Here is a 468,460-nt window from a genome sequence, read left to right as displayed (position 1 = left end):
CAGTGTAAAGAAAATATTTTAGAGCAGAGTTCCTTGTAGAGTCCCTGCTGCTGTTTTAGGCAGGTGCTGCTGTTGTCCGTCTTGGATGCTGATTGGAGAAATCACAGGTAGGACTTTTAAAAAGACTAAGTTGGCACAAAACAGAAGGCAGAAGCGTTACAACAGCATGTTTTGAAGATGCTGAAAGATTCGTCAGCATTGGAATGTGGTTGCCCCAAAGCCAGTCACACAGGGCAAAAAAGAAAATTGGATGGTGAAACAAAACCAGCAGTAGGCATGGTACCATGGAGAAAACTGGGCATCGGAAAGGATGTGTGGTTTGAATTATTATTTTTCAGTTAGGAAGCCCAAATGGATGGCTGGTTAGACTGAGTCAGGAATCCCTGCTACATGCAATACTGCAGGTCAGTGTCGTCCGAGCGATGCTGACTTCCCTTCTGTGTCACCTTAGTGCAGCCTCTGGAAAAGTTCAAGGTTAAGGATTTTAGTCAACGTTAACAGGAGTTCTCACAAGTGCTGAGGGAAGTGGGATCACCCCAAAATGGTCTCTTCTCCAACAGCTCCCTATGAAAAATCTCGGATCTCCTTTGGAGCATCGAGTGCTGAGTGAGCTTTGTGTGTAGCGTGGTGTCCCCCTCTCCCCCTCTGTGCTGCGTCCCGCACAGCACCACGGTCGATGCTGCCTCCTCTTTTCAAAGACACTGGGAAATTCACTTTAATTAGCTAATGCATTATATATGGTAGAGATCGCTTGCCTTTCTCCAGCCTTGTGACTGAACGTTGAGTGATGGGCTTCTAACTCAATTAAAAACATTCTGTGCCCTGTGTGTAAATGTATGTAAAGGGCTGCACAGATGCCAACTTTCCATAAGATTTCTGAGGGTGACCTTTTGTGAGCTGCTCGAAGTCAGGTTTAGGTTTCAAAGTATCATGATTAAAGCACTGCTAACAATAGTAGTGGTAGAAAATGTTCTGTTGCCTTTATGCCACAAACAAAATACAGCTCCAAATGTGGATAAAAACCAAACCTTAAACAATAGCGCTGCACATTACACCACAGCGTCTTGAATGAGGACAACTTGCAACAGCTAAATCTGCAGTAAGATTGCCTACATTATGCAAATTAAGCAATTCTGCAGGATGTGCTAACTACACTGGGTCGTTTGTTTTGTAAATGAATGGCTTCAGTATACTTGGAGAATTTCCAAGTGGGGAGGGAGTGAGGATATTTAATTACATCTTAGTATGTGCATATTTCTCTTCCTGCTTTGTTCCCGTTGGGGGGGGCTGCTGCTCCTCTCCTCCTCGCCTTGGTGTCGAGGGTCTGGATTTCACGGAGGGGAAGGCAGGGAGTGGTGGAGTCGAAGCCTCCTCGGTTTGTGGGGAACCCGATAGGTTCAGCTAATGCTTCGGGGCTCTTTCATGAGCGGTTTGGCCCCTCTCCCGAAGAATGCAGCCCGTGGGTATTAATAGACCAGAAAACTGATTTACTGGTCTGTGTACCTGCAAAAGCATTTGCCGGGAGGAAGACGAAAGGAAGCTGTTGTCTATCTAGTTCTGGTTGGTATCTGCTGCTGAGGGAGTGAATTGTAACGCTAAAGGTTGTTGTGGTGAGAGAGTTTTCTGACTGAAAACATCTCCTCAAGGGGGAACCGAATAGAATTTAGTATCCAAAAAGCTCATCTCCCCTACATTAAAAACTGAGAAGATGAGTAGTCTCTGGCTGCCGGGGAGATGCCAAAAATCTCTCCTAGACCAAACGAGTTGTCTTGAGCTTTGTGTCTGCCCCAGGCGCCAAACTGGAGGGTATTTCAGAGCCCCGCTGCCAGGGAGAGGGCCCAGCCCCGCGCAGGGCCAGTTGCCCGCTGCCCTGGCTCCCAGGGCTGAGCTCGGCCTCAAAAGGGGTCAGGAGCCAGCCCCTGGCCTTGCGGCCCCAAAACCGGTCACGGTGCTCCAGTTGTGGGCTGAGCCAGAGGCCAGATTTCCCTGGTTTCTCAAGAAGACAACTTGCCCTTTCCGGCAAGAGATCCAGCTCCTTGAGGATTTGGGCGAGCTGAGGCACAGGCGCTGCAGCCCCTTGCTTCAGTCACAGAAAACGTAGACCTTATCCCTCCTGCCTCAGCACCGGGAGGAAGGGGCAGCGTGTGAAGCCAAATGAGGCTTTTACCTGTTCCTGGGACTGTCGTACGGAGCCAGCAGAGAGTAGTTCAGAATCTCTGCATCCGTGACTGACCGCCTTCTCTGATGAGACAGCAGTTCCTTGTATTATCAGTTGTAACAATTTACTATCAGGGGAAAAAGATAAAACTCTTTAATCACTACATTTGAATGGGTTAAAATATTTATTTTTTTTTGATTCTCTGATGACAAATTAATTGCTGTTGTTTTTTTCCTGGCTGGTATTTATGACGCCCATGTTGTGGAGCAGGCGTATTAACAGAAATCAGTTTGGCTGAGATCTTGACGCTAATGCAGTAATTGGAGCAAGGACTCATTACACTCTCTCTAATCATACCCGCTTTCATTAATTTACCAAATTATTTTTCAGGACTCTGTAATCACTTTCAGACGTTTTAGTTTGGGTTTGTGTTTCTAAGTGTAGGGATTGGATGTGTTACATGTGGGCCTGGGGCTGGGGGAGGACAGGGAGGAAGGACCTCGCTGTCTGCGTAGACCTGGCCGCTTATGGGAGCATACCTTCCTAAAGGTGATTTGGTCAACGGGACTGAATGGACCGATGCGTTTTTCTAACCTTCTGCTATTTTTGATCTTGTAATGGTTAAGTCAGATGATGCCTAATTTATTGTCAGTTAACTCCGGGGGGGGGGATCCAGCAACAGGGAGGGAGGGAACTCTGATCAAGTGAGTGACAATACAAACTTTTTCAGATGATCCATCTTTCTCCTTGAGCTGTTCATCAGGCTGGTCTTGTGCTGGTGCATTTCAGCCTGGTGTTTTATGGTGGCTTGAAAGCAAAGCTGGTGCCTGGGGCAAGCCCGGGGCTGTGGGGCAGCCATGCAGTGGGGCAGGATGGGCTGGTGAAGACTCTCTGTCCCACTGCAAACCAATCTTAGCTGTGAGAAACGGGCTCTCGAATCTGACACTTAGACCCTACTCCAGCCCTTGGAAGCCCCACTCGGGCATCCCGGTGGTCACGCCTTGGACACAACCCCCAGCTCTTCAGTCGGTTCAGCCACTTGAAAGCTCCCATTGGATTTTTCAAACCCAGCTTTCTCTGCAGGCTCAGCTGTGCTGCGGGCTGCTGCTGGCCCTCACCCTCCCATTAATCCAGGCAGCTCCTTGTCATCCTTTTTACATCAGAGCTGGGGTGGCAGGACCCAGTTTCTGGACGCTTCTTTGGTCAGTAACTCTTGTTATGATGAATATGATTTACTGGCAGGTTAAAGCCACGAAACGGCCACCTCCCAGGAAAATCATCCCTAAAGTATTATAACAATGACCAGAAGATTGTCAAATTCCAGCCATTTGCAACTGACTTAGCACTTGCCCCCCTCATGGGAGCTCATCGTTTTGGGGAGAGGAAATAAAGGTTGCAGCTTGGGGGGAGCTGGTGCAGGCGTCCCCCCCTGCAGAGAGCTCTGCTGAAGGAGGGAGCGCTGCGGAGGGGTTGGATTAATGGCATGATCTGATCAGCTCCCAGACACGCTTCATTATACAAGCCGCTGACAATCAGATCATTAGTTACATTATCGCTTGCTGCCTTAGTGCCCGTGAAATAGAGGAGATAAGTAATAGGATATTTTTAGTTTAAATTATGGTTCCAACATTTTAATTAAAAGCCGATTATAATCAATCTGTTTCTAACACTCCCTCACCCTCATTCATAAGAAATTAATTACCACCACGAGAAGCCAGTGAGTGAGTCTGTCCTGTTCCTGGCCAGGGGCAGCCTCAGAGCCTGCCGGGTTGGCTGTGTGTCCGGAGCCAGCCCAAACGGTGTGTGCAGGCGAAACCAGGCAGCAGGGCAGGGAAACGACCTCCCTGCTGCTGAGAACGGCCCAGCACCGTCTGGCTTGCAAGTTATTTAAACAAAAGCCGTGGCCAGACATCCATTTGTGTCTTGGAGGTGAAGGGAGCTGTGAACATCTAGATTTTCAGCAATTTAAAAAGAAAATTGTTTTCTCAAAGTGCTGGTGTTCTCAAAACGTCCCAAATCTCCCCCAAAATGCTGCTGCAGGGGCTATGAAGGTCAGCACACAAACTACCCCAAATGGCTGATACCGCGGCCGGCAGCGTGGGGATCCCAGGCAGCTTAAAACTAAGCAGCCTGATTCCAAAATATACTGAGAATGTAAGAGTAAATACAAAGCTGATCCTTTAAAAAAAAAAATTAACCCCAAGTCATTGGCTAAACTTTGCCTTTACCTTCACAAAACTCATCACTGATGCCAGCCTGTGTAAACAAAAGGAGAATTTGGCCTTAAAATACCTCCTTTGGGAATTAAACTCTTTCAGCAACTCTGAAGTCCGAAGCAGAAATGCTTCCTCTGTCAAATTAGCCACTTTAACTGAGAGCTTTTTTGCTGGTTTGGGGTGAGCGAGGGGGACCCCAGGGAGCAGTGCTAACCTCCCGCCTGGGAAATAAGCCCTTCCCTTGTCACTGGGGAACCTGGGTTCAGTTCTCCTGAAGCTGATGGGGGACAAACCCATGGCAGCTACTTCCCAGGGGAGCACCTTAATTATGAGATTATACTCCATGGTAAAACGCAGGCAAAGCATCTTGCTGGAAGTCAGAGGCCACCACACAGCTACTGCAGAAGAGTGAATTTCAGAGGAGGCATCCTGCCCGTGACCTTCAGAAGTTGGAGGAAATTGAGCAACCCATCTGGCTGTGTCTAAAGGGATGTTTGACCGGCGGAGTGCAGGATGGTTCTTCTGCTGCAAATCTTCCCAGGAGCCTCCCCAGGAGCAGGTAGGTGTGGGACAGAGACAGGAGGCAGCCGGCCCTCTCAGTGTTTCCTGTGGCGCAGCTTAGGCATCTTTTTGCTCCCTACGGCAGGAGGCACAAACCCTTCTGGTGGGCATCTGAGCTGGGTTTGTAAATTCCCATGCTGAAAGCAAGGCGTGGACATACCTTTATGACTGAGACCACTTGCTGGGTAACAAGCAGAGTCTGGGTAAGAAGAGTCAAAGCTTTCTGGGGTTGGGAATTAACAGCTCGTTTGAGTGTTGCAATTTTGTGTACAGTTTTCTAAAGTCCAGGGAGATTTGTTTGTACAACACAGAACTGGTAACAAAACCCTCTACTATTTACACAAATGAAACAAACTCATTGTTTGTAACATACAATGCAAGCGGTGACTTGACAAAAGAGTAAGTCGAAGACCTTGATCACATAAAGTAAGAACACCTAGTTCAGCAAAGAAATTCAGGTCTTTTTTCCAAATAAACAAAGAACTGCACTGTTACAGGCTTTCAGACAAGTTAACCGACAATTGCAGTAGGACCCATAAGTCATCAGTTTGCCCATGAGGATGTTATAGGAGACAGTGCTGAAAGCCTTCCTGAAGTCAAGGTGATATCACCCATCATTCTCCCCTTGTCCGCCAAGCAAATAATTTTGTTGTAGGTGTCTTTCAGGATGGTCACGCATGATTTCCCCGTCATAAATCCACACTGATTACTCTCAATCACTTTTTTGTCTTTAGTATGTTCAGAAACAGTTTCCAGTATAACTTGCTCCATCCCCTTCCCAGGGATCAAGGTGAGACCGACCAGCCTGTAGTTCCCTGCATACCTCCTTCTTGCCCTTCTTGAAGATGCCAATGACATTTGCTTTCTTCCAGCCCTCAGGACCCTCTGCTACGACTGTCCAAAGATTATTGAGAGTGGCCTTGCAATGACACCAGGCAGACCCCTCAACACTCATGGGTATGTCCCGTAGGGCCCAAGGATGTCCACATGCCCAGCTTGGTTAAATGTCTCACCTCAGCCGCCTCCAGGGTAGGTAAATCTTCACTGCTCCATGTTCCATTCCTCCACATTCCCAAACCTAAAAGATGATCTAATCTCTGCCAGCGACAACTGCATTTAGTGCCACTGTTCACTTGTTTGTGTACACCTTCCCCGCGCTCTAAAAATATCACAGCACCTTAGTACTATTATTTATATGCACATTAATACAAAACACAACACGGTTTCTGTTTATTTAAAGGAAAAAAATCTATTACGTAAACTGACCTTCTAATAAGAAATTAATTAGCCCTGCACTCACACATTCTAAATCTGACTTTTGAACGCTCTGAATTGTTTCAGTGTACGGAGTGAAGAATTTGTTTCTTCTTGGCACAAGCTAACAAAGAAGAGGTCAACCTTGCATCTGTGACATGCCTGAAACGTATTTCAGAGGCACTATGTCCTGGAAAATAGGCACAAAATGCCCAAATGTGGTGCTGCCTGCTCTGTTTGGGGTGTGCTGGACAGCTTTGGGCAAGTTGCTCTGTCTCAGCGCCTCGGTGTACGTATATGTCAAGTGGAGATTTCACAGGCTTCTTGGGAAAGCATCTTGACACCTCTGGATGAAAATTTCCACAAGACCTAAACAGCATCTGCCCTGATCAGCATTCACACATAAGATTGTGTATGTGAAATTAGATGCTAAAAAAAAATAGTGGTTTTCAATCTACCCACAAAACTAGGGTTCTACATCTCCTGTCTTGAATCCCCTACCACCTCACAGCAATCAGTAAACCAGGAAAACTGTCCTACTCCCAAAACTGAGATTAGTTGAGCTGCACAACACTAAATCCATTCGGGGGGGAAGGGGAGGGGGGAGTGGAGGAGGGTGGGGAATTATTTAAAAAGCTTCCTAACTAGTACCAAAGGGCCAAATTCAAAGTTATAATTTAATTTATGTAATAGCACAATTTCGCTGGATCTACAGGTACTCCTGCAGGAAGACCTGAATTATTTTTCTTTCCCTCCTTTGTAGACCTAGCACAGAATGTAAGTTTTCTTTCATCAATTACAAGATCAACCAGCTAATTGTTGAGTTCCCTGGGCTGGCTGGATTCTCCGCGTCGGGCTCTGCTCAGCTGTGGTTCGGAGATTGTCACCCTGTGCTTGTGCTCTGTGGTGGAGCGTTGCTGCCTCACGTGCTTCCAGAGGAGTGACCAAGAGAGCGGAAAAAGCTAGCGCATCGCTCAGGCATCTGGCTTTTTTTGGGAAGCGGTCCCTTGGGAAGCGAGTGCCATGGGAGAGCATCGTTTGGCATCGCGGGGCTGCGTGGAGGTTTGCCTCCCACCCGCCGCAGGGAGCTGACACCGCTTTTGCTGCTCTCCCTGTCCATCTGTCTGGCCCTGAATTTACAGCGCAGAAGCTCCCAGTGCCCTTCCCTGGCTGGACCCTGGTGCTTTTCCCCCAAATCCCACGGTGCCGGTAGCCCCCCCCGGCACCTCCTAGTGCCACTTGCCACCAGGGCATGGACATGGGTGGTGAGTACCTCTGTGGCAGTGGCTGCTGTTGCACACTGACATTACTCAGTGATTTAATTCTCCTAATTTAAAGGCCTCTACTCATTTGTCCAGCAGTCTGTCAGTGCTTCAGGCTGTGTATGTGCAGTGAAAATGAGTTAAAAAATATCAGGAAAAACTTCAACGGCTCAGGCACAGCTGTTCAATCCTCTGACAATCAGTGGACAGATTACGCTCTCTCATTTCCAGCCAGGAGAAGGACCATCAGGATTACAGAAATAAAGTAGTTTCACAAGGAAGAGTCCCGGCCAAGCAAACAGAGATTTGCAGCATTGTTCAGGACAAAACCTGCAGAGCAAAATGTACAGGATTAATTTAAGTGGATAGATCTCAGGATTGTGATGATCACAAGTGGTATATTTACAGTGCTCTTAAATTCATTCAAATTAAAAAAAACAGTTGACTTTGTCCCCTTGCTGCACACCTGAGCGGCAGCACCGTGGGATCTTAGCCCCACTCCCTTGGGAGCAGAAGGCCTACCAGGACGTCCTTGTACCTGTGCGTTTTACTCCATTTTAGGGACTGATCTTTAGCTGTGGCAGATGAAGAATTGTCTCCCTCTGCAAGCTACGTTCCCACACTCCCCATGCAGATGGCTGCTGATGCACCTGGAGCAGCAAACGCTCCCACGCGCCGGTGAGCCCTCACTGTGCAGAAACATCGTGCTGCACGGGGGTTTGTCCCCGGGTACAGGCAGGCAGCATTGTTCATCTTATCCCAACAGCCACAGTAAAAATATTCTTCAGCCACGACACTAAGATTTTCATTACCACTTACTAATGCTTTCCCAAAGTATTAACAACCCTCTCCTCACTCCCTCACCCCTGCAGTACACAGGAGCACAGCACAGCCTGGGTGCACGTACCATGCCTGCCCTCCCACGGATCCTCCCTGGTTACACATCGTGCCTGCTGACCAGGCACTTGGTGTGCACATCAGCATCTTCGCTGTATTGACTCTTCCTCACTGTGGGAGCCAAGGGAGGAGGTGGAGGGATACTTGACTCGGTTTGGCTTGAGCAATGGGAAGAGCGAGAGGGAGCTGGGTGAGCTCTTGCTGCCATACCTGGCACAGACAAACCAAAAGCAAGGGTTGAAGCCAATCCTGACTTAAATCCCCGTGCATCCTGCTCTCATGCACCCTCTTCTTGTACCGTCAATCACTCTTCCACCCACCTGTCATTTTGCTAGCTGATGAATCATGTGTCTGGCCTTCTCCTAAGGCAGATTCAACAGCACAGTCTTTTCCAGCTCCATTACGGCAGAAGCAAAAGGTGACACTGTCACAGTTCATTTTAGAAACGTCCAAGTGTCTCCAGCTGAAAGCAACATAGGCTCCATTTGGGCAATGGGATTCTCTTTTACAGAGGGGCAGCCTTCAGGACCAGAACTGCAGAAAGATTTATCAGCTAATCTAGTGATGGACTGCATTCTCAGAATGGAGATTTTTATTTTTGAACACCTGTGGCTCAGCATTTGGTGACAGCACTCATCGCTGGGCTGCCCAGCCAGGAGTCTGTCCTCACCACCGACGACGCTTGTACTGTCGCTTGTGAAAATGGTAAGGGCATGTGAATGCTGACCAGGAAGAAGACAACTTACTCTGCAAGTGAAATAGGAAGTTATTAAAAAACACCAAATCCCGGAGAAGTGACTATGAAGCCTTTAAGACTCATGTTAATTTGTTAATATGTAACCAGCAACTGAGGCCATTATGAAGGGGAGAATGAAACAGGAAACTGTTGGTACCTCCCCTTGGATCAGTATTGCAAACAGCTGCTTTAAAGCAAAACAAACAAAAATTATATTGGAGAAAACCATCCAACAGCGCAGCTAATAAAATACCATATTGAATTCAAGTGGAAGTAAAGTGAAGTCACTTGAGGAATAAAGGCTGTCCATTCATGCCAAGAAAATCCTGTGCAATACAGCTCCCTAATTCAAAGTGCAGACAGTATATGCCATCAAAGTCTTTCTAACAAGCAGATCCTATTCTTTCTCCAAAGGGAGAAAAGGAAAAGGCTGGAGAGGCTTCATCAAAAGCATCACTAGCGCAGAGATGATTCATTCAGTACATGCCAGGATTGCTTATGCCTATGTGCCAGGGAGACCCTCAAAGCCTGAGGGACATTCCTTGGGTGCCCCCTGTCATTCAGGCAGTCATCACCTGTAAATTGTGGATTGTGGATTGTGCGAGAGAAAGGGAGATAAAGCAAAGGGGGAAAATAAAACCCCACCAACTCCAAGAAAAGCCTTGAAATTTAAAAGCCCAAACTGCGGATGTTATGAGTCTGATATTTTGAAAACTCCAGACTGCGGCTGAATAGGTGAATGCAGGGATTCCCACAAGCAGTGTCTTTGTGAACACACAGCCCTCCTCTGAATGGGCACAAAAAGGCTTGGAACACTGGGCTAGCTGGAGGCGGCCACCAGCCTTGGAATTGGCCTCTATTCTACCGCTCAGTGAAGTGTAATGAAGGATGAGCTTCAGAGCAGGAGCACAGTGAACCTGGGGCACCATAACCCAGGGGAGAGACCACAGCTCTCACAGTAACTCTCACTGTGACCACCAGCCGTCACACTGGCTCTTTCAAAATGACCTCAGTGTGGCAATTGTTCTTTCTAAGATGACCTTTCTCTACTTCTTGTGGTGCCATCTATAAAAGACAGCTACAAAGAGCACCTAAGTGAATGGCAAGAAGACTTCTTAAAAGGGACTTTCACACCGTTTTATGTTTGAAAGCAGAAGCAATGCAACAAATATCTCCCTTGGCCCACATTTTTCCACCTCTCTCTTGCTCTCGTTGCAGATCTGCGCTGCTCATCCAAGCTCTCTCCTTCTTGCCATGTTTTCCAGCCTCATCCAAGGAAGTCCCCATGCAGGAAAATGGAAACGCTCAGGATGGTTGCCAAACTGGCCCAGATACGGCATGATAAACTCAGACCAGTGCATTCACCAGTGTGATCCTTCCTGTGGTGGAAAGCTGTTTGGGAGTCTCCAGACCCTCCCCTCCATCTCCAAGCCCGTTGCAGCCTGGGGCTGCTCTCTTTAACCCACGGAGAGCCTCTTCAGGTGCCCTCGCCTTCCTTAAAGAAAATTCACTATTCATGCACTGTGTTCCCTGCCCCATTGCCTGCCGTGGCTCTCAGCAGTTATGCCAATGGCTGGTAGCAGTAAGCGTACTGCTATGGAAAAGAGGGACAAGGCTCAGCCTTTCAGCTCAGCTGCCAGCTTTTTTCCCAAGCTCTACTTTGTGCCATGAGCAGGGGGGACCCCTGAGCAATGGGGGTGTGCTCACAGCCCTCAGGAGTAGAGATGGATTTCTGGTCTCCTTTCAGTTGGCAGTGCAGACTGTAGAGGCATATTTGGGAATAATAATAGCACTAAAAAAGATTCTTTCTGCAGCCTTCAGGCTTCATTTCTGCTCTGTGATTTTCCCTGAGTACTCAGCAAAACTGTTCGGATGCCTGGACTACACAGCAAGAAAAAGAGGGTTTGGCTCACAATTTGTCTTGGATGAACATTTATCTTTATTAGTGATTTATCACCAGTCACTATTTAATCACCAGCAACATTTACCCTAGCAATAGGCACATCAGCTACATTATTAATGCTGTAAGGAATGAGTTTCCTCCATTAGCTCTTCTGTTTTTCTTGCAAAGACAAGAAAAAAAGTGTTTAAAGCCAGCCTTTGGTCCTAATTTCTCTCTATAACAACAGCTGCAAACTCATTTATCCTGACAGCAAACAGGGGTGCAGCCGGGCTGGCCGGCCAGGCGGATCTGCCCTGGGCTGCTCCCAGGCTCTGCTGGTGTCTGGCACTGGCCAGCTGGAGAGGGGAGATGCACAAATAAAGCTTCTTCATGGTGACACCAAATCAGCACTTAGGAAAAGCTGCCCTGTTCCTGCTGGGAATTTCTGTTGGCTGGAGACGGGAGACATGACAGGTTTACACATTTTGTCAAGCCTTAGGTTATCCTATAGCAGAGAATGATCACACCTCAGTTCTCCATAAGGAAATGTGGTAGCTTCTAGAGATGTTTGGCATCAACCACCCTCCATCCCAACCCCCAGCCCACAACCATTTTGACAGGATGTTCAGGGACCTCTGTGGTTTAGCATTACTGAAAAACTCAACTTCAAACTGCAGTTGGCTATTTATAACCCCACTCTTCTAAAGCAGGATGTGCAGGGAAGCCACTGAAAGGGGTCACTGCTTGTGCCTGGGAGGACAGGAGCTGGGCATCCCACCTAGGGCTTGAGCAGCTCCTCCTGATGATGCCTCGGTCCCTGCTGCCCTGTCCCGGCTGTCCTGCCCATCCCTGGGCTGAAGGGCAGAGCCCATGTCCCTGTCACTCCTGACCACACCACCGCTGCTCTCTGGGAGGCACCATATCCGGCTCTGGGAACGCACTGCCTCTTTTTTTTTTGTTTCAGGAGGGAGTGGGGCGAAGGTAAGAGAAGCAGCTTGTCAGGAGTATGTATAGCACTTACACATTGGTATAGTGAGCACTACTCTTCCCTACTGAATTTTTGACCCCTCTGATGAGGTGTGGGATACAGAAGAGTGGTGAAGGGCAGAAAGGTGTTCCTCCCGCAGGGGTGACCACAGTGCTCTGCTATCAGAAAAAAATAAGAATAAATATTCAACATTTGTGCAGGATGACCCAAATTTCTTTTTTAAAATATGCACAAAGCTTTAATCTTTTTCTTTCCCCTGACATATCATTTAAATGCAGAGCAATGGAGGTGTCTATATCCTGACATACACTCAGCCCATTTCACTCAAGGTATCCATAAAATATTTCACACATTAAGGATGGCTGTCACTACAAAGAGTAATTCCTACATCACAGTAGAAGTTTTTATGATACCATTGAAATTTATATATTATTTCACAATAATGTTTTTTCCATGCCAGGTCAGAAGACGCTAAAGGAAAAAAAAAAAACCAATATCAAACAGGAGTACAAACAACTTCACACTAAGCACCTAAGCCTTCATCTTGTAGGCTACTGACAAAGTATAATCTATTTGTTCTTCACGTCCATGATTGACAATTCTGTTTTCAGCCACTGTTTGAACAGTCAGAATCAGAATCAGAATCAGAATCGTAGTGGTTGGAAGGGACCTCAGAGATCATCGAGTCCAACCAACAGTAAAAAAAAAAAAAAAAAAAAAACCAAAAAAAACCACCACAAACAAAACCACCACCCACCACCTGAACACACAACAACAACAACCAAACCAAAAACCATCACCCACCCACACAGCACCCCCACCACAAACCAGTAATCTTGGACACTAGAGCATGCCCTGAAGAACCATGTCTACACGTTTCTTAAATACCTCCAGGGATGGTGACTCCACCACCTCCCTGGGCAGCCCATTCCAATGCCTGATAACCCTTTCAGTAAAGAAATGTTTCCTAATATCCAACCTGAACTTCCCCTGGCGCAACTTGAAGCCATTACCCCTTGTCCTATCATCTGTGACTTGGGAGAAGAGACCGACCCCCGTCTCTCTACAGCCTCCTTTCAGGTACTTGTACAGAACAATAAGGTCTCCCCTCAGTCTCCTCTTCCCCAGACTGAACAACCCCAGCTCCCAGTCCTGGAGACAGGGAGGGGGTTTGTGGCTGCCTGCCTTCAGAGCTGAGTGTAGAGAGGCAGGCACCCTGATGCTGGTTTCCCTTCCGGACCTGGCAAATCTTATCCCCTGGAGCACACTCACAGCTCCCCCCCGAGTGCCTCTAGTCACTGGTTCACAAACTCACCTGGTGAACCAGAATAATGCTGGAGTCAAACCCACTTTGACTCCAAAGAAGCCAGAACCCAAGTTTTCCAAGTCCCAGGCAAGTGTCCTGGCATGTCTTTATAGGCTGTTACAAGGGAGGAGAAAACAGAGTAACATGCATGAAGCCAAGCTCTTGTCTCCTTGCTACAGAGCTACTCTGAAGACAGTTTAAGATTAATAGAAGTGCCTATTGTGAGGTCTTCAATTAGGCAACTGGTTGGATCTAATTCTGTGCCTAGGACAAGGTTAGCAGAAAGCATTTGAGAAATCACAGCTTCAGATTAAGGTGGTTCATGGGCACTCTCTCTGTCTGTGACCAGTGGAGAGAATTATGCTCCTTACACGAGGCTCTCCATCACTCTTACTAGCTTCCAGGAAGTCTTAAATTTCTCCATAGATTATACACATTACCTGGGCAACATCCACATTTTTAAATCAGTGGAGAGAAGAGCTTTGAATCAACAACTGTATCTTAACAGGTTTAAATCCAGTCCCTCTGAGCTCCCACACCCATGGTCAAAAAAGCCACCTAAAATCCATTAATTTTAAATCTACTTGCCTCTATGTAATTGAAATGCAAATCTCAGAAAAGCATCTTGGCTAAACTAATGAGTTTCTCTTTCACTCACGCAACAATGCCATTCTTACAGAACGATTTGTTTGACACAAAGCACACAGGCTCTGGAGACCTCAAAATCTACCAGCACTTAAGCTTATGAATGATAAAATTACCACATCAAAACATGAGAAATTAATTGCTACTAACAGCAGGACTTGTCTGATGTACTCAAATTGTGCATCTTTCAGAATAACATGAATTGCTCATTTAATGGACTTTTACATGGAGCACAATTGTAGTAACACCTTCAGGACCACAAACATTTGCAAGAGCCTCAGAAAAACATACCAGGGCTGAAGAAATGTTTGGGACACCAGAGACTTGGTGAGATGGAGCAATTTTAAATGAACTTTCCAGTCTAAACTGAACCAGAAACAGCAAATTGCTTTGTCTTTTAAACTAGTGACCCCAAAAAATTGAAGCATAAGAATCACTAAATATCAGCATTTCAAAGATTTCACTGCAAATAAGCACAAAAAAGTCTGTCATACATAATACATTTACAAATGTAATATATTATGTATAAATATGTAAAGTAAATACATGTATATGTACACTCACGTAGTGGTAATTGTGCATGCAGAACAATTAAATTTAATTTAAAAAAATAAACCACCAACTTGTGACAAAAAATATAAGGATGCTTGAGTTCCTGTACAAAAGCCATAGCCCATGTGGATGTTGGATTGTTCTGTATTATCTATACAGTTACATATAATAGTCTTTTTCTTGTTTTAAGGTCATCATCTAAAACACTATTGGGAAATTGCAAATTTGTGACACAGTAATAGAGACATAAATGAAGAGGCACAACCCATGCTGATATTTAGAACATTGCCTGGTGTCCATGAAAAGGACTTTGAAACTGAGGATGGAACGAGAAGAAGATGATGACGAAGAAAAAGATGAGAAAACAACTGTTAAGATGCAGAAATCCTCAATTGAAAGTGCATCGTTTAATAATAGGCTATCAATTTTCAATAAGACATTAAAGCTTTAGAAAGCACTGTAAATTTGTGTCCTAGAAGTGGGCTGTCTACTTGGCCTAATGCTGCATGGCCACTTCTAGTGAAGACAGAGAAGGAGCAAACAGGTAACAGCAGTCCCGACCTCCAGGAAACAACCTGCTGCAGCCACAGAGAGCTTGTGGGGGGAACTGTTACAGCGCTAAAGAAATACTGAATGAGACCAATGGAAATGCTGCTGTAGGCTTCCTAGCTAACACCACCTGAGTTCAAAGAGAAACAGGACAGCTGTCAGTCTCTGACTAACGAGGTGCTCGCATCTCACAGCAGAAGTATGGTGCATTCTTCAAGTTCCACTTCAAAACTTCTGGGACTTCGTTGACGTCTGAAAGGCAGGAAATAGATCAAGGCAAATTCACCTGTGGTGTAAGCCTATTTATTTCGCTTGATTTAGATTAGATTTGAAATTGGTTCCTACAGGGATTTTAAATGATGATTAAATTTGAAATGTCACTATCAGCCTTCAGAAAAGTGAGAGCTCCGGCAGGCGCATACGGCCCGTGGAAGGAAGTGGTGCTGAGCCACCTGGAGAGCAGCCATCCATCTTCCTGAAAGAAAATCATTAAATTCTTCAACCAGAAGCTTATCAAGTTATGGGACTTTTAACAGAGCAGCTTTCTAGGTATCGTACTTTGTCTCCCTGAGAGCAGCAGAAGTTGCCAAATTTCATTACAGCCGGAATAAGATGGTTGGACCTTGTGTCCAATGAGCTGTAGCAGCTGTATGATACCTGTAACAACCACTGCTCGAAGGAGCACAGTAATTTCTCTCTTCGGTGCTGTGCTGGCTGACAAATTCATGACAGGGCTCCAGATGTTGGCAGACAGCTGTTCAGCAATGCTCAAGGTGGTATAAAATGTGCAGAGGTTCTTGTGGCTTGAACATCTTCTGCCCTCATGTCAGCCTTTGTCCAGTCTCAGCCAGGTGGCTCTTGTCACCTCAGTGGTGCTCATCAGTGGCACAGGTGGGAAGGAAATACAGTGTTGACCTTATTTAGGCAGTTGTTCAGCATGATCTGGACTGGAACAACCTTCTTTGCATTGTAAATGAGTCATTATCAGGGTGAGGAAAATACTGAGGCCTAATGGCTGTCACTCTTTACCCCCAACCTTGCCTGCAAACAATTTCTATTTTAATTGCAAATGGAAACAATGATAAAACTTTAAAAATTTGATAAAACTCCTAGCTTTACAACCCTGTTAAACCACTGCCCACCCTAGCCTTTTCTGGCAGGCAATATTGTAAGCTTGGTTTCAGCAACTCCTTTTCCAAAATCAAACTTCATTGCCTCTCTTGTGTCAGCAGATGGTTATGTTTCCCTCCCACTGAAGATTAGAGGCGCTTTTGTGGGAACACATTTCTCCAGGGTGATGGCATTATGGATTTGCAGCACACTCCATATCTCACTACAAGCGCCCAGTCTCATCTGCAGCGCAAATTAGGTGAGCACTTAACAGTGACCCACCTTGCCCTGTCCATGAAGCTGAATCGTGCTTGGCAGAGCTGCTTCATGTAATGTGGATTCACATCTAACCTTACTCACAACTTGCTTGTGAGCAGGAGCAGAGATGTTTTTCTTTCCTGAATGATATTTTAACCTTGCTGAATGCTGATCAACGGCAGCTTGGGTGCTTCCTCGCCGGGTGCTCTGTTGCCAGTAAGGAAATGTTTCGGGGGCACAACTGCCCCAAAAGGCCCCCATTGCAAATTGGGGTGTCTGGGAAAGAACACGCAACGGGCAGGTGGGAACACTAGAGGGACGGCAGTAGAAGGGGAAACACTGCTCCAACAACACTTGGGCGAATAAGTTTGCAAAACATATTTAGGGACTGACAAATGATAGGATCACTATTTGGACTAGAGTTTTTCAAAAAGTGCTTCAAAGTTGGTCCAGTTTTGCCCCTTATAAAAATGAGAGCTTTCCCATGAACCGTGATAGGAGAGAAGTTTGAGGTCAGTGCTTAGTTCCTCTTGCAGCAGTCCAGCACCAATGTGTGACACACAGAACCGGTATTACTGCATTCTCTCAGAGTTATCTCTGCATAAAAGCAGAGATAAATTTATATCTGGAGATATATGCAACTTCCCAGGGTGGCAAGGAGATCAGTGGAAGAGTTAAAATCTAAGGCAATACAATTCTATCTTATTTTGCTTAATTTAAAGGATTAGAATACAGACACCGACCCAAAGATGATATCTTGTTGAGAAAATAATGTAGAAGGGGTAACTGCAAGAGTTAAATCTTTAGAGGGTCATTGATACAATTTAGATTTGCCTCTTTGGGAGCACAGAGCAAATTAAAAAATCACAAAATAATAGAAGAAAATCAGGAACAATGGAAAGAAATCAGCATGGCTATATGCCAAGGTATAAGGTATTACTAAAAGCAAGAAAATGTCCTTACAAACAAACAAAAAAAGCATGGTGTCCTTCTAGTGAGGATTCTGAACTCTGGCAGTACAGATGCTGAAACTGTGCAAGGAACAATTTGTAAAGTGTATTAAAAAAACCTTCAAAACTTTTTTTTAACTCATTAAGGTTAGCGTCTAAATGACACAGAGATGACCTAGATATGATAGAACGTCCTAGAGAAAATCAACCATGGTCAAACACCCAAGGGAATCTCTTCACATCTGCAATTACCATTAAGTAGCTTGAAGAAGTTCCAGTGCTACACCAGCTCCCTCTTGTCCACTCTCTTTTTTTTTTTTTAGTATAAGACACAGAGGATCTCTCTCCAGATGCAAACTTTGGCAGAAGGCCTATGGAACAATGAAGAAAGTTAACGGGAGGTGACCAAGCGGTAAATGGATAGAACAAGCTGTAGTGATTGGCCAGGACCTAACTGCATTCGCTCTGGGGTTCTCAAGAAACTCTGAGATAAAATAGTTGAACCACTGCCAGTGGTGTGCACCCTCTCACCTGCTGCCAGAGGGAAGGAGAAGGTGGAAATGTGATGACAATATTCGTAAGAGGTGCCAGGGAGGTCGGGCCACCACAGATCAGTGATTCCCAACTGACAGGAAAAGTGTTCAGTGCTATCAAGAATAGCAACATTGAGCACCTGGGTCACTGCAGTGTTTTGGAGAAAACTCAGCCTGGATTTTGTAAGGGAAATTATGCTCATCTATTCTCACTCTTTCAAGGGAAAACAGCCCAGACCTCCTTGTCCACATTCTTGGAAGAGGAGGAGAAGGAGGAAAAGAAGGAGGAGGAGGAGGAGGAGGAGGAGGAGGAGGAGGAGGAGGAAGAAAAGGAGAAGGAGAAGGAGAAGGAGAAGGAGAAGGAGAAGGAGAAGGAGGAGAAAGAAGGAGAAGGAGAAGGAGAAGGATCATTTGGAACAAGATGCAAACCCAAACATACAGCTGGGAGCCTGGGTACATCTATACCCTGAGTGCTGTAGGAAGTTCTCTCAGATGGTAAAGGAAAAATAGATAAGTTTCTTTGAAAGACAGTCAGATGTACGGAGCAGCTTTCAAGTGGGGAATAACTAAAGTCACTAAGACTCTTCAGTCTAACAAAAAAATTCCCCCAAATCCCACAAAACTGCATTGTCTATAAAACTGCAAGTGTTTTAGAAGAAGCAAGTAGGGATATTTCCCATCCTTTCCAATACAAGTAAATGGGGCATCAAGGGACTAGCAAGTGTCAAGTTCAAAACCAAAACAAAGTTTTGAGCATGGAGGCAAGATGATGAACTCCTTGTTGAATGACAATATAGATGCTAAAAAGATTCCTTGGGCACAAAAGAGCACCTGGAAAATTTGATCGAAGAGAAATCCATCACAACCCATTACATACAAGTCACCACCTCTGGCTCAAAGTTCCCCCATGTCATTTCTGCCTGTGGCTAAAATTGTGTTCTGGAAATTATTGCTCCTGGCTTACCTTGACCTTATCGTCTCCTCTAGGCATCAGCTGCTGAAGGCAGGAAACTTGGCTATGGGTATCTTTGTTCTGGCCAAGAAAAGCCTTTCTTTTTCTCTGATTACCCTAGCCAACAGGAAACACAGTACAGGCCTGTTCAAAGAGGAAAAACAGAGAAATGTGCAAGTGCAATTCAAGAAATTTTTTATCCAAATACAAGACAAAAGATGTCAATGCATCTGTGTATAAAACACCATGTAAGCAGTTTGTTTGCATTTTTAATCAGACCCATTTTCATCTTTCACTTCGGTGTCTCAAACCCGTTACTGAATTTCAGATAGGAGGCTAACCACTGGAACCAGGTACTGGTGCACTTTTTACCAAAATGGATCAATAACAAGCACCAAGAGGCTAGAAGACGAGTTGTATTAATTATTCCTTCCAGTGGCAACCATATCCAGAAGATGTCACCAAAACACAAGTAGTGCTCAGAGTTCCTAGAACAAGGAACATAAATGTAACGACTTCAGATTTTTATAAGAACCACAGAAAAATAAAGAAAGATATTGAAAGAACACCTCAAAATAAAAATTATTCTTTTTCGGGAAGAAGATTAAACCCTCATAGTGTTACAGCAAGGAGGTTGGTATATAGATGACATGATGTACAAACAGCAAGCCATGCTTGACAAAATATCAGGAGACTGTTTTGAGCAGAGACCATATTCTTGTCAAAATTCTTCCCTTAAATTAACAAAGCACAGGCATAGCAACCAGAAACCTGATGGCTTTATTTTTCCATCCTCACTGAGTCCCTTTGCTATTTGTCTTTTCTGCTTCCTCCTTATCAATATCCTACTGCTGTCGGGGACTTGCATGTTAACAATCTGCTCCTATGTCAGCTTGTGTCTCTGTCCTGTTGGGAAGTATATCCGCACACATACTGAATCAATAGCTAATTGCTGCACTATAGAGATCAGCTTCATGCTTCAGAAGATCAAGTTCACCAAGTCTTTTCCTTTTGTACTTGCACCGTGAATTTTAAAGCAATGAAGATCATCTTTGTCTGACTGCAAACTAAAATTGAGCAAAGAAGAAAAGCAAAAGCATCAAGTGCAGCAACTAAAAACATTAGTGCACACAAATTCAGAGCTACTCCTGTGGCACCTGCTGTGTGATAGCTAAACCCAAGCCACAACAAAAACTAGGTGGCTGGTTAAGGTCAAATCAGCACCTGGAGCAAAGTCTCTCGGTGTTTCTGAGAGTTTGGTCCAGCATAGCCACTGCTGCAATCTCAAGCAGATCGGCAATCAGCAGCTGACAGGTAAATATCATTTCACTTCTTTGTGACAGCTGAGTGCAGGTACGAGCCAGCATGGCTTGTGTTGACTAACACACCGTGGCTCAGAAGAGATGCTATTGTGGGAACAGGCTGAACATAAAGCACACAGACCAGGACACCAGCCAGCAGGAATTGTCCTGAGGCTTGAGCTTTGGGTTTAAGGGTTTGCTTGGCCCTCTGAGACACCAGAAGATAAGCCCCATTCCACTACATTTATCCTTCTCTAAGAAGAAACCAAAACAAATCTACCTGGCACTGGTAAAATACACAGGTGCTTTGGGACTGGCAACCTGTTAAGGTGTAGCAGTATCTGAGTATCGCTTTCCACAGACCTCTCTGATGAAGGTGTTCAAGGAGCAGTAACAGTATGAAACACAGAGCTTTTAAACTCAATAGACCTTTATTCAGATCTTGTTTGTACGCATGAATACCAAAACAATTTACACCATTTGAACAGGAAGTTAAAAATAACATTTGCTCTAGTGGTTTTTGCACTGTGTTTGGAAAAAGTTTTGTAAGAGGTAGTCCTAGGAGATTGTGCATAGTAGTTGCATAATATGATTGTGTTCTTATAATGTCAATTAGACAGGTCTAGCCTAATCTCTAGGATCCTTTCTCATTTTGAATTGATACAATTTTGTATCAATGGAGTGGTGCCAGATCTACACTAAAAGAAAAAAAAGTTTGTTACCTTGAAATTTGAAAGTATTTTACCCTGAAGTTCCAGTGTCCTGAAACTAGCTGTAGTCTAGGCAGATTATGTTATATGCTTCTAAAATATACATATATATATACATGCACACACAGTTAGGAACAGTCCATTTCCATAATTGGATTTTCAATCTACCCAATGCAATCACAGAATGGTTCAGATTGGAAGACACCTTAAAGATCATCTTGTTCCAACCTGGCCTTGAAAACCTCCAGGGATGGGGCATCCACAACTTTTCTGGGCAACCTGTTCCAGTGCCTCACGACCCCCACAGTAAAGAATTTCTTCCTAATGTCTAATCTAAATCTCCCCTCTTTCAGTTTAAAACCATTACCCCTCGTCCCATCCTACAATCCCTGATAGAGTCCCTCCCCATCTTTCCTGTAGGCCCCCTTTAGGTATTGGAAGGCTGCTATAAGGTCTCCCTGGAGCCTTATCTCTCAGCCTGTCTTCATAGGATAAGCAAGTCTTCTGTAAAAATTAATATTACTTTAAAGTCTGGACATCTAGCACCTACTAAACAAAAAAAGTTTTTTTTCAATTTCTAAAAATTCATAAAAAACAACTTATCCAGTAATGAGGTGAAATAAGAATGCCTTTAAAAGCAGAATTTATTTGGGTTTCAAAAAATTAATAGCATGCTTCTTGGCTGAAGAAGTTCAAATTGCAGACAGAGTCCTTAAAAAAAAATCAATGCATAGAACCTAGCTTTGTTGCTTGTGTCTGAACAATCAAAGCACTGTTTTGTTTCAGATAAAGAGAAGCAGTTTCCTTAGCACGCTCTGAATGTTAAAAACCACAGAAACAGAAAAAATGGTTTAGTTGCACATGCATGCTTAAAGTAGTAGTAAAAATGCTATCCTACTTTGCTAGCATGATGGACCCCAAGTCATGACTAACAGATGAAATCAGGATCTTAGACATCACATAGTCCCAAGCTCCCCCACGGGGAAGAAACTCAACAAGGATGGAGGTCAGAAAGTTAAAAGCAATCTCTGCAGCAGTCAACTGTGTGAAATTCTCCAGTGCTTATGATGAGGACTTGCCTGGTTCAGAGAGTTCTTTTCAGAAAGCTCTTCTGATTTGCCTCTACCCATGACAGGGATTAGCTCTCTATTTTTCTGAGTGAGAATAAACAGAGGTGGAAGGAGTGGGGCAGTTGGTTGTTTTAGTGTAAGCTAGAACTGGAGATAAGGTCAAGTTACTGACAAAGATTCTTCTCTTTGTCACACATTAAGAAGACCATGTAGCTTTATATAAGGGTAGACTTTACATCAATATCTAATGCCTTATTAGACATAATTTGGGAGAGCAAGCATCCAGCCTTACTGGGTTGAACAAAATCAGAATTTCAGGCTCTGGGAAGCTCTGTTTGCAGGTCTACCAGGCAAGAAACCACTGGAAATTCACAGGCATTTAGACAGAATGACAGAAATCCTCCTCCATTTCACAAAAAAAAATTTCATGCTCTCTTTGTCATAGTCTAAAAGAGGATGGTTGATAATAAACACTCACAATTCTCATTAATTTGCTGCTGTTTGTGCAAAACCTTCCTGGTTTCACACAGACCTGGACAACCAGTATGATTAGGAAGTAAGATGTTGGCACCAACCAGAACCATTGCAGTTATCAACTGGATAACTGGTGAGATCTTTGCAATTTTAAAAGTCAATAGGCTTTCAATGTATACTTCCATAAGCAAAGATACTTACAGAGAAATGGAAATAAGTCAGATGCTGAAATCCACTTTTTTCTCTTTAGTTATTTTGTGAGTAGACCCAGATCCTATTCTGTGTAGACATCACGGTTGGGTTTGCTGGTAGACTCCAAGAAGAGCATTTATCATCCTGACACACATTTTTTTGGGGAAAAATGCTTCCAAATGCAAATTAGTAACTTGAACTACTGTCAACTACGTGCAATTGAAAAGTCACATTTTACTTCACATGCTGCATTTAGTCTTCTATATTTTCAACTAATATTCACAGGTTGGCATATACATTGCAATTAAAAAGAAGACATAGTTATGAGAAAATTACTGGTTCTTTACATCTCCTTTTATCTTCCATTCTGTGTTGTTGTCTATATTGGTAGAGATAACGACATTACATATTGCTCTTCTATCAAATTCCATCGTGCAGTACTTGCTGGTATGGATTTCTTGTGTTCTAAGGAGCTATAGTCATGGAATTTCTGTAGCTGATGTACCCACAGTACTGATTATTTAAAAATGGGATGGAAATGTAATTATACAAGTGTACTTTCAATTTCATTCAGAGAAAGACTGGGGTTACATTAAGGCTGACCTCTCAGTCTCTTCTCTGAATATTTCACTGCAGGCAACAAAACAGAAGTGTTAGTTCAGAAGCTACACTCTTGGTGATGGTGATCCACTGCCAAATGTGGCACTGATGCTAGGGACAGAGATTTGAGTTGACACTAAGTCATAAAGTCTTTTAAATTAATTTGGCATCAAGTAAAACTGCCTGGCAGACACAGTAAAGGCTGTGGCATTTTTCTCTGTCAGTCTGGTTTCTCAATGTTCATTTTTCAAACATACCAGCTTTATCTAAGTTGCTCACCTGGGGCTGTTGGAGGACACAGAGGCAGTTCCTACCCAAAATACAGTGGATACAAGGCTGGGTGAGCTTCCCCTCCTGGTCCTGGCTGTGCTGAGACACTATATTAGCGATTAGAAATAGCAGATGTAAGAGTAATATGAGAAGAATCTGTATTGCTCTAACTAAGAACATTGGCCACGTCTGTGATGAGATGTGCCTCTGACAATCTCCACCCCAGCAGCAGTACTTCCAAATCCAACCTTTTGTCCTTAAATCAGGAGTTCCTCAGGGCAGGTAGGTATCTTCTCTTGAAGTTCAGAGAAGAAAAAGAATTCTGATCGGCACCGTAACTAATTAGGGGCTTCTATTAGGAAAGATAGAAAAGAAGGATAAGTGAATTTCTGTGACCATTCAGATACTTGAGGACTTGCTAATTAAGAGGCTGGATGACTCATGGGCTTAACTTGAAATATATAGTTAAGCATACGACTGCATGAAAGCCTGTATCCTCAGCCACTCTGGGCACTTGGACCATCATGATATTTACAACATTTTGTGGTACAGAATCCTGTATACTAAAAAGTAGTCTGAACCCTTAGTTTATTTTACAAGCAAGTCAATGAAGAAACTTAATAATAATTTAATAATTTTCTGTTAGCATGAATGTAGGATGGTTTTAAATAAAACACAGTGAGTAGGAATGTAGCCTGTACACATAGCTATCTCAACTTACATATCTGTCTTCTTGCTTTTTTTTTAAAAACCCAATGAAGTAGAAATATGTAGGATCATTCTTTTTTATTTGGCAAATGACAGCATTGTTTCATATAAAATAAAAAAAAAAAAATCATGCTGATCAGCCACCCACACATTTTCTTTAAAGCTCTCATAAATTGGATCAACATTTAGAAACCACAGCAAGTACTGGCATCTAAGTAATATTATAAAAACAGTCAAGCTGCGATAGTGAATATGTATCCTTCCTTTGTATGTTAGATTTCCTATGCACACAGGGTGTAATGAGATGCTGCTCAGCAATACAGAGCATGATTTTCATGGGAATTTCACAATTAGCAATCACCTCTTCCTTTACGTACATGAGCAATGCAGTTAAGCTCCCCCTCTCCCCAGCACCAGCTACTCACAGAGCTGCTCCTCGTCCTGCCTCTGGTGACGTGGTTATCCTCTGAGGCCGGTGTCTGCACCTCCCTCCGCAAGAGGTGAGCCACGAGCTCCTGCGCACGGTCAACTTCTTGGTCCTCCCACGCCTCAATTTAAACTGAATTGGACCCTTACATGCCCTGGGAACAGCTACAGCTATTGCTGCACCATATTCCCCCCCTTCATCCAAAGTTCATTGCTTTGTCAGCAGTATGTATCCCCTGCTGCCAAGGAAAGACAAATTAAATAAGATAAAAACATTGTAAGACTTGCTCAACTCCAAAACACACAGTTGTCATTTCATCCTTTTTCATATACAATGCAGCTGCATGAAAACAGGCTTGGGTTATTTTTTCCCCTCAGTATTTTGGGAAAAGTCACTGTGAACAGACAGTGGTGGTCTCTCATTCTGCTGCTTTGCTCTGGCTATTGTTTAAGGTTTGTGTAACATTTACATTCTTCTACACTTATATTTCATGTAGCTGTATTTTGAAGGACACACACAAACCCAAATTTTAGGATTTATTATAAAAAGGCTGGGCAATGCATTATTACCCTTTATAGAACACCAAGTCTTCAATGTTTACCCACTTTATTGCCAGTCCCTCCTTAGCACCAGTCTGATCTCCATTTGTTAGGGTGTTTGGGGGTGGTTTTTTTCCTTGACTTTTCAGTAGAGCTGAAAGTTAGCCAATTATTGTGGTCTTGTTACTATTCCAGCTGAACCACTCCAAACCAGCGTGGTCAACCCTCACGAGATGCATTGCCCAGGAATGTGAGCTGGCTCCCTGCTTCTGAAGCACCTCAGGGACAGTGCTGTTATCCCAGGAGACCACCCTGTGGCTGCCCCAAAACCTGAACATTTTTGCAAATGGAAATCCTAACACATAAACCAGCATGAGCATATGCAAAAAATATGTCAATCAAGTTGAGCCTTCAACTACCTCACATTTCAAAGCCAGGATGCACATGTTATAACAACAGACCTACTGCAACCGTTTGGGTTGACGGCTTTCTACTGATGTCCTTGCAGTCCCCTCTGGAGCACGTTAGCTCCTAAAGGAGGGAAACCAGCCGGCTTTTGAGTGTGGTGAATGTTACTTTCTAGGGAGGCAGAAGCTGAAAAGGTTTATAGTATTCTCTTTTAACTTGCATACTGCTCCTGGTGGTGTCAGGTGTTGGTGAGCAATCATTACAAGTCGTAACTCTGATTTCTTTGATCTGTATCATCTGCCTGCGTAATGATGTCATGGGCGTAATGCATCATGGGCTATGAGAGACAGGCAACACATCGTCTGCGAATGAGCAGTTGTGGCTTGCAACCTTTCCTTTTTTTTTTTTTAATTCTTTCAGGGAATGTCGGGGTAAAGGGACCAGCATGGGGCAAGATCTTTGTAGCACCTCAGGCCACCAGAATGGGAGGGACAGCATGCCTTTGGCTGGCTGAGGCAGGAAGAAGATGAACCTGCCCAGCGCTGAGGCTGGGAGGAGAGCGCCTGGGACTGAGAGGCTTCCTGGGGTGCAGAAAGGGTCCCTCGCTCCGCACTCCCCAAGGGCAGCTCTGGGCGAGGCCGTTCTTCCTCCCTGACACCCAAAAAGGCACACAAAGGCTTACATGTCTTACAAACCACATCTCGTGAAAGTTAATGAATGGCTGTGGCCACGGCGCATTCTCTACCCACTACATCTACCGCAACATCTACCCACTCATTAAGTGGTCCAACAGGTTTGCTCTGCTTGGACTAAGCAGGGACCATGCAATTCATTTCACTCAGAAGTGGAATTTAAAGCAGAGTTTAAAACTGCAGCCCCAGAAAATTGATCTTAAAAACCCGGTCAACTCTGTGAAGAGCTCATAAACCCCAAATTAAAGCTTTAAAGTAAATGCAAAAGCCATCATCTACTGCACTATGTTTCTAAGTTATACCAATTTAAAATTTTCACACTGAGATAATCAGAGTAGCCCGACTCTGTCAGTAATATCACCTACACTAACACCCGGCAAGCACAGCAACAAACCCTCTCAGGCAGGAGGCCAGGTGCCAGCACCAGCTACTGAACTTGAAATCAATTTTTTCTCTCAAGTGTAACTTTATTCTTGTACTCTATGAATATATCACTGTGTACAGGGACAGCTGTACACACATTTTACAGAGATAAGATGAAACCACTGACTTAATAAATTCATTTTTTATGGATGTACAGTACTTCTGTACAGCTCTGTAACACAGAGTAGGACTGAAGCAAAGCAATGCAAAGCATGAAGAAAATAAAGATAAGGAGATCTTTAAGATCTGTTACAGTTTCTTGCTCCATTTCTTTTCGGTGAGCTTTATTGTCTCAATGAGGGATTGCTTTGAGAGTTTTCACTGGTTTTGTCTCAAGGGGGTTGAATACAGGCTTTACTTCTCATTCTCCTGTCACTCGTGCAAGTAAGCTGGCATTTGCATCCACAGTTCTATGCCACAATGTTTTAGGTTTACCTGGTCTATAAAGTGCCCCAAAATAAACTGGACTTGGAATATCCTTTGCAGATTCCCAAAAAAGGAAAAAATACAGATGAACTACCTTATCCTCTGAGTTAAGAGATGTAATTTATTAGTCCCAGTACTGAATTATGGCATATAAATTCACTCACCAAATATTTACTTGAAATTGGAGGGGAAGAGAACAAAGAAGAAAAAAACATTTTCAGAATAAAGACAGCTGACTGCAAAGCCAGCAGTTAATGCTCTGCTGGCAGCAGGCTGAGGTATCTGCATTTATTCTAAAAACTAGCAAAATATTGAATAAGCAAGTTCTAACGTACCACTGAAGTAGTAGAAAATACCCTCTTATAACCTTCTGTTTGTAGTAATATGAATACCTATTTTCTCACCCATATTTGACCACTTGAGCCTGATCTGAAATTCTTTAATGTCCTTCTCTCACCACAAGAGTTAGTTAATGGCTCCCTCTAACTCCAGGGTCACACATCTCAGCACAGTTCAAGATCACGCTTTCGGCAGAGGCAGCCCTCAGAGGAGGCAGATCTGCTCACCGGCGTGACCATTTGATGATTTGGAAACAAGCAGAGGCGTTCAGGCAGAAGCGCTGTGGTCGTCTTGCTCTAATGGCTTCGTTATCTGGCACGATGCCTGGCATCTTTTGATGCCTCGTTATCTTGCAAAAGCAGAACAGCCGCACACGTGGTACAGTTTTTCCAATGAACAAGTCACAAGACTCTTGGAGATACAACTGGTTGAAAGGCTGTTGAAATGCTCTTAGAATTATAATGACAACTTATCAATGCTTGGAGCAAAATCATCCTTTTACTGATTAATTCACAGGCTCTGGGAAGAGTATTTGCTTGTGAAATCTCTTCTGCCTTTTTTTTTTATTATTATTTATTCTTCCGTATTTTTTAATGGTGATCTGTAAAAAGGGAATGTTAAGAACTGCACAGCTGTGGACTCTTCTGAATTTAGCTCTGTTATCAGATAGATTTCTCAGGACACTAATAGATAAAAGCAAAACATGGCTTTTCTCACCAAATAACAACTACTTTGACATGCACAGTCTGAGAGATAAACTGCCTGTGCATGTCATCGTTTACAGACTTGTGATCTTTATACTATGGCTCTGTTGCCCACTGGGTAGCCAACCCTAAACTGTGGCCATCAGCCCACCTGTGACCAGGCAGAAAAGGAAGTTCCTTAGGACGCTTTGGCTGAGTAGAGATTCCCTCGCATGGAACTGATAATATGAAACAGCTTCAGATGAAACTGCATCTGGCTTTTATCAGCAGGCAATAGTGAGGGCCTGTATTTCAACCAGTAGCCAGCAATTAAAGATCCCTTACTTGACTTAACCTCAGGTAAAAAAAAAGATCTGAACCTACGCTGCTTGTTAGCAGCTATTCAGTTGAGGGACTACAGCCTCTAAAAGTTATGCTCTAAGAAAACAGAGATGATAAGCAGAGGAGACTCAATATTAAATAAATTTACACATGGAGAAGAACTTTTCTATCTGACAGGCCTGAATCACACTCTCTGAGTGGACAAACAACCCCACATCTTTCCAAAATAAGCCGCAACACACTTTCAAATAGAGGAATGACTCAGAGGGTGCCACTGTCACCAAGTCTGGCTGTGAGTCCTTCAGAAGTCACAGTGACACCCTCTCTGGCTTTGAACACTGGACGACAAAAACCAGAGTGCTCTTCACACTTCAGGCTGCAAAACAGCAGGTAGTTTGCATTTGTATTTAATCCAAGTGGTACAACGGCAATGTTTATCTAAGCTCACACAGCTGATAATTACAAAGAAGTCCCCTATGGTAAACCGAAAAGTCCCAGATGCCACCCCTCCCCGTCAAACCCCGTGATAGGGACTATAGTCCATGCAGAATAGCCCCTGTGTTAGAAAAGCCCTGTATCCTGAGAGCTGGCCAGTGCCAAGGCTTGTTCTCTCTGCAAGCAAATCACTGAGAGAAGAAAAGGACACAACGACATATTTCTGAGAAGGCAGATTAGAGACTAAGAGCACTAAACCAGCATTTGTCTTGGCTGGAAGAGGAAATGTGCTGTAAAGATAAGTCTCTGAGTTTTGTTGTGGCACTCCTATTTGTGTCCTGCACAGGGAAGTCCCTCAGGCCAATACTGTATGACAATACAACATTAGGTTGTCTGAAGTTAGGTGACAGTGAGGTGGATTGAGAACTGGCTGTGTGACAGGACCCAAAGGGTAATGATTAATGGAGCAGGTTCAAGTTGGAGGCCTGTAATCAGTGGTGTCCCCCAGGGGTCAATACTTGGTCCAGTCCTGTTCAACATATTCATCAGCGACCTGGACGAGGGGACCGAGTGTATCCTCAGCAAGTTTGCTGTTGATACCAAACTGGGAGGGGTGGCTGACACCCTGGAGGGCCGTGCTGCCATCCAGCGAGACCTGGACAGGCTGGAGAGCTGGGCAAGGAAGAACCTCATGAGGTTCAATAGGGAAAAGTGTAGGGTCCTGCACCTGGGGAAGAAGAATGTTAGGCACCAATACAGGTTAGGTGTGGACCTGCTGGAGTCAAGTTCTGAAGAGAAAGAGCTGGGGGTCCTGGTAGACAGCAAAATGACAATGAGCAAGCAATGTGCTCTTGTGGCCAGGAAGGCCAACGGAATCCTGGGCTGCATAGGGAAGAGTGTGGCTAGTAGGTCGAGGGAAGTCATTCTCCCCCTCTACTCTGCACCGGTGAGGCCACAACTGGAATACTGCATCCAGTTCTGGGCTCCCCAATTCAAGAGGGATAGGGAACTACTGGAAAGAGTCCAGCGAAGGGCAACGAGGATGATTCAAGGATTGGAGCATCTCCCTTATGAAGAAAGGCTGAGAGAGCCGGGACTCTTTAGCCTGGAGAAGAGAAGGCTGAGGGGAGACCTTATCAATGCTTATAAGTATCTGAAGGGTGGGTTGAAGGAGGAGGGAGCCAGACTCTTTTCAGTGGTTCCCAGTGAGAGGATGAGGGGCAACGGGCACAAGCTGGAACATAGGAGGTTCCACTCAAATATGAGAAAAAACTTCTTTACGGTGAGGGTGCCAGAGCCCTGGAACAGGCTGCTCAGGGAGGTTGTGGAGTCCCCTTCTTTGGAGATTTTCAAGACCCGCCTGGATGCAGTCCTGAGTAACATGCTCTGACATGCTCTGGGCAATCCTGCTTCGGCAGGGGAGTTGGACTAAATGATCTTTATGGTCCCTTCCAACTCTAAAAATTCAGTGAAATTCAGTGAAGTTTCTTGTTTTCAGCAGTGCTCTTTTCTTCAGGTCCAGCTACAAGGCAGGGTGAGCGCTGGCTAGAGATTGCAGCATCTAGAGAGACTCTTACCTCCTTGAGGAAAGGAGCCCAGTATATATTTGTCAGCCTTTTGATGTTACGTACCTAAATAGAGACAGAAAACACTTTGGACTGGCTCCCCAGGACAAGGATGTACATATCTCAGTATTGAAACCTCTGCTTTACTCGCTGTTCTGGTTACTTTTCATCTTTTACCTTATCTGAACTTGAAATCATCTACCATCCCCAACTCACAGCAGACAGTTTATGCAACATCTTTCACAATCTAGGCACTTGAGATGCTGGCATCCTGATACACTAGGGTCATCTACAGTTTTTTGTTTGTTTTGCCTTATTTTTTAGCCTTCCCCTTCCTAAATCTTTATGCAGCCTTTAAAAAAGCCAGAATAGAATGGTACCACATTGGTAACAGAGTGTAAACAGGCTTAGTGAGCTCTTTCATCTCAAAGCTGTTTCCAAGAAACTGAGGTACATATTGATTAAGATCATAAATTGCGCATGCTCATTTGAACACTGTCTGCACAGTCAAGAAGGTAAAGGAAGTACCTTATCTTTATGTACTTCAGATTATTTTTCATGCAAGTAAATAAAATTACTTTACCCCAAAAGACATCTTGCCAGTATGAGTAGGATACTTAGGTTTTTACTCCCGTTAGATCAGGCATTGGATTATTTCTAAAGAGACATCATCCAAAGAGTCCAGAGCAAAGGGACTCATGTGTGTAGCTCCAGAAGCAGCTCTACACATTGAAAAGATGCTCTCTAGGATATAAGATTATTATGGGGTTTTTTTGGCAATAATGGACCTCAATAAAATGCAGAAATTTTCCAATTTGTTAAAATTCAGACAAGGGTGATGCGGCACTACTAATATGAGAAGGCAAATATTGTATTAGGATATGAGATACAGTGAACGTCATGCACATAATCTGAAAATCACAGCTCAGTGATGACTTCTAATGAGGTTTTCCAATTGTGCCAGAAGAGGCTTCCCCAGCAAGGGAGTAAAAATCTGAGCTGTTTATCATTTACTAATACATACTACAACTGTTAGACAGCTTCTTCAAGATCTAATATTGTAAGATATATTTTGACAGCTGTAGTCTTGGGATAAACAACACTGAACATGATGTGATTAGCAGCTATAATTTCCATTTGACGTGAATGCAACAACCCTAACTCATATCTAAACCAGAAAATGAGTAATTATGAAATTTTCAGCCAGTCAGCCCTGGAGATAAAGTTAAACAAAGAGTATCCCTCTCCATTGTGGAAACAGTCTGACGCTCAGTTGGGCCCCAAGAAATACCACTTCCAATAAAGCCAATCTAAATACCTCATATCAATTTAACTGTAAATTATCAAGGGTGGTTTTTTAAACAGAATAGGGAAGAAATTTCCAAAGCCTCTGATTTATTTTTTTTACTGCATTAGTTAGCTTAGGAAGAACTGATTCCTGAGTAACAAGTATGCTATTAATGCCAAACACCACTCTTGGAAATCAGAGACAACAAGCACCTGGTAGCTTATTGATAGTGTGGTCTAATCAAAGAGATTTTATCATCCCTTCTTTTCTTTCAATTTTTATTCTCGACAGTTTTTCTTACATTACTTTAAAGACTCCAAGTAACATGGCTTCTTCATCATGTTTTAGGAAACCATTCTAATTTGATAGATAATAATTACAACTTTACCTGCAGGCTAAATTTTTTGTTAATTAGTTTAGTGCCATTGATTTCAGTTTTTCTCCCTCCTTTGAGAGTTGAGCCTTTCAGATACTCCAGAAAGCTCTCAGTTATGGACAGATAGTGTTATTTTACCTATTTGTATAAAGCCCTTTTTTTTCCCCAGACCCAATCTTTCCACACTTCAGATATTCCTGATGGTCCCTCAAGATTTCTTACCCTTCCTGCAATTACTTAAATTTGCCAGAGCCAATTCTTTGGAAGTCAGAGATCAGAGCCTTGTCTTGGTGCAGCTGTACATGTACTAGACCTGGCTGAACTCTGCTTAACTACACAATGCAGCACACATCTGAGGAAGTTAAAAACTCAGAGATCTTTTTTTTAATTATTTTTTTTTTTGTCAAGGTAGATTCTTCTCAGAGAGAAGAGTTTTTTTCTACTCCACAGTTTTTCTCACAATTTGAAATCAAACAGCAAATTTTCACTCTCTGAAAGACGTAGTTGCTATTGTGGAGTGAAATTAAATAAACTTCAAAACTGAAGGGTGTGTACTGGAAAAGAAGATAAAAGACAAACTTGAGGGATGTACAAAAGATTTCCAGTGGTCTTATATGCTTCGTTGCGCACATAATAAAACATTGCAGGTAGCAATTCAACCCTCAACTTAAGAGGTCCTGTGAGAGCAGCAACAAAAGACAGTTGTTCAGTTGTCCTGAATATGCACTGTAGAAAAGTGACACTAATGGCTATGACAAATTGGTATCTACAGGGACTGTCAAAAAATTTAACTCAGGACCAAAGCCTGACATAACCCTGCAATGTGCTCTATGCACATAGGATAAATTAATCTTTATTTAATAAAGTCAAGCAGACAGCTCTAGTAACACCTCATTCCTATGCATCAGTCATTGAGCTTTTTGGCAAACCACAAGCATTGTTAAGAAAAAGAGCACAACCATTTAGCAAGAATTACTTTGAAAGGTTCAGGTAACAGATGTGCTGTCTTAGCTACTGCCCACCGTTCCCAGGGCACATATTGGAGGCCTCTTGCTAACAGCAGCATGCTGCAGCCACTGCGTGCTGCCTTCTACGTTATGTTCAGCTCTTTCTCCGCCTTGCAGGGGCACATTATGCTGTGTTTTGGGGTCTCCATTCCTCCTGACTGGGGACCTGTTGGAGCACAGTACATGAAAATCACAGCCAGAGAGGAGTGATCCACCCTAGTCCTTAGTGTGGAGTAGATGTGTAGGCAAGGCATAGCTGCAATCAAAGCACTTCTGACTCCCAAGTCAAAGGTAGCCTCCTTCCACCTTCCATTGCTTCTTCTCTCCAATCTCCTCTTTTCTCATAGCATGCATTTTTATTCTCACTTCTCCCCTCCAGCCGTTTTCTCTGCCCCTTCATAAACAGCTACGTGGCATTTGAAGTGCATGTTGCACATGCATCCAGGCAGTAGGCTCCTGCATATCCTTGAATGACTGAAGAGGAGAGATATACCTACATACACCCTCTTGCATAAAGAATATACTCCTTGCCTTATCCAATGACAACCAAGGTAAAAGTCAGATGCTAGATGTTGCATTGCATATCAATGCAAGAGGCCGTATTTTCAAGAGCTGCTGTTTATGCCTGAGGTTTTATTACATATTTAACATTTAAAATCAGTTAGAAAAACCACTTTTGTTGACTCATATATAAACATCAATTGTCAGAAAGGCTCTAGCTACTTATTTCACTAAGAAAATATTTGGCACCTAAGTATTTTGGTTTTCTATTGCATTTCTATTAAAACCAGCCACATCTATAGGGCACTAAGGCACTCATTCATGAACTTCCTAAGGAATAAATCTCCTGTTTGAATAATTGCAAATGAAAAGTTAAATCCTGAAATTCAATTGCAGTCTGAGTTTTCACTGCAGGCCACAATGTTCTAATAACCTAAAGATTAGAAAAACTGAAAATCTACGTAGCAATGTAATCTCCATGGAGAAAGGAAACTTCACATTCAGCACAATCATTTCTCTCTTACAATTAAGCACATCTCATTGGAATTTGTAATCCCCCATTGTAACCTGATGTTAACTATTTTGACAGAATGAATAGTGTTTTCAAGCCATATAATTTTGACATAAAAACAAAAATATCCAACAACAACAACAAAAAAAACAGATGAAAAGCCATCATTTGATCCCACAGTGAAGAACGGTCCCATCACAGCCACTGTGGGGTAATCAATTAGAAGTAAACACAGACAAACTCAGATTTAACCCTCACTTGTCTGCCTTTCACCACAGGCAATTTGAAAACGGTTCAGGTTGAATAGCTGATGGACAGAAGTTTACAGAATGCTTTCCTTAACCCACAAGAGTGTCCTCAAACTACACATATTCCCAAAGTGGGGTAAGAAGATGAATAGATATTAAAGGGAACTGAAAGCTACTGCCAATTCCTTTTTGTAGTAGGAGCAGGAAAAGTGTTTTGGTCAGAGTAACTGCAAGAAATGTACAATCTCAAGAGCTGTTGTAGAATATAGACCAATAATAACTGAACTATGGCGCTAGAACATATGATGGCACTTTCTCTCTCCCTGTCTCCCCACCTAACTCCCCAAGCTGATAGACCAAGCAGAAATAGTGAGTTCTGGGGAGAGACGTAAACATGGAGACATGACCTGGAATATAACTTTTGTTTTAATGTATTGGAATCTAAAATAAATGTTTTATTGCTGTTGGGACTAGAGTCCAATTCTTCCATACAAAGACTCCCAAAATGCAAAGATCATTGGAAGATATTTTTTCATTTGTAAGCCAAAAACCAGCCTAGTAGATAGAAGCACAGAATGCTCTAAACTGACAGAATGATGCAAAGGTGGAAAGGACTTGTGATGAAAGAGACCTTTCAAAAGGAAGCTAAAGAAACTTGAGTTGGAGAGAAACCCAGTATCTGTCTTTTCTACCAAAAGCAGTGTTCAAGTTATTTGATTATTGTGGAAAATAAGGCCAGAATCAGATTTATTTAATTGGAGGTAATGGGGAAGCAACACTACCCAGGCCAAGACACTGGATAACAAACAGTTCCCTCTTTCCCTACATGTGAATGCCTAAGGTATACACATCTCTTTTTGATGGCAACTACTTTACCTGTTTGAAACAATATCAGCTTTGAAAGAGTCAAAAAGGCTGCTCCCAGGGAATCCACCCTCTGCTCAGCATTAAGACTGCCGTCCTCTTCCCCAGGCAGACTCCCAGGAACTCAGTGCTGAGTAAATACTTCATACACACAAGCACAGCTGACCTGCTGCCAAGGGATGCTAATCACTTCATTCTCTAAATTAGCTATCCACATAAAAAAACAAGTGTCTCTCTGCTTTTGTACTTCAGGAAAAAAAGTAGTTGCATTGGAAAATTATGAAACAGATGCTAGAATTACTTATGCTCAAGAAATAACTTCCAGCATTTTAGGTTTCTTGGCCATGGTGACTTGTTTCATGCTTGTGTTGCCTTCTTCAATTTTTTTTATAGGCCTTTATTATAAGAGGGGAAGCGTAAACCAGGCAGGTAAAAAACAAAACAGAAATGAAAACCTGTGGTATTAAATATTCATATACTAGAAAAAGGCCAAATGACCAAAATAAACCATCATAATTGCAAAATTTAGCTCTCCTTTGCCATTCAGATGGTAGGTAGAGAAATATTGGTAACAGAAATACCAAGATTTGTCTGAATGAAATATGAATGGAGTTGCATCTGTGTGAGGACACCAGAAGAAAATGAAGAAATCAAGGGTTAAAACAATAGCATACAGCACTAGTTAACCGAGCACATGGGGGACAGCAACCAGACTCATAAACACAGAGGAATGTGTTGCCACTAGGATGAATCTCATCTGGATGTAAACAATATGATGGCAACAAGGCTACATCATGTGTGCCGTTCCCACCCTGTCACCCAACCAGAAATCAATTTACAGCCACAAAGATAACCAAAACAAGGAAATAAAGGCACCAAGGAGCAACTGTGCCTAAGATTAACAAAAGACAAGGTAAGCGAAGTTCGGGGTGAAAGCTCATCCCATGATAACTGTTGAGTCTAGAGGCACATCAAGTCTCTCCAGAAATGAGTTTTCTTTCCTGAGAGCTGTTGAGGACTTGGAAGCTGAAGTCCTTGTTCTTGGTGTGCCTCACTACTGATGTTGGATGGTTTGTGAGTACCTGGGTGTGAATGAGTGCAGTACATTCGACAGTGAGTGTGACTGATGGCAGTTGAGTTTAAGGTATCTCCTTCCCTTTCTGTAAAGTCTTACACAGACTTCTCTTACATTCATTTTCTGCAAAATTTTAGGTAATGGAGGATTGTTCTTTTTGAAATGAAAGAAGTGACTACTTCCTTGCACTAAGGAAACCTTTAAAAAGAACCCCAAACAACACTCACCTGCCTGATGCCAGCTGAATACACAACACTTCAGTGATAAACAGTGAGGAGCCTCTGCTGTGGCTGCAGACACTTGTGCTAATTACTTTCCCCCTCCTTATCTGCAGCAGAAGCCAAAAAAAAAAAAAAAAAAACCCAAAAAAAAAAAAAGTTGCAATTGATCTCTTAAGTACTGTGCCTGAAGAACCTTTAAGGAGAAACTACTTTAATTAAATCAAAATGAGCAGCAGCATTTCTTCAGGACAAAACTGTACACCCATTGAGAGGAGCAGTGGCTCCAGGACTGCAGAGTTCTCAGTAATTAAGAACAGAGATAAGCAGCTCTGGTGGGTGGGAAGAGACTGAGCAAGGCTTAAACCAGGCTGTCACCCACAAAATGATGTCAGAGAGACCAGCAGATGGCTTAGTCTGGGCAGAGTAGACTGATCTGAACTTGAGAAGAAGATTTGGAAGTCATCGTCATTCACCTGGCAGATGGTATATGGATAAGTTTACCCACGGATAAGATGCAGAAGGAAGAGTGAGAAAGCAACCAAGAAATTAAATTCTCCAAGACTTAAAGGAGAACTAGAGGTGGTGCAGTTAAAAGCATTCAGAGGATAAATGAAAAAGCTGAGAAGAGACAAACCAAAAGAATGACAGATTTCTAGAACTCAGGAGAATATGCAATTACCAAAGAAACTTACTGGATTATGTCAAGGTGATTGCCAGTAAAATAGGGAGAGAAAGAGCAGGATCAGAAATGTGTTGACAAAGATCTTCCCAAGGGCTGGGCAGGAGCCATCCTGAAGCTTCAGTAACATCTGGTAAGTGGGCAGAAGGCAAAGGGATTAGCTGCTGCCCAGCCAGCATTTGCACAAAGCACATCCAGAAAAGGTTAAAATTTGCAGCTGTCTGTTATTAAACATCTTTCTGTAGAAGTTGTTGCGTGTGCACGGATGCCTGAAGGCATCGTCAGGGGATGGAAATGGGAGGGTGACATCCAAAATGAGAAAGCCCATTTAAAGAGAAACATCAGTTGACAGCTCGAGGAATAAATTTCCAGAATAATCTGTCTGTATGCTTTTGCAATAGTTCTCTTTTCTGCTGAAGTTCTTAAATACAAAATCTATTTGGACAGTCTTATTTTTAAATACAATACATAGAACACCACACATACATTGGAGAAACAGGTATAAATGTGGAAACCCCCGTAGGAACAATTGATCACTTATGGCATTAGTTTTAAATACAACAGCATGTTTAAATTTTAAGAGCTATGCCATATAAAATTGGGAAAAGGATAAACATATTTCAAATACTTACTGCTTTTATAATTTTCAATTGTGTTCTTTGAGGGCTTTTAAAAGTGTAGGACTTTTATATCCCAAGTATATCCCAAGCAGAGATGTAAATATACAGAAAAAATCAGATATTAAATCATGGTGGGTTAAATTATTAAATCATCACAGTGGCAAGATCCAGAAAGAAGACTTGGCTCTGCCGTCACTCATAATTAGCACTGATCATGTGCTAGTGATCAGCACATAAGAAGAAAGTGTGAATGGGCATGGTACAAGTGTCACCCACAAGAGACGTGGAGCAATGCAGTACATACCGCTCTGCTGTATACAACCTCTTACATATAGCTCTGCAAGCGTAATAGAGCATTCAGATCTAGCTATAAGTACAGTGTTTCTCCATGTGACAGGTCAAAGTCTTAAACCTCATAAGAACAAAAGAAAACATTCTTTCTTTTGAAGTGTTACTGGATAGTACAAATACCTACAGTATGCAACATCTTTCCACATCCTCAGCAGGCTGAAAAATATTTCTGCTTGTATCTAGGTAATATAAATACAAATAGTTGTACATTAAATTGATAAAGTGAAAATCACCTTTGCATACACAAAGGCCAGGTAACTGATTGTGTTCATGTCACCAACTGTAAATGAAAGGCCCCTACAGAAAGATTTCTTCTGTGGAGCTGGGGATAAATACCACTGCCGCAGAAGTAATGCAGCTCCTGTGGAAGATGTGCTTTCACTCCCAGCAGGTGCCACTGCAATCTGGGGATAGCTCTGTGTAGACATCTTCCATGTGGGGATTATTCTTTCTGCGCTTGTCAGTGGATGGTGTGACCGGCTGGTTCATTCTCTGTGCACCACTCCTTTCGTTTCATGAAAATCAGAAGGCCCAAGCATTCTAGCTGTGCTATTTTCTCCAAATGCATTAGTGACAATTACAGGCTGGAATCATTTGTGGTTAGTTGTTGTAAGCTTCTGTTCCATATGTGCTGCTTCACTTTTTTTTCTTTATTCTCCTTATCAAATCTATGTATCAAAACGGACCCCTTAGGCACATTGCTAGGGAGAGGAAGAGTCCAGAGCAATTGTGGCTTTTCTACTTTACGAACCCACAGTTAGAGAGGCAAAACCATCATGAGAGGTGCACAGAGCCCCAGTAGTTTTTATCCCTTTATTTCTCTCCTCTCATCTTTTCTCCTTCCTGCAGAAAGAGCAGTGAAAGAAAAGATACCTTTATTCCCCAGCTCTGTTGCAAGCCAAGTACAAATCATGCAGGAGAGGAAATGCTGAACATAAGATCTGGGAGTTGCTTTTGTCCAGAAATGTTGACATAACAGGACTGAGTTATTTTATAAGACTTAAAAATTCTTCCAAACAAAATATTTTGAAATAACAAAGTGCCAAGCACTTCTCATTAGATTAAAGTGTCAGTGGCGAACTCCAGGCACTCCTCTTATAGCGCCTCAAATACACTTACCAACTGCCAGTCAGCTTTTGCAAAGAAAAGTCAGAAGGCATCCAGTATCAACACTGTGAAATGCAGAAAAACAAACTAGGGTGGATTATTTTCCCTGTGCTCAGACATACTGACCTTCTCTCTCATTCACAGGGATGTCATCTCTCCAGAATACAAATGTTCAACACAGCAACAATATTCCCTTGTACATCGATATACGTTTTTAAAAGTTAGTCTGGAGCAAGGGCCATTGGTAGGAAAAAGCCCCATCAAGCAAGGACACAAGAATAAGGTCCCTTTCCATACCAGCATTCTTCTTTCAGGAATTTTTCTTCTCCCTCGAAGGGAGGGGTTGTTCGTTGGCTTTGGCAGTGTTTTGTTTTAGGTACACACCCCCCAACACAAACACTGCAAGATACAGCTTCTAAGGAGGAGCCACCTACAAACGGATCTCTTTTTTGTTTTCCCCAGGATTTCAGAGGGAGGTAAGGGAGGTGGGAGCCCCCAGGCAAAGCAGTGAGAAGGCAGGCAATGCCACAGAACCATTAAAAGCTGGTGGGAACAGCTAAGAGTAGAAGTTGCTGTTTTCGAGTGTTAGTAGAAGTCAACAGAAATGACATGGCGGTGTGGAAGAGACCTGTTGCTTTATAAAATCAAGAGAAGTCACAGATGGCTGCCTGCAGCAAAGGGCAGATGCTCCTCTCTAGGGGATGAGGACAGAGCACATTTCCCCTGTACCAGCTGCTGATTGAGGGGAGGGCCAAAGCCTCAGATTTTGCAGCGTTTGGTAACAGGTGGGGCAATGAGTCCCTCTCCCACCCCTCTCCAGCCTCCTAAATACCCTCCCATGCCATGGCCCCTCTACTCCCAGCCTTTCTCTCTTTCACAATCCATGTTCCTTCCCCAACCCTTTTCCATCCCAAGTGACCCTCTCTCTGCCCATAATCACCACTTTCCTCCCTTCCACACTGCCCCGTCTTTGCCTTTCACGCTAATGAGACTTCTCCCTCACCATCCCAGGGGGCTGCAGGAGTCTGGACCTGGCCTTGCAGACACTTTCCTGCCCTGACCACTTACTATGAGAGCGAGGGGCAGGACTGAATTTCATGTGACTGAAAGTCTCTTGGGCTGACAAAGTCCTTTTTTGGCCTTTGTGTATCTGTGTTTTGCTCTGTCTCAGACACTGATGTGGAAAAGCTCTCTTGGTGTCACGTGTGGGCAAAAAGCACGGCAAACTCACAAGGAAAATGCACAAATTAAAATGGGAGGGCTACGACACTGTTTTTGTAATGGACATGCCAGCTCTCCCTCATATTTCGTGATGCACATTCAGAGTAAAGTCTATCAGTATTGCCTTGTCATAATAAAATACCTGTGCTGTAGCTGTTTCTCCTTCCCTGGCAGTGGAGACAAGCCATTGCTAGTGCAGCTGCTGCAATTACTTTCTTCAGCTCAACAGCTTACAACAATCATTCTAATTCAAATAAACCTGAGGAAGGTGCCAGACTGCTGGCTCTGCTGAGCATGGCCCTACATCTAGCCACAAAATTTGAACTCAAGTAGTTGTTGCAGCATAAGCTTTCTCATACTGTCTTGAGCATACACCCTCCTCTCCCCCGCCCCCCCTGGGAAATAAAGAGCTTAGCTGGATCTGTCTCTCCATCCTTTCTCATCGATTGAGGTCTGTGGTAGAAGTGAAGATTTAGGTTTGGGGGCTGAATATTCACAGTCCTGCTCCTGGTCTGTGATGACACATGCCAGCTCAGCCACAGGTCACGTTCACACCAAACACAGCTCAAAGAAGTCATTTGTAAAAGGAGAAAGAAAAGCTGTGAGCTATCACAGTTATACCTTGGATAAATCCTGAAACATGAGCTGCGGGAGAGAAGGCTTGGGAAGAGGAAGCCAATCTCTGTGTGTGTGAATGGATTGTCAATGCCATCTCTGTAAATAATTTAAGTGATTACGAGCTAGACAGGCATTTTGCATTTCATGTTTGTCTTTTCCACCAGGAAGGGATGACATTTGGTATCCCTCACTTGCTCAGTCCAAATGTTACTTCACAGTCTGAAATAATATGGCTTTTTTTTTGTTAGAACCAATGCGTTCAAGGATACCTGTAGCTCGTCCTCCACCATCTACCCCTCAAAGTCAGAGGCAGCTTTAGCAAGTAAGAGTCTTCACCTTCTCTGTAAGTCAAATGGCACATAAAAGCACATTTTCTCATTCTGTTTTTTCAAATCTCTTATAACTGGTTTCATCCCATATTGGTATACCAGTGGCTGAACATCATAGAGTAGAATTGTGTTGGGGGGGTAGTTTATTTTATTTTGTTTTATATTTTTAATGTCTCCAGTTGCAATGGAGCAGGGCTAGAATCTGACATTCATACAGGTACTGAAAGAAGCTTCTGTTCAAATATTCTGTGACCAGCTGCCCCCGTGTTGAGGTCAGAAGCCCATTTTGCTGGACTACACAAGCAACAAAGCAGCAAGATGTTTGTCAGAGTTCAGCAAGCAGCAGAAGACCCACACTGTGGGGGCAGACTGGTAGGGACAGGCAGGACAGCTAAGAGACATGAAGGTGTGAATGAATTAATTTAGGTCAGGGATTTAGAAGGTAGTGTGACTAACAGCAAAAGGGCAGAGAAGATGAGCTTAGCAGTTGTCTTGGCCACATGGAGATTGGTGGATGGTGACAGGAAAGAAGATCCTCAGAAAATCTGATAACAGAGCACAGTGCTAGGGAGCTGGGTGCTATCCTCATCTCTTCTTTCAATACATACCTGGTTCACTTTAAAAGCCCATTTCCTTTTGTTGTAGGTATATTAAAGCTCAAGACTTTTTCGGGGGGTTTCAAACGCTTTGCTGGCTGGTGTGGCCCACTTGCACTGTCAGCAGTCCTGCCACAGGAGATGGTGTGCCCCAAGGATGCAATCTCAAAGTAGGTCCTGCAGCAGTAATCTTCCTCGTCAACTTGGTTCTTAAATAAATTCTGCTGAATGGGGGTTGAAGTGTGGAAAATCTGAACTGCAACAGTTTTGAATGAATAAAATTGTCATCCTGTTTTGTGGGTACCCTTCTCTCTTTAGTTAAAGTGTAGGCTCACAGAGGAAGTATAGGGACACAAAGACTTATGAAAACCAGTCCAGTGGCTGTATACGTGTGACCTATTTAGCATCTGCAAATCTGTTTAATGCCAAGAACTACATTAGATAATTCAAGCCAGAGCTCACAGGGAGTCACGTGATGAGACTGTTCAGATTATTGTTGTGATTAGTCCATTCCCTTCTCCCATCTCACTTAGGGTGTTCATTTAGGCAAGTCGTCATTTTAAGAATATGTAAACAGTGATTGCTGGTTTCCTATGGATCTGTGGATCTCTGATGTTGGATGCTACAGGCAATGTGAAGTTAAATATGCATGACCTCACTTAACACTGATCCATGGGCTTGCAGGCATTCTGCACCCCTAAAAATCCAAGCCTCCCAATTACCAGAGTCACTATTCTGTACGCAAAGCGTTTCTAGCGTTGTACTTAAATCACTTAGCATTTCAGTGCTCAATGATCATGTAAACTCAGCACATGTTCGTTATCTAGCTCTGCTTTGGTAAGTTCTTGAATGAAAAAAAAGTCCTTAATTTATCCATGGTAAATCCAATACTTTGCTCTTGACAAACATGTACATATTTCACATGGGAAGGAGGGGAAGATTTCATACTGACAACTTCACAGTTATGTTAAAATTGGATGAGTCCTTTGCTATCAAGTCATGGGGAATAAAATGCAATAGTTAGTATAAATAATTTATTTAACAGTAAGGAATTAATAATGCATTATTAAGAGCAGGGTAGCACTAGGTAGTTGCCTGAGGGCATTGTGCATAATCAGGAGTCACAAAAAAGTCAACTGTAGCTCAAGGTTATAAACCAGAATCTAAGTAGCATAAAAATTAGAAATCCAATAAAATCACCTAGTCTCAATTTACAAACATTTGTATAGTATATAGGATTGATAATATCTGTAGTCTTTAAAGAGATTCTGCAACGTTAAGACTATCCATAAATGGTCAAATTCTGCTCTCACGAGTATCAGGGGAACTCAGTGCATTGTTTTCAATTAAGACTTCTAGGATAAGAAAAAAAATGTCCCCAAATAATAGCAAACGTTGACTTTTACACCAGAAAGGACTGCAAAGAGGGCTGACTTTTCATATTGAGCCTCAAGATCTACTTTCAGCCAAGTTTTTTTCCTCCACCTGGTTGCTTTACAGTAGCAGTGGCAGCAGGGGCTCCTCCTTGCCGAGGTAGATGCTGGAGAGAGGCAGCGCAGTGGTTCCTCCCTGCACCCAGCAGTGACCTCATGGGACCACAAGACACCTGTGGTGTTTTCCAAGGCTGTGGAAGCTGCTCTGTGCCACCCAGCCAGTGATAGGGCCTGAAGAAACATCGTGGGCCTTTTACTGAGACTGAAATACCAATCACGATGCAAGTTATGATGTCTGAGGGTTACAACTGGCTTTCTGTGGCAGATTTGTGGGTTTGTGTCTCGTGTTTGTGGCTCACAGCCAGTCTGTGACTAATCATTGATTTCCCAGCCCTGTGGAATGAGCATCCTCCATCAAGCAGGAATTTTCATTAGTAAGTACCGCAGTGCGTGACCCTGCATTTCAGATTGGAGGAGGAGGATGCCATGACCAATGCTCTTCTTCCAATGACATCATCACCGCTGCTACTCGGTTTGCAATTGCTGTGGGACAGGTCTATGGCTGCACAAGCAGAGGCGTTCCCTTTCGCAAAGGTCTGGCATATTTTTTGTCTTAAATCGTGGAGCACACTTAACAAAACAACTTTTATAACTGTAAAAAGCATTGCTTCCTTACTGTATGCCATAACGTTTTCCTTTTAAGCATTCAGCTTGAGATTTGTAATATTTTGGAGAACTAGTTCTTAATAAACAAAAACAAAGGGAGACTGGTACGTTTAAGCTGATTGAGTGTCCTTCAGTGTTGAAATGTTTGATTTAAGCACAGAGAGTGCCATTAATGCCTATTTATGAGCTATTTTTAGGGTAATTCCAAGCAATTACTACTCATATGACTCAAGCACCCAGACTGAATTCTAGCCAGGCAATAAAAGGAGGTTTTTGTAATGCCAGAGAGACTCTTGAGCAGATTTGGAGGAAAATACAAATCAATTGTCAGCATGATAAAGCCATGCACAGTAACTCGGTTTCTGGAGTTCTTGATAACTCAGGAAACATTCACGCTGGGAAAACAGACATCAGCCAGCACATTGGTGCAGCACCGCTGGCTGGGCAATATCTGGGGCTCCAAGCAGTCACGGCGCAGGGAGAGGCTGGAAATGAGCTCACCCGTCCCTGTTCCCTTCTTTACTCTCAGCAATGAAGCATGTGAGAAATACCAATGCGAAGTTTCCTGCGGAGACATCAGCCAAAGAGAGATGGACAGATGCATGTGCTGGCAAACCCTCTCAGAGATGAATACATGTTCATAAAATCCCTTGCTCTCCCTTTCATGTCTTCCCTTGCGGACTTCAAAGGAGCCAATAACCTCTTTTGTTTTCTTTCCCCAATTCTGCTCCTCCTGACATTCCTTCCCCACGCTCCCCGTTGTTTAATTTTTGTCTCCATCCTTTCTTTTCCTGTTTTGAGGCTCTCCAGGGAACAGTGCTGCAGTGGGGCACCCACAGGTGCTCCGCAGAGCAGAGCGGTGGGGAGGGAGGACCAGGCAAGGCAGCTGCAGATGCTCAGTAACCTCTGCCGGAGAAGCCCTTCAACATCACACATGTGCGTTGCTCCAGATTAATGCTAGAGTGATTAATCATTTCAGGAAGGCAGTGGGGGAGTGTTTTTCTGTCTAAATGAGGGCAATGAACACCAGGATACTTGAGCTCGCCATTGGGGAGCGGCAGGTTAAGAGAGAGGGTGCATGGGAGACCCCTTATCCATCTGGAGCAGCACCTGGGGGCCAGGCAAGACACCTGCGAGCGCCTAATGGCACCAAAGCTCAGACACCTTGGAAGGAGTTGTAGGTTACCCACCTCACAAAGGAAAGAGGTCCTCAGCAGAGTGAAAAACTATGCCCTGAGTCAAAATTTACACTTCAGAAAAATCATTTTAGGCTAAGAAAGGAAACAGGCAAAGAAACTAACAACCCCGCTTTCATAAAGCATTTATTTTTTTTATTTGAAAACATTATACAGGCATTACATTGCCACAGCCAGTCCATATAGGAGCATGCAAATATCAAAATGGAGAAAGGTTTGTTCAGCTTTTCGATGCAGGATTTGGGGTTGGGATTTTGTTTGCTTGGTTTTGGTTTTGGTTTGTATTTCCATCTGCGGTGTCAAGATTAGTGTGCTTTATTATGGCATTTAACAATAAAATCCTACCCATGGGGTAAAATTTATATTTGTAGCTAGCTCAGGAATACTAAATGGTTTTTTAAAAAAAGGAAAGAAAACGATACTACACGCTTGTCAAAATGTTAATAGCACAAGTTAGCAATCTCTACACTATACATTGAAACTTCTTCTTATGACACAGTGGTGCAAAATTTTCAATTGCTTGGTCTGTCGTTGTGTGTTTTGAAAGTTTGTAGCTGGAACAAAGACCAGGTCTGTCTCCCAGTGAAGGTTTTCATCCAGTAGCAGAAAATGACATCAGTCTTGCTACGGGCTGCTCAGGGCCAGCAGCGTAAGAGAGTTCAGTCTGTTCAGGCAAGGAGCTGCAGAGAGCTAGAGACGTCCCGCGCAACGCGGAGAGTAGCTGCCGGTTCGATCGCCGAACCTTTGCTGGTGCGTACTGAGGCCTTCGACCGCAGAAAACAAGCAGGTATGAGTAATGTTTTCCTTTACCAGACCTCAGGTTTTTCAGTCAACACGGTTACTTGCAAAGCTGTACCTCTGTTGTCCTTTGAGGTCCACCCAGCGCCAGCACCCTGGGGCTAATCCGAGTATCCACCTCGTTCAAGGGGAGACACAGAGAGCGGAGCAGCCCCTCTTTGCACGTCAAACTCCTCCTGTGCCAGTAACACAGGGGGTGGTGGCTGGGCGCAGAGGGCACACCGAAACATTCAGAACTTACTTCCATACAACACAGCCTCTTAAAATAGCCTACAAAATTTGCTTCAGATGGCACCTCTCAGCCACCTGTGGATCGCAAACCCTTGTGTGTAAGAACTCCCGGCCGGGAGATGCCTCCTGCCCAGCTGTTTCTGAGAAGACTCTAACAAACATCTACAAGTTAGTGTCAGAAAAATGAAGAGGGGGAGGTGGAAGGACTACAAACATTTGGCTTAAAAATAAATACTAAGAATGAAATTAACCAAAACAATTATGCAAAAGGAAGGAGTTGTAAACATGGAACAAACACACACGCACGCAATCCTCAAAGGTCTCAAGACCAACACGGGGACTAATGTTTTGAGAAAGGTATTTAATTGGTATAAAAGGTAGCAAAAAAGACTGAGATGACAGGTGCCCGCCAGTGTGCCTCTGGGTACCCGAGGGTGCTGTGGTGGTTGTAACCAGAGCCCCTGCTCCTGGGGAATGTATGAAACCCACCTCAAGCCGAAGCCCTCCCAGGGCTGGACCTGAGAATGCTTGCTGGCCCCCCTGCATTGAGGGCTTCACCTGACCGTGCGCTTCCCACCTGGACTTCCACCCCACAGACCTTACCCTGAAGCATCAGGTAATCTTTCTTGTGTGGCTTTTAATTCTTTTTCTTTGAATCCCATAGTATTTAGACTTTCCTTAATATCCCCAGATTATGGACTCTGTTTCTCTGTGGGAATCTTTTTTTTTTTTTAATCCTCAATGTTTTAAGAGAAAAAGCTTGGAAACATGAGTGCTAAAAAGTTTAAATAAACATAAGGCAGGGACAAAAAAAATCATACATTTGTTATGATTTTAAAATCAAGCCACCTTAACCCAAGCTTTTGGGCCAGTTTCAGGTATAGTTTAGCAATACTGGGACCCTTCCCTCAGCTGCAGCAGGATTGTGGCAGGCAGCTTAAGCACGGTGGGACAGAAATCACCTCTCCTCCTCCTCCACAGCAAGAAAAAGATATAACATACTTCTGCTGCTCAATAGCACTTTCACATTTGCCACTTCATGTATATTATGCATACATACTTCTCCCAGTCTGCTTCAGGAAAGTCTCTTCTATATTAAAGCAGAACGGGACTATAAAAGATGAATGTTACTTCAGCAGAAATTCATCCTGCTTGGTTGAACTGTGTGGCCTTTCTAATCTCCAGAGTACAGATTGATTTTTTTTTTTTTTCTTTTCAAATAGAAATAGGTAAGTTGTATTTTTCAAACATGAAGCCCTACATTTTCGCTTGAGACAGACTTCTTCAGCAGAATAACATTCAAATAAAATTCATCTTCTCTGCCCACAAGCAAAATATTCATCAACCCTGCCGTAAACTCCATTTTCAAATACAATGCATGTCTGCACACTTTTACAGCACTATTGTGTACTTCATAATCTCCTTCCTTCTGAAGATCCTGAAGCATCTTAAAATAACTTGGTCCCATAGCACCCCTGTGAGGTAGGTAAAACATCATTATTCCCGTATGTACAGATTGGGAAACTCAGCCACACAGAAGGTAAGTTATGCCCGAGGATCACTCAGAGATGTGGCAGATCTAAGAATAAAAACAAGCTCTCCTGGATCCCTGTCCTATCTGTTAGATGTAAGACCATCTCCCCTTCCGTAATTTTAAATTAAAAATAGATCATGGATATTGAAATAATGATCTCCTTTTATTGGGCTCTCAGAAGAGCAAACGTACAGGCAGAGATGGATTTTTCATGTTGGTGACTAAGATTTCCCCCATTCTGATAAGGTTCCTGGAGCAGAAGTACAGCTGTGGAGCACACCCTTACTATTTTCACATGTTCCCAGGAATGTAAGAAAGCTGCTGAATTCTTCTGCTAGTTTTGTAGTTAATGAAAAATAATTGGCTGCACCCTGCTGATATGAATGCCTTTGCAGCAACACCAGCGGATGGTTCTTTCTGCTTGTGAATTTCTCACTTAATCTTCTTTATTTTTACAATTTGTGGGTTTTGGTGAAAAACTGACACATTTCTAAATAGCTATTGTTAGAATAATCAACACAGGAGACTAAGCAAACTGGAACAGCAGAAGGCGCCCTCTATGCACTGAGTATCTAAAATAAGTGCCCTGATCCACATGATCTTACCATGGAGAGGTACAATACATAGGAAACTAGAAAATGCATTTTTCTTTTTACAGATTAAAATTTAAAAAGTAAGAAACCTGTGTTAAGTCACGACTACAGAGAAACTAACTCCCTGTCACCTGATGCAGAACCTCAGCCGCTAGGAAATCTGCCATGGATCATAGAGAGGTCAATGCTTGAGTACTTCACTTCTGCAAATATAGAAAGGCTAAAATGCTCGCCTTATACCTATTCCTAGAATAGACACGGATATTGTAAGTTGTCCCTTCTCTGGATTCATGGAACAGATTACCTAGAAAGGGCAACTAGACAGATAGCACAGATGAACTCGTTGTCTTTCCCTCACCAAATCCAAGGTGCTAGCAAAAATGTGTCAGGGTGTTGCCACCACGAGTAACCCATCTATTTTGCCCAAACAAACAAATCTTAGAGAGAAATTAACAGTGACTGCACAAGTGTATTTGCTGTAAAAAGGCAGCTTTTCCACAACTGGTGCGGTTTAGGTATGACATCACTCAGTGGGTGCAAAACCACCTTTCTATGAATTTCTTTTTGTAATTTCAGCTTATATATTGAATATCTTCCACAGGTAGTTTGACATTAACTGATTCGTATACAGCAGTTTGTATTGCAAACATGCTGCTCATATTGTAAACGAGGGACTGGCATCTCCTTGCAATGAACACCCTGGAACAATTAATTTGTATTTTTATGAGCTTTCCTTATTTGCTACCTTGCAGCTCACCGGTGTAACTGCACCCGGTAAATACCTTTCTCTATGTACAATACAGAGATAATGGATATACGAGCTCCACTGAATCATCAGTAGGTGATCAACAGCCCTGGGTTTAAGCAACTCTAACGTGAGGCTCCTCTTCTGTCTCCTGCCCCAGGCTGGTGTATGTTACTGAAGGCTCCAGCTGGCCGGTGGCTGGCAGGTCTACAACAGGTCCTGAAGGGTTTCGAAACTGCTTGTACACCCGAGGATCCTGGGCTACGTAGGTGGAGGTGGAGGAGTAGAGCACCAGCCCAACAAGGATAGTGAAGAATGACAACAAGTAAAGTCCTGAAAACTAAGCAGAAATAAGAGTAGAGTCATTAGACACAGTACTGATTATCCTGAGCTCATGAAGACCCACACGCAGGGCTAGGCACAGATCCTTATTTTGGCATGAAAGGCACAGAACAAACCCCCTATCACTGGGTTGTCCAATTTTTATGGGAATGTCTCTTTGAAAGTTGGTTTGCTCCCATGAACTTTCCTGTTTTCCATAACCAACAGCTAACTGGTGCCTTCCCATGCCCCATACATCTTAAGTGTTGGTCAGGTGGGACTTTGGAAAGCTGGGTTCTGGTCACAGATCCAAAGCTGATTTTGTTGTGCTTTTAGACAAGCCAACTACTTCTCTGAGAGCAAGTTTCTCTTGCTCCACTGTGGGGTACCATCATCTACAGTTGTCTGACAGGGACAAATCTGAAATTAATTACAGCTAAACCACAGGACTGTAAAGTATAACACGCCATCAGTAACATAAAAAGACAATTAAATAAGTATTTAAATAATTCAAATAAACACTTAAAACATATACAATTTAAAATATTTTAATAAAGGCTCTTGAAAGGCTCACCTGAAGCTTCTCTTGCTTGTAAACAGAAAGCAGATGCTGGAAGATTTATTGTGAGGATGAACTTCAGCTGTGAAACATGCTCTAGGCTGACCTCAAGAGGTTTGAAAGCACATATGGAGAGCAGTTAACTGGAAGCTCGAGTACGCATACTTTGGCACACAGCTCTACTAGATCAGAGGTCAGCTTGAATTTTCTGACATATCCAGACTCCGTGCCTGGACTGATAACACAACAAAAATACCTTTTTGGCAATACATTAGTCCTTGCAGGTAAAGGTAAAGGCAGGGATTTAAAAGTACAGACCATTGGATATTAGCTTTAGACACTGGATTTCTACTATGGGGGACACAAAAATGGGTTTAAGCCCATATGACTTGTCTCCTGATCCTAGACTTCAAGTTATTTCTTCTTGTGTGTTGTGTGTGAGAAGCAATGACAGATTATATAGCCAGCTTGTTGGTAGGGTTATAGAACTGGGGATATACGCATCAGTATTCAGTGGGATTTTAAAAAGCGCCTGTATTCTGCAACTGTCAGGGATCCATACTGAAACACCAACAACTAGCTGCAACCTGTTATTAGCTGCTTCATGAGGTACTTCACTATTTTACATAAAAGTGTCTGTAAATCTGTTTTTAATCCTAACTGACAACAGTACTTTGGTGGGTGCTGAATTTGTTTCCTTTAGATCATTTTAGTATAGAACAAAATGGACAGACCGGACTATATTACGTTGGAAGCATTGTTTTTAGCAATTCTGCTTTTTATATTTAAAAAAATAATCATTGTGGTGAAAGCAAGTTTTACTTAAGACAACTTTGTAGTGATGTTAATCTGTTATAATTTAAGAGACCCACAGAATCTGTGTCCAACTTCCCACCTGAGGAAACATTTGGTTTTTTTACAGAATTCGCAGTATCTTTGAAAGCTTTGGATATATAACTCATAGTGTTGTACGGTTTTGTTTCCCACAGCTAGTATGCACATTTTAGAGGGAAAGCACCATAATGGGGAAAGTTTTTAAGTGTGTCAGAAGCATTACAGGGTAGGAAGAGTTCTGCTTTTCATCAGCTGTTAATTGTTTTTTTCCAGGAATGTTACCAGGTCTTCAAGTGTCATCTGGTGCTATGATTTGATGTAATCATCCAGCTGTCATACCAGCCACAAAGACAGTGACGAGCCTCACCCTGCATCTGCTGAAGGATTCCCCCATGTGACACAGCTCTGAAAGGACTGTTTAGGCTTAGGTCTCCCCCATGTGGCAATCAAACCCAAGTCAATCATTTCAAAGCATTTTCCAATTGACATTTTTTTTTCCCCCCCATTTTTCAGTTCAATTTTGCTTTCAGCACTTTCCCCCCCATTTCCTCTTTGCACGTGAACTTGGATACCACTTGGCAGCAGTGGACTTGACTAAGCTGAAGGAAAACTCAGGAGCCAAACACACCTAGTTTCCCAAACCAGGAACCAGTTCCCTAGTTTCACGCTGTCCCTCCTTATGCCTAAATTTCTCTCCCTGGACAGCCAGCTCGCCTGCTCCACTGTATAACCAGAGTGCCAGCCAGATTTGTGATTGCCTTGTGTCCTGCTGTGAGGAATCTGTGGGGCTTCCAGTAGCTAAATGTGCCATTTTCTTGCTCTAGCAGCTGCCCAACCAAAACCAATTAACTTTTGCTGTATTTCATGGCTCCAGCTCTTCCTCCTGGCCATACCTCTCATTCCTCTCTCAGCAGCTTCTTGCCAGTGGGCTCTTTTGCCTGATCATATTCCCTCCATGGCAGTGTGTCCCTAAGTGGCAGCACTCCAGCCTGGGAGAAGGGGTTTGGATGAAGTTGAGGGAAATCTAAGCAGAGGCCTGTGAACCATTTGTCTTTGATATCTACGCACAGCTAGTGCAAAGAGACCTGGGTCCTGACAGCCCTATAACAATTCCATCTTTACCTTCCTTAGAAACAAGTTAAGGTTCAGGCTCAATTGTTTCCTGCAGCAGATCTCTGCGGCACTGAAGTAGAAGGGTTCTTAGTAAGGTTAACATAGAAATACTGTAGGTATATAGAAATCTCTGGGTTTTGTGAATACTCTGTCAGATTGACCCAAAGCTCCCTGAAATCAATGGGTATTTTCCTCCTATTAAAATGGCAGTGAATCCAGCAGTGTGATGGGAACATACAGACTTAGTTCAGCAAATACAAAATTTGTTGTTCACTGTACTGTGTTCCTCAGACTAATTTTACTGAAGATAGGATTTCCAGGCATACTCTACTGCTATGTCTATGTGTAGGTTTTGGAGGTTTTTTTATTTTGACCTGAAAACCTCGTCTGCTGAGATTCACTATTAATAGACAGCAAAAGAGACACATTCAAAACCAGCAGAAAGAGCTATTCCTAAGAAATGAAGTGAGAGAAGATAATTTTTCGTTGCTACCCTCTACACAACTGTAGTACCAAACTGCAGGCTCTCAGGAAGTGTGTAATTCCTCTCTTTGGCTAAAATGCTACTTGAGAATGATAGTGTGCTTCATTTTTCTGACTTATCTCTCACTTGCTACAGAAACATATTTCCCCTACGAAAAATTATTTTAAAAATATCCAGATTTGTATGGCTCTCCCAGTCCCAGTTCCCTCCATGCTAAACAGGGTAACTGTAAGCTGTTTAAATAGGAACATGGTCCGAAATTGTTTAGCTCAGATTAGCTAATGGGTGTCGCACACCTTGGAGTAAGCAACCAAAAAATAATTCATGTTTCTATATTATTAACTAACTTTACTATATATTTTGTATCTACACATATAGGTACATACGTATATAAGCTTTCTTATCATGTAGTTTATTGAGAGACCAGATGACTTTGTGATTAAATCAATGATCTAACACTCTCGAGTCCTGTGATTGATTTTCAGCCTAGGAACTACTTTTGTGAATGAACATGATTTTAGATGAGTTTCTTACCCATTTAAAAGAGACAGTAGCACTTGGTTACCAGATAAAGATGGGTTTACGGCATAAAGATGGGAAACAGGGATGCCATCCTCTGAGGAGAAGACAGAGACCTCCTTTGCAGAAAAGCATCTGGCAAAACTTACTGAGAAGTCAAATCAAATAGTTAAATCAGCCCTACAGACCTCACCATGGCTGCTCCGCTCTGACATCTGGGTGCCTATAAATGCTTTCCCAACCAAAAATATTCCATATGGAACCCACAATGATATTTACAACCATTAAAAAATTAGGAAAATGTAAAAAACATGCTAGACATTATTTAGTACCTGTAGTGAAAATAGCTTACAGTAAACTACTGTTAATTTTGAGCGTATAAAAAGCACTTTTTAGGTGCCTGTCAATTTGAAGATAAACATACAAAGCAAAACCTCGACAAATGCAACGAGATAACATGTATAACAAGATTAGCTCAGTCTATCAAAACCTGCGCTGATTCTGGTGAGTAGATGTTTCTGGTATTTATCTAAGAGATATTCCTTAAGGATGCGGTACTGGAATGCATTCGCCCAGCCAGGCTTAGCAGAAGAGCTATTGGCATCTGATGGTCCAGCTGCAGGAGCAGGGTCTCGCTCCTCGCTCCGCTACTGCAGAACCCCACCAGAAAACCACTGCAGCAGTAAGGTCTAGCTGACCGCAGAAAACATATGGTGAAATCAGTCTGACTTTGTTATCCATGCACAAAGTCTTTTACATTAAAAAAGAAGAGAACCCAAACATAGCTGCAGTGTTGTTTGTGTGGGTTTTTTTTTAAATTAAATTTTTTACCTTACAACAGTGCTACGTACAACTATGGATGAAGTTTACAAAACCCATTTGAAATTTAGTTTATATACAGTATTTTTGTTCCAAGTAAATCAAAATTAGGCATTTTGGGAATCAGTTAAGCATCTCAAGATTTCTAAAATAAAGAAGAATATAAAGACATTGGAAAACTTAAGATTTTTAAAAATCCAGAATGAACTATCAAAACTCTCAAAATTTACTCCCCACTGGTTCTTATCCCCTACTTCTTATTACCTCTCTGTGCAAAACTTGTCTTTCATATATCCTTAAACCATCATAGCTAAAACTTCTACTATTTCCACTTGAGATTCTTGTGCTTTAAGTAATCTAGTTGAAAGACAGGTGCAAAAGAAACTTTTTAAGTGTGAGCATACAGTGCATCTGATTTCATCTTCTTGAATAGTGGTAGGACAATGACAGTAGAAGAAAAAAAGAAAGAAAAACGCTTCAAAAGGCAGTAAATTCACGCCTGGGTCTGGAGTGAGCAAGTCATTCTTCAGTACACATTGTGAATTTAGAAGGGAAAGGAGGAAGAAAGAGCATAGAAGAATTGCTGTATCGCAGCTCGGAAACACTGCACTGACTGACTGCTGCAGAGGGAATCTGCAGACAAGCATTTCTGACCATCACAGATGTCCACATCCACATTACCACTGACACCATGGCAAAACAACATCCACAGTGACAAAACCAGAGAGATGTGAGTGTGCAGAAAAGCCCACACAGACAAAGAAACTGAATGATTTGCTAATTTTGGTTTTTCACTCAGCTATCATGATAACGATTATGACTATTATTACAATGGTTATGAAAATGCAAATTCTGTTTTACTCGGTCCATTGAACTGGAAACAGTCTACAGGAGCAGACTATCGGAGCTGTGGTGCTCCAGCTCCATTTGTATTTCACAACCGCAGCCGTAGACTGAATCTCTTGGTAGGTAATATGAAGCCCAGCTCCTCGCCTATGGCAAACTAACTGTGCTTTTTAAGTCTTTAAAAGGAATTTTTTGTTACATGACTAACTGGAAATTTAGAATTGTCATGTTTCATATGTTCATTGATAAAGCATAAAATGGAATAACTACCTCTTCCCCTACCTCCTCTAGCAATTCTCCACATTTTGACAAAAATGAATAAATAAATCAGGTCTATTAATTCAAATTTTAAATCTTAGAGAGAAGCGATCTCCTCAGAATTGCACTGATGAAGAGGGACAAAGATGTACATATCAGGTGGAATTCATTTAGTCCCATATTTCTGTTGACATCCTCCATGCTCTCCAGACAGGCAGTTCCCACCAACATCTTATTCCAATCAGTGGGTCTGTGCAGTCTGATGAACCTCTCTGTTTTCCAAACTAATTCAGTTTGTAGCATACGCTGCAGAGTCAATCAAAGCCAAGGCCAAGAAGGCCTCCTGCACCGACTTATATCTTTTCCCCCTGGGTAATTTCACACATGAGTACCTGAGCAGGCTGAGCTAAGGGAGCTAAAACCAAATTTCTCTCATTATCTTTTATACAGCAAACAGACATTTCCACTCGGTTTGATGAATTGATCAAGAGACTGAGCTTCTTTTCACACTGTTTTCTATTTTTGCCTTCAATATAGCAAATGAAGTCCGCTGTTATCAAGTGCAGAAGTTGCACTGTGGGATGCCCACATTCTCCAGCCAATAGCAGTACCAGGAAGGGTGAGGGCTCTGAGAGCTATGAATTTGCACAGTTGCATAGCTGGATATTACAGACATATTATTTTATTAATAGAAGCAGAAGCCAGCATCCTAGTCACAGCTCACAGTGCTCTCTGGCGACTCCCTTGGCTCAGATCCATGAGGATTTGGCCATATTTGTCTTGGGTTGGGACTGTGACTCACTCAAACTGTTGCTGACTATTTTTGATCCAGCCTATAAGGAAGATGTCTCTGTTTCCTCCTACCAGGGAGGAAGGGATGCTCCCTTTGCAATTCAGGGTCTGCCCTGCTCTTCATTGGGAGAATGATCCGCTGGTTCAACCTCAATTATTACTGTCTGCCTTCAGGGATAAGAGATAAAGACCTGACCTTTGTCTGATCCCAGTTGAGAGTTATGTCCAGGATATTTCCTAAGAATATCTAGACATCTTTCCAAACAGACTGCAGAACTAAGCTGTAGGCAGGTGATGATACATCTTTGTCATCAACAGAAATTGGGGTTGCCACCAACAGTGAAACATGGTATTTTGTAAAACCCAGAAAGGCTGCTGTGAGTTTTCCAGACTGTGTTCAAACAGATAAAACTCACTCATTTGAATCTTTGTATGTCCTGCCAGATCTCTCAGACCTTTCATCTAGAGATCCCTAAAGGAACCCAAAGTTTGGTTTAGCATGTCTTCTCAGCTCTCCAGTTGCAGAAGTTGGAATGCCCAAGCAGAGGTGTTGGCTCTCTTGCTGAGAAGGGTACCAAGGGGTGCTGGACAGCTTCAGTAATGGTGATAATTTCCAGGCAGGGAATCTGTCCACTGGCAGCAGAATTGCATTATCTTCACACTTTAATAACCTCCAGCTATTTCCAAGGCAAACTGTCAGGATATAGTCTTAAGTGATGACTTAAGGTCCTACCTTGCCCTCTGAACTCAGCTGGGATGCAGAGTGAAATTTGTAGCTAGTTCTTCCTGTCCATTGGCAGTCACATAAGTTTTTCACTGGATGAAGGAGGCTTGAGCTTCAGGGCATGTCTCAGCACATCATCGTGGCAAGAAGCCATGACTTGCTTCAAGGACAGTGAAAACCTGACATCAGCTTCACTGCCATTTGGTCAAAACAAAGAAGCCAAAAGAAGTTTTGCCTCTGTCATTTCACGCATGAGAGAAAGGTCATATTCCTCTACTCCTGCTGCCTTCTTGCATCCTCAATGTACTCTAGCTGAGATTAAATGCTACCTGTTACTATGGTTCTAACAATAACTATAAATTATAACTCTTGCTTATACTGAATTGCAAATGTTGCATAGAAATTGTAATGTGAATTAATCATATGACTCATTTTCTGTATTTTCCAGTTGGTTCTTAAAGATCTTGTTATAGTGATTGCATGTTTTACTCTAAGTAAAACATTGGTCCATGCCTTCTGTCATATAGCAGCATCCTCTTTTTCAGTCCTTGCATGGTATTTGCTGGTGGGCACAGTTTAACTGGTAAGACTACAGTGAGTGGGAAAGTCCTAAGCTCTTAGATGCTGAGCATATCTATACAGGAGAAAAAGGAGGAAGGGGTTAATGGAAAACTGTCAACACAAATTCTGTTAGAATTTGGGAAACTTCATAGTTTTCCTGGAATTCATTTGTGGAATAAGACAAACTTATGGAGAAAACTTACAGCATTTGGAGAAAAATCTCTGAAGCTGATGCAGGCAGCTGTAAGGCAAATACTGGTTTTGCACAAATCTGCATGATTTCATGCTTCTCAAATGGTATCATCAGAAAAAATTCATAATAGGCTGTCCTTTCTAAATACATGCCTGTTAGGGTAAAATATTTGTGTGAAATGGCTTATCTTCCTTTCCTGGGTGCTGGGAGAGATGGGAATGCTGCTTTCTCTTCTGTTTCCCTTTGTTGCCTCCGCCATCAGATGTGGACAAAAAAATGAGCCTGTGTTCAGTACCCCTGCGGTACCAGCAGTTTGTTTAATTAAAAAGTGCAAGGTAGAATGAGTCCTGCAATCTGTTTTAATCTTATCTTATCTACATAGGAAAGGGATTTTTACATGAAGTTAAAACACTTATATTACACTGCTCTAATTTCCTGTGAGCATCCTTACTGTGGGATAAGTGGGCTTCGTTTCTGGTTATTTTATATCAATCACTTGGCAAGAAAGTGGTAAAGCAATTTTCCTTTTAAATGTTCTTAATACTAAAAGGAAGGAGCACAACAGAAACACTTACGAAAATAAAAACATTTCCCCCTCCCCGCTTTTACCTTTCAATATTCTTTGGTGGTTGCTCTATCAGCTGTCAGTTGCCATGTGTCTTTCTGGTTTTGTGTGTATTTAATTTAGTAGCAGCTGTCTGCTGTACTTGATTCTGTATTACTGTATATGAGGCTAATTGTGTTCAATGTGCTCAAAACCAAGGTTACACTAGTTGATTCATATTGGATCCTTTGTTTATATTTTTCTGCTGAATCTAACAATATATTCCTGCAGTAATGCTCTCCGAGAATTGTGTTCTTTTCTTTCAGCCCTACAAATGGGGAGCACTCCTACCCCCAGAAACAAGGAATGTGCAGTTGCAGTTACCCTTACCACGAAGGACTCTGTAAGCTGTCTGGAGGGAGAGTGATACGGCTGTTTCGCATCAGGGTTCTCCATGGTCCGGCGCATTTGCTGCAGGCAACATGAGGCCAAACTCCAGGAGCTTCAAGAGCTCTCAACTGAGTCAATTCACAAGACAGATGCACGAGGGAATCAGAATGGAGAGCACGTCCCAAGCCATCAAATCCAATCCCCCATTACTCTGTACAGCCAGATAACGTATTCCATCTGGCAAATACACCCTGACCTCCTGCGAGCATTATCAGTGTTTTTGACCACTTCCCCTAATCTGTTTGAAGTCTGTTCTGGAACCTCCCTGGTACGATTGCCAAGAAATCCCCCTAATTTCTATTCCAAATTTATGCTTTCTCAGTTTCCACCTGTATGTTCTTATGTCAGCACTGCTCTTTAGCTCAAATAATGCTCCTTTCCTCCCTGTGAATTTATAGATTAATTCGTGTATGTTGAGGTATCATAGTTCCTCCTAGTCCACCAGAAATCAAAGCTATACTACATCCAGCAAAATTTTTTTAAGATATGCACATTCAGTACCTTACTAGCAGATGCATTCTTATTCTGTCAAGGCTTTGGAGCAGGTAAGAGAAGTAGCTCCGGTAGTCCTCTTGGGCTGACCAAAAAACTCCACAGATACAGCTAGCAAAGTGTTGTCCTGAGATGATAACTTGTCCTGTCCTATAGCATTAGCACTTCACCATATACTATATATATATATATAATACTAGAAATACCTAGGCTAACCCATTTGGAAACAGCTTTGTCATGACTGTGCTCAAATTCCTCCCATCTGTTGCCACAGACTTTACCTCGCACTTTGTGCTTCACAGCATTTCTCAATGTCATTCAGTTCTTGTTGCCTGATATTTTAATCCTTCTTCCTACCGAGGGTGCCAAAGCTACTACGCCAGCCACTACACAAGACAGGTCTTCAGACCCACTCTTCAGGACCTCCTTCTAGCAAGCTGTTTCTCTGTCAGCATGTTGTCTTGGCCTTTATCCTCTTTAGCCAATTTCTTACCTGCCTTTCAATCTTTACAACGCTAATCCCGTTCCTTAGCTTAATTGATAATTTTCTGCATTGCACCATACAAAACCCCTACAGATTAGATCTACCATTTGGCTTTCATCTATAAAAATCTGTAAAATTATCAGACAGACAACAGATTTAGATTGGATGATTTACCTTTTCTGAACCATGTTGCATTTTAACTAATTTTCCATTTATCTCCATCTCCCTAATTATTCCTCCCTGGTGTCTACTTCTGATTTTAGTTTATTGCATACTTCATATACAATTCTTCCAACTGTCTTTATTCCCAAACTTGAAAGTATTCAGATTATTGTGTTCTGTTTCTACTTCTGATGTAGTAATTTCCATTTCTATTAATTACTGTGCACTGCCTTCATATTTAACTCTCCTCCTTACTGAATGTGATACAAGGTCCCAATTTCATTTTGATGCCAAACTAAAGGTTGTTTAATTTTGGTGTCTGTTGTCTTTGCATAGCAAAACTATTTCTTCTCTTCATATACAAGATGACCTTTTTGCTGTTTGCTTCACTTTCTTCTTCATTGCCAAGCTTGGTTTATCTTTTACAGCAATAGTCTTTACCTCTTTTTCACCTGCACAGTATCAGTTTTCTTCTGTGATTATTCTATATTCCTTGTTTTCTATTTTATTTCTAACATTTTTTTTGAAGGGTGGTTTGTCTAGTTGCATCTGGAGCTCTCCCCTACAAGTTCTCCACTTGTACTTAAGATACAAAATCCAGATTACTTAATTTTTTTACTTTACACATTACTATATTCATGACTTTTTTTTTTTTTGGCTGTGTCCTCTGGGTTGCAAATTATTGCTGAGGTATGTAACTCAACACATTAATTGTACTGCCTTGTCTTCAAAAGTATACTTGATTTGGAAAATGCTGAGGTTCTCATTTAATTTTTTTCCCCAGAAATAATTATGGACCTATGCCTCTTGGTCTTCTTTTTTCATATTCATTGACCTATCATTTAGAAAAGGTATGTTGTTGGTAAGATCCATCTCTTCTAATAGGATGTCTTTGTTACATTTTTCTGTCTGCACTTTTTCTTGCAATAAATTAAAAGGCAGTATTTGTTACAATATTTTTTGCTTTCTGCAGTTCATTCAAACCATATGCTTGTTCTCTGTTGTTATGCATTCATATTGCTCCACTGCCCCAAATTTCCTTTTTCAGCCCATGCTCACCAACACCTTTAAAACCCATATAGTTTTGTTGAAGATTTATCATTCAAGAGTTAATTATTTCCAATAACAGGAAGATTTCTGCTAATACGTCTGCACTTTCACATTGGGTAGGAATTATAAGCACTTCACCTTTACCTTCACGTGACTCTTCACTACTTTTTCCAAAACACCATTTATTTCCCTCAGAGTATAAGAATTAAACTTCATAATGTATTCTGTGTATATTTAAGGTATTTCTGAACAAATTTTTTCCTATATTGAAACACAAAACTCGTTCAAACAAGGTAATTTGAGATGACTGTTATTTGGCTCCAAGTGCTCAAAGCCCACTGTTATGATACCTGGCGTTTCGCATTTCTTTAAGTTAATCATATCCAGTTATTAACTCCAAATGAAAATGATTGATGGATGGAGGCCTTATGCTAAATGTAAGGGTACTGTTGAATGTTCCACCAGTACAATGCTGTTGCCTCCCTTTGGTGCTACAGTGCTCGTGTCTGGAGTATTGTTGAGCCTGGGAGCAGAGGTGGGGTCAGAAAAGGCTAGTGGGATCGGCTCTTCTGATTGTGGACAGCAGCGACTTCAAATTACATACAAAATGAAACAGCATCTTGAATGACACTTCCCCCCCATTCCCTAACCATTTATCACTGCTTCCTAAACACTGGTCCCCCTTATTTACCCCTGCTAAGGCGGCAATGAAGACTTGGGAATGATGGACTCAGCATCCTTCAAGGTCTTGAAAATTCAGGTCCCATGACAGTGATGTGAATTACCTTCCTCAAGTAGCCAAAGTCTATTCTTTTTTATTTATCCATGTTAAACTCATTCTGCAAAGATAATTCTTTGTTCAAGACACTTAAGAAAGAGTATTTTATAATAACTGAAAGCAATACCAACCCTCAGCAAACATCGTCTGTACAGGGAAACGTCAATGTTGGAAACTAACAATCCTGTGTTCCTCTTCGTTTTGTATAAAAATTAGAGGTAACCAATAGGTTTTACACTAGGACTTAAAACCTTTGTTCATAAATTTGTTTGAAAAATAACATCTTCTCACTATAAGATAAGTAAACCACTTTCCCAATGCCTTGTAGGTCAGAGCACTTCAGTGGGTCATTGCAAGTCTGACCATCAATTTCAGCAGATTACTCAGGCAGATATACTGTCTCTGTTCTTTCTCTGGGGACTGTCTGTGAATAGGCTGATTTTAAACATTTGTTTACTACACTTAACATTTAGATTCCTTTTTCATTTCATGTATTCTTTTAAGTACTCAATACCCATTAGGCAATTTACTATCCAATATGACCAAAGGCAGAACTCAGTCACATAGTGATGCTTTTTTTCCCCTGACTGGTTGGATCATCTGTAAACAATAAACTACTGCTTACTTTAGTCTGAAATTGGTTCTGTTTAGTGATTACATGACTTTCAACTGGCCTCAAACACCTATTGTACAACCGAAAATTTACTTCCATACTTACCTTACACAGTTATTTAAATGTGAAAACACAGTATAAGTGTGTCACATTGAAAAGCTCTTTTGAAATTGCAAACACATCTTTTAACATTTTAACACTTAAGCTATGCAGGAAGACGTGATACTGAGACATCAAAAGATTTGATTCAAAAGTTACACACAATAAAAAGGGTGGAGAAATGGAGAAAGAAAATAAATATTATGACCAGCTAATCGTTGATACAAAAGCCCAAAACCCATACTATGAGTTGATAAGCAGGTGCGGAGTAGCAAGGCACTGAACAGCGCTGTTGTTGGTAAACCCTGTTAACCAGGCACCCACTAAGAATATTAAGAAATCTAAATTACATAGTTAAGATAATATAAACTCCTGGCTCTTCTCTTGCTGTAATGATGAACTAGTTCCTGGCTAGGGAACAAAACCGTTGTTCTGTAATTAAAGAAAAGAAAAAAAAAATCCTAAACTGAAATGAGAAGTAGAAACTGAAGCTTTTCCAAGAACACAAATGAGAACATTTGCTTCTCTTACGAAACACCTAAAGCCGTTGTTTCTAAACAAAAGTATGCTTGCTGAAAACTCCGGCAACTGCTAACTGCAGCTGCCAGGATTATCTCCATGGCAGATGCTTGGAAGACTTAAAAGCTCCTTCTTGGGGTTCTGAGCTGCCTAGTGCATAATTGAGATTTGTTCTCTGGGTTCCAGAATCCATGAGCTGGTAACTTGTATTTTCTTGTGCCTGAGATCTTCCAGTTCTAGAATACTGGGCTGAAAACGTTGGAAATTGTGTGCTGCTGTAATCTCTTAGATGAGCAGGCAAAACAACAGCCAGGGCCTGAGAAATGCCAGCCTGTGTTTCCTTGGGAGCATACTGAAAACTGGATGTTTTTAGCATTTCTGGTTTGGTAACTAGGCATTTCCAATAAAAATGTATTTTGCTAGAAAAGTCCAAACCAGTTCTGTTGTGACCAGTCTTTTAACATGAAGAAAAAAGAAGAAAAATCCCAAGCTAAAAGCCCTGAAAACAACCTACAAAACTTGACATTTATGATGAGCTAGTGTCTGAAAAAATATGGAAATGGAAGCTTTCATCATAACTTCTGCAATACGAATGCCACTTCTTTTACACTCTTTTTTGATGGCTCCAAAACAGTGAGTATCCATGTTTCACTATTCATGCTTTGCAACTAATGAATCTATTGCAAGATAACACTGTAAAAGGAAGAGATATCCTTTTAACAATGCAGTATTTTCAGAAAGCTGCCGTATCTGTGCTGTGATGTTAAAAATCTACTGTCAGACTGTGCAACATCTTGGTAGGAGTCATTTAATTTTTCAGCTTCAACTCTTTTTTGTCATTTTACTTCATAGCTTTTTTATTATATGGCATCCTGCACCCTCAGACAAAGGATGGGTGGATGCGGCCCTTTCTGTCACAGGAATATACATTCAAGTATGACCAAAGACATGTCTAACTCTTTTCCATCTCAAGGTAGGTCTTTAAATATAGACGCCTAAATATTTTCTAATAATTTGGAGGAGGGAATTTAAATAAATAAATGAATAAATATGAAGATGTGAAAAAGCAGCTTTTTAAACGCCACTTAGATGAAAGGCACACAGACAGCACAGCTTCACGGGAACAGAGTTGTTGAGAGGGAGTCCCACTCTAAGAAATTTAGTACTCTGGAACAGAAAGGGAAACATGCACATAGGTTTCTGCACATTACCAATGGCATAAAGAATTAATTAGTAATATTATTTATCCTCATTATTACCAAAGGCTTGGAAGCCTTCACCAGGATAAAGGCGCTGTGAGATTAAATTCCATTCAAGCAGAGCATTTATGGGTCAAGCTGCTTGCATATCCAATATCATCAGGAAAATATCCTTAAGTATTATGACTGAGGAAGTTACAGTGTCAAAAATAGTTGTTTAGCCTGCACTGCCTGCTCTACAAGAAATAATGATGCACCACTGACATCACCACTGTCAAAGTTTAAAATACATAGGATCTTACTGACTTCAGCTTATAATTGCAGATAAATTTAAAAAAAAGAAGTGAGAACATCATTTGAATTATTTTCTCAGCTTGGATAGATGATTGAGAAAAGTCTCCCAGGTGTTCATGGATGGCTGCCAAGTAAAAGTCAAACTAATAAACAAACAATCCTCACCCAAACCAAACCGATTCTACCTCCTGCTCCCAGACCACAGACATCATATCTGTCCTTCACTAACAAAACGAAGGACTGTGTGAAGAATATGGAGTCACAGTAAAGCATGGTCTTTACTTCCACACTCATGAAACTGTGAATTTTTTTAAAGACTATACCTTGAGTGGCAGACTTTACTAATTTAGGAAAATGAACTGAAGCCCATTGAAACTAGCAGAAAAGCTTGTACTGGCTTCAGTGATTTGGATCACGATAGTAAAGTACATGCTTTTAATGGAGGCTCCTAATTTTTCTCCTTTGTTTCCAGTAAGGGCCAATTTTTCATCTTGTGAAGTTTACATAAACCCTCAATTCATGGCCATTGCTTAAGATCTGTGCTGACAAAAATAAAATTGGAAACTATTGCCCCCAACTTGTACCCCCTCTTCTCCATTATGTTGAAAACCACTCTTTTATGGCTTGCTTTTTGATGTAATGGGAAGGCTGTCATCTGCTTCCTTTCATCGGAGGGAACTGGCATTGAAAAGTCATTTTCAGTGGCATCAGAACGCATCAGCAAGCAAGGCTTCAGCTAGCATCATTTCAGATTTCTAGTGCTGAAAGGTTTTGAATATCATGTTTACCTGTGTCCTTTGTCACAGATACTCTCCAGGGTTCTAAATCAAGATATATGACTTCCTTGATTTATTATGAAATATATGCATTTTCTTCATTTGGAAATTGCTACTATACCCAGAAATTCTGAATTTTTATAGCTACATTTTGGATAAAATAATGAATGAATTTTCCAAGGCAGAATATAATTGATTGTGCTTGGCTTGCTAGGTAATGATATAATATAGTGTGACTCAGCCTGCTGGTGCAGAACACAATCAGTATGCAAGCTCTAGCTAGTGGAAAACATAAAATAAACGGCTTAGATTATTTAGTGAGAACCCAATTTGCTTAGAATGATTAAAGCACAACATATGGCTTGCAAACGGAAAGTATGAACTTTAAAAATTCACAGAAAAATAAAGCTAAGGCTGAGACTAAAATGTAAAAAAGAACACTTCTTAAGCTAAAAAAATAACTGAAGTTATACAAAAGTTCCAACCCTGTACAACCAGGGAGCTGCCCCTGAATTTCCCAGCACCACTGGTGTCAGTGTATCCATGACAAAGAATGGCTATTGCAGTCTCTGACAGGGCAAGGACAGTCCTGTTACTCAGAACATTAAATTTCCCCTACGCTATGCCTAGACATCCCTCTGCACAGCACATCTCACATTTGTGTTGCAGCCTCCTGTTTGGTTCCCAAGCTGTGTACCATCATGTAAACCTGTTACCAACCTGTTAAGTTTTAGGACTCTGATCGCCTCTGTTTTTCAAAGCAGGAGATAAATCAATTTTGCTTAAGAAGAAGGCAAAAGGAAAACAGACAGCTAGGAAAGTTCTGAACATCAAAATTGTGTAAAATATATAAATACGGTGACGATTTAAAAAAAGGATTGAAGACATGGGGTTGTATACTTAAATGCTGTGGCAGTGGCCAATATTCAGCCACTGAAGACGTCAGACACCTTTCTCCATCCACTGGGATATTTGGGATCAATTATTGATGACAGAAGAACTAAAAAGAGAGCTTTTATTTAGGGGATACAGATAATTTTAAGAATAATGCCCTATAATCTAGGCATCTATCTCAAATTGAAAGTTATAAATCATTACATTTTAATACAGTAACACCTTGAACAATTAACATCTCGAATTATGAGTATATCACTAGAGTTGTGTCAAGTTAACATGCTGTATTTCTAGCTTCCACGGGCCTGGGAGCTGTTCAATGAGCTACAAAGGTATCTGCATATGGGGTAGGAATATAAACGCAGCTGTTTATAAACTCACTGTCCCACGTCATGATGTTGCAAGTCTGTATTACGAAAAAATGAAATGCTAACAAATCAAAACACTTAAAATGCAATCTTCCCCTCAGTTTGGTTTCAGAGGCTCTAAAGGCCAGTTAAACTAATTTCCTGCATTTTCCATGGATTTTCATAGATTTACTGCTACAGGTGCAATAAATCTGTCTGGCGATAAAAGTAGCAGCACAGGGAAAAAAATCACAACTGTTTCTTGAAAGCCTCATAAAATTACATTCTGCTAGGGGCACTAAACTGCTCAGTTGATCTTAATTCAGCATAACACCACTTGCTTCCCAGTGAATTGGGGCTTCGCCCATTGGCCAATGCAGCCGTAAGCAGAAGGAGATAAGTGTCTGAAAGAGACATACAGCAGGGCTGGGAACGAAACAGCTTTCTAGAAGCTAGAAAACAAGCAAAAGTACACAGTCTTAGGAGGGGAATTAATTTAGGTCATTTAATGTTAACGTATTAAACTTCATTATTGAGTGCAAGTTGCACATTTCACAGTTCCACCTCCTCATATAGAATGACACCTGATAGTAAACCAGAAAGAAAAGGAAGAGGTGATCCAACTAAGGATAAAAACATGGTAACTAAAGAAGTAACCAGATAATTAAGTAGGCTTTTAAATCTAGTTGTTCTCTGAATATAGCCTCTCTTTTCAAATTTCCTCTGCAATGTAAGTTTGAAGGGCGTGAAAGGAGACACCGACAGCTTGGGAAAATGATACTACATTTCAGGTAGTATCCTTCCAAAAAGTCCTGACAAAGGTCTTCTTATCAGAAGTTCAACTGGGAAGAACAAAGAAGAGACATGCACGAGCCACGTGGATTGCAGGATGAGTGCAAACCACAAAGGAAAAGCAGTGATGAAAAAAGTAAATACAGTCTTATTATTTAGGGGGTAACGTTTCCCGAAGACATGGAGAGACAAGACCATTGCACCAATTGCTGGAGGGACCTTTCCTGCTTCTAGAGTTGAAAGAACTATCTCAGGAAAGGATGAAATCCAACTGGATGAGGTGCAGAGAAGGACAGAGAGGTGCTCGGGGGAACAGATAGAGTGTGGCTTGCTCTGACAAGTGAACTAGGGACTGAGAGAAGATATGATTGCTCTCTATTGATTTACCAATGGAGTAAAATGCCAACGAGACAGGGTACTCCTCATGCTAAGGGATACTCTTGGCAGAACAAGTGGATCAAAACCAGCCACAAGAAAATTTATGCTGGAAATAAGAAGGTTTCTAACTGTTAGAGCAGTGATGTTCTGAAACAGTATCCCAAGGAGAGCAGTGGAAGTAGAAAATCTAAATAGTCTGAATTAAGAGTTTAATACGAGTTTATGAAGAAGATTGCTTGATATGTTTACCCACAGGAGAATGAGATTTTCAAACAGTTTTCTAATCAGACGAGTAAGGTGCAGAGGGGACCACCAGCTACTTCAGAGGTGGAACTCAACTGGTTTATCAGGACAGATGATGAGACCTGGCTTTCAACCAGAAAACCTTCCAGTTCCGAGCCTTCTCCTCCTGAGCACTTTTTCAGTATGAGTGACCAAGGTGCCACTGCAGTTGAGAGCTGACATGCACATACAGTAGAAAGACAGGGGGTCAATGAAGTTGAAACTTCTGCCTTCCTGCCTCTGCCAATGTACCCAACAATCAGACACAGGGAAAAACTGAAACCTTTTATGCACCTTGTGCCTTTCAAGTGCCCCAAGTTTAAGGTTTGCATTCGCAAAATTGCCTTTACTTGCCGGGTTTGAGCACAAAGCTGTCCAACCCCTGCTGCCTTTTGAGTTTCTCCCTCTAACAGAGTTTGATTTTGCTAAAACACCACTACCACTCTTTTCAAAATTAGTCTATCTCTTATTGTGTAACATAGGCATTTTTCTTAGAAATTGTGGAATAACATAACAAAATAAATTTTTCTATGGGTATCAAATAATATTATTAACCGGGGATAACAATTTTCAGCTAATACCTAATGTCAAACGCTTTGGATTTGAAGTGTGGGGCAGAAAGAACTAGGAACCAAATCACCATGAGACAGACTGTTCTCAGTAAAATTTTTGTTTTATACTTGCTTTTCGTCTGTCTACAAAATTTTTAAAGCCATAAAAGCAACATAAAAGGCAATAGTGAAAACCAATTTTATGTTGGACTCTGAAGCTTTGAACTTTCCCTGTCTCATCCAGATTCATTCAGGTACCATTAGTATTACAAAATCTGTTTTGGGTTGGTTAGCCACTCAGTATTTTAAGGCTTTCATTTGTCTAACACTTCTCTGGGTCACCATTTTAGTTATCAAGTAACCTCCCTCTTATGAATAAATGATGGTACAAAGCAATTGCCTGTGGCGCCCTGATGCCGCTTCCATGTAATGGACACTGGGGGGGATACTTGTGAGTAATGAAGTGTCATTCCTTGCAATTAGAGACCAAATGTGTGCCTGTACAACACAGCGTTGTAAATATTAGAGGACCTGAGAGATAAAAGTTTAATTTCAACACAAATCTGCTGCACATTTTGGCATTTAGACTAACAGGAAAGCCATTGGTTTGGCTGGTAAGAAAGGTGTAATTCATGGACAATTACAGGTAATAAACTCGGAATCAGCATGAATGAAAGAACCTTGTTACTGGCCAAAAAATTTCTATTGGGTTTCTGAAAGAGTCCTTTCCTTCATGCTGCCACCCTGGGTCTGGTCACAGCAGTTGAAAGTTACCACTGATAAGTAAAATGAAGTTAGTGATATGGTTGCTGAGGAACAGGTACTCAAATCTTAAAAATTGTAACAAAAAGACCAAATGAGCTCTCTTTAACAACTGGAAATCATGAAATAAAATTGGTTCTGGTGTGGGAAGCCTGGAGTATATAAAAAAATCTGCACTTTCACTGTGTTGATCTAGTAAAGCTTGGAGGCTTCTTTTGTTTCATTTTTCTGCACTGGTATTTCTTCAGGCTTACAGCTATTACCCATCTCTCATTTCCACATACCTTGTAGTGGAAGAGGAATAATCCACAGAAGAGGCTGTACAGGTCAGCTGTGAGTAGGGAGAGGTTGACGGCAGTAGCACTGGTTTTCTTTATGACCACTGGCATAAAGCTGTAGAGGCCAAACATACAGGCACTAAAGCCAACATACAACAAGCCTGTGGAAGAGAAACAAGAAGCAAAGTGACCTTCCATAGCCTGCAGAAATGAATTGTGTTGGGAGGAAGAAAGCTGAGTTTTTAGAAAAGGATGAAGAATGCTTTTCAAAGAAACATGGATTCAAATTATGCATGTATACATATATATATTAAGAACATCATTCTAAATATATACAAAAACCAGTGAAAACCATCCCTGCACAGAAGTGAACACAAGGTGTGCTGTATTCCCCGTAATAGCAGTACTGTTTTAAATTGGTGTCTTATGCTACTAGTGAAAACCTCATGTCCAACATAAGTTTGGATTAAATGATACATTTGGACACATTGAATCTATTCTTTTAAAGAGCTGAATGTCCCTAACACCAAGTAAGTTCAGCTGAGTTGGATGGAACATACAATATCTTCTGGGAACGGACTCAAAAAATTAATATAAATGTATTTGCAGGTGAGTTAATGAGCCAATGGATGAATGCATGAGGACAGCACTCAAGTGACAGAGGTTCTAGTCCTGTTTTGCCACCAAACCTGATCAATCACTTTACAGTTCTGTGCTTTTGTTCCTCTACCATTTTTTGTCTGCCTTCCTTAATAAAGCTTTCTGGAGCTGAGACTATTTCTTGCTATGTGTTCACAGAGTGCCTCACACAAATTAGATTGTTAGACACTAATATAATAAAAATACATTACAGTAAAAATCTAATTTCATTAAAAAACCTAAATAACTTACTGGGAAAGAATTCATTGCTTCAGTTATTACTTGATAAATCCCAAGGCAAATTAATCAATATGAAGTTAAAAAACCAGCAAACACTTCACTCATCTGCTCTCATGCAAATATTTCTTAGGCTGCCGTATGCTGCAGAATTCCCAGCTGATAGGTGCACAAGCCTAAATTTAGACTCACGCCAGCTCTTCAGAGCATGTTGTTATTGACTATAAGCTGCAGAAAATCTGATTGCCAAAGTCCTGAAATGAATTAGAAGGGGGGAAAAAAAGCCCATATGATTTGTATCTGCTTGTGGATCCACTTAGCTAAAAACTCTTTAGAAAAGCTATCTAAAGGACAAAATCAGCCGGGATAGTTTGAGTCCCTTACAAGCATCTGAACTGAAGTGCACATTCATCTAAAACAAATACAGCAGTCACAAAATGTCAGTGTCTTTGTATCAATTGTTATTGCACGGTAATGAACTTGAATTTATATCCAGAATATGGATAATCATGGTAAGAACTAGTTTTAATAACAGAAAATTTTTAAGGTGTGCATTGTACAGGGAGTAACAACGGAAACAGTCTTAGGTAGTCCTTGAAAGAGTTGCTTTATGCAAACTCTGCAACTCTTCTGTGGTAGGCAAATAATTGCATCAAATGGAGCCTAGTTTTGATCAATGAGAAATTGTTTGCATACATGAGCATTAAGTCAGCCTTTCTTCCAGACTTAAATAAAGAACAGGTCAGGCGCAAAAGCCATTCTGGACCCAAAGTCAGCATTCTCAAAGTACAGTCTGCAAATTACCAGCTGGTCTACCGAGCCCCTGCTAGTCAGTCTGGATTTAACACACATATTCAGGTGCTTTGCTAGGTTGTGCTCTCACTAATAGTATAATTTTATGGTTATGCCTTGGTGTTCATATTCTTTGGCAGCCAACTACATGCGCTTCACCAGCTGCTTTTCCAAAGGGCATTTCAGTTCCAGTGAAAAATTGCTTAAACTGTAGCTGTCCTATCAGAGGTGAATAGAGGCGGAATTTCATTTACATCTTAGAAATATATGCGACGCTCACCAGGTGGATGGCATTTAGTGGTGACAATAAGCAAACTGGAAATAACGTATGATTTTCAGATATTGTTCCTTAGAGGGCCAGTTTTCAGACTAAAAATATGCTTTAAGTCAAAGCCTTGGAGACTCAGCTTCCTTGGGTACCCCTGCAGTGCTAAGGGCAGCCTTAGGAATTGCCACTAGTGCTGCAGTCCCAGGTGCTGAGACCTGTGTCTAATCAGGCACTAAGTCACCAGCACCAACTGCCTGCAGTAGGCACTGGAAGGAAGCAACCTGCTAAGTTAGGGCATGCTTTTGTAATGATCTGCTGATCAGCTGGTCTGTGTTAAACCCTGAGAAGCTCATAATTCGTAATTGTCTGCTGGCATTGCCCCAAACTGAAGGCTTAATCTGCATGAAGGCAGCTGTGGGTGGGATTCTTTACACCTAACCTTGGACACTTACTGAAGGATGGTGGTCAATGAAGAGATTAGGAAATTTTAGGGGGCAGATCGTCCAACCTCTTTTAGATACCAGCTTTAGCATAGTAAGATTTCTGTCATGACTGTTTATTATTGCTGATGATAAAGGGAGTCTATTTCACTAAACCAGATGTCCACATACCAGGTATCTAAAGTTGGTGGAAGGAATCCCATCTTGTCTTTCAGTGCTCACCCCGATGGGTAAGGCCACCAGTTTTGCCTGTTTGGGTGTGAATGCCTCAGAAGGGTCTGAACTGGGCACTTAGGATTATAGGATTGTGGGGAAGGGAGCTCAGAAGTCTCTAGTTCAAACCCTGCTCAAAACAGGCTCAGCTATGAGATCAGACCAAGTTGCTCAGGACTGTCCAGCCTGGTCTTGAAACCCCTGGGGATGGAGACCACACAACCACGTTAAGCAACCTGCTCCACTGCCTGCCTGTCCTGAGTGTGAAGAGGATTTTCCTTTTATCCATTCTGAACCTCTCATTTCAGCTCCTGCCTGTTGTCCCTCATTCTCCTGCCATGCACTGCTGTGAAGACCTTGGCTCTGTCCTTTTGATAACCTCCTTGTAGGTAACTTCTCGAAGGCATCTCTTCTGCAGGCTGAATAAGCCCCAACCCCTCAGTATCTCCTCACTTGTCTTAAAACTGGGCGTCTTCACACAGATGGGCAGGATCTGCCCCCAGGGACTGCTCTAAAGTAGCTCAAGTATCATCAAGACCAACACACATTGGCAACTTCTGTTTTAGCTCCTGAGCATGCTGGTTGAATGTTGCATAGTTTATCTTTTGCATTTTTACTCCAAAAGCTATCGTTTCATTGGGATGAAATGGAATCAGTTATGATTTTTCATGCTGTTTTCTTGGAATAAAAATCATTGAGAAATAGTCAAACCCTTCTGTAACACAGAACACTTTCTTGGTTATTCAAACTGGCTTTTCTCTTAAATAAAACTGATGTTAATTTATTTGTTATTATTTCATGTATCACTCTACAGAACACGCCATGGTCTCATATGAAACCACTCAGCCAGAATGGTATAATCATCCTTTCAGTCAGGTTGTCAGCATGTATTAATACTTAAAACTTCAAGGATTCAAACAGAGCTACACTGATTTATACTAAGTATGAAGATGACGCTATGTATCAGGGGAATTTCCAAATTTGAAACCAGGAGGGCCACAGCCTGATAAACACAACAGATTGGCTTTAGATTTTATATTCCAAAATCATTTGCATTTTACATCAGTTGAAAGGTAGTTCATCCATTCTTAATAGCACAATTATGGCAGATGGCAACAGGCCACCTTGAGTTATTTATTAGGTTGCCTGCTGTGACTTTATCACTACCATTGAGAAGGCTGATGGTTTCACTCTGCTGGACTGCAGGTTTGAGTCTGTCGCAGTGGATAGCTATTCAGGAGGCCGTGAACACCCTGACATAGATTTGTCAGTCACTACTTGACAACCTTGTATCACTGCCAATGCAATGGAAAGCACACCGAGTGTAGTGGAAACACAAAACTACATATAATTGTCAGCATTTAATCCATGATCAACTGCACAGCATTTCCAATTACTGCTCTAACAAAACAAGTACATATCTACGATGCTCTTGCTAAGATAATCTCCTCCTTATGAAGCATAGGGACTCTTCAGAACTAGTGACTAACTTTCAATGACATTTTAATGGCATCACAGACCAAGTAAGACTTTATTTTAATAGCACATTTCACTGATACTGAGTTACAACAGAACTCCCATGGAAGCATATATGACATTTACATGGATAGTAGATTAATTCACTATGACCACTGCTAGTTCCATCAGTACTAGATTAATTGTGTCCCAGTGCTCCTTATCATGAAATATAAACAAACACTGATGCAATTATGCTAATTATCTCAGATTAAAGAAGGCCAATACACTTATAGTACACAGTTGAGTGTGTTTCTCCATGGATACTTTAAATTTATTTGTCATTTAGTTTTAGAGATCAACCATCAAATCTTCAAGAGTTCTAGTTGCCAGTATTTTGTGAAAGATGCACTGTTTTTATTAAGGTTTATGATAATGAGAGGAAATTGAGAACTAAGTTTAAAGAAAACAACAATGTATCCCATAACTTGTATCCCCTGTCCTCAGGGATTCCCCACATTATCAGTTGCCTTTGCACACTTCGGAGCTGTCATTTTGATGTTCATTCTGAAAACAGGTAACAAGCTACTGTTAATGGATTGCCAAAGCTTGAATCCTCCACTGACTATACCAGTTCTATACTATTAGTATTCTTTTATTTCTTCTATTGTCATAAAGAGTAAAGGAGTGGTTATAGGGACTCTCCTTTCCTAAATGTTGATTTGCTTTTAAAGCAAATAATTTGTTGGGCTAATTAGAAGGGAGTCTTAGATCATAAACTCAGCTTCCAAACTGAAATGGGAAAATGCAATCCACTGCATAGCAAAACACCGTAAGAGCTTCATTGCACATGATGCTACCTAAACTTGTCTAGAAGACACATCTGCTGTATTCCACCAAGAGTACTTGGAAAGCAATTAACCATTTGCATACAGAAATGCTCCCCTTGGAAATGGGTTTATGAGGCTATAATATGCACTGCAAGTGCTTTTTTTAGCTTTTTTTGTTAGGTCCCATTTTCTTTCTTTGGCATTCATTGAAAAGGTTTGGCTCTTAATGACTACCTCATTTATTTGTCCCAGTGTTGCATTGAATCTTAGAACTGGAACCCCATTATTGTTTTACTTCATGGCTGTCTGAATAATTATTTTACGGCATTCATATGCTTAACCTAATGGTGCAAGGAAGGCACAATATGGCTATGGGAGGACAGATCATTTAAGAAAGGTTATGAGGCGTGTGGTTCAACCTTTGGCAGTAACTGGCGGAAAAGTCACAAACACTGGCTCCTGTGAAACTCTGTGCCTGCCTCCCCAAACTCTGGTTGTCTCCATGCCTCCTCCAGCAACTATCTTCAATGAGGTAAAGTGTTTTCTTACCTATTTGCCAATCCCAGGGAACTTTCAACAGCTCTTTGTGTTCCATGATTGCACTATAAGAGAAGAGAAGGCAAAATTTGACGGAAGAGAACAGAAGCTAAATTACTTCCCCTCATTCAATTCAAATGCTGGACAAAACAACATAAATAACCTTATAACAAAAAATCTCTGTAGGAACCAAATGCAATCAGACTTTGCTAATCCACTCTGGTATTATCCCTGAACCTCTGTATTTGAAAGATCTTCAGGGCAGCAATCAGATGTGATAGCATACAATTTGTACTGGTTTATTTCCAGCTCTCTATATACCTGCCCGAAGTGCCCATCCCCCTATATATTCAATCCTCTTCTACTCTTCTGACTTAATATTCTGAAAGCTTTTGAACTTTAATGATTAATAATGTATCTGTCTGAGCTATTCACCCTTCAGAGCAGCTCTGCAGTGTCAAATAAATAGATATCACAGGCTGGCTTTGGGGAGAATACTGTGATTTGTTACACACCAAGAGAGATCAAACAGTCACAGGAATGAAAGTCAGGAAACAAAGCAAAGGATGGGCCAAGATGCAAAAGTCCACTTTCAACATCTTGTAAGTCTTGCATGAACATCAAAGTCCCAGATCCAGAAAATTCTAAGGTGGCAACAAGTCAGCTCTTCCCAATCCAGGCAAATAGACCTTTGGAGATGAGATTATCTCACAAGCTAGGTCTTCATTCAGCTAACAGTTTCTCTGATCCGTGATTTGCAGATAACTCCAGCTGTGCAGAACCCTGCATGCTAGTCTGGACACTCTTTTAAACGAGTATAAAACATGGAATTGCACAGATTGAAAAACAAAGTACCTAGTACAAAAGGTGGTGTGTGAAAGACCGAGTCTAATAGTAAAACTGCAGGAACTCAGTGCCTTCCAGATTAATCTGGTCTAGAGAGTTGCATCCTGGAAATCTTAATTTGCTTGCTGCTGATTTGTAGCAAATCTAATACTGTGTATAGAATAATAAGATCATTTTGTCTGCAAAATAACTACATTGTAAGTGTCGTTGCATGCATAAGGCATATGTCTCTTATCAGCAATTCCTGAAAAATATCATGAAAACAAACTGCAATGTCTCTTTTTCTGTCAAACAGATTTTGATATAACTTAAATTTAGGAACATTGCTTTCATAATACTGCCTATCTGATACAAAAGAAGTATAAAACAATATGCTACAGTCTGTGATTCGTTGTGATCTGTAAAACAAAAAGGAGTAAGAGCAACTTTGCCAGAAATTGCCATTTAGCGATGCCAGATTCACTGAAGAATTGGAAACAGAATGATCTTTGAAAGGTTGTGGTGATTGGAGGAGGTCCCTGATGACTGAAAAGACACATCTATAGCCCACCCAACCTTATGCTAACCTTTGGGAAGATTATGGAGCAAATCTTCCCAGAAGCCATTTGCAGGAAGTGAAGAAGAGATGACTGGAAACAGCCAGCAGAGACTTCTCAAGAGCAAACCATACCTGACCAAACTGACTGCCTTCTATGATGAGATGACTGGCTCAGTAAATAAAGAAGAGGGAATGGATGAGAGGATGAGGTGTAACCTACCTTCACTTTAGCAAAGCTTACATGATTTCCTGAAAGATCCTTAGAGACTGAAGATGTATGGACTGGATAAGTGGACTACCCACAATGTAGTCTAAAGAAAAGGGCCCAGAGAAACCTTGTGAAGTTCAAGAAAAGCAAATATGAACTCCTGCACCTGGGGTGGAATAACCCTATGCAACAGTACAGGCTGGGATCTGACTAGATAGAAAGCTGCTTTTTAGAAATAGACCTTGGAGTACTGGTGGACATCAACCTCAGCACGAGTCAGCAATGTGTCCTCGGAGCAAAGAAGGCCAACAGCATCCTGGGCTGTGTTAGTAAGAGTCTGGCCAGCAAGCTGAAGGACATGATTTGTGAGACAGCAGCTGTTTGGGCTGCCCAGAATAAGACAGACCTTGACAAATTGGAGGGAGTACAGTGGAGCTCTGTGACAATGGTCAGGCGGCTGGAGCACATGATGTAAGAGGAGATGCTGAAACAGCAGGGTTTGCTCAGTGTGAAGAAGAGAAGGCTAAGCCACTTTGTTGATGCCAAATGAACTTTGACCAGTGCTGTGTCTAGCATGCTGGGAAATGGCCCTATTTCCGAGACATTTTTTCCCCAGACTACTTCAGTTTATAGGACCCAAAGGTCCTATATTGCACCAAAGTGGCCAGTAGTGTTTCAAAGGAAGAGTCTGTAAGTGTAATAAGGGGAGCTGGCTTCTCTTTGAAACAATTGGTATATTTAGTTAGATTAAACCTCTGTGAACTCATAACTATGTGACATCTGCTCTTCATTTCAGGTAAAGGTAAGAAAATGCTGAATTGCTTCATGGATCCAAGTAGCAGAAACATTATTAGCCTCTCCCAATATGCAAACTTTTGCCATCTTGTTAAAAAAGTGCACATATGAGCTAAGTGTGGTCAGGGCTCCACAAAGTGCCACAAAAGCACTAGCAGCAAAAAGCTGCAGAAGCCAGTGGAGAAAAATATGCTGGTGAGAACTTTTGGGCCAAAGGTTGACTAGAAAAACCATGAGGCTTTCAGCAAAGAAATGGTTTCCTATTGCTTCCTCCTAGTTGTGTCCTCTGTATACAAAGATGCCTTGTTCCAGTACCAGCTTATTCTCCCCAGTAAAATAACTCACCGACCTTGAATTGTGACTAACTGCTGGGGTCAAGAGTGGGTAATAGCACTATAATTAAATTCAGGAATACGAGACATACATGACAGTTTACATGCACAGAGCAAGACAAGGGCACTGCTTTGATGCCCTCAGAATCAGTTAATACTTACCTACCATGAACACCGTAGGCAACAAAAATGCTTTAGCCAAAGATACGAGGCACATTTACATGCTCTTGAATTTTATATTTTTTAAAAAGGAAGTGCTTATCTGGTAGCCAGTTAATATAAATAATTTTAAGTCACATGTTCAGATCCCATGTTCACATGTTCTACATAAGTATAATAAGCTTTCTGGCCAAAGAAATAGAACTAATTAAGTGGGAATTGATGTGTCATTGCTTTGATCAGTCTCTGGTTTTAGAAGCTGGGTAGCTCAGATGTGCAGGGAGGCAACCTGGTTTTGACTAATAATCAAAAGTTATTCTGTGTGACAAGCACCAGTGACGGATCTGCATAAAATGTGGCAATCTTGCATGGTGATTTTTAGCACAGTTTCATAAGTCACAGTATTACAACACTGGAAGGTACCTTCCAACTCTTAGGCTTGGAGGTGAGGTGCTCATTAGGTACACGTGGATATAGACATAACTCAGTAGCTCCTGAAATCCATGCGACAATCTCCCGACTACTATTTTGAAGAGAAAACGCCAGCTTTTTCATTATTTCCGCCTTATCATAATGCAGATACACAGAATGAGCCAATCAGTAAATACCTTCACACTGGAATGTGTTTTCTACCTGCTTAGAAATCCAAGTGACTTTTTAAACATATGAAACAGAAACAGAAGAGCTGTAGACTTTGTTATTCACAGATCAGACCAACACGTGAAGTATCCACTTGTCTTCCAACAGCAACATGGTAGGATGTGTCTTCTACTCCTCCCTCCCCCTGTGACTATTCCAGGACACCAGTCATAGAATCATAGAATGGTTAGACTTGGAAGGGATCTTAAAGATCATCTCATTCCAACCCCCCTGCTATGGGCAGGGACACGTCCCACTAGACCAGGTTCCTCAATGCCTCATCCAGCCTGGCCTTGAAGACCTCCAGGGATGGGGCATCCACAACTTCTCTGGGCAGCCTATTCCAGTGTCTCACCACCCTCAGAGTAAAGAATTTCTTCCCAATATGTATTCTAAATCTACCCTCTTTCAGTTTAAAACCGTTACCCTTCCTCCTATCACTACACTCCTTCCTCATCTTTTCTGTAGGTCCCCTGAATTAGAGTTATTATTCAAATCCATCGACCTGAAATACGAAAACCAATGCAAATTCCAGGATTAGAAGACACCTACTCTCCACAGGAAATGGCTACCTTTGAAGAGACAGAGTAGCTCATTGGAGGCCCCAATTGCACTTATCAGAATGACTGTGGGGCTCAAACCTGCTCACTTACAGCTGAATTCCACTGAAGAAGGAGCCAAAGAGTCCGATCATGCCCAGGAATTCCACTCGACTCAGATTTCGGACGATATACTCCTCACAAACGTTTGAGATGCCATATAGCGTTGCTCCTCCCAGTACTAAGAGATCCCCTATCAGTTTATTTTCACCTAGGAATAAACAGGGGAAAAATTAGAATGTCTCAAAACAACCACCTTTTGTCTAGAACCACTGTAAGTTCTTCCCTGTAGATTTCAATCTTCAGTTACTCAGTAGCCCGTATCTGGGTCAATAAGCTGAATGCAAACGTTCTGTCATTTTAGCAGTTTTCATTCAATAATCCAGCAGGATCTAGCAGAGGTGAGAGGAGAGCATTATCCTTGCTGTGGACAAGAGAATCTGAAAGAATCTGAAAAAACTGTAAAAAAATATAGAAACCAAGTGGCGTTCTTCAGTGACTAATCCTTTTTATTACTTTTTTTTTGTAGATAGAATGTGACCCAACTATACAGAGCAGTTTGCATCTCATCTTGAAATCTAACCAGTCTAAAACATGTCCAGTATTTAGATGTGAAACCAACTGAAAAATTCCGTGTACCTGTGAAATGAGTGAAGAAAGCATTACAACCCCAATATCAACCTCATTCTCACATGAAACTGTTTGACAAGAAAGAGAGGAGGCAGGATGGGGTGTAGACATGGCGATAATAATGACAGATTTTTAAAAGAGGTTCGTTCAATTAACATAGCAGGACCTAATGCATGCAACAAACACCAAACTATATTTTCAGTACCTCTGGGTATATATAGTTACTAAAATACTATATTATCAAAGGCTGTTTTAAATCTTTTTAAGTCTTGGAGGCTTTTATTATTGGGGGGTGGGGAGGGCTGCAGGGAGATTTGACCAAGATCAAGTTCCAGCTTGAAAACTGAGGCCCTGGCCTTGCAAACTGATGTGTGGGATTCCCTCTGCACATATGGCTTGTTAAATGAATCCTACAAGAGCTACAGTTTCACAAAGCTGCCAGACATTGCTGCAGAACCATATTCCAAATGCTAGGATATAATGGAATTTCCTTTGAAAAGGTTCAGTAGAAGTGCTGAAGCACTAGACTTTTTTTTTTAAAGAAACTTTGTTTTCTTTTAAAATACCTCTTGATTTATTTTTTGAATTCCTACCTTTTTAAGTTTTATTATTCATTTTTAAAATACACTCTGCAGTAAATAAAAATGGAAGTCAAACATTCTGATTTGTTCAAAACGATCTTTTCAACATTTTTCTTTATGGAATTCTTTTAAGCCTTCAGTTTTCATTCCAAACTACAGTTCTGAAATTTCCAGTGAGAAGAAATTTACAAAAATATGAACGGTCATAAGAGGATTGACCAAAGATTAGTTTTTCCAGTGTCCTGTCTCCGATGCTGGCTATAAGCACCAGAAAAGTATAAGTTGTTTAGGGACAAATAGGAATAGGGCAAATGTTTAAAATATTACTGGGAATACTCTCTTAGTCTCCAACATTTTTCAGCTCAGAGATGTGGCTTCTGTGTCTTTACCAAACATGACTAGATTCCTCTTTCACGAACTCATCCAGTCTTTCACTGAATTTCTCTTTTGCACATACTTTGACTGACAGCATGTTTATATTTGACCATTTATCTTTTTAAGATTTGGTACTTATTTTCCTTTTAGCCTTCTTTTGCAATCAGCTACAGAAGATGCTCTTAATTTAAAATAAGCACCAGCACTTTACAAAACCTCTTCATACCCCTGATGCGTTTGACGTTCCACAGTGGCTCCAATCATCCCTCACTGAGCTCACTCATTTGGTATTTATTACAGCTACTCACTGGCACTTCAGGGAAGTACTGCTGAAAAAGCTTTTGACCTTAGAGCTTGGCTGTGTTGAACTGCTGAGACAAAAATATCATCCTTTTGCATCTGTGAAAAGAAGACGGCTCAGAGGCTGTTTGCACAGAGGTGGGATGGCTCCAAGCACCACACCATGATGGTTCTCCCCAGAGTGCATTCACGCTCAAAGAGTGTGAGCATCACCTTTCAGGGCTTTCCCAGAAGAGGAGGCTAAGATCTGGTCAGAGCATGGGCCTGCCTAGCCCAGGACCCTCCGCTGGCACTTGGCAGCACAGGGTTCCTGAGGAAAGCATAAAGAAATAGGGAAGCACAGAGGGGTTTTTATCAGCCGGTTAGCAGGAGACCAGGGATTTTCTGAGATGGAAGTTGCGTTAGATCATTGAACTTAATAGGTCCCGATGGATTTCTTCATTAATTTGTGTAAAGCGCATACATTTTTGGCCTCTACAACACCCTCTGGCAGTAACTTACCCAGTGTAAGTACGCACTATTAAAACATACTTTGTGTTTTTAGCTTTTAAGGCTGATACCTCAAAAATATATTGGGCATCCTGTAATTTTCTCATTGTGAGAAATATTTAAGAACTATTCTATATTGACCCTCTCCATATCATTGAAGACTTCATGTACCTTTAACGTATTCTGTCTCTTTCTTGCCTTTTCTGGGAGATGAAGATTCCCAGTCTGCCTCGTTCTCTTCATCCTGAAGCCATTTTATATCCTTGAACAGCTTTCTCAACTTTCTCCATTGCTTCTATAGGCTTATTTTCTGGTCATTTCTTTTTGACATGCAGTGACCAGAGTAACACATGGTACTCAAGAGGCTAGTGCATCAAAACTTTATATACTGAGATAAAAATGTTTTATACTGCATTTTTTGTTTCTTTCCCAATAATTCCTAGCATCCTGGTTGTCAAATGCCTTTGCTTCTTCAAGAGACTGACTTTGGAACATTCCCCCAGGACTGACATATCCTCATAGACATATTTTCATGGATGTAAAATCCACATGTATCTACTGGTTTCATTGCTAAGGAAATATATATCAACTGACTAGAGCCATTCTAAAGACTTTTAGGTTAAGACAGTTGTACTTGACCAATTTAATGGCGTAGGTCATTCTTCTGAAGAAACACAAGGCATAGCTTGGAAAAACATGCTTTGCATTAATCATTGTTAGCATATTTGATGTTCTCTGGAAGCAGAAGTCATACAGTCCACTGAGGAGTTAATGTTTTGGGGACTAGGTATACCACTATAGTGTAACATAAATAACTTAAATATTAATTATGTTCTGAAACGATTGCTTTTCACACTCAGACACATTTTTACCTTAACCCCCAGCATTATGAGGTGTTTATCTTTGCTTTTGGTTTTAATTACTGATGATCTAAAAATCAATCTTAATGTGTCCCCCTCTTAGATTATACATACTCTTATATACTTATTAACAGGACTGGTTTTCAGACATTGTGGCAAGCTAAAGCTGGGAAGTGCTTCAAAAGATCTGGATTAAATACTTAGACCCCTGTGACTTAGAATCCAGTGTATTACAGAAGCACAAGTACCAAGGTACTCCATGGGTATGAGTTCAGAAAAATGTTATTTTAAGACATACTTGGCATGTAAGGTGATAGAGCACAATCTACTTGGTAGTAATTGCTTTTCCCATGAGAAATGTGCAAAACATCAGTCAGGGTACAATAAAAAGATGTAAACTACCATAGATTTACTGAAAGTTGAGACTATGCCTGCAAATTATACCTAATTCTTGCAGATAGTTTGGAAAATACTTCTTAATCTCTCAGTGATGCATTTTGAATTCATTTTCTCTTACTTTAATGGTTTGCAGGCTAAATTGCTGTACACAATGTAGTAACAGCTGGTGCCTACCAGAGTCTTACGGCACTTCTAATACAGTAAATAGTATGGCCACACAAGGCAAAGAGGTCCCAACAGATCTTGTTCCCTAAAATATAGAATAAACCAAGGAGTTTACTGAGGACTAACACAGCTTCATTGCTTTTGGTGAATTCCTTTCTTTTTTTTTGCCCAGTCCTGGGAAATAACCCATAAATAGCATGGAACTCCTTAACGAAGGGTTTCAAGAATTATTTTTTTTTTTGCTGTCAATACTTATTTGTATTCGTGGATTTTTAATGTATTGTTTTACCCCTTCAGAGAAATCAAACCAGTTCGTCTATTTTACTCTGTTAAAGAGGATGTGGTAATTTAGAAATAAATCACTGCATCTTAATAACATCAATTTGCCACTGAAAAAAGCCACAGTCTCTGTTGTGCATGGCTCTGATCTTAATTTCTTCTCTATATGTAGCAATAAGAAAGGCCAGTTTTTTATGTGTAGGTCTGAATTAAAAGGCAATAATGCATGTTAACAGATTTTTCCTGACAAATTTACGTAACAGCTTTACCCATGTTTTAGTAATGAATATGGCAAATAATATGTAATTATTGCAGTTGAATAGCAAAGTGTCAGTGTTTTACAATCTGTTCCTTGTCTGCTGAGGTCCATTGCCCCACACACTCCTGCTGAACCACAACTCACTTGCCCAAGCACATTACTTCTCAGGATTACTGCAACACAGGATGTTTTCTCAACCCAAGGTTGAAATCCCAATCCCTCTGAAATCAGTCATTTCTCATGCAGCTTTGGCTGGCTGATTTCATAGTATAGAGTATATTCTTTCCTTTTTAGCTGGGGCAGGGCTATTTCTGGAGGAGACCAACGAACTAAAAGTCTCCTTTTACGATAAAGGACAGGGATAAAAGGGGGCAGGGAGATATGCTGAGTACTGTCACAAACTCCCTTGTTTTATTTAGTAGCATCCTGGCAAATGCAGCCCTTACAGCACTTGCATTTGTATTCAGAAAGCTGAGTCAAGAATTTTAAATCCCAGTGTATTATGCTCAGCTCACAATTCAGTGCTTTTAATTAAGAATGAAAACTGTGCCTAATTGACAATCTCTGAAAAGAATTTCCAGCCTTCCCACATCATTTGGGTTGGCACTAGAGAAATCAATGTGACAGAGGAAGTTGATCAATGAAATCTGTCTAGTCTGCATTAATAGCTACACACACATTATTCAAATGATGCTGCACATAAAAAAGAACATTTTACACACAAGAAGGGTCTTTTCAACAATGATGCAGGCAAATCCCAAACCTTTACTCTGAGACTGTATGCAAAGCCCAATTACTACAGTCAGTATGTAGGTCTGGTGTCTTTTAGCATCTACCCAGTGACCGTGCTCCTGTACAAAAAAGGAGCAAATTTCAGGAGAAGTAAGAGTACACGGTGGACATGAGAGGAGCTTATGACTTTGCAGTCAAACAGCTAAGCCAAAACGGATTGAAACTACAAGTATTTAGCTTGTCTCCCCCAGGCTGCACAGAGGGTGACCTGCATTGCAGACACAGGGCCCATAAAGTCCGTTTGCAGCAGTGCTGACTTCTAAGTGTTGACCCATTTTTGTTCCCTGTCCCTTCTGACAAAGAAGCAACATTGAATGGTGTGGTGCTTTGGATCCATGAAGGCACAGGTTTTCATGCCAATTTTCCCTTTTTTTTTTTTTTTTTTTTTTGTCCCAATCTGACACGTTCTGATCAATGGTTTCTCTGAACAGAACTTGGTCATACAACCCATCCATCTCTACTCACCCGCTCCTTGCTGTCTCCCAACGAGGACATCTGCTCCTGCCATGCAGCCCATGCCCAGAATGCAGACCACAATTCCAATGAAATGTACTGCCTTGTATCGTACCAGTAAGAAGAACCAGGAGAGCAGTATCACCACTGGGATGACAAAACAGTCTAGGAGCTGTCAAGAAAGAGGAAAAATCAATAAACAAACCTGCTAACACTTTGCCTTAAAATACTAGGATTAGATTCCAGCAGAGAGGTACAGGGTTATTTAGTTAGTAATAGCACTTTATACCAGACAGGAAGTGTATTCAAGTGGTTATGTTGTCCATCAGACAGAGGATAAGACTATTCTGTTCGTGACTGTTCCACGAATTCAGGAGAGCTGTTGCTCTACAGTAATACTCAACAGCACTGCCTTGCTCTTGGATTCAGATGCATATTTCAAATCCATGGGAAGGAAACCTGGGCCAAAAGAGAGCCACACCACTCCATCTGGTCCTCACCTCTGGTGATTAACAGACAAAGACTGAGGGCAGTTTTCCTGCAGTCTAGACATATGCTTTAATTCAGTCATTTCAGGTCCAATTAGCAGGAATGTTCATAATACACAAGTCGCCCAGATTTATTAAATTTGGCCATATAAATCTGCATGCAGAATATTTATGAAAAATCTGCCCCCTGTGGGGACTGTTAACTCCTTGAAAATATAGTCCCATATGCCTCTGAAGGAAAGGAAAAACCAAAACAAAAAACCACCTTCCCTGCAGTGCAAGAAACTCAATTTTGTTGCCAATAGACCCTGGCTAAGAGCTTTCTCAAAGAAGCGTTATGAAACACAATCTTTAATTGTTTTTTTCAGACACACACCACAAGAAACCCAGAAAACCCATGACAAAAAAACAGAAATGCACCAAATGTTTGTGAGAGGACCTCGAGATTTTCAAATTAAAATACATTTTAGAAACTACCAGTATGTCACCAGGAAATAAAAATCCTAGGTAAGAAACACCCAAAGAAATGTGACTTTAATCCCACTTCCTAAAAGGATACAGATAATTAAGAGTTGTGATTCTGTGGCCTAACAATGAGATTTGACAAACCATACAGGGTACACTACTGTTCAATGCCAACTGATATAGGAGGAAGCAGAGCTATATGACTGCATCTTCTTCCTAATGAAAACGTCTGGAACAACCAAAGGAGGAGACTGGGTCCATAGTTCTGGAAAACTCCTCCAGGTGTTGTTACCTTGATTTTAGATGATGTCATTCGGTTTTTCTTCCCTTTGGGTTTATTATCTGCTACTTGTTCTCTCAGTGTGATTTACCACTAAGCACACTAAGTATTATAAAATAATGATTGCATCTCTTTTAACTTATTTGTCTGTCTGAAGAGAAAAAGATTTTTGGATGATTTCAAGAATTTCAGCGCTTAGGAAATAATTCTTCACATTCTATTGGAGAGAGTCCAGTGGAGGGTTACAAAGATGATCAAGGGAATGGAGCACCTCTCTTATGAGGAAAGGCTGAGAGACCTGGGTCTGAGCCTGGAGAAGACTGAAAGGGGATCTCATCAATTATTATAAATACCTAAATGATGGGTGTCAAGAGGATGGGGCCAAACTATTTTCAGTGGACCCCAGCGACAGGACAAGAGGCAACGGACACAAGCTGGAACACAGGAAGTTCTGTCTCAATGTGAGGAAAAACTTCCTTACTTTGAGGGTGTCAGTGCACTGAAAGAGACTGCCCAGAGAGGGTGTGGAGTCTCCCTCTCTGGAGATACTCAAAACTTGCCTGGATGCGTTCCTGTCCAACTTGCTCTAGGTGACCCTGCTTTGGCAGGGGGGGCTGATGATCTCTGAAGATCCCTTCCAACCCCTACCATTCTGTGATTCTGTAAGACAGTAAGTATCTGCAAGCATCATTCCAGTTCTTTTTTGTGCAAAGGTGACTAAGTGAACCTCAGCCATCACTGGACCAACCACATTTTGCAAAATTGGGAGCTCCAGTCACTCACACAAACAGTATTTAAGAATATAAGGATGTGACCTTTCAGCTGGTAACTGCTGCCTCTCCAGAGACGCAGAGTGACTCAGTGGATATTTTTAACCCCCAATATCTGGAACGCAGTCGTTGTCCACCTTTACACCAGGACGTGACACTGCAGGTTCACTGTGTCACAGGAGCTCTGATGAAGACTGCTTTACTTACACCAGGCTAAGCACACAAAAAGATCATTTTCTTGTGAATATGAGATATATTAGGCTGCTAATGTGATTTCAATAGCCAGTTTTAAAAATTGTTTGTACTCGCTGCATGTGTACTTCAACAGGCAAATTCCCACTAACAGGGTTTTAGAGGAAGATTAAAAAAATTCCTCTCATTTCATAAATATTTAAACATGCCCATGTTTTCAAGTATGTGAAGTTGTGTCTTTTAAGAACTAACATGAAGGGATCCATGAACAGAACTTGTCACAAACAAACACTGCTGACAGCAGCTGGAAAATGCCCCTTTGGGGTTGGTAGTCCAAGGTCCAATCCACAAATCGCTATTTGGAATACTGCAGCATCAATAGATAAAAACATGAAATGTAGGTAATGTTCATTGATGTTTTATGGCTTTTGAATTGTGTTTAGTTTATAGCTATAATTAAACAATGGGGGAGATAGAAATAAATCAGGTTGCTACAATACTAGCAATAAGATAACCTAGTGTATATTGCTTAACTATTTTTCAGGTATTGCTTTACATTTCATTTCTCCAGGACTAAATTCACTCTGCCTTTCTTTTTTCCTCAGATAAACCTGTCTAGGAGAAGAAAAAAATGCACATATATTCTACAGACAAAAGATGTGAGATTGTGGATTACCTGATCTGCAGTAGGACTTTCTTGTTTATTTTTTTTCCTTTTTTTTTTTCCCTGTCTTTTATTTGTTATTAGTTATTTCGGCTATTAAAAAAAACATTATACCTAATTGCAATTTTTCTGACTATAAAGCTTTTACAATAATAAAGATAAATTATGCTTAGCTTGAATTTCATTTATAGTACATAAAGGTTAGTTGTTTACCAGTATTTCCCTAAGAATCATCTTCAATATTTTCCTTCCTTTTAATTGCTTATTCAAAAGGTACTGTCTATACCCTGTCAGGTTAAATAAATGAGTGACCTGATTTTAATCAAGGTTCCTGTTTCAACCACAGAAGTTATCAGATCTCAATAAACTAAAATAAAACATATTTCTTATTTTGCCATGGAAAGATAATAAAAGTGATACGAGTGCATGTTGCAGACCATGTTCTTTGATGCTGCTGTGTTTGTCTGTGGTTTTCTTCAGTCACAGCTCTGAATTGGGCTGCTTTAGAAGGCAGGATACAAAAAAAATATAATCTATTGAAATACCATCCTACAGCAACTCCTTTCTATTATAAAAATGCTGTATTGTTATAGAGATTGAAAATTATTATTTGATTCTAAAAGATATCACACTGCATCTAAATCAGTTGATGACACCCAATGTTGAAATGTATTTTCTCCGATTGTTTATTAAATTACGTTGACTTTATTATACTTGTGAATCATAGACAAATACTCTCTTGCTAACAGTAAATATCCAGTCTCTGATCTCACAAATTCAGCATGTATTTGCACATATATAGCAGGAATGTACTGTTAGTCATTGGAAAGGAGAGCTGGCAAGCTTTAGAGGAAAAGTCTGTAATACAGAGGGTGAATGGCTGATCTGCAGTGACATCAAAAAGAAAAAAGCTGGTCAGCAAACTCCCTATGGGAACAGTGGAGCTGAATTTTCCTTTTTAAACATTCATTGGATTTTTTTCCCCCAGTTATAAGCCCTTTTTTTCACATTAGGGGTTTCTCATTAGTGCTGCCCTCAAGCAAATCATGCAGAGAATCAGCTGCACCCTCTACTCAGCCTACTCTCCAGAGCAGAGGGATCAGTAAAATCAGTGTTTTATCCCTCCAACGTTTGTATTGTCAAGTACATGTGATGGCTACTGAATTTCAGCATGTGACCTGGTAAGTTTAATAGAATAGCAAGTGCTATATCCTGTATGAGACACACCTTCTGACATTTGCTTTGTTTTTTCAAAGGAGGAAAGGGTTTTCTGCCCATTTGAGTTCCCTTTCTGTTCCAGTTTTCACACTCCCTTCACAGTACCACACACACTTGAGTCAACTGTACGTTACACACGCACAAAAGCAGCTGAAATGTGAATCCTCAGAGAGGTGGCTGCTGGCTGCCAGGGGGACTGTGTGGCAATTACGATACCCTGAGACCGAAACCGTCTGCAGGGAAGGTGTGGATGCTAGCAGTGTTTCTGACAGGGTTATTTCAAGCAATTCGAATAAAAAAGGAGTATTGTTTTTATCTTTCATGTTTCTATTTGCTATCTCATCACAATTTAACCACTTTCTTGCATGATTTTTATATAATCATGGAAATAATTTAAAAACTATTAATTTTTTCATCCAGCAAAAATGTAGGGTACTCTGGGTATGGAGATTGGTGAAAGAATCAGTTAGTGATGTCATTTGGTTAAAAAACCAGTAAAAACATTTAATTTCCATCATACAGAATAAACAATAGCCAGAAGACTGCTCCCAGTCTGAAGCCTCTCTTAATCAGTATTTTGCCCAGATCTCTAATTTTTTTTCTTGGGGCCACATGAGCAATGCTTCTATAACTGTTCCCATCAGTTCCTTTAATCTATTCTCAGGATTTTCTCTTTTTTTTTTTCCTGTGGACACAGAAACTCCCTCAAAACTTTCACTAGTGGAAGACCTTCACCTACATCTGACTTGCACCAACACCCGAGATGAGGATTATCACAGCTCCAACTTTCTGTGTGCACAGAAAGAATTCAGCAACTTGTAGAACTTATGTTAAATGAAAGATGGTGGTCACACCCAACCCACAGTTCTTCTGCTCTCAATTCTCTATACATGGACACGCTTTACTGTAACTGCATCTTGACTCTTTTAAAAAAAAAAAAACAACCTAAGACACACCTCTTCATCCTCTCCTCTCCTTATATGCAGTCCAGCTGTGCTGATGCAGAATCTTCTCAAATGCCATGAAGAGTCACCAACAAACTGACCACTCAAATGACCTTTCCTTTAATTGCCTTCCTCCTCTGATTTTACACACCACTGCCATAAAAAGATCATGCTAAGACAGCAGACAGCTCTGCCAGCAGTCATGTCTTTCTGCAGAAAACACCTATTTTCTGTTTTGCTTCTTTCTAAGTAAGATGACTGGATATGGGCTTTGAGGACCATTTCTCAAGGTTACTTACTAGAAACTTCTCCATGTCCCCAGCTCCTGTAAGCTATCCGGAGGATTAGATCCTGGGCTAGAAAAATTATGGATGTCTCCTGCAGAAAAACCTCTGCTTTTGCATTTCGTCTGCAAGAATATGCAAAATGGGCACAGAACACCAAAATCTCTGCTGTTGTAATGGGCACAGCTCCACTGACTTTAATGAGATTTTGCATATTTATGTCAGTAAAAAGTTTGGCTCAGGGTGAATTTTGCCATTAGAGGCAGAAGCTCTGGATACTGAGATCTCAGCTGACTCCAAAACCATGTACCGAGGCTGAGGATACTGCAGGGGCTGGTTTGCAAACCATCGGTATGTAACACAGCTAAAAGACAGAATAGCCACTTGAAGCACAATTATAAATCAGATACAAGATACACCCCATAGACTCTCACAGTATAAATCTATGGTATGCAACACTCCTGCGCAATGCTGTTCTGCAAACCTTATTAACATTGCAATATTCCCTCAATGCCCTGAAGCAAAACAAGAAAGTACAGTCAATCTTACATGCACAGGATTGGGGGAGGAAGGGAAATGGTGGAATTTATCTCTGCTTTTGAGATATTTCACGGTATAGAGCACTGGACAAGGTGGATCAACAACATCAATATTGCACATCCCCTACTCCTCACCTCCCAGATTTGCTTCAAAATTATCTCAAACCTTCTACCTCAACGTACATTGAGTCCACAGGGACCAAGAACAAAGCAAAGACTATTGCCATCCAGCACTCCTATAATAAGCACTTACTGCTGACTCCTTTCCTTTTCTGGTGGCAGTTGTTGAGGTATGAAAACTGCCAGATGTAATTGGAAGTATGATGTACTGCTGAGCCTCACAGTGATCTAAGAGTAGCTGAGAACATCAGCATCGTAGTTTTATTGTCTGTCTCCTGGTGTCTACAAATCCCAGCTTTTACTACCTTTGTTTTCATCATGCCAATCAAAGGCTTGATTGCCCAAGGAATAAATTACCAGATAAATCACTATTTGGAAACATAGCACTCTCTTTGACAGAGCCTTATTTCTTGTGACATTGTATGCATATTCTATGGTACCACTATACAAGGCATTGCAGAAATAGTTCAGATTTCTATGTGATGTCATAACACAGAAAAAGGATAACATTACCTCTAGACAGTACAACACAACAGTGCAGTGTGCAGGTGAACAGAACAGTGCATTTGCAGAAAGGAGAGCTAATTAATGTGAGGACAATGAGGGAGAAGGGAGAGGACAGTTTGCCTTCTAATGCAACTTGGTATGATGAGAAAGTGCTTAGCTGGCAGCAAAAGTTACAAATGTTAGTATCATAACAGGCTTAGTGGAAGACATTATGGACTTGGTAGGATGTACATGTGCAGTACCTGCAGTACAGGGAAGTCAAAATGTAGTTTCAAATGAGTCAAATATCTAGTCTAAATTACTGCAAGACCTTCAGAATCTTTTAATTTCCTCTGGGGAAACTAATTTTCTCTGCTGTGTAAAAGGTGTCTCCAATAGTACTTAAAACACCCTTCTTGACTAGTTAATGAAACCTTCCACAGGCCTTCATCAGGGTTGTTTCAAAAGGTTAGGATAAAAATAGAAAGCATTTCCACAGGCAGTCCTGAAAGTTAAGCATATAGTTTTTAAAAAAGAGTCCATGGGATGGGGTGTTAGTGTACACAGAAGTGTTTAGTGCACGTTCTGCACCTGCTACAGCTGACATGCAAGAAGGCTGAAAAATCTAGTACAAGTAAGACTAATGCATCAAAGAGAAAAAAAAGATCATTTTGAAAGGTTTTGGCCATCTGGGAATTAGGACACGTGTGTGAGAACATTAAGTGTGACTGATCTCTGGCACTTCTTGAAATACATGTTTTTGGATATCAAATTGATCCATGGACAAACTACTGTGCCTTTCACCTGGTGTCTACTCAGTTTTTAAATGTACCCTCTATAGAACTGCCTTCACTGACTATCTGGGGCATGTTCATGGCTGTTGGAAGCTTGGGTTTCAACTCCGTCTCACCCAGGGAGACTAACTCAAGCCCCTTCTGTGGGCTACTGTTTTAACAGTTATGGCTTTATGTAAAAGGTGGCTCTACCCTTGCAAATTGGAAAGCACTGCAGGTTTTCTGTAAGCACTTGAGGCATCCTAAGATCATATCTAACAAATTGAATTCCTCAGGGTACTTTGGTGCAGGAATATTTAGTTTTTGAATTTTATAATGGAGGCAAGTATTTAGGCATTTGGCTTCATCAATACAGAAGCACTCTGGGCATGCAGTGAACCAGAACTTAAAGCTGCCAAAGAATGAGCAACACGAGAAGATCAAACACGCATTTCCATGTCCCAAGATTGTGTTCTAACCAGCAGGTTCAGGGGATGCATAGACCAGGGGATGTTAGATGTCTACAGCATTCTGGATATGTTCACAATTAGGTGTGGATTGTTCTATTATATCTAGTTGCCCCTGGACTACTTTGCAGACACCTAAAGGGTATGTTGGATTTTAACCTTAGCAATTGACCTACACCTTGAAGTCTGAAACATAAACAGTGCATTGGTTTTTACGTCACCTAGTTTTTAAGGGAGGTCTTTTAGGTTATTTTCTTAACAGGGAAAATTACATGTTTCTAGGCTTCACAGTAGTTTGTTTTCATCTCATGATGGAGCTGAGTACTACACTCTCAGACAGTAATTATAGAGTACAAAGGGATTTTAAATAATCAGAAGCACAACCAAATGTAAAGGTCAGGTACAATATTCATCTCTGATTTTGCCTGTGTGTCCTTGTTCACTGTGGATTTGAAGGTATCTGGTGAAAGACGTATAAGAAGGTTCATTAGAAAGTTCTGTTTTCCCAAATGAAAACAAAGGGAATTTTAAAGGGAAGTATGTAAAAGACTTGAGTGTGAAACAGTGGGGAAAAGTAAGCCACCATTTTCAGTCTTTTCCCGAAACCATGATGAGATAATGCCAATAAAATAATAATAATAAAAAAAAAAGATGGATTTTAAACTAGAAATTTTGACAGCCCTAAGAGTTTAAAGCTACTCGGCAAACACAGTTGTTGAATGCTTGGAGTTGTTTGTTGAAAGCAGAACTGCAAGTCAATTGCAATAAAGGTATCTTTTTACAGTTAAACTTTGGCTTTTTGCTGGGAGGAACTTAATGTTTTTTGCCTAAAAGCACCACAAGCCCAGTACGCTCCCATGTTAGTTTTGCACAACAGAGCAGATATCATGTGGAAAATAAGTATATGCTGTAAAACTGATTTCCTACTGAAATTGTTCGTGTACCACCACTACAAAAATACTGCAAGATTTCTCATTTACTGAAGTGACAATTTCAAAAACTCTTATTTTCTCTCCATCCAAAAAACATTGGTGTAAAGCCTGTTGAGAATAAAATCCCCTGGAACTGACTTGAGGGGCTTGATTCTCAGTGAACGTATACATCGACATAGCTCCCACAGCCTTCAGTCAAAGCTGTGCTGATTTGTGGTAGCAATGGTTTCTCAGGTCTCAGTTCCGAAAGGATTTGAACACTTCTTGCTACATTCCAGCGAGCATTTATGGCCCCACAGGTACTGCACTGTACTGATCAGGCCTTTCCAAAGATGCTCTCAAGAGAGTGGTCCTGTTTACTGCTTCAGAAATCAGATTCTAGGAAAAGCTTGCTTTTTTCATCTTTTACTTTCTATTTCTTCAGCACTCATTTCATACTGTTACGCACTTTGACCAATGCTGTTTCAGGCTGAATAATCCCCTGAGCTTCTTCTCTTTTCATCTTTAAATGAAATATGGTGGTGTTTGGCTACATTTCATAAAATTTGTCATTTGATTCAACGTCTTAATGCATCGCCTCATACTTTTCCCATTCTCACCATATCTTTGGTCTTGTCTACACTTAGAAGCTCATTCAAATGCAGGCATGAAGTGAATTTAAAATGCAACAGGTGTTCCCAGTCACTCCACGAGCAACCCAGGACAACTATGGGAATAGGAGACACTGCATTCCCCACTCCTGGAAAAAAGCTTGGCAGCATTTCAGCTTCTACCTCTTCCTCCTTCCAAGCTATTTGGGAAAGAGACCCGAACTCTGTTGTAATCTTTATGTGGAAGAGGTCTAAAAAGGACACAACATGGTCTGTGTCCTATGAAAGTACTCCTGTTCTACCCTTCCTCTCTCTCTCTCTGTCTAAAAGGAGACAGTGGCTCATTTCAGCTACCAAATTCCCTGCAGAGACACAGGCAACGCTCTTGAACTCACCTGCCTGCTTCCTCCTGGCACTGCAGTTTTTGATCTCTGACACTAAAGGCCATGCTCATTGCAGAAGAGCAGGAGGGTTTGCATCCTCTGGAATCAGTGTTTCATGGGCCCAGCCAGACAAACCTCTGATACTTGCTTGTTGGTGGCAGTAGGAGATGGGATTTAATGACCTGGATCGTCTTGCTCAGTCTGCTCTTCCTACTTGCTCTCAGTGAACACGCAAAAGAAGTAATTCAGCTTTTGCTTTTCTCTTTGAGGCTTTTAGTAGCTATAAAATCAGACAGTATGAGGTTTACACAGATTTATGCTTTACTCTATACTGAGTAATCTGATTTGGAAAAGTGTTAAAAGCAATATTACGTTGTCTGGGCACATTTCAAAGAATTCTCAAACGAAGATACTGATGGCAGAGGCGTTTGTGAATATTTAGTATAAACCTTCCATTCAGATTCCTTGAATTCATAGTTTCCTTCTATTTATGCTGCTAAACACGCTCAGTATTTTCCAATATCACTTGTTTAACTATGGAGGAGATATATTCCTAATTAGCTTTGGTTCCGCAGAACATTAACTGGTGCTCCTCTATTTTACTGACTGTAATGCAAACTTCAGGAAAATAAGGTGTAAATTACACTGTCTAGTGTTGCCCAGTTATTTAGACATAATGTAAACAGGGAGTAGGTTTGTTTTAGAACAAGTATCAATGAAGTATGCAATGATCTCCCAATGATTTCCAGTCTCTTAAAAATGTTTCTGTTATTTGTTTCTCCACTTAAAGGAGCCTAATTACTTTGTGGTTTTATATAAAATATACAGGTTAGATCTTTGGAGAAATCACTACCCTAGCTTTTGTTCACTGCACATATAATTTTTTAAGGGAGAGTACACTTTTTGATAGCTGCAGTTAAGCCGTTATATAACATAACACATCTAACTGCTTGCATTAAAGTAAGACTTCTTCATCATAACTACATTCATTTTACTTAATGACAACTTTTGCACTCAGATCTAATTATGGAATCCTAAAAGAAATGCTTATATTTTTTCCAAGTACAATATAAAGTGAGAAAAACATTCCAGCCCATCTGAAAACGTTTCCTTAAAGGGCTAAAATAAGTAGATTATGTCAAAAATGTGATTATGAATGGTTTACCACAGGAAAATAAAATGAAAGTCAGTATGGTTTTGTACAGTTTGGAAAATACTGAGTAATAAAAATCATCCAAAATGAAAAAAACACGTGTCTTACGAGACAACATTAGAAAGTACACAGAAAACAAAGGCAAGAACCAGCTATCAGTGCACTGAAGCCAATGGATGCTGCACCATTGACCACATTGAGCCTATTATCTTACCACAAAAGGGAAAATCCTTTGAGTCCTTACCTGTACACTAGTAAGAGTGGTGTATTGATAAGCTTTGACTACCAGGTAATTGGCTTCTATATCTATTATCCCCAGGATCATGTACTTCCACCATCTCCTTTTCAAAATTGCCAGCAAGTTTTCTTCTCCTGTGGTAATAAACAACAAGAAGAATTATGTAAAATAGTTAGGTTTAGATGCACAAAATACCTGCCTGTCAGGAGAAATTATCTACAGGATCTCTCGCGTTGCAGTTGAAAAACACCATATATAACTAGGTACTGCAAGGAGGTTAAAATTAACACACCCTATTTGTCTCTCAGATATTAAAACAGTCATCTTGGCGAAGTAATATGTGAGGGTCAGATTGTAATGTTCCTTAAAATGTAAACAATGCCGGTAAAAACAAATGCAGCTTGGACAGACTGTAAATGTGTTATTAGTTTTACTTTCATATATATATATTAAATGCTAAAGAATAGAGCAGTTTATTATATACCTTTATACTTTCCACACATATTGATAAACGTATCACACATGATGCAAGAGGGTTTTGCCACAGTGGGAGATTACCAGTATTTGCAAATATGACAGGATATTAGAGCAGGAACAGCATCACCTTTGGGCAGATTACAGATCCTGTTTCAAGGATGGTTATTATGATCCTAGAGGTTCAAAATATCAGACTTGTTTAGAGAAAGGCTGCACTGAGACAAACAGAATTTGTGTTGACAGGTTGCTCTGCTCCCAGGATCAATTTCTGAAGTAGGCAGGTTTGCTGCCTTCTATCGGAGCCCTGTCAATCACCCAGTACTTAATTTCCACCATGTGAAAACTGACAGTACCAATACAGCCTGCAGATCAAACCCACAACTTTCAAAAGGTCAAAGTATTCTTCATGCTAGGCTAGGGATTATTACTGTTCTCCATTCAAAAGAAACCAGCTCATTAGTGAGGGTGTAACAGCAAACCTGTTACTTATTTGCATTACAGTAAGCTCCAGACATGATGGGACCCCACTGTGAAAGGGGCTGGGCAAACCCACTGTAAGTGAACACAGTATGATCGGAGTTCTTTACAAGTCGGTAGCCTAAACAGGCATATAAGTAGGGTTGACCTGTACTGTCAAAGTACCATAAATGTAATTTTAACTGTCTTGAAAGTTTAAAAAAAACCCCACTATTCTGAGATTTGTTCATGTTGCTGCAGCCTTTCTAAGTGCCTGTGATCATCAAAATGATTGGTGGAAAATACAGAAGAAAAGGAACATTACTGTCAATTGCCACCAAAACTTGCTCAGGCTTCCCAATTCTCCCTCATCATTTTCCATCATCACAAGCGTGTTCATTCTCTGGTTCAAATAGACCCACTGATATATGTACTGCCATACCATCAGAAATGGCAGGCTCCCTATAGCAGAGGACTATCTCAGATCTTATAAGACGCAATCACAGAAAAACAGATAATTACTTCAGAAGTTGATTCAAGATCTTAGACATTAGATCTTGGCTCCACTGAGTGACTTGAATGGGCATTTACCTGAACAAAGTATCTGAATCATTTGACGTTTTCTCATTAACAGATGTTCACACATACACACTTCCAGTGAGATATTATTAGGCAACAACCTAATTATTTGTTACAGTGATAATGAGACTGAGTGCAAAACTGTAAATGTTAAAAATGTTTCCCTTCGTTTCCTTCCTTCCTTCCTTCCCTCCCTTCTCTTTTTCTCTTTCTCTCTGTAAGCAGCAGAGATACAGCAGAAAAAAAGTGGTTAGTAGGCTAATTATTTAAGACCTTAAATAAGAATGAGTTAGTATATTCAACGACACTACACTTTCCTGTTACCACTGACTCACAATAGAACTCACTAAAAAGAATTTACCACCCTTTGTTTATACTGGGGTACAGGAACAACACACTGCAGACATGAATTATGACTAAATTTATAGAATCATAGAATCATCCAGGTTGGAAGAGACCCTTGGGATCATCGAGTCCAACCATCTACCCTACACTACAAAGTTCTTCCCTATACCATATCCCCCAACACCACATCTAAATGTCTCTTAAACACATCCAGGGATGGTGACTCAACCACCTCCCTGGGCAGCCTATTCCAATGCCCGACCACTCTTTCTGTGAAAAATTCTTTCCTAATGTTCAGTCTAAACCTACCCTGTTGGAGCTTGAAGCCATTCCCTCTTGTTCTGTCATTAATTACCTGTGCGAAGAGACCAGCACCAACCTCTCTACAGTGTCCTTTCAAGTAGTTGTAGAGAGTGATGAGGTCTCCCCTCAGCCTCCTCTTTCTCATACTAAACAGTCCCAGCTCCTTCAACCGCTCTTCATATGATTTGTTTTCCAGGCCCTTCACCAGCTTCATTGCCCTCCTCTGCACTCGCTCCAGCACCTCGATATCTCTCTTGTATTGAGGTGCCCAAAACTGGACACAATACTCGAGGTGTGGCCTCACCAGTGCTGAGTACAGGGGCACAATCACCTCTCTACTTCTGCTGGTCACGCTATTTCTAATACAAGCCAGGATGCCATTGGCTTTCTTGGCCACCTGGGCACGCTGCCGGCTCATATTCAGCTGCTTGTCAATTAGAACCCCCAGGTCTCTTTCTTCCAGGCAGCTTTCCAACCACACTTCCCCAAGCCTGTAGCAATGCACGGGGTTGTTGTGGCCCAAGTGCAGAACCTGGCACTTGCCCTTGTTGAAACTCATGCCATTGATTTTGGCCCAATGATCCAATCTATCTAAGTCTCTCTGTAGAGCTTCCCTATCCTCCTGGGAATCAACACTCCTGCTTAGCTTGGTGTCATCTGCGAACTTGCTGATGATACACCCTATGTCCTTGTCAAGATCATCAATAAAGACATTAAACAGAAATGGTCCTAACACTGAGCCCTGAGGCACACCACTTGTGACCGGCCGCATTTGTTATTAAATTATGCATTTGTTATGATGATTTGAGCATGCAGAAAGAAACATATTTCAGACCTTATTTTTTAAAGTATTTAGGGAAGTCTTTTCAAAAAGGCATTTGAGATTAGATGTCCTAATTCCTACTAAAATCAGTATAAGTAATGCAGATAGATCCTTTCCAGGTCTGGAAACTGTATCTCTAATTTTTATGCTGCCCAGATAATCCCTTTAAAACACCAACTCAAAAACATCTATGCAATGGAATGGCAAGGTTCACATTTCAGAATAATTTTTCTTTTTAATTGTAAATAGAAAGTTTAAAAATCAAAGTCATCAAACTGCAGTCTCCATTCCAACAGTGCAAATCCCACCTAAATCTGCTTTTGTGGCAGTAGGCCCTTTGTGGTACCTACAAAGCAGAAAGAAGCAGAAGCTTCAAGAACTGCACTGGAATTAGGCTGCAAGCAAGGACTATGTACAAATCTCAAGGAATCTTTTGGTACCTTTGGTTTGTCAGAGCTTGCTTTCTCCAGCTTCAATGTCCAGCCACAGATCACGGTAATGCTCACGTGTGGCCAAATAACTTAGCTTTAAAAAGGAACATATGGTCATGACTCCTGGCTCACAGGTAAAGTCAGAGTCTCCAGAGATGGAAATTAAATCTATAATTTTAACTGACATACACACATGGTTCTCTTTTCTCAATCCTCTCTGGGCTAATGACAGAAATATGAAAAATATTTGGCAAGCGGTATTTTATCTTTGATATATAGTTCTAAGATGTTCCAAACAGCAAAAGATCAGGTTCAGCTGAGGCGGCTTTGCAGAGCAAAAAACAATGCCAAAATGAATTTATGCAGGTACTGTGCAACTCTGATGAACACTGGTTTAGCTTCACAGCAAGTGTGTTTGTCTCGCCCAGTGGAAAGCAGAGACGTACAGGTGTTCAGTGTGACAGAAGTAAAATAGTGAATTTCTTCCTGGAAAAGATTCTTGTATAGGAGCTACATCTTCTTTGTGGAACATACTTAGTCTTCACTTCCACTCACTTGCTGCATCTCTTGTTACTTAGTGTGTAAAAAAGGTCTGGCTTCTGACCACGGTCCCTCTGTCCACATTATTGTTATTGTTTATCATTAATATACCAGTTGTGTAGATCCACAAACATTAGCAAAACTGATGGACCCCGTTTGAGAGTATATCTGAGTAAAAAGGAATGCATGTTTATTATGGTTAATCTAGCGACTGTTATTTGTTTACCGCTTTCTATTTCTTTGGCACTGTCATCACAGTTCATAGAAGGGAATAAACTGCTCCTAAAATGGGAGACTTTCTGGGGAGAGGAGAAGGAGAAAGAAGATGACTAACTGCAGTGAGTGTCAGTCCAATGCTATGGACAAATCAAGGAAGAGGTAGGTGGAGTCCCAGTTTTGAGATAAGCTGAAATAAAGCCACCATATTCAAATGTTGCACTTTTGCAAGATTGAGCCAGTACCTTATACTAAAAGGCAACAGTCTGGAGAAGACGTGGGCTGTCAGGAGGAGAGGACCTCTGGACAGCAATCACAGATGGCATAGTGAATTCAGACAACAAGGGAAATGGGGGATAACCAAAAGGGTTATCAAGCATTGGAACAGGGAAGTGGTTGAGTCACCATCCCTGGAGGTATTTAAAAGACGTGTAGATGTGGCACTTATGGTACATGGCTTAGTGGTGGACTTGGCAGTGTTAGGTTTACGGTTGGACTCGATGATCTTAAAAGTCTTTTCCAACCTAAATGAGTCTATGATTCTATGATTTAATTACAAACAAAACAAAAAGAGAAAATCTGGGTTTTTTTGTTTTGGCTTTGTTTTGTTTTGTTTTGGGGTTTTTTTGTGTTTTTTTTTTTGTTTGGTTGTTTTTTTTTGTTTTTATTTCCCTTGATTACAACTCAAAGCAAACTAATTATTCAGATCTTTTGAGCTGTAGGGACTGTAGGGCAGAAGGACCAAATGTAGATGCCTACACTTGAATTAGCTGGTAAGGCAATTTTAAAGCATTTTTCACCTAACATATCCCAGGTGAATTGTTTAGGATGAGATAACCAGTGTTTTGAAAGTAAGCAGCTCTCCCACTGAATATGAAGGGAAGAGAGATTATGTCAGATCAAGTGTTTTTGTTATTATCTCAACAGGATTGTGACTAAGGCTTCCAGCCAGTCATATAAACAAATACTAGACCGTAAAGTGTGCAGGTTAGCTTAAAGGCAACACTTCCAGCAAGCCAAAGCACATATTGACGTTGGTGAACACGCATTTATGTGAGTGCACAGAGTAATGCCATCTTCAGACAGTACCATCTTTTGATGGAGATGCCCTTTCAAAAAACAACCCCCTAACTTTGGTCAGGACTCGAGCTTTTGAAAACCTGAGCCTTCATATTCAGTCTAATCCAAATGTATGATAGATTTAAAAGCAAGTTGCATATTAAGAATGTTTTTAGATTCAGAAGTCTGATATACTATTAGCACAGAGAAATACAAACCCCCTCTTTGCCCCATCTAGGACGACAGGTTTAGGTTTTACATTCTTTACTAATTTTGCAGTGAGACACATGCTTGACAGTTATATATACAGAGGAGCTCTCAGCGTTTGTTAAAAAGCTCCAGCTTTGCCTCTGCTGGCTCAAATTAAAAATCAACAAATAAGCTGCTTTGTAGAAGAGATGATTTTACATCATATAATAAGGATTTACCCCTGAGGGGTTCCAAAATTAAAAATAAATTAGAGAGAAAATTAAAAGAGGCTTTAGCTGTGCAGTGTCTACCAAAACCACATATATACATGTGCAAAACCCTTTTCATATTCACCCCCACAGCCGCAGAGGTACAATAAAAAAACCCCATCAGCCATTAAGACAGCAAATTCCCAATTATTTGTGTATGGGCTTGGGACACAGGTAGAATAACAGCACTGCTAGACCAGAAAATAAGCATATTGCTTCTCTTTCATCCGCTGCAGTCTCTCCCTTTTAATTCAGGTGACAACATGCTATTTAGATCAAGATCATCAAAGGAGCTGTGCTTTCCTTCTGCTTTACAGCACAGTGCTCAGCAGAAGATATCTCAATGTGTGCAGGAGACTTGCAGGGGGAGGCAGCACAGAGCTCGGGCTGTCGGGCACGCTGCTCCTCCCCTGCCTCTACCGGGAGCATCAGAGTCAAGTGCTGCATGGTAAAGAGGCAAAAGACTCACACAGGATGAAGACTAGACCAGAATTTACTTATTATCAGTTTCTATGGAAAAGGATCTCAGTTACAAAGCTCAATTACAGGATGATTGTTTCTTTTCCATTTCCACAATTATAGTGAGCCTTGCAAGATACAGAACTTCACCTGTAACAACATTGCTTCTCTACAGACTTTGTAGGACCTGCTGCAGGACCAGGGGAAGGAGGCAGTAAAAGTGTAGGAGTAACAGATCTTCTCTGTATTACTATGTCAAGAGGCTCCCATGCCTGAACAATAAAGCCTTGCTTGTCTCACGCTTGGCCAAGTTGATGGTTCAGGGGACTTAAAATCTGTTGTAGATGGTATTCAGCTCTCTACAAAGCTCAAAAGAACTGTCCCTCTTCTGTGTGACTTTAAATCCTTTGACCTAAAATGGTTTCTTATTTCCTCACATCTACTTGTATTACTGATGACTACTTTATGGTAATAGTGTTGCCTAAAGGCAAAACACCACCACTGCTTAATTATTTACGCAATAGAGAAAATATTCTCTTACAGGAGCACTCTTCCAGTCTGGCTTCACGAAACACCTGAATATAATCTGTTCAACTTATGGATGACTGCTTATAGCCTGCGCTGCTTTTGACCTATATCATGTTTTCAGGAAGCCTTTTGGGAGACTCGCCAACCTCAGCTCCTTTGCCTCCTCAGAATACCTGATCTTACCCACAGCTCCCTTCTGCTTCCTCTCCCACAGTGGGAAAACTGCGTAACCCACCGACATGCTGCTGGTATAACAGCCCCAGGTCACTGCTGCAAGAGGCTCCTGTGCCCTCCAGCTGCTGGCCAGCTTCTGCTGCTTGCCCTGCACCAGCACTAGTGCTTGTGGGGCTGCACGGTGAGCCAGGGCAAAGAACTGCCTGGAAACAAAGATTTTCAGGTTTCAGGTCAATCTTCAGACTGTCCCCTGAGCAGTCCGTGACAAAATTAATGTTAGTCCTGTGGGAAGTGAGAGGCAAGTAATAGGGGACCCAGGCAGGTGACAAGTCCCCTCTTCTCTGGCACAGGCTGAATTGCGCATGTGTCCCATCTGTCAGAAGGTGACTGCAGTCACTGAACGAACCCAGCAGCCATCACCACCACCCTTGCTGTGAATATGTGGTGTACAATGAGGCTGCAGGTCTTTCTGCCATGTGTGTTGAAGCAAACCTGCAATGGGTGGTGTTGCTGAGGTGGAACATGCTCACAGGACACGAGCTGGCAAACACGCCTTGCCGGGGTCAGCTACGTCCTGGCAATGTGTTTTTACCTTCTTAGGAAATAAATCTTGTTCACAAGTCACATGCAACAGGATTTTTCAGTTTTGAAGGGGGTCTATTTATTTTCGTTGTCTGTTTCAACTTTGTAGTGTTTGAACACGTACCTATCATACTAACATTTATTTGGCTGGCGCTTTAGAAAAAGGTACTTTAGATAACCTTTGATCTCCAGATTATCATAGAGTAACACAAGGTAAGGTTTGAGCCCTTTCTGTCTGCTACTTTTGTCATTTTGAGCCTCCTCTTTTCTATAATATGCTTAGCCTATTAACATGATATAACATAGCTTTCCAGTCACTAAATTACAAGCTCATTTGAAGTATTTAGACTTGCTATTTCCTTTTAGAGATTTTGCAAATCAGTCTGGTTTGGCCCTAGATGTAAATTGTAATAGCTGAAGTCAGATCTAGGAACTTGAACATACATTTTCATAAAACATGAAAAGATTAATTTCAGGTGCCTTGATTTTGATCCAATCTAAGCATTGCGGTTAGATCTGATAATCTTCAGATGTTTTCTTATTTCACAAGATTACTGGTCATATAATTTACTTTTCAGAGTAAATTACAACTAAGCCTGCAATAATAAAGTAGTTGGCGATTTTGCAGGTGCCTCAGTTTCTCTCTACCTGCCCTCCCACTAGATGGCATATGGCTTTTCCCTTGGTGGCAGACACACTGCTGTATGTTACTGCAAGAAACAGCCCATGTCAAGAACCGTGTAAGACCTGAAGGAAGCTCTGAGCAGCACACCATTTCAAAAAAAAAACAGCCACTGAGACCTCTAAACTCCTGGCTATTTAATATGTCAAGATAAAAAACAATGCAATGGTTCTAGCACACAAATTTTTCATCCACATTTTTATCTCCCAGCCTAAACTTAGGTAAGCCCCTTTCCTGAAATGAAAGGCTGTGTCCTGGGAGAAGTATTTGCCCCTCTGTAACGCAGAGACACAAGAGCACACCCAGAAGCCAGAGCCTTCCCTTAAACCTGAGATTTCATTACGTGCTTATGCCTTCATGCATGAAATTTTCAAAATCGATTTCTGATCTACGGTACTCTCAGATTTAAGTTACCTCTGAGTTGACACTAATGTCTGCCAGCTTTCAGGGTTAAATCTGGCTCAGTCTTGCACAGAGCTATTTCCAAACGATCCTATTTCTTTACTCTGTAAGCTCTGCACTCAGGCCCTTTTTTCATTGGTTATTCTATTTTATCTAGTGTGAAGCTACTTACAGCACTGCAAAGAAAGGTTCTCAAAAGAAAAAAATAATCTCATTTTCAAATTTACCAGAGTGTTAGTGAAATTAAAGAATTCTGTATATATCTCTCTATATCATTTATAAATGTGTAATTTGCAGGAATAATTTCTCCTCCTGAATAATCTTGGGTATGTTAATCATATTGACAAGACTTACTTAAAGTCAAATAACCTTAAAAGAAATAATGTTCATTGTTTAAGGCAGAGGAATCAGTTAGGATGCATAACCTTTCTTTTTTATTTTTTTACCCCTTTCATCAAGTCATTACGAAAAGTTGGTCCAGCCACCTATCTATTCTGTGACATTTTTTTCCCCAGCAGACAGATATAAGTAATGAATTACCTACTTATTATTCACGATTCCTATTAAGTTTATTCCTCAAAACATGAGATTTGCCTGAGATAGTAAAAAAAAAAAAAAAAGACCCAATGCCAATTGTCATTATTATTAACCACCCAGAGATCAAGCAGATCTGTCTCAAGTTGAATTTCTAGCCTTGTCTTTAGAGGAATAAGGAAGCCAAGGAGTGTGTGTCTTTCTCTGTTCTCCATCAATAACATTTGAACACACTGATCCAATTTAAATCTAACCTGACACAGATAGAGTGCATAGATATTAGTTCCTACAGGTTTAATGTGAACAGGTAACTGAGCAGAAGAGAGAAAACCTAACATTGTCTCCACTAAGTAAAGGCTCAGAGGTAAACTCGCTACTTATTAGACCCCAGAGTCTGCTCTCTACATCTTTTTAAGCACCAGCTCATTCAACATGAGACACAAATCCCTAAGAGATCAGGCGATGCTGTCTCAGGAACTCATCAGGTTACTACCTAGTAGCAGGTGCTGGCGTGAAATGCAAGCAAAGACCGTATACAACACACGGTAAGCATGAAAGAGAACCTGCTTTTTACAGGCTATGAAACCTAAAAATATCAATTAAGAAAGAAATCTGTCTGCTGACGACTACTGAGAGCCTAGTACTATTAAGAGGAAAAAGGCTATTGATGAATAACTGAAAATGAGTGTTGTCTTTTGTGGTATGAGCACCAAGGGCACATATACACTCCAGTACTGTGACAATTCTTGTAAAGTAGAACAGGATGGGAAGCTGATGCTAAAGAAGCACTGCTGGTAAAACTAAAACTTTTATCTGGAGTCAGTAGTGTTAACCAAAAATATATAAAATCCTAATACCCAGGACTATTTCCTGTCATTGCCCTGGGCCAGGGGGAGAGCTGAAGAGTTCAGAATTCATTAGGGCTGGATGGCTCAAGATAAATATGGCTTACAGATCTCCATGATCTCTAGAGGTATTTCAGTATTCTTCTGTGTTAAAAGGCTGCAAACACACACATAGTCCTCTTGGAGTACCTATTTGTGATAGCGGCCATGGGAAAAGCTAGCAGAGTTATTCCCCTTCTGGGACTTTCCTCACACCACTGTTGGTGAACTGGAATAAGGTTTGCTAAACTTCCAAATTAAATATTAAATATTATCCCTGGAGGAATATAGAAGCTTTGGGAATGTGTTACCATCATGGGTTATAGTAAAAGCCTCACATCAGAACAAACACAAATTATTCAAGAAACACCGCTAATTACAAATGAAGCAGAAAATGCAGGAGCTGCCACTTGGTTGAAGCAATTGTGGGGCCAGTCCAGGACACTTCTTGTCTCCAAGGTGACCAGCAGCAGAGGGTCAAGAGAAGCATGCAAGACACACCAAGCCATTGTGGCTCCTTCATTGTTGGCCACAGCATGAGCACCTGGTTTTATGCATGGCAGGAATTCCAAAAGGCATGAGTAAACCCAGTTAAGAATAGAGAAAATGCAGGCATGAGCACATAGAAATATGCAAAACACAACAGCTTCAAATAACACCCAGAGCTGGTGCATTTGCATATTTCATAATACTTTCAGGAGTCATACACACCAGAAACTCAATGCTGTGTCTATAATGATCAAAAGTACTTAAACCCCTCCCGTTTATATCTTTTGCAGCATGACTACTGATGTATGTTACTAAAAGCATAAAACATCACTGAACCATGCTAATTAATTGGCATAAGGCATCAAATAGCTACTGTGTCAACTAGACATTTATAAACAATTCTGCTGAAGAAGCTGGCTATTCATTATCACATAATCCTGAATGAGTTACTCAGAATGATCATTAAGATTAGAAATCAGGCCAGATATTTTTTTAGATGACGAGTTGTTTGGAGCAGGTGATATTTTGTTGCATACCTGTTGTGTATCTAAATCAATGGAGTCTCCATGTGACTTTTGGAAATTTAGCAATATCAGTATTACAACAACAAATCAGCATTATACATCCGTATATCTACATAAAGGAGCAAGCAATGTGTGAGACAACAGGAATGATGGAGAGCAGCCCTCCATCCTGGGTAGTCACCTGGCTCGCAGGTGTTTTCGCTTGCTTGTTCTTTCTTCCTGAGCTAGCGGAACTGGACGAGAAAAACTTTGCAACGGAGTCAGCTCTGTGGCATTACTGACAAGAAAAATACAAGTTTTCCATGATTCAAACTCTGTAACATGACAACTTAAAGGTTTATGAAGCACCTCTAGCAGATGTATAGTCGGAGTAGTACATTTTCATGTATCTTTTGCCAGCTTTCACAAGCACAGTTGTCAGGATTAGTACGTACGTGAAGTCATACCCAGAAAGGTATGAGCTGTGCAAGCTGATGCAATACAGTTCAGACATGGTTTTGCTCTACATAGAACATTAAACATTAATTAAATGCTCAGTGCGTATCAGCTTAGCTTCAGTAAGTTGGTCAAAGCAGCTCTGTAGCAGGGACTGAACCTCACCTGGTCTTGTTTTTGAGCAAAATAATGACTGGCATACAAAGTGATAACCAAGATCCACAGACAAAGGAAATTTTATTTCTCTGCCTAGTGTAGCCTTAAGCTTGTCTATAAAGTCTGAAAAATACAGAATCTAATTATTGTAGCTGTGCAACTGAAATAATGAGGAGATTGAGAGTGGGACCGATAAGCAGTTGGATGGTACACTGGCAATCTGGAGGCCTGTAGCCCACCAAAAGTCTGGCAAAAATTACCTGCCGTCAGATGTGCAAAGCTGAGAGATATTCAGTCGGTGCTATTATAACCTGAATTAAGCATCTAGTGCTGCTGCTGACTGGAGATTGTGCACATGCTTAAGGTATCAAAGAAGTAATTAACTGAATATTACATGTATTATCTGTTCATGGTGGAAGGTGATAGCTAATAAAAGTGTGATAGAGAAATCCAGGATCTCATTAAATATATAGAATAAAGTTGTTTCTTAAAGTTGTAGTTTGGATCCTTGGGTATGCAGGAGAGCTAATGCCACTGTGTTGCTGCTTAATCAATGAAAGACTACTATTATACCTGTTATACTAACATAACAGAGAAACCCCAGTAATTCATCCAGTGTGGAACTGAACTGTGCACCTTGAAAAAGCCAGGTGTGGTTTTAGGAACAGCTGGTGCTAGGGGCAGAACCTGGAGCCAGCACTTAAGCAGGTGCTTCCTAGAATGGTGGTTTGGTGCCCACTGGGGTTCAGTCCCAGCAGAGCTGGGAGTCCTGGGAAGGCAAGAAGAGATCAGTGGGGGAGGCAGCCACTGGAAGAAGCAGCCAATACCCCTATTTTGGCTTCAAAGTAAAAGCAAGTAGATGGCAATGCTGTATTAATATCCTTCCTGAAATAATTAGCACTCGGTGCTTGTCACCTCTGAAACTCAGTCACTTTCTGTAAACTCTCCTGTAATGTGTGGTACTGAATCAATCATACAGTGCTCAGCAGGGTACACTGAAAGTTAGTATCTTCCACTCCTCCCCACCAAGCATTCAAGAGAACATGTATCTGAAAACACTACTGAGAGTTATGCAAACTTGACACAGCAGCTGTGAGGCGTGACTGCTCCTCTCTTGATTCCAGCTGATTGCCACAAAACTCAAAAAATCTCCATGAATAAAAAAGCAGCAATACTCGCAATGAGCTACCTTATTCTAGAAAAGCGTTTCCTTTACATGAATCCTGATCTATAAGCAAATTGCTGAATACCTCACTGGCACTTATTTTACCATGCTGCCTGTGCTTTAACAATAATTGACACAATAGCCTTTCCACAACATTAAGAAATAACACCTGGTTAGAAATATGCCTGAGTCCTTTTTTAGGAGAGGAAATACTAGCATGTTAGGAAGATATTCTGGCTGATAACTGCAAAAAGAAGTTCTATAAAGTGAAACTGCAGGGTTAGAGGAACTTGCATTGTGTGCAATTAACATCCAAGCAGAAATTCCATCAACTGATGAGGCAGCCAACCATGAATGCATGAATTACACAACTACAGGATGCCCCCTTGCACACCCAGCAGGTTAGTTACACCAACAAAACCTTTACCTTCTTGCCATCTATCATTTTGTTCAGGAGCACATCTCCCTGTGCTCACAAGCACACACATCAGACTCAGACCACTACTGATACTCTTTGACAAATTCATCAATCCAGTTGTGAAAGAGTCATTGTTTTTCTCCCTTTCCCCTGTTCCACAGTTGAAGCCCAGGGGCAGTCCAGTCATGCAACAACTGTTCAGCACATGAGAGAAGGGAGTCAATGCACCTTCCCAGCACAAGCTGCCGCTAAAAGCGACAGAGCACTGAGGGCTGCAAAGCACAGAGAGCGCATTTTTGACATTTTATATATGAGTGTTGTACTGGTGCATCCACTGCTGAGCAACACATCAGTACAAAGCTTCAAGAAGAGGAAACCATCCCAAAAGTAGGGGGCACCTTACCAATTCCATCTCTCAGAAAACTCATCAGCACAGGCAGAATGAAGGTATATCATACAAGATCAGGCAGTCACAAAGCCTGAGCAGGCTGCCTGACCCTCTCAGAGAAGAGATGTTACCTCAGTTTCCATGTGGAAGATTCAACCTTCATCATAAAGGCCATGATGGATAAGTATGAAATCTTGTTTGCCAGCAACAGTAAAACAGCCCCAGACAATGACAGAAGCAGAATATTAAGCTTTCAGGAAATGCAGTTAACATAATAATTCCCATAAAACACTGGGTGGCATGTAACATCAAGAAAAACTTCTTGTTATAAAGAAAAACTAGATGGAATTTTTTTATGGAAAACAATTCACAGCTGATGAACCTGAATGTGAACTTGATGGGAAAAGGAGGTAGTAGCTGCCCCTGGTCTAGAGAAAGGAAAGCCACGGAAAAGCCTATCAAACAAGAACAAAGGCAGCACTTAACATCCTGTAACTGTTCCCATGCTTTTATACTTAAATATAAATTCATAATTTTTTTTTAAATTATGACCTTGATTCCCTGCAGCCTTGTGTCCAGTGAGTGCAACCCAGGGAAGGATGAGCTACACCTGCTTCGTCCAGTGTAGTAATGACTCCATGAGGTGCACAACAGCAGAGTCAGGGCTCTGACTCTCTGAGTGTCTCCAGCTTACATCTTCTAGAGCAGATCTATAAATTGTGAAATGTATTCCTGCTGTGAAGGCTCAGCCCTTTCAGCCAGTAAGACAAGCTATGTAATGGGAGCACAGGTTTCAGGTGAAATTTATGTAAGGCAGCCCAGGTGAATGAGATCCTTTGGGATGTTCACACAGTTGTGGGTTTCTAGTTGCAAGCACCAGGCTGAGCTCTTCTAGTGAGAAACTCCCAAGAGGCAATTAACATTTGATGGCATAAAATTCAGCATGCCAGACAGATGGCAAAGGAAGATGAAGAGAATGAAGGTAGCACTTGGACATAACTATGCTGCTTGGACATATGCATTCACCTGTTAAAACTGTATGTGCAGTACCTGCATAGGAAGGGGTGCTTATCTACTTTGCTAGCGGTGACATTAGGCTTATGCAAGAAGTAGAAACAGCCTATAAAGATCTGTGAGCCACTGTGATTTATAGGCTGATCTCTACCAATCCCCAGGCAAGTATTGTAGCTGACTATAGCCATAAGTGCACTTGTAGGAGTTCAAGAAGCCCTTCTTTTTATTTTGTTTTCCACTCTCCGTTTCTCTCTCTTGCTCTGAAGATTTTAATGGAAAACCACAAACAGCCTTTCCATGATCTTACGGAATGGATCAATTTATCATTATGCTCTTTACCATCTTCTATGCGTATGCAATAACACACATATCTTCAGTAATTTCAGCCTGGCAATATTCAGCATTTGCATAAAAGATCTTTGCTACTCCTGAGTAAGCTAGAAAACAACTCCAATGGGGTGATTTAGGCCTATTTATGGGGTTAATAACAACTTATTTTGGTTTTAGGCATAAAGATTTAGCTTTGTTTTCTAGATAGGAATAAGTAACAAGCCATTTTTAGTTAAAAAAATGGAAACCATCAGTGCTGTCTTGTGTTGTGACAGGAAAAGACTACAGAGCTCTCCTGACAGCCTCTCTTTCTATTTTTCAGCTTCTCCTTACGACTTGCTCTATTTAATGTTGCTGAAGAGAAGTGCATAATATTTGGTCATAAAATTGCACACATGCTCCTTTGGGAGATGACGTTACTTTGGATAGAATGGGTCTGTACAGTCATTCTACATTAGGGCCATGGTATTATATAATTACATATCTCACCTTTACATTTGTATCCAACACAGCCATTACAGATATCATCTTGGAAAAATGGCTTTAAACAAACAAACAAAATCCTGGTCCAGGAAAGCATACCCTAACAAGTGAGCAAGCTGTAGATAAACATGTAGATTGTTTATGTAGACTATGTAGACAAACATAAACAATCATACCCACTCGGATTTATGCTCTGGAACTTACATGCCACACAAACGATAGCATATCCAGATACTCTCTTGTTCACTCAGACAGTCAAGATACTGAACTGCATAGGCCAATTGACTGTCAAATTCTGAGTTTCTTAAATACGTAAGATCCACAGTAACTATTCAGGTCTGTTGTGATCTGTCTTACACATCTCCACTAAAAAATTCCCGCTTCAAAATAAATGACTGCAGTTATAATTGCTTACCAGTTTACATAATTTGCAAATAGGGAAGGCTAAAAAAATCTTCCTGGGATTCAGACTTCTGCATCAATTTCACCAGTCAAAAAGCAATAAAATTTGCTTAGACAAAATGAACATTTTTAAATGAAAATTCAACAGTATCTCCAGTGGGGAGAAAATGTAAAAATTTTTGCATTAGAATTCTCATAAATTGGTTTTCCAAGTTTGAGATTTCATTTTGATTTTTAGTTAATTAATTTTTCATGTATTTATTATTTACATACTTTTTAATCGTTTCATAGAAGGTCAGGAAAAGCGATGTGAACTGATGGACTCATAGTCTGACACTTGCAATATATAACCTGTCAATATTATAGTTGGAATACTTAGTATTTTTATCACATGATCTTTGTTTTAAATAAATCATTGAATAAATAGAGACACTTTGATTTTGAAAAAAAGACAAGCTTCCCTTAAGGGGTATCAAAATAAACTAAAATGAAATAAAACAGTATTGCAACTAATCATTAGTCATGATGTATGGATTATATTCTGAGGCATGGCTTTACGTTCTCAGCTCTTGCTTCAAACCTTCTGCCTTACGGCTTACAGCCCTCTGTCAGAGGAAAATGCTGAAGTGGGTGGCCTCACCCAGGCAGGAAGGATACATTCACAACATTATTTTTTATCATCTACTCTGTGATGTCACATATATCTTTACCTATTGCAAGTATAGTGTTAGGTAAAGAATTAAGACTAAATATTGGAAAGGATCATCTTTTGAAAGAGGGTTTGATACCAACAGGCCCTTAACTGTCTTGCAATCAGAGCATTTTGTGAGCTGGAAACACACATGCAGATGTTTCCAAGTGGTGGTTTGATTGGCATTCTGGAAAATTCCAGCATTCAAATGCAAAAACACCCCCCCCAAAATACTTATGCTCTCTCCCTCTTTCCTCTTCACCTTGCATTCTACTCTCCCCTGTAGCACTTTTCTCCCTACATGCCTGCTGCAGCTTTACCTTTGCTTTTCCAACCTATTTTGCTGGATTCAAATACAAATGTATCCTATATTCACATGCCTGCTCTTGTGGTCAGCCTGCAGCAGTTTGGGCTAGCACCTTCCACCATGCTGCCATCTGACTCTCTTCAGCAAGTGGCACCAGCCCCGAGCCAGGCATTTCACCTTCTGTGTCAGAGGCTGGCTCATGGCTTCATGGTCACACTCACAAACCTGGCAGATTTACCTGCCTCCAACAGAAATGAGGAGGGCCAGCTGCATCCAGCTTCTACAAGAAAAGCAGAATGTCCCCTTTCTTCTGAAAGGGGAAAGCAGCCACTGAGATCCTTGTCCAAGGGACTAAATGCGATGAATGCCTCCGGTCTGGTGCACACTGTATTACACATGCTTTCATGAAAATGTTTATTTTCTTCCTACTCCCCTCTAACATCATTTCAGATTGGATTCTTTTGTCCTCCAACAGAAGAGAGCAGGAATTATGCTGAGCACTAGCTGGTATTAACAGTAACCATGGATTATGTGCCAAATGATGTGATTACTCATTTGATCCTCTACACGCTACACATGCACACACACACACACACACAAACAAGAGCAACACGGGCACAGTTAGTCACCCAAAGAGAACATGCACAACCTGCTTCATTTTCAGTACTTCTGGAATTCTAACTCTCAGCTATTGGATTTGAATCCTTTAGTTCATGCTTTTGTCTTTTCCTCTCAAGACTAGCAGTAACAGAGCTGCCTCACCTCTTGGCCGGTGCTCATCGGAGTAGCTGCAGCTGGGAGACATGCATGTGTGTGCACGCACATATGGGTTAGCACAAGCATACTTCTGGTGAAGGAGCTCTTCACACACATAATGCTGAGGGTGTCTTCACATTTGGTCCTTTTCTGTCCTCCTACAACGCTACTCATTCCTGTATCACATGTCGGTGCAGCCCAGAAGCAGCAGAGGAGTGCAGCGACAGACCATACTCCATATCCATTCTTCCTCCAGGGCTCTTCCAGCTGCTGCTCCCGTCTGTATCCCTCTTTGCTCTGCTCACTGCCATGCAGCTGATCCTCTCTCTTCTGTCACTAGACCACAATCCAGGGCTCTTTCCAAAAATCAATGGAAAAAAAGTTTTCCAGCCAGGAGGGGTCAAATGACTCAGCTGCTCACAATAACCTCAGCACCCAGAGTGCCACGAAGGCTCTAACTGTCGCCCCTGTCTTCCTCACCAACACTGCTGCTCTTCAAAGCCAGAGAAACATACTCTCAGACAAAGCAATAAACTCAATGTAAAAATTATGATTTTGGTATGTCATTTTAAGAGCTACTTTACAGATAGATGTACTTACACTCACCCCACTGCAAAATACCAGTAGGTGCTTAAAGAGCAAGACATAGGACTGGACAATATCCCTTCCATCTCAAGCCTGCCTCTCCCTGGTCTGTAGAAGAGAAAATGTAAGCAGAAAAAGAAATAGCAAGACTAAGGAGTTGCAGCTGGGACTGGAGCTGGGAGCATTAAGTGGGGAGAAAGCTCCTGCATAACCGTGGGAGTACCCAAATGCTAACCCACCATGCCTTCAGTATTTCTATTCTTTACATTTCTACTTCAGTAAAAGATAGTGGGTTTTACTTTTCCCTTAATCGCTGTTTCACACTGTAGCATGAAAATCTGGAAACCTAGGATTTCACACACAAGCTTTATTTAGATGGGAGTGAAAGGAGGCGAAGAATAGCGCCTGTGATCTGGAAGGTGACTGGAGTGGTAATTATACACACCATAACTTCACCGTTTTAGGTGAATGCAGGCTTTCTTATCTAACTATTCCTGTTTTGCAATTGTGCTTTTCTTCTTGAGACCAATCTGGACATGAGGAAAACAAGCAGGGGGGAGCCCCAATTCCCAGGCTTACAGTCTAAAAAGTAAAAACTGCTTGTTATATGGATCTGAGAAGCCCTGATTGGGAAAATGCAAGTAATGAAACCTCCTGCCAGGTGAATTTCTTAGGTCATCTGTCTTATAAATATTTGAAAAAACATATTCCAATTTTCCCTGTGCCATGATTTGGCGGCTCCTCACACAACAGCTGTCCCTGTGGAAACCTGTCCCTCCTGGCTTTCCAGCAGTGTCTGCCTGAAAAGGCCATCAGCCTGACGGCTTTCACTCACTCAGGGTTTGAAAAGCTTTTCTGCATTTTCCTGCAATAGGTGGAGTTTCTGATACCAGGCTGTCAGCCTAGTGCATACTCTGACAAGGGTTTGCTCTGCAAGTCTGTTATTTCCTCATGCAGGTCCCACCGCTGCCCTTCTGCTGCAGCTGCCTGGCTCCGTGCCCCATGAGACAATTCTCCTGTTGACTTTCTCATCCACCCCTTTCCTGGTTTTATTAATGAAACCTCAAAAAATGCCCTTCTCTCATATGCATCTTTAATTCCTTCTCCTTAGACAAGCAAGGCAGCTCACAAGCGCTAACACTGGCATCCCCTGAGCTCTCCTTTCTCATCCACCTCCATCTCTAGCACTCCAACATAAGGTAGAGATTGAGAAAGGGAGAAAGTGCCTTCCAAAATATTGCTAAGCCTGCTTTATAGTTTTACCTTTAATGTACCTCCTTGACCAGGCTGCGCATCAAGGTGCAATTTGAATTAACTGTTGTCATTTATATATGAGCTGCCACTATAGCTTAGCTGCTCTTGAGAGGAGGAACGCAGTCAGCTCTAACCATAAGAATCATATTTAAGGGAGGAAAAGATGAGTGTGATGAGTGTGTTAGCTTCCCTTAATAATATCTTTCAAACCTGCACTGATATTGCTTTAAGAAACCTTTTGTACTTCAAACACTCACCAACTCTATCACTCCTAAGAGCATTAGCCAAAGTTTGAGCTGTTCATCATCTCTGTTACATTCATTTACATGCTATTGGGCTTGACACTGGATAATAAGGTCTTATCCAGCAATACTTCACTTTTTGATCTGGTAAATTTACTGTAGGCCTTATTCTTTAAAGATATTATCTCTTTTTTTGCTACCAACTGCTTTCTTTTTTGTAGCTCACAGCAGCACTGATTTTTGAATGTAAAATAGTTACGGAAACATTGATCTTTAAGTTATTAGACTTCCTGCTCCAGATGCCTTGACCAAAAGCTCCCTCTCCAATAATGAAAGGACCTTCTGTTCCCTTCAGAGGTGGTGTGAAAGCTATTGTACATAGACATCATTTGCTGGATCACAGACATCAATCATATTTCTAGTGTTTGGTCTATTATCACCTAACAAAACCAGACAACTGGCAGTTGGACCGGAACAGATTCCAAATCATGTTTTCCCACTGGGATTCACACCCATGTATGGTCCAATTTAGCAGCATGAACTCGCTGTGACACATGGGTCTCCTCTGAAAAATGTTCCTCTGAACCCTTAGAAACGTTTGTGATCTGCTTGTTGTTTACCAGCTGCCTGCATTAGGCAGGTGGGCTCATGCTGTGGGCATCACCAGTGTTTGTGGGTACTAAAAGCAGTTGTTTAGGCTCTGTAAATTAATTTGGTAGAAAAGGACAACACTGTTCTAGGCATCTGGCTGACATTCACCTGTTCTCTCAAGATAAATAATCTTGAGATTTATTTTTGCTGTCAAAAGACAGTTAGTTTCCCTTTGTGTTTTACAGAAAACAAACTTATTTTAACATTACTGTAATTATTGTAAAACCTTTCTATAAAATGCACACCAGTATATTTAATAAAGATTGAGTGAAAGACAACAGGCCATTTTTCTAGCTAAATCTGCAAAATATAAGTTCTAGCTTGTACTGAATAAATATCTACATAAATTCTGAGCCTGGGCAGAGGTATTTTTACTGCTATTAGTCTGCAGTGCCATTTGTGTGACCAAGAAGTGACTTCTGGCCTTCTGCAGGGCACTGTACTAATTTACCTGATTTTTAAGACCATGGCAATTTCACTAATGTCTGCTCCCCATCTTTCAGGAACATGAGCTCTCATAAACAGCTGCATTGGGAAGGAGTAGAGCAGAGCTGCCAGGCATGTGTGCTGGGCAGGAACGCAGGCAGTGGTGTGAGGCTGGGATTCAGGAGTGCTTGGCCATGAAGACAAGTGTCTGATCAGTCAAGTATGCAGCTAACCAGAAGCCATGTATTTTCAAGTATCAGCACTATTTCACCCATGAATGGCTGGAAGATAACGTTTAATGAGGTACATATACAAGCAACCATGACAGTTATCATCTCTATACTACAACTTTTTCCACTTAAAGCGTATTTTGCAATGCAGCTAAGGATTTCTTAACTAAGTAACTTCCCAATGCCCTTAACATCATGAAGAGGAATAACAAGATTAATGGCAGCTATGCCTCTGTAAAAAACACGCTTAAAACTCATCCAGGCAGAAGTAATACTTTCTTCATAGGTTTCCATATGCTGAAGCATTCAACACAGGGGGATGTTGCCCTCAACAGTAAAGGCGCATGCTCTTTTTCAGTACGCCATGTGCAGGACTGTGAGAATATGGATGAACAGCAAGTTGTGATAACTTACTATTTATTTGTTACTGCATTCATAAAAATCTTGCTCCTGTATTCCTGAGATGCTCTGATGCAAGCCCTGCTGCACTTCAGTAGTAGCTTACAAAGTAATTTTGCTGGTGCCTGTCTCTGCCTGGGCAAAGGCAGAAATCAAGAAATTACCTTTTTCTTTCACCCTGATACAGCTGCAGATGTGTCCTGGTTTAAAATGCATAGCACAAAATAACATGTATGTTGTTGTACATGGATAAACATGGAGGGAGTGATCATACCCTTAACATAGGACTGAGGGTCCCTCACCTTAGTGTTCTTAACCTGATACTTGTACCACAGAGATGTGGGGGGGGTGTCGTGGTTTCAGTTGGGATAACTTTCTTGCTAGAAGCTGGTATAATGGGAATAGTGATAGTGCACTGATGGTTTTGATAGCTGCTAAGCAATCAAGGTATTTTCTGCTCCTCATATCACCCCACCAGCAAGTAGACTGAGGGGGCACAAGAAGCTGGGAGAAGACCGCAGCTGTGACAGCTGACCTCAACTGCCCAAAGTGCTATTCCATACCATATGATGTCATGCTCAGTATATAAAGCTGGAGGAAGAAGAAGGAAGGGGAGGACGTTCGGAGTTACAGCGTTTGTCTTCCCAAGTAACCATTACATGTGATGGAGCCCTGCTTTCCTGGAGATGGCTGCACACCTGCCTGCTGATGGGAAGGAGGGAATGAATTCCTTGCTCTGCTTTGCCTGCATGCACAGCTTTTCCTCTACCTTATTAAACTGCCTTTATCTCAACTCGTGAATTTTTCCTCACTTTTACTCTTCTGATTCTCTCCCCCATCGCAACTGGGGTGGTGAGCAAGCGGCTGCATGGTTCTAATTGCTGGCTGGGGTTAAACTACCACAGGGGGAAAGTAGGCTTTTTAGGCAACTTCATCCTCTTTCCCCACATGTATGTTTGAAGGAAATGGGAAAGTGATCCCACGCTTGTTACATGCTAGAATATAACGCTGAATGGGCAAAAAATGACTTAGTCTCTATGCCTGCCATTTCTTTTACAGCCAAGAATTAAAAATACATTTAGATTATTTTACATTTGGAACTGTCATGCTAAAAAAAAAGGCAAGCAAATTGCATCTGCTAGGTCAAGCTTCCCATCCCCCATCCCAGAAAATCACCAACCCACATGTCACTTGTCTGTGTTCGTTCTCACAGAAGGCAAACCGTATGTTACGTTCCCAGTGTCCATGCATTTCTGCAGTTTCTAAATAGCTGGCTCCCCTGAACTGCTGTTTGCCAGATTTTGGTTCTCTTCCAGTGCTGAAAGGCAGAGTATAGGAGATGTCCTGCTGCTATTCTCCTTTCATTTAGAAAATGGAGAGGCTGTCTCGCTGCCAACCTGTCAGTGCAAATAAGTCCCCTCTGCAGACCTTATCAGATGAATCCCAATGTGAAAACTTTTTACATATGAATTGCTTTGCAAGGAATGCCTGACTCTTTTCAGAACAAATAAGGAAAAGAAGAAAATAAAGGAAATGAAAAAGCAAAGAACCTGCACTGAAAGGTCAGGTCAAAGGAACAAAAGTCCTCATGGTTTCTTTCGCCTCTTTTTTCACAGTTGGCTCCCCAGCATCTACATGCTGCTCCCCTAACTGCAGCGGGCTTGGTCACCACAAGCCTCATCAGTCCACGATTAATTACTTCTGTTAATCAAAGCTGAAAGGCTTATGGAACAAGATTGCCCAGCAGATCAGTAATGGAATATTGTACTGTAATTGGTGCCAGAAGTCCACTAACAGCCTAGGTGAGCAAAGACAAGAACAGCTCACGGCTACCAGATTTTCAGCAGCCTAGGCAGAACTGCTAGCTGAACAGAATGTCAGTCTGTAGAAGTAACTCTTAACCTGGAAAATCACCAGCACTGTAAATGGTAGCCAGGGCTGTTGGTTATATTGAATCAATATTATTAGTTAAGATAGTAAATATTAATCTAAGATATAAAAAACAGAGGGTTCTTCTGGCTCTGCCAGAGACAGCCAGTGTAATCATACGCAAATGATTTCAGATCCATTTCAGCTCCTCTCAAATTCCCATCTGTACAATAGATAATAATATTTCCAACCGCCCACCTTTCGCAAGCTGGTCTCTCTCTAGGCAGGCTCCCTGGCCGCCTCTCATCTTATGTATGTATAACCTCCCGAAGGCTGGCACCTCTAGAGGCCACTGTAATGTTACAGATGAAGAGACACAGCAGGGAAAGGTCACACAGCTTGCACTGAAGCTCTAGGGTCTCACCAGCTCTTGCTAGTTGCAAAGGGCTAACGGCTTGCACAGACCTGTAAAACTACTCACAGTAGCTGAACCAGAGCACCTTGAAGCAAGATCAGGCCATTAGATAATGAAACTCAACAGTCACAAGTACAAACCCTATAATTATAATTCTGACTGCATTATCCAGCCTTTGTCAGAATAGAGTCATTTTGATTAAAAGTTAAGTTCAACCATTAGGTTGAGAACTGACAGGTAATTCAATACTTTGAAAGGGATTGGTGCACCTACCCCGAGCACCTGCCTGAAGAGAACAGGTGTTGCTTCTGAGCTCCATCAGATGGTTTGTCTCTGTTTAGAGAAGTCAATTTGAAATTATAGTGAGTCAAAAATAGTGAAAGCACAGGTATTTCCTCCACATGAACAGAAAGGGGTTTGAAAACGGCTAAGAAAGGAAAGAAGAGGTAAAAAATTCATGCTAAAAACAAGCATGAGAAAAAAACGAGGAAAGGAGAAACCTCAGAAATAATTAACAGGGAAGAACACAGGCCTCAGCTGAGGTTGTAGCTAAACTGGTGCTTGAGTGATATGCTGAACTGGGGAGAGGCATGTATGAAAGAACACAGATGACAAGTGGGATTAAAACATACAGAAATGCCATCTCAGCACATGTATCCTGTTTCTGCCAACAGTACTTTAAGCACTCCAGAATACTACTGAAGCCTAAACTTTTGACTAAAGTTAAGCACATGCTTAAATGGCTTCCTGAATTGAGATGAACTGATGAAATGGGATCCCAGAATATAATAACTGAAGGACAGGGAAACTTTAAGCAGTCATAGAGAGATCACGTTCTCTATGATTTTGACAGATGCATGTACCACATTCATTTCTGTCTTCCTAAATACAATTCTGTTATAATAGAAAAATAAAAAGCAGGACCACACTCGGACTCTGGGACTGCTCCCATTTCACTCAGTGAAAAGCCCCTGCATGTCAATCTTTCAGGTGCCAGTAATTCAAATTGCTTTTCCTAGAAGGACAGTAAGCCAGGTGAAGTGACAGTGGCTCAGCAGAAGGCCATCATGTGAGGTAGTGCCCAGCACTGATTGCAACATGGTGTTCTGTCCTGAGCTGTTTAACAGCTCAGCAGTACCACAGCTTTTGTGCTCAGACTTATAGTCCAGTTTGCTTGGAGAGCAGACGTGGATTTTCTTGTACATCTCTAAAGAGTTTACTGTTTAGCAAGCTTGCTGTTTAGCTTACTGTTTAGATTTAATTAATAACGGGAGATTTATAATACTGAATATGTGGCTGTTGAGTTTCACAAATGATTGAAATCTCTCACCTATACTGAAGTCAAACATTAAGCCAGATTTCAGCACAATTACAACTTTGAAACACAAAATAGAAGGTACTGTGCATGGAGCAACCAGGCTGACTACTTAATGTGTAGGGACCATTATTGCTACACAAAAAATCAACTCCCCTTTAAACTCAATAGCAGATAAAAGTGATTTGTGTTCCATCTAATTTGTTTTGTTTCTCTGAACATATTGCCATTTTGTATTTTTCTATTTGATCGTCACTCCCCTTTTAAGGCCGGCTTATTTCTTTCTGGTGGTTTATGTTAATTTATTACACTGTATTTTACTTGGGTGGTAATTAATAAATTCTCTAAGAGGCTAGTGATTGACACAGATCATAAGGCAGTAGGGAAACTAGCTATCTGCAGAAGTCATATGCTCACATTGACTTACCCCATGGTGGGGAAACTGCTCAAGCAGAGGCAAGCTGGGATAGCGATGGATAGCAGTAACACTACAATAACGCCTGTTAATGGTGATAATTACAGTTTTCTCTGGATTAGGAGACTATGCTTTCCATGATTTTGTGATCTCATGGTGCATTCTTAGCCATAAATTATTAAGAAGTTGTAGAGAAAGAAAACATGAGAAAAGGGACACTGTTGATGGGTTACTGTTATTTTCTTTACTACGGGTAGCCCCATCCATTAAAATAGAGACTTAATGCTGAACAGAAAAAAGTAAGCTGATGTCCATAATACAATAATTGCCAGCATGGCATCCAGTGGGACTTCCTAAACCTGTACGTAAGAGATCGAAATCATAAAAGAAAGATTAGCTTTCATTACATCTCTCCTAATATGATAATTTCAATGGCTAATTATTTTCTAACATGTTTGCCATAGGCATTACACTGAATTTGTGTTACTTCTTTCAGGCAAGACTCTCACAAACACGTAAGGCAAGCTTTGTACGTTACTATGTCTTATCTGCAGGCCAGGATGGGCAAGAACAAAGCTTTCAGAAATAGCTATTGATGTGGAGTGCTAAAGCACTCAAAAATAAAAGCACGAATACTTGCAGGTCAATGGAAGAAAATTTTGGCCACCAATACAAGGAGTTGAAAAAAAAACAAAGACCTGAGCACAGGCTCTGAACTTCAACTGGAAAGTCTCAGTGATTAAATGACTCCACAGCAGACAGGGTCAAACTGTTCCTACGCCTCTCAGAGGGAGAATGAACTTTCCTTCTTTGGGGGGGCCTCTATAAAGGACACATAGGAGACGCAAGACTGATCTCTCACCCCGGGGAAAGACACGGGAATGAGAAGGGCTATGGTGTGCCTACATTGATGTGAAGCTATGGGTCTGGTCTTCCAATACATGGTAGGGACCACTAACTGGGAAAACACTTGTGACTGTGTCTTCGTAGGAGGGTGACTCCAAGTGCAAAGGCTGTTCCACAAGGCTACATCACCCTTCAGCAAATAGCACCTTAACCTGCTGCTGCCCAAACAGGGCCACTTGCGTTGCTCTCCACCTCAGCAGCTGAGGTAAGGCTCTCGCCACTTCTGGGCACAACAGCAGCAAAGCAAAAGAGCAGACATCTGTTTTCTTTTGAGAGGTATTGGCTAGAGAGCTAGAGAGGATGAGAGCAGCGAGCACCAGCTGAAACACCTTCACATCAGGATACCAGCGAGCAGCCAGCCTGCTTCAGCTCTGTTTTTGTGACTGGACCTTCCTGCAGTTGCTCCATCTGTACTCATTTGACTGCCCATTTCGTTAAACCCAGTGTTGCTGCCTGGATTTACTGCCTGTTGGTGAGGCCCCGGAGCACTATGCTGGGAAAGCATCATCTTATAGGGATTTTACTGAAGTCAATGGGATTACAATGGAGGTATCAGTGAGCAGGAGCTCAGCACCAGTCTTATTTCTACCATTTACTGTATTCATGTTTTTTGGTTTGTCTCGGTCCTATCCATAGCTGTAACTAATTAGATGTATTTACAAATGCTGATCCAGACTTCCAGCCAGCCCTTTAAGACCTAAAGGGTTATTCCAACCTAATAAAATCCTCCGTTCTCTATAGAAAATGACAACTTTCTATCTGCTCACCTGACAACAGTGATGCCGTGAGCCACTGTGACTGAACTCCAGGAGCAAACCCAACACAGAGATCAGTTTTTTGCTGCTCTCTGTCAAGACAAACAACAAGAACCAGAGACCAGTTTTGCAGCTAAGGACTAATGTAATTTCTTCACAGGTTCTGTTGTTCTGTTCAGCACTACGTTTCCTTAGCCTGTATTAAATTGTTCAACAGACTGACTTCTAATGCTGTCTGCCAGCTAACAACTACCCAGACCAAACTTCCCCTAGCAGAGCATCTCTGTACTCTCTGTCAGCATTTAATCCATTCCCCAGCCAATAATGTCAGCATATCATCAGTTCTGGTACCCAAAATCTGGTAAGTTTCTAAAATTAGAGAAACTTTATAAATATCCTGCATTAAACATAAGCAGCGAGATCCAGAAAACATTGTGCAGTTTTCCCCTCCACCATCTCCTTGTTATTCCCAACCTGGAATGCTATGAAAAGCAATAGCCAAGTCAGTCTCCTGTGGGACAGCAATCTTTAATTGGGAATGGGACTGATTTCCTTCATAGTTGTTCTCTGAGGACAGAAAGCCCCAATTCAACTCTTGCGTTTCCCTCAGAGAGGCACAAAGAGAAGGGAGCCAGGCTAAACAACAATAGCTTCAATCAGCCACACACGCACGAAACAAAGGGAATTTTTTTGCTGCACAGCCAGAAGAGGAGGGGTCTGATTGGCATTCAGACTTTGCAGCATCTCACTGTGGGAGAGAGGTCTTCTGCAGTCATTACTCTCCTATGGTGCTTGTTATTGACAGCACTTTTGACTGACTCTGGCAGAGAATAAAAGTATTCCTCTCAGTAATATCATTCACTTCTCCCTGCTTGCTGTTCCCCCTCTCTGTGCCTCATCCAGGGCACATGTGCAGCTGACACAGAGTGAACACGGTGACCTCCTCTGAATATGCATAAATGCTAAGGATCGTCTTTTTTTTTTTGCTCTGCTGCCATGGCTGACAAGCAATAGCTTGGCCAGCATTTTGCCTATGAAAGAATGCACTAGTTTGCAACTGCTAGCCCACAGATGGTCAGCTTTTGAGTCTGGCATCCAGACCCCGTATTTAGTTTCACAAGTAATTTCGAAAGCATATAGTTAAAACTGATGAGGCACTGATTTTCAAATAATGTGCACCTGCTTTTATTTTCTTACAACAGTTTGGGAGATGATGTGCTGAACATGGAGTAGAGGTGATTTAAAGGAAAAGAAGACTAATAATACCAAAGGATTTTTTACAATTTAGCTCTCTAGTGCTTGGCAGCCAGAGTTTGCATGACTGAAGTACACTAGATGTAAACGCAGATTAAAGAACAGGCTTTATTCCCACTATAGCTATGTAGATCCAACACTGCTGAACTTCTGTAAGTTATACACATGAAAACGAGGGATTCACTGTCTCCATTCTTTTAAAATCACAATGGGGGCTCCATGCAATGATATGAGTAAACCTAATTAACTTTTGCTCATAATTGTTGAGCACAATGCTCTTTATTTGCTTTGTGCCTTTTGGCACTTACAATCTTATTTTAAAGCATTTTCCTTATCCATAAAAAGTTAAAGGTTCATTGTTTAGTTTTCATAGAAACTCACTGGCATATTATTTACACTTTAGGACTAGAATTTTCAAAATAAACATGAAAGTGATTAAAATACCAGAAGTAATAGTACTGCAGAATATGGAGATAGGTCTGCTGAGGCTTATTTGCTCTTCTGCTAGTGATTGCTGAGATGAAGGCAAAGAAAATGGACAGTACCATTGTCTGCTGAGTACATTTACACGGGATTTGCTTCAAGGACCTTATAACACAGAAGTACGATTTCAATTAATCAGACAAAATTTTAAGAAATCAGTAAGTCGTTGAGGTATTTGGGAACGTCACTGTACATTTACAATTCATGCTCTGCCCTCCTTGCAGAGTTCAAATCATTATTAATTCATCCTTATATTGCCCTCCTCCCGCTTTTATCAGAGAAATTCCTACATTTCTTATATTCATTTAATTTGTCCTTGTACTTCTACTCGTAAGCTCTCACTGTCTGTTGGCCTCTGGCTCCTTGGCTGTTCTAGCTGGAATAATGCTTCCAGAAGACTGTAATCACCAGTGCCACTGACAAACAGAGCTGTAACAACTTGACTTCTCGGGCCTGTGATGCTGATTGCTTGCAACAAGTCTCCTGGAAACACCATCAAACACCCAATTCGCAGCTGATACAAACCACTGTAGCTGAATTAGGGCAAGTGTTGATTTGTACCACTTAATTTATACCTGTCCTGAAGTCCTGAATACAAATCCTCCTGTAAGCAGCCAGAACAACAAAAAAATTTTCCTCTGCAGAAGCTTAAAAAAATCTAGGTTTCCTTTACAGCTTGTTCATCATTACAGTTGAATCAAAACCTTGGAGCTTTTGTAATGAGAAAGTAGTTTAACAGAATCAAACACAAGAACATCACAGCACACAGCAGGGATAAAGGACCAGAAATCATCTATTGTCAGTATTACTGCTAATAACTACCCACATCCTAAAGAAATGAAAATAGTTGGTTGCCCAGTAAGAGAAAATAAATGAAGCAGGCAGATGGAGAAATGGAGGAATAGAGGGGGAAAAAGAGTATGTGTAAGGGTTTGTGTCAGCAAACAGAGGTAAGGAACTGATTGGCACTGAGATTTGTAGTGAGCTTTTAGCAAACCTGCTACTGTCGCACAATTAATTAGACAGGGGAAAAAACCTAACCAAATAACCCCCCAACTTTGCTTGTTCTACTAACAGTTCAGTGGAAGAGGTGTCACTGGCACAGCTTTGCTCTCCAGAAAGAAATGAGGATCTGGTTCTGTAACTCTGACTCCAAGAGATACTCATCTTCTCAGAGTCAGCCTTGCAAGGTCCAGATTAGATGCCTGAAGTGTTGGCCGTCACTTCTGAAAGACTTGGGAGTTTGGAAAAAAGAAAAAAACCAAACCTCTAATAAAAAAAATATTAAAAGACAAAATCTTCAGGTAGCGGTGTTCATTACCAATGCTAAAAGTAATGTCAAACTTTAATAGACAATTCAGTACGTATTCTGCTTTAACCACTATGCTGCCTTAGAAATCTGTGGCACAGCAGTCATGTAGCATTTCCTCTGCTTTGTGGCAAATAAAGAAGTGTGTTAGTGCTGAGTGCTGTAAACAATCCTTGAGAAGTGATAAAAAATTAAATAATTTATGCATTAGTCCATTGTCAAGTCTGTAAACCAAGGGCATGTGATGTCATACCATGCATAGCTGCACAGCATGGGACTTGAAAGAACCTAATTGCAATTTATATTTTTGTAAAAATGATATATTACAATGCAAAAAGTTTTGAAAACAATTATTTTCCTTTGACATGCAGTCCAAAGTGTATCTAATTTTCACTATCTTGATGTATCTCATGATTTAAATAATGAACAGATATTTTTTAAATGTGTGAGCAACCTTAGACGAGCAAAAAAAGATTTTGTACTGAAAACAAAAAGTTGTCATATTTCAGGAAAAATTTTAAAGGGTATTTGGGACTGAAGAAAACATTATTTTAAAAGTTTTGATTTTAAATTTGGTCATGCATTTTAAAATACAATCGAACTATTTTTAAAAATTAAAGTCTTTCACATTTAAGAAATGAGTTTCACTTTGCAAAATGTTGAAAGTGTATTCTTGGATTTTTAAAGAATTACAGTGCGAAACATTTGAGAAAAATAACAAATTCCTAAAACATTTCACTGCTGCCGACCAGTATTTCCTTCGTAAAACACTGCATGGACAAAACCATCCCTTAGTTTTACTTACAGTATTTGGTATTTCCCTCAACATACAGCTTCTGGTACCACTTCATTTTGCTCCTACTGGAACCTCCATTAAAACCTGAACCCAAGCACTCACTTCATACAGCAAAACTTGAAAATATGGCTTACATGTATTCTAAAAGTTAAAACTAGCCATGAGCCAAAAGGCATCCAAACCACATTATTCTTAGAATTCAGGGTTTTTTTCATTTGAGTATTTTTTTAAGGTCAGTTGCATGATATTTAGAAGTTAAGGCTGAAAAATCTGGTACTATAAACACAACAGAAATATAAATCCTCTCTTTCCCCAGGCTAAAAATAAGAGTTACTGCATAAATGAATTATACCCTGAAGTTTATAACAGAAACAAAAATAAGCATCGCCTTCCTAGAAATCATGACCTTTGGGAGCACTGGGAACTATCGCTATAATATCAATAAACTTTCTGTATAGTTAGAACTTTTTCAGGGGAAATAAACTCTGTTCAAATCTAAATACCTTTGAACTGAGACAAAGCTAAAGTCCAGAGTTTGTTGATCAATTCATATTATAATTAAAGAATTCAATGAAGTATGGAGAAGTGAAAAACAATTTGTATGTATATAAATAAAATTTGAAATGTAATCTAACAAACAATACAAACCAACCAGATCTATAAAATACAGCAAAAACAATTTTATTTTTCACCAGAAGGAGATGGAGGAGTTGCTATTTAAGGCAACACCTGCTCATATCTCCAAGTGCAATTTTTTATTTGAATTGTTTCTAGTCACAGCTGATTGTATTCAAGCACACAGAAGTAAATTACACAGGTGAACAGAAGTAACTCAGCCTCCAAAAATCAGTATGTGCAACTTGTTCTTGTAATTAGTGTTAACTGGAAAAAAAAAAAAAAAAAGGTTGGATGAAGGTGATTTTTAAATCAAGGGTCAAGACTATATGTTGCCCAATGAAAAAACAATCCCTACAGGACAACTGTGATCACTTCTACAATGAAGATGATTAAACCAAAACTCTGAGTAATCTCTGTGGACAGAGCAGCTACAGAAAACTTTTATCAATAAGTGATCAACATAGCTTTTAATGAGAATGTTAAAAAACAAACAAACAAGCCAATTTAAGGCTTTTTTTCCCCCTTACCTAAAAGGGACAATTTTCTCTGCTGAACAGGGGATTAATGGATCTGCCACTAGAAGGCGAAGGCTGCATTTTGGTAAAGGATATGTGAAACCAGGACTGGTCACAGCCTTGGGACTGTCTTTCCTGCTTCCACATTGCAGGCTCCTGCTCACATATATCAAATAGAAGTTGAAGCTTCTTCCTGATAAGAATAACCTTAGCTGATCCCAGACTTCAGGCGGGCAGAAAAGCACAAGCAACAGGAAAGACAGAGCAATACAGAATTTGACATGGGACACTTTATCCTGCAAGGAAGCTATCTCCTTCCTGTCCTATGCTGGGAAGGAGCAGAGGTAGCTACAGAGTTCTGTGAAACTCTTTTAATGTTAAAGTTTCTAGATTCAAACCTGTACTGCCTTAAAGCCCCCTAATTGAACATTATTTTGCCTGGGTGGTGTTAAATGCTTTTTAACTTAGGATGTGAAGAACATGCATGATTTTCTTACATAATTACATGATATAAATTTACACTCCACTAACGCAGAAGTCAGCGTTTCACAGCATTATTTGAATAGGCTTCCTTGTATTTCAGACATACTTGCATTCCCTGTCTGTTAGATTATGACATAATAATATATTTTTAAATAGGGTAGTTCTGTTTTCTTGGTCAAACAAGCACTTATGACATCTACTACAAAAATAAATGCACTTACTTTTTTGAGATTTTAGTGTTTATCTGTTGATGGGCAACATTTTACAGATGTCTATGATCTAAATTTTAAATGGGCATAGCCATTTTTATTGCTTTTGTCTCGGAGACAACAGACAATTTGTTGACTTTTGTATTGAAGCGGACAAGGAAACTCCACCAGAAGTGCCTAAAAACAATTAGGGTATTGGCTTTATTGGGAGGCCCTGAGGAGTTACAAGATATCTTAGCATGAGACCAATTTATGGATGCTTAAGTTGTAATGAACCAGAAATTGTAGAGAAAAATAAACAGTTTAAAAATATTTAAGCTTTTGGAGCATGCTTTGAAATGAGAAAATTTCTATCAGGTTTTCCAAGCAGCAGAGTACTTTATGATTAAGAACAGGCTTGTTTCTCAAGAAACACTAAAAATTGCTTCAAAATTAAATGGTCCCATGTAAAAGCCAAAAAGCAGGACTATATTAAGCTTGGAAACAACCGGAAACTTAACTCTCCACTCAGCACAGAACCAATACTCTATAAGAGCTACGAAACTCTAGGTAATAGAGATGAAGGCCAAAATTTGATCTCTGGACAAGCTGTCAAACAAATTTTCATTAAATCCACAAGCACTGAAAGCACTGAAAGAGCTCGAACAGTAGGCATCACAGCAGAGGAAGAAATGGTACCAACCACAAGCATCCAGCAAATGCACTGAAGTCAAAAGTTCAACTTTCTCTTACAAATTCTGATGTTTTTAGAAGACTAACAGCACCATGGATAAATGTATTTAAGTTTTTAATTTAGTTTTCTAATTTATTTGACGCAAGCAACAAATCATGACAGAAGAGATGATGCTTCTAAGAAACATGTACCAGTAGTTTCAAATACCCAATCAAAATAAAACAACAGATTGGGGGGTTCTAAAAGGCCCTCAAAAATAGAAGATATCAGGCACTAGGAAATGTTATGAAAACATTTATGCAACTAAGCAATAATTTTGAAAGTCAGAAATCTAAAAGATAGTGATTGTGTTCTTTGATATTAATATTTACCACAACCTTGTGCAAAATACTGTAAAGATAGTGCTCTTCAACATAACACAAATTGAATTCTCACACAGAGAGGTGTGGGGTTTTTTTTCTGGGAGATTTTGAAGTATTCCTGAGAGGGCTATGTTGAAAACTGCTAAATAAATGGCTGAAGATGAAAGTCAACTTCTTTTTTCTTCAGACAGTCCCTCCTTCCTAACTTTTATTGAATAAAAGTTTTAAGAAAGTTCTCACTGTTGAAATTTCCAGTGAGCTCGTTAGAAGAACTGGGTCATTAGTGTCAAATCACAAAAACATAGTGGCATGACTCCTACAACTGGAGTGTTGCAATACATGGCTATAAACTATTCAGAAGAGATAGGCAAGGAAGGAGAGGCAGTAAGTAGCTCTGTATGTTAGGGAGTGTTTTGACTGTCTAGAGCTCGATGGTAGTGACAATAGGGTTGAGTGTTTATGGGTAAATATCAGGAGAAAGGGCAATAAGGCAGATGTCACAGTGGGAATCTGTTACAGACCACCCAACCAGGAGCAAGAGGCAGAAGAAATATTCTATAAGCAGCTGGGAGAAGTCTCATATTTCCTAGCCCTTGTCCTCATGGGGGACTTCAACTTACTTGATGTCTGCTTGAAATACAATATAGCAGTGAGAAAACTGTCTAGGAGGTTCCTGGAGCATTTGGAAGATAAATTCCTGATGCAGTTGGTAAGCGAGTCAACTAGGCAAGGTGCCCCACTGGACCTGTTGTTTACGAACAGAGAAGGACTTGTGGGGGATGTGATGGTTGGAAGCTGTCTTGGGCATAGTGATCATGAAATGATAGTTTTTGATTATTGGAAAACTAAGGAGGAGGGTTAGTAGAGCTTCCACCTTGGACTTCTAGAGGGCAGACTTTGACCTGTTTAGGAGCCTGGGTGACAGAGTCCCTTGGGAGGCAGACCCAAGGGACTCCCTTCAGGGCAAAGGAGTCCAGGAAGGCTGGACATTCTTCAACGAAATCTTAAAGGCGCATCAGCTGGCTGTCCCCATGTGCCAAAAGACGAGCTGGCAGGGAAGAAGACTGGCCTGGCTGAACAGAGAGCTTTGGCTGGAACTCTGGAAAAAAAAGAGAGTTTATGATCTCTGGAAGAAGGGGCAGGCAACTTAGGAGGACTACAACAATGTTGTGAGGTTATGCAAGGAGAAAATCAGAAGGGCCAAAGCCCAACTAGAATTTAATCTGGCTATAAATACATTAACAAGAAAAGGAGGGCTAAGGAGACTCTCCATCCTTTATTGGATGCTTGGGGAAACACAGTGACAAAGGATGAGGAAAAGGATGAGGTACTTAATTCTCTCTTAGCCTCAGTCTTTAGTAGTAACACCAGTTGTTCTTGGGGTACCCAGCTCCCTGAGCTGGAAGACAGGGATAGGGAGTGGAATGATACCCCCATAGCAACCTGCTACACCACTTAAACACATGTAAGTCTATGGAGCTGGATGGGATCCCCCAAGGGTACTGAGGGAGCTGGCAGAAGAAAAAAATTTTTTCAACAAAAGGGTTATCAAGCATTGGAACAGGCTGCCCAGGGCAGTGGTTAAGTCACCATCCCTGGAGGTATTTAAAAGATGTGTAGATGTGGTGCTTAGGGACATGGTTGAGTGGTGGAGTTGGCAGTGCTATGTTAACGGTTGGACTTGATGATATTAAAGGTCTTTTCCAACCTAAATGATTCTATGATTCTAGAATCTAAATATGGCTTTAGCTTAAAATGATTAAACAAAGAAAAATATTAGAAATTTCTTAGATTTTGAGACAGCATCCTCAGTGTGGGTAAATGAAATTTAGTGCCTAAGCATGAGTTTTTTGCTTAGTGCCATCTCACCCTGAGTTGTGGGGAAGAGCAGAAAAGATCCCAGGTGCTTTGGGAGGCTCCAAAGGAGCTTTCTTGACTTTGGCTGTTTTATTTCCACCCCTCAACTAAAAGTGACCTCAGGATGGACCCGCCTACAGCTACAGCCAGCAGCCAGCCAGCTCCCTGGGAGCAGGAGAGCTTCCAACCCAGCCCCCCCTGGGGCCAGGCAGCTCTTATTCCCTGGGGCAGGGATGCAGAGAGCAGCCCCTGAACTGCGGCTTGGCCCTGCCCTTATGGGCCTTCTGCAAAAGGAGGGCCGCTATCACTTGAACTGCAGTGTGGGGTGCTATCAGGGTTGGTAAAACAGATTGGGCCATTTTCTGCCTTTGACCTTCCACTTTGTTTAAAATATGCCTCTAATTTCCTTTCAAATTGAGTCATCAGTAGTGGCTTCTTTTTCCTCCCTGAAGTATTTAGATTATTAATGTGGGAAGAATGCCCAAGACCGATACGCAGTCATTCCAGGCCACTTAATTAAATTTAATTTTATTCTGGTTGGATGGCGAGTATGGACCAATTTGCTTGCAGTTACCTCCTGGCCTCTTTCACTCCTTTCAAATATCTGCTTACTAGTACAGTGAATCTTCTTTTGGCTCTTAACATTACAAGGAAATATCCCATTTTGTTTTTGTGAAGACCCTGTTCTCACCGGAGTTAAGCAACAGAATTGCTCTTGGACCAGCTGACTTGCGCCAGCAGGAAACATCATTAGATGGTGGTGTAGTCCAACTGGGCAGGATGCTGTAGACACAGAGTGATGCACAATGGGAGCAGCCATCCAGACTCCAATCCACAGGGCACAAAAGCAACTAGGAATGCGTTGCAAAGTGGACTATGCTTTCCTTAACTGTGGGACATTTCTCTTTTCTACTCACCAGGGTACTGTAAATGACAAACAAGTTGCATCTTCTCTACTCCACTCCAAAATATTGTCCTATATTCTATTAAAATAAAATATTCTATAATATTATAATAATAAATAATAAAAATAAATAAATAAAAATGTAATTAATTATAATAATAATAAAATATTCTATAACATAGCATGAAACACAAGGCGAAAAGAAGCTGATTTGAATAATCTCCTATTGAGAACATCATAACACTGTAAGAAGTACACCTTTGATTTGCAGAAATAGTCCCCAAACTCTTTGAATCCAGTTCTTCCTTGCTATTTATTGCCTAATTTACACCTGTATTAGCACAGAAGTCAGCAGAGTCAGATTACAGAAAGTGAGGGAAGAACAGGAGTTTTATGACCTTGTTTTCCATTAGAGAACCCTCTAAGGAGAGCATGGGAATAAATACCCACAGGAGAGGAAAAGCTGTAGGATCCTCTACTTTTTTTCACAAAGAGCATTCACTAGAGAGACTAAACTGCTTGGGTTTATACAGTGCCCTTAAGCATTATTACTTATTATCATTTATGTAATTACAAGCTGTGTTCACAGCAATAAAATAAGGCTAAGCTTGGGTAGTATTAATAGCCCTACTAATTACACTGCTATAAAAGGTTTATGGGTGATATAAATTTCAGTATTATTACCACCATGCCATGACACTGGCTTTGTCTCAAGGAAGGCGTTACAAAGCCAATCTCCATGTGTTCTATTTTCACTCTAGTTCATTAAGAATTAGTGAAGACAACAGGATATAGGAACATTCCCACCTGGCTGTAGGGCCAACTGAATACATGTCTAATCCTGCAGCTACAGTAGAAAAACATTATCACTCTGGATTCCTGTTTAGAGATGGAAAAGTGTAAAAGGTTTTTTTCTCATTTCTATGGTCATTTAAAATTCCAGCAGCGTTCCTTCAGCTGTGCCCAACGTTGTCAGACATCAAGAGCAATCTGAGATATTCAACTGGAAAATTAAAAACTCTCTAATCTTCTACTTTGTGAATTTGTTCTTATTAATAAAGAAACATGACCCAGCTATTATCTAGACTTGGAATCAGCAGAAGATCCATTTAGGCAGGAAACACACCAGCTTAATGATACTGCTTTGTGGAATACTTCACAGGTTCTAGGTCACATTATAGATAAATTGAGAAATCTCAGAATGATGTTATTTGGTTTTAGCAAATCAAGATTCTTTTAGCTCTTTGAGTAAGAAGGTAGGAGAAGGCAAAATATTATGGAAGTGAACCTCAAAGTTTATATATGATGTGAGAAAGAAGGATCTGAATTTGTTCAACCTTGTTCTACCACTTCCGATATCAAAACAGAGCTGTAGAAAATGGATAGTTTCTATTTCATTCAGCAGGGGAAGCAATCTTCCAATAAGCTAGCCATAGATGCCAGTGGGGCATTTGAAGCAAGTGGAAAGTGTAAAATGGAAACACAGGAGTGCCTCTTGATCAGGTGGCTTTTCTTCCAAGTTACCACAACAATTGAGCTTTCTAATATGATGGATTTAACAAGGCAACTGGGGCCAGCAGGGAAGGAGAGGACGCTCACTTACTGGAGCCAGAAGATGAAAGGCAGTCTGCCAAGGCCAGACAGAAGAATACTGATGGTGATCATCCAGAATCAGGAAATGAGGATTCATCTGTTACTGGAAGGAACACATTGGCACATACCGTTGCTGAGCAGGAGGGTGAGATGGTAAAGTCATTACAGCTGATTTTAGAAATGAACAACTGGGGCCATTGCTGGGTCATTGGGCCACTGAAGACTAAAAGCGATCTTTCAAATTGGATTGGAAGTGCCTCTCATCCAGTGCATAGCTGCGTCCACATTACCCTTTGTAAGAGTAAGGTTGCAAGACCCGTAGAGGCTTCCGATACTGCATTCCAGCTGGAATTCTATGCAACCCACAGCAGTCATGCAGGAAAACACAGCTACTTCAGTATGTTCCTAAGAGTTTGTTCCACAAGATAACCATCAAAAGTGGCGAATAGCATCTCCTTCATATTCTGTACTTGATGCGTCGGCTTTTTTCCTTTTACAAGTGGAAGGAGCGGGTAGCCACCATAACAGGATACAAGGAGGCCGTGTGCTTTTGGTGGCACAGGACTCCTTTGCACTCAGAGAAGGCTGTACAGTTCATTGTACTTCTAAACACTGGGATCAGTGGGCAAACTGGTATGTGTTGGGCATAACACTAGCAGCACCATTCACTCTAGCCTTTTCCTGGTTTGCCATTTTCTCTTGCTCTGGCCAAGAAGAGCACAGGCGAATGTAGCCTTTTCTTAAGAGCAGCAAATTACTGCACTTACCGATCAGGCACGTACTGTTTTCAGTACAGCCAACCACCAACATTCAAAATTTTATTTGAATGAGAGATCTCATTCAAAATTTGAGAGAGAGCTTTGAGAATCACATTATGCCAAACATACTAAACTTCAGATTAAAAATAAGTAGAATTTGAAATTCCAGTTTGAATATTTTTCATTGCAACCGTGTAAGAAACACTTCTTATAAAGCTCAGAGCAGATATTCTCAGTTGACAAAACTAAATGAGGGTTTTAAAGGAAGAAACAGACACATATTAACAAGAATCTCTTTAAATTACAAATGTGTTCTATAAAAGTTGGCAGCACTATTCTATACAAAGCACAGTCTTTGGCAGTTCACTTCACTGCCTCTGCTGATTTTTTTTCCTGTCCACAGCAGAGAAACAAGAATAAGATTATATTTTAAACAACTTGTTCAGTGTTATACACTGAATCAAAGCTAGAAATAGAATTTTGACACTTTAAATGCGTTGTGTAATATATTTGAACATATGGGGTCTAAAATAAAATAGCTTTTAAAGGCACTCAGCTACCACAGTAATGGACGGATGGACAGATAGATAATCTGTGTGCTTTTGATGTGATTTACTGCCTTTCAGGAACCTGTGCTGTACAGCACTGAAACTGCAAATTCCCTGAGACTCTGTGCTTGACTGAACTCTAACCACAAGGGGCGTACCTTTCAAACATAACTTCATTGGTTTTATTTCCATGGCAGCAGCTATGAAAAGGTTATCCTGCTCAGAGTAACTGCACCAATACTTGTGAAAAAAGGTTTAATCATCACATCTCTATAAGTTACTATTTATATTTACTATAATTCAAAAAGACAGAGATGCAAATTTGTCTGTTACTAGAGCACATAGCTCAAAAGCTGATCAGAATCTTCTGTGTTAATAAGTGCCTGTCTTCAAAATAGTCTATTTTTTCTCAAAATTCACCCATATGAAAAATTCTCATTACAGCCTAAACATAAATCAAATCCTTGTGAAATTTCATTCAATTCCTGTCTGTATTTTAGATATGTATGTAATCCGTTATTGATATAGTGAAAATGCAGCTCTGTAACAGAGAAAACATCCTGTTCTAAAATGCAGGTTCTTTTCCTCTTTCTCTTGCTCTATACTACATACCTCTCCTGTATACTATGATTCTTTCAGACAACGGCCCTGAGAAATTACCTCAGAATTTGGCCTTAGTGTATAATTTCTATTGATAACAGCGTGCCTTGTACAATCCACTATTTCTGCTCTGATGTTCATTTCATTTCTCCTCCTAAAAACAGTAAACAAGCTGCATTCATATGAAAATCTATTAGAATAAAAATTGTTCCTGACACATTAACATGGAGTAGGTGGAAAAGAAGCTAAAACCTGACTCAGAATCAAATGCATCATCTGAAGGTAGTTTCAAAGATGTGATCAGTTGGGATGCATTTTCCATCCATAAGCAATATTTAGAATAAATCACAAAAATGCTTATAGGATAAGGCAGGGAAGCAGGGAGTGGTGCCTAACACTACTGAAAGGTCTTGGTAAAAAAGGAAATCAGAACATCTGAGATGAGAAGACAAACAAAGCTTTGGATGGCACTTACAGTAGGGACAAGCAGCTTAAAAATAATTTTGATATGACGGGGAAAAATGGAATCAGCAGGGAATTCCTCTGATCACAGATGCAACACAAAGCTCTCAAATTAAGCAGAGGATGAGAACTGCTGTTCTCCAGGCGTGCTGACTCACTCAGCTTTCTGCAAGCCTACATCAGTGTTTTGGTCTCAGTTCCCACTGCTCATTACAGCTTTGTTTTCTTGATTTACATGTCTGTTTGTCTGTTGAAGCAAACCCTTCACAGATTTCTTTGTATACAATCTCCAAAATTGCCCAGAAGGCTACATGAAGATCATATTGTATTGATGTTCTGAACTGCAAATAATAAATCCCTTTCTGCTGCAGTTTGCTTATTGCCTGGTCCATCCAAGTCCTAAACCTAAATTCCATGTTCAAACCCATGCCCATCTCTATTTCAGCCTTAATTTCATTTTATCTTTTCAACCAGAACTGGGCAAGGCCAGAAGAGAATTTTTCTCTGTACAATCATTCACTGAGGGAGTCAAGGAGTTAGAAAGGGGTGCCATCAACTCTTGTCTATAAACTGAGCTACTGCCTAAAAAAAACAGAAATTTGCAGTTTGGATAGGGATGGTCTGCATTGTAACAGTATAAAACCCACACCTGACTGTCCAAACAGCCAGCCACAGTGTAACCACCTGGAGACAGTGCCATCAGCAAATTCAGACATCGAGAGCATAAGGTATCACAGCCCGTGCCTGGTTGTTGGGTCCGACAGAGGTAAATCACAGATTCATCACGAAATCAGATTTCTGCTTCCACATGCTGGAACCAAAATCCTTTCTCTTCCCTTAGGCCATTTCACCACTGGAAAGAGTGGCAGTTCACAGCGTTTGCAAGAGATGATCACTAGGCAATGTCACTTTGTGATTCTGGTGCCATTTTGAGTTGTGGAAACCGAGACTAGTTCTCCAGGAAATGTCCTTGAGGAGCTATTCCAATTAAGTGCTCCTGTCTGCAGTCGCTTTCTGCAGCAGTTCCTTCACAGAGTCCTTTTGTAAATGAAACCAATGAAAACAGAGTTCCAGCAGTGACATTTCAAACCCTCTTTGCAGTGACATACAGCTAATTGAGTATCACTCTCCCATGCTGGGAACACTTGACCACTAGAGAGGAAGAATGACCTACGCAGATCTCAGGGAGGGACTTAGACAATACTGGTGGAAACACTCCTGTGTTTTCTTTACTCAGAAGAAAAGGCTGGCCACAATCTGTGGGATGCCTGTTTTGTGAGTGTACAACTCAGCCACAGAAGCCTGGCACAGATCTTTCAGCCTGGTGCTCAGGGCATAGCGAATGACCCAATACAACAAAAATAATCCTCTTGTTAAGGATGCTCCTGTGGTGCAAGGGCAGTTTCCAGAGCAAGTATTTGCTTTTCCTGAGCTTTCTCACCTTGCTGATGTTGTCTGATGACTTTCATAAGAACTCCTTCTCTGACCACGTCTCCCTGAAGCCTCCCCAAACTCAGTTTCTTATGTTCATATTTTCCTCACCTACTAGATAGTACCCTCTTTTGAGATGAAGCACTGTTTGTGCCTGGCCAAAGATTTACAGAAATATAAAGCACCTAATCAGACCCCTTGCAAGATGATTTCTTACATCTATATGTTATCTCTAGAAGATATTTTTCGAATACTAGTTCTTAAAACTAGTTGGTGATTGCTGATGCAGTGGTTCAACTGGGTCACACAATGTTCTCTGCAAGTTTAACTTAGGAGGTCTTTTTACTTTTTATGATCATATAATCATCACTAGGCAACATAATTTTGGAAGAAAGTGAAAAAAACCCACCTTTCTCACAATCGTATAAAGCTCTGAAATACTCGTTATCAGTGTATCTATTAAAACACTTATTGTCCTTGCTTTGAAGTTAGCAATGGTAATAGGTAATAAAAATAATTTGCAATGAAGAAATTAGTTTATCAAATTCCTTGAAAGGGAATGGTTTATTCCTGAATGCCACTTTGCAGCTAAACTGTTGATTTTCAGTTGAAAATCACTATCAATAATTTGCTCAAAACACTTCACTAAAGATACAAATTTTGGCTTCTAGAACTAATTAGTTCCAATCCAACAAATATGAGGCTTTGCCTGTGAGACTGCAAAAGGCAATGATAAACATCAGTGCTATTGATCCTGTTACCTGCTGCTTCTTAATTCTACAGCTTTTTTTTTTAGACCTTCCAATAACCTCTTTCTCAATACCCAGGTTTTCCTGAAAAATTCTGCTTCTTTTCAGTGTTGCTTACATCTATAATCAATAACCTGTCAAGTCCATTAAATACTATTCAGTACACAACAGATTATATCCATGAAACATATTAAACAGAACTCAAGAAAGTACAAATAAAAGCAACAGTGGGAAATATCAATACTATGACAGATCAATTTTTTTTAAGAAATATTACTCAAGTAGATTATCTCTCAATATTGTCATTAACAGTAGATAGACTGTTCCCTCACCAATGTAGGATTAATGGAAATTATGGAAATAAACACAAGTCTCATCAAACACATGAGAAGAAATGCCTCTGCAGTGAATATGACAGAGACAGCTGACAATGAATTTCCATTTTTATTCCACTGTTCAAAATATTAAGAAATAAAGAGATGACATTTCGTCACTTTACTGACAAAATACGAAATATATTAATAAGGACTAAAAAACTGAGTCTTTTGTGAAAATTGAGAAGTTGATAGAACCTGACAATTTGCACTAAGCAGCTTCCAATTAGGAATGAGCTGCTGCTGTACTACCAGGTGGGTATGTAACAGAAATTGAAGGCAACTGTGAAACTTTTAGGAAGATGCATCCTGTTTGAATTTTAACCATGTGATTTTCTTTCTTGTGTCATTTGACTTATGTTTATTAGACTGTTTAACTTGGATTTTCAGGTGCTCATACTTATAAACATCTATTTAAATGCTTGTTGTGTATATTTGGTTAGAAAAGCTTTTCTATACAAGTCCATTGAAGCAGCATCTCTACATTTTAGATACCCCTCCTTTTTCTATGGAGAGGGCTATCACTGTCTTTACTGCTTGACAAATGAAACAAGCACCTTGCTTTTAAATCATGATTGTTTTTACATCTAGATGAGTTTAAAGAAAAATACGTCAGCTGTAAAGATGACATGTCTTTACTTTGGGCATGGATATGATCCTTATAAACAGAAACAATGAAATACAACCTATGTATGAAATGAGTCAGCCCTGCTAGAAACGTCTCTATCGTCAAGGCATAGTAATGGTACAGTTCTTTCACAGACAGTCTGGGAGCTCTTCTTTGCAATCATGCATTTCTGTTAATGGAAATGCAAACATATACAGCAAGAAGTAGCTGTGTATACCTGTCCAAACTTCTGTGCTGCCTTGTATCTTATGTTTATCTCAATGGGCTGCATTATGAAAAGCTCTTGGTGAGCGTGATCTCTATTTTGAAAAAGGGTCCTATTCAGCAGTCATTATATTATTGAAAAAATACTATCATAAATACCACAGTAATTTGTCTTCTTAAAGGCAGGTTGTTCTGGGATCTGACTTGAATTCCCTCATCTTGAAAAAACAACACATTTCTTTTCTGCAGTGTGCCATATCCTTTCAAGACAAAAGAACCCTACTTTCTTTTTTATCAGTTTTATTTCGCTCCATACTTCAGAGAAATATTTTTCTGATGAAGACAGACTATTTTATATTTTCTAAGCAAATAATAATAAAAGAAACAAACACATTCAAAATCCTCACTAAATTAAAAGTGACTGGATTCCCACATCTCTAATACCCCATTCACCAGAGAAAAAAGCAGGTGGTTTTGAGTGTGCAGATCTCAGACCATCACACATTGCAGATCCACAAGCATTCCCAAGTACTATTATCCATGCAATTTCAGTGTTACAGATGCAGTGTGGGGAGAAAAGCTGAGAAAAGTCTGAGAGTCTTGCTTCTGCTCAGTAACTTCCAGTATTATTACTTTCCCTATACATCTTTAATAGGGCACTTTCCCACAGAGAGATGCAGAGTCTCTCCCACCAGTGGAAAGAGGAACATGTCACTTGGGATATGACAGTGATATATACTAACCACATTATCGTCTAAACAGGAACTAAAATACGAGGGCATACACTTGTTGGTACAACATGGTTGTTCCTTGGCAAGACTTCTCCACTGTCCCACCTGACTTGCTGTGGTTCCTCATGTGCCAGTGTTCAGGAATGCACTGGGGCAGGACCATATGCAGCCTCCACTTAAAAAGATGTTTCTCACTCAGACTTCTGGCTGTGAAGCTGCCGCTGTAGCTTCAACTCCTGCCAGCCTGCTGCCCCTCATTTTCTTAGAAAGCACTCAATCCAATGATTTCAAGCCAGTGACTGCTGGCTGCTGGCTCAATGGCTAAGCCCATTCTGACCTCTTATCTCCAACTTTAGCGGGGACTGGTTCCCAACAAGCACTTCTACAACATCAGGTTTGGCTCAGTGATGAGGCCATCAGAAATTCACTGGAAACCTTCTCTTAAGCTTTGGAATACAGTCTTAACACAAAAGTCTTAACACAAGAAGTCTTTTGTCTTAACACAAGATGTAATGCACATTGTCAGCATGCTCCGGCAAAAGACCCCATAGGATCCTTCATCAGTGTCCATGCATTCAGGAATTCACCTTGGGGCATGCCTGGGAAGAGCTCACTGGCAACTTGGCTCACATAGTTATTGGCAAGCTTCTGTCCCCTTTATAGCATTTCATCACTTTGAACTGTTATAAAAGCTGTCAATGGACATGAGATGTTCCTGGTTACACCATGGCCTGTTTCTTACCATACACCTGTCTGAATAAGTGTGAAGCCTGGCTCAGGAACACCTGAAGTTCACTGGGATCTTGAGATGATAAGCAATATAAAATACTACTGTCATGGTTTAGCAACTACTAAAAATAAATTCTACTGATAATACATAGGGGTTTTTTGTACACGTCTGTATGTGTGTGCATGTATGTAATTATATGTGTATGCATGAAAAAGCTCTTCGGATCACTCCATAAGGGCAAACCCTTATGTGTTCTAAACCACTACAGGTTCTTTAAAATGGAGCCAAACCTCTTACATGCCAAACATAGGAAATAAGGGCACTAACTAGTTGTTCCTCTTGTACGCCAAGCAGCTGAAATCTTAATAGGATACTCAAGAACATGATCAGACAAAAGATTTCAAATAGCAACTAAAAAAAACCCAGCATATATCATAATTCATTGTCATGAACATGCAACTCCTTCACTTATATAATCCACCGTGCAAATCAGTGCAGTTCCATTTCATTAAAGCAGTGGTAGTCCACCTCTATGCTGGGGTATTAAAATCTCCTTTAGAATCAAACAAAACCAAACCTGGTATCAGATTGCAGACAGATATTCAGAGAAGCATGGACAAATGATATTGCGTAAACATTCTAGTAGCTGCCCAGAAGCAAGTTAATGAATATTTAACTCAGAAAAGGTACAGATGTATAATTTTCCTTTGAAACTTCATTTGCTATATTTCTGTAACAGTTACAAAAATATCCCTGTGAATTGACTGTCACTGTCATATTACTGAAAACCAAAGAGTAAACGCTCCTCTGAGACATGCACATGATCCCTCCCTCCCCTGTTTATTCGGGAAGCTCACTACCTGTCAGCAAAGCTCCCACCTTCCCTCAAAGATTCTTCCTGCTATCGGGGGAAATGTGTGCAAGGAATGGAGGAGACTGCTAGACAGCATATATAATCCTTCTCCTTTTCTCTTTAATGCTAAATCAGGAAAGATAATGTAGGGAGAGGTTCTAACAGAGCCGGTTGGTAATGACCCTGAGTTGCTCTATTCAGTAGCCACCTGGGTCTAAAGCATCCTCAGGGTTTATGAAGCAAAGTTTCAGCCAAAGGGAGATCTAAGCCAAGAGGTGAGTCCCCAGGTCCCTGAATTCTGAGCATCTTCCAGAAGTGACTTGGTGCTCCCGCCTGCACTCGGCAGCTTATGAGCAGAAGGGAGAGAGCATACAGCACAACTGCAGCTTGCACATTGAGTGCTAAATTTGTAAACAACTCTTCAGATGAAGCTGCAATTATTATTATAGCACTATCATCTAGAAATGCAACAGGAGTTTGAAGTAACCATATGCCAACGGCTAACAGCTCAGCCAAATATACAGGAAAAAACATGCTTACAAAATGGTGGAAAAACTTAAAGGGTGTTTGTATATTTTTCCCTGAAAGATGTATTTAGTTTTAACAATAATAATATGGATTACCCTGAAAATGGAGATGAAGGAAGAGGAAATTACTGCTTGTATTATGGCTTGGTATTAAGTGTGAGCCAGAAGAATAAGTTGAAAATAGATATTTTCCCCACTAGCATAACCTTATTCCCTTGATTCATGCTGTCTCATAGTCCTTATTTTAGAAAAAGCAGTTTACTTAGATTTAAATTTTAAAGTTGTGGCTGCGAGTTACCTGAAGCATTACATACACTCTTTGCTCTTTCCTCTGTTCCAGTACCATCTTGTTACAAGAAGATAATGAAAACAAAAAAGAAGTGGAGAGGTGGGCTATTTCCTATGTAAGAGAAACACACTGCACTTCCAAACCTTCAGAAAGGATGTGATCTTCATAGGGACTTTGCTGCAAGTCTTGTGTACAGTTTACAACTTGGCTCTGCAAAATGGGATGCTGCCGAGTCTTTGATTTAATGAAAACTTAGGAAGGCAATCCAATTCACTGCAGGGACCGCTTTGTTCTTTCATTATGATTCTTTTTTAATGAGAAAGACGATCACAAGGATAAACTCTATTCCTCTGAATTTTTACACTAATTACATACAAAGCACCATTCTGGCAGAGCGGGACTTATCTCCTTCAGGCAATACAGTTATCATCTTGTAACCACACTTCAAATCTCCCGTATGAGCACTGGAGCTACGTGTGCTGAATGTGGATCCTGCTGCCCTGGCTAGCTGCTTGAACTGATGAATGTTTAAATATTCAATAAATCACAGGCAAATACTGATACTGCATGAAGTGGCAGAGACAATCCTTGCATTCTGCTTACAGCTGTAGGATCAAGGGTTCACTATTTTATCAGAACCATTAACTTCCCTCATTGTGGTGGGAAGGGATGGTTGGTTTTGTAAACAGCACTTGAGATGCTTATGTATTAAGAAGAGTAGTCAGGCCTATATACTAACACTACAAAGGACAGTTATCCCTTAATTCTACAGAAAATCAACTGTTTGTGATTCAGCTCACACCCTTCAGAGATAATTTATTATTTGACATACCGTGACACAATGTGGGCTAGATACAGAGCTCCTTTACCCTCAAATAAAATTACTGAGAACCATATTCACCCCTGCACAATGCTCTGATACTGTGGACCAAATTTCAACGCTCGGTACGAGCTCACTGCCACGGTATCCGAGCACTTCCAGGATTGTGCCATGCAATGTCTGGCTTTCAGCAGGCTCAAAAGCCTTGGTTCTTTTACCCATAACATCTGTGCCCCTATCTGAATCTGTGGTACAAATACAAATACATGTTAATGCAGCTGCAGAGATGGGGATGCAAATCAAGCAGGAAGCTGCAGAAGTGTTCAAACTGCACTTAATCAGGGCTTCCTCCAGCCTGCCCATTCATGCCTCTAGTGACAAGGTTTATCTTCTCAAACTGGTACTCACAGGCTTGTGTTCAGCATGTTTGACAGGCTAGCACGGTATCTGGATAAGTGTGCAAAGAGGGAGCTTCTGAGGCTCAGCAACAAAATCTAAACCCTGATCCAAACACAAATGCTTGCAAATATGTTGCAGATTTGCCCCAAGTCTCAGATTTAGGTGCTGGAATCACCAAGCAAAGTATCACAGTATAAAACACCACACTGACAATTTTTTGATTCTGCTAAATTCCACTAGCTACCTGTGATGTGGCAGCTGTGAGCTGAGTAACTGCACTGCCTCCCATTTTATTGCATCTGTGGTTTCTATTTATGGACTTACTGGCATGGAATGGCCACATCTGGCTAAATGTTCCTAAACTGTATGTACATTTACCTCCAGGGTAAAACTGGCTTATTCTCAAGTAGTATATTCAGTACAAACATTGCCTTACAGCCATGATGCAGCATCTTGATGCAAACATGGTCCATCACCCAGGACTTCGGCCAGCCTAAAGCTTGGGCATCCCTTTTATGCTCACTGCACTTATTGCCTGTAAGATTTGCTCACATAAAATATGCACCAGTCTTTGAACCATGGTGCAAATCTGAATGCTTTTTTTAGAAGAAACTCATTGAGGGCATAAATCTGACAGCCAGAAACATGACCAGGTCTGAACTTCCTGAAGTGAGACTGACCTGAGCACCTGTGTGTTGAACTGCCTGATTTGAATCCTCCAGGGACTTTGTTACAAGGAGAGGTACCCCTGGTTCACATGCAACCTTTGTACAAATTTACTTTTCTGTGTGGACAAGACCTCCCATTTCCACATTTAGGGCAGGAGGAACTCCCATTTTTTTGGTGTTCTCTTGTCTGCATCAGCAGGCAGAGGAAAAATGAGGTGCTCCTGTCCTTTCACTCAATGCCTTCTTACACCTTCTTTTGTCTCTGATGGCACAAAGAATACTTCTTGGAGAATGTCCCGGTTTGAAGTAAAACCGAACCACGACAGAGAAGCAAAGCTATTTTGAAAGCAACCTAGTAAAACGAGGCATCTCTCGACTGAATAAGCTGCATCAGGAATCATGAGATACTATTACAGAAAATGCTACAGCATGGATGCTTGATTAGGCCTGGCCTTTATTGCTTTGGGGTCATCATGAGTGTATTAATGTTTGCATCATTAAACCATGACGCACAGTGTTCATGCTTAACTGCTGCCACCTGCACCCTAAAGGAACAGTACTTTCCAATTTTCAGTTTGTATGTGCTGTGGGCTGTACATGATTTATTCCAATGTTACGATGCAAGACAGACTATACTGCTCTGGCCAGGATTAACAGAAGGACACATATTTTGTAACACAGGACGTGTGCTGTGTGTTCAGACAGCAAGCACTTAACCTAACAATCAGGAGCACGGAACTGAGAAATAAAATCACTAGAAAGAAAGGGCTGAAGTTTCTTTAGAGCCTTTATCTGCCAACACATTTTCACTACGTTTGGGGCCAGGATTCCTCTCTGTAAGTGTTTATTCGTACCTTGTTAAACAGCTGGCAAAGCAAAATGCACCTGATGAAAATGAAAATTGATTAAGCCCAGAGATACCCTGAGATGCCTGGTCCCTTGTGTGGGTGGAAGAGAGCAGCAGGGCCACAGCAGAAAGCATCTGTTTGCTGCCTAGTGTAACAAGGACAGCTGACAATGAAAAACCCCGAGGACTAAAAAAACCACCCAACCTCTCCACTAGGAATAGCAAAACAAAACAAAGCAAAAGACAGAAAGGTCAAATCTATTGGTTTCAACCCTGCCTTTGTATCACCAAGGTGGTCTATGGTTTTTTACTCTGTCTTCCTATCAGCTATGTGGAGTAAATCATACCCTTTTGAAATTGCATCTGTTTCTGTATTATTCTGTAAGAATGCAAGAAGACTTCATTGGACTGGAAAGGGAAATTCTGTGGTTTTGGGGAACTATCATAAAGAATAGGATGCCAAGGTCCTGTATGGAGACTATAAATACAGGAGAAGTTTAATGCCTCACTGAATCGTAACCGCCTATAGAGTAAAATAATAAAGGTTCATGCAGTAGAGTGCAGCAGCATTTGGCATTTTACAGCAAGAAATTTTTAAAACTCAATTGAAAGTAGAGGGAAAATCTAAACAAACACAATGATGATATAAATGGGACTGAACAGGAATCTGGCTCTAGTCATACTGTTTTTTTCTAGCTAGCTTGCTGGGTGTCCATGATGTGATAGGCAAATCCTGAACATGGAATATGTCGTAATTCTTGCTCCTGTGAACATGCTATCCAAAACAGAAAATTGCACATTACAAAAAAGATCCCTGCAATTTGAAGTACTTGTAAATAGCCAGCATTCTTGTTTCCTTTCTCCTGAAGTACAGAATTCCCTCTGAATATGAAAAGGGCTCTTCAAAGCCCAGACAAAAGGACTGTTTGGCTGACCATTTTCATAATAAACATATCCCACACAGTTTGGCATCCCTAATTAGAAGCCCAGTGTAATTAGGAGAAAGTGCACTGCAGACTGCAAAGTGCAACACAGCAGGGAGACTCTGCAGTGCTGCTATGAGTATACCAAAGACCTGGAGGTTATTATTTTTCACTGGTCCCAAGCCATGCTTGCTGCCATGTTCCATTTCTGCAACCAGCAGGAGGGCCACGAGGTGCTGGGCCAGCTTCATGTGCCTTCCCCTGTGCTTCAAGGGGAACGCTGCCGCTCTTTGCCACATCTGCCATGTGTTTGCAGGCCAGGGTATGGGCTGGGTCACCACCTTGAGGGACCGAGGACCACTTTTGTCACAGGCAGAGAGGACCATAAAGCTGCTTGGCTGCAGTTTGTGCAGGTTTTGTTCAACACTGAAGCTGGTGAGCTTGACAGCAGAGGCACGAGCATACTTAGGAAACTGAACAACGATGAAATGCATCTTTTCTAATCAAAATCACTCCCTGTCATCCTCAGTGAACAGAAAGTCCCATATTTCTGAAGGCTTCTCATTGTGAATGCCGATGGGATCGATGCCTTTCCAGAAGACATTTCATCTCAGTGGTACAACACATATTGCCCAAAGTACATTATATCTAATATAGTTTGATCAGCTTAAATCATATACTCCCTTTGTTTCCCTGGTGTGTTCTTACAGGCAGTTGACAAAAAAAAGATGTTAATATGGAAGATACTCTGCTATGTCTACCTAAGTTAAGTGCAAAATGCTAGCTTTCTGTTACTACAACGTGGGTAGTGGAATGAAACTGAGTAAAAAAAGGAGACATTTACCCTTTCTATCATTCAATAAATAGCTGTCAATCACCGCACTAAAACAGAGCAACTCCTATATAGTGCTCTACTTTCCTTCAAATAGCCTGTTTCAGTCAATTCTGGGGAAGCAGGAAGGGTGTTGGGGAGTGTCATATATCTAAATGGAGATACATATTTGAATAGCAGATAAATCAGGAATTTACATTTGACTGAGATACTAATGTCATAAGCCAATCCTAGATAGATATGCAGAAAAAATTATATTCCAGTAACAGGACTGCAGTTGTTAACAATCTCACAGGACTCTCTGCCTGACTCAGGGGCACAGATCACATCTGATTATATGTCAAATCTAAGACATGACAGTTACTCTAGGGAAAACCATATTTCCATTGACATGTGCTATAACCTCATCACTTAGCCTAGAAGCAGAATTCATCCAGACATATACAGATTCATAAAACCTTTTCTGAACTAGCAAATTATCGCCAGCCCTCAGTAACGGTGGGCTGAAAATACTCGGTAACTTGTTGCTCTAAAATTAAAGGAACAGCTTGCAATGTGGAGTCCTATTCACAGAATCTGGCCCTTAAGGCTTTATGGTTCCCTTCTGTTCAAAAGACATCTCTACTTCTCCCTCATTGCTCATTTTCCAGAATAACAAAAAAAAATAGCAGTTTCATATTTTTTCTTTTTTAATGATGTCTGGTAGATGTGTTGTTTTCATTTGTAGCATATGTGAGGTGAATCTTAGAAGTAATTTATTTTTGACGGCAAGTGGCTGATGCTTGCACCCATGTTGACTGTTAGTAATTAACACCTTCTGGTCCACTATGGACAATTTCCCACTTGCTGCTTTTTAAGGTGTTAAAACTAATCTCCACTACTCTACATCCCATTGCTCCATTTCACTGACAGGAGGCTTTTCTTCCTGAGAGCCAAGGCTTTTCTTTTCCTCAATTAATAATAACACACAGCCCAAAAGGAGTATCTGGAAGTGTCCTGACAAGATTTTGTTAAGTGCAATCCTCTGCTGACGAGGAGACTGAGTTGAAATAATATGTGTTAAAACCTTCTTCTCAACTCAGAGGTGTTACCATGGACAAATACAGGTTTTGGCTGTGAAAACAACAGGCATGAGAAGAAGTTACCTCAAGAGAAAGAACTGAGGAGGTCTTTATTACCTATTACATTTTTGCCATCTATCAGCCAGATAAAACATAATGACATTCATTGCTTTATAATGCTGCATTAGGGACATTAATTTTATAGCATTGTTCTATTACAAAGAAAACTCCTAAAGAATTATATTCGGACGTAAGCAGTGGTGCATTAATGAGCATTGGACTGGAAGCACTAATGAGTATGTACTTGTAGACAAGTGGGTACTGGCATCTATGTATGCCTGGGTGTGTGCATTCATAACCATGAAGAACCTCTGCATTCACCTCTTTGGGGAAATAATATGTTCCACTTCAATTTACATATAACAAAAAAAATTAAAATGAACACAAAAACATCCAGAATAAAAGTGAGAGTTTTCTAGATATCATACTCATCATTTGACAGAAACTTCAGTGTTCAACTGACAGAAAAGGTGTTTGGATTTTGCATCAGGAAAATCCCAGTTTGGCCAAATTCTTTCCCATTTCATAAGCACTATCTGAGTAGCATCCAAGTTTTAAGGCTCATATGAAAATCCTACAAGAACGGATCTCCTTGTAACATTTTTGTCACTGCTTATTTCTGGTCATGAGAACAAAATTACAGTAATGATGAAAAACCATACTTATATGGACTTCATTGCTTAAAACTGTTAAGTGCAATTTTACTGCATTCAAACTGGTTCCCCATCTAGAGCTTTTTTTTTTTTTTTTTTTTTTTTTTTAAACATGGGAATAAAGCTTAAAAGTACTCAGAGATTCTGGCACCTGCAGGACTTGTGCATCTCCTACACAGTCTGATCACATATGGATTCATTGCAAGGTGGTAGTCCTAATCTTTGCACCTGCTAAAGGGCTGTGATAAAAATATTTTGGACAAAAACCTTCCTGGATCCACAATATAAAAATGTAGTGGAAACTGCTGGTGCCCATGGACAAACTTTAGCTGCTGGAAGCTGGGCATTCACTGCAGAAAGCTCTAGTCAGAGGAGCTCAGGAATCAGGAGCTTTAATCATCTGCCAATGATGATTTTCAGAGACCACTGCAAATTCTGTGTTTTCAGTATCACTCAGGGAGTTTGTATGGGGCAAGAAGATGAACAGTGCGGGAAGGCTAAGTCAAAGGAGATGCACGGTAAATCAAAATTTGGAGTCTCTAAGGAAAGAGGAGTTTCTTGTGTCTCCTGAAATTATAGTTTTCAGTTCTACAGTGAAGGTGTTTTTTGGCTGCCTCAAGTGACGCCTCCTTAGCCAGCACATTTTTGCAAAACTCCCAGAGATTAAGAAAGCAAGAAAAGAAAAAGACAAAGGGATGCAGTTATTTTTGACTACCTGCCAACTTACGATGGTTTGATTTCTGAAGGAGAAAGAGGATAATTTAAAGAATCTTAAATCTTGCATACAGAGTAGGAGAACTGCACTTAAAAAAAGCCTTCTGATGTTCCCAGCACTCAGAACAGAATCATTCCGTATAAAATTAATATCATTACTATGTGATTTCCATCTGTTAATGAAGCCAGATGATTAGAACTGCTAGAAAAACTGCCTTAGTGGAACAAACACAGATAATGAATTTGAATAAATACACAAGCAAAAAGACAATGTCAGGCTCAATCACTTGGCAATATTAAATGAGTTGGCTGCGTAGTGCTATACCATTCAGCAGGAATTTTATGCTGAGTGCCTGGATCATTGCTTTCATTGCTTCTGTGGCCAATTTTGTTCTGGATTTTTTTTGGATCAAACCGTCTTTCTTTTTTTTGACAGCTCCTTTTCCAGACTATTCTGTTGGTACTCTTTACATTGTGCTGTGGTTGTTTGTATGGTCCGTATTCAACCACAGGCCTGTTCAAACACCTTCCCCAACCCTCCTCACTTGTCCAGAAAATATTTTTCACGTATCCCTAACACTTTCCCAATTCACTTCCCAAATCTGTCTTACTGGCACAACAGATAGCTCAGACAAACTCTCTTTAGTCCACCACTGAGTTTTTAAAGAGTAAGAAAATTATTAAAAAAAATAGAGTACAGTTTTAATACATATTTATATGTGTAAAACAGAGTGCTTGATAGCATTTTTGAAATATTGATATATAGCAGGTGTCAAACATTTTTCTAAATAAACCCCTGGAATGCACAGCAGTATGTTGGCTTCTCACAAGCTAGCATTTTCAAAAGAGTAAAATCTATTTAAAAGTCATAGGGACTTGGCTCCACAGTATCTAAATCAGTCCCAAGAAGGACATTTCTGGGACAGAACTTGTGAACATATAGACAATTCCATACTCAGAAGAATTATTTTTAAACACAGTTCTCCAGAAAGATGCTACTAATACACATTTTAAACTTTTTGCAGAGCAAAGCATGTGGTGATGTTTCCCCCTACACAATCTGAAATACCAAGACAGCGAAACACTGCCTGAGCAATCTCTCCTTATATAAGAACTGAAATTTCCTCCACAGATTAGCCTTCGCTGCTTCTGAAAAATGTCAATGGAGACAAAGGTTTATAAAACTTAAGTTGTAATACATGATTCTATGATTTAAGCGCTTCATGCTGGAGCACAGTGGTATATTTTTGACTGCTCATTTTTTTGCATGGAAATGAAGTTCTTGCTGTTTTGGAACACTTTATAGTATTGTATCACAAGACTATACTACAAGTGAAGAACTTAAGCTTCAGGGTTTTTCTCAAACCATTAAAAGATGCACCATCAAAGAATGATCCAGAAATATTTTTTCCTTTATGAAAATATGAACCTCTCAGTATGCTGATAAATGCACCATGGCCTAGTACATTTTGTAGTACTTTTTCTCAATAGACCTCTTCCCTCCTTGTGTCAGGAGAGCCGAGTCAGGAAAGCACATGATATTTTTTCTTTTATTTTGCTTCTAATTCGTGTGTTCTGCAAAGGTGAACAAATAAAATGATTACAAGAAAATGAGTGGGTGAGAAATATACTTAAACTTATTCACCTCCCACATTTCATCTAGACATGAAATCTCAAAGAAGGGAAGAATAGTCAGGAAAGGCACAAAACCCCCTATATAATATATATATATATATATACACTGTCAAACAGAGAATGATTTGATACCCAGTAACAAAGCATACTATAATGGATTTCTCACTTTGGAGGTCAGATTGGTTACACAGGCCCTGTCGCAAAGCAGTGGCAGGGCTGTAGAGCTGCTCTGCCCACACAGCACTCCACAGAGACAGCACCCCGAATTCCCTCATCTCCTACTTCCCAATGGTTAAAAATTGGCTGCGATTTTTTTCTAACAATAGGTGAACTATTGAATTGCCTTGATCAGCCACTAGAACTAGTAAGATCTTTTTTGCTCGCATCTTAGCTCTCCTTAGCCTAGGTAACATGTAAAGCATACTAATATTTCCAAGTAAGACACACAGTCAAATCGAAAGTGAACCCTGAGCATGTGGTTGTGATGCCAGGGAGGCAGGTGTAAGAGGAGCATTCCCATGAAAACAGTTGGGAAGTGAAAAGTACTGATGTTTCTTTTTTGCATGGCTTTTTGTACCACTATCCTCAATATCTACTGATTCATTCTTTGCTAATGAAGATTTATTGGGTTTTTTTCAGTTCATCCAATATGTATTACTAGGTAATATAAACATGTAACAAATGTTAATGGACTATGTGTCTAAATCACATTGCTTCTTGTTGTTCTGCAAAAGTCTTTATCCTCGCTGTTTTCTACAAAACAGTTTCAGAGAGGCACTTACCTTGTCTGACAGCTAATGTTGTTGTGTAGACCAAGAAAAGAAGGATATAATTGAGGAAGCTCTGGAAAACAGGTGTGTTGGCATGGAAATCTTCTGACAAATACTTGCTTGTGAGACCAATGCCACAGATAAGGAGGGAGAGTACCTGGCCAAGCGCCACAGACAGCAAGAGATCCCTAAAAGAAAGGAGAAAAACACAAGACATAAAACACTGAGCCTCCTCACCAAGGAAGAAACGCTCATCCTCCTCCAGGAATCATGTTCGACAGTGCAGAGACACAGGAAGAAACATGATGTTTCAAGCAATGAGGGATCTGCTGGGTGTAGCCGACATAACGTTTCCATTATTTCTGCTCTTATCATGGGCTTAAACATTGCCCAAACACACTAGCTTTCATTCACATATTAAACAACAGCAGATGGTACATCTCTACCATTTAATTTCGCATTTCACATTTCACAATGGATAAATGATAGTTTAAATCAACAAAAAACCAGCACTGCTTCCTTCGAGCATCTTCCCTAACAGAAAGACCCAGGAGTATCATTCAGATAGAGCAGGAAACCCAGCTCTTCCAGGACTTAGTAGCCACAGAGAAAAAGCAGAGAAAGGATTTTATTGTGTTTCACCATCAACAAGAATTTAACGTATAACTTCCTTCCCCTCATTTCATTTCCATTTCATCACATAAAGTATTCTTTCCATCTACCGTGCAAATACAGGTCTCTCTTCTTTCATCTTTGTCACTGCTGACTTCCCCTTCTGTTTGGCGGGAACAGGAGGTTCCACTTTTTCCTTTCTTGTCTCCTCCTGGTTCTTAAAAATGTATTTTCTGGTTTGGCTTCTTGCTTTAATCTGTGTTTCTTGACTTTGATCTCCAGTCTCCTCTGCTTTCCTCTATTACAGTGTTCCCTGCTCTCTCTCCCTACAGGTCTCTGATAGTTGCTTCTTTTGTGTATGTTCTTTGTTTTCCTATAGTTTTCTTCTCTTCACTCAAGAAACTGCTATATCTGAAAGCCCACCCTTTTACAATGTATATTATTTTTATATCTTTTCTTCAGTCTTCTCAGTGGAATCGTTTTCCTTTCCAACTATCTTTCTCTCTTTTATTTTCCTGTAGAATTTATTATCTAACCCCACAGCCCAATTCATTCCAAACAATCCCGCTTTTCCAATCTTTGTCACAGGCTCTCCTATACCCGCAGCACAGCAATATGTGTATTTTTAAATGAACTGTAAGAGGTCTCCCAGATTCCCCATGTGTCAGTACTTTCATGCTGACCAGGCCTGCTCCACAGCTACACCTTCCTGTGCAGAAGAATTAAATGGAAAAGTGTTAGCCTGGAAGAGAAGCAAGTACAATGACTGCAAGGGAGAGCAAAAGGACATTGGAAGGAGATGTTTAGTCCAAGCCCATCGGGCTGCTGTTGTCACTGTCACCAGCCCCCAGAAAAGAGAAGCTGTATGTCCCTGGGGGAAGCCACGAAGGAGAGGGGAAGGTGGGAGAGGAGCATGCTCTGCAATGTCTCATTAGAGCCTGGTACAAGGAAAAGGGATCAGGCAATCCTAAGGGAGTAGAGGAAGGAGGGCAGCACTCTGCTCAGCTGTAACAGTATTTCATGTGTGTGCTCCTCTGCCAGATGCTTAAAAAAAATGGCTTCAATGCTGCTTTGCTTTCCATGACAGATTTCCCTGACCTTGGCTGTGCATATTCAGCAGCAATGAGCATCTGTGCTCCTGCAACAACTTTCCTGGTAAACTCAAGTGTCAAATTTGTTTCCCTTTTTCTCATAAACAATCCTCCCACTAATGTGTCTTGGTGTCAGTCATGGTGTGATTCAACCAAACAGACTGGAAAGCACAGGAGGCTGGGTAGTTATATTCAGCTAACATACCTTGCTGACGAACTGCCTGACACAGAGAGTAAGAGAACTAACTTTACTGTGCTAAACCCTGTGTTTTGACGGGAGACTGCTGGATAAGTAGCAAGACTCCACAACTGCTGCCTCCACTTCCACGTTACTCACTCTACTGTGAAACATAACCATGGGAAACAAACACGCTCCATGGAGATGACATCTGAGACTCTGATGCAAATGCTGCCAAAACTATGGAACCTCAGTTCTTGCCATTACCTGTTATCCTGTTGATATGGAATAGGAAATATGAATAGTGACTGCAATTTAAATCCACATATTAATCTTGTAAACTTGTTCACAGTTCTTCATTTAGTTGGTTAGCATTTCCTACGTCGTCCTCCTGCAATGAAGTTTCACACAGGGCTGTCTTCTTGCCTACTGCTGTTTTTGTAGGTTTTTTTCATTAGTAAATTAAGTGTTTGCAAATCTGTATCTCTAAACATGTCACCTGCTTTACACAGGATGCAGGTGGTTATTAGCTGTTCTCTGTATCTCAGCTATGCCCATACGCAAATGTTGTGTTACATCCATTGTGGGACTGCATCTGTTCTGCAAAGAATCATCTTGGATCCTACTTAGATTTACAGAAAGCTAAATATATCCTAACTCATGAAAGGATTTTCCCCATAATATATTCTTTGCTCCATATGGCAGTTAGCTGTTGGACATCACTAATCATTACACTTTTTTCAGACTGGTGGGAAGTTTGATGAGGTCTTATAAAAAGCATAACTTCTTTATCTCAGCTCTCTATATTCAGGTGTGTCACCAGGCCTAACCAGGCAGTACAGACCTCTATATTAAAAATCCAACCAACAAAAAATGAAAAACACCACGTAATTTTTCAAGGCTGTGTATGGTAACTCTAGCCCTTTCTGGAGTACATTTTGATTCTGTCATTGCCATTTTGCAATTTATAAAACAGACATATTTTTTTCATGGTTGATTCTTTGGAAAGTCATTCAACCGCATCTAGAAGTGGCAGTTCTCCTAAAGAGTTCAAGCAGCCATCTACAGACTTACATATATATATATAGCCCCAGCTATGTCTATATATACATATATATATAAGCCTCAGCTTCTATATTTTACATTTCATAAACATAAAAACAAGAAGGTAATTCAAAGTAATTCAAATTTTCTTCTTCCAAACAAGTAATTTAGAATAGCTTTCTGTGTCTTCTATCAATTACAAAATATGTCAAAAATTCCATTCGGTATTGTATTACTGAAGTCAAGACAAACGGTAATTAGGAGTTCAGTAAAAACAGACACAAACAAGAATCAAGACTATGAACCTGAACATCTCCAAGGCTGTACATAAAGGCTGGATGTAGATCAGAGTATAATCTCTGTATCTTAAAACAGCCTTTCAGTAGAAATTGTCTTTTGAATAGCAATGTAAGAAATGCAGAAAACTGCTTTGTGGAAGACCAGTGCAAGCACTACTGTCGATGCCACCGGCTTTCAAAACACTGACTGCATAAATGATATTGATATGTACTGCTTGTCTCTGATTTGTGCACACATTTGGTGTTTTTAATTATGTAAGAAAACTTATTCTGAAATTAAGCTGTCGTGTTCCTCCTCCATCCAGAACTTAGTTAAACATTTCACACATGATATGTGACATAGAAAGATGCGTCTCTTCTTTTATTATCTCCTCAGTGCAAAGAGTAGCATAAGTTAGATGTTCAAGCAAAACTAATTCAAATGTCCATGAAGTGCTCAGACTTCAAGAAAAGATGATCCATTTTATAAGTATAATTATTCCTAAAACTGCTTATGCCCACATTAACTCTCCTGCCATACCTAAAGGTATGTCCACTACAGACATGAATGACATGTAAGGGCACAGAAGATGTGATATGCTCCCCTCCTCTCATCAGTGTAGGTTGCAACAGACACTAACCACTACCATGGAAAACAGGTGAACTGAATAAATAAGAGAAACCAAAGTACAAGATCAATTAAATGCTGATTTTTGCCTTGGGTGAATGAAAGAGAACAATTCATCTCTCTCCAAGCAGAAAAGTAGAAACAAATATTTGGTTATTTGTTTTAATTAGTGACAATGTCAGCAGCAACAAAGAATAATACAATAACCCTAATAACCAGTGTAAGATGCCTGAATTGCACAGAAAACGCCTGATAGCATTATCTGTATTTCATTTTTCCTGGCAACAATGATAAGAGCTTTAGCTCCTGAGCCTTTAATGCCTGGATGAGAAGAATAACATACCTGTTCTTTTTTTAAGAAGCAGCAGCAAGCAAACATTGAAAAGAAGCCTCCAATGGCTGTGGAAAACCTACTAGTTCCTTTAGATAGAGCAAAAAGCAACTAAGTCACTGCTGTCATCTCTGGCATTCATTAGTATCTTTCTTAAATATCATTGTTGAAATATGCAACATGGCTCCTACCTGCAACACTTTCCCATTGGTTTTCATACCCTCCACTACTCAAAGGCTGGCACAAAGGATTATTTCTTCCCTAAGACTTTGGTCTATCATGCTGGCTTCAGTAATACATTCATTCACTGAGGAAGCAACATTCATTCATACTGTGAAGAAAAGCCGTATAGTTTGAGTGCCTTCAAACATAACACCAAAAAAGAATCTGACTACAAAAAGCTTTATAAAAGTGAAGTTTTCTGCCTTTGGGTTCAATTTATCTTTAGTTGAGTGCTATTCTATTTCTCTACTTGTATTATGCTTAAATCAAAATAAAGCAATTCTTCAAAAATCCCATTTTCCCTCACTAAGATCAACAGCATCTACTCAAGTCAAGTTAAAACAGAGGAAGATCTTCAGCTTGTCTCTCAATTTTAATCTCATGAATGCATAGAATCCTAGAATCATTTATGTTGGAAAAGACCTTTAAGATCATAAAATCCAACCAATAACCTAACACTGCCAATTCCACCACTAAACCATGTCCCTAAGCACCACATCTATAACACCTCCAGGGATGGTGACTTAACCACTCCCCTGGGCAGCCTGTTCCAATGCTTGATAACCCTTTTGGTGAAGAAATTTTTCCTAATACCCAATCTAAACCTCCCCTGGCACAACTTGAGGCCATTTCCTCTCATTCTATCAACACTCATTCACTAATACAGAGCAAATAGAAGACATTCTTCTCCTGTAAGCCATGAATTTAAGGCCTGCTCCTTGATTTTTTTTTTCCTTGAATAAAAATCCTGCACTGGAACCAATCAAATCAATTGCCCTGTAGTTATACTTGCTAGTTAATCTGTCCAATGGTTCATATTGAGTCAGATGGGTATTTTGAAGAAGTAGGTCAGAATTACTCCTAAGCATCCAGGTGTCACACTGCTAGGCATGTATCTTGGGTATTTTATGATATCCTAACAGAAATTAAACAATACTTCTTTATCACCTCTTTACAAGTGGAACGAAAAGACAAAGCCTCATCTTCGCATTGGGAGCCATTTCATTTTGTTTAAATGCCTGGGCTGGTAGCTGTTGTGCATCATTTTTACTTGCTCCTCCAGGCATACGGAAATTTCTGTCGCTTGAGTTTCTCCTTGTTTATCAGCCATGATAATGCCACAAACTTCTGAAGGCAGAGAGCAGACACTCTCATATCAAAGAACTCTGAAGCTAGTGCTCGGTTCCTAGCACATATACACTGGCATGATATAAAGTACTAAACAGCTATCCTCAGGTTCTCTTGTAGTATTTTTCATAAAGTTAAAACATTTAGTTTTGACTATTAGTTCATTTCCATGTCCTCCCCAGAACATTAAAACACCATTCACAACACAAAATCAGTGCAGTGCAACAGTCAGAAGGGGCCACACCATCACAGCTGCTGCATGCCGGAGAATCAGTGACATGCAGAGGGTGGCCAAGTGATTTCAACATTCAGGCCTGTTTTATTCTGACACTAAATCCTGTTTTAAAGCACTCTCCATGTCAGTTTTCTTTTAACTTAATTGCTTTCCCTCCTCTCTTTTGTACTTCATTTGGTCTCTTTCGACTGATAGGTCCCCACTGCATCAGTTAAAGGGTACGACAGAGGGTAAAGAACAGAGGCTACTGCTACTTTTAATCTCTAGCATGAGGTATGTTAATCCTTCAGCATGCCACAGGCTCCAGCAGACAAGAGATTAACAGTCTGTTTCCTGAGCTGAGATTTCACTAGAGGAACACATCTGTAAAGGCTGCTCCACAGCACTGTTAGAGCGGGCCTGCAGGCAGGACCACACTTCCTCCGTGATGGTAATGACTGCTATACAAAGTTATGGCTCCAAATGTTCCAAGCTTGTATTTAAAAGAAGAAAAAACAGATACACTTCATTTACAGACTGATTACTGCTATGCCGTAGCGAAGTTGATGATGTCTGTCACAGCACTGTGATTTTGCCAAGCTTCTTCACTTGAGTGCATTTTAGTATGTTTCTATAAAAGCGCAAGGAAAAATAAAACAAGGTCTTAAAAACTTTGATTCAAAGTGAGCTGAAGTTATGCCCCTATAAGAATCCAGTCAAATTTGTTTAAGGGCTTAAAGGTGAAATCTTATCTTAAACACCTATCGATAAAAACATTGACACACATTACCATAGGAAAAGCAGGAACGGCACACATGTCAAAACCTCAAATATTAACACACACGCAACATACACACACAGAGGATGTGGCTTCTTCCACTGTGGCTGAGTTCCTACGTTCCCACACCACCCCACATTTCAGTAGCTGCTTAATGAGGACATGGACATTGCTTGCATATTTTGCCTGTTCGTACTTAATGCACACATAGGCAGCTTGTGAAAGAATAAATTAACAAGATTTGGTAAAACTTTTTTTTAGGACAATCAACTGATCTCTCACTGGAAGATAAAGCTGCAGATCTTCCAATAGGTCTGCATAGCATATGAAGCCTCCTATTAGTCCTGCATTGCTCTGAAATCAATTGCAACTAGAGAACAAGATTTTACGTTAATTTTGCAGGGAAACTTATCTTTTCTTATTTTCCCATTATTCTGACATGTCTGTTACACAGGGGAGAAATTCTACAAATTGGTACATGCAGCCCTTCCCCTCATCTGCCTCTCTCAATAAGGTAATTGCAGCAAGTGTCCTCAATTAATGCATCAAAGCTGCTGCACACTGCGTTAGAGCAATTTGCAGAAGTAGTCACAATATTCTATAATAAAATGTTCATAGCACTAAAGAGCATCCAAAATCCCCCACATACATACTGATAATAACACCATTGGCACATGTACCACATTTATTCTATTGGTCATCTACTCCCATAGTATACGTTCTCCACGATCATTCTAGGCGATGTCTCAAGAAAAATATAATGGTCTTGAAGGCCTAAACAAAAGATTTTTTTAATATTCTGGCAAGGAAGAACAAACCAACCTAAAATATCTTCAGCAGATAGGCATCAAGCCATCATTGAACAGTGAAATACCAAAGCCTGAATCCCAGCTAAACCCATATGCTGCATTAGAATATGAATAACTCTAATAACAAACCTGAGAGTGAAACCCACGCAACACCAAGCCTATCCATCATTTAATTCCTACTGAGTCATTATTTTGAAACCTTCAGTTGCATTTAAATGATGTATAGGCTTTGTACTTGATCTTGGCACAAAGGGTGAATTTTCTACATGGTGAGTTGCAGAGCACCTCAAGCTCCCACTGATGCTCAGAAGAAATGCAGATTCTCTGTAGTATCTCGAGAGGATTACCTCCTTATTTTCCCAACGTGAACACTTTAACCTCTTTACGAGAGGACAGCACTGTGGACTCCATGCATCTCAAATCTACAGGCTGGTCTGAAAAGCTCCAGGCCTTGACAGCCTAGGCCTAATTTTTGAAGGAAAGCCAGCAAAGGAGTAAAATGCTACCCATGAGTTCTAATCTATTTTCTGCTCTGTGCCTCAACTAAGCTAAAAAATACTTAATTTTTTAATTTTTTTTTTTAAACCAAGGCTTTGAGCCCTTCCAGGTGTGGCAGAAGTAAAAAATTCATTCATTCCTTCTCACGGCAGTTAAAAGTCTGTATGCCTTAAGCTCATGAGAGGAGGGGAGCTCTGAGCCATCTTGCTCTCTTGACCCTCACCCTTCCTGCCCCCCCCAGCTCTCCACTGTCTCCTTATTCCCACTCTGGCTCTGGACCAAACCTTCTAGGTATTTCCTCAGGGGACTGAAGCTCCGTATTGCATGGCATTGGCTACATCTGCATGTTCCCAGTTATCCATGATGTTTCTGTAACAAGTCACTGACTTGGACAGGCCCCACAGGAGGGAAGTGGGGTTGTTTCTCCCTTCGGGAAGAAGGCTTTGTGAGGCGTCGGCAGGCAGAGGGAGTCCCGGTGTGAAGCCGAGGGCTGCAGCCCATGCCGTGTCCCAGGGATGGCCCCGAGGAGCAGGGACGGGACAGCCAGGCCTGGCAGTGCGGCTGGTGCTCCCCAAGAGCTGGAGAAGCTCCAGCAGTCACCATGTTGACTGGAAGGACATGCTGGGCAAGGGGAGAGCTGCGTGTGTTTCTTATCCTTCACCTTTTGGCTTTCCCAGTTGCTCTGAGGTTTTTCTATTTAAAGCGTTAAGGTTCTAACTGTGATTCAAATACTACTGGGCTGGAATTTAAGAGCCTTTTGGGGAGCTCACTACAGTTCAAGGTCTAGGTACTTCGGCCCCAAAGCTGTGGCCGACTCAGGCTCTGCTGCTTTTAAGTGACAGCTTGGGGGACCAGCACAGATTGCTGGCTTTGGATAAAAACAAAGCAGAATCATATTCAGCAAGTCTTGGGAGTCTCTGGAGCGGTTTCTTAAGATAAGATCTTACCTAATAAATTTCCCAACTCCTGTGAATTGCCAATTACAGCAATTCTTGAAAATGGGTTTTCTTTGTGATAAGCTTTTACCCCAACTTCACACACATCCCTCACACACATGCTCACAAATACATGTGTTTTACAGCTCCTTAATAACAAAGGAACTGGAATTTTTTAAGACTATTCTTACACAGATAAAACTCACCCCTGCACTTAACGTTTAACAATATACTGCTGAGACAGTGGTGCACTGACTATAAGTGAAAAGAAGGCGCTTTTTAATTTTTTTTAATAAGAAATACATTTAAAAATAGCAAAGGAAAGTATGGTGACAAAATTTCCATGCTACTATCTTGGTGGAGTCCAGTGGTAAATCATTACAGGCAAATTAGAGGGCAGGGGGGTGTTGGTGCAACTTGTTAATAGTCAGCTACATCCTACCAGTGAGCAAACAAAGCAAAAAATGCAAGTTTTTACTAAAAACATGGCTAAGTTTTGAAACAGCCAGCTGCCTTCCAACCAGCAAGTTCCTAGTGCTTTTTCAGCTACGAATCACAGGACTTGGAGCACCACAGGCCTGTTCTCTTTAAGAATGGAGGTCTTGCCATACACAGTTTTTGGCAAGTTCCCAGTCTAGGGAGCCCTGGATAGACCAAAAATATTCCAATCTTTCTGATGGAATAAAAAATATAATTATAGATGACCATGTGATAAAAGCACTGCATTTCAGGTTATTTTGGCCAAATAAAAGCTAGTTGCAGGTCGTACACTTTTATAAATTGTCACTGTCTACCCAAGTATGACTAGAGAAATTAAGACTCCTAGATCTAAAGATTTGATCTAAATTGGAATAATAAATGACAGAATTAACTTTCCACATGAGAGCTTACAAAACTAGTTACAAACACTAATTGAGGAATATGGTACTTTTAAACAAGTAACTCTTCTTCTATAATTTTCTGGAAATTAATTTAAAACGGGAGATTTCCATTCTTAGAAATAGAATAAGGGACTCAAGTAAGGATTAAGTGTGAGCTGTAATTTCTCAGGCTAGAACTCCATAGGAAATATGACAGTTGCTGAAAATGTTACATTTTAGTCTATGAAAGCTAGACAGTCATTGGGCTGCTGATCACTGTAATTTTTATAATTCAAGAACAAAGCACACAGATAAATGTCTTTTTATGAGATAGATATTTGTTCTTATTCTGTTCCAAACGTACCAGTCTGAGCTTTCCACTGTTGGAAGAAACTGGGACGTGAAAGGACTGATGGCTCTCTGTCTCTTGAAGAAAACGAAGTTCTCTGTCAAATTCCATTAGTTCATCTCACTTGCAGTGGTTTTTATGCCTGAGGCTCAGGACATTATAAATACAGTGATGAATATCTTTAGATAATATGAGAAATGGTTTTAAAAGTTTTGGTTCAGTTAAGACCATCATTAGCTACCAGTTTTCTCAGAGGAGCTGAGAGCCTACAGTAATAGACCTGGATGATTCTCAGTATCAAGAAAAATAGCTCACTAGTGCCCTAAGAAGTACAACATCTCTTCTTATTGCTCTCTTGCCATTACCGTACAGTGCTAATACAGTTTAAACTGATGGGAGTTTATGGACTAAGTCTTACAGCTATTGAGAGACAGTTGATAAAGAAGGAGGTGAAGAGCGTTACAGCTCCTGCTATACCCCTGCCACTGATAAGCCAATCTTGACTGAACGCTCTGATGGAAAACAAGTTTAAACGACTCAAGATTCCTCAACTGATAGATGCTACTGTAACTTAATTCACTGTTGTCTGAATCAAGAAGTATAGGCTTGGAAAATTAGGTAGAGTTCCTAGAAAATGGTATGTATGTGAGTCAGTATGAAGGTATGATGGATGATTTCAGATTTTTCCTAATGCTCCTGAAAATTGCAAAAGTTGTTCCTGAATTTCTGTCCCTGTAAAATGCATAACTCTAAGCGTATGCAATTCTAAGTATTAGCTGTCCATCCACAATTAGGCACCTAAAGTAATTAGAGTTTATTTGTTTCTCCAATAAAATCAGAGGTTAAAAAAGCGTCAGGTATGAATATTGAAAGTGCAAAGGTGCATCTACGAAGATCATGGTTGGCTTTTGGGGAACTAAAACTACCAGTTCAATTATTAGATGTAGATTTTTTTCCTTTTTTTTTTTTTTAATATCAGCACATCTTCAAAATGCAGATATTAAATAAAATGACTGTTCATTCTAGAGAGCATTTCATATCTAATGTAAAAGTTTAATTTAAAAATCAAACTGATCTGCCTGGATTTGCAAAATCTTTTGCGTGGCTAAAACTAACTATATATAATGCTTCAGAACATAACTATTACTTTTTTTTTTTGCAATTTTTCTGATAATTACCAGTGATGTTTTCAATAACATTGAAACATGGAAAAATGGAAAAATCTCTGCTTAAGTAGGCCATGTTTTCTCCTCAAGTAGGCATCTGCAATTCCTATAAACATGAATCTTCTTTACGGTAAATTCCGACTATTGTCTACGTGCTTAAAACACGTAAAAGAAGTCTTATGAAAAATGTCCTTAAATTGGCCCTGGTACAGAAAGACAAAAGATACCGACATTAGCATTTCAACAAGCATGGCACTAAGCTGCTGTGCACTTTCTCCAACTACTTCAAAGGAGAGATGCTCATGTGCCTGTGGCTCAGTCTGACTTCCGCTCTTCAAGGTCCTGACTTTCTTTCACTGTTTCCCACATGTGGGTTAGTATTGCTTCTGCCTCAATCTGCAGCCCCTCAAGCAGAAGTAATGCTCAAAGTTGCTTGCTCATGGATATTATGAGAAATGCAAGGCCATTAAAATTTTATGCATTTTTTCCCAAGAGTTCTTTAATGCACAAAGGCCAGAATTTTCCCCTTTTGAGTGAGTGTCTTTCTCTACCTCCTTCTTGCCTGTGAAGCCTGCACGCTTGTTTCATGGTGGCACAATTCCATGAAGGAGAAACAGAAAACACCCCCATCGGATCTACCTCTGATCTGGTGGTTAATACTCAGAACGAGACCACAGAAGCTACTCAGGCAAACAATTTAAGGGTTCAGCTATTTCACAGAGCAGGGTACCTTCTGGAAGAGAAGTTGTGCTCCGGCTCCAGAGGAACTGCAGAGGCACAGATGGAGAGTGAATTCCTGGTTCAGGTAGGCCTGCAGCCCAATATGCTTACACCCTTCCTGGCCCAGCTCATTTCCCTTAATAGGGAATTATGGTGCTTAACTCAGGCTTACAAATTCTGCGGCAAGAGTTAGTACACAAAAATTGTAATAACAAAGCTCAACATCACCACCACCACATCTCTTTGCAAATCTGAACAAAGTCAATACTTTAGGGATGGGACTGATTTTGAGTGCCCCGCTTACAGGACTTGAAAGCTATTGAGTTTGCTTCTGTCTGCTACTGTTCCTTTCTAAAAACAAGGTCCCTCCAAGGTGTTTCAAGTTGGGTGGCCAGAACTGATGCAGCAATAACACATAGTTGCTTTGACAGGTCCCTTCTGCCTTTCCACTTCTGCAATACCTGTGGTCTGCAGGAAAGGAAGCAGTGAAAGGGGCCACTGCAGAGCCAGCCTCCTCAAAGGGAGGTGGAATGCAGGTACTTCCCCTCCTTGCTTTCACTGCTTTTCACTTGCTCACTACACAGCAGTGATAGCCATTACCAGGCCAAAACTACACGGAAGGTCCAAACTTCTGCATCTACCTTTAAATTTCTATTCCATATAATTAAAAAAACAAAACAAAACAAAACGATATTTTGAGCAGAAATTACAACTGGAGAGAATTCACCTCCTGCTAAATGAAAAGTCCAGCTATCTGCAACACAAAGTTCTTCATTTTTAGGTACGAGTGTGATGGTTCTGGCTTACTGCTTGCTGCTCTACCCTTAGGCTCCAAGATAAATCTCTCCCTTCCTCTCTTCCTTTCAATTCAGTGAAACAGCATGACTGCCTCTGTCAACATTGTAAATTTACTGCAGACCTGACACACAATGATGGAACAGGCTCAGTTGAAAAAACATAAGGGCACTGATCTCATTTTTGCTAGTTTTAGTAGAGTTTAAAATTGCAAGGTGTTTGAAATAAAAAACAAATGTGAGTGATCTGGGAAGGTGTCAACTGCGGATTTTTAGAGGGTCAGGACTGAGAAATTCCTGGCCTACAGGATCCTGCTGTGGTGCCAAATGTACGACCAAAGCCACCGATGACCTAAAAGATGAGAATGATGACTCAAAGTAAAATGAAACCTTTGAAGAAAGGGGAGCTATAAGGTCTTCTTGCAGGAGATAAACTGGGTCTGACATTTTAAAAGAGCACTGATCTGCCTACGCTCCCTGCCTCACAGGTTGCTTTACTGCAATTTCTTCACAAGATTAGCATCTATATTTTGTATATGCAGGAAAAGAAAACTCAGTCATGTACAATAGATATTCTTAGTTGGATTTGGGTATATTTTTGCCTTCCCAGCCCTGAACTGGCAATGAGTGGGCTGTAGCCAGACCATTGAGCGTCTCCTCAGTGTGTGTGGCTGATATGCCATCTCCTTCCCATACACAGGGTGATGGCAGGCCAAAATGCACTCCTGAGCCAGGAGAACATGGATCAGAATCAACATCCAGCTGCAGTAAATGAGATCTGCCTCATGAGGCTTTCCCAGCTTTTGCTGGGAAGTTAATCAGCACCACGCTGCTCTCCTGACAGTGGCAGGTACGGGGGAGGCACAGCTCTGTTCTTCCCCTTATCCGTCAGGTCTGCCTACCTCCCCATCCCTGGCACTGGAAAATGGCACTCCTGTATGATCCCCTGGATTGCCCTGTACGTACCGCTTCACCAGCAGCACTCGTACTGGCTCACCCTCACACACATGGATCAGACAGCAGCCTGCACAAACTGAGACTGCCCTCTGAAGAAGCCCATCTCCTGTGAAAACAGCCACTGAGGATGCCATTCCAGCTCAGGCATCTCTCCACAACAATGGTTTCTCAAAAACAGAATAAAAAGTCTATTGGGGCGCAGGGAGGCTTCCTCACAAACCAACTGCTTTTCTTTAGCAGAGGATCTTTCACCTCCCAGCCATAGACAAGCGTGGTCACAACCTTCAGCTGGCAAGTTTATCTTGTTTCCCCTCCCTGCACAGTTTAAATAAAAAGTGTGAGGAAAAATCAGGATTAAATCATTTTCTGTGCATGCGTGACATTTGAGATGCTCTGTCCTAAAGCTTTACACAGCTACTGTTACAAAAATACATGCATAAACCCACCGTTAGCATTAAAAAGAAGAGGAAGAATTTCTATGTTATTCAATAGCATTTCCTCTCCAGAAACCAACCCTCTGAAAGGAGTCTAAGGCTGTAGTTATAACTGAAGGATGAAATCCCAGCCTTAGCTCTCTATTTCCTTGCCCTTTGGAACTGAAGTGAGCCATTAAATAGGATTTCACTGCAACAATATACATTTAATTTTCCACTGATGGGGTTTTTTCCCTAGTAAAAAATAAGAGAAACAGAGAAAATGCGGAAATTCCCTCCTAAGTTGCATGAGTGAATCAAATGACATACCCATCACACACAGCACAAGCGCTGGGTTAAGGGATTATGTTCCCGCAGGCCATACTGCGACATGATTGTAGGTACCTTACACGATGCTATTGAGCAACATGCACTGGTTAATTTATGTCTGGAAGGGGTTATCTGACAAGGGCCGTATGGGGCTGTAAAGCACCTAAATACTTTGTAGATGTAAAAAAATAAAATAGCTTTTCCTTTCCTTCCTTAGTTTAGTTATGGGTTAAACTAAAATTTAAGTCTATTGTAATCAAATTACTCTGCATAAGTCAAATGCTTTTGTTTATAAAGCCCAGTTTGAATGCACGGATCCATGTTTATATCCCAGTTAAGCAGGTGCATCTGGGAGCTCGCACCACAGGTGACCCGAGGCCAAGATGATTTGGGAGCGTGTTTCCTAAGGCCACCGCACTCACCCCTCAGCTCCCCACACAGAAATTTGGCTGCGGGTCAAAACATCCCAGTGGCCTGCCCAAGCAGGAGCAGGGAAATCCAGAACAAGGCTGAAAAGTTGTTTAGACTTGTGAAATATAATAAATATAATTTACTGGACAGGATGTCATTCTGCTTTTTCAGATTCTGTTCTTTATAAAGAAGATTTATTTTCTTGGGAAGACAGATGGAAAGAACACCACAGAAGACTCTTTGCAGCTGCAAAAACATCTTTACCCACAAAAAACAAATTTGGCATGACAATGGCCCTTCAAATTTTCAGCTTTACATGAAATTAATGAGGAGAATTTTTTCTCATTGTGACTATTTTCCTATTGCTCCCAAAGTCTGATCACTAGGCCAAGCGCCTGGACAGACATCAGAGGGCATCACAGGGGAAACTACCTGAACAAAACAGTGGCAATCTATGAGAAAGTTTTGTTTTCAGTGGCCATCAAACCATGCCACGCTGCTGTTACAGCTTCCTACTGCATGCATCTCACTATGCAAAGGTAGGTAGTATATGGCCCTTCAAACACGAGAGTAATCTAAGAACCAGATACTGGTTTTTGCCAGTTTTCAGTTTACGCTGTTGGAAGTATCACACTTCACCCGTGTGTACTGTACAACTATGTGAGGTACAGAATATCACCAGTATCATATTAAGGTGTACATATAAATATTTTCATGCTCAACTAATATGATTATGTATATGCAGGCATACTTGAGAGATATCATGGGACCAGATGAGAGAGATTAATCTTGTAATTAATTGTGTGCTTGAGTTTAATTTATATGCTTTTATTATTTAGTACCTGTGTCAACCACTTAATTTGCCTGCAAATCATTTTCTTATATAATATTAATGAAACATGCTATACTGAAATTCATCAAACTATGGAAATTAGAGATTAGGAAGACTCATTATATCATCAATTTATCCTCCTCTAGTTTAAAACAGTTCAAGAGCTGTGGCTTCAGAAACCTTCAAGAAGAGTATTTCAGTTCAAGAAAGAGTATTTTTCACCAAACGGACAATGTTTTTTCATAGTCGGAGATCAGAATTAAAAACCCAGTTTACAATGTGGAACAAACTACTTACAGGAGTCTAAACATCACTTCTTTCCTCAAACAAGACTTTGAGAAGGAAGAAATAACAACAATAATATTCATTTCCACACAAACATTACACAAAGGTCAATGTTTTTACAGTTCTGTACCTACATTCTGAGCAAATGAAGACCATGCAATTTACACAATAATAAACATACAAATCCGTCTGCACAACCTGCTCAAAACAATTAATGCCCAAACATGGAGATGGGACTGTTTGGGATGTTGAGGGGCTGCTGACTGAGCACAAGGAGAGATCAAATCAATGAGAAACATCAAAGTAATCACTTGCTTAATCTTTGCTTAATTGCTTGCTTAATCTTTGGGTTAGTCTAATGAATGTGTACGGCGCTCCTGGACTACCCAGTTGGGAGGGTGCTCTGCTGTATTTCAGAAGGAAGTGAGAATGGCTGGGAATTGGCACTCTTGTGAGAAGAAAGAAATTGCTAAGGGAACCGCCTGTCTGGAAAGTCCTTGGGGGTCATACTGGGTCTGGCTGGGATAAACTACCTTTATCTTAACCCATGAATTTTTCATCTTACTTTCTCCCCCTGTCCTGTTGAAGGAGGGGAGCGAGAGAGCAGCTTGGTGGGCATGTGGCAGCTAGCTAAGGTCAACCCACCACAGGGCTGGATGTGGGGGAACACTAGCAAGCCTCACACAACCACAGGAGCAAAGAAGTCTCACCTTGAGACACTTCTGCCCTCCCTCTGCCTGTGCCCAACAACAGGAACTTGGAAGGTGGGGCAGCAACCATGCTGAGGCCATGCTGCCTGCTGAGCTTGTGTCATAGCAGTGTTGAGCAGTTAAAAAAAAAAAAAAAAGCAACCCTTTAGCTTCTGACCTTCTGGTGAACATATTAGGGCTTCTATTGCGTCTGATTATTTTTGCAAGGCCAGAGAGAAGTAGCACTCCAGTAGTCCAGCCTGGCTTATGAGATGCAAATTACGGTCCTTGATTCAAAGGTCTTACCCATACAGTGGGGATCAGGAAAAGCAGGCAGAGGTCTTTAACTACGGGATTTTTTCCTCAAAGTCTATTCCCAGTTCTACCCTAGACCTACTATGGATATCTTCAGCTAGCTCTGCTTCAATTAACTCTCCAGTAGTGACTGCTGTGTCTGTTCAGGTCATAAAACCTTCAAGAAAGGACTCTCATATATTAAACCAGCAATTACCAGAAAGCCTTCCTTTATGTAGGAAACAGAATCAGAACTGAAAGGCAACACAAAAATAGAGTTTCCACAAGAAAATCCAGTGGAAGGTGCCCACCAGTGTTGGTGGTTTCACCCCTCCTAACTCCTTGTTGGCAAGACATCCTTCAGCCCTTAAAGGAAATGTATTGTGTTGTCTCTTTGTAACTGTGGTTTATTTTTCACAATTTTCTTGGAACAGCTAAAGCCTTAAACTTTCCTTGTTTCCATTTTCAGTGTACCTTTTGTTGTGTGACAGCTTTTGGTTCTTTGTAATAAAAATGCTTTCATTGCCTGGTTATATTGATTTGCAGTTTCCTGAAGCTTTGTGCTTTCCTTCTTCTAAGGTTTCGCTGACACAGCTTAGGCTGAGTCTCACAATCCCATTCCCCCCTGCTCTTGACTGAAGAAACAGTTCTGAAGAAACTGGATTAAATTCATCAGGCATTTAAAAATGATGCCTGCTCAGCTCAAGCCTCCTATTTTGTCCATTCTTTCCATCTCTTCCATCTTCCTCCTGGCGTTTCAGGCCAGGAATTGAATACAGTTCAGAACATGTGTTTTAAAAGCAAACCTCTACCTTGGTGAACTTCTTCTGCAGACAAGTAGACAGTTACAACGATGATCTATACATGTAGGGCTTTATAGGTAATTTTTTCCGTACAAATATACAGGTTACTGAGGTCAGAATGTAACTCACAGGAGAAATTTACATCAACAAAATTCAATGATGGTATGTCCAGTCTCACTAGAGGTGAACCCAGTGCTATGTCTCTATTTCTTACTTCGATCAATTGAAAAAGGACACAGAGAAAACCAGACTCTTTAAAGTGAAAACTGAGTAAGGCTTGAAAGCCTCAGCATCTAATCGTTTTTCTTGTCACTGAGAATTCCCTGAAGCAAACGGCAATGCAGATTGCCAGGGTAAGTGCTTTTTTGTTTCATTGTCAAGTAAACAAACATCAGGCATAATTTCATACCCAAAGTATGCAAGGTTCACAATCTGAGAAGAAATTCCTAGAGAAGAAACTTCTTCATACGCCAGCTAATTCCACATCTAGTAGCAAGAAGTAACATTTCCATATTTTCATATCTCAATAGGTTTTCACTGGCTGCCTACTAGTGAGTCCTCTCAAACTCTCTTCCTGCACTTACTATCTCTGAACTTTCAACATTCAATGTAATATTTAATCCAAATATCACTTTTGAGAAGAGTAAACCATCACAGCATAGATGTAGACAAGACAGACTGCAACCTCCAAATTATTCTTAAATTATTTTTTCATAATTCCTATCTATCGCTTCCTTAAAAGGTCTAATATTTACCTGTTTGAATTCCTTCATTTTTTCTGACAAAATTCTTTTGATCCCAATCCTAGCATTCATGCAGGTTCACATCAAACAGCTAACCCAAGCAATAGAGGATATTTAGAAAAATACACAGCTTGATACTTTTCATGACATGATATTAAAATTAAAATGGAAACAATCCATTCGTGCAATCTAACCCTGGGTATAACACACACCAAAGCACTCTACGGAACAACTCCAGGACAAAATCAGCACTTCTTGCACAAAAGCCTCTTTCAGAAAGACATCCAGTTTTGTTTGACTGCAGAGCACAGGAACCCATCAAATTCCTAATTAAGTTCTTCAAAGAAATGCTTATTTGAACCTTATTTATAGTGTGAATTTTTGTAGTTTCAACTTTCTACCACCAGTTCATATCATGTTTATGGTCAGCTATCTATTATAAGAAAAGAAGTGAAAAAAGGAAAAAGAAAAAATCAATCCATACACTTTGAGTTTAGATGAAAAATTGGAAAATAAAGCTCAAAATACATTGAAGGAACATCAGTTTCTGAGAAGAGCTTTATGAGGGACCAGTGGCTGGGCTGCGTAACCAATTGTGCTCTTCACGACCTGGCACCCTGTCTAAGCTGCCTCTGGTTGGGAAGGTACTGCAGAAGGCTTTTTTGCAAACAAAAGCTTTTTCTGTGAAGCTGTCTGTTACAATTACAGCTGATATGTATGAAAAGAAAACTCGAATGAATACAATTACTGCAGGTACTTATTCTAACTTTTTTTTTTTCCCTGCATTTGACTAGTTTGAGCTGTAAGTTCCAACAAAAGAATATAGATATAACAAGCTAAAATGTCAGCAGGGACCCACATGATCATTTAGTTTGACCTCTAGCGTAACACAGGTCATGACACTTTCTAGAATTAATTCCTGTTTGAAACAGAGTACGTATTTTATAAAGGCACCCAATATTGCCCTAAAAATGTCCAGCAATGGAGAGACTTGACAAGTTGCTCCAGAGATTAATAACCTAATTAGTAAAAAACCATGTGTGTTCTTTCGAAGAGGAATTTCTTTAGCATCAACTTTCACTATACCAATACTTCCTGATGCTCTATTATCAATTTTTGCTTAACACAAAAACTCTACCAAGTCACCCTCTAGTCTTCTTTAATTAAACAGGCCAAGTTTCTTCCGCCTTTCACTATAAAGCATTCTTCCTCTTAGCGGTCTTGTGGCTCTTCTCTTAAACTTCTCTAGTTTATCACTATTTGGCAATCATGAACAGTAGAATGGGACACATTGTCCCAAAACCAGTCACACTGTAACCAAGAAGTGTGCTAACATTGTCTGCCTCCTCAATATTCCCTTGTTCACAAATAAAAAAAAGTCTCATTATCCCTTTTGCACCATACACTTATAGTAGGAGGTCATACCCTGCTAATTCCACATGCAATGTCTCAACTTCTATTACTGCTTTCAAGGATAGAGCCAACAATCCCATCAGCGTGGCCTACAGTATTTATTCTTATATATAGTCCTTTTACAAACTCCTACTGCTTTCTTGCATTTTATCCGCAGCAATCAGTGCAGACCACTCTGTACAGAAACTTATTCTTTTAACTATTACGACCCCCTTTAACTTTGCATCACCTGCAAACTTTATGCAGAATGATTTTCTCATTTCTTCCACATCCACTGCTAATAATGTAAAATAGCATGCAATTCACCATCCTGTTTGTTCAAGAAACACATTTAGATTTAGAAACTGCCACTAAGCCAGTTTTAAAACCATTTAATGTGTGTATGATGTTGATTTTGGATCATTCTTTCTTAATTAAAAGAGTTGTGCAACATCAAGTTGAAAAGACTGAGAGGAATTTAAATACACAACCTCAAGACTGTCCCTAAACCAGCAACCTCCTCAAAAAAGATGCAAAGCTATTTTGACAAGAGGTATTCACCATAAACCCACATTGATTAGAATTATTTTAACCTTTCCTTAATATTTTATTAATAAGATCCCAGATCTGCTGCAATTTCAAATCAATGGCAAGGTGACAGGACAATTAATATTTGGATCACCTGTTTGGCCTTTAATAAACCAGTACTAGACTAGCTTATTTCCTCTTCTCTGGAACCTCCCCAGTGCAAACCAGCATTAGCAGCACAGAGCGCTCCTCTGGATGAAGATTGCATTAGCTTGCTCATTTACAAGTATGCAGCTTCGGGTTTATATCTTCCTTAACTACTGCTGGAAGAGAAAGTATTTCATCATTGCCATACAATACACTACCTGGATTTTTCTCAGAATCCTTCTATTTTTCTGATTTCTCTCTTGAAACAAAATGAACAAAAAACTCCCCCTTTCCCTGCAGGACACCAACAACAACCACCCCCAAGCAAAGTAAAATCAGATCTCCTCCTACTTTTCTGCCTCTGCTCCCCAGACATGCTTTCTACAGTACTCAGCTTCTGCTGCACATAAAATTCCTACCTGTTTTCTTTTCTTTCTTTGGTTATACATTTTAAGTCTTTTTGTTGATTTTTTAATGTAGTCATGAAAGCATGACTGACTGGAAGGTAGAATATTTTGTGTGTTCTTTTAAGAAATGCTATGAAACTCTTTTCAGAAAAACTAAAAAGAGGTACCCAAAGAAGACTGGAGAAATATCTAGAGAATGTTTGTGCTCACTCAGAGAAATCCATTCAAACCCAAGTAATGCTAAGACTAGTGGCATTTCTCAGCTCCATTAAATATCAGGAAACTTTCAACCCCTAGAAAACTTCACTGTAGTTCAAATGAAATTTAGTTGTACTGTTATCCGTCTGTCCTGAGCTTTCACTATATGGACTGAATATTGTTTTCCAAAACACAATTTGCACAGGGATGAATACTTTGTGATGCTGATCAGTGGGGACTGTGTTTCTACAGTTCAGACTTGGAAGTTTTTCAAAACAGGGAAGAATAACATGTTTTTAGTAATTCCCCACAGCAGGTAAAGAATATCATAACTATGAGAAAAACTAATTAGAGTTACATGAGTCTAATTGACCTGTCCTGGTAATAGAAGACTCATTTACTTTTGGCAAAACAGAGGTTTTGCACCTGAACATGCAAGAAGTCTATACTCCTATATTATACTATAGATTCTACAAATCTATTACAAATAGAAAAAAAATCATCTTTGTACAAAGAACCAGCATAATTAATTTTAAAATACTGTTTGAGCCATCAGAAAAGGACTTAAAAGGAAATTAATTGCTGGGAAGTCTTTGTGAGGCTCTTTGTGCTACAGAATGAAATCCTGGTTTCCCTGAAATCAGTAAGAGAGACATCAATACTGACTATCGAACCACGGGTTTTTAGCTTCTCATTATGGCCCACATTGCCTTTTGAATTTCACTGTAACAACAGCTGGATTCAAATTAAAATCATTCTCCCTATTGCTTCACTGAAATAACAGTTGTATTGTTCTTTAGTGATCCAAGGGAATAAATTTTATCTCTATTATTAAAAAGGCTGGCACTTTATCAAACAAAAATGTGTGTTGATTCTGGTTTACTTTTTTCCTGTAAAAATAATGGCTTATACTTTGATCTTTGAGAGAGAGCGTATAGTGAAAATGAGAGCACAGTTTATACATATTTTTACTGACAAAGCCACAGAATCGTAGAAACATTGATTGAGAGGGATCTCTGGAGGTCATCTAGTCCAACCAACTGCTCACAGCAAGACCATCAGCAACAGCAGATAAGATCAGCCTTGGCTTTGCTTATCCTAGACTTAAAAACCTCCATGGATGGAGATCCCATAACTTCTCTGGATAAGCTGTCTTGTACCACAGTACCCACCTGGTGAAGAAGTGTTCCTTAACGTCCAGTTCAAACCTGCCAAGCCACAGCTTGTCCTATTGTGGCTTTTCATGCTGAATCTCGAGAGATTCAATGTACTAGAACCAAATACAGTGCTTGATGTCATGGGATGCTGCTTGCCATACCCTCCTATATAAGTCAATGGGAATTAAAAACCACTCAGACTGTTAGCAGAAAGTGCCTGGTTTCTCAGTGGCCTTCTCCATAAAAGTCTTCTCATGATTCAGCAGTCCGTATTTAGCACAAATAATGCACCGGCCTACCAGTCCGTATTTCTGCAACAGCTAGGTCTAAGCACTACGCTCCCCAGTCAATGCAAGTCAAGGCTACACGATGGGTAAGATGCAGAACTGAGATCCACCTTTCTTCTAAAAGTGGCTCAAAAGACTGACATGTTTTCTTTCATTCAGATATCAAGGAATAATACAAATTTCTTCAAATGTAAGGCAGAATGTTACAGATGTGTCACCTTTTGAAACACAGGTATGTGTTGTTCATAGTTCAAAATGCAAGTTATAATCCACTTCCCTTACTCATGCAAATAAATGCTCTTGATGTAAGGAAGTGTGACCCTATATATGCCTTATTCTCTACTCTCATTGTTCTTAGTTCAGCTTGCTGGCATGCACTGAAGGAAAGAAATAGTATGCCAAGATGTTGAAACCCATAATCTTGATAAAGGGGATGTTGTTCAGCTTCTATGGGAAGTTTAGCTGATGGAAAGAGAAAAGAAAAAGCTTCTTTATTCTCACTTTTTTTTTTTTTTTTTTTTTTTAAGAACTGTGCCTGCTACAAGGCTATTCAAGCCTAGCAGTAAGTGCTGAAAAAATAGCAAGGAAATGAACCAAAGGGCACCCATGCAAGTCTTATAATGCTATCATTTAGAATGTAATTAGAATAATTTCATTCCTGATTTCAGCAGTTCCAGGAAGCAAACTTCCCCTCTTAACACCCTCAGCTTTTTGAAAGGCTACATATACATACAAAGAATTTGGCCCGGCCTATCAAGCCAGGGTTGATAGGCATTCCTCAGCCATTACTTCCTGCTATATTTTGTCCTCCATTTCTAATAAGCATTCTCCTTTGGTCAGCCCCGAGCTGAACAAAAAGGTAAAAAAAAGGAGATAGGCTTGCAGGGCAACTTCAAGAAATGTTAAATCTTCATTTACCCCAGGAAAGGATGTTGAAAATGATGGCAACAAACATTATGAAAGTGTATTAAAATAGATGTGATGAAGTGAGGACTCAATCATCCATGCCTTTCAGGAAAAATTTCCAGCATGGGGAAGGATGAAGCCCGAATGGGCATATCCCTGTCCTGTCAGGTTATCTGCTCCAACCCCTTTTTCAATTCAGAAACTTTATCCTTCACTTCATGAGCATCATTATCAAAGGGGCCATGACCCATGTTTTCTAAAGACAAGCAAGGCATTCCTGCCTTTCTTTATCCTCTTTACACTGGGTCTATCTCTAAATGCAAACATGAATTGACTTACCAGACACAGTGGAAAAGACAATTGATTAACCATGTCCTGGATGAATTATCAGCAGCAGTGAGTAAAACCCACCTGCGTGTATCACGTCTATAACCCAGCTGGACTTTTTAGTGTGATTTCAGTGGTCTCTAGGCTTGCTGACTTTGTTCAGCTTTTCAAATGGATGCTCTAGTCCACCTTAGAAAAAGTGAACAGAGTTTTCAGGAAACTGCCAGTTGACAGCTTGTGAGAATTAGCAAATAAAACCAAAACGGTGAATCCTTTGCAGCCATAAAGCCCTCTCCTTTCGGGGAGCAACAATAGCTCTTTGTGTGGAATGCAGCAATATTTCAGTGAGCAAAACTATGAATCTTCCTTTTGCTCTTGGTGAAAGGTAATGATTTTACTGGATGAATATGCCTTTGACATTTTAATGTTTAAGAGAAGGAGGTATTTGCATATAGTGTTCCCCCCTTTCTCTCTCTGGTTGATGCTAAGCTCTGGCGTTCCTCTCTTCAGGCAATTCTCAGCACCTTTCTCTTCCCTCACCAAAATCAGTTTTCCCATGTTGTGATCTGCTCATTAAAGCATGGCTTTCTGGTCTGAAAAGGGAATCTTTCCACTTAGGAAAAAGGATGGTAATTATGTTAAATGAATGTTAACTTCTTGCTAATGAATGCATTACATCTCTCCTAAACATTTCTGGAAGAAGAAGTAAGCAAAGAAACAAAAAATAATGAGACATGCCATTCATTTACCAGAACTATTAATTACAAGTAATTAGAAGAAGTGACTCATTTTTGAAGTATACAAGATTCCTAAAAAGAAATACAAAGGTTTCAGCAAGAGCTGAATAGATGCATCTGTAACAAGTGGCTAATACTGTGTAAAAATATAATATTACATACATAACGGTTTTAATTTTGAAGGAAAAAAAATCCAGTCTTGATGTTTAAATTTCCAGTGATAGTAACCTACAATCACCATAAACCGTATCAGTATCTGATTGTCTTCATTGCTTAAAAGATGCATCCAAGATCTAGTTTGCATTTACCTTGACTCACCTGCTCTTGGATCTTGTCCACCCTTGCCAGACCAAAGATTACCCTGCCATTTAGTTTCCGCTCTCTAGTTCTCTACTTCGAGATAGCTCCTAGGTAGGTTATCATCTTTTCTCCCTATGGCTTCTCCCTTCCAGCATGTATCAGGCACAACACTGAATTAAGAAAAAACCTTCATCCTTTTTTTCCCCCTTTGAATGCTATTGCAAGCCCCCACAGAGTTTTAGTAACGCCTCCTACATTCAGACTATGAATTTCCACAGTTTTTAAGTCCAGGGAAAAATTAAACTGAACAGATCGAATTAATCAAATCTCTCCCTTTAAAATTTCCCAGTCTTCCTTTTGAGTCTTTTCTGAGTCATGTCCACTGAACCAAAAGCCTGGCTCAGACATGGGCCAGTGGGTCGATGTGGCTCTGGGACTCACAGCCTGGCCTGTGGTTCCACCTTTTCTGAAATCTGTGTTTAAACGACATCCCCATGTGCTCCAGGAAGCTCCAGGTCTCCCCATCCCCTATGGCATTTGACCAGCACACACAACCTCTCCTCCTTTTTTTACCGCCAGATCACCCTATTACTAGGGCCCGTGCAACTTCCCAGTTCGCAAGTACAACACTTTTTAATCCACTGGGACACAAAGTTCTTCCAGCAACAGCAGACAGAAACATACGTAGGTATTAATCACTTCACCTTATTAAAACCCATTCACATCAACCATTTCCCATGTGAAACCTCGCAGCTATTGGGCAGCACTGGGGAGCACTACAAAACCAGAAAGAAGAGACAATATCTGGCTCCGCACAACGGGAACTGCAGGGGAATTCAGCTGGCGAGGCTGCAACGCTGGACGGGACCAAGGCAGGACCCTACTTATCTTTACCAATGAATCTTTAATGGCTGTTTATGTATAGCGTAGCCAGAGAGCGGGAGCAAAGCTGTCATGCTACTTTAATCTTTGCTGCGTGTGAGTTATCTTGATACCCACCAAACAATAACAGTTTATGTTCTAATATTGTTGTACTTCAGTTTCTATGTACAGGAGAGAAAAACAAATGAGGAGACTGAGGGAAAATTGCACTTATAAAACAAATTTGACAAACTCAATTATTTTATTATAATACACTGTTCCAGCATAATTTTGCCTTGGATGTGACACCAAATAAAATATCACTGCCTGGCATTGCAAAGGGGAAGCAGGAGATCCTTTTATTGGCTCTGCAATTCCTTAGGGCTTTATTCACTGTATAAAGAACCTGCTCTAAAATGGGATCACTTTTCCTCAGAGGTCCTGGTGGGAACAGTAAATCTCTTTTACAGAAGTGCAAGATGAATTCCCAGAGGTGTTAGAGACAGCTCAGAAAGTGCAGCAGGGTACAGTAGCATATCTATTTTTTAAGTTCTTAAAATATACATACAGCAAAACACTATACAGCAATTCATTGTACATTCATACGCATACACTTAAAAATGGAAAAGAAGTATGGAAAACAGTGAATATTGTGAAATGCAAAAAGGAGGAAATTGAAAAAATCTGTGGAATATTTTCTATCTGGTTAGTTTAACCTCACCATGTATTTTAAATCAAGCATGTGCTTCCAAACCATGTTATATTTGAACGTATGAGAGCCAGATTCAATCAGGTTACTGACAGTGTTGCCGTCCTTGGCACTGTGACTTCCATTTGGAAAAATTTATTCTATCATGACTGCTCAGAGAGAATGGAAAGGTATTATCTGACAAAGATATCTATATTTGATCCTCAATAAATTTGAAGGAATAGGGTTTCTCTTCAAGGTTCATTGCCTTTATCTGGGAGGCTGGTCTTCCTACACACAGGTTTATTTGTTCAGCAGTTTAGGATGAAAGAAACATGTTAAACCATCCCTAGAGAAAGATGCACACCGTCCCTGAAAGGCTTCTCCTGTCGTATGCTCTGCCCCGAAGGAGGAGTGAAATCTGCAGGATGAAGATTTGCTTTTGAGTCTTACTGCATACAGCAACTCTCCTTTGATAATTTACCAGTATCAGACTACATGCTTTGAAATAGTTTCCAAAAACCACACGTACTTGATGAGTGATCACAAAAGAGTTTATTAATAAACTCGGCCATCAATGCTCCCATCTTCCTACAACCATCCCCTTGGTGTTGCACAGGGACACTGCTTTGAGAAGATCACATAAACATCCCTAGGCTTTTGTCAGCTAAAATACCACTAGTTCTCTACTTGTTTCCACTTTTTTTACTACTCAGCTTACCTGCCTTTCCCACTATCAGTTACTGTCAGTATGGCTGCTTTGAAGTTCTGTACTCAAAACCCTGAAGACATGAATAAACATTTGTATGTGCTTTCAATAGAATTAAATTCTGCTTTTTAAAGCATTATTTATCAAGTTCTCTCCCTTATGCCAATGTAATCCCTCTGCTAATGCTGTTGTGGGATTTTTTCCCAATCTTTTACAATCTCCTGATTTGTTTGGTCACATCTCTCTGCTTGACATCAAATATAATATACACATGTGTGTTATTTATATATGTATATATGTACGCTATATATAAATCCAATTTCTTTTGCTGTGTTTTGCAGTCCAAATCTCATTATTAAAAAGACCAACATAAATTGCTATTCACACTAGGACCAGAAAAGAAAAAAAAACAACTAGTATAGAAGAAAAAATAACTCTTAGCTGAAATGTGCCAATAGACCAAACTATGATTTGAAATTTCACTTTAAAAGAACTATTTGTAGGGAAAAAAAAAAAGCTATTACTTCGTACTCCATAGAAAATTACTGTGATAACTGTTAGGTGTAGTTCACACATTTGCTTTTCTCTCGGGCACGCTCAGGGCAATTCGGGGTTGGATTTCAGTGGACAGCAAGGGTGCACTCCTGTTGACAGCTACCGCAGCTCCTAAAGAGCAGGCGCTTTTTTCACAATTGATAAACTGTAACCCTGTAGGCCAGGCTGTAAGGCTTCATGTGTAAGTGATCAACTCGACTATTATCTCAACTTCAACCAACTTGAAAATTATACTTTCTTACTTTTGTTGACATAGTATTTGGCCTTGAGAGGCATCATTGACATCCTGAGCCCAGAAAAGATGACACTTTTTCACACACCGTAAACGTGTGCTTTCTGAAGGACTCGCAGGTGGCTTGGACCTCAGCAAGTGTATGTTTCCTGTGGTTGCCATTTTTTCTAAAAGAAATAAAGTCCATATCAAATTCCCCATTTGTGAAGAAAGACAATTTTTGTGTCTTTGGTGTCACCCATTCTTGTTTAAAATTGAAAGGCTTGAACAAAATCGCACATTTCTTCCCTTTTTCTTCTTTAAGAAGGGAGCACAACTTTCCTGGTGACCTGTCCCATTAGCAAGTGTTGAAATTCTGCATTAAGCCGCAGAGGCTCTGCTGTCACAGTGGGGCAGACATTGCTCATTAGCTCTGCCCTTGGCACTAACAAAGCAGGAGTAATTCCCTCAGCAGGGCAGTGAGGGCAGCTGAGGGTCTTGGGAGAAATCCTGTGGGTCAGAAAGTTTAAGGTGATAATATATGCAGTAAGGACGCTGTAGGGACTTCAGATCAGGTCTAAGGAATGGTATTTGTATGTCTAATAAGTAGGATGAGTCAAAACTGAATGCTCATGTTCAAACTACTCAAGTGTTAGCCCACTTCCCACTCAGGTCATGTGAAGTTGGCCACCCGCCTCCTTGTTCATCTTCAAAGCTCTCTACAGAACCGGGTTCCGCATTTAGGTAATCCTTAATTTACTAGTTGCCCACCTGCAATTTTCAATTTTAAAGGTTAGAGCATGCATCTATGATGAGACAGACTGGAGTATGATCCCTCCTCAGCTTTGCTGCACCATCTTTCCTGGACATGGGTGTCTGAGGCTGTGGCACAATGCAGCAATTAAAGGCACACATAGGGAAAATCACAAGAAAGCAGGCTTACAGAGTGAGAGGAGGTTAGGATATTCCTTTGGGTACATTAAAATTTCAGTCATATGTGGGGTTGTGGGATTTCTAAGCCATATTTGAGATTCCTTTTAATGTGATCATTATAACCTTTCCTCTCCACAGGTGGCATCACAGGTACTGCACTGCTCTTAGCAAAAATAAATCTTTTTTTCTCCTTCTTTCTAAATACATATTTCAACCTGACAAACATTCCAGAAAATGGAACTGCCTTTTCACTATCCAGCCTCCAAAACAATGTATTTTCTTCTTTCTCCTGTTAATGAAACATGGAAATGTAGACTTAAGCGATGATATGGAAGAAAAACATACCAGCAGAACTGAGTAGCAAGAGATCTTAAATTTTGTCTTGTATAGCTGGTATATTACACAATAAATCCTATTTGTACATCCAGACCACTATACTTAGCTATGAAAAAAAAAATATATCTGCAGTTTGAAATATGCTTGACAGCCAAGATATAAGATTTGACTTTAGAAATCTAGTATTCTGACAGCTCTGCATAGTAGCCTCATTTAACTCACTTTTTAACTGTTATTTTGAAGTCTCTGCCCTTTATTTTGTCTGTGAGTGGCCAACTTGCCTTAGAAGAAGCTGAGCACAAAACGTATTCTTTTCCCTAGCTCTTTATCTATCTAAATCAAGAATTAATTCAATGTCCTTTATCCTGCTTCTTTTAGCTGATTCATAACTGATATAATTAAGCAATAAGGCATGGCAGGAGTATACCCATGGGTATCAGTATCATACCACAAATGTCAGGATAAGATATTAAATTTTAAACATCCAAGAAGTGCTGCAATTTTCCAGAGAGATTGTTTGAATTTCCTGTGCTGTTATTAAGGAGAGGAATCTACTAGATGTGGAAAAAAATCAGGAAGACTGGAAGGCTTGCCTCGTATACCTTCACAATGGGCAGAGATGACTGGGCCAATGCTTTCTGAAGAGGTGGCCTGCTTTTCAGTGGTGCCCAGCTTAGGCCTTTCAGAAATTGCTGCAGAAATCCTCTGCTTGCACCTTCTCCGAGAAGCCCACCAGAAAGTCTCAAATTGGGCTGATGATGAGACCTGTTATTTGTGGGAGAGCAGATATCTGCCTCATTCCATAAGCTGCTCTCATTTTCAGAGCACAGTCAATGAGCAATCCTAAGACACGCCACTGCAGAAGTAAACACAGAGCGCAGGCACTTGTCACTGGCCAATTATTTTCTGACTAACTGAAAAAACAGCAAAAACAGGAAAGCAGAGTCACTAAGTCTTCTCAGGCCAAAATTTCATCATGTTCGTTCTCCTACAAAACCTTGGCTCCCCTCCACTGCTTCAGTTTCTCCTGAAAGCAGCTATTTTTCAGAAATTCCTCCCTACTTCCAGTTTAGCATTACATCAGGTTTTATTGCCTTTTAAACACACCTGTTATTAAATTTCTAAAGCCCAAACTCTCTGAGGTCCTGAGATTTGTGGCCAATACACATTGCCACTATTCACAAAGAGCTTTTAGAAAAAATCCAGCTGCATTTATTTCCATGGTTGTTATACAGGTGTGCAATGAAAAAGGACCCACTTTCTTCCCCCACCTGGCGGTCTCCTACTGCATCTACAGCAGTTCTGCCACTTGCAACTTGACAGCCTCATCTACTCACCAAGACAGTCAGATTTTCTCACCGTATCCCCCAAAGAAAATCTTGCAGTAGCACAGAAGATGGCACTTGTCAACACCAAGATAAAATATCCTGATGATGAGCCAGATTATACTCAGGCATTCAGACTAGCCAGAAGAAAAGAAAAGGGAAAAAAAAAAAAATCACCAAACCACCCAAGAGACGTTTCTTTTCAGGATTTCACAGCCAAAGCAAGCTACAGCAGTCAACACTGCAGAAACATCCACACTGGAGAGCTGGTATGTAGGCAGGCATGAGAGAGGGTCCTGACTTCTAACAAAACAAAGTAAATGAACAGCAAATACCACTTAACATTATGATAAGCTTAATTTTCATAGTATGGGAAAAACATTACATGTTCATTAGAATTTAGAAAGCAAAATTCATTTTTTTCAAATAGGGGTTGGCCAAATATGCTTGAATGTGGACCACCAAACTGGCCATTTCTAGCAGGTGGACTAAAACCAGTCTAAACAAATAGTTACAGACTGAAGGAAATCCTGAGTAGTTGTAGGCAAACTAAGGTAGAAGAAAGAAGAAAAAGAAGGAGAAAGGAGAAAGGAGAAAGGAGAAAGGAGAAAGGAGAAAGGAGAAAGGAGAAAGGAGAAAGGAGAAAGGAGAAAGGAGAAAGGAGAAAGGAGAAAGGAGAAAGGAGAAAGGAGAAAGGAGAAAGGAGAAAGGAGAAAGGAGAAAACTTCCTCCAAGTTTTCATAAACAAAAGTCAGGGGACAATCACATCAGTTATGGACCAAATGACACAGAGTGTAAAAGGCATTACTTATATGACAACAGTGGAGAAGCATCAGATTATGCTAATAGAGAATTTGGTTCTCTAAATGAAGTTCTCATAACTGTAATCTAGCATCTATCCAGATGATAGTACGCTTTGATTTGAACTTTCATTGCATGGTATAAATGTACAGCACTGTCCAAAGTCTGCAGTCTCCTTATCCAAATCCTAATTTCCCAGGCACAGAAGATCAATTTCACAGGAGTCAGAGAAATGTTCTTTCTGAGCACTTCTGTCCCACCCATCCATTTCATCTACCCTAATATCCACAATGCCTTTACAAAAGGAAGAAGAGGACTAGGAAAATGGATTAAAATAGCCAAATAAGAAGGCATTACAATGCAAACCTAGAAGTCATTAGGCAATGCACATTTGGGAAGATGATAGAAGATATCTGCATTTTTACTACCCAAGTGGCCATCTTTTCCCACCCCTCTCAGCCTCCCCTGCCACGTGGCCTCTCCTGTTAGCAACCATTTCCACAGCTCAGCGGGCACCTTCCACTTCTGCTCCGACTGGGCTTTATCCTGCTGGTGCAGTGCACGCTGTAGCCATATCTTACATCTGCCATTCCCAGATTTGGTAATGGATGGAATAAAAAATTACCACAATTGGATTGCTTTCTCGCTGAAATGATGGATAAGTTATTATTTAATTAAGAACTGCATTATTTTTTTAATGATGAAAACTTACTTAATCTTACTCTGTAATAGAGAATATGTCTGTGTTAGACACAAGAACTTGCATGTGTGAAGTAATCGGTGCTTATACCCAGAGGCAGCAGGAAAAGTCTTGTACATAACAAATTTAGCATTCAGCACCACTTAATTTTCTCACCCTAGCTAACTGCAGTCAAGAGCAATGTACAGGCAGCTGCAGATGCTCCAAGTGCAGGCTCCAAATGATAGCGGTAACTAGGAAGTTGTGCAGGCTCTGAAAACAATATGCCCAAGAGCTAACTGATAACTGTGAGTTCTTCTTGCAGAGCTGAGACTACTTTTCTGCCTGAGAAATTAAAGGATTTTACTTGTGATCTCAAGCAGAGCTTTTTTTTTTTTAAAAAAAAAAAAAGCTTTAATCCACAAACAAAACTTGTTTCTACCAGACACTCATTTCAACCATGCAGCTAGTATCATCAACTCACTTTTCATTTCATAAATACTTAAAGTGTTGCTATTGCAAAACCCAATCTGATGATAGCCAAAGGGATTATAAAGACCTCAAAAGAAATCCATCGTTTAACATGAAATCTTTGATTTTTTAATAGCCATTTAATAAAAAGACAAAGAAAGAGAATAAATGGGGTCTGATCTTCTCCTCTGCTTCCAGAAGCAAAGCCTGCCTTTGAGTACATTTTACCCTGCTTGTATGAAGAGACACTTCCCCAAAGCACCACGTCCCCCTTTCATCTGCAAGAAACTCTCCTATGGATCATCCAGATCAGATGAATGAGATGTGTACAGACAGAAGAAACAGATGTGGGTAATCTTCTTTAGAGCACTCTCTGTCTTGAGACAATAGATTCTTAACTGGATATTGCAGCCTGAGGAAATAACTGTTTTAAAGCGATATTTAGTTTAGGCTCCATTCTTTTACTCCTGTCAGAAAGGAAGACAGGCCATGTACATCAGAGTGGTCAAAAAATGGATTTGTAGGAACAGAGTGAAAGGGCCAGAGATGTTTAGTAGCCTGGTAGATAAAGTGGTATTTTGAAAGCTAAGAGACGTTTGGTCAAGTGTCATCATGGAGATTAAAGACTTACATCTGAATACTTCACCAGCTATTTCCTGCCCACCAATAAAGGACAGAAGGGAGATACCATCTCTGCCAGTTTATTGAATCAAAATTTAGTACCTTTATTTTCTAAAGTAAAACCACCTAGTGGATTATTCCAACAGAATTCATGAACCATTTTGTGACAACTGAAACTGAATTTTTGACAAACTTATTATTCCCTTCCTCTTCAGTGTTAGGCAGCTCTGATTTTCATGCTTAAGGATCTCATGTCTCCAGAGCCAGAATTAATGGGATTTGAAGGCTTCATCCAATACCTACAAGCTGTGCATGTGTGCTAATACACATGAACGGAAAAGGAATAAGCATGTGGTTGATTATCCATGCTGCTAGGAGGGAACTTTGACTCCTACTTCTTTAGGGCAAAATCCACAAGTTTCCAGTATCTCCATAAGAGGATTTGCTTGACCCAATGTCATTAATGAGAGATAATTTGGAAACTGAAGCTTTCTAAGGTCAGTCCTGCTCAGATCACTACAAAGGAAGGATTATCATTGACTTCAGTAAGAGCAGCATTAAGTCTTCTGTTGATATAAACATACTTACTCTATGCTAAACTTTTTTCTTTCAGATTTCTATGTTCATCTAGAACATGCAGATCAATATTTGCACATAGGAAAAACCTTCCAACAAAAAAAAAATACATAAATTCTTGATATTAATAAGATATGACCTGTACTTGGTTCGCTATGAAAATGCTACAGCGTAGCATACGCATATGTATATATATATGCGTATATGTATGCATGTCTATTTCACACATTTTTGCTGCTGAAAATGAGCATAAGAGGTTCCTACACAAATAAGCACATCATGATACCCATCAGGACTACTTCATCATGCAAGAACCAAAACATCAAATGGAAACAGACTTTCATTTGTACCTAATAGTGACTCCTCAAATTCCTTATTTGCATCACCATCCTTTTTGGTCTTCCCTAGGTCGAGAACGCCAATCCAGGATTGCTCGGTTCCTCTACTTTGCCGTTTATACATGCTGATTGTGTTCCTCGGGTGTGAGAAAGAGAGTTGAGTGTGGCATTGCACTGGATTTTGAGTCCAGCCTCAGGCCAGACCCGCCGTGACATGCCTGTCTGGCATCCAGTGCGCTTCAGTTCAAGAAGGGACAGAGATAAGCACGTGCTACTGCTGTGACTGAGATTCTGGGTGCCCAGACACTTACCCCTTGTCAGTAAACACACCTATGGCTCCTCCAGCCTGTCAGCAACTCCCACTACTAGGAACACTGACAACACCCCCTCTCCTCTATAAATGCCTGAACTAAATTATCCTGCCTTTTTTTTTTTTTTTTTTTTTTTTTCCATGGCAGAACCCTGTGTTTGGATGACTGCGTGCTCATGGGCAAAAGCACAGCAGCAGCTTGTGGCACTCTGAGCTGCCCTAAAATTTGTGCTCCTCTGCCTCATTCTGGAGAGCAGAGAAGGAGAGGAAGAAACAGGCTCCCAGCCCCAGAGCTTCCCAAAAAAGCAGCTTGCAGTCCTTCCTCAGTGACACCCAGCTCAGCTGCAGGGTCACTGGACATCTGTAATTCTTCCCGCTGTGCACTAGATGCCACTGCGCAGACTGTTTTTAGCAGCCAACCAACCATTGCCTTTTCTCAGACAGCCTTGCTCTACCTATTAGAGGCCCGTCATTAACACTGGCTTGGAAGTTCAACAGGCTTAGCCCAGCAAAGCTCCCATCAGTTAGGACAGAACTGTCATCCTTTTACAGATGGGAAACTGTGGTAGAGAGACTACAGCATGATTTTGCTGTGGGTTGAGGATAGCAAGGCTGACAGAGCGTGGGCTTCAGCAGCAGTCACCTGCATTCACCACCAGGCTAAAGTCCTGTCAAGCAGACTTCCTGGCTCTCTCCCACTGCCACTGCTGAAGGAGATCAGGTAGGAGATCAACCTGGAGGCAGAGTGAAGAGGATGGGAAATAATAATGACAGTACTGACAACAACAGCAACGTAACCAGCTAATGACAACTAAATTCAGCACTCCATAGAGGTTCCCATGGTCAACCTCAGTTTCTCAACCTCCTATTGCCTGCTCAAGCTCCTAGGCATCTCCCCAGGAACCACCTCCACAGCTCTCACAGCCAGAAACCCTCTTCCCTGTGGGCACATCTCCATGTTCCTTCAACAGCAGAACTTTCTGGTGATGAGGAAGGAGAGGCAGCAGGAGAAACTCCCTAGGAAGGCTGGAGAATCGTCATCACTCAAGGTTTTTAAGAATGGGTTAAAGGCGGCAGCAGCAGCAGCAGGTGTCCCTAGATTGTGACACTCCCCTCATTTCAAAGCAGATGTATGGCCTGGGATAAGGAAGAGCTTCTACTGCTGCTAGTGGCTCCACGCGGCAGATGAGGCGCTGGGAACCTCTGCAGTATACTATCTGTTCCAGCCTTACTTTCCTTTGATTCTGATTCTGGGAACAGATATACAGATCATGGACGTACATCAGTTCCTCCTCCTCCTCATCACAGATTTCCTGACAGGACACTCTGTCTGACCCAGACACAGCAGCTTCTCACAGATGCCTTCCAGCACACCATCCCCTCTGGTCTGCCCCATTGGACTCTTTCGCATGACCCTACTCCAGAAAGACGTGCTAAGCCTTGTGCATCTTGTCCTGTGATTGACACAGTCAGCAGGGGAGCACATTCACCACTAGCTAAAGGTTGTGTGACATCTTATTTATAATCTGTAATGAAGCTCACTGGAAAGAGCTGATTACAGCCATGAGGGACAGGCTGCCACCGGTACTTGGAGGGCTGGTACCAGTCCCTCCATCTGCTGCAGCAAGAGCGCGCAAGCCCTGGCCGAAGGGGGCGGCTTTAACGATGCTGAGCCCTGCCTTTGAATTTCCCTCCCAGCACAATCTGAGCTCTGGGTTTGGGGACAGGCCAGAAACACGGCTGTGCATTAACTCCATGCCAAAAAATACAGCCGCATCCCAGCATCAGCCATGAGCTTTTGCACACCTGCATGGGCCTTTTATGCTCACTCTGCCGAGTGAGCTCATTTGCAAATTCTCTTTCTACAGCAGATTTTACTGGCTTTCGGGAGCTGAGCAAATAAAATTAAGGACTCTCTGACAGAAGCAGGTTTCATCCCTAGGCTAAGCTGCATGAAACAGGAAACAACCACAAAGTCTAAATTGAGGTCTTCCTTGAGGTCTGAATCAATTAACCGCAAGGTCTGTCAGAGTTAAAGCTATGTTACAAAAGATTCAGCTACGATAAATACTTGTGTCAGCCCTTTCTTTCTGAAACAGTGAGTTTTTAAGAGGTACTTTTGTGGCCATGGTAATTTTCAGTTCTGGTTGTTTGATTTCTGCTTGCCAGCTGAAAAGCCTTGATTTTTTTTTGATTTTTTTTTTTGGTGGTGTGAATTTTGAAGTTTACCCTCGCTCGAGCAGCCACTGGGTAGGTCTCCACAGTGGAAAGGTGGCTGCTCCCAGAGGTTGCCAAGGCCAAGGAAACAGCATCACGCCGCTGTCCATGTTAGTGCAGACCTGGGCAGCCGCAAGACCCAGGGCTGTGCTGCAGGCGGGCCAACGAGCCTCCCTGCTCCTCGGACCCGGCATGGCAGCCCCTACAGCATGGCAGCCCCTCCTCACATCACCCATAGCGCTTCCTCCACCTAGTACAATTGCTGCACTGCCCTCGCCGCTGTATTTCCCCCCGAAGCCTGGATGTAGCTTACACTCGTGGGGACCCTCTGAGCTTCCCCTGTCCCTCTCGAACCCACCAGAGCCAGCAGTTGTGTGCCAGAGCCAAGGCGGTGGCTGTGCCGGGGCAGACGCTCGGCCAGCCCAGCAGAGGGGAGAGCCATGGCAGGGGGAGCGGTGGGCAGCACGGGATCCCACTTCCAGCCCACAGGGACCTAGGGCTGTGCAACAGCTTCCACTAGCAATAAATATCCAAAGCCTCCACACTGTCACAATAGGGTTTGTGTTTGCACTCTGGAATAACTACCTTGTAATTGCTCTTTTTTTTTTTTCTGATGATTATTACAGCTTTTACCTGCGTGTTACTTGTTTATTTTATGGATTAGCATATTTTGTGTAGCTGGTGTCAAGTATTCCTGCTGCAGGTTTATCAGCCATCGCTTGCTGCCAGCTGAATAATTCCATAAATGAGATTTGTATAAACTCTCCCATGTAAATAAATCTGCACACACAGGTGTCACTCCATGAAAGCTACCTCTTGCTCAGCAGGTACACTCTGTGTGCCCACCCATCCAACACAGACCATGAACAGCCCTGGCTGCTGAACAGGGGATTGTGGAAAAACACAAAGCAGCCTGTGGGAATGCATGTAGTATTTTTTAAATCTGTAGAAGAAAGAAGGCAAAGGAAACTGGGAACGCCTGTAGACAAATATTCTTAAAACAGAGTGAGAGAGATAGAGTAGCTACTAGAACAGTACTGGTTTTCTTATTCTACAGTATTTTTTAACACCCAAGCATTCAAATTATGAGTTATACATCCTAAAACCAGGAGGTTGGCTACAAAAATCCAGAAGCTTTAAACAAAAATCCAGAAACTATAAACAAAAATATTCCAGTCATTATTATTATTTCTCCAACTTCTGAAAATTTTGTGGTTAACTTTGTCAAACTTTATTCTGAAAACATGAAGACTACCAACATAGCCATGAACTTTAATTATTCTTGGGACTTAAACAGAAATGCTAAATATTCTGACACTCACAATACAATTGTGGTCATGCAGACCTATCATACACCAAGTACTTTTCAAAAGGGTATAGTTACCTTCTAACAGTATGTCAGGGTGCAAAGATAATCAAATTAAATAAACAGTTTTCTGAAGGCAGCATGGTTGGTACAGTATAAAAAAAAAGCCACTGAGGTGTGGGATGAAATGAAGAATGTGGGTAAACTAAAACAGATTCATAATGCCATTACATATAGAATTTGGTAATCATACCAGCTGAAAAAATATTAAGCATGGATAATAACAACAGCAGTGGCCCCACTAATTGTGAATGGCAGTAACACCATGCAAAGCTTAAGTGACCTTCATCGCCATTTTCAAGCAGCTGCTTGAAAAGAGAAAAGGAGAGTGGAGGGCAAACAGAAATCTAATTGTGATGGTGGTCATCTGGATGAACTTCTGGGAACTGCAGACAGTGAGAGAATTTACCTGCCAGCTGTGGAGCATGCTACATAACACCACTGGGTCTCAGCAGAGCATCAGCTAAGCCCATCCAAGTTCATAAGTCTGCAAACTAACTCAAAAAAAAAAAAAAAAGAGGGACTAAAATCTTAAGGAATCACAGCTCAGAGAATTTTCTTCCACAAGACAGCATGTTTATTAAAAAAAAAAAAAGAAGAAAGTACGTATTCCACCGGTAGTTCAAAAAAAGGCATCAGTTTGACAATATAATGGTATTTTTTTCCTCTTTCTTTGCTCTGAGCACTCAGCAATTACCTTTCCTTCCTTGCCACACTCAAATAAAGGGCAGGATCAATTAGGGGACTAGCTCAATTACAAAGAATGAGTGAAACTTGATTCCAGATACTACATTGGTCCTTTTGTCCTCTGTTAATTTTGGAGGGGTTACAATTACTTCAACCTTGGGAAAAAAAGCTAGACAAATGGAAGGAAGAAATGGCTAACTATACCGGGGTAAATACAAAAGTAATAATACGTAGGGAGCGTAACTCACCTCCCTACAATAAGACTACCTTAAATACCTCTACCAAAATATGGGAAGTCGTAAACTGCAGAAAACATTCTACCTTCATGTAAGAGTATTGACTGATTGCTTTCCTGTCTAGTATTAAACTGTTTATTTTCATGCCGTTGGACAAATTAAAAAGATATTTGTTACAGAAAATCTCTAAAATAAGTGAATTTAATACATTGACTCAAGAGATGAGGCAAGCAGCATCATCCTAAATCATCTGATTTAGGATGCTCCAAAAATACAGCAACTAACATCCGCTGATAATTCAGACAAATCCTGGTAGAGGTTGGAGAGAAATGTAAGAGACTTAGTACTGTCTGTCACTAGTAGATGTCCCACTAATATACACTGCTCACTTTTCTCTATCTTCTTTTTTTTAAAGAAAATAAGTTTTCTTTACAAAATCTGGACTAACCTCAAACCAAAAAAAGACCTGTTGCTTATCAAGTCACCAAAACATACAGGGTCTACTGTATAATCACAGATCCTCAAGAAGTACCTTCAACATCAAGCAGTATTTATTGCTATTAAATTCATGTGAATCACTAAATTAAGTCCAGATTTAAGTGTTTTGCTGAGCAGGAAAGAGCTACCAAAGCAGGATCCTTCAGAGTAACCAATTAACATAAAATTTGTTGCTCGGTTACATACTTTCGCTAATCAAACAACTTACAGATGTAGCAGAGATAAGCATAATAGTTTAGACCCATCTCTAAGGAGTGTGCTTATGCTCAGCACACTTTAAAAGAGTAGCTCATGCACACCCAATATAGCTGTTAAATCATTAAAGTATGTATGCATTACAGAATAACATACTGAAGGTGGAGATGGGATACTCCTTATGATCATGCAGTCCAGGATACTCATATAGGAGTACATTCAGACAGACAAAAAAAAAAAAATTTAAATGCCATTAAAAATGATATACATTGTAGAACAAAGTTATTTTCAGTTCTGCCCTGTGAAATGCAATGCAACTTTTCTTCTGATGAAGTATCCTACTGTATAAAAAAGGAACGCATGTCTGTATACAGGCCGCAGTTCACCACAATATTTAAGTACATACCTAGATTATAATATTACATTAGAAAATCTCCTAATTATACATTAGAGGCTTCATGCAACCAACCAAATATACAAATTAATATATTATAAATGTACCTACTCACACAAACATACATACTCTATTAGTCGGTGTTTTCCTGTTGGTGCTATTTGCACACCTCATTATGGCATTAGTCATCTTAACATTTTCATTACTCTTCTAATGCATAGTGGGCTGCAGTCATCTAAGTCATACAGCTCCTATAGGAAAAATGTGGTTTATGGGACCACAGTCTCCAGTGAACAGTTTAATAATGTTAAAAAGGTACCAACATAAAATTAATGACTACATTCTTCATGAAGGGAGCACTGCAATTCCACTTAATAGGGATTTAAGCAGTTATTTCTCTATTATTACTATATTGCTGAAACTAATGTTCAGTAGCCCATTGTATGATCCAACGGAGAATCCAAATGACTATTGGCGCTAATGATAAATATCCTTAGAGAGTAAATATCTTCTGAATGCTGTGCCAGTTCTAATCTGACTGACAGTATTTCAGCCAGTGTAATGAAATCTCTTCTGGTGGTGCTTGAAAGAAAAGGATTAAATAAGACTTCAGTTACTTTTCTATGTCAAAGGGAGTATTTTTCAGGCTCTGAAAAATATTTCAACTTTCTACAAAGTGGAAGCTTCCTCACTGGCGCTGGGCTTCAACGTAGACACACCTGGTGTCAAAAATCCAGCACGTCTACCCTGCTGCAAGTGTCCAAGCAGCACCACCGCTGCCTTTGCTGCAGTACTCCCTCCTGCTAACAGGCAGAGCAACCTGTGTTCTCAGCACAGTACAGAAAAGCCAGACGGATCCAAGCGAGGAAACAGCGTTTTCACTTTTTCTGAAATACACATGGCAAATGTTTTACATTTCTTCACTGTTTCATCTGATAAATTTGAAGGTGGATATCCATGTTGCCGATGTGTAACACTGTTACATGACAGAACAAAGGGAGGGCATTTTTCTCTTTTCTTTCTCCTCCCTTCTGTTCCCTTCCATTCCGTGGAAGGGCAGCTGCCCGACAGCCTGAGGAAACAAGCCTTGCATCTCCCAAGAGGAGACACAGCCTAGACAGCATGAGCACAAGCTTCACCACGCAGTCACACCAGGGTGCTCGTGTGGGCTCTGGAGGGATGCAGATACCCCTTTTTACCTCCTTATCCTTTACCATGAAAGCAGGTTCCAACCTCCTTAGCCACTTCAGTTCCAGTTACTCCACGCATCCCTACCTGCATCTCATTTTACTCCTCATTCTTGTATGTGTGTAAAATCTACATTTTTCCCCATCACTGCTCATATACCATCTGCTCCATTTATCCATTTCTCTTTCCAAACATGATTTCTGTGACCTTATGGCTTTTCTAATTCCCACATCTTGTCTATGTTATTCATAAAAATAGATTTTCTCCATAGACATCTTATTTGCCTTTTTGCTTTGCTCACATTGCCTCCTCTTTCTTCACCATTCACACTCCTTATCCTAAAATACTTTCCCTAAAATATTAAATATATCTTCTGAACGCTCCTTTTTCCACCAAGGTTTTTTCGCTCCCTGCCAGCTGGAGAGCAATGCTGTCTTATGCCTTTGTTCTGCATGTTTCCCTCATTGCAGTAAGTGTCTCTGGTCCTGCACAAATTGCTTTAAGCCACTACCTGTTATCTCCGAGAACTTCCCAACCTCCACCTCCCCAAATGACCGCAAAAGCCTAGACGACCAGCAGATCAACCATCCTGCTCTAGCTTCTCACTTGCACACAGGCCCTTCAGAAAGAGAAAGTTTCCTTTCGTTCACTGGGATAATAGTTTCAGGCACAAATACTTCACTATCCATATCTCCTCCTCCACCGCCTTTCCTCCATGGTACCTGCTTTGGTTGAGCCACAGTGCACATCAAACAGGGTTTGGGTTCGGTTTAGTGTTGGTTGAGGACACGGGTAAGAAATGATGCAACCACCACAGGTAAGGGGCAGACACCCGCAGCCAGGGCTGCAGAGGAGCAGGCACTCCTCCTCAGGGAAAAGGAAAGCCAGGCAAGGGGAGTTTCTCAAACTGGCTGCATCCCCAGAAAAATCAGAACAGGGAACTGCCACCTAAGTCACCAGCTCATTTTTCCATCTAATTTCTGATACCATACAATACTGGTGTTTGCCCATGAGGCCAGTGTTGGGAAGCAGAGCGAGTTTAACCAGCTGGTTTCAAATAACTATAGCTGCCAAAGCTCACCAAAAATCTGAAGCTGAATTAATTTTGACTTGAGAATAACTGTTTCATCTTCTAAATTGAACACAGCAATTGAGCACAGCAGCCCACAGCACAAACTGTGGCTGGGATGTCACTTCTTCACTGACAGTATTTTAGACAATGCCATTTAAATCTAAATTTATACTTGTTAAATGTAATTATTCACAAATTAAACTTAGAAGGATGTGGAAAACTAACCTGATACTTTACTTGCTTTTGATAAGCTAAAATATTGGCTCAGGGCAGTAAATGGATGACAATCCATCAGCCATGATATAAAGGCAAAAAAATGGACAGAGACACTATGGGAAATGGTTTCTTGGCTTGTGCACGCATTTACAAAGGCCTAGTAGAAGGAAAAAATGTAGTAAAAAGCTATTGCTACACATGAATTTGCAAAGATTTACCACCCAGTTTACCACGTACAAAGCCTGCGATTCCCCACTTACATTTGTAAACAGCCCAAATGTTTTTCATGACAACACAACAAATATTTCCTCAAATTTGCATTCTGTGTATGATGACTTAAAGTTGCTTTTGAACACTGACACCTCCCACTCTTTTTGTTAAATATTTGCTTTTATATGACTCGATCTAATGCATCACATTTCCCCACATTGATATTTACAATTTTCCCATCACTGACTTAATCATAATAATTTACTTGAACAGTTCAGCCCAACCTAACATTGTCTGAGATCCAGTCTTGCAAGAATACAGAAAGCCATGTTGCTCATTCTTTTTCAAGTGGGCAGAGCTGTACCCATTAATAGTTACCCATTCATAGAAGGGTTTATATACTTGTGTCATTAATAACAAAATCGAAATTTTCATTCAATAAAATGTGCTGAATTTTGATCAAAGTGCTGAAGTTAACGCCAGTGCCCTTAACTTGGCACAAGAGACACACACCATCACCATGTTCTGGCAAAGTTGGCTTCAGAAGCAAAAAAAATCTTTTCCCTCCAATTTACAATGGACTCTTCCCATTGACTTAACTGTGCTGGGCTTTAGATGAGGGCCTGAAGCTCCCCAGAGGTGGAGAAGAGTGAAGAAAGAAGTTATCTATCATGCTTGAAAGGTACAGTTAGAAATCTGAGGAGGAAAACAGGCAGTGACGTTGTACTGAATATAAGACCAACAGATGGGTCATAGTCTTGCTTCATATTTTTCACTTTTAAAAATTAACATTTTTGATATCAGGATTTAAGAGAATCCCTGAGGCACTGGAGAAATTAGCCATTGTTCACTTTTTATTAAGTTATAAAAAGAAAATAAAAAGATCTTTCTGGCCAATTCAGGATGCTTCAGCCAGGCTGTAAAGCAAAGGATCCCCTGAGCTATTCCTTTGTCTAACAGATCATTTGCTTTTTGTAGGATTTTTCTTCACAGAATGGAGTACGCAGCCCAGAATCGCCTTTAATTCTTCTTGACTAAACCGTAAGCCAGCCCTTGCTCTGTGACAGAGCCACAGGAAGTATAAATCATTGCAGAAAACAAGTGATAATTATCTGGCAGCTTAGTTACCAGTTTAGATTGCAAGTTACAACCCGCTCCCCAAACATCCTTCTGCCACTCACCATAAGCATGCATTTCTACAATAAAATCAAAGACTTTTAAGTCTCATCGGGGCACTTGGAAAGCCGGCAAGCCATGCGAGACTGCCCACAAACTTTATGGGGTCTAAGGGACAAATAGCAACTGTAAAATGATAGTTACAGTACCTATAAGGAATAAGGATGAGAATTTCCTCTGTAAAGCAGACATACACAACATTAGCCTGGTCTGAGTCCTGACCTAAGGGTTGGGCTTTTGGGAATGGTTTAGGACCACAACACAGTTCTCCCTCTGAGAGTTGACGAGAGAAACAACAAACCAACGCTACCACACTATTCACCACGCTGCTTACCAAGGTCTTTACACCCTCAGCAGCTAAAGTGGAATACAAAAGTCAAGTTCACTGGACTTCTCACGGATTTGTGCCCATAAATGTTGGCTATGGACCTTGAATCAAGTAAACTGACAAAGGCAAAAATGAATAGAAAACAGAGACAAGAGCTCTTCTTCCCTCGTGAGGCTGAGCCATCCCCCAGTCATGTCACTCTGCCTGTGGCAAGACTCTGTCTTCAGCGGGACAAAACCAGAAGATCCTCAATGAAGTCTATTGACAGTATGAAACAAAGATTGAAGCAGCTCTGAATTTTTTAAAAAATAACAATAACCCCAACTTTTAGTCAATAGTTCCACATTATGTTCAGGATATTGGAGACAATACAAAATATTTCCTACATTTTCAACCACTCCTTGTAGACACTTCTCATCCAGTCCTCAGAGCAGTGCAATAGGAAGCCAGCACAGCCATGGCACCTGGCAGACCAAAAAAATACTTTCTGCCAAATCAGTCATCGGAAGCCCTGGTGAGATGACTTCTTCTCCATCTTATACCAGTCTCTGCTCCTGCTCTTAAAAGTTCAGATGGCAACTGCAAATTTTCTTTGCCATGCATCCTAGCGAGCCTCCACCAGCAATGACTGTCTGAAACACCAGTATTAATCAGAACAAAAGTATATCAGGCCAGCTGACAGCAAGGCAGGAAAAAAGAGCAATGTCCCAACCATGAAATAGCACAGCAACACATTTTATGCATGGTTTCATTTGTTAAAGTCCTTTTGCCGGCTGACATTTAGACCTTTTTCTCAAGCTTAATTTCTTACAACATGAGAATGTGTCTTCAGATTTCAGGGTCAAGTGCAATGTGGTCTATATATATTCTTTGTGCTGGGTTGAACTTGTAAGATTTCTCTGCTGTGGACGCAATTACACTAAAACAGGTTATCTCCTTTTTTGTATGCTAAAAAACACTCTTGTAGTGGTGTAGCTGAAGTCACATAAGGCAACAAAAAAAATTTATCATATCCATACTATACATTATTGTCATAAACTTAATTTTGTAATCGTAAGGCAAAGGAATAAATTGCAACCTTTCGTTTTTAAACCAGAACCACTTACGTGGTTAGATGAACCCTCTCAAAGTAATTAACTCTATGGGAAATAACTGGATTATTAGCTTGAAAAAATACTTCCAAACAAAATTTTTGTCTACAGTAACTTCTCTCCCTTAGTTATTAGAAAAATGGAAAAGGGAGGAGCTGGGCTTACGCTGTTTCTGGATGTGGCTAATCTCCTATACCTCAGAGCTGAGGAAAGAGCTGCAGAGAAGCAACCTAGAGGAAAATTAATTCTTCAGCTTCCTGTTTCTGAGGACCAAATAAAGCCAAATCTCCTCTCAAAGATCAAGTCTGCTGGGCTCTGACATATTTGCACTCAAGGCCAATTGGCTCGCTCCCCAGTGTGTGGCCACGTCCTCCCCTGCACCCACATCCCACCGCACGGGCCATCGCTCCCAGCACCACCAAGGGCAGGTCCACGCTGGCTGCACAGCTACGGCTTTGCAGTGGGAACACAGGTTTTGACCTTACACTTGCAAAACATATAAAAAGCTTGATGGTATATTCAAGCAAGAAAAAAACCTTTAAACTCCGTCACTCTGGGTGAAGTGCTTTAAGGGTAACCTGGTGTACCTCTGTAAATAGAGCCATCACTCCCTGAGCGCCTCCTGGCTAGAGTTATCATGGGATGACATTTAGGACAAAGCAGCTCAAACAGCAGAGTAAGAGCTTAGGCATTTCACTACAAAACAGGGGAACAGCTACAAAAAAGGAAAACCACCAAAAGTCATAATGGAGATCAACCAGAAACTCAGATGCAATGTGGTGGCTGTGCAGATTCCCCTCCCAGGGCTTGTCTCTCTAGGTAACTAACACCAGCACATACTCCATCTTTCCAAATGCAAACTTGGAGAGCCAACCCCTTCTCGTGAACTCTGTTTATCGGTTACATCCTACTTTGTGGAGTGAGCGCTCAATCTGAGGAACCTTCCAAACATATCTGGGTCTCTGACTTTTGCTCCTATTGTACTCGTCAATATGAGTGTACACTGTCACCCTGTCAGACAAAAAACAGGGAAACATTGTCTGACTTGACCAAAACAAAACCACTTGGAAACTCTTTTGGATGCAAACGAATCCTTTTCAACTTGCTTTCCTGCCTATGAGCCTTGGTTTCACCCAACACCTGTCCCATGTAATGCAAGTATATGACTTGAGGCTCATCCAGAAGCTGTAACCAGCTCTACCCAACATCATTCTTGCACAAATGTATTATAGTTAATGCTGTCACTGTACCTTATAAAACATATGCCTTAGGAACCAGTTATGCATGGCTTATAGATATACACACTTCTTACTGACTGTACTGTTTTTTTTTTTTCATTTTTTGCGAACCACATTTTGGGGGATTTTATTTGTGCATGTCCTCATACTGAAGTCTTTGTGCTGAGGAGATATGCCTGTTCACTTTTTAGGGATATTTTTTTTTTAAATCTCAAGTTAACTGACTGCCAATTAACTGAAGCTATTTAGCAAGCAAGTCAGAACTCCCCCCAAACATTTGTAATGGGCTAGAAATATTTGTAGCCTGGCTTAATCTGATCCTGAAAGTAAACAGGAAATTATTGTAGTATACATTTTAAGACTGCTCTAATTCATGGCTGACAGAGGAGTCGATATCGAGTTGAGTTGCCCTTTGGCTTTTTATACTGTGTTTTTTGTAAAAACACCACCAACAACTTCTGAAGTTCCAGCTCTTGGGCCTATGTCTACACAGCTTCCTTTAAATAACTTTCTCATTGAAAGAGTGCTGGAATTTAACTACAATATATCCCAAGATTCCATGCCTCTCCAAAGAAAATTTTGAGGATCTTCAATACTGCAATAAAAAAATAATATTGGGAACTTGAATAGTGCAAGATACGGGGATTATTTTTAGGAGTACCAAGGAAACAGAATACATCATGTATATAAACAACCACAGAACTATTTTGTAAATTGTATTATTTGATTACATGCAACTGGTAGGAACTGACTATGAACCCCCATCTCAATACTCTCTACAATTGAATAACATCAAAGCAGGAACATGGGCAATCATCTCTTTCACTAGAATTTCATTATCATTCATACTCATTCAGACTACATGTATGTTTGTTTACTTGATTGGAGAGAGGCATCATATATATTACAGCAATTAACTTTTATCACGTAACAGACTGGAATTGCAGAAAATTCTCTAACCTGAACTGAGCAGACACTCTTTTATCAAGAAAGTTATTTAAAAGGGTTCATACTGATTTTTTGTTTTCTTTTTTTATCAATCAAAAGTCTACCTCTTCAACTATAGCTAACGTATAAAGTAAATTTTTCAAGTTGCTGCCTTCTTGAAAGCAGTAACTGGACAGAAGAATGGCCAGTTAAAGTTAACTCTGATTCATTTTAGTGGATGAGATCCAGCTTAGCTTTATATCATCTAAATGTAGTAATTTAAAACTTTGGTAGCTAGTTTAAGATTGCTATTTAAGAGCTTTCTCTCTATATATAAACACATGTATATCCCTACCCATAGCAAGTTGTTGAAGAGATGTATCCCAAACCAAGTAGAAAAGGATTTTCAGAGAACAGGTATTTACTCAGCTTTGCATATAATGGTTTCCCTGAATCTCAAGGCTCTGATGTGTGATTTGATTAAACGAGGATTATTTGCAATGACTGGCAAAGTAGAAATAAACAAATCTCTAGCTTTACACTAAAGCTCACCAAAACGCAGCTATATTTAATTCAGTGTTTGGGTTGACCTACTGTTGCTTTGAGCTGGTGAAGTGATAGAAACATGTAATACTTGGAATGACTAGACCAACCTGCTTAATGGGTATAATATAAGCATCTATACTCCCAGATTTATTTTTTTTCAATTTCCTATGAATTCTAGACTTATGTTATTACAGATATGCTTTTATCTAGAATGATGAGAGGATATGTTTGAAAGATAGAAAACCATTAGTAAAACATCGATTTCGAGCCCAGTTACTCCTCCCAACAAGAGATTGTACATTTTCCCCCATAATTCATTTACTGTAGCCATCTGACAAGCATATCATGCAGCTCTTGAGGGCTGTTTAAGACTTACATTCATATGTAGCGCTTAAACACATTGCCCACTTTAGCCAACAATGTCTTAGAGAAATGACTTTTCAGAGTCTGGAATATTTTCTAGCTAGTCCATCAGATTGACATAACTCATATCCAAACTTCTCACTTTCTGACAGTCCAAGCTGTCTTTAGATACAGATTTTAGCAAAGCCTTGGAGCTTCATAAAAAACAATAGACACAGGAAATTGTTTTCTCATGTGTTCCTGCAAATCTGTTCTTTTGTCTAAAGCTTTCTTTGCTCCAGATAGTACCAAAGCCCTGTAAGTGAATCTAGGTGCATCGCGGTGTATAAAGTGAGAGCAGTGTCTGCAATCATCTCAATAATTGCTTATAAAAACCTTTGTATCACAATTCTGCCATTATGTGGGTCCATAAGAAGTGGAAAGGTAAAGCTGTTTCCAACTGCAGGGAAAACTTAGCTAGTAGCTTCTGTTAACAGCCCACAGAAGTTGTAACTAAATGACACTAACAACACCTCCAAGGAACCTACTAATACCTCCTTAAACAAGTGGCAAAAGTCTGATGTAAATTTTCTCTGAACAATTTATCACAAAGTTTTTGTCAATATTTGCAAATCTCCACATTGAGAAACGTTTGAATAACTTCTGGTGGGATAAATGAAATACACAGGTTTTCATCATGACCAGGAAAACCTAGTGGATGCGTCTGTCTGACAGACATATCTGCATTGGTAAGTACATACTATTACATTCAAATTAACAGAATCTCTGAATAAAATTGAAGTATAGGTTAAAAAAAGGCATGCCTGTAACATGCTATTGTTCTGCTAATTTCAGGAACTCAGATAAAAATTGTCCATTAATACAATAAACAACAAAGCCAAGCTTCCATTTGCAATGGTTAGTTTTGCTTCTAATAATTACAAGTAACTGCCATGTGAATACTTGATTTCCTAAATAAATATTTTTTTAAAAGATAATACAGGAACTCAAACAAGGAGGACAATCCTATAGTCTATTTGCTTTTGTACAAAACATCCGTTTGCAGATATTTAGGGTTATGAGTATAACTTTTGTTATGATCAGGAATTAAGTCGGTAATTAAAAATTAATTCTTGACTTCATTTACTAAGCCACTAAACAAATCCAAGGAAACATCTACAGCTGAAACATGTTGCAGATCTGCTTCACAATAAGTGATTTACAGAAAAATCTGTGTGACCTGTGTGACCAATGTGCCACCCATCATCATCAGTCCTGCAATACTGCTCTTCTGCCTTCCCACCTATCCAACCCCAAGGCATTGCAACCTTTGGAAATAAGCTGCAAGCATCTGGTCAGACATACTCTGGTGCAGTAACTCAATCACCAGGCTCTAGGGTTTTTGGTGCACAGACGTGCATCACTATCCCATAGTGGCTGTCTTCGCAGATCCAAAAGGGGGGGGGACATAGGGTTATTAATAGGGTTGCGCAGGCAGACCCACCTACCTTCTCTTCACTCATACACACACCCTGGAGTTCAGCACAGAAAGGGTTATTTTGACAAACTGCAAGGCTCTGGCGATCAATGTGGAAGGTTCACTAATATTAGTATGGGATAGTCTGAAAACAACCATAAAGCCAAGCTTTTTACAATGTCTGGACTATTTTCTTCCACGGAAAATTTCCATGGTGGTATTGACAGTCATGTTTTCTTGCCTCTGCTTTCTTCTTATTTCTTAGACAAGAAGGTGGCGAGTTACAGCCCCAGCAGCTGAAGAATGCTGGTGGAATGTGCTTTTAACACTGAAAGATAGATGGAGAAATGGGATGCCAAGGCTGATGATAAATATCCACCTCTTATGACAAAATAACCACTTGCTGTATCGTATTATGACCTTTATGAGACCCACAGAGAGAACCTCAGAGATGGATGGTAGGAAGAAACAGACTGTGTTTAACACCTGCTGCACAGGCTTTTTTTAATCCTACAATACATATCAGAAAATTCAGGCTATGCAGTTTGGGGCTGTGGCTTTGATGAAGGCTATGCTGTGATAGTCTCCAGTGTTTTCAGGATAACTCCCGCATGTTCTTTGACAGGCTGACAAGATCCAGGAATTCATAATCAAGTTCCTCCCTGTTGGGACCATAGACGATAATGACAGCAGTGGCAGGACCTTCTACCAATATGCAGTCACACCTACTGCAGGAGCTGCGGAGCCTGAAAGCCCGCATGGGGGTCCTGCAACTACTCCTTACACTCTTAATGCTAATGAAGATTTTTGGCTCTGCAGAAAGGAAAGCTGGCAGAACGTATGACAGAGGAGCTTGCTTCAAGACAATCCAGTATCTCAGAAGGCCACAGCAATCTCAGCCACGAGTTGTAAAGAAAATATAGACGTGTCATTTTTCTTAAGTGAGAACATCTGGAGATGTCTAATATAATTATCTTTTTCCTGGTGATGAAGCACAAGGTTAAGCGGCACAGCTTAACAGCTGATGTGAGTAATTTGTGCAGCCCGTAAGAATTAAGCATCCAAATGCAATAAACAATAGGATGGGGAAGGGTTTCTTAAATGTCTCTGTGAAACAAGTAAGATATAAACGGCACATTTAATAAGTGATTCTTTCTAACCAGGACAAGTTAAGCAATGACAGGAACTAGGCTGAAGAAAAAAATACAGAACTAATTTGTTTCTGATAACTGAAAAACATTAATTGCCTCTGATTTCCATCCTGGAAAACCTGATGTTTTCCCTGAAGCAGAGGGAACCCCTATGAGGCAGAAACACACAAATCCTAGGTTGACTCTATCCAATCCCAAGGTAACTAGACAGCCATGAACACTGCTCTCATAACCCAGCCACAACTCCGGGCTTCTCCAAGGGCAGCAAAGGGGTCCCAGCAGCGATAAGGCTCAACAAGTCTGGTGCCCAATAGAGTGAAGGGAGGCTGCCGAAAATCTGTGTCTCCAGGCCGAAGCAGAAGCCAGGCTGAGTGTGTATACCCAATAGGGCACAGGCGCACATATTCATACATTATATAGACATATACGTGTGCAGTCAAGCACATCAGCTCAGATCAGGAGTACAGTACTGACGCAAAGACAAACAGCATTTACAGCGGGGCCAGACACAAGTGCTAACCAGCCTCTTGGTTGCGTGTGACCAGTGTTACGCCCCGGTCCAACTGTTGGTCCAGAAGGCCCGTAATAATTCCCCTTTTATATCCTTTTCCTCTAGTTTTTCATGCTCGTCCTCCCCCAGCCTGTCCCTCTCCCCACCCTTGGTCCTCTCCCCAAACATCCCACTGCAAGTTTTGTGTGATCTCCAAGTGCTCTTCCCCCAGAACGAGCCCGTAACCCCCGACAGTGACCCCTAGCCCCTAGGAGATCTCAGAACAGGGTCTCCCACTGACTCTTGGTAGTGGGTGTCACCCCAGCAGCCAGCACATAAGTAAGGAAGCGATATCCACCCAGAGTAAGTCACCCAAGCAGAGGACAAAGAGCAGGCAGGAAGGATGGGTGAGCCATGCAGCTGGGAAGGCGTGGAAGAGCCGGCAGCTGCACAACAGCTTTGTCAGGAACGAGATGCGTGACAGTTGCTGTGGATGAGCAAGTCCTGTTTCCCAAAACAGGCCCTACAAATCCATGTTTGTGGACACAGAAAAAGGGAACGCAACACAAAATAATTTGAGCAAACCTGTAACAAATTTTGAGAGCACATGAGCTTTTGGTTCAAAAGAACTAAACCCCTTTTAAAAAAAAAAGCAGCTCATGGAAACAAAAACACAGCTCCAATCAAAACATACCAACAGGTTGCGCAATCCGTTCCTCTAAAAAAATAAACAGAAGGGCTGTCAGTATGTCAAACCTATCGGCAGCTTTCCTTCATTAAATCTAATTGCTACACATTAGCGATTCCAATTGACACATAGAGATGGAGCCTCCAGCCGGTCTGGAGCAGAGGCAGATTCCCGGTACCTACTTACTCCTCTTTGAAACGGAAGAACTGGTCACAAAACATCAGCCTTCCCCCGTACACACTAATCCAACTCCATACTGGCAGCAAATAAGTATAAATTCTGTGTGTACTTTGAATTTTAAGAGGCAAACATCTTTCACCAATGCTTGGACAACACAGCAATCAGAGATGTTTTAGTAGCTGCTGGTTGACAGTTCACAAATTGATTGGGTAAGTGGATGACAGAGCACTTCTTTCTGATTTTGCAAGCATGGGGTAGGTTTGTAGATGTGTAGACTGCACGTACAGACAATGAATTAACCTTTGAAATAGTAATAATGATCTTATGTTAAAAAATTTTATAACGAATCAACCAGCACTAGTAAACATACAGTGAAAAACTGCTCGTCTTAAAATTTTGATTCTACTCCTTTGTGCATCTGGAGAGTATTAGTTCAGGAAGTTATTCCAGCGTGGGCTTAAATCCCTCTGAAGTGAAAAGAATGTAAGTGCAAGCTTAAAGTTAAGTGAATACTTATGCAGCCTTCTTAGACAAGAGAGTGCAATTGGGGTCATAATCTTTAACTTTAATCCTATAGTCCTCCATGTTATGACATTTTTTACAGGATGATAAGTATCTTTTCGTCACATGTAGTCTTTGGCTGGAGTCAAACATAATTTATGAAAGCAATCTCATCCCACCGTAAATTTTACTACCAAGTCATTCCGCAAATTAATGAAAATTAAAGTGTTACTGCAGGTTGGTTGCACACAGAGCCCACTTTGGCTTGAACCTCCTGAATTATTGCAGTTTTACAGACAGGACTCTTACAATCCATCTATCAGCCCCTCTGAACTGGGAACTGCTGTCAAAAGACCTGCAGGTGCCCCACTCTTGAGAGAAATGACAACTGAATCCATACACTGCAACAGCTTGTGTGGTACCTGCACTCCTTCCAGGTGATTGTGAACCTCTGCAACAATTTTTCTGTAATCTACCCTTTTCCACACTAGTTTTCGATCATTGCTATCTCACCAACTGCACATATCACTTCTGGCCTGTTTTAGAAAGCTGATTTCCATTCTCTTTCACCCAGCCTCTTAAGTTACATCTCAGAAACCACAATCTTGCTCAGAAGCACAGTATCCTGCAAGACCTGCATATGTGTGCATATATATACACATATACATAAATATAACCCAAAAGAAAATCGTACTAGAACCAGAAGATATCAGTCAAATGGATCAATGCTATTCTCGTATCTGCCTTTTGCACAAAGAGCTGATTAATTTCTATTTGTGGAATCAAGGCAACTGGCTGCTCAACAAAGAAACTCAGTATATTAAGAAGCTAGGAAACAGTACAAGCAGTCCTTGAACATGGCCTGCTGCTGTGGCCACCTGAAAAAAATGGAGGGGTGTTTCTACATCCAACCAGTGACCGTCAAGATACGTCCCAGTGTTATGCAGATCAGAGGCAGCAGAAGTGACTCCAGAATTTCCAAGCATGGTAGGGCTTTCAGGCCAGCAGGAACAGGGACGCTTTCCCAGGCTGACATACTGACCACCGGTGGGTTCACAAGAACAAAAAGTTTTCTTGAGGATCTGACCTAATCTTTGCTTCTCTGGCTGAAGCTATACAAAAAGCAAACAAAGAAAACAAGAAAGATTGAAATAGCATGTGCCCTGCCACCATTTGTCTTGCTCAGGGGCTACTATCAAGCTTAACTAATAAGCACCATCAGCTCTAAACATTAACTTCAACTTCTGCATCTTCCAGCAAAAGCTTTTAACTGCTTGTAAAATGGGGAGGAAGTACAGGTTACTGGTGAAGAATCCTTCCCTTCAGCACCCCCGGCTCACCTCCCGGCAGGTCTTGGACCAGTCCCAAGAGCAGGACTAGTTTGGGGCTGCTCTTTCTTATGCCACAGTCATGCGTGAATAGGGGCCAGATACAAAGGCGGCATTGTATCAGCTTTGCTGGGGAGGTTGCAGCTTCTCTTCCCTCCTCCAAGTCATCCTCCCGACCCAGGCAGCTCGCTGCAGCTGCACAGGAACGCTGCCTTACAGACGAAGTATTTTAAAAGTTCCAAAAATAATTCCTGTGAGGAGCGAGAAATTGCGTTTGAATCCCAACAGGGTAACAGACAGGCTGAAGCTGGATGGAGCACAAGTAGATCAGAGACAGAGCAATCATGACAATACTATGCTATTGAAAATTGGAGGACCTAGACAAGTTAGAATTTCTGCAGTCTGGGGGAGAATGAGGCTTTTTTTTTTTCTCTCCTACACAGAGCTAAAAAAAGAGAAGAAAAAAAGCAAAGGAGTCTTGATAATCAGAGATCTCCAAGTTATACCCTGCACTCAAAGCACACCGGACAAGTGCTAACTTTTTGGTGACATCCTCAAAGCCTGCAGATAAACAGGCTCCAGAAAACAAAGAGCACTGCTGTTAAATGAAAGGCAATCAACCCATCAGAGAGGCAGACCCAAGGCATTTCATATAACCATCCCCAAAGGCATCTACTCAAGATTTAGAGATTAATTTGTAGAAACTTTGAAAAATATGTCTTACACTTGAGCAGGTGACTTTAGAGCTGCAGACCACGCTGTAAAGAGCTGCTGGGCATAGACCCCCATTGCCGTTTTGAAAGGTTAGTCACAGATTCAGTAACAGCGACAGTGACTTTCCTTGAATTGCACGTTCTGGAGTTCAGCCTCCCATTATATTTTCATTGCAGTGAAATTAAATTAAAACTGATCAAACGATAGCTGAGGATTAGAGTCTATTTTAAGAGGCTGTTCTTTCACTTTGAGCTACAATGAAAGATTGCCAAGGGCTGGCAGAAAAATAGCAAAGAAGGGACATGATTAAGAGGGGGAGCATTATTACAAAGACAAATGGCACATTTTGCATGTCGGCTATTAAAGATACTTACAGACCTTATAAAAATAATGCACTGAGCTACTGAAAAGGTGGTTTTGGGCAGGTGTATGGGATTACAAGAAGGTACTGGGGCTGTTAAAGAGGGAAAACCCTTCTCCTCCAGGCAAGGGAAATTAGAGAAAGGCTTTGTATCATGCACTGCTGCCAGTCCATCAGGGCAGAGAGAGAAACAATCCCAAATGGCAGCTCTCACCGAGGCGTCAGGGGCAACATATCTTCACGCTTCACTCCCACTTCTTAATTCTCGCTGGCGTGACCCATATGCCGAGTCTCCGTCTGTGCTGTGCTGGGCACACACCGTCCCCAGCCCCCCTGTACTGGGTGGGAGGTGAACAAAAGCCAGAGCTGGTCCAGAGGGCTGGAAACCTCTCTCTCTGGGCGAAAAGTAAGCAGCAGAAGCAGCTTGCTTTATTACCCTGCTTTTTGAAGGGCTTCAAGGGTTAAAAATTGTGCTAAAAAGAATACAGGATTTTCCACTAATGCTTTAAGAAAGTTCATTAACACCTTGAATGGCAACTCTGCTCATGGTATTTTCTTTGGGTGACAAATCCCAACAGCATTTAAGTATGGTTTGACCTTGGTTTTTTTCTGGTTGCTCGTGCATTTAAACCTGAAAATCAAGGTGCCATTTGGGTCAGGTAAAAGGCCTGGTTGAAAGTCATGAAAATGGGCTTTCAGGAGGCAATTTCACCAAATGAGCCCAGAGGGTTTCTGACTGGGTGTGTAGGTGGCACTGGTGATCTGCCCCTGGGGAGAGAGGGACGCCCCAGTGGGCGGGCAGTGATGTCTCGGTACCCAGTGGGGACGGATGGCAAAGAGCAGAGCTGGAAACCCCTGCACCAGCATCCAGCACAGTTGTACGGAGCAACATCGCATCACTTATTAAGATAAAGAAAACCTATTTAGTTGGCATTTGCTTTGTGTGCCATTAAGCTAGACTCTGCCCCTGCCTGCACTCGCCCAGTTGGCACGTATGTTGATGCACAAAAGGGTACAGACAGGCATCTACCCTGTGGCAGCCTTTCCTGGGGCTTCAAAAGGAGCTGGGCCTGGCACCACCGCCCCAGGTCCTACTTTATTCCAACTGTAAATGGCTTTTGCTGTGTGCCCAACTGGCACATCCTTTACAGTTGCGACAGGGGGTGGAGGATGGGGGGGAGGGGGTGTTTGCTTTCCTAAGTGAATTAAGCAGTTCTGCAAGAAGCCAAATTTGCAATTCTGAGAACCAGACTTGTGTTTACGTGCCGCACAGACAAGAGGAGAGGGAGCAAAGCAGCCTTTCCCACACCTTCTTCCAGCACCGACTGACGCCAGCCGGAGGCACCGTGCCGGCCAGGGCGAACATTGCTCCTGCCAACACAGGTGGCAGCTCAGCGCCAGCCATGACGATGCTTTTTGTCATTTATACAGCTGTCCTGGAGCAAGTGGGCTGCTGTCACCTACTCAGTCACCACCAGACGTTTAACAGCTGCCTAATAACAACCATCTTTGCTCATTACTGGTTTAAAACAGGAATTCAGAAGAGAAGGACAGATTGAATTACTACCTCTCTGAACTAGACTGCCTTCACCTAATATTGTTAAAGCCTTATGTGAAATAATACAGGATGAATTGTGAACCTCTTTATTGGTTTCTGGGTAGACAGCTTAAAATGCTAATCGTAGCTAATTAAATTACTTAACTTCATTTGCCTCTGCCAATGGGCCATGTGACAGCATGACTTTGGAAGACAGTGCTCTTGGAGGCTGTGGCTCTTATATTTTACACTGGGGCAATGTTAATCACCAGAAAATGCAATTACCACATTATTGCTAAATCCATATGTATGAAATAAAATGAACTCCAGCAACAGGAAGACATGAAATATCCAGCTTCTTGAATAATGGCAAGAACTGTTATTTAATCTCCTCTGAACACCCTCAACTCTTGGTCGGTAATGCTCACAGTGCAAGAGGAGCATGTTTATGACCAAACTAATATTTATAATACCTATTAAAAGTCTACCACTTATCCCAGAGAACTATCCAATCAAACATTTGTTGTCGCCATCTCAAGATTTCAAAAGGTCCAAGCCAAGAACAAACACTGGCACAAAAACTCCTCTCTGCAGGAAGACTTGTCACGCTGCTTCATCACACAAAGTGTTTTTCGCATCTCCACTCTACATCTGGAGAAGCTGAGGCAGAGACATGAAATCGTTTCTCCCTAGCTACTGAAAAAGGCTCTCAGACTCTAGAATGTAACTCATGAGATCTTGGGCCCTATTCTTCTTGCACCTTTCTCCCATAGAACGCTGCTGTTTTTCAACACTATGATCAAAGCCTGAAGGCCAACCTCTGCATCACTGGCCAGCTGCACCCTTCGGCTGCTTTGATCTCTTCTATGGCAGCGAGCCTGTCATTTGAACAACAGTCCAGTTAAAGCATCAGCACCACTCTGTATTTATATTAGTATGAAAACACTTCTGGATGATGACTGTTGAAGAAGTCAGGAACAGGAGTTTTGCACAGATGGCCAAATAGCATAATTTTGAAAACACTAAGTGACTGGCCACTGAAATTTATCACTCAATTTCCGCCCCTGGCAACAGCCTGCTACAGAAAACTCCTTCCCATTGCAGCCTGGCACTTTGGCCACAGTAGTTACAACAGCACAACATATTATTAACATGGGGGAGGTTCAGTCCTTCTGTTTTTGCTGGGGCCATAAGCGTCCCCCTAAAACTGCCTGCGCTATTCACTTATTTTTACCATCAGCATTTGTTCACACCTCTCCCTTTTCCAAACGGGCATTTTTCACATAGTGGTTGTTTATTCAGTTCTCCTCTCAGCTTCTCCCACCCAGCGCTGAGCCTGGCTTCAGCTGGCCTTGCAGTTCCTTCTTCATTCGCTCTGTCCTGTATCTGCTGCAATAACTCTTACCTAAACTATCATCTCATACACCCACTATAGACTCACATCTGTTAAACAACTGCCCGCGCTGTGAAACACCGAGGTCCCAAGCTCTGCAAATGACAAGATCAGCACTCAGGCCTTCCCGTGCTAACAGCAGGATTTTGCGATGCTCCGACTCCATCAGTTTAAGAAAGCAACTTAGAAACCTCCCGCTCCTTTCTCCTAATGATGCAGCTTCCCCAGCCAGCGTCAACCAGGAAAGGGAGTGCACGCATCCAGATTAACATGAGAGACAAAAGGAGAATTAATTGCTTCAAGAAGGAGTAAAACCTGTGCCGGAAGGAAGACTTGGGAAATTGGGGAGTAGCAACACTCACCACCGGCACGACCCAGGACTCTCGCTGGGCAGCGGGGCTGTGCCATAGCCTGCAAGTGATGCGCTGGCAGGAACATTTCTAGTCAAAGAACACGCAAACATACTCCTCCTAAAGGGAACACATATACACACAGCTCTAGCTTTCCCTTTGGGCCATTTTCATGATACATTTCCCGCAGAGAGAAGTGGGTACAACATTGGACTGTTACTACTTTGTGACATCCCACTAGCCAAGACGATTGTGAAAAAAACTCTTTCTGACAATATGTCACCATGAGGCCCTTTTAATCAAGAGCAAACTGACTTAAACGTTCAGCCTGGATTAAAAAGTGCTCTTTTGCCTTAAATATGCAATCAATCAAGGTGACACAATTACCTGGCCTGAATTAAAACACTCGGTGATCTGTAGCTCAAACGCAGACAACTCCGGAAATACAATTATCCCTTTAATATTCAGAACGAAAGCAAAACGCTTCTGAACACTTAATAAATCTTCAGATGGAAAATTTAACATTCAGTAACATGTTATATTGGTTTTGCACCCAGTTTTATAAGTACCAATTTGTCTCTTCAAAAAGAAAGGCAAGACTGACAGTATTTCTTAATTGAGTCAGCGGCTTTGCCAAAACGCTCCACACCACTTCTTAACACAGGGGGGAAAAACCCACAACCCTGCTTCAAACAGAAACAGTCGTGCCAGGCAGACTTTGAACATACTGTCTGCACCAAAAAGGCCAAGGAGAAAACCCAAGGTCCTCACTATCAGTTGAGGACTGAGTAAAGACTTGAAGATCTGGTGCTTTTTTTTTTTTTGCATACAGGGATATTGTCAGAGCAGAGTGAGGCAACTTGGCTTGGTTTTCACTAATACTATCCCATGAAGTTGCAAAAGGGAGTTCCATGCATTAAGGTGATATTGAGATACGTGCTAATTGTTTGAAATGCTGTATATAGCTTTTTTCTCCATCATTCCTTTTGTTATGAATTACAAAAAGCAATAGTCGTTAAAAATAGTTGCAATTGGGGTAAAAAGACACATTCTTGCTTTCACCGCATAATTAACCAAACGCTCTTTTTCCATCAACTAGAAATGAAAACATGATCATGCAGACTACTAATAAGCATTAATAAAGAGATCAACTGTACTTAAATCACTAAGCTCAATATAAATGTTAACTTCAGTTTCACGCCATGAACAGTAAACCACTGTCACAGGAAGACAACCAGTTTACAAACCGCAGATTACAGAATAATGAACAAAATATTATTGCGATCAGATATAGTCCTTAGCCAGAAGACAGTGGTTATACCTCAGAAATGGGGTTTCAACTCAGACCATTTGAGTAAATTCATCTTCAAATTTGTAAAACTAAAATTGTAACACTTGACTGTAGCAGTAATAGAAAGATGTCTATGCTTGTACAGCAAGATCATGCTCCTGAAGGAGTAACAATCCCAGATGGCGAGATATCAAAGCGAATTTGTCACATTTTAAGATCTTCTTTACAGTGAAATCTTACCAGGGATTAAATTTAATTAAATTTAATTCAGCTTTGTTCACCGGGGAGTACTTCTCCATCATCATGTTATGTATCTAATGAGTGCACACAAATTCTCAAGTGGTGGCAGCGAGGCAAACCAAAAGGGAAAACAGAGCATAACACACCTGTATCTCACATTTGTACCACACCACTTCTGAGTAAAAGCCAAAACTTCATTTCAACAGCTGCCAGTTCTAGCAAGTGAGAAAGGCGGAAAGAGTCTTGGCTGCAGATGAAAGTGAACCAACTCCATCCATTGGTCCCAGGGAGCTGGGGGGTATCCGTTTCATCCTCAAGCCATCAAAGAGGACACTAGGCTGCCTTTGCACACCAGCAACGCTCTGACATTATTTGCACCATGGTGCTGCAGCTAAAGTTACTTGGAGGGGAAAAACTGGCTCAGTACTAGGATGTAATCCAAACCAGTAAGTTGTAAGGAGATTGACCAAATGCAAAGCATTTGGCAAATACCAAGCTGACAGCAAAGAATGAGGGGAAGGGGAACCCCAGAGTATTTGAAGATCTTTTTCTGCAGGTGTACAAAAACTCTAAATTTCCAACAACAACAGTATGATAAATGTATCTTTCTTTAGCTGGATAACAGGTCACTTGGTACACACCGAAGAGGCAAAGTTGCATTGGACAATATTCCCTCTCATTTTACAAACCAAAATATGACTTTGGATTTCAGTTTAGCTTTGTAATTAGTAATTTAGCTGAACTGTAGAAATAATATGATATATCCGTCAAACCTTAACTTCCTTCATGCCGAGGACCTGCGTAAGAACTCATGGCATATATAAATCTTACAGTGCTTAGATGGCAGCTTTAGAGCTGCAGCAAAGCCCTTTTGGCCTGAGAATTTTTGGAATAAAATTCCACACGTAAAAAGCTAAATTAGGAACCTTTATAAAGGTATATTCTATTTAATAAGATATTTTGTAATCCAGTACTGTTGCACACATACTTAACGTGGAGTAATAATCTTTTCCTTTCCAAATCTAATCCAGAATTACAACCATGTAATCATAATCTTTTAAGTAATGGATCCTCTGGGATGAAAAAAAAAAGTGGCTGGCAGGTATAAATGCAGAAAGAGTAGTTACTCAAGTTACTTGAGTGCTAAATAAAAAAAAAAAAAAAAAAAAAAATCAAATCAGAACATAAGAAGAGAAAAAAGAAGCCAGAACCAGAGCTAAGCACAGAAGGGAAAAGGTGATTTTTGCTTTGCTGTGACCAGTGCTGCAATGCTGTGCAGCCTTCTGCTATGTATCTTCTCCAAAGACACAGAAAACACGGAAAAGGCTGTATTAAAAAAAAGCCAGTAAAAAGGCTACAGATCTCAGAAAACACCTCATTGTGAAACTGTAATTGGTTTAGTTTAAAAAAACCTGATTACAGTCTATAAATACCCTTATAAAGAGAGACTATTGCCTGGCAAAAATATTCTTAATTAAGTTGAGAGAGCATGGAGAAAGCTAGATAAATTGATACTGAAACAAAGGTGCAAAATCTAGCTGCTGCTAGAGCAAACAGCTGAGAAAAGTTGTACATTTTTCCAACTGTACTGTCTTCAAGCCAAATCTGGGCATCTTTCCGGAAGGTACACCTGACTCCAAATCAGATTTGGGCTGCCACAAAGAGAAAACTGGGCAAAGTCTAATCATTTGTCATTACGTGAGTTTACACCTTACAGCCCTGCTGGGCTGAGCACCTCTTCACTTGAGAAGCAGACACCATGGGAGTGCCTCCCTGAATCCCACCAGCGCTGACACAGGCAGCAGAGTGGCCTCCTTTGGCCTCACACTTCTCATCAGCAAAAGCCCAGAGCAGCCGAGATCCAGTTAAACGAATTCATCAGGTGAAGAGAAAACAAACAGCAGCTCTGTAACTTTTCAAAAGCTTTTGAAGTGAAAATTTCATTTTTCAGTGGCTATGGTAAGTCTCTGCTGTGTCATCTTTTAGGGTTAAAAGAGAAAGGGCAACAGTTAATGGCACAAATTCCTTCTAACGACCCCACCAAGAGAATCTAAATCCCCCTCTTGGACAAATTAACAGATTCAAAATTTATCTCAAATACAGACATCCTTCACGTGTTCAGTATCTTTTTATTCTTTTACAGATATATATTATCAAAACTAGCCACAGTATTAAAAAAATTTCCATGCAACTTTTTAAAATTACTGAAGTAAATTTCACTCTGAACATCTGCATACTTTTATTCAAAATTGTTCAGAAATTTTCTTTTAAATAGCTTTCCTCTTACGGTTTTCAAATGTTTTTTTTAATACTATGACCACTATTAATAATTGTAATAATTTCTACGGTTAAGAAAGAACCTGAAAGTCTTCACCAGATTTTGGGCCAGGTAGTTGCTGTTCTGCATCAAAGACATTACAATCTTATCACTGCTGGTATAATTGCCTTCACTCCTTTTTGTTCTGCTCTCTACTATAATAGCTCTATGCTTCATTGACCTTCCCTTATTTTCATAAACTGTACCAACCATTTCCCTTTATTTGCTCCTCTATTGCTACATTAAAACAATTCAAGAAGATTAACTAGCAAAGCACAGGCTGCCTTTGCAGAAGTCATGCTATTTTGACCTCATCTTATCATGATTTTCCAGCTGCTTGATAGCAGTATTTTTTTCTTTTTCAGTTTAATCAGTTTGCCAGGTACTGAGATAGAGCATACTGGTTTGTAATGCCCTGGATCACCTTCAGTGCCTATAAAGAATACAAACACCAGTGTGCTCTTTGCCAGTGCTCCAGTACATGTTGTTTTAATCAGAAAGACACAATTTCACTAGTCAGCAGGAACACTCCCATGGTATGTTTTGCCAAATCTGGTGCAGAAACGAGGCTGCCACTGCTCCACGTGTCCATACCAAATGGCACATCAACAGCTATCGCTACAGCGCAGAAACACAGCACAGAGATACTGAGGCTGGACCCGACAGAGCACCCAAAACAGAGGCTGGAGCCTTGGCAGCGGAGCACGGCTCTGTCTTGGCTGGGCAGCATTGCCGATGCCCCTGCACTGCCCAGCACCTGCCTGTGGCTGCCTGCACGGCACTGAACACAAGCCCGCAGGCATCAGCAGGGTACCACTCCGTGATGCTGATCTGTGTGGTCCAGAGAGTTAAAGAAGTTATTGCTATTGCATTTCATAGTGCATTTTCCTTTAAAGCTGAGCCAGGAACACAAGCCACGCATAGCCATGCGGGAGTCTTGGGACAGTGGTGCTACCACCCAGACCGTGGAAACACTAGCATCTTACAAGAAGGCAGGAAGAAAGTGCTATAGTGCTTGTTATTTTTAGAAGCTTCTAAAAATAAGCTATGTGTGTTGCCGAGTTGGAGATTTACAGGAAGAAGAGCCCGCCTGTTACTCACAAGTGAGCCTGCCAGACACCACACCATGGCATCTGCTCAGCACTACCTGCAAAAGGCAACATGGCAAACGTGTCTGAGCAATGAACCCTTGCTAAGTTTGTAAGGGTTTGTCAAGAAAGTTAGACATCTGTAAAAAAAAAAAAAAAACAAACACAAACCAACCATCTTATTATTCAACATTAAAAAAATGACAGGTAAAGCATAGCATGTTAAACTAAACATTTATCCAAAGCCGTTTTCTTTTCCAGTTTGGTATGGAAATAAAATATTCTTCTGTAGCTGACCTGAAATATATTTTTTTTCCCAGTTGGATAAGATACCTCAAGAAATTACTCATAGAGTATTGCTTTACAAAATTTTGTGTGTGTGATATCCTTGCCAAGTTTCAAGTCTCTAATCCGGACCCTAGAATTACAAGAATTTTTAATAACGGTAATGTTTTTTTTCCTAACTCTATTCTAAGGTACAGCTGAATGGCTTTTGTAGAAGTAAAGCAAGCAGGTATTCCTCTCCTGAGAACTCCCTCTTACCCCCAGAACTAGGTCCCATGGACAGAGGCAGTCAGATGGGAACACTGCAACCCACCTGGTCAAAAGCTACAGCCTAGTTGTTAAAACCAACTTGAAGTAAGATCTTAAAATTGAAACCATTAGGTAATATCAGTTAGAATTGTCACGAACCATGATATGTTAAAAAAAAAAAAAAAAAAAACCAAACCCAAAAGCTCCTATGATAACAATGGTTTCAGTGGAGTGGTACTGAATTACGTGATCCTGCAATCTGTCCCCGTGCATAGAACAACTGTAAGGTATCTATCACCTGCAAACCTGTCACACAGTATTTCTGCAGCTGTAAGAGACTGGCATACTAGACAATCATCCAAAGATGATTAGAACGGTATGGCAAAAATATTTCTGAAAGTGATAATAGTTTATATTGAGCAGCTCTTCTTAAAAGTTATCAAGTTAATCCTTCTTTTATTCCAAAAATCCCGAAGAATCTAAACCAGCAGACAAACATTATTCTTTCAGGACACATTAATCGATGGAAGCTATACAGGCTACACAAAGAAGAGTGAACAAATTGATACAGTTAACTTCACATTTGTTTTATATTTATAGCTTTTAAAGATGGTCAAATTTATTCTTCCTTCACTTGTTCTTTTATAAGACTCCAGAAGACAACGCTGACCTTCTGAGAGATGTGTCATAGCAGGATTGTTAACACCCTTCTTCATTAAATGCATGTAATGCCTGACTGATTTTAGCAATGTGATGTGTACATCTACATACGCAACAGCTCAGTAAAATCAAATGATGAACAAATGCAAATTTACATGGTCAGGTGTCTAATATGTAAATGCATTTGTTAACTGGACTCTATGATTTGCTAATAGTGTGCAGCCATTAATGATACAATCACAGGAAAAATAGGCATACTAATTCATTAGGTAATAGTCTGTAAAATAATTAGCTGCTTCATAGCATTTTAAATGAATCCACTCAAACTCCTTTAAAACCTACCAAACAAAAAAAAAAAAACTAAACCTGAATCCTTGTGTGCCTAAGAGTATGTATTTGAATTATTTAAATCAAGCCGTGAAGTGATACAGTTATACCATTAGAAAAATGTACCAAATGTCTTCCTCACCAACCTCTAAAGACAATTGAGAAGTCTCATTTTGAAAAGTGTGGTCTCTCTCGTAGATACATTTTTCAGCGACCACTCTGGGCCATTAGTAAGCTGCAGGTGTAAACTGGTGCCAGGTGTAAAGTGGTGCAACAGCAGCTATACATACCCGAGAAGAACGCGGTGACAAAATGCTCAGCTGTGATGATTTGAGCCTACAGTTTACACATTAAGTTTAAAGACTCTGTACCAATAACAGGGTTAGAGTTTATACCTATAAGACTGTTTAGGTCCCTGCCTAAACCATCCTTCTCATAGTGTCCAGCTGTAAGAGACCTAAAACCTCAGCACACATCCACAACAAAGCAAGGCACAGAGCAGAGCAAGACCAGTCACTGGTAATTCTCCAATAGAGACACTAGTGAGAAGAGTGAGAAAGTCACTGGGACATTATACCATGTCCTTTGGCTCTTCTAATCAATCTGATGGTACAAACAAGTTCAGGAAGCACATTTTTTCCAAGAAGGTACTTGGAAAACTGATGTAATTTCATGTCTTTGCAATTACAGTACCTGCACCGCAGACTGATAGAAGTTTACAACATCAAGCATGGAACTGAAGTGAACCTTGCGATTTACATTCTCATCTGAATACTACAAATCACACAAGTACATTGTTATTTGGTGAAATACATGTCAGGGGGCAGGAGGGGAGAAATCAAGGGATCTTTGGGGTGGGAGTGCACACCAGCCATCAGAGCCTTTCTCCTAATGGAAGGGCAGAAACCAATTTCGTGATGGATCCACTTGAGCAGTAGTATCTGGATCATTTAAAAAAAAAAAAAAAACAACAACAAAAAAAGAAAAAAAAAGAATCAAAATCTCAATCCTACACCTTGGATTTCTCCTCTATGGCTTTATGCTCACATCTCAGAAGACTGCACTTTGAAAACTTTCTTTGCTACTGCTTATATGAAAATTACTACAAAATCATGGTGCTCAAGAGACAGGTGAATCTACTTATTCTCATAACTTGCTTTTACTGCAAATGTTCTTGTTCTGTGCAGAGAACACAGCTCATTTTTGAGAGCTGAAGCTCACTTCTTACATATGTTAAGAATCTGCTCTAAGGCAGGAATGCTTTCAGGTGAGGTGGTCTATATGGGAAAGACGACAAAAATCTCATGACACTGCAAACTGTTTCAAGTATTAGTTTTTTAAAGCACTGGTGTACTCCAGGCACTCTTTTATTGTATGCTGGGAAAGTACAAGTATTCATCAAAACGCAGCAGGAGTCAGTTCTAAAGCCAGGTACCTGACATTTAATCCCGCCAATAAAATGCTGCTGGTGCACAGCTTTTAGGGCAGGCAGGTTAGCAGATAAAGAGCCCTTTTCATCCTTTGCCGTCTATAATTACTGCATCGCCGTCAGGAACAAGCAGCACAGACCCTGTCCTGCACATGCAACGGTACAAATAGTAAAGGGTAAGTTTAGTAAAGAATACTCAGTTTAAAAGCAATCACTTACATCAGAAAAGCCATAAGGAAAACATTTTATTGCTACAGATCAACAAACATTATCACACCTACTTAAGTGCAACTCTTCATTGCCAGTAATTTAAACCTTTAGCAAAGCAGTTGCTTAATAGCACCTTCTAGCAGAAATAGAAAAGGGAAGGGAAGGCAGAAAACAACACACAAAGGCAGAGTCTGGCTCTTCTGCAGATGCAGCAAATGAGGAGGCTTCTGGCTCTGCTTCCAGAGACCTCCACCACGCAGCTTCTCCCACATTTCTGCAGTGTACAGGGCTGGCTGCAGAACTGAGTTTCACAGAGCTAAGGCAGAGAGCAACAGCCTCCAAAAACTCTAAAATGAAAGCACTGAATATAGAAAAGAAAAAGGAAAAAAAAAAACCACATCATTCAAGAACTTTGGTCAATCTTGTACAGCCCCATCCTCTAAATAGAAGATGGAGAGAATTAGTCTACTGCAGCCTAGAGAAACCAAGTGCAGAATAAACATATCTGTGAAACTGCAATTTCAGTATTTTTATGCTACTGAATACAGGAGTTTTCAAGGACATAATGAACTGAAAGCACTCAACTTATCCAGTATCATTGCTCTTTGCAAGAGAGACCCAGAAATTTACTTTTGACCTGTATGGGAGCAGGAGCCACTTCTGTAGCTCAATAAAGGCACACAAAGTCCAGGTCAACAGGGTGACACCGTGGAGAATTTGTTAATGTCAGACAGGACAGTAACTCAGATACAAAACAATACTCTCAAGAATGTTTAAAACATTTAGAAATTTCAGAAACATTTGACAGCTTTTTATTCGTACCTTCAAAAACATCAGAATCAACTGTCAGGCTCTCAGTTGGGCGACCTGGTCACTTGCTAATGGGCCCCCTTGAGAATTTAACATGAGAGCTCCAGGAACTCAGGAAAAACTTATCTAAAGCATCATAAAGCACCAGAAGGCAGTGTCTGGCATAGTGGACAGGAATTTATAACACATAAAAATGGGAAACGTATGCCAGTAGTGAAAATTTGGTAGGCAAAAAGATCTAGTTTACCAGCAAACTAGTGTCTGTTGACTCTCTAGTACATCCTTTTAACAGATCATAATGAAAACCCATCATCCTACGCCCAGTGCGGATATCCTCACCCATGAGGCTCACTAACACCATCTTTCATCTTCTTTCCTATCACACCCAAGCAAGTCTGAATTCTTGGGTCAATAAGGTGTTACTGGTTTGAGTCTTGCAAAATGTGGACAACCAGCTGTGGTACAAGAGCTGTGCAAACAGTCAGAATTTTTCCCTGTCCTGAGAAAATTAGTTTATTAGTAAACTTTGCTTATGGTCTCTGAAATTTCATTGTAAAAGCACCTGAACTCTCATTTAGTCAAAGGAGCCAGATGTATTGAGATTCTGGGATCTAATACAGTTCTGCAGACAGCTGAAGAGTCTGCTGGCAGACTCCAGTGGAGACATGAAAGTATCATCCACAAGTTTCATGGAAACATAAATCACACCTTCACCACTTTTAAATTTAAGGAAGGGTGGGGAGTGGGAAAGAGAAGAAGGTGACCCAAGAAGGAAGGCAGGCAAAGAAACATAAGAATATTTTAAAGTTTATAGAGAACACGTCTTCAAGTATCCAAGTATTCATATCACATGAAAATTCTTGCTTCAATGCCCATGTATTACTTTCATAAAGACTTGTCCTGATGTTTAGCTACCTTCCTGGGTAGCAATCCGAACAGTGTTCTCTGTGTAGGTTTTCCATCAAAGCACTACACTGAAATATTTTTTCCTCCAGTTGACAACATGGGTGGTGAGAACAGTAGCAAGGCTCTGTAGGTACCAGTAATTTGATTCCTGAGGAGCCATCCATCCATCACACCTGTACGGTTGAACACAACCCCCCTCACTCCCCCCCACATGAGCTACATTAATCCATTTCTGTGACACCTCATGCTGAACAGCTCAGCATGGGTTCTGACACAGCTTTGCCAACTTCCACCACACTTGGCACTTTATGGATGCTTCTTTGAAAGTAATGTCAAAAAAACCTTGATAAGTAAGTAAGGAGTTTGAATACAGTAATGAGGACCGAAAAAAAAAAAAAAATCAGATAAGTCATACTTGTGGCCTTCAAGATGATGTAGCTTCTCAAAAAAGTTATTTTAAGTGCCTAGCCAGTCAGTCAGGAGTTAATAAGGCCACACAGTATCTGCCACCAACAGAGCATACGCTTTTATGCAAAGAAAAAGTGGTACTGCCTTAGAATGCAAAGTATGAAAAAATTACTTGGTAATATATGGGTCCTGAGAATGAGAAAGCAGAGGGAGAAATTTGTTGCCTAGAGGTGGCTAAGACCGGAACTGCTCTGTTGGTTAGAGTGAGAATGACAAATCTCAAGACAAGGACAAAAAGCATTATTTGCTTTAGCACTGTACTGTTCTTAACCTGAAAAATAATTCTGCATCAAGTTTGCTAATAGAAAGAATACATTGCAAAGACGTTACTCAAGTCTTTTACACGCTTATCTATTTCTAGATCAGTCTACACTGTTACAAAGATGATAAATTATGAAAAAACATTTCAAAACTTAGGAAGGAGCAACATCATGAGGTGGATATGAACCCTACGCACCCTTAGTAGTGGCTGTTGACTGATCTCGAGTGCTTCACCATGGGTACTTGGCATTTTCTTGATATAGGAAAGATTTTCAGTGGACTTTTTCTATTCGTTTAAGGTAGTAACAGAAATATACGCACTATATAAAAATGAGTGTTTGAGAAAGCATTAGCAGGATCAGAACCTTGATTTCTACTCTTCTTTTCTAAATCACTACACCACTTTCCCTATTTCATAGACAAAAAGAATAATTTATATGCAAATAGTCAAGACCACACTTCTAAGTTGCATTGGTGTTCCTCCATCATTATCCATCAGTTTTAGCAGATAATCTCTATTTCCATCATGGCTTCTCTGCACATTTCAGCATCTTGGCTGATTTTGTCAGGCATGTGACAGAAACTGCATTTATACACATTTTTATGTAAAGCAATTTCTGAATGTTTACCAATTTAAAATTTGAGGAATGCATGTGTCCCATAACTTCACAGGTAACAGTCCCACTATCTCTGTCCACCCAGAAAAAAGTGTGAGTTCGAAATTATTTCTTCTGATATACTGTGAGAATGGAAGTTTTCTGTTCCAATGGGTTTATTGCTAATCTTTGTGTCTTTTGATTTCATCAGAACAACTGGAATCAAATGCAAGTTGGACTTCCACTATTACTTTCAGTAGGCATGCCATTTACAAAGCTATTTCCATAAGGTGCTCCTACTCATATATTGGTAATTTCAAAAGATATCTGTTTCAGATTTAAAACTTCCATGGTTCGCTTCTGCTTCGAGTTGTATTCTTTATTTCAAAATTTGGAGAAATAAACTGTACAGTTCAAAGGTGGGGCTTTTTTCAAGCCTTTAATACTTGCTAAACAAACTATAACCATATTTTCAAACTGTAAATCTTCTGACTTCTGAAGCTTGGCACACTGAGGCTTTGTCCTCAAAGCCAAATCTGTTATTCTTGCTACAGGCTTGTGTGATAGAATGAAAAATAGGAAGCATCCAGACACTAATTTCTCCTGTCACTGCACCCCAAGACTTGCATGGCCCTTACAGGTTGTTGCCAGCACCACTATACAGCACAGGCTCACAGATCCATTCTCTGGACCCAGCATGGAAAAAGAGAAATGACTGCGTCGCAGACCAGCAACGCCACACGGCAGTTGAAAGAGTCAAGCCATCTGAAACAATCCGATTACTGCCCTAACTATTCAGGATGATGTAAAGAGCTAAGTCATGGTAAGCATTCCATGTCCTTCAAATGCTTGGATCATTATATGGTAATTTGAGAACTTATATCAGGGATACACATGTAAGTTAATTAAAAAGGAGTGAGGTTGTACATTATTTCTTTTTCCACTATACTACTCATCAAATACAGTATCGACTACACTTAGGGTTTTTTTTTCCCCAATTAGGAGTTAAATAAAGAAGGAAGTGTTGATATAATCTCATTAAAAGTCAGAGGTGTCAGTAAACTTTTAAATAACTGTTCAGCTAGTGATATTATTTCAGCTTTAGTATGTATATTTAATATTTTTCATCTTGCTTTTCTCATTAATTGTACAGCTTAATATAGTAGTACATTTTACACCATTTAACAAATACTGTAAAAGATGCAGTACATACTATGAGACAACATTTATATTCTTGGCTGGAATTTTTACTTTCTGATGTTCGATGATTTGCCTTTTTGCCTCAGTGCTACATTAACATATCACTAATATCACTAATGCTTTATCACCAGCAGAATAGGGCTTCAGTCTGGATCATGTGAAGAGTTACGCACCTACATTTAGCAGCACGTCTTCTTGCACTGGCACAATTCTCATACAGCTAAGCATCTACAAGAGCAAGGGAAGGTAACACCAGTTTTGAGGAAAATCAGGAGCTGACACCAGCTTTGGACTCTATGATCTGAAAGGTCCCTTCCAACCTAGACAATTCTATGATTAATTATTTGTAAGATTTTTTTCCAGTGAATGACAAAATAAACAAAGTTTACAGCAAAATCCTTAACAGAGTCATGTGGGAATTAATTTATCTATGATCTGGTTTTTTATTTCCAATACACTTGCAAACTTGATTTAAGAATCTAGTTAAAAACTAATCCTTTGCAAGCAAGCCACAGCAATGATGTTTGCAATCAAAGAGGACATCAGGCATTAAATGAGGGCTATATGAAGCAGATGCATCAATTTTAAAAGAACAGTAAGGATAAAGGAGAATACAGTACTATTAGGACAGAATGGAATACAAATGTTTTATATAAAAAAATATAGTACATAAACTATTTTTCTGGGATTGCACAAGAAAAAGAGAAAGAAAATTTATTTACTGCATATAAGTGGCTAATGAAAAAACAAAATCAAGCTTAATTCAGGTAGTGGATTCAATTTTTATTGTCATCTGGCGCCCAGCCTACTAAAGCTGTGTCATTTTATTTCAAAGCCTGAGCTACTGAAGCAGCAGATGGAACAAGCACAAACCACTCCCAGCCCATTACGTCCGTGGCAGGTAGGCTGTGCTGGTTTATGGACGGCTGCGCTTAGTTTCACAACTTCTATAGATGTCGCTGTTACTACTTTTTGCTAAATACTGCTCTTCTCACAGCAGTAACTGCTCCATACTGGGATTGGCTCTAAGTTGACTGCAGACAACAGCAGCCTTTCCAGCTTTTGGTTCAAGATCCCTGAAACACCAGCTACAAGTAAAGATAGGAAAGGTTTGTTACGTAGCACAGCTTGGCATTCTCTCTGGTATGGTTATACACCCAGGTATACAGTTATAAGCTTTATAATGATATGTTTCATTTCCTGATACCCAGAAGCAATTTTGGAAGAAACACAGCTTCTGTTTTGGAGGGTGGAGAGGAAGGAACAGCCACCAAGATGCAAAAAACTTGAGAAACATCACTGAAATTGAAGACTTTGCAGAAAACCTTACAACTGGCATCACTGACTATTAGTGCAAAAAGAGCAAGGCCTCCTCAGATATCTACTAGATTCTGTCAATAGAGATTGTGTCCAGTAATTAGATCCTAGAAGAGGAGCCTGTATTCTGATAATGAAATGAGGAGAGTGCTAGTAAGGACAAAATTGCATAAAAGTTCACAGGAAGCATTCAGTATTTGACACGGGCTGTCTGGCAGGAAGAAGGACCCTCACCACTGTTGCAAGGACAGCAAAACCCTGTTAAAAAAAGCCCCGTATAAAGAAGTCAGACTCCTGGGAAAGCCATTGGTGCTAGCTGAAGAACAAAACCAAGAGCCCTCTTGATATTCCTTGGGGGTTTGCAACAAAACATATGGACTTGCATTTCCTCACTTGTATTGTGAACCTTAGTTGAATATGCAAATTGAGTGTCTATGGATTTTTATGAAAGGCCATCATCTTCAGCCTAAGAATAAACAATCTGGGCTCCTTTCCAGTAGATTTGAATTGTTTCTTTTTTGTAAGAAGAAGAGTCTCCTTCAGGGTAAGTCAGTCCTGGCCACAATACCCACGAGCAAAGCTTCTTAGAGGAGTTTGTGCCAAGCCGACCAACTCTGCCCGCAGCAGCTCCGAGTAATTTATTAGAGAAAATTAGATTTTTCTAGGACTATACATAATGTTTTCACTGGCTAGAAACCATCCAGCATTGGGTGGAGGTTCATGAAAACCAACTCCAAACTTCAGTGCAACCTGTGGATAGCTATAAAAAGCACGACCATTCCCACCTGCGACTCAAAACTCTTCTCTTTTAATGCAGAAAGCTTCATGTGGCCTCAAGCAGATAACTTGTCCCCATGAAGGGAGGACAGACTCAAGTCACAGTGTTTAAAACAGGGCTTTTCTTTCATTTCACGTGAAGTGTTTCAGACTGACGGGCTTGCAGCCAGCTACACCACAGCACTTCCTAAGGAGCAGCCGGCCCCGCCAGGCAGCTGCTTTCATGGGTGTTCAGTGCTATCAGCAGGGGGGGTGGCTGGAATCAAACTCCTGTGATTTAAATTGATATCTGCTTCTAAATTACAACTTGCAGATCCATATGTTGTGACTCGTTGAAAACTTGCTGAGATATTATCAACATTCTGTCAACTCCAAGAGGCACACGGGGTAACAGACCTAAGCATTGTGTGAGACCCAATTATCCTCTACACATACAGGCAGGTAATTACTTGTAAGCCTGCCCTTCACCTATGCATTCTTCACTACATCGATAAAAGTACTTGTTAATAAACCTTCTGGAAACCTGTGTGTTTGTTTAAGTTCTATTACTGGAAACAAATGTATTTGATTTTCAAAATCCACATAATCTTGTGTTCTCTTTTCGATCTTTGAAAAGTATTTGACACTATAAGCTCTTAGCAACTTTGAAAGACTACTCAGAAACAGTATTGTAACATACATCTCAGTGGCATTAATTTGAACAATTTTACCAGTAGCACAGTAAAATATTTAAAAGGAAAGGGAAGGTTTGGTTTTTGTTTTGTCTTTGTTTGGGTTTTTTTTTAGTTCAGACCTGTCCTCTTTGTTTCTTTCCAACACAAACACAGTCTGATTAACCTTTGCTTTAATTCTCTTACTGCCTTTATTTTTTCTCAAATATAATTGCTGGTGCTTTCTGATTTTGCCTACAAAAGTATGTTGTTAGCTTTCTGTATTGGGAATAGTTGGAAGAAGAACATCTTTATTAAAAAGAGAGGCTATTTGTTTCTTCAGTGAAAGTAGGAGAAATCAAGCAACCTTCCATAAAAACCACTAAAGAACAGCATTAACATTACTGATACTTTGATAAGAAAACTTGAGGAATAGAAGTGAAAATGTATAAAGAAGGCCTGAACGTTGGAACAAAACAAAGAAAAAAAATGTTATTTTCTTTTTCCTTTGCCCATCATTTTACAATGCCTGCATCATTAAGAGTATTAAGGGCCTTATGGTGGATTCCAGGAGTCTTGCACATAAGTGAGATACTCCAATATACAGAAAAGAGATAAATCATTTAATGTACCCTTAGGAAAATGTGGACAGTGACTATAAGCCAAATGATTTTTGGGAAGAGAGATGCTATCCCTTTTTTGACAACACAGTAACCACATGAAAACATCTATGTAAACTGTGATTGCCTTTCCAATAAATGGATAGAAGACAGACATCACTGGGTCAAAGAATATAAATTAGCTTCAAACAGCCTAGGTTGTAAAACTGAAAAGCCAAATCCTTAACATCACGCCTCCCCAAAGCAACATTTAGTTCATCATTCCCATCCTCGTTTGCTAGCTCCATATGCTGGCTCTCACTTTCCAGATTTCTCATTTTCACCACAACATAAGCAACAACCAAATCAATCTGAAGAAAAACCTTGAGTAGCTGTGCTTACCCAACTCCATCAGCCCAAGTGAGAGGCCAAGTGATGGCTTTGAAACTTGGGGATACAACGGGAACGGGAGGAGGGCTGAGCTAGGCAGCACTGCATTTGGGGAGCACGGGTGAGTCTAACCAGGGTCAACAGAGTGACATCCTCCAAGGTACGGGGTCACCTTCCCACCCTCGTGCAATACATGGTGTGCGGGAGAAACCTGGCTGTGTGAACTGCAAAGCTCACACATGGCAAAAATATTTCCAAAACTGACGGAAGGGAGAAAAAAAAAAAAAAGATGATGTAATTTTCTTACCTCAGATTCAGTGACTTCCAGAACTAAATAATGAAAATTAAATAGAAAGAGTATGTCTTAAAGAGACTGGTTTGCCACTATATCTTTGTTTCGGAAGCAAAAAGACACAAGGATGTCCACAAAGTTTTTGAGTTCAGCTATGAAGTGACCTTCTGAATTTCATTGATGCTTAGTTACATCCAGTTTCCTGAATTACCTCCAAAATTTTAAAGTTATATCTAGAAACTGATACTACCTTTTCTGTCTTTTATAATTCCTCTTTTCTTAAATTTTATCATAAACAAACAGGACACTTCAGCCGTTTGGCAGAATGGAAAGATTCTAATAAAGATATTTAGTTTTCTTTGCATCCTAATAGACAACTATTTAGAGAATCAAGTTTAACTTGTAGTGCATAAAGTGCTAAGCTTTATGAAAATGTCTTAGAATCAGCATTCATAGTATGACCATCTAATAGGTGTAAGTTAAAGCCAGAGACATCTTCTAAATGACAGAACCAAGACTAGAAGACAGATCTCTGCTCCTCCGTCCCAAATAGCCCTAACCATTAAGTTATGGAAGCAGCCTTCTCATGGGGGCTGGCTGGTGGCCCTGCTCTAGTAAAGGACTATCAGTGGTCAGGCTACACTCCAGTAAAATAGTTCTGGGTTCCCCCAGGCTGAAAACCACCCAAAAGCTGCTCCAACTAAGCTTTCTGGATCATCATCTTACTGCCTTAATACCTGAATCCATGATAGTCAACTCTGAGCTGCTGCAGCTGGCGTTCCACATCACATCCTTGGCAGAGGAAAACCAACAAACCTTTCTAATAGCAGCAGGAAAATAAGGCTGTACGCTGGATGGTTGGTCTTGCCTCGTGTAGGGTTGCTGCCTATTGAAGGACAGTTAGGAACAGAGTGACATTCCTGCGTAACACAATACCTTCCCATCACTTTTCATTTAAAGAAAGCAATTAGACAGAAATTTCATACACCCACAAGCTGCTTCAAAACTCATTAAAATTCTACAAACACTCCTTTTGCCTAGTTCTAGCATGTTTTACTCTATTATTCATGGGCACCAGTGCTCATTTTAAATGTTCTATTAATTGGAAGTCCAAGCAATCATCAAGGAAACTGTAATTTTGATTTATGCCTTGTGGGAGTCACCAGTTTTCTTTTTCATTTCAGCCCTTGGTTGAGTGACAAAACAGGCATGTTGCTTCAGCAAATGGAATAAAGTAAATCTTTGTTAAAAATGACAAAAATCCAAATCCTGTATCTTAGCATACTACAATAAAATAAGGTGATTTTAACAGCTGAAAAATTACAAGCAAAACCAAGAAAAGCAAACTCCATAGAAGAAAAGCAAAATTTAAGTAAAAATGTTGTAGATCTGCACCATAAGATTAAAAATCTGTAAAGAACCCAACTGCCAGAGCAATTATACGCACCAAACTGATGTATCACTTGAGGCAAAGGAAGACAAGTACTGCTATTTAAGCACACACAGCTTTGAATGCCAAAGGCCCCTACTTAAATAGCGCCCAGTGGGCTTCCTTCTGCCCCTGAGGTATTCATCAGGGGTGCATCAGCATAATACACAGAGTCCCTTCCACTACCCAAGCTGCTGGAAAAGGGGAAACAACAACCAGTGCCACCTGCACGTTCAAAGGAGTGCAGCCACGAAGCACCATGCTCCAAGATCAGCATTGTTGCTTATGAGAAAGCCTATCAAACCTGACCCAGCCTTAAGGGCAGCCTTAGACACAGGACAAGTACAAAACTGCCTTAAATAAGACATCCCCAGAACAGTGCTTTGCCCTCCTCTGCCTTCTTATTACTTGCCTTTCCCTAAATTTCTCTTTTTAAGCTGCAGTTCTTGCTGCAAGAGCAAATATATCCAATATAATGGCACATTTGGATGAGAGATGCTACAAAGTCCTAGATGCCCTTTGCTACAGCATCTTGCTTGAGGTACTGCTGTAGACAGCTCTAAAGATGGAGGCTTGTTTAAACTACATCCCAATGGCACAAAGTTAAACAGAAACATTATGGCTCATGTAAGGGTTAAATAGAACAGAATTGGGTTTAGCAGGGATCTAAAATGCTCACAGTTTTGGAGCTTTCCATACAAACAGAAGCGTAACACAGGGACCGAACACACACTTGGGGAGGAGAAAAGGATGCCCTTTGGATGGCGAGGGTGGGACTCACTGAGCTGCAAACCTGATGGTTACACTAACATGAAGCCAAAGTAAATGCACACAGAACAACCGTATCAACCTGGCATTGGGCCAGTAAAAAGTAAACTAAACCTTCCTGCCCCCTGAAATCTCAAGGGACTGCGAGAGCACTTGTGCGACCTTGGCTGACTCTCCTAAAAACGTAAGCAGCAGCCTCCAGGCATCCAGTGATGCACAGGCTGCTGTGGGGCACCAGCTGAACCCGCCCAAGAGTAAGAAGTTCCTGCCTGAATGGAGGGCAGACTGTGAGGGACCACTTCCAGTCCTCCTCTCCACCACTAACTCATCTCAGAAGCAAGAGTGAAGGGCATGCAGGACATGGATAGCTCAACTGGAACAGTTCACCTAGCAGGTTCTGAAGATTTCAGTTTCAATTAACATCTCCAGCCCCTCCTCTTTTTTTTTTTCCCCCCTTTCTTTTAAATCTGTCACGACAATGCTAAATCATCCTTGAGAATCTTTTGCCTTATGATCTCCACAAATTATTTTTAACACTTATTATCTACAAAAGTGAAATGATTCCTTCATCTCTATTTGCATAGCCTTTTAAAGTGATAAATCCTTTCTTGACAGGCCTTCAATGTGCAAAACATGGAAAAGACAGAATCAGACTTAGGTAGTAGCTATTGTTCTTTCCTAAACTATCTGCATCCCGTTCCTTAAGAAAAACTCATGCCAAGAATGGGATCTGAAGGGGAACAGCAAGGAAATCCAAAACATACAAAAAGGCTTCTGATGCTTTTTTCAGTTGTTGGAAAACCACAGGGTTAGCACTAGATCCAATTAGCCACTCTAAGATCCCAGCTTTATTTCTCTGGCTCCTGAGAACATTTGGCTAAGTTTTTACGGATTTTCCTGCAGGAGGCAAATCTTTCATTTGAATATTGGACTGCTTATATCCCCATTGAGCTTGCCAAACTAATAACAGCAAAGCATTGCAAGGTTAAATATGCCCTGCTTGGCTGAGCTGCATTCCTATTAGACAGATACTAAAAAAAGAAAAATTAAGTGGAGTGAAATAAGAATGTATACCAACACGCTAACAGGAGTCAGCAGATGGATTGGCTTCACAAGGTAGGACTAGCGTACAACAGGCACAAAGGTAAAACATCTTGTCCTCCAGCCCCACCTGATGTGTTCAACACACCTTTTAGATGAGACGGAAGGAACCGTAAGGGTAACTTTACATATAACATTGGAAAGGAAAGGAGCCAAAGGAAAGGAGCTCTACAGATGACCTAAAAACATTTCCAAGCACTATGTGGGGAAAAAAGCCTAAAAACGAAACAAAAAATGAGGAACTAAGGCATAACTAAATAAGGCAGCAATATGGGAAAAGAAGGAAGAGAAGGCAAAGTAGAAGAAAAAGTCTCTTGTCCCTCAGCCTTAAAAACACATCTTTCCTCCAGACTTTTACAATATTTGTGTTTACTTTAAAATTATATACTTTGTACCAAAAACTAGCTATCTGCATCAGCCCCACAAACATATGCATCAAGTCAACAAACAGGGCTTGGTTTGCTACAAGCAGCTGCAAACCCACAGACTGATCATTCATAATAATTGATTCACAGAGACGACAATCTTTGGAACGAACATGGAAGGATATTCAGAGATGCTGAGTTCAGCCTCCTAAACTTGATTTCCCAATGTTCTCTTTAATAAGCCCTTCTCCCTTCCCCTGGGCCTGGCCCTCAGCAGACATGGAACAAGTCAGGCTCACCAGCTCATCTGGATGAATGTGATGGATCAAGAAGGAAAGTACGAGTTTTCTCTCATGCAGTTGCTTGTTTCAAAACACCCCGTAATATACAATTGCTAGACTTACAGTCTTTTACCTAATAAAAGATTTTTCTCCTAAGCATTTAACTTTTTTTGTTAAGACAACATCAAAACAAAGATACTTGGACAATTACTTGTTTTCTTTTGGAAAGGGAGACTTCAAAACAAATTCAAAAAAACTCTGGCTGGAAAATTCCTGACCAAATTTTTTTCAATTGCACGGCCACAGATAATTGCTGCATGAATATTCTACCTGAACTGCAGCACCCTATTTGTTTCACAGTTTCTTCACTCGTGTGCTGAGAGGTTTGTTAATTTATTACTTAGGCAAAACCCTATTGACTTAGGAGTAAGGATTAAACGATATTTCAGTATCCTTAGTTGCCAAGGTTATTGTTGCCTTTGCCGTCAGAACTGAAGTCCAGTTGAAGCACTTTCTCCATCCCCCAAACCTACCCAAAACAAGTCTTGCCAAATGAATGAAACGCACCAGTGATCCATGGATAAGCACGTGTTTCTGTGGGACAGAATCACCTCTTCAGTGTTTCCTTGCCCCAGTATGAACACATCTCATTTTAATCAAGTGCTGGTGTCATGAGGCAGCAGAACTTAGTCAAGCAATGAAGTGGAGAAAATTAGTTGTATTAACAACTAACGTACACATGAGTTTCAAGTAGTCCTGCACAAACAAGAACTGAAAGGGCACTGGAGCAGAAACAACAATGTTGATGTTTGACCTGGCATATTTAAACAAAGAGAACTACGTTATCGATCTCCAGACGCTATTATTATTGCATTACAAAAGTAGAGAAAAGCAAGAAAAAAAATTGCATGAGGTAGAAAACTAGCACCTCAAAGGTGCACAAAGCCTTGAAAGCTTTTATTAAGGTCACACAATCATTATAAAAGTATTGACAGCATACACTGGCACTTTTATGCTCTTCGGGCTCTCATTGAGCAATACCACAGTCTAAGTTAACTTTTCTATCCATGGCTCTTTAGTATTTAAGATTGTGCATGCAAGCATACTTTCCTGTATTTAAAACAACCCTAGATAGTAGGTAATATCTTATATATTGCCTTGGTTTTTATTATAAATTACAGAACGTGCTGAGATGTTCTGCAGCATCAGTGCATGACAGAAATGGCAAAGCTCAGCAGCTCAAGCTGACAACTAATCAGATATTAGCAGCTGAGGTATCTCATGCATCTCCCATTTCACATGGGTGGAACTTTCTGGAATTTGGCGTTTTACAGAAGTGTCAAGAAACAATATTATCGGAATCATCTCTCACCATAAAATACATGGTATGCATAATCACCTCTCTCATATCTAATGCAGCATTTTTGCTGCTCTGCTCTACCATGACTAACTGTTGCTTTCAGCAAAGGAAAACACATGAGAAGTGACAGATCGTGCTCTTCTGCCACCCAGGAAATGCCTGAAAGCAAGGCAGCAACCCTCCCCGTTCATTAAGCACATGTCCTGCATACACGGAGATGACTCTTAGCCATCAGACAAGGTTGACAAGGCACAGAGAACGCGAAGAACTTCGCATCTGCTATACACCGCATATACAGCATCAGACCAAGGATGCAACACTCCAAAATAAAACAGGAAGGAGGGCTACATCAAAAAAAGCAACTAAGACAAAGATGTTCGTTAAGTAGCTCTCTCCCAGCAAGCCTATGTAACTTCTACGTATTGTTGTCTAAGCTAATCTTCTCCATGACTGGTGCTTAAAACTGTACTAGCATCACTTACATTACTGTAATTAGGACCTCTTTTTCAGGATATCATTTCTGCTCCTTCATACTCAGTCAGACCCACTTACATCCACTTAGTAACATGCAACTTATGCCACTTCATCCGTCAACTCTGAATCCAGTACAGTAACTTACATACTTCTGCATTTAAATTGTGCTTGGCCTTCATTTTTGTAGTGCAAGTAGCCACTTGTTCCTTGCTGTGGCTCACACATCTCATTTCTTCTTAAACTACAACAGCTTCAGCAAAAAAAAAAAAAAAAACCACGAAAAGGGTTGATTTCAAGCACTTCAGTCAATGAGTACCTTCTACAGTAGAGCACTAAAATAACACCACTGGGCGAAAATAACACGGCTTTCACATTAGGACTAACACAAAAGCCTACTGTTGATGAATGATAGAAACGTAATTAGTACGAACTCACAACGTTGCTTAAATATCTATTATTTAGAAGAACCCTCTCTGCTTGCAGTTGGGCTTTTGATACGCTCTGAATTTGACAATCGGTAGTAACCGAAGGAGGAGTGCCCCAGAAGAGCTCACAGGCATCATGTGAAATCAGAGGGATTTCATTAGCTGATAACACACCAGGCCCTACTGCCGCTAAGAGATCTGGCAGCCAGCGAGCGATGTTGATGGTCTGAAGCTTTGTAGCACACTGAGAAGCAGAGGTGTGGGTGAGTGCTCTAGAAGAAGAGGAGCGCTGCAGGTTTTTTTCTTATATTTTACATGGCTGTTGAAGAGGTATTGCTACACTGTCAGGCATCACAAGTAATGGCAGATACCGCTGCAGGTGGCAGATTCCTTCTGTAACACCCAAGAAGGACAGGAGGGCATGTCTAGAAGATATATGAAGACCAGCAATGCCACACAATTTCCTGGTTTCCTGGTCATTGTGGCAATAGCCACATTTATTGAAAATCTTTCCAACAGTATTAATTAAAAGGTAATAATGATAAAATCTTCAGATCTCAGTTCCTGACGATAACCCACCAAGATTCTGAATCCAGAATTAATCAAAGGTCAGAAAAATAAAGAATAGTCCCTAGGGTAAGCAAAAGCATATTCCAGAAATTAGTGATATAGCCAGACCCATGAAAGCATTCCATTAACCATGCACATTTGGTAATGCAAACACAAATCATAATTCAGTTGCCATTAAAATTGAGGAAAATGCTAGATTTCTTTTGTATCTTATTATTTATTATTATTTCTCCACTTATGAATCTATATTACCATATTCAAAATGTGCCCCATCTTTCTAGTACAGTGTTTCTGAACCTCCAATGACTCTGCCTTTGATTTTTTTCAAATCTGGATGGGAATTTTACAGGCCTCTATTTGGTACAAGGAACGCTACTTTGGTTTTTATCTTAATGGTTACATTTTTCTGGCATGTCAGCCTAGTTTCCCTACTTTATTAATCGATCTGCTTCCGATTTACATCACAGCGTACATACGCTAAAATAAACTCATGACTGAAATCAGAAGTTTTGGGGGTTTTAGTCCTTACAACACAGCATACAGAATAAAAACTTATATTCTTTGAAGAATATTAGCCTGGCAATACCAGTGCTATTTTGAATATATTACTTCTTTTTTCTTCAGGAAGTTCATTTTCTGTTCTCTTGAGATCTTGTACATCTCCCCGCAAAAACTGCTACCCAATAGCCTTCTAGTTTTATGCTATGCCTTTTAGGTTTTTAACAACCTTTGATCCTATTGCTCACACAATGTTCACATTTTATTCTGGTGGGATATACAGTGTGAGAAGCATTTCTGCACTCCCCCCACTTTCTCCACAGAAAGGATCCTACGTGGTGAAAAGGGAGGACAATCTTGTGGAAGACACTGGGGCAGCACCCACCAGACCTTCCTACATCAGATCATGAGGGAAAAGGTTGAGGGTAATGGGTGGTTAGGGCAATGAGGAGTATATGTCTTTCTTTTACTTAGATCTTGCCACCTGACTTTCCAAATGCCTTCTTAAGGATCTTGGACAAGACACAGTTAAATGACAAAGAGAAAATGGCCTAAGAGAATGGGCATCTTAATGGAATAGGGAAGCAAACATGAAATACTACTGGACCAGAGAACGAAAACAGTATGCTTACAGGATTATTGGGTTTGGGAATCCTACTGGCTACCTCTCTCTTTCTAAATCTCCAAGCTACAGTCCTTTTTTTTTTTTTTTTTCCTATTTTTAAAATAAATTAAACTTAAGTTAACTGGAGATTTCTGTATCATTTCTTTGGTTATCACAGCATTCATAATAGCTCAAACAGAGCAGTCATTATGTTCTGGTCCTTCCCATTCTGATACGTGAGTGGGCACTGCAAACAGAGGAACAACGTATCAGAAAGGCACAGCGTGTCCTCCCAGGATTTCACTGACCACACACCAAAAATCCCAGGATGGGGATGTAAAGTTCTATGATGCAAAAAACCTGGAGGCAATGCTAGTTTGAATTAAATGGGCATATATTTAGACATTTATACAAGCATAAACTGAAGCAATTTGGGGATTGCAAAAACAGGTCTACACTTCTTTACTTGTGATGGTAAATTAAATATGAATTATTTTCTTAGCACTCTGAAAGCTCAAATTGTTGATAGGGGAGGTGGTTCCCTGGGGAACAGCATGTGAAAGGGTAATTATATGACATTTCACCCAATATGACCTTGAGATTGAGAAGCCATGAATCAGTTTAACACCGCCTGTTCAATGCTTTTTTTTTTTTTTAGTTTTCTTCTGGTATGGTATATATGGAAAAAATTGGCACCTGGACAAGCATCAAAGTCTCCCAAATTGGGGATTAGAGTGAGCTCATCCCATCGTGGTAAGAACTAGCCTTTGTTCTCAGTGCGACATCTTGCATTAATAGGAGATCATTTTCTCACAATCACCGCCATTCATCTGGAGTGCAACGGGGTCTGCATCGAACAACTCCTCATTGAATTGCAGAAAACAGGGAAATAACTGCCGAGTTTTCCCGGTTACGCTATTGATATTTAAGTGCTGTTCTCTGTGGGGACGTAACAGCTTAACTCCAAAGAGGCTGTGACCTATTTCCATGATTACTGCTGCACTAATGAACAAATGGTTTCTAAAAGGACATAACTACACCGCAAAAGTTTGGAGAAAGATGGACGCTCCCAAGAGAACAGGCTGGGTTAGATAAAATATGTAACTACAGGAATTATTTTTTCTAATTCTGTACTGAACAACAAAACAAATGTTTGTGTACACATCCACAAACAAATACTTTCATATTGTTTCTGTGTTTTACCTCTGAATCCTTTTGACTTTCAAGCTAATCTCACAGCACCTTAGGTTTGGAGGAGATGGAAGGGTAAAGAACTGAAAACAGATTGTCCACATGCCCAGCTCTACCAAGGCTGTAGAGAGTGATAAAAGAAGTCCATGTTAAAGTAAAACATTTCATTTTCACAAGATGTTGTCTCTTCAGTGTTGTGTCTGTTTCACTAAGGAAAGCTAAAATCATAGACAAAAATCTCATTTTCATTGAGAATCTGCCTTTTCACCCTGGTTGACATCAGGGGTGGCAGGACTAAAAGGTCAGCAAGATCATGGATACCCATAAATGAATTTAAAATAGCACTTGAAATCGTTCAGGTTCAGGGACCTTTATTTTACATGAAACAGCCATCCAAGTTGCTTTATTCATGAAAGCACAGTTACGTGATACAATTCCTCATCCCTAAGAACCATATTCAAACTCTCATCGCTGTGGTTTGCATTTAAACAGTACTAACTAGGAATCCAACTCAGTCAATCTATGTGAAAAGCCACTCTCTTTTGAGACTTATATATGTAAAAACTCACAAATTACTAGAAAGTTTGCAAGTTTAACTTGAGAGAAAAAAGGCTTCTGGGCTTCTAAGCGCTGACTGAACTAAACTCAACACAGAAGTACAACAGAGAAGACTCTCTGCTACATAAAAGATTGGCTCAAAACAACAGAAGTGGTTCTACCTCTGTAAGTGACAGAGATCAGATCTGCTTAACAGAGTCCTTAATGATTATTTGCCATAATACTTCAATGATCCTATAAGGTCTTCCAAAAATCAAGTTGTATTTTTTTGATGCACATTGTCCAACTTGAACATGTCACTGGTGGACGAAGCAGCCAATGTTAAAACAGTTAACTTAACCAAGTACTGATTTATTTGCCTTCACCTCCACTTACATTTAAAATCTTCTTTCATTGCTGCGGGGGGCAGGGGTAAGTATTAAAAAAGACCTTATAATATATGAGAATCAGAAGCATTAAATTCGGTTTTTAAACCAAAGAACTTCATGAATATGCAACAGAATTTCTTTCTTTGAGCCTTAGTGTTTGAGAAGAGTATAGCATATTTAACCCAAGGATAGCGAGCTAACGTAAGTAAATATACATCTCTATCAATATTGAATTACATATAATTGTCACAAAAGACACTCCATATGTGTGGATTTGTTGATAACTGCCTTGAGCAATTATACCAAGCATAGGGATGTTCAACACTGCCATCATTATATACTGCCTCGTCTCCTGAAAATAATTCCCAAGTTACATGTGACTTCTGACATACTTTTCCCTAGGTTTGACCCCTGAATAACACATAAATTGCACAAAGATTGTAAGTGCCCTTAAATCCATTACACGTGGGTAATTACAAGACTTCAACTGAGGATGGTTACTCTCATGTTATTCTCTAACTATATTTTATTAAATACTTGAAATACAACAAATAAAAGTTGTTCTCTTAAGCTAGATCCAAAACCAGGGCTTATAAATACAAGTCATGGTTCATCAGTGATGTCCTAGATAAATTACACTAGCACTTCTAAAGATACTGAGGAATCTGTCATTGTTATTGATGTATCTCATCTATACCCACTCAAACTTAGTGCCATGAAGCATCTTCCAGGCTAGGCCGAGTAGGATCCTTTATTTTGTTTTCTTTTTGTCTGTCTTTATTATAAAAGGAATCATCCATTCTTAGAAATCAGACTTTTTAATCTAATGACTTTTTATTGCAGTGCTCTAGTTAACTGGTAATATCCCTAATCTCTCCTGCAGTGGCACATCATTATCTAAAGTTTATATTATTCTTTCCGAGAACTGTATGTATACTGTAAATTCTTTGAGATACATTTGTCTTAAAATAGCACCTAAAGGGTCCAGAAAAATCATGACGCCTTAGCACAAAACACAGACAAAACAAAAGTTAAATAGTGTTCCAAATGTTTCACTGCGGTCACACTGAAGCCAATAGTTTTCAGCAAAGATTCTGGAAGGCTTCAAGATTTCTGATTTGTAATAAGTCTGTTAAGAGTTGTATATGATCTCACCTTTTTGTGTTCTCTTCCTGCAATCAAGATATAGAGCATGTATGTGCATATGCTTTTTAACATAGAATAAGTCAATGGAGCTGAGCAGTTCAAGCTCCCCCCCTGTTTTTTTAAGTAGCCAGAAAGTCAACAGCCAGACATTACTCTTGGCTGCTCTTTAGGGCTCCCAGATTCTAGGATGTTTCCTTGCTAAGTGTCAGCCAAGGAAGAGACAACTACACATGAGCTATTTTAAGACACCTTTTAAATTCAGTGGCGATAGAGTAGCACATTTAAGGAACCATTCATGAAAGCCTTTTTTTTCCCATTCCCCATTTTGCATGAAATGCATCGATCCCACAGGTGTCTTCTCTGCACTGACTACATGGAATAGTCCAGACATGAGACCAGATGTAGGTGTCTACCTCCACACTGATGATTCCCCAACACTTCTGCAAATCTTAAACCACATTACCCCTCTCAGACTTTTGTAATGTAACAAGTGTTTCTCACCTCACAAAGGTGATGAAATAAAACCTTCCAAGTGAACACAGAGAAGTTTTGGCTGTTTTCACAGTACACTAGCACAGAAAAGTACAATTTTCCATAGTTATTGATACTTATTCCCATGCTGCCTGAACTTGCAATTGATTGCTCTTTCTAGAAATCATCTGCCACACAGAAGGAAAACAAAGAACAACTTCAACTCATAAATCGTTTGACAACACCAGTGCCCCATAATCTCATGAAACTGTAATCCCTTAAGCATTTTTCTGACCTAGTTTCCCTATTTCTGTTGTGAATTACCAAGCTACAGACAACCTTTGTGACCCTGGACTCAGAATAAAGGGATAATACCTAAATGTTCCCAAGTGACTGGTGGCTCTGGGTGTCCATCTTGAGATATGGGAATAGTGACAGACTTTAATGAATCGTAAAAACTGATGCATCTGAAACCACTGCTCTTTTCTGAAATCCTAGGCGGTAGGCAGCTTAACTTCTTGGCATATTCACATGCCAAATGTTCCTCAGTGTACTGAACTAAGAATTATCTTGATTACACTCCATTTTACATTTGCGTGCTGTACAACATTAGTGCGACGCAGCTAACGGGGCCATGACAGCCAAAAAGCAGCTCTCGCTGCTTCCTTTGACCAAAACTCTGCTCTCATAACTCCACTACTCATTGTGAGTTTGCTCAAAATGCATCCATGGAGTTTGGAAAAAAGGTTACAGCCACTTTCAGTGCAGCACAAACATATATTAAACAAGTTACCTACGTGTTCAAAATCCTACAATAACAAAACTCTTTATGATACAGAAATTCTCCCCTTCCATACCAGATTTAACAGCTCAGTGCAACTAAGAATAAAACAAATGTAGCAAGAAGAAAATAATTTCCACCTTTATTTAGCCCTCAGCACTGCGCCGAGGGTTGTACTATTCATCCCTGCCTCCAGGGCAGATCCATCAGAGCAGAAAGATGCCTTTCCCTTGTCCTTTCTGGGCCTCGTCCCCCGAGACACTGACTTCAATAGGAGCTATTGGTACTCGGCAGGATTAGGCTTTTGTTAATAAATAGTGGAGAAATACAATCCTAAATCCAGTAACTTTGCTGCCAACTAAGTGAAGGCATTAGCACACTGATCCAATATACCCAAAGGAGCTGCATTTAAACTACCAGTCTGCTGGGACCTCCTACCTTCTCCAAAACCCCACCTTTGATCTTAATCTACCTTCTTAGCTGCTTCTCATATTCCTTCTTCCCATCATTTGTAAGGTAAATTTAACAGTGAAAAGCTACATTTCACTCCTCCCATTTCATATGCTGTTTCCATTGCTGTCCCTTTTACTGATTTTGCTGTCATTGACGTCTCCAGCAATTCCTTCAAATCCAATGCTTCAATTTAGTCTCCATCCCCCTTAGCCCATTTATGACTTTCAACAGTTCAGATTCAACACAACATCCTGATTCACACCATCTACTCTCCTCCTGCTATGTCAGTGCCAGGGTCTTGTCCAATGATTCTTGCTACACTTCCCTACAAAGCACCATGACTTCTCCGTTGCTTCCTCCATTTCCTTCTTTACCCCCATTAAGTCTGGGATGAATGGTATTTGTTTTATTTGGTTTCCTGTGGGAATACATTATAAAGCTGTTTTGTTCTGTGCGAGTGGGATACAGAAAGGGAGCATCGCTGCCTGCCTGCTCCCAGCTGCAGCACGCTGCAGGGGGTGGAAATCACTGGTGGGAGCGGGAAGCTGTTCCTTCCCCAAAAGCCAGGGGTCACACTAACCTGGGGGAAACCTTCCAGACCACAGGACAGGAAAAAGTAAGAGAGACAGGTAGAAAGGAGGAAGCTGGGTGAGCATCAGAGGTCACGTCAATGCAGAGGTTTTTCCCTAGAGCACCGAGGAACCCAGTGGAAGCTATTCAAACCAGGAAGTCACCAAAATGAAAAGGATAGACTCTGCAAGAACAAAGCGAGCAGGATTTGTTTTCTTGTCCTTCTATTTTAATCTGTTCCTATTCAGAAGTCACTGTGTTAACAGAGTTAAATGCACCCCAGTCACTTCTAACATCCCTTAGTCAGTATGCAGGAAACCTTCTCCGTGTTCTCAGCCTCTTGGGTCCACCATGTTGAGGCTGTATCCAAACATTGCCCTATTTCTTTCTGGAAGATTAATTTATACTATCAAGTCCCGCTTCCACTGATTTCAGTGACCACTGTCTCTTCTCAACTTCAAAATCTGCGAACAAGACCCTCTTCTACCATGTAGAAATTAAATATTATAGATGTGGCAATGTGTCCATCTCAACCCTTCCCACTCTGCATGTTGCTCTGTAGAACAGAAGTTGTCCAGAGAGTAAGACACTTCTGTTTAGGTGTCTACATATAGGCGTCCGCAGAGGTACCAGTTGCTTACACTCCCATTATAATCAATGCAGATCTAGTCCATGCAATCAGTGGAGCCTAGAGTGTGATTCAACATCTAGGGTACAATCCACTTTTCGTAAACATAGGACATAGAAAAGTCACTAGACATTGCTGTCTAGTGTTGCATTCACTAGTATACCCATCCTAACTCCCAGCTGCCTGTCTGAAAGGGCATGGAACAGGTCTCCTGCAAGCCTGTATGGCACCCACCCATGAAGATATCCCAGATTCTCCAGTGTGTCTCAAATATCACTATACATCTATGTTTAGGCATAGGCTGAATAGAGCCTATACCTGTAAATAGCTGAGCCACTGCTCTCTAGGCTTTACTGACCATGCTGACTGGAAGTTAAGGTACCCAGTATACTCCGTAACACTCAATGTAGGTGTCTTCACCTCAACCCGACTCATACCTGCTGTGCCCTCCAGGATGCACTGGCAGTGCTCAGTGCCTTGTGGCTGTCACAGGAATTCTGCAAGTAACAATAGCAAAGAACGTTTGCCCTTCTTTCATTTCACTACACAAACATTTAACTGTTTATCTAGAAATCAGGATGGATGTGTTCTAAGTATCTATCCTGTACCTTTCTTGTTAGATGAGCAGGATGTTGAGCTTTGCCCTCAGTGGCAGCAAACCTCTGAAGCTGCCTGTAGAAAAGAAGAAATTCCTGCAAATACAGTGTGATAAATAAGTCACTTAGCTTTCTCCGCATGAATGGAATCATTATGTGCAGATGTTCAGTACGCTTCTACAAGTTTTTATGGAAGAACAAGTCACATCATTATTATGTTATTTGACCAGAAATGAAACATGGACTAATGCCATCTAAAAAAAAAAGTTTCCTGTGTTTTTTGAGTTAGAACCTTAGGCGAATCTAAAAGATACATGCAAAATGAACAAGAATACACCTGGAGATGCTAGATGACTCCTGTGATGAATAACAATTCATCAGAAAATAAGAAACTTAATTTTTCATTACACTGCTGTCTCTATAATATCCTTTAATCTGCTTCAGCAATTTTACTACGACATCCAGAAAATCACTTTAAACTGTACTCTGACAGATCCTCTCCAAGATGAAGAAAAAAACTGAGCGCAAACTATTTCATTATAGCAAGCAAGGAAGCTGAGCATCCATGGCAATTTGCTAATTCCGTTTATGCCTTGGATTAAAAAAAAGTGACTCATGTAAGTACTTACACTGGCAACTACAGGAAAAAAGCAACTAATTATAAATTGTATTTCAATACTTTTGTTGAGTTACATGACAAAGAGTTCCTTATTTTCAAATCTTATGGCAGCTGAGTACAAAAAAATCCTCTTTCAGATACTACTGACATCCGCATAAGTTAGACAAAACAGTAACTCGGAAGCAGCCCCATGTAATAGCAAGGAATCAGACCACCATCACCACAAGTTTTCTAATTTCTTCAACAACAGACATGGTATAAACAGAAAAATATTATTTGGGGCCAAAAATACCTCAAACACTGCAAGAAAATGGTGCTAGAGCAAAGTAGCTGATGAAGAAAATGCTTTCAGGCCTGAAAGCTGGTTGATCAGAAAGTTTTTTGTTAGTTGGGACACACATCAGGGAAAGAGGCAGCACTTTCTCCCTACTATCAAGGCACTGCAGGGGCCAGGATCAATGGGAGCCCCCCTGCCCAGGGCAGGGCTACTACTTTAAACTGTCCTTGATTAGTTTATGATACTAATCCTGTTGAAATACACTGTTTCTAAATGAGAGTGAGTAGGAAATGCTTTTTCTGCTAACAATCAGACTGAACCTGGCAAAACTGAAAACTCCAGTCAACAGCATGTACAAAGTAAAAACGATTTATTTTTTTTTTAACATTAATAACAGTATACTGCCGTGTTATCACAACTGGTACAGAGTTAACATGTGTTCATCCTACATCTGATGCTTAGGTGCCTCAGCAAAAGACAAAGAATATAAATAGAGAAATACTCCATTACAGATGTTCAAACCTGAAACTCTCAGGGTTTTGCAGTAGGCATTTTGGTTTGCAATTTTTGTATTTGTTTGCTGATTTTGGCCTGTGATTCACTACACTTTATAGAGTACCAAAAAGCAGGCATGGTGATGCTGCAGAACAGGGTAAGGACAGGGGTTAAGCGGACATCCTCCAACTACAGCACAGGGCAAAGAACCAGCAAATTTATCTGCAAATCTATGTGCGCTGTACATGGCGAGTCAGCCCTGCCTACTTCCCAGCCACTTTGGCATTGTAAAATACTTGTGGTAGATGTTTATTCTAGTGATCACCTCCTGATTGCGTGCAACAGGTACACTGCCAATCTACCCAAATACTCCAGTTAACCTATGCTCAAACCAAGGAAAGCACCAAAACTGTGGTTCCGTTGAAGCCAATGGATCCAGTAACATTGTTTAAAATTAAGATGATGCTTAAAGGGCTTTTGGATTCCTTCCTCTTATAGCTTCCTATCAGCAGCTAAAAAGAAAAAGCTCTCAAACAACTGCTAAATCAAAGCATCCAGTGTAAACAAAGTTCTACTACACAGTATTTTGTTTTCATAGCACAAGTCATAGCTGAAAAAGATACTAATTACAGCACTAGTGCAGCTGTATTAATTACAGCTGCATTAATTAGAGCAAATTTCTGTAATTTAACTAGGTTGGCACTTAAAAGTGCTTGTCCAATTACAATACATTTCAGACCTTTGTCCATCGCTCCTCAACAAGTTGGTGAGCTTTTAAGTTAGTCCTGGGGGGGTTACCCAGGTATCCATTCAAAGGAGGTGACGTTTCATAAATTATGGCTTCAGCTGTCCTTGTATTATCAAGGGAGCTAATGAAACTGGCTGGCTGGCAGAGCTCAACCTCTTCGAGCTGTTGCCTGCTACAGCCCCCAGATCCTAAGATTTTGTTTCTCCTTTTGGGCCTGCCCTGACAAGTGTCAGTCTACAACATTCTGCATTGCTAAAAAACCTTCTAAACTCAAAGTAATAATTTCAACAACAACCAAAAAACTCCACAGTTTGCCTTTACAGGCTACATGAAACAGGGCAGGAGAAAGAAAACTTCTGGGTCAAGATTTCTCAAACACTAAGGATATTGTTGAGTTTTTAAATCAGCCCATACTCTTAAAAAAAAAAAAAACAAAACCACAACACTAACACCACAACAGTGGAGACATTTCCTATGCAAGGATGGAGTAAAGGAAAAAAAGCGGGAACCAGACCTTAGGATTTAGCTCTTTATGTGCAGTCAGTACCTTTTTGAGGTTTTTTATTTTCCAGTACACTTGTGCCTCAGCTGAGGTTCTTGCCAGCCCAGATACTTTTACTCTAAATTTAACAGTATTGATGTATTTAAAGACCTGCAAGTCTACCCAAATAAAAGGAAGAAAAACTGAAGAATAATCAGTAGGAAGAAACTTTTGCCTTCAGTATTGCCATTCTGCTGAAAGGACAAGACAGATATTGCATTTGTACTACAACATTACTGTTGGAACTCCACAGCCCCATCTTCAAACAGACTACTCAGGAAATGGAAGGGGTGGAACTGAAAGATGAGAAAAGTTGAGGAAAACATGAGGATGCCATACAGCAGAACAGCACGTCTTTCCTCAAAGTTGGGATGCCAACTATTAGCAGGACTTTGCCAGATGACTCCAGTTCAGAGTTAACAAGCAGCTAATAGGCTTCTCTTAGCAACTTGAGACTTAGGCATATACTTCAGGTCTAGTAACACTATGTTAATAAAGGAATGCAGATAATACGTTCATAAATATCAGCAATAATTTTAAAACCTCTGAATATCTAAACAGACATGAATTACAACACGCAATCATCCTGTTTCTTTAAAATTGGTGTTTTACATAGTGTATATTCTCAGATGAATTTTTAACTAGAGTACAATGATCCAAAAGATAGAAAATTGTGAAGACACACTCGTTTTTAAATGGTATATAGCCATAACAATCTAACCAGATTTTTGCAGGTTGTGATGACTAATTAAGTAAATGTCACTGTCTACAGGAACATATGTTAACAGAAACTCTGTGCATGAGTATATATGTATGCATGTGCTAGTGTGATACCCAAATTCAATTAACAGGTCTCTGCTAAAAATATGTCTATACAACAAGAGAAAGCTAAGTAAAAATACAGTCTCAGGCTTGACTGAAGAGGCTGAAGCTGTGGAAGTGGAATGAAAACAGAGAAAGTTATTTTAACTCCAAATAAATAAGTCCTAAGACAAAGAAAAACTCACTAATAAATATTGTTACTGGTATCACTAGAGGCAAACTTTGCTTAACAAAATGATAACATAAATGTCGAAAACTATGCCATGCTGAAGATGCATACCGGCCTGCGAGGAATTATTGGTTGCAGTGAAGCTGGAGACATAAATTGCCTGCATGTGGCATACAGCCTACATGCACATCGATTACCCTCCTACACAGAATCCAAAAATGCATTCCTTGCATGTCAGCCAAAATGCACATCACAGGACATTCAAAACAGCATAAAGGATTCAGATGATCATTTACATACATCTCAATATGAATTAGGTACCCTACTCCCTTACATTAATGTATATTGTTGGAAGTGGTTTTAATCAGTGGACAACTTAATAACATAGAACATCTGTCTACTGCAGCCCTGATTGTCAGCATTAACTACAACACTTAATATTCTACAGATGATATGCTGTCTGAGCCACCGAGAGCAGCTGTTAACCGCTGACATGGCAATGAAGCAGTGGATATGGATATACCACCTGCTGGTCTGCTCCATCTTAAATATAGGTAAAACTGTCATTATCTCCTGAACAATGACCCAGAGATTAATATTAATCTGTGCTGTCTGATAGCTTAACAATGCTTTAGATTTGAGTTGCATTATACTTAAGGAAAGATAAGAATAAAAACTCCCTATCTCAATATATATAAAAACTAATCATAAGTTTGTACTATTGTTACCCATGTTAGTTACATGAAAACACAGCATCAAGATTCCTGCTACCGAAACCCACCTGAAGCATCTTCTGAATTGGCAGCACAAGCCATTTGCTTGTTCCACATTGTAAATCACACAAATCACACCCAAGTCGCCCTCAGGTCACTCTGTCTTGTCCAAAACCTCAGAAAACTTCAGCTATAACAACACTCTCCTAAATGCAGCACTGTCATTCCTTAAACCAGTAATTGGGTCAGAATTTTATAGGCAGGAATCAGCTCCGGGATAACAAAGCCTGTGCAAAAAAGTATAATGATTATTGCTTGTCAATCATAACATAAATTGGAGACCCACAGCTCCAAGAGTAAAAATGGTCCATGTCACTTGTTTGTGATGCACAGCTGGCTAGGTGATTTATCTTCCAAGATCAAAACAAAACACTGACTTCTGGTTTTGTTATAAAGATTAAGTCTTCATCATTCAACATCCTGAATGATTCAACATCATTCAACATCCAATAGCCTAGTACTAATCCTGCCCTTTCCCATGAATGCTACCTTCTTTTTTCCTTACTCTTACCTTCTGTTGCTATTTTTCCTGGATTTTATGAAGGTCTTGACACTGAAAGCTGTGACATCGAGGGCCAAAAATCAAACCATCAGCTCTCTAACACTTGGTTTGTCTCTGGCTATCGTTTTCTTTCCCAGACTGTTAGCAATCTCTACTGGTAACTCAAACTGAAACTTCTGCCCAGAAGAGATGAAAAGAATGAAGAGCACTTCAAAATCCCTAGCTGGGAAGTGTTAAACTTCACCTGCATTCCTCGACAAAAAAAAGTCAAATGACATTACGGTGGCATTTCTGCATCATAAAGGAACAAATCTTTGAAAAACAAACACTATAAATTCAAAGCAAGTTAAAAATTTGTATCTTGTAAGATTAGAGATTCTCCTTTTTAAAGCTGTTATGCTGTTTCTATTTGTTGTCAGGACATATCAGGGACTGAACCCAAGTCTATTATGCTGAATGATGCCTGACACCACAGAGATTCAAATATGACATTACGTGCTGCAAATCTTTTTATGTTCACCTAGAGTGAGAACAAGTGACGCATTTCCAAAATACACTTAAGTTACATACATAGGCCTAAAGAAATAAAACCCCAAAGCAGAGACTGAGATCTGCTGCTCCTGAGCAGCCTCCCAGAGCAGAAGCTGATTTCAAACTCTTTCTGCAAGTAGCTGATCAAAAACCATCCCTGGTAAAACAAGAGCAAATGTAGGGAAAAGATGAGGCTGACTCCAGTCAGGAAAGGGGTGATTTCAGGTTGCTGTGGGTAAGGAGGGACTGCTTAAGGAGATTTGGAGAATCCAAAAAGAGGTGTCTCTTGGATAACTGAATGGCCTGCATAGCGATCACAGCACTTAGATTCTTCTTGTACAAAGTTATTTCTGACCAAATGGAATTCAATCACAACACAAAACCAGGCAGGGTTTCCACCTCATATCCATATCTCATGGACTAGTTACGGACGCATTTTCATTTATTTGATTACCTGTATCACTGATAGCTGTTTATTGATACAGAAAAAGGAGTCGAGTATTAGCACATGCTGTCTCTCCCCTACAGAGGTGAGAAGAATCCGGCACCCGGCGCTGCCAGCCCACTCCCGCGCTCTCAGACACCCGGCAGCCACAGCACGCAATTACAGGTCAGTACAATGGACTGTGCAAAGCCTTTATATTGCTGTCACCGGTGAGAGTCCAGAGAAATTTCATCTCAGGCAGCCTAAAAAACAGAGAACCAGAGACAGACAGCTGACAAACAATTTCCTATCAGCATCAGTCCTGTTAGTGCCTTGCATCCCAGACATTTATTATGTGGCAGAAAACAAAAAACTAACAGATTTGGATTTTTTTTACTTCTGTAAATAGCACTAGTTAAATTAAAATAGAAGAAAAGATTTAAAGGGTAGTGTTCTCCTTTTTTGTTTTCAGTATAAATGCCAGCAATTCATTAAAGAATATGTGCAGGGAACCAGAGACGAAGCTTTCCTACAATAGGAGTAAGTGAACAGGAGCTAAGATCTAGTAATTATATAGGACAAGGAGCCCTTTCACCTTTCCATTTTATGGCTTTGGCATTACATGTGATACTGCTAAAAGGAAAGGAGAAGTGGCTGTAACTACTGCTTACTTAAACAACCCAAGTTACCTACATAATACCCAAGCCCTTATTTTTCTCTCTGCTTATTATCCTGTTGTGACTAAAACTCCTTTATTCTGAATTCACGCCAGGGTGTTTGCATGGAGCTTTATGTAGAAAAATCAAGCCACTACATATTACACAGACTTTCAAACAATACTAAGACATTGCTTTATTTGTAACAGCGGTAGAAAGCTTTAGTACTCGGCAATTTGCTTGGCAATTTACTGGAATATCTGATCTGCAATAATTATTTCAGAATACTGTCATTTTTCTGAAATCAATCCCCCTGTTATTAATTAATATCCAAAACTCTAACTGTGCTTTCCTTCCACAGTAATGAAAGACTCTACAAAGGTGGTTTTTTTTTCTGATTGAAAACAAACCCCTTTGCTACAACAGTGACTGGAGCTCCCCAGGAAAAAATTCTTTTTGCATTCAACATTTAGTTTTTCAGTAATTAAGTTTTTTAAGTGAACTATAGCTTCAAGCTGAAAGAACAGATAGGACAAAGAGGGTACTGAAACTTTCTAGCCACAAAAGAAGTACTGCCCTGCAACACAAGTGGCATCAATATCTTATTCCCCAGTAACTGGCCAAAACCCTCCTAAAAAGAGCACTAAGGACCACTTCTGTTGGGTGAAGGTATCTCAGGCTTTATAACCTTTTAATTCATGCCTCAAAAGTCTCAACATCAGATTCTACATTCCATCAGTCAAGATGAGCCAGATGGCGTTGCCTCACTAGCAGCTAGCCAAACCAATTCACCATACATGAGGTTGTCATAGTTTGGGCTGGGTTGGCCAATGACAAGATGACAGATGCTCTCCCCCAACTTCACTCCAAGGAGAAGAAGAAGAGAGATAAAGAGATTTATGAGTTTAGGAAAAAACTGAACTACATTAATGAAATATTAATAATAAAATAAAAAGAAAATAATGAAATAGATACAGTATATATAAATATATACAAAACCCTATCAAGTTCCCAGGAAGATGTCACCAGCAGGCACTGGGGAAGTTCCAGGCTAGTCTCAGTGACAACGGGAACTGGATTCCAGAATCCACTAATGGAGATCAAAGGTAGACAAATTGACAGGGTCCTCCTCATTGAAGAGGAGGCAACCTGACTGAGCATGGCTAATGGGATGGAATACCCTATTGTCACCTGACCTGTCCACTCCTCCCCACAGGTGTGACCCCTCCATAGGGTAAACAACCAGGTCAGCTGACCCTGATTGCCACAGCAACAAGCGTAAGCAAGAGCCTCTCACTGAACTGAAAGTTGGCTCTGCTCCACCCCAAACCAGGACAGACGTACTCTTAAAGTTGAAATTTTACTGTTTAGCTTATCTATACCATTTACTATGGCATAGGTAACAAACTTTGAAACATCTCCTCCCTTTTTAAAGACCTCAGTGCCATGCAGGAAGACAAGAAGGATGCTGAACACAGGACTCTTCTCTGAAAGCACCCAAAGCAAGGAACTCCTCAGAGAAGTCAGAGATTAAATATACTGCACTCTCCTGGCCTTACTGGGAGGCTCTTCTTTGCCACCAGTTGTCATGACAAGAGCATTACCACAGAACATACTGATTACACTTCATTTTATATTGTTACATGCTTAAACAAGACCCCCAAAAAATTAGCCCTACACAGTGTAACAGCATAACTGATGAGGCCAAATAAACCATATACAGCCAGAGATGCATCACTGAAAATCTATCAACATCGAAGTAATAAATATCACCAGAGGAGACAACCCTTCCTTTGGTGGTTCAGACCTAGCTTTCAACTGCTTTACAGCAGATGACATCAAACTTTATTGTCCAAGCTGCTGTTTTTTTGACAATTTCGTTGATGAAAGTTACACACATGAAAAATACAGAACTGTAGAACTACTGTTATTAGAAGTGATTACTGCTGAAGGTATGATGCCACAAAATGTTCACTTTCATGAGTGAAAGTTTCATTTTTTATGTCCCACATTTTGGAAGTTTGTTAGATGGAGCCAAGCCCAAATCAGGTGCTGGGAGCTGAGAGGCACAGCTATAGAGAGAAGGACAGATCCAAGGATCCATGCTCTGTGACACAAAGTACAAGAGCAGCTCAGAATAAAATACAAACTCATATACAGTTGGTTTTGTTGTTTAGATAGGAATTACAACGTTCCAAAACTTTATGATGCATACAAGCAAACATATCCTCACTGACTACATCAAAACTCAGCAGAGACATCTCGTTGAAACATGAGAAAGCTACAGACTTTGGCAGGTTATCTTTTCTTCCATTCCCTCATAGGTACCAATATTTTTTAGGAAGAGAGAAATACACGCACAAGGATTGTTTCTCTGCAAGAACATGACCTTTGAATACAGAGTGAAACTTCCAAAGGCAGAAATGGCATCAAGGTGCCTGACTCTCACTGAAAGTCAACAAGAACTGAGTGCCAGATTGTCATTTATGTTTTATTATAAAGAAATGCAAGAGCTTAATTATAGGTCACCATAGAACACCCTTGACCTTCACACTGACTTCAACAGGAGCAGGAGGAAAACAGCCTGATCAGGCTTAAGTTATAACTGCCATCCCCAAACAAAATAATAAACAGCAAAAGAAGAGTGTTCTGTACAATGCAAACTAATTACTTGCATGGGAAAATTAATTATTGCGATTCCAAGCTGTAACAATGGGCACCGGATCAGAGGAACTCTGCCCTCCCCAAACCAATCAAGCACATAAACAGTAAATTAAATTCTAGCTATTGCAACGTGTGAACGACCTCCCACTCACTAAAAGCTATGCTACACCCTAGTGTCTGCAGCAAGTGCCACTGTGAGAGCACCAAAGCCCTACATTCACAGGAAAAAGCATATTACTGAACTTGGTTTTCAATACCCACTGTCTCTCCCTGCAAGCAAGCAAAAGTGGTCAACATCAGACCTTTGTCACTCTCTTTTCTTTTTTCTGACATGCTATGAGCAAACTACAATGCTCAAGTTCTTGCACTAACACAGAGCTGGCAGCGCCAGCTCTCAACTCCAGTCAATAGGCAGGCAGGCTACTCTAAAGTCCCCACACCAACTAATTGGAGATGCATGAGCTCCTGGCAGCAAAATAATTATTTCCTCAGAGGTTCTTATTGTCTCCAGCACGCCATGAATTCTGTTCAAGTTCAATGTCAATTTATCACTCTACATTACTGGCAGCAGCTGACATCATGGGTGCAATTGTTAAAGAAAAGGAAAATTATTTCTGCCCTCGTACATTTAGATTCCCTCCCCCTCCCCCCCCCAAATAAATGCAGCGAAGGGAAAAAGCTTTGAGCAATCTCAAATCGCAGAATGCCTCTTTCAGTAAAAGCATTTTACTTGTCCAGCAAACCTCTCTATCTACCACTGGTGAGTAGTATCAGGTATTAGAGAGACCTGAAAGGGAATAGAGAAAGTATGACCAGCAAAAAGGTAGTATTTTTAGAGTACAATGTAGGTTTTCCTTCCTCTAATACGCAACACTTTCTTTTGGGCTTGATACGGCAGGGTACTGGCCCCTCTCTAGCAAAGCATGGCAGTGTGTGCTACTTGTGCAGCCTGGCACAAAATAAAATGCTCCGTTGAGGGGAGACCAAAGTGTGGGCATCTCACTGGCTGCAGCCCACCAGCCTGCGTCTTGTGATCCTGACACAATGCATGACACATAATTTTACTTAAAAAGAAAAATTATATATATATATTTGCAAGCAAGTGGGGTAGCAAATTAGCTTAAAACTAAGTTACATTCCCCCTAAAAAGACAAGGGACTGTTCATATGAGGTGCGTTACTCTGTCAGTACAAAAGTGTTTTACCTTCATCTGCCATCAACTCCAAGTTAAAAAGCATCTCAAAAAGCCACCATTTCAACACAAAATGACAACACTACGAGACGCAGGACTTATTTCAAACAACCATTCTGAAAGTTAGCATTACTATACTTTTTCCAAAAGAATTTAGCAACTTAAGTAAAAAAGATTAAATGAGTATCAGACAGATGCTTCTTCATAGACTCCAAAAATCCTGTACCTGCCCTTCAAATGTTGAAATCCATTTGATGATATGGAAATCTTCCAAAATGGTGTAAGCACACCCTGGCAGCACACAAGATGGAGGGGGGTGAAAAGTGACGAGACTGAATTTTAAATCACCACTAAAAGGGAAAACAACATCTATTTAATTCAGTGTGCTGAAACCTGCAGTGTGTGTAACACAGCCCCGACAACAAGCAGCTACAGTCCAGCTGGTGGTACCAACTCTTCTCACTGGCAGGACAAGAAGTAGCGGGTACCTGCTGAAACACATGAAAAAACTAAAGATAAGACAACTTTTCTACTGCAGTAGTCATCAAATACTGGAATAGGTTGCCCAGGGAGGTTTTGGAGACCTGGCAGCATAACAGGCTTACATGTCTACTCACAGTATTATTAAAATTTGATCAAAGGATAAAAAGTTTTCTCATTATCTTTCAATACCGGATAATGTCACGAATGGCGCAGAAATTCCCTTCTGTTAGGAAATTAACGTCCATGGTTTTAGAAACTTCAAAGATGCTTCGTTATTGATTGCCTAAGGTAACTTTCCATGGCTTGAAGGCATTTTCTCCTGGTATTTTTATGTTCACTCTGGTCAGATTCTTAAGCAGCAGCTTAGCTTGTATGTTTCAATACCCTAACAGATGTCCACCCCAACTCTGTATTTAGCATTACTAGCTAAAACGCTAAATCCATAAGCACTTGAATGCTTGTCACTTTGAATCCTGTATGACTCGTCCTTCAAGGCAGCCTCGGACACCCCGAACTGCCAAAACCCTCCTCTGCCACCCTGCAATTCCCTCATTTGCCACGTTTTCCAGCTTCTGATACTGGGACTGGGTCAGAGAGGCAGCAGCAAGGCTGTAGTACAGTAACCCAACATGGTCCTGAAAAAGCCCTTCTGCATACTGACAGGGCATGGTATTTGCAGCACACAACTGTACAATCAGAAGCTCTAGCGTAGTAGAAAGGGGAAGCAAACTCAGTGTTTACAGGTCACTCATTCTAGCAACTGAGATACGCTTCACACGCAACCCTAACAGTCGTAGTTTCAGAAATCATGAATTTTGGCTTAAGCGTAGAAAATAAAATAAACCAGAAATATCCACTGTGCGCCCTACCAAATGCACCATCCTGGGGAGCACAAGCTCACCCCAGGGCAGCAACGAGCATCAGGAGACAGCACATCAAAGGGGGACAGTGCCAGGTCCCCATCTCAGGCAGAGGTACCAGCCTCCACCAACCCCACACCTCCAGAGTCACTCCAGGAGCCTCTCCCCATCACACAGCCCAAGCTTGGTGGAAGCTCTGACTGCTAAAAATAGCCTCTACCTTCTCATTTCTCCCTCATCAGACTGTGCTAGTTACAGCAGACACAGCTCGAGATGAAGGAGCAGAGCTGAGTTCAAACAGTACAGGGGCACTCACTGGAAGAGAGTGGTGGGGAGGTGAAGGACAGCCTCAAGGTCTGGGATCCTTATGCAGATGTGGTGGCAACATGAAAGATTTATCTGCATTTCTAAAAGTCTAGTCCCTTACTACAATAGGGTTGCTATGTACTCCTCAGACACAGACATGCAGGTTTTTGCTTTGCTATAGAAGAGCAAATTCATGCCTTCGTTGTTTCTCTTTTTAGTAATAACAGAATTAGGCATTGGTACTACCACATATTAAAAACAAGCAATAAAATGAAATTTAGACAAAACCAAAATACATACATGCTGTTGTAGTACTTATTCTTGAAGTAGTTAATAATGCTGTTCCTCAAGTTAAGTAAAGAAGCTGGGAAATATCCCATTCCCCACCAAATCAAGGCTTTTGCTGTATCAATTTAGTTTAGTCATAGCCAGGCCTAAAATTTGCAAAAAGATAACCACATAACAAGGCAAATTTATGTCACAGAAAAGTTAATTTGCAGTTAAATGTTATGGTATGGAAGAATTTTACCTTGCCGATGAAAATAAAATTACAAATAGATCAACACTCTGAGACTGCAAGTCAGCAAGACCTTAAGAAAGAAGAGCAAAGACAAGTCAGGTCTTCAGACTGTTTGAGAACTCTCTGCTTTCTGCAGAATGAACTCTACCTCTTCTACAAGGAAAAGAAAAAAAAAAACACAGAAAGATACTGATGACTTGAAAAAGTTTATTTCAAAACTTGAGGCTTGATCTAATGTAAGACTGTTCTTACTGGTTTTAAAGCCAATGCAATGCAAAGGTCGATCTATGAAAAGATGACTCCCCTGTAGAGAAAAGGACCTAAAACTGGATCTCCACTGAATACTGACTTATATCTCTCACTCCCCAGATATATATACACACACACTGCACTTCTCCAGCTTTTTTTCCATCCAAATGAGACTATAAAATACAAAAAGTAAAATATAGGAAATACAATAAATTCCCATAACTGCAAGATGTATAAATAAGTACTCCTGCAAAATCTATTGCTTCTGCTTCTCACCACAGCCTTTGACAGAAAGTCTACGGGCATTTGAAATACGCATCAATGAAACATTGTGGTAGGAAAAGAAAGGTCAAACCAAAGGAAACACCACTGGAACACATACTTAATGTAACATTTTCACCTCTGGGTTAAAATAATGCAAGAGGTTCACAAGCAACTTGTATCAAAGCAAATCAGCTTTGCATTGTGGTTTGTGAAACCCTTTAGTGTGTGTTTAGGGGGGAAAAAAAACCCCAATTATTTCTAACAGGTATTCCCTAAAGCACAGTTTAAGACAGTTCCAAGATTAAAGAAACTGAAGTCTTTTCATATGCTATTGACAGGTACTTTGTTTTTTTTAAAGAGGTATAAGAAAAACCTCCAGCTGCACGGATGCCTTACTGGCTGGAAATACAAGCATTCTTCGAAGCTGGATTGTGCGACAGCTGGTTACACCTATTTCCAATATCCGTTTCTAAGATAAAAAGCAAATACAAAGTCTCCCGATCACTTATGAACGTTAAAGAAACCACATCATTTTGGGCTTGAGTAGTCTGTTGGCTTGGTGTCCTGGCCAAACTCCAGCTTCAGTAATTACTCTGAGATGCATCTTGCCCTTAAGCTGCATTCAGCAATATTAAAGTGTTTTCATTTTCCTCCCTACGGTTACAGAGAAAATGGTGTAAATTTTGTGCGTGTGAGCACTGTTTAAAAAGACAACTTCAGCGGTGTTCTACATGTATATGGAGAGACCCTCCTCCAGAAACCTTTCCATCAAATCTATAAATTACAACAATAAAATCTGGAGTAACCACACTTCATATCAATGATTAAAGGTATAATCGGTCTTCCTTAATACCACAGAGGCACACAGGCTGGAAGACAGATCTAGCTGTTGCTGGTGGCCTCTGAATGCTCCCAGATGGACAGGGATTATGTTTATCATCCAGATAAATGAGAAAAAATAAATCACTTTTCCTCACCTGCGGTGATATAAGCTACATGCTTCAAATGCAGAACGTGTAGTTTAGAATACCTCTGTGTGCATTCTAAATGCCCTGGAGTTACGGGAAATCTGCATCATGAAAGAAGCGAAAGAAAGATTGATTGTTCATTGTTTTTTTGTTTAGAAATTATTCTTAAAACAGCTTGGTTTTGGCAAAGCAAAGAGAGATGTGTAGGCGTATGAGTGTAACAGGATTATGAGAAATTCATTAATTGAAAGCAGAGAAGTGTGAAAGCAAGTACAAAGATGTGACATGGTCAAGAAACATGCCAGAAAGGACCAGAAAACCTAGGGAGAGATAGAAAGCCAGGCACAAAGGTAGGAGAAGAGGACACAGAAAGCAGATCAAGACCAGGAGTTCACAAGACAGCCAAAAGGTACAACATTTGAAAGAAAAATCAGAGACTGAACATGATGCCCCACATTGCCTCCACCCTGCTGCTGAGCGGGGAGCAGCCCCTGGGAATGTTCTCCTCACTGAGCACTGCGTAAGCTTCTGTCTCAGCAGGTGAGTTTCTCTCTGACAAATTAAAACCTTAAGTGACTGATCCAGTCTTATCAGGATCCTGATAAAGAGACATCCAGCACTTGCAACTTGTCCTGGTTGGACCCTGGGTACAGAATCGCTTTTTCCTACACTGCAGTCACTGCTGGAAGAACAAATCCCACTGCACCTGACCCAAACCCCACTGAAGCTAAAGAAAAGACTGCTGCTGATCCCTATGGCATTATGATCACAATGAACAAAATGTGAAAAGCACAAGAAAAACAAGACACCAACTCAGACCCTGCCCCAAGCTCCTATTTGGGCAGTGGGACCCATGCCCTTTCCTGGCTGCCTGCCTGTGCCACCTCTGCAAGTCTCTTCATGTGCTCCTGAAGCTGAAAGAGCTTTAAACTCTTACCTTGCACAAAAAAATAAGACATATAAAGGCCCTTTTAAATTCATCTTGCTTTGAAAGAGAACTGCAGGGCATTTTATAATTAGCTACTAACCAAGGGAGTCAATGCTGCTGTATAACTAGGCAAACAGATTTTTTTATGAAAGCCTCAACTATTCGGAAAAGGTATCAACTAGAATAAATCACCGTTCCCCATTGGTGAAGGCTGATTATCCTGATGCCTCAGGATTTGTAACAGCCTGAAGACCTACATTAGCTACCTACCAAGTAACCTCAGTGCCCAGCAACTTTAATGCTAAGTACCAGCATTCAGCATTATTTCAGCCACAGCAAAGCACAGCTTCAGAGAACTCACAGGACAAAGGAGTAGTGGGAGGATACTGGATAGGCAAAGAAACGACCAGTTCATAAAGGCTTCTAGCAATACTGTATTTATCACTGATAGCTACGGCAATACAGCAAATGCTTCATTCACACATCATCCTTGCTTAAAAACCTCAAAGTCTACCTTCTCTCATACGAAACACAAAATTAAACATAGGAGGAAACAAAGAGGGGAAGACACAATTGTCATTTCAGACTACAACTGGTTTTGGTGTTGTCATCTATTTTAATACCATCAAAACCACAGCAAATCACTTCTACCATTAAGAACTCCACAAATATACACTTTCGGGTACATAATATTTCTTAGAAGTATTATTTGCCTTTTATTCTTCTGTCAGCATGCATATCGCTTTATCAGCCTCCCTCTGATTTCCTTTCCCTCTGGAAGGGAATACTTCCTGCCTTGCCCTAGAAAATATGAAACCTTTGGAACAGACACTTTATCAGATGCTGTTGCTGTTCAAATTCATCTTAAGAAATACTGCCTGTGTTCACGGTCTGCACGCTTGCTCATTTTCCCATGCCAAGAAATCAGCTATAAATGCCAGAGACAGAATTTCTTCCTGCTTCTGTCCAGTTCACGTGAAAGTCAGCTGGAAATTACCACTCTGGTTGTTGCGGAAAATCACGTAGTAAGCAGTAAAAAAAGGGTGATGCCAACTTCAGTAAAAAGAATCTCTGTTCTCCTATGTAGCCCTTCAAGATTTAAAAAGAAAAAAAAAAAAGGAAGAAAAGCAGCTGTAGCAAGGTTATTTTAAATTGCAAGTATAAATAAAATTCAGAATCAAATATAACCCATAGCCCATCTGTATCTAACATCAGAGGTCTGGCCATGCAGTTATTTTACTGCTTTTCACTAGGGATGCTGCCCACAACAGTTTTGCAGGCGCTCACCCACTGGTTTGCTCTGTCTGTACCAGTGCATGCCTGCTCACATCACGGCACCGAACTCTGGCTCTCAGTATAGGTACCAAATACCGACAGTTCTACTGAACAGCACTAGAGATGATACTCGGCAGGAATTTGATGATCTCAAAAGGTCCCTTCCAACCATGAAGATTATGTGATTCTGTGAATTTGACCTCATACACTAGCACTAAAGCCTGACAGCACATGACTCCCTAACTTCGACCCACCTGTTGATTCACAAGTGCCAAAAATAAAAGACATGAAGAGCAGGGGTGGGGGAAGTTCAAAGCCACACCTGGTTGCCACTTGGACAGATGAGCCTGGAGAAGGCACTTCAGAACATGTGCACATGGAGTGCAGATGGAAGCAGCAGCCAGTTTCATCTTGTAAAACCACCTCAGGGGAATGCTGATCCCCAAAATGATACACTGGATTATTTAGGCTTGCTTTGTGATCTTTACAATACCCAAAACTTGTATGCAGGCACACAGAGTTATGTTTAGTCATTTACTGAGTACATCCAGGTGTCTATAGTTCACTAGCTACTCCCTTCAGAGAAAAGCCTAATCTACGACAGCTTTCCTTTCAGTGAACTTTACATCATATGATCTGTATTCAGTGGACAAGAGCCAACAAGTGGGCTGAGTTACAGTCCTCCTTAAAAATCACAGCTTTCTACTTAGGATACTTAAACAACATAGAAGTGGTCTGATCTGTTATGCCTCTTTCTTCAAAATGTGCAACAAGGACCCCACATTAGAGGAGCAGCCAAAGCTGTTGGTATCAGCAAGCCTCTTCAGAGGCTAAACAGTATTCAATATTGATAAAGATAGAAGCTGCTGCTTTAAATACTCTGGTGGGTATGGTAACAACTATATTTTACAGGACCACTGTGCAAATATTAAATGAGGCTTTAAACTTTTTCAGTAAATTTAATGTTTGGGGTTTTTAGCTGGTTTTGGTTTTGTGGGGTTTTTTTTGTTGGTGGGGTTTTGCCTCTGAGTCAAAGAGTAAAGAAAATTCCATTTGCCAAACCGGAAAACTTATATTAGGACATAAACAGAGTCCACAGAACCCAAGATTTCTCTAGATCTAGAAAAAGAATTATTCCCAGCCCTGAAACACATCTCAGCTTTTGCACAGACAGACTCAATGTTTTTTTCTTTAGCTATCACCATTTGCAGCCACAACAATGTCAGAGAGCAGGAGACCCCACCTCCCCTCTGCTGACTGCCAGAGTTAATTTGATCAACTTTACTTATCGATTGTATGCTTTATATTCTTCAGAGATTGTGCATATTCTTTTTTCTTGTAGGGACATCAAACTATTAGAAAATCTTTTGCTAAAGGTACTTGGCGAGATAACAAACCCTTATTAGAATTAGCTATGTTATTCCAGCTAAAGACAAGGGAGGTCCTTCCTTTCCTAAATGTATAGTTTTATAATTGAGTATGTCAATTAAGATTTAGCCAAGATTTAGCAGGCAGTAGCTGAGGGCAATTACTGCAAAGTCACTGAGGTAAAGATATGTGCCTTTACTTTTCCAGAAGCTGAATTAATTTTATCTAGTCATTTTGTACAGCAACCATCTTCTTTATGCAACTTTGCTGCTTATTTACAAGACTCTAGACTTTACATTAGCAGGCCAGAGAATGGTACTGTCACACTATGGGAAATTTTATCTTCTTGATCGTTAAAAAAACCACTTTTTATTTGCCCATGGGAAATCTGAATGTATTTTCCTTTTCTGACTCTGATGCTGACATTTATGCTACCACAACTCCAAGTTATATTTCCCAAATTCAGGTCTTGTTCCTGAAGACAGGAGCATATTTACAGAGCTCTGAAACTCTTGGTGGGAGACACATTTCTAAGGGTTCTAAGGCCACGCTCACAGAACACATTATTTTAAAGGCTCAATCCTTAGAAGTGAACTAAATGGGGTTCTGCCTGAACTAAATGGGGTTTGAGAATGTGAAATGTTTCCTAGGAAGGCAGCTGCACCTCAATGGTTAGATGCCAGGCATCTATCAATGACATATTGATATCAACATGATGGTATCAAATAGTGATGATATATTAATATATCATATTGACAACGAGTTATGGTGGGCTATCCATGCCCAGTACTACCTCTTCCCTGATGTCAACAATTGTTTTAATGGTGAAAGCAAAAGCAGGAGGAAGATGACATTTTCTTCATATCCAGTTTAGTGGCTCCATGGCATTTACATTACTGAAGTAGAAGATATATCTGTGTCTTATTACAGGAACACTTGAAGTCTGGTGTGTTGCAAAACACAAGCTGTATTACAGGACATCTGTATGTGATTTATGGGGTTTTTTTAGAAGTGTAACACTTGACCAAACTAGAGCAAGTTTTCATAAAGCAAGGAGATGGTGTCCCTCAGCCTCCACACCTACTCATTAAGGTCTCACTGAAAGCTCTGAAGGACTCTGCTGATATGAAGCCTTCATTAAAGTTACAAGAATTATTAAATGACATAAGTCTAGTACTTGCTGCCACTTCTCCATAACAAAGACACTCACCTAAAATTACCCTAGATTGATAGAAATTAAAGCTGAAGGAACACATTCTTTATTAGCAACAAGGATTAGGTCTGACAGCTTTCCACAACTATTCACTCATTAGTGTGAATGCTGCAGAACTGCCCTGGTGTTACTTGGATGAGGAACGTTCCAGTGCTGTCTCCAAGTACGAGGCAAAACAAGGGATTATTTTTGCAACTGCTAGGAGTGGTAAGATTGTATTAGCTGTAATACAACAGCCCACTACTATCACACAGCACGGCAGCATGAAATATAGCAGAAGTACAGGGGCTGGGAGAAAGCAATCGATGGGTATTTAAAACACCATTTAGTTGATTTACCTATCGCACAAAGCACTGTCATTTAAAAATCTCTCATGGAGATGTCTCTTCTCCAAATAAATGTCTGTACTGAGGAGATTATTTACTAAAAGGCTCTTAAATACTGCCATTAAAAGCAACACATTAAAATCAATTAAAAGGTTTTCTAAAGACACCCATCTTCTCTCGTTTCCTATATCCATGCCAGTATCATTCCACCCTTTCATACTCCTACTAAAGCAAACAAGATATATTCCCCCGCTGATTCTAAGAGCGCAGATGAGACCATATTCTGTTACAACATGACATCAGAAACCCTGCCCTAGGTACCACTCAAACGTTCCCAGATAAGTGTATGTGTGCTTTCATTTGACTTTAGTGCTCTCTTGCATAATATAGGTTTACCTTGTGTATGTGTTGGGGATGAGGCAGACAGTCTCGATCAGTTAATATTTGTCAAGGATTTTGATTTCCTCAAAAAGACAAAGATAGCAAAAATACTAATTTAGGAATGCAATCCATTGCACCTAACTTAAGGCATCAAAACCCCACCTGTCAGGTCACTTCTTCTCACTCTTCCTTGAAGGAGAGAAAAAGGCACATTCAGAGGACAATGACACATTTTAAGACCAGACATGCTTAATCAGGAGCTTAAGACAGGACAAGGTACATCTCCCTCCACTCAGCACAGAGGGAACACGTGTTACCAAAAGTCCTGTCCAGAGACAGCCAATGTCAAGCAAAATAAACCCCAATCTACATTATGATTAATAAACCATTCTTTATACATGGGTTCACTATCAAATTTAACCCTATGTCCATGAAACTTGGCAACACCTGCTGATCATCAAAGTCTAGGAGCAAAAATTGCTGAAGTACCAGAAATCACTTGGGAGTCTAAACCCTGTTTTGCAAAAGGCATAGCGCTGCTTGTGCTCTCACAGGGAATGCAGAAGGGTGCAAGAGGGGATCTATGACTTCCCCACCAGCCAGATTTAGTTTCTTACATTTTAGAAACGCACATATATTTATTAAACAGGTACCCAAACTTAAAGATTAAAAAAATAATCATTTTTAAAAAATTAGTCACACTGGCAATTTATCAGTGAAAATTACTCACTTTTTAGCACTTTACAGCTTATAGAAGTAACTCAGGCTGCTGGTTGTGGCAAGCCTGGTTGCTCGGGTGAAAAACACATCATTCACACCAAGAAGGGACAGCCAACTGATAGCTGCATCATGGCTGGCATCTTGAGATAGCCAAAAAGTGAGCATAAGTTTCCCTTTCTCTTTTTCCTTCTCCGACTTTAAGTTTGGCTAACCTTTGGGGAACCAAAAGGAGGAGAACCAAATCTCCTCCAGCATGAAGATGTCTACTCTAAGCAGCAGCTCTGTATCTACAACAAAAACATGGCTAAAAGGAAAACTTCTGAAGCCTCTATCCATCATCAGGAGGCTGAAGGTCAAACAAAGCATCATGCTTTTGGGCACTACAGCAGAGGAAAAAAAACAAAAAGAAGGGGAAGAAAAAAAAAGAAAGTGCAAGCTCTGCATTATTTTTTTGCTTAGCCCATGAAAAATAAGCAGCCAGTGAATTCTCAAAGGAGCAAAATTTAAAATTTATTTTAAATCACAAACTAATTTAACAGTTCCACTTGCAAATCTCAGAAAGTCATTATGTCCTCAGAGTTTGTGTGGTAATTTGAAAGACATGCCATTCCCCATTCATAGCCAGGCAGTTGGATTATCTGCTTTAGAAGAAAAATTCCACTCATTCACAGCCTCTGAGCACGACTGTGGCTTCCATAGGAAACAATAATTAGAGCTGGGAGAGCGCTACCCCGAGCCAGTGCTAGTCCGCTAACTCAATGGAATTTCACCCATTTATTCTAGATACAATATTTGCTCTCAGGCCAGTAGGCAGAGAAACACGTACCTCACACTCAGGCTATTTATTGTTTGGCTACCAGGAGATCGCCATTGTTTCACATTTGTATTTGGGGGGGGACGACGACGGGGACAGCCACCACTTTTTTTTGTTTGGTTGGGTTTTTTTTTTAAAATCTTTCAAAGCAGCCTACAAAGTGCTGTTTCACCTCCTCATGCAGAAGTTCTCAGCTATGTTTCCACTTCCAAACACTCACAGTTCTATGGAAAAAGTCATCTGGGCCCCCGAGTTCATGTAACGTTTTGTGGCGATACGTTATTTTAACACAAGAGATTTAAAACCTCAGAGCAGGTCCCAAGAGCCAACTTCCCGGCGGCTCGGATTAAGCCCCAGAGGGCTTGGGCAGCAGAATCTGGCGGCGGCCAGCTTGTCGCAGAGGCCTGGATGCACTCGCACAAAGGCATCATCATTCTTTCAGGCTGGGGTTTTATCAATGAACTGAGCAGATTCCAGGCGCTGTTCCCCCGTTGCCTAGCGGAGGGGCACTCATTGAGGCTTTAATCACAGTTTAGGTGCCACAAAGGAGGGGACCAGAAGACTGCACCGCACAAAGCAGCCCAGCAGCACATCAAAGAAGCGGGAGCTATAGCTGTGCCCTGTCTCATGTACGCTCTCCCACCCGGCAGCAGCCGCCAAGGAGGAGGGTCCTGCTCTCCCCCCACCCCCATCATGGGAAACCCCCGCAGGGGGAGACCAGCGGCGGTCTGGGATGCCACTCTGGTCCCTATCAATGCTCAGAGGGGAAGGGCATGTGGATTCTGCAGGGGGACAACCAGAGCCCACCGCTCAGGGCCTTGTACCTGCCCGTGCACAGGCAGGATGCCCATGACAAATTATACCCCTGCACCAGGGGAAACGATTAGAAAATGGCACACCATAGTGATGTAACAAGCCTCAGGTCTGAATGTAAACCCTTCATCCCTTTCTTTAATAACTCTGGAATTGCAGCTTTGACAAAGAGGGGGGGAAAAAAAAAAAACCTCACAAAAATCAGAGATACAAAGGATGTTTTAGATCATCTGTGCCTTCCTCTTCCATCAGGAGAGAAGAACTTCCTCCACGTGTGTTAGTGAGGGTTTTCTGTGATTTAGTTTGGATAATACCTTTTATTCCATGAAAGATTAGTCCACATTCAAATAGATATTCCCATCGAGTCCTGTTTTCTACTACCCATTTTTTGTATCTATTCCATTAGTCCTAAATATGTCTTTGTTGAGATGTCCCAAACGCCTTCTGCTACAGTTCAGAAAATAAGACACTTGGATTTTGTCCCTCAAAAATAAAAATGAGTGGCACATACAGGTTAGCTAGTACATGTTCGTTCACATCCTTCAGCCTTCCTATCCCAAAATGAACACAGCCTCTTTTCTGAGAGCACATCGCAAGATAACACAGAGCTAGGACTTAACAGAAAAAGATACTACCACAAAAACTTCTAGAAAAGACAGCCAGGAGAAAGTTTGATGAAAAACTAGGGAACTTTTTGGGGCTAAGTCAATCTTTGGCGTACCAGAGGGCACAAACCTCCTTCAATGCATTTTGGGGCTAATTTTTATCCTGTATCAGCCAGCAAAATTCAACTCAAATCATGAAGAAATAATATTTTATTTAAGAAGTTAATAAATCTTGTGTTAAGCTTATTACAATAGCCTGGGATGAACAGGCAGGTTTTGTGTTGAAGCTGTTTTTTACGAGCACACCACGTCGCCCTACACAGGTACCAAAACATTGGAGAATTATATTCTGATTTTTTGCCTTCTTCAGATACCATACAAGATGCAATTGTCGATTTTTTCCTACTTCTGTATGACCAAACTCCACAAGCTTTACAAGACAACACCTGTTTTTTCTAACACACTCCACACTGATCTTTATTTTCTATAAGCTGAAGACAATCTTTTTCAAGTATTTAAGACTGAAATTTCAGGTTCATTAACTGCAGTTAACATTAGCTTGTGAACAGTTGTCTCTTCGTCCAATTGACACTGTTTGCTGTAGATTTTTGTACCCCGAAATCTGAATCTCAATCTTTTTTGCTTGTCTGGGCTTATGGATGCATAAATTAGGCTATCATATCATGGCCAGACCACTGCATTTGTAGATGGCCATTCTGCCTCTGACAGTGGAGAAATTTGTGTTCCATCGCTTAAGCAGTAAAGACACTGGTGTCTCAGAGACACAGAGCCAAGATATGGAACAGAAATTTTCACAAGTCGAGGAGGACGTGGATGTGCTGCAAAGGATGCGAGCTGCAAAGTAGGCAGAGAAATGTACATATAGACACATTTGGATCTGAGGCTGGACAAAAGCCTTCTGCCCAGGTTTGTTCCTACTGTTTCCAGGTCAATTTTAAGACATAAAAGCTCTAGAAGTACTATATTCACAGTATACTTTACTAACTCTCAATTTTACCTCTGTTAAGAAGGTAGAGTGTATTTAAAGCTATGTTGGAGGCCATTCTTATTGCAACAAGCCGTTCCAGTGGTAAGAAAACTGAAGAGCGGCAATGGAACTGTCAGCAGAATGGCTTTTCCCATTTTTGGGGTTGAAGCACATGCTTTTATGTGGTCAGTTAAAGCAGTGAAGTATTTCAGATGTAATCCTAGAATACCTACTGGGCTGAGCTCAATATTAATTTAAAAAGTCATAACAGTCAAGGGATAATTGTATATAATCAGGCCATGCAAGTAAATGAGAAGGCAGCTTATTTACAAAGACTGTTCTGTTGGCAAGGAAAAAAGCATTACCAAAATGAAACTAATAGAGAACACAGTGCCAATATTATACATAATTCAACAGCGTCCCAATTACATTGCCTTTTTATGTTTTCTTGAGCTGAAGCGAGAGATGGAAGAGACCCTTCCATATCTGTGCCATGGCCTTTATAGCCTCTTACTCTCCTTCACCACGGCTGCTCCCCTCCCTTGCCAGCCTGTATTTACAATACAGATTAGAAGCATTTATAAGTCTCTCTCCTGTTTTTTCATTAAACGGTCCAAGTCTCCTGATTTTTGCATCCAAGGGGGAAAACCAGAAGCAAACCAGGGAAATGCCTTGCTTGAGAGACAGGGACTGCATGTCAGAACATGGGTTTTAACTAAAGAGGCTTTGTTCTATGTTCATACCACTACCTTGTAATTATCCCACTACAGCAGTAATCTTGGCAGCTAAAAATAACATACCAAGAATATACGTGAAATCAGTTAAACCTGCTCTTCCACTAGAGGGGATGCTGTGCCTCACATGACTTTTTCTGCGGCTGGAAGGTCCATGGCCCCAAGAGCATGACACCAGAACAGCAACTCAAAGACCTGCAAGTGGTGATGGTGAAGCTGCTACCACAAAGACACCGTTTCCAATCCAATGGCTACTGTCACACTGAACAGTCTCAACCACAGAAATCAAGTCTGAATGTAAGTTTATATTTGTTTTTAATCAGACACATTGCTTTTGTGAGACATGCTAAACAGACTAAGGCCATGGGAAAACAGACCTAGCTCACTTCTGTTCTTTAAAGCCCCTTCAAGCCTGCACATGTTTAAATAGAGCCAAATACCTCCACAAGAACCCAGAGAAGTCAGGGGAGGGGATACAGGCTAGCAACTCCTCCCAGCAGGCACCAAAAAGCAGCTGTGCTATTCCAGTCTCAAAACCCTGAGCTACTTTCCTCAAAAGCCCTGAGATTTGACCCTTGCCTAAGAATATCTTCTCTCTGGGAAGGGCAAGAAGAGGAGGCAGCCAAGCTGAGGAGAAGAAAGAAGGGGAAGCTGCAGGTGACGGGGTGAAGGGAACAGCAGAAGAGGGACAACTGACTAGTGCTTCACAAAACCAGAGCAATAAAAAGAAAAAAAAATAAGAGTTTCTCAGCGCTGGCCCCAGGACAGGTGGAGCAGGTATGATGCTGCAGGGCTTGGTGTGAGTGGTGCGGGGTGACAGCCAGCAGCAGCGGCTCCTGCAGTGGCAGCTCCTGTCAGCTGCCTGGTGGCCCACAGGTGGCAGGGACCTGGGACTTCTAGGAGGGAAAACCTCAGGGATGGGCCACCTTCTCGTGAGACAGATCTCTCACACCAGCCCACCAGCCCTGCTGTTCACCCCCATCCCTGGAACAGCTCCACTTCAGCAGGTGGGAGACCATCGGAGCAAGCAGCTGCCGTCTCACTGACACCACTGGAGTACTGCTTTACCCTACAATACCAGTTGTTTTTTCTCCCTCTCTCTTTCCCTTACACCTTTCTAAAACTAGGACAGGGATCTGTCACCTCCACTGCACTCAACAAGTGAGCCCCTCGCAAAGCAGCTTGCTTGTGTAAGAGATGCAAGCAAGGCCTTTCTTCCCAGACATACTGGTTTGAAGAAGCCCATGCTCCAAGGCCACCAGGACACGCCAGGGCCCGTTGCTTGGCCTTTGCAGCTTCCCAAGTTCACCCTCTGTGTCCAGGCAGCTTTCCATCAGAGCAAGCTTACAGCGGTGGTCCTGCTGGCTGCCCTGCTGCAAAAGCTGCTGGGAGTCACCAGGATGGTTGGGATCTGCTGCTCTCAAACAAGAGCAAGTTTCTTCTTCGCCTCTGCTGGCAGTGCAAGAAGCTGTATGTATGTCATTCTGCCGGGCTCCAAGACATCGTACCTGAAGAGCTGTCCCAGCTTTCTGCTGTTGCGTTAGGGTATCTCCTCCCAGCCTCTATGTAGGCAGTCCCGCTGGGACCCAGTGGAATTTCACCTAAGAAAAGCCCTGAGAACCTGGCCCACCATTTCCATGAGGGGAGTCCTGGCGCTGCAACAGATGGAGAAGGATGAAAAAGTTTTCAGGACTTCTGCAAGAATACAGGATGACTACTGAACACAATATACCACACAACACCAGAACCTGTATAATCACACTGACGTGTTCAAGACAAGCACTGCTCACATGCGCAGGGCTGCCTGGAATACTGTCAGTGAAGCAAAAACACCATCACAGTTTTATATTATATTAAAGGAGAAGGGAAAAAAAAAAAAAAAAAAAACACCCAACTTTGTGTTAGAAAAAAAAAAATATTGTCCTCAACAAAGTTTCCTGGGAAGAACAGGGCAAGAGTCTGCTAGTAGTATGGATGTGGGCATACCCAAGTTCAAATCCTTGTTCTGCTGGATCATCAGAATCATCCTGGATGAAGAGCCGCTTGTAAGCATGGCACAAACTGAAACCCGCGCTCTCTCCCATGCCCTGCAAGCCTTCTCAAGCCGTATCCCAACGGCTCTGACTGGCAAAGGCAAGGCCAGGCCAGAAGACATCACCGTCTCTGACCAGTGCCTCCAGGACTATTAGCAAGGTGAACATGTACTACCCCAAAAACCCCATCTGCCTGGGGTGTTTCACGTGCCTCTGCTGACCAGGAACAACGCAGACCAGCGAAAGGTATTTCCACAGGCTCCATGAAAAGGAAGGAAGGAAGGAAGAGAGGAGAATGCTCTTTATTTAACTGGTTCTTATTCTTCCACACAGGAAAGCTGCTCCTGAGGGATACACGCAGAAAAAAACCCAAGACCTTAGCCTGCAGTCCTTAAACAGCAATCTTGCACACTTTCAGTTTAAAAGTCTTTGATAAGGGAACAAGGTAATGGCTGCAGAGCCATACATCATAGGTGCAGTCCATTTTGATTACTACTTCTCCTCAAACTGCTCCAGCTTGGCCAGTCCTGAAAGATCATACTCACCTGCCATACACGAGACAAAACAAGACTATTTCTTCAGCCACAGTTTAATTATCAGCAGTAAGTAGTACCTGATGCTCCTCAAGTATTGAAATATCAAAGACAGAGCAGGCCAATATTGTGTTCCTGTAGTCCTGTAAACTGTATGTTCCTGTGTCTGTGGATAGTGGGTCTAAACTAATTGTCTAAAACCAGGATGTATAGCATGCACTGAGTGTGCACAGCTATTAATGTTACTGATTATCAAAGTTACCTAATCTGTTTTATCACAACGTCTGACTCTGATCTGGCATACCAAAGAACGCCAACATCTTACCCACTATCTCCAGTGAAAATAATTGCAAGTTTCCATGCGCATATGTTGTATATAAAAATGTGTATATATCAAGGTGACATTCATTAAAAAAGAGTCTCTGCTGAATCATACCTACCACTTGGTTTAAGGCTAAGAGAGAATATCGGGCATTTGATAACTTACACCTTTAAACTTGTTTCCCTTCACAGGGTTTGGTTTTGTGTTTTGTTTTGGTTTTTTTTTTTTTAACCTGAGAAGCAATTTAACAGAGTAACAAGATAACAGAGACTTTAATGCCTGCAAGGAAAAAAAGAACTTCTCAAACTTCTGTCCAGATTTTCCAACCATTCTAATAACATACCGAGAAAATTAAGACTGCTTTTCAAAAGAATGAGGCTTTAGCCTACAGGAAAACTTTTAAGAAGAATTTATGTTCACCACTGCTCAGATTTCTGGAATAATGTCATAGTAAACATTTCCTATTTATCTCCTATTACATATGCAAACATAAAACAGCTACAGCAAGACTGTACTTTTCATTTCCATCATGGCTACATAATTAGATACAAGCAGCACAGTAATTCCCAGTTGCTCTCTTTACAGCACAAAGAAAAGACAAACACATACACATTAGTTGCCTGGTGTAAACCCTTTCAGAATAAGAAAAAAAATCCATGCACAACTCAAAGACTACACTTGTTACATTTCCCAGACATGCGTGATCTGCTGGTCACACAAAGATTACATGCACAGAGCTGGAAGCCATCACATCCCCACCTATTTTGCCATTGTTCTCCACAAAAGTTACCTGTGTCTCAGCAAATCCGGGAAGGTGAGCCAGTAAAACAACATATAACATGTTATTCTGGCTTTTTTCAGGAGTAAAGGGGAGGGGAGGGGGAAGAACCACACCTCCATTCCATCTTTTGGGAAAAATCAAATAGAAAGGAGCCTAAGGAGCAGCTTTAACTAGTGTTCTGGGCAATTTACAGGGATTTGTAGTCAACACCAGCCCTTAAAAGTGGCGATTAATTGCTATAGCAACCAGGGCATCACACCACACACACTTGGGCTGGGATACAGGGAGCACAGTGTGCGCTCTTACCCACACACGCATCTCAAATGGGTAACGGGCTCCTCGAGGGGCTGCATTGTTTGGGCACAATTAATCCTTTATAATAGACCGTCTTCATTGGGGATGGGGGACTCTACCCATATCCCCCCTTCCTCTCCAGAAAATCTTGCAACAGCGGTGTGCCTTTGGGCCGAGGCTGCACGTAGCAGGGAGAAGGAGGAAAGGGGAAATGCAGGAAGAACAAGACTGGGGTACCATGTAATTTGGGATCCAGGTAGGAATTCATCTTAAGAACTGATGTACAACTTTTTCCTTTGCTGCCACTCTATTTTCTTCACTCATTTCATGTGTTTTTCATAAAAAAACAGATGTCCCTCTTTCAAAACATCATCATTTATAGAAAACAATGTGTTTATGCTATAAGGTCCACAGGTGCAAGCTAGTTCACTGCAAGCCACAAGGCAACCTCTGCCAACCTAAAATCAGCACAGAACCATAATCATTAGAAATATCCAAAATGCAAAGAAACAGGTCCTTTCCCCCTCCCTGACAGTTTATTTCTATGCCACAGAAGCATACTTAGACACAGAGAGACAAAAGGAAATGGAGATTTTTGCTGTGTTGCATCTCTCCTTTCTTAACAACTGGGATTCAAACGCTGGCAGAATTTACCTGGAAGAGTCATCTCTGGCTTCCTGCTCACTTATCTTGGTATCAAACCATGAACTGTTGTATATTGCCCTGTAGCACTGTTGGGTTTTTTGGTAGTTTTGTGGGTCCTTTTTCCCTTTAAAAAGAATCCAAAGGGCCTGTTCCCCAACTAATAGAGACCTTCCCAGTCTAAACATGACAGCTCCACTTGCCCATGAGACTTTTTTTTCCCTATCAATCAGATACCAACCAAAGCTATTTACAAGCTGTTGAAGCTTTAAGTGGGAGCAGGAATGTTTGAGCTCAAACCACCGGTTTGAGCTTCCCCAAAACAACACCAGCCCCAGCCAACAGTCTGAGTTTGTTGGACAACAACTCAGGGGATAGGGGGGGAAATAAGAACCAGAGAAATCCCTGCATTAGGGCATAAACAAAAAAAAAAAGGAAACATCACAGCTGTCCGCAGCCAAACTTGCTTTCAATACCGTCACCAAAAAAATACTGATGTTAACACCCAGATCTATAGGCAACAACAGAAATGCAACTCTGACCCGAGCCACAAAAGTGAAACCTACTAAAATTCCACTTCCAGATTGGAAAGCAGTCATCTACCACCACTCACAGAAATACCTGGCGAAAAAACCCAAGCACAGCCTCATATTTGCCAAAAGCTAGATAAACTGCAACATCCCAATTTTTCTATTTTTTTTTTATTTTTAAGAGAGTCTCACAACCCAAAGACATTTTAGACCTGATCTGGATTTTCTATAATCACTTCCATCTTTTTTCAATAGGATCAAAATGAAGAACTAAATAGTAGTAGATGTTCTCTATCTGGATTTGTCAATCCCTTATTTCTCTTCAGGAACAGTATACAGCCATATTGTTCTATGCTTACTGTGCTCTACATCACTCATCTTCCTCCTTACCTCTGTCTACCTGTGCTTTTGATGCTCCAAATCCAACAGCTTTACCTGCTACAGTACAGGAGAAGGTATTGTGAAGCAATGCAGATAGACTGTGCAGCAACTTCCACAACAGGAAAAGGGGTTTGGACTAGATGTCCTTTAAAGGTCCCTTCTAACACAAACTATTCTAAGATTCTAGGATTTTAACAGCACTGACCACCACAGTATAACAGCGTGCTGGAGGACACAGGGTTGGTTCAGGAAACAGGGCTAACAAAGAAACGCTACCAGAAAACCATCTTTCTATGTCAGTGTGATCTGCCTACCCAGAAGGAGCTCTGGTGGGACCACTTACAAGGTGATCAAATTGGTGGATGCTTTGCTCTTCAGAAATTCTTTCCGTAACTCAAACCATAGGATTGCTGATCAGAGCACTCCCTCAACAGCATGGCTTTCAGGAAAGAAAACACATGGCTGGTGGCTCTAGGGAGAAACAGAAGAAAGAGAGGCCAGGGAGTTGCAATAGGCCTCCAACATCACATCAGAAAAATAAAAGCTGCTATTCACAGTGCATCATATACTGGAAGGCTGTAATAAAGTACATGCCATCATGGAAAGTGCTACAAACCAGTTCAGTAGCCACTGACCAATTATTATTTTCCTAATCAGCAACAGAGAAACTACTGCACACCTTGCCAGAGACCCAGAAATGAGTCATAAAGCCCACAGTAGCATTACGACACACTAGATATAATGATTTTAGACCTGCTGAACATGCACCTCTATTTTAGTTACTGTGAAAAAACAGTATCAGAGGTAAGGCTCCCATTCCATCTTCCAGCAACCGGGTAACACACAGCATGCTTATGTTAAGGTTTGGCACAAATGCCCATCCTCACCAAACTCAGCCCTGATTAAAAATAAATAAATAAAAAGTATAACAAGGGGGGCATTGTCTATTTAGGGCTGCATCACACCTCCACCATCACCTTCAACAGCACAGCAAGTACTTACAGGCCTAACAGCACATAATTTTCCCCCAGCTCCATCCAGACTCATGCTCTCAGATAGCAGACCACCTTCTTTTTTTTCCTCTCCGAGTACAATCACATCACTTCCCCCCTATTTAAGTGAAGAATTGGCTACAGCTGGCTGTTTACCCATTGTTGATACCCATCAGGTCTCACCTGGGGTCACCACCACTCTTCTCACAAACATCAGCACTAGGGTTTGTAATAAAGGAGAAGGCAGGATGGCATGGGCAGCAGTCAGCTAAGGACCCTGGCAACAAGCAGTCAGCTCAGGTACGGTATTACAATACAGACAAGCCAAATAAAAAGCTTGTGACCAAGGCAAAAGATATTTTCCCTTTGTTCTTTTGAGTTTCTTTTACCTTCAATCCCTATTTTTCACCGAATTTCACTATTTTCCCCATCTCTTCTGCCCCTACTCCTCCTCATTCCCTGCTCACAGGCTCTTTCCTTTCACCACTAGCCTAATCAACTGTTAGCTAAAGACCCAGCAACAATGACAACCTTTTTGAGCCAGGTTAATTCTCTGCTATTTTAGTGAGCTGACTGTGAGATGTGACAGGAACCAGATCTGGCTTAGCTAAGGCAGAAGGAGCAATTTGGCCAGGAGCAGGGAAGAGAGAGAAGTGAGACCTTTTGGCAGTTTGTGAAACTGTGAATTAAGAACAAGCTCGTTCCTCAGCTTTAGCTCACGTTTATCTTGCCCAGGTGTGTGAAATGGCTGAAAGGGGGAATCTCCACATCTGGTAACTCCTCGCTACCCTCTCCTAGCAACTTCTAGGTATTAATTCAGGAGTGGCTAATTAGGAAATGGTTTCCTCCCACCACCTTTTTTCTTTCCTTTTTTTTTTACACTCTCCTAGTAAACCGAGTATGTGTGTGCATGTGCATTGCTCACATAGTGCCACATATTCATGTCATAAGTATCCCAAATAATAGTGTCAAGACACAAATCTCAGAAATTATTACAGGCTCATTTCTAGCACATCTTTAGCTCCTTCCCCCTGGTTAGCAGAGGTTCACATACAGTGTGGTGAGCTTCAACCAGGATCAGCTCTTCACTAAATGCCGTCTTATGCTACTGCACATGATTCCAATGAAATCGGTATAACATGTCTTAGGAGGCAGGAAAGAAGGTTAGGTCACTAACACACCTCCCAACCCCTGTGATGGCAACATCTCCATTTGGGTAAGATGGTTTGTGGCATCATCTCCAGCATCAGGAGAGCTTCAGCAGCCCCAGCCCCGCTTTCTCTCCAGGCATTTGTTCTCACCCCTGTACCAGCCTCTTCACTGTGCTAGTCCATGTGTTTGTAGCCACATGATAAACTACACTGGAGAGAAGATCCATCCAGAAATACAAACCAACAACAACAGAGACTTTTTTCCACTTTTTTTCCCACCTGGATCAAGCCACCAGCCCAATTCTCCATGCCACTGCATAAGGAGCTCCACCAGCACAACAAAGGGGGAAGAGGCTGGGGACGGGGACAGGAGTAAGAACAAGTAGCTGGGAGTGTAGCAAGGAGCTCTTCTGCCACCTGCCAGAGCCCCCCTCTGCAGTCCCAGCCTCATCTGATGCCAGTTTCAGTGCCACATCGCTGCAGGTGCTCTCAGGAAAGCTCCCCTTGTGTGCTGACAGCAGGTACCTCAGGAAAGCTAGATGCCTTTGAAAAGATGCCACCCCCTCGTCTCCCAAAGCCCACACGTACTGGGCACATTAGTCATTTTCTTTCTTGGCAAACATTTGCCCATAAAGTTCCAGAGAAGCACTACAGCAACTGCAGAGCAGATGCTTCAGAGTACTACACTGTATTTTATAGCACCATATAGCCTTTTACAAGCATTAACTAATCAACAACCCTTCCAGGTAGTTAAGTTTAATTATCCCCATTTTACAGGTGCTGAACCAGACCCAGGGAGGTTGAGAGATTTGCCCAAGGCTGAAAAAACAATCGGTATCCAATCCTGGAACTGTAAATCAGGAGCTACTGTATGTAACTTCTTCCTGAGCCTCACATTGCAGCAGCAGATGAGTTCCCTTCGTTTGCTGCTGCAATACAAGCTCCTCCTGAAAACAAAACAGGCAAAAGCCCACCCCTGCCTGCCCTTCATTGCAACGGGTTGGTCAAGCTGCTGTTTGTCCACCAGCTCTCCTGTAACTTACTCAAGCACAGTCAAGATGACACAAACCATCGTGCTCTGGCTTTGGTCCCAAACCCTGCGACTGAATCAGGCAGGCAGTATTCACAGGGCATCTCCCCGTCTTTCTAACTCTGATGCCTATTTCTGCATCAAACTGATATATGATGGTTTGGGGGGTGGGTTTTTTCCCCTGTTTCCCTTTATCTGGTCTTTTTGTGCACACTGTTGTTTGTTTATCAGGCTGGAGCTTTCAATACCCAGGAACTGCAGTGGTGCACAAGTGGCAGCTACAGTAGCAGCAGTAAGTCCAGGCCAAAAAGTGGTGAGGTGAGCAGTATACTGAGTGGATACAGCAACTTTCACTAGAAAACAACAAAGAAAGACTGGCAGAAGAGTCAGTTTTAAGGGGCTTCACCTTACAGACCACTGGATGAAACATTATCTCTGTGCAGTTGCAGCTGCTAGAGATTTCTCCACTGAAATGTTTGGTGAGCTGCTTTGGACTGGATTTAAAGGCTGGGCTGAGGTCAACCAGTCCCTGTAATTCTCCTCCTGAGAGTTACAAAATATTTCTGGTCCATCCAAAGGAAGAAAGGATGGTATCTCCAAGCATCACTGGTGCTGCGATGCCAACAGAAATGCCAGTGTTGGGAGTGCCTGAAGACGGATCTCTCCCTGCTGTCGGTGCTCTCCACCAGTCTTGACCTGGCAGTGCAGACAGAGGTGGCCAAATAGCTTTCTTCCCTCGTAATTTCTTTGGCTCCCAGCTCCCTCACTTCCCACTGTGAGCCATCAGCAGGTCCCATCTGATGCTCACACTCTAGAAACAAGCAAACCCCACATTGGTTACCCGTTTTGTCTGGTCTTTGCTACTGCTTCTCAGGTAAGCACCACTGCTTATGAAAGATAAATGCACGCATGGCCGCTGTTCAAAGAAAAACATGCAAATATACTCCATTTGGCAGGCAATTCAGTTGTAAGGCACATTTTTACCTTTGTTCCCTCTCCTGCTTTGGGCCTGCCACGCAGAACAGCAGCCAAAACACGTCTCAAGGATTAGGTCTGGCCTCAGAGCCCTCATCTTGCAAAAACACATAAACTGTCGACTAGTCCCAATGACTAGAGGATGGTCATGACTCATTTGATGCTTGATGTATGGCGTTTTGCTCAAACAGAGCCCACATACATGGGGAAAAAAAAAATCATTAAAGGACAAAGAAGAAAGACACATTTAAAATTGTTGGAGTGTATGCTTCAAAATAAATTGCAGCTAAATACCCTCAAGTGTAACAGTATTTTGGATGTTAGTAAGACCATTCATAAATGAGAAAAGAAATTGGTATTGATTCTGTGGGCTCATGTCTCAATACATCTATAGGTTGTTAAAGTGTAGGAATAAATCTAATAAATTAATCTAGCTGAGTAATAATAAGTTCCATTAACACAGTAATACCTACCAAATCGATATGTATGCACAATTTCAGACACCACATTTAACAGAAATTCTTTTCCGAGTTAGAACATGCTAGAATTTATTTATTTATAAGAGGACATTAAATTTGGGTAACTTTTGTAGTTCATCTTAAAAGATCTCACACACTTACACATACAGCGTACTTTTTTCAAGTGAATTATTAGGGGAATATTTGCTGTCCTAAACCCAAGTAACCACCTTAGAGGAGAAGAAACTTTGAATACCAGAGATTTTGTTTGGTTAATGCAGATGCAATGTAACTCTTCCACTTTGGGCAACCCTCCAACCACCACATGGCACTGCATCTCACCCTGAACACTCTGCCTCCTTGGGTGCATTTCTGTTACTGAATGGTTTTTCTGATGTCACCTTTTTGTTTAAATGACAGAAAACCCAGAATTTTCCTTTTCAATGCCAGTAAGCGGCGCCTTCATACACGTACAAGAACCATCACACCATTTTGCACCTGTGCTTCTAGATTAAGTCCTCCAAATGTCCTGGACTCTACAGAATCTCTTCAAAGACATGATATTCCCTGCCGCAAACTGGACCTGAAAAAACACTGAAATACACTGTCAAAAAAAAAAAAATACTGGTCAGCACTAAATCAAAGCAAAGCAGCTTTTGTAGAAGAACCTGAAGAGGAGGCAAGAAGGACTCCAGGGCTGCGCACAGGTGTTGTCCACCTCCCAGAAATTATGGGAGGAACTTCTGCGAATTATGATCTCTAAATTCCAGAAAAACAGTTGTTTTTCTACAAAGCATCCCCCTCAGCACACCAGGCATCCAACAGTGGGGGTCAGGTAACCAAAATCTGACTGGAAGTTACCTGTGCATATCTGGTAGGTCACGCAGGAAAAGGAGGTGTTTCAGTCTGACAATTACATATATTTGGGTGCCCACCTACTTTTTCCCCACCACATTAGATGAAGCTTGGAAACTTTTTCTGCTTGATGGTACTTAATCTTCATATCCAGCCTGATGAAAATTATATCTGCAATATTAAAGTTTTATTTCCTTCAAGTATCAAATCCCACAACCATCAAAATATTTTCCAGCTCCCTGCTCAACTCTTCCCAACCTACTTGCTATTTGCTGTCCTTCCTCACTTTCAATCTACCCAGGACGGTCCCCACAGACCTCAATATACTGGCAGCAGGGAGTTAAAAACCATAATCAAAAGCATTTCATGTCTGTAGCAGCAGTAGAGAGAGCAAAGGAAAGGAGCAACAAGAAAGAAACACTTGCTTAGTTTCATTACAGCTCTCAGCTTCTAGCAAGAAGAGATTTCATAAGGTAAATGGCCCAAATCAGAAGTCACTGAAAACACACAGCTATTTAAACTCCATAAAATATCTGGGCTTAGAATAATCACGGCATAATTAAATTAATTTTATTAAGTATTTTCCAGTATTTGTATCATCATCATAGGGGCAGAAAAAAGCAAAGAGCGATGCAGAAGAATACTGCACCCTGGGACAGCCACAGAGGCGCCTGGGTAGACAAAGATTCAAGTTTCGGTAAAAACGAGAAAGCATAGGATCGGGTAGAGCTTATGCCTTATCCCCTTGGAGCATAAGGCCCCTACCTGTCTGTGAGTCACTTCAGGTCTTCCCTGTCTGTGACTCACGGTCTTGAAGAGTTAGACACAGACGTCTACCTCCTCTCTTCAGAAAAAGGCAGAGGGAACTCGCTTTTACCTTGTAGCCATCACTCTCGTTCAGCTCACCCCCCCTTAAACTCCCCCTTCGGCTGACAAGGGGGCTAGCAGCCCCACGGCTACAGTAAGGGTCAGGATTTTCGTTAGTAGGCTGGAGAGATCCAGGAGTGGAGCTGTGGAGCCTTCTTCCTCTTCAGTGAGGTAGATGAAGAGGCACCGGAGCAGGAGCAGACTGCAGGTATCTCCCTCCCACGCTGCTGGTGGCTTCCTCTTCATTTCACCACACAGGGGGAAATACTTGTCCCCTCTTAACTCATTTTCCATTTCTACCAAATGGAAACCAGAAAAAGTCAGGTCACATCAAACCACTTGCCAGATGAGACAAAGTAATGAGAACGAACGTGGCACAGAAGACAGCACCATTTTAAAATTAATGCAGCCCAACAACAGACAGTAACGCAGGCTTCCGGACACACGTGTGACAGTGTCTATGATAAATGAACACCAGAGAGGGCTAAATAAACTAATGTCCATCACTATAAATGTTTCAAATTTTGTTTTCATTCCATCATCAGCGAATAGTGGCTTGGAGGTTGCAATTAACACTAAGGCTTGGGAGGTAATAATTATGGTCTTGCTACTGGACAAAAAATTACCTCATCTATCTGTATTAGAGATGCAGCAATCTGTTTCAAGCATAGTGTGCTTTTGTAAATGAACACCTTGGAGCCTGAAATGCCTTGGGAGATGAGTTGGGCAAAAAAAGCATCTTCTGGTCCCAAACTTTTAAATTGCAAAACTTCTCCCATGTTGCATTAGGACAAAACCATGACCTTTTTAGGTTCTTCATCCCAAAAGAACCTCACAGTCCGTGTGTTCACAGCAGCCCTCAAGGATGCAGCAAAGCAGAGTTAAACCTGGTCTCCTACATAAGTACTCCCATCACCAGATTACCATGAAATCTTACTCATTCTCCATTCAAAAAAAAAATCTAGTCTGGACATAAGAAACCTTGCTGAACACGCAGCCTTGAGAAAATCTCATCCTTCCTGCCATGGTCTACATTTTCTGACAGGAAAAAAAGGTATAGCAAAAGAGAAGATTCACCAGGTGGCTCTTAAGTTCCTACATGCTGCCATGGGTCAGACCAATCTGAAGGTGGACTCCTGCATCGCTACAGGAGAAGGCATTGTAAGGAAGCAACTGGCCACCACACCAACAGAAAACTCAAATTAAGGGTTGAAATGACTGCGACTGCATCAACTACAAACAGAAGGTTGGCTTAGCAAGTGTCACTATTTTTTACAGTGGAGGCTCCATGGCATCACTTGTGGACAGACCTTTCTGGTGAGATCGATGGTCATCCACCTTGTCTAGGACATTATTTTGCTAGCACTGGGTACCGTGGCATATCCCAAAAAGCAGACGTGCTCCCTGCGGAAGTACAGCACAGTAATGCCACACGGGTGCTCTCACCGAGCACGGCCGGGCTGTGGGGACCCTCCCGCCTCCGTCTCTCGCTCTTTAGCTCCAGCCGTACCGAGGAGAATGTGATGCATGGGCACATGATGTCATTTGGTGTCTCTGAGAAAAATGACGGCGACAGAATACGTATTGAAGAAATGCTTTCTTAAATCATGAGAGAAACCGAGTCAGAGAAAGCTGAAAGACAAGCTTCAAAACCTGCGTGTTTTGAGTAAAAATCCCAGAGAGACAGATGACAGACATAAATAAGGCGAGACAGGTAGACTAGGCAGTTCACAACATGAATTTCGCAACCACCAATACTTACACACTTTACAGTCATAGCAATTTATGAGTCCCCATACGGCTGTTCTTGCAACAGGTGATTTCAGTGGAGTTTGAGCTCACCTCACAAGCCTTTGAGCAAGAGTTCTCTGTTTTGTTGGGTTTGGGGGCCAATTTTTTGTAGTTTTTTAAAGTCGAGCTTCTTCAGCAAGTTCTTTTGGGTTTGGGGGCCAATTTTTTGTAGTTTTTTAAAGTTGAGCTTCTTCAGCAAGTTATTTTTCCTAAGCTTTCCTGGTAATTAGCCCTAATCAGTATTCAAGTGCTGATCTGTAAGGCTATCTGCTAACTTAAAGGAAGGGAACACCTCAGTAATAGGCCCAGTGTTTCCCTCGGTCTGCAGAAACAACCGCGATAAGGACAGAGACTCCAGCCATCTCCAAAGAGACAGAGACACAAAGAGCCCCTCTGATGGCTGCTGGCATCTGGCCTTCCCCTCATTAGCACATTAAAGCTGCTCTGTCCATCCCATAAGAGCCACTCTGTCCATTCCTCCAGCTTTCTCTATGGAGCCATTTACAGCGCTGCTCCTTTGAAACCCCCCCAGTTCAAGAGGCAGTAACCCCTTCCCAAAGCCCACGGCACAGCCAGTGTCAAAAATTCCCAGTTACAGACAGGCACCCAGCGAGTACCGGCCTTCCGAATGTCACAGGTAGACAGAAGACACTCACATATTTTGTCTTGCCAAGTTGCCCCTCCTTGGGAAAGTCTTTTCCCAATCAGTATGTGAGCTGTCGGGTTTAGATTACAGTGCACTTACCGTATCAAATCACCCCGCTTCAAACAATTCCTATTTCAGAATAACACCAGCAAGGCTTGTATTTCCGAAGGTGCAAACTCTCCAGAGCAAAAGCAAGGCAAGGGGGACGTAGCTTTCCAACACTGACTCCAGAACTTGGTAGGAAACCACACTCAGGCACTTTGAAACCATACTTGGACAGACTTCCAGCACCTGCTACAGCAGCAATGTGGAAGCTTTATGTACTTTAGCTCATCTTCACTCCTAAATCAAAGCATTTTAAGCGTACTACGGTGCCAATAAGTGTGCATTCACTGAAATAAGTTGTTTGGAGGGGAAAGGGAAGAGCTTCTTTTTCTCCTGTTTTACAGGTATTTCCCTTATGCACCCAAATTATTGGCAGCGTACCTAATTCCCAGAGGTCACTTGCTTTCAAAATGGTGATTACAAGTAAACTAATGAGAAAAGGACACAGTGGACAATTTTTCATCAGTTGATTTCTGTATCCTCTGCCAGCATGTGTTCCTACAGGCATATATGACCTTCCCCCCACCAAAAAGAAAGCCAACCTAGTTGCTTTATCTACACTCCAAAGTCATTTTCTTTGACTTACTTCAGAACGGTATAAAATTTTTTACCTAAAAGGAGATCTACAGCTATGTGAATTGGGCTCAGACTCTCTCTTCTACAGTCACTGTTATTCTGGGTGGACTTTGAGAAGCTATTTGTACTTTCAAAGAATAAAAATCCCAAAGGAAGCCAATCCTTTTGTTTTGAAGAAGAAAGCAAAGCAACTGAAGGTTATGAATACCCACTCTTTTTTTGGATTCCAAAAATGATGTGTTTGATCCTTGACTTGCTTTCATTAAGGAAAAATGCCATAAATTATTTGGTTTGTTTGCCTCTCTGATCAGTCAACTGAAAGACGTTATTGCTTTGGGGCAATGAAATATGTTGCCTCAATTTCATTATTATTCCATTTCAGGTTCTTTTTAGTACATAAACTCCCTCTGTCTGATTTACTATATGACTACAGGTTACTTGAAAAAAAAAAAAAAATCATTGTGTTATAGCTTTCGATACTTGAGCTGTCATTTACACAGCTCTCACGTCTGAAGTCAGTAGCCTTGACACACGGTTCAAGTTCAAAGTTAGTCAGCTAGTGGGCCAAATTCTTCCTCAACTCCATTATCTGGAATGAACTTGGCCTGTAACAAACTAAAAAGGCAAAAGTTTCACTCAGACTGTACCTGAACAGCCTGGCTTTCTGACAAGAAGAACCCAATTTTCTCTTCTACATATAATTTTGTTCAATAAATCAGTGCTTAGCTTAATGAATTATACTTATTAGCAAAATTATTTTTTCTTCCTTTTCCTAAGAAAGGTAGTGATAATTAAATCATACACTGGCTTTATGCACAAGGCTAAAATTTATCTGAGAAAGTGAGTAAGTGGGCAAAGAGTAGAGAGATACATTGCTCCAGAGAAAGCTTTCGCAATTCACTAGTGCAGAGAACATAACTACAAAGCTATTTAAAAGATGGCATGAGAATGAGTGCCTGAAATTACTCTTGCTCCATTTTCTGATATCAAGTTGAATGTGTCCCTAATATTCTGATATGATTTTTAGGAAACTTTTGAAAAAATACAAAGTGCCATTTAGCAACAGAGAGCAAGAAAAAGCACATGAAGATGTCCTTGAAAAGGCAAGATAAGGCAAGGCTAGATTTTATAGCTAGTATTCCTTAAGAAAGTACTAAAAGGTAGAAGTGGGTAAACCCAGAAAAATATATGTGCTGTTCAGCTTTCTATAGAAAGTCCTGATCAAGGAAAGCAATACAACAGCAGGGCCTTAGATGTTACTTTGGAGACCTGAGCTCATTGATGCTGGTGTGGGGTATTTTGTTTACCAGAATAATATAATTTACTTAGGTAAAATAACGTTGTCATAGTGTCTAAAGATATTAACTCATTTTCCTTGCAGAAACTTCATTTTCCCTCCTTGTCCTGGTGCCGAGATAATGTCCACGTATAAGCAGGTACCTCATTTGCTGGCTCTCATTTAGCTAAATAATTAGCAAGAATCCCCCAAAGAAATAATATGGTAACCCGCTCCCCCTCTGTTTCAGTGATGTTTATTCTCTGCCCAGTTCCTCTGAGGAGGTGATAACCAGCCTTCTCGAGGTGAGATTGGCCTGCAAGTTAGTTCAAAAGGTGTCAGGGGCCACAGGCAGCACTTTGCAGGTGGTCTCTGCTCTTGACCATTCAGGTCACCCAGAGAATGGAAGGAAGGGAGACAAGCCACCACTCTGCTGGGATACAGCCAGACAGAGCAAGTTCAGACTCATCAACAGGTATCTCTGAAATACGCCGGTGCCGGGGTGGAGGCCTGAGGAGCTGCAGAGCTCCAAACCGCATGATTTTCTCTCTTTTCTTCTTGCTTCCCACTATAGGTGGGAGGCAATACAGAGCAGGTGAGTCACTGCTAAATAAGTGGTCCTCTACAAACAGACAGAGTTGGTGGAGTCCAATTTTGGCTTCGCAGAGGCTGTGGGGAAGCAAGAAAGCAATCAAGCAGCCAACATTATTCTTTCTCTCCCCGGCAATATAGCAGGGGAGGGTCAGCCAGGAACACCCACTGAGCAAATGTCACAAGGAAGGTACCAGGCAGGGCCCTGCAGCTGGGATTCATGGACCACGACTGTGAGTCACAGGTCCAGGAAAGTATTTGCTGTAAGTAATCACCACAACATTTCCCCTTAATGCAACAGCAATTCAAAGCCATCCTCTCCGGACTTCAAGGATAACAGGAAGCTTCTTCCTGTTGCTGCAGGTCCTGTTCAGCATCACTGGCAGCTCAGAATTTATATCCAAACTATTCCAGTAAATCCCAAAATTTCATTGAGCATCTCCAGTCCTCCATGTTCTGACCCTTCAATTTTGTGTTTTACTTTGGTTTTCTGTTATGGCCAATGTTGTCACAGAGTGCAGTATTTGCTGTGATCACTGAAATAGATTTTTACAGTCAACCAGCTCTGCTTTCAATACAGAGCCTGGGGGGGTTGTTCCGATGTTTCTCTATTACCTCGGGATCTATTGAGTGAACAGGGAGGAGAGGTTTGAAAGTGAGGTTAAAATAAGTTTCCATAGCTTGTAAAGCAATTTTAAGAGGAGCCTTTGAAGGCAATTCAGGAATCACCAAGTGCCTGGGTGACCAAACTACTACACATAAAGTGAGAAAGAAATGATGCTCAGTTTCTGCCAGTGTCTATCCCCATTCTCCTATTGTCTTGTTTCCTCCCTGACCATACCAGAGTCTGTCCCCTCTGTGGGGACAGACTTTTTAGTAGGGCTTGGAGCAATAGGACATGGGGTAATGGTTTTAGACTAAAAGAAGGTAGATTTAGACTAGATATAAGGAAGAATTTTTTCGCAATGAGGGTAGTGAAACACTGGAACAGGTTGCCCAGAAAGGTTGTAGATGCCCCATCCCTGGAAACATTCAAGGTCAGGTTGGACAGGGCTCTGAGCAACCTGATCTAGTGGGAGGTGTCTCTGCTCATTGCAGGTGGGTTGGACTAGATGCCTTTTAAAAGGTCCCTTCCAACCCAACCCATTCTGTAATTCTATGACTCTACCAGCTACGGGCAGGTTTCTGGCAACTCCAGCTGTTGTCAGCCCTTTAATTTTGTTTGTCTGCCTGAGGAGCCCCCACTTTGTCCAGCAGAAAACAGAAGCACGTGAGCTCAACTCAATGAGGCAATCAGGAACCTTTCACAAATGGGCTTCAAGTGAATGGGCACACAAGCTATAGACAGCAGAGAGAAAGTGCCACCCTTTTCCAGTAGAAAAACATTAATTGAAGAAGCCAAAGCCTGGTTTGTTCTGGGCTGCTACTTCTTTAGAGATACAGCATAAATATTTCTTCCTTTCCCTGAAACATTCACATGCTTTTGTTTCCATAGAAGATGAAAACATAAACATTGTGTTGGCATGCGTTTCACTGTGTCAGGATTCATTTCACTGTATCAACAGAAACATTGCATGAAAGCCATGATGTTACACGGGCTGAGTCCTTAGTTCCCACGTGAAGTTGAAGGTAACCTAACAGGCAAAATTTCCCTTGATACAGACTTTGGGATGGGCTAATGAGTCTCTTACACAAAGAAAAGGCTGCCTTAAAACACCACAGTAACAAGTCTTCTCCCTCTCCATAAATCACATAAATTTGTTTCATGTTTGAGGAGGGGAAAAGAACATGTTCATGAAAAAGTGGCTGGGCTCCTGCTCATTACGGTGCTGTTCTGGGAGATGGAAGATCTGATTTCTAGATCCAAGTTTGTGAATCAACAGAGATTTGAACTCTGGTCACCAGAGCCAATTTCTATCCTTTTCTCCCTTCAAAAAAAAGTAAAATCTAGATATTCTCATTTTAATCACATATATATAACAATAAATATTGATTTGACTCAATCTATGGCTGAAAGTCATATATATACATAAGCATAACTGCTTGAACTGTATGAATTAATCCAACACCTCCTAGCCATGAATATTGTGGTCTATTTGATGGCTCCCCAGAGATCACTATTACCACCCTTGAACAGGAGTAACTATTGCTTCTGTATCTGATTCCCTCACCACATCTTCATACATCTCCTGCTGCCCCTGAGAAAACTTTTCTCTAGTCTCTTATTTCAGGACTGACACCCACCTGGATGACCAAGCAGAAGGAGAGCAGGCTTTTGCAAGCACAGGACACCTAAGATGACACAGATGTTGGGTTGAGGAATTGAGTGATTTTTACTACCCGAGAGCTGCAAAAGCGCATGTACAAGAAAATGTGTAATTGAGTTTGAGCTGAACCAGCTCCTTCTTGCTTCAACTTCTTTTCAATCCTTCTCATGCTCGAATAACAAAGGATAAATATTTCCTCCCTTACTGATGCTTCTGAGGATCTCCTAGAATGGTAATAGCTAATTAACTGCATATAATAGCAATGATCTGTAAGAAATCAAATTCCTAAAGGTATTTGTAACAAAGATAGTAACAATGATAATTTCCTAATGTTTAAAAGCTTTCAAGCTTTCTTTCAAGCTTTCTTATTGACTCTTTCAAGAGTCAATAAGCGTTATCTTCAAAACTAGTATATCCAGCTAGAAGAGCTGGTTTTCTTAGTCGCTCATCCATATTACACAGTATCTGAACCTAAAGCAGGGACAATGAGGCCGACAGTGGTACCCACCACCCCATTGCTGCTCCCAACACTGCAACTGCTCTGTTTAGCACGTAAGAGTCATTAGGCAGAAGCGGTGGCTTCAGCTGGCTTTTCAGAGCCGAGCTCAGAGACTCTTTCTGGAGAAGTGCAACCAGTCAGGCTCTGGATAGATGCTGTTTTGTAGTAAAAAACCCTCAGCCCTAATCAAATGCGGTGCAGAAGAAACAACTGGCGAAGAGGAGAGGGTAAAGGATTTAAGTAATATGGTTCCAGTGTTTTCTTGTGCGTTCGGTGAAATAATTTACCCCGGGTACCCTGCAGTTTTCCTGTCTTGGCACTGACGATTCTGAGCCACACGCAGAGGCGAACCGAGCAGCTCGGGTCTCGGCAGCATCCCGCTCCCGACGCCAGAGCACGCTTCGCCCTCACCTCGCGAGCTGGTCGGAAATCGGGCAAAAAAGCCCTCACCCGGGGCCACCCGGCACCCCGCAGCATCAGGCCCCGCCCGGCTGCTGCTGCGGACCCCGCCGGGACCGGGGGGATCGACCCTTCCCCGCCGCCCCCTCTCGCCCGGCGCCCGCGCTCCAACTTCCCCGGCGGCGCCTCCGCCACCGGCCGGGATGCGGCCGCGGAGACGCCGGGTCCCTTCTCCCGGCCGCCCCCCGCGTGTCCGCGGCGGGCCAGGAAAGCCGAAGCAGGCGGGGACCCCGCCGTGTGCGGGGGGCGTGTGCCCGCAGGCAAGGGCAGGTGCGACCGGCACCGGCACCGGCGGGGAGGGAGCGGGCCGGGGGCCGCGCCTCACACCGCCGCCTCAGAGGCAACAATGGGCCGGGGGAGGCTCCGCGCCGCCGCCCCCTGCCCGTGGCTTCCGTGGGGAAAGGGGCTGCGAGCCCAGCCCAGCCCAGCCCAGCCGGAGCCGTCGCTCTCCTCCCGCTCCATCTCTCCGAAGGGGCCGGGCCGGGGCTCACCCGACGGCCGCCCCCGGGACCTGCGCGCCCCAGGGCGAGCGGCGGCGGGGCGGGGAGCCGCGCCGTTGCCGCGCCGTGCCGCCGGAGCCCCGGTCCATCCCCCGGCCTCACCTGTTCAGCACTTTCCTGATCCTCTGGCGCACGCTGGAGGAGGGCGCGGAGATGCCGCTCCTGCCGCCGCCGCTGCCGCCCTCCGCCGGCAGGTTCTCGATGGTGGCCACGACATGGCTGGGCTGCGGCGGGTGGTGCGGCGGCGGCGGCGGCTGCGGCGGCGGGGGGTGGCGGTGGTGGCGGTGGCGCTCGGGGGAGAGCATCGCGGCGGGGCTGCGCCTCAGAGGCGAGCGGGGCGCATCCCGGCGGGCGGGCGGCGGGCGCTGCTGCCGCCGGCGCTGGCTCCCTCGGCTTCCGGGCAGCGCCAGACCCTCGCCCGCTCCTCCCTCACTGGGCTGCCATGCAGCGAGGGGCGGGCTGCCGCCGCCGCCGCCGCCAGCGAGTGCCGCTCACGGCCGACGAAGTGCCAGCAGTTTGGCGACCCTCCTCCTCCTCCTCCTCCTCCTGCCCACACCCCCCGCGCCCAGCCGGTGCCTCCCCCCGGCGCTGCGCCGCCGCGGTCCCCTTTGTTTCTCCCCGCACCCCCGGCTGCCGCCGCGGCTCGGCTCGGCTCGGCCCGGCCCGGCCCGGCACGGCGGCGGCGGAGCCCCCTCGGAGCCGCGTGTGGCGGCGGCCGCCCCTGCGCGCCGCGGTGCCGCCGGGCGAGGGAGGCGGCGGCCGCCAGGGGGCGCCGGCGGCGGCGGCAGCGCCCCCGTTTCCCCCCCGCCCCGACCCCCCGCCCGGTGCCGGTGCGACCCGCGGAAGTGGGGGTGGGAGAGGGGCACGACGGAGGGGGACGGGGAGGACGCGTCCCTCCCGGTCCCTCCCCGCGGGCCGGAGCCGCCGTCCCGCCCCCGCCCGCTTGTCCCCTCAGCAGGGGGGGAACCGGGGCGGCTCGGTGTGCTTACCCGCAACCTTCACCCCATTAAATACTCATCGTTTTTATTTTGGGGTGTTCGGTTGCCTTTTGGGGGTGGTTTTGTTGTGGGTTTTTTTACTGGTCAATTTACTGTTGTGTACAGGTAGGCAACACGGCGCCTCCTCCGCCGGTGTGAGCGCCTAGGGGCTGCCGTGCATTTGTCCTCGGAAACGTGGCGGGGCCTGTCTCCTCTTCAGTGAATTGGGAAAAGTGTAAATAAAAAACGCTGCTCAACACCACCCTTGGTCTTGCACTGCCGGAGAGGCGGTGAGGGGCGGCGGGAGGGATGGCGGTCGCCGTGAAGTTCAGAGCTCCATGCATTTTTCATAGGGACGGTGCGCTTCAAGTTCATGCCTGGGCGAGGCTCGTTAGAGGGGATTGTGTCAGTCTCTTTCCCATACAGGGAGTCTTCTCTGAAAAGAAGTGGAACGAACATGGTTTTAATATTTCTCAATCTAAAGAGGAAGATGTTTCATTTTAAAAATTGAGTTAAGCTCAGAGGAGGTAGAACGTATACATACCTTTTAAATCGATCATATGTCTCTGAAACGTATTACCTGATAATTTTGCAAAGCTCTGTAAGTGAAATAAATTTGAAATTTCACTTTTTCCATTCTATTGTTCCCCCCTACTTATTTTTGTCAATTATTTTTTTCCTTATATTCCTGTTTGTGTGAACCTTACACAAAGGCATAAAGGTGAGAGGAACATTTGTAAAAAGCAGGGAAATGTGGTTATAAAGCTGTGGAGTGTCCCCCGGGGAAATCAGATAAATGTAATACTTGAAATTACTTTTGCTTTTTTTTTTTTTTTTAATGACTAGATTTCAGGTCGGTAATGTCTGTTTATAGGAATGATTCCTTTTGCCAATATTAATTTTTAATATGTTGGTTTACTCTGAGTACCTCTGCAGCCTCAGCCTAACAGGTCTTCAGACGAGATCCAGTGGAGCATGTTGCTCTACCAGAGGAATGCTTTTGAAGATGGGGCTCACTCGAAATCCTCTAAAGTTCATTCTCCGTTCTGGGCAGAAAGCCAGCTGGTTTTAGCACGAGCCGAACCTCAGTTGAATTGGATTATGCTACTAAGAGATTCTCCTCTCTCCTGTTCCCCCCATGGCAACCACATGTTTCCATAAGTGGAGAGAAGATGAGGTTCGTTCTCCCTGGCAGCTCTTGGAAGTGGAAGGGCCAGAGCCTCCAAAGCCGGGCTGGTACAGCGTTAGCTGCAGGGCATCGCTGATGCGTGCCCTCCATGGGGGTCCAGCCATAGCACCCCCAACTCACACCCTCGTCTCTCTCTCATGGTCCTCTAGCACCTATTTGTTAATGTTTCCATGCCCTTCGTTAAACACACTGTTTCTCCAAACAGCCGGTATGAGAGGGTTTGGATAAGAGATGTGTTTGCCTTTGGGTGCTCAGTGGCCGTTTCAGACTAATCTGACAGCCGAGTGGATCAGAACAACAGTGTTTGTCTAACTTTATTCCTACTGATTAAACCAAGTGAATGCATACCTGAAGTCCAATTTGGGGTCTGCCGACAGACAGGGGGGCTGTGGGAAGCTCCTGTCCTCAGGACAGCCCTCTTATTTGGTAGCCCCCTTTTTTACCGATGCAGAGGGAAACTGTAGGTCCGTGCAGGCAGTCCTGCTGCCACCCTGACAAATGGATTTCTCACACACAGAGGTCTATCATAAATATGATGCCAAACTTTTGCTGTGTCCAATAAAATTGTTTCCAATTACTTTTCAGTTTGTCCCACTGTCCTACCGCACGTGCCGCATTACGCCGTCACATGACTTCATGCATTCAATCTTGCAGCTTAGTCATGCTGGTTTTTTTTCCATGATTAGACAAAATTACCGGGAGGAACAATTATCCTGGATATATTCTGTTTATCAGCGGATTGACTGCATCATACAATCAGTAGCGACTGATTGAGAAAGGCATTTTTTAACATTTTAATAATCGCTCAAGATGCTGTTCATGCGGCTCAGTATCCCTCGCAGTCGGAGCACTCTTGGCCCTACTTCAAACACAGTGCTAACCATGTTCAGTCCCTTGTAGCTGTTTCTCAACGTGTTGACATTCAACTATGGCACGTCTGGCATTTTCATTAATGTAACACCCAACTGGATTAGTTCTACCAAAAGATAAGAATAGAATTTGTATAATTGTGAAAATGCATTTTTTGTTAAGCATTTCATCCCACTGACTAACGGATAAACACGCTAGAGTTTAGTACAATGGCTGCTCTTCGTGATTTACACTGAAGAAGCTGCTTTGCCTTGTAGATGAAGTCCATTTTTTTTTGTCTGGGATTTCCAAATTGTCACATGAGTTTGAAGCCAGGTTCTTGAAGGTGCTGAGTCAGCTCAGCACTTTTTGGTCCATAAATGAAACAAAACCACCTCTCACCTGAGTTCACAGGGGACCAAGTCCTTTTTACTTTTGAGTTTCTTTCAATAAACTTGCAACAGAGCTGTTGCAACAGCAGCCATGCCAACTTGGAAACTCACTGCGCAAGGGCCTGGCTCAAGCCTAAATCCTAACACCTGAAGCCCAATGCTTAAGCTAAGTGGGGAAGTCCTCTCCTGGGGGTCTGACCTTGTAGCTGTGCTCCGACCCCACTCAAGACCTTGCAGGACTTGCAGCAGGACCAGATGCTAACCAGTAACTAGAGGGACAACATGGCACCAGTAAAACTTATAAGCAGGGATTAGTGTCAACAAATGAGAAATTGTTATAAAGACGTGGACAGCCATCTCCAAGTTGGTTGAATGCTGGATGTGGGGACTTGGCCTCTCACCTCAGCTTAGCCAAATTTTAGAAAGCTGAAACTCAGTCTTTCCTATTCCAGCTGAGTCTCCTGGAATTGCTGAAATTGCTCTTCTGCAGAACTGTCGGCATCCCTTGGTCCCCAGCTGATGAACAGCTCCAATAAAAGAAACCCATGTTCCAGTGGTTCCAGCTCTGGCCTAAGATATAGAACAGCTGTGAGTGTTGTACTCCCAAGGCTGGTTGGCTTGTCGTGGGGATTCAGTCAGGCAATCAGCCTCTTCCATTGCAGTGTTTCAGGAGTGGGAAAACTGAAGTACTGAAGCAGCTCTGGCCAAGACTGGACACGGCCTGTCACTTCTCAAGCAAACACCACGGCTACCAAGAGGAAGAGTCATGATCTCTTTTTCATCGGTCTGAATGACTATTCTATGTTTGTTGTTTGGTTTATATCAAAATTATACTTTGATTTATTAATAATTAAATTTTAATAGTAGATATAACATTTTATTAATATTAAACTTTTTATTTGCTATAAACATTGCTTAATTATTACTAATAAATCAAATATTACATTTGCTTTTACACCTGGAATGAAATAGTTGCAGCTGGATGGAATGAGACCTTTCATTAGCACATTCTGCTACAACAGCACAAGGATCAATGTTAGCTAAGAGCCAAGATTCATCCCACTTGTTCCTGCATGGCATTCCGGTGAAGAGGTGTTCATACCCTGGTGAGTTTGGGTTGAGCACTGCCATGAAGCTGTAGTGCTTCTGCCTACCTTATCTAAAACTAGCCCAGGTACCTTTACACGCAGTGCTGCCTAGGGCAGTGGTGACAGCCTTTGATATGGTGCTTTTGGGGGACAAGCAACAGCCACCGAGGCAAGGTGTTGGTTTGCACAAAAGCCCTTTACTCAAAATCCTTCCAAGCCTATTATCAGGCAAATTTTTATTACAAGAGCCCAACTGCTCCAGCCATCTCCCAACACCCTGAGAAAGACTCAGAGAAGTGACAGATTTCCAACACATGTGGTTGACTGTGAGAAAAAGAAGCAGGGGTAGAGCACAGTGGCACAAACTTCTTGTTAATCCTCAGCCTCCATGCGCCAGTGTCCCATTTCGGCACCATCGTGGCCATCCACCAGGTTGCCACAGATAATCAGGACCTCACAAGTCAACTTCTTCGGAGATGAGAAGTCAGCAGTTCTGAATCCGAGTGTAGCATGTTTATTCATCCAGGCTAGTGGATGAACAGCTGTGGAAAGGCAACATAGCTGTGGGGAATCTCAGCACACAGCCCACGTACGGTTCCTAGACAGCAGCTCTGCATCTAACAAAACAAGAGGAGGAGAGCGGGGAGGCAGGCAGAGCTGCTCCTCACTCCCTCGCAGCACAAGCAAGGCGAGACACCCCACCTGCATCACACAAGGGATGAAGAAGGTTGTGGGTAACAATGCCTATTTTTCACATCCACCATAACAGTATCTTACATTTCTCATTAGTTGCAGGAGGGAATATGCCAACTGACTGTAATAGTTTTCTCTCTTGTAAGGGAATATTTACATGCAGAGACAGGGAGAATTACATTGCAATACCACTGGAGCCTAAGACCAAGCAGCTGAATCCATATGAAAAAGATAGATTATACAATACAGAAAAGGTAAAATTATATAGAATTTATTTGTTTCCATCACCTTGGGTGAGCAACAAAGGCAAAATAAAAAGTACAATAAATAATCTGCAAATGCCATAACTTACAATAGTACAAGGTTCACAAGCAGTTCAGGAATGAAACATCTGGGATAGCTCAATTTCTCTGGAGGAGGATGGGGAGAGCTCCTGTCTCACATCTGAGTGCCTCTTCTTCAAGATTTCTCTTGCTTCACTGCTGCAGATACCGTTTCAGCAGAGTTTGCAGTAGCCATGCAGACACCGGTAGCTTTTAGACTGTTGCAGGCATTTATCTACTTGTCCTTTTCCTAATTTGCATAAAAATAAGTGAATCCTGCAGAGGTTAATTAAGAAGTGTATTAACTTTCCTGCTTTGCTTGTAGCATAGATCACTCACAGACTCAAAACCTCAGACTGGAAAGAAAGCTGAATCTCAAAAGAAAACAACAGCTCGTCCTCAGAAAGCTGCAGGGAGGCAGATTGTTATTTCCCTTGTTGATATTCAGTACCAAAAAAGCAAGCAGGAAGAAGTCCCTAATCTGCTAGCAAAAAAGAAATGAACTATAATAGTCATGTGATGCTATTTTTGCACAGTTCAATAGCATTTTCAATCTACTTGTTCTTCTCAATAAACCACATTACAATTACTTTTATTTGTTTTATTGCATGCTTCCTCTCCTTTCTCATTACATAATTGAACATCAGCCCTGAATGTATGATCTGATTTAAATGGCTCTACTTGTCCAGAAATAACAAGTTTTTTAAATAATTCTGGTTGTCTATGAAACAACAATAACCCTTTTCAACCTGTTACAGAAAATGTGATACACAGATGTAAAAAAGCAAACCAATTCCTTTTGAGATTGAAGAAACAAGTCTTGAGAAGTCCTTTTCAGGAGGAATATGACAATCGAATATTGCTTTATTTCTTTACTTGTCTGTACTTTTTACAAAAACCCTCAGTCTTGCAGATTTTGTTCTCTCGTGCATCATCCCCAGCGCTCATGCCCACACTTGGGAAACCCTTCTCCTGCTGTGTGAAAGGGGCACTGCTCCTCTGGCTGGTGCTTTGGGAAGGCCAGGCTGCAAAGAAGGGCTTTTCTCTGCCTGGGAGACTCAAGGGAGCAAGTCGGAGGCATGCTTTGACCCATGATTTTTGGGAAATATTTATGGGATGGAGACAGTAGACAGAGCCATTCTATTCATCTAGGAGCATCTGTTTCCTTGCCTTAAGAATGAACCTTGCCCATGTCCCTCCTACATGCAGAAATACCCACGTGTCTGGGCCCCTTATTGTGAATTAGAAGTGCTAGCCTGAGGCTAACTAGACACTGACTCCCTAAAATTGGAGTCAGCAGAGGTGGTTTATCAGTCCATTTGCAAGCCAGATAATCAACAATCTGACAAGGAGAGGACTGGGTTTACAAGAGCGAAGTTGCCCTTGGACTAAGAGCCATTTCAGGGCTCCAGTTTCATCACACAATTTCCATACAGAGATAACTCAGTGAAATGTAGAGGCTTGTGATGTAGAAGAGGTCATACAAGGTGATCTTGAGGTCCTCCTGGCCACACACTCTCTGAGTAAGTGGCGTCCAAGCAAACACTCGAGGTGAGAGGACGGAGACGCACTGCCAGACTCCAGGGCAAAGTGACATGGCAGTTTTGCTGGACGAGAATTACACTTGGAAACAGGATTTCAGCATCAAACAAATTCACCTTAGGAGAAGAATGAGAGTGCATTTTGTCTGAGAGGAAAGCCACTAGATGGAGTGTGGGGGAACTAAAGGGGCTTCCCAAACAGAAAATGTGCTAAGAAAATGTGCTGAGAAAAACAATCACACGTTGTATGCCTTAGTGTTATTATAATACATTTCACTGACGGAGTTTTGTCCAAGTTAATAACACTTCACTTTCAGAGGCCTCTGGGTTTCTAATTACTGCTGTCATAGCTCCCAGAGGAAACAAAATGGTGGGGCTGAAACCTAAATCAAACCTGCTGGAGATGCGAGGGAGACCCCAGGAAATGCAACCCCAGCCCCAACCAAGCAGCGTGTTCCTTCCTCCTCCCCAGGGCCATTGGGAGAGGTGTCCAGCTGCCGACAGGCTGCAGGAGGCTAGAGCAGAAGGGCTGAGCTTTCAGGCAGCGTCCATGATGGTGCTGGCTGGTTCAGCTTTTCTCTCTTCGTTTTGTCTGTGCAGCCTGGCCGTTTGAAACGGTACCGCTGTGACCACATCTGCGTCTTCGCTGGCATCACCTGCCCTTTGTGCTCAATTTAAACTTCTCCTGTCTTCACTCTCTGGCCCTGTGTACATCTAGTCCTGCCTGCCTTGGCTCCTGCTGCACAGAGCCGTCTTCTCAGAGCTGATCCATACATCTGTGACAACACAGCAGCAATTTAATTAATTCTATAGAAGGAAGAAGACGAGTGACCTTTGCATTGCCTTTCCTTCTGCTTTTTTGGTACAGCATTTGGATCAGATATATTGAAGGTGAGTAGGCTGTTGGAAGCAAAAATGTCTTTCTATCACTTCTAAATTCCTTTGGCCGCCTGGGATTGTCAGGATCTTGGTTACACCAAGACTAGAGTCTGGGATACACAGGAACAAATACGCTCTTTTTCTAGTATGATGATGCTCTAAAGACACCAAATCACAGCATCTCTAGGGTGTGCGCTACAACAAGAACAGACAGGTGCTTTATTAATTCCCTTAAGCAGTGGCATTGACTGCCCAGGATGGAAAGTCTCTGTCCTTGGAAGTTTTCAAGACCCATAGGGAAAATGCCCTGAGGGACCGGGTCTCACCTCATGGCTCACCCTGCTATGAGTAGGAGGTTGGACCAGAGGCTTCCTGAGCTCCCTTCCAAGAAGAGTTATCCTACAGTCCTAGAAATTATGATTTTAGTTGTGCTGAGTTACGTTTCAACAGTATGTGCATGTGTAACTGCAGGGTCAGAAAAGTCCAGAAGGGGAAATAGCTGGGAAGAGTAACCTTTTCACTATTTTTTGCTTTGTTTGGGCAAAGTTACAGAAAAACACAAGATTATGATGATGATCTATAAAATGACTTATTCCCACATGACATTATACAAGAGTGAAAATAAAATGAATGCAAATAAAGCAACAACAAAGTGCTTGACCAATGCAAATTCTTAATTATTCAAATGTATTGGTAGAAATAGTAGAGATTCAGCTCTCTTGCCGTGTTCCTTGCTGGACTGGAGAGATGAGGACTGCTTGGGATTATTGCCTCAGTCAAGATTCAAAATGTATATGACTGACTGGCCATTTAGGATAAACATCAATAGAGCTAACAGCTAATAAAAACAGAGAAAAATCAGAATATTTCAGGAGCAACACTTCTGGGAATATTCATTATTGTTTTCCGGTGATTCTTTATGTCTGGTACATTTTTGCGAAATATCTTAATCCTTTAAAAATAGAGACTGATCTCCAGATACTAACAAGTTCTCCTTGTCAAAGTGTAAAGTGCTTTTCCATGTTATCTTTTTTTCATGTGTCACTCTGTTCTGCAGGCCTCGTTGGCAAGACACAACTGTAATTCTGCAAGTGAGTGAGAGGAGGGATTGCTGTTGAGCCAAGTCCAAAGGCCACTGTTCTGAAGGAATTAAAGACAAAATATATAGCCTTTGGAGCCAAGAAAAACACACCTGCTAGACACACTTTGCAAATAGATCAACTTTTGGGGTGATTAATGGCAACTATCATCAGGTTCAAGACTTTATTCAATTGTTATTTATTATTTTAGTTCTGAACTACTGAAATAGCAGCAGCAGACATGATTAACAGGACTCATGCTTAGGAAGGTATCACCTAATGAGGTCATTATGTCAGCATCATTAGCGGTGTTCAAGATAAAGATGGATACAAGGAAAGTGGAATTATTTCAGTGGTTAATCCTGCCTGATTCCAGAGATCAGATTTGATGATCAGAGAAGTCATGTCCCACAGTACCTGCTCCAGTAAGTTTTACAGTCTAAAAATATGCTAATGGTTAATAAAAGATTCTCTGAATGAACACTGAATTTTGACAAGAGATACAGAAAACAGGCTCTGTGGGCAAAAGCACTGGACCAAATTCAGCTCTTTTTGCTGACTGGCATGCTAGCTCCTTTTGTCTTGTTCCTTTCAACTTGTTCTCAGAGCATGTTCAACGGGCTCCCAAGCTAAACAGCAGATGCAGCACTTAGGTGGAAATTCTACCTGGTTCCAGACTTTTGTTGGAGGTGCATAAACTGCTCTGGCAAATGGAGGTTTTCTTCTTATTTCTATACACATTTGTATCTAACTGCAGAGCTGGAGCTCTGCCCTGCTCTGCACTTAGGATGAAGGGTGGGGAACAGGATGAAGAATGTTCTTGTCCTGATGTAGAAGCAACCAGGATTTGTTCCCTACTACACTGGGATTAATGAACATGCCTATCGTATTCTGGAGAGTATTTAACTGCCATGCCAACTGAAGCAAGGGCTATCCTCAGTGATAAGAACTACTTAGCAGGCAGATATAATGCCTGTGCTGAAGTAAAGGCAAGTAAATCCCACCATAATGTGCTCTTGTACATGCTGTGAAATCCTTCTCAAGGAAGCAGGGCCTGGGTAACAGAGTTTAAATCCGGTTGAGATGACTGGGACTGCTTTTCAGCTTTCTCGGACTCAGCAACCCAGCACAGGAGTACTGGAGACAAAGTACCAGAAGGATGCTAGATGTGCAAAACATTTCACAGCTGGACTTGAAGACTGACTCAAACCCATTAAGATGTATTGCCTGACAGCTAATCCTTTAAACTGTTGCCTACTGTTGTATGAAAAGCCTGCCAGATACTGCAGGCCCTTCTGCTTGCTGAGTCCTCCCTTTCCTTGGAGAAGTGCAGAATCCATCTGCAGATTCAGATTCAGCTCTCTCCGCCACAAACTACCCAAAGTTTATCAGAAAGAAAAATGGGCAGCCAAGCTAATGTTTCTGGGGGCAAGTGTCCTTTCAAAGCCTATGAAATGCATAAAGGTGTTTCAAATTTTACATCATAGGCTTTTAGTGAAGAGTGGAGATCTGTGATACAAAACCAAGGGTCACCCTGTGCTTGAGACCTTCTGAAATCATTCAGGGGCTTTGAAATTACAAGGAAGAGCAGAGGGGATGATGCAGGAAGCATCCTGAGTACTGTGGCCCAAGAGCAAACAAACCACGAGTCCCCTGCAGTATGGCGTCTGAAATGCAGTAAGTGTCAGCTGTTTAGTGCTTTGCAGGCATAAAGAGTGCTGATTTCTATGTTCTCCAAAATACCGTAAATGGTCAATGCAATATCTGCATGTGGGATATCTATTTAGTCCAGGTGAGGATCTTCTGGGTCTCAAAAAGTTGAATATCCAAGCCATGCCTCATGACAAGGCAGCAGCTTGTGCATTCATGGCAAACAGTGTATAAAAGCTATGGTGAATTAAAGAAATTTGAGGACTACCATAATTGATTACGGTATTTCCACTTGCTGGACCAACTGCTGGACTAGGAGTTCCTGTGTGGGTGACTTTCATCCCTGCATGAGGGGATGAGCACAAGAGATTATGTACTGCAGTTGTTTTACTTAAACTAAAATACTGTGCAAGTCAAAAAAAAAGAAAGCTACTTCTTCCCTAGGGCCTGGATTTCAGACAGAGCAAGAGACTGTCTTCTTGCTCTGTAGACTGCTTTGAGGCTCCAGTGCTCAGAGGAAGCGCTTGCACTGAGTAGCTGGACATGAGCTGTGGAGCTGTGTTCGATGGTAATGCAACAGTAATCTGTGCACAGAACAAGGTAGAAATCTTGGCAGGCCCCTTACCAGCTGTAAGGTTATGTCACACTTCCGTGTAAGCAGCTGCTGCAGCTTTCTGAAAGGTCTGGGGGGTTTAAGAGCTACATTGCAGCAACAAAACACACTCAGAAAATGTCAGTGTGACAATTTTGTAGGCTTTCAGCCTGAAACCTCCATACCCCCTGAGCATACTCTGGAAGTCCAACTTTTTTTTTTTATTTTTACAAGCCCTACCATGTGCCTGAAGGTCATCACCGCTGACGTTTCTGACCCAAGGAGCTCCTCAGGAGTCTCTCGTGGTGTTTTGGTATAATTCCACAGCAGATGGAAAGGTCTCTCCAGCACAGGGAATTGTCTGTGTACAGTAAAAATTAATGATGAGAAATGACAGCTAAATGGGCAGTGCTTATAAGGTAGAAAATACAGGATTACAACTATTATCGCCGCTCTCAAATTTTCCTACTCTCCAAAACCTGCCCAACTGTGCCCGTTTTGTCCATTTCTACTACCTCTGTGCTGCCTTCTCTCCCTTGTTCCACCCTTTCTTGTGCTCTTTGCAACACACAACACGGTATCAACAAGCTCCATTTTGCTCCTGTGAAGGAAGAAAACCTAAGCTTTGACTTTCTTCCCTTGCCTTGTGACTTTGCCAGTATTAGATTAGTGCACTGGTCAAAAAATAATCATGACTGGCATTTGCGGCAGAAGCAGAACTGATGCAAGATAAATCGATACGAACATGGGTTAAACCAGCTTCAGTACATCTATCATAGCAATTTACATAAGTTTAAATCAATTTAATTAAACTGACTCACTTTTCTGGTAGAGAGAAGGCTTTACAGTGTGCCAAATTTAATCCATTGACTGGATTAAAATAATAAAAAAGGGGTGGCTGGTGACTTTAAAGTTCAAGATGATGAGTGACTGGTACCACCATGGAGAAGGAGCCATATGAAGATAGCTGGATGTGCTCTTAAAAGAGGAAAATGAATCAGAATGAAGAGATCTCCCTTACGGTGCAGTGGTGTGTGGTAAGCATGATTACTCTGAACTGTTAACCCTGTACATTATCAATACCTCCATAACCCTTGTCTGTGGCAGATGGTCACCTCTAAGGAAAGCAAAAGCCTTGCCTGCCATCTGAGACAGCATAACTGATCATTGCATATTCTTAGCTGGCCATTTTTACGGTGTAAAACTTCTTAGATGAAATCACTTTCCCCTTTAAACCACTTGTTTTTAGGGTAAGTCTTGCCCCTGGGGAATGTGCAATAATTCGGCATGAGTTTTACTTAAAAAGTTGTATCACTTTGGGCACCTGGACATTTAGCTCAGCAAAGCTGATTAATAGTAACTTCCTAAGTTGTAGTTAGAGTCTTCTAAACTCTCTAGGCCAGCCTAGGCTTTGCTGACTCTCTGCAATACTTCCAAGTAGACTGTCATTTACAAATTTCTGTATCATGGGGTAGTTTGGAACACACCAAAATGTCCACCGGGGACCCACCAGCTAAAATGCTCATAGAAGAAAATGGTAGGCTATGAAGCCCTACACTTCCCAAGGAGAACATTTTGCTTATTGCTGGGACCATTGTCATTTTTACCAAACCCAGTTTTGCAGAGCTCAACAGTTATAATCAAAGAGCGACTTTATGTGAGAACTCTTCATCATCCTCTTTCCATTCCAGAGATGACCTCCAAGGAAATATCATTCTCGAACCCCTCCATTACAGTGAAGATGACTTGTTGGGATGTCATTATTGCTGGCAGTCCACATGCCTGCACTGTGACCACTCTAGGGCTCATATTAGACATTGAGATGGTGTTTCTAACTCAGAATTTTTCCCTGTAGAAAGGTCGGAGATTTTATGCACAGACCATGTAATGATGTAAACGTATTTGCTCTATTTTGCCGCAGCTCCCCAAAGAATGTCCTATTTTTCTCTAATGCACAGTCCACTTTCAGAGCACATATCATTTGTATGACCAGGATGGAATGTCTTCCCTCCCTTCCCTGCTCCAAAACCATGTGGGGATTTTTGGTGCCTTGATGACTAACATTTCTTTCAAAACAAATTATTGAAGATTGTATATGTGCACTTTCTCATTCTGGGTGAGACTTAATTAACTTTCACCGGGCTCTGATTTCCCAGAAAAACAAACTATTCCAAACTCAATAATAACAAGCCCTAAACAAATAAAAAACCTAGGTTTTTCTATCTGAGATCATGTAAGATTTCACTTCAGCACACAAACATTCTCATACAACTACTTCTGTTCTTCTGATCTCTGAAACTCAACAGGGCTGATTTTATTTGGTCCACTTATTCCTGTCTGGTTTCCGACTCTGCTTTTTTTCTCCAGAGTCTGGCTGATATCTAAGGAGCAAATCATGGCAAATAGCTCCTGTCTTGTCTAGCTAATTGCTACACTGACACTATGAGCAACAGCAAAAGAAACAAATGGGAGTTTGAACAACAATAATGTGAAATGTTTGGTAAACAGGCATAGAAGGAAAAAGACAGGACTAGAAAATCATCAGTGTTGCTCGTGTGTTGCATCCCTCTTACCGTGTTTAATAATTCTTTTTCCTAATCACGGAACTGACTGTCATAGCACTTCCTCAAGATTGCCTGCTATCTTGTACCCCACATATAAGTACATTTTGTTAGTACATGGAGACTTCCGAATTACTGGCCACTGCTCTTCCAGTAGTAGTGTGATGTTTCTCTCCATCCTCTTCTATCAAGCATTTTTGTTGTGTCCTATTTGCTTCTCTTATCCTTCTTGGCAATGTGCAGTTTAGGATAAAATGGTTTTGTCCGTCATAGCAAAGACGCATGTAACTGCTGCCAGCTTGAGTCTTACGCGGTATGCATTTAAAGCCTTACCAAGCTTTCGCCTTGATTGGCGAAAAAGGGAAGGTTCCCACTGAGTGTTTCCCATTACCAAGAAATAATCTTCAAACAAATTTGGAACTCTGTTGCGGCAATTTGCTGCCCAGCTGTAGTAGTCCATCAAAAAGTTAGGGGTCTAAAGCTGGCAGAAGACTAACAGCAAACTATATGGGTGGGCATTGGCCTTTTCTAGCAAGGAGGTTACAGACACTTGAATCCATTCCTTTACACCCATAAGAAATAATGAGTTTGAATTTAGAGAGCACCAATATGGATAGCTACGATGCAGGCACAAATATTAGGGCTTTAATTGGCAATAGCTGGGAAAATACAGCTGGATTATGGTTCAGTCCAGCTGAGCTCCAAAAGTTTGGACTGGTAAATTCAACTCTGAATCTGGGTATCCTGCACTGGCAAGCTCGATTTTGTTGAAAATTTTGTTTTCAAAGGAGGGAGGAGCTGTTAAACTTTGGACCTTGACTTTGTAGCTTTATGAGGCAAGGTCTCATGTGACAGTACCAGCCCAAGGTGTTGATGTCCTCCTTTCCTCTTCCCACCGCCCTGCCTCTTCCTACCACTCTGCTCAAACACATCACTGCCTGAGGTGCACAGACATGGTTGCTCCTACAGCACAGTGAACGTGAGGAAGGAATCGACACAGCTTCTCAAGGAGTCTTTTTAATAGGCATTTTTAAGCCAGGCTGGGTCCACTCCAGCTTTGCTGGAAGGTCTCAGGCACGAGGGGAGGTGGGCAAGCAGCGGCGAGTGGGGCAGCAGCCCCTTAGCACGGCTGATAGTGCTGCTGTTAGAGACTTCATGTCACAAAACCACAGCCAAGGAAAGGACTGCCACATGATGGCTGGCTGCCATCAGCCTCCAAAGGCACAGGGAGAGCCTTCTATGATGAACCCCGTCACTTGTGGTTTTCAGATTTCTACTCATTCGGTCAACACAGAGCGGCACTAAATTAAACACTTGACTATTAAGGTCGATTCAGTGACCTCATTTGTAGAAGTGTAGCTCCTACTGGTGTCACATTCCGGGTTAGAAGCCAAATTTCTGGAGTCAGTTTTGTAATGCATGGGGCCAGATTTGTGTTCTTGCAGAACTACACCCGCCAGAGAAGGGCTTTGTGCCTGCTTCAGGAAAACCCTGCCTGCTGCCTGACGTTCATGCACGGAGATTATCTCTTCTTCCTCACCTGTAAAAAGATAATTACACTGCCCAAGTTTCTAAAGAGCCTTTGCGTCTCCAGATAAAATGTACTACAGAGAGGCACTACATGAATTATTCAGGCTAAATTAAATTAATGAAGACTGTGGAAATTCAGTTGCTTTTGTTTCTTTTTTTCTGCACTAGGTTCAGATCCTGCAGTGGCCTTTGTGGTCTCAAAATATTCTGAAAGCAGAGCACTGCTAGCTCACAGCTCTGCTGAAAATATTTTCTTCATTGTCTGAAAATATATTAATTTAATTATTGACGAGACCATTTGTGAGAGAGCTATTGAAGCATGACCAGCTCACCACAGTGTTTTCTCTAACCACAGGCTGCCACAGGGAGTGAAGAATGAAAAGTCAATGCAATCTCTGCGAGACAGCAAGATGGATTTATGAGGAATTACAGGCTGGTTTATAAGGAAAAAAATATGACTTGGTCAACAATGTAGGATTATAAGGACAGCTCTTGCACCGTCCAGGAAGAACCTACACAGAACATCTACAGTGTCACTCCAGGATACCTTAAATCCTTTGCAACAGTGTTTTTGGGTTAGCTGTGCCTGCTCAGGGCCTCTGTGCAGCCCCTCTCCCTTCCTCTGTCCCCAATATGCCAGGAGATGCCTCCTGGATGAAATTCTGCAGTTCTCACCCCAGAACTTGGGACGTGGGGCTGCCAGCACTGGAACACATAAAGGTCTCCTTCTGGCAGCCTAAAACAGCAACTTAACTGAAATAAAAATATGATTTATTCTGCCAAAAAACTGCACAGTTCTTAGTAGAATGGGTTTAAGAGAGGTGTCTTGCACATTATTTTTGTACTCAACTTTCCTTGCTGGAGCTTAGGCAGACCTGGCATTTTTCCCCAGTATGGAGATCTGGAAGCCGTCCATCACGCTTGCAGCCTAGTTCCCCTGATTAATTTACAATTTTTTTAACATATCTTTAGCCTGTCAGCTTTTCCCAGTCCACATAATCCCCTGTCCTTTCCTGGAATCTCTGAGGTGTTAGGGGCTCCTTTGAAAGCAGGCTCATCTACCGGAGGAGTCTCCCAGCCTGGCTGGGTAGATCCAGACATTGTTATCCTCACTCCTTTGAAGCTGCGTACCTGAGCCTGGCTTAACCGGGTCATTATTTTACTTTTCCTTGCTCAGATCTGTAACAAGCCCTTTATTGCTTGCTTTCAATTAATTCTAAGAATTCAGGCGAGCAGCAAAAGGAAATGTGAGGAGAGGGCAGGAGGAGCTATATAGCATTAATCAAAGGGTGGTGCGGGCGTTTTCCCAGTTTGCCCCACCTTGTTACCATAGGCGTCTATGTGATCCTGAAAACAGGGATTCTTGCCTAGAGCCTACAACAAACAACCTGTCACTGCTGTGTTTCTGTTTATTTTAATTAACAAAGGGCTAATTTCTGGCTGGCACACAGCGGAGCGGAAAGGTGGGAGGCAACCAGGCTTGGCTGTGCCACCCCCTCCCAGACACTTTGTTGAGGCTGAGCTGAGCCCCAGTGCCAGGCGGCCCCTGCCAGACCCAAAACCATGCCCAGGGCTGTGGACACAGCTGGAACATGGCCCCTGTCCCAGGGATGGGCAGGGGACTCATAATTTGTTGGGAAGTACCTAGCTACCTACCAGCCAAGGCAGCAGGTTTATTTTTCCAGAGGCAGATCTCAGACCCAGACACACACTGCGCTGCTGGAAGGGGCCAAGGCAGGGAGGGAGGGAAGAGAGGACAGCAGATGCTCAAAGGGAGGTTTTGGCAGCCAGCGAGAGCATCCACTGCTTCTGTGCATCCACCAGCAGGAAGGTGGAGCTGGGTTCAGCCCTAAAATCTGAAGGGGAAGGATGCAGTTCAGGGAGATCCCACTATCCATTTTCAGTGCCTTCTCCCCTTTCTTTTCTGGGTGCAGGTGCGCTTGAGGTTAGAAGAAACCCTGGTTTGGAGTAACTTTACTGACCCACTGGAAACAGGCAGACTGCCAGGAGAAGACTCTTCTGTAGAGCCCAGCTCAGGTAGGACTGCTGCCTTTCCATGGCAGGGTAACACAGGGCTGCGTCCCAGGGGTGGTGGGAGCACGGGCTGTACCATGAAGAAAAGCCTTGCCTTGCCCTGCAAAGGGCTTCATGGCGTCTCCCCACAGGAGACAACTGTGTCTGAGGCCAGGCTGTGGCATGAGTCAGTGTTTGAGGCCAACTGCTAGCCACGAGGGTGCAGGGGCTGTGGTGTGGCTCTCTAGCTGCTGAGCGGCTGCAGGGCACTTCTGTAGTGGGGTGCAATTAGAGAGTGCGTGTTTTCCTTTGCTCTGGTCCGTGGTGGCTATCTCTGAACCTGCCCAGCGCCTCAGGCACACATAGCAAACCAGAAGATAAGGGCGTTACATTTTTGGAAGCACCAGAATATTTTTTTTTAATTTCACAAAAATAAATCCCAGCCATTAGGAATGCATCTAGAAAATCCATTTGATATTTTGTGGTTTTGAGGTGAAATATGAACAAAATGGTGAGCACGTATGGATATTCTTGGTTAGCTATCTGGTGAGCTAAGGGTGTTTTCTCCTCTTCTTGTTTCCCATGCAGTGAGAACAACGGAATACGTGAGTTCCCCACTCATTATCTGATCGCCTCCAAAAATAGGTTCCTGCATATTTCATCCACAGAAAAACTTTGAGAGAGAAAAGACCTACTTTTCTTTTTTTTTTTTTCTGCCAGTTGTGCCTGAAGCCATGCAGTACTCTGAGTGACTACTGAGCAGCTTTCATACTTCCTCCTGCTTTGCAACAAGTCAGCTACATAGATGTCAGGACCCTTAGGGCAGCCAGGGGCCTTACTGCTCCTGCTCAGCTTCTGCTGGGGCCACCCAAGGCCAGGAGACCCATTTCAGCCCAGCCTGAGGCCATCAGTTCCTGCTCCAGTGATGCTGCAGCAGTGCTCATTGTATGTTGGGACCCCTCTGTTGTACGATGCAGCCTTGTCTCTGGTCCTGTCTCCAGCCCCCTCTGTTTTAGCTCCTGACGGGAGCCCCTGGATGGGCCCTGGACCCGGTTCCTTGCTTTCCATCTCAGGGGCTGTTAATGGACCTTGTTATAGCTGTCGTCTCTGCCCACTGTGGTCAAACCCTGTGGGAATGCAACCACTGGTGAGGGAATGGCCTGCGCTGGGGCCACCCTCAGGTCCCAGCTCATCCTGCTTTGGGAACAGCTGTCCCTCACCTAGAAGAAGTGGAAATCAGCTCTGACAATGCAAGTGCGGAAAATGATGGTAATGAACCACCTTCATCTTGTAGTATTTCTGTGTGCAAGCATTAAGCACCATTACCGGTTCTGTGCTAAGTGATCAGAAAACATCTCCTACAGCCTGGGTGATGTGTATTGTGGTGGTTTTGCACAAGAGCAAGAGGGAAGGGATGAAGCTCAAACTCCAAGGTTATAGAGCCATATAAAAGTCTTTAAAACACCCATTTAACTATCTGTAATTTCAGTTATATAGCTTACTAATTATCTGTCTTGTGATAATGCCTGGTTCTTACAGCACCTAAAAGGCTAACAAACCCTGTCCTCTCAAGCCTTTCATCATTTCATCACGTGCTCCATCCCCCTGACCATCCCAGAAGATCCTCTCTAGTTTGTTGATCTTCTCTCTCATACTTGGGGACAAAGCTAGTGCTCCAGCTCTGGGCTTGCAAGTGCCCAGCCATGGGGAGAAACTGCTCCCCTTGGCTTGTGGTTGCCCTCTGGCTAGCGCAGCCCAGCTGCCAAACGAGCCCAGGTCAGCCAGGCTCACTGAGATGGTCATGTTTTCTCTGCCTCTCTCCTCTGAGCTCTTTCCAGCTGGTCCTATCTTTCCTGAGGATGCTTAAAAATAATAGCAATGCCCACCTGGGGAGCATGTGTGTCATGAGACATGATGCACAAGGCATCACTTGGTGGATGCTGAGGGGACAGGGACAAGCCTGTGAAGGTTGGAGTTACTTGCACGTGAAGTAAATTATTTGTATCTCTGTGTGAGCTGATCACAAAATGGACACAAAGCTCAGAAGCAGCTTGCAGAATGCAAACAAGACAGTCATAATGATGACTGATCTTGGGACAAGTCAGCTTGTTAATTCTCATTTTTCCCAAGTATAGAAATGCTGACATTTCTATCTTTTCTTTAAAAATTAGTTGCATACCTTATGGAGAGCTGAAGCCAGACCTCCATAACCTTCTTAGATTTTATTATTTGTCAAAATAACGTTTGGTAGAAGAAGCAAGACTGACAGAACACAGATTTTTATAAATATTGCCTAAACTGCACCCCTAACTTTCTCTCCCTTCCTTCATCCTCCTTTCTATTTCTTACTTACTCACTTCCTTTCATCATTTTCATTTCCTTCTGACTCTTTCTTTTATTTCTCAAAATCACTGGTCCTTCTCCTGATTAATTTAAGCTTCTGAAATAGCTATGAAATAGCTTTTTTTCCCCAAAGAAAAAATAAAATGCTGACATCAGAAAATAAATCACTTCTAAGAATACCACTACTAGCATTTCATATTCAGCAATAAAAGACACAAGGAGCAAAAAGAAATTAACTTTTAAAAAGTCACTAATAGAAGTATGGTTTTAAAAAATCTTGAAAAAAATAATTTATATATAAATATATATATGTAGGAACAGGTAACTGCAAATATCTACTAACTAACTGAGAAACAGACATCTGGAGTATCAGATTCTCAGTCTAGTTCTTCCTTCTCCTTATGTGAGTTCATTTTTTCCTTCAAAAAGAATTTATCAAGCACAAAGCAGATATTCAATTTGTCTTTGATTGCCCACAGTTTTCCCCACTGATGCTAAGTCACGGAATACCCAGAGGAACAAATTCAAATTTTGAGGTGAAATGTGGGAAAACACAGAGAGATCAATTATGAGTGGTATATTAGAACTTCAGTTTTATGTTTGCAAAATCTTGCGTTTTCCAAGTCTTACTCTGAGGGTGTGATTCATGTGACTTAATCACAGCCATGTACAGCTCTTGGAGGTGTTGTAGCGTCACACCAGTTTCCAGCTGCTGGTCCAAGCCGTGTGGCAAGTTTTGCATTATGGCTTTCAGCCTTGAGCAGATGTTTTGTGTACCTGAAACAGCATGTGTTGCCTCTGTTCAGACACTTGAATTGCTCCCTTAGTCTTGATATTGCAAAAATGTCAGTGGCAGCCACACAAAACTCCCCTTATAAAAGGACCGGTAAAGTCCAAGAAGCTTGCAGGCTTGTGTCTCTCATCTCATTTTCCATATTAGCAAATTATTTCAATAGTGCCATGAAGTGCAAAAGGAGATGGATGCATTGTGGAGTAGAGAGGTGTAGTGAAAGGCAGTCCCAGAGACTGCACACAGCCAAGAAAAGATCCCAGCCTCAGCCCAGTGCCCCTCTGAAGAAGAGGAAGGTCACACTGTTCCTGTGGTAGCATGAGCCATGCCAGCCTGTTAAGCGCTGCACAAAGTCCCAGAGAAGCAGGTCAACATGGCAAGGAAACGCAACCCTGATGTCTTGTTTATCTATTAGTGGATGAGAAAAGATGCTGCTGCTGGTTGCAAATGAAAATGTGTTTTAGTACAACAGTACTCTCTGGAGGGTTTATTGTATTCACCCATTATTGGTTAGCTACGTGTCCTGGCATATATTGGGTGTGCTTCAGAAAGCTCAGATTCTCGACATTTCCCACATTCCTAACAGTTAAAACTATCTGATCCCCCATGGGACAGCTGGCTTTGCAGTGCTATTCAGCAGTCACAAGTATTCCTCCTCAGCATTTCATGAAATACTGAGGGGATGAGCTGCCACAATTAAATGAAAGAAAACATTAGCACGTATTAAGAAACCAAGGGAAGATGGGGCTTTCTTGCAGAACGCTCATCTGTTTGGTTTTGAAATCCCACAACTTCAAAGAGACTGAGTAGGAGTGACAAACTAGAAATATCCTTTCCTACAAAAGGAAGGCACGTACCTGTATTCCATAAGCCATTAGAATCTAAATTGTGAATGCCACAAGAAGAAAAGGTTGTGCAGTCTGTTAATTACAGATTAAGTTTACTGACACAACACTCTTACACGGGAATACTTATGTCACCGACAGAGATTAACGTTGTCTTTAACAACCTGATTTACTGGATGCCAGTTTTTGCTATAATCTGCCCAGTGGCTGTGTGTCCGAAGGAGCGCCCGCCTCATGTGGCTGCTGCTGGACAAGCAATTTGGGAGTGGAAAGAAAGAGGAGAAAGTGAGTTTTCAAGGGATCTGCTCAAGAATGAATTTAACCAAAATGCCAAACCCCACAGTAATCTGTTGTGTCCCCAGTGTGTCTAGTTGAAGTACAGGTGGTACATGGAGCCTAATTAAGCTAGCAGATGACTCTTCCCCTACCAAGTTCACCATCGTTGGTTTAGGCTGTTGTTTTCTTCAAGCTGCCTTTTTCCGTAGAGGGGACTATAGCATCCACTATCAGAAAAACAACACTCTCTCTGCAAGTACCCTCTGCAAGTACCACTCAAAGAAATAGCAAATAGATTCCAGAGGCTTCATTTGTCCCTATACAGGGATCCACTTTTTAATCCCTATTAAAAGAAATAAATCTCAGCCAGGTAGCATCTCCAGCCCCGACCCTGCTGCTGGCCCACCTGCAAGAGCTGAGCTGGGGCAGGGCAGGGACAGGGAGGGAGTCTTGGAGAGGGGCACGAGCTGCTTTGAGGGGCACTGCCACTGCAAGAAGTACATACATAGAAGCAGACGTCTGCGAGGGACAAGACCTGGGGGCAGGGAGGTATCTCACTCTTTTGCCCACCTCAGCGAGGCCTAATGGAGCATGGCCACAGGTGAAAAGATGTTACAGAGACCGCTTTTGCCCTGTTTATACTCCAGCAAACTTACTTTTCCTTCCTTCTATCTAACTTGGCTTGCAAGTCATTAAAGCTGGCTTGGCAGCTGTTTGCAGGGGAGGCGGAGGGCTCCCGGCCCTTGAAGTGCAACGGTGCATCCTGTGAAGGGAAGGGCTCGGCAGTGGAGGCAGCTCACCTTTCACATTGCAGCACAGAAACAGAGGCAGCAGAAATTCATTCTGTACTGAAGAAGTAATTCCGGGTACCAGGAACTTCAGCTTTATTTTGGCCAGAATTGTTTCTGTAGTTTTGTCCGCTCACTTCTTCCACACCGTAGGACTCACACTAACAGTAGTGCCTGGGGCTGCTAGTGATGCAAATCTTGCAATGACAGAGGTTGCCTCCCAGGACAGTAAACTAGTATTTCTTCTGTTCAAAACACTATGATGTGACCTCTTTTTAATAGTTTTGTTTCCATTGCCTTTGCCTTCTCTGAGTGCCTACAACACAAGATGGTAAACAAAGGCACCAGTTTCCTTATAACGAGGCACTGTGCTGACAATACATTGCATTTATCTTCAGGCTTCACTGGGGTGCTTTGGGGGACGTCCAGCCTCCTCCGTACTGCACTTTATTTCTTTTCTTTTAACATGGCTTTGGAATGATCAGTGTCCCCGGAGTGTCTGTTACTCCTCTTTCACTCTTTTTCCTTCACTTCAGAATGTGCAACCCTCTTTTTTCTTCTTTTTCTTTTTTTTAATTTTCCTCTTGAGAAGGTAGAAAAATCAATAGATTTGTGAAGAACGAGGTCCTTTTTTGAACAGTTTTGAGAGGTGAATATGACATAAACAAAATAAATAATTACTTTCTCAAGTCGAATTGGCGCAATTCTGGCTGATTGCTTTTTTGAAGCTCGATTTCAATACAACTCTGATCAGATCAACCGTTTTCCATAGCTAGTATTTTTGGCCTGTGTGTTATTTTAAGCCTATCATTACCATGGGACTTGAATTCATTTGGAACTCATTAATAATCAGTATAATTCCTTTTCATTAGAAATTTCTTATTGGAGTAACTGCTTGTGATGTAAAATACAATTCCCATGAAGTGACCATCTTTGTAGATATACAGCTGGTGATGATGAATTAATATGTAACTTTATATTAAACTAATATTCTCCAGAATAATAAAAAGCCTTAATATATTCCATGCATAGTTAATATAACATCAGAAGGATGAAAGGTACAACTGGAAATAGGATCATTTTCTTGGTTATCAGAATTCCCTTTTTTTGGTGTGGTACACTAGAGGGATTTTATGTTGCATATATATGCATCTTTCTCTGCTCAGTGTGTTCTTCTGCCATGTATAATGGAACACACAATGAGAAACACTGACATAAGCAATGAAGACAGAGTCCTTCCCAATGTTAACACAATGGCTGGCAGTTCATCATGCCTGAAGAGAGATTTTAGAAATCAATGACACTTGAAAGCCTATGAAAGAGAAGGTTAAGAAAAAAAGAGCACTTTCTTCTTGGAGAATGGATTGCAATCTTCTCTGTTTTCCTCTAAACTTTCACTGAGCAAATGTATCTATACCTAGACCCTCTTCACAAGTTATAGTTTTTGTAGAAATACTTGTACACGGGCTAACAAAGCTGAGCACAAGTATTCATGCTGCTCTCAAGGGGTGTTAGTATGTCACATTTCCCTGAACAATGATGGGCTGTAGAGGGGGAAGAGATTTTAAGTGGCTTTGAAAGAATGTGGAACAATCCCCTTGTTTTGTATCTCTTCCACATGTGTAACTACTCCCCCACGTTATCACAGAAAACAAACACAGTAGTTCTGGCTAAATTTGGTGAGACTGAAATTTAAGAAAGAGCCTTTTCTATGGCCACACTTCAGCTGATAACTTTTGAATTCTTTTCTGGAAGATGAGGAGGAAAAGAGTAGTTAGGCTGGGTCTGGAAGCAGATCCCTGTTTTGGAAGGAGGGGTAGGACAGGAACAAGGATATGTCCCATGAGCAATTAATTGTCTCTTTTGCTATACAGCTTGATCCTACTCTACTACTGTTGTTGTGTGGTTTTGTTGTTGTTGTTTGGGTTTTTTTTGTGGTTGGACTCTATGATCTCAAAGGTCCCTTCCAACCAAGAAGATTCTGTGATTCTGTGATACTCCAAATGGTGGCAAGCATCTCTGGGCAAAAGTTTCTTTCAAATGTATGCAATCACCAGGGGCATTTCTGTTGCAACTGATCAGGCCATTTTCTCAAGAAACTCGTGACTGCCGCTAACAGTGTTTGATGACTCCACTTGACTCCACCTTCAGATTGATTCTATCATTCCTTCTACCTCTGTAGCTGGATGGAATAGGAAGCTGCCATTAACCCCTTCATATTAGCTTTACCTGTCAGCATCATCCATGGGAAAATAATTCCCACTGCACCAATGGCCGTACCGAAGCAGCAATAGCTCCGTGCCAGGCAAAGGACAGCACCTCATCTGCCCAAATATAATGTGGACAATTCTCTGCAAACTGGTTGTCTAAACCCCTCTTTGGCCCATGGCAACAAGTCTTCTCTTTCTAAAGTGACCATTTCTACACAGCTTGCCTGTAAAAACTCCCACCCTGGAAGTGTCCGTTTCTTTCTGTGCACCTCAGTGGAAACCTAGCTGGCACCTTGGGTAGGGGCAGCTTCCCTGTGTGAGAAATGCTGCCAGGAGATGTCAGTCCCACCCCCAGCGACAGTGCCCTGGGACCTCCCTTCAGTTTCCAGCATGAGGAGACTAAGCTCCCAATAAAGCAAAGAGTTGCCTTAGACTCTTTCACACCTCAGATACACTGTGAGGAAAGAGACCTTCATCTTCCTAATGAGCAAATGTGTTCAGAGTAAATGCACTCCTTGAAGGGCGTTAATGCTTTCATCACCACTGGCTAATGAGCCTGAACTTGCACCTTGTACTAGATACTAATCAGATTCCTCTTTCTGTACTCTCTAAAGCAGTGCAATTTGGTCTGCCAGCTGGCAGTGATGCTATTTAAAAATAGCCACACATGGGTGTTCTTATTCAATATTTCTGTCACAGGAGTTGGTAAAGGTCTGGTCTGGGCCCATTTTAATATGCATTGCACTCTTAATTTCTTTTAAGGTTATTATTAACTGATTCCATTTACAAAATCAAATAATACGCCTTTTAATTGAAAAGTAACTATTTCTTGTATAGTGTAATTTCATTTTTTTCCCTCAAAATTTCAAATTACCTTGGTCCTGTTTTTTTTTTTTTTCATAAGCATTTGCATAATCTACAACACTTTCAGGACTTTCTTACTTTGCATAAATCAATTTCACTTCTTGTTCACCTCATCGCTTTCAAGGGGATTCTTTTCTGCTTTACTGGACTTAAATTAATCCTCTGGAGGAAGCAGTGTCATGACTCGGCCAACATCAAAATCTGCATAATGAAAGCAATTTTTTCCATTTAAATTGGCACTCAAGAATATCACTGCTCATTAGCAGACTTTAGATCTTTTATTTCATTTTAAGCGAGAAAGACAAGCGTTCTTTCCCTAATATGAGTTTCTTGCATAAGAATTTATTCAGAAACATTTAAATTTATTGCAGTGCAAGTTAGGTGCCTAAATACCTTTAAAAAACAAGTCTATGTGATTTGTGGAGCATTAAATCGCTAACAAGACCATCAAAATTGCCATACTTGATCAGAGTGGTCATCTGTCTTGTTTGGTTTCTCTCTGGGGTCAAAACCGATCTGATAAAATGGTTAAATAATGGATGAATGTGAAATCATTTATGATGAAAGGGAAATTTCCTCCTAATTCCAGGCACTCAGCAGATGCTTTTGCTGGTGGTGATCTTAGATGAGACTTAATACCAAATCTGTACCGAAACTTATAGCTGAGAACAGTGCTCAGTATAACAGAAGGAGAGCTTCCCTTCTTAGGCTGGAAGGGAATGAGATACAAAATCTGTGTTGCTTGTCTCTTGGGAACACACCTGCAAACCAGCCACATCTGTTTCACTGGAAGTCTCCAGAGCTATTTAGCCTTCCAGGGTAGATGGTCTCACACTTGCCCGCAGTCTGAAGGCTTTATCATTAATAATTCCCTATTTATCTTTCATGGTTTCAAAAGAAATATCTGCCTGTGGGGAGAAAGAGTGCTTCTTGCCCTTGGTCCTGTGACACAGCTGCAGATGGTGCAGCTTGAGCTCCTCATGCACGTGTAGGCTTGGTCAGGCTGAAGAGCCAGAGGCTGCTCATTGTTGGCTTGTCTCTATGGCCTCACTTCAGGCTCCGCTGTACCTGTCATGCATGACTCGACTAAGGTGTCCCCAGACAACGCTACTGATTTAATGATCCCAGGTAATCTGCAGTTCACACTGATCTTTTCCATACTGTCCTGTCACATTTCCTTGCAAAATGCATGTTTACTGGTTTTGGTCCAGTTGTCACAAATAATATTCTCTTTCTTTGTAAGATGAAGATGATTATTTTCTTGACTTTTCTTGCAACTCACTGTTTCCATTTGAATATTTTATGGTATCAAGTAGCAATGGTATCTGCTTGCCTTTTGTTAAGTTTCCTGAGTTATGAATGAGAAGTTGCTTTTGTCTGCTAAATACAATGATAAAGAGCATTTAAACACTCAGAAGAAAGTGTTGATGCACTTACTTCTGCATAAATGTGCATTTTCCCAGTCATTGTCTATTTCTTTGTCATTGCCATGATGTAGAAGGAACACAACAGGATAAACTGAGCCTCTGATAGGAAAATATACGTTTCAGAAAGAGCATTGAAAGTTATGTTTAATTTGGTAACATTTGTGAGAGACTTTTTTAAAATTACTTTCCTAGTTAGTATGTATTATTCCAAAATACATATCTTTGATTTTAGAAATTGTCAGAGGAAATGAATAATTTTGCCACAGTTGTTAAATGCCTTGTTTGTCTTACATATTCAGTGCCAAATAAAAAAATCTGTTTATGCAAAATTTATTTATGCTAAGTCTTGAAAAAGATTTACATGCTAGAAAAGCAGAAGACATGGTGATCTTTCTTATTGCAAGACACGTTAAAAACAAAGCTTCTGCCTGACATATTTCAAGGTACACATTTTTGTTTCGTCTTCCATCAGTCTTTCCCTAATTCCCTGATCTGCTGCAAAGTAAACATAGTAGCAAAGCAAGTGCTTTTAACCTTAGATCAGCATTATTTTCTAGTTTATTTATCAAATGTTTTTCAAATGAGATACCTTGGCTCATCAGGTGTATAACTGAAGAGAATTAATCCCTTTTGGAAAATGTATCCTATTTACCCCAGTATGTTTTGAGAGTTGTATTTGTGAAGGCACTCACATTTTCTGCGCTCATGGACAAGATGCCTGGAGCTGGGGTGAGAGGAGAAGAGTGGGAATAGTGACAGTCCATCATTTGAACACTGGCAGGGTGGGGAGGGGGAAGCTGAGTTTGGTTTCTTCACCCTGTGTCATTTCAGAGTTTAGGTTGAAGTTACTGGGTAAAATGGTTATTGCATGCAAAGGCATGGTGTAATTTGGACCTGAATCTTCCATTTCCTTGGTGTCTATGCTAAATTCTTGGCAAGAGGGGAGTAGCAATGCTATTGAAAGACATGAACGTTGCTCAGCCCTTTGGATAAATGTCAGTAAAGGATCCATACACTGCACAGTGCTGGCCTGTGGATAGAGGCACCTACCAGAGAGATGCAGTGTTTTGGATACAGCCTTGTGTTCAGCATTTTGCCTCTGTCAGCCTTGAGCATCCTCCTGCTGACAGTATTATCACTAGGTGCTCCCTGTTCAGGCTGCTGTTTTCTTAGTCCCTAACCCTCTCCAAGCCCTGCACAACAGGGAGCACAGGGCTGATTGTTCCCCTTCTTGTCTGTACTTGAAAACACTAAATTTCACTAGCTGAGAATAAAGAATTTGCCTTCTACCAACTTTGAAGTTTTCAGCCAGAAGAAAACAATTTGGCCATTTTATGCCATTGTAAAGAGCAGATCCTTGAACCATGGGGGTGCAAGAAGGACAGTATACTGCAAAACAGTAAAAAAGCCTACTGCAAAAAAGTTATGGGCCTAGGGGAGCTGGAGATCCTACAGTCAGGATGGAAACTCCTCTATCTCCCTGAGGTCAGCTAATCATAGTAATTGGAAGCCAGAAAAAGATCCTTCTATAGAGCAGTCAACTATGGCAAACTCTAATATTGGGTGGGTTTTTTTCTTCTATTTGTTTTCGATTTTGAAATAAGAACAGAGAGTATGCTCTTCATCCCAGGAGCTTTCACTCTAATGGGCTGTTAATGAGCTATCAATTACTTATGCAAAAGGAAACACGCACATATGCACACATTACTATTCCTTAGCTGAAGGTTTGCTGTGTTTAAATGTTGGGGGCTATAACCTTCTCAACCGGGGCACTACATACATCTTCGTCTGCGTTCACCCTATTACAAGGTCTAGCATGTAACCCTTCAAGCAAAATTGTGTATCTGAGGTTCCTGGACTCATGCTCTAATCTCATGCAACACTGGCAATTCCCTGGGTAAGTTGATATGTAGCACTTCTCTGCTATCGGGCAGTCACAGTGTATTAATCAATCCTCAAGCCCTCTTGTGAAGCACACTAGCTGTTAATCTTATTTCTAGGGGCACTGTCTCCTTCTTGACTGTGGATTCTTGAATTACAATGGCTAAAAAGCATTTCTGTCCATTCACAAGGGGACCAGAAGCTAAACTTTCTTCCACTCAGCCTTTGTCATCCTCACAGTTAGGACTGATCATTGTCATGAGCTTGACCTCATAATGAAATCGGTGACCTTGAAGGTGGCACAGGCAATACAAATCCTCTTGTTCACCCCAAGTTTAGAAGCCATTTGCCTGACTCCTTTGATCGGCTGCCTCATTCATGAATGAGGAGCCCTCAGCAAGACCTGCCTGAACCACTTAAGTCGTTCCCTCCCATATGGCGCAGAGGAAGCATTTGTGTGGCCCAGGAATATCAGGACACAGATTGCTAATCTCAGTACTGGGCTGCTACTACAGATACTTTTCTTTCCTCAGGGCCCTCTCCTACATTTCCCCACATATTCCACTCCCTGTTAACCCTGTAGTCATCCCTGGGGTAGCCTCCATCCCAGGGACCAACAACACCCTACCACTCACTGCATTCCCTGCTCCATCACCTTTATTGCCACCTGCCAGAGCTCCCACACCCAGGCTGCCTGGGCAGAGTTGCACACAGAGGTGCTGGCAGTGGGAGTGAAAAGCAAACAGAAAGCGTAAAACAGTATAGAAAGGAAATTTTTCTTTTAAAAATGCATTGGTTTTTTCCTGCTTTTGTGTGTGCGTGTGTTTAGACCATGTCAAACAAGCTTAACATCCTGGAATTAGCCAGGCTGCTAAGGGTTAAGTTATTTATGAACTTGTTAAGAGATGGAAACATTATGCACTGTTCACAATGTTTAATTTTAACTGCCACGCCAGAGAGAATCTTTGATTACATCATCAGTTTATTCTCATCGAATGTTAGTTGTTGTATCTTTTTTTACAGTGCTATTTCTCTGTTAGAAAAGATATTTCTCCTAATTTACTGGAAATGGAGGATTTTAATTAGCCAGCCTTTTTATGCAAAAGATTCCACCTACTGAAGTCCCGGGCCAGTATAGGGTTAAATGTCAGTTTAAAAGATTAATGACTTAACTGAAAACATTTTATCACAGTTAGATACAGGAAATAAATCCTGTTCCCAGAGAGCCACAAACCGTGTGTGCCATTGAGGAAGGGAACTGCACAAACCAATAACAACTGACTGCTCCTGCACCAGCAAACAGCAGTGATAAGACAAAAATCATTGTAAGGATCAAAGTGGCTGAGCTCCTTGGCTAGTGCTGATGCTGTGGGGCTGAAACATGAGGTGCACTGCCTACCTGGGGGTGTCTTTCTCCAGAGATGTTCGGAGCCTGTGCCCTCAGCTGGCTTTCTCAGCACAGGAAAGCAGGGATATGTGCTTTTGTGCTGGGTTTAGGTGGGTGAGAATACCCCTGCAGCAGGGGTGGCTTTTATCCAGAGTTTAAAGCTAACTCAGTTTGGGTTCTCAGAGGCTGCTGCTGGGATGGACACAAAGTGGACTTTGAGCTTCAGAGCCCCAGCCAGAAACATATCAAATTTACAACAGCTCTGAATTAAGCTTTTTTTCAAAAAAAAAAAATTTCCAATTTCTCCTCCTTCCTTAAAAGTAACAAAACACCCCACCACCTCCCTTTTCCCCACACGCTTTCCCCTTCCTTGTATCATTCAACGCATAGCTGGCTATGACTATGACAAGATGCAGCAAATGATGCACCTACTGACTGACAGTTGTGCCCGGAGAACATGCAGGAGCAAAATGGACAGAAATCTCTCCTGGAGCACAAACATTTAGCAGCTACAAGAACAGTGCACAGAATATTACATAAACGTTTGGCCGCATGTGTTTTAAGGCTTGCTTGCCCACGGATAAGGAAATCAATCTGATGTTTAGATTAGGTTCGTGTCTACACACTGTAAGTACGGATTTAGTGGCTTTTTGGCCAGAAATGAAATCAAAGATGCTCAAAACCCCAAACTTTAACATGTTCTCTCTTTTCCAGGACTAAATCCTTAAGTTGTTAATTGTTAAACAGGCAAAACTTTGTCTTGAGGAGGACAGAAAAATATTGGTCCTTCAGCCACAGGAAAATGTATCTTGGCTGGGTGGGTGACTCCTGTGAAACTGCTGCCTCACTGTGAACCTGCTCAGGAAAAAAAGTATATAAAAATAACTCCTTCAGGGCAAGACCTGCGTCATTTTACATTACACTTTCATTTTTCAATGCAAGATTGCTCTGTAATTTTGCAAAAGCAGCTCACAGTAGTAGTAGCCATCCTTATTTTAGCAGGCTGAGAGGCATAAAAAGTCCTGATCCTCAAGGAATGCCCTGTACACCAATACTACGGACACACACAAAACACCCACTTACTTCAAAAGTATCAGGCTGCAAAAACCAAGCACTGAAAAGAAAAGGTAACGTGGCAGTTCTTTGGACAACTTAAATTCAGTCTACCTGCGTGACTCTGTTACAGCAGTCTTACACAACATTTCTTCCTTGGTCCCCTGTACTGTGAAGTGCACAGGAGAGGGCAAGTCACTAGTTGAGCAGATAGTCAATATTTTATTTTATTTTATTTCCTTTTTTCTCCAGTTTGTAGCCCCAGGCCTTGTCTACTGCAGATTTTTCAAACAAGCTCTGAATAAAGATGTGTCTATTTTCTCCTGGCCTTTTCTTTAGCCTTCATCATTGTTACTTCTGACTGCTTCGGACACTGGTTGTTTTTCACTGCTTTGTAGATACTGCCTCGTTTGGTAGGTGGAGGACCGAGGCATTGAGAGTTCAAGGTCAGGGTGGTGTGTCCCTGACCGAGGCAGCTGGACCTACGTTCCCTTGAGCAGCAGGTTGGGTGTTCAGGACATTGCCCCCCATCTACTTCAGCTGCAGCTATTGTCATACCTATAATGCAGCAGGAAAGGGAAAAAAAAACGTCCAGGATGATCTGGAGTGACTGGACTTTGTAGTGATGAAGAAAAATAGTTGAAAGATGATTCAAGCATAGCCAGACTCCAGCTGGTACTGCTGCACCTGTAACAAAAGCTCTGCCAGGCCCCAGCTACCATTACGCGCTGGGGAGCTCCAGGCTGGGGCACGTCAGAGGAATTTAACCTCTCCCAACGCGGTGCACGGTTTTTCTTCCCAAGAACAAAGCCTATGAGAAGATTTGCCCCACCACGCAGCCCAGCACAACTGCCTGTTCCTGTCACAGTCAGAGGGTGTCCTCAGTCAGGTCCCACCAACAGGAGTTCTGCGCTGCAAGGGGTGAAGGAGCAGCATCACCTTGTGTGGGAAGGGGTCCTACTGGGACATCCTTGGCTCCCAGTTCTCCTGTACTCTTTCCTGAAGTAATGAGCTGTAAGAAGGAATCTTCTTTTTATAGAAAGTTACACAAAGGAGCTACACAAGTTCTTTGGTTCTGCCTTTGCATCCCAAAATATACAACTTTCTTCCTGATACTGTATGATCTTCAGTTACCATACAAAAATAAATTATCTGCAGGAGAATGAGGGCAAGCTGAAAACTTATTTATCACCCAACTATTATAATGTGGTTGATGATCAAACAACCTGTGAAGCTGAGATAATTTTCTTCATCTTCAAGTAGCCACTGGAAAGCCTCATTACATGCCTGAAGTTGCATTGCTTAGCAACAACATTTCAGAAATTCAAGTTATCAGCATGATCACTAATAAGACAGTAAGCTGAAAAAGAATCCTGAATAAACTAGATGTATTTGCATTTCAAAATAAATGAGAGTAAATGTCAGATTGTGTTTTGGAGTATATGAACTCTTCTTAGCATAGATATATTGCATTTACTCAAGCTTTTGTACGATGGAGACAAATCTGAAATGTTTCTAAAATTCTATAAATACAGCATGTCTGTGAGCTCCAGATATTTTACTACTCTTCAACTGTTAACTTTAGCTAAAGAAGTCTGCTGTCAGAAGAACACGCTGTCAAAGTATGGCACACTGAAGAACAATTAGAAGTGGTATTTTCCACCACAGGGCACGACTATGAACAGGATGAAGATACAATTAGCATGCTGTGGTGCGCAGGGTCGATTTGAAGGACCATTTGGTTTATTCAACTATAGTTTGGGAACACCTTTTTACACTTTAAATGTTAAATTTTAAATTTTTAAATTTTAAATACTCAGGAAGAAATTTGTTAAATGTCATATGAAAAACTTTCGTGGCCTCTGTGTAAAAATGTAGACAGTTAAGAGTGGTTCACAAAACCAGAGTAAGTCTGGGACTTTTCTGTAGCCCTGGATTTCTGGTGAAATTTACAGAAAACAGAGCCATGGGAAATACTTGGTGAAAGTAAAGGGAATGAGAGCCCAAGCCTATCGGTGACATGTTGCCTTTCTCACCTGGTCATAATATTGGGCTGATCAGCAACTAAGCACAAAAGTACCTGTCAGTGACCACAAAGCAGCTGGTCTGATCTTGTCCCCATTTTGTCTCCAGGGAATTCACTTGAAACGTTTTCATCACTCATTCACTCACAGGCATAACATTCAGGGGAAAACCCCACTTCTTCCTGTTCTCTCTACAGGCAAGCCTCACCTACCTACCATCATCTTACCTACCTACTTGTACCTTCTCTAGCCAGCATGTGTATGGATATTCAGGCATTTCCAAAAGATGCCACATCCCACCTGTGCAAAACCTCCTCTTTGGCTGCAGAGGAAGGCTTTTTTGCTTCAAAATGCACTCACTGAACAAGAGGAGATGAAATTTTTTTTAAGAGCACCGTAGAGGATAAGCAGAGCTAAGCACAGCAGTGGTGGCTCTGAGAGTAGGACGCACAGGAATGACCTTAGATGAGCAATAAGGGTGTGAGGGGAAACAAGGCAGAATGGAAGAGTCGCTGGGGTGAAGGTTACCACCACAGCAGGATCTTTCAGGGCACCTTCTTTCCCGTAGATCTCCTTGCTTTACATAGGACCCAGGACACAGGATGGGTAGTATTCACATGAACAACAGCTGAAACTCTCAGCTTTATTTAGTAAACCCTAATCTTTATTCATATATACCTGAATTGCTAGTTTATTCACTGTGGTTAGTCTCAATGATTTTGCAAGTTATCTTTCCAGGGCACTTTCGAGGTGCAAGGAAAAAGAGCTGGAGAGTTGGGTTTTACTGGTGGGAGACTGATGCACGGAGACATTAATTGGGCTGCTCAATCTTGAGAGGTCTAGAAGGTGATTTCTCAGAGATCTCAGCAGTATGTATCGCCGTCCTGTGTCCAGAGCATGGCTCATCTCCATTATGTTGGCAGCCACGAATTCTCAGCACTTCTCCAGTCAAGCGCCAGGGTCTCAAGGTTAGCAGTTAGGGATTATCTGTGAAAAGTTTGTCTTCAGAGTCTTGCCTTTACTTAATTGGACGTGTCAGATAAGCTTAGCACAAGACAAAGCTACTGAACCTACCTAGACCACAAGTCCCCTTTTGCACCCGTGATGGAGTGATCTTATTCTTCTAGCAGTGTTAAGATCTGTACTTGTATAGCCTGTATTTTTACAATTCTACCCAGGATGAGTTAGACATTTCCTTCACAGCTTCCTCCCATGAAAAGAACAAGACTCATTCTTCTGGCTTTCTTTTAGTATCAGTTGTCAGCAAATAAAGACAAATTCCAAGCCAAGTTTTCTCTAGTCTAGAGGTCATTCAGTGGGAGAACTCTTTTCCCTGCAAGGGAAGAACATGAATCCAAATGACAGGTAAACATATCTGAAGGAGAGAAAAAGAGCTTGGCCTTGCAGAAGAGACAGAGGTAAGGTTGTTTGGATACTTCAAGAATATGAAGATGCATAGTTTAAATGCCATGCTTCTTCCGAAGAGTGTTTTCAAAACACTTTTTGTAAAGTACAGAATTATTGTTTTGCTGTAGTATTCAGGTCTTTTCCAACGTGAAGACCTAGCTTGAAGCTGTTTTGTCCTGCAGAGATTATTTTAATTTCATAATTTTTATAAAAACCATGAATACATGTGAAGTGGTATTTCCCCTTATTTCAAAGCCTAATGTTGGATATAGTTTGGAAAATGCTCTAATTTTGAATACTGTAAAACCTCTTGAATTTTGACACCCACACACAGCTCTTCTGGCCTACAATATAAGGTAAGAATGGAAAATAGCTCATTCTAAGCTTCAGTCATGTTTAATGCTGAAAATAAAACATGTAGACAACCTTATAATTCTTATAAATAATGATTCGACAGTCCAGAGCAATAAATGTGAAAACTATGGTTTATGATAATGTATTCTGCAGTGACAATAGAAAAATAGGTCATCATTTTGAAAAGGAGAGAAGCTATTTGTCATGTTGAACACAGTAACAGGAAATTTGAAGTAGTTTCAGAGGCAGTTAGTCCAAGATATTGTTCTTCTGACCCCTGTGTCCCCGAGCAGAACATGAGAATGAACAGCTTGTCGTGTCCATTGTGCAGGGAGGGTTACTAGATTTGTCCATCCCAAGGCTTGTCATATTTTGTGTTAGAAATCTACCTATCTATCTGTCTGTATCACAGAATATTGATCTGGATGCCATTAACCAAACCACATGAGTTTTAGAGGAAAAAAAAAAGAAAAAAGAAGGAAAAAAAAAAAGAAATGAAAGAGAATTTTTTAAAGAACAGAAGTTACTATCGTTAGCTACGTGAAAAGCATGGTTAACTGCAAGGTCCAGCATGTACAAGCTACCACAGAGCAATGAATCATGTTTTATCTTTACCCAGTTAAACACAGTTGCCCCAATAGGTCTAATTAGCCAGCTTTTCAGGCAGATAATTAACACTTTGGTGTCTGGCCTACAACCAAAACACGTAGATTACAGGGAAAAGTATGTTCTACATGTACCTCTCCATTAGCACTAGGTGAAGATGGTGAAGTCTCCAGCAGAATTTGGTTTTACCTTTGCTTACAAGTCTCCTCAGTGATATATTTATCTCTGCAGGTACAGGGTATGGGGGGAGGCTCAGTTCCACACAACTAGGGCAGGATGCTGAGCCAGTGCTTTAATAAATATTTGACACAAATCCTTTTCCAGCCAGCCAAAGGCAAAGATTCCTTCATTTAATTGGTTTTCCAAATTGTCAATGTCTGGTTCATTTTAGTCTGAGGCTTTAATTTTTCTGTGATAATTGATTTATATATCTTATCTACTTTATCATTAAGTTACAAAAGAGGAATTCACTAAATTCCATTTTATTATGTTTTTGTTCTGCATTTTTCCCTTCTACTCTCTAAAGCAGCTGCTTTTCAGCAGAAAAAAAACACTGCTCAGACTTTTCCTTGCTCTCAGCCTTGTTTATCTTTACCCAGTGTTCCTGAAAGTGCACTGCTTATTCAGTATCTCAGGAACAGTCTGCTTCTGCAGACTGATCTCTGCATAAACTCACAGTAATTGGCCTCCAACAGCCAATTTAACAAGTTCAGTGAAAGTCTTGCATCTGAACTCTAATTTTGGAATAAAAAGGTTAATGGCAAAGTCAACTAAGACTCATTTGTTACAAAAGTAAGTAAACTGATTTGACTTTATTTGGCTTTGCATCAAATAGATGCCTATAAAAGGCCCAATGATAAATGTGCATTGTAAATATAGTTCCAGAAACATTGAAAAGGACATTTCTGACCAGGAAAGAAGGGCTTCTGCTCACCAGCAGTGGACATCTAAAGGTTGGTAATCTCAAGCAATACTTTGGGCTTTCTTTGTATGTAGCCTTCAGCAAAGAGTGCTTCCAGAGGGCTATTCACCATCCTGGTCTGAGACATTTTTTTATTCTGTAGCAGCAGTGTCTGCACTCCTCTTTGTGATGAAAAAACTGACGTATGTTTCACTGACCTCATAGCAAGGTTTAGACTTGACTTAGTGTAATGCATGCAACACTCCTCTGCAAAAAATTGCCTTCAGAGAGAGGGGCTTCAGGTTTCAGTTGTCAGAATTATTATGAGTCCTGTTTTCATCTAATTTGACATCTGAATGGAGGGGCTGGTGAGTCCTCAAAGTACAGGCATATATCATATATGTTTATATTCTGTATATATGCAAAAGCGTATAACAAAGAGTTATTCACATGCCTAAAGAGAGAAGGAGGGAGGGAGGGAGGGAAAAGGTCTCCAGCATAAAATACAATTTTGGGTGTTTTCTACACAAGCAACACTAAATGATCCAAATCATCCTTCTTGCCCCGTTCATTAAAGCAGCCTCTTCTTCACCTCATTCCTTAAATATATGTGTGGCTTGGCTCACCTTGGACTTTAAATCTATGCACCTACCTTTGAAGTGTCCTAGTAAAAGGGAGAAAGAAACTCTCAATTCTTATGAACCTGAACCACCACCTAAAGCAGATCCTCCCCAGCATGCCAGTTGACAGTGGTAGACCCTTCAGATGACCTTGCCATCAGCTTGTCTCCTTATGTATTCCAAAATATTCTCTGAAAAGGCTCCAAGGAGGAAAACAGGCAGATGCACTGGTCTTTTATAATGGGAAAACCCAAAGGAAGCAGGAGTTGGAGGAAAGAAATCCTCAAGGGCAGACTTGTCAGAGACTTCTGTGTTCTCCCAATCTAGCGGTGGGAAGGAAACAGGATTGAAGTGAGCCTGGGAATTTCCTAACCCCTAGCAATAGCAGCAGCCAATTCAGCATTATGTTTTTTATATATATAGTTTCTTTCACAGCTGCAAAATGAACACTGGGAGATTTCAAATTTCCTAGTATCTGGCCTTCAGACATTCTCTAGCAGCAGAATTCACTGCCACTTTTGTTAGCTCAGCTTTACTTTGGTCTATTTAAAAGTTATGCTAAAGAAATTTCTCTTTAACGATATACATAATATATAGATGCCATAACAGTATCTTAAAAAATAAATATTTGCTGCTTTACATCAACATCTTCTCAGGTTGTAGTGTGTAAGTTTAAAAATCGACCTGGGCAGCTGAGACGTGATATAAAAATCTGACCGGGTTCACAGGAGGTTGTTCTCAGTGCCAGAAGAGCTTAACAGAGAATTGCCTCATATTTTTATTTCAAAAACTATCCTAGAAAACTCTTTGGTGGACTTGAACATGATCGCTAAAGAGACCAAGCTGCTAATAATTTTCATTTCAACTGCTTTCTCATGGCTATCTTGTGGTTTGACTAATAGGGCCCCCAGGGATGTTGGTGTTACTGCATGGATTTCCCACACAATATATAGTATGGGTCTAATTTTTTTCAGAGGGCAGATGGCTTTAGTTGTTAATCTCTGCAAATTCCCACTGACCACTCGTCCGTGCACAGTTCTCTCCTTAACAGTTGGTTCAATTAGCCTCCTCTGTCATTCCTCTTGCAGAAATCAGAAGATGTTTTAAGCTGTTCTGGAAACAGACTTTTGGTGGTGGGCTCAGTCCCAAGAAAATAAGAATCTCCTCCTTGTTCCCTGTGTTTTTCCCAGGGAAGGCAGTTTTCTGGCCAGTGAGAAAAATAAGGGCACAAAAATACTTCAGTTAAAAGAAACATAATTTAACATTCTAGTTCCTACTTCAGCAGTTGGTATCTTCTTGTATTGCACTTCCTTCTGTTTCTCTCTCAAACAAACTCTACTCTTTTTCACTTACATTTGATTCATCACTGTGTTTTACTTAAAAGTAAAATCCACTGTTTCTGCATCATTCCTAGACACGTTTTGGGCGGGGGTGGGGCCACTGCTTCCTTCCTCCTGAAAAGGTATTTTAAGCCTTTTGCGACAAAATTATGATTCTGGTAGCTCCCCAGGAGTAATGCCTATCCTCCCGTATTCCCCAGGCACGGACAATGCCTTTACTGTTTCACATGGGAGACTCTTGGGCTCCATCTTCTGGAAAATCTGGGATAAACCTGCTTTCCCAGCTGGTTCCTGGGAAAGCTGGGCGGGTTTGGGGCAGTGGCGAGCCTAACCTGGCAGAGCACTGCTGGGCAGATGTGACCCGCTGCCACCCAAGGCAAACTCCCCCTTGCACCCCTTTTTCCCACGTTCTCGAAGGAGAACCAAAGCTTCTGCAAGGCATTTCGAAAATACAGGTACAGCTCCAAAGCAGGTACTGCCCAACAGATTGCCTAGGTGAAAAGCCCTTTGATTATTTTGATACTGACGGTGTCACGGGTGGAAATGGCCTTGCAGACCCATTGCTCAGTTTGAACATTAGCATGAGCAGGTTTCCCCCAGCCAAGCATGAGCCCACATAAATATCTTTAATTGTGTTTTTCAGCCTGTTGGATGTTTTCTGTGCTTTGGCTTCATTGAGGTGTAGGTGATTTAAGTATGCTTGGCCAGCGCTGACAGGCTGTTTCTCTTTGTTACAGGAGAGGCTGAAACAACACTTCAGATTATACCCTTACCTTGATCTCCCTTACTCAGCAGCCTGTCTTTTTGTGCTGATTTCAGAACTGCGCCATCAATTGTTAAGAGCTTCACTTTGTTTCTTCTGGACCACTTCTCCCAGGCCAGAGTGAAGGCAGCCTCCCAGCACCCCTACCCTGGAATACCTCTCAGCCAAGCAATGCAGGCTGAAATGCTGGCACTGGCTTTGCCAGGCTCCACCATGAGAAGTCCTGGTCACCACAGCCTGCTCCTTCAGGGGCCACAGTGCCAGCAACGCTAAGCCAGAGGGAAGGAGGGGGAAGATGGTCTCCAGGGCATCCTGAAAGTCCTTTGGTCCCAGCTGGTTCCAAAAAATGGTTTTCCTGATTGTGTCCCGGAGAGGGACAATGGAGCAGGACTGTCCTCCTCATGCATGCAAGGGCCAGCACACACCAAGGTACAGAGTCAGCCTCCAGAGATTCTCAGGCATTTGAACATTTTTGCTCCATAGCGCTGTGTAGTTAGGGGTCCCTTGCCCCATGTGTTACTCCACGGGGCCACAGCTGAAGTACTGCATAGGAGCAAACAGCAGCAGTGTAGGCAGCGCTGGGCCTGACAGGGAGTGAGAAGAACCAGGATATTTGAAGAAAATGTCTTGTGGAGGAGACAGCAATACACTCAGTCCTCTCCTTGGGACATGCTTAGAGAAATGCATTTTCACAACTCTAGTAGTGCCCAGAAGTGCCAAAACCTGAAACAAGCATATCAAAAGAGATAGTTACTGCCCAGAAAAGTTTAATATCTTAGTACAGGAGGACAGTGGGATATAATATGGGCATCCATAAATAGAGAGATGCTATGTCCTTACTAGGCTAAGCAGGGTTGTTCGAGGCCATTTAATAAAAGGCAATTTTTATTTTAAATATTTAACATTCATAGTGGCTGGGTGGGAGCAGGAGGGGAATTTAATGCCATTAAAAGAAATGTGGATCCAAAATTTCATTGAATCCAAGAAAAATTTAGGTTAGGGGGCCATGTAATCCAATCTCCTGTGCAAAACAGAGTCAACTTTAAAGCTGCATTGGGGTCCCCAGGTTGTCTGGCACCTTCTCCAGCAAATCTCCAGGGTCGGAGAGGCATACCCTGCCTGGGCCCCAGTTCCAGCACATGGCCCTCTCACTGAGACATCATTTTTCCCATGTGTGGGTGGAAAGTCCCTTGCTGTATCTTGTGACTGTTACTTCTGGTCCTGTCACTGTACATCTCTGAGAAGTCTGTCTCTGTTTTCTCCATAGGCCACTATTAATTTGTTACTTAATTTCAGAAAGCACTCTTCATTCAGGTGAAAAGAGTAGAGAAGTTGTAGTAGTGAGGATAACAACTGCACTGCCAACATGAAATGTTTTGTTTTCTTTGTTTAATTCTGAAAAAAAAAAAAAGAAAAAGAAAAAAAGCAGTGCTTTCACTGCCTGAATGTCAACAATAATAAAATTTAAGTTTACCATCAGCCTCAGATTAAGGAGCAGCTGGGCCCCGGGGGAGCAAAGGGGCCAGGGGCTGGCAAACCTGGGAAGAGGGAGATTTTCATCTGCAGCCTGCCCTGAGAGAGCTGCGGCTCCTGGAGTCCTGGGCTCAGGCTGAGGGAGGGCTGGGGATGGCCTGCTCACTGCTCCTCCGAGGCCTTTCTCCTGCAGTCGCTCTGGGATCTTGCAATGAAAACTGGAAGAGCTCTCGCCGCCCCTTGTTGCCTTTTCCCCTGCCAGCCACAGTCTGGACCGTAATCCAGGCCTTCCCGCTCGCCTCACACAGAAGGCAAGATGAAAGCCGTAGACCAGAGCGCGGCTGGTGTGGTCCTTCCCACAAGACTTTCCTCTCTACTGCTAAAAACATGGTGCCTGCCGAGGGCCCAGGCACCATCACCCAAGGCTTACCTCCTTGCCACGCTTCATGTAGCGTTTCAGATGCATCAGGCAGGAAATTTCCTGTGTTCTATTCCGGACACAGGAAATTCCATCTGAACATGAGGAAAAACTTCTTTACTTTGAGGATGTCAGAACATTGGAACAGGCTGCCCAGAGAGGCTAAGGAGTCTCCTTCTCTGGAGATATTGGAAACCCGCCTGGACACGTTCCTGTCCAACCTGCTCTGGGTGACCCTGCTTTGGCAGGGGAGTGGACTAGATGATCTCTGAAGGTCCCTTCCAACCACTACCATTCTGTGATTCTGAGTCTGTGAAATGTGCTGTTTGTTGTGGTAAAGCAGCCAGGAATACAGATTTTTCTAGACCTTTGAGGTGGTTTTAGTTCATTTCCATTCCCTGGGAAGCCTTCCCACAGCAGAGGTAGGACCACTTCCCTTGCGGACATGGAGGTTTTCTGCCTCTGTGGCCTCACACACTTTTAAACGCAAGGACTTTGGCAAGGAAAAGGTGAAGAACGCATTTTCTTTTCCCCACAGCATGAATCCACCAATGATTGCTTTTCCAGAAGCAAATAGACCCAAAGGAAGAGACATTTTTAAAACTTAAAAAAGTTGGAAAGGAAGGCTCCTTACCTTTTCAGTTCCAATGCACAGAAATATTCCCCATCGATGATGAATAAGGTCTACAGGAGGTTTCAGCTGGCAGTTTAGCTAAAATTTCTCCACCCAAATCTTATCTGGTGCAAACCATTCCTGCTTAGTCTAGAGCCAGAATTCTGGAGGGTCAGGAAGAATGAAAATAAAACTTCTAGGCAGGGATTAATTATTTCTTATATGGAAGACCACAATCATATATTGCTTTCTCTCTCCACATCCCATTTTTTTGAGAACAGGTTTAAGAACAAAGTGAAAAAAATGCGATGTAAAGGCAACCTCTGTTTTGCATCATTTGCAGCTTGTCTGGCCTGGAAGTGCCCTGGGAACTGCACCGTAGCGATGATCCCGTCCCCTAATTCGCAGGTGTGTTTCCTTCAGCAATTCCTCTATGTGCAAATTGTTGATAAGTCTTCCTGGCTTTAGAGCACTGTTTCTAAAAAAGTAGACTAAAAAGGCAGACTTTTGCCTTCTCATCTCTTTCAATGTCTATCTTTGTTTGCTTAAGCTATATAATTTTTCTCCTTTCTGCTTTGCTAGTTTTTGCATTAGTGTGCATGCTTTCCATTACAAATATCATTTCAAACACAGAAATTTTCAATCAATTTTGTATATCCTAAGTACATTTGAAAAGCAGCATGCCTTTCTTGAAACCCCATTTTTGTGACATTCAGAAGCAACAGCAGCAGTTTCGGCTACAATCCTTTTAATTACCTTTTGCTTTGATTAAGACAAATTTATTTCCCCGAGTTATGTGTTTGCACAAAATTAGAAAAGATAGAAAAATCCTAGATCAACAAAATGACACTGGTTTTGCAAATTACCCTGACTGCAAATATTTATCATTTGAACATCTGTCAGAGCTATGTCTCCTAGTAACATTTAGACTAAATTTTTGCCTAATGCAGGTGGAAGAATAGGTGAGGAAAGGATCTTAGAGGCAAAATTATACAGCATAATAAATACAATCTAATCAAGTGTCTAAGGTACATGGATATTAATTTTGCCTGCTGTGCTTTCCTAAATAATGCTCAAGGTTTCCTGTGTGGTTTTTTTTCAAGTTTCCTTCCTCTGTTGCCTCAATTCAAGAGGTTCAAGTGGAAAGGGATGTTCATAAATTTCTGGACCTATTTTCAAATAGAGCTAAAATCAATATATTTTTTTTTTTCAGTGGAGCCCAGATAAAAGCCAAGACCACTTACTTTTTATATTACTTTTGATATGAAAAATTCTGCATCTTATCAAAACATGAGAAGGTGTGTGTGCGCCTGGAAGCAGTTGTTGAAGGAGCCAATCTGTATCTGCTCCATCCCAAGAGATCCAGCTGTTATCCAGCTGACGTCTGTCTCCTGTACAAACTTTAACTTTGGTCCTTACGGTCAAAATAACAAATGGCTAATGAGCTTTCATCCCGTGTTGGAAATGCAATGTGCTTTCAACAAACATCTTTGAAAAGAAGGCATTAACCAAATATTTATTCACTGAGGATAGGATTGTCCTAACTGAATAAAACACTCAAAAAGCTTCAGGATGTTACAGGCTCTACAAACTACAGTTTGAGGTGCTCTTCTGGCAGTTGAGGGGCAGAGTATGTGAGCACCATATGCCAGGTCTTTCAAGACAAACATCTAATAGGCTTAAGGAGATTTCTAGGTTTGCTATAATAAGAACCTGAGAATGGCCCTACTGGGTCAGACCCAAGATTGTCCAGAACGTTGCCTCTGGCAGCGGCCTGCAGCAGATGACTAGGGAGGGGCGTAACACCTGGGTGACAGCATATGGTATGCTCCCAGCCTCCCCTTGTATTCAGCCCCTGAGTTGGAGGTGTTTTCTTTGCATTTAACAGATCTCAATGGATTTTTCTTCTGTGATTTTCCTTCTTCAGACTCCTATGGGCATTGGGCATTGTCAGTTCTCTCTCTGCCATTCCTGCTTTAGCGACAGGTTTGTAAATGCACAGCCTGCGCCACCTGGGCTGGTGTGAGTATTTCTGAGGGGGTACGGAGACAAACCAGCTTGCTCCTATGAGAACAGCTTCCCAACAGTCGCCTGCAGGATGTTTCTGAGTGTCAGAAAGGCAGATCGGGGTAGCAAATTCACCACTAACCAGGTGCAAATGCACTAGAAAAGACATCCTAGGAACCCCTTGTGGTTTTGTTCAGAAGCTGAAGACATGTCTTAAATTTCACAATGACCTTAGGCCAGGTAAGGAAGACCAAGTTCATGGACGGCCAAGCTGAGGCACGGCAAGGTCAACAGAATTGCCTCTCTCTTTATGACCTGGAGGCAAACTGGAGTAGGAAATCATTGCACTCTAACCACAGCATACATGCCCAGCTGGGGGACAAGGCATGGCTGTAAAAGCAAAGGGTATCTTCTATTGGCATCTGAGTGCAAATAAGTCTTTTTTCCAAAACCATGCTTTTGAAAGCTGAAAGCCACTTTCCAGCATGAAGTGGGAGCACATGGCCAGTTTCCACAGCTTCCTTTTTTTTTAGGAAAAGTAGTCCATGGACAATTTCTGACTCTGCATTTACAATAGGGATGCACCAAAACAACGGTCTCCATCCTCCTTTATACCCACAACAGCTCTTGGATTTTATCATTGTGTTGTTTTATAATAGAAATTCTAATGTTAAACCCAGAAATACTGGATATTTCCCAAGCTTCCTTATAGACCCAGTGTATTCTCCATAGCTTTGAAATCTCCTACATTTATGGAATCTTTTATTTTTCCCCTATATTTTACTATTGCCACCCTTCATTGACCAAAAGTGCTCAGTGGCATTTGGCTGCGTACTAAACCATAGTAGCTGTAGAAGCAGTATCCAAAGCTGGTAGCTCCTTGGAGAAGGAAAGTTGCCCAGAGCAGCCTGGTGCTTGTGGCTTCAGGTTTGCTGTCGGTCTGGGCAGTGTAAAGGTACTTTGCTAAGGACAGCCAAGGCCCTACACAAAATTTTGAAAAGCGGTCAGTAATGTTGACTGTCCTCAGAAGGTCTAAGTTTCTGGAAGAAGATGCTCAGCACTTTTTAAAAAATTCTATTTATTTCAGGTTGGGTTCCTGAGAGCATGAGTAGGTCTTGGCAGATCATTTTTGCAAGTGAGGTTTTTTTGGATGCCAGCTCAGCATTGCACTGAACAGAAAATACAGTATTATGCACTCGTCATGGAAAAAGCTTGCTTTTAAGGTTTTTTTTTCCACTTTATTTATTTATGGGGGAGTGGAGTTGGGATGGGGTGTACTAGACCTGCAGCTTCTGTATGGACAGAAAATTTTCATTCTTTTGTTATTTAAATTTCTGACTTATCTCCAAACTTAATACCTTGCTATACTCATCCCCACTCACAATTGTTTGTTGATAAAAAAAATATGTTACTGAGCAATTTGCTTTGAACCTGCTCCTTTTTTTCTTTTTAATGTCACAAACTTTCATTTTTTGCATGCTTGCAGATTCTGCAGCATAGGACGTCCTCCTGTTGTCCTTGTTTCTGATGTTAAAAAACCTGTTCCATCCCTTTGCAAGTGACTTTCTTCTATCAGCCTGCAAACAACAAAAGAGGCTTTAAAGATAAAAGGAAGAGGAAGCCAGATTCACTTTTTATAGTCTGGGGACTGGACACTATCCCCTGGAACAGTGCAGTTCGACTGCAAAAGCCTAGAGATGATTGAATTAAGCTCATACATGTAATGTCTTGTTCCCACAGGACAGCCCCTGGTGGACTTTCAGCAATGGTCTGTTGCTAAAAAGATGTATTTTAAAAAACCCAAACATGATCTGGAATCAATATGATATCATTCTTTCCTTTCCTTGCTTTCCACTTTGCTGCTTTCAGCCTGACAATACTGTAACCTTCGGAGTCACCTCTGCAGAGATTCTGCTCCCTCCGGAGCAGCACTGGATGCTCTGCAGCCGTTTGCTTCTTCCCCAAGGTCAGATAACAGAAGTCATACATCTAAACATTTGTATCTTCTGGTTTATGCTTTTTCTGGCTGAACATGGAATCTGTAGAATCTTGTGCATTAAAAAATGGTGCAGATTTAAATCGGAGATTTTAATTTTCAGTGCTCCTTTTTTTCTCAGCATACTATGGCTCAATTTGTTTTCAACTGCCTTCCTAGAATTTCCTCTTTTTAGAGGGGTGCTGGTGCCCTCTATGTTCATATTAACTCCTTCAACATTAGCACTTCTTCTTTCACAAATGTGCTTTCTTTGAACATATCAGAGCAAATATTCAAAGCAATTTTCTAAAAAAAAAAAAAAAAGATCCCCAAGACCCTTACACAACAATTTACGCTTTGGCTCTTTGGCTCTTCAGACATAATGTTCTTAGACTGATAATCTAAGTTATTAAAGAAGAATGTGCTATACACTGTTTAGGAATACTGCAGTTCTGCATCAATAAAACTGCAGCCTTTTTTTCACCTGGAGAACTAGGCTAGGCCACTGAAAAACACCCATATATTTTTGGAAAGTGTTGTTCTAAACACGTCAAAGCAGCAGTATTTATTCAGTATTTGTATACAGCGGAAATTGAAGGTGCAGGATGATATGATCATGCTGCAGTTTTCATTTCCTGCATAAAAATAAACTGCGTACTACAGATTAGAGAGATCAGACAACATTTAATAGATTCCCAATTCAAGAGGTGTAATGATCGAGGTAAGCTGACATGATTCCCTGAAGAGTAAGATTGCGAATGATTTAAGGTCAGAATAATGTTATGACAGGTCACTCATGGGCCTGTTGTGAGATGATACGTGCTGGCCACGGAGATTTGAGTTACCCGAGCCACCTTTATGGCAACCGTAATAAAAATGAATAAGAGTAGGTTATGTCTCCCATTCACTGATTTAATGTCAAAGCTGATGCTATCTTGTGGTGGATGTCTTACTGTAAAAGACCCGGTGACCTATGTTTTCTAGTTGTTAGTTGTTTACAAAACAGTGATCGAAGGCAGAATTGATTCTTCCACGTTGGTCAGCAAAATGCTAAGGACATGAAGAAGAGATGTTCTCCTCAGGTCAAAGCAAGAGCTGATCTTTTGGGACATGGTAACACTGGGGCTACCCATGCAGGTTTCCCAAATATGCCCTCTTTTTTCTCCCAGATATTTTGTCCAAGCAGAATTCAGCCACATCCACTGTCTGTCTGTTTTTTTCTGTACTGGTGATCTCCTCCCTAGAGCTACCGCCCAGTCATTCAAGCCAGGTGCTCTCCCTAGGCAACAAAAATGGGTGCGATGCTTCCATGAAACATCACAAAGATTTACCGAACCTGTGTCTTCAGGGTGCGTTAAGCCTGAGGGTTTGCAGCCAGGGTTGCACTTGCACTTCTGGTCCATGCAGAAACCGTGCCCACAGAGCGGAGGCAACAGCTCAGCTACTTCCTGGGAACACTGGGAACATTGCTCCTGCAGGCACACTTTGAGAGATGCCAGGTGGGAAAGTGGCAGCCTGAGGCCATCCAGCAGTTTGTGCTGCCCTGTTGGTACTCTGGATGCAGTGTGAGGAAACGGGACTCCAGCTGCAAAAGCATGACAACTCTGTTTTATATTTCGGCTACAAAAATACATCTAATAAACCACAGGTATTAATACAGAAGGAGATTCTGTTCTTAAGACAGTGAAAAATGCAAACAATTAACAAGACAAATTGTTACAAGCAGACCCATTCCTATTCATTGTACCAAGGTCTGGGATCAGATGTGCAACATCTTCAGGTGCCTAAAGATGCAGGGGGCTGTTGTTGAAAACAATAAGAACCAACACCAAGGTGATCTGAAATTCTGATTAGAACAAGCACAGCTACATTGGCAACCTCCTAAAAATTGGACAAGAGGGGTAAACCTGGCCTTCATACCACAAAGAGTAACACAGTGAGCAGTAGGGGTTTTGATGGCTCGGACAGGTTTTGGCACAGTGAGCTTTGCCTAAATAGCACTTAGGCCTCCCTAGGAACTGTTTTAGCTGCAGACTGCAGGAGGGGGAGAAAAGATGTCCTGGCATGGACAAAATACAGAGTTGTACTACCTTTCCATGGCTTTTTAAGATGCCATCCACATGCTGTGCTTAGCATCACCTCTTGATGCCAGCGTCTGAGACAGTTTACAACTCTGTCCTGAAGCCAGGTCTCCCATGGGCCCCCCATGTCTCTTTTGCCTCCTTAATACACTATGCGACAGAGTTAACTTCATTCATAAAATGTAAAAGATGTTGAGACTTGGATGCTCTCTTTTTCCTGATACTTAGCATTAAGAAGTTAAACACAGCTGCTACTATAATGCATCGGTGGCTTGCTGAGCACTGTGAACACCACATACACGGAGCTTTCTAAAAGTTAGCACTCATTTTTCAGAGCTGATAGTTCCTTTCATGTGAAGATATCCACATACATATCTCTCTGCCCTGGGAGGTTACCCCTGCCCTCTCGGTTTACATCACAGAGGGCAAGTAGCAAGTGCTGGGAGGTGGGGGGTAAAGCGCTTTAAGAGCTGCAAGCATTGCTTTTAGATTACAACTGGGATTGCAACTTTGCTGTCCACTGCCTCAGATATTTGCAATCACATTTTGCAAGGCTTTAGCAGCTGTTTCACTAATTATCTAGACAATTCATTTCGAAGGCCCTACATGGGACAATGTATCACCTGTGAGGAGCTCAGTGTGCAAAATGACCTCTACCTCCCTGGTTCCCCTACAAAACCAGCACTTTCAACAGACACTAAAAAGAGCAGAAATCAAGAGCAAGCTTATTGCAGGCTTGTGGTTGTTAGCACAATGCCAGCCCAAGTGTGGTCAGGGTCTCCCAATGTACATGCCAAACTCATGCAGAAAGCTGCTGTCTCTTCTATCTCCAGGTCTCCAGAACCTTCTCCACAAGCTGCACAAGCTTGTATGCAATGCAAACAACAGTTGCAACAGCTGTTCCCATCTCTGTACACACCTTGTGAAGGCAAAAGACTCTGTAAAACAATCTCACCTGCAGTAACAATCACAGGTCTTGCTTCTGCTGTAGGAAAGATGGATTAATTTGAGCAGGTCACAATAAAACTGTAGGATAAACCAGGTAAACGCAATCTCAGTGTATTAGGATTTAAATGCCACCACCAGTAAAATGAGGGAGAGCAGGAAGCAATAAATCTCAGCACTACTAAACCGATCGCATTGTGCATCCATTGTGGTGTTAATCAGATCGTTTTGCATATATACAATGATGTGTGATAGAGCTGAGCTGGTGTCAGTATAAGAAGTTTTATCTTTTCACTCCCATTCCTATGTGCTTTTAAATTCATAGTAGAGACGATGCATAAATAGAAATTTAATTTTCTTTCCTCTTTCCATTGAAAAGAAACACACACCCCAAAGCCTCACATGCCAGCATTGCTGTCACTTCCCACACATTTCACATAAAGATTCACTATGAATAACACCACACACTCACTTCCAAAATAAGCCCACTTCCAATTTATTTTGGAAAAAAATTAATTTAATTTAATTAATAAATAATGCTCCTTAATGAGGATAGACTGCTTGATTTGGAGATCAAGAACTTGAAAGACTGGCTAGCAAGGGCTGCAGCTGTGGTACCACAGGTTGCTGCTGGGAGCCTGCTGTGTGGAGACAAGCATAAGTCCTTGCAGGACGAGGGGGCCTCCAAGGAAAGAAGCTGGTCCTCAGCACCTGCTCTTGTCAAGTGGGTTTGAGTCATGAGGGAGCAGGAGGGATGGTGCATGGGCAGGTGGGGGCTTCCTGCCCACACAGGAGAAGTGGGGTTTTGCAGAGGTGAGGATGAGGTGACAGGCGGTTGCGGGGAGGGAAGCAGTGGCTGGGAGAAACGCTATAGCCATGAAGGGCTTCCTTGGTGCTGCACTGGCAGGCACCACCTCACCTCAGCCTCCCCCCTGAGGCGGACCAACCCCCCCTGAGGTGGACTTCTCCAAGCACTTGGAGAACTAAGTCAACACAACCTTCAGAGGAGTGTCTGGAACTGCTTTGAGCTGAAGGAGGCTGCAGGATTCCACGGCAGAGACTGTTGTAGCCAGACAGCTAAATAAAACACGGTCAGAAGCGGCTACACGGAGAGAATCGCAAGGCACTGATCATCATCAGACATGCTGTTTTATGCCCCCAGAATATACTTGCAGAGAGAGGCTCATGCAGACTAACAGGGCTTCAGTAATGAAGCCAAGGGGTAGGAAACTGTCTTGGCGTTGCTAGGCAGCATGGTGGAAAGTCCCGCCAGCCCCGTGCCACCATCCCTGATGCCGAAGCAATGGGCTGAGCCCACCCTGCAGCTGACGTGCAGCACGCACAGCGTTTGCCAGCAAGCTCCTGTGATGGCCTGCGTGGGTTGTCGGTTGATAAGCAAGGGAAATTAAAGATCACAGAATCATTGAATCATAGAATACCAGGTTGAAGGGGACCTCAAGGACCATCTGGTCCAACCTTTCCTGATAAAAGCAGTCTAGACAAGAAGGCCCAGCACCCTGTCCAGCTGAATCTTAAGTGTCCAATGATGGGGAATCCACCACTCCCCCGGGGAGGTTATTCCAATGCCTGATCATTTTCATTGTGAAAAAATGTTTCAGATGTTTCGATCAGTTAAAACTACTTTAAAATATATCAACTACTCATAAAATTTGAAAGTTGAGTCTGTGAAAATCCAAGCTTCTGCTCTAAAAAATACAGGGGACCAGCTTCTGTCCAAACAAGAGGGGGTTCTGCCAGGGCCTTCTCCAGGACAAGTTCCCCAGGCCTTGACACTTCTTCTCCCAGCCCAGAAGCGTGTGACAGTCTTGATCTGACAGTGTCCATGGCAAAATGCTTGGCCTCATCTTTGAAACCTTCCCGAGTTTTCCTTCACGCCTGAAAGCTGCCGGTTTGGGTGCTGAATTACAGCAGCCCAGCTCTGCAAGCGAGACATTGCAGGGATGGAGCAGTGGAGGAGGACTGAGAAAACCTGAACCCCAGGCTGGACTAGGTGATGTCCAACCATCCTACTCCTCCTAAGCAACATTTTCCTGCAATTCTGTAATTCTCATCACCGTCTTACTCTGCTTTCTTTCAGCGCCAACACACTACCAAGAACTGGGATCAGCACAGTGTTAACTGCATAAGATATCGTTGTTTCTATAATGCCAATATGTCCTTCTGGGTTCCTCACTGACTGGTGGTGACTGCTCCACCATGAAAGAAAGAGGAGATTTTACTTGGAATTCAACTTTAAATATTGCAAATTGCAGAAGGCCTCATGACATTAGTTTAACAAAAACATCCTTGCACTGCCAAATTTAGAGAGAGGGTCCCTTTTAAATGACATTTTCAGACACCCTGGTCTTCACAAAAAAACCATCAGGCCCGCTGCCAACAAAGTGGCAACTTTTGCAGAATTGTAGAATACAAAGTCTAATGGGAAGCTTTTAACTTTGATAGCTGGTTCAGAGAGAAATTTTCCATTAAAATTACAACAAACACCTGCAGCCAAGGAGTAAGACAAATGTTTTGTTTCAGTTTATCAGCTACTGGGCTTCTAATGTTTACAATGCGAAACATTTACAAAACTGTTGTACTAGTCGTGTTTTGTTCAATTAAACATTCCCCTAAAAATATGTTGTCTGTAAGATCAATCCATTAGGGTCTTCTGCTCTGGGGGACTTTTTGGGGGGGGGAGGCAGAATTTTTGCAGGCCAAGGGGATGCGTGTAGAAAAACAACAGTACTGAGAACCGACTGGCTGTTCCCGGTCGGAGAATATACGCTGTACGAAAGCAGCAAGGCTCGTTGGGGAGATGGAAGAGCTCCGGCTGGTGCTCGCGTTCAGCCAGTGAGATAGTAGAACAGCAAAAACCTCAAGGCGAAGGGTTTCATTAAACATTAATTTGTGAAGCGCTTCAAAGTTAAGGTTGAGGCATGCTTCTGTATAATATGTAATATTATTCATCATCTAAAAAAGTTGTTTTGGATGCAATTAAGGAATAATCCTACAGCTCCCAGCAGAGTGATTCAACGGAATTCAGGGAAGTCTTGCATCATTTAACACAGACAAGCATACAGCAGGGGAAGGGCTTGTGAGTCTCTCTCCCTTCTAATTTGGCAGATCTGAGGAAAAAAAGGTTGTGTAGGGGTTTAAAGCGTGGCCTTTGATTCATTTGCTTTAGCATTTCAAGCTTATCAAAGTAGTTTTGCTCCTAGAAGACCGCTAGAAGTTGTTTACAGTCATGCGTGTGGTAAAAATTGGACAAATGGTAACCTTCACAGCAAGACTGGTGAGAAAGTTCTGCACAGGATGGGCCCCAATTCAGCTTTATTCTCCAGTTCCTTCCTCGCTCCCGAGCTGAAGCTGCTGCTGTTGCACTTAAAAGTACTGAGGAGCAGCAACGAGAACCTCTTTCCAAGAAAGCACGCAGAGAGCAGAGCTCTGGGAGGGCTCAACCCCTGGGAGTACGGCAGCGTGGAGGCCGGCACGCTGAAGCAGAGCCCCTGTCCCCTTGTCCCCAGCGTTCCTCCTGCCGATGGTGCTGGCAATGCCAGGCTGCAGCACGAGGTACATGGGGATCAGCAGGCAGGGGCTGAAACTACCTGCAGGTACCCGTTGGTATTTACAGGTGTACCCACCGTTCAGTGCCAACGAATAAACACCGTTAATAGTGCAACATTCATTCAACTGTAAAGACGAATAATGCTTAATCTATACTTTAAATTGTCCTTATTTTGTACACCACTTGGGACTATTCAGGGCAGTTACGATTTCACACACAAGCTGAATTCACGAAACATACATGAAATCCAACCAGCAGGTTTTCCACTTGTAATCTTTGTGAGGTAGTTTAGAAAGCACTTACAGATGTAAGTGTGTAAGAATATACTTTCTTCTAAAAAGAATCCCCTTTTCTTTGCATTCTACTTGCTCATCAGTCTTCATTCCATGCAGCATGCTACGCTGTACAGTTGCTCAATGCATGTTCGTAACAAGAAGTCCTTAAAATCACTATCATTTCAAGAACTGCTTTGTGGGCCTGTTTCCTGTAACAGCTGTATTACTGACCATGTCCCCAAATTCCCTGCTGCACAGCAACTACTTCAGAATCTCATCTAGTTCCTTTACTAGACATCTACTACTGTGCACCACTGGAAGGGGAAAAAGAAGAGGAAAGATGTAGAAACTCGAGTGACTTGTTAATAGAGTAGCAGTTCCAGTGCATGGGGGGGCTCTCCATTTACGTTGGGGCAAGTTAAGATGAATTTTCCACCATACAGTCAGCTCTAACATTCTTTGTTATTGAAATTAGAAATCAGTTGCCGTAAGCCACATTTGCTGACTCTATTAAAAACCAGCTGAGGCACGAGAGCCCCGCAGCACCATACCAGCACTGCTCCAGAGCCAGCTCCAGTTTGGAAACTACTGTTAACCTTTACCGGCAGGCTGTGTCTATGCAAGCAATAACTGACCATGCACCTGAGACACCCAAACAGCTTTTCCAGAGCCAGCTTCATGTTAGCAACCATGAAGCGAGGGGTAAGCCCATTCGCTGAACAGCCATACAAGTTCCTCCGCATTCACTGTCCACCGAGTTGCATGGTAACAAAACTTTTGGTATCATCTAGGGTATACACCAAAGAGTTACCTTCAATAACATAACGGTTTTCTTACCAGGAGCTTCCACATCTAAGGAAACGGAGTGCCAGCAGCACTGGGTAGGGAAGGAAGGATGAAAAACCTGTGGTAACAGGTAACACGGAAGAATCTCTGTCACAAAATAACTGAGCAAAGAATTACAAAGTTTTTCTGTCAACACTTGGGGTTTTGAGACCAAAGTGTTTATTTGTGAGCTAACTGAAAACTCACTGCTGTCTGTGCCCCGCACGCTCTTTCACTGTCATGAGTGGGGTGTGCCCCACTGGCCACAACAGTGCTCCATCACCACCGCTCTCCTCTGGATTCAAGCGTGTGCAGTTACAGCGAGCAGGGAAGCGCCACACGCTGAACTCCGGCCACAGCAGACTATTTGCCCTAAACCCCCTTCTCCATAAAACAGTTCGTCTGCCTCTTCAGTTTGCCATTTCACAGCACAGCTGAGGTTAGAAGGCACCTCTGGAGATGATCTACACCCATCCCACCCACCCCGTCAGGTTTTGAAGGAGACTCCACAACCTCTCTGGGCAACCTGCTCCACTGCCTGACCACACTCACAAAAAAAGGGGTTTTTTTTTGATGTTTAAATGAATTCTCCTGTATTTCAGTTTGTGCCCGTTGCCTCTCAGCCTGCCGCTAAGCATCATTGAGAACAATCTGGCTGTTTTTACTCCCCCTCCATCGCATATTTATACGCCTCGGTAAGGTCCCTCCCAAGCCTTCTCCAGGCCGAGCAGCCCCAGCTCCCCTGGCCTCTCCTCGTACACCAGGTTCCTTTGCTCCTTAACCATCATCATAGACTTTTGCTGGACTCACTCCAATGAGCCCAAGTCTCTCTTGTACCGAGGAAGCCAGGAACCGGACCCAACCCTCCAGATGTCTCACCAGATCAGAGCAGAAAGCGTCACCTGCCTTCACCCACGAGCAATGCTCTTCCGTACACAGCCTGGGAGACCACTGGCCTTCGCTCATGGCCAGTTGTTACCCACCATGACCTCCAACGCTTTTATACGACTTGCCAGAACACAAACTCCCCCTTTCAGAGGCCATACCCAGCACCCGGGCATCGCTCCCACTGTGGGCGTTCCTTCCACAGCCTCACGGCACCCAGCGCAGGGCTGGGACTGACTCAGCAGCAGGGGGAGGAAACACGCTTCTCAGTAGCCAGGAACAAGTTCAGCAAGTTCCCAGGACTATCCAAGAAGTATTTTTTATGGTAAATGCTTTACTGTAAAAGCTTTTGTAAGAGCTTCTAAGAAGTTGGGAGCGGCAGATAAAAAAATTGTCCCTTTCTTACAATACAGAAAGGATTTAAGAAGTGCACAAAAGCATGCCATTTGAAGTTCTCTTACTTTCGCAGAGCGATGTAGCAATATGACTAAGGCTACATCTCCCCCGCCAAAAGTACTCATGTATCACCATAGCCTGTAGAAAGATTATAGTCTTTTATTGATTTCTCGGTTTACAGATTCAGATTTAACTTTCAATAATAAAGTTCAATAAATTGATTCCCTAATCATAAAAACTTGTTTTACACATTATGTACAGGTACCCAGAGACTACAGCCGTACAGCGTGTCACAGCTCTACCACAGACCCTCAGGCAGAACAAGCAGGGAGAGGCGCTAACCACCATCACGTACATTGGGAGATGGAGTTGTGGATATGCACAGCGTGTTTGGCACAGCTCACTGAAGATTGCCCACACAGGGACAGTAAAATAATCCCAACTAAGTGGTAACGTGGATTAGTTCAACTACATTAATTCCAGGAGGAACACTTAATTCCCAATTAAACTAGCCATCAGAAGAGATTTGATTAAGTTGAATCAAATGCAGCTGAACTAATCATTTTAGTTTCATTAAACATCCCTCTATAGACAAATCATAGACCTTGAGATCTGTCTCCAATATAAAACAAGACTTTTTAGTTGAGAAACGCAGAAGTTTGAGGATTGAGGGGAGGTCAGGTATTATAAGTATTCTTTGGTAGTTTGATACAAATATAAAAAATAGATTACTTTTGAGGACTAAACTAAGTTTTTCCCATTTTCTCTCTTTAGTGCCAGCACCAGAACTGCTTCAGTGACACAGCAACGCTTACATATGGTAACTTAAACACAAACTTAAATTTTAATGACACAAAATTCATATTACAAACAAACTTCAATACTCAAGATAGCCTGTTGGAGGGTATCCGCTCCCCACAAAAAAAAAAAAAAAAAAGTTAAATTTAACATTCAGTGAAAAAAACTTTCCTATGGCAATGGCAGAACCCAGGGAACATTGCAAGAACCCAGGGAACATTGCAAGAACCCAGGGAACATTGCAAGAACCCAGGGAACATTGCAAGACTCTCCATCTCTTCTGTAACACAGTAACTGGCAAACACCAGAGACCAGCCAGCAAAAAGCAGCCAACTGCATTCCAGCTCATATGCAATGCTACTTGATGTCAAAACCATTAGTTAATTGCTTAAACATCCCTTTCTCTTTTATGAGTTGAAGTAGACCAAAGCATTCTCCTGTAACTGCAATCTGATCTTAGTATAACAAAAAATCACAACAGAGTTTATGCAATCTGCTTTATAACACTACATCAAGCTACAACAGTTAAAATACACTGTTTCACAACGAAGCAGACATTCATTTAAAATCCGGCAATTCCTTTTTAAAAGCAGTTGCTTTCCCTTCTAGTGGCCTACCCTGAAGGAGATAAAGCCAGACTCATTTTGAAGAGAGGAAAGAAAAAAAAAAAGAAACAAACTTCCAGAATGAGGCGCCCAACAGCTCTACAGCCTGCAGGGCAGAAGGCTGCAATATTCATGTTTGCCTCCAGTAACACAGCTCGAAAGATACTGCTTTGTCCAAATGCTGCTATAAAGACTTTCAATTTCAAATTCCTTCCAACAATAACAACGTAACTCGAGCAGGGCATTCCACAATGAAGACCATTTAGCTAATATATCTATTTAGTTATCTTGGTTTTGAGATACTGTAGTGCAGCTTCATCTTCTTTCTGCTGCAGGCTCCCATTCCAACTTCTAACGCGCAGTTCAGAACAAACCTAACAAAAGGCTGAAGCAGACGCCCCTACTGGATGCACCAGCACAAGGCATGGGAATGAAACTAGTTTATTTTGAGATTTTTTTTTCAGCAAGTGATGCCAGAGCCTTAGCCAGCTTGTCACCTTAAGTGAGAATTTTACAGGGAAAATAGTTATACAAACAATACATAGTACTGTTTATGCTTATTCCCTATGGAAAACTGACCTGATGCTAAGAGAAGTTTCACTGAGAGCTGTAGGAATGCTTTGATGTTACCTCTTAAAAAAATAAAAAGAGGATGGATAGTGCTACACAGACTGCCAAATCCACTTACCATAGAAGTTCCCATTCCTTTTTATGGAATCTTCTCAGAACTTGATACCTACTGCTGGCTTAGTCATCACAGGCAAGTAGCAGTCTCTATTCTCACAGTTAACAACAGAACTGACCCCTCTGGAATCACGTATTATATAATAAATACATCTGAAGATAAACCAAGTGATTAGCTCTGAAATGCTTGACCATGAACAATTAATAAGAAACAAGTTGACTTGAGAGTTCTTTAGATTTAACAGCTTTCATGGCATGGAACTCCTATTTATATTGTCCTGTAGACTTCACAAGACTTAATTCTTGCATGTTCTGTTGGTCACTTGGACATGAAAGTGAGGATAATTCAACTTGGAACAGCTTTGCTTATAATAACTGTCTTCTTCGTAAAGGAAATCTGTGAATTTCCCCCTCCCCATAGATTCTCACGCATTCACACAGACTCTCTAGAAAGGTAAGACACTTTATTGAATTTGTTGATAAATTAAGAAAGGACTATGAACCAGACGTATGGGTCACAGGTGCTTGTAAACAGACATCAATTCCTTCCCACAGAAAGCCTGACTCCATGTGCTCAGCCAGAGGTCACTTTCCCCAGCGTTGCTCACAGGCTGCATAGTGATGGAGGGCAGAGAAAAAGTCTTCATAGCTGATGTTCAGGTGGGAAGGCAAAGAACTGAGAAACAAAGTTAGGAAAGTTAAAATAAGGTTTTATAAACACTGCACAATTCATATGGCCAGTCAGGAACATCACTGCTTAAAGGAAGCTATTCTCTGAGTAACCTTGTGAAATTGTTCCCAACACTGTTACTGTCACTCAACCCTATCAGCTAAACTAGCTGTTAATATCTTTTCACCCTCTAAGTCAAAGCCTACCCATTAGAGCACACAGGGCACTCCAAATTAGCGATAAAGTTGGAGAAGCACAGGTCTGCCCAGACATTTAAGTGCCCTATAAACACTCTCAGATTTAAGAAATACAGCAACTCTAGTCAGTTCAGTTATTGCCCAAATTGCTAAGTAATCCAGAGGCATGATCATCTCACATTATCCTATTTCCCTTACATCCTTAGTTTCCCTGATAGAAACCTGTAAGCCACTCAAAATCCACATAACGAACACCAACAGAACTGAGACTGGACCACTGAGACTAGATGGTGAAAAAAGTTGTTCCTTAAACCTGAAGAGTAAAGCCTGCTGTTACCTAATTGTGGCTGGAGGAGCAACAATGAATGTTTGACAGGTTTTACTTAATTTTTAAATACCCTCAAATCAATCTCCAGACACCTTTGTTTAGGTAGACCTCCTCTTACGACTATTTCCATAAGGTAAGTCAGATAAGGACTTGTTTAGTTAGATATTACTCCAACCTGTTTCACAGTATTTACAGGCAACTCACACGATCTCTGTCAGTCTGATGTGCCACGGAAGGAATCCTAATGTGCTGTCCACAGGACCAAACTTCAAGACTAAATCAGGATCAGGAAATCCATTTGTACCTGTAAGAACAAGTTACATTAGTTTTTTTCAAATTCAGCAGAAGATTTGTTTTAATTCTAAACCTTAAGCCGTTTGCTTTTTCATTAAATGCATTTTTGTAAACGAAGTGAAGCTCCTGAGGACAAGTTAACTATTAAAAGCCCAAGACAGACTGGTCTCGCACCACCTGAACAGGACCAATTGAGCAAAAGCTTAGGCAGCCACTGCATGCCCAGCTGGACTGTTATTTTATGTTAGGTAGTTTTCAAAAACTTCATAAGCAAGTGACAGAACAGTTACATTGTTTTGAGTAACAGCAAACCTTAATACTGCTGTTCAAACTGACTTATTCTAGTTTTGTCTTGGCAAACTTGATTTTAGTAGCATAGAACATGCTGTACCCTGACCCATACATACTACAGTCCTAACTCAACTACATGGAGTTGCAGTCAAGTAGAGTAAAAGGACTATTACCTAGGACTATTAAGGAGGTTCCGCTGAAGAACAAATCAATTTCACAGACCATCAAGAAAACAAGTTGTAAAAAAATATCCTGTCAGATGAATTGTCCATTTCTCAGTATGGAGCTAGACAATTTTAAAAACAGCTATTACTATAAAACTGTTGCAGGTGACATCTTTCTGGTTCTGAGTGAGGAAGAACAGGGCAATTTATTTTTTTTTCCTGTCACTAACTGGACAACACAACCCATCCCAGAGCAGGGCAAGATAACACTGAAGGACTTCACTAGGTGCCCATGCTCTTACTACCCATACCTTAAAACCCCAGTCACTGTCACTCCACCAGTGAGAGCATCCTACTAATCTTCCCAGGTTGAAGACAATCAGTGACCAAGCACCACTGTCTCCCTTCCATACACTTCTGCCACGCCTGAGCTACTCCAGGCTCAAATTGACAGACAGGCAACAAGCTTAGAATGAACAGCCTCAGTCCAGCTTTCCCTGCTAATTCTAGCAAATTGATTAGGGCAACATACCAAAACCAGTATAGTACCCCAAGGGGACCCAAGAAGGTAAGCTGTTCTTCATGCACCTACCTAGCTCATCTGAAAAGCATTCCAGCAGCCATAACCCTACTTTGCTATATTGCTGCAATTAGTCATGATTATCGCATGCTATGTCTTGTTACCCCTTCCATTGTCCACTAATTCTACAAGTTAACTGCAAGAGTACTTACATTGCATAATGCCTACCTTTAGCAGATAAAGTTTAATACTGCCTATTTGCTCTGAACTTCAGATGTTATTTCTCAATTCTTTCCTCACTTAAACAAAACACAACCCCCAAACCAGTCAAGAACCTTTTACAAGTTTAAGTTTAGTTGTAGAGGAACTTAACTTTGGGAGTATAACAGAACAGGAAAATACAGTCCTATCAGATTTCACTCCACCCAGGTTTTGAAACAGAAGCTGGAGATTTCAAAAAGTTCATATCCTCCCTCCCCACTGAATCATCACAATCATAATCCTTTTACCAGAGGTAAAGGAGCTATTTTCCCAAGCATGTGCATTTCTAAGGAAGGGTGAAGTATTTAGGTATGAGTGCCTTGTGCCATAGTCCAAATCTTATCTCAAAGTTAAAAAAAAATACTTATAAAGCAAAAGCCACTTCTGTGTTCTGAAGCCAGCATGTTAGTATGAAAGAGCTTTGCAGGGAAGCAGTAAGTACTTGGAAGTGGGGAGGAAGTGGGGAGGAAGTGGACAGCTTTACTCATCAGCTGATTCAGTAGCTGAGTACTCCTCAGCTGGCCAGTTCAGCAGGAGGATCTTCAACACTGCAATGCCTTTTCAAACAGGAAAAGACCTTCAGAGAGCCCAGTTAATGCTAATATTTCCTTCTGGTTCCTATCTGAAGGAAAATGAAAACGTACACTGTAGTATTACTGTCAGAACAGCCTACTTAAAACACAGTACTGTGCTTTCCACTCTGCATCCATTTCTCTACCTAAACATATCAACACTACAGACACTTTACACATGGAAGCTCTCTCAGAGCTGCTAGAGTTACAGCACTCTTCAAGTTTAACACACACAAGACAGAAGGATTTGGGAGCAGACTTGGCGGGGGGTGGGGGGAGGGGCACGGTGGGAAGGGAGGGAGGAAAAAAAAAAGGAGGCCAAAAGATATGGACACTCAAGGGACAGGAATCGGGCAACTCCCCTTCTAGGTCATGAGTTCTGAAAGAGGAACATGAAGGAATTTGTTCTCTTCTCCACATGGATTTTACAGGGCAACTTGAAGAGCCTTAATTGGTAGCCATGTTCTTTACTGAGAAGGCAGACAGCAAGTAGAGACTATATAATAATGCAGGTGGCACCTACTTTTCTGAAAACAAGCTGGTTACCTGAGGCATTGCTCAGAAGAAAGTACTCTTACACTGAAGAAAACTCAAGCTGTAAGAATTAGAGCATGACTGGATTAAGAACCATAAAAGCCACATGACAAGCTAGAGCCATACCATTTTAGGACTAGACTTCAGTAACTGCATCCTAAATATGAACAGAAAAATAAAAACCTACATTATCAGGTATTTAAATCAAAATGTGAAAAAACAGAAACTTACAGAAGTCACCATGAACACAAACACTAAAAATATAACTGCTCAAGTACTGCTTTTCAGAACTCACTCTCAACTTAGATCAGTAACTCACAGATGTTTACATTCAATACCTTGCCATTAAGGATGCACAGAAACTAAATTTGCCTACAACTAAAATGAGTAGTTTCATAAGCAGCTGCTAAATAAGTAATGACAGAATAGTTCTTCACCTCCAACTGTCCTAAATATTTAAATCAAGCAAATCAATAAGCAGGACAAGTTAAAGATACTATCCTTAGTTATTAGCAACATAAATCAAGCAGCCTGATTTCAAAGTTTACAGTTTTGACAGATTAAAAGTCTAGGAGATTCTTCTTTCTGTGCTCAGCTACCCTGCATTGCTTGAACAATATATCTGCTCAGTTAAAGACTGGACTTAATGCTTTTAACGTATCCAGACACTTAAATGCACAGACAGAAGATCATAAACAAGTGTTTGAAAAGCTCCAGTTAAACATCACTGGCCGAAATACATATATGTGTATCAATTATCCCCAGTTCTTCATGAAATAAGTGTTTTCAAGAAGCAATTATTCATTTCCTTAAAACGCCTTTGGGGTATAACAGGGTAGATGTTTAAATTACTTCTTCAGGTGCCTTACTAAATATGTATAATAATTCCGTTACAGTGAGATACTATTATGCAGCATGCTGACAACAGAGATAGAATTCAATTTGAAATTAAGATGAAAGTGTCCAAATGGCCACAGTAGTCAGTTTGCAGAGAAATTTAGCTGACCACCTATTTGAAAAAAAATCATCTCTCTGAAGTCCAATTAACGGAAGCCACAATAACGCATCTGCAGACATCCAAGCTGAAGTGTGCAATCTGAAACCTGAACACTGCCAAACTAATTACAGCTGCAATTAACGTGCATGGATCACCTAGGAAAGCTGAGCAATTACTACAGCTCCATAGCGCTACTGGGGAAGTGGAGGCTTGTTCTGAGCTACTCCCAGATGTGAGATTAGGGCAGACCTGCCCTTCTCATAGCTATAGTAGCCATGCACCTCAGTGCAGAGTCAGTAATCTGCGTTAATTAGAAACAAAGATAACTAAACTAGGGTGGGTTATACAGCAGCAAAAGATCAGCCAAGTGCTCCTTCATTTGCACTCAGAGTGGTAGTTAGGCAGCAGAAACAGCTTTAATTGCTATAACTAGACATGGAAAAGCCTCTCTGCCCATACCCAGGTTTGCAGCACACTAACTTGCAAGAAGTTAACTTGTAATAGTCTACTTTCAGGGGATCCCAGCAGTACTTTTTTTCAGAAAGCTCATTGCAGAACATCCCTCAGGGGTTGTAAACTCTGAAGAACTGAAACTCTGCAATTTAGCTTAAGGTTTCCTTTTTCTGCTTAAAGAAAAAGCTCAAAAGGGAATAAACCAGTAAGAAATTTTCAGCAGAAACCTGAAATCAGTGATCATAACTTACCCTGACAGACTAAGCATCAAGATGCATACGTTCTAAGCAATAAATATACTAGAAACCAAAACCTTTACAAAGTGAGTACTCTTTCCCCTCCTCCCCACAGACTATGTCATACTTACTACTTAATAAGTTGTCTAACACATTCACATCCAGGTCTGTGTATGTTCTTTGCTGCTGTGCTACCAACTGACAAAAGTTCTGAGCAGCTTTTACTATGTCTGCTTTTCCATCTTCCGGAGACAGCACCTTCAATGTAGATTGGCAATTTAAAACTGAAAGTACAAAAACAGTTTAAAAGCAACAGAAATATAGTTGTTTTGAACACGCTTTAGATATTGACAGGCTATGACTGAAAATAACTTGTAGTTTACTTCACATATTATACAACTAGTTATAGATATACCTCATTCCTCTCTTACAGAAGTGGGTAAAAGTCTTCTGGATTTGCTGTATTACTAAAGCGCAAGTTTAAGGTGACTATTTTGAGGAGTCTTGTGAAAAGTTGTTTAATTAACATCAGTCTTGAAATGTAGAGTCTTTCAGGGAATTTGCATTGGTTCCTATGCTGTCAGGCAAAGCAGAGAGAGGAAGGTGCCTAGATAGTAATCTAAGGGGTGGCAAGCAACGCAGAAAGACTTGTAGTTCAGGGAAAGGAAAAAAAAAATATCTAATTCCTACCCTAAAAGAGGAAGGTGTTTTAACAGCTACTGCAGACGTTCAAGTGACAACGATTAAGCTGGGGCCCTCCCAGAATATGATCGCAAGATCTTTCAGCATAATTGATGCAAGAGTTACAATATTGATCTACGATTGCTACAGAGAAGCTAGGAACCAGATACAGTACCAGAATTCACCTATTAATCTGTAATTATGTCTGCGACTTAAGAGGTCATTTCACAACAATCTTACTGTCTACACTATCACAAGCATTCTCACACTACATGACTTGCATCATTGTCAGTTCTGCTAAGGTACCCAAGAGGTAAACTCACCAAAGGAAGCAGAAAGCTTAACCCAGCTTGAAGGGTTATTAGTATTTACTTAGGTTAAATACTAGTGTGTATTATACATTAGACTTATACAGAACTTATGATAGTTAGAAACTTAAAAATAGCATCTCTTAAAACTGCAGAACCTGACTGCAAAGGACACAGAATAGAGTCAGAATACTCCTAAGAACACCTAAAATCTCTGTTAGTCTATCCAACACCACCACAATGAAATTAATTGTTCCTTGATATTCTTTGATTTGTCACATGTCCTATGTTAAAGAATATTTCTCTAACAGTACTCGTAAGTGTAAGACGTCATTTTGCTTCTCAGAAAAGGTGAAAAATTGCAGTGTAATACTATGAACTGGATAGATATCAGCCTGTTCAGTTCAAAGTATGAAGTGCTTGATCTGACTGTGCAGCCTTCTTAGAAAGAATGAAAAACTCTAAAAAGAACATAAAACACCTCTGCTTCTCATAGTCTCCAGCTTAAAAAGTTCCTGAGACTTAAGTGTATCCTTTCGGTCAGGAAGTCTGAGCAGTCTTTCAGTAGTTCATTTGGTATGGATGTAAATACCCTGATTTAGGTAAACTCTAGCATACTTAGCTGCAGTTAAGACATTAATAGCCTGTTTAGCCCATTTTCTGCTGGTTATTTTAACCTTCACAGGAATAAAAAGAAATACCATTAAACTCAGGTGTTTCCATGTAAATGCTAGCACCTTAGGCTAAGTTGCTGATAGGGCAAGTTTATTCTACAACATTGGACTTTATACTGGAAATTTGGCACAAAAGGACCTCGCTATCCTATCAGGTCTTGTAGGGGAAGCAAAACAGCCAGCAGCATCTTAAATGCAGCTAGATGTACTACAGCTTGTGAAGTGTAGTCTTTTCTTAAATCTTTGAACTATGTAATACGATTGTCTTAAAATGTGAGGGTTGGTTTTCTTTTTTTTTTATGAGACCTATTTAAACATTATGAGTTGTAGTTCGGAGAGCTGTAAGTATCAGCCTATCCCTCCACGGCAAAGGCCTGCTTTACTAAATACATGCTTGAGATTTACTACATTTTGAACAGACTCCTAGCATTTCTGTTAGTCAACATACTTAAATAAATACTTACAGCAGATAGTATTGAATAAGGAACACTAACCTCCAAACATATTCTGTTTTCCCCTTCTACTACATCAAAAGCTGCTATCACAGAATATTTTATTTATCTTTTTTTAAACTTATGCCCTTTACCTTCCTGGTGACATTATACATTGCCATGACAACTAGCAGTTTTGCTCTTTCCCTTTTTCCTCCCCACTTCAAGGTATAAGTTTGGAAAGATGGAAGTACACGTGTCACTAACTTGACATCAGTTCCCTTACACTTACTCCAGTGCTTCTTCAACTCTCTCAGCAAAAGAATTCATTCAAAGCAGGGAGATGAGCTACACTGATGCATTAAAGGGGTCATAGCACAACAGTTGGCCTAAAGGGAAGATCAGACTACCCAGTAATGATCACTATGGGAAGGAAAGTGCAACACTTCACTATTAGTTAAGAACAAATAAGTACAATGAAAGTTCAATACTAGCCCAGTAAGGCTGCACGTGCTCTGATAATCAATGCTTAATGAAGGGAAAGGTCACTGTACACAGGGAAAAAAGCAGAGTTATGACTTACATACAGCTATTTGAAGTCATACCAACCCACCCCTCACAATTCATCTTACCTTGATCAGCTTTGTCTTGATTTGCAAATTCCACGGTGTACTTGGAACAATCTAGTCCTAGGAGTTCTTGCTGCTGTTTTAAAATTTCATCCATCAATCTTGAATTATTCCTCTTGAAAATACCTTTAAAAAAAGGTTGCATGTCAGCCAAGTCCTATAAAGAATGCTACAAAATAAATCTGACACTAGGCAGGCAGAAAAAAGAATCAGGTAGTCAATACTGGTTTCAAACTGGAGTTCACAAGTACGATAAGAATCCAAAGCAAATGCTACTACATGTGACTAATTTCAATGACCTTGGAAAGACAACTCGTGCTTTTGTTCCTCTTTCACCCAGCCTGGTTTAAATAGAAAGCTGCAACTGCATAAGGGATAGTTTAAGACTTACTTCATTGTCCTTAGTACGCTGGCAATAGTTTGAAATAGCAATACCCTACCAGCACAGGACCACCAAGTCAGACTAACACCAAGTTTCTTTAATGCCCGTGTTGCTGTTGATTTGCAGCTTAAGTCTACTAACACTTACTGCCACACCACTACGGCTGCAGGCTAACAGAGCAAGTCACCAAAAAGAGCCAGAAGACAATCTGTGTATCGGGTCACAATAGCTGTCCACTCCTATGCCATGGCCAATGCCATGGATTTCCTAATAAGAGGATTTCACAAGCTGTATATTCCAAGTAGTTAATGCAGTCCCCAAGGCCTTTTTATACTTACATGTTTATGGTAGACATTTTGAGTGCAGGAGATTACAAAAACTTGCTTAACCAAACATACATTAGTTTCTGTTCTAAAATAAATTCTAGCTCTTAAGAAAGACCCAACACAATTATTTCTAACTAAACGCCACAGTAAAAATTGAGTGTTAACAACTTAAACGTTTATAATGCAAAAGCGTGGCTAGGCATGTTTACTTAGGAACTGATAACGCTTTTATCACGTTGTATTCAGGGGTTGTAACTAAGTGCCTAAGTTTCATTCAGAAATCCTACACCAAGCACCTCTGCTGACCAGTCTAAAAATGCCCACATAGTAATCTTACAAGAAAGACCGAACTTAGAATCATAGAATGGCTAGAGTTGGAAAGGACCTTAAAGATCATCTAGTTCCAACCCCCCTGCCATGGGCAGGGACACCTCTCACTAGAGCAGGTTGCTCAAAGCCCCATCCAGCCTGGCCTTGAACACTTCCAGGGATGGGGCATCCACAACTTCTCTGGGCAACCTGTTCCAGTGCCTCACCACCCTCACTGTAAAGAATTTCTTCCTTATATCTAATCTAAATCTCTTCTCTTCCAATTTAAAACCATTGCCCCTTGTCCTGTCACCACTCTTCCTGACAAAGAGTCCCTCTTCAGCTCTTCTGTAGGCTCCCTTCAGGTATTGATAGGCTGTTATAAGGTCTCCCTGGAGCCTTCTCTTCTCCAGGCTGAACAACCCCAGCTCTCTCAGTCTGTCCTCATAGGAGAGGTGCTCCATCCCTCTGATCATCTTCGTGGCCCTCCGCTGGACCCGTTCCAACAGGTCCATGTCCATTCTGTGTTGAGGACTCCAAAGCTGGACACAGTACTCCAGGAGGGGTCTCACTAGCGCAGAGTAGAGGGGCAGAATCACCTCGCGAGACCTGCTGGCCACACTTCTCCTGATGCAGCCCAGGACACGGTTGGCTCTCTGGGCTGCCAGTGCACACTGCCTGCTCATGTTGAGCTTCTCATCCATAAGCACTCCCAAGTCCTTCTCCTCGGGGCTGCTCTCCAGCCATTCTCCACCCAACTTGTATTTGTGCCTGGGGTTGCCACGTCCCAGGTGCAGGACCCTGCACTTGGCTTGGTTGAACTTCATGCAATTTGCACAAGCCCACCTCTCCAGCCTGTCTAGGTCCTTCTGGATGGCATCCCTTCCCTCCAGCGTGTCAACTGCGCCACCGAGCTTGGTGTCATCAGCAAACTTGCTGAGGGTGCACTCTATCCCACTGTCCATGTCACCGACAAAGATGTTAAATAGTACTGGTCCCAGTACCGACCCCTGCGGAACACCACTCGTTACTGGCCGCCACCTGGACATTGAGCCATTGATTGTAACCCTTTGGATGCGGCCATCCAGCCAGTTCCTTATCCACCGAGTGGTCCATCCATCGAATCCATGAGTTTCCAATTTTGAGACCAGGATGTCGTGCGGGACAGTGTCAAATGCTTTGCATAAGTCCAGGTAAATGACGTCAGTCGCTCTGCCCTTGTCTACCAAGTCTGTGGCAGTATTGTAAAAGGCCACCAAATTTGTCAGGCACGATTTGCCCTTGGTGAAGCCATGTTGGCTGTTTCCAATCACTTCTTTATTCTCCATGTGCCTTAGCAAGGATTTCAGGAGGATCTGCTCCATGATCTTGCCAGGCACAGAGGTGAGACTGACCGGCCTGTAGTTTCCCGGGTCTTCTTTGTTTCCTTTTTTGAATATTGGAGTTATGTTCCCTTTTTTCCAGTCAGTGGGAACTTCACCAGACTGCCACGATTTCTCAAATATGATGGAGAGGGGCTTAGCAACTTCGTCCGCCAGTTCTCTCAGGACCCGTGGATGGATTTCATCAGGTCCCATGGACTTATGCACCTTCAGGTTCTTTAAGAGGTCTCGAACCTCGTCTTCTTGTACTGTGGGTGGTTCTTCATTCCCAGAGCCCCTGTTCTTGCCCTCCGTGACTTGGGCAGTGTGGTTAGGGCCCTTGCCAGTGAAGACTGAGGCAAAGAAGTCATTCAGTAGCTCAGCCTTATCCATATCCTGGGTGACCAGGTCTCCCGTTTCCTTCCGGAGGGGACCCACAGCTTCCCTCGTCTTATTTTTATCCCTGATATATCTATAGAAGTTCTTCTTGTTATTTTTCACATCCCTGGCTAGATTTAGTTCTGCCTGGGCTTTCGCTTGCCTGGTCAGGTTTCTGATGACTCGGACAGCTTCTCTGTATTCTTCCCAGTCTACCTTTCCCTGCTTCCACCCTCTATAGGCCTCCTTTTTGGTCCTGAGTTTGTCCAGCAGTTCCTTGTTCATCCACGCTGGCCTACTGGCTATTTTGCCCGATTTCTTCTTTTTTGGGATGCACCTCTCCTGAGCTTGGAGGAGGCAATCCTTAAATACCACCCAGCTTTTTTGGGCCCCTCTCCCTTCCAGTTCTTTTTCCCACGCTACCTTACCAATCAGATCTCTCAGGAGATCAAAGTCTGCTCTTTTGAAGTCCAGGGTAGCCAGCTTGCTGCGCACCCTCCTTGCTGCCTTATGAATCTTGAATTCTATCATCTCATGGTCACTGCAGCCGAGGCTACCCTTGAATTTGACATTCCCGACCAGCCCCTCCTTGTTGGTGAGGACAAGGTCCAGCGCTGCTCCTTTCCTCGTTGGTTCCTCTATTATTTGTAGAAGAAAGTTGTCGTCGACACATTCCAAGAACTTCCTGGATTTCCTGTGCTCTGCTGTGTTGTCCTTCCAACAGATGTCGGGGTGGTTGAAGTCCCCCATGAAGTCCCCCAACTTGTCCACAATTTTATGATCAGGCTTATGATCCATCACCTCCACCTGATTCTGGGATTAGAAACTGCCACAAACAGTAGTTTCCACATCAGTAGTGGTCAAACAGTGCATAAGCATTGGGTTAAGACCATAAGACATTAGATGTCTTAGACTCTAAGATTCACTTGATTTCCATCCATTTTAAGATGAGGGAAAAAAACTACAGTCAATATTCAGAAAAAGAGTTGGCATCATTAGAAAAGCCTCCCAATCTGGGAAACAGCTGCTCTCTTCTTCCCCTTCCCCACCCAACACTAATTATATCACTTCTTTTCTCATGAAAAGTTGTTGCCTATTCCTGTCAAAGACTGGGAGAACAGATTTAAGAATAGGGATGCCAGCTCTAAAGTAAATGAAGGCATTGAGGATAACGAGTAGGAGAAAAGATTAAGGTGCCTACTGCTCAGTAAAAACGGACATCAGAAAAAGGACTTGGTCCAGCTCTGAAGTGAAGGTCCTTAAAACACACGGTGGATACTGAAGGCATTAGATGTGCTCTTGAGATTTATCTGAATATCAGCAGCATTCCTCTTTTACTGTCCTCATTTATCTCACCAGGTTATTCAAACCCGGGTCCTGTGCTGCTCTTGGAATAGCAGTTTAACAAACTGGAAGATACTGGTAGTTGTACTGTATAGTTGTATGTCTTTCTTGGAAAGACCTCCACACTTAAATTCCAACTAATCCACCAACCTTGACACACCTGCAGAGGAGACCCCAAAGCACATCAGAAGGTCAAACATCCAAACTAACTGAAATCTTCATTTAAAACAAATAGCATTTAGGAACTTTACTCCTTCAGTGTTTTGTCTCTCACTCAGTGCACAAGAAACTTTTTCCTATAGATACATACGACAGCAAATACAGTCCTGCCAGAGGCAATGTATATGAGCCAAATTCACACCTGACTAAAATTAAGTTACACAGTTGTGGCTCAGATACACACCCCCTTCCCTTATAGAATCTCAAACCCCCATTTGTCTACATGGTTCATTTTTTAAAACTTTATAAATATATCCAAGTTAGTTCTGGAAGATGCTGTTGCTAATTTACACATGATAAATATAGTACGCAAAAGTGCACAAGTAGACCAACTCACTGACATTATTCAAGTGTTCCTAAGCAGCGAGACTTAAGTCTTGATTTAATGCGATCTTCCAATTTTGTTCAGTCTTCCACGTAAGTTGAAAGCAAGTCCATAGTATGATTTTAACATTATAGGAAGTTAATGTTTGACAAAAGATATAATAAATTTTAGCAATACAACAGCTGTTTGCTGTTAAGCGGGGAAACTACTGTTTCTAATATGGAACACAAACATGAAATTGTCACTACTGTATTTCATTAGAAACAATTTTTCTTTCTGAAAAGCAGAAACAGTTTTGTTCAGTCAGAACTTTGGAGTCTTTGCAAGCTGGTGCAAATGTCTATATTACAACAAATGAAGTGTTTTAAGAATTATGCATATTTAAGCACTGTAATTCCCTAGCAAGAGTATAAAACTTCAGTTTGGTGTTTTTAACACCAACTTCAGTTGGTGGTTTTGTTGTTTGGTTTTGTTTTTTTTTATTACTGAGAACTTGACATCTGAGCTGTTTCCAGGGATAATTTTTATTTTTACAACACAAGCTGCAAACCTGCTGTTGATCATTAGTTGCCATTACAGCTGAGGCAAACCAGAAGTGTTTTGGCTTCCTGCAGCAGCCCTCTACTACACAGGTCTTTTCCAGGGCACGTGCCTTTGGTTCAGTTTTACAATAGTTCCGAGCCATGCCCCTTTGCCATCAACTGTGGTGTTGCTGCGTTTTAGGGTCAGAGACTGACAAATGCAGTTTGTAACTGAGAAGCTGCAAGTTCAGCAGAAGCAAGGCTCAGAAGTGACAGGAACTGTGAACTGGAGGTGTACAACTGGCACAGAGGAGCACCAGGTGGTATCAACCATTGGTTTGTCTGGCTAGACTACCACAGCCACCACCTGCTAATGCCTTGGTAGCATCTCAAAGTTCAATGTTCTCACTTGCCCTGCTTTTTAAAGCAGCAGAATCTGATAAACACAGACTAAGAGTCATCTCTTCCTTACAAGAGAACACCTTAACCAAAGTTAAGCTTAGGAAAGAATACATTTCTACAGCATTTCAGTTATTTGCCTCTCAACTCCCTTGCAGTACCAACAACTTGTTCCAAAGTATTTAATGAAAACTTTATTGATGGATAGAATTAACACTCAATCAAACTCTCCTGAGTGGCAAAGTAACTTTAACAGAAGGTTAAAGTACGTAACATTGGTCAAAGGCTTCTGTGTCCCAGAAGATACTGTAACTGCTACTATATAATTGCATAATCAGGGTCTCCTGACTCTGAGAAGACCGCTTTAGTTCCTCAGAGATAAGGTCCTGACCGGCATGACAGGCTTTCTACCAAGTGGTATGTTGCCAATCCTATAAGTCCACAGAAAAAAAGTCCTTGATCAAAAACCTAAAATTTTAGTCTATGTGGATTTAATAACCAAAGTGCACACTGTAGCATTAAGTTTATTATGTTTTTGTTGGGTTTTTTTGCATGTCATTGAAAATCAGGAAAATGAAAAGGGCCCCGAAACACCAGAGGCAGTCAAAGCATGTCACCTTACGTCTCCCAGCCTGTGGGGGCTCTCAGTTTTGAGCACTGCAACTCATAGCACCATATGTTTTTTACAGTACAAGATGGTTACTTATATCATGGTCCTCTTGCATTCTGCAAAGACCTTTGTACCCCAGTCTTTCCGCATACTGATCTTCCTGGACCCAGAGCGGACAGCCAAGTACCTGATCACCTTCTGCAATTATTAACACTTGTAACATACTAGGTTCTGTGATTGCCCATGAGAATCAGCACAACTCCAGCCAAGCTACCCTCACAGTTACTGGTACAGCTGCTGTAACATACTAGTGTCAGCTCGGATGCAGCTACTCAGCTTGACACCAAGAACACAGAAGCAACCTTCTATATAGTTTTGTTAAAAATATAGAATTTCACTACTCTAAACAGATTATCTGGCACTTCCTGAGAGAACGTCATGCTTCCTTCTCTTCCTACAGAAGGGGCTAAGGACACATTTTTTATTTAAGCCTTCTACAGGAAACTGAAGCAGTATTTCTCCCAGAAGATGCAACCATGGAAGACTGCTCTTGTAATCAAAGTTTCCTGTTGCAATGAGAAGAATCTCAATACTACAAATATGCAGTAAAGGAAAAGGAAACAAAGTGTACCTCACTCCATCTAACACAGATTCAAAGCACTTGTCATTTTGTTTCCTTCTGCATCCCAGCTAGCATCAGTGGGAACAACGTATCTTTGATAAGTCAATAGTTCGTACAATTGTATGAACACAGAACCTTACTGAAGCAGCTCAGCTGACCAAAAGTCCCACCACCTGGGAAAATAAAAACAAGTGTGTAGTATAATTCAGCCTCACCCTCTGCTACTGATAAGAGCAGCTATACCTCCCTTTATTCACCTACTTTATCCACCTTCATTATACCGGTGCTACTGATGAGGGTTCCAGACATCACTATTATTCAGAATCGGATTCAGCAACAACTGCAACGTCCTACTTAATGACAAGTCTATCTGGAAATGCTGTATGCTCAATCCAAACACCATAAGGAGCTTAGCACCAAAAGAAAGGCAACATATCTGCCATTACCTGAAGTAAGCATATACTTAAGCCATACAAATGACTATTTGCTCACTCTCTGAAACTAGTTTAAAAGGCTCAGCTGACAAGATGCTGTGCAAAAAGCAGTCGTGGCTGCTATCCCAGAAAACCATTGTACACCCATGAAGAACATGCGTGTGTAATGGCAGGCTGTTCTCATCAACTCTGAAAGTTTGGCAGAAACCACTGATTTAAAATGTTTTAGTTGCTCTGCACTGTCTTGACTTCTTCAATTATGTTCCAACAAACTGGAATTCAAGGCAGCAATTAAACCAGCATATTCTGGTATCAAAGGACCAACAGAAGAATAAACTACTGAAAAGCATTATGTCTTGATACTAAAGTCATGAGATCATAGCTATACGTTCAGATTTCAAAGGTGTTAACCTCTTAACGTGCAACTTCAGACTGACTGTAACAATACATGGAAATAGCAGCAAATAATCTCCAAGGTATTTTTTCTTTCTGAAATGCTAACAGAGACAACTGTTCTGCAAGGTTATTTCAGCTACACTGCTCTTCAGAGGATACAACCGTATCATTTCTGGTCATCATATTTACAGTCTTCTAACAGTCAGCCTTTGATCTGACTGGATCTCAACACGTGTACTGGAGAAGCAGAAGTAGCATCTCCTCAATGAAAGCATCAGACACTACAACAGCACTGGCTTCTCCCTGCAGACAGGATCTCAGTGACAGTGGCTACCAAAGCCGTGGCTGGTGCCTTCTCCCTCCTCAGTGCTGAATGGTTACACAGTGAGCAAGCTGAAAACCAAGACCACCAAGAAACACGACTCTCAGCTGGATCTGTTCCTCAATCCAGTTCTCAAACATATAATTTGTGCAGCACAATGCAGGGATCTAAAAAAAGAACTAAGCATACATACATAGCATATTAGGCAATACTGGAGATAGCTTAGTTGAAGTTTGACGGAAGTTAGAGATACTCTACAATAAAAATATCTCTTTTCAGGCTATGAGGGAAACTCTTGCTCTTGGTTGGCACTAACGTTTGCTCTGCAGCATTTAACCTGGTTGAATGCTTTCCAAGTTGACAGTAAAAACTATCAACATGTATATGGCTTTTCAGAAGGTGCTGTTTTCTGTGTCCTTGAAATGTTATGCAAATATTTTATACCATTCCTTGACTTACAAATGAGGAAGTGTTCTCCCACTGAAACACAATATAATCAAGTTCCACAACAGCTTGGCACAGATGGCCAGTTTGAACTGCTAAGTGACTGCTATTAAGCCCAGTTTCTTAATAAGATTTAGAGACTTTCGTGAAAGTCAAGCCAGCTGAGTCTTCCATCACATATAAAGGACCAGACATGAAACAGAACTATTAATGCCAGTGGTTTTAAAAAAAAAAAAAAAAATCATAAATGCCTATGGTCAGGGAAAGGGCTGCATACCTCAGTGCTTTTGCACACTTGACAATAGATTCTACCTACTCACATGGGATGAGCTGTTGAGTCTTTCCTTAAAGACCACTAGAAGACAACTATTACAGACTGCACCTCTAAGCTGGCACAAATCTAGAGTTAATCTAGTTTCCATGACATCTCTGGACAGCCATCAGAAGTGGCTCAAAACAACAGTTAACCACTGGTCTCCTATAGTCTCACCATTGACAGTAAAAGCACAGGGATCTTCAGCATGAAGCTTTCTCCTTTGGAGAAGGCAGAAACAGAACACAGTCCATCCCAGGTATTATTAGCCCTTCTGAGTTGACAGCTTGTCTAGTCTCAGTTAGAGATCATCTCTTAACATCTAGGTAGAAAGTTTTACCTAAGAATACCTTGAAAGCAGCTGGTTTCACCTCCTCAGTAGGAAAGGATAGGTATAAGGAAGATAGATTTGTTCCATGATTATTCCACAGAATGTTAAATCCAAACTCTGAACTTATCTTTAAACTACTCAGTGATGTGGAAACAATGTACCTGCAAGAGCAAGAGTTCAACAGTCTTACCTCTGAGACATGGTAATGAATTAAATCACACACCAGATATGAAAACATACCAAAGTTAACTCTGAGCCAGTGCTCATGAAAACTCAAACATGAAGAAGCACCAAATGCAGATCACATAATTTAATTTTACAACACAGAGACCACGCAGGACACACATGCTTAACTACTTTTCCATCCTGTCTCTTCCCGTAAGAAAGGGTACGATAAAATAGATGGCTACTCTCATTCATCCACTTTTAGAAGTCCAGAAAGAGCTCATAAACAGAGCTAGCAAGAACAAGTAGCCTAAAGCTCTTCTCTACTAACAGCCCACACCCCCCTATAAGGTCATTGCTCTCAGATGCCAGCAGTTCCTGTCAGCCCAACGCTGGGAACAAGGCTCTAGAAAGGCCCCACCATCCGCCCCCTCTGGTGAGCAAGCAGGATCGGGTCACCCCAACCTCGGGGCAGTCCCAGTCTTACCAGGGCCAGGAGCTCTGCACAGGCCAGGCGACTCCGGGGACGGGAATGGAGGTGCCAACAGTGAGACTGGCAACCGGCTCGAGCAGACCCCGGGAGAGGCAGGAGGTCCCCTGACTCCACGCTGGTGGCGCAGCAGGGCCGGGCGGCGCCTGCCGGCCGTGTGGCGCTCCCTAGGGCGGCCACAGCCCGCTCGGGGACCGGAACACCCCCGCGGTACGACGCCCCCCCCCCCCTCCCTCAGTCCCCGCCGCTCACCATTATGGTCGTAGACGCTGACATAGGAGATGCCCACCGCCATGCACCACACCACCAGGCTGGCCATGTCCGCGTAGCTCGGCTCCTCCTCGGTCACCACCAGCCCCATGTGCACTGGCAGCTTCTGCAGGGCCCGTCCGTCCGAGCGCCACCGCTGCCGGCCCTGCACCGCGCCCCCGAGCCGCCGCCGCCGCGCGGCCGCCCCGGCCTTACGGAAGACGAGAGCCCCGGCGGCGGCGGGCGCCAGGAGGGCGCAGGAGGCGGCGGCGGAGGCGGCGCGGCGCCAGAGCCAGGCGCCGGGCCCGGTGGCGGCGCGGCCGCGCAAGCAGGCCAGCAGCGCGCGCTGCAGGCAGAGCAGGGCGCGCAGCAGGGCGTGCAGCGCGCGCCAGGCCAGCCCGCCCGCCCCGCTCATGGGGGAGCTCAACGGACGGGAGCGCGCGCGGGGCAGCGGCGCGGGGCCCGCGGAGGGAGGTGGTGGGGTTAGGAGAGGGGGCGCCTCAGCCGCAGCGCGCCGCCTGCCTCGCCGCCGCCATCCCCTCACGGAGCCCGCGTCCCCCGCCCGGCAACAGCCGCCAGCGCTGCCATCTTCCTGCCGCCCCGCCCGCTCCCTCACCTCTCACCCCGCCACACGCAGGGCGCCGGTTGGCCGCCAGGCGGGCCGGCGTCACTTCCGTCCGCGGGGAGCGAATGACGTGGCCCTGAGGGAAGGCACGGGGCGGGGCTGGGGAGGCTGGGAATGGCACGGGGCGGGGCTGGGAGCCCCGCCCCCGGTAGTGGGCGGGGTCTCGGGACGGGGCAACGCCCCCTGGCGGCCAGTGCCGGTAGCGGCCCGGGGCGGGAGAGGGACGGCGGGAGCGAACGGCGGGGACGGGGCGCTTGGGAAGGGCCCGGACAGACCCCGCGGAGCCTCGAGCCTCCCACCTCTTCCTCGGGGCCGGCGGCCCAGTCATCATCTCATCTGAACCCCCCGCTCCGTCCGACCCCTTTGAAGGCCGCGGAGGCAGCCGGGCCCCACGGGTGCCTTTGAGACCCAACCTGGAGTCCTGCGTCCAGCTCTGGAGCCCTCAGCACAAGAAGGACATGGACCTGCTGGAGCGAGTCCAGCGGAGGGCCACGAAGATGATCAGAGGGATGGAGCACTTCTGCTACGAGGACAGGCTGAGAGAGCTGGGGTTGTTCAGCCTGGAGAAGAGATGACTCTGGGGAGACCTTATAGCAGCCTTCCAATATCTGAAGGGGCCTACAGGAGAGATGGGGAGGGACTCTATCAGGGAGTGTAGTGATAGGACGAGGGGTAATGGTTTTAAACTGAAAGAGGGGAGATTTAGACATTAGGAAGTTTTTCACTATGAGGGTGGTGAGACACTGGAAGAGTTTTCCCAGAGAAGTTGTGGATGTCCCATCTCTTCCAACCCAAATCATTCTATGATTCCTTATTATCTTCATTAAATGGTATGTTTAGCCTCAAAGCACACTGCAGATACTCTCTGGGCGGTTCTGCGGCACAGGCATGGGTGATGGGGGTAGCGCAGCCCCCCGGGACACGCTGAGCGTGGCCCTGCAGTGGCCGGGACAGTGAGGCCTCAGGGCTGCACGTCCCAGTTTGTCGTGTCCCGCAAAACCCGTGGTTCCCAGGTTTTTGCTGCCTTGGCTCATAACAGCCCACAGATCCGGAGGTACAAATCCCACTGCAGGCAAAAGGTAGAGCAAGAGCTAAGAAGCCAGCCCTGTGCCGTCAGACAGACGGATGGGCTGAAATGACACAGGGAGATATTTAAAGTTCTCTATTAAAAGAATCTGCCAATATGAAGCTGAATGAAAAATTCTGTATCACAAAAATAACTACTTCCCAGACTTCTAACACAGACCAGTGTTAGCCGGCAAAAATAACATCGGCAAAGCGCGAGGAAGGTTTGTGCTGTTCCATAATTACCTAAATCTTTAGCTACCAGAAGTTTGGGTGGCTGGTGATATCTTAAAAAGTTAAAATGTGAAAAAAAAAAAAGAACTTAGGTCTTTCTGTTCTAGTTGTACAGCTTAACGTGCTGGTGCCTAAGGAACCCAGCCATCAATTGCATTTGCATGGGCGACATAACCAAATAGCTGCACTCTGGCAAAACAGCCTCTGTGAATGTGAGTGATTGCTCAGATACTGAATGCCAACAGAAGATAAAGAATAATAGGAGCTGTTTGCTTTGAAAAGTAATTTGCTGGTGTTAGCACTCCTCAGCTATCAGCTGAGATTTATGAACTGCCAGGAAACCCCTTAGATTACTCTTTGTAAGTCACTGGTTTTAGTGGTCTCAGTAATCCAATTTTGTTTAGTTTTCAAGCACTTTGGGAACTGCTTGATAAAATTTGTACATACACCAGAGTTGATGCATATACCATTAAGTCTTTTTTTTTGGCATGCAAAAGTCTGGAACGTTCCAGCCGGTGAAGGGGGGCACTTGCCATGTGCACTCCCATGTGAAGTACTTCTAACCCATCAGTATACACACAGCACCGTGAGCTATATTGTAGTTAATTCGCTCTTCAGCTACCGAAATAAACTCTTCCTAAAACTTTGTCTCACTTGATCTTATCCTAGTATTTGCCAGAGGTAGAAATCTGTTTCCTGAGAATCTCCCTTCTTCTGTTTACAAACGAATCAGGTCAAGTTGACCCCAGCAGTTTCATTCCTCACTATTAATTAACGTTGGAACTAGTACTAAATCTCATTAACCAGGACACTGATTCTTCTGTTTGTTGCATTTGCTGTGATGAAGATGAGCCTTCTGTGTTTTGCCTGGAGCTCAGCTAATTTAGGCTAATGTCATTTAAAATAGTGTAAATTAAATAGAAGAGGCAAATATTTTAGGAGAACTTAAATGAATTTCTTAAAAGGAAGAATCTCTGACCAATCCTGAGAAATTGCCCACATCAGTGTAAGTCTCCATCTCGGACTGCAGACCTGTGATTTGAATGTGCTGAATGCCAGACTCCTAGTGATAGTATTTTGCAGTATTGCAGGATTTTATTTATAGGGTTTTTATGCAACTATAAGAATGTTCTACTATAAAGAGGTCCATACAGAGTTACAGACTGCTTTTCTAAGAGACAGTAATTGTATTCTTACTTCCCTCAAACTACATAGTACTAGTGGCATATAAAAACAATTATTTTTTTTTACAATTTTCATTTTACAATGGCGTCCTTACTATAGCCCTTCTGTCACCAGCTATTACCTCTTATAATACAAATTAAAGAGGAAAAGTTAATGGCAGACCAGGAGACTGGTTGTCAGTAGAGATGCTGGTGGTAGTGGGCAGCTCTAGACAACTTTAAGGTTCACCATAGATTAACCATGGGGTTAATCTAATTCATAATCATAGTAGTCATCATCTGTGTTTGCTCCAACACTGGAGGCCTCGCTGGGTTTCATTTTCTTCCTATCCTCTTTGCCTCCTTCCATGGAAGACAGATTATCTTCACACTGCTGCAGAATCTTTTTGGAAGACATCCAACTTTCTCCTCGGCTTTCTGCTGGCGCCGCGCACTGCCCTCCCCTGACATCCGTGCCTTTGGCCACTAGCGCTCTTCTGGTTCTGAGAAGGTCACAGGTGCAGTTCCAAGGGTTTCCATCTAAATACAGATGACGAAGACGAGGTAAATACTCTAAGACTTTGCGATCCAAGGCAGATATCTTGTTATTCCGTAAATTTAAAACCTGAAGCTGTTTCAAGTCCTTCAGCTCTTGTTCTCCAACATCCTCTATGTCATTTCCCTTTAGATCCAATCTAGCCAGGGTGTCCGGAAGCCTGAATAAAAATAAAACAACACAAAGCTGTTACATTCATCATATTGATTCTCTTTGTGTAAGTGGTATTTGGTGGTGAGTATTTGCCTAGGCACATCTGATGTATTAAAATAAAACTATTACTAACAAAAAATGCAATCTTCTGCAAAAAAGATGTGGTCCTGAAGTGTTCCTGTCTTTTTTTTTTGAAGTTATCGGAATATTGTATACGCACGCTTGAACTGCTTTCCCAAATTATTGCAGTTCTGACCTGTACTGACTATGTTTGTCCAACTGAACTAAACAGCAGTCCTACTGTACTGTACCAGGAAGAAAGTTGTATGTTCAATTGAGTGTCAAGATTAAAAATGCATTTTGTACTCTTCAGTGCCATAAATATGCAAACAACCAAACTATAGCACCACGAAAGACCAAAAGATTAGAGAAGCACGCTGCCCCTTCAAGTACTTCTATATACAATTTGTTTAAAATGTTTTTTTAGTTCATAAAGAACTAGAATTTTTCTTCCATTTTGTTCTCCTTCTCCCATCAGATTCAAACACTAACTATCACAGAAGTAATCCATCTGATGATATCCTGTTTAAGAAATCAGCAACAGGGAAAACAGAAGTGCTTTTTGATTATCTTTTTAAATAGTTCTTTAGAGAATTAAAACTGCTTACATTTAAAAGAAAAAAACCCCAAATTGATAAATCTCTGGATATGAAACTAGACTGGTCAGTCTCATTCTTATTTTCATACATCTTACAAATTTGTATGATAAGACTGTTTTATTTCAAAAGTCTTGCTCATTTATGATTTTCTAATTTCGTCTTTTCAGTGACAAGTGCTCAACAGAAAAGCCAGTTAATTGGCATAGAGTATTTTAATAAAACTAATTTGAAAGTACCTTAAAAATCATTTTACTGTAGAAGTATGCAAAGTGATGAAACGAAAAGTCCTGGTTAGAAATTTAAGGAAACTTATTCACTCTCAGGGAAATTATAAATAATAGTACCAAGAGCTACTTAGCACAGCAGTATAGCACGACTGGTAAAGGTTGATGTGATAGTTTATCTCAACGTAATGATATGAGACACCTTTGAAAACTACTAAGAGTGTTGTGACCCTCACTGGTTGCTTTTTGTGAGGTTGAGTTTGAGCTCTTAAGCTGAAAGGTAGTTGCCATATTTGTATAAATCTCACAACTTCAGTGGTGCTATTTCAAGAGCGTTTCTGTATTGTGCTGTATTTCCTGTGGGAGACGAGAATTTCACGTGTTGATATGGTGAGTCACTCCACAAAATTTGATCTTACCAAATGCCTGTGACTGCAATACATCTGTTTTGAAATCTAACCATAGGTGATGATTGTAGTTGCCCAATATATCATCAGAAGGGTACTGTGGAGTAAAGCCCTAGTGCTGCTGGTTTCAAAGGCAGTAGGCTATCACCTGAGATGTTTATCCAGACTGACTGCAGTCTGGATAAAGGACCAGCAAGTCCTAGAAATCCTGTGAAGAGTCTTATTGTACTAATGTTAGACTGTATTGTTTGACTTCAGGATGCGTTGATCTTGAGAAAATAATCATAGAATCATAGAATTGTCTAGGTTGGAAGGGACCTTTAAGATCATCAAGTCCAACCATCGACCTAACACTGACAATAATGGCACAGTGATGAGTGATCCTGCTGCTGGCAGAGAAGCCGTGCTCACTCGAGAGCCGGCTGTGGCAGCCATACTGCGCTGCTGCCCCTCCAGGGAGAAGTGTCAGACTCTTCCCGGCATTCTCACCACTCCCTGCAAAATTTTATGGAGTATAGGCTCTTCTCTATGAGTCTTGAAAATACTTGGACTTGTGGATTATTTTCTTCTCAGAAAAAAACAAAAGAAGCCTTCTTTCCCCTCATTCTTGCTGAACAACTACTAAGACCCATTAATTGTTGCACATTAACTATATTTAACTATATTGTTTAACCTTTGACACCGGTTTCTGAGGTCTCAGATAACTGTCAGAACTAATACTTTTATTTCTGTATATCCAGGCATACCTGGTGATCATCAGACAATTAAACTAAGTACATAAATTTTACATCTCGTCAATTTCCCCCCCTCTTTTATATTTACAGCCTCACCTTGAAAACTGTATTCATTTTTGAGTTGGAAATAAAAGTCCCCAATATCTCCTTAAAAGCTGTACCGTTTAAAGGCTAATAGAGAACTCCTTCCTGTTAATTCTCTTGACTACGAAGGTTGTAAAATAAGATGGATTAGACAATACTAAAGTAACTAGAAAGCATTAAACATTCCTGTCAAGCTAGACTGAAAGCAAATATTTATACACCACTAAATCACCTTCTGATTATAAAGCTGCTGCCAAAGAGATTCAAATGCTAAAGGACTTGATGCTAAATGAATTGAAATTTTACTGCATTATTTATTTGGGCTAGTTAAACCTGTCCACAAGCCATAAAAATAAAATTTAATACTGCAGTTGTGTTAAAGAAGTTGATGTTAATCGAATTACTTCACTATTTTTATGCCATCTTATTGCACAGCTTTTTGAAATAATAAAATTGCCAGTTTATATCAGACCAGCCTCCATTTGGCTTAACATACCATTTCTGATAATGGCCAGGACCAACACCCAAATGAATGCACGAGAACCTGTAAACAGGGCATTACTGAACACAGTGTGCCCAAGGGATGCTTGTTCTGTGCTCCTTTGACTGGAATTTTGCTTATAGCCTGAAGCCGGAGAGCTTATACGCATTCCAAATACTTTGTAATGTGTGAATTAAATGAAGTTGGGAATGCTAATATCCACTGAAAAAAATCTCATTCTTTTTGACCATACTCAGCTCCTGAAATCTTAATAACGATCATAAACTCCATGTAGGTTGGTAGAAACATCAGCTTTAAAATTGCTTTCATTTTTATTGAATGCTCTATTAATTTTGTGTTATGGGGGAAGATAAATCCAAGCAGCAGTGTAACTTCTGTGCAATCATTCTGTTATATTCTCCTAGCAGGTTCCTCTTGTGCGTGTGCTAATTAAACAAAGTAGTCTCACTGGCAGGGAGAGATGTGAAATGAGTTGATTCACTGGGGGCCACAGATGTAATGAAAACAGCTCTACTTCTATGTTGAGACTACTAACAAGAGTGCTAATTAGTGCCAGTTATGGCAATGGGTTTATGGTATGGATGGAGTTCCACCAAGACTGGGGCTGAATACAATTTTTTTTCCATTTTGGCCCTCATTCTTATCATGTAAGGAAGGAGAGATGACATCTGGGAACCACCTGCCCTCAGATCCACTTGCCTCAGCGGAATAGAAATAAGGAGATTCTGTTCCAGTGCCAGATTTGAAAGCTGCGCACACTGCTGAAGAGCTCCTGCCTCAAACATGCTAACAGCATTGTTGTCAAGAAACAAGTGCTTGAGGTCTTGTAGTCCTTGGAAGTCCTGCGCTGTCACCCTTTGAATGTGGTTATTGCTGCAGTCGAGTTTCTGCAGTCTGCTGGGCAGCCTGGGTGGCAGAGTGTGGAGCTGGTTCTTGGAGAGTTCCAGTGTTGTTAAGTTAGGAAGAAGCTGGGCACCATCTATTGAGGACAGCTGATTTTCTGACAGGAAGAACTCGGACAGGTTTTCTAGGTGTTTCATGTCTCGAAGTCTTATTGTTTTAAGTTGGTTTTTCTCTAATTTTAGTGACAGCAGGGATTTAGGTAGGTCAAGAGGCACTTTTGTCAGAAAGTTGCCACTTAAACTGAGAAACTGTAGATTTTGGAAAGATGTGAAGAAGTTGGCTGGGAATGAGTTCAGTTTATTATCAGCCATGCTCAGATACTTCAGCCTGGGAAGCTTCAGTGCTGCAGACGGAGATTCCATGTTGTTGCCATCCAGAATCAAACTTTGTAAATTGCAAAGGGAAGAAAATGCACCTGGAGGCAGAGCTGCAATCAAGTTGTTCCGAATATCGAGCACCCTCAGTTTCATCAAACCTTCAAAATCAGACGCATGCAGAGTGTTGATGGAGTTATCGGCGAGTTTTAAAATTTCAAGGCCAGATGGGAGGAAGGTGGGTATTTGCTTTAACTGATTTTTGTAGAGTTCCAGGGACTTCAAGGTGCTCAGAGCTTTGAAAGTGTTGTTTTCTATTGCTTCTGTGCCGCTGCATGACAGGACCAGCTCTTCAAGGGCTGACATTCTCCTGAAGTCAGTAATCTTAAAGAGAAAAAAATAATTCGTGTGATAGTACACTGTCTATTTATGGATCTCCTCACTGGTTACTTCTTCTGGCTGCTCTGACAATTGCTAATATATATTGAGAAACTACATATTTAGAATGAGAAACTAAGAAAAATGGTAATGATAGAGGTGTTACTATAGGTACCTGCAGTTTGCCAGTATTTACTTACATTGCCAGAATTTTGTTGTTAAAGTCCGTATTGTGTCTGTGTTTTGAGCAAAAACACGTTTGAAGAAGGAATATTCCTTTTATTTCTACCTGGTGCACAGCCTATATAAAATGGAGAGCTAATATCACCAGTGGCAGAAATTTTTGCAGAAAGTAGATGGTTGTTAATTTTCATTGCGCTCAGTGGAGCTTGCTGGAGCAGTTTTGAGTTCATCACACAGCCATTTCCATATATCAGCAGTATCGTCACTGCAGCATGTATTCCCCAGAGGAAGTACACATGGATATCTTCACCTCTCCCTATTATAAAGTTTTGGCAGGAAACTAAAATCCGATGCTTATATTTCTTCTCTCTCCCCACTATCTCTCCTTTTCTTTAAAGTAAAAACCTCACATATCAAGATGACCAAAACGAAAGTGTCAGATCAACTTAGTCTGAAAATCACCTCTGTGGAACAGATTGCTTTTACAGGAACTTAGTTTTTGTTACTTGGTAATAAACAGATGCTTTGCAGTGGTAAATGGAACTTAGATGTTGATTGTGACTATAATACACAGAGACACGCTAATTGTTTCATTATTTTTCTGCTCTATTGGAACCTGCTTGTTTACAGACCTCACCATCTTGTGTCTCCACTTAAGAAGCAAACTTAAGGGAATCTGGCAGTTTCCTCCAAGCTGAGATATGAAGTAGCATGCAATGAGGGTGAACCCAGGAGTCCTCTGAGCACACCAGTTGCTTAAACAGTAGTTTTCTGAAATTATCAGAGATGCTGCCCATTGACATAAGTGCTCGATTTTTAAAAATTTGTTTATGTGGGAATCACAAAACACTCAGAGCAAGATGAGATGTTCTACAAGGGAGAGATGGGAAAGTGTGTCCTTGTCCATTTTCCCTTCCCATGTCCAGTAAACATCTCACTACAGGTCTCTTGAGTGGGATCAGTAAGGGATGTTAAACTAACACCATAGTCTTCATGCTATTTCCCCCAGGGCTTAGTAGCTACCAGCACATTTTGCTCTCACTGAGAGAAGCTATAGAGCGTGTTCTACAGCATAACCCCTCATCCCAGTCGGGAATCGACACAGAAGACAATACAAGTCCTTTTGCAGTGCAGGTACTGGGTAGTAGTTTTGTTCTATGATTCTGATTGAATACATTTGGTGATCATACTTGTGTATGTGAAATCAGCTTATAAAGGTAACTGTTAAAAGATTCCTTCCAGGTTCTCTTAGCCAACTCTTGAATGTTTTTGAGTTGTATCTCCTTACCTTAGCTACAAACTCTGCATTTTAACTTCTCTTAAAATTAGAGCCCACACAGCTGTGGAAGAGGAGCTACGTTTCATTTTGCTTTGGTATCCTTAGTTGTCACTACCTTCTGATTACGTTTATTCTGTCTTGTAAAGTCATTTCCAAGCACTGCAAGATATGATGCAGTCAGTGAGAAAGTAGAGATACGGAACCTCTGTTGATGCAGATTTCTCCATCAATTACATTTAAGTTCAATAAGGGAATGTACCTCCATTATCAACAGTAAATAACAAAGTTCATAATTTTCTATTTTTTCTATAAATGCAGTTTCGTAATATATATATATTGCTACATAACAATGACAGAATTGCATGTCCAGTTTTGATCATAATTGGGAGGCTAATCTTGCAAAGCTTTATCACGAGAAGTCCCATAGGAATGAACTGTATTGCTCAAGAGCAGAAAAGCATAGTCCTACGTAAGTGATAAAACAGTCGTAAGGAAATTGAAACTAATGTGAACCGTCATAAGTTCAACACATTTTCTCCTATAAGTTCAAAAGCAATATTTGCTGCAGTTGATCGTTGTGTGTCTCTAAGAGGCTTAATTTTCATCTTATTAAGCGAAAGAGAGCTACGTGAAGGTCATTGTACAGACAGTCATTCTGTAATGATGTTCAGCTTCTTAATGTGGATTATTATAATTTCTATTTTCCACCTATTTGGTATGCTTTGCTAGGCTTTGTGACCATGCTGTTTTGAGACTTAAACATTTATCCATGCTGCTACAAACCACCCAGTCTTTCTAATATGAATCAAGACATATTTGAAAGCCTATCAGCTCTCTTTTTGCTATGAAGTGATGTTTTATCCTCTAACTGGACTGTCTGTTAAGTAATACTAATATAGTTTTACATTTAAAAAAGTAGATCTCTCGAAAATGGATCTAAGATACTGTTATTTTAATAGAAACATTTAAATAATTTTGTCATTTTTTAATGACTTTTTTTTTCTTTTAGAATTTTTGTGAACTGGGATTTGTTATAAGAAGTTTCCTAAACCAGCCCTCTATTGTGGGGCCCAAATAAAAATTTTCTTTTAGCAGATAAAAACACATGTATTAATATAGTTAGAAATAAACTAACTCTTAAAGTGAGAGTAAACAGGTTATAGTTTGTCTTTAAATCAAGGAGGAGGCAGCAATTATTGGAAAAAATATGTTAAAATTAATCTAGTTTTGTTATTATGAAGTCTGTTTATAACAAACCCCAGTTTGTAAACATGCCAAAAGCAAAAATGCCAGCCAGTGTTTTCAATGATGATCAACCCTGTCAGAACAAATACAAAGTTGATCTGGGTAAAAAAGATCTGCTTTTTTTTTTTCTTAAAAACATACTGTATTTAGCATACAAACATATCTTCTTTTCTTTTTCATTTCTGTACAATTTTAGTAATAATCAATGCAAAGTAATGTCCAAAAGTAATCGGTGCTTAGTTTGAAACAATATTTGTTTGTCCTTCTGAGGCAGCTAATTGCCAAACCATAGCATGTGTGAATGCTTCCATATAAAAGTCTCTTGGAGGTCAGCTGTGGGAAGTCTAGGCTTCCATTCAACTTCTTTTTGAAAACACGTTATTTTCTCTAAGATTAGGTAAATGAATGAATTTAAAAAACAAACAAACAAACAAACAAACAAATCCTATAGAGTTCTTTTAGCACTTTCAGACATTTACTTTACAGGCAGAAATCAAAACCTTTTTCTACAAGCACTATGGTATATGCCAGTGGAATTGCTCAGTTGTGTAAAATTAAGCATATATATTTATGATGTCAAGACCTCAGAAGCATAATTTGTTACATGGAAAGAAAAGTGAAAAATATATTCACAGATCCAGTCTAATCTTAAGGAAAGAATCTACATAACCACAGGCAGAATGCATGAAAAGACTTATTTCCTTTCAGTAGTAGAAGTAAGGCATACTGATTGCTCAGTTGAATTAATGTATAAAGTGAAAAACTCTCTCCTTAGATGGTTTCACACACCATTTGTTTTGAACAGTCATAAAACATTTATACCGCTACTCTGTTCACTTATATCCAACGTTCAAATGCTTTATAACACCTGTCTTTTGCTGTAGTCAGAACCTAAGGCCACTTAACTAGCAACTGAGGAGTTGCCTTCTAGCCTATTTCATTCAATCATGAAAGCAAAATCAGATGCATTTCAGAGCAGTTAAGTTATATTCTTTGTAAGAGAACAAGCATACTTAAGAGAAAATGTATCTCTTTTGAATTGAACACTTACTGTTCTTTGTAGTAAATTGATACACAGCAAGCATGTATAATACAGGCGGTTGTATTTCCCTTGTGTCTATCTATAGAAGTTGAATTTATTAAATAAATATATTTCATGGTAGGAAACAAGCACCATTCCAGAGTGCAGTGCAAAATGTGCATAAACTGATCATGCCTTTAATAATGTGATCCAGTGATGCCTCAAGAAACCCAGAAGAAGGTTTTTTAATAACACAAATAGCTGGAAGCTTCAGTTAGAAGCTGCTAGTATTTATATGGGTTATTAGATAGGCCTAGCATTGCTTTTAGAAACATCTCACGCTCTGCCTTAGACTCTCACTGACTTACTTCCTCTGCCATTACTAATAGCAGTTGTATGTGACACTTGCAATTCCCGCGGGGAAAAGAACATCAATTTCATTCATTAGGGAAACTATTCTAGCTACATGAAACCTTTCCATTTACTGGGAAAAAGTATTATATAATATCAAAAGCAGAAAAAGCTTTTAACAAGTTAAAAAAAATTACTCTGGAATTCAACGGTTATTTGACCATATAAAAAACAAATCAACAATTGGCTTATAGATGTAAATGACTATTTTTTGAGTTGCATACAAAATGTCTTTGTGGCAGCATGAACTAATGCTCAGAGACTGCAGGATAATGAAAACACTATAGGAATATATTTACATATACTTAAAAAGTAAGTAAAAATAAAACCAGATCTGGCAGCATTTCATCAGTTTTTAGAACGTGGAATAAGATTCTCCCTTCACTTGAAAGCCACCACCATCTGGGAAGCCCAGCTTTCGGTTACAGAGCACTACAGAAAGTATTTTTATTGGGTTTTTTCCTACCTGCAGTTGTTTGATTTTGCTGTGACTGATGTAGAGTCTCCTGGTGGTAAAAGGAATCTCTCTGGGGACCTCCGTAGCTCTGTAGCATTGCACTGACTGGGCAGGGTCACAGCTGCATCTTCTTGGGCAAGAGGTACTTTGACCATTGTGAAAAGAAAAGAACATGAATAAAAGGTAAGACAAATACATCTTCCAAAACAGGAGCTCTGAAAATGTCTCAGCAACCCACAGCTTGAATTAAGCAGCAAAGTCCTTTTATACCATGAAATCTGATAAAAGGATATTATGACTGTGTATTTTATCCCAGTGAAAAAACAGCAAAAACAATACCATAATTTGCCTGGGTTAAAATGTTGGCAGGCATTACAAAGAGTGAGAAACTTAAACAGTGATAAGATGCCTTTACATTTGTAGGTATGTGAAATTAGTGTTATTTATTACCTGACATCTAATCTGCAAACATCCATATTATCTCCAGTTTCCTAGTTTTGTTAACTGTGACACCACAGAATTAGTGGAGAAAAGATAAAGAGCTGTTTTATAGTGGGGCTGTAAAACCCTTGTATCTTCTGTGACCCAGTATTAGAAACAGTAAAGACACAACTACAGCCAACACTGAAGCTTTTTCACTCTTCCTCTTGTATTATTCAGACACCCCAAAACCCCCCTCAGAACTCAGGCAGCTATTATTTAAAGCTAAAACATTCTATTCACTTTCTGAATATCTGTTGTACAGCTGAGTGCTGCTAGTTGGTACACATTTTTTAAAGACTGGACAAAAATCTAAGTTTGGTTAATTCCCATAAATCAAAGTTTAATTATTCTTGTATTTGAAAATAACAAATGTGAAATGCTTGAAAGTATTTAGTATAAATCAAGTGGTAGATGATCAATAAGACCTATTTACCCCATGACAGATGGAGAACACTAAGGTTCCCCTCAGAATTTTCTCTACTTAGTAGTGCTTCCCTCACATATTTAGTACCTGTGCCAGCTAGAGATGTAAAGTTTTGAAAGCTTGGGTTGTGATTATTTTAGGAACTTTCTATGCATTGTTTTATCCCTTTGAACTCAGCAATTTACAATGTGCAAAGCAGTGTATTTCAGAAAACCTTTGTTTCTTATCATACTCATCTGCTTTGTACTGTTACCTGCTTCCTTCCATCCTCTCCCTCAATCTTCAGTAGTAGCTAATACTATTCCTTGCACACAGTTATTTTTCCCAGCAGAAGATGATGTCAAGTTAATTTGACAAATTAACTGAACTGGGAACAGTCCTCGATGGGAATGCCTATTGGATGCAGCTGGGTTTACACCAGACAATTGCCGTATTCCCTCCTGGAGATCCTTCTGTCTCCTTAATCCCCTGCACTGTGAGCATAGAACTGTGACCCAGCATCTGCTAAACCAAACAGCAAGAGGAGGAACCTCTTCCTAAAGCAGCCTGTCAAACTGGCATGTTTAACAAGCTGCACAGAAAAGTCCTGCCTGACATACGCCATAGTGATCAACTGAGCAAAAATGAGAGGGTGAGCAGGATTAGCAATGGCACTTTAAAACAAATATTTCAACGTATCGAGATTGAGGGTTTGGTACCTGGTTCGTGGTTAAGGCAGCCCATAAAATCTGAAGATGGATCCCTTGTAATGTCATGAGGTCACAGATCGCAGGTCACGAAAGACATGGAGAAGCTGAGCTCTTACAGTCGGGGTGTCCCTTGTCTACAGAAAGGAGAAACTGCAGGAAAAGACCAGTTTAGGGCCTGCAGAGGGCATGGGCAGGAGCATGGTCCCTGAGGGATGTCACAAACACATGCAGCTTGGCAAGTAGGAGCTGCTAAGTGATGGCGTATGCTTGAAGAATCCTTGGCATATTTAGCTGCCATATGTTATCAAGTGCTCACCTCTGAATATGTGTGAATTTATAATAATTATTTTTTGCTGGAGGTTTTTAACTTGGATTTGGACCAGTGTTTCACAGGGACAACAAATGGCATTTGTCTGCTGCAAAGGTTACTTCCAATCAAGCACTTCTCCCCAAAGTGGATTGGGCTTCTAAGGGAAACAATCATAACATTGTTTTTAAAAACATTATGCTTCCCTTAATCATCCGTTGATATAATCTGAACTGCTTTAGAGCAATGTTTCTTAAACAAAGACCCTCAGAGGGTTACACTGAATGAAGAATGTCAACCTAGATGCATTCTAGGCAAATTAATGACACATAATTAATGTAAAGATTATAAATTTATCAAAAGTGATTTCGTGTTTTATTCCAAGAAGATAAAACTGCAAGTAGAGTTTCACAAAAACAATCATAGACCTGTCTGAAAATGTCTCAATCTTCTTTATAAGCCAAAAATTTTGTGGAAATATTTTTCATCTGCTTTCATAGTACGTGGAGAATGCGCTTTCTAACTCCAGGCAAGGTCATCTTCATACACTGGAAACAGCTGCTGGATGACTTAAAGCAGATTTTTCCTCCACACAATAAGGTAGGTTTCCTTTTCTTCCTCAGTGCTGGCTACATAAAGGAGATGAAAGTGATAACTGCTTAGGAATTTCTTACATTTCACCTGTGTGTGGCACATTTGCATTCCAGAGGAACTAGCACAGTGAAAAGGAACGCGTGTTGAAAAGGAATGAAACTTTGTTAAAGAAAAATTCACATATGGAGGAGTTTCAGTCATTGACAGTTTTATGATAGTCCTAAGGGATGCCAACCAAGATCACATGCGTCTGGAGCAGGTGCCCCACAAACAACAAATAAACAGCAGCCATATGGAGGAGGTCAGCTGAAATAATTTAGTACACATATGCCACTAATGCTGCTGTAATTGGCCTTCGAAGTACTGTTGCTAATGGCATCCACTTGATGGAGAACTGCTCTTCATTAATAACTGAGTCACAGAGAACAGTGCCCATGAAACCATAGATTATGGTATGGTATAATGACAGTTTTCTAGTAATGATATTCCAAGTTAGTCCCAAAAGGAATGAAGAGGGGAAAATAAAGAGGACAGATATGATGGCTGAATCCATTCTCAAGCTAGAATTTAAACACACAGGTTTTTTTTTTTGTATATGAACGTTTATGTAAGATTTGTAATTAACCTATGTGAGACCGTGCCTTGTGCAGTACCACCTAAAAGTAAAGTGACAGGGATGGATCCTCCAATTAATACTGGAACCACGACAATTCTGTTTCTAGGGTTTTGTACACACAAAAGCTGTTCAGGTCAGTAATTAACAACTGTGACCTGTAAGGGCTTTCCAGAGCCCTGTATAAGTGAGCTAGTTCTGGCCCTTCCATTTCCTGCAAATGTCTTTAGCCTTTAGGAGCAGCCTGCTAGTGACTACACATCCAACGGAATCAGAATGGAGCTTAAACTGTAAAAAAAGTCTACAGTTCAAACTGTGAGGCACAGTTTCAACAAGATGAGGACTCTGAAACAGCAGTTTTCTAAATTATACCCTCTGTGTGCACAAAAAGAGGGTTTCATTCTTCCACAGTATAAAAGCTGAACATTTTTGTTTTATTCATTTTAAAAAATAAAACAAAAATTCAGAATAAGAAGAGTTAAGCATTAAAGGTATACATAGAAATAAGCATGGGAACAAGACCCTGTGTTACACCCAATTACATCCAATAAGCAGCGTACAACAGAAAAGCTGGTCCAAAGCAGTGACCTGTGGAAGTTACATTGTGCAAAAAGAGACCAATAAGAAGTGAATGTTCCCTCAAAATAGTAGTGAGTGAATTGTTGTACCCATGGACTTGGTGCATGGACAGTAAAAAGCAACCAACTATGAGCTCTCTAGGCCTACAGGGCAAGACTCACCTAATATGTAAAAAACTAAAAATTCTGGGGTTTGTTAGCAGAAATTTTCTGTAATGACAACTGAAAATGTATGTCCCTTTAAGTATCAGTGTGGATGGATAATTTCCTCCTTTCTAATGTACTTTAGAAAAATACTTCTTTTTTAGAACGTGAAAATCTTGCTTTATCATCTCAATTTTCTACCAGACTTTGATACTAGGAGATACTGTTTTCTCTCCTTTTCCCCTTTGGTGTCCCCGCTTGTGACTGTACAACCACCCACGCAATCAAACCACTCAAGATGCTTCAGCGCTAACCACACAGAAGATGGCCTTGACATGTGGATGCGCTGCAGCCTGGCACGCACAGCTGGGCAGATGCAATTACAGAAGGTTCCGGGTGAACTGACCTCATGTGCAAACACACATGTTTATATTGTAAATTCTTTATGCAGAGGCTAGGTCTAACCAAAGGTTTGTAGAGTATCTCACACAACACTTTCCCAGTCTTGGCATGGACACTAGATAACAAATATACAGCAGCAGTGATGTCGATCAAAGTATTTTTATTTCTTTTCCCTTTCGATTCGGATATTACTTTGCTTTGTTTTGTATGAAAATGTGTCCTCCTCATGCTTAAGGTCATTTACTATTTGAGCACAAAGTAAGTTTTCAGGTAATTTATCAGGTACTCCAGTAATCAGTTAAAGTATGTAGGTTTAAATTTATGAAGTACTGTTTGTACTCAAATGAACTTAATAGCAGTGTAACACAGACACCTCACATTCTCTATACTCTACCTTGTCTAGAATAATTTAAATTATGTGCATAAATTATATCTGGATGAATTAGCTGATGATTAGCTTCAGCTTCGCCACATGATTGATAAGGTCAAATGAGCCGATCAGGAAACTTTAAGTGAAGTCCTTTTGACATTAAAAGTATTCAACAAATTTAAAGTCTTTTTGACGTATAACTTGCTGCAACTGTTTGATTGTCGAAACGTCTCTTGGGTGTAGAAAGGATTCTTACTGCTAGGCCAGTTGACTGAAACTACTGCTGTTCTTTCAATGTTCTTCAATTATTTTGTTGATGTTATCAGGGGAGAGTATACTACAGCTGACTTTAAATCAATTTAATCTAATTGAGGGCCAGAACTACTAACCTTTCTTGGGTTCAATTCCATAATTACCGCACAGCTTGCTTACAGAACAGAGTTCAGGCCGTCTGGGGGCTCTTGGCACATGTTTCAAGGGTAACTGGAGCTGATCAGAATTTTCCAGGGGTCCTACAAGTATAGTTTTGAGATAATTAAATTATTTATGTGTTTACCCTTATATCAATGATATCTGCTTTTCATTTCAACATCCATTTTATGCTGTATTTTTGGTAAGGAATATAAATAGTACATAAAGATAACTACATTTACTAAGATTTGGTGCAACAACCACAGATTTTCTTAATAATATACAGCATTCCTTGTCATTTACCCATAGTCCAGCAAGTATTAGACTGATATTATGCTGCAAGTAGGCTTCTAAAAGGATTGTATTTGAGAAGCTAATCTTTGAATCGAATAAGCAGAGACAGAACCTTGTTTGATTTGTCAAATGTAAGGCCATGCAAAATAAAGGTAGCTCTGATAAGGGATGAAAGAGTTAAAATTAATGACGACAAAACTCTGGTACCACTGTAGATAAAGACAATTTAAAATAGAACTGGACCAACCCCTAAGCTAAAGGGAAAGGACACTAAAAAACAGAGAATATATGATTTTATAAAAAGAGGCGGTCATACATAGATTACATTAACTGTAAATTTTTAAAGGCAGTATTTGCTATGGTTATGTTACATAGTAACTATGGGAAACTTCCTTCTCAGGATAAGCAGACACTGTTTTAAATGCATGATTGAGATATATTAGTAGAAAATTCTAATGCTTGGCTAAGTGCTAGATTACTGTTCCGTTATAAAAAGGCAATGAATGTAACATAATTCTATAGGTACTTCTCCAGAAGTACTATAGGTACATCTACCAGAATCAAAGCCAAAGCTAACAAAACTGGTAGTCCTGAAACAATTAATTTTATTATGTGGCTGAACTAATTTAAACAACAATAGCCTAGCTTTTGATACAGCAAACACTTTGATTCCCTGGCAGATGCTGTTGTGTATAAAATTACAATATGGCTGTGGAGAACGAATGTGAGAACGAGGGTCAAGCAAATGCTCTCTTAATCTGGGCTCACTCAGAAACACTTGGGCAACTTTAGACACTTAAACCCTTTGCTCAGCTACTATTCCGAGTACCCTGATTTACTGAGCCAGTAGATTTCTTTCTGTGGATATATATAAAAGTGTTTGTAGCTTTTGTTTCCATCATGGATGGGCTTAACAGTAACGGCACTCCCATCAGATGCTCAGTTTGTTACTGCCTACCTTCAATTACAGTGCAGACAATTTGAGCAGTAAAGGGCAAGCCAACAGGTTTGTAATAACAATCCGTAAGCTTCTTGTCAAGCCTATGATAGCAGATCCCAGAGGAAATGTGGTATCTACTGCTAGTGGTGAAGCTTGCTTTTACCCAGCTCTTCTGAAAGCACAGATTGGTGGAAATACAGTTCCTTCTTGCTTTGACATCTCTCTTCACATTCCAGGTGAGCGGTCTAACCACTGAGCTGTAAAGTGGTATCTTTCTGTCTCTCTGTGTCCTAATCAATTATTTATGCAAAGCAGAGGAAGGGAAGAAACTCACCCCAAGGTGCCCTACAGCCCAGGGGGAGGGCACGTAGGGGTCCATTGCACTGGTATCCGCTTCTCTGCTGACTGAAGGGCCCCTGCTCTTCCCCTCCCTTGTGCTGGCAGAGTAGTTTGTGGGGCCATGCTGCAGGCAGGATTAGGGTCCTGATCTGGATTAAAATGGTCCTTTTTCTCTTTTGAGGTGGAGTTACTACTTTGATGCAGTAAAGCCAAGCTGCACGAGATTTCTGCAAGACCTGCCAATAAAGCTCCTACTGAAATCAAGATCAGAAACACCGCAGTATTTCAAAGGAGATGAGCTGTTAACCAAGGTTAACAGCCTTGGAGAAAGCACCCATGTAGAGACAGCTTGTTCTCTGAAATGTATTTTGTTTTCAGAACCAGAATGAGCTAAAAAAAATGCAAATTTTTTTTTTTTATGTGGGTATAACCGCATTCATCAGTGCTTCTCGAGATGCAAAGGTGCCTCGGGCAGTCCTTTTTATACAATACTTGCAAGTTTGCATCTTTGCTGAGCACAAGCAGTGCGTGTGTAACTGCAGCTGTCTGGTTTGCACCTGCTCATGGTGGCTGTGAATCCAGCAAAGAAGACTTCTCCTTCCTCTCCCACTCCCACAGGAGGGTGGAAACGTGTACGCTTTTGTAATTTTGCGGTGTTCCAGCTATTGATACTCCTGCTGCTTGAACCGCCCCCCAAAAAGCGGAGCTTTTCTGAAAGACACGAACGACACCGCCTTCTCGAGGCCCCTGCTGCCCGCTCAATCCTCGGGGCCAAGTGACCTCTCCGGGCCCGCGTCCCGCCAGCGCCTCAGGCTGGTTCCTGGGCGGGAGCCCCACAGGAACGAGCACCCAGCTTCCTCAGGGGCAAGGCGATGCGACTCAATACGAAGGTTAAAGTTGAGGAACGCTAAATACAACGTAAAAATAACATTCATCCCGGCTCCCCCCCACCCAGGGTGGGCCCGGCTCCTCCGCCCCCCTCACAGCCTGTCCCGCCGCGCCGCAGTGCCCCCTGGCGGCGCAGGGCGGGGGTGCGGCGGCGGCCGCGATCGGGGGCTCGGGGCTCGGCCGTTGCTGCCTGCCGGCCGCTTGGAGTTGTGGCAGGCAGCGCGAGCCGCGCGCCGCCGCCTCCGCAGCCGCCTGTCAGCGCCGCCGCGCATGCGCGCCCGGGCGCCTTCCTCTCGCTTCCCTGCGTGGCTGCCCCGGTAGAACCGGGCTGGGCTGGACCGGGCCGGGTCTGTCGCCGCCGCCGCTGCTGCTGCCTTGTCCTGCGGGGCGGGAGGGGGAGCGGACCGCGGGGGGTGGGGGCTGAGGCGGGGATTCGCGGGCTCTGCCCGGCCCGGGGGGTCGAGGCGTGTGAGGGGAGGGGGCGGCGGCGGCGGCAGCAAGAGCAGCAGCAGCAGCATGTCGGCGTCGGGCGGCGGTTCCTGCGGGCCGGGCGCGGCGGCCTGCGGCGGGAGCGGGGCCGCCTCGGCCTCGGCGGCGGGCGGCGGGGTGTCCATGTTCCGCTGGCTGGAGGTGCTGGAGAAGGAGTTTGACAAGGCCTTCGTGGACGTGGATCTGCTGCTGGGTGAGATCGACCCCGACCAGGCCGACATCACCTACGAGGGGCGGCAGAAGATGACCAGCCTCAGCTCCTGCTTCGCCCAGCTCTGCCACAAGGCGCAGACCGTCTCCCAGATCAACCACAAGCTGGAGGTGAGGGGGGCAGTGAGGAGCGGAGGAGGCCCCCGGGGTGCTCTCCTCGGAGGTGGGGCCGTGCCCTGCCCGCGGTGGCAGCCGGAGCCCCCTCCACCCCGGGCCCGGAGGCAGCCGAGGGGGTTCAGCCGGCCCCGCGTTTCGTGTGCGGCCCCGTGGGATTCGGGCCCGGCCGTGCCCATCCTCTGGTTTTGGTTATTATAGCATGGGCACGAAGCGGTGCCTGCCAAAAAAAAAAAAAAAGTTCTCTTTGATGTTGAAAGCAGCAGTCTTGAGCAACAGATGCCGCTGACGGGTCTCCTATTTGCATGAAGTCCCTAGTGAATTTGGAAAGCCTTTTAAAAATGGGATGAAGACATATGATTGAGATGCCTAAAGCTTACAGTCAGTAGTCGAAATGAGGTCATCATTCCCGCTTTCAAGTAAATGAAAGAGAAAAAAATGGATTGGGGATGGACTTTGACAGGTCCTCTTGTCCCTTCGTACTCCGAGGCAGATCAAATAGCTCTCTGCCAAACTAAGTGTCAGAAAACTAATAGCGGAGATTGCATGTTCTGTGAGGGGAATAATAACTATCCTTGCTTTTGGAAAGTTTTCTTCATGCCTAATCCAGAATTTCAGTCAGGGTTGGAAGAAAGAAGCATCAGCTGGAGCCAAGCTGGCCAGTGCTGATGCTGCTCAAGAGGCAGGGCTGCAGGTCCTGTGACTTGTGCAAGAACTGGAGTGTTCTGGAAGGAGATTCTGGGGAACCTGATGGTCATTTTATAACTACAGTCCAACCTGAGTCATCTTTGGTTTAGTAGGTGATGTCATTTGTCTTGTCCTTAACAGGTGTGGATTTTAACTGCCTTCTTGTTTTTCTGTTACATGTTAGAAGACTGTTGATGTGTTTTCCCTCAATTATCTTTTCCCATGGGCTAAACCCCTGCAATTTCTTCGGTATCTCCTGTAGGCCGTGCTTTTTAGCGTTGTGATCTTTTTCTACTAACTTTCAAATATATGGGAGTAAAGGGAAGAACTTCTTTGGAACCATGAAGATATATGCTTTGTAAGAGCTTTAATAGAAATATAAGTCATGGAATTCAGTTCTTTCAGTCCTTAGTGTTATACTTATTATAATAAAGGAATTTAAGAGTCTTCAAACAGTAAACTGCTCAAGTTCTGCCTTGCAGTAGGAAGTAAAGTAAGTAAATTGGCTTTGATTTTAACCAGATTTCTTCCTGGTATGGAGACATTGTTATGCAAAATTATCCACAGAGTTTAACAGAGGAGCAGGATATTTCAGAGTAGAACAAAGACCTCATTAAACTAGGAGCTTTTTCCATTGCAGTCTTTATTTCACCAGAATACTTACTGTAATGATGTTTATGGTATTCTTTGTGTTTGTTGCTATGCTGTCATATACATTTTAGTATTGAGTATGTATATATACTATCAACCTATACAGTAGGGTTAATTGTATAGGCTTAGTAAAATAAGATTTACGAGTTTATAGTAGACAATCAGTATTTATTCCATATTACACAGGGATGGTGGGTGTTGTGTACAGGCTTGTAAAACAGATGAGTTTTCAGGTTATTTTAAGAGAATGAGTCAATGCTTGGTAAATATTTATTTGAAAAGTTGTTTCAAGCTTAAATATTTTGAAAGGAAACGATAGAACTCAGGTCCTGAAAGGTGTTGTGGTATCTAATTAAAATAATCAGGGGACCTAAATAACTGAAGATCTGTGCCTCAATCTCAAATGAGTTGAAGAGCAAAGGAGCACAGTTAGTAGTTGTAATAGCACAATTATTGTGTATGTCTAAGTGTATGAAGTAATTGTTTGATAAAAATGATGCTGATAAGCCAGAGTGAGTGCTTTAGAAGTGAATAAAGAGCCTTTTATTTTGTGAAAGATTTTTATTACTGATAATAGTAATAGGTCTCATACCTATAAAGGGGTTTTTATCTTTCAAATAGACCTTTAGGAAATTATAGTATTGTCTTGAAGGTTGTTAATTTTAGGACCTCATAATTATTAGTCATAAACTTGAAATGCAAACTGCCATTTAAAATCTCCAAAAGATGGAGCTTCTCTGTTGAGAATGAATGTCTTGTCTTTTTATGTACAGAGATGTCTAGTTAAAATCTTCAGTGTCCAAATGAAGGATACAGTTAGGTGTTTTGAAAGAAGTCACTAACATTAATACTGGCATTTAGGATGTGATCAGTGCATTTACCTTTTTTTTTTTTTTTTTTAATAATGCAAGTTACTGCATATCGTATAGCTTTTAAAGAAGCAGTAATTTCTTAAAAGCTCACAACTGTAACTTTATAGTGCTTGTACATTTTAATACAAAGCTCTCATCACTTTTGTGAGAGTGTCTTTAGTCATAGTTTACTTAGGTACAAACACTTATTCAAGCTAATAAGTTAAATCCATCTTCAGAAATATGCCTTTATTTGGATTAAAATAATTCTTTTACTGAATGTGTCGGTGACTGTTAAAAGCTAAGGCTTTAACTCTTGCAGCTGTGTTTTCCTGCTGTTGTCTCACTGATTGACTGACATTATTTCCTAAAGGAAAATCAAATTAATAATAAAAAATGATTAATATAATTCTGGTTTCTGTGGGTTCCATTTCCTTGTCCAAAATTGTGAGGTTTTTTATAATACTCCAGACAAGAATAAAGAGATGCAGTTCAGTTATCAACTTTGTCAGCTTAACATGCATTCTCCGATTGGTACAATTGCTTTTAAGAGGCACAGCTTAATTGGTTTGGTTTGGTTTGATGGGTGGAAGCTCCTGCTGTAGGACTTTGGTACAAAAACCCCCCGTTTTGGCACCATTTGTGTATAGCTACTGCTAGAGAGATGAGTCTAGGTAAAATATTGTTTGAGGGATGTTTCTGAATAGTGGAAGAAGTCTTCCAGGAAGATGGTAGTTTGCAAAGAAGGCATTGTGTTACCAGTTCAGGGGTAAGCTATTTTCAGAAGGAACCTAAAGGTATGCAGACGCACAGTGGATCTATGCAGATTTTGTGCTTGAAGGTGGTGAAAGCTTATAAACATACTGCTGTGCTAGTAACATTTGCAGTCCTAAATTAAACTAATTAAACAAAAGGAGAGGATTTGTTTTCATATTTTTCCTGCTGGTCACAGTATGACAGAGTTGAATTAAGTAGCTTATCAAAGAGGAAAAAAGTGCTAGGCAATAGAAGCCACTATCTTTTCTGAGATCAACTTCTCTTCAGTATGAACAAATGAAGAAGTGTATCTTGATGGGGGACAGTAAGGGCCTCCGGCTGTTAGAACAAAAGGATATGATAGCCATTTTAAAGGAGATTTTTTGTGATGCTCTCTCAGAAAGCATTATAAATCAGCAGGTGCAGGCTGGCAGTCAGTGAGAGATTTCAGCTGATTTTTAATTGAGAGGAAGTTCATAGGATTTGTTTTTCCTGTTTGACTCTCATTTTAGGTGAGAAGATTACATGATACTGACTGTGACATTTTCTAAATGTCCATTTCAAAAATTAAAAGTTCTGTATACTGCAATTCTGTAGGAGTAAAAGAAGTAGGTTAATGTGCCAGTGAAAACTGAGTTTGACTTAAACTTTGGCACTTTGACTGCCAATCTGATTCTGTAATTTGAAATGAACAAGCTAGAAAGGAATGTCTGGTAGAGCACACCCTGTATCTTGGCAGTTGTGTTAAGCCAATGTACTTGCTAAAGTCAAGGAAAACTTTGAAGTATATGTCTAAGAAGTTAATGGCTTATGTAGTTTTATGTCCTTGATGAATTTGGAATCAGCAGGTTTAAAGGAACGTGTTCTTATAAGCTGAAATCTTGTATAAGTAACTTGATTGTGTATCAGCTAAAGCATATGTAGTATTATGTAGGTAGTCTGAGGATGCCTATAAAAGAAACTCCAAAACCCAAACCAAAAAACAAACCTGAAACCCGAAAAATCTAAACGTAGGTTGCTTTATGTGCATGGTGACTTTTCATATAATGTGTGAGTCCATCTTATGGAGCACACTGCAGAATTGTAGTCTGGCTCTGTTGTTTAGCAGCACTTTTTAAACCAAAGTAGGACCATACGCTTTCTTATGAGGGTCCGTTTGGATTTTTTTCCCCCTCTTTCTTTTGCTTTGCATCTGTTGAAGACAAAGATATTTCTTTGCCCACTGACATATGTGTCTATAAAACTGGGATCATAGTTGCAATAACTTCATATGAAAAGTAAATTATTTAATATTTTCAAATGTCATAAAAATTTCTAGTATTTACTGAGATGTTATTTTATTAATTAATCTTTCACTCTGAATACTTTTTCCCTTTTGGAATAGAAATATGTTGGTACTAGATGGAATGTGGTATTTTGGAAAATGGATTGAATGAGATTTGATCCAGCTAATTTTATATCCTAAAATGTGAGCAGTTTTCAGATATTCAGGAAGCGGAAGTACAGGTTTGCATCAATTTTCCAATTGGCTTATATACTAAGTTGTCATTAGTTTGATACGTATAACTTCTCTCACAATAATTACAGCCTTTTTAAAGGGGTGACCTATACTTAATTAATGTTTTGCTGTATCAGAAGCTCTGGAATTCTGTACAAGTTTAACTAGCTTACTTTAGTTTCCGTCAGCATGTGATAAAGTGTTTTCCTTTTCTCTGTCTCTCTGGGAGTTGCCAAAGAGTAAGTGATAGGGAACCAGTATTTTAGTTTATATTTCTTAGCTTTATTTACTGAATTGTGTTGCATAGCTAGTAGGACTTGCAAAATAATGGCAATAGTAAAACTAACAATATGACTTCTAAAAATTGATTTGTGTCTTCTTAATAAACAACTGGAAGCATGAGCAACACAAAAAAAAGTCTTTGTGAGGCAGACAGAAATTTGGCACTGGCAGCAAAGTGTACAAACAGTGATTTTAAAGAAACGTAATTTCTTAGAATAATAGAATGGTTTGGGCTGGAAGGGACCTTTAAAGTTCATCTAGTCCAAACCCCCCTGCAATGAGCAGGGACATCTTCAACTAGATCAGGTTGCACAGAGCCCCATCCAACCTGACTCTGAATGTTTCCAGGGATGGGGCATCTACAGCCTCTCTGGGCAACCTGTTCCAGTGTTTCACCACCCTCATTGTAAAAAATTTCTTCCTTCTGTCTAGTCTAAATCTTCCCTCTTTTAGTTTAAAACCATTACCCCTTGTCCTATTGCAACAGGCCCTGCTAAAAAGTGTGTCCCTATTTTTCTTATGAGCCCCCTTTATTTTGTGCTTCTGTAAGTAGGTGCAAATAGAATGATACAATCAAATACAAAGTAAATCAGTGGCAAGCAGCAGTACCTAAAGCAAAGTGAAAACGGTAATAGTTTGTTGCAGTAACAAGTATTTTAATGATAGAGATGAAAAAGATCAGTGACTGGCATATAAATGTTCGTTGATATATTAATTTGTGTAAATGGGAACCAAATTTTGAAGATGCTTTGCTTGTATTATTATTAGGTTATCTTTTAATCATTGGGAGGAAAAGTGTGCAAATAATTTCATATACAAAATGGTCTTCAGCAGAGAAGATAAAGTATGAATGTTCTTTTGTATCCTTTTAATTTGCTAACCAGTCTTCTGAGTGTTTTGTCAGGATTAGAACGGAATCTGAGAAATGGAGCAATTAATTTGGAGATGTCTTATGTAGTTTGTATTCTGTATGGGATGTATTAAAGGTGGACTAAATTAACTTACGATTCATTTGTGTGTTCAGTTTCATAAACTACATTTTTACCAAGATTACCTATGTAGCTACAGTACTCTAGTGTTTATTTAGGGAGTCAGTAGTCATAAATTTTGTATTTCATGTTCTTATTAGCCACACAATAAAGACCATTTTGTTAAATATAAAGCTTCAGCTAAAACTTAAGTCACATATGTCCTTTTTGAGGTAATAATAATGAAATAAAGGCTTTTAATTTAATTTTAAAATTTGTAAGCACAGTCTTTTAAAATAATTTGTTGAAATTTTGAGGTAATAATAATGAAATAAAGGCTTTTAATTTAATTTTAAAATTTGTAAGCACCGTCTTTTAAAATAATTTGTTGAAACAGGCTAGTCATTTTCGTCATTGACAAGCGGTAGGCATTCTTTGGTTGTGCTGAAATTGGAGGGGGGGGTTAGCAACAAAAATGATGGTTCCTAAGTGCATCATTTATTCAGAAACTCACATTTTGTACAGTGCCGTCTCATTGTTTAGTTTTGCAAAGAGCACAGTGAGGTTAACAGGGCTCTGATCTGTTTCATGGTTTCTCATTCAAACCAGTTCATTAAACTTCATAGGGTTGTGTGAGAAATTGCAGCAAATGCTGCTTAATAGGCAGGAAGAATCAAGTATTCAGGCCCGAGGAAGGGTAGAGTGTTCTTGTCTTTTGGAGAGCTGTAGTCAAAGTGGTGAAGTGGTGCTGGTGAGATAATGAAGATGGTCCTTTCTTCCAGCAATTAGAGAAACATAGTACTTGAGAGTTTCAGATACTTCACATCCAGGGGCTGATGCTGAAGTCGGGGTTCCCCATGAAAATGTATCGGTATGTGGGCTGCCTGGTTCAGAGCTGTGCAGGACTGGCACTTCTGTTCTCGAACCAGCACCACTTGTGTATCTGGTGTCTGTGAGTATGTTTAGGCCTCGGGCTGTAGGAGCTACATCTGTCACATCCTGAAAAATTGTTTTCTATCCTGCAGTTGTGTAATGTTATGGGAACACTCAGGAATAATGATTTCATTGTTTGTGAAGTATAATCAGGGTGGTTTTTTTAGCCTCCTTTTGCCTTTAAGCAACATTTGTCTTTAAAAAAAAAATCCCCAAAATATAACTTTAAGCAAATATGCTAGTGTTGTATCTTGATATTTATATTGCTTTTTTGTGCATGTGCTGGGGCAGAAGCCACAGAGTAATCACAGCGTAGTAGTGTTCTCTGTTGTGTTTCACGATCCTAGTTCCTTCAGCCTTTAAATCAGAAGGTTAATAGTCCCGATCAGGAGTGAATTTTTAAATACATAAACATGTATGGCAGTAATCTGGAGTCTAGCATAAATTACATGAGGACATGCTGCTGAAGAAATAAAACCACCTCACGTGCTTTATTTGTCTATGAATTTTGGCTTGATCCGTGACAAGATTCATAGGGACCTCTCCTGTAAAATTAGCGATTAAAAATACATATACTGGAGGTGTTTTATTGGTAACAGAATCAATGGAGCTCGTGAAGTCTCACTTCCTACTGATTTGTGGGGAATGATTTGTCCTAATGCAAACATCGAGTGCTTTCGTGAGTCACTAAGACCTTTCAATTCAGGCACCCCCAGTTCTCCCCTGGGATCTGTGAGTTTCCCCTCCACAGCGCCCTTTGCCTTTCCATCTACCTCTGGTTCTGGTTAGTTGGTTGGACGGGAGGCAGCAGCATGGTCACCAGCTCAGAACCACCCCTGTGGTGCCGAGCCTCCTCCGCGCCATTTGCTTTTGGCTCTGGGTGGATTAAACAAACCACCAAAGGGTGTCTTTTCCCACTTTTCCCTCTGTGAGGGTACTAATCCAACATTCTTTCCTACTGAGCAGCTGTTTTGTGCAAAACTCGCCTGTTGTAGGAACTTTTATCAAACACACCTTTACTCCTCTAATGGATTTGTTTGAATCTCAAAAATGGATTCAGTACAAATCAGCAGGGAGGGAAGGTGAAACAGGGAGAGATAAGGTACATACAGATAAAATGATGGCACTAGACTGCCATGTTTAGGAAACTAAGATAGAAATGATGAAATGCTACCAGGTTTTGTGGTTTTCTTTTTATTGTTAGTATACTTGTGTTTGATGTTTCTTCAGGTCCTATCTGCTGGCATCTAGAGATGATATGTTGGAACAAAATCATCTTTCATTTTAAAAAGGCAGTTTTCAGACCTGTATGAGTTCAGGCATGGTGTGAGAATGAATTAGGTGTACCTTAAAGGCCTGCAATGAAAGGAAAATGAAAAAAAATCTTTAGAGAATGTTTGCTGCTTAAAAGGCATTTGATGAGTGCTTGGCTTACGACTTAGTCACTGGAGGCTGGTAATACAGTGGATATTTTTGTATTTATCTAGCTTTCCCTTGCTGAAAAAATCGGTGTGTTTTCTAATATGTCCATTATGCTTAGTCTTCTTTTGAGCTAGAAATTGATATACTGAAAAGGGCATCATTACAAGCCTCAAAAAGCATTCAGTACACTTTGATGCTGAGGGATTTCAGGTCTTCCTCTCATTTTTATGTGGCGTGGGGAATAATGCCACTGCCTCATTTTAGGATTTTTCAGGCCTATGACCTAGCTTTCCAGTTCAGCTCAGCTCTATTTTGAGTCCTCACGTCTGGCCAATGGGTAAGTCTTAGGTATTTTTTCATATCTATTAGCTCAAATAAGACTCTTGTCTGTATTGCAGAAATTACTGGAACGATAGCTCAGAAAACAAAAAATATTTTCCCAAAACTAAAAAACTGCCATTTTTTTATCTGACGATGCCATCTCTCTGTTTGCCCCCCGCCCCCCTGCAACTGGTTTCCCTTTCAGTCGTGAGGGGCAGGTTGTTTCCTGTCAACGTGGTGTGTTAGTCACCATCATCCCACTTTCTGAAGTGTTCTCAGTCGGTGTGTGCTCTCTCTGATGCTTTAGATCTCGGAGGCTGCGAAGTTGCCATCCTCTAATGCCTCATCCAGGCGGTGATGGTTGTGAGAAATGGTAACATGTGGTTTTCGTGTGCCATCTGTCTGCTTCCTGTTGTGTGCAGTTCTGTACACAAATACCTCTGCATTCGTACTTCTTTTTCATGTTACTTTATTCATCATTTCCTTTGTGTATTTACATTGTAAGTTGTTAGGGCCAAGGTCCACATTTTTATTCTTCATTATGTACAAACGTAGCATAGGATCTTTGAGTATGGCTCAGAGATCTTAGAGAAAAAAATTATTTTTGTGTAGCTATTCTAACAATCGCTTTTCTGTGAAAAATGTACAGGTGTATGAATAAGTAGTTTTTTATGAGACTTCAGATCAACATACACAAAAAATTATGAGATATGATACAAAATAATCGGAAGAGACCTCAGTGATGTTTGTTTTGTTTCTACTGTCCAAAGCCTTCTCCCTCCTAATGAAAAACACTGGTTAAGGCTTCAAGAACTCCGTGACTGTCAGTGCAATCAGCATTTAAGCTGAAATTGATTATATTGACAGCTTAAAATACATATTTAGTGTAAGATCATTTATATCAAAACCAACTTTTTGATAACTCACAACTGCTTGAACAGGAAATAAGAACTGTTGAGTAAAAATAGAAGGGCATTATGTCTGAACTGTTTTGTCTAGAGATTGAATTTTTTTTTTTAATTTTTGCAATAATATTTTTGAATACTCTGCAGAATAAGTATTTTTCTGTTGCTTAATGCTATGATTTATTTTCTTTTATATCTTATGGAAAGAAAAAATAACTCAAGAATTTATAAATTATTTCAGTTGAAATTTTGTTTTAATTTTCATAGGTGTAAGGTCTCTGTGAAATAGAAAATGGCTGGTAAATGGCAAAATATCCCCCCAAATTGAGTAAATATTTAGCCTTTCAAAACTATTCTTCTAGTATCATCTGTGTGTTTGATTGTTTGGAAGATAAATATTGAGTTTTACTATTTGATTAATTTGACCGAGGTCTGCAATTTATTTGAATTGTAGACTTTTATTTAGAGTTACAAGTAGCTTGTTTATTGTGCAGTGAAATTGGGCAGTGAATACAAAGAAATTAACAGTAATGTGTCTAGTGATTATTGATGAATTGGAGAACATGCTTGAATGAGGTACTTCAGAAAAAATAAATGATTCTGTCAGTAATGCTGTGTTTTGTTTTTTTTTTTTCCTTAGTCTTTTCCATAGTGTCCCACATATGTAACTTCTCAGAGTTCTCAGTTAACAGCCGGTACTGAACTGAAACATGTCTTGGAACACTTCAGGAAAAGTTAGTGATTGTTGTCTGCAGAGGAGAGGTGGGAAAAGTGGAGCATTTAAGCAAATGGTCTGACTGTCTTTAGTAAAGAAGAAACTTAGCTATTTTCTGGCTGATTTCAGTAAGCTTTGGCTTCTGTTATAAGGTCTAGACCGGGCACTGCCCATTGCCGTTGGCACCAAATCCCGGTTATGGATCTCGGTCTGAGAAAAGTATTGAAGACTTCAGTGAGTCAGAGACAAATGAGCATATCTCAAAGGGCATTGACCTTGCCAACAGGTGTCAAATAAAAGGGAAAAAGAGCTGTGCAAATTCTGTCTCTCCTGTCCTGTCTGCTTGACTCTCTATCTCTGCTATAGGGCTGGATTGGAGGTTTTCATGATGACATCGTACTTCTGTCAGCCACAGTCCAGTCCTGCTGCTAACTGTGAGTTGCCCGGGGCATAGACTCACAAATGAGTTAGCAGAGAGAAACTAATGTGTTACCTTGCAGTGTGATAATTGCTAATCTGCACAGTTGTCTACTGCCCTAAATACAGAAGAGGTCCTCTTTTGGATGAGTCAGCAAGTTACTGTTAAAGGATGTTATGAAAGTAAACACACTACCTTCTCTTCAACATCTGCCCCTTATTGTTCCCCAATTAAAGTTTCTGTTCTCTATTTGTTGTTTAGTGGCTCTTCTTAATCCCTCCTAACCATGACGCTCAATGGTCTTCTGTGGGTTGGCGTTCGTTACTTCCAGCCAGCTTCAACTGGCTACTCCACAAATTCTTTATCAGTTGCAGGTGACCTTCAAAATACCTCACATCTCTCGTTTGACAGTCTCTTGGAAAATACATCCTAAAAGCCAGCAATTAAAGGATTGGTACAGTTGCTTGTGCAATGTTAATTTATCCTCATTCTGCTTATGCAAATTGAAACATTATAATTATATGTTCTGGCACTATCTTTTTCTGTAGAAGCCCTGCCTCACGCAGTGAGTGGTGCTCTTGGAAGGCATGGCCTTACCTGTAGTTCTTGTCTCTGTTCGTCACTTCCTCTGCTGTCTCTGCCCTCTCTCTGGGTTCTACTGAGTAGATTCCAAAATTGAATGTACTGCTGTTGAATTTCTGGTGGTCCTTCCATATGATTCCTTTATAACGAAGTGAGGGAATGTGGACAAAAACCACTGCCAATAAGGGTAATATTAAAGGAGAATTAAGCGAGCTGGCCAAACTGAGAAAGCTGTGGAATAATGTAAAGATCTGTCAGCCTTCATAGAAGTAGATCACCAGACTTGAAACCAGCTTCTTGTGTTTGCTTTTTGGTGTGACTCTTGTATGTGCATCTGTTCCTGGGGATAGATTTATGACTCTTCATAATGAGTAAATACATTACTTCCATGATGTGCGCTCATACCATTTCTCATTTTGCTCTGTTTATTAAAACAGCAGGATATGAATGTAAATCCTAGGTCTTATGCAGAGTACTGTTTATTATGAGTTTGGCAGTCTGTGATCCCTTTGGAGCATCATACGTGTCCAAAACCAGTAGCCATCTTTCTCGCTGCTTTGTAATTTGCACAGGGAAAGAACTTGTTTGGGGTTTTGGGGTTTGTTTTTTTTTGTTTGTTTGTTTTTGTTTTTTTTGTTTGGGTTTTTTTGCCAGAACTCTGCTCTGTTTCCTATATGTCCTTCTCTACTAGGTGAGGCTGGCAGATATAAAACTGGTGTAGTTTATCTGTTCTGCCACTTTCTGCTTCTCCAGGCATTTCCAGTCAGAATGGATGAGTGTTTGTGTGTGTGTCTATATAAGAAAAGTAATAAAACTTAGTATGTTAGCTGTTAGTATCTGTTTGAAAGGAGGAAGACATTAGTGGTCTTTTTTAAAAGTAGAAGTAACATCATTATATGTTATATTACAATAGTAATAATAAAGTAAGTAATATTATTATACATTATGTGAAATTGTGACTGGTTCAAACTGTACCTTCATTATTAAGGTCTTAGTTATCTGCTCTGTACTATATTATCACCTCTTGTGCTGGTGATATTTATATTTTTTTGCTGCTTTAGTTCAGGTGTGTGTCTGCTTTTATTGAGGGTAGATAATCCGTAGCAGAGAGACTTTAGCAGTGGCTGGTCATTGTGGAGAACAATGCAATTTTGTAAAATTTCTCTAAAATGTATGGCTTTATGATATTTTAAATATTACCTTACTAGAGAATACAATTTCTGCTTTAGAATTCTACTAGGGTTTACAAATTGCGAAAGTTTTTTGTCATTCTGGTAGTTGGAAGATGGAAAGCAGTGTTTATGTCATTGAATGGAATGATTGTTGGCTTGCAATTTGACATTCAGTGAAAATTGAAGGTTATTATAATGTTATTAAATTATCTAAAATACTGTACTTTAATATGAGAGGTTTTATTGTTTTAGTTTTGGGTTTTTTTTTGAAGAATCAATGACTTTACTATCTTTGTTTTTGGTTCCAAATTTTTGGAAGCAAAAATATGATCTGGGAATTTACCTAAAAATATTCAGTGTGATCAAAATTCCTCTCCCCTGAGATCATCTCCTGTGGTTTGGTGGTGTTTTTTTTTTTTTTTTTTTTTGGCAAATAGTAGCTTTCAAGCTTATATAAATTTTTATATAAACAAATGTTTATCTTATAAAATGCTACTTGAACTTAAGGATAACAAGTAACCTGGTAAACATGTTAGAACTTGTTCTTTTATTCCAGATATACATACTACATGTGACTGTATTTAAAATGTTTCAAAACCATTTTTGGAAGCTATTCCTGATTTTCTACTTATGCATTTTACGGGCATGTTAATTCATGGCTTCTGGTTTGCCCATCTCATTTACTATTTCAGTTAAGCTGTTGATAGCAGACCAATTGTAGATTGGGTTGTTTGAGTTCAGCATTGCATTTATAATTGTCATTTTACTTTGATCAATATTTTTTTTTTTATAAGATTTAATAATTTTTAAATTTTAAATTGTGTTTACATTGCTACGGCTATAAGTCCTGTGCAGATTTAATGCCATTGCTCTGTTTTGGAGTGGATATCATCATCACACGCTGTTGTCTGTGTGAGGAGAAACCCAGCGACTGTTACTTTCAGCAGTGTGGGGGTTTGGCACTGGGTCTGTGGGTGAATGAATTTGGTGGCAGCTGGGGAATGGAAAAGCCTGCAAATGATCCAGTGCTTAAGTTGGGCTACAGAGGAACTAATGATAGCATGTACTCTTACCTGCATTGCACCACGTATAGCGTATACGTATCAGCAAATGATGTATCTCTGTGTCACAGTTTAGATGACCCCATTTAATCATTGCTCTAATTACTATGATGGATTATATCTTCACAGGCACAGTTAGTTGATCTGAAGTCTGAACTGACAGAAACGCAGGCAGAGAAGGCAGTACTGGAAAAAGAAGTGCATGATCAGCTTTTGCAACTCCATGCTGTTCAGCTTCAGCTACATGCCAAAACTGGTCAGAGTGTTGATTCTGGGGCTATTAAGGCAAAACTGGTGAGTATGATGGCTTGAATGGGGGGGTTACATTATACTTTTCCCTCTCCTTGCTGAAGTTCTTCCTTGGAAGGTGCGAATAAGCTGATTACAAATTTTCACATTAAAAATGTTAGAGTTAGTTTTTTCTTTTTTAAATAACATTTACAGTTGGTTGTTAGCAACCATTAAAAATAACATAAATAATATCAGGATAATGAATAAGAATTTAAGAAGTTGGTTTTTACATAAACTGTTTTTAAGTGATTAAAAGTAGAATAAGAAAATATTTTGGTGGGTTTTTAAGCTTTTCTGGAGACAGAAGTTGCAAAAGCTGATAGCTTCCAGTATGCAAATACAACCGTATTTTTATACATATCTTCAAAAAGCCAAAAGTGCGGTAAGTCTGTTGTTTTTGTTGTTGATATACTCTGATAAGAGTAAGAATGGGGTTGTTTTGCCATATAGAGAGAGGGAGGGTAGATGGCATCACAGTCCTCTATTATCATTCTTTCTCTTTAAGAATGCTGCAGATGCATCTGCGTTGCTGTTCATTGCTACATGCAGCCGACTGTTGTAAAATAACTCAATAAACCACTCATAATTTCGTACGATGCGTTTTTTAGAACCTTAGACCTATACAAAGCCCACCAAAAGTTAACACTAATTAATCTGTGCAATTAGTTGGTGTTGACTGATAACCAGAGTGTATTCTGCCTTGTTACTAGCCACAGTACAGATTCAGGCTCTAAGACTGAGACTTTGTCAGTTAGGAAAGTAAAGTAGTGCTGTATAGATTGTGGTTTCTAACTGTGGCATAAATCAAAGTCTAGCTCTCTGGCTGTTTTTTAAATTGCTTCACAGGTTGATTGCAAATATCTAGTCCCAAAATATATGGAACATTAGATTAGTCTCCTCTGCTATTTTGTCCTTTTAATTAATGTATAAATCACAGAATCGCAGAATATTTTTGGTTGGATGGGACCTTTGAGATCATCGAGTTCAACCAACAAAAAAACAAAAACAAAAAAACAAAACAAAACCACCACAACACACCCAAAAAATCCCAACCAACACCAAAACCAAACCAAAACAAATGCCCACAACCACACACCACGCCACCCACAAACAGACACAAACCAACAGTCTCAGGCACTAGAGCATGCCCTGAAGTGCCATGTCTACACATTTCTTAAATACCTCCAGGGATGGTGACTCCACCACCTCCATGGGCAGGCTGTTCCAGTGCTGTTCCAGTATAATAAAACATAGTAATGGGCTGTAAGGCTTAAAGGCTATCTAGGCTAATCATTGAATAACAGGAGTAATCCAAACTTTTTCCTGTTTCAGATCTAAAAACTGTAACTGAATTTGAGCTATGTTCCTAGCTCTACACACTTGCACATTCGGAATACGAGTAACATTTTTCTGGATTGTCTGTATATAATTTATTCTGTATTGAATTACAGTTTAAGCATGATGAAGCTTCTTCAGAGCTGTTAATAATTTTTATGGCCCTGTAAATAAGCATTAGTTAAATACCACCAGCATTTTGTAAGTGTTAGGCTGCAGGTTTACATGTAACAATTTTTTTGAGCCAACACATCGCTGTGAGTGGTTTTGGTCCCTAAATTTTACTGGGGAGGCTTAACATCTGAGGGACATAGAGAGTAATACTTTTAACCTTTTTGTTTCTCCTTACTTTGGTATAAGCAGTTTCTAAAGATATATTAAATCTCCATGCTATTGACAGCAGTCTTTTCCCACAGGTGACAGTAAATACATTTGACTTGTATTGTTTCGGATTTTATCTGTGTTGAAATTGAATTTATTAACAGCCTAGACTGATATTCTTTCCTTAATTCCAGTTACTTCCTCCTTTTTTATAAACATCAGGGCTAATCTTTTGAGTTTTCTTTACTTTGCCTTTAGGAATTTCATAGTTCTAATGGAGAGAAACTCACTTTTAAACTGTTGTAGATACGGAAAGCTATAAAGGCCTGAGCAGCTTGAACAAGCAAAACTGAAGCTGCTTAAATGGCAATAAAATAGCAAGTGTGAGTTTTAGGTAAATAAAAACTGTCATGCTGACCTTCTGGAAGTCAGAAAGCCTCTGAGGGCAAAGAGGGACTGTGTCAACAGAATATGCGATGGGGAAATGGAGTTCTGTACTAGTTAACTCCCTGCTTTCTTTAATGACAGCCACTCTTCTTTTGAATGTACTCAGCATAAACGTATACTCTGCAAACTGTAAAACTGTACATAGTGGTGAACTAAGACATTTCTAAATGTTCCAGATTGCCAAGCAATCGATAACATCATGTAGTTTAAGCTGAATTCGTTTTTAGGAGTGGTGTATCTGCTTAGTGCAGGCACAATAACTGTTTCTTTGTAAGAATACAAAGTTGCCTAGTGGAATTTTTTTCTTGAGTTTTGCAGTTGATATGTCTTTTTTGCTACTTCTCCCTATCCTTTATGTCCCTTCTGTAATACATATTTTGTTATTCTTTCTGAAAGGAAAAAAAAATCCATTATCTATATAACAGATATTACATTACAGAATATATTTTCTGTGATACTTTCAAAACTGCTTTCATGCATTTCACATTATCTCGCTAGGAGAAAGTATTGTTTTCAATACTACAATAAGGTTAAAATTTTTAATAAGATTTTTAATAACTTTTCCTACAAAATAGCAAATTTGCTGCTAAGTACAATTATAGCAGTGTGCTTGTTCTTTATGCCTTCTAATGAAATATACAATCTGCTGGTAAATTTCTTTTGGAATAACTAATTTATGTTGTTGCATTTTCTTGAACTTCCTATTGTCTGTTTCTCTAATTATGGAACTCTTTTCTTCTGTCTTAAGTCTGTCCTTTCTGTGGATCAGATGGTAAGTATGCTGATTGCCTCCTTTTGTGTTTAAGCAGTGCTTTTGTTATGTGCAACAACTTCTACATGTTGGCCTCAGAAACTGGCAAAACAGATCCGGCTTTGTCCTTCTTCCTGTCTGTTGGCAAGATGCTGTGTAAAGAATTTTCCTTGCATTTTAGTTTTCCTTTTCTAGCTTTGGTGCCCTCTTTCCTAAGTCTGTGTGTGTTTTCATTTATTATTGTTACAGCTAACTTGGGGCAATATCTGACAACCTGACATTCTGAAAGATTGTTCTGGCAGTACCTCAAACATTTTTAAGGTGTTATACAATTTCTAACACATAAACACTGTACACATCTACCAGTGCAATATGAAGTAATTTATATATTGTATTTAAAAAAAAAAATAATCCCATCAACTTTTCCTTGTTTTCACTTTTCTCAGTTCTTATGGATATGATTTACTGGCTTCTGTAACAGCCCAAAACATAAACTCAGTAATAACATAGATAAGAAGGAAAAGTGATACAAAGTTAACTTTTATCTTTTGGTCTTTCATGGTGATAGACTTGAAAGGTTTTTAAACAGCTTTTCCACTTTTTTTTCTGTTATATACCTCATTATCATTGCTCAGTATTTGCTCTTTGAAAAGCCACAGGATAGCTGGTAACTGTAAGCTTTGATCTTCAACATTGCAGTTGCATTTTTAGTTTGGTTTAGTTTTTTTTTTTATATTACTCACAGAAAACATATTTTTTTTCTGTTTTGCAGAACCTATGCAACACTATGAACACATATTCAGATATTCTGTATTGCAAACCTTTGATTTTTCTTCAAGGTGATCAATTTGAGACAGTCCGCAGTAGCGTTAAGAATGGATTCAGGGTGTAATTTTCCACCTCAGTCACAGAGTAATAGTCATAGTAATGGAGAAAATAGGAAAAAAACAATTCTATGGGATTACGTTGTTCCTCATATTTTAGATATAACATTTAAAATGCATGACTAAAAGTGATTCCACTTAGAAACATAACATTTGATTTTCTGTTTAAATTTAATTTAAATATGAATCAAATTCAGAGAAAATAAATGGAAACTTGATGAAAGTTTTTAAGCTGACTGCTGTGTATAAATACAGTAAAGTGTGCTACACGGAATTTGCTAGGGTAAGCAATCTTAGATCACTTCAGCAATTCACTTTTCTGGGAGAGGTTGGAATTCTTCTCCCAAGGTGTATTTTGGATACATCAAGGAACTCGTACATCTCTAAAGCTTTTTTCTGAATAGAAAATACGACTGTTACAAATTCTAACAAATTATTGGCAAAGGTATTATGAATTTTTAGTTTATGACTTTTTATTCAGTAAATAAAGCATAAAAATATCCAATGAGGAAAAACGGAGGTTTGGATGTGAGTAACGTACCTTCATATGTCTGTCAAATTCCAGTATTTGTCTATTTATATTTGTCAAATAAAAGATGTTCTAAAGGTGAGTACCTAGACAAACAGGGGCCTGTATTATTTAGAGTAATATTGGCAATAGGTATGTAGCCCACAGAAGTGTTACAGGAGCCCTGTCCCTGTGCGCGGACTCTCCAGCTACTGTAAAACGAGTGTTATGTCTGAGCTGTCACCCTTTTTACTGACACTGTGTGTGGCAGAGGCAGTGCAGCTCGTCAGCGCTCTTGAGTTCTTGTAATGGCCCTTTGGCTACTGGCAATAATGAGAATTAAAATAGCCCAAGACCATCATAATAATAGAGAGAGTTGGTATAGTTCTACCAACTCCTATTCTTCAGATGTAGATTAGTCAAAATTTTTCCCCCAAAAAAGGGAAGGTACATTCCTTAGAGTGTTTTTTGTGTGTTGGGTTTGGGTGGGGGTTTTTTGTTATTTGGTGAGGTTTTTTTTAACAAAGCTGTTTTGCACTAACTTCTCTTTTGAGTTTTGTCAGGGTAGGCATCTTCTTGTGTAAAATTTCTGGCTTTGGTTTTGTGGTTGGTCTTCAGAGTCTGATTTGGATATATCCTTGGCTGGACATTTCTTGGTCATTCGCATGCAAATAATTGTCATTTCCAGAACGTACAGACTTAAAGAACATTTCCTTGACATCTGGTCATAGTTTAAAATGTATTAAAATAGTTAAAGAATATTATCAAATTGAAATACTTAGTGATTTTAATTTTTAAAATAGTCTTCTCTCTCATTGTATGAATTTCTGTTAGAACAGAGCAAAAAGGAAGGACAATATTCAGGCTACTTAAATTTTGCCACCAGTGTGCGACAGGGAGAAGCACTGTCGCTAGTTACAGTCCCTGGATTTTGAACCAGTAGATGTATTTTGTGCTAAGGAGTTGTAGGCTGGATAAAAATCATGTCAGGAGCAGAGAGTTGACTGCAAGGCCGCCTATCCCCAGAGGGGAATATGCAAACCAGTAGCTGCAGTGCCAGAGTCCCTGCCTTCATTTTTTTCCTGCATGTACGTCCCGTGCGCAAGAGAGTTACTTCACATTGTGTGTGCAGAAACAGTAAGTGCTCTTTCATTATTAACTTTGATAAGAGCTTTCAACTTTTTTTTTTTTTTCTTTTTATAAGGAGAGAGAACTTGAAGCTAACAAGAAAGAAAAAGTGAAAGAAGCTCAACTGGAAGCTGAGGTGAAGCTGCTGAGGAAGGAAAATGAAGCTCTTCGTCGACACATAGCTGTGCTTCAGGCGGAGGTTTATGGAGCAAGATTGGCAGCCAAGTATTTAGATAAGGAGCTAGCTGGAAGGTACGTAAAGTCAATCCATGTCCCTTAGCGTGAGATGTTTTTTGTTGTTGTTTTCTCCCTTTGCATCCCCAGAGGCAGGTCTAAAGTTAAGATTAAGTAGGAAAAGTCTCACATCAGCAGAACAAAAGGAAGAAACCAAAAATCCCCACAGTTGTTGTGCTTGCAATAGCTACTGTGTGCTGGGGTCAGATGAAGTGTATGAGCTGTACAATGCACTGATTTTTCAGTTGTAATATAGCATATTGTTTTACTCTCTTTGTCATTGTTTAGGGTCCAGCAGATTCAGCTACTGGGCCGAGATATGAAGGGACCTGCTCATGACAAGCTCTGGAATCAGCTTGAAGCAGAAATACACCTTCACCGTCACAAAACTGTTATTAGAGCTTGTCGAGGTCGGAATGATCTAAAACGACCAATGCAAGCACCACCAGGACATGTAAGTTGAAAAGATGAGCCATTCTTGCATAATTTCCAGTACTTGTAGAAAACAGATACAAGTTATTTCTTATTTTTTGTGGTTTTTTTCACTTCAATATTGTATTCCTTCAAATGTCGCTTCTAAATACGTAATTCTTTTGTAAGCTGGAGGACAGTTCCATGCTGAATAGCGTGTCCCCATATGTGACCATGAAAGATGATAAGTCCTTTGACTTACCTAGAAACACTCAGTTGTTTTGAAAACTGAGCCTCTGCTATGTGTGTGTATAAATATGAATTTAATGGCATAATTTTGTTACCGAGGTTTCAAAATGTGGAGCTAATTTATTCACAAAAACCAATAAGAATAACATTTTTAGGATCAGTTTGAACTGAAGCTAATTTTTAAAAATTTTGTTAAAGGCCAGGTAAATTTACACTGTAAAATAATTGATTATTTTTTTCCCTTCAAAAGGTACTTTTTAAAATAAAACCTTTAAAAGGCATTTCACTGTGGGTAGCCTTGGTAGAACTCGCCCAACTTGTCACGTGACCTGTTAATCACCACAGTGTTCAGTGCATAAACCAAACATTTTCATGAAAGTGCTTTACTTTGTTCTAAATACTGTAGTTGGTCAGATGGATCTTACTGCATATGTTGCCAATTGCATATAAAATATTGGTGGACAAATATGTGTATGTGTGATTTTAAGGGTATGCATAATGGCAACAGCGGCTTAACAAAAGCAAACTAAATACCTTGATTTATTTAGACTCTCTTTTAGTTTTGAGTTGAATGGCTTTTCTGGGTGATTTGTTTTTATCATAATAAAAAAAAACTTGAGCAAGCGGGGATTGGGATTACATTTTCCTTGGGATTGTATTACATCATCTTCTAGTTTTAAATTGCAGTTTATGTCATACAACTCTTCAGCAGTGATCAGCATTCCCTCATGTAGTCCCTTATGTTTTTAATATGTGGCTGATTGCCTTCTTTTGGAGTTAAGTTCTGTGTTGTGCATCACTCAGCACTGAAATAATTGAAATAATTATTCTCATCAGGAGCGCATAGGGATGAATCTTTTTTGATTTCATATGCTGTCTCTAAAGGGGCACTGGAAGTTTGTCCTCCCTGGAGCTAGTCTAAAACTCTGTTGCTGGTATACTGCCTGCATACAATTAAAAAAACCCCAAATGCAGAAATGCATCACTTTTTGGTTCACACCCTTATATTTGTACTATGTTTGTGTTTTTTACCAAACTAGGATCCTGATGCCTTAAAGAAGAGTCAAGGTGTTGGTCCAATCAGAAAAGTTTTGCTAGTTAAAGAAGACCACGAAGGACTAGGAATTTCAATCACAGTAAATACTTGCTTTTTTTTTTTCCATTACACAGAAGCAGCAATTTGAATTTGCATTTGTACTTCTGTAAAGTATGTGCATCAGTGAATGTATTGTTAGAATATAGGAAAGAAGACATACGCAAATCCATAGCTATGCTGGTAGAACTTGAAGACTCATTTTGATAGAATAGGAAATACGTAACTGCTACTTTATGTAAAACTTAAGATTTCAATTTATGCTGAGGGTATAGACACTTTAGCAGATCAGCCAGTGGTGAATTTCAGGTGTGGTAAGTCTGTAGAAGAGCAGAAACAATCTGAGAACTAACTTCCAAAGCTTAGCAGTTGGGATTGTAACTTTTCAAAAGTATCAGTATTGGTACTTCACACTTAACAAAAGCTATATCAACTTTTTACAACAAATTTTGAAAATTCTGACTATTATACTTTTATTCTAAATGTGAGTATTATTTCTTTTAAGTCAATATGGTGCCTGATATGCTTTTTTAATGAGTTTTTGATGTTGTCTCATCAGACGGTATATGATTTTATACTTTAATTATTATTCAGAATTGTCTTCTTTCACTCTTTGAGATATATTTGAAATTTGTCCATTCTTTTGTCGGGAGAAGAATTAAGGGAAGCATCTCGTGCATTCTTTTTGTCTGAAGCATGCTTTCTAATTTTCTATAATAAAAGTTGAAATAAGCACTTTAAGGGCAAGTACCAGAATGTTTATTTTATGCCAATGGACGTTTTGTTTTTTTTTTTTACAGGGTGGGAAGGAACATGGTGTTCCAATACTGATCTCTGAAATCCATCCTGGACAACCTGCTGATCGATGTGGAGGACTGCATGTTGGTGATGCTATTCTGGCAGTAAATGGAGTTAATCTGAGAGATGCAAAACACAAAGAAGCTGTAACTATTCTTTCGCAACAGGTCAGTTGGGACCTGTTATCCGTAGCTTCATTTAGGTGCTTCCCATGTTTTGCCTTTTGAATTACCTTGAATTGTAATGTTTTCTGTTAAGCACAGTGTTATGCTCAGCTACAGTGACTCCTGAAGCTGTATTACCTTACACTAAATCCTCTTATATCTTGCCGTTTAAGGAGAAAAAAGGTGGGTCAGTACTGGTTCAGTTAAACCCGTGTATTGACTAATGATTCCTCAGTAAGGCTGATGGAAATCAGCTTGTTACATTGCCCCACAGCAATAATTATTTAGTGACATACCTTTTAGTCTTTTATGACTGATCAGCTCCAGCCAAAATATGTTTGTCATATGCTTTGTGGTCTAGAATCTTCTTCCTGTCTTCCTTCCCATTTTCAAACAGTTACAGGTGAATTTAATTTGTCAGAAAACTTACATTTTAAATTGACTTCTCCTAAGTATTGGCACATAACTAAGAAATTCAGATAACTTTGGTAAATCTTAGCTATAGAGCTGTACTACTTTAGTTAGTAACAACTTAATTCAGATACATATCTGAAATATTCAACACAACTATAAATGTGTTTACAGCAGTAAAATGTATTTGGTTTAGTAACCTAACTCATCTGGGTAATGCTGTTAGAGAGCTGTGCAGTAGTAAGTAAATTTGTAATTTCTGTTGCATTTTAGAGAGGTGAGATTGAATTTGAAGTAGTGTACGTTGCTCCAGAAGTTGATTCAGATGATGAAAATGTAGAATATGAGGACGAGAGCGGACACCGTTATCGTTTATATCTTGACGAATTGGAAGAAGGTGCAAATTCAAGTTCTAATAGAAAAGATGCAAACGTGGATGTCAAACCCTCACAAGGTAAACCTTCTAAAATCTGTTACATGCAGTTTAATTCTGAAGTCTCAAATATGCAAACCAATTTCTGTAAAACACTGTTTTTTATATTCATTATAAAATCGATCTACTTTTAATTCAATTAACCTCCTAGTAGGCTGTCAGCTCTTTTGGTTGGTCCCTCACTTACTGGCCTGGTTTACTTAGATACAACTGAATTAATTTGTGGGGGAGTTTTGTGATTGCCTTTTCCCAAAGGTTGGAATTCAAGTTTATTCTTATCTTTTCCTGGCTCTAGTCTAGGAGTAGTTAATTCCCCTTAACACTTTATGTTGTTGACTTCTTCAAATACATTTTTGAGATCAGAGAGCTATAGAAAGAGTTCCCGTTTTCCCCTTGTACTATGTTCTGCTAAAACCCTGTTAGCTCTTGTTGCAGTAGTCATTCCAGCAAACTCTTCAGTTTCTGAAATAAGGCTCATTGATCTGCCCTTCCCAAGATTGCTTCTCTTCCTTAAATAAAACTTCTTTTTAACTTGCAGCGTTTGATAAGAAACCAAGTATTGATGGACATGAAAATGGAGACCTGGGGAATTCAGTTGAAGCTCCGTTAGAAGACACTGCACCCAAATTAGCCCGTTCTGCTGAGTCCTTATCCTAAAAACAAACAAACAAAAATCAACTGGACAGATCCCATCTTTGGGAACAACTGATAATCGATATTGACTGCTCCAAGTTGCATATACTAGTGTAGGTTGTTAAAGGATGATTAAATGTCAAAGGGGACTGTCTTACTGTTGCCTGGAAAAAAGGCGGTTACCTCAGGGCTTCATTGTGAGCAATTCTAAATGTGGAAAACTGTCTTTTGCGTGACACGCAGTAGTTATCTAATGTATGGCACGTGAAATGAATTTTCTGTTAATAATAAGCACCAAAGCATGGGATTTCTAAAAAGGATAACCTCAATACATTCAACTTTTAATCTCATTGATGTCCCCAAGGAAGTAGAGTAAGATGTGGCCGGATTCATTTTTACCCTTTGATGTTTTAAAGGAACAACTGATGGTCAGTTTGGCATGAAACAAGCTTTAACTCTGAAGGATGGGGAAGTGGGGAGTTGTACCATTTGCATCCATGAGTTTTCTACCTTAGGATTTTAGAACTGTAACTTTTAAAAGAAAGCTTTTTTTGCCTTTTATTTCCTCAGAATAGCAAAAATCAGAGCTTCTATTTGAGCAAAGACCATCAAAACCCCAAAAAGGACAGTGGGGTACTTGCTAATTGTGATCCTTCAGCCCATGATCATTTTATGAGTAAGATTTTTGGCATTGTTGTTTTAATGAATTCACTTCCAGTTGTTCCATTTGAAACTTGCTCCAAAAGTATTTAAACAGAGTATTATGGGGTTTTAAAAGCAAAATTAGTTTAAAAGATACTCGCAGTTATGTGGGCCCTTTTGTATTATTTTTTTTGTTTGAGTATCATCAATTTAGCATTCATTCTTGAATGGATGTGATTACTGCTAATACAGAGTGGTTTGATTTGGTAATCATTAGCTTGACCTTATGAAATACCGAGTGCTTTTGATGGCTACTGAATATATTCATTTCACATTAAAATAATCTTTAAAGAAGTGAAAGTTGAGTGCACAGTACTTTACAGGAGGTGCTCAGAATCATACGGTGTCTGGCCCTATCTGTGTTATGTTATGGCAGTCGTATTAACCTATAATTGTCTTACTGTTGAAACAAAATGTTACTCCTTTTGTAAGAGCAGTGTATCTTAAAATAGCTTTTAATTGGTGTACATCTAAAGGCTCACAGCGCAGCTGCGCATGGGGATGTTGAGGATGGTTTCTTGGCCAGTTTCTCATACTCCATTTGTAGATCGTTTGGTGAAGCGCAGCGCTCTCCACATGCAGACTCTACATTGTAATCGCATTTATTATTTTCAGCGTGCAACGCTGGCTTTCCTGTTCACTGCTCTGCAGGCTGGTGAACTGTAAGTGACAAGATTTTGTACATTGAGAGAGGAACTAATGTGAAAAGACATCTTTGCAGGTGTTACTGCGTAGGATGCACATACTTAAGAAAAAAACCTCAAAGGCCTTTAGAGTAACATCAACTAATCTTATGTTCTAAATTGTGATGTAGAACACAGTTATTTGTCTCTCCTAGGAGCACTATATATATATGTTTATAGAAAAAGCCTAAAAATGTATATACTTTATTCAGAGATTTTGCTATTTATAAATCCCTTAACTTCGCTATTTACATGATAGTTTTGTGTATGTGTGTGCGTGCGCGCATGAATTCCACATACTCAGTGGAATAACATTATTTGGTTAATTTTTTTATAATGGTCTTTGTCATACAGCATACTGTTGAAGGTTTTTAAAATAGTTGAGGCTGTACAGTTTTCACCAAACAGAAACTAGTATTTAGAAATAAAGCTGTGTGAAGAAGAAGCAGGTCCCCAGGCATGTTTCTTTTTCTGAAGCTTCAGAAACCTGAGGACGTATTGTTTGTGTGTTCGCAGATGAATCTGCTGCCCTAACTTTCCATCCAGATTTGTGTTTTTCCCACAGTTACTCAAGCAGAGTGCACTCTGAAACTGTCTGTGGCCTGGGACACTCAATGCCCTCTCTGTCAGAAAGGACAGTTCAAAGTCAAGTAGTGATCTTCTTGCCTTTGAAAATCATCGCTGTCTGGAGTCTTGCTGCAGTTACAAGAAGTGATGCTCGTCCAACTAGTCTAGTAGCTTTGAAAAAAGGCATTAGATTTGCCTGTATGGTTTCCCTTTATTTGAGGGAAAGGTGAAATTTTTAATTTATTTGTTCTTCCTTACTTCTTGGCACACCTTATTTTCCACTTAATGCTTTTGATCAGTTTTAGCCTGAAGTGGGAGAATGTTACTAGAGTTGTTTTCGTGACGTTCCTTGTCCACCAGTTTCTCATGTTGCTATGCTCTTTTCTTCATCTTCTGGAAGTATCTGGACCCTTTCTCTGCTCTTACCGTATCTATTTTTAACCTATCAACAGAAGGAACAATTGCTGAGGAAAATGACTAGGAATAGACAAATCATGTAGCACTAAATTATCACCAGATTTCCTTCCCTGCAGTTTTTATAATCTTTGTTTAGAAAGCCCTGAATGGGAGGATTTTGCTCAGACACTACAGCCTGTCTCCATGTACTCCATACTTCCTACCAGCTGATTTCACATACTGGTTTATTGTAGTCATACTGAGATACTTAGAGATTAGTATTTAACCTGAGAAAGTTTTGCAAGTTGGGATTTCCAGATTCAGTAGACAAACGCATATTCTTCCTTTTGTCAGTAGCTGGAAGACTCAGTCCTGCTGATTCCCAGAGAATTGAATGAATTAGGCTTGGAAGAATTTCCAAGGAAAGTCAGTGTTCAGACTTCATTTTTATTTTTTAAAGTGTAAAATGGTTTACTTGTGTGTATATATATTTTTACTTTTAAGAAATAAAATAATATTCTAAAGAGAATTTTGCGGAGTTTCTTGAGTAAATAATTCCTTGCCTATTAAAAAAAAATCTTCAGTGAGACAATTGTATTTTAAGCTAAAGGTGGACAGTGTTTGTTGGCGTCTGGGACCAATGTTAATTAAGAGCATGTAAGTTAAGGAAAGTGCTTTATGGCAATAAATTTAACTCTGATCAAAGGCTGAATGTAGTATTTCCTTCGTAGAAGTGTATTCTTGGCAGTGAAGAGGGTTTGTATCCATCTCAATATATGTTAATCCACAGCTGTATCAAACAAAATTAAGGTATTTATTGTATCTGTCCAAACATTATTACATCATGGATTAATCTCATTTCTGTAGCAGATAGAACATTTTCAACAAATGTATACATCTAGTTAAGCTGAATATAATATATTTTTATTAGCCTGTAAATAAATGTACTCTTCTGCATTGTGGTGATTTCTGCACCTGATTCAGAGCGGTATTTAATTTTCTTCTGTTTTTATATATAAAATGCAGACACCTAACCCTGTGTGTGATTGTTTTCTGTTAAGCATGTAGCCAAAAAGCTAACATGAAAAAAACCTGAAACTAGATACCATGAAGTTTGACATTAATCCAGTCTTGGCCAGCAAAGGTTAATAGCAAATTATGTTTTTAAAAAGGCGGAGTTGTAGGACGTGTCTCAAATTTGAGATGCATTTTCTGCTGAATGTTTTTCAATAAAAGAAAAAAATGAAATATTTACAGTATCTGACTGTATAGTAATGCCATAAATATTCTGAAGCCTTTAGCTAAGAAGAGCTATAAAGATAGAAACCTGTCAAAGGAGTAAGTCATTTGGGTAAAATGGTGGAAACTGCCTTTTTTCTTTTTTCTGCTTTTTGTTTGTTTGTTTTTTCATGCGTTAGGAATAACAAGTATATTCTGATTTTTCCACTTTAAGTTATAATTTTTAGTCTTGATATTAAAATCTTTTTGTTCAGATCAAGGGTCTGTTTTGTGTGTTAAATTGTATTTTTTAAAAAAATCATCTTTCCCCTGTGCTTGAGGGGTTGTCTTGCCCTAAGGCATCAAGTTCATCTGGATGAACAGAGCTTAAATGAAAGGTAATGGTATGGTAACTGCAGTAGCAGTATAATTATGGTAGTAATTAAGGACATTTTGAGAATGTGTACATAGAGAGTAGAAGACTGAGGGTTGGAACTGTCTCAACAGACAAGGTTGAGTCCCGTTGGGTGAAAAGATGTGTAACGTACAACTGGTGAGGGCTAGAACTGCAAGGACTTACTGTTTAGCTCTATAAAATTTTAGAGGGGTTTAGATAGCAGATGGAAGGAAGAAGGAAAGGAGAGAAAACTTAGCTGTCAGAAAACAAGGAGGGGATTAGAGACAGTCATAAATAAAGATGGAAATGGATGGAAACAGGAGAAAAAAAAAATTGTCATCTAGGGTCAAGAAAGATCATTGGAAAAATGCTTTGTGTCCCAGTACGAAGGACCACAGGGCTGCTCCTAGTGACCCCAGCTGCTGAATAGTTCTCTTTCCCAAAGATCCACACATGACAGAAAAGAGGAACGCCTCCTGGCTCAGGATATGTATAAGGAGTCCATTCTTGCTGGTTAAAACCTCAGCTCAATGACCTGAAAAGAAAATTACCTAAAATATTTCAAGCTTGCCTTTTGTCCACAGTATGTCTTTTCCAGTACGATGGGATTCGCCGTTCTTTAGAAACTACAAGTTTCACAGTTGGAGGGGAGCCCAGGAGCTGAGAAGTGGCAAAGGTTTTGCTGGCTTTGGAAAAAAAAAAAAACAAACCTAAATTTTTTTTAATTTTTTTTTTCCTTAACAAGGTAGGTGTTGCTTCCTAAGTTTGAGAGTGGCCTTGTCCTGCCTGTGGCTGCTGGTGCACCCCTGCCGCAAAGGTGCCGTGGTGTCTGCTCATCTGCCCACGCCTGTGCTGTGCCGGGCAAACAGGCTGGATGGCTGAATAAGGCCAAGCCCCTAAAAAAGAATCCAGGAAAACTGGTTGAAATTGTGCTGTTTTTCCTTTGTAACTTTCTACTGGAGATAACGATCGTGTTTTCCTCTTTAAGTTTCGGGCACTCTGGATGTCTTCAAATTTCCATTTTGAAATGCAAAAGCACTGCTCCTGAACTGCAGCCCGAGCCATCTCCCCAGCGTCCCCTCCACCAGTTGTGAGGCCATCGGCTCTCTGCTGCCTGGTTTTCAGCAGCTGCGGCTCCAACAGGAGGTTGGGAAAACGTGAAAACCAGCAAAGTGAAAGTACAGGCATTCACTGACGTGTTTTGATTGCCCGTAGTGCTGGGAGTCAGAGGTGCCTGGGAGACATCTGGTAACTTTTCTGTTGAATTGCAAGTCTTCAAATTGTTAATACATATGTGTAAATCTCCATAATCCTGTTGACTGAATCTTAATTTTCCTATTAGATATCTCAATATTTGCACCGTTATTACTTCTGTAAAATGAAATAAAACAGAACGGCATGAAAATATTTTTATCTAATGATATTTTATTTGCTTATGTCCGGGTATTTATGTTTACTATCAATTTGTTTAGGAGAATGGAAGCATTAACAGTCAAGCTGCTGAACAAGAGTCGTTATGTATCCAGTCCCCTGGGCGTACGCTGCTGGAAACGTCCTTGCCCTGAACATTTTCCTTCCAACCAGAAGTGGGTGTCCCAGTTCACTCCCTGTCGGAACAACCTGTGGTGAGTTTCCCACTAGTGAGTCTTCCTCAGCTAAGGGTGGGTGAAGAAGGCTGCTGTGGGTTGCCCATGCTGATCCTCTTATAGGATCAGAGCCTGTGGGTCATGGCCACAAAGGCACCAGTTTGGTTTCATTTATAACCTACATGGTTATTGATGGTTCTGTGGGGAGGGATTCCCTGTGACTTAAACCCTCCAATGGTTACGCACCTCAGCTGCTGAGCCTTGGCAACATTGAGCTTGAAACTGAGGAATGGACTTTTTATATATGCTAAATGAGGATTTTTTTGTGTAGCTATCAAATGAGTGTCACTGCACAGTTTCCTATTTATTTCATCATCTTTTTTGTCCAGTGTAACAGTTCAGATCTTTTGCTAAATTGCGACTTAAGACAGTTCAGGGAGCTAGGAGAAATTTTGCAGATTTGGTGTGCTCCTGAAGTGGTTATTCTAATTCTAGGTCACATATTACTAACTTTGAAACTGATTTTATGTTGAAATGAGGGACACAGACGTGTCTATATTAGCAAGACAGCTATGTACTATAGTCAGTTAACGTGGTTGTCTTGAGTAGTCTGGTTAAATAGGCAAGTGTATTATGAACTATTTCAGTTTTATGCTATTCTCAAAATCAAAACTCGTCTATTACATAGTAATTGCAATTTGTGATCAGAATCCTAAAGTTTTTAGTGCTCGGTACTTGCATTTGTCTTTACTGCCAAAAGGGGGCAGCAGCCTCCTTCAAATCTTCGGCGTTAACCAGACTTGGAGAAATAGAACCTATTGTTTTGTGGGTTGTTTGGTGGTGGTTGGTTGTTTTTTAATTAAAAATATAGAAAAAACTTTATTCGTTAGAACTATTTCTAGTAACATGTACTCTTACCATAATAAACATCCAGTCTAGTTCACATCCTGTCACAAGTACTTTGCAGGTGACACATCTTCTGGTAAAAATGGCCCTCTGTGTCTGTGTAGCATATGTACAAGCACACATGAACACACAGAGACAATTATAATTTCATGGATTCATGACTTGTTAAAGAATGCCTAAATATCCACATCAGTTACTTTAAAAATGAGTGCTCTGCTCTATTACAAGCTCATACCCAAGAAGTGAAATTTTTTTATCTGTTCATGGATGGATTAAGGCTTTCCAAAAGAAGAGACCAAATGCACTGATAAAACATGAAATGAGACGTTGGGTAGCTCTCTTGTCAGCTCTCCTGCCTGTACTTTGCGGGTGCCCTTCAGTCATGATGTGCAACCGGCCTTGTCGCATTCCCGGCATCTTTGCTGGAACCGAGTCTACTCATGGTCATGTCAGGCTGTGGTGAGGGGAAGCGAAAAAAGGGAGATGATGCTTACATTTTGCTCCAGTCCGGTTTCAGACAGAAGCTTCTCGGTTGGAGGAAAGAGGAAGGTCAGTTCACATTGACCCACCATCGTCTTTTCTCTACTGCTGTTGGTTTCCAATGACCACCAAATGGTAGTGCAGTCTCCATACCCTGTTTGCTGTCACTAACCAGGTAACCAGTGAACTTGTCAGTCAAATGTTCTGTGGCATAAAATATTTATGTCCTTGATGCTGGTCCTTACGCAGTGACGTGATTGTACTGTAAACAAGGGCAGGACAGGGTGTAACTTCATCTGTTAAAAATTTACCTATATAAATGAAATACATACCCTAAAGGGGTATCTTTATGAGTGCCACCTGCAAGGCATTTTTAAGATAGTAGGAAAGTTATTGCTGCATTGTTACCGAAAGTGTGGCTCGTTTTGCGTTGTGGGGTGTCAAAAAAGACTTGTGCTGCCTTTAGTGATGAGATGCTGAAAGCGCTTGGATATCTGTGGAAAAGAAGTTACATGACCTGTCCACAACCTTTCCGTGTATGACTCTGGCACTTCCATATAACAGACATGCTTTATCCAGGTCACCTTATTCAAATTTTATAAAACTGTCTATCAGAGCAGATGGTGTCACTTAAGGATAAAAAGCTTAGCCATAGATGCGAAGAAAAGCTGCCTCTTCAAGTGAGGTCTGCTTGCCCGTCGTAGTCTTTATCACCTCTGTCTTCTCTCCCTGCGCGACAGAGGACTTTCCGCAGGTTTGCGATTGGCATTTTCCAAGGCCTTTGCATTTTTGCGTGGGCTTGATTTGTTGCTACAGCTCTGGACAAGTGGCAGCATCTCTGTCTGGCTCAGTTTGCCCATCTGGGAAATGGTTGCCTGGGCCACAGAAATTAAGATGTGTAAAATACAGTGGTAAAGGCTGAAGTTTCTAGTAGATACTCAAGGCGTTAAATCGTTCAGACCAGAGGCTGGATAGTGGCTAATGTCACTTACTGTCTTTCTGCAGTCTGTTCTCCCCTTCTTTCATGACAGCTTCACTGTCTTTCTCTGCTATCTGCCATTTCCTATGGAGGAGGACTTCTGATAAGCTCCCTGTCGTGGCTCAGGCTTCAGCCACTACTGTATGTTTCTGTATTTTTTGTATTAAATCATTCCTAGTGTTTCTTTAAAGTCTAGAATTTTGGCATTACTTTTTTGGCTACCTTCTACTAAGCAACATGCATGTGTTTCTAAAGGATATTATTGTCTCTTGTCATCTGCTCCCGCTAAGAGAACCTTGTGGGGTTTGAATAATTTGTTACCTTGTAAATTTTCTCACTCTTCTTACTAGCTCAGACTTATAGGAGGAAATGCTGAATATTCAGGGATAATGTTCCTCTCTGGGTGAGCAGATAAAGCAAATCATTAAGGGAGCTTTTCCAGTAAGTTCTGTTAAAAAGATTTGTGTCTAGTCAAAATTATGGACTCCTGAGGTCAGTTCAGGGTGGTTAATCAGGACGCAAAAGCCTTCGTAACAGTACTGTGTCACATATGTTGACTTATATTTTTTGCTATGCTGAAAAATGATGTTGTGTTTTAACTTAGTCAAGTTTTCTCCCTCCTGGATTTCTCTTTTTAACACCTGTGACTGCATGAAAATAAAGAGGATGATAATCTCTGGGATGTCGCATGGTGGCTCAGTAGCTGTTGTTGCAAGTGGCTGAATAAATAATGAATTAACTCAGCCCAGGACAAGAGGTTACTGGATAACCTCTGCATACTGTAGATGGAAAATGTTTTTCAGGACTTGCAGATGCATAATGTAAGGCCAAGCTTAAACAAATACGGTGAAGTTTGAATGAAAAAGTCTCCAAATTCTCGTGTCCAGACTATACAATGAGATAGCTGACAGAAAGTCAGATGCTAGGCGTCCTCCTTATCGTGGATAACATGAGTTTCCTCCAACTAAGGATGTCTTCCCTCTTCTCTTTATCTAGTTTAGAAGTACTTTATCTGACCCCTTCTTGCATGTTCTTTATGGATGGTAGGACTGTACCAGGGGGCTTCAAAAAAAGAAGCCCTCAGGAGAGGTTTCTATTTTAAGTTTGAAAGCAGAAATGTGCTTGCAAAGGTGCAGAAAGGTGCAGAAATGGCACCTTGCATTTACATAAGCATGTTCCTTGAAACTTATTCCATTCTCAATAATTCATAGGTGTTCCTGCTGCTTCCTCATAACGTTGTTAGTCTTGTTAACCCCACACAGCTACGGGAGGGTAATTTTCAGTAGAGGTATCAACAACACCTATGAGTTTCAAATGAAATGATAAATTCTGCTTTCATTTGCCCCGCGCTGTACTATCGCAGCAGAGGTTGGAGTTCAGTACAAGCTTACATCATTGCTGACATTGAAAAGAAAAGGGTAGTATAGCATTTTTATTATGGAAAATAATAGGGGAAAAAAAGGAATACAACCTTGTCATTCCTAGGATGCGGAGTAACTACAGGCTAGGGGAGCCCTTAAGACACCCACTCACTGAGCAAACATAACCTGGTTTTGGAGAGGGGATGAACAGAAGAATACTGATGGATTTCTACCAGGTTACTTTTCAGTGGGTGCCTGACCTGCAGAACTTCTGTGAGACCACGGGCTCCCTTCTTACAGGTCACAAAAGTCCTGCTCATTTTGGGGTTTGTTACTTGCCCTCCTGAATGGAATTAGAACTCCCTGGAGAAAAATTACTGGATTGCCTTCCCTTAGGCAAAAGCCAGGACACAGACAAATAATTGCACTTCATTTAGGTTTTATTAACTACCTCAGTGGTGAATTTAATAAGCGCATTTTTGAAGGTGTTGCTGAAATGCAACAATATCGTTTTAAGGTCAGAGGATGTTACCGTAAACAGTGTAATTTGTTGTGGCAGTAGCGCTTCCTTGCTGTGGTTTTTAGATCCCCCAGAAATAGCGAGTGAGTCCTCATGTCAGATGATTGCCACCTGTATTACACGGATACAAAATTGGGGCTTCCAGGGGATGCCACAGCAGAACTGAGGTGAGGGCTTCCCTTAACACTTCTCCCACTCAACAGTGGCCGTGGGCAGAGTCACGGGCTCTACCAGCTACTGAGAACTGGTCACCAGGTTTGCTCTGTGTTGCAGATGCAGGTTAGACCATCCGAGCACTGAAAAACATCTGGTGCCTTCTGCAATTTCTGCATGGCCACAAGACCTTTTTCCTCCAGTGCAATGGAGATGAGTCCTGGAGCAGTTCAGCTTCTGGTAATGTGTCTGGCAATGATGGAGCAGCACTGGGGAGGGTGCAGCAATCCTTGCCATATGTCTGCATGGGACAGAGCCTCTAGCACCATGGGCAAACAAATCATATGTGTTTTAATGATACTGATCCACCAAATAGTTAAGCACCGTTAGGTGTCTGCTCCCGTAACGGGATCTTACAGCCTGATAACCCCATCCTGTGTAAGCAATATTTCATGCCTCAGACAGGGCTCCGCTAAAATCTGCCCATGGAGTGGAGAACTGCCACATGGCTGTTAGCGGGAAAAATCTGAAGAAAATCTGCGTTAAAAACTCAGTCTTCCCAGGGTTTAGCCACACCAGTAATGTAGACAGGCCATGGGATTCACAACCCGCTTCTAATGGCTGGAATCCTCATGGGTGGTGTTTTTAAAGCACAAAGCCGGGATTGCTCATTTTAAAACACACAGGTGCCAGAGGCACCGCTGCAACCGCTGCTCAGTGGTTACAATACTCATCAGACGTAGGGGATGTGGGTTAGCCTCAGTTCTTTTCCTGCCTTCCCCCATCTATGCAGAGACTGTTGTAGCCAGTGGGCTACTGAGCTGTGCACAGTGCAAGCCGGTGGAAGCCACCCTGTGAAAGCTGTCTGGAGAGGGAGGTGAGGCCAAGTGCTTGATCCAGAGAAAGAGAGTAAAAGAGAGCAGATGGTGCTATGAATGAGCGAGTAGGACATCTGTGGAGCTGGGGAAATCCTAGTTCCAGTCAGCAAGTCAAGGACTAATTTTAATCTATTGCCTGTTGGATATAAAGGTTCTGGTAGGTACAAAGGTAGAGTTTCGTATCTGATGTTAAAATTCTAGAAACTAAAAGAAATAGGGAAATACTATTTAGAATTAGACTTGATGGGAAAAAAAAAGTTTTTGTATTGAGTGTTAGAAAGGTACTTGACAGAAGAAGTAAGAATTTGCAATCTATTTCCCAGTTTAAAGAGGTGAGAATAAAGAACACTTGTGTTTTTGCTGTGGTGTTTCAGGAACTTTTGTTGTTGTTTTCTCTGGGGTTTTGGGGGTTTGTTTCATATTTAAATATAAGGCACTAGCTGGAAACACATGCTAAGCTGTCATTTTTGGTTTTCGGTTGCAGGTAGCGTATTTCACCTTTTACCCTTTCTTATTTCCAGAGCCTTCTTCAGTCCCCTTGGTTGGAAACATGCAGTTACAATGCCCGACTCTGTTCCTGCCGCCAACTGCAGCTGGGACAGATCGGCCTTAGTGCTGTCATCAGTTAATAGTTAACCTTCTTGTGAACTCTGGCTCAGTTTTTCCCTTCCAGCCCACTGGGAGCGCCTGCTCAGGAAAGAAGTTTGGTATAGAAATGCTATTGGAAGTCTCCATCGACCAGAGGGTCAGACTCTGCTCTCACACAATCTCTAGAGACATTGGAGAGAGACCCAGAGCTAACGCAGCCCTTCCAAGTGTGTAAATGTCTCAAAACGGGGCATACCTTAACCTTCACTGTGGAAGGAAGAGTTTTAAATGTGTGATGTTTGATATGGCTGCCTGTGTTATACCTGCAACTGGTTTTGATGGCAAGAAAAGGCTGATGTAGACAAACTGGAGTTGGATGTACCGGTGTGTGAGGAGCCATTCAGAGGAGGACCATGAGGATGAGCCACTACCACTGGGAGGATTCAGGCAGTCCCCTTTCCTTCCTACAGCAGGATTTAGTATCTCCACCACTGTCAGGGTAGAGAGACTACTCAAGTAGGAAGTTCTCTGGCATATCTGCTTCCAGGGTCACTAAAAAATTCCTGTTTCCCATGGCCAAGGTGGAGAAGCCCAAGGCTTTTTATGTTAACTCCCTTGACAGTCATTCAGACGTGAACCATAGAGCACCACAGCAATGACCGGGAGCTGTGAGCAACCACCAGAGCTGCCACACCACCTCTGTCCTTGTCGCCACTAACCCACTGTGACGCAGGGAGAACAAAGATGTTTGGGGATTTATTTTAAGCTAGCTTTTTGCAGTTTTGCAGGGTTTTTTTTTGAGGGGGGCTGGGAATGAAGGCAAGGTTCAAATCGAGACCCAACTTTTTATTGGAGTAAAATGGCTGTGTTGAGCTGGGTTTGAAAGCAGAAAGGGGCATGTGCTACCAAGAACGCTTTGAGGCTTGCGGCGCGCTACAGGTGTACAAAGCATGTGGCAGAGGCGTGCAAAAGGTTTATTATAATACAAGCAGCATCATCTGCTGCCCAGTACCACTGCACTGCTGCGTTAGCTAGGTGTCTCATGAGGTGGGGAGTAACCCTGATTAATGAATGCTGCTTGTTTGTAAAGTGACGAGTCAGGCTAATTAGCTGTGTGGGTGGAGTATTGGTTTCAGGCTCATCAGGAGGGCGCCCTCATCCTTTCCTCAATTATACGCATCCAGCAGCGGGGTTGGGCGCAGACGTCTGTTCGTGGGCGCTTCTCCTCTAGAGCTTACGGACAGAAAAGCCGGGCTAAATGGGGCACTGGGAGAATCTTTTTTTAGCCCCTCACGCTGGGACCGTGAATTGCCGCAGCGCAACTGGCGCTTTTGCAGGGCGTAAGGAAGGCTTCTTCCTCGCCCTGCGGGATACGCGAGGAGAGTGGGCGTGCGGCGACGATCAAGTCGCCGAGTTAAGCAGCAGGCCCGGGTGACTGATTTACAAATACCAGTGTTCTTTATTTACAGGGACACGTAAACAACAGAAGGTAAACAACACCGCCCAGCTCGGTCTAACAAACAGGCTGCTGCTGTTTCGCTTCAGGACCTGAGGTGTTTTAGACATTTCACAGAAACTGCATCGACAGCAAACACAGGAAGGCTACCGGGTTACCTCGACTCGGGAATTTGCACAGGAATCGCATGCACGGTGTGGCAGCGTGAGGGAACAGCCCTGCTCCAGGCCACGAAACAAGCGTGTGCAAAGAGCCCACCCAGAGCTTGCCCTAAGGTCGGATGTGGCTGGAGTTAGCATTATTTGTGAGTAGCGTCACTGCAACTAGCGTGCGCTCTGACAGCACTTTGCGAACAGACCTCAAATCTTCGTTGGGTCCTTTGCAAATTATCCCTAGTTCACACGCAAGGAAAGGGAGGGCCTTCAGACAGTGACTTTCTCAGAGCTCAGGTTTTCCTGGTCTCGTCTCCCCAGCCGTGTTCTTTAAATACAGCACCATTCTTCCTTCCCAGAAGTATATTGTTTTTTGACATTTTAGGACAAGCTTTTAAATTCAAAGTGACGCTCCAAGCACTGCGGGCAGAAGGGCAGCGGCCAGTCCCAGTCGCTACCAGAAGCTGTTTTGCTTCAATGAGACCCCTGCTGAGAGAGGAGCCAGCTACTGTGCGGTAGCTCCAGCTACATTGCACCCATCCCCACGCTTTTTCAAGTTTGTCCATAAACAGAATTAAGGGTCACACTAGCTGCAAAAGAGAAACTATTTGAAAACAACTGTGCTGTCTTCCGAATTTAACTGCAACTGTAAGCCATACACACACTGTGTTTTACTTAGTCAAAATATATCAAATAGAAATGTTACACTAAATTTGTAAGACAGAAAAATACCTGGTGGAGCAATTAAGAGTTCAGGAAATTGGCTGCTTTGTGCCAAAGAACAAATTTCCTTATAGTGTTGCAGCAAAAACATCAGCTGAGGTTTCAACAGGATTTAATTCTCAGCTGTAAATTCACATTTTGGTTCGACACACACTTCATGGAAAAAAAACCCACAGATTGACAGTTGTTCGGTTTGTTGTTTGTTTTTGTTTTTTTTCTATTGCAGAGTGCTCACCGTGGCTTGAACCCAAAACTGGTTTCAGCCCTTCTATTTGTTTCTAAGATGAATAGCAAATTAGACAGGCTCAGCTCATACGCTACATCAAATTCAAGCATGTAAGAATTGCTGCTAAAAAAGCAGCTGGGAAGGTGGGTTTGAGCACAGTATTTAAATGCTCAGCTGCCCTCTCTTGTGCACTTTATGCTTCAAGTAGTTTTACTTCTACCCTTCCAGTAAGAACTACAGTGATGTCCTATCTTCAGTTATCGTAGGAAAGGAGGTGAATCACCACAACCGTAAGATACACCATTTACAGCTGCTGGTACAACAGCAGGTAAAATAAAGACAGAGAAGGAGGCCTGTTTTTCATAAATAGGCATTTCTGCAGTCCTTTCAGTCCCCCAGGTGAAAAGGAAACTTAAGAAATTCTCCTTAAATAAAAGCTATGTACAAATTGCACATGTTGCAAATGGAGCACTGAGATCAGTTACAGAAAATAAGATGTACAGTCTTCACTGATAACATCTCTCTTGCTATAAACAGTGATAAACAGCATATGCTTTCTTCAGATGTCAGAACCCAGCAAGACTGCAATATTATGTACACAGGGCTTGTTTGCCTTCTGCCTCCCGCGGCAGAGCCCCTCCAAACTCTGTTTTGGCTTCAGGAAGCTGTGCGGCGACGTTCCCGCGCAGGGCGGATCACAGGAGAGCTGTCATTGCTGTCTGGCTGATGGGCTTTAGGCAGTCTCTGGGGGTGGAGTAGCCCTCACTGCCCGGGGCGTTGGGCTGGGGTTTCTGGTAGTCCGTGCTGTAGCTCACGGAGGTCAGAACGCCGTTAGCTTTGGGTTTGTCGTAGTTTATGATGCTCTGCGGTGTCTGATAGTCTCCGTTCCTGAGATCGGTCTTACACGAACCGGAGAAGCTGCCGGCAGAAAGGGAGTGTTTCTGAGAGGAGGCGACGGGTACGTTGTAGCCATTTTCAGAGGGGAAATTATTTTCCCTTGCGAGGTGCCGCTCTATGATGGGGGTGGCGTATTCGGGCTCTTGGCTGGTCAGGGGCAGCGCGTACTCGTGCCGGGTAGCTCTGAGCGGACAGTGATAGTGATTTTCAAACTCTGAACTCCCCCTTCTTCCCTCGTCTTCCGTGTCCATGGGTCTAAAAGTAGATCCTTTCCGTGTTACCGTCCCGGTCCCAATCATGAGAGGCTGCTGATAATCTAAAAGGAAGCATGAACTGCTCAGTAAGGCACAGATAGATTAATTCATGTATCCAAGACATAGATATTGATAAGTATTTTATGTTGAGAAATGACTCATTGCATCAAACACGTGGTTATCAGGGGTGTGAGGAAACCTTGCCCCTGTACCAGTCCTGTAACCTCCTCCAGCGAGCAAGCATCACAGAGATGGCAGAAGCTCTTCCATGGGAGAGCTCCAATCTGCCTCCCTTTCCCTATTCCCTCCTTCCCTTTCCCCACCTACACATCCAAATAAATTAACATAATTTCTGGAGTATACTCAAAAGCCTGAGGAAAAGAGAAGTCAACAAAATACTAGCAACAAACTGGACATTGCATGGAGATCTACAAACGTGAAGTTCTCCAAAGCAAGTGTTCCACTTCTGAAATAATTAAAATGCCCGGAGGATTCTTAATGAGCCTGACCAAGTGCTGGCTTTATTTAAAAGGCATCTCGCGGTAGCTGACTGACAGGAAGGATGAAGTTAGGCAGAACAGCAGCCAAGGGAGTCAAGGGAAGTGTGAAGTGTGCTAAGCCAGCTCAGCGCCGCTGCGGGCACGCCAGGGGGGACCAGCCACGGGAGGAGAAGCGGCACCGCCACTGCCAGAGGAACTGGGGGGGGGTCACCGTGGTCAAGGGGGGTGGCAGGGAGAGGGCTGGGGATGGGCAAAGGGCCCGAGTAGGAGCAGGGAGCGAGGTGGAGGAAATGCAGCCACAAGCAGCGCGTGTTTGCAGCTCTAGTGGTGGAGGCTGACGGGTAAGAAGGAGATCTGGACTAAAAGGGTTTTCAAAAAACCCAGTAAAACTATTATGAGAAAATTCAGCGTTCTAACTTTCTCGCTCTGGTGCTAGTGACAATCTCTGACGGATACATACGGTGGCCTGAACAGCTCTAGTAAATGACACCGCTAAAGTATCATGTTTTGACGCAGGCGTGAAGAAGTTAGCTCAGTTTCTGTTCTGGCATCGTGGCTCATCTGACATGAGTGTCGAATCCGATCCCATATGTCCTGTGAATTTTTTTGGCAGTTCCTGGCTGCTTCCCAAACTTCAGCATGTAGGGTGAAGGTGTTATGATATTTCACTAAGTAAGCGGTGCAGCTCTCCCCGGCATCGCTGCCGCCATCCCCAGCAATCTCCCTCGCTCGGGATGAAGCATCTCGACTCGCTCCCGGCTGCCTTTGGGAACTGGCAGCTGGGGATTTAAAGGCGGGAGGGGAATTTCAGGTAGCATGTTAACCTGTATGCAATTTGCATGCCCGCTGCAATTAAGTTATTAAATGGCACGTTTCTGGGCTGCGTTCACATTTTTATTTCATGTTTCCTATTTTTAAGGAGACTGTAGGTGAAACACTGAGGCTGGGGAGCTGCCTGGCCGGGCTGAGAGTTCAGACTTCCCACACAGGGTGGGAAGGGAGGATGGAGAGAGCAGAGTCCCCCCAGGCACGGGCGGGGGAGCCAGATGACCATGATTTGTGAGCAAGCTTTATTCACTCCCTTTCCTTCATGAAATATAGCTGCTTTATAGGTCTCTGCATATTTATATTGAAAGTTTCTGTAAAGGGTTGAAACCATCTTTGAAAGATATCCAGGGTAGCACCATATGGAATTACAGTAACCATCCATTTGTTTTTCAAATGTATTTCTCTGCCAAACACATTGGAGAAATTTTAAGGAATTTCTATGGTCTGGAGCCTGGAAACAGCAAATTAATCTTTCTGGAAGATTGCTGATCACTGATCCTATGAAATGGCTGGTCTCACTAGCCTTTCCAGACAGACTAAACTAGGCAGGGATAAGATGTGCTAAGAGGATGAATTAAAAAAACATCCCTTTGGGATGCAAATAGTACTGATGTGGGGATTTGCTCTATCCAAACAGTGACCTGGAGCCAAGGTAGCGCAGGAGAGAAGGACTGTGGTTGGTTTTCTCCTTCTCTCTCATCTACCTGCTTCCACCTCAGGGGGCCTCGTCTCCAAAATAGTTCAGGTACCAGGAAAGCTGCACAGGGATCTCAGCTCAGATCACGACTTCCAGCTGGGCGTGAAATCCCACTGCAAACTAACTAAACAAGTTTTCTATTTGCTCAGCAGCAAGGGGCATTATGTTTTGTTCCATTTCCAGAGACATTTGTGTTTAAATAGAAACACAAAAATTAATTAGCAAAGCCAAACTATCCTATCCGAGGCACATTCCTTCAGTGCATCCATGCCTGAGTGCCTTCCATGGTTACCTTCAGCTCTAACTATTTCAGAGTCAGGGAATCTTTCTCGAAAACTCCCAAGAAAAGATTTCCAAAATAGTGGGTTTTTTTTCCATGAATACATTTAGCTGCTTCACTGTACATCTGGCATGAACACAGATAAATCTGTTCCTGGGCCTCAGCTTGTGTGAGAGTTGGAGCTTGTAACGTTGCTGGTCCATCCCTCTCCCGTTACCCACCCTGCTTGCAGAGCGACATCAAGGCATCGCAGGGGGAGCAACTGTTACCTGCCATGTCACTGGTGACCAGATCTAGTTTTTGTGGTGTCTCCTTCTCATTGTTATAGCTGATGGTAAATTCAGTCGACTGATGTCTGGTGAAGGGCTGCTTGATTTGTTTCCAACAACCTATGTTAAAGAAATAAAAATAGAAGGCTTATCAGGAAGTTAAATGCTCCTACGCAGAAGGTTTATCAGGAAGTTTAATTTTTGGTGTACTCATTGCTGTCGATATATTAAAGTAGTTAAAAGGCAAGATTAAAACGAGTTGTTTGGAAAAAAAAAAAAACCCACAACAAAACCCTACATTTGGTGGGTGAAAGGGGAAAAAGTGAATCATCAGCTGGGATTTCCAAGTGAAAATGAAACTTTATAGAGGACTTTCTTGGCAAGAAGGACTCTGTAGGTGCCTGCACTGATGCTTTAACAAAACATATCAGTAAAATACCAGCTTTAAATCAGTTACACGTTTTGCCATTGCTTATGTGGCAAAAAAAATGCTTAAAATTTTCTTTTTTTCAGTAGACTAGTATGGCTTATGTTTCCTTGATATCTGAGCACATACCAATTAATTCGTTCTCACAACAGCCTCGTGAGACAGAAAAGAGAAAACCCACCGTGTCAGGCACTTGCCTGGAGCCTGCAACAGGAGGTCTGTGGAGAGGCAGGTTCGACTCCCAGGTTTCTAAGTCCCAAGCCTGGTTCACCAGGGTTTAGGAGCTTGTTTTATGAAGCACACAAGCTACAAATGAACTGACTGGGTAAGAGGCTATCTCCAATTTCTTGGGATTTGTCCTCATTAGCAAGTGAGAAAGGATTATGATGTGACCTTGAAAAATCATATTAGCAAATATGATGTTAAGTACAAATTAATTTTCTAATGAGGGCGAGCTGCAGTGGGTAACAGCGTTCTTTTCACTGATGTCAGCACCTGCTGAGGGATGAAATTTTGGAGCTGAGCTACTGCGAGGCACTTGTCAAGAGACATGGATTGCTTAGTGGTTTCTTTTTCTATGGAAAGCTGAGATTCAGAAGGATATTCTTCTGCAGAAAAGGCAGGCCAGGAAAAACAGCTAAACTCCAACTTCCAAGCTGATGGCAGACCCCACATTAGAAAGCGTTATTGAGCAAGACAGAGATTGTCACTTTACTGGCGTTTTGCAGGCACCTCCTGAAGCAGAGTCCTCAAGCTGATCCCCTATTCAGATTTTACACATGAAGTACAATTCAGTATTGTTAGACTTTATAAATACAGTCCCAACCAGGGAGGTCAGCAAGATGGAAATATTAAAGCTATAAAAAATTATTAGCCTTTGCTTTCCTGGAGAAAGGCAATCCCCTCTGCTGTAGGGGGGAAAAAAAAAAAAAAAAAAAAAAAAAAAAAAGGAAAGCAGCAATTTTCTGTGAAATAGGTATTTTGGAGGAGGGAAGGAAATGGAGGGCACCTGGGAGCACTCTTACATGCTAATTTATGCGCTTTGTATAATAGATCTTTTGCTAATTGCCTTTCTGTCATAGAAACCAAATTATATTGTTTCTCAGGGCACTGTGCTAGGATGACACAAGTGGGACTATCATTTGCTGTTTCCCTTGTATGAAGTAGTGAATTTGAACGAGGAAAAGTGGATGCTATTTCACAGGCATTTCACGCTTAGTTACACAAACCCCTTCCGCTTGGCCCGATGGACAGGACAGGACAAAGCACATGATTCTCCACTAACCTGATTTCTGAGCACTGGATAATCCATAAGAAAGTCCTTTGGCTTCTCGCCTGTGAGGAGAAGAAAACATTTATAAATATCTGCACTCGCAGCATTTCAGCTTCACACCTTAGCTCCAGCAGAGAGTGCCTTTGTGTTTAGCGGCTGAGCACAAAGCTTCATTTTTAGTTTCTGGAGGCTGGTGTCTACTGTAACGTACGGCATACAACCCAGGGTTTCAACATTTTGTTTTTCCCCATCTATGCACAAGTTGTGAGTGCCGGTGTTTGCATTTCTTGTGTCTGGCACTCATCGATTTGATGTGTCCATGTCCCTACGTGTCACTCCAGGTTATGTTTTGGTGGGACTGCTCTTCTGAATTCTTTGGCTAGTTTACAGACTTTCTGGGAATGCAGGGCAGAGCTGGGTACTGCTAGTGAGGAAGCAACACCACCGGAGCATTGCTTGTACTTCCAAATCCCCGTCTGCTGACAGAAGCATTTCCTGGCTCTATGTGCAAGTGCAGGTTCATATGAATGGACATCCAGCACGAACCCCAGTGAGCAGCGCTTCTTCCAGTCCTCTGACTCGTGAAATGAAGTGGCTTAGTATTAGCGGCTCACAAGCGCGTGTGCGTACAACTCCTTACAGCAGGGCTCTGCTTTCAGCCCTCTACATTGGGTGCTCTAACTTAAGGGACTGGGAAGCAGAAACACAACAGGAGGGAAGTAAAAGAAAATGGCCCAGATAAATAGTTCAAATCCTCTCCTCACTGAATTTTTACTTGGCTTTGGTGTGGAAACTATTCCATCTTCGACTGCTTTACACCTTAGTATTTGTAAGCTGAAAAGAATAGCCAGTTACATTGCACTGTATATTGGGGTGTGCAGATCTGACCTGCTTTACCTGCATTTTTCATCAACTAGGGGAGACGTACAATAAGAAATACAATTTACAGAGGCATGGTAGGAGTTCTACTTAAAAGGAAGACTGCTGGACAGGATCGGTTTCCAGCTCCCTGGTAAAGAGGATCTGGAAAGAGGGCAGGTAGTTGGAGGTGCTGGCTAGGTAGCCACAAATGCCTCCTGTGACAAAAACCAGTATCTTACTTGCGCAGGGCTGCACAGATACAAATTCCAGAGAACAGGAACAGACACAGCACGATGAGGATGGGGACAATTATGGCTGTAAGCTTTAAGCCTGCATGAGAAAAAAAAAAAAAAAAGGATAAAAGTTTAAAAGGCAAATTACTCTGAAGCTGGTAATTTTTACTACAGAGAATACAGTAAAAAGCAGATAATCTTGCAGGAACACTCCTTGCAAGAGAGTATGAAAATGTAAAACTATAAAACTGCAAGACCTTTCCTCAGCCTACATGTACCTATGTGGAACAGTGTTGAGATGAGAGAGTTAAATATACTATCTCAAGGCTGACACTTGGCTTAGTATCTATATGCATCCTCACAAAGAGCAGTTCTTTCTTATTACACACTAGGTAACTTACAAAAAGCCATTTGTAACAACTCTGTTTTCGGTTGCTTATATAACTGCCAAATGAGGCTGCTATTTTACATGCCGACTATCTGGCTCATGCTGAACTGGCTGAAAACATTTCAGTCAAATATAGTTCAAAGATTTCCAGGAGTGGAACTAGGGAAAAAACTGTTTAGCCCCTGTTAAATTCTAACACAACGTAGTTTAGAGCAGGGATTTGAAAATGAGCAGTGGGGTGGCTCTTTTGTCAGGAATGCACCATTTGCTACTCCTACAGATACTTACCAGGCTGTGAGAATAAGGTAGGACACGTGTCCACAGGGTATTTACAATTTAGCAGATGAAAACTCAGTATATTTCATTTTCAGTGAACATGGATACAATTTACCCATGCCACTGCACAGATGAACTGAGCTTGCTCTTGGCAAGAGCAATGCAGTTTCAGAAGAGCTTTTTTCTTACAGTGATTGCTTCTTACAGCCAGTTTTTTACAGAGACATTCCTACAACTATCAGCTACCTAATGGGTAGCAGTGTTTGGTGTGGTGGGTCTGGTAGTTCCTGCCTGGCTATGTGTCCACCAAATGGTCAGTATAAGCAACAAATTTTATTTGCTTGCTTTTTAAGATCTAAGAAATTAGGTACACAATGTTAAACAATGAAGATTGCATATTCAGGGAGAAGTACGAGAATGAAGGTTTTCTGCCTTCCCGGTGAACACAGGCACTAGGAAAAAGTGTTTAATTACACAACCATGCACTACTGTGTGTTGCTTCGACCTGGGGACCTGCTCTGGGAGGAGCCATGGCTGCAGAGAGAGAAGGTAACATTTTTGTGAGACCACTGCCTCAGGTATCACAGCAATTGTAAAATATAGGGAGAGAGTGAGGAAGAGATCCTCGAAAAAATGCTAATGAGTGCTCAGTATAGTCCCTTGAGCCACCTACCAAGCATGGCAAGTAAACCAATATGACAGGGAAACCAAAGCCTGATGTTTCACACATCAAAGAAAATTAAGGTTTTCAATCTCTCTCTGTGCCTTAAAACAAAAAGAACATATGCCCCTCCCTCTTCTCTCTGTCGTTAACCTTTAATGAAGTCTGAAGGGAAAATAAAAGTTTTGATTTGTGATTAAGATTAAAGTTCACTCAGGCTGGGCTGAAGACACGATGCATCCTGGAGAAAATGCAGTGCAAGGTAGTCTTACCCAAGTTAGTTTCTTCTGATGGGATGGGCTCTGTAACAGTCTTGTCTTCTTTTCCAAGGGAGGTTTCTGTGCTCTGACTTGGTTTCTGCCACATTGAGTGCGTAAACGAACTATTAGCTGCAAAAGAGAAGGGGGGCATCAGTGGCACTGCAGGAGCACAGGGGGCTTTGGGGGCACCATGCCTGGGGAGCACTGCTTACCCCATACCTTGCATTATTCGACAACCCATCAGCTCCAGCTTCAACGCTATTCTTTGGTTCCAGGTTTGAGGGATAATTCGCACGTAACGGGCCACTATCGGAGGGATGAAGTTATTGCGTACTATGTCACCAGAGTTGGAGTTGCCTTGGAATACCTGCAACGAAATACAAGCACGTATTTTACTCTGTTTTAACTTCAAAGATTTTCATTATCCTAAAACTAATATATTGGTAATCTGGGATGCAGCCACAAGATTTTTGGAATTGAGAGTTCTGGAAAGAAATAATCTTTTTAGTTCTGACAGAAGCAGATGATCACATTTTTCTGTTAGCTCGGAGAAGAAAGATTATCACTCTGCTTCAATTCTGTGTAATTTCTAGTTAATGTATGCTGGCCTAATGCTATCATTTTTGATTTAGTAGCACTGCAGCACCCTTACTTGGGCAACAGGGGATAAAAATGTAAAAAGAAAAAACTAAAGTATTTCTAGACATTTTAGTAAAAAGGTCAGTTTTCTGTACCAAGCTTGAAGAGTGATGCAATTGTCTCCTTTTCCCTGCACTTACGCAGTATTTCCCAGCATCAGCTCAGCCCATGTGCGGAACATTAGTCCTTGCAAAATTAGTTCTTGGAGATGCTTTAGCATGATCTAGGACAACTTAAAAGCCTGATGAGATAGAGAAGTGAGCTCAGCACATCTCAGATAAAATGTCAGGCCACATGGGGTTCTGATGGGACAGGGAACAGTTTTTTTTCATGCACTTTAGCTGAAACTAAGATCATATATAATACTTTCATAAGATTATTTGTATATAACAAGTCATTGTGGAAAACTGCAAACCTGCAGGTTTTCAATAGCAGCCTTCACAGTTCAGCCACTACTGTATTGCACTTTCTGGGCCAACACCACTTTAGTTTAACACTTGTTCAGTATAACAAAAATATCAAGCCAGTTAACGTTACGCAGTGAAATTCCTTGCCATACAAGCTAAGAAAATCAGAGCTAGCAAGAAACCTCTCTACAGCTCTACCAAGTTTTTAAAAACTGCCATCAGGACTGAGGACCAGGTAGAGCCTTATCCTGAGGCAAGCAGAGCTCCCTCAGGAACGATGGGTGAAGGTCTGACTTTGAACGCTGTAGGGGAGAGGCTGCTTTTGGTTTGAGGTGGGTTTTTTTTTGTTTGAAAGGAAACATGAGGTTTCCAGGGGAAAATGTTATTAGATGAAGCTGTGCAGCACATCCTTTGTCTGCAGGAACTAATTGCACTGCTTTTATCTGTTCATTGTTAAAGTGACTTTGAGTCTGAGAGCTGTTGTGCAGAGAAGTGTTTTGGTTTAAAAGCATTTATTTTGTGTTCAGTTACATCAGTTCCTAACAGACACAGGCTGTGCTCACAGACTGGTGTCAGAAGAGTCCCGCCAGCGAGGGACGGGCAGCGGTGCAGCCCCTGGTGACCATAACACAGCCAAGCAGGAGCTGGGTCCGCAGGCACAGCTCCACCAGCAGAGCTGTGCTTTTAACCGAGTTAGTTGTTTCACTTCGGGGGGGCGGTGGGGGCGCGGGGAGGTGTTTGTGGGGGGGTTGACCATCCTGGTGCATCTGCGGCTGACTCAGCTTTGCTGGTGCCATACCGACTGATGCTTCTGCACTGGTACAGCGTTCCTAGCATGGGCAAGCTCTGAGCTGAGCTAAAGACTTGCCCAAACAGCCTGTTGTACAGCTTTAATTACGCCGTGGGGGTTTGGTTTTTTTTTTAAAAAAGGGACACACACATACATATGCCTCCCTGTGTGTGTCTCAAAACTTCAGTAAGCCCTGGGTAACTTCTTTGTTTCGACAAGCTCGCTATCTACTCCGTGGCCATAAATTACACTGGTGAAGACAACCCAAGTCTAGACAAGTCTGAAACTCCTAATCTTTCTTGACAGTGAAAGCCTGCCCTTCAATGTCAAGGCAGTGTACGCCTTATTGCTCTGTGTTTTCTTCCCCTCCCACTTTCCCTTACCTTTTCTTCATTGCTCAGAATCCCTTTGTAAGTTCTCCATTTTGAGTTGTTATTTTTGTAGTTCATTGTAAATGTCTTTACATAAAAGTTGAAATTCAGCATGGTGGATCCAGAACCAGTGGTCTTGATCCCTTTTAACAAAATGCAAAATACATTTTCATTTGCTAGGTGTCTGTTTTAAAGGAACATTTTCAAATGCAAACACAGAAGCCAAAACAATTTGGAGAACTTTGCCTTCAAAATCTTAATTAATTTTTCAAACTATGTTGGAATTGAGTTTAAAAGTTGGGTGAAGAATGGAAATCAGTTTTAAATTGTGAATGTGGAGCAATGGAATTTTTAACAGAGCTCAAATTAATGGCTCCAAAAATGGTAATTGCTTTTTGATGTTATGGTCCATATCATTAATCTTTACATCTTTAGCAGCAACTGTAATTTACATTTTTACAACTCAACTAGGAGTTGGAATCAGGCATTTCTTTTACCTGGACCACTGTTTCAAAGGCTGTGATTTTAATGTTTCTTATTGATTCCAGAACTGCATCTTTAGTAGATCCTAAGCAATCATTTATCATCCATCCAGACTTTGCTGGTCCCTGTGTAAATATTTTGTTCTGAGCGTAACAGCGCGTTTACAGATCAGACATGCATGACAGTTGACTTCAATCCTGTATCCCTATAGGAAGGCCAGTCTTGTAAATAGCCATGATTTTTTAAATAGGAAAAAAACATTCCTTAGTGCAGAACATTTCATTACATTTAATGAAAGAAACACTGCATTAGAGCATTATTAGCTTTTTGGCTGCATTCAGTTTCTTCTCCAGCTGAATCCCCAGCTTCTAATAGCCAGACAGTGACATACCTGTTATTCTCTTCTTCTCTCCCAGGTCTATCTCCAGCCATTCACGATTGCTGCTGTGGTTAGAGGCCCAAGCCAGTCCTGGGACGTGAAGCCAAGCCTTGTCAGGAGACCACTGGAACAGTTGCCCAAATTCGTTTGTCTCCTCCCAGTAGGAAGATGCAGTAACCTGGCTCTTGGACAGGAATCCCTCTTCCAGACTGAGAGATTTGTTGCAGCCTAGGAGTCCCCACACAGACAGGCAGAAGGAGTTATTTTGCATTTTCACAGCATATTTTTATATTAGGCTAGCAACATATGAAGACCACCCACAACAGCAAAGTCAGATGTTGCTTAATCTAGTGCTAGCCTGATACTATCCATTAGCTGTGGTGTTTGCCAGTCAATTTGTAGCAGATGATCCAGTACCAGAGTGCTTCAGGCCCTCTCCTTTACTGGTTTAACTCATGACACCTTCTGACTACATCTGCTATTTTCGCCATTTTGTTTGGGTTGGTTTGTTTTATTTTGTTTTGTTTTTAATCTCAGCAGTTTTGTCTCATTCGTGTGAAAAGCCGCCTTATATTTTTAAATTTTCCTTCTGAAACATAGTATTTATTTTGAGATTAGCATTAACTAATTTTGCTCTACAAAACATTTCTCAGATGTTTCGCTATATTGAAAGGAACACTTTACTGTAAATATTTCATGATTCTCACCTGCAATTAGGGCTAGGAAAGTTATTCATTAGAGGAGCTCCTTGATACTGCTGCCAAGAGGTGATATCATGAAGATAATAGCTGGAGGTAAGTATTACAAACTCCACCAAAGAACCCGCAAAATTTCTACACATCAAGGTTCTTCAGAGAAAACAGTGGAATAAGATTTCAATGAAGTTAAAAATAATTCCCTGGCAGTTTCAAAGGCCTATACATGCTCTACAGTTTTCAGTGGAATAGCAAATGATTTTATCTCAGATGACTGAAATATAATTCAAATGAACGAGCACGAACTTTTCCCCCCTCTTTGCTATGTTTTATGCAAATGAACAGTTTGACAGATTAAAGACGCTTTTGCATCTTGGAAAGTCATAAACAAAAACTCATTCTGTATCAGTGCAATGTAAATATATTTTCATTCCTCTCTGTGTTTTCATTCTCTTCTTGAATAATGAAGATGGAATTTATAAATGTCTGAAGAAAAACTGCTTTCATTTTCTGCCGCCTAAAGTACATTAAAACGGGATTATCTGATTGTCATTTTTCATATGCTGGCACCAGAAATGTAACAGCCGAACACTATTTCTGTTTCTCATGTGTGTGTGTATGACCTATTCCTATTCTGTGTTTTTTCCTAGCTCACTTCACATCCCTTCAATTTTTTTATTCAACTTGCCAATTTAAAAAAATTGCTGTCCTAAAATATCCTTCCTAGACACAGCCTGACACTCTCCTGATTCCTTTTCAAAACTTTTACAGCAAATACTTAAATAAAAAGGTAAAATTTGAATAGCTAAACATAAAGCCATTAGTCTTACCATTTGAAGTAAATATAAACCGCTTATCTGACAGCGAACCACTGTAAGAAAAGAAAAAAAGGTAAGTCAGCCTTTCAGGAGGAGGTCACGGGAATGCCAAGGTACAGTTTCAGAATCACTGTTTATCGAGCAAAATATCTCTTGCCAGACAGCCGCCTACTTTGCAGGCTGGTTACCAGCCCCAGTAAGAGCACTCTTGTGCATCTCCCACCGTCACTGAATTCAGATCAGTTTTTTAATGGTTTTGAGCATTCGTTATGCTTTAAAGTGACTCCCCATCCTGTCAGCCTGTTACTCTTGCTGCATGCTTCTGCTTTTCTCCTCTGTGTAAGCTCTGCATACGCTGTGGGAAAGCTTTCCCCTTCTGCTCCTCAGACCAGCACCATGAGAACATTCAAAAGAGCCAGGAATGGGAAAGCTGACAGGGCCTGGAGCTACCGGCCATGCACTGCTCCAGCACCGGGCCCAGGTCTCCTCACCCACAGTAGCTTAAATTAGAGCAACTTCACTGAAATCAATGATTTTCTATTAGTCTAAGTCCACATCTAGTTTGAAGAAAATCCAGCCTTAAGCACAGTGAAAGAGTTAACACTTGATGGTGACCAAGTGCATCAGCTCTGATGGTTCCTACTTGGGCTACAAGTGTATCGCAGCCAGGCTGAGTGAAAACTACCCCTTGTTTTAATTTGGGTGGGAACGGGTTCTGTTATAACCCTGACCAACAGCTCCTGTCAGGAACGGCTCTTTTTGCTCCATTAACAGGACCGCCTCTATGCCCTGCTTTTCTTCCTCCTTCTGACATGGACTGTGTTGCTTCAGGGGAAAAGCCATTTCCTGGGCCGCTCCACATAACCCTGCACAACGCAGGACAGGATAAACCACCACTGTAAGGGAAAGCTGTGCTTCCCTTGGCCTTCCGCGGAGCTACTTTCTGACTCCCAGCAAGATGCCCCTCGGGTTTCATTCCAGAAGCGATGACTCTGACTGGCTGCCTAATAAAAATAAAAGCCCGGGTTTTAACATGAAATTAGTTTGGCTTTCTTGAAAATCTGACCCCTTCAACGTCGCTCCAATTAGCTGCACACATCACTTGCCCCTTTGGAAAAGCCTTGGCCAGCAGCATGACAGAGCAGTAAAACAACTTCTGCACTTAAGCGTCAAGACAGCTCCCTTTCAGGCTGCCCTTTGTTGTTGGCCAGGAAAATTTCCCCCGAGGTACTGTCTGCGGGCTCCCGGCGAGGAGCACGGCTATATGTTTTGAGAGCACTGCAAACAGGGGACAGGAAAGCGGTCCCATGTCAAGGTCAATAAAAACACTGCCTTTCTTTGTCACTGAGGGAAAACTTATGACAACAGGCAAATGAAGCCCTTTGGAGATGATGGAGAGCACTAGGAGGGAGCTGATTTATTTGGGCACGTAGGCGGTAGAGCAGCTAGAAGGAGAAACTCAAGCCCTCCCTCCTACGTCTTCCCCCCAGGCAGTCCTCAGGGGCGATCAGATGTGCTCTGCTCGCTTCAAACCAGTTCGACATTACAGCCAAAACAATTTTTGCTTTCTTAGTGAATACAAAGCAATCCATTTCAAGAGAAAAGAAGAAAATAAAACCCCATGGTGATCAGTAAAATGTACCCCAAACAGAAATCGTAGTGCTCCTTGAATACTTATTTATGAGATAACGCTTTGTAATAAAAAAGTCACCCAGATCCCTTTCAAATAGAGAGCTGCAATTTTAGCAATAAAGGGAGGAGGTTAGAATTTCTAAGGTCTATAAAGCTATGAAATCAAGCTGAAATATTTCTGCTATCATTCTGCAAGTCACCAAAGAGGACAAACTAATTCAGTAAGTGGTAATTCATCAGTTTCCTAATGTGACAGGTGGCATTTGTCAAACAAATTTCGCTTTGTCCTTTAAGGGATGGTATCACCCCATGCTCCTCATTTTCCTGACCACCTTCAGGATCCTGCCTCGCCGACAGTACCAGTGGCAGGACTGCACGGGAAACCTGTGCCAGTAGCTCTGCAAAAAAAGGATGCTGCTTCCCATAACAAATTTCTGCTAGCAGCAGATACTTCCCCCCCCCCTCCCCGAGTCAGTCTCAAACAAGCTTTTTACACACAGTGCAGGTTAACCCCAAATCTCATCCTTCGGAATTCAAAAGCATGCGGCCTCTTGCATTTTCAAAGACAAATGATTTCACCTGCGCGGAGGTACAGTCACGGGCCAGCTCACGTGACAGAGTTAAACCCCCATATATTTGTACTGGGGTACTGGGATTGCCCAATAAATCCAGCCGCTTGATCGTCGTTATGGCCTTTGTGGGTGCAGGTCCAGGCATGGATCATGAGAACTGAAAACCTCGCAGGTGCCGGAGCGTAACAAGCGCACTGGGAAACGGAGCCAGGGATGCCCAGGTCAGCTCCCGCAGCTGGTGAGGGGACAAGCCGTGACTCCCCCGTCACATTACAGCACAGATACTTAACAGCTCGATGCGCTCCAGCAGCAGCTTTCCATGAGGTCAGTTTCAGCTCAAGTCACTAAATAATTTAAACCTTTAATACTGAAATCCACTATAAATAAGATTTTAAAAACTTGAGTAAGCTTTTATTTAAGGGTGTGTAAAAAGCTCTTAAAGCACTGCTGTCTAAGCACCGCACTGGCTACTCCACAGGAATTTCTTGCAGCGTGTAGGTATCCTGAGGACAGGGAAGCCATGCAGCTTTGGAAATACCTCTTACAAAGGCCTTTTCAAAGCAGGAAACACATTTTATTAGTAAATAGACCCACTCTTTCTAGGAACAGTTTTTCATGTTTTGAAATAAAAGAATTTCCCTGCATCCTCCAATTTCCCACTTCTGGGATAATGGGTTCACACCAGCAGTTCATCTGCTCCTGGGATTGTCCCATCTGCCAGGAGCAGCAGAAGCATCCTGGGAAGCGCTGTGCTCACACTCCCAGTTTTCTCAAAATCCGTGCCATCTAGTTTGCAGGCACCCATCCCTGTATGAGCCCATTTGCCTGTGGCTCCCTGTAGAAAGAGAGGGTTGACTTCTTGGGGCTATTCAGCCCCTTTGAGGTGTGGACCATGCTGGAGGAGTGCCTCTGTCTGCCCCCGTAGGCAGGAGAGCTAAGGGGGCTGCACGCCTCGCTGGGGTGCTCTCTCAGGGGCCTCACGTTAAATGGGCCAAATCCGAGCCCTGGAGGCTGGCTTCAGCCTGGAAGGACACATTTCAGCTCTTCTTCAAGCAAATGGGAGTTTTCCCACTTGATGTAACAGAGACAAGTTTGCATCTCTGTGAGTACTCCTATTATTCATGTGAAATATATAGGATATTTTGTGAGCAGCAACATTAAAAGGACACTTGGCAGTTAATGTGGTGGGTTAATTATGCAAAGAATGTTTTCCTGTCAGCACATATACATTTGCTGTCTTATCCACTTCATTTGTTGCCCACTAGCTCTGCCACTGTGAAAAAAATACAAACAGGAACCCCAGCTGCCTTCCATTATAACATTTTATGTGCTACCCTCTAAGTTACTCCTTCTGGGATTCTCAAGGATCACAAACACACAGATGTATGTAAACGGTTCTGTAATGTCTTTAGATAAGGCGCAAAACAGTTAATTTAGGCTTTCACTAAGCTGGCATTAATTTTCTTTGTCAATTAACTTTCAAGAGAAATAGAAAATATTTAAGCTTTCCAGGCCTTCAGCTAGTGGTCTACATGCTACCCAGCGTCACATACTCCAGTGCCATCATATAAACATTTCAATCTGTGCTGAAGTTTAAGCACAGTAACAGATCAAAATAATGCTTTTTTTTTTTTTGTGAATGAAATCATGATTGTAAAATTGTCAGGAGGGTGTGGAGAAATCATGGGGAAAACAGGAAAAAGTATAAAATGGACATATTCCTGTAGCTCTTGTAAGCTATGGGACTGAGGAGATTTCCCTTCCTACAAAAAGCCTCATGTAAAATCCAGATAACGTTTGAAAATTAAAAAATATAAACCAACAGGAATGACAGAGGCAGTTGCTGGAAGGGCTTACTGTGCTGGATAGAGATTAGAGGATTTATTTCTACTTCAACAACAGTACAATTAAAAGTCAGAAGATAAGTGGTAAATATAACACCCTTGCTATAAATATTCTAAAAGAGAAAAACTCTGAACATGTCAAAAGCACAATGTTTAAGAAGTTGTTCGTTAAATCCCCTATGGCTCAATGGCACTTTTTATTTATTCACTCTTCCTTGCTTTTTTTAAACTTTAACATGAATTTAGCATGATTTATTAACACATCGATTAAAGGTGTTTGTTGCAGAACATCGTACTTTCATGTATCTGCTAACAAAGTAATTTGCAAATATGTTTTGGAAGGAAGAGAAGGGAAAAAAAAAAAAAGAAAATACCTCCTTACATGGTATAGAGCCACTGAAAACTTGGAACATTTTCCTGTATCCAATGCCAACACCATTTTAATAGAGCCGTAGAAACAAAGCCCAAAAGCCCCTAGACCCACACCTAACATCTTTCCCTCCCCAGAAAAAGCACCCTGATGGTGGTACTCACTCGTGCGAGGGGACGCCGTTGGCGACGACGCCTTCGTAGCGGCTGATGCCCTTTTGCTGGGTGACGCTGATCTGACCGCCCAGCTCGTCGGCGATAACGCCCGCGTGTACGGCCGACTTGCACAGCAGCGAGGTCTGGAAGGCAGAAGAAGCCAAAGCTCAGAGGATCAGTCTGATGAACTGCTAATGCTTTTCACTTCAAAGCCCCTTGCATACAGGTGCTACAGCTCACACAATCCGGCAAAGGCTCAAGAAGACTAAGAGGCAGGGGAGGGAGAAAGAACAGTAATCTGAAAAAAAAATGTTTCCAAGTCACCTTTTTTTTTTTTTCCTCCAAATGAAAAAGCAAATAATCTGCTTCTGAGAATTCATTGCAAGATTGTAACCTGGTAAGTACCGTGTCACTTTTCAGGAAAGCAAAGTCAAAGACAAGGCAACTCTTCTTTGCAAAGAGAATATGGTAATTACTTGATGGACTTGCCTGAAGGCAGACCTATCTACTACCACACCCCAGGGTTTGCACCATGGCACACAGTAGGAGATTTGGCTATGTGTTGACTAGCTGCTGCTGGGTTTTAAGTATAGCCCATTTGCCGGTTATCTCAGGTGGGATAATGCAGAAGAATACAGGCAGGACAGCTTGTGTGCCAACTAGGTGGCAATAACGTACCGCTGGGCTAGGGCAGAGCAGAGAAGGGCCAGTGGAAAGGTGCAAAGGAGAAGTTCCCAGGGGCTACTGCAGAGACTGGTCTCATTCACATGGGCGCAGCTTGGGCTAAACTGCTCGACAAGCTGGGGTGCCCATCTGTCCCCTCCAGGGAGGGGTGGGGGACACAAAAGCAGCAGGGCTTCAGGGGAGCCCCGCAGGTTCTTCCCACCAGAAAAACTTAATCCCTCTTAACAGTGGAGGAAAAATTTCTTTCAAAAATTCCTCAGCGCAGATAAGATCTGCATGAAGTCATGCTATGTGCCGCTTTTCTTTCCTAGTCACCCATATGAAGGGCAGGAATAACTCCAGCTAATGAGAATGTAAAATGGCATTTCTTTGTTTCTTCAGATCTGCCACTTTCCAGTCTGGAGCAGCATGCTCAAATAACTGGATGAACAGGTTAAACGTGAACACTGACATTTTGGAAACTCAGCAACTACTATATTTGCGATAGGGTGGGATTTTACTTCAGCAGTATGATTCAACTTACTCCACCGTGAGAGATGTAAAGATTTCACAGGCATGACAGGAGAGTCCAGGGTGAGGGGCACAGAGAGGGCAGAGCACTGTGTGATGTGAACTGTGGATAAATGCAACCACTCAGGCAACTTCTTCGCTTTAAAGAACAAGCAGTTAAAACAACCCAAGAGGTTGGTAGTTATCAGTGGGATGTGATTAAGCAGTGTATAATTATTTATTTCATCTCAGAGCAGATTGCTGGGATACTGCAGGCATAATTGTAAAGAAAACCCTCATGTTTCTGAAATGTATTTTCTCTCCTACAAGAGATAGCTTTAGGAAAGAAATGCACATGGACTCCAAGCAAGTAAAACCTGAAGTCGTAGGAATATTTAGTACATCGATGAGCACTGCCTCAAAAGGGATGAGCCCTATGCAGGTTTTTTCCAGAAAGCCAGAAACCACAAGCCACTACATGTATTTGAGAATCAGTGGACTTTGTTCTCACACGATCGATTGGTCTGTTTGAAAAGCATCTCCCTGTGCTTGTATAATGATAACATACTCATATACTGATAATAAAAGGTATATCTAAGACAACTGGGAAGAATTACTGACAAAAGCCAAGCAGCAAAAGTTGAAACCAAGTTGTGCTATGCTTCTCTCTTCTGTTTTCACAAATTTCCTCTCATTATCCTGTGTACTTACATCTCTGTACCCTTCTCCGATATTCCCAGAAATGTCACCTGCTATGTCTCTGCAGCCAGCGGGACAGTATCTGCTGTAGTGAGAGAAGAGAGGCTTGTTTAAAATGTGAACTGTAGTGATGATACACAGAAAAACAAGCTCCTACAAAAGAAATGCTCTTTGACTGATAAATACTTTAGCAGTAAGTTCTGGCTGATAGTCTGTTACTGAGTGCAGGGGGTAAATAAATGGGCCCTTGAGTTCACGAGTGGACTGTACACAGCAGCACACAAAGAACCAGAAAAGCAGTTTTGCAAGGGCATTTCTGTTTAATTCTCTTGTTCTAGAAATGCTACCACACGAGTTTTCAGCCCAGGCCAGATAAGAAGCCTACATGCACATCCAGACAGTAGCCAGAAGAGCACAATTTATTACCATTTCAAATCCTATCACAAGGTTCAAGGAACCAAGAAATTATAGCTTGTCCTCAGATAATCTTGTATCAGCTAGGGTGTGATCCACTCTTAGGAGACACACTGGAATTTGAGGATACTTCGAATTTCGAAGTGGAAACCCTTTTTACATATACCATGTATATGTTCTCAAATGAGACTTGCTCTGTAACTCTATTCCCTCGTCTTTCTGGGCCACAGACTCCCATCCTGCACACTGCTGCTCACAACTGGGCCTTGGACTACTACAGCATCAGAGCTCAAAAAAATTCACTTCTCCAAAAAACCAAGGCTGTACCTGCCTTACATGACATTCTCTAACAGTTGGACCAGGTGACAGCTACAGCAGAGCAAGCCACAGTGCAGAGAGCTGCAAACCCTCTTTACCTGTATTCAGCCTTTGTGTAGTGGTTCGCTCGTTCCAAACACGTGATTAGATCTGTGAAAAGTTTACAAATGTCAATCCCCATTGCAGGACGTAGAAATAAAGACAAATATTTGGCTACACATGAAATTACATTTAGAGATCTCTCTGTATAATACTTAATTTCATTAGATAGAAAGCAAGAGCTATGGTTTTCCCTCATTCTTTTAATCTCTCTTCTACTCTTCTTATGTTTTACACCTTCAACAAAGTTGCAGAGATCCCCAGAATATTAAATGTAGGAATCAAATCTTAACCTACCCTATCCCTTCATCCTTTCTATCACTGTGTGATAGAAGCTAGAACCTGGAATACAGTGGAGTATCAAGCAGAAGGTACTAATTTTCTCTCTTACTGGGCCTGTATTGCAAATTTTCTAGGTAAGATTTCAGCAGCTATTTTATCTGGTTAATGTTACAAATGCTTCTTGCACACATGCTATTAAAAATATCGTGGTTCACGCTAATCTGGAAATATTTAGGACCAAGCATTTGGACTAAAGTCTATATGTGCAAAGAAAATAATGAAAATAGGGGTGACTATGCCACTAATCCTTCAGTACTTTTGGATTTCACTTTACCTGGATGATCACTACTGGCATAGGACAACAGAAAGCCTCGTCCTGACACATGGGATCCACTCTCAAAGTGAATAGTTGCTTCATTGCTATCCAGAATGATTTCTTTGGGGACAGGCATCACATTACCACAGTATGGCCCTACAGACAGAACAAAGAAGATTTCAAAAGTTTAGATGACGTAATTAGGCTGGAATATTCTCAGGATTCACGAAGAGTTTCATAACACACTCATTCTCCTTCAGTACCAATCCAAATGTTGACAAAAGGGTTTTGGCTTCGATCCTTTATGGGTATGAGCTCCTAAGTTACCCTGACAAGGAGTGGCCAGCATCCAATTGTCTCTCCATGCTAGCAATTCCAGCACCCACATCTCTCATCAGTAAGCCTTAAGAGAATGATTAATGCCCTTTGGCCTTTGAAGTACAGCATGCTTACAACTAGCCGTAACTCATTAGGGAAAAGAACAGAACATTCAAAGGCAATCCAAGGGATCTACACAGGGTCCCCTAGATAAACTCTCCAGAGGCGTACAGCTCATGCTGCTGTAGCACAGCAGCCATTCAGGAAAGATTAAGATCACAAACAGGGTACCTGATTCTCAAGGACTTGTGTGCCACAAGCCAAATTGCACTACAAGGCAATAGCACTTTACTCAGAAAATTTCTTAATTTATTTTCCTTTTTAAAACATCATCAGACCATTGAAGTATACAGCTCAAGTCTCTAGAGTTTTAAACAATGAGAGGGAGAGAAGGAGGAAGATGAAGGGAGTAGGACGGGGAGTCAAGAGCCTTGCACTTACGTTGAATTAGATAAGGGTTTTATAGCTATCAACTGCAGTATCTTGGGACAGTCTTTGGGACACTCCTTTCTTGTGACAGCAGGTGTGCCCAGGATTCTTAATAGTTATGTTTGCTCCTTCAGAAGCCAGTTCCTGAGGGTAGCTTTCTTTTGAGATTGCCACAGTCTTTGCTCTTGTCTTCTGTCACTACACCTGGGTGCAAACACTTGTCCCTGGCTGCCCTCAGGCAGAGATGATACAGAAAATCTAAAGCAGTCTGGGTACACTTTTTTGAATTTATGAGGATGCTTACAATATAAACTGCTAAGAAGAGTTTTTTTTTTTTTTTTAAATGGCAAACAGGGTTGTTTTTTTCCCCAAGAGAAAAAACAAACAAAACCCTTTACAAGTCCTCAGCCCATCTGTTCTGTTGAGGTGAATGACAGCTTTTTTGTTTCCTAAAACAAGTCCTTGGGATGAAAAATTATCACTTTGATTTTTCCTAGACAATCTTGTTTTATTGGTGGTAGCTATTTAAGGGCAACTTGGAACTGACTTCTGAGACACAGTCACAGCACAACACAAATTTGATGAGCGGTACCCTTCCTAGTGGAGTCCTAAGAGCATCTTCATTTTGCTTGGTACTCTTGGGGGTGTCTTTCCCAAGTACTTCATTGACCTTATAAAACCATAACATCAACCTATAGGGTAGCCCAATCAGATCCAAAGACAGCCTGTTGTCAGCAGAATGGGACAAACCAAAAGAGGAACTCTGTCTTTTGGCTTATAAAAATCATATGGTGAGGCCAGGCAGGCAGAGAAATAAGCAACGAGTGTGACATTTCCCTGGAGTACTCATGTGTTGAAAATGACTCACGACTTAGTCAGAGAAAACAATGCCTGTAAAAAGGGTTAAACAAATTGCTTAGGAAATGAACTTATCAAAAAGACAGCATCTGACACTGTGTCATACCAGACAACTGCACGAGTGATTTATTTGAGAAGGTCTTTTGTGTCAGATTGCAGTGGGAGAAGTAAAGTGCTAACTTAGATTATTTTTTTTCAAGAGAAAGAAAGGCAAAGAAGACAGGGAGACATTGCATTTCTTCAAAATGAAACACCTGAGAAAGCTTTAGTTCTTTTCTTCTCTCAGGGACTATCTCTACATATTTTCTCACAAGTGCTCTTTGGCTTTCTCCCTCACAGCAATTGGCAGTGACCCGTCTACTCTGTAGGTATAATTTAGATGGCTGATTCACTCAGCCACACACCGGTGCCAGATCACAGCTATGTGTCTTCTCCATAGCAAGTCTACATACGTTCCAGATAATTATACAAGCAAATCACACATGTCATAAGCAAAACAAATAAGATAAAATAGTCTAGACACATACATGGAGCTGTATAATCCAAATGAAAGCCAAAAATTCAGAAACAATCAGCTTAAGGAATCAACCTGCAATGCCTAAAGACAAGTTTCTGCTGCTAAGTAATAAATCCAAGAAGGGTTACCAGGCTATGGTTATATTCTGCCAAGAGCAGTTCTTGCATACTGAGAGACTCCCATAGCTAGCTCAAAACTAAGGGGGCCTAGGATTAATTCCTTAAAGGATATAGAAGCAGGAAAGAGTATACACTGAAGGAAGGAATATTTTCCAAAAGTTAATCCATTTTCTGCATAGATTTGGGAAATAAAAAAAAAAAAGAGTAACAAGAGTAACTCATTAATACTACAAAAGATTCACTTGTTCTTTTGTCGCAAACCAAGGAAGTCTTGTAAAATATTTCTACACATTTCTTCTCAATAATTCAGGTAACACCATATTGGCAGTATATTGCGAGGTCTTCAGACTTTTCTGAGATCTGGCAGAGTTTATCTGTCAGATCAAATACAAAAATGGCTGCTGAGAGAGAGAGTTTAGAAAAAAGTATAAGCATTGTCTCACCCCTCTGTTGCTGTTCTTAAAGAGACTGATTCGATATTGGTTTGGTTTAGAGCTTCTGTACTTCCTGAAAGAACTAGAGACATGTGCAATCTGTTTTTAGGAAAAGGTGTTATTCCACTCTTTTCAGTTTAAAACGACCAGAGTAAGCAACTTTATGATTTGATTTACCCAATAATGTTGTCTTAGGTTTAGCAGCACCTCTCTCCATCTTGCCAAGTTTTTCCAGAGTGGCCTTTTTTAACCTCAATTCTCATTTTCCCCCTAATCAATTTATTTTACATGGACGGTCTTCCAAGAAATTCCCCAGGGGGACAACTAGCAATGCTTAGAAAATAAAGCTGATTCAGGGTCAAGACAAGTCTCTGGGTTCAGTTCGGACTGATGACAGAATTTTATGCTTTCATCTGGTTTCTGATTTTCCTTAGAAAAATAACATCTTTGCTTTTAACAGCATGTAGTTTTTCCTATGCTCTTCATACAGCAATCCTCCATCTCCTTTAGTGCTGTAGAGCCAGAGAAAGGACAGTCTCCCAGGGTCCCTCCATTTCAGCTTGTGGTGTGCCTGAATTACCTGCGCTTTCCATATACGCAGTAATGCCTAGTAGATTTGCTCTCCATTGACTTACCTTGACTACATATATTGTGAGATTTTATAGACATTAGAAGATTAAAACCAATGAGCATCTGTAGACATTAGACTTCATCTGAAAACTATATTTACTAGTCAGTATTTTCCACTTGCAACTCAGATGACAAAAATACTACTTCATCATCTGCTTTTAAAACTCGCACATGCTCCCCATCTTCTGTGTCCATTCCACCTAGGATTTATTGATTTCCCCAGGCTGCCTATATGAATACTGTACAACCATAGTGCAGAGGAAGGATGATGGGGAAAGCCTTGGTTTGTGTCTCTAAGCGAGAAACTTGCATATCGGACCCTGTTAACTTTTACTGTAGCATTTTGACTTGAACCTGGGACTAAGCCAAAAGTTTTTTAAGATCCCTTTTGAGAACTGCCAGATCACGTTGTCAGTTTTTCATCTTCTAATGTTAGTTGTGAGGTGGGTTGTTTTGCATATTCGTCTTGAAAAACTAGTCATGAATGCTATCTCTCTCCCTGTTTCCTGTTAAAGTGACTCGGCTGGGGCTCTGCTGGGCTAAGTAGGCAGGTTTATTTAGTTTGTTTACTAAGAACAAAGAAAAGAGTTTGATTTAATAAACAGATGTGTTACATGTCATGAAACTGAGTAGGTGTTCTCCATGTTTCAGTATTACTACATCTAGATGCCAGGGCCTTTTCTTCTTTCCATGTCCCATTAATGAGTTGACCCAACTGTGGTTCCATCTGTTCACTCCATATTCTTTAATATATATAAATTTTAAATTCTACAGGAAAGCTATTAGGGGCCTCGGAATTTCACATGTACCTAATTTAATATCCTCTAGAATTAAACTAACATTTAATACCTTTTGTCCAGAACTACGGATCTGTGGTTTAAATCAAATACTTTTATTTTGGAATCACTGTCTCCAAGCAGTATTAACATCCTGCAAGATACATGGTAAATTGTCTTGTGGATATCCTTTGGCTGGCTCCTCTGGAGACTGAAGAGACTATTTTATGTGTTGTTTACTTTTTAAACATTAGCAATAGTCTAGTGCTTTTGTCTTTTTCATAATAGTGTTGTTTTGCAAATCTGATGATCTTTACAGCATTGTCTGGTTTTATGAGGTTTAGTTTACTTCTACTGTCAACCAGGCTCTGGCATATTTCCTGAGATTGCTTTGTTGAATTATGTTGCTCTCTTTTTTCTACTTCCCTTAAGAAGCGCTGTGCCTGGAGGACTCTCTTCTCTCACACCAGCTGGCAATGCCTACAAGCCGGTTGTTTCTGTAGTTCTTAATACTTTCTGCCCCTTCTGTAAGGCTTTTGCTTCCTTTTAAAAGCAATTATTTCCCTCTTTAGCTATTGTGTGTCTGGTTCACTATGCTTGTTCTGCTTTCAAATTCCTCAACTTTTGAAATCTGCAGTTTGACATTTGCAGCAGTCTTTAAGAAACTTGGTTTAGATATCAACTCATGATGTCCTCTGTTCAACAGGGAGTCTTCTCCCTGTTTTCTGTCTTGACTTGCAGAGTGAGCCACAGCTGGCGAGCCATGTGTAGCAACGATCCCATGGATTTGCCTCTCCAGGACTATAATTTCCTAATGTATTTGTTTGGGGAAAAAGAAAATTAAATTGTGATCCTTATATTCAGTAGCCTTTTTTCAAATAAAGCAATTTGGAAGTCCCTCAGTAGCTGGGGAAAGACAGGGGATGTGATGGACGTGGATTATGCTTGCTTCACTTCAGCTAAAAGCTCAGCCAGGGTGCAAGTCTTTCACAAACAGCTCACAAAAACAGCAAGGATCTTTTGTATGAAAACATCTGCGTTCTTGAAATTCATATGTATCCCACATTCACACAAATGCTTCAGGAGGGGGAGAGGGGAGAGGGGAGAGGGGAGAGGGGAGAGGGGAGAGGGGAGAGGGGAGAGGGGAGAGGGGAGAGGGGAGAGGGGAGAGGGGAGAGGGGAGAGGGGAGAGGGGAGAGGGGAGAGGGGAGAGGGGAGAGGGGAGAGGGGAGAGGGGAGAGGGGAGAGGGGAGAGGGGAGAGGGGAGAGGGGAGAGGGGAGAGGGGAGAGGGGAGAGGGGAGAGGGGAGAGGGGAGAGGGGAGAGGGGAGAGGGGAGAGGGGAGAGGGGAGAGGGGTCTTTGCTCCAACACTGTCATGCACACGCGAAGGGATAAGCAGTCACCCTGCAAAGACGTGCCAGGAGATGAAAAGTGCTGCTCTATGTCCTTTGCAGGACGTGGGGAAGGTCATATTTAATACTCAGTAGATATGAGTTGACAGAGTAGTCAGGATGAGACAGCCTGGTTATTCAGTGCAACACAGTCTGACCTCAGGCTGAGTGGTAAGCGTTTCTTGGTTTAGGAAAAACAGATAAAACTTTCAGTTAGTGTTTCCAAAGGGTTGCCAAAGATTGTGATAAAGGAAAGAAAAAGGCATCCAAGTAGAGTCAAGCTGGAGAAGTAATTATAATTTAAAAAGGGATGGTCTGGGCCACCTGCACAGGCTGTAGGTCTGCCTACTTGACCTCAGGTGAGGTCCCCCACTTCTAACATAGCTGTGGTTTTATCCAAACCCAAAGACAGAAGCACAGCAACAGTTAGAAATTGTTACTAAAGAACTGTAGCTGTTTAACAAAAACCACAGAAATATACACAATACACTTTATGCAGCTAAGGGAAAAAAAGAGTTCATTTGATAAAACAAACGCAGACATTCTTTGTTACATAAATCTTTCCAAAGCTGAAACCTCAGGATACTGCAACCACTCAAGCGAAACCCAACTGTTAGAAGAACTTTGACTGTTAAGAAACTGCTCAACTTGATCTTCAGCAAGAACTTGTCTGGGCATTTCCCTCGATTTCCTGAAATACCAGAAACAATACTGTAATAACAAGTTTCCTTTGAGGGGCGAAAAAGAAACCTGGACACACCCTTTATTCAAGCAAGACATTTATTACAATACATAATAAGGAATGACTTGGTTCGATGAATCCCCTCGAGTCATAATGACAGGTCGGAGGCATCCCAAGGCTCTCGGTTCTCCTGCACACACACACGTGCACACACACACGTGCACACACACTTGCTCAGCAGCCAACAGACACACATCAGTAAATGTCCAATTTACCTAACAACCCTCAGTGACTGGGTGCGGGGAGGAGAAAATATTTTCAGTAATTTCTTTATCTATTTCATGGTAGTTACTGGGTGCAAATTATGCAAGAAGTTAACAGCACTAACTCTCCAAATTATTACTAGTCACTCAGCAGATCTGACATCCACCCCAGAGGAACACATCAACCTCCTACTGACTGCAAGTGAATGGAGAAATAAGTAGGCACTTATCTCTTCTTTATCTCTCCAGTCAAGACTGATGATAGTCTCACAAAATTAAGGGAAAAAATACTAAGCCATTAGTTGGGAAAAGAGAGGGGGGAAAAAAAGCAAGAAAAAAGGGTCAAAAGAGGTACAGAAATCTGATAAAGACATGAAAAGAAGCTGACTAAAAGCAGCTCCTATTGAACTTTTAAAACATTTATGTTACACCATAAGTAGTGCAAGTTTTCTTCTTGAAATCTACAGGGCCCACATGGTTAATCTTGTTTTCACATATCCCTTTAACTAATTAAAAAAAACAGAACCTCTTATTCAGAGCTCAGGATTTTTAATATGCTCAGATAATGCAATTAACTCGAGAAGAAAAGCATTTCAGCAAAGGTTGCACTTTGTCTACACCATGAGATCACGCTTCATATTAATTTTTATTCTAGATTCCTTCTGTGGGACCAAAACCCCCTGTATTTTCATCCAGTGCAAATCTATGCCTTTGAAACAGGACACGATCATCTATTTATTTCTCCTGGAGACAAGACGTGCAAAACTGTGCTAATATTTAAAGGTTTGTCAGACAAAGGTAACTCAGTTTCAACAAAACTGCTGTTAGACTACCTTTGCTGACTGATGATTTATATTTTCACATGTAAGTCTGGATACAAAGCTAACAGTTTGAAAGAAAAGGTTTGCTACACGTTCTTTCCCCCAGTGAACACTGAAGAAAATAGTCTGCAGAGCAATAACCCAGAGATACACTGTTCAGCCCCTTTATGTTTCCAGTTTTAGAGCTTCATTAAGATTATTTAATGACCATCTTTTGATTGTAATATTGGAGAAATCTACATGCAGTGTCTGCCTTCACAGGTTCTTCAAAGCTTAGAAGTATCAAAGGTGAGAACAACTATAGTGTCACATTTGTGTCTCAGCTGAGCAGGGAGGCTTCAGCCGATGGGCATACGCAACAACGCTACATGCTTTTCTAGGAAGGAATTAGATTCACAGTACTCTTCTATCAGTCTACAAAATTTGAGGAATGCCTTGAATTTAAAAACAAAAACAAAAAACTTACATGTAAGTGGCCTAATCTGTAGTCACCCACTTACAAAAGTGAAGAAAACAATGTTATGGCTAACATAAATCAATTAATCCATTCATTTGTATACAACAGCTTCCCCTTACTGCGTGGAACATAAATACCCCAAATAAGAATTGAGTTATTCCCTGCTGTATTGCATGAATCCCAGAGAAGGTTGTAACAATGAAAGAATCACAGTTAAATGTAAAGACAACATATGGGAGAATTCTGAAAGGAAAACAATACTTTGTCATCTGAAGACTTGTTTATATTAATTTTATATTTATGCACATAATCTAGTGTTTTGCTTCTGACCAATTTTCTAAGCTTCAGATACACTCCTCAATAGACGTTTGTACTCATACCAACATTCACTCTGTTGTTTTCTGTGAAGTTGAAGAGACTAGCATGGTATTTAAAACATATTTCCCTTTGGACTTATTGTCTTATAATTGCAAACCTCTTAAATAAAGAGCAAAGGTTGCTTGACTAATTTGAAACATGAGTAATATTCACACTGCCAGCTTTCATACTTAGCTTTTTAGGTTTTCCGTTTTAAACCCGGGTCAAACACAGAAAACATGCAAAGATTAGTTTTCAATTGCTCAAGTGTTTTCAATGCCTGCAAAATCTTTTCTGCTCTCCATCATCCTGTGAAAAAATGTCGATGGCAAAGGTCAGTACCTTCTTGGCCAAGGGAAGATGTTGACCTGCCTGTAGTGACCTGCCTGTAGGTGTTCATAAAGAGGGGAGGGTTGGGAAGAAGAGATCCAGGCTCAGAAACAGCTACCTAAAAGGACACTTAACAGACTGAATGGACTTAGCAGCGCTCACTCAGAGCTTCTTTTGCTTAGGTAAACACATATAGCACAGAGCTATAGCAAAACTATTGAAACAAGTGACTTAGAGAAGCTCTGATCTCATGTGTGAATTCCTGTGCCTTTTAAAACACAAGCAATATCATGGATTTATGCATATAGCACTATTTCCACACTGCTGTTCTGCAAGGATTTCCCCCAGTGTAGAGCAGAGACTCTGTAGGTATGCTAGCGGGAAAGTCTACGGCCAGCTGCAGACCACAAAAACCATTATAGATGGTATGTACGCCTAGACTATAAAACTTGTTTAATCAGATAAGAGCAAAATCTGCTAATTGTGCAGTTCGTTACTGAGAATGCAAATTATAATCCACATGCATCAGACATTACCAATCAGGTCTGAAAATGGGTGTGGGAATACTTTAAAGAAATTAATTATATGGATTTGATTGCATAACACACAGGAATTCTGTGTTTACCGGCTGGATAAGTGCAGGGCTGAACTATGTGAAGATGTCTTCAGGCATTAACCTGAAGTAGCCAGAATTTCACACATTCAAGCTTCATTTTTCACTTCAGAAAACAATATATTGATTTATCGCTGTTTCCCAGGAAAGCCTTTGATTAGAAATGTCAAGACAGCATCAATAAAAATTATTCAAAGATATGATAATGCAATACTAAACACCTATCTCTTACTGCCAGGTACAGACAGACTGCTTCAGGTGAACACAACTCATTGCTTACAGCTCTGAAATGAGGTAAACAACATAAAAAAACCCCAGCACACATGAACAGAAACATTCCTTATGCTTCAAGTGAAGCTCTACGCAAGGCTTAGATATCAACATGTCACTGCCCACTCTTGGCAAAGGCTGTTTGAAAATGTAATACTCCCCTCATGAGAACAATAATTACCTTTACCTTCGTTTGCCAGCAAGGCTTTAATACCTCTCTTGATCTTACCTTACCAGATGAGTGATAGGCCTATCACACTCATAAATGAAAGGCAATCATCCCTCCTTACTACTGAGATACCTTATGAGCCCTCATCTTAGGAGAACCACAGAACTTCACTGAGCTGATTGACCTGGAAAACCTGCAGAGGCTCTGTGTAGCTTCATCATCTTTTTCCACTAAATCTATTCTGCCTGTGAAGTCCACTACAGCACATTCAGCCTCAGACGACTAAAGGCTACAGCACACTCCCAGCAGGTGAAATTTTATGAACTGTGGATTCATGAGTTTATTCCTGCATTGTGGAACTCCTTGCAGACCTGAATTTAAATCAGACTTCTGAAAAAGGGCGCACTGACTTGAAAATCAGTTTGACTCTTCTAGAAAAAGCAGATCAAAAGTTCCAACAACAACTGGTTGGGAAAACCGATTTGAGGAAGGCCTCAGGTTCTCCCTGGGGAGGATCCTGTTGTCATTATGATTGTTCTAAGTGCACAGCTATAGCACATTTACTCACTTATCTTCCTGTGCAAATCTCTTGCAGGAGTGCAGACTGGGTGCATGCACTTAATGCCCACAAGTATTAAAGCCTGTACATTAGCAAAGGTTATCAGCAACTAATAACTAGCAATAATGAAGGTTATCTCCTTGCCCAGGCCTGAACTGCCTAAGAAATAGAGACATGCAGGATCGTTGACTCCAACTTCTAATCTCGTTTCTGTCTGGTTAGTGAGCCAGCTCTTCCCCTACCCCAGAAGGGTACAGGGCTGATACAGATCCACATACTTGCTGTACTAAAGCTGTGACAGTACAGCTCTGCAGGGCTGAGGGTGGGTAGAGACCCAGGGTGGATGTGCCAGAGCCTCCCTTGCCCCAGCGCCTCCCCTCTTGCCCCCCCCAGCTTGGCAGCACCCCCAGCCTTGGCAGAACAAAACATGGCAACACACTTGCATATAGAATCATAGAATGGTTTAGGTTGGAAGGGACCTTAAAGATCATCTCGTTCCAACCCCCCTTCCACTAGACCAGGTTGCTCAAAGCCCCATCCAGCTTTGAACACTTCCAGGGATGGGGAATCCACAACTTCTCTGGGCAACATGTTGCAGTGCCTCACCACCATCATAGTGAAAAATTTCCTCACTAAAAATGACAAGGAGGAGGAAAGGACAAAGGCTGACATTTCTTGAATTTTGCCGAGCTGGGTTTTACGCAATTTTACCAATTCATGCATCGACCATTGCCTTATCTTTTACATACCGTGCAACGTTGAAGAACTCTGGATGGTAAGGTAGCTGGATTCACATTTCTGTGATTCGATATCCAGGTCTCCAATTTTTAAGATCAGGCGTTTTCCTGGAGGCACTTGGATTTTCTTTTCACAAAGAGTGTAATTTGGGTATGTCCCAGGATAGTTCTTGGATGCCAGGGTCCCACTGTCTTGGTACATCACTGTGTGCCCACATCCATCCCCTGCAGTCGGAGACAAAACAATGAAGAGAAACATATTCTTCAATAAAAAAATCTATAGGAAAATGCTGACCACAAAATCACATCTCACTTGCATTCATCTTTTAAAAAAGTATTTCGTAATACTCTACCTCAGTTATGCTGTTGTTTGAAAAGAGGTTATTAAAATAAATGCAGTCGCGTTTCTCTTGTAAAGCAGTAGAAAGGAGGGCTGGAAACACTCATGAATTAAGATGTATTTGACAGTCCTGTACAAACAGAGTCTCTCTGGTTTTCTGTTTTACAGCCAAACTCTACTGAAACATTACAGATGCAATTCCACATGTAATAGGTAGGATCCTTCCTTAAATAGTTTTCTCCCAATTATCATTCCACATTTTATTTCCCTAGAAAGAGCCATCAGGTAGAGGGTAACTGAATCATACATGAAAGCACAGGTGTGATTTAACTATATGCTATCACGGACCTGACTCATATCACTTTCCTGTTTTTTTTTTCTTGCTCTACTTGCGCAACACAAAGAGCACAGGGGACGAGGTAAGTCACGTTAGCATGCCTGGAGATGGAAACGCTGCTGCCTCCTTGCTCAAGGGGTGAGGGTAGGGGCCTGCAAGGTGTTTATTGTGGAGCTGCATAGGGGCAGGCTTGGCTTAGGAACCTTTCCTTGGTGGAAGCATCCGAGGAGCAGCTGCAGCAGAACACATGACAACAGGAAAATGCACATGGAAATACATGGGGGGATGTGGGGACCGAGATGGAAAACAGGAAGCGTCCGTGGAGGGGAAGGAAGCAGGTATCAGATAAGAGACCCTGACTACCAAAGGAAGCAATTTTTAGTGAACTATTTAAAAGTCTGCTAGTCAATTAAAATGTATATATTATAAAACTCAAGTCATTTCACTATGCTGCATCTTCCACATAATAAAACTATTGCAACAGTGGAACTAGTGCCATACGTATGTGCATACACCAGGCAGTCCTCAGTTTTAGGTCAGTTAGGGCACAGGCATTCTTTACATAGGAGTCTTGTACACTGTTACCCTTTATCATTGCAAATTTGAAACTGGTCCTAGAAGTGTTAGTAAAATAAAGAGTTCTACAGAGCTGAGAATTCACAACATTCAATTTAACGCCCCAGAATTTTACTTTGGGGGATATTTTTGTTAAACTGTTTTTGGTCTGCTGATTTTAATTACTTTCTGAATTTCCTTCCACACTCACTAGGAGGAACAAACTTAAGATTTGATAAGATTATTTAAAGGTGAAGAACTGGAAATGCAGTGTTGATAAAGTAACACACCATACCGTGGGTTGGGGGTAAAGTGGCATGCTGTGCAATGATAAGCTCCAAGCTATCAAATTTTGACTTGCTACTATATAATTACACTGCCATTTCATCCAACTCACTCAACTGCTTTTTCACAAGCAACAGCATCTATTTTGAAGCTTTATCATTATTACTAGCTTTGTTGCCTGCTATTTAATTTTGTTGCAGGTTCATGCTTGGAATAGAGGTGAATAGGAGACAGATCCAAAATCATATCACCATAAAACATATTAAATATGTTTTTTCAGATCTCCCTGTTCACATACTTTAAAAAACACCTGTTGTTCAAGTTTGTTATCCAAGCTCTATTGATTTTAGAATGCATAGGAATATATTCAAGAAGAAAGGCAAACTGGACTCTTGAGCAAATTGTCTTTTTAATGGAAACTTTCTGCAGCGGGAATAAAAATACAAGGAACAATATAGTACATGAGCTATCCATCTTCTGAACCCAGAGAGTGGTCCAGGGAGGTGCAGGCAATGTAAAACCAGACCACTTCCAGCAGGACACAGGACAACCTTGCTGCCTGTGTAGCTGACTGCTATGTAGTAAAAAAGAACTGCCCATGGCCTTTAATTTAAACTGCATGTTTCTAACTGTAAGCATTTACTTTAGCTGGGCTAATGAAAATAAAATAACTACAATCTAGAACCTGGTTTGCAACTTACCCTTATTGGGAAAGAAAAGGGGAAAAAAAAAGGGAAAAGTTACACAACCACAACAAAATGTCATGGAGATGAACTCTTTAAAATTAAAAGTCTTGTATTCACAAGTCTTCATCCCGCTGAGCTACATTCTGGCCTGCGTCACCTTGGTACAACCCCAAAACTCTCCTCAAAAAGCTGAAAAGAGATCACTATCATGATAAGACCCTGACAACGGTCCAGGTCACAAAGCACTATATTTCTGCAGAAAGCGTACAGGCAAAACTGTGCACCAGAGACCTCAGCCTGCCATCCTCCTCTGTCGAGGTTATACGAGGTCTTGTTCCCAGGGAAACTCCTTTTTTTAAAATCTGCCTTTGAGTCAGTGTTGAAATGTATTACCACTAGAACATCTTTTGAGCTAAGAAAGCATAAATGCTATTTTCCGACTTTTCACTGGTGGAGCATAGACATTCAAACACTCCGATTGAGAGGCAAACGCAGCATCGTCCTGTACCTGTAACGCCTGTCCCTTGCTGCCTCTGTTCTCCCTGCCTGCCTGCCTCAAAGGAAAAGGTCATGACAAAAGCTTGTTCGCTACAAGAACCAAAGCAATGTCCAAAAAGTCAGACCAAGTCCTAGTAACTATTGCTTCTTACGGAGAAGCCTGACTACAGCTCTAAATTTTGAGTTTCTCAGCAAGATTACCAGAGCAAATAAAAATCTTACACTGAAATTTGCTGGAAAACAAACACTAGGGAAGGGGTCTGAACGTATAGAGGGAAGGTAGAATAAAACTCAGGATCTGATAATTCATTCAAAGAGGCATTTAATGACTAAATGTAGTAAAAAACTTATAAATATAACCCCGCTATATACCAAGGGCTCTGAAATGGGGGCAAATTCTAAGGAATTCAAAATGTATCCCTGATCACATTTTCAAACCATTAGTTTTGTTCTTATAATTATTTTCCACATGAAATTTCAATTTTCAGTAGAAATGTATTGCTCAAACCCCAAATACATTGAGTTTAAAACACAACTGCTTGATGAAAACTATGGTTTAAGTACCTGATGTCATACACTCTTCTACAGGCACAGGTCTTCTAGCTGGAAATACGTATATACAACTGGTCAGTTCAACACAGGATTTCTTGCTAACACTAAACTTTCACTTAGCAATACTTCGGAGAAATGCTTTCTATCACCCCATTTGGCAAGAAGCTGGCAGCCTTGCCTCACACATCCAGGTTTCATCACTTTTCACTGGACGGGAGCAAAGCAAAATATTTGAGCACAAGATATTCAGCAGCCAGAAAGTCTAAACATGCTTACATTTAATAAAATTTCTCCTCAGCACCAGGAGTTACTAAAAGCACATCAAAGATGTTTTGTAAACCAAGTTCCCAAGGGCATTTGAACCAAGATCAAGATTGTGGTCTCTGGATTGTGGGCGCCCACCTGTTGGCCTACATGCAGGTTGTACCAAAGATCACACAGCTCTGGAATTAAAGCTGTTTTCCACAGATAAAAATAGTCTCCTATGGCAGATGATGGAAATAACTCCCCAAGACATGGGAACCACAACCGGCACCTTCCGCCGCAGCAGCAGGCACACCGCTTGCACCTTGCCCTCTCTCACATGGTGCTCGCTGAGAGCAATGTATATGTAAAACCAAACCTGGGACCCTGCCAGAAGACACCAGTGTGTGTCCCTGTAGAGAGGAGGTTTGAGGTGGCTGGCAGGTAGCATAACTTCTCATCCTCAGACACATGCATGATGGATGTGCGTGGGACAAGGTGAAGGAGTATCTCCAGGCAGCTGCACCTGAGCTGGCTCTGACCACAGCTATTAATGGGCAGGAGGGGCCCCTCCAGGATTTAACCTGCCCAGGAAGAACATAGGTGATGAAATCAATACCCAGGAACAAGCTCTGACCCCACGCTGTGAGCTGCCTTGGACACAGCCCCTGGCAGATACTATGGCTTTAGCAAAACGGTGGTGGTGCCAGAAGCAGCAGTTAGAGATCTCTGAAAACAGTGCTGGTTCCTTGAGGTACCCTCCTGCCACTCAAAATCACCTGGCTGGGTGGACTCTCTCCTCCCATCTCTTCCCAAGCCCAGTGCACAAGCCAAGCCCTGGCCCCTTAACTCCTGCACCCCCTGGGCTTTTCCACCCCTTGCTCACACACACGACTGGATGCACGCAGCATCTTCATCCAAGCACTCAGCCCATCGCTCTCTCAGTTAGGGAAGAGGCTACAGTTTTTCAAATAACTGCTATAAAAAGTTTCCATGTGCTGCACCTTTCACTGAACTTGTTTATCCCGCCAACTACAAAAGAGTTACACAGCATGATATCAAAGTGCATTTTCAAAAGCACTGCTACAATATCCTGGCAGCAAACAGCTGCCTTTTTCATCCTTCTGATTCACCCTCACTAAGCAATTAATAACGGACTTGGACTCACTCCAGTGCTAAATACGTGTTATACCTAGGCGTGCTCACGCATACAGCCAGCAGCTCCCTGACCTCTTCCACCTCGCTGCAGGACCCCCACCCAGGCACTTTCCACCACCTTCCACCTCCCTCAGCCTCTCTGGCTACAGACTCCCACTACCCGCTGTCCTTTGGCTGCCAATCCCTCCCCACCAGGACAAAGACCCCCAAAGTAACCTTATTTCCCTCTTTGCCTAATCTGTCCCAGTCTGACGTCCTTTTGGACGCCCACCTTCATAGTGGCGCTTGGAACAAGGTGTGCTCCACCTACCCCACCAGAATGTTGGAGCACAGAGCCAGCAGGGTGCTGCCGGCCTGTCCTTTTTCCTTCCTGCTCCTCCTTCCCTTGAGAAGAGCGAGCAGAAAACTGAGTTTGCATACCTTAATTTTGGATTCAGCCAAAAATCAGTGTTTTCTGAAAAGTCATAGCTGCAAATGGACACAGCCAAGGCAAAGAGTCACAGCCACTGAGTCAAGACTACAGCTTTGTGAGCTCTGACGAGAAGCCCCATAAGGAGAAATGAGGTTTGTCTCGTCTTCCATATTGCTTTCCCTGAAGTAATAACTCCAGCTTATTAAAAGATACAATAATAACCAAGTTAAGAAGGAGTTCTGTGCCCATGTTTGAAAGAAGATTCAAGTTATGCATAAAAACAGATGAGTATCTAAAAAAGACATCAACTCTTTCCAGGCAAACCTGTGCCTTCCCTGCTCACGTGGGATAGGAGAAAAGATCGGGTAAAAAATGAGTTTTTTTGCCAGGTGCCATCCAAATCCACTGGCATGGTCTGACAACACTTTAGGTTTTCATACAGCTACTCTGACCTTCATCACTAACAGAATCGTGCACGCTGCAAAAATGAACGGGTTTGCACCTTCATTGCTTTCTAAGGTGATGGAGTAAAATCTAGAGTTAAGGACTTCGTCTCTCACCTCTCTGCTGACAAATCTGGGTCAAGAGCATCAGCTCTTTGCTGTGCCATTATAATGGGAGAGAGAGACCACCACACAACCCAGACTTAAACTGGTTAACTCTACAGAGAATAATGGAGATGTCAGATCCCTTTGCTTTTCCTGGCAATGACCGTGTATTTGGGGATTTCACAAACCACTGAATTCAGGGTGGACGCCATTTACACAAGCTGAGCAGCTTGCTGAGCCCTGCATGTAAAGAAGCACATAAATCAATGGCAGTATTTTCAGAAGTCCAGCTTTACATTCTTCACAATGTTTTGTGGAGACCAGAAAAACTATTTTCAAATAATGAAAGAAACTACTGAAAATTAAGGCAAATCTATAATAATCTGAAAAAACAGTGACTGCAATCTTTCATGGTCTTTAAATTAGTATTAATATCTTTTCAAGGGAAGAAGTCCCCCACTTTGCAGTATGCCCTACTACAAAAGGAAAAATAAATAGCATATAAACTATTTCTTTGATTTGCATTTTAATTTCCTTGACTCCATTAGGTTCCCAGGAAACATTTTAACCCCTGTGCTGCAGCAGCTCCTCAGGACAGGCATTTTGTTGCCCAAGCTAACCAAGCAGTGTCTGGGATGAGGGTTGTGAGCAGGAAGGGAAGGTAAAGCAGCAGAAGAAACAAAGGAACATTGTGGAGTGCTGATTTCATTGCCCAAATTATTTACTTACGAACTTCAAAGGGATGCAAAAGGAGAAGGAGGTCAAACAAACCACAGCATGTTTTTCCCTCCTCTTCAAAGACATTATTTACTGTAATGTCACTCTTAAAGTAGGAATGAGAAAGCAGCAAATTATCTCCAACTGGTTCCACAGTAGTTCCATAAATCACAAGTTCCTACCACGTGCGCAGCTGCGATCGCCCCTCAGCCATTGAGGCTGGGGCTGGGAGCTGGCTTTCCTCAGGGTGTCCCCTGCTGCCAGCCTCAGGAGATGCCCTGCCTCAAACATCTGAGAATTTATTTTGGTAACCAGTTGGATCACCATCATCAAGTATAGAAAACACCCCTGACAACCATTCTAAGTGCCTAATCTAGCAAAGTAGCTTACAACCATACTGCTGTTTTTCAAAGTTAAAGTGTTTTTTAGTAATTGCAGGCACAGCCATATGCCAATAGCCATGGAGATCTTTACAGCTGTACAGACCTATGTAGAAGTGACTTCACTGGATTGCCATGAACAACCTGGGCAGCCTTTACTATCCCATTAACATCTCATCTTTGCAGAAGTTTGTAAAGACAAAACCTAGCAAGACCTGAGATTTTATTTATTTAGCTGCTAAAATGTCAAAAGAAAGGAAAAATCATAGAATCTTATTCTATCTTATTCTATTCTAATCTTATTCTATCTTATTCTATTATTATCAAAAATCTTACGAGCAACTTCTTCCATCAACCAAGGAAGCCATTTTCCCCCAAAGAGGGAACTTTATACTCAGCATTCAGGTTTGCAACCTTAACAAGTAGTAGAGCAAGTCTGACTTTAACACAGATGTGAACCAGAAACTCACACACTGAAACTCCTCCAGTTTCACCATATCCATAAAGATCTGATTAATTTTGCTGCTTAATCAAATAACTTTCTGAGAGCAACCATCTCATTTGCTTATACATCTTAGGTACTTGTGTCAGGATGAAGCCTAACACTACCTGGCTACATTTACACAAGACCTCCGTGACAAGACAATTCAGATTACCACAGAAATCACAGTGCCAAAGGAGAGAACAGCAGCTACAGCCTGGTAGTCCCTTTCCTATGAATTATTTCTGAGGACACAGGATTAAGAAATTGCTGCATTCTGTAAAGAACAAGATCCTGCAACACGTAAGGGACAAGGTATACACAAAAATGTAAATAGCATCATATAGTTTTCTTGCTTTGCTTCTATTAAATATGCAAATAGTAGCAAACTAGGTTTGCCTTTGCTTTTCAGGATCACTATCTGGTTCCATCGCAATCTGTGAAAGACAGACAGTACCAGAGTACATGTCAAAAATAAGTATGTTTTAGTCAATGCTTCCAGGACTTAGGCAGTATACCCAAATGTAGTCCTCCAGAGAAGCGAGTTTCAGCACTGGAATTTGCTTTTCAGCACTCTAAATACAGCACTCTCGAGCTTGTGGGTGTGAGAAAACTTCTATGCCTTTTTAACTGCTGCAACAAAAGAGATTTGTAATTTTTAATTTATTTATTTATTCATTCTCTGCATAGCTGCATTCAATATTTGTCAATGCTTTTCTTTTATGGATGTGGCATGTTGCTGTGATTGACCACCTCAACATTTTACTAGCCTGTGTGTTTTTGGAAACAGAAACAAGAACGGAGCCACACATTTAAGGAAATTTCAGAGTAACCTTATGTGCAGGGTCCCCTTTTTGCAAAAGGGAAGTTGAGTTTTTGATTTCTAACAAATACCTGCCTACTTTAAGATACACATCCATGTTATGGACCTCCAGTGCAGAGGTGCTGAGAAGGCACTGAGAAGTTCACTGCCCAAGCACTTGTAACTGCACGCTCAGAAGGAACCTTGAAGGACTGTAAATAAATGGGAAGATGGTCATGCTTCTCCACCAGCCACCCACATAGAATAACTCAGGACCCTGGTCAAGATCCTGTGCTGTAAAGGCTATAGGGAACAAATATTCCACAGACAGGGGTTTCTTCCCTGACCCTCTGCCCATGGCATCCCAGCAGCGTGGCAGAGATGTGGGGCCACAGTGGGAGATGGAGCCCCCTCCCATCCCATGCTGGGCTTTCCCTGGGCTGGGGGGATGTTGTGCCATTCGGGCATATCCTCCAATTCTGCTGATTCGGGGCAAACATGTAGTTGGATTTCTATTAAGGGCTTTTCAGGCAAAGTAGGAAATGCTAATCTTAACCGAGAGACATATCATATATATGCAAATTGTTTGCTCTACTTTCTCCATCTGTTTTTTTCCTAGGTTTTTCTCTTCGCTATGCTTTACTGGAGATTAACTTACAGTATATAGCACTGAATTTGGACTGTGTGGGAAACATATGCTGCAAGATCAGGGCCAAACTTGAATATTGGGTTGCACAGGAATAGGAATATTCACAGCAGTGCTAAGGACTGACAAATCCACAGGGACAGGAAATTCAGAGACACCAGGGTAAGGAGAGGCTGAAGCAGAGCTGTTCCAGTTACAGCAGCAGGTGGGACAGCAAGATTTCAAAACAACTTTAATATGGGTAAGAGGAAACTGCTGAACATGATAAAATGAAACCATCCCACCCCTGTTTTGTTTGGTTGGGTTTTTTTAATATGTAATTCCCTTGTTAGTGCAATACAATTCAGACAAGATTGACACTTATCAATGATTAAGAGTGGTCTTTTTTCTTGAAATCAAACCTGTCCCGACTTCCTTGAAAAATCACAATTTACCTTTTTTGCATGTATGCCTAGATGGAGTATGTGATTTGTTAGTAAGAAAGGACAACAGAAAGCATGCCACTTTTCTCAAAGCAAATTATGCAAAGCCCCCATTATCCCCAAGGCATAAATGAACATATATCTCAAGAGAAAATTAATTGGTTTGTGATGGAGACAATAATTGCCATTTATTAGCATGATGCAATTTCTGTTTTGCCTTTGACTCAGTAAACCTAACTTCTAGGAAACTAGCTATTTCATCCATAGTTATTGCAATCTAACAACACGTAGTTCCTTGTAACTCCAGTAGAAATGGAAGCAAAACCTAAGTGAACTAAGATAAGGATACAAAGGGCTACATTAGGCTTCTGACCTGGATCGCTGAAAGAAAGAAATGCCTTTTTTCAGAACTCTCCTGCAACCAGCCTGCCTGATGCTCATCATCAAGGTATTAACCACATTGGTGCACTCAGAGGCTCTGCAAACCAGGAAATTTTGTGATCTCTCTGGTTCGTTGTTGTTACATATAGTTGCTGTGAAAGATATTTAAAATAAAAAAAAAAAAAATAGAAAGGAAAACAGCCACACCATTACTTAGTACTATACTGTTGTGGTACTGTATATGATCTACAGCATCATCTCTGTGTCTTCTGTGACACATTAATATGAGACTGTATAAAAGGTATTCGCAAATGGATGTGAAAAATAGCACAGAAGAGAATGTTTCATGCCACTGTCCGTACACCACTTATACCGAAACTCCATTGTTTCATTTTGTTTGACTGGATTTTCTGATTAGCAGTAGTTTCAACCAATCATGTTCTCAAGTTTTGAAACATGGTACAACAGAAAGGTCTGAACAGTCTTTCCACTCATCTCAAGCATGAATACCTCAGTGTAACTGCTCAATTTATTTTGATACAATGTTAGTTTGCTTTCCACCTGAAGAACACAGGGACTGAATTTCATCTAAAAAAATATAGGAAACTCATTTTCAAAACACAAGCATTAGCACTTGTTAAAAGTCAGTATGTTCTCAGGTACCCGTCTTAAGGACCACAAGTTTAACTATGCCTCTTCTGTCTGTGACAAAATACTAATAGATCAGCAAGTTCTGACTCCTTGGGTTTGAAAATGTTAACGCTTACAATCACCCAAGTACTCATTACAGCTTATCTGCTGACATTCTGTTTTGAAGCCTTCAGCTTTGCGGCTCCCAGGCATTTCAACTTCAATTCCCCTGTACCATGCTGACACAAGAAACATGGGATAAGACAAACCTCTGTCTTTGGGAGCAAGCTGAGACAGCAGTGAATGCAACAGCTCCAGTGTTACCCATGGACCTTGCTGCCAAAGCCTCCCAGTGGAGGGGGACCCACAGGATCCTTGGATTTATTTTACAGGTTAAAATATATTTTTCCATACCTGGAGGACAAAATGGATCTTTTTTGTTCTGAGCTTGTTTGACAAATGAAGCACAGCTGACTATTAAATCAAAGCAACCCACCAACACAGAGCTGGTGCAGCGCCAGAGCAAAATACAAGTAGTTTCAGGCAGAAGCTGCACATCTCCCTTCTGCACAGTTATCGCAGCTGCGACAAGGCTCAGGCACGTAACAAAGCCATTCTGTTTGGATGAGTGAAGAAATCCACCTATGTTTCCACTGTTTTGAGGTCTCTCCTACAACACCATGAAGAAAAGTTTTGTTTGATTTCTGACAGGACACACGGGCCTTTGTATAGCATGAGGGATCACATCCAGAATTCCCCATGTGTTTTTGTAATTTGAAATAAAACAAATAAACACAATTTTTATTCAGAAGATACGAACATCTGGAAGATGACATCAACATGACTTCAACTTTAATGTCAAAGCGCTAGACTGAAATCCAATATTGTTGAACAATTTGTGGTGGAACTGCCAAAAACTTGAACATCGCAGATTAAAACTGTGATGGAAACAAGGTTTCTGCAGCAGCTGGGGGAAGAAACATCATTTTAGAGCTTTACTAAATGCTTGATGAACATTACTGCAATTACAGTGGCAGCTTAAGCCTAAATGTGTGATACTAAATATCAAAATGAAGATCCTGGTTTTATAGGATGCCTTGGGTCCGAGTTTCTAGCCTTGCCTTGCTCTGCTTTCCCCATTTATTCTCCTATCCCTCTTCATGGAGCTTGAAAACACCTTTACTGAAGCTCTTTGGAGATCTAGAATAGTTACGGTTGGAAGGGACCTCAAAAGGTCGTCTAATCTAACCCCCCTGCAATGGGCAGGGACATCTTCAACTAGATCAGGTTGCTCAGAGCCCCGTCCAACCTGACCTTGAATGTTTCCAGGGATGGGGCATCTACCGCCTCTCTGGGCAACCTATTCCAGTGTCTCACCACGTGCACTGTAAAAAATTTCTTCTTTATATCTAGTCTAAATTTACCCTCTTTTATTTTAAAAACATTACCCCTTGTCCTACCGCAACAGGCCCCAGTAAAAAGTCTGTCCCCATCTCTCCGTTAGGCCCCCTTTAAGTACTGAGAGGCCATTATAAGGTCTTCCTGGAGCCTTCTCTTCTCCAGGCTGAACCAGCCCAACCCTCTCAGCCTGTCCTCATAGCAGAGGTTCCCCAGCCCTATGACCATCTTCATGGCCCCCTTCTGGAGCACTCTAACAGGTCCAAAGATAGGCAAAGAGAGCATAGCCTGGGAGCACTGGTCCTTCCCTCTGCAGACGCAGAGGAGCAGCGTGGAGCTGCCTCAGACGCAGCTGCTGCTGCCAGACAGCAGCCCCGTCCCACCAGGGAAACAGAAATAATGAGTAAGGATGCACTGGGCCTGTAAACCTGCTCAGGGAGGATAAGAAAGTCCCACCACACCAAACTAAACATTCATCTCTTGGAAGGAAACTCCCAAGAGGCAGGTCCTGGCTCTGTCAAAAGAAGAGACAGGGAGAGAGGGAATGAAAGACCAAAGTGTTTCCTCCTCATAATACTCGCGGCTCCCAAGCCTAATTATACAGGATCAACAATCCTAACCATAACTACTGGCAGCCTCTGTATGTGCAAGCGTCCAGCCAACCTCAAGAATGTGTCTTCAGCACTCACACAATTTTCACAGACAAAAATCAGTTTAATTAGATAGTTCGTAATTTATTCTGAAAGCAAAAATTAAGATATCTCAATACTCTTAAAACTAGTCAAACTACTATCTTTATTAATTTAAACATCACTAGTAGATTGTCCCAGTTTGAAATTTTCTACTCCCAGTTGTAAAGCTAATTAAACCTTTTGGGGAAGTCGTGTGCTCAGTCTTATGTATTACTATTAACATTTTTTATTGCAGATAGTTGGGCTCCAATGCCATTCCACTGAATCCAGTCAGAAGAGTTTTATTTTGATTTTGTCTGGCTTGTTTTATTCTTAGCAGATGGTGCAAACCCATGTGTTGATGAGTACATGCCACAGGAGAGCATCTGATACGATACAGCCAGCCCCAAAATACAACGACGTCTATGCTGAGGACTTCTGTGCCCACCACCACTCAGGACCCCACTTCTTGGCATGGTGTGTTAGCTCAGATGGGCTTTCAAAACTATACTACTACTGGTACCTAAAATGGCTTTGAGGAAGTACCTTAGGCATCTCTATACAGGAGCGTAAGCATCCTCAAAGTCCATGATTTTCAAACTAATTTTTACTGCGCCACACATGTAGCTCAAGCAGACTAAAGGTGACATGGTTCTAATAAATATAAATTATTGTAGTTTTGCATATGCAAACCAACAAGTAATTTGCATGAAATATGATTCAACAACCATGCATGTTATGTGCAGGTAACTTTCCCAAGGCATTTTTTACTCCCTCCTTTGTCAGTGAGTCTCCCAGTGGCCTCCCTGTCTCTGATTTTGTTTGAAATGTGTCCCCTGACAACCTAAAGAGAAGTACATATAAGGGACCTAGAGCTATTTATAGCAAAGTCTGTGCGACTGAAAACATTGCAGTTTTCATGTGATGGGTACACGCATCGCTTATGAACTGCAACCGGAAAACTGTTGCCTCCCTCTTTAGCGATTCCAGTCAGCATTCACAAGGCAAGATAGAGGGAGCCAAGGAAGGAAACAGACATAAGGACAAAATGCAAACAAACTGAAAATTTACCAGTCACTTGTACTCAGAAACTGGAGGGGGGTGGGTACAATAAAGATTCATCTCTATCTGCATTTCAAACTGCTGGAAATGGACATGCAAAGTGGATTAGCAAGATCACACCAATATTCTTTGGTACGGGTTTTGTACAAGCCCCTGAGAACAGGCATAATCTCTCATAATTACTGCATATGCTGTTGTCACATTAAATAGCAGCCTTGCCTCAAAATGTTAACAAGTCTACTGGCCATCAGTTCTTCCAGATGAGCACTGGGTACAACTGTCAACAGACCCAGAAATACTGCAAGCAAAGTTCACGTTCAGATGTGATCTGCAAATCTCATGTGAACTAGTTTCCCTGCTGTGCTGTATTTGAAGTGAAAATAAATGAGTTACAGCAAGAGCTATTACTTAAATCTTGTTCTTAATAGAATAAAATCCCTCTTCTTCCTATGCTTTCCTGCAAACCACCAACCCTCAGGTCAGTTTTAAGTCCTACTGACCGGAAAAGTAAAAGAAGGTGACTCAAAACTATCTTCTCAGATTCACTCTGAATTAGATATCTGCTGCCCACAACTACACGGTTCAAAGTCTTGCTCAATTAGACCAGAAGAAAAACCAGAGAATGGTGAAAGGCAAAGATAATGTGTTCAGGTTTGCCTCCCTTCTGCCTTGAGTTTAAACCGCTGGGAGGAGATTTTGGAAGAGATACCAGGTCTGGCATGGCTGCGTGAAGCTGGCAGGCAAGGAACAAGGTATGTTTTGTAGTTGTCAGCAAAGAGCTGGCAACAGAAAACAAGAAGAGAAGTTAAGATCAGTGTACAGCAGAATAAAAAGGGAAAAGAACCACCTTTTATTATAAATCCCAAAGCTATTTATTACTCATGCACAGTCATAGATATGATATTTGTTCCCAGGTGAGACCTACTAAGCTTATAAATATGTTTTACCCTAAACGCTCAGCCTTTCCTATCATCATTCTGTGAACAACAAAATTCCATGTTTCATAATGTCCTTGCACAACACACACATTTAATACGTTTTCAAGAGCAGAAAAAGAGCTGACACTGGGGCTCTGGACAGTCACACTCAGATATTAGCCATGCTATGAAGTAACCAAACCACAGTGAACAAAGAGGCTTTTCCTTAATTTAAAACTTAAGTAAGAGAAGAGAGGCTATAACAGCAGCTTCATCCTTGTTCTGTAGCATCCCTCAGGAAAAACTGAAGATGAAGGCAAACTGGTCATGAAAAAAAGCAGGTTGTGCAGCCAGCTCATGAGAAGCCAGAAAAATGTACTACTCTTTTTTAAAAATGAGTATTTTTAAATCAATATATTTAAACCAGCACATCTTTCTTTGAACCAGCTGGTGGAAGACACCAGTGGTGACAAGATACAGAATTAGCTGAAACTCAAGCCTGATTCACTCTGGCACTTCTTGTGCTCCATTACAACTTTTAAATCAAGTCAAGAAGCTTGTGCAACAGGAAGTTTGTATCCACTTATCCTTATCTCCTTTCTCTACTAGTGTGACTTTAGGACACTTAGTCCCTAATTTATAGGGTAATATCAATAAACAAACAAATAGAATAACTGCCCCCTGAAGAGAAAGGAAAAACAGGGGCCAAAATCTCTTCTGCTTTCTAGACACTAGGCAAGCTATCATGTAAATTTGAATTTGGTCCAAAGAGAACCAGATAAAATATTCCTTTGCGCTTCCATGCTGTTGGTTTGATGGTAGAGACATTTTGAACATAAATACAACATAGATTCCTTTACCAATTGATTTGGGAATATAGACAAGGCATATGACGTATACTTACTGCTTACATACTTACTGTATGCACTAAACCCCCCAGAAATCCCAGAAAACTTAATTCTTTCTGACTGACTCTCCAAATGACTTTCTCCTTGATGTCATCATGTGAGAGACAAACATTGGTGAAAGTGGAAACAAACAAAACCAAAACACCGATGAAAAGAGGGGACTCAAGGATTTCGGTTGTTCTTTTTTCCCTGCATACCTGTTTCTTGGAGCATACCAAGTTGGAGTCTCAAGATGGGGAAACATATTGAGGACATAATAGCAAAGCTTCAAGGGAAAAATGCTACTGAGTAAAGCTGACAAGTGGAAAGGCGACACAACCCAGCGAATTTTCCCCTCTGTGGAGAACTATATGGGGAATCTCCGCTAATAGGAAGTTGCAGGAGAAACAGGTATAAATCGGCCAAAGTAGTTTGTACCACTGCCTGGATGCAACGCTAATGCACAGCGCCGGATTTTGGAATTTTCAGCCAAGTTGGAACATTAATACGGAGGCTATTAATTTATCTGGATGTGTTGTCAAGCTCATTATGACACTTAATTTCCAGTGCTAACTATTTTACCAGTAGCTGTCAGCAAACTCTTCTACGACGGCTGCATCAGGCCATGCAATGCCACAGCCATAAGGTCGCACCTCCTCGGTAGAAGTCAGCTGGACTTGTAATTTACACAGGAAGCTTAACCGTGAGCCGCATAAAAACACAGAGTAAAGAGAATAGCAGCTGGGCCCTCACTTTAGCAAACGGCAGTCTCACAAAAGGGCTTGCGAGACCCCCTTGGGATTCCTACGAAACTTTGTCCCGGCACGGGTAAGGGCTTTTCTCGTTCCCAGCGAGGGAGCAGGCGAACAGAGCAGCCTGTATCCGGCAGTGGGACAGGGGCTACCGGCCCCGGTCCCGGCCGGAGCAGAGGAGGTGCTGCCGGTGGCCGAGCGCCGGCCGCCGCGCCCGGGGCTCCCGCCGGGGCTGGTGAGGCGCCCGGGTGGCAGCGGGAACCGCGGGAACCGCCGGAGCCGCTCCCTGCCTCCCGCCTGCAACTTGGCAAAGACTTTTCTCCACTTATTTGACAAGCAAGAAAAACAAAAAAAAAGAAGAAAAAAAAAGTCCTAATTAACGAAAGATTAAGAAAGCCGTAGTATACATTTACCGTAAGGCCGGTTACCGCTTTAATCTCGCAGCTACTCAGACACGGGGATAAACCCGGCAAGGATTAACCAGGTCAACTATATACAGCCCTGAGAGCAGCTCAGGCTGCGCTCCCGCGGAGCAACGAGGCGAGGACGGCGACGACCCCCGCTCACCCCACCGCTGGCCCCCAGGGCGGGACGGACTCCCCCGTGCATGCCGGACCCCCTTCCCACCCGCCCCCCGCACTCATCCCCCGCACTCACCCAGTTTTTCTGCCCGCAACCAGAGCGGGGCCGAGGCTCCGAGCAGCAACGACAGCAGCAGCGAGGGGGCGGCCCGCGCCCCCCCGGCGGGGCCCATGGCTCCGGCTCTCGGCGGGGCGCGCAAGGCACAACTTCCCCACGTCCTTCCCGCTCCTTTCTCTTCCTCTCCTCTTCCTCGCCGGGGCAGCTCCGAGGCCAGCCCGCGCTCCCGCGGAGGAAGGCGGCCACCCCCCGGCATCCTTCCCCCCCGCAGGTGTTTCTGCGGAGGCGGAGAAGGGGCCGTGCGGGGCTGCCTCCGGCCCCACCGGCAGCCGGGCTGCAGCACTGGCGGCTCCCGCCTCCCCAGCCCAGGGCTGGGGGTGGAGAAAGGAAACGGGAGAAAGGGAAGCGCTGCCGTTCCTATTGGGCTGCAGCGCGGGGTATCTCCTCCTCCTTCTTCTCCTCCTCCTGCCGCGGACCGAGGGGCCGGCTTGGCCTCGCCGCCCCCTCCCCTTCCCGGGTGCTGCTGCTCCCACCCGCGCCTGCTCTGGGGGTGCTGCACCGGGGCCGGGGGGCTCCCCACTGCGCTGCGGGCCGGGAGGTGACCCCAAACCCGCACAGCCCCGAGCATCGCCTGCGAGCACCCGACGTTGGCGGGCCATGTACATGCATATATATATATATATACATACATACATATTTTGAAGCAAACGGGATTATTCCCAGGCGGCGCTCCCGCTGCCACAGCGAGACGGGGCGCGGTGGGGCCGTGGGTAGGCCGCGGGGCGCCTGCGCGGGGGCGGACACGAGTGGGACCGGACAGGGCAAAGGGGAGTGTCCCTGTAACCTGCTCCTGGGGTAGTATCTCTGTGCAGGAGTGCAAAAGGCACCTTTAGTGTGTGCAGAGTTTTGTACATTAAAGTTCTACGCTCATTAATTGAGGATTTTTGTAGAGGATGTTGTGGGCAGCTCTCTGTCCGGGTGGGATGGCCTCTGCTGCTCGGCTCTGGAGAAGACCTGTGGCACAGAGGGGGCTGCAGGTGCTTGGTAAGGAAACGGCTGCGGTGCCAGCAGCCACAGGAGACTCACTCATTAAGCAGGCCCCAGTGGTTGGCCTTTTAAAAGTATGCCAGAAAATTCAAAATAGCCTGTCTGACTCTGTACAGCCTTTCCGGGGATGGGTTGCTGTGAGGTGGGTAGATTCACACTGTTGGTAGGTCAGAAATACTGTGCTGCTATGCTATACTGAAGTACGTCATTAACTTACATGTCCTAGAAGCAACTGGTAATTGTTCAATTTTATAGTGTTCTAGAGAAAGTCAAGTTTAGTAAACGTTTATTCTAATTGAGCTCTTGTTTTGTAAGTGTTAATGTCTGTTTTTTAACTTTTCAGACACCATATGTGATCAGGCATATTTTTTACCATGTACCCGGTACATTGCATTCTTGATTTATGTATTTAACACAGGTTTTTAATAGTTGAGACATACCTCTTCTTTGTAAAGGAGAGTTTGAAATCTAGACTAAAACGTTAGGTCTAGTGTAAGGCAGAGCGAGTGTTGGTTACTGCAGCAGTTCAGCAGTCAGACTAATCCTTGCTGGACCTCGCCAGCGAATGCCAGCATCCTTCTGGCTGAAGAAGGTTGCGGTGGGTCACTTGCTTCAATAATCTGAAGGCTGGGGGGCTTTTAAAGAGGAATACGTCCATGTGAATAAAAGTGGCCTGTTACTGTATTTGTCTTGTAGATTGTCAGGAACAAATCCGTACAAGTGGGGGTGATTATGGAGGGGAAGGGGTGAGAAAGTCAAACTCTACAACAGCCTCAAGACTGGATTTAAAAACATCATAGAATTGGTAAAAATACTGTAGTTATAGAAAACAGCTTCTCCTATGCCAAATACTGGTTCAAAACCTACAAATGAGACTCAACATAAATGAAAATATGAGAGAGAGAAATATACAGGGCAACACAGATGTTGCAAAACATGTATCGCTTGTGAAAGAGTTGCAGTTATTGAAAAACAATGTAACAAAAGAGCATACATTGTTTTATGTCAGTTTCAGCAGTCAGTCAAACCCTGTCAGTCATAGGTGGGTTGGTACTGGGAATTACACTGATTTGGATTCCATCAACTGAGATCTAGAATATATTC

General features: G+C 41.4%; 5 protein-coding genes across 5 annotated transcripts; 1 reads left to right on the top strand and 4 right to left on the bottom strand.

The window, feature by feature from the left end:
• Positions 1–45,443: 45,443 nt before the first annotated feature.
• SLC35F1 (solute carrier family 35 member F1) lies at positions 45,444–285,732 on the bottom strand. The gene is made up of 8 exons (XM_074150484.1): positions 285,530–285,732; positions 151,370–151,545; positions 95,090–95,217; positions 84,110–84,269; positions 78,570–78,726; positions 74,412–74,464; positions 68,995–69,149; positions 45,444–49,561 (listed from the first exon to the last, which is right to left on the bottom strand). The coding sequence occupies exons 1-8, from the start codon at positions 285,730–285,732 to the stop codon at positions 49,337–49,339; spliced, it is 1,257 nt and encodes a 418-aa protein (XP_074006585.1). The 3' UTR covers positions 45,444–49,336.
• Positions 285,733–341,987: 56,255 nt separating this feature from the next.
• NUS1 (NUS1 dehydrodolichyl diphosphate synthase subunit) lies at positions 341,988–360,805 on the bottom strand. Its single transcript, XM_074150723.1, has 5 exons — positions 360,394–360,805; positions 350,454–350,576; positions 347,859–348,011; positions 343,610–343,709; positions 341,988–342,886 (listed from the first exon to the last, which is right to left on the bottom strand). Exons 1-5 carry the CDS (start codon positions 360,803–360,805, stop codon positions 342,796–342,798), a joined length of 879 nt encoding a protein of 292 aa, XP_074006824.1. The 3' UTR covers positions 341,988–342,795.
• Positions 360,806–363,745: 2,940 nt separating this feature from the next.
• LOC141466748 (nephrocan-like) lies at positions 363,746–373,185 on the bottom strand. The gene is made up of 3 exons (XM_074150830.1): positions 372,997–373,185; positions 367,496–368,397; positions 363,746–364,193 (listed from the first exon to the last, which is right to left on the bottom strand). Exons 1-3 carry the CDS (start codon positions 373,183–373,185, stop codon positions 363,746–363,748), a joined length of 1,539 nt encoding a protein of 512 aa, XP_074006931.1.
• A 7,794-nt stretch (positions 373,186–380,979) lies between these two features.
• On the top strand, positions 380,980–408,431 carry GOPC (golgi associated PDZ and coiled-coil motif containing). Its single transcript, XM_074150692.1, has 9 exons — positions 380,980–381,273; positions 394,628–394,792; positions 397,641–397,664; positions 400,240–400,415; positions 400,686–400,851; positions 402,098–402,193; positions 402,951–403,115; positions 403,797–403,977; positions 404,495–408,431. The coding sequence occupies exons 1-9, from the start codon at positions 380,980–380,982 to the stop codon at positions 404,611–404,613; spliced, it is 1,386 nt and encodes a 461-aa protein (XP_074006793.1). The 3' UTR covers positions 404,614–408,431.
• A 10,824-nt stretch (positions 408,432–419,255) lies between these two features.
• Positions 419,256–466,937, bottom strand: DCBLD1 (discoidin, CUB and LCCL domain containing 1). The gene is given in 17 exon segments (XM_074150829.1): positions 419,256–419,773; positions 422,286–422,405; positions 423,998–424,047; positions 425,086–425,176; positions 426,677–426,793; positions 426,884–427,031; positions 428,884–429,014; positions 429,746–429,961; positions 431,259–431,299; positions 435,829–435,962; positions 437,704–437,776; positions 438,522–438,573; positions 439,139–439,276; positions 449,923–450,135; positions 466,328–466,574; positions 466,576–466,631; positions 466,634–466,937. Coding segments are annotated over 17 exon segments (2,649 nt in total).
• Between the last annotated feature and the right edge of the window lie 1,523 nt (positions 466,938–468,460).

Source organism: Numenius arquata, chromosome 7 (assembly GCF_964106895.1).
Source record: "Numenius arquata chromosome 7, bNumArq3.hap1.1, whole genome shotgun sequence".
Classification (NCBI taxonomy): domain Eukaryota; kingdom Metazoa; phylum Chordata; class Aves; order Charadriiformes; family Scolopacidae; genus Numenius; species Numenius arquata.
The sequence above is the reverse complement of the archived record's forward strand: the minus strand, read 5'-3'. Positions and strand labels throughout refer to the sequence as shown.

Bases quoted from the DNA above. Each gene is read 5' to 3' on its own strand.
- SLC35F1 (XM_074150484.1), bottom strand. From the start codon at position 285,732: ATGCTCTCCCCCGAGCGCCACCGCCACCACCGCCACCCCCCGCCGCCG. The intron at 84,270-95,089 runs GTAAGGACTCAA...CTTTCTTGACAG, and splicing joins CCACTCTTACTAGTGTACAG to CTCCTAGACTGTTTTGTCAT. The intron at 69,150-74,411 runs GTAAGAAAACAC...TCTCTTCCACAG, and splicing joins TCCCTGGGATTGGCAAATAG to GCTTGTTGTATGTTGGCTTT.
- NUS1 (XM_074150723.1), bottom strand. From the start codon at position 360,805: ATGAGCGGGGCGGGCGGGCTGGCCTGGCGCGCGCTGCACGCCCTGCTG. The intron at 350,577-360,393 runs GTGAGCGGCGGG...CTTTTTTTAAAG, and splicing joins CAGCGTCTACGACCATAATG to GTATTTTCAAGAGGAATAAT. The intron at 343,710-347,858 runs GTAAGTATGACA...TTGTTCTTACAG, and splicing joins GTTAGACAACTTATTAAGTA to GTACAAATGGATTTCCTGAT.
- LOC141466748 (XM_074150830.1), bottom strand. From the start codon at position 373,185: ATGTATTTGTCTTACCTTTTATTCATGTTCTTTTCTTTTCACAATGGT. The intron at 368,398-372,996 runs GTAGGAAAAAAC...TTTCTCTTTAAG, and splicing joins GCAAAATCAAACAACTGCAG to ATTACTGACTTCAGGAGAAT. The intron at 364,194-367,495 runs GCAAGTGGATCT...ATTTTTATTCAG, and splicing joins CTTATTTCTATTCCGCTGAG to GCTTCCGGACACCCTGGCTA.
- GOPC (XM_074150692.1), top strand. From the start codon at position 380,980: ATGTCGGCGTCGGGCGGCGGTTCCTGCGGGCCGGGCGCGGCGGCCTGC. The intron at 394,793-397,640 runs GTGAGTATGATG...TTCTGTCTTAAG, and splicing joins GGGCTATTAAGGCAAAACTG to TCTGTCCTTTCTGTGGATCA. The intron at 403,116-403,796 runs GTCAGTTGGGAC...GTTGCATTTTAG, and splicing joins TAACTATTCTTTCGCAACAG to AGAGGTGAGATTGAATTTGA.